The sequence below is a fragment of the Lepisosteus oculatus genome, chromosome 6 (genome assembly GCF_040954835.1).
Source record: "Lepisosteus oculatus isolate fLepOcu1 chromosome 6, fLepOcu1.hap2, whole genome shotgun sequence".
Lineage (NCBI taxonomy): Eukaryota > Metazoa > Chordata > Actinopteri > Semionotiformes > Lepisosteidae > Lepisosteus > Lepisosteus oculatus.
Genome location: NC_090701.1, coordinates 10,423,137 through 10,999,852, shown reverse-complemented (window position 1 = coordinate 10,999,852; position 576,716 = coordinate 10,423,137). Strand labels below are relative to the sequence as shown.

Here is a 576,716-nt window from a genome sequence, read left to right as displayed (position 1 = left end):
TATACCACACGGTGTCGCAGGAAGCCGGAGCCTAAACGGCAACCAACGAGCGCAAGGCAGGGTTCACCATGGACAGGGCGCCAGTCCATCGCAGGGCCAGTGCAAGCCAATCACACATGGGGACCATTTGGAGGCCACGGTAAAGGCCGTGGGGGGCAATTTGGCCCGGACACTGGGGTAACTCCCTACTCTAATCAAGAAATGCCCGGGGATCTTTAACAACCAATGAGAGTCCGGACATCGTTTTAACATCTCATCCGAAAGACGGCGCCCACTTCAGTATAGTGTCCCTGCCACTATACCGGGGCATTAGGACCCACACAGACCACAGGGTGGGCACCCCCCACTGGTCACAACACAACTTCCAGCAGTAACCATAGCTTCCCAGGAGGTCTCCCATCCAGGTACTGACCAGGCTCAACCCTGCTTAGCTTCAGTGGGTAGCCGGTTGAGAGCTACAGGGGGATATGGCTGCTGACTCTATGCTTTAATATTAATGACAATTTTTAAGCTAAATGTTATACAGAAAATCTAAAAGAAAAATGAGTATATGTGGCCCAAAAGTCTTATGTTACAAAAAGTAAACAGTGAAGTGGACAGCAACGACTCACTTATGCCCTACAAAGTCAAACCATAGGTGTTGCTTTGAAAAGAGCACACGATTATACATACAGTACTAACGACTTTACAAAGTTCTAACCATTGCAACAGAATTTTTCTGATGGTATGTGAAAGCAATTCCAGTATGATTAAATGGTGAATCTGCATTATTGTTTACTGTTTGCCCACTCAATCATACCTTTATCCTCCCGCCACTTAGCTCTTCACTAAGTCTTAACCTGGCATCAACCACTCTCTTCAGATCCCTCTGCAAACGTCGTCCAAAGTCCCTAAACATCGTAGATCCACCAGAAAGGACAACATTCTGCAACATATCAAAAATACAACAAGGACATTTTACTGAAACATCAACACTGAGATTTCAGACATTAACTTTTAGATCTGCAGTCAGAAAAGGATTTTTTTTATCAGAATCTCTACAGCTCTATACATGCACAAATTACAGCACTAACAGTTTTATTGTGAATAAATAAATGAGCAGTAAGCTCAACAGCAGGAGGACTTTTCAGTTAATTCATAAAAACTGAGCATTTTCTGACACCAAAATAAGGGCATTTAGCTGGTTCTCATGGGGAAGAGGCAATTTGGAAAATGAGAAAACATCCTCTAGCAGGCTCACACATTGATGGGCACTGATAACAAAGACTTACACAGCAGTTCTGGCTTCATCCCTCGTTGCAGGGGTCAATCCATTGTTAATGGTGTCAGGGGAAATTTATCCAGCCGTTTACAGAATCATGCTATTGTGTATCAGTGCAAGATACAATATCTCATTCTGAAAGCCACACCATCTTGAGTTCTCCCACCCTCAGGCCCTTTCACTCCCAGTGCTAGACAGGCAGATTAAATGATGGATATGCTATCCCATTCCTCACATGATATACAGAAAATTAGATTTACATTTCAGCACATTTATCCCACACCAAGAAGCTCTTTTAGTCATAGGTCAGCTCAGAAAAACACACTTCAGATTGCATAACAACTGTATTTACTGTGAATTTCATTACGATTTGCTATCGGTAGTTTTGTATCCTTAATTTAGGAGTGATTTTGAGTACTATTCAGTTACAGTCTTACCTTTTAGGATAAAATTAAAGAATTGTAAGGAAAACAAACAAGTAAAAAAACTGGCTTTCAGTACAAAAGGTCTGAAGCACACTATTAAAGGTCTGAACCACTGATCTGCTGCAAATGTGCCATATTAAAATAACAATAAAACAACATTTGCCTGAACTGCTTTCTAACTGCAAGACTAATATATTGAGCACTGTAAAGGAAATGTTTGGCGTTTATAAGGTAAACACTGCCATCTAGTTTACTGTACATGCTATAGATATATTGTTAAAATACTCCCTTAAATCATTGAAACCTTGAAACATTTACATTTCTTAATTACAGGTTTGCAATTTGGCAGTGTACGTAAACGCTGCAAATCTGCCCGGGCATTTTAGCCTTTGTGGCAATTAATAGGCCTATATGATTAAACACTTTTACTATATGCACCATATTGAATACTATTTTGAAGTAGCTTTGAAAGTTGATTGCAAAAGAACCTTAAATCTTTAACATTTTTCTTTATGATTCTATCTCTTCCCCTGACCAAGGAGAATAGTAGTCACATACGCACTTCCAAGACACGTAGGACTGAAGGACTCTCACATTACCATATATAGTCAGGGCATGAATCAACATCAAGACAGACCAATCTAGCACTGTATCATCCAGTGAAAGTATTCTTCTTATTAAGTGTATTTACAACTCTAATCATATGTCTTTATTACTTCTGAGCTTGAATTCCTGTATCCATAACTATGCACAACTATTCTTCTATGCATAATAACCACTGAACAATGATAGTCTGTACAAGCTCGATTTAATCAGCTACACTGGCAACTGGACTCATCCTAAACTGTGAGCAATTTCCAAGGTGTAGATGTTAGGTGCAGACTGACGTAATTGCTGCAGTCAGGCACTTGATACAAAAAAGGATCTGTGTTGCTACTGAGCGAGGATTTCGTATGGACACTGTGTCAAGAACGTTTTAAGCAGGAGGAAAAAGCAGAAGAAAGAAGTATGACTGTGCTCTTTCGTACAGGGAGAGGATAATCAGACAGAGTGATGTCTCCCAGGCTCGTGCCATTTTGAAACCTTACCTTGTACAGTGGCCGTCTGACATCTATTGGGCAATTCTGTATTACCTCATCAACTACATCTGAAATGGGCTGCATAAAATCAGGGTTGGCAAACTACAAAAAAAATCTGTTATCAGCACAACTTAGTTTATCCTCTGTATTTAAGGTATGAAGGCACTGTATTTATAAAATATCACAACCAACAGAACACAGATTAATCTATCTGTTTTTGCATTCCATCAGTTTTTACTGCCACTGTAGTGCTACCTCAAATGTGTGCTGAAATAAGATACAACATTATGAAATAGGTCACATTATATTTGAAAGTAAACTTTTTCACTTAACCAAGTCGCTAGAAAGCCATCAATTCCAAATGGTTCATTTCTAAAAACGAATTTGTGTGAGAAGACATCTTACCTCTGGATGAAAGAAGATTTCTGGGCCCAGGAATCTTTCATATCCAACATCTATCAGGAATTCTCTTTTGCTTATGACATTAATGCCCTTGTACTTCTTTATCCATTTTCCAGGATCTGTGTCATATTTTGTAAATTCCTTGACAATATCTGGACAGATGTAACAGTACCTTTCCTAATAAATGAATAGATTTGTTAATACTGCACACATACATTATAGTATTGAAGTAGTTCAGGTGGGTAGCTGCGTCAGCATGCGTAGGCTTCAAAGGAACAAGTAATAGGTTTATTCCCTGCTGAAAACAGAAGAAAGAAAACACAAGGTTTTCACACCTGAAGAAGGTTCCATGGCCGAAATGTTGTGTTTTCTTTCTTCTGTTTTCAGCATGGAATAAACCTATTACTTGTTCCCTTATAGTATTGTTTAATTATATATTGATTGGAACTTAATTATGTATGAGATATTAGGCAAACACTCGATACCACATGAACAAACCTAAGGGTAGAGAGAGTAAACAAGAAATCATAAATAATTCAAATCGGCACTTTGAACCTATTAGCTGCGCTCAAGAACATAAGAACGATTACAAATGAGAGCATTTGGCCCATCTAGGTTGCTTTATAGTTAGTAGTTAACTGATCCAAGGATCTCATCCAGCTGTATAATATACATATTGTACAGTATATGTAGCTGGATCTTACCATGTATAGTTTATTTTGAGTTGCTCTGACCAAGTTAAAACATTTGTGACATGTCAAACTTGGGTTCTTCTCCCCCAAACTAAGCTGTACCAGTCAGTTCTTGGGTTTGAGCGGGTGGTTCACCACAAGGCAATACATTATAGAGCAATACTATCTGTGCACAAGATTTAAAATGGATTAGCTAGTGTGCAACAGTTTAGGACAGAGCAAAATATTGCTCTATACTAAAATCTCAATTACAAATTCCCTCCAGTTTTATATTCCCCTGTCCCACGTAAAAGTTACAGGAACAGGAATGAGTTTTCCTGAGAAAGAGTCATATAGTGCACAGTTACATGGATTTTTATTTTATGTTCGGCATGTGTAGCAATGTTTTAATCTGATTGGAGGCTAGGGCTCATTACACGGTCATGGTTTTCAAGATCAGATTTTGCAAAAGAAACAACCTACGTTAAACACTGATGTGAACAGGCATCTTATCTGTAAGAGAAACAATAGTTTCTATATATGTGTGCCACTTCTCAATTTGTAAACCAGCAGACATTTTTTTCTTAAAGCGAAGGTACAAAAGAGCTGTCCCTTTTCCTCATCTAGGTACGCTGTGATTAACAGAGACTGAAAATTGAAAAAAAATTAATTGGCAGAATTTAATTTAAGGTTTCGGCTCACTGCAGGAATAAATCTCTTGTTCTCGCATGAGCAGTCCGTAACTTACCTTGACTGCCTTTGCCGTTTCCAGAGACTGCTCAGGAGGGATTCCTATCTCTCTTTCTCTCAGGAGCTGCTGTATAAAATACGTGATGTCTCTGCCTGCAATGGGGATGTGTTTGATGCAGCTTCCAATGACGTATCCTTCTGCCTGTGGAAAAAGAGAAAATACAGAGCACAGCACTCTGACAGCTCTCATTACATTGTAAGCAGCATTGCTCTAATTTTCACTGCTCATCCAGAAACGGTTAAATACTGCCCACCCGTACCTCGTTTTACGAACGTAATTCGTTCCCAGAAACCCTTACATATAGCGAAAATTCGTTAGAAGATTCGTAAAGAAACTGGGGGGAAACATCCGTTCAAATCCAAAGATGTCACCCCTAAGTTTCCTTATTTCTCCAAAAAAGGACAAAAGAAGCAATATTAAGTAACATTCAAACTGTGGTAACCAATTCACCTGCCTTTTTTGTGCAACTACACTCACAGCTTTCCTTTACTTGACACCCTTAGGCCCATGATAATGTCAACAGATCTTAGACGAAAAGTAAGAGCGCACACAATACTGTGTTCTCGGGCTTGTGCCCTCGCCGCTCCCGCCCCACGTCCTCCCTCACCGCATGAGCTCGAACAGGGGTATTGCCGGCCGAGCTAAAGAACACGTTCCCCAGCCCGGGCGTCCAAAACCCCCGTTATGCGCTGGGGCGGATCCGTTACAATGGCGAACAGCGCAGGAAGAGAGGCGAGACGCGGTGAACTGTATCACACACGTCTCTCACGCCACTCCGCAGACTCTGGGCTGGCCCTCGCCCTTATAACTGGAGGGTGATGCGTACATTCGATATGAACCGAGTCGCATGACGCCTTCCTCTTCACTCTCTACATTATAAAAAGAGGTGCGGGTGTATATTCATCCATGTGGATGAATGGACATTTTAAACAGGCTAGATTTGGGGGGTGCTTATCATACTTCCCCTTAAAAGACGTTTCTTCTACTCAAAGACCGTGGCGTCTTCTTAAAGCCAGTGGTACTGAGAATTTTAGTTTTGCAATATGCCAGTAAATCCACGGGTCTGATTTCTGGTGAATATACAAAAACAGCCAACAAAGAAGGCTTTTCCTTCTGCATTGCAGTGTCTCTGATAAGGACATAATTTTTTTTATTTAGAAAGCTTCAGAATACCAAACAATAACTGTTTTTAAAGGAATAAATAACATTAACAGTATTACATTACAAGATTGCTGTGAAAAAATCTATACTAAGATGTGCTGTTTTATAACATCTACTTTAGATTTGTATTTTACATTCCATGAGCATGATAGTTTAAATATATTTCAGTTTAAACCACATCTAAAATGAGGAACATGCCTCTTACCACTGGAATCACATGAGTCACTCCATCGCCACTGTCTATGACAATACCAGTCAGCGTACGTTCTCCAACCTGCCTGGAAGTCCAAGAAGCTGCCAGAGCCAAAACTGCCTACAAGAAAAAGTAAAGAATGTCACTTATACCAACAATACCCATGGGAGCTAAAAATTGTATTAAATGATACATCTGTGTACCTGCACAGCAATATAGAGACCAGGAACATTAAATGATTCAAACATGATTTCTGCTAAGTATTCTCTGTTCTCAGGAGTATTCAGTGGAGGTTCTGTCTACAAACAACAACAAAAAATAGTTATTTAAAATCTGCACTGTATATACACGTTGCAGAGTATATTTAAAGCATTCAAATGATGATACTGTAAAAAAAGTCATAGAATAGCATATTAATAGATGTATAGTAGATAACAAAGTCTGAATGTTTGTATTTATATACAGTATTTATATATTTTTGTCACATTGTCTTTGCATTTCTCACCATAAGAAAATAATGGTCTTCAGGCTCTGCTCGTAGATATTTAAATATTACTTGTTCCATAAATCTCTCCATCAAATCCCAGTCTTCAATTATACCATGTCGAATTGGCCACTAAAAAAAAGCAAGAAATTAATGACAGCTTCAAAATCATATAGAATATGCTGTTCTGTATTCGGTAGAGATTTTTAAAAAGCAGCAAATGTTATCCAACACTCTATAAAAAATTAATTTACCTGAGACTACAACTAATAATGTGACCTTGTGAGAACCTCATTATTATCTGACACTGAAGAAATGAAGGTTAGTAATTTTGAACTGAAGCAGGCAATCTCTGACAATAATAAGATGATGAACAGATAACAACAGAACCCTTCCCTCCCCTGTGGAGCAGAAATGCTTCACCTTTGTTGCATAGGTTGGCTTATCAATAGCTTCATCTCCAATGAAGAAATCTAAATCATCCACTCCACGCATCAGCCTCCTCTGTGCCTGGTCACCCACTTTTGCAGATTCTCTTATAGCAATACCTCCAAAGGAAAAAAAATCAAATTTAATATACAGTAATTAGGCCAATTTCCAACCCATTGTTCTTCCATAATGTTTCAAGCTATCCCCAAGCATAGGCACCTCTGTGGAAATTGCCGGTGAAAAGACTGTGAAAACATTAAATGCAGGCTCTACAGTAACAGGGCTCAACATCAACTCTTCCTTCAGCAGCTCTCTAGTGGTGTGTGACTTGGTCTCAGTGAAGTACACAATGCCCTGTTTTCTGATGCTCAAAATCTTAAAATCCTAAAATCATAGCCTTTCATAATTTGTAGACTGCATGAAAAATAGCTGCATTTGATCAGAAGTACATCCATACCCATTAATCTATCAATTTTCTCACCCCTTTATCCAATATTGGGTGGTGGGTTCACACACACCAGGGGCAATTTTCCTAATAGTCAATTTAGCTATCAATATGTCTTGGGACTGTGAGAGGAATCCGAGCAGCTTAAGAAAACCCATGCACACATGGGGAGAACATACAAACTCCATGCAAATAGCACCCTAGGATTTGAACCCAGGGCCCCAGCACTGCAAGGCAGCAATGCAAACTACCATGCCACCCAAGAATATTTACTTAAACAGGAAAAAACTTTCTGTTAAACATGTTAGTGTTTCAGTTTTTCTCAAAAGTACTGAAACATTCAGCTCTTGTTTCTCTTTGTGGATCATAGGTCAGCTGAAGACATTTATTTAATTTCATTTCTTGTCAAAATGACACTGCCTTGGCAATTTAAATAAGAATTTGTATGAGTCACACAGTTCATTTACTGCCTACTGTCATCCCACAGGAAAAATAAAGACCTACTGTATGAGTAACTCAATACGGGGGATTCAGTTTAGACAAGAAAGTTGAGATATATAACTTTAACAGTGTGTGACTGAGCCATTCGTTTTGGTGCATGCTAAAGAGAAATATATATTTTTAATGTGAGTATTTTTAATGCTTAAAGGTCATGACAAGATTCAACAGATGATGATAAACAGCACATTTGTCTCTTCTGTTTTCAGATTCAGCTGTATGTGCTACACAATGTATCCTCCACATATGCAGAAAAATGAGCTTTAAAGGGAAGGTTACACATACAATGGATTTCATTGCATTTTGCATGAAAATGTCATGTGTAGCCCTTGCAGCAAGAATAACCTCTGCTTTTTATAAATCTAATCACAGGTTCTTTGCAGCTTACTACATCTTTACTTTGTCAACATGAAACACAAAGAATACGGTAACTCTTACTATCCTTAATAGAGGCGTATTCGAAAAGAAATTATGACTTTTTTCATAATGCACCTATTTGTGTTTTTTAAATAATGTACATTCGATTTTTGTGCACCACCTAGTTATTTCTTGGAGTATTATTCAACTGCTTTTTCTACATCATAGTTTTTGACCTAATGTAAGAAAGTGTATCACTGTGTACTGAGCATCAAAAGAAATGTAACACTCCATATGTGTGTGTTTTCAGAAAATGCTACAAAGCAGAAGGTTATTTTCCTAATAATAACTTTGAGAATCTGTTGCAGTTGTTTCCTTTGAATCTCAGTACTCAGTACTATAAAAGCTGGCTATATTTTCATGGCCTTAACTGCTTAATTAATACTCACATGAAGGTATGATGAACTGTGGTTCAGTATTCCCAGCATAGCCAATCTTTGTGTATCTGTAGGTACAGAGCAGACTTAGTGTTAGTTTTATTTTTGTTTAAAACCCCTTTGAAAAACACAAAATATAGGCCTGCATTGAGTGAGACCCAAATATATAATTCTGCATTATTATTGCAAATGCCTGTTTGTCAAATTCAGTGATTTAAAGTGGTGCCAACAGAAAGCAATTTGTATTTCACAAGCACCTGTTCATCTGTTCATTGCATTGTCTGTGTTGTAAGCCTAAATGTGAGAAATACAAAAACCAATATCATATACTTTAATGGAAAGAAAATGTTGTAGTTCTTAGAGACAAAATGAACATCACTTGCATGACTAAACTCAAATTTGTAAGCAGCCTTGATCAATACGATGAAATGTACTAAAGAACATCAAAATTGAAACTTCTCCATTCCTCATCAATATATGTCATGATAATTACAAGTTTTCAGGTCTTTTTACATTTAAATACGGAGGCCTACCAATGCACTAACAAGATACTGTAGTGCAAATTTAACATTCTAATTCCCTTACGATACACTAACAACGTTAGGAAAATAATGCACCCATCTGAAAGTTTATGCAGTATCCAAAAATCTTGACCGATTATTCATTGCAACCAAAGATATACACAGATACAGTCTTTTAAAAATATGACATAACCAGCTACATAAAATATTTCTTTTGTTACAGACATGAGGTTTGAAAAGGATAATACATCAAAGGACATAGAGGTTAACATACTGTACAGTACATGTTTGATAAGTCCCCTTGCCACTGTCTAGAATCCCAAACTGCTACATCTACAGTAGTCAGCTTTCACAGTTGATTACAGCCTACTAATCAACACATTAAGATTGAGTAGTGACCGTGTTTTCCTCTCAGGGATGCACCGTTGGAGTTCTGAGGCTCTGAAGTTCCTACAACACCATTTGCATAGAATGGAGGAAAGATGAGGCTAAAACCACTGTAAACTCAAAGGCACCCAGATCGTCACTGTGGTCACTAATATGCTACAATAACCCAGCTGTCCCAAACCTACCAATCTCTGCAATACCTGGTGAATTGTGTTCCGCTTAAAGTTGTGACTTTAAGGAATCTCAGTCACAGCAAACTAATGATATGGCCCAGTCCATGACAAATGACACACCCATTTTAGAGACATTTCATCAACAGGGAAGCAGATTAGAAACCTGAATTTCATGTTTCCACTTTTTCATTTTGTATGGTAAATATTACCCATCCCTCCACGAAATCATAAATGAAAAGGGTAAAATCAGTTCTCAGCTAAATGCTGTGTTGAACTTTTAGAACATTTTATGTTACAAAAAAAAAGTACCAATCACTATTACAGAATCTGAGCCACGCACAGACTGTAAAATATCTTAATTTTGCAAAGAAAGGGGGCCATACAGTACAGTATATAGGCCTATCAACAGATGTGCATACGGTATTAAAAACACTAAACCTTTTATTTTGAATTTCATTTATTTGTGCCACTTTAGTTAAACCTGAACAAACAAAATATGACCACTATTATTGTGAGAAAAGCTGAGCCCAAGATTATATACAAAAGTACTACTTAAGTATTTCAGAGATATTTCATATTCAGAATTCATTTAGCAATATTTGGTGATTACTTTGCTTTAGATATATTATTTTTCTACCATTGTATACCAATTTAATTGTTGTTTAAATTTACAACTGCAGTACAAAAGTGTTAACATTTGTATGTGAATTATTTTACCCTCAGTATCATAGCTACCATACAATAATAGCTATTATTTATTTTCATATTTTACTTGGTATATAGAACAAGTTGATAATGTAATTCAAACCACAGGCAAGATTATCATATTATGATATATGCGTCCAAAAATAGCATTTATTCTTGTCTTTCCCTACAATGTGATAAATGTCAAGTTTAACTTTAACCTGTTAGCCTTGTAATCCACAGACCTTCTGTATAACGGAGTATCCATGGTTTGTAAAAAGCTAACACACTACTGTACACTATATGCATAATCGATTACTATCTACCATAAACGAGTGTCATTTCTATTCTACAGGTCCCCACTGTTAATTTAAGATAGTGTATTTGAAAACAAGCTTGACAACAATTTCATTATGACAAAACCTAGTTTTTACACAAGTAAAAAATTATTAAATATAATAAATCGTTTAATGACAGCAATCCGCACCTGTCATTAAACGACGTGCACCCGTGTAATGACACTATAATAACCAAAAGAAATGTCAGTGACCGTCATTTTAGACAACACTCATTAAGAAAACCTCAGTGTAAAACGTGTTTATGTAGTACGTGTGCCGTAGAGGTGTTTGTTCAATTTTAAGTATGTGCAATAAGTAAACTGATCATTAAAAAACAAAAATTAAATACAATCGCTAGCTCACCCAGTTCCACAGTCAATAACGCAAGGAGGTAAATGCACAGCCATTGCTTGGGTTAGACAAATATCCCTGTTTTACTGTAACATGAATAAATAACAAAATATGTATTTTGACTTCTAAATTAAGGAAACCGTACTACAGGACACTGCAATGCCAGATTACCCCCATGTACCGTTACTCCTCCGTAATGCTGACAGCATGAATACTTCCCGAGTCAAAGGTGGAAAACATGGAGTCGTTCCTGGATATTAATCCGAAACAAACAGGGAGAGCTGTCCCTATGGCAACGGGTATGGCCTGCTTGGGATCATGCTGTAGCTGCATAGACAATCAAACACGTTATTTCTTTTTAGTTCTAAAATTTTAATACCTAGCATCTATAAATCAGCTTCATATTGTTGTGAAAGAGTAGTACGTGCTTGGACCGTGACGTGTTTATTTGCTCCATGTGTTTAGTTCGTTTAGTTTTTCCGTGGCGATTTAGTTAATACTGTACATTGAACATTATGTACTTGGATGTCTGTAGGCATAGTTACAGTGCAATACTAAGAAGAAATGTTTAAATTGCAAAATACAGCACAGTCACGGCGTTTATAGTCACACAGTGAAGTTAAAAGTTTAGTTTCAAGATACAGTATGGGCAGGCACTAAGGGTGTAGGATTGCAAAAAAAAAAGCACATTGTTCAGAAAAGCTTTTCTTGTATCTTGTCAACAGCAGTGGGTGTCAGTCGACACGTATGATAAAACAATTTGTAAGTCAGATTGTCTAATGCTATTGGAATTGCAATTTTTAGGGGGTGACAACCGTGAGAAAATACTGTCGTTGTATTTTTATTTTATAATTTCCGCTTTTATTTGCACAGGCACTGAACAGGGCTTTATACAGTATGAGGTGCCTGCTATGAAAACAAGACACAGATTTATAATAGCAAAATTAGTGTTTGTTGTATAAGAGCAACTATTGTGTATGGAAAAAACAAAGATATGGGCTCAAAACAAAGATAATTCATTCAGACATGCCATTTTTAAAAGTGCTAAATGTAAAAAAAATCCATATAATTCAAAATGGGTGATTTCTGAGCCATCTAAGGTTTGCAGGCTTCTAACTAAATACTGTATGAACAAGTATGCAGATTTCAATGGTGCAAAGGGCTGGTGTATATTTTTTTACATTATTCATCTCCTGGAAAACTCAGGTTATGACAGGAGTTAATTTGAAATGTTGCTTACCTCACATGTGTTATTGTTTTATTGAACTTGGCACACTCACAGGATGTGAATGAGTAATATATTTAGTCTGTACTGTATTTTTTCAGGTCACAAAATTGGAAGCAATTAAATATATACAGAAGGTTTGGAGGTGGGTGAAGGATTACACCTTTCCCGCAACCCTGAACAGATATAACCATTGTAAATCTGAGAAGGAATTCATTTACATCTGTAGTCGTCTACATTTTTATTGTGTGTGAGAGATGTGGTGAAATTGTATGTCTTCTCATAAATTGAATTTCAAATACATTATCAGAAAATATAGTTGCCTTTTTTCTGGACAGACCATCCTATAATATAAAATATTTGGTCTTTCTTTGTTGGCTCTAAACGCTCCAGATATATATTTTTAATGAACCACAAGCTCATGACCTTTTGGAAAAATAAATCATATGTACATATTTCATATTTTTACATGTAAAAAATTTAACTTTTAAGTAAAACTGTGAATGGGTTTGCTAATTTTACCCAACTCAGCTCTACTTAAATCATTTATATAAGGCCCTTCCAAAAGTAAAAAAATAATAACAATGGCTTAAAGAAACCCATCAGCTTTATAGATTGACATTTACAGTATATTCCAGAGCTGAGGATCACAGAATCACACAATCAGCAGAATTTTCAGTCGTTTAATCTTGCCTGCCACAATGAATATAACAGTAAATTCATAACTAGCCAACACAAACCTCCCAAGCACATTGGTGCACACAGACTATTTGTGGCTGTAGGGATCAAGAATAATACAGCTTTCTCCTGTTATCTCCATATGCATTGCATTTTGGACTCCTAGGCTCTAAAATTTGGCTTCACCACTGACACTGACTGCCTATTTTCAACACTGTTGTTTAATTTGTTTTTATACAGCAATAGTTTAAGCTAAATTCTTCAATATTCAATGACAACTGTCATGATTCACCACTAGATGGGGATGCTACCAAAATTACTGTTGCAGAACCTATTCTTGCTGTATTAAAAAAGAAACATCTTAATATTAAAATTGGTATTGTAATCTGCAGTCTACACAAGACTTGTTATTAAATGACGTTTTAGTTTATTTTTATAACTACTGATTTTACTTGTAGGCTTTGGTTCTCCCTCGATGCTGTACAGTATATTGGATAAAGCAGTTAGAAAATCAATGGATGATTTGATACATGTAGAATTAAAATATTTTAATCTTAGGCCCTTCTGACAATTTTTTTTAAAGAATTGATCATATCATACTTTCATTATTGTTGTTTATATCAAAGTAATGGGTTAGTATTACAGTAGGTCCTGTCTGCTAAATCACACTGCACTTTGTTTGAGAAATGGGACAATTGTGCAGAACCTGTAATGTTCTTACATTTAAAGAATGGTCAGAAATGCTATTTACCTCAAAACTGCTCCTATGAAAACATTTGTCCAAAGTAACATAGGATAAACTACATCTACAAAATTCCAATGATTCATAACAGCTAAGTATTGAAGTAATGTATCATAATACAGTAAAATGTATCATGACATTAACCAGTAAATTAATTTTGTTTAAAAAAATCTCATTCAACTTTTATGAAATCGACAGATCCCAGTAGACCTCCTTTATAAAGACTCCTGAACAGAAAAAAAATTATAAATCCACTGAAACATCATGTCGATATCTGTTGTATGTCACTGGAAAGATTTATGCTTTTATATACCTTTCTTGTTATTGAACCACTTTAAAACGTGTCACTTTTTTTAAAAGATATGTTTTATCAGATGTTTAGTGACCCAATAAAGTATCCATGTTTTCTGTGTAACTGTTTTTGTTTCAATTCTCAAAACATCTTTATCACTCTCTTTCCCAGCCCCTGCCAAACAGGACTTTCAAGTAAAGACAAGTTCTGCAAAACACTAATATTTATAGTAGCTCTGAGAGCTAAAAATCCTGAATGGTTCATTAAAGTCTACAATTGAGTAAAAAAATTATCTGGTGCCCCATTATGAAACTTTCTTCAGATGTAAGATTAGCATGCAACCCATACACACTCAGATGCTTTTGAATTTCAAAACATTGGTGACTGATAAGTTAATAATTAATTAGTGCATTTTCCCTACCTGTATGTATATTATAATCAGAGAAGTTTGAAACATTATTATTGTATTATATTGCAGATACATATACAGTATATACAAACAACTTTGTTGGGCTCCTATGCTAAAACTCTTCTAACATTATAAAGGACATCACAGCATTTACATAGTAGGCAAGACAGGGTCAGATTCCTTTTAAGTTTTCTTATGTATGACTTTCCATGTTGGATAAAGCTGTACATACAGTATTTATACAGTACATACATGTTGTAGAAGGGCAATATTAACTGGATTACATTCCCCAGAAGTTTGCAAGGAATGACACTGCTGTCATCTGCCCCGCTGGTTAAATTAAACTGGTCTAGTGACAATTTAAGCATCGTAAAGTGGGAACTTGCATAGTTCCACATCTGCCATCACCAAACAGAGAATTTGCTGAATGTGCTGCATCAGTGTGAAAAGGGGTTAAACTAAAGAGACCAAGAAAACAAAAGAAACCAAAAATGAGTGGAAACTGATTCATGCCAGTAGACAGTGTAGCTAACCCACTTTCTAATTATACTGAGGGATTCAAAGAGATTTCGGTTAGTGCTCAGGTGAGCTTTGTTTTGTTTTATGTTTTGAATAACGTTCTTTCACACTATAAGTAAAGCGCACTATTTTACATTCACTATTGTTTCTGTGGGCAGTGTAATTGTGAAGTAGACAAGGTTATTTTAATGATTTTAATGATTTTACCACATTTACCACATTTTTCCGTGCTCGATCGTGGAGAATGTGAGCAGTATGTTGTGATCTTGAAAACCACACACTCTACAGACAAAAAGTGATAGTGCAAAGGAGTATTTTTTTCATCCCATAAATACTCAATAGAGCCATTACAGACTTCTAACGAACCTACAGAACTTCCACATCGACTGCTCTGTTGTACGCCTCAATTACCAGATCATTCGGCTTGGCATTAAATCACCTCATCACTTGTGCCTAATCAACCTTCTCACTAATGAAGTGATTTAGTGCTTAAAACAATCAAAGTCTCTCCAGTGTACCACAATCAATGAATCAAATTGAATGATCAATTAATCAAATTGACACCAAACACGTGTAATCAATATCCAAAACTTGCTAGTGGAGCTACTGCCCCTACATGTGTAACAACTCCACTTTGGTGCCCAAGCATTTCATGGGCTGCATTTGTGCTAAGTTTGACACACTTTGAACAATCGGTTCCGTTTCTATTAATGAAACTGTTTAATAACCTTTGGAGTTTCAAGTATTCACTTCTGTATTTTCTCTGCACTATTCACTTACTTTCATTGTGCTGTTCTGCATTTATCATTTTAATAATCTCTTCGTTCTTACCTGTACCAGATAAAAGCCACCAATCCATTTAAGCCTAACCATCACATTGCAAACTCAACTAATTAAGTTCACATTGAAGTCATGCAAAAGCACCACAGCACTAAATTCAGAGAATGATTTATAACACAAGGATGTTTGTCAAGCCAACTACATTATGAATAATAACATAACATTGGATATTATGTTGTATGTATGAAGTACACATGGTTATATTACTCTGGCAATATTATACACCCATCCATTTTCTGTTTCAAACTGTCCAATACAGGATCAAGGGGGAGCTGGAGCCTATCCCAGCAAGTAATGGGCACAAGGCAGGATGCACCAGAATATCTCAGAGCGCACACAGACACAAACATAAACACGCACTCACACCAGGGCCAATTTTCCCAGAAACCAATTTACCTACCACTGTGTCTTTGGATGGTGGGAGCACCCAGAGGAAAACCATGTGAAACTCTGTGCAACTAGGAACCCCAGGTCTGGAATAGACCTCATGCCAACCACTGCACCAACACGTCACCACCCCCCCCAACCCCCCGGCCACCCCTCCTTACAATATTATGATCATTATTTTCCCACAGCTCACCTTTGGAACCCTGTCAGATTACAGGTGGTCCACATACCACAAGTTGGGAACCCTGGTTATTGAGCCATTCGGTCTATGCAATCAACTGTTTCATGAAACTCGTGAACTGTTGAACAATACAATTTGGTAAAGCTACAACTAAGACTATGGGGAACACTTTGCCATGAAAAATGAGAGTCCAGAGGGTTTCAGATGTTCCTAGTGTACCGTATTAAATTTCCAGCGTACCTGCTGATACACAGCAGTACCAGTACCAGTGAGTTCTGTTGACTATTGTTGATGTGTTTGTGTCCCAAATGTCATTACTCAATGGCGCACAGTTTTCACAATCCAGTTGTTTGCACATATTAACTGGTTTAGAATTACTCTGTATAGCAACGTACTCTAAAATAAGTGTTTAAATTAGGCCAGATATTTGACAGAATGGGAAAAAAAACTAAGAATTCGAAACAAATAAAGACTACCTTTTGCTACTGCTGAACTGGGACTTCTGGGAAAAAATGAATTGGCCCTTGATAGAAAATAACACCAGTATTGGAAATCTGCAGCCTCCATAACAATCTGTCCTCTTATCTTCCTCCAAGTAACAGTTCTGTAATTAAATGGGCACTGCAGAGACTGTTTAGAATGGCAAATTAGAAGCCATGAAAAGTTGGCCTAATATACTGGAAAGGAAGGATGATAGAAACCGTTGCCCATTTAAATACCACTTTCTTAGTTTTCTTTATTTTGCACTATAGGCTCAGATAAATTGAGCTATAGACAGATAAGGAGAATCTATGTGACATGAAAGCTAAAATACAGTTCTGATCAAGGCTCTGCTTATACCAGCTAATGAGCATTCCATTCCTTACAGTGTGAATCATCTGCATTACTGCCAACTCTTGTATCTTAAATGCCCTTTTAGCCAAAGCCAAATGAGACAGGCTAGTGTGGTGAAAAGCTCTTAAACGTGAAAGAGAAGCTCATAATCAAAAACCTTGATCATTAAGCTCATTTGCGTTCAGGCTAATTGGGTTGGGGTTTTTTTTTTCCAAGACAATCAATAAAATTGTTTCTGTAGAAGCGTTTCATATCCCATGTGAGTGACGCATTTACAGTAGGTAGCATACAGGAAATATTTGCTGTACCGTTGCTTTTGAAAATGTGAACTATTTCAGGTTCATCTACTTCAATACATTTGGTACTAAACTTAAAAATATATACAGTATCACCCCTGTGACCTGAGACCCTGAGACCATCAGTGCCTCCCACTTTAAGATCAGATTTCCTTTGTCTTTTTTTTTCTTGAGCTTAGGGGATGTGCTGGCAAGCAGGGTACTTTTATTTTTTTCACAACATAACAACCATTTTCACTGTACAAACTGTACATATGTTTTTTTAAGATATCTTCCCAGGAGTTTGTTTTGGATGCACTTGTGGCATACAGTAGTCACTGTATTGCACATACTGTACAGCGTGTTGCTTCTTGCCTGTAATCTCAATCAGTAGGCATTTGCAATATACAAGTACCAGTGTTAAAAATAAATAAGCATGAATTTAAAATAACTAGAAAGGCAACCACAAATATAGAGAACATGTAGGAAATGAAGTCCAAAATTATATGCAATCACTTCTTTAGTGAAACTGCACATAATAGCTTACTTCTTTACTGAACTGTACATAATAGCAGCCAAAACACAAGCAGTCAAGTTCAAGGGAACCTTTACAGAAATAAGGACAACATCCAATGCATGTCATTGAAAATGTATGTACAGAATGTGCACTAATCTACTAAAAATTACTCTCTTCCTCAGAGGTGTCGTTATAATAAGGGCTGAGCAAGCAGACTATACACCTACTTGCGAGGTATTGAAACAAGCTGAAACACACCCTGCTGTGCCTCATTGCTTACTTAACAATGAAACTGAAAGGATAACGTTTATTGTACAGACATTATTCGGTGGATTTTTTTTTCCAGATCTGATAAGGATTAGATAAACTACCTTCCATATATCTGCTTTTTCGTTGCAAAATGCTAATAAAAAATGACACTCGATTTCCTCCATTCTAAGGTGACATTTTAACCGATTTCCATCTATTCTCAGAAAACCGCTTATTCCTGCTAAGGGTCATGGCCACTTGGAGACGGTCCCGGGAGGTCAGGGCGGGATGCCAGGCACGTAAAAGTCCCTTTATACAAATTCTACTGAAAGGAGGAAATGTTTGTCCAATGTGCTCCATAATGAATCCGTGGTTGTTGGGGCTACCAAGCTTTTAAAAAGGCATTAAATGGGAAAACATCTCCTGAACTGCAGACCGAGAATTTGTTGCGTGTCATTATGAATCACTTGTCCCATTTTTTAGTTTAGTTAAGATGCTACGCTCTGTTGCTCTTGATGGGACTTTAGTTACATAAGCAGAATCAATACCACAGACTGTCACCCACAATCACTTTACAGAGCTCGGAAGTGCATTTGTGGGTGGTGTTTGGAATTGCGTCGTGGTGTTTTGCTAATGGGTTTGTTTAGGTTATTGCAGATCCATCCACCGATTTTCAGTCCACTTTTGTCCCGATGAGGGTCGCGGCAGCCGCACGTCGAATAGGGAGAACCAGGCGGCACAAGTATCAGCTCCTTCCGGAGGATTTTTTCAGTGTCTCTAGATCAGCCAGCAGATATTGTATGATCCCTCCAGTGTGTCCTGATCGACCTACAGTAGAGGTCTTGACTAGTGGGACCACTGTGCTAAGTAGGGTACCGATACCCTGCAGATCAATATGGTCTGGAGATTCTGTTCCTTCTCTTGAATAAACCTCCATAATGACATGACTGGTTTGTGCATTCATGTTTTTCTTTTTTCTTTTTTTTCTGGGGGGGGGGGTCGGGGAGAGGTAGATTGAATAATTTAATGTGAGGAGCATCCCCCTCATCCAAAAACAAAAAAAAAACACAATAAAACAGAAAAAAACAACACATTCAGAACTCGAAAGCGTGCGTCGTGTGCAATAAACAATTAAGTCTATCTCAGTATTAGAGAGGTTTGTGCACAAAATTATGTCGGGTTTAACTACGCAGTTCGTGGCAAACATCGGTTGCTCATATCATCGAAGACATACGGTGCGCCGGGAGCTCTGGGAGCTGACAGGAAGAGGCGAAGGCGGGATATTTCACTCGCCTGAAAATGAAACTGAAGTGGCTTGAGAGGGCTTAGTTTTCCGCTGGTGGTTCAATGCATCATGACGCATGATGTTAGCTCGGCTGAGTCTGGTGCGCAGGTAGGGCGAGATGATGATTTTACACTGTAAAATCGAAGTGCTAACGCTAGCTGTAAAAATAAATTAAACCGGAACTTATTTAAAAATAAGGCTACACGTTTGTTGATCTGGGTATACTTGAGCGTTATGTTGTGCCTTTGGTGTGACTTTATAAGAATTTAAGAAGCATATTTGTTTATATCTGTGCTATATAATTTGAAGATACATCTCGACTCTCTGACCATGCCCTCAAGCAGATCAAGGGGCTGTACTGATTAGTGCACCTGGACTTTTTTCTCTATTCCTTCACGGAATGAAAATTACAGTTTTTGATTTTTTTTCCAGTTGGTATGAGACTGAATCCTCCGATTATTCCATTGGGAGAGTCTCCTCTTTTTGTTAAGGGGGCATATTTTCATAAAATTGTTACAAAAATGTTTGAAAGAATCTCGTACCCTGTACGGTGTTATTTCATTTTAATAGCTTAATGTTTTATCATTGTTAATATTCCTAACTGTGGTTACGATAACTACGGAAGAGCTTTTGATACAATTGCTGTTAGGCTTACGAAATTCTGTATCATTGGATATTTTGGGAAATGTTTGGGAAACATTTTGTTCATGTACAACAGCACCTCCTGTGTCCGCCACTTTACTTTGAGTTTACAATGTACTGACCTTGACAAAAACGAGTCCTAAAGTACTGTACCTTGCAGTACATGCCTATATTATACCTCAAATGGGAGAGAAAGTGTTCTGAATATTGCGTGAACCATGCAGAATTGTTAGTGGTCATCCCATGCTGCTGAATATCCAGGCCATACTTGCAGGCAGTTAGCCTTCTTGGTAAAAAACAAAGATTACAAATTAAAATTCGGCTTTGGACTGCCCCTGTGTTCATCCTGAGCCACATCTGTGAATGTAAATTGTGTATGTGCGTATCTTCTGTTCTTCTGACACTTTGTCTTAATGATGCATACAGTATTACAAAACACCATTTATTCATTACAATTAAAAAAATTAAAAAGGGGTGGCACAGCGATTAGCATTGGTGCCTCCCAGCGTTGGGGCCCTGGGTTCAATTCCTGAGGTGCTATGTTCTCCCTGTGTTCATGTGGCGAACATTAGTTTCTAGGGAACTTGACCGTGGTGAGAGTATTTACGTGCTGGGATCTACTGTACGTGTGCCCTGTGACTGGTGTCCCATCCAGAGTGACTCCTGCCTTGCACCCGTTGCTATCTGGGATATGCCCTGGCATCCCCTGATCCTGAATTGGATCAAGTGGATAGAATATGGATGGATGGAAAATCAGAAATATTTTTTTACAGCACTCTAGACTCACTACATGAAAGATTCGGTCTCGGGATGCCTCTACTTCAAAAGCCGCCCATCCTTTATCAGAAAGATTGTTATTTCTTATTCGGGGGGGTCACGGCACCCCAGAGCCCAGCCCAGAAACAGGCAGCAATGATTGGGATTGTATCCTGGACAGGATGTCAGTCAGTCACAGGGCAGAAACATGAAGAGTGACGATGTAGAGGCACCTAGTAACCTAGTTAATGTATTCTTGGAACATGGGTGGAAACCCCAGCCCCCTGATGAAACAGAATATATGTGGGAACATGCAAACTCCACACAGAAGACACTGTAGCCCACAGCAGTGCTCTCCTCCAAGAGACAGTCCTGTCCCGTTACAAAACCACGCGAGTGCAAAATTCTAAAACAAGCCTCAAAAAACAGCTGGACTGAAAGTGCGTCTTTAGGATCAGATTTGGCAACAGCTGGATTAAACTATAGACAAGGTTAAGCGAGCGATTTTATTGGTGAGCTGAAATCTACATCGCTGGAGAAGGGAGCAGTGATGAGTAGTGAAACCTGTCTCACAAGGGTTAATTGCTGGAGATCAGACTCTGAGGTACCGTACAGAACAATAGTGCAATCATCTGTAGGAGATCAATTAGACAGCTGCTGAAGCTTGAGTGCCACTTCGGCGGTTATTTCAGTGGGTTCCTCGCAGGCTGCAGCAGTAAACACGGAGCGGAGGAGTCCGAGCGAGTTCTGCACAACGAAACAAACAAAGAGGTGTTTCACACCGTTTGCCGCTGTGACTGTTCCATCAAGCCTGTTAAAAAAGATTCCCCCCCCTGTGAAAAGCACGATGGTACTGTATTTTTATGCATGACAGATGTGCACAGCTTAGAATAGCCCAATCCAAATTGTGTGTTGTGCGGTGTTTTGGCCTTTTGCGTTACTCTTTTGTCAATTTAGATTTCTTCATTTTTAAAAATGAAAGATTTGAATCTGTGCACTACAAAACAGTTAAGAAATGCCTTGAGCACGTCATGAAAGTCCAGTCTGTAAGTGGTAGTTGACGTGCTGACAGAATGACAGGACAGGTTTTTGCCAGTGCAAAATGTGTTCTGCCCTTTCAGTCCCCCAAGTAGCATCCAGTGGAAAGTATGTTTTGAGCGACAAAATAAGTAGGCTGTTTTATTTGTCCTGTCCTCACCAGCAGCTGCGTTCAGAAAATTGGAAGCAAATTTGGTGTCGGAGTGAAAATCACCCTGATTGTGATTGAAAGCCATTATTTTGAATTCGATAGCTTTTAGTAGCTACAGTAACAAGGTCATTTCCTCACATCTGCACTCTGCAGGGCCTAGACTTTAGGGTCCATGTTTTTAGCCACATGAGTGAAACAACTCATGTAATAAACATAGTATCAGTCATTTCCTAACTTGCTGTTCTGTATGTGTCCAGCACAGCACCCACTCACTGTTTCACTTTGTTGATAGTTTTCAAAGTGGCAGACCTAATTAAGACATGTGGATGTTTTAGAGCTATGGGCTGAAATAATAATAATAATTGCTTACACTTATATAGCGCTTTTCTGGACACTCCACTCAAAGCGCTTTACAGGTAATGGGGATCCCCTCCACCCCCACCAATGTGCAGCCCCACCTGGATGATGCGACGGCAGCCATAGTGCGCCAGAACGCTCCCCACATCAGATATCAGTGGGGAGGAGAGCAGAGCAATGAAGCCAATTCGTAGTGGGGGATTATTAGGAGGCCATGATTGGTAAGGGCCAATGGGAAACTTGGCCAGGACGCCGGGGTTACACCCCTATTCTTTTCGAGAAACGCCCAGGGATTTGTAATGACCACAGAGAGTCAGGACCTCGGTTTTACGTCTCATCCGAAGGACGGCGCCTGTTTACAGTATATTGTCCCCGTCACTATACTGGGGCATTAAGACCCACATGGACCGCAGGGTGAGCGCCCCCTGCTGGCCCCACTAGCACCTCTTCCGGCAGCAACCTTAGTTTTTCCCAGGAGGTCTCCCATCCAGGTACTGACCAGGCTCACACCTGCTGAGCTTCAGTGGGTTGCCAGTTGTTGAGTTGCAGGGTGATATGGCTGCTGGCCATATCAATGTCTCGCAGTGATGGTTTTCCTCGCCGTAGTCTTCACTAAGCCGAGGTGCACAGGCACATAGATGCTAACGTGCTGCGTTTTCTCCCCAGCTGTTTGCTCGGCTCGAAGGAAGGAGTTCACTGAAGAACATCGAGCCTCGGATTTTTCCTGAAGAAGGAGCTCCTGTCCCAGGTAAACTAGTCACAGGATACTGTATCTTGACACCAGCTTGGATTTTAGAGAAAACCTCCTGGCCATTTTATTCTTTGAATGGTTTGTTTGCTTCCGAGTTTTCCTCAGGTATCTGTTGTATCCTGGATACAGAGCACTTTTAGGATTTTTTAAAAATCTGTCTTGTCTTTAACACGCAGGTTGAGTCCTGACATAAAATAATGGGAGTCGGTGTCATGTGAAATTGTTGTAAACATCTTGTGTTTACTGCTCATAAACTAATGGTCATAGTCCGGAAGGTTGAAAAGAAACTGTAGTCTATTCTGTAAGGTTCTGAGAGATGCAGATACAGACAAACCTCTGTTTAACTGAGTGCAAGAGACTTTGATGTAGTTTGCTTATTTTATAAGCTTCGATCATTTATTTTTTCTTGTTTGTAATTCTGTTCTCCAAATTTGTTTTTAGTGTTTAGTCATAAAGGACAAAAAAACAAATTTCTTTTCATATTTAACCTGCATTTGAACACGGTGTACTGGCTTTTAATCTTAAAATCTTAAAATCTTAAAATTTTAATTTAAAATGCAACTGAAACAATGGGCGGTAAGTAAAGGTATTTTGCAAATGTTTTCTCACTCTTTTTTTGTAAATATTGTTTATACATGGATGTAGAATTGCAGGTTTATTTTTTCTGTCTTTTGTACTCATTCATTTTTGGATTTGCCTGGGTGAGGTATTGTAGGCCGACTCCTCCCACCTACCTACCTTCAAACCAATCATATTTTAACAAGTTCCAGGCAGCACAGCCCCACACTGGAGGCTTAGTGCTGATTGGAGGAGAGGCACGTCCGTCACTGACAGTATCGTAGACCTGTGAGCACCCAGGAAGCTGTTTATCAAAACTAGTGTTTTTCATGTTTGTTGAGACCCGAGAGAGCAGAGAGCTCTAATCAACTGTTTCCTCCTTAATCTTGGCGGTACTTAACCAATTGTACGCTGTTACCTGGAGAAAAATTTAAACGAAGTGGCTGTTTACGCACGCTTGACGTCTTTCTCATTTATGAAACGAGTACTTTGGAAAATTGAGATTGGAAGAGAGTAGATAACTGACTCACAAACCAGGCTCTTTCTCCATCCAGGCTTTGAATTGAGTATCGTCCCAATTAAGGTAATGGCCGCATTCAGACAGAGTGTCTCTTTGACAGGGGACGTGGTCGAGTTCTATGGCACAGAAGGAACGGGAAAGACCGAAACGATATACCATTTGGTGGCCCGCTGCATTCTTCCAGCTGAAAACGGGGGGCTTGAGGTAGAGGTGATGTTCGTGGACACCGATTATCACTTCGACATGCTGCGCTTGGTGAGTATTTTGGAGCACCGGCTGCCCCAGAGCCCAGAGGAGACCATCCGGATGTGCCTGCGCCGACTGTTTGTGGTTCACTGCACTAGCACCGTCCACCTGCTCCTGACGCTGCACTACGTGGAGAACATGTTTTGCAGCCGTCCTGCCCTCTGCCTGCTCGTAATTGACAGCATCTCTGCTTTCTATTGGATAGACAGGAGCAACGGGGGCGAAAGCGTCACCCAGCAGGAGTCCAATCTTGGGAAGTGCAGCGCTTTTTTGGAGAAGCTTCTTAGAGATTACCGCATCGTCTTGTTTGCCTCCACCCAGGCTATCATGAGAAGCTATTCTGGCGAGCCCTCCAGGGCAGCGGGGGCCTCCTCGTCTTGGAGGCGCTGTCCTGCGGCGGAGGGGGATTATAGCAAACCCTACCTTTGTAAGGCTTGGCAGCGGCTCGTCACGCACCAGCTGGCGTTTTCCAAAACGGACGCCCGGAGGGACTCGCGGGCGGTTTTCTCCATCGCTTCCTCCAGCGCAGGGACCAAAAGCACAAGCAGGTGCTTTTTCTGTGTCACAGAAGGGGGCGTCCAGTTTTTCTGATTTCACGCCTTCTCTCCCGTTTTTTCCTGGCGGTGGAGGGTGGGGGTATGGGGGTTTGGGTACCGAATTGATGTCATAACGTTGAAAGGAAGTTCCTGTGGGATGTTGCCCTCTTTGTTTCGGTTTGTGACTGTCGAGGCCTTTTCACTGTACCTCAAAAAGCGGGATGAAGAGAGAACACTGTGAAGGGGTTTTATAGAGACTTTTTTATAAAATCCTTACCCATAGGGCATTCGTATGCTTCCAAAGTACTGCTTGAAAGTTCACTGGCTGCAGAACATATAGCTCACATAGAAAAACAACACAATGAATGCTAAAATATATTTTTTTCAGATCGTTTCTCAGTGTGTTCTGTGAACTGATAAAATTAAAGCTGATGACGTTTTCAGAGCATCAGAACAAAAAACCCTTTTGGAAAATGCACTTTTCTGTATTGCCTTTTGCAGGTTCAGTTTTCCGCCTTGGTGATTTATTGTCCCCAGCTCTTGCTGTGCAGGGTGAGCTAGCTAGGCGCTGGCAGCTGGTGTCGTCATCGTCGCCACGGAATCGGATCACCTGGACGGTCTGAGCATCAGAAGTCGGTTTACACCCGTTCCATCTGCTCCTCAGAATAAATATTCGGACCCGATCGAATTCGGGGCTCTGACATTGAGTTTGGACACATAGCACCTATCGAGCGTCGTCTCTGCGTTTCGTTCCGATGTTTAGCCTTGTTTGTGTTCTGACTCCTCTGTCTCAGCCCTGGGCTCCGTTAACGGTGCGTCTCTCGGCCTCGAGCCTGGCGTTGGCCTTGGAGCGTCACTTGATCACAACTCCCTGATTCGGCCTCGCGTTTCGCTACTGTGTCACCCCAGTTCAGAGAGAAGGAGGCATTTCTTTTTTTTTTTGTATAGCTGCTTTAAAAATGCCAAATAAAAAATCAATTAGTGAATCTTGAAAAAAATTCACTACATAAACCATCATTCCCAGGAGTTTTTAACCCTTTGGGGCCATCTATCCAAACTCATCAAACACTGTATTAAAATCTCCGGCCAAAATTAGTTTGGCTTCAGAGAATCTATTTAAAATCTGTTTTATATTATCTTTTAATTCCTGAAATAGAAGTCTTATTTTGTGTTTTATTATTGGTGGTATATACATTAACAATTATAAATAGTTTTTTTCTTAATGCCAACTGTTAAAATTATCCATCTCCCAGAATGATGCATACTACCGTGAAGAATTTTCCCATTAAAGTTCCCCTTCAACACGGCAACACCGGCTGAGTGGTTAGTACCGTTGGAAAGCCAAAATCATCTCTCCACTGATTCCTCCAAAAGTGAAAATGCACGCATTTCCTGTATGAAATAAAAATCAGCATTCATGTTTTTACAAAACAAAAAAATCACTTTTCTTTTTCCAACATTTCGAATACCTCTGGCATTTATAGAAAAAAATAGAAAAAGACATCCACAAAAGCTGATAACTAAATTATTGTAAGTTTTTCAAGAACCAGAACTATAACAATCCTTAAAACATGACTACAAAACTCCAAGCCAACAGTAAGTTAACACTAGTATATACTGCTGCTATAAAAAATATAATCAAACATGACATTCATTAGCTGAGCAGTCACTGGGAGTGAATCTCCTTCCCGTCTACAAAAGCCTTCGCTCCTATAAAGTAGGCTCTCCTCCCCTCTCTTCTGGCAGCTTCAGCCTGGGGCCACAGCTGGTTCCTGGTGCTCCTGTCCACTGTGGACAGGTCCCCTGCACATCTCAGCATATTAGCCATTCAAAAATACATTCCCTCTCGCTGCTCGCCATAGCATGTCCCTCGCCGTCCTCCTTGTAAACTGGATCATGATTGCTCTAGGGCGCACTTGCTCACACACGTTGGCTCTCGCGAAAACAGTGTCAATGGCCGATACCACGGCCTCCTGGTCCGGCAGGATACTTTTACAGATACTCTTCGCAGTAGCAACGGTGTCCTCACCCCGTTCCTCCTTAACTCCAAATAATTTTAAATTCCACCATCGACGGTATCTTTCCACTTCATTCACTTTCCATTCGAGGTCTTTAATCTGCTTTTCTTGTTTCGTATTTACTTGTTTAAGAACTTTCACTTCGTTCATTAAAGTCCTCAACCTCTTTCTACACACAGTCCATGGACTTTTTAAAACCTTCAGTTCCAGCGGCATTAGCTCTAATCATTTCCCTCAGCTCAGCCATGTTCTTTGCCATCATGTTGAAGATGTTGGTCTGGAGCTCCTCCGGCGTCGGCTCGCTCTTCCGTCTCTTGGCCGCCGGGAGTTTCGCGGGTGTCCCGGGCAGGGACTCCGGCTCTCCCTCCGGAAGTGGAGTCTCACTCTGGCTGCGAACACTCACATCTCCGGAAGATTTTCCACATCGCCTCTGGTTGCTTCACTTTTCTCTGTAGTTGCCATCGATTTTCTTGTAGTGCTATATACTGTATATAAAAGCACTCTCTTTTCTTTTCCCAGGGTTACTCATATCGAGATTCTTCAACTTAAAAAAAAAACGTATTAGCTTTTTTTAAAATATTATTACCAAAATCTAAACAAGTTCTTATGTTGCTGTAGTCAAAAAAAGTAACATTCGGGTCATGGAAAAACTCCCGTTTCCTCCTCAGCCTCTAAAGTTTACCTCCCGATTGAACGCCCCCCAAAATCGTAAATTCTGTGAAAGTACTGTTAAGTCGCCGGTTTTTTTTACGCAAAGCGTTGGTCTCGCCACAGGCTTCCCTTTGATAAACTGTGTTATTGCACATGTTCCCCTAAAAGGCACAGTGATCTTTCTTGAATATTGACCATACGAAAGCCTGACCGAAGCTGAAAAAAATCTGTGACGTACCATGGCATTCCTGAAGAGAACAATATTTACACTAGCGTCTTGGTACATTCGCACTCTAGGAAATTACTCCCAAATCCAGCCCTCCCAAAGCTTGGTGTTTTTCCACAGACGCTTGTTTATATCCTCCTGATCAGTTCTGTGAAAGTGTTAGTCAAGTGGCATGTACAGTACCTGCTGAAATACTCATATGGATCTACTCTAGAACAAGTAATGGCGCCACTCGATTTTGCCTGTGCTGGTACTGTCAGAATAGGCGTGTTCCCCGAATTCCAAACATGCTGCTGGGTTTCCTAAGACCTCATCATTCTTCATGTGGTTCCTCTCTCCCCGTATCTTCCTGACACTGAACAGCCTCCATCTCTGTCTCAACCTCTTTTTATCCACGGAATTCCATCCCTATCCACTCCCGAAATCAGTACACAAATTGTATATATATTATGTTTTATCTGTTAACTAAAAATGAACTATGACTTCTGATCATATCAAAACTGTACTAAGCACTGTACAAGCAGTGATGCTGTGAAAAATCTCTTTCTCATTCTAATGACTAAAATAATTATTCGATTTTAAGTAAGAATTTTGAATTTCACTGTATACAGTATAATGCCTTCACTAGTAGGATTCATGAAAGGAGAAAAATAACAATATTAATAATAAAAATCTAAAATAACTTTCACATTTATTAGTATTTTACTTTGACTCTGTCTACAACCCCCCACTTACCAACTGCCTCATATCTGGTAGTATCTTCAGTCTCCTCCCTGTTCAAAGATTCAAGCTTTGACACATTTCCAGCAGTCAGAGGTTCCAGGCGGTCAAAAGCTGTGTACCTTTGTATGTGACATTTTTTGTAAATTGTAACTTTTCATAATTAATTATGAAATTGGTAACATGTTTTAGGAGTGTTAACGGATACATCCAAGTTACGGTTGTACCACCTCTCTTGAGACCCACAGTCCATTGTAGTGGACAACATTTAGAAAAAAAAAATCCTTTTTACAATTTTAGTTTAAAATTGTAACCCGGATTGTAACCCGGATAGACAAATGTAAGTATTACATATTGTGTTTATTGCATTATGTTATGGTTTAACTTAATAAATACATATGAAAGTAAAACTAAAATAAACCAAGGAACTAAAATGTCCCTTACTTAGGCACAAGGAGCACTGACCTGCCGTGCTGATGGTGAAGGTGATATATTATTTTCAAAACTTGACAGTTATGTCTTTACTTGATTCTGATTGGTATGTTAGATCACTGTATCCACCAATTAGAAGTCAGTGATGCAGTGAGCTGTGAAATGAGAGAACAAAACTACTCTAACATGTGATGTCCATCATAATGGTTGCCAGGTGTGAATGGGTTTTAAGCCATTCAGTTCCTAACTAGTTCCTAAACTTCACTTTTGCTTGCACAGTCTTTCTTTAACAGTTTGTAATGTACAGGGTTTTGGGATCCACTGCCTCTTGTGCAAATAGCTTCTGGTTGTCTTTGCCTTTTCCTATTTTTTGTCAACAATATTACACGGATACCGACAATCCTGTACAACCAAACAACATATTCAGTGCCTGTGCAACATATTATACTCTTAATGGATGACTTTTTGTAGATTGTTCATTCTGTTTTCCATTATTCTCTCTTAGTAATAACAAAACTTACAGGTATTCAGATTACAAATGTATATAAGAGATGTTCCAAGGGAGCTGTAGTACAGTATATGCATGATGTCCATATTGTATATATAGCTTGGGTTATTAAAGGTATATTTTGTTATTCTGTGTCACTCTTTCTGTTGCAGTGTTTCAGATGTGTCTTAGCTCTATTTGACTTTGTTTCAGGTTTTACTTGCCAATTCTGCATCATCTGTACTCTTTAATACAGATTTCTGGATTTATGAGTATATGGAATGCATGACCAGACAGGGTCATTTATCACAGACAGTTGAGTCTGAAATGAACAAGCCTTTGGGGATTCTAATCTCCCAAGACTGTCTCGGCTAACTGTGGCCTAAACTGACCCCTTATTTGCCCTAGGGGTTCTCCAGTGTGAATATACTGTGAATCAGAAATCTTTATTTTTCTGGCTGCAGTAAATATTTTGAGTGCTAATAGAAAATACATGACAGGATTGTATGTAATGCTATCCTCCCACAGGTAGAATTCGATCTCTAAGAATAGAGCTGAGCAGTAGGTCTAAGACAGAATGCGGAGCTGAACGTATGAGTGAGGTGGGGATTTTCATTGATCTGAAGACTGAAAGGAAACTGTATCAAGATCTGTAATCATGATTTCTTCCAATTTATGCATAAAAAAATCGGTGCATCCCCTTTGTGATAACACATTTCCATCTATCAGAATTAAGACGGTGTTTAAAGAGCAATTTAACGTGTCAGATTTAGGTTTACTATACAGTATATATTAAGCATCAAAATAAAATGAACACTGTGTATAATTAAAAATGAAGCATATTGATTTTGGACATTGATGAAATATTCTAATGTCATTTTGATTAATTGGTTAATTTGATTAATCATTCATGACTGATTCACTTGAGAGACTTTGTTGCATAAGCACTAAATCACCTCATTAGTGACAGAGTTGATTGGGCACAGGTGATTTCACCTACTAAATGTCAAGCCTGTATAAATAATGAAAAACACAGAAACTTACTTAATAAGACGTATACCTAGACATATGTCTAGATATAGCCTTTTTGCCATTGGTATATTGGAGGCTCTGACTGTCTGGGCTGTTCACCATCAGCAGTTTCTAACCTAGCAAGACATTACAGCCAAACACAGTCTGTTACTGACAGGCCACGATGTGGAACACTACTAGTCAGGGCGCCTCTCAAAGATTGACATACAGTATCATCTGATCTGGACAGGAGTATCGAGTCACTGTAGAACTCCACTTGCAGTGACTGATGGCAGCCCGGGCTGCACAGCATCAATTAAATACATTTATCAGGTCTTGGGACTGCACTTGACAATATTCCAGCAAGACCATGCTTGTCCTTGTATAATAATGGCTTTTCCTGGGAGATGAGAGTTGCAGTGTGGAGGCCCTATTTGCTAGTCGAGAAGCTCTTTGAACGTTTGTGAAAATCAATCATCCAATCAATCGATGAGTTTTATTCTTACATGTTGCTTTTCAATCAAGAGCATTCTCCAGGCTCTTTACATAAATTATCTAAAAATACAGAATTCATAAAATACAGTAAAACCACCCGGGAGTACTGTAGGGCTCAGAGACCAGTGGAGATCACACCCGGAGGACACGTTTGGGACAGAATCCCACAAAGCCGCATCTGCAGCCTGGTGCAGATTATTGTGTACAGTAGAACACAAAAGATCAGCTCTGTTGGTGGCAAATGGCAGTCAACATAATGAATTTACCTGTGTTATATAGTAACATGTAAGTGCACATGCTACAGATTTGGGCATAACTTTGTTGAATTTGTTGACATTACAAGTGTTACAGTTTCTTCTGATGCACATATACTGTACGTTGTTAATAACACAATCTTACTCAGAAAGGGGAAGATGCACAACTTGATCCTTTCATTTCTCAAAAATGGACTCTGTAGTAATAGATTTATTAATAGCTTTATTCCATGCTGAAAAGAGAAGAGAGAAAAAACATCCATAGATTTATTAATAGATTTATAAATATTTCATAAATTTATTTATAAATAGAATTATTCATATTCAACTCACCACAGTAAAAAGGCACAGCAGGGAAAATTAGCAGACATTGAAAAGCCATGTACTGTTTCTGTCAGAATTACTGCAGTAGTTTTATATAATTGTTAATTCAAGATTACTCCTCCACAATTCTTGACTACTGTACTAGCTGTCTCACAGATTTTAAAATTCTGTGTTCATGCACAGATTTTGCACATTTTAAAGCTGAGATATGAGTAATCTGCAAACGTGCATCTCCACCTGAAATCACTTCAGTGCTTACAGCATCAAGCTCCATCTCTGCCTGATCTCCAAATGTGAAACCCCTGCTTCTTGAAATACAGTACAACAGCCTCAGTGCTTTTAAACTAGTGACAACATAAGGGGTAAGAAAGAGTTGACTCACACTGCAGTTTTGTGTTATGTGCTTGGATATAATCTTACACACAGGAACAAGAACACAGGGATTTGGGGATTTCAAAACTAGTAATTTAGTTTTATCTAATTTAATTTGTTTCATGGAAACATTTCTTGTGTACCGTATTTATTCGGCCTCCTGCCTCTCAACTCCCCAAATGTGACTTTGTACATCTGGTGACCAATTCAGTTATTTTAATGTGGTTAGAAATTCCTGACCGCACACTAATGGATATTTTATCATTTATGTAATGTGGTGAGTACACCCTGTTTTCCTCAGTCTGGACCTTCATTACGATATTTTGTTTTTAAACAAAAGCCAGTTTTAAGCCTTTGTGCTGTTCCACCAGTGAAAAGATAGTGATGTGCACTACAATACTCTGCCGAATCCCTTTTGAATCTAAACCTCAGTGAGTCCTACCTCTGTTTCTTCTCCTGCAGTTTTTTTTTTTAAAAACCCGCCCCAAAGCCTTCGCTCAGCATTAAAGCCCTCAAGGGAAGTTCAGCAGAGCACTTGTGAAGTGATAAAGAGGATTCTACAAGACTTTCACAAAAGTACTGGGCCCAGGCTTATTAAGCTTTTCCCTCAGGTGCATGAATAAGAGCCCCTGGGCTTTCCAGAAGGAAGCAGCCCCACAAGATTTGCTTCATTTCAGGGACTGACTGCACAAGTAAAAAAAAATCTAATTTTATCTCAAAGGGGAGACAACTATCTGTTCATTGTCTAGACAACTTGATAACAGTTCTACATTCGTGAGAGTATTTATTAATATTTTAAAATTATGCAGTAAAAACCAGCTCACAAGTGGTTGTAATAAATACCGCAGAGCCCTTCCTGAAAGTTTTTGCCTTTGAGTCGGTTTTTCATCCTGGAAATCGTTTTCAAACCCAGAAAAAAAACGACAACAATAAAAAATGAACAACTTCCCTTAATTGATTGGTACCTCTAGCAAGACATTCTCAGCTCGGGTTCTGAGACCGAAATATCTGAGTGGCTAATTTGTCTGACAGTTTCCAAGCGAGCCCCAGAATGAGTCTCGCCGAACTTGAGGCTCGGCATTGTGCATGCTGAAAAGAAAATTGGAAAAAAAATAGGCCATTTGGCAGTCTTTACTGTTATATTTTTTTTGACGAAGCCACTTTCACTCTTTCTAATTATCTTTGACTTTTCACACCAACAGGCTACATCCTGTAATAATGCCTTTTTGTTAAACTATAAATCACCCTGTAATTATGGCTATGAAAGTGTCTTGTAAAAAGGAAGCTTTTGCTGGCTCTTTTGCTGGCGAGCAGCTGTACAGTAAATAAGAGTAACTGCTATTTTTCCAGCAGAGCCTTCTTTTGTTACAACAGTTCCTAGGTGAAAGGAGCTGATATTTTTTAAGCATGCTTTACGGAATAATTAAGCTCCGACTGGATTGTTATAATTGAGATTTCTCTGTAGGGAAACCACAATTCACAGCAGCTGTTAACACTCCCACTCCTTTGTACATGCGGCACGTACTCCCGAAAGCCACACAGCATAGCGAGAGCCAATTTGATTTCCAGACTGGAATTTTATGATTTCTGCTAAATGTTTATGGTAGTCTAAATTAATTGGTGGGTGCAGGTGCTTCTGTACATGCTAATAATGGGGGAGAATGTCCCGTAGTGTTTTGGCTGAACTGTACAAAGAACACTGAAGTCAAAAGGCTTGATAAAAGACTGAAGTATTAGGCCTCTTGATATACTGTACAAATTAAGCATTATAGGTAGTGTAATTAAATATAGCTATATAACAGTATATCGTTTATATGTGTGACATTTTGGCCATGTTACTGTTAGTGGCTGGTAGCTTTGAGAAGTCATAAGATTGTTCATCTGCTGTATCATTGTGATTGCATTTCTTGCACTTAACTCCCACACCCTGTTCTCAAAGGGTGTTCATTTAAATACATATTGTAACAACTATTAGGACAAAACAGTTTCCCTGATTGCATGATTTAACCATGGAGAGAGAATTAATGATAAAAACCACTAATTACCCAGGGCTCTGTGGAAGAATGATGAACAAGCAGCTTTTGTTTCTGCTGAAAGGTTCTGAGAGCACCACACTAAGCATCCCAGAAGTGTAGTGAGACTAATTTTTGAAAAATAAAGGTAAGCAAGTATAATGGTGATCCTACTAAGACTTGAGACAGCAAGCAAAACAGGAAAAATGCATCTAAGTTTAATGGAAACCTTAGACTGATAGCCAACTTAATTCATTTAGCAGAACCTGGAACATTAGTACTTACTGTACATGAACAGTAACACAGTGAGAATCAATTTGTGTTGGCCAAATTGATTGTGAGAATATATACAAAGCTAAGTATGCAGAATTGTAAATAGACTAGAGTGAAAAGTTTATACTCTATGGTCAAATGAGTTAAAATAGAATACAAAGTGGGTCAAATTGAAAACAGAAAAACATACAGGGAAACATTTTCTTATACTGTACCTGCTGTTAAGCGTAGTGTGGCTTTACTTGAACTCCTCAGGTTCTGGGAACAGAGAAACTTAATTGCTACCAATTGCCAAGATACATGACTGACTAGATGCTACCCAACACCTAGAAGCTTGTTAAATGGGGTTTTGACATTCCAGAACACACACTTCAGTCATCTAGAGAATTTCTCAAGAGGACAAAGTGTCCGTGGGACTGGCTGTTAGAATCATCCGAAATGTGAAGAAAAATGAAATGTAATGGATGGATCAAGAGGAAACTATCAGCAAGGAATCCCACATATCTGAGAATACTTAACCCTGCTCGCAAGAATTATATAAACATAACAGGACAGCTGCCAATAACGCAGGTAATGTAAGAGCTAAGCTTAATATCACTTTTCTAAGTGGTTTATTTTAAAATATCCTGTAATGTTTTATTGTTGTATTTAACTTTTCAGTTCTCGTTTTTGAATGTGATTCTAGTCTGTTCTGCTACGTTTCGCTTTAGTTTCTGCTAGGGAGCAAACAGATTTGATTCTGGCAGGAGCTGCTGTGCTAGAACATGCCCTTTTGCTGGCTGCAGTTCTGTCCTTTACTATGAATAATTGGTATTGTGCTTTTGATTAAAAATAAAAAAAACTCCCACCTCTCAAAAATAATAGGATTCTAGCTGGGCCTTAAAGAAATCCAGTCTTTAGATGGGATCATTGCAGTATTTATCACCGTTCCTGACATGACTGGGAATGAAATTTCTAGGCAGACAATTAACAGCACATAGCACTATAGCATAGCATAGCATTTTATAATGTGCCCTCTTGAAGACTGAGATGCAGCTGGGTGACTTCAGTTTTTGTTTGCTGTAGGTCTACCTATATAATCCTGTTATGTAAATGATTGTGTGGGGAGTTCAGAGATGGATGTCTGTTGTGCTCCAGAACCCTGCAGACTGGATGCATAGTTTGTTTTAAGACAGGAGCTCTTCTCCTCCTTAAAGAGACTGGATTCCCAAAGGATGTCATCATCCACAAAACCTGACAAACTCTTGGAGCAGCTCCAGAGATGAGATGCTTGGATGAAAGGATGATCTGGAGTGGGGGACTGGTCATTGGTATGGATAAAGAGGACCGTGGCTCGGAACCAGGGGTGCATTTTAAATTGTATGATACAGCAATGCTTGAAGTTGCTTGGATTTGCTTACTGCAGCGTTTCTCGATGCTGTTAATTTCCTTATGCTGCTTATTGTTTTGTGAGTCTGTCCCTTCGTTCTTTTCTTTCATAACAGAGAGAAATTGCTCAAATGTTGCCCAGTGTCTCACTGATACAGGGACAGCTGTCATTATCAGCTAGTTCTTCCAGCAGGTACCGACTGCAGGGAGCAAAACCCAAGGATGTGCTTCTGACATGTTCCCATCACACGCATCACCCCATACACAGCGTATACTTTCACCTTACAGGGCTCCAGTTGACACATTCCTCTGTTTCCCCAAGTTTTACGTCTGGAGAGATCAAACCATCTATTTATCTTTCACCTTTCGCAGTCTAGATGAGCATTTTTTGCTAATTTGTGTACTGACATTTAGCAGCGAGCATGAGTTTCAGACAAGTTTTTTTCATGGCTGATTACAGCTGTGCCACAGTCCAGTTATTTTGGTGATGCAGTAATGAGCTTGCCTGCGGTGCCGGTAATCTGTTTTGTTTCCCTTCACATTTTGAAACCATCAGTTAATTTTCTGTTTAACCCTATTCAGTAGGGTTGTGGGAGATGGCTACCCAGCCATGTTGTTGAAGCCGATGCCCCATTTTCTTCCAAGAAAAAAATGGATTGATGGTTCCTTGAATCAATAAACTACTAACTACCAATCAGGCAAGATGGGCCAAATGGCATCCTCTCATTTGTTGCACACTGCAGTTTTTATTAAAATGCCTTTAACTAGTGCCACTTCTGTTAAAAAGAGACATCCCCCCACTCCAGGTTCCAGTCTGTCGAGATTTAAGGTGTATTGACGTGTTTGCAAAAACACAGTGATATCTAACTAAGATATCAGCCTGATTTGAATGAATATCTGGCAGTGAAGCTTTTATCAGTCTAGAAGGTTCCAGGAGATAACCAGGAGCCCTGTGATCATGTGATATACTTAAAGAGTCAAGATTTCAGCAGGAAAGCAGGAAAAAAGACGGGAGAGCAAGTTACAGCCGACATGGCACTGTTCACTGCCAGGGTGTAAACTAAAATTAGGGAGTGAAGCCATATTTTCAGATCGGTATAACTATTTAAGCATCTGTTTTTAATGAGTCAGACAGAGTCTGTTACACTTATTCATTTGGTTTCATTTTAATTAATGACCAAAACTGCCTCCTTTTTAGTGAAGAGGACAGGCTCACAAGTGGAAGACTTCTGTGAAAACAGATCTATTTAGCCTCATAGAGATCTATGTCCACTTTTGGATGCATTGAGATGGTGAGAGTTAGGGGTCCTAGAGAGTTGGTTGGATATATGTTATTAGACTCCCAGAATCCATTTGTATCGTAAATAATAGTTAATTTAGCATATTTGTCTTTTCTTCTACTGGTTCATTTTTCCATCACTGAATTATTCACAGGAGCATGACCTCACTCTGCATTACAGGACTAGTGGAGTTTTTAGGTTTTATGACATAGCTGCTTGCTCTCCTGCTTCTGTCAGTTAATACATAACTATAACGTCTTTACATAATGATGTTAGTTGAATATTATTGAGTATCTTTTCTTTAACAATTGGAAACCTCGTCATTGATAGAATGTCCCTCCTTGTGAGCAGCAGCAGCATTCCCCTGTCGGTATCTCTTTGTTAACTGGGAGATCTTAGTAATTAATCTACCCATTCAGTACCCCCCAAACAGTACTCATCACCTTAACTATTGCCAAGAAAGTTAATTTTCTTGTGACTGGAAAACAAAAAGAAACTTTGCCGAGGGGTCTGAGTCTGACCTGGGCAGTTTCCCCATGGGAGAATTCCATAAACACCAGTTCAGGGGTGAGGACCTTGAGGGTGGATACGAGGAGAGTCTGTCTAGAGCCCTACTGAATGGCTCTGTGATCCGGAACAATGATGCTCAGAATGAAGGGTGGGTTTCATGGGGACCAGTAGGCAGGATAGAGAACCACTGTAGCAGAAGCAGAGGTCCAGTATCCACTTCCATCTCACATGAGGCTAAAAGAATCTGATGTGCACAGGTGCCAATATTTTTGGCCACGACTGTACCTTTAAAGCTGGCCCTACGTGTCGGGTGAAACTGAGCAAATGTATTGTTCAATCACTGGCTTTAGTGGTGGGCCTGGAACATTTGAATACTTCCAAGTATCCCACAGATACAAAGTATTTGGTATCAGATGAGGTGAAGTCCTGTTCCTTTTTAAAAATAAGTGTATTCATTTTTTAAAAATAAGTGTATTTTTAAAACATTTGTTTTGTGCAGAATATTCAGCATTATCTTGCTAAGTCCATGCGTTTGTGTTTGCATCACTCCCTGTGAGAAATGGAACGTGTCTTTGACGTCACCTTGAATAAAAGCGATCGAGTTGAATTGCGGCACAATCATTTTTTTGAAGCTACCATTTCTCATGACATTTCTGTCAGCTTCCTTTTTTGCCCACCTTTCACCTAAGCAACACAATTGCAGAGTCGTCTCAGCAATCAGAAAGGTCAGGTAAATAAACCCCCCTTTGCAATGATTAATTAAATTTACAATACCTTGCAATAGGTTTCATAAAACCCTGGTGTAATTGTCGCATTTTGTTGATTGCGAGCATGGAGTCATGACACTTTGGAGTAGCAATTATCTGCTATAGGCAACCTCCCCCACACATGCTTCTCTTCACCAAAGCCTGGAAGTCTTGTCAAGACTGACCAGAGCATAGGAACACAGACAGAACAAAGTACTGGCAAATCTTGGAGGAAAATTTATTTTCAGACTTAAAACTTCACCCTTCTGCTGGACAATTATCCAAAGCACAAGGCTGAAGGTACTCAGGAGTGGCTTAAGAATAAGTAAGTGTCCTTGAGTGCGCCAGTCAAAATCCAGCCTTGAATCCTACTGAGAATCTGTGGCAAGACTTGAAAACTGCTGTCAGTACTGTAAGTGATCCTCAACCAACTTGAAAGAGCCTGTGCAAAACTGGAACGCCGAATGGGCAGCACTAGCACTGAACCAGCGTGCAGAGCTGGTGGAGACTCACCCAAGAAGACCTGTGCCTGTAATTGCTGCTCAATATTGAGTTCACCGATCTGCAATTACCATATTTCATTTTCTCTGACATCTACTATGAGCTTACATGTAGAAGTCTTCAGTCGGAACATAAGTAAGTTAAAAAAGGTGTATGGATCATTTTGTGATTTTGCCAAAATGGGCACTGTAGGGTCTGAATACATTTGTAAAGCACTGTGGTAGAAGATTATATGTTTTCAGGATGACATTACAATTCAAATGGATATTGTTACAGCATTACTTAATAGCCACAAAGGCAGTGCAATAAAACACAGATTAAAGTGCTGCTTGGCCAAGGCCCCCAGGGACTGACACAGTGAAGGATTTTCAACGCATCATAAAAATGTATGAGAGACATGAGATGTGCCAGTTGACAGAAAAAGCTCAAATGTAATGACCCTGCTGAAGCACTGGTTCAGTGCAGAGCTGACTCTCTGGATCCCAACAGGACTGAAATCTCTGTTCCTCCAGTGGAATCAAGACTATGAATAGTACTCAGCTACTCATCTTTCTTACAATCAGCTTTTATGTTTGGTAGACACTAATGGCACTTTATGGATAATACTAAAATATTTTTGCAATTCAAAAATATTTACCGAATGATGAGTTTATGTAAACAATGGCACAAAATTGTAGTTGTTTAAGTGTGTGATCCTAAATGTGAATTTTTATGGTTTAAAGTGAAGTTATATTTAAGTGTGTGATCTTAAATATGAGGGTTTTTTGGATTAAATGTCTTTAATTAAATGTGTTTATTCTAAGATCAGAAGACTTTATAAAAACTATGAACTTCAGGTATATTTTATTTAAATTAAAAAAGACATCTTTAGAAACAAACTGAACTTTCAACTTTCAGCCTTCAAGTGTAATTTTATGGGTTGCAAATACCATTATTCTTTTCATTGCTTATAATGTCTAATGTTGTTCAATGAAAACAGAGCAAGCATGCTTTATCGTGCAAGAAAGGTGATTAAAATTAATTAAAATAATTTAAATTACACAATTTACATAAAGCAAAATTATTCAGTCTGACAGATAGTGCTTTTTGTTTTCTAGAATCGTGTTCTCAGCACATTATATCTTTGAAACTATAGACAAACAGTGTCGCTATCTGAAACTGGTGCAAAGCTAGGCAATTCATGATAGTCTGTTGAGCGTTACTGTAGATAGAAGCCTATTAGCAGAAGAAATAATGTCACAAGGTTTCACTGAACTTCCTTTATGCAAGTGCTTTACCGCAACACCATTTAACATAGTTTTCAACTGCTTGGGGCGAAAAGTGTGCAATTTATGTATAGTGTTATGTAGCATATATGACATAATGTTTAGAAGGTTCAAGTAGGAAGTTGTCTGCATGAAAGATTCAAAGGAATAATTAGAGGTTAATTCCATGTTGAAGAGTAGAAAGTAGAAAAGGTAGAAGAAAGGTATGTGCCTCACACCTAAAAGGCTCAACAACCAAAACATTTTTATGATCTACTTTTCAGAATTGTACAAATTGACCTCTGTCTTGTCCTTTGCATGTCATGTTTAAATCCAAATATGTCTACACCTTTAGGGCACTAGCATTACATTTCAGACCACCTGACACAGGTGCCCAGCTTTCGCCTTAAAGACATTTATCACAAGGACAATCTATTTCATAAATTACTACAGTACTCAAATAATATGCTTTCGTTTAGGATGAAAGAAGAAAAAACGCTTCCTTTCATTTCTAATGTTGCTGCTCTCCCTACATCAAACTAATTTAAAGTCATGTTAGTTTTTTCGATCCACTGATTTTCTTACTGCTTTATCCAAAACGGCAGCTGCAGGGGAGCCTGAGCCTATTCTGTCAAGCAACAGGCTCAAGGCGGGATACACCCCAGACAGGACACCAGTCCATCACAGGGCACACACTCACACACGCTCACACCGGGGCTGACTTTCCCAGAAGCCCATTAATCAATCGGTATGTCTCTGGACTGTGGGAGGAAACCAGAGTACCTGGAGGAAATGCACACAGGGGAACATACTGTACAAACTCCATGCAGACAGCTGCCTGGGAATTGAACCTGAGGCAGCAATGCTACCCATTGCTCCACTATACAAAATCTTGTCTCTGTAGGTCTTTAATAAATATACTAACCAAGAAATAGTTTTCATTATCTTCACTGATTTCAAGGGCCTGTATTTCACACATTGCACAATTCAATTTCCATGTGAATGTTCGAACACTGGGTGTAGAAACACATACACGTTCCTTTGAGTGTCTAAAAGTGACATTGTTATTCCTGTGGCTTTTCAATACTATTAAGTATTTGAAGCATGCTGGCCCATGACCTTGAGCAGCCCAAATCCTTGCTCAGATTGATCAGTGGGATGTATCAGAAATAGCACAACAAATAAGAGCGACACGTACTGCAATTAGAAATTAAAATAATGACTAATTATGTGACGTATGCACATTATTGGACAGTAATGAAACACATTAGCATTTGGCAGCCATACTGTGCCAATGGCAATTTGCTTTTAATGGGAAAAGTTTCATTATTTGCATTTCATTTCTTCCTATGTACACATATTAATGCCAATTTACTTCTTTGTGTAACCATATCTAATGCTAAAAATATCCGAAAACGTTTGTTAGATATGCATATACAGTACATATCTGACAACAGTTCTAAGAATTTGTCCAAGAATGCAGTTTAAGTGGTTTCACTTCTAAACACATGTGAAATTAGGAGCCCTTACCTGCTTTGAACAGAATCTTCTGGCTATTCACCTGAATTGTACTGGTCGTCCTTATAAAGTTCTCAAGGGATGGAACATGCATTAAATATATGAAAAGTCCTGTTTATCTCAGAGTGTTACTAAAACTTTAATGAATCCCTTTTGCTTTTCTCATCTGTTAAAAAAACAACCATTATATCTATTATCTGAGACTGTACTGCAGCTTTGCTTTCCAAGATTTCGTATCTTTGTGCAAATACAGTGAATTCCCTTGGAACCATTAGCTGGATACTTCAGGATGCACATAGAAGTTATTAATTTATTTGTCATGTTTAAGTGTTTGAAAGTTTTGTGTCGAGAATTACACCTTTATGTGTAAAAAATGATGAAAGAAAAGTTCCATCTTTCAAGACAAAACTTTTTTTCTTATTGATGATATTCTTATTTTGAAAATATGCATGTACGTGTAACCTATATAACCATTCAACCCATTTCCAATCACTCACCAGTGATTTGTGACTAACAGAAATAATAAATATGCAAATAATTTTCTCATTAAAAATGCAACATCAGGAGTATAAAATGAATTGGCAATATAAGAATATATTTCCTTGAGCACCTCCTACTGACCCCACTTCCAGCATTAACCTTAGCTTTTTCCCAGATCTCCCATTCAGGTACTGACCAGGCTCACACCTACTGCGCTTCAGTAGCTTGTCAGTTGTGAATTGCAGGGTGATATGGCTGCTCGCCACAATATACTGTACATACAATCATTTCCACTACCAAATTATTTTACAACCATTTAGTGTTTGCAAAACGTGTTTGCAATAGGTGACATGAACCATTTATTATTCGACAGCATGGCTTGTAAAACGTTGCACAAAAAGAACTTATTACAGATCTAGAAGATATGAATACACACCGGTTAGCAAGGCGATCTCTAAAACATGATTCCAGACTGGAACCTGACAGACTATGTGAATGGTAAGTTAAACCGGGAAAACAAGGTGTTCAGCTCAGGAAAACAGCTAGACTAACTTGGAACAGAACAGGATGTCAGAATTTTAAAGGGGAAATATCATATGTAAATTAGACGTACAGGCTCGCATTTTGTACTTTACTTTTGTGCTACCTTAAAATAAAAGAGCCATGTAAAAGCTATTTCTGCTCTGGGCAGGATTTGAGACTTCTATTATGTGTAACACGCTTACAATGGAGGACTTATGTGGGAATTTGGAAGGGCAGATCAACATCTTCTAAGAACTAGGTTGGGGAATCAGTTGAGCTTTGTGTCCGAACACACTGCACTCTCTTCAGAGCCATGAAAATCACTTCCGACTGCACCTGGATTTCCTTGGACACCTTCCATCCTACAGCATCTATGGGTGACCCTTCTTTAACTGCACTTTTTGGGTGAGACCAGAATTCTAACTAGTCAGAGAACATGGGCGCCTTAACTTTGTGAGCATATTTTTGGTGGGTGGAAAACAAACTGTCTAGAAATCTATCCTCTGTTAGCATAAATCTTATAACCACACTGGCGGCCACCAGCAGCAAAGCTGTCGCTCAGGAATTGTATACTATATGAACAAGGCACACGCCAGTACGACTTCGATAGTGATTTCTTAGTTGTACATTTCAGTAAAGAATAACAAAGTAACATTTTGTCAAGTGTAAGAATGCTTACACTTTACTACTAGACTGAGCAACTGTCAACGTGCGTGCAATATACCGGTTGTGCTATAAATCAACATTAATGGAAATACTACTATCCTAACGATATTATATAATAAAGATCTAAAAATAGAAGCCTTAAAATATCTTAAATAAAAAATATGTTCCACAGGGCCATTTCTTCAAATCGGTTTTCCTTTGTAAAGACGCAGGTAAAAATATCTTATCTTCCAGTCGATAAAAGCCAGTGAGTCATTTTCGACGGTCTTATCGCATTTAATGAAGGTACCCAGTTGTAAATTAAATGTAATGTCGCAGATGGTGGGGACCGAGTTCTTTTCCAAATTCAAAAGCAAGACCGAGGAGGCGAAAACTAAACTGTGTCGACAGCAACAGAGCTGTGCTCACGGTATGCTATATCACATCGCTTTGCAATAATTTAAATATATGCGTGTTTAGTTCATATGTTTAAGCCCCTGGCTTCAGACAAATAAGGCATTTCGTATACTCTTATCAATAGTAGTGGCTTTGTACAAGTTGGTCTCCCCAAGTCTCTCTTCATGTTACAATCTGTTATTTTGGTATGCTTTTTAAAAACCCCTTGTCTGGAATGATCTACTCTTTGAATTTTGCCTTTTGCCGCTGTTATTCGAAAGTAAGAGTGTTTGCCTGCTGGTCTTGCATTGTTTCAAAACTGGTGTTGTCCTCTATCGCCAGTGACGTAAGAGGACAGATGCCCCTTCTTTTTTGCAAAATATTTTCTATGAGCTTTGCTGTTAAAATTGTTGTACATGTTTATTAACCAGCCATAAATAACGGGGGGGGAAAAAAAAACATTTTTCGTCTTTAATTCGAGCAATTACAGACCACGACACTCGCAAACGTCGTTTAATTCTCCAATGCTCGCGCGAACGCACGTCCCTATTCTTATATAGACCGGTTTAAAGTGCATGACATTATAGAAAGGTGATGTTTGGGCGCTGGAAAAAAAAACGTATTTGCTCAAATAACTTTAAAATAAGACGTCAACTACAAACCGGCCCAAGTCCCGCAGATCCACGTCACGTTTTTCGTGTCTCCGCTTGGCTGATGGTTGAAAAAGTCTCTTTACCTGAAAAGCACTCCGATGTATTCCTCCGCTGGGTCAGTAAGTCTTTTCAAAAACGCATTTCCTTAAAATCCCTGTCATAGCACATTTGTCCCCTTTTCAAAAACCGAGCGCCCATATTGTATTTATAGCTCAATGAGGTTTCGCCCAAACCTGATTTTTAAGGACTAGAGACAACTTAATGTTTAATTGGGAACTACTTGTCTGAGGGTTGTTGACAGGCGGTGCTAGGGTCTCTCTCAAACATGGCCACCATGATGGAGTGAATGCAATAACTTTAAATTCAGATTTTTTTTAAGGGGAAAACTCCTTTTTCTTGATGCAAAAAGGAACATTTTGCTCGAACACGACACGCGTTCTTTTCAACTCAATTTGAACGCTGGGAGGAAGTTACACGGAGGATTTAATAGTGGTGTAAGTTGGCCGAGAGCTGGAAAGAAAAAAAAAAGAATTACATCGGTTTCGTAAGCATTTTCTTTTTTTTCCCTTGTATTTTTCTTAATTCCTCTCTTGGAAGTTTCGTAACAGCGGAAGATGGATACATCTCGGTTGTTTTTCGGGTGAAAATTAAACGGGGATACTTCTGGGATGTAAAATATCGTTTCTCTTCCTTTTTTTTTGTGTTTTGCAGTGCACTCCTGAAAAAGGAAAGTGATCTCTTTTAAAGGGAAAGAAACTGGGTTCGATGTTTGGAACCTATTTCACTTTAAAAAAAAAAGAAACAAAATAACTGAAGAAAGCCCTTTCGGAATATAATTTTATGCCTTTGACACGCGTAAGGTTTCCTCCTTATTTCTACAACTGGAGAGGGAAATATCCCCACCCCCCACCAGCCCCCCTCCCTAAAAATACTAAACAAAAGTATTACATTTCTCATATGACATTAAAGGTCATGAAGGCAATAATTCCACACTTCTAGGGTTAAAAAGGTAAGATTTTTTGCATGTTTTTTTTCCCTTCTCCAATAACAGATAACGAACGTTTTCCTTTGGGTATCCTGCGCCAGCGAACAGTTTCGTTTTGTTTTAATCGCAGCGGTGTGGGCATTTTCGAAACAAAACCTCCAGGGTGAATTTCACACGGCGCAATATACAGACTGGTCCGAAAAAAAAAAACTGTACGTGGAGCTTTGTGTGTGTGTGTGTGTCTGCGTGGGGAGGGGAACAGGGGGGAATTAACGTTTTTTTTCCCCCTTCCTGGATTTGCTCCGGTTTCACCTCGTTTATTATATAATCACGATTTCGAAATGGTTGCAGGCGGCGTTTAGGTGCTTGGTCATTTCTTTTTCTTCTGTGTAAAAAAAAACAACAACAACAACAACAACAAAACCACCCACACTAAAGATAAAATATGAAGTCCCTGATGGGGAGGGGTCGATTTTGAACTGCTGAAAACCTCGATTTCTCTTGGCTTTAGTGCTGTGAACAGAAACAGACGGACCAAAGAGGTCACTTACCTATTGTGTGAAAACAGTGCAGGCTGCCTGCGTTAACACACAACCTTTTTGTTCACAAGGAGGGTCTCGTTTGTAGCTGCTCAGGCGTACCTTTCAGCGTTTTTTTTTTGTTTGGCAAAAGTTGGTCTGAACTCTTTAACGTCGTTTATCCCCGAGTCTTTTTAGGCACTTTTCTCACCTGATGCCACAATGACGCAGACAAGCTGCGAGATTCGTAACCTTCTCGTTACAAGTAACTCTGAAATGTATCTGGGAGAGTAGGGGCAGGCTTTTCTGTGGCCAGCGTTTTTGAACCGGGCCTGAAGGAGAATGGGGGGAGGTTTGTTTATGGCGATAAATGCCATAACTGTCGAATGTTTACAGGTTGCATAACCGACCAAAAGAAAAACAAAAGAGTGGCGAATTTGTTTCCATTCTTGGGCTTATTGAGCAGTCACAACTAGCTCGCTGGTCTGTCGTGTGACGATATTCCTCAGGTTAATAATGGGAGTGCTCGCTGTCTCTCCCCTCCTTTTACTTGGCTGGTCGTCTCTTTTTAAATTTCGCCTCGTCTTTAGAGGCTAGCTGGTTGTAGTTCCACTTGGAGGGGAAACGCACCGGTCGAAACGTAGAAAAGTGTAAAGAAAGGTAATTTGACGCTTCGGAGGCTTCACTGGAGTCGGAGAGAGATCCAGTTGTTTCCAGAAGAGTGACTCTGCTCGACACGCAGCCTGTCGTTCGGTTTACCTTGATAGCTCTTTCCAAATCCTGGGTCTCTGCATTTCACTTGACTGTGTTCTCCAGGGTCGTCTCCTAGTCTAGCTAGGAATGACTTTCTCAGCGGAGTTGGTCTTGGGTGGTGTGGAGAGGAGTTAGGGCAGGTAAATATAAAGACGTGTATTTGAAAGTTATGTTTTTTTGTTTCACGTTTTTTTAAAACGCGCTAAGAAAGTTCAAATGCACGACTAAAATATTTTGGTTGTCAAAAGTCCGCACTGTAAATGTGCCACAGACTGGCGAGGTGGCAGCCGACTTCAGGTCTTCGTGTTTATACAGCTTTTTTAGCTTCGTCAAGTGGCCCGAGTCGTCGCTGCCGTGGAATTAAAGATTTTGTTTTAACGCCCAAAACAACGTGGAACAGCTGGAGCTGATGAATCTGGAGGTTTAGTGTACTAAACTAGACGGATTTCACTACCGATTTGTCTGACAAGAAAATTGGTTGGATTACAGGAGCCTATGACCGCCTCACCACCCACTCATCTCCCCCGTTCTTTAGCTCACAGATGCACTTTCTTTGGGCGAAATGCACAGCTACTTTTGAAGGGTGATGAATTCAATTCGGTTTTAGTCTACAGCGGTTTTTAGCTGCGTTGTTATAGGCAGTTACAGAAACGTGTAAGCAAAGCATAGCGCAAAATACCTCCCCCTCCCTCTTTCAGCTTTACGTTGAAGGTTTAGACCCTAATCAGGGTACCTGGAATAACCTCACGCCAGAGTGTTTTTGTAGGTTGTCTTTTAAACTTTATATATACCTATGTATACAAAATGAAGAGAGCACATAATACATTCTGAGTGCTTTAAAATGCTCAATTGTATGCTTTTGAGCGTGAGTATCCTTTATATGCAAGACATTTTACATGAAGAATAAACCTTGTAAATCTTCTGCAGTGATTTGTGTGTTTTTGGGACATCGGTATATATAATGTAATTGATTGTTATAGAGTACGCATTCTGAATTTGTTTTTGGTATTCTAAGGAGCACTGAGAGGTTTCCTGATATCAACAGTCAACGTTTTAAGCATAAGTTTCTGACGTCCTATGGGCTACAAGATGCCTATAAGTCAAAGCTGGGAAAGTCCATAGTCCATCATTGGTACACAAGCATGCAAGTGCAGTATAGACAGCCACATGCTGCACTGAGGTCACAGGCATGTTTTCCATTCAGGCTGTACAGCAGTTGTCGGATCAGTGATGTTCTTCTGTTGCATCCACCCAGTTTGTCCCACAGGCAATGGATTAGCATCTAGCAGTAAAGCAGGTCAGGAATGATGTTGATCCCAAGCTCCCTGTAACCCAGTGTGAATATGAGCATTATTGTGTCGGAAATGTTAATGGATTCAGTTGACAGTGCTGTAACAAGTGGAAGAGTGCAAGTCTCTAAACTGTGGTTATAACTACATCGCCATATGCTGTGAGCAGCAACAAGCATTAAAAGGCTTTCCATATCATTATGCTCCTACAGCCAGAATGGTGTAAGGACCTCTTTTTTTATTTGAACAGGTTTATCCTGTGTATGAGTGCATTGCCATCGCCATAAGAGAAAGAAATGAAGATTTGTCTGAAAATGATCTTTTTGCCAGTGCCTGGGTGGTGATCTCAAGTTGGAGTGCAAATTCCAACATTAAAAGGTGAGCATGTCCGTGTACAAGACACTTTGACGATCCTCCGTTAGTGACTGGTTTACAGGTCAGAGTGTTGTTGGAGGAGTTAAGTCGTGATATTAGTAGGCCGAAGGGCTGATTTGTATTTAAGCAACTGCAAAGAAACATGCCCCTTAGTCCACAGGGGATACTTCGAATTTGATAGTTTGTTATAGCCAGTAATTAACCTTGCTCCAAAGAGCAAAATTGATATTGTAAGGTATGAATGCTCAGATTGGTAATTAGCGGAGTACCACAGGTGTTTGTACTAGGACACTTGGTCTTTGTAAATTATTCATATCATCTAGATTCTGGTATGATAAGTAGACTAGTTTAATTTTCCTTGAGTGATCTATGTTTGTCTAAAGCAGTTTGTAGTTGCATCCATTTATATAGCTGGGTATTTTACCAAAATAATTTGGATGTAAATACCTTGCTTAAGGGTACAACAGCAGTGTCTCTACTGTTATTTGAACACATAACCTCCCAAAACCTGGACTGCTCAAGTGTACAATCATGGGATTTTAAATTTTACAAATGCACTAGTAAGGCCTAATTTATTAAAAAAGTAAGTTTTATTTTTATACGAAAGGTTCTTAGTTCAAGAACAGGATGGATGAGATCTTTGGTCCAATAGATACTAAATACCAAGCAGCCTATATGGGCTGAATAGCCAGTTCTCATCTGTAACCTGTAGGATACAATTGCAGGGATGCCTGCTGCTTAATTATCTTTAAAGATAATCCCAATCATTTGAGTCATCTGCTGCAGTTGTGTGTGGGTTCTGTGCCTCAGGTGTTCCTTCTGCCTCTGACTGTTCTATATGTGAGTCGTTACGTAGGTATGGGTGGGTCCTGGCCATTTACAGGTGTTTCCTGAACAGTTGGCGTGGCTGCTAGGCGTGGCTGCTTAGTGTGATGAAGGGATGGAATCCAGATGAAGATTATGATGTAACTGTGTTCGTGTCAGTAAGACTTGCAAAGTGGGGTCCCTTTTTCACTGAGCTGGGGGATTGCTCTGTAATCGAAAAGTTTGTCGCACATTTTGACGTGCAAGCTCACACACTTGTGTTTCTTATTGCGTTTCCCGCGGTGGCGAAGGTAATAAGGTAGGGAAAAGGGACATAGCGTGCACAGGTTCAAGTCTGGTATGGTGCTACAGAGTGGTGTGGTCATCAGAAAACCTCTTATTTCTAGTAAGGGTCACAGTAACCCAGTATGTTTTCAAAGCACAGAGTACAAAGTGGGGATGCATCCTGTGTGACCTGCACACAGTGACAATTTAGCAACGCTACTTAACTTCATCAGTTACCGCTTGGGAGAGGTAGGAGGAACCGAGTTGGTTGGCAAAAACCCATAGGGAAAATAAAATTGTAGACTCTCCACAGAAGGTAAACAACTTTGGAATTGAATCCAGTTGTCAGGCTGCTGCCCCTCCTTAAAACATTGTTAAAAACATTAACTACATTGGCATTTACTATTGAATATTATTTCTAAACTTTGTCTTGTTTTAAAACTCTGCTCTGTATTTCTTGGTATTTACTATTTGTTGCTTGCGAACCCAAAATCCCTATAAATGTGGGCATAATATAAAAGACTGCCCTCTTGCACTGGGTATGAAGAGGGCTTTGCCAGGTAGAATTGAAAATTGCAGTGTATCCAGTCTGAGTGCAACTTAACCTTTTATGTAAGTATGTCGCATACTCTTGTAATATCACACTAACACAGTGGTGCATTGGATAATCAATAATTAGGATTAAAACTGAGTGTTGTACTTATGAAGTGTTTCGATACACGTTCTAGGTAGTGTAACAGGTTTTCCTTTTTTTTTCTATTATCTAATGTTTCAGTTTTTTGGATTTTTTTATTGTATAACCTTTGCCATTTCTTTGCTAAGGACAAAAAATACTGAAATACTGAAGTTAATGCTATGCAATAAACAGAACTCTTTCCAAATAAAAGTTGAGGAAAGTTCATTTGATCGACTTTGGATGAGTTAAAGAGTTTGCCCCAATGTCTCTATGGAGTCCATAAATTCAGTATGCTTCTTGGTCATTAATGAGGATGGCAGATAAATTAAGTTTAATAACACTTCATTTGCATAGAATGTTTTTTTCATGGTATGCTGACTAAGTGCACTGCAGTTGGGTAACGTTTTTATCTAGTTTGTCTTCCTGAAGTAATGGATGTTTTTTTTTATTTTCTCATTTTAGGAAAAAACTAATAAAGACAAATGGTAAATGGTAATCAAGAGTCTTTCTTGTATTTTACATTCTTAGTGGGGGAAAAATGAATTGTTTTACAAATACATAGGACGGTAATCTATTCAGATAAATATTATTGTGGTCATCATTTGTGGTAAAATATATAATTTACCGCACAGAACAGAGGTGTAGTGTTTTATAGAAAGTTCCAGCTATCTTGGTCCAAATCCAGAATATGGAAAAAAAAACACCCCTTAACTGTTTCTAACCTCAAGGGTTGGAAAGTAGTTCCAGATCTGAAAAAATAAATGGGTCTTGTATTCAATAGCCATATTAGTAACTGGTTTGATAGGTACCGCCTTTTGTGCAAAATATTAAGATGTGTTGCCTTGTAGACACCACAGTGTTTTTGGCAAGTCAGACCACAGCTGAGTCATCCTAACCTCAACCCCCCAAAAACAATCTTAGAGCCGTGAATCATGAAGTCTGAAAATTTAATATGTGGATGAGAAAAGCAGAAAAATTAAAGATATCTACTAATGTAAAATGAAAAGTCTTAAAACACTTTCTTCAGACTAGTCATAATCTATGACTGGACCCAATTTGAAACTAGTTGTGAGTCTGACAACAAAAGGTCTTTCCTGAATTTCCCCGTCTCCAAAAGAAGAGGCAATAGCATTTTCCTCTATGGTACGCATCTTCCTGTCAGAGACAATCGAGCACTTCCTTGTTCCTATAATTTAGTGTTGCATCAACCGCTGGTGGTGAGATAGGCTAATGATGACTGTAAAATGAAAGACCTTGGATTATGCAGTTTTAGTCGTGCAGAAGAAAGTTATCTGTATTATTTTAAGCTCTGTTCAGTGGTCTGTTGCTGCAAATCAATTATGTACAGTAATAGGCCTCACAGCATATCGTGGGTAAATCCTGCTTAAATCCAGTATCTATCAAAAGCTTAGAAAAGATTGTCTGCACTGTTTTAATTGCCACATCTCTGTTTGAAGAAGAGGCACTAGAACTCCTGTAGAGCATGAAGGAAACCAGTACAAGGAGCATAAGAAAAGACACTACATCTTTCATTATGTATGTTCTTGTTTATCAGGGAGAAAAGCATTACGTTCTGTACCAATAAAATTGGAAAAATAGCCTAATTTAAAAATGAAATTCAATGTTGAAGGTTGTGTGCTACCCTGGGATTGTTCATGATGAAGCTTTGGAACACTGGTGGCTGCCTCAAAGTACTTCTGTTAATAGTTCAGTTTTGACAATAGATTTGACTGAAATAGTCATATTTGAGTCATATGAAAACTATTTGAAATGCAGTTTAGTATTGTTTTTATGAGTTATTTGTGAGAACAGCCTACTGTCAAATTAATTTCAGACAAACTACTGTGCAAATGAAAAGTTCTTGTAGGATTGGGGTGTTTTTATTTAAGAATTTTCTATTTTATGGAGCTACTGAAATCTTTGGTTATAAATTCCTTTCTGCATATGGTTGGAGGTGCAAATAACCATGAATTTTTCTTGAAAGTGTTCTTGTTGCTCAATGCTGGAATTAGTTAGCAGTGATTAATGACATTCTAACTGTACCTTTATCATATTAACTTCCTGTGATTTATTCTGTATGGTAAAGTCCTTAACTATGTTGCTCCTCCATTTTGGATTTTAATATTTGCCAAAACTGTGAAATATGTATTACACGTGTAGTTTCTGAAGAACTACCCTTGCAAATACAATCCAGAAATCATTAGATCTGTAACTGTCTTACGTTGGTAAAGGTAACCCAAAAAGGTTATTATGTTTATTTTCACTTATGTGAGGTTATAGCAAAATTGTAAGAGAAACTTTAGTGAAGGGTGGTTTTGTACCTTGGTTACATATACAGTAGTGTCTCAACATTTGCTAGTGCTCTGTGCACAGCTGTCGCGAACAGACATTTGTTCATAACCAGTCCCACACCTATACTTTTGCATAATGTACTACAGGTTAAATAAGTCACCCTTTCTCATATGATCATTAAAGTATTAATGTTTTGGCTTTAAGTTAATGAAAATAACATTGATCAACTAGAACAGTGATCACAGATGTATCCAAATCGGCTAAAATAACATTAATCTGATCTCTGCATCTAGTGGCCACCTGCACATTTTCTGCCTTGCCGGTTATTCCCTGCTCCGTGATCAGCATGCGCATGCCGTGCTGTAATGAAAAGGGCAATAAAACTGTCAGTGAGCCCGTAAAGCCGTCTCCTAGCCTGTCATTCCTCATGCTGCCGCCTCAAAACCGGGAGTGTTCTTTGATACAAAGAAATCGCGTCGAGATGCTGATGCTGGGTCGTCTGCACTTGGCCAGGGCACAGGGAGAGGCTCGCTCATTAGCTAGATTCGTCTTGCAATTCTAGTTTTGATTATAGTCAAATTGCGCTGCCAATTTGGAAGTTGCGCCTAAGAAACTTGGGCTCGGTTTCATCCTGGATTTTGCATTCACACTGAATCGCGTGTAAGCGTTTTCAAGACTGTGTGCCCTCCATTTTTATTCATACTACTAATGAAATAACAGAAAACATGATCACTCTACTTGGTTATGGATCGGGCAATATCTCGCTTACAACCAAGAAATGGTTCCTGTAATCATATCATCGCACAGATTAAATTTGTAATTGAATTACAGAAAGCATATGGGTCACACTTATCAGCACAATAGGAAGTATTCCTTTTAAATAAAATCTGAAACAAATTTCCACTAACATTCTGCTCTTTGGGAGTGCTGGAGCTAAATGGAGGTCTAATTTCCTGACATTAAAAAGTTAACACTAAAGACATTAGGAGACTAAACCCTTCAACAGGACAAGAAATATATCTTTACCACCAGGGGCTGAGAGATAAGTGGCTAAGGTGGCAACAAGTGTATCTCTAACACAAACTGGCATCTTCAAGATACAAGTGTTGAAAACTATCATTCATCATCACCTGCATGAATATGCCATTTACGGCCAGGTTGAAGGCTGACACTCTTCTGAGACTGAGCCACAAAAAGGTGTCTTCAGTTAGTGTCTTGAATAAGACCATTGGAATCCCACCTTTCAGTTAGAAACAATAAATTGAGGAATTGGCACATTCTGTTGCGAGTGAGAGAACGCTCGTATCTCCTGTGAAATATGGTGTGGGGTCTGTTATGTTTTGGAGTTGTTTTGCATGGTGGACGTTTAGGCCAAGTGCATGGTTCTCTCTCCCAAGAAGCTGAAGCTTGGAGAAGAGTGGGCTTTCCAAGATTAAAGGGATCCAAATCATATATTCAAACCAGTGGCCACACATTGCTCTAGCCTTTGACTATGCCAGCAGATGCTCTATTCTTGCACTGAATAAATATGAAATATTAGAATAAATGTGAAAGTTGTTTTTAGCAGATGCCTTTATCCAGGCCAAAATGGATGTGCTGAAAAAAAAAATACAGAAGTTCAAAATCTGATATTTACCAATATCGGTGAAAAGAGATCATATCACTGTCTTTTAGTAAAGAACGAAAACATGGGCCAGGAAGGAGTCTTGTGTGGTGGAAGAATGTGACCCAGTGAATATGGGAGTGTTGCAGGTCCCATCTGAAAAGGTGGACTCTGAAGGATTGAGAACAGAAGGGAAATAGTGCTAATCTGCTAAGAGGAGAATGCACCTAGGTGAGGATCACAATGACAAGCCAAGACCGGTTAAAAAATGTATTACCCTTTTCTTTAAAAAGGAAGAGGACTAATAATGAGGTCAGTTCTCATTATTATTACTTGGAACTCTTGCATGGGCCTTATACCTTTCTGTAACAAAGTCTCTCTAAATTGAAACATCTTTTCTGTACCTTATTTCTGAGATCCTATAACTCTCTTGGCATTTGCTTTTAGGGATGACGGCAATTGCGTTTGACATTCATGTTAATAATTCCTTAGAAATGTCAAACCCTTCTTTAGGAGCCAGAACCATCGTGCTTCAGGAGCCAGATGGGACTACAGAAATCTCTGATGCTTGATGGTACACTTACCCTTTTAGTCCAGGTTCTGAGGTGTTTCATAGCAAATTGTCCTGTTAAAGAAGGGCATTTTTAAGTCATTAACAGTAAAATGTAGGAAAATCTTGTTGTGTAATTGACTGCTCCAGTTGGAATAAAACAGAGAAGACACTCCGCCCTCCAGGAGTGTGAGATCCCTGGTTTCAACAGTTCCTTGAGGTTCAGGATTTCTAGTTGCTTATACAATTCTGAAATAAACTTCCTTCACTGGAAGTATGGTGGGGGGATAGTGTCTATTTAAATGAATTTGCAGTAGACGATTTAGTAATGTAGTAGACATTGTTAAATTTAAACAATGGTTAAAACCGTAAAAAACAGTACTTTTTAATTAGAAAGCTCAGAGGCTCAAAGGCGATGAGAGGGCCCTACAGGTACTTCAAAGTTTAATTATTAGATTACCTTTTCTTATACTCCATTTATTTTTATGTCGCATAGTAGACTATCTTCTGTTTTGTGGTTTAGAACAGCTAGACTTAAGTATTTCTCTTTAATAAGAGCCCCCCCCCCCTTCATGTCTATATGTCTGTGTATATGATGATTGTGGTGGGTTGAATTCCCATGTCGTGCTTGGTAAGGAAACCAGCGCGCGCCTCTATTAGTTTTCAAACACTTCGAGGAAAACCTGATTCTTTTTAGCCCTGAATGGCCAGTCCTGGTCCTGAAGGGCTGCTGGGTCTGCAGGTTTTTTTAGGCATCCTCAAAGCACCAGCACCTGAAGAGTTTGAGGAAGCAGGTAAATTGGTCCTATTAAGCCCCTGATGAGCTGATTGAGCTTGTTAAGAGCCGAGTTGGAATGGAAACCTGCAGACACACAGGCCCTCCAGGACCAGAGTTGCTTATCCCTGTAATATAAACAGTGTCCCCCTGTTAAAGATTCGAAGGTCTTTCTCATGAACTATTCATGTTCAAGGATACTTGTTGTTTTTAATACTATGGCCTATAACTCCAGTGTGAAGTAACAAAGAACTTCTTTCCCAATAGAGAGGTGTATTGTTTTGAAAAGGCATAGGCTGAAGCTTTGCTGCATCTCATTTTTCAGGAATTTCAACTGCTCACTGGATTTTGCATCATCGAGTTTAGAAAGCATATTGTGCTTATTTTGAGGTGTTTAACGTATTTTTCCCCGAATTGTTTTACCATTGTTTTCATTCTGAATAAATGGCAACCTTTATTATTATTTTGGGTTTCATTTTGCCTGCAGATTTTCTAATTGCTTCTGCTTTCTAATCCACCTAGCATAAGGTGAAAACGTACATGTTTTCACTGAAACATGGATAGGTCCATCTCCTGTATATTGTCTGTAAGAACACAGCATAAATAGCAGAACTGAGATGTTGCAGTTAGAACTTGACGTGTAAGCCTGCAGTACTATCACTGACAAGTGCTTTGTCTGTTGGCCCTTGCACAGTTGTTCACATGTTTGAGTGAAATCTTAAGAACTCCTGTTAAGGTTCATAAAGAACTAGTAGTTCTATAAAAAAAGACCCCTTTAACTTCTTTTTCACAAAACAGTAATGAAAATGGCTCTTCAGAAAGCCACTGCTGCCTTCAAATAAAAACCTGAATTACCCACAGACTTATCACATGTCCTCTGTAAAACTCTTCAAGAAAAATCGCACAAAAAAGAGATTTCGCTTCACCAGAACTAATTTTCTTCCTAAGAAAAGCTTAGGCCTTAGGAACAGCTGTTAGCTGTCTGCAGTCATGTCTGTGCTTACTCTACCAAATGACATTTCTATTGTCCTTACTCTTCTAGCTATACAAATTACCAATTAGAATATTTCTATTTAATTTTTCCAGTATCTGTAGTACCTAGGTGGTAAGCACTTCCAGTTACTATTATCCTTATGGACTTTAGATTTTATTAATGGAATGGATCTTCACGATTACTTTAAAATGACGATTTTGAGTTTCGAACAAAGGCGGTTACTTATTAACCAAACAGTATGGTTTTGTTGTTAAAAACAAAACCTGATACCATTCATTTATGATTTAAAGAATGCTGTAATCTTTTTAGTTTTAACTTATTTTCTTACATGGTTCAACAGATTTTGTGCTCGCTGCTTAAACCTAGTTGTCAAGTTACTTTTTTTTTTGCTGTAGCTTGAACAGTTGTTTAAAAATGCACAGAATAAAGACATCAAGTTCAGGAGATAATTATGCCAGTTTTATATATAGGTTATTTAATGCTATCTTACGTTCTGCATTTAATAACTTTCTTAACTGTATTGATGCACAAAGCTTAAAATATTGTTTCCTTAGCATGTCAAGGTAGTTTTTCTTGTGATGCTTCTTATTTTAAAAGCTGTTAGAAGAAGGATTGTATAATCCAGCCCAAAGGAGGAGGTTTTTTTTTATTTGCATGTTTTTAAGTACATATGAAAAAATAGTTCACACAGTCAATGTTTGAAGTCCAGTTTTCTTGTCTTTGTTACGCACTGCATTTGAAAACATGTAATCTAAAAAGTGCCTTTTGGGGAAACAAAATGAAAAACTCTTTGTTCTGTCTTGCAGTGTACACTGAGCTGTTTTTTCTGGCAGTGATAAATGTCAATTTTCTTGGGTTTGTAATTAATGGAAACGTTAAAAAAAAACATTTTCAATCAGAAGCAAAAGTTTGTGAGAATCCGAATACTTTTTTGTATTTAATTCCTAGCCCGTTTGTTTTGATTGTCCAGTATTTTAGTTTTCCATGCAAGTTGATGGGTGTCGAATCGCGAGCAACCGGAACTGCAGCACATCTCTGTGCTTTTGAAGTCGCATCTGTGTTTCTGATATGGCTGCAGACACTCATTTAAACTCTTTCCCTATCTCTGTTCTCCCAATTGAGCATTTTGAGCACTTCAATGTTTGAGTTTTTCCTATTCTGTAGATGATACGGGGTTTTTTTTCACTCGGTGAAAAGCATGGCACCCAACACATAATGGAAGCAAGAAAGAAAATGGAAGAATAACTTGTGGCAAAGCAATTTCAAGAAAGTCCTTTGAAAACCACTGCCTTTCGGAGGAGTGTTTTTGGCAGGAGCTTGGATACTTCTTTGGTTGGCTTCATGGGCGAAGTGCTTGTTCATGTTTATTAGCTGAATAGGAGTTTCAGTTCACAGGTTCGATCTTCGGAGGACAGGTCTGGAAGGGTGTGCTTGTCATCACACTTATATTCTGTTCTGTCGTGCTGACACCTCAACACCATGTTCTTTGAGTACCTGGCACACAGTGTCTATGTTCATTGTTTTATATGTGTTTCTTTATTTTAGACGAGTCAAGAAAGTAAAAAATGTAGCCTTGCCAGAATAGTTAAAAGCAATATTCTCAGCATCCAGACTCATAAACAACAAGTGGACTAAATAAAAAGTTAAAATTGGATACAGGATATGGAGCTACTAATGGTCGTTATTATAAAACCCCATTTGTTTTACATTTGGACACAATCCTCAGCTATTAAAACTAAGGTTGCTGCTGGAAGAGGTGTTAGTGGGGCCAGCGGGGGGCGCTCACCCTGCGGTCCATGTGGGTCCTAATGCCCCAGTATAGTGACGGGGACACTATACTGTAAACAGGCGCTGTCCTTCGGATGAGACGTAAAACCGAGGTCCTGACTCTCAGTGGTCATTAAAAATCCCAGGGCGCTTCTCGAAAAGAGTAGGGGTGTAACCCCGGTGTCCTGGCCAAATTTCCAATTGGCCCTTACTAATCATGGCCTCCTAATAATCCCCCTCTATGAATTGGCTACATTACTCTGCTCTCCTCCCCACTGATAGCTGATGTGTGGTGAGCGTTCTGGCGCACTATGGCTGCCGTCGCATCATCCAGGTGGATGCTGCACATTGGTGGTGGTGGAGGGGAGTCCCCATTACCTGTAAAGCGCTTTGAGTGGAGTGTCCAGAAAAGCGCTATATAAGTGTAAGCAATTATTATTATTATTATTATTATTATTATTATTATTATTATTATTATTACCAAATGATATGCAGGTCTAGGAAATTCTAAAAAACATGTACTTCTCATACATACATTGTCATTTTCTTGCATGTCCAAGTAGTGGTATAAGGCAGCAATTATTTGTATTTTTTTTATTTAGGGTTATATATTTTTAATTGACCCACCCTCCCGAGCAACCCAAATCCATGTTTAATAAAAATGACATTACCTTGAATATAAATCAAGCAACTGATGCTAATCATGCAAATCGCTCTTGAGGAAAATGAGCCGATGAAGATAATTGGTGTGGGGTGGTCAGTCTCTGATGTCATTTATTATTTAGCCTGGGTCTCAGTTTATATCATTGCAAAAACAATCTCACTTTAAAATAGGGTTTCAAAACCAGACACTTCCTGATGTTTTTTTTTCTTCTAAGATCATATTTTGGAACAGATTCAAGTTAGAGTGAAACCAAGGAGTGTTACCTAAAGGTAACTCATGCATGACCCAGTGGTGGCTCGATAAAGTTAATCATGTTAACTGGCCAGAATCCTGGATCTGTCTGTTTTTCTGGCACCATGGATTTGGGGAGTACGCATGTGTCCCGTAAGGTTCCTACAACACCAGAAAGACTGCAGTAACATTGTCCTTGGCAGTTGAGTTCTGACTGTTCTCCTGACACAGGAGTGTATTGAAAGCAAGATTCAAATACACAGTATGTAATGTTTCTTCTAAGAAGGCAGTAAACATTGTTGCAAATATTCAGCAACCATCACAGCAACACAATATTTTGTAATATTTCACCATGGTTCATAGATAAAATTGTATTTCCTCCTGTGATAGCCCTAGTCCAAGGTTGTGTGCGCTCTGGAGAAGGTTTTCTTCAAGGACCTCCCTGTATTTGGCTCTGTTCATCTTTCCCTCAATCCTGACCAGTTTCCCAGTCCCTGCCACTGAGAAGCATCCCCACAGCATGATGCTGCCATGCCTCACCATAGGCATGGTATTAGCCAGGTGATGAGTGGTACCTGGTTTTCGCCAGACATGGCGTTTGGCATTCAGGCCAAAGAGTTCAATTTTTGTCTCATCGGACCAGAGAATCTTTTTCCTCATGCTCCGAGTCCTTTAAGTGGGCTGTCATATGACTTTTACTGAGGAGTGGCTTCCATCTAGCTGCTGTAGCACAGAGACCTGATTGATGGAGCTGTGCTTCCGACAGGTTCTCCCATCTTTACACAGATACTCTGAAGCTCTGTGAGAGCGCCCATTGGGTTCTTGGTCACCTCCCTGACCAAGGTCCTTCTTGTCTGAATACCCAATTTGACCGGACAGCCAGCTCTAGGAAGAGTCTTGGTGCTTCCAAACTTATTTCATTTGGCAATGATGGAGGTCACTGTGCTACTGGGAACCTTCAGTGCATTGCCAATTTTTTATCCCCTTTTCCAGATCTATGCATTGATACAATCCTATCTTGGAGGTCTACGGAGAGTTCCCTGGACTTCACAGTGCATAGAAGAGTACAAACCAAGCCATGATCTGTGGGACCTTATAAAGACAAGTGTGTGCCTTTCTAAATCGTGTCCAAGCAAGTGAATTTGCCACAGGTGGACTATAATCAAGTTCTAGAGACATCTCAAAGATGATCAAAAGAAATAGGATGCATCTGAGCTCAAATTGGTGTGTCATAGTGAAGGGTGTGAATACTTATGTAAATGGGAGATTTCTGTTTTTTTTAAATAAATTTGCCGAAATTCCTAAAAACATGTTTTCACTTTGTCATTATGGGCTGTTGTGTGTCGACTGATGGCAAATTAAGAGTCGGTTCAATCCGTTTAGAAACAAGTCTACAATACAAAGTGTGGAAAAAGTGGAAGGGTCTGAATTCTTTCTGAAAGCACTGTATGTCCATGCTTCTTCTCTCTTCCTATTTTGGAGTGACCTTGATTGTTTCTTTTCTTGATAACGTTCTTTAAATGATTTTAAAAGTTTACGAAGTAGAATTAAAAGTATCTCTGTTGACCTGTGTTCATATATTGAAGATACTTTCATTGTACATAAAGTAGTATTCCATTTGGATCCTTATGTAGTTACATAGTTAAACATGAATAGTACATCACATTACATGGTGGCATGTTATGTGTTGACTTTTAAGTGTTTCTTCTGCTTTTCATTATTTCAGCTGGTTTTACACCGGAAATGTATGGAAATTAAACTGTTTTATTCATCCTTTGTTTCTGGGATGTGACAGAGACGCACAACTGTCTTAAACTGATATCAGCTTAATACCTTGAGGAGGGAATTATGATGATAAAAGGGCCCTAAGCATATTGTTAAAATATTTTATTAAGCATACTGCCGGGTCCTTTTGGAAAATGAAATGTTAAAATAACTTGTTCTACAATCAGATTTACATTACCATGCTAATGGGTTTTATAAATCTAAGAATTCAAATATCCTGGAGGCTGATTTGCAAACTACGTTTCTGAAGAAAACGAGTAAACGGCTAATTAAAATTAAAACTGCGCAGAAAAACATTTTGAACTCGGCACTATTTCAATATGCAATTAGGCACATAGCTTTTCTCATTGCTAGTGTCTAATAATCAAACAAGTGACCTGAATAGTTAAATGAGCTTGTACCTGCTTAATACATTACTACAAAAATAATATTTGTTTTGAAGGTTTTTTAAAAACATGAATTATACAGTATGTTTCTTTTCTCACTGTTTGGAATAGTACATTTAACCCTGTGTTGCAGACACTTTCTCTTGATATGGGGAGAATTGACAAATGTTCAAGCCTTTAAATATTGTGGTCTCTAAATTTGGTGCGCACCTCTCACCATAGGACGGGACTGAAACTGATGATTTTTAGTTGCCGATGTAGACTTCAAACTGCCATGGCGTACAGATAATTGGCCAGTAAGGGATGTCCCTTCTCTTTGGCAAGACTCCTGGTGATGTGACCAGTATTATTGTTTGCAAGAAGAATTGGTCTTCTGTGGTTTAGCAAACTCTTAAGTGGGTGAAATTTGTTTTTACCCTTTGTTCTAGTAAAGCATGTTTTTTTGGGGTGGGGAATACCCAGTTGGGAGTTTTTCTTTGCTTGTCGCTATAAGCCCTGCAACCATACATGGGAGACTAAGGAAGTATAGGCAGACTCCTCCAGCCTGTCCACCTTTGTTTTAATTGTCACTGGTAACCCAGCCCTGTGCTGGCAGGCAGATTGATTGGTAAAGAGGTGCATCACCACCAGAACTTCATGCCAACAAAGCTCTTGGGAGGATTGGAGGTTGCTGCGTTTCTGAGTCGCCGAGAGATCCCCGGCCAGCTGTTTACACACTGGCATCGCCACCCCACTAGATAACTAGGAATTGGCCGAGCGCCGGTGCTGCTTCAGGGACGCTAGTGACATAACCCAGACTTGATCCTGCACGTGGGTGGGCACCTTTAATCGTTTTGCCACTCAGGATGCCCCAGAACTTGATGTTTAGGCCTAATGTGCACTACACGTCGGATCTCTGTACCATCCACCAACTGTGTGTAGCACGTCTTGCCCCATTCTGAGCTCAGACCATTAGTCAGTCTCAGGAAGTGAGTACTGCACGCGAGGACCTGTCGCTGCTGTTCATTTTGCACTTGGTCGCTCAGGGTGGCCCTCCGTCTTAGTTTGTGGAAAAAGTTTGTTTTTTTTTCTTTTGAAGGAGCTTTGGGCTTGTTGGAAAGTAAATGGTGGTTGTCTTGACAGTGAGAGTGCAGGCTAAATTTTTTTTTTATTTTTGTTTGGATTTTAATTTTACCAGACTGTTGACATAAAATGTCAGTCAGCACTGGCGTATAGAACTCTCCCCCAAGGGAAGTGAGGAACAGTGGTGCCACTATCGGCCGTCTTCTCTCCCTCAGCACGCACTGTGTAAGCTTCTGAAGATTGTAAAAAAGTTTGGGGAAAAAATGTTTTTAAAAGTAAAAGACATTTACTAATTACTACTGTTTTACTGAGGCTGAACCTCATGCAGATGGTTAAAGACTACATTGTACTTGAGGAAATATTTTTTGGGGTGAAACTCATTTTTATGTTCATAAAACCATAAATGTCTGGCAAGACAAATTCTTTGCATGTATTGAGCTAAGTTAAAGCAATGTTTAGAGAGCGTTTATATGACTTGCATGTGAGAACTCGGGCATCACGTTTAGCAGGATTATTAAGCTTTTACCATGCCAGTGGCTACCCTCATCTTAGCTCTTGTCATCTTTCATTGTCTTTATATCACTTGCTGAAGGTTGCAAATCAAGCTTGCTTCTCCGAAGATGTCTGTGGAGAAAGTGTCAGTTGTAATCTGCTTTGCCAGTAGTTGCCAGCTCCCATACATTTGATGAATTTGCACTTTAAAGCTTTTGCTCCCGCGTCCAGTATTTATCATCACCTGTCAAAAAGCATTACCTCGAGAAGGTGATCAGCCTTGCGAATATTGGTTATTTCTCTTTGCAAAGTCACTGAATTGGGTATTTCTGGTTCACTATCTGCTAATTCCACTTACTGTAGGTTGAAGGCAGTTTGGGACTTGCTGATGAGTCATTGTTATAAGGCATCTCCTGAAGACAGTCTTAGAACCTTTCTAACCAGATACAGAATCGTGGATCATTTGTAGATCCCGTGTTAGGGTTAAGCTTTTCTTTAAGGACAATTGCCGCAGTATTACTGAAATGCTTTTTTTAAATTCATTGAAAGATCATTTTAATTGAGAGTGTATTCGCTACCGAAAGCACTCCTGCATTGCTAATGAAAATGAAGAAAAATGTTTAGCATTGAAACTGAATAACCCCCCCAAAAAAGTTTAAAGTGTAGGTTTACTTGAGTGTTCTCCAACTCTGGTCCTCTGGTCTGGTAGGGTTGGTTGGCTGGTTTTTAAACCCTAAAAGTCCAGAAAAGAGTTGATTGAATTAATGCTCAGGCAAAATGGGAACCAGAAGAGAAAGCGCACTTTGGGAACTGAATTTCTTTTCAATTTCTGTACCCGTTTTAAATTAGTTAGGAAGTACCCACACAATGGGTGTCCTTATTGTTGGTCTGCCTTGTGTTCTCCAAATGGGATTAAATGGGTTATTTTACTTTTCAGACCCTTAAAAGCATGAATATGAGTGCTGAGAGAAATGTGTCCACTTAAGTTGTCTTGGGTTAGGGCTTAGAGCCCTGTGCAGTTTGTGACGTGAGGGTGTTTCTAAACGTGCAATCAGTTTGTGACTGGTACACAATTTATATTTATATGTTAAGTATATATTAATTTAATGATGATTTTTGGACTCCTCTGTCTTGTTCCCCTACATGGTGTCCATCATGCCTGTGTTCTGCTCACATACCATTTTTTATAAGGTGTTAACCCACACTGGTTCAATCCCTGAAGCATAGCCTGTTCTGCTGCCTGTTGCACAAATAACACAGACCCCCCTCAACAGGCCAGGGTTTGTTTTATGGAAAAGGGCAGCAAGTTCTTCTGTTACTTTCTTAGCGTTTATAAGCAGTAAAAATCCTCAAGACCTGAAGATAGTTTGTGTGTGTAAAAATGAGTGCAACAAGAACTAACATTTCAAAGATTAATTTGGAAAATCAGTAAATACTAGTTTCTTCTACCTCTCGGGTTTACTTGAGTAACGTTGTGGAGTGACTTGAAAACTTAGATGTGGTTTCTGGACAGAATGGCAGCAGTTAAACGAGATACCTATAACACCTTGTTCAGCCGTTGAATTGTCAGAAATGATGATGCACTTGCCTCTGACAAATGAGTCATAATAAAGTCTTCGTGTATTTGTCTGCCCAAAACGGAAATCTGGGATTTTATTGTACTGAGAGCTGAAGGTGACTCGAGGTTATACCCAGTCATAGCTTCCTCGCCCAGACTTTCCCAGCATGTCGATTTTCGTGCTCACCTCTTTCTGTGTAAGTTCTGTATTTAAAGTGTTGGGGTGTCAGAGTAACATCATACAGTTTAAACTGACGTCAATCGCAAATTATCCTGAATAGAGGAAATAGTGCTGTTTAGTTAAGGTATTATGGGTTCGTCATGGTTTGATAATGAATGTAAGATGCAGTTGGTTTTCATTTCTGCTATGGGCTACTGTATCCAGGCTATTCCTGTGAGGTCTCAGGTTTTACTGTTTGAGTGATACCTAGTGGTATTTGTAAGGTAGGAGCACATCCAAAATATCGGGTGCCTGCAACATCCTTCTGGTTAGGTTATGGCCCTTTCCAAAACCCAGGACCTGAAACATTAGGTTTTGCTGGTCAGCCTTGACCCAACTTTCCAATGTTTTTCCAATACAAATATGCACAGTTATGATTATTGTTTTAAGGAAACTGGAGGTGGTCCAGTTTAGTCTTGCGGTACAGTTGAGCTGGAATCGTCAATTGAATGTTCATAAGCAAAACCATGGTAGTATAGGCCTTTTTATAAAGCGTGCACTGCATGTCAACAGCACAGGAAAGTGTGAGGTTAAGTGCACCGTTATGTTTTTTTTTTTACTCTGCAACTTAAGTGGATATGCGCCATAAATTAACTGTATAATTTAATTTAATTTTTGTTATATCATCCCAATATGGTGTATGAGTGGCCCACTGCAGAAAACTGTTTGTGACCAGTAAGGATCCTTCATCTGTATTGTGTATTGTATGCACGGCTTTGGACTGGAACCTGGGGAATCTCATAAGCACCTCGTTTAGATGGTATTGAGCACAGAAGTGAGTAGTGACTGAAATACAATAATGTTTATATATTATATAATAAAATGCGATTTCAGGTTTCTGATCTAAAAATGAGAATGCTTTCTTCAGTGGCTTTAATATATTTTGTTCAATTATCTAATTAGTCTACATTAACAATGGTTTATAATCTGTTGATGGGCCACAATTCCATTTTCTTTTTGACTGATGTTGCCCATCAACAGATTATAAACCATTGTTAATATAGATGAGATAATTGTACAGAATTGAGCTTTCCTTATTTTCCAACTGGCCATAAAGAATTGTCTACAACCCCTCCCCCCCCCCCCACACACCCTTTCACTTCTGTGCTACTTATTTGCTACTATTTATCCTTATATCAAATTCTGTTTTTGTTTTTAAAATGCAGTCAAAAGCACAGGCTGAGAAACTGCTTTTTGTCCCCACTGTTGTGTAAATTTCAGGCCATGAGTCTGCTTCTTTGTTGTGTTTGCCTATTGATTTTTCTTGTGTGCTGTAGCGACTGATGTTCTTAAAGTTCTTCCCTTCTGAAGGCTTAGTTTTAACAGCAAGTGAAAAATATGCACTTCTGAAATTAGACAAAGGGGGAGAGTATTAGCCTTTGTGCACCCTGATGTCTTAAGGGCTTATACCTTTTATGTTCTCTTTAAAAAAAGCTTCTGATCATGACGGGTATTTTTTCTTATTTTCAACATAGAACTATAATATGGCACAGTAGCAACATTATGCCCTTTATGTTTGCTGAGTTGGCATTTCAACATGATTAGTGTTACTCTGGTATTTCATATGCTTTACAGTGACAAACATGCAGTGCATGCTTATTTTATAGAGGTATCTATCTGAAATACATTACATTTTCTTTGTAAATACAGCTGCTTGTAGCCAGAAATGCATGAAGTTCTTGGGTGTTCATAGCAGGTTTTTAGAGATTGGAGGTCAGCCTAGTTGACCATTGTGTCACAATTTGAGGAGGGAGAGCAAATATCTGTGCATGGCCTTGCGTTGCAATCCAATAAATAAAGCAGTAGTTAAGCAATGAATGTGCTTTTAAATTGGAAACAGCAATATAAATGGGACCGTAGTAATTAAAAAGAATTAGGAGCACATTAAGGTCCCGACATGTTATTAGTAATGTATGAACAAATTAAATGTTCTTATTTCATGGTTGATGGTTTTGAGAAAGGACTTGAATTCTCAATGAAGAAGAAGGTAGCGAGCTTGTAACTGTACTGCGGGTTGCACACCATCGCACTGTGTGGAAGCGTTTTTCCGGACGTGAGGCTGTTGTAGCTTTGTTTCCAGTCAGGAGGGGTGGTGCAAAGGTGAGTGTGCGCTACCTCCAGAGGGATAAGCTGTCGAAGGGCTTGTTCTAGCTCCATTCATGCCAAGGCAAAGACAGTGGCAAAGTGCCCCCATGTGCATTCAGCTAAGACTTATATTTCTCCAATTCATTGTTGTTCACTTAGCATTGTATACAGGAATGGGAGTATCATATGAGCTGAAAGGTAATTTAAGCATATGGCAGATGCCTTTGTCCAAGGCAGCATCTAGAAGGCACAGTCATGAGATGGTTAAACACAGCAGGAAGACATTGTAGTTCACAGAGATCTGGTGAAGCACCTAGAAGTAAGCTGAAGGATTTCAATGCTTTGCATAAATAAAACCTTTAGCAGTTTTTAAAATTATGGTGCATTGTTTTCACCGTCAGACTTGTTACATGTCTTAAATAGTAGTTGGCAGTATCACGTTATGCATTTTGGCAGTTCGATTTGAAAGCGAACGTTTCAAATAAAGATGAGTATTCTCATAAATGATCCAAGACTCACGTTATTACAGTAGTTATTTCGAGTGGTGTTATTAAGGCATAAAACTTTGGTGAGGAGCTGACAGCATTTGGTGGTCAACTCCTTACAGTGAGAGCACCAAAACTGTGCTGCTCTAGCAGGGACTGGAGAGATCCCTCCGGTTAAATCAACATTCAAATAAGCAGTGGTACAGAAACTCTGCAGGACAGCTTTTTTCACAGCATGACTTGGCTGAATGAAAATTTTAAATTAATTTAAGCAGCGTTCCGCAGAGAGCTGTGGCGCTGTGTGGGAAGAGCTTTCCTGATGCTTGTCTCTGTACAGCTGCTCCTCATGTCATTTCCAGTAACGCAGTCATCCCCCTTCAGAGGAAGCCTGCCGTAGAGGGACCGCAGAACCTACTCGCCTGTCTTAATAATCGTGTTCTAACATCCTGCTTAAGTTGTTTGCGTTCTAACAACGGAGGGAGGTGAACCTCACTGGAATAAATACGTCCTTTAAAGTGAAGAGTTGATTAATGTTGTCAATTTATGCCTATTGGTGTTCAGTGAATTGTGTTTAGGGTGTATTATCTAATATACTTAGATGCGATATCCCTAGTTTCTCTTATTGTAATGCGTCTTTATGTAGTGTGTAACATGCCTCATATAGTGGACAGCTAGAGCATTGGGAGTTTCTAACTGGATTTATAAACGACTTTAATTTTGCTTAACTTGATTTGGCTAAAACCACACTTTTGGCCAGTTGAATGTTCTTGACTACCATGACAGTTTGTATTTATGTTTCGTGCTATCTTTTTTTTTTTGCTTTTTAAGTTGCCCATGTTCAACAGGGACAGTTGCTGGCGTTCTGCAGGAAGCAAGAAGGAACATTTGAGATTTGAAGATTTGAGAGGAGAAATAAGTGAGGAGTTAGTTGGTCTGAACGTCGGGTACCAGGAAGAATTAAACGCACTCCATAGCTTGTGTGAGTGCACAGCCGTTACTGGAAAGCCACTTATAACTTGTGAGGGTCGTTGCAGCCTGCAGCCTTTCAGTGTCACCAGGGGGGACAAAGCAGGTGAAGATCCTGACCGAGACGGCGATCCACAAATCCACAGAGTTTATTTTCCCATCTGCTTCCAGTAGATTCCACAAAACTCCCCTTTTCTTGTTTGTAGAAAAGTGGCAAAAGGCTTGATGAACATGGAGATTTCTCTAGGAGAAGCAAGATTATTTTAACCATGAAGATAGGACATCTAGCACCAAGGACTGCACCTCTTTATTTTAGACCGTTGGTAATGGCTCCCCTGTTTCTCAGCTCATCTCCTAATCAGTTTTAAGCTTTGTACCCGTGTGATGTGTGTGGTGAAATGCGTCTTGGTGGTAGATTATTGCATTTCTGAATGCCTTGTGCCTTGTTTTTTATGAACAGACTGCAAACTATGACTGCATTATCAATAGATGGATTGTCAAGAGTTCTTTGTACCATATTTCTAAATTATATAGCGTGTATAGGATAGCTGGATAATTTAGGAGTTTTAACCTGAACCGATTTTAATTAATTCTCAAATTTTAAAGTGGTTACGATTCAGATGTAATCTGTAAATTGTTTAGCTAGGATTAAAAAAAATAAAGTAAAAAACATTTTTGCATGGCAGGTTGACAATGTTAAATAAAAATTAGATCTTCAGAATCTGATCAACAATGCAGCAGTACCTTATATCCTGATGTAAAGTGTGGTGAGGTGATGAGAGGAAGCTTCAGTGACCTAAAATTGGGTGTACTAAATCTGCGAATTTAACTTGCGAATTGGTTTATTCAAGATTTGGTCTACCTGACGGGGGTTTGGGCCGAAGAGGAGCAGAGCAGGGTGAAACCGAGCCCAAGGTTGTCAAGCGCAATTTTCACATTAATGACCTAATGATTGCCTACCAGCACAAAGACCAGAGTCATTGAATTATTCCGGACAGCTCCACAGTCTGTCTGGATTGTGTCACTGGGTCCTTACTATTAAGAGTGTCCTGAAATAGTGTGTTCATATTACTCTGCCAAAGTACGACATTGCATTGCTTAAATGTGTTGGTATTTAATTGCCAAACACTTCATTATAAGCACTTACCTCGGGGGTAATACATTAGGGAATGTGTGAGAGTGTGCGGGGGGTTAAAATCCTGGATAGATTTTTAGTATTGTGGCTATCTCACCCCATGTTCACATGAACATTGTCGGCAAGCCCTGCATTGTGGCGATCGCTCCATGATAGTCAATGACAAGTGATCGTGTGCGCCGTGTTGCGATGTTTTTTTTTGTTTTAGTAAATAACCCGACGCCTCACTGCCAGATCTGATCCCTGGCAAAATGACGCATCCCTCTGACCTTCCAGAAACTATCTTTGCGGGAAAGTGGTTATGCCAGACAGAAGGGGTTGTGGGACACCTGCGGGTCTCGGAACGAGCCGCGCAGGGGTGTATCAGCGGCGTGGGCTCTCCTCGGTGGCGCGGAGCGTAACCCTGAGTGTGTCCTTCCGACAGAATGTCATCAGAGGACAAGACTCTGGAGCCCTCTGACCAAGGACCGTCACCGCCCCCGAGCAGCACAGCGGCCACCCCAGCTGGGAGCCCGGCCAACACAGACAAGCGACCCAGGGGAAGACCTCGCAAGGATGGTGTCGCGCCCACGCAGAAGTCCAAGAAAAAGTGAGCTGCTCACGGGTTTTTCTGCCGCGAGTGCGCGTGCGAGTGCGAGCTCTGTAGGACACGGGAGACCATTCGGGTCACAAGGCTTCAAGAAGTGAAAACTATGAAATTAGCTTCAAGTTTCTTATACGTAACAGAGGATATGCTTTTGTGGTGAGGCTGTTACAGAGGAACATGGTTGAGAAAAGTGCTTTTGCCAGCCATTAAATGTTTTCAAAGATGGGAGGCTTTCCTCTACCAGCTGTTGTTTGTGAGGTGTGTTTAATGGATATATGAGTTTTGACATCTTTAAATAAGAAAGGGACTGAAGGTCTGAAGATTGTGGCATCTTACCAGACTTTAGTTTAGAAAGAAAACTACAAAAATATTACAGCTGTACTTAAGGTTAACTCTAGCGGGCTTCCCTTAGGACTATTAAGTTGTCCCAGTTTTATTAAGTGCCCTGAATTATTTAATCAGCAAACAGTTTATTTTGTTCTCTTGTTCTGGGCACCCGAGATTTTGGAATACAGTGGGGTCTCAACATCTGCGGATTTAACTTGCGAATTGGTTTATTCACGATTTGGTCTGGCTGGCGAAGGTTTGGGCCAAAGAGGAGCAGAGCAGGGTGAAACCGAGCCCAGGGTTGTCAAGAGCAACTTTCACGTTCGCCGCTGCGGGCTAGGTTCAGATGAGGCGATTCCAGCTCGTGAGTGAGGCTTTCTGGATCTTAAGGGTATCGCTCGTGAGAAACTTGCTTGCTGATGAGCAACCGTTAATTTCAACTTTTTTTTTTTTTACACATTTCAGTGTCATTTATTTTTGAATCTGTTGGGCGATATGTGTGAAGCATCCTTGAGTTAAACTACATGATGATAATTAACTGAAATGTAATTAGAGGGGGGAACCAAGCATTTAAACGTTCGTAGACGTCCTATACAATTCAGAGTGATCTTGGATGCGAGCACTTGAAATTGTAACTAGAGGCACTCGCTTAATGATTTTTCCATCTTTTCAGGGTGCACTTTTAACGAGCGAGACTTGATTGCCGTTTCTCCAGGGCTCTAATTGCACCCTGCATGCCAGGAAGTACCCTCCATTTTCCTCCCTGGTAGCCCCAGAGCCTCTTTGAACTAAGAAGCGAGGGGATCTCTGCCAACAGAGAAGCAAGATGTGTTTTTCTGCAGCCTCAGTGATGGAGCTAGTAGGTTATAGTGGTGTGTGGCTCCTACTGTGCTGTCTCTTGCCAAATGGCTGACACTTTAAGCTAAAGGAAAGAAAGTAACCATTTCATTAAAACCTAGATTTTGGCTTGTCCCTATCCTGCTGTAATATTTGAATTACCTGTTTTTTTTTCCAAATTGGCTTTTTTAGTGAAGTTTTTCATTGGTTTAAAAAAACATGCCAAAATAATAAAAAAAAACGTTTTTAGGTTTTGGTGATGGTAGTGAAGTATTAACTGGGATTGAACTTGACAGAAAGACTAAAATCGCGCTTTTAAAAATAAGTCTGTAATAGTGAATCTGTGTAGCATATTATCCCAATTCAGAGTACTATTGGAAGTACTTAAAAGTTCAATATGAGATTTCTTTCCCTTTTCTGGGAAGATTGCGATTACGCCAGGCAGGACATGACACTCATGAGTGGGAGCTACAGGAAACGTGTCCCCATACTGAGTTACTGGCAGAATGGAGGATGGACCGGGACGCAGGCTGTTTTCAGTCCACAGCACAGTCATTTGATAGAAATGATAATGATCAGTGAATCTGGGAAGCTGATTTTGCCATTCGTCCATTTGCTGAAGTGATTTTTTTAACAAGGAGCAACAGGTGGAAAACTGACTTTTTGAAAGTCCATCTGAAGAGGCTGTTTTATTATTCGAAAAATCTTGACTCTTTCTCGGAAGCAACACAATTTTAAGACTTTTGAGTTGAGCATGCCTCCCTGCCCAGTTCTGCAGTGCTTTTGTTTTGCCTAGACAAATTGTGTACTGATGCTCCTGAATAGAGTCTAATTTGGTCATTTCAAGGGTAGTAGCTTTCAGTTAGCTTTGAACAAGCTTAAGATGGAAATCTACTTGCTTCTGTATTAAGTCCCTGTCTGCTGGCAGGGCTAGAGAATAGAAGTGGGGCTGTGCTGATGACTGATTCTTGATAAAGTAACATCCACATGCATGTCTGAGATTTCTGTCTCTGCTCACGTGTGTATGAAGCTGTGAGGAGGTGAACACGTTCTTCAACTCGTTATTCCTGCCCATCCTGCTGCTCTGTATTGACCTGGATTCCTGAAGATAACACGTACAACATGGAGGTTCTTAACTGTGGTTAATGTACAGGTTAGTCGCGTGGCAAGAGTTTCGTTAGTATAAAGCAAATATGGGAAAACATGACGAGATGCTGATTCCCAGCACCGGTGGTGGTGCCCTTTTGTATAAACAGGCAGATGGGCGCGATGGAGGAAGGATGCCTTTCGTCAGACATGCAGCTGTGATGTCTGCTTTGTGTACCAGGACTTCTCCTTGCCCCTTATTTTTAATTAACATTGTTACTTTTGGTAGGAGGTACTTAGTATTGTCCATTTGGCATATGGGTTGCAAAAGGAAATAAAAATTTACTTTTAACATTTGACATTTTTTTAAAATCCCTTTGCTTAGTTGTCTTGTTTCTTATGGAATCTTGTTTGATTTTGATTACCTCCCTCGTGATGTCTACAGAGGGCAACACAGAATAATGAGGAGGAGTTTGGACTCCAAACCTGGGAGGTTGTGGCTTCATGTCCTCACTACAGATACTACTACAGTTTCCTTGAGCCTAGTACGTTCCTTGCTCTAGTGTAGCCCTGTAACTAGTCTGCACTAGGGAAAGCCGAGACTAACCAGCATTCAACCCAGGAGGGGATTTTTACTCCCTGTCTGGTCAACATTACAGAAACTGAGGAGATCTGTGTAACCTGTGAGCCCCTTGGCTTAAGTAAGCAATGTTCCTCTGTTACTGTTTAGGTAGGCTTTTACTACCACTTTTACTTTTTAGGGTACTGATCTGAGCAATTTAATAATAGCACTTATGGAGTGCTTGTCATCAGAAGAGTATCCCATAACTCTTTATGTACAGGAGATGGCCCACTTCTCCCAGCACTTATGTGCAGTGCCCACCTGATATGCAGCAGTTATTCTACACAGCAGATGAGGTAGAGGAGTGGGATGTTGCCCCACCTATTAAAACTAAATTAAGGGGGAGCTTTAGGAACATCTGTCTGAAGGAAAGACATGATTCTAAGTCAAGAGTGGAATTCAGCCAGGAAGGTTAGGAATCCTACCCACTCTTCCAGAAAGTGCTGTGGTATTTCAGTTGTGAGGCTGTCCCATCCAAAGCATGGTACCACCTTCAGCACAATGTCCCTGATCGCCATACTGAGGTGTTGGTTTGGACCTCGTGCCATCAGCACCACTCACACCATCAGCCAGGTGTTCTTTGTAATGTCTCGGGGTGGTAAGGCTGCTGATGAATGCCTTCCTCGGGTTCGACTAGTCAAGAGCTTTGCTGGTTTGGACTTGCCAGACTTTAGGTTAACGAATTGATATAGTTAAATCTGGTGATTTTCATGGTGTCTGTGCGAATGATCAGAGAATTTGAAAAGCCCAAGTTCTGTTTTTTCCTTAATTCTTTTTACTAAGTTGGAAAAAAGGAAACCCAAAGGTTAATATAAAGCTGAAATATTTTTTTTGTAATTGAGAGGCATCACCACTTAGATGTTCCATCGTGAAATTCACATTTTAAACTTGTACAGATAACTCGCTAAGGTTTACCAAATATCTGCACTAGCATTTGGTAGAAGTTTACTATATACTTAAGTATACTACTTTAGATTATAAAATGTAGTGTTTCTAATGAAGATGTATGTTTCTTTTGAAATTGTGGCTACACTGATAGTGGACTGTTTTCTTGAGGAGTATTAAACCTGTTTTGTAAGAATCCTACCTCACTGTCGTGTCAGTAAATATTTTGACATGCATCCTATTTTTAAGAATGCTTTTATAGTACGTCACCCATCAAACCTTTTTTTTTAAAAAAAACTGTTGGAACAAGCGGTGGCTCTGTGGCTCAGGATCTGCGCCTGTGGCTGGAAGGTTGCCGGTTCAAATCCCGCAGCCGGCAGAGGAATCCTACTCCTTTGGGCCCCTGAGCAAGGCCCTGAACCCCAACTGCTCCAGGGGCGCTGTACAATGGCAGACCCTGCGCTCTGACCCCGAGCTTCTCTCTGTGTCTGTGTGTCTCATGGAGAGCAAGCTGGGGTATGCGAAAAGATCATTCCTAATGCAAGAAATTGTAAAGGGTTAATAAAGTGATGTTAAAAAGCAAAGGCTTTCAGCATGTAGCTCTGGCTGTAGGGCTGCTGCAGGAAGGTGAAGTCCTGCTCCAGCCAGAGGGTCCGTGCCAGGTTTTCACTCCCTCCCACGCTGCTGGAACTACTTACGCCAACAGCCTTTTTCTCCCCCCCCCCTCCCCACTGTAGTGGGATCATGAGGATAAGTTATAGCGCACTGGGCTGGGGGGTTGGGTGTTCAAGAGGCTTTTAGGTTTTGTTCTGTAAAGAAAAGACTGAATTTCTTTGATTCTAGAAGCTGCTGAGTGCAGGGCTCAGGAGGAGAAAGAAAACTGCCATGCATTAAATATAATAAATGGAAACTTACAGAGATGTTGAGTAACTCAACTGCTGCTCCTTTTTTGATAGTCTGTGATCACCTGCACTTTATTTTTGTTGTGAAGAGGATTACTTATTTTTTTCATTTAAGCTACTGTTTCGAATGGTTGAGTGCTGCTCATTACAAGATTTAATTTAAAGCCGTTTGCTCTCTAGCAAAATGACAATTTGTGACTAAATATTTTAGCAGAAGTCTGTAACACTATAGTAGATGCAGAATATTTTCCTTTTTTTTTGTAACAAGACAAAGGTGTTGAAGCCATAAACATACTTGATCCTGCTACACGTTTTAAACCTATTAAATCATCCTTACCAGGCATCCCTGGGGGGCAGATACAGCTGAATGAAACTTGTACAACTATTTTTCCATGATGCTAAACAATACATAGGCCCAAATTTAAAACTGACTCACTAATCCCAAATTACAAGTCCATTGCTTGATGACAGGTTTCCATGTGCTGGAAACGCAGTCTGGCAAACAGGTTTGTTATTTGAGAATGAAGTTTGATCATTCTTTAGTTTGATCTGGGCCTTAGTTTTAGAAGTTTTAAACCTTATCTTGATCTTGATTGTTTTCATGAGGAATTTACATTAGTTGTTTGGGATCTTTTAAACCCATAAGTTTGTACATGTAGTGACATAGATGTTCTGATATAATTATTAGTTTTTTAGGTGGACACAAATGTCTGAGTGGTACCATAAAAAGGAGTTAAATTCTTCAGATTATGTGGGCTTGTACTGATACTAGTAGAGTATTAACTACTGTTGCTAAATAGTTAGTGCTTCCACACTAGTCAGTTTGGCTTTACTGAAAATCCTTGATATATAGGCGTTTTGTCTCTGGTTCTCTCATGACATGTGCCTCCTATCACAGTGAGCATGTCTTTATTTACCTTTGGGTTACTCATTATGGTGAAGGTTGTTTACTCCCCAGCTCCTGGGGAATGGGTACAAGTAAAATCCATAGCATGAGGTCTTTTGGTGAAAGGATTGCAGAAACGCAGCTAACCACATGATCACTGAGATGCATTATTTTGCGGGGAGTTTTTCATATAGTTGGAAAACCATGAGGGATGTGAATAGTGTTTTAGAGTTAAAGAGCTAGAACATACATTTTCAAAGTGAAAATGAGGCCAGATATCTGAGAACAAATGTTTTTTGGGTTTTACCCCCTTTGAATCAGTTTGACTCAACATCTTCTTTTGTGATTTTGACATTTATCCAACCTCTCTGCATGCTTTCTAGAGGTAAATCTTTTGTTTTTCCTGGTTATACATCTAATAAAGTAATGACGCAGGGTGTTACTCCAGGGGTAGTTTAGAAAGTGACCATTGTTTTAAAGATTCTATGGTTAGGAAAAATTTATAGATAATTTAAATACCAGGTTTCCTAAAAAATGTATAATTTTGTTATAAACCTTAATTTTGTAATTAAGAGATTTTAAAATTAGAATTGACTGCAAGAACCATGAAAGCTGATAAGAAAATTGAAAACCAAATTCTGGGGTCCTCAATTGCTGAAAAACTGTAGATGGTACTGGAAAACATTTTGAAAAGAACAAGGTCACACTTGAGCAAACGTCTTGGGAATCAAATGTATTTTTTTATTCAGGAAAGCAGGTGAGATTTTCCAGTGGAATATATTTAATATTAATATTAGTGTCCCCAATTTCTGTTATGATTTATAGAACATCATGCCTCTGTGGCAAGAGCATTATTATTATTTTGTAGTCCTTCTCTAAGGTTTTTTTTCTTCAGAAGCACAGAATGGCTGGTTTGACATCTAATTCGGGACGTATTTGTGGTTTTAGTGACCTGAATTCAACCTGTTTCTGCCTCAGCACAGCTTGTATTTTGACTGATATAGGTCATTGATCAGAGCCAGGGCAGGAGTATCATTCTCAGCAGGGAACTCAATACTGGTGATCTGATGCCTTGTCTAGTTTATTCTTACTGGAATCCAACAAGCATGGTCCAAGGCAGAAAGGAATTAAAGACTGTACATTGACTAGATGAGCTTTGTTTTTAGTCCATGTAGATTTACATTTTATTGATTTGTAATCTTTACCACCAAATTGGTTTAACATAATATTTTGTAAAATTACTTCTTGGAAAATTACATTGGAACAGTTGTTCCATATTTAATTCTTTCAATTTGTGTGTGTGACGACAACCAACATTTCGTAGTAAAGTAGTGTATAAAGATGTGTACTTTTGGCTACGTAATGGATAATTGGCCATTTTACATATGCTTTTTTTCTGAAATCTAAAGAAAAGTTGCCTTTCCTAATTATAGTGAGTGTTTCATGGTGTTGGTGTTCAGTCTGGGGTAATGTGATAAGAGATGTACTGCAGGACACTGTACTGGGCCCACTGTTCTTGTTGGATTACTCCCCATGAGCTGGGCTTTGGTATTGGAGCTAAACTAACCAAACTAGATGCAAAGAAAATCCAAGAAGATTTAGATAATTCAAGGCTGGGAAACCTCTTGGCAAATGATAATGTAGACAATTGCACAGTATTATAAGCAGGTAGCAAATATTTAACACTAAGTGGGAAACTGAGCATGAAGAGGCTACCAATGCAATACATTCTGGTACTTTATGATGGCAGTTTTGTCTTCTAGAGCAGTACGTACAATGTGGTAGCATGACCTCATTTAGAATATTGCATAATTTCTTCGTCGCCACCAGTAAGAGTTCTTAAATCGCGAGGCGGTCCACCAGTCGATGACGTTCCCCATCTTTGTGCCAGACGTGCTCCCTGGACCCCAGAAGTCCACCTTCCCACACGCCGTGCAGATTCAGTTTCACGTTTGCTAGCCACAGGCGTTTCGGTTTGACAAAACGGAAATTGTTCAGTGCTCCAAACGGCCGAAAGTTTTGTTGCTTCTTTCATTTTTCCCCTTGACTAAGCGTCTGGCACCCCCTAATCCTCGTTTTCCACAGCCGGACTTTCAGCCAGAGCCTCGTCATCTCACGCAACCTCATCGGCAGCACGCCTCGCACCCTGTGTCTGCGGCTCAGGGGCCTCTTTGTTTTTTAGTTATTTGATTTCCTTTTAGCTGTTTTCATAAGCACAAGGTAGGAAATTCACCATTACAAAAGGCTCACCTTCACTGCAGGCATTTTCAAAGCTTCTTTTAAAGGCGAGGAACTTCTTAATGTGTTGTTTTTGTGAGGTGCTGCCGACGTCAGTCTGCTGCTCCTCTTCAGGCCCATTGCAGTCAGGGCTGTGGTCTACACCAGCAGCCCGTACAGCGCGCAGCAGAGCTACTGTAGTAGCTCTGCGTCCTGTTCCAATTTTTACACCTCCAGTCCGTTTCCAAGGTTTTCTTGAATTGTCAATGCCCAGGATTTCTTTTTTTTGTTCCACGTGATGAGGAGGTGTGGTATTTGCAGGTCCTGGAGCGTGATCAGTCTAACATTGAGAGGTCACCACCTCAGAATGAAAGATTTCTGCTCTGGGATCACTGAAAAGCGACCAGATACAGTCATGGGCTCAAACAAGCGTCCTGTTCTGACAGGCTAAAAATGGAATCTTTTGAGTCTTGGAACAGGGGAGACTGAGAGGAGCTGATTCAAGCATCCAAAGCCCTCAAAAGCCTACACGCAGTAAACACGGCAGTGGAGCAAAAGACAGAGGAGACCGACAGAAACTAAGCGGAAGTGCGTTTAATTCTGAGAACAGCATCTCATTACATGTGGGTAGAGGAGTTGGGAACAAGCCGCCCTGCCATCTCAGATGAGCCTAAGGGCCTTCTCCCCCTTTTGCGGGCTTTATGATGTTCTGGAGGCTTTTAAAAAAAAATCCCCACACCAGCAGCGCTGCTCTTCACCCAGGGAGTGAACTCTTTCAGTGCTTTGCTTGCACTGCCTAGATGTAGTGAGTCACTTATGGCAAGCAGCGATAGGGCTGTGCTGGCATTGCATGCATCCAGAATTCAGCAAAGGAAGATGATGCAATGATCATGAAACGCTTTTCTTTTTTATGCATGAAGTGTGTCACTAGCCCGTGCAAAACATGCATTGTTCCTGTATTTAATTTCAGTCTTAAACTTTGAATAGGCTATGCTGTCTAGCTCAGAAATAGTCGTCACAGTGACATCCAACTTAAAATTGTTCAGAAAGTAGGGATTTTAATGTAGCTTAGGTTTTGGGATGACTTTGTCAACATTTTGTCAAGAACTGTTAGTGAAGAGCTTGCTGGCAGAAACAGGAAAGACAAAAACAAGGGAAATTGCAAACAAGCACTAAACATTTTGAATCTCACTCCTGTGTGAAACAGTCCTTGTGTTTGTACATCTCAAACAAATATCAGTGAAACCTAAAAACAGGTGTCAATAATATTTCTAATAATTCTTTGTAGAATAGTGCTCACCTACCACTGAAGTGCAGGATTACTCTTGTTAACATGTGATAGTCATGTGTAAACACGGTCCCACTAGACAAAAGCTCAGGCAGAGAAGTGAGAAACTGCTTTATCAGTTGCATTTAGGGGGAATTTTAGTGATACTAGTCTGTAGAAGCACAGAATAAAATTTACTTTCAGGAAAGTGCTGTTGGATTATTAATTCAGTTTAACACCCCATCTAATTGGGTCTCATTAATTTGCTAATTCGGGTGGAAGTGCATCACATACTGGTACACCAACCCCACTTGCAGCAGCAATGTTCTGGTTTATTTAGGGGCTCACTTATCCTAGTACAGATCAGGGCCAGCCTTGCTTAGCTTCTGAGATCTGATGATAGACTGCAAGGAATTCTGGTGTCATGGTAAAATTATACAAAACTGGTTAGCTATAGAAGGTAAATAGATCATTATAATATTGCACACAACTTTAAAGTGGTCTTGGACCCATCCATTGATTTATTCCAGTATATACATTTCTAGAAATTTGGTTGTGATAACTTTTCATTTTTTTATATTTATAAAACATTTTCAGTCAACTAATCGCATCATATTCATTCCTGCTGCATAGTCAGAAAGTGAGGAAGATTCTTGTACTGTTTGGGTTTTTGTGCTGATGGTTGTGCCTTTTGAGAGGGAGAGCGTGGCTGCTGACCCATCAGGTTCCATGTGATCTTTTGAATGATATTGCAGTAAACGTGCGTTTCAGTTACAGGATATCAATAATTGCCTAAATGTGCAGTTACCAACTTTTCCTGTTCTTTGTAGGATATCTTGTCACTGTTGTATCGATTTTTTTTTTTAACAAAGACCACACCAGCTAGGAGAAATGGCGGCAGACCGAAGTCATGTCCATTTTTGGCCTTAGACGTTAAGGAGCGATCACGGGTGGAAACTTGCGTGGGTGGTGTGAGTAGTGTAGCTCCACTCCTGCTGGTATTTGGTTATGGCTGTTCACACTTGGAGCCTGTTGATTACCTAGACGGTCATTCCCCTATGGCAAAAGGTGGGGTCCCCTTTGGCCAGAGGTTTCCGCACTTTGGAGTATCGGGGGCAGATGTCAGCTTCTGCAGTGGGCAGTAGCGCATGAGCCCTCTTGCAGTAATAACCATCAGATGTTTTTCCAGCGGTGCAATTGATTGTTAGTTGAATGAATACTGCCCAGTAATTCAGTTATGCCTTGAACAGTGATGTTCCTTAATATCATTTCAGGAAAGCCCAAATGATTTTGAGTTCCAATTTAACTAGGGGTCAAGCTTCAGCATTCAGAATTCCTAACATCACACTCAAGCTCGCACTAATCGTTTTACTCCTTACAGAACATTATCCAGACCTTGATTTGCAGGCCCATCGATTTTACACGTCCTGTTTACTAAATGTTTTTTTTTATTTGAGTAGCTAGAATATGAGTCACTTTTTCATGTTTAAATCCATAACACTCTTGGCAAACATAATCACTGATGTTCATGTTTTTTTGGCCCATCATGTTCTGAAATTCAGGCCAGATGCCTCTTTCTCACAAATTATCTTTCAGGTCTTGGGCATAGAATGATGCACATTTAAATGACTTTGTGCTAAACTCCCCCCCCACCCTTCAGATGAGGTGTTTCCTTTAATACATTCTGTATAGAATACCCTTTTGCAAAATGTTGCCTTTTGAATTGCGAAAATCGAGCAATAAATGTACAGATGCATTCGTCATGTGAGCTATGTATCAAGCACTGATTCTGAGAGATTATTTAACGTCACTTCTTCTCTGGCACGTATCATAACTGATGATCTCTTGATAGGAGCAGTGCTCAGCAAACAGGTTTTGATATGGACACATTTGTAAACATACATAGTTAAAAATAATAAAATTAAAAATTGTGCCCCGGGAAGGACGATTTTGAGAACAGTGCCTGAGGAATGAAAGCAAGTGATCAAAATGAAACACACATAACGACTTCAACTTGAGAAGCTGGATTGGATTGACAGTGATAAAAACCATTGCTCTTACTCAGAATTGCTCTTTTTCTTTGATTTCCAATAACCATGGTGCTAGTGATGAAGTATAGAACATCACCAGTAGTTTTAAATAAGGTAGAATGATTTACCAAAGGCTGAAATAATGGTCTGGTAGATGTATTGAAATATTACTAGGTTAGGATTGATATCGTGAATGCTAAAGGACATTAATTTTTGCAGTTTGGTTCTGATGAGATTTTGGTACATTTCAGCACATCCTTCAAAACAGTGCAATACTTGCAAAATGTATATTAAAGACCCCTTGCTATGCACAATCATTGAATGTACAGAAAATAAACGTCAGATTATCACGATTGCATTATGGAAGGAAATAATGGTATAGAAATGAGCTTTTATGACAGTTTGAACTCTTTTTCTTGCAGTTACTATTTCACGTCAAAGGCTGAAATGAATTCTGGGATGGCAGCAGTGTGGTGAAGCAGCTTGTTGGCGTGCAGGGCCTTCCCTCTGGGGTTTTTATGTTCGTTGGTCCCACAATATGTCCTTAGTTTGCTGAACATTCCCAACTTGTTAGAAAACGTATTCCAAATAATTTTTACTAGTATCTATACTTTGTAAACATGCTGGAAGAAGTCATCTAATCTGCATTTTCTTGAATTTATGTTGGTGTACATCTGCCTAAACAGCCACAGAAGGCTAATGGTGCAGACTGTTCTAGATCAAGATTTTGAGGTGTGACCAAGAGACGCGTGTTGCCTTGTGGACTTTAAATTTCGTGTTTGCTACAGTAAAGGGTTCAGTCTGTTAGAACAATTTGAATAGAGCAGAAATTTGAAAATCAGAATGCGGGAGTTCCGATGCTTATATGGTTAATTATTTTTCTTTTGGAAAGCAGTGATGAATTACTTACTCACTTACAGAAATGTTGCACGTGTTTGAACTTTGTTTTTTCGTGGCATATTGCTGTAATTGCTCCATGATTCGGACTGTCAATTACTACCTTGATGCTGTGCCTGGGAATAAAACCCAGCAGAATTTCTGGCATGCTTCTCTTCCTGTGCTGGAATAGGATTTTGAGTCAATAAGTTTGTATTGTTTAGGGAGTTTTTAGTAGTTTGTCTGGATTGGATCAATCAGGAAATTAATCAGGAAGAATAGAAGTAGCTTTGGCTTACTCGTCCAGAGGATGATAGAAACAGTTAGTTAATGTTCTTATTAATCTTCATTTCAGTACTGTATGGTCCTGTCAGTAGATGCGTAAAGCCTGCAGTCCAGGCTCAAGACATGAGTAGCTTAGGACTGATTTTACATTTTATTTTTCACAGTTCGGTGCGAAAAGTTCTGAACATCGTTTCAGCTTCTACGGATATTTATTCCACTTGTGAATAGACCTTTTTTTCCCCAAAAATTTCACTTTGTTAAAAAAAAACTACAATTTGGACAACCAGGTACTTTTTGAAGAATTGATGCTAAGTGGTTGTTAGATCTTGGACCAGCCTCACCAATCAGGATTGACACATGCAACCACCAGATGTGGTTAATCAGGACCTTCCAGAAAGTCTGTTTGTTGAAGAAGCTTAGTTATCTAAAAATGTGGATGGATGTGCTTTATATCCTGATTGACAAGAGTTCAGCTTCTGTCTATTGTCGGTGAAGTCTGGATGAAAGAACCATTGGCCACTGACCGAAAACTACTCGAGATGATGAATGTTTTTGTCATTTTCATAATAAGGCAGTGATATTGTGTATAGACCCACTTTATGTGATGTTTGTGGTAAAAATCTAGATTGTGAAATCTGATAGATATGAAACAACATTGTGTTCAAAAACATTTCTGTTTTTCCAAGACATTACACAAATTCTATCAAGACTTTCCTGTGCTTTTTATACCACTTCACTTTATTCATCTCTCCTAGTGGTGCTGGGAGATCGAAGGAAAGTTGCATCACGAGTGGTTGCTATAGAGCTGGAGACAAAATACATAACCTTACCAGACGTTAATTGGTTTAATGAATTTAGGAGTGGCCAGCTGTAGTCCCTTGGAAACCACAGAAATATCATGGTCTCTTCATTTCATGTGCTCTCTAAATTGTTTAATTGAACAAATCATCTGCTTCTGTAATTAAAATTGTTCCAAGTGCGAAGAAATTGAGTTAAAGGGTGACCTAAAAACCTTCCGATTGTGATTTTCCAGGATCTGGGTTAGCCAACCCAGACAAAAACAGAACCATAAAAACAAATTGGCTGTTTTAAGGAAGTTGGTTCTTTTCTTGGGGTATGTCATTATTTTGTCACTTTATCACAGTTTCTCTACAGTTGAAATTTGTATTAAGAAAAGGATGGGCACGGACACAATAACTGAATGACCTCTTTGGATCTGCTAGCCGTCAGATGGGCTAGAAGGGCCCAAAAACCTTCTTTCTTATGTATATTGCTTGAAAGCATAAAAGCTACTTTAATTTTATCATCAGTCTGCAAATGGAGAAATTAACATTTATGAAAATGGAAGTGTCATTAAAAAAAAACACTTTTCGAGGTTTGTTTTATAATACAAAGGTGACTATAAACACGAACATTCTTGAAGTGCAAACAGTTAATCCCAAAGTGATGTTGTGGTTAAATCTTGGCTGTTGTCAAGCTTGTGTAGAAGTTCATGTTGTATTTAATCTTTTTCAAGTGCTACCAGACCATAAGAACCTGAGCAGGCATTTTTATATTTAGCAAATTAGAAAGTGTGGTAGGCTTTAAGTGCGGTCAACCAGAACGGTAAGCGCTCTGAAAAAGCAGTCTTTGTTCTACATGCACGGGGAGAAGAGTAGCAGAGCACAGCTTTGAAGGAGACATTTTTTAAAACCTAGACTTAAATATTCTTATACGGTTATGTACAGAACTCAAGAGAAACAGAGCCTAGAAAAGAGGTGAATCCGTTAAGGGCTTGGTTCCAGCTTCAGCCTTATAATGCCAGACAGATACAAATGCAGTTGGGTAAGTGGATGATGCCACTTCAGTGTTCTCTTGGTTAGTTTCTTTCGTTTAAGGTGTAGACCAGTGGTTCTCAAACTATGGTACGCGTACCACTCGTGGTACACGGAGTGCCACCAGCTGGTACACCATATGACCTTGGAACTTTGTTGTGTGCACTGAAAAATCGGGACGGGTTTTCATATTTTCTATTTTAATTTGTGTCGAATACGCAGCCTACATACTACGATACAGCGCACGCTAATACATGAGTGGACACGAGCTACAATGTAATTCTATACCACTCTATAGGAATGCGTACTACGGACGCAAGTGACCAATTGTATTTAAAAAAGTTATCTCCAGCAAATAGGGAGGTCGGAGAATGTGCATGGTTTTGGAACAATGCCAATGTTGTAAGCACAGGAATGTATAGAAATGTGTGCTACGAATGCTGGCTATCTTGTGAGCACAGGAAAGCGTGATAGATAACAGAAAAGTATTAAAGAACTGTTCAAGGTTAATTTGAGAAAAATACATGGAGCGTCTCTGTTTTGCTCCCATGCGCATGAAATAAAAATGTCTTTTAACTTCTGAGACGGACTCCTGAAAAATGCAAGCTTGCGGATTGCAAAAGCAGGTAAGCCCCACACTATTTTTGAAGGACCTTATTTACCGTTGGCAAAAGAGCTGACACGTATTGTGTGGAGAAAAAGCTGCTAAACAGCTCGACCTGCTGCCCCCTCCGAAAGACACAGTCGCTCCTAGAATTATTGAAATGGCGGATGATATCAAAAGTACGCTGATAGAATGCGTTAAGATGAGCAGATGCTTTTCACTGCAATTAGATGAGTCTGTAGTTGATTTGGCCAATTTGCTTTTTTACGTTAGATACCCTCAAATTTGTATATCCCAACTACCAACAGGAACTACAGGAGAGCGCATATTTCAGCTTCTGAATGAATTTATCGAAGAGAATGGCATCGACTGGATAAAACGCGTCGGAGTGTGTATGGACGGTGCTATAACGATGACAAGCCGACTCAGCGGTGTAGTTGCACGAATTAGAGAGGTTGCTCCAGAAATTAATGGACACATTGCAACATCCACTGTGAGACCTTTGCCATCAAGAAAATGCCTGACGATTTAAAGTCTGCTAGACTCTGTTTTGAATTGTATCAAGGCTTGAAAAATGAATTCACATCTGCTTCACTCGACTAAACAGGCTCACCCCTCTCACTCAAATTGTGCTTTTTTATTGTTTATTTTTAATTGTTGTTCCTGTTTTTTTTCTGTAAAACGCTTTGAGAAGCCACCTTTAAAGGTGCTATATCAAATAAAGTTTATTATAATATTTATAATGTGTGTGTGCGCACATGTGCGCTCATGTTGGTCATTGAGAATTTCTTTGGTTTCTATGAGAAGACGACTTGTAGGTGGTACTTGGATGCTTTGGTTTGATCTGGGGTGGTACTTGGTCCAAAAAGTTTGAGAACCACTGGTGTAGACTGATCACCAGTCTTATCAGCAGCTCCTGCTGCTGTTCTTGCATAGGAGTGTCAGTCCTTTTTAAAAAAAAAAAAACATCTTCGGTCTCCAGTCAGTTTTATTTTTCTCGACAAGAAAATGTTAACCGCAAAACATTTTTGCAAAGCAAATGAGTTGTTTAAAAAACTTTTAATTATAGGATCTGGTGCTGACAGACTTTCTGAAGCTTAAGTTTTTTTTTTCAAAAAGGCAAAAGTTCAAAATCAGTATAATGGTTTGGAGGAGCCAGGCATCCTAAAATGTGATTTTGATGATTCAGTTTTTGAAGCCAGATAATCTTTAATGATTAAATATCTAATGAGTCATCTGTGTTCAGGCTGGTGGAGAGGGAATCGTTTTGTCAGTGACCCCTGCAGGGATTTAGAGAGATTGCAGCTGAATAATGCTTGTTAAATGGAACAGACTCTACAGACACAGTTAACAATTGCTGTCACTGTGTGTGAACTACTAACTGTCCAATGAATACATGCAAATGTTTTTTTCTGTTGGTGCTTATGAACTTCAGAGTTTGTAGTAGTGCTGCTCACTTTTAAGAATTCAGAATCCTAGCCTCAGTTGGAAAAGTTTGTATCAAACACTTCAAGTTTTAAGTGCAGAAACACTGCTACAGACATCTAATATGGTCAAGACTGGAGTTGAGATCAGATTTTTGTCCTTTTTTGCTGCATGATTGTAAGAATTATTCATGGTGTGCATACGTAATTAGTTTTGCCTTTTTTATCTTCTCCATGGCCCATGATGCATCTTTCTCCCAGTTTTGCCTTGCTATATTTCACGTACAGTGTAATGAAAGTAAAAAAAAAAAACCTCAAAACTACTTTGTAAAACCCAACGGAATATTTTCTTGAACGTGGTAATCTTTGCGCTTGTCTAAAGAAGAAGTATATCAAACCACATTTCTGCATTATAGAAATTAATGGATGTGAAATTAACACAAAATCCTTTTAAAAACTGGTGGGAGGAAAAGGAACTACGTCTGCAAGTGACACAATGGAGAGATGACGGGGGTTTGAAGCATTAAAAAGTCTGCTTCCAAAAAATTTAAGAGAATCTGGTTTTTACCTGCAAGACTTAAGTGAGTTGAATGTAGCCTGTAATAAGTTACCTGATGCACAAGGTTTAAAACGTAATGAAAAAATGTATCGGTGTGGAAACTGGATGTTTGCTCTACTTATTTTTCTGTGATTTATTTTGCTAAGCTTTGTTCTGCTTTTAATTCTTTCCTCAAGATGTAGTAAGCAAAGCAGGCGCCATGTACTGGAGTGCTCTATTTAAGAAGATAAAATATGTATTAAAAATTCTTCAAACACTTATTTGCTTGCCTTTTACTAATGCAGTGCTGGCAGTGTAATGTCTGTTACAAGAAACTAGACTCTGTTACCACGGTAACTAGCAGCTGAGTGCTCGCTGCAGGCAGCTCCATGTGTCCTATTGGCTGCCTTCAGTTTATGCAAGGGACACTAGAGTTTACAGCAGGGGAGGAGACAGAGAGGGGGGGGGGCGCAGGGAAGCAGGCACTGCAAAGAAGGATAAAGCACTTCGGAGAAACTGAAAGAGGCCAGAAAGAGTGTAGCGGAAGATGGATTGAGAAAGGAACGAGGCATCCAAGGACAAGAGTGGAGGAGAACGCCAGCAGGAGATGTGAACTAGAGTCAGAGGTGGAGCTTGTGCCAGTGGTGGCAAGTCAAAGCAGAATGAGGCCTATATAGAGCCGAGACCTGCACTTGACAGTACTGATGCTATCGCAGCCTCAAGCTTCTGACTGTCCTCCGCGTTACACTGCTGTATGTGTTGGTAGGTTCGGGGAGTCTGGTGTTAAGACCTAGTCTTTAAGACTTCTAGGCCTTCGGGCGTTGTGCTGCGCCAACTGAGGTCCAAAGTTTTTACGTCTGCCTGCATCTCTTATCATTTGTTTCGGGAAGAGAATCTAGAGCTAAATCTGCTTTGGTAAGTCAGAGTTGACGCTTCTTGACACAAAAAGGCCACATTTTCTTGAAAGTCTTGAGATTGAGAGAGAGACCCGTGTTCCACTGTAGATGAGGTATATACATTTGGTCGGAGTTTCTACTTCACTGACCAGATGTCTCCCTTTCAGTTGTAGGAATTTTGTCCAAATTTACTATGCAGACAGTTTTTGTGAAAACCAGTCTCGGTTTTGGATCAGCCTAGTTATGTTGATGAAAGTGAAACGGCGGAATCAAGAGATCTGTGTTAATAGCCATGCTGGTGATCTGCGTCACTGGGGGGTGGAGTGTGGCCAGGGTCCGGTGTGACCCTTGGGGGGGCTGCAGGCCTTGTTTGGAACAGATCTCGATCGCTCCGTTAGGCTCTGGGTCTGCAGTTGGAAAAAATGACAGGTCTAGTTATGTAACAAAATAAGATTGACATGCAAGAATCTGAAGTCTCAAAGTGCTGAGTTTCACATTTGCTCCTGTAGAATTAATTAGGAATCGGGCACCTGAAACTTTAGTACCCATCAGCTTCATCTGTAAGTGCTCAAGTAGGCCTGTGAAAGGTGCCTCATGCTTAAATAAAATCTATGATAAATTTATCAGTTCAGATGTTCTGAAAACCAGGATGTAGGCATCTGTGTATCCATAAATGTAATGTAATTTCGATCCCTTGCATACTCGCAGCCAACTGAAATAGCCTTTTTTTTAAAAAGACAAATGAATCATGTTTATTGTGATAAGTTAGTGAACTGTCCTTCAGGAGTGTCATATTGTACTCGCCAGGCTCTTGAGGATATACTGTTTTACCCCTGTGGAAACTGTTTAGGTGGAAGTGAACTGGCATGAGTGCTGGGGGGGGGTTCCTGGGGCTTGACATTTTCATTTTCAGTTGAGGCTTTCTTTCAGGAGAGCCCGTCGAAGCGTGAAAGCCCCTGTGCGTTCCCTTTTCTTCCGCTCCAGCGTGCCCGAGTCTGTGGTGTCGCCTCTTTTTCTAGCGGCGGTTTCCCCGCCGACGCCTTCTGTTGGTGAACCGGTGTCTTTGGGGCGTCCGTTTTTAGGTCTCTTGAAAAGAGAAAGGTTGCTTGTCCACGGGAGAGCCTGTTTGAAGAACTGTACCACGAGACGGAACGGTAGGTTTTGTACGCGGAAATCGAAGCATGTGGCCGCGTTCCCATGGATAATGGCAGTGTGCCCCTGAGGCCGGAGCATTAGACTCTGCCCGGTGGCCACCTAGGTGATGCCCGGAGCTGTGCGCTGTTGTTGATTGGATTATCCCCGTTTGAACTTAAGCCATCATTTTTGCTTTGCAGTGCAGCTGATCCACTTGTGTGACTATAATGTCCAAATCGAGCACCCTGTGTATAATTGTATAGGTGTGATGTTTGTAAAACAAAAATAAAAGCAACATTCCAGTAAAAATATTGCACTTTTTTTTCTTTGTATGGGCCAGTCTTTTGAAACCTGACATTGAAAGGTTTAGCTCGAATATTTGCAGTAAAGTAGCTCTTTCTCTTTTTTTTTATCAAATTGCTATTAAGTTGGTTTAATTTGATGTGTTGCTTCCTCTTTTACTCAAGCCTCTACCTATAGAAACTGTGGAGTGGTATATTTGTACGTGAACAAAACCTTACAAAAAAGTAGTGTTTCACATTCCTGCGTTTAGAAGCGGTCATCATTTTTAATGATTTTTAATATTTTAATTTCTTGTGAAATAACAGTGCATTATTTCTTGTTTGTTGGGGGGGGTCAGTTGTGCCCAATGTGTGTGAACTGACAGCGCTCTGATCTGTTCTGAAGATACAATAGGATCTGAATGCTGCCCACCAGACAAAGACAAAGTGAAGGGAATACACAGCTTCTAACTTAGGTTCCAGACGTGTGTAGCCTGCAGTGCCAATAAATGGTGCTGAATGGTCTATAACTTGGCTTGGCTTTAAAGCTCTCTCTCTCTCCCCCTCTTCCACCTCTTGAGCTCTTTTAACATGGACTCTATCTTGGGTCTAGTTAGGAATCCAGTTGTGCAGTTGACATGTGGATACAGGATGCAATGCATTTTTGGTCTGTCAACCGAATGAAACCAGCTTAACCACACAATCCACAGGATACAATTCCAGCATGCCCTCTGTGCTGTGATGTAAAGTAAGGCTGTGTGTTTCTCCGAAGGAAGAACTTGATGGCAGCTGGAAGTCATGTGTCCTTCTTGTTGGTTTCAGGTCTCGCAGTAGAGGGAAAGCATCTGTCGATGATGAAGACAGCATGGATGGCGTTGAGACAGCAGAAATGGAGAACTTTGTGGAGACGGGCAAGTCTTATCGTTCTTCATTGTTCTGAGTGAGGATGATGTGGAAGATAGAGTATGCAATGGGGTTGGGTGTGCTCATATGTGACCGGTGCCTGTTGTTCTCTGGGATTTGGGACCTTGTGCCGACGAACTCCTCCAGAATCCATAGATTAGGTTCACATGGCAACGTATGCGGCAAGGCCCGGCACCTAATTATATTAATGGCAAATCCTTGAGGAAGATAATTGTTAAAGGGCAATTGCACACAGGGGAGAAAGAACACGGCATTTCATCATTGTCAGCAAATTGCATATTTGTTTTTTTTTCCTACAAAGAGTAGCTGAGCTCTTTACTGCCATGGTGGTTTGCTTCTCAGATGTGTAATTGCCAGTTTTTTTAACATCTACCATAAAACAGCTATTATGCTTACTGAGATGTTGGAGACTGTAGATGACTAATGTTGTATCAGAAGCTTTTTAAACTCCTACATTTTGCTTTGCTTTTCTACCTCCCCCTTGCATCACTGTTGGTTCATGTGACATGGTGGCAGGTGCTTTGCTTGCGTGTTTGAGCAAAGACTTCAGAACTGATATGCCAGTGTGTGCATGCAGGTGCACTTATGGTTCTGCTTACGAGTACATTTCTTCACAGTTGTGGGGAAAAAAAACTAAGTCTAAAGTCTCTCAGAGATTTCAGTTTGTTGAGGTGAAAAACATCAGGCTTCTCATTGGGAAGCTTGTCTTTCTTGATTCAGGAAAAGACAGTCACACCCAAGATGACTTCAGTTGCGTTGTAAAAGCTCAGCAGGATAAATCTGTTCATCTGGCCTTTCTCAGATCTTAAAAGATTTGGTTACTTGTGCAATTTTGTGGTATTTTATCAAATCTCATTTTCATACATGTCTTTTTCCTATGACAGGCATTTTGTGAATATAAATTACTTGTTATATTTCTGAGACAAAAATATGAAAATAAAAGTACTATCATCAAGTGATGCGCATGTAAGCACGGTATTTGGACAAGTTACTGTCGTGAAAAAATACTTTCGTACTTCGTCTGGTTGAGCATAAGGAAAATAGGAATCAACTAAATATATTGTACTTGAGACAAGCTGTGATGTTTCCTTCCATGTGCATTGCTGATTTACTTTATAAAATAAAAAAACTTGAAGCATCAAGTTATTGGAGTTCGAAAATTAAGATGTGCTTTACCTGAATTGAAATTTTCACCCACGTGCAGCCTGTAAAACAAAAATTGTAACATTTGAGCATTTTATATACTCCTCCCATTTACAACTTGCCCAGTAATCCTGGAATTAGTTTTCCTCATTTCTCTGGGACCTAACCTTCTGTTAATAGTGGGCAAGGAGATACTCTCACTGCAGCCCGATTAGCATCTTAGAACAAAAAGCACAGAGCTGCTCCACTTATTCCTTAAAACTCCATCAGTGCTGTGTGACATAACCCACTCGCTGTCCCTTAATGATAGCTTTTAGTAACTGATGAATGATTCTGTGGTCACAACAAGTGACAGCTTTTACAAAAGCAGCTTGAAGAGATTAATTCTGTGCTATCAATTGTTTGGTGGGATGGGAGGGCTGGGGGGTGATTCGTTGCCTTTATTTCTCAGGAATATGGTATAAAAGAAGTGAATTTTAATGAAGACCAGTGCTCTAAAAAACGGAACACTTACCAGATCGTGCCTTGGTCTGAGGGAGAATCTACCTACCACCCCCCAATTCCCTATTTCCTTTTTCTTTGTTTTAACAAACTATTTTTTTTTTACATCGCGTTGCGGCACATTGTTAAAACCGTTCAAACACCAGGAGAGATTGTCCGAGTATAATCATAGTTTGATAACTGCACACATAGATCTCGTTCTTAGCTCCACCTCTATTGCAAACTATGGAGGGAGTCAATCTATATATTTTGAACCAAAGCCCCAGGAGAGAAAAAAAAAGTCCCGTGCTCTGTAATGAGAGGCTAAACTCGGTAAACAGCCATTTCTGGGTCAGTGACTCTAAACAAAGGGTGGAGTTTTTATGGAGTAATGAGCCATAATGTAGTGAGTGATTTGACCAGTGACATGGCACACTGTGGAGAATCTGAAATCCCGCCCACGATCTCCAGGTCTGGTATCTTGCCCTGTGAAAAATAAAACCCTTCTGCTGCTTTCGGCAGGAAGCACCCCCCCGGGGCCCTAAAATTACGCTGGCTTGACAGTAAAACTAAAGCATTCACAGAAGTGAGGGAGTAATGCAGCAATTTGCGGAATAGGACTTGACATTGGAGCTCTACTGATTAGGCATGGTACTCTAGAAATGAAAGTATGGTACAGGGTTTTACCATTAACTAAATTCATTTGCTTTCTCTCTGTATGTATACATACAAGCTATATAAGCTATGGCTTGATGCAGACAAAATCTGAAGAGGTGAAATCCCAGATTGCTCAGAAACGTGGAGAAGACTGCATAAGATGCGTCGTGGTTAAGATTTGAAAATTCAGTATGATTTGCCTTCAACGATTGCAGTAACTTGTCACGCAGCGGTAGTCTTCAAAGAATCTTGCCTGTGGGTATTTGTTTTTCTTCCAGATCTGGAGTGAAGCCTAAATTCTTATATTAGCATTTTGTCTTTAAGTCTCTAATTGGTCCACAGTATACCCATGGACACAAACCATAAGTATGCAAACAGTACCTTCTAGGACAATTGTCATCCACTGAGGGTCAGTCTAGGAATACTGTATTACTATCCAGGCGGTTAATTGCATGATTCTAATGATAATTCTTCTGTGAAACAAGCACCATGTTTCTGCAGAGCACTCAACTCCAGTTAATTTTAGCATCAATCAAAATTGGTGTGGAGGCTGAATTGTACATGTTTGCAATTGCCAAAGGTTAACATATACATGCAGGATATAAAGTATAAAGCATATAATTTTAAATGCTCATCTACCAAAACTAAAGGAGGGCTGCTAAATGTGATCAATGGGCACCAGCGATGCCAATGCAGTCCTTTCATTTTTGTTAGCTTTCTGTTATAATTGGTTGCTTTTTATTACTTAACAGCCTAAAAACCCAGAAAAATCAAATGAAATATCTCACTCAAAGACTTCTAACAATTGCTGTTGCATTTTCTTAATCCAGAGAAGAGCGTCCTTGTCTCGGAAAGTTCTCTTCAGTTTTAGAAATACTCAAATTGTTTTCAAACCTGATCCTTCTCTGTAACTTGTCTCTGCCTTTTTTTTTCTGTGTAGTTTGCAGTAAACCGTTAAACTCTTGTTTTTATGCTTTTGCTGTTAGTGGAATAGAAAAGACATCCATTATGCAGTACTGACATCTTCCCTTGGTGGAAAGGTCCTTTAAAATGGCTAAAAACAATGTTATGCCTTTTACATGTCTCTGAAGTGCTGTGTGGGCAGTTCATAGCGAGAGTGAAGAATACATCTTATAAAGGTCAATGTAAAGGTCACGTCATACTAATTTGTACCGACTGTGTTCTTATAACACTTTTTTACATGACACGTCGCGTATTTTGAGATGGTTTGACTTGTTTTATTTTATTGCGAGACATCTTTCTTACGGCTTCTTTTGTGGGTGCCCGGAGAAGGCTTTTTTGATCCCAACTTTAGGCCTTTCAACGCATCGCCATGATTTATTGAAAGCAACACCCATCTTCAGCCATTTCTGAACGCAGGTTCAAACAGCAGTGCTCAGATGTGGCTCGGTTATTTGTTTAAAAAAACTGTGGTAAAAAAAAGAATCTTTTGGGATGGTAATCTGTTACGCCAGTCTTGAATAATTATTTTTAATGACCTTTAATTATGCTGTTTCTATTTTAGTTTCTGGATTTTGTTGTGATCGTGATGGAGGAGACAAAACATCAAAAATATTTTAATTTCTATGAACCTGGGAACACTTCACTTTTTTTCCCAGAAATGATATGTACCTTCCGTGGTATACTACAAAATGCTTAGCATCACAAACAGTACATTAGTATAAGCCCAGTGTCAATCCTTCCATCTTGATGAAATTTGGGTAAGAAGTAATTCCCAAAAATGCAAGGCTCGCAGTCATTGGTTTTATACAGCAGCTGTCTCATCCTGCAGCTTGTAAGTGCCAATCCATTGAAGCTGAGCAGGTGTGAGCCTGGCCAGTACCTGGATGGGAGACCTCATTAAAAATCCAAGGGTGTTCCCCGAAAGCAGTAGAAGTGTTGACGATAGTGTCCTGGCCAGATTTCTCCCTGGCCTGTACCATTCATGATCTCGTAATAATACCTAGCTATGAATTGGGTTCATTACCGTTTTCCTCCCCCTGATAGCTGATGTGTTATGAGCGTGCCGGCGCACAGTGGCTGCTGTTGCATCCTCCAGGTGGGGTTATACGTGGATAATGGTGGAAGGGAGATCCCATTCCCTTTCTAGCAAAGCTACAGTACATTTCATTCATCAGTAGCGCACCTTGTTCTCATGGTTCTTCATGGCACTTCATTTTACTGCGCTTAAGATGAAAGCAGAGTGCCTTGCAAAAGTATTCACCCCCTCCTACTATTGGCCAGTATTTTTGAAATACAAATGTATACGCCTTTTCTAGTGATTTTTTTGAATGCTAAAATTGACTGCTGTTATGGGTGGAAAATGAACTTTGAGCAAAAACCGTGGAGAAATATCCAAAAATATGATAGCATAAGTATTCACCCTTTGCTGCGAGAAGTCTAAATAACGTCAGGTGCACAACATTACTTTGACAAGTCACACAATTAGTTGACTGGTCTTTGTGAAATAATGTGGTTCACATTTCTTCCGAATATACCCCTTCTGTTAGATCCTTAGTCAGATCCAGGTAACTTAACAAAATGGGATATTATTGTAAGCGGGTCAGGACTTAAGTAAGACGCTGTACATTTACTTACTTTAATAATTGCCTTGGAAGAATGATTACACCCTATCTTATTAGTAGTCGAGTTGGTAATGGCAAGTTTTAAGCTCATAAGCATTGGGGATTATTCAGCTGCTCTTACTGACACTATCAACTGTCGCTTAACTTCCTGTGTGTATGGACAAAACTCAGGAAACCTTGCAGATCGGGTTCCGGTATGTGCTGTGGTTGTGGTGGTAGCTAGAAATATAAGACCCCTCTGTAGGCTAATTTTCAGCCACTCAGAGATTCGGTGTTATTCTTAATGATATTCTTACTCGTTTTGTTGCCTTTGTGTTTAAGTTTGTACAAGCAAAGCAATGCATGATTTTGTCATCCAGAACTGCTAATAAAATGCACATCTGTGTCTTGTGAAACAAGATAAACTCTTAACTTTCCTTTTGATAGGGGCACCAAGTTAAGCATTATAGTAGAGAAATTGCACCAGGGGACTGAAGGCATTTTTGTTGCAGTCATCACAGCTCATGCTGCCTGTCAATAATAGCAGAAAACAGAATACTGTGTACTAAAGGCCTATGCATATGTTTGCTTTGAAACGAAGTGATTTTCAGGACTTTGGGGGTTAAAAAGTTATTCAAGCTCTACAAGACATTTGAGAAATTCTGTCACGTTTGTCCATGTGTTTATTCTCAAGGAAATGGTTTTAAAAGAAAGTCTTTCTGTGCTCTGTATTAAAGCTACTTTTCTAAAGATTGGTTTCTGGATACATTCACCAGGAGTTTAAGCCATTGCATAATCGCTTTAAATTAGCTTCCTTGGACAAAAATGACCATGTAAAAGTCATGTATGTTCACTATGTATGAAGTGTGTGTGTGTAAAGCATGACTAACATGTTAAGAACATTTAACATTTTAGCGTAGAGTGAACCGGAAAAGAACCTTTTGATTTTGGCTATCAAAATTATTTTTCCTTAGCCCTCTACGCTAGTTCAATCGAAATGTTTTAATAGACCCTTTTGGTTTTGACCTGCTGTTTTCCGTCCTCCCTCAACAGAAGCAAAAGAGCCGCCAGCAGAAAGTGACGGCGTCCAGTCTGCAGAAAGCACGGGAGAGGAAAAGCCACCTTCCCCCGTTCTCCAGCGCTCCGCGTCGGAGGAGTCTGCAGGATCTTCTGCCTTAGCTGCCGATGAAGCCAAAAGCAGGTTAGAGAGCCGCGCTCGACTTCTGCTGAGTCACAGACGTAGGAGGCTGTGTGTGCGCGCGCGCCTGTGTTCGCGTGTGTGTGTGTGTGAGAGAGTGAGTAATCGTGGGGGGGATGGGCAGCAGCAGGAATAATTGAGTAGGGAATGCTGGGTAAAGGAAAGCTGCAGGATAAATGAAGCCTGCCAAGCCTCGCAGTATCCTGGCAGCTTGCAGACTGGAGGGCTGGTGCCGTAATTAGTGGAGGAGGAGGGAGGAGGCGGGGGTTTAGGAGACGGGAGGAGGAAAAAGGTTTTCCTAGGCATTGCACCCAATTAGCGCAGATCGCAACAGCAGTATTGTACCCTACTGTGAGCAACAGGTGTAGGGAAATGGAACTCTTGTTTCTTTAAGCATGATGGTTTGGTAGTTCAAGTAGCACAGACCTTTTTCCCCGCCTTAAATTGTTGTACTAATTGTTGTATTAATATGCAATCAGTCCATACCGACTCCAGTCTTCCATCCGTCAGGCATGGAGATATTTTGCATTGGCTGAATAATTCAGTGTAGTTTTTAGATGCCATATTTCCTGAATATAATCTGTTGGAATGGTTAAGCCTTAAATTATGTGGGGTTCTTTGAAATTGAAATGCATTTTAATTCCAGGTGTAAGTGCAGTTTAATGCAAACAGCACTTAAATGCTTTGAGATGCGATGAGGCTTGTACCCCTTTGCCATGGTCCATGGTCATTACGTTACGGAATGATTTGTGGTACAGCCCTTTGTTGCCTTAAAACTGTTCTCCAAAAACAGAAACATATTGGATTATGTTTGCATACCATTGTAAAAATGCACTTGGTACTTCTATAAAATAGAAACCGTCACTTCATAGTGACCCGAGTATTAAACAATAAATATAAAAGAGCGTGGCTGCACTGTGCCAGGACTGAATTTTCAAGACTTTCATTTATAGCAACAGGGGCACTCAGCCCAAGACTGAAGGGGTGGGTCTTTGATAAATAAGAAGGTTCCATGAGAAACTGTCGCATGGCGTGTGTAAACAGGTAACCCTTGAGGATCATATCAGATAACCGCATCTCCCATCTGCCACGAAAGTCTAGTTCTGCGATTCCAACAAGTCTTTTGATGGTTTCAATTTGTGCTGTCAAATTAATAGACTCTGAACTGGATGATTAATGCGCCAACATGTTGCGTAACGAATGGTTTCTTCACAAACTTTTCTCTGACCTGTTTAATAAGTTCCCCTGTGTGTGCTGTTGAAAGGATGGGGGGGGTGGGGCGTATATGCAGTGGGGAATCCCCCCCACATTGTTGCAGGTTGTGTTCAGTCCCTCGTTAAGACAGCACTGTCGGTGAACAGTAGGTACATACAGGCCGTGTGCTAATGCCCTGGGGGAGTGATTATTTTTGGTGGATGTTAATGAAAAATGCAGGGTGGCACAGTGGCGCAGTGGTTCGCACTGCTGCCTCGCAGCTCTGGGGCCCTGGTGTCAGTTCCAGACCTCGGGTGTTATCGGGTCCCTGCCACAGACCGAAGACGTGCAGTGGGCCCAGTGTGAGTGTGCGTGTCGCTCCGTCTGCCCTGGGACGGGCAGGGCGCCACTCTGGGACGTACCCTGTCTTGTGCCCGTTCCATGCCAGGGCGGGCTCTGGCTCCCCTGCGCCCCCAAATTGGATGAAGGGGTTAGAAAATGGGTGGATGTGTGGACTAATAATTATTGTTAAGATTCGATTAATGTTTCTAAACATATATGCACTTCATACTTTTATGTGAAGTTTTTCCATCCACAAATATCTCCCCCCCCATCTCAACCCATGTAAATTTGTTCAGGGTAATAAGAATTCCTCAACTTTGACTCTCATCCTTATTAATCACTCATTCATGCTGGGAATTGGTAGGAAATATTTCTGGTTAAGTTAATCGTGAAATAGGTTTTTACATGTCAAATTATTTTGAAACTGTTTTAGGTGGTGGCAGAGTTTGCAAGGTGAGTTTATAGTTGCTGTTTTTTACAGCGTGGTGATTGAATTGCCTATTTAAACATGTTTTATTTTTCCTTTTGATGACTTGTTTATATACATGCCATTGAAATTTTGATGTATAGTGTGTTACTAGCTAATTTCATATCGTAACATTGGATTGGAGCATCTGCTGAACAAATAAGTCATTTGTAAGGTCAATGTACTTTTGTAAATTGTGCAACTTGTCATCCATGTTGGAGGTAATAGAATTGCACCTGCACAACTTAAATGTTTTCATAAATATATTTCATTTAAACACACATTTGTGATCTGTCTGGGTAGTATCATTTACACTTTTAAAGCCTTTATTTAAAATTTAAATTCGCATAACTGGAATACTGGAAACTCATTTGACTTTAGATATGAAGTCATTGGAGACCTAATGGCGAACTGGTCATGTCAAAGGACAATCGATAAAGGAAGAGGAAAAGCTGTCAACATGTAAAGGAGCTGTTAGGAAGGATGGCTTACTGTTTGCAGCGGGCACACGCAGAATTAATTTAATGTGTTATTCTGACGTGTTTAACATTATAAACTTCGGGTGTCATGTATATGAGCTTTGTCTATGTATACCGACACACACTAGCTTGCAGTGAGGACTTGTTTGGCATAACTGTAAATTTTCATTGGGCATCTTTTTAGGGAAAATCTATCCATGTCATCTCATTAATCATTGGCTGCAAGGTGAAGTGTCAATCTTTGTTGAGAGAAATTTTCCCTTTTAGCTTATTTTTTAAAAGAAAAATGTCTTGCACTTTCGTGCATAGAACCAGTAAAAGTGTTCGCCGAGTGCACTTAGTCCAGGCTTGAAGCCCTTACATGTAGACGGACTTCAGCTGATAAGGATTCCCCAAGCAGCTGTGCAGAATTGGCTGAGCTCTTGCTAGAATTCGTTGTGCTTGATTAAGATGGGTCATCCTTGGCTTGTGGTATTTTAAAATATTTCGCATTCACTGTTTAGTTGCCAAAGACAAATAATACCGCAGTGATAAATCTATCATCAAAATGTCTGGCGAGTGTCACAGTATAAACTTTGTGTATATAATTGATAATGCAAGATGCAAGAGTTAATTATTCAGCACTGACATAGCATGGTTAGTTTACTAAGCCTTTAAATATATCACTGAGTAACTGTAACTACAGTACAGTTCACATTGGCAGTGGTCGGTCTGGAATGTGGAATTTAATTCATTCAACAAATGTAGTTATTACTATTTATTGGGACAGTAAAAATATATCAGGTATGACTGATGCCGATTATCATCTGCAGTCATCAACAGGGGCTCTAGATGTAAGCCAGCCGGCTAGGATTCACAAAGATATTGCAAAGACTATCTCCATGTAAATGTGTAACTGCTCAGATTTCCCTTGCATAGCAGTAGGAAAAGCAAGACTTGGTTTTAGACTTGACGCAAGATGGGCTTTCACAACAAATTGAACTGATAAAAAAGTACAATATATTAACCTTTGTTTTTGTTTCTGCCCATGCAAATATATTAAAAATACAACAAACTTGATATGCTTATCACATTGTTTGCTTATATGAGTATCTTGTGACCTGTAAAACCTGTCATGGGACTTACCTGCTGTGCTGTGAGAGCCTTATCTTTTTCATTGTCAGAAAGAAGGAAAAGAAAGAGATGAATGCCTATACCTACTAGTATAAATCATATGCAATTGACTTATTGTTATAAAGTATATAGTTTAGGAAATGATACTTAAGAGTATAGCACTTTTTATTGGCATTGTTAACCAATGAAAATTGCCTTTATTTTTAGAGAAAATGATGTGATCTTTGGACCCTACAAGAACAGTAAATTAGCGTGCAATTTGTGCATTTCCAAAAGGAAATAATTCTTAGAGTCTATAAATTGGTTATTTTCTGCAGTAACCAGCAACATTCTCATTGGGCTTTGCAAGTGACGATCTGATAGGGTTAAAAGAAGATCTGGTGTTTTGGGAACTCATACTTTCTTTTAATCCGTTTTGATTGTTGAAGCACAGAGATGCCTCATCAAGAACTTTTTTTTTATGTGTAGTGAACAGCTGTGTGCCTTCTGCTACTGTGGAGAACGGAGCCTTCTGGGGCAGGGTGAGCTGAAACTGTTCGTCCCCACGCCTGGCTACATCCTGCAGCACGTCCGAAAAAAGAGGGAAAGCACCGACATCGATGGAGATGGCGACAGAAGCCCCAAACACAGTACAACTGGACGGAGGCAGAGAGGGCAGAAGAAGTAAGCTCTTTCTTATGGTCACCACAACCCGTTCGGGTAGAAATAGGCTCAGATTGCAAAACCATCTTGCCAAGCACAATAGTCTTCTAGGATGGGCTTTGGTTTGCTGTGACCCTTATCCAAAGAAAGCGACTTTCGGATATTGAGTGGATGGATAGTTGATTTTCTCTCTTTTCTCCTGCCTTCTTATGAGAGTGTAAAAGATGTCTAATTGTTGCTGAAGTTAATAGGCTGAATGTGTAGTCTTTAAATGGCATTGATTTATATTAGGAGTTACAGGAAGTGCTCGATACTTGCGATCTGTAAACTGTGCTTTTTTCCTCCTGAGAATCAGGGTGCGTGTTCCTAATTAGGCTGTCATAAAATAGGGGAATCCTCTGTCAAACTGGGAATCTTCCAGCTGATTTTGAATATCTTTTATTTGTATGGAAAACCTGTTGTTTAACGAACTCCTAGTCTCTGAAAACTGAATTTGTCAGCCTGTGATTTATATTGAGGTGACATTTTACTGAAGATAAAGTTTCAAAGAACAGTGTTAATCAGAAGGGTGGTTGCATGAAAAATTGTGCATTTCATAAAACATTTAGATGCCAAATGCTAACGACCAATACTGAAATAGTTTTCCAAGGTTTAGCTGTTACCACTGAAGTGTTTCACAGAATTTAACGCTTCCTTTCAATAAACTTTAAGGACATATTTAACTAATACCTCATGAGCACAGACATTTTTTCTGAGTTCGGCGGATTAACAACTTGTCTTTCTACTTTGCATTGTAGGGAAGATGTTGTGGTATGACCCAAATAGGCAACAAAATGCTAATGAACTAAGCTCTAGAATTCGATTCAGGTCAATTATTTTGGAGCCAAAATGGCCTGATTAGTCACTTGATAAATAATCCATAAATTAGTATTCCATTTGCTGGCTTTCTCTTAATCTATTAGCTTTGACTGTCACGCTAATAACACGTGACCATTGTTGTAACAGTCCTGATTAAAAGACACTCCCTAGGCTTATTGGAGAAGTGCCTAATTTTGTTCGGTTCTTTGAAGCCAATCAGGCTCTTCCCTGGGGTTTGGTGATGTAATGTGCACCAAGTTCAGTCTTGGAAGGCATCCAGACAGTGAAGCATTGTTGTGTTGGAGTTTTCTGATTGGTCAGTGGAGCTGGAGCCTTTCCAATAATAGAAAGAAGAGCTAGGAATGAAAACAACAACAAAAGAGAGGGTGATTGAACAACATTTAAGGTAGCACATGTTAAGGAAACCCTCTGGTAATGAGGCCAGCCTCAATAATCCACAAAGTGTATGAAGTGGACTGCAGTGAAAACATGACAACATTCATATCTTTATAGAGAGATGAAATTCTACATTTTTTTAAATGGTAATATGCATTGCCAAACTAGTATCAGGTAATGCTACATCACTAACGCAGTGTTACAACAGCTCACCTTGACACAGTTTAATCACCTGCCTAATGAAATGTTGGTGGCTCAGTCCTAATTAAAAATAGAAACGGAGAGCATGCAAATTGGATTTGTGGGCTGTAAAAGAGTTCTTGTCGGTGTTTGTAATACCGTAGATTCCTTTCACAATAGATGGGATGACATTTTTAAGGACACAACGGTTGTCTGGAAACAGGACATAACAGTATCGGGCAGCGGTCTGAATTTCCATATGCACTCTTCTAACTTGTTCCACTTTTGATTACGTTTCTTAACTGGTAGCGGTTTTCTGCTTTCAAACAGGCTTCTCAAAGCGTAGCCAGAGGAAGTGAGCTGGGTTGGGGCATCAGCGCTACAGAATGATACTTCAGCAGACGTCTTTAGTAGGGCGCTTCCCCTGCCATCTATCAAGCAGTCTGCTTTGAGTCCGGTAGCATGGCACATATACTGTAGATCTTGGCAGAAATGCCAATAAATAACTCTTAACAGTGTATTGTGAAACTTAGGTTTATATGTTTGGCAGTGAAACCCAGTAAGAACATGCAGTGACAGAACTTAACCTAGATAAATCCAGTGTCTCATTTCTTATGATTCAGTAATGACTCATCAGGTGAAGAATTAGAGAGAATGCTATGGGCCACCACATTCAGATACATTTTAATGGATGCTCTAATGAAATCAGGGATGTTTGTATAAAGGAAGAAGTGGTTATTGTGGGAGATCTTAATTTTCCTCATGTAGACTGGGGAAAAGCCATCAGGTATATTGGTGGTAGTTGGAATAAAGAAATGCCAGACATTTCAGTCTTGCAGTTTCGAACTTGGTTTGTCAGAGTAGGTACAAGAAGAGAATGCCTGTCTTGAAATGTAATAGTAAGAGTGAGATACTGTAGGGGAGGTTTTTGTGTCTTATGAGGTACTGAGTTTCTCCCTGCTGTGGAGGTGCCCTAAGAAGGGGTTGGATGATCTCATCATTGTCATGTTAAAATTTGAGACTAGATTTATTTTTGTTATTCCTGAACTGTGACCTATTTTGCGTGCAGCAAAGCGGTTTATGTGTTGATGGCTAAAGTTAATGTGTTGATGTAGCATTTGTGACGGGGGGGAAGCCCAATTGTAATAATGGCAGCTCTGGAGCTTCTTGGGAACCACAGAAATGGAAAACATGACTAAGCTTATCAAGGACTGGGCTCAAGATGGAGCAGGTCCAGTAATACCCCAGGGCCCAACAGTGTTGTATGCAGGGGAACTGCTTGCAAACAATGGTCCTGTGATAAGCTACACTGTTACCTTGAAACACGACGCCTACCTTAGTATCTAAACCTGATATTAGGTAGAACACTAGATATTATAATAAGATGGCAAAAAATAGTGGGATCCTACAGTTCAGTCAACATGGGATGGATGGGGAGGTTTCGTACAGAGTGGCTTTTATAGATCTTCACAGCTGGTAGGTCACATAATATACATGAGAAACTGCTATTTCCAGACAGAACGGATATGCGCTGGGTGATGGTAGGAGAGAATGTGACACGAGCGGATGTGATCTTGCTTTCAAACTTTCAGGCAGTACCGATGAGATGAGCATCTTCTAGAAAGCATAAGTCGGAGCCCCAGACTTTTTTTCAATTCAGATAGATGGGCCAGTTGATCTTTTGTGAATCATGTTTTTAAAATTGCACATATGCATACCTTTGATCTCCAGATTAATAGGTTTTAATTTTGAGTTTTGTTGCCCCGGACGTGTTTTATATCTTTTTGTGCCTTTGTCATTCAATTTTTTTCTTTAATTTACTTATTCGTATGGGCGGCATAGAGGGTCGGTTTTGCAAAGGCTTTATTTTTTAGGTCCTTAGTTAGAGATTTCCTCACCTTGAGACAACTCAGTATTGTGTATTACACAAAATACAGTAAAAACAGTATTTTACTGTACAAAACTGTATTGTGTAACTGTTGCCGATTTTAATATCGAACCGCTCTTTTCTGAATCATGTAGAAAAACATTAGAAATCTCGACAGTTTTCATTTTGTGAGCTTTTTAATCTACAATTTTCAGTTTTCTTGAATAGTGTGAATAGAATACAATGTGATTCGTTTGTAGCTTTTCCTGGCAAATGCTGTCACAAACGTAGCCGGGCATCAAAAAGTAACAGAAAATTGAAATCATATATAATTGCCAAGATCAATAGTGTGCATGCTTGAGATAGTTTGAGAATTATTTTCTTACATTTGCCTTGCAGTTATTTTCACGTTTGTAAGCAGTAGAATAGCAAATGTGTCACTGTACAGTTTTCTGTATACCTGACTCCTTCTGTGATGGGAATTTGGTGTGGTGGGTGTGGGGTGCGGATGTTAGATGCCTAAAATTTCAAGTACTTCTATAAGAGCTCTTCTGCTCCTAGAGGAATGTTGGCATATAGACCAGTGTTCACTTAGCCTTTAAATCACAAAGGGATTTGAGCCAGAACATCTCTTGGAGCGGACATCCACTCAAATGGTTATGGAAATGTACTACTTTTTTTTTCAGATGTATGCAGATGTCATTGCAGGACTGAGGGGGTATACTATAGGCTTTCATCACTTTGTTCTTGGTATTGGCCGGGTAACTAAACAAGGGCCTTTTTAAATGTAAATTTTTATTTTCTGCTTTGCTGCTGCTCGTTGACGGATTCTTAGTGGCTTATCCAAAAGCCTGTAATTCTGGGTCTTCTTTTTTTCCGGTTGAGGTTGAGATACTGAACAGCTAGCCCTTGTCTGTGCTACTGTGCAGCAGCCAAATAAAACTCTTCTCTCCCCCCCTCTCCCTTTTCTGCCTTTCCAGAGACCACTCTTCCAGTAGCAGTGCATTGTCCTCGGGCTCTGGGAGTACTGAGGCTCCCTGTGAGGAGCAAGCCAGCAAGTACTGGGAGGAGCTCAGCCAGGTTGGCCTTCCTGACGACATCGATGTCGAGTCTTTATTTGATACTTCAGGTAAGACGGGCACAGGCATTTATCACCTCGCAATTCAAGCATGTCCAGGCTCGCAGTGCACTGCTGCACAAGTTGTCCCTCTTAAAAGCATGGCCCTGGAAGTGGCTCGATTCATACTCCGTCTAATGAGCCCTGTTAAGCAGACACAAAAACGGTCCATTTTTGCTGAAAGCACTCGAAGCCGGGCATACACATTTGACATTTCGACTCTCGTGGAATGCCCCATCGATATGTCTGTTGTAAACTGCTGAGCAATTTCAGGTGTTCTTTGCTTAGAAAGAAATCTTCGCTGTGTTTCATAAAACGTTTCTTGAGTCATTTTTAAACCATGAGAAGGAAAGACTGTTTTTTTTCACAAAGTGTGGTTCATGTTTTTTAATGTTTTCTTCCCCTTTTGTTAATAGGTTCCATTTGAGTAGTGTTTCTAAGTTTTTTATATTTTTCCATTCATTCCTTTGTGCAGTACACAGCTGCAAAAAGCAGGGACAATTTGTGCAAAACTTCCCAGCTACCGCATGTTATTTTCTTAAGGGAAGATGGTGCTTAGTGCAAGGAGCTTCTCTTGCGAGTGTCCTAACTCCGTTAAGGGTATTTCCAAACTGTAGTTTTGTTTCTTAGCTGTCAGGGGAGCCATAGGTTTGTCAATCTCATTTGCAGTCTTATTTTGTTTTGCATTTTGGAAACAGCTAAAGTTTACTACTCTAGAATGTGTGTGTTTTAAAAAGAATAATTTCTATCTCAGGAAAGGTATCTAGCATGTACAGTAATTCACCTAGTCTTAGTCGCATGTTACCGTCAAATTGAATACATTGTTAGGTTCTGAAGACTGGCATCTGAAAGGCAGTTCTCTGCAGCTTGCTTAAAGTAATTCAAGTAATTCCCTTTCCTGTTCTGTTTCTAGGACAATGCTGGGCTCATCAGTGCTGTGCTCTGTGGTCAGGAGGCGTGTGTCAGGAGCAGGGCCATTTGCTGGTCAATGTGGACAGAGCCATTGACTCAGGGAGCACAGAGGTAAATTGTAGAGATTTATAAAATATTCTAAAAATGCAATTACTGCTTGAACCTGAACATGTCGTGTAAGTAGCTTAAACTACACTGTGCTTTGCATTTAGATATTACAACTTGTCCTGCTTTTTTATTTACGGCTTTAACTCTATTGTAGGTCAACAGTTTCAGAACCTGAATTATTGGAGTTATTTAAGGTTAATGCAAACAGAAAAGTTCTGTGTTGAAGTGTACAAAATGTGAGCGATTGGATGTGCAATATATTGAAGGGCTCATTGAGGCTTACTCAACAACTCAACTTACATTGTTTTCAAAGCTGATTAATTTTGGTTCAGCTTGAACAATTTTAATGTTTAGGATGTAAATCAAACATATCGCTTGTAGTGGTATCAAACTCACAAGGTTATTGTGAAAATTCCAGTGTTTGCTGCTGTTGGACATTGGTCATAAATAGGGTTGATAAATGGGCGTAACTCTGAAATTCAGAGACTTATAGCCTTTGTGGCCACTGTTGGAAGCACTATAAACTGTAAATGTGTGATGCATGGTTTGCACCAGAATGCTGATGGTGTTTGGAGTTTGATAGAACCTGGACAAGTATGTCTGTTCATTGCTCTATCTGCCCTAGATGCAACATTATCTCAGCTCATCCTACAGATGTTGAATGGAGCTCACATCTGGCATTCAGAGCACACCTGTCATTCTCCTGTTGCAAAACAAAAATCTTTTTTACATGACCAGCTTTAGGACATGAGTTGCTGTCAAGATGGGAGGAAGTTGGGCAGCAAGTGAGTTCCCGAACCCTGATCAATATGGCACCAAGCTCTGAGGTTCACTTAATCACTAAAAGCAGGGCTATTTAGTGACTGGACCCTCCTGCCCAGGTCTTCACACATGAATCTTCTCGTTGGTCTTGGTGAGGTGCTGAGTCTCATTATCCCCCAGGCCGTGGCCTGTTGCACTGTTTGGCTCTGACCCTTTTCCAGTATGTTGACATAGTCAAGACTCCACCTTACCCATGGCACATAGGCGCTCTTGAAAAGGGGGATTTTTTGCTCGCTTGTTTTCTTGAATTTCCACCAGGTTTTCCTTGAACAGATTGCTTCAGCTTTCCCCAGTCAGCACTCATTGATAAGTGATTTTAATGCATAGGGAATTTGTCACTTGAGCGATTGGTATTGAGCGATATTTCAGTACCAAAAATATTGAATCAATATCAACACGTTTACTTTATTTTTCAGAAAACATACATGAATAGGATGCTTTTTTGATGTTCACTGTGGCCCTGTATTAAATTTGTGCATCTTATTAAAAGCAATATTAGATTGCTTTCACTCTGATTTGCAGCATACAGTCCATTTTAATTATTTATCAGTGTGAAGATAAAGGATGGAAAAAGTATCATGCTGAAATGGTGATAAGTACAAAAGACGTTATTGAAGTAAACCAGCAATTAACATTTTCAAGGCTGAAGAGAAAGCACAGAAGAGCCTTTCAGGTTCCCTTGATCCTTGGGTATTTTTAATTAGGAGTTCAAGAGTTGAAAGCTACCATAGCAACGTCTCTGATGCAAGATTCTCTTAATTAAGCCCAATGAATAGAGATGGGTGTGGTACTGTAATTTTTGAATCTGAAGATTGAGTTCTGGAAACAGGTACTGCCAATTTTGTTTTTAATAAAGCTGTTGCCTATTTTATCAATGAATATTAACATCTGGTATCAGGCTGCAGTATAAGTGCATCTGATTTTGATCTGTTTTGTGGAGGTTGGGGTCCCTTATACCTGTTAAAAAAGTTATTTCCACTAACCAAGGTGAGAAAACGAGACTTGCTACATAGCTATTTGAGCCTCTACAGCAGTTTTGAGTTGCAGGGCTTTGTGTACAAGCCAACACCAGATGCTGTGTATTTTTGGCTCGTCTACTTTAATTTTAACACTTATGTAGACATAACGTGTTTATTTTTCATAATGTAACTGCACATCTATTTTGCCAGTACAGCTTGTGAAATGGTCTGGAGTATTTATGCTAAATGGATCAAATTTCAGTGCAAGATAACTTTTGTGTTTTAGCAGTTTGCTCTCCACACATTTGGCATTTCCAGTTTGATCCTTCACTAGTCTAATCCACCATCTTATGACTTCTAATGACTTCTTAATAAATGGTTTTTGAAATCTTTGTTACTCTGATGTTGTCTGGATGGTCATTTTTCAAATTGGAGGTGTGGAGGTGCTAATTTACTATTAGCACTACTTTCCTACAAATAAAAGTACAGATGTAAACAAAAGACTAGAATATGTGACTGGTTTGTTGGGCCATTCACCAGTGTTGAGGCACTCTAAGCAGAGATGGGTCTTGACACTTTGCTTTAGTGTGGGCTACCCCTGAAAGCAGTGTGCTAGCAGTTCTACAAAGGTGCCATAAAATGCAATGGAGTACCTCTGGATCCTGATCAATATGTGCCTTCTGGATTCTCTTCAAACCCCATCTTCATATAAAAGTTGAATCCACTTCAAAAGGTTTGTAACTAGGCCAGGGACCTCCTATCCTGGAGAATCACAGTTTGTCCTGTTCTTGCTAAGCCCTGAGTGACTCAGTTAACTTCCTGGTGTCTTTTCTGACCATTTAAAACACCTATGAAAGCAGCTGGACTTCAACTGTGATCTACTGTACCTGATCTAAATTGTGCACATGTGCAAATCACATGATATTGTTTGTATCTGGGGACGATTTCAAATTAGTTTTTGCCTATCTTTATTTCCACCTCAGTTACAAAAGGCTTTTACCTTAAGTGATTAAAGATCCTTACTCTAGTCACCCCATTGCTTTTCAACAACGCTTGGGCACAGAGTACTGTGGTATATGGGGAATCTGAGCTGAGCCATGATATTTCATTCACTATTAACTTAATCAACTTAAGCATGCTGTTAAGTATAACTCCATGCACATTTCTCCAATGGTGACTCTTTTGCACAGAAACGAATATGTTTTTCTTTAACTTGGAAAGAGAGAGAGAGGCAAAAGTCGTTGTATTAGGAGCTCTGGAAGATTACTGTGGAAAGGTGCATCAGTCACATTTGATTGCTCCTTGGGTATCTTAAAATAGTTTCCTCCCCATAAGATTTCGAGCGGCGTGATGGATAAGGCCCCTGGTAAAGGTCGGCCCTGGCAGCTCTGCTCACTCATCTGTGAAATGGAAAGGTCACAGCACTCAGGAGGGAGGTTCGACTGGCAGCTTAGCGCAGGCTGCACTGTGCCCTGATCATGTACTCTTAATTGCATTTGCACCAGTAATCTGCTAAATTGTTGGTTCATTCGTTCACTTTTTTTGAGCAAAGTGCCAAGCCTATTTTGTAATGCTTTCTGTTGCTGGGTTGTTTGTACCGCTGGTCTTTTCAGTGACTCTGGTTTTACTCGGGGGTGTATTTTCTTTATTTGATCTGCAAGTAAGGTGTTGGGGGATGGGGTGGGGTGAGAGAAGGAGCTGTGTTGATTTCAGCAGAGCTATTGGAAATTCTCTGACAAACAGTGTGTCCTGTGCTGCAGGCAACGCTCAGTCACAAATGAACTTGGAGGCAAGCTGTTAAAGCTGCTTCATTGTACCTTAAGGAAGACTGGTTCCATTTGACTTCTGTTCCTGCCATTTGTCCTGACCCCTCTATCGATTTATTGAAATTTCCTGCTTAGAAGAATATTGAGTAGTTTTTTTTTAATCTGGCTGTTTTGGGACAGCCAAACAATTAAGTGACAGCTTTATTTGATGCTGTATTTCCTGATGCTCTATTTCTACTGGCAAGATGGAAATCTAATAGCCGCTGGGAAATAAGTAAAGGCCTGAGGGTTTTCATTTCGTGTTTAAAACCTGCTGGTACAAACATTCTACATGGTTTCTTTTTCAAAAAGTTAAGCTTGGGGAACATTCTCAAATTTATTATTTAAGGCAAGCACTCCTCTGCATCTTTTGTATTGGTGCTCTCTTTTATATTGCCAAGGATCAATGAGAATTTTACAGTGGACTCGTATAGGGATAGATACGATAGACTTCATGTCTATTTTTTTGTTGGAATTCCATGTGCTAATATGTGTGTGTATGTGTGTATATATATACACACACACACGTAGCATCAAAAGAAATATCACTTACAAATTCATGGTTTTCAGGAAAGTGACCACCTTTTAGTAGCAGGTGTATAAACATTTCATTAAGCAGATCTGGCATAGGAAATCCATCATGCTGATTGGGCATCTGTGACGTTACTGTCATATTCTTCTCACAAGAAAATCGATGCTTCGTGAGCCACATGAGGGTGTGTCATGTCCTCCTGGATTGGTATCATGTGAGAATCAGCCCACAGGCAGTGTTTCTCTACCAGCACCTTGGAATGACTCCTAGACTCTTGTGAAGACACTCATTTGCACTGTCCTTCTCCAGAGGTGTAAATCTTGAGTCTGTTATCCAAGTTTAACTATACTTGACTGAGGAGAAAAACTAGTTTACTTGATGCATATATATGGATGATGCACATATAATGCATAGTGTGTGTGTATATATATATGGGCAGGTGCAAACACAAGCATATAATGTTGGTTAAGAGACTATAACTAGAAATCTAACAAGTCCTATGTATATTGGGTTATTGTTGAACCAGTGATATATGGAATTATACCCTTCAAAGAAGAGAATAAGACACTAGGTACCCCAGGCCCCAAGAGCTGCAAATGAGAGCTATTTTTTCCTCATTTTAAAATGAGCAATTACAGTGATATAATGTAGGCTGTATCTTTCACACATGGTGACACCATGATAACGTGGTCTTTACTGTGTATGAAACTGAGCGCACGTTGAAAGTACACTGAAATACAGATTTTCAGTTTCTTAAAGTTTTAAAAATATTGATGGTAAAATGAGAGCAACAATTTAAGAGTCTGTCCTAATTTCAGGAATATTTCTTGGGAAATATTTTCTCCACAATGCAGAATTCTCCACGTTTGTGCATTTAACTCCATATTGACATTTTCCTGTCTTTAAGACCTGCTGTTTGAAAGACTATGACTCATGTAATAATGCTGCCTCTTGAAAGCACACTCTAGACATTTCAGAACAGCTTTAAACAGCTTAAAATGTGCAGTGTCTTTTAACATTTTTATGGGGTTCTTAGGCTTTTTTCTTTGTGGCTTCATCATTTATTTTATTAACAACATTAAAGCTACCCTTTAGTGTTAGGTTTTAGAAAAAGTCCCATGCTCTTATCAAGCATAAGAAGTAAAGTTCATTTTAATATATACACATATGCCTTTAATATGGCAATTTGCTTGTTTTCAAGTTGTGAAAGGAAAATAGATCATCCTATTAAACGTAACCATTGTTATCCTGTTTATTTGAAATGTTTGGAAAATAATACTAGATATAATGCTAATACTACAACTCAATTTCACATCTGTGAATTTACCCTCTGCACTGCAATACCATAACAGGCTGACATGCCTATTTTAGCAGAAATGTATTTTGTTTGGGATAAACATTTTGGGATTCTGCAAATTTAAGTTGCATCAGTAAAAATGCATTGGAAGGTTGGAAAATAAAGGTTCTCTTTAAATATTGGCAGTACCTTGCTAATAGTGAGAATAGAATGGTTTTTGCTCATGTTCTCACAGTGCAGTGCCAGTAGTGTCTGCTTTAAACATAATTTTCTTGTTTCAGACTTCCTACTTGTGTTCATCAAATACATACTACACAGGGCTTGAAATTCAGTTTTGAAAATGAGGGAATTCTCCCCTTACATTTCAGCATCTTGGGGTGGAATAATAGTAACTGAAACTAGTGTATTGAAATAATTAATTAATACACAACACAAGCTTCATAGGTTCATTGGAAATACTGTCCTACCTTGTCAATCTATCTTTCATTACCAACCTCCTCTCCATTGAAGGTACAAGAACATAACTTAGGAGCAGGGTGATTTTTTTCCCTTCCTCATCAAAAGCGTCCCACATGTCTGCTTTTCATTTGGTCAAAGATAGGCTTTTGTGTATGATAATCAGTTTGTCTCCTTTAAAGTTGTTACCTTCAAAGGAGCTGAAAAGGTCCTGCTCTGAAGGACCAGGATGGGCTAAACTCTCTCCGTGCCTCTTTAGTGTACTGAAGCATAGGTTGGACTATGGAGAAGTCCATCTTCCTTTTGAAAATGCTTTGAGAGGAGGACTCCATGCACCAGTACATCGTTCTACAAGTGACAGAAGCGCACAAAGTCGAATTGTCTGCCAGCAATAAAAAGACCTTTGGCTTTACCAGTCCTAAGTGCTGGAAGCAGCCATGTGTTCTAGCACATCTCTCAGGGCTTCTAATGATCTGCTTACAACTGGCACTGCATTTCGAATTGACAACCACCTTACTGTATGCGGTAAGGAGTCAGTGTTGACTCCTCTAGTTGTTTCTGTAGCTCATGAAGCTTGTTGCTTCTTACTTTCCCTTCAATCAGAAAGTGTTTGAAGAAGATGTTTTTACCTCTACTTAGTCGAGATGTACTAACTATGGAGGTTTTAATTTAACACAAGGCACTTTATTTCACATGCCTGTTATTGTGTGGTGTTCTTGAAATGGATTGATTTTATTTACTATTTTGATATTCACAATTCCACTGAAACGAAATGCCACAAGGTGAAAGTACGCCATTCAAACGTTTTTGGCACATTTCAATTTAAGAATAGTTAAATGTTGAAGTAATTTACTCCCCATGTGCGTTTTTCATGAACTACTACTATCTTTGTGAAGGGGTGATTTCATCAATGTTGTCCCCACAGTACTAGAAATACCTGCCTCTATACACACAGAGACATCCTTCTCACAAATGAAACAAAACAGGGACAGATACACAACTGATGTCAAGCACATATGAATAATAGATACATCTGCAAATCAAACTTTATTCCTGTGAATGCACCTTTATCAGGAAAAAAAAGGTTTGCCTCTAAATTCCCAAAGATTGTGGCATTTTGCCAGTGTTGTACTTTTGCATCCTTCATATTTTTTCACACATGTAGGATGGATAGATTACCTTTTCGTCTGCGTTTTTCTTCACAGTCCCATGACAGATTTCAGTGAATTGATTAAATGCAGTGCGAGTCCTGAGAACAGTCCTTAACCTCTGTTCCTTCCCCCCTTTTCTCCCACCAGTACTGTGCATACTGTAAGCGCCTTGGAGCATCCATCAAGTGCTGTGAAGAGATGTGTCGGCACTCGTACCATTACCCCTGTGCTGCTGCTGCAGGAACTTTTCAGGACATCAGAAGCTGCACTCTCCTCTGCCCAGAACACATCGAACTGGCCATAGAAAGATGTAAGTCTTTTCAGCTAAGTTTTCAATTCAAACATCTTCATTGGCATGACCGATGAATTAGGGTTGCCGAAGCATATGCAATCAATAACATTTACAGACATTTGATACAAACACATCATAAGAACTTTTACATACAACAGACAACATATAGAACATTATTGAGAGAGGGGTTCACTGTTCCTCAGGCTATGGCAGGAGAACATGTACTGGGCTGCCAGTTCAACTGAGTTCCCTTCCCCCTCTCCCAGTAGGATTGGGAGCTTTTCCGATTCTGGCAGGTGTGGGAATTCTTTTGTGTTTTTGCTTTGCTTGCATGCCTATGCTCAGAAAGTGCAGGTTGCAGTCATGTAGCTCTTAAATGGAACTATACGTGGATCCAGTGGGGAGGGCAGCGAATGTGAGCTTCGACTGCTTTAATCCTGACTGCTTTCCTTTCGTATTGCAGCTGTGAATAAAGAGAGGCGTTATATGCGAAAAGCATTGGTGGAATAGCAGCGTGCTGGCTTGACGTGATCAAGCAGACTGCTTTTGTCACCATGTTCTTCCTGTAGTCGTGTAACGCAGACAAATTCACACACCATCTCTGGTTGCATTACAGAGATCACCTTTTTTTTTCTTTAATGCAGCCTGTGTTGTAGGCCTTCTTTAGGGATTAATTGAATGAAAAAAAATCCAGCAGCAGATGACATTAGTGTGCTGCACCAGACTCTTCAGTCCATTAGGATGCAATACGTTTAATGATAATTTTGCCCTCAAAGCACTTGCTTATTTCTGAGCCATCATTCAGTGAATGAGTTACAGGAGCAATATAAAGTGATTATATAATGTTAAGTGTGGACATTAACATTGTGAGGAAGTATTTCTGGTGAAGAATACCTATAGTTCTTATCTCCCCCCCACCCCACAGAGGATAGGATTTGAGAGTGTAATTAGATATCAAGGCTTGTATCAGCTAAAAAAAAGTTGGAGTTATACTTAACTGCTAAATATTTGATTTTGCTTTTTATGCTTCTATAAAATTTTCACCTTGAGATGCCCAAGCTCTTTCACTCCCATTATTTTTAAACATACTAATATGGATTTGAAGAGCCCTTTACTTCAACTACTTGTCTTGAAGAAAAACAAATCCCCCAGACTTGATTTTTCTGTCTTGGGGCAACAAATTTCGGTCACATAAATTATTGCACTCAACAAATGTCAACTTTCTCCTTTTATACAAGGGAGCAGCTCCTGGGTGAATGAAGGTTTAGTAGCTTTTTTTAGCAGAATTGGAGGGTGGGGGAAGCCTGAGGGGAATTCACTGTTCTGCACTGCAGTGTCTCACGCACAAGGTGGCCGTCCTGCCCCTCTTCACGAAGATTCTCGACCTCTTCCCTCACAGCCAAGGACGAAGTGAACTGCGCGGTGTGCGACAGCCCCGGAGATCTCCAGGACCAGCTTTTCTGCACCAGCTGCGGGCAGCATTACCACGGGATGTGTCTGGACATTGTGGTGACCCCCTTGAAGAGAGCAGGCTGGCAGTGTCCCGAGTGCAAGGTCTGCCAGACATGCAAGTAAGTCACAGCTGCAGACCCGCACCGAACTCCTTCACTTTTTTTGCCCCAGATTCGGTGGCAATCAGTTGGACAATATCGTGATTGTCAAGCAATACGCGTTTGAAATGACCCATAGAGGCTCCTTTCCAAACTTCCTCATTTGTGCATCATATTTTTAAAACTGCACATACCTTTGATCGCTAGATTAGTCAGTTTTAATTTTGATGAACTTGTACTTGTTAGATATTTTTAGGAGCCTTTATTGTTTGTTTTTTTTGTTTAATTCAAGTCTTGTAGACTTGTAGGTTTGCATTTCTTTTATATAAAGAAATAGGGTTAAGAATAGGGTTATAATATAGTTATTTAAGTACTGTGGGTAATGTAGTTATTCTTTGTACAGGTAATGAGAAGACCACCTGAAAATTGAATAATCAGAAATTGTATTCAATAAAAATGTAAAGTAATGAGGGTTAAATAAAACTGAATAATAGGATTCTGAACCAGGTGTGACTAGCAGGAATGTTTAGGAATTCAGGTCCAATACCTAAGAATTAGATCATTTGCTGCATTCCCTTTTTAATTTAGATTGATCCCCAGATATAAGTGGTAAATTCTTGACAAGTTTGTTTGCTTTTAATGTTTATGTATATTTCTTAAGAACCCCAGAGGAGAGAAAAGATCAAAAATGATTTTTGAAATGATTAAATCTTTGGAGAGTGCAAGGGGGCTTTAAATAATATTCATGAAGTGGAGATCTAGAGTTGTTTCTGTGCATGCTGTGAGACTGTTTATCTGGCATAGATTACAAAAATGAAAATGTTTCCATAACTAGCAGCAAAAATTAGAATAATTAGCTGAATTTGTTACATATCTTTTAAAGACCTGACCCTGTCTCTCAAGATGCATACAAACTAATGTATCAGGCTGTAAGTCTCAAGTGAGATTTTTTTCAGATATACTACGTACTTCATATTGCTCTATACAGAATTCTAGAGCATTGTCTAGCGTCTACTGTTGTTGAATATTGATTGTTTCTAAACTGGGTTGGAATGTATTTGATGTCCTAAGTCAGAAGTGCCACATGGCAGTTAGGATAGAATTACCCAAAAAACATAATGAACAGCAAATTGTCCTGTGTTAGAGAGCACTGAATAATGTGGAACATCCGCTCTAAATGATGTAGGCCTCACACCACTATTAGCATATCTTCTTCATCTCATGCCATCCCTCCTCCTCCTCCTCCACAGCCTTAGTCCCAGACTGTCCTGGGGTCAGCTGCTTTGGTTGTTCTTCTCCACTTGTCTCTGTCGAGCACATCTTCCTCACTCACTTCACATACCTCCATATCTTTTCTCACACAATCTATCCATCTCTTTCTAGGCCTGCCTCTTCCTCTGTTACCTTCCACCTCAAATTCCATTACCCTCTTTGATACTTCCTCAACGTCTCTCCTCATGACATGTCCATACCACCGTAACCTCGCCTCTCGCATCTTCTCAACCACATCCACCACCCTACATCGTCTACAGATTTCTTCATTTCTGATCTTATCCTTCATTGAAATCTGCAGAATCCATCTCAACATCCTCATTTCAGTTCTTCTCATCAAGTTCTCTTCCCTCTTTCCAACTGCCAGGCATTCAGCTCCATATAGTAGTACAGTCTTGTACATTTTGCACTTTAACTCTCTGGGAATTTTCCTGTCACAGATTATTCCAGTTATTTCTCTCCACTTGTTCCATCCAGCTTTCACTCTTTGTTTTACTGCCTCCAGTGTTTCTCCTCCCTTTACCAGTTTTGATCCAAGGTATTTAAAGCCATCAACTTGTTTCAGTTTTCCTCCATTTGTCTCCTCAACATTGGTCATAGTATCTCCTCTTCTCCCCATTACCATTATTTCAGATTTTTCTGCATTCATTTTCAGTCCACCCTTTTCCAGACTCCTCTGCCATTTGAACACTTTCTCCTGTAGTTCTACTTCTGAATCTGCCATCAGTGCCACATCATCAGCAAAGATGAGCTCCCAAGGCACTTCTGTTCTTACCTCCTCTGTCAGTGTGTCAATAATGTTTATGAAAAGGAAAGGACTTAGTGCTGATCCTTGGTGTACTCCAACTGTGATTTAAAACTCTTTTGTCTCTCCCCGTTGTGTTATCTTCATAGTTGTATCTCTATAGGTTGCTTGAACTAACTTCACCATGCTTTCTGGTACTCCTTTCATGCCATCCCATTGTGATATAATCTTATGGTTTTTGATGCAGGCTATGCTTTTCCTTTGGATTTTTAGTAAGGCATCCAAAGTACATAATGCTGGAGCCTTGCACGTATGACCATGATTTATTTATGCAACTGGTTTAAAAAAAAAAAGAACATGCACATTTTTGCTTCTTTGGTATTTTTCCCCTGTGACTGAGAATTTGAGAATGTATAGGTGGACTTTGCCAGAAGGGCAGAGGTTACTGGTACCAGTGCTGTACAATAGGGCAAGTCTACAAAACCTGCATGAGTCATTCATAGAACGGTTTTACAGGAAACTCCTCTTACCTTATTGTTTTGGCTCATATATCAAGGCAGTCAGTGCCCAGAATCATTATACTGGCGGCAGTATTTTTCATTTAGGGAGACGACCTGAAGAGCCTACCATGTTGCTTGTCTAGTATTCCAATAAATTTGGAGCACAGATATTTGATTTAAGAAGATAAAGGAACATAAGAGAGGTTACAAACAAGAGGAGGTCATTTGGCCCATCTTGCCTGTTTGATAGTTCGCAACTTATACACTGAAAGATCAGACTATGCAGTTGGATTCTTTAGCCCATGAGGAAAATTACATCCATTGAAATGTTTCTTTCTCATGTTACAGGAACCCCGGAGAGGACAGCAAGATGCTTGTGTGCGATACATGCGACAAAGGGTATCACACCTTCTGCTTGCAACCAGTAATGGACTCCATTCCTACCAATGGCTGGAGATGTAAAGTAAGTCCTACTTTGAGGCTGCGTGCAGTGCGGACGTGCGTGGGTGATTGCAGATTGTGTTGCCTGGAAGGTGAAGATGTGTGGGCTGCAATGCCCTGGAGGCTCAGATACATCTTTAAGAAAATTGCTATCAATTTGCGTCACTTTACTCCAGTTCTGTTACTTTTTTTTTTCCTCTTCGTATATTGCAGATGGTCTGTGACGTTCTCAGGTTTTTCTTGGCACGGGAAGAAAACAGAAACCCTTATGTTTTGCAGTGTAGTTCTGATGATAATGGCAGATCTACTTTATGCTTTCTTTGCTGTGGGGTACAACGCTTGTAGTGTCGTCTTCATCACAAGCCTGCAGTGGATTTTGGCTTTGTCTTGTGGTGCTGCCAAGTTGTTAAATTCTCAGGAACTGAATAGTGGCCTTGCCTAATTTTTACAATGAAGAAGGCTCCACGGCCGAAACGTTGTGTTCTCTTTCTTCTTTTTTCAGCATGGAATAAACCTATTACTTGTTCCTAATTTTTACAATGTTGAAGCAAGGGAAAAGGTACTAGGATTCAGTGGCACTGGGCATGTTACAGAAGTGATGTCACACCCTTGAAAACCTAGACAGTGTGAAATTTGCCCACTGCAGAGGACCCTGTCTTTCATTGTCATGTGCTCTGAGCCCGGAATAAGCCACGATAGCATCCCAGCAGAAGCAGAGCCTCAATCACACATGAGTGTTTGCTCCTTATCAATGCAGAATTTTGTTTTTCATAAGTTGGTGCAAAACAGTGTATATCTTAATCTCCAGTGGGGAACGGCAAGTCTTGAAAACTTACTAAATGCAGTGCTCTGTGCTCATGTTAGATGGAGACAAAAGTTAGATTACATTTATGGACTAATACATAATTGAAAGCATTGTGTGTGTATAACCCTCACTTGACAGCAGTTCCTGTGCTCAAAAAATTAACTGATCATTCTGCACCAGTGTGCTTCACAATGTTTGCACTCAAGGTGTTGTAGCACCTCTCTGAAACCTCTACCTCTAGCTTGGAGGAGTTCACAAAATGTAATTAAATTGAAATTTATTTTTCAGTGCACGTCAGTCTTGAGTTATTTGAAATATCTGAATTTATTATTCCCTCACCTCACTGTTACCTTGTAAAATCCAATTAGTAACTCTTGACATGTTGAAGGTCTCTTCCCAAACTACCCACTCTCAGGTTTCATTATATTTAGTTCAAGGTCTGCATTTCACAACTCTGATGTTCAGCAGCAATTAAATGAAATGCTCTGTGTGTTTGGCATTGCTGGAATAACTTGAAAAAGTAACACAAATGTAAAAATAAATGAAAACTACAATTGCAGCCCCCTGCAGACACTCGGGCAGCACTTTTGTCTTAGAAGGGCTTAGAAGTTTCTGGATTTAGTGCCTTTCCAATCTAATTACCCTACTAAACAGTCTTAATTATTTTCTTAATAACATAGTTTTTTAAGGTCTTTGATTATTCAAAAAATACTTCATTAAAGGTATGATTATCTTTGATTGTTCCTATAAAATACCTTGGAGCCTTTTAGAACATTTTAGAAGATCATAGGTTTTACAGTCATGCACTTAATTAAATTAGACAATCTCTTTAGGTTTTGCTCTAGTAGGACTCCGAGCAGCTACACAGCTGGAGAACCCTGATCTACATTTTTGGGGGTTGAACCCTACTCTCAATATAATAATTAGGGCACATTTAGAAGAATGAACTATGAATCAGTCAGGAGAGACAAAGAAATTAATAACCCCTGAGTCATAGTTGCTTGACTAAGACTTAGGCTCTTTAGTATTTGTCTTGTGTGGCATTTTCGTATCAAAAAGCAATCTAGCCATTTCTGATCTGTCTCAATTTACACTCAGTCGAAATTAGTTATTCACAACACAGTGTCTTGTGTTTATTGGAATAGCTGTGGGATCAGTGCTCGACTTTTAGTAGCCTCGTGCTCATTCACCTGCAGTGTTATAGTCTCGGTGTGTAGAGCACAGCTGTCAGCCTGTTTGCTTGAACTGCTCCTTGTTAACCCTGATTCCTCCCTGCAGTTACTGAAGTGAGCAAATTTGATGCTGTCGCTAAAGAAGGTAAATCCCCTTGATAGCATCTCTGCAGCTGGCTGATTAGAAGCCCACAGTGCTTCCAGTCTCAGTTTGCTTTAGAGAGACAGAGCAGCACTTTTCAAAGATTCTTATTCCAGTGCCCTGTGTTTTTTTTGCCTATTCATTCTAAACAGTTTCAACGTCAGTGTTGTACCAAGGGACCCTAGTCTCTCTGGGACATTGGTATGTGGGATGAAGTATTACTGTTAGAAAAAGAAACGAGACCTATGGGTTATGACGGCTTCTATTTATGTCTTTTGAAAAAAGTGCATTTCTGCTTTAGTTATAGGGTTTTGAAATCTTTCAGGGTCCCAGTGGTCATTCTGGTCTTCTAGTAGTTCAAGTAGGAAGCTGCGTCGGCATGGGTCGGCCGCACAGGAACAGGAAACAGGTTTATCCCATGCTGAAAAGAAAGGGAACGCAACGTTTCGGCTGTGAAGCCTTCTTGAGAAAGACAGGGCAGACAACAAAGATTAAATAGCACAGGAGAACAAAAGCTGGGAGAGGGGAGGAGGAGGGAGAAGGAAGGGGCAGAGAGGCCACTCGGGAAGTGCAAAGTGGAGAGGGGTGAAGAAAGGTGTGAAGTCAAAACCTGCATGTGAATAGAGAAGATGACACGAAAATAAGTCTCTCATTAAGAGAAGGGGGAAGGTGTGAACCTAGTTTCAGGATGAGTTTTGTTTCTGTTGTTTTTCTGCTATGGGAGTTGAGAAACCCTTCTTTGAGAGCAGAGACAGAGAGATTAGTGTGACCGTGGGACGTCTGAGGTGAAATGAAAAACTATGGGCATAGAGAAATCTTTAATTTTCACAGCCCATGGTTGCAAGACATACAGTAAATCGGGTTGCTGGAGGGTACAGGATGTCGTCTGGGCGATCTGGAATTGACCTGAGGGGCCCTGAATGGGTGCGTTAGATATGTAGTTGCAGGTGCAGTTCAAGCAAACAGGCTGACAGCTGTGCTCTACACACCGAGACTATAACACTGCAGCGAGTTCTGTTGCAGGGGAAGGCGCCTGGTGGGGATGATTGCGGAGTGCAGTCATGGGAGCTGTGAACAAGAAGTTTTCCATGGATTGGGTGGTCGGGGAAAAAAGGGTACCGATGGAGGGATCGTCCTGTAAAATGGAGTAGTTGCTAAAAATGGTCCTGGGGATAGAAAGTGTTAGGGTGGTAGGCGGTTGTGAGACCGGGAGTTCTAATCGAGTTGATGATCCTGGGGCTGTTTTGGATGAATCTGTGGGTTTATAGTAGACCGAGGTAGAGAGAGTCGTGGATGGTCAATAGATACATTTGTCTAGAAACGGAAGAGTGGTGGAAGATATGAGAACTGTATATTTGAGGGATTGGTGAAAGTTAGTGAATTGATGCAGGAAGTGCTCTAGCTGGTCATTAGAGCATGTAGCAGCACCAACACAGTCATCGATGCATCGCTTGTAGAGGTCGGGGACAAAGCCAGTATAGGAAGCAAAGCATTCTTATACCCAGCCGACAAAAATATTGGCATAGCTAGGTAGCATCCTAGTGCCCATGGCAACTCCACTAACCTGCTGAGAAAGGTTATTAAATGAGAATACATTGAGGGCGAGAACCAGTTCTACAAGACGCACTCGGGTGTGGATGGGTGGATCAAGCACTGTGCGTTTGTCTAGCATGTGCTCGAGGGCTGCAAGACCACAAGGTCATTGTGGGGAATGGCGGTGTAGAGAGGCGTGATACCCATGGTAACAATGTAGCATTCTGGACCCTGAAATTGGAAATCATTGAAAAGTTGGGGGGCGTGGTTAGTATCCTTGATATATGAAGGAAGCATTTCAACCAGCGGTCTCATAAGGCTGTCGAGAAAAGCAGAGATGAGTGAGGTTGGACAATTGCATGCTGAGACAGTGGGGCGTCCAGGGGTGTGGGGTTTGTGGATTTTGGGAAGGAGGTAGAATTGGGATACCTGGGGATGTTCGAGACAGTTCACCTCCTGGGAGAGCTCCTGGGTGGATACCACTTCCTTCTGGTGGTCAGTGGTAAGATCCCATTGGAGAGGACGGTAGGCAGGAGTATCAGTTACTTGTCTGGAAGCTTCCTTAATGTACAGGTCTTTTTTCCCCACACTACAACAGCTCCTCCTTTTGTCCGCTGGTTTGATGGCTATCATCCCTATTGCGGAGAGATTGGAGCGCCTGAATTTCTCCTTGGGTGAAGTTGGACCTGTGTTTCTTGGGTGTGGAAAGGGTCTTGGGAACTTGAATGCTGCATTGGTTAATAAAAAGTAATTAACTGGTGGAAAACAGCTGGAAGGGGAGTCAAAGAGTCCATTCTGCTCTCCTGGCTATGAAGTGACAGGATTGTAGTGCTTTTTGGGCAGGCTTTGGCATATTTGTTGTGCAGCTATATTAAACATAGAAGCAAAATCAGAATCGCTTGTAGCTGCCAGTTTCCTCTTTTATTTCTTATTTATCTGCAGGGAGACCCTCAGGCCATTCACATTATACTGTGAGCATTCACACAATCTATACAAACTTAGTGAAAGATGATAAAGTATCTGTAAAATATAAAAATGACTCTTGACTTAGTGAGTTGATCTACCACAATCGAATCTTGTGAAATGAAATTGAAAAGGGATTAAGAGACCAACAGCATGTATTTTTACATTTTGCGAATGTCTAGCCCAGGCCAGCATATTGCGGAGATACACATCTAAATCCTTTTCCCTAAACAAATTCTGTGATGAGCAGCATTCCTTTGCAGCCAGCAGATGCTGGATGTTGAAACTGCAGCTGTAGAGCCATCGCTTTTGAAAGAATGACAGTAATGGATCACCGATAATATATGCTGCAAATATGTATTGGAAATATGTCTGCAGGAGAGATGTTAGGGATTTGCCAGGTCTTCCACATCTAAAGTTCCACCTAGAAGCTGTAATATTCTGTTGCAGTCACAGATGTCTTTGCCGTTTTGCAGAGATGAGGCGTGAGAGGCTGAGATTTCCACCCAAGAGCAAAGCCTGCAGATTCCAATTGCTGATTAGCAGCTGGCCGGTGGCTTTCCTGTAATTAATCCCTCCCGACTCTTAGTGCTCGTCTCCCACTCTGAGAAAATGCCCTGCGCTGCCAAGTTAAATTGAGTTATATAGACAGTTAGCGCCTGCATACGCTTAACTTCAAAATCCCAAAATAGTGGTCAGGATCTGCTATCTCACCGGGTCTTTGCAGACAAGGTAAAATCCTTGCCTGTCCATCGGCGATAAAATTCAGAACTCTTGACCGTTCAACTTGAGCAACTGCTGGCGTTTGGCCAGCGTTCTAACTTTTAATAATGCAACAGGTCCTTTCAGGTTATCTGTGCTGCTTGCTGTCTTTTCCCATGGAGGAGCAAGAAGGAGTTTTGGTAGAATGTGGTAGAAGAGTTTGTATGTAATCCTCTAGCTCGCAGAATCTTTAAAAAAGCATAGTTCATTTCTTGGTTTGTATAACAAAACTGTTTAATTCATGAAATAAACCTTACAAAAAGAGGAAAAACGTCAAGAAGCAACTGTTCTACAACATGAGCGCAAGAGTTCTATGTATTAATTCCACTGCCATCTAACATGAGTTCCAGCCTGGGAAACCCCAAACTTAAGGTGTTTTTCAGAGGAACTACAACGTCTAGAAGAGAGAAAGCCCTTTTTGTACAAGAATAAACTGGAGGAAGCAAACCCTATATGCCCATCTGAATAATAACTACAGTCTATCTGTTTAGTCCGAAGGTCTTAAAGCATTTATAAAAGAAAATAGTGTTCTACGTGATAACCAATACTATATTCTGTTTGTCCATCTTCTTCCTGCTGCTATTATGTGTAATGTAATGAGTGCTTGTCTTAGGAATTTCGAGCAGAATCTTTCAGCTAATTCTGTGTTATTAGTGGACTCAAAAACGGTTATTTACACTGTTGAGTTTTGGTTTATTGTCACAGTGTTTCGTTGCTTGAGTTTGTCAGAACGTTGCAAAATGTAAAGAATGATGTTGTCACAGGTGTAGTTGCCATGATACTGATGAAGGCGGATTTTCTTATACTTCTATTGAAGCGAGAGGATTCATGGCTTGCATCTGATTGATTAGAAAACCTAAGTCAAAATGGCCCGTTTCCTTCTTTTCTTCTGCAGAACTGCAGAGTCTGTGTGCAGTGTGGCACCAGGACGAGCTCTCAGTGGCACCACAACTGTTTGCTGTGTGACAGCTGCTACCAGCAGCAGGATGCGGGCATGTCCTGTCCACTGTGTGGGAAGGCCTTGCCTCCAGACGTTCAGAAGGACATGCTCAGTTGTCAAGTGTGTAAAAGGTAAGTGGATAGGCGTGCAGAACCCCCCAGCAAGTCTTCCTTTTAACAGACAAGTCCGCTTTGCAAAGAAGGTGTTGGTTTAAGTGGTGTTAGGTGTTAAAATTGTGTTGTATATGTTCCCGCACAATAGGATTAACAGATTTGCAATGAAATAAATAGTAAGCCCGGAAACCTGTTTGCAGCTGTATTTACAAACGACAGTGTGCTTTATGACGGTAAGGTCACAGAGAGCACTCCCCTTGGGGAAAATGGAATAGTTTGTGTTTTGTGGAGATTGCTTACATGAGGGTATTTAAATAATGTGAATGTGAACACATTGCATTTGGAGAAACTGATCTTGTAGCCGGGTTCTAAGAAAGCTCAACCTGTTAATTGTCCTAAATCAATTTGCCCAGAAGGTCAGTAGTGCTTCAGGTCTATCGCAGCCTACATGGAGGACGGTATCTAGTGTCAAAGAAACCTTGGACGGCATGTGAATCCTCATAGGTGGGAATCTTGTATTGCTTCCAACATGGATCACACACACTACTGTCTTGCTTTCATTGCAGACTCCCCATTCAAGTGTTAATTGGCATAATGATTTTTACTATTATTTCTGTTCAATAAATGTTGGTGCACTTGCAGCAAAAAGCTTCTCCTAAATATGACTGAATTCATTTGTTATAAATGTTTGTTTGATGCTCTCTCTCTATATTTTTAATAAAGCAGGTTTGTGTTTTGGAGTGCGGCTGTTATGCAATACTATTGTTTTTCTGTGCTTTTTTTTATGCTATCGACCTACAGGTTTCAGGAGCTGCTCTTTCCCCTGAGAGCTTTGCTGTGGCAGCTAAGCAACAACCACATAGTTGTGTGTGTGTGGTGCGCTTAAACCCTAATGGGACATGAAAATTTAAAAAATTGAAAAGTGTATTTAGCTTCACCTTTTAATAAGCCGTTCATATTAAGCAATGAAGGTTTACTTTTCATTTTAAAAAATTGGAACTGTGTACATGTACAGTAGATTATGCCTGTTGTATGACATTTTTCCTTTGAAAAACATCTTTGTCTTAATGTCTGTAACCTTGAAACACTGCAACTTATACTTCACAGTTTACATTTTGTGTATTTTAACTTCTTTATCTTCTTCTAGTGGCTGTTTAACCTCTTTTCAGCAAGTGATTACTGAAAGTAACTGGTTTTCGTGTTTGTATTTTCAGTGTTGAACGTCCTGTTGCCTTAACTTTCCTTAAGCAAATATCGTAACGGTATATTACTTGAAGGTTGCAAGGTGCTGCTTTGTCCAGAAACTCACGAAGATGACTTATCCTCATGCTTTGTCCTGTAAGGTGGATACACCTGGAATGCGAGAGGCAGGCCGAAGGGGAAAGTGAGATGCACGTGAAAGAAGACTACGTCTGCACGATTTGCAAGCAGGTTGAACTGGAGCTGACTCAGATGCAGGCCGGCGAGCACCAGGGCAACACCGGGTCAACTTCAGAACCTGGAACAGGTTGGTGACAAGTGCTGGAAATCGTGGCCGGTGGAGCTGCTGTAAAAAAAAAAGGGCAATCACTTTGGTCACAATATATATACATATATACACAGTAGGTCAGTGCTAAGCAAATAAAATCAAGATGAATGAACCGTCTTGCCTATTTCCATAAAGAGATTACAGTGTGGAGCACTAGGCTGTGGCCATTATGTATTTCACTTGGAGCGCTTTGCCTTAACGCTAGCTAGAGTACAATGGCTAAACAGAAGGCAGACCAAAAGAAAAGCCGTGGAGTGAGAGAAGGCCTTGGGCAAAACAGACTGCAGCAAAGGTTTGGGGTTGTGAAAGATGGGTGTGCTGGGGGGGGTGGAGGGAGGCTGGTAAAAGGAGGAGCTGAATTGTTTATTAACCTTGGTAGACATGACCTTAAATTTCTTTCTCATTTCTTCAAATGAGTTTTTTATTACTGTCTTTGAAGTGTCTTTTTGTATAAATAGCAAGGTCATGTGAAACTGGGAGAAAAATAAGGTGCTTGAAATATTAAAGAAAAGAAGAGTGCTATACCACAGAAGATGAACGTATGCCTATGACTGCATATATATTTGTAACTGGCTTGTCTGTAATTGAAATGAAAGGTTTCTGAGCAGCAGGGAATTAGTTGCTTGGTGGAAATAGGCCGTCTTGGGTTATTCTGCCCAGACTTTCATTTCCTTTGTTTCATTTTCACATTATAAAGCAAGTTCCTGGTGTGCTAATCTTCCTATAATGTGGCATATAAATCAGTTCATATCTGTATTGTTGATGGCAGGTGACCTGTACATTGACAGGCCTAAGGCCTTTCCCAGCCCTCCTGAGGTTTTTGGGATATGTACTGTATTTTGGTATTTGGGAATAGAAAATATCTCAAAATGGTTGTTTTTAAGGTGATATCTGAGGAGTGAGTGTTATTCAACAAGTCACCTTTATATTGTCCTTTCACACAGGGTGTTTCTTGTAATAAAACATACCATGGATGATGGTGTCAAGAACTGATATAGAAAATTGTATGTTAAGCAATTTGAGTTTGTTGAGAACTGCTCTATTTGTGCTTTGTTGAAACAGAAATAAGTGGAAAAAACAGTTACACAAACGAGGTGAAACTCTTACCTCTTGGCTCCTCCTTAAATGTGCTCACAGCTCCCCCACATTCAAAGGGCTCGAATTGATGATCCTTTGCTTAGACATTCAGGGGATGTTCTTCTTACCTTTACAAAGAAACAAATAACAGTATTTTTAGGTTTGACTGAAAGTTGGTGTGAAAAATGTGACTGTTCCTTTTTAATGTCACTTTTCTACTGGATTTTTTAAGCTGGCATTTTGATGGTTATCATCCAAATTGCTCTTTAAAATCAACCTGAAAATACTTAATGAACATTTTGTTTACAAAATGTGTCTTGTGCAGTTTGTCTTGTGTAGATGTGCATCTCCCAAGTGTCATTTCTTAATTAAGGCTCTTTGCTAAACAGGGTGGAACAATCCATAGACTTGAGTCTTTTTACCCCAAAAAATAATGGGTTTTTAAAACTATTGGAATGAAAACTTTCTCTGAGGATAGATTTGCCTGTGGTTTCCATTTCCAAGACACATTTCGTTATTCCCAGGCATAATTTCAGCATATATGTGTAAAGATTAACTGTACCTTAGAAACCCACTTGGACAGATCATCATGGGAGTAACCTTCCCCCCAATGCCAGGTGAGATGTGGCTGTGTTGATCTGAGTCAGGATTTAGCACAGAGCCCTACCCCAGGAGCGTTCAGGCTTATAGCTGACCTGCTATCTGATGTATATGGATTGGTGGGGGATATGCGATTTTAAAGGAGTTCCATTCTTTTTTTTTTGCTTTCAGAAGCAGGTAAATTATAAACAGGTTTGCCACAGACATCTGATCTCGGGCGAGCAAAGTGAAGGGAAAAGAAACCAGTGCCAGGATTCTTTTTTGTATGTCAGCACTAATGTGCCAGTCACTGGAGACAAAGTTTGAATGGCTTTTGTGTCCGTGATAATCCGATCCTCCCAGTTTCTTTGCTGTCTTCCATGGCCAAGCTGGTTCGTATTTGAAAAACAAGTTCCTGTTCGATCAGGATTCAATCAAGTCTTTTTTTTTTGTCGTCTTCTGTGGCCTACAATCGTCCACGCGAGTACATTTTGCAGGCAGGTACTGCGTCCTTTGCTTTTGTTCTGCGGGAGACCAGGTCACCTGTCAAATCGTATGTCAAGTTAGGATCCAGCCTGAGCTGATTAATAAACTCTGATACGGGTGAGCACAGTGCAGTGGCTGCTCTGTATGGGTGATGCAGTGCAAGGTGTAGGACAGTTATGCAATGTGCACAAATAATTTTTTATTAGATCACGTTATTCACTGTGTGACGCAGCCAAGAAATTTGGACAGCATGAAGTGTGCTCAAGCTGCTGAAGGAAGCTGGTAATCGCTCCAGATACAAGAGCTTCGGTGTGCGTTCCGCACGTGATAGCTAGAGAAATCGGTGGCACTGTAAAAGAGAGCTGGCACAGGCAGAGCATCTGTGAGACAAACTAGCGTCAATTGCGAAACCAAAAGATTTTGGCTATACCATTTACTTAATGACAATACACTGACAGCTGCAGCATCTAAACTGTTGGAGACTGACTTTTACTCCCAGCATTGAGCCAAAATAAATCAGAATCTGAGCACCCTTTATTAAAAAGGGAACGTATTTGAAGAGATTATACTGCCTTACCTAACGAGACCAGTAGTCTCCTATAAATGACGGGGAGACTTACATTACCCCAACAGCTGCTGTGTCCAGGAGTCAGTAGACCTAGACCTTGGGCCAAATGGAATTGAATGGGAGCTGAATAAGAGGAAAATAAGATCAAAATGGGAGATGCAAAATAGACGTAAATAGCGAACTACTTGGGTTTGACCAGAATTAGTTTCCTGTATAGTCATGGTATTATGGTAAATGTATGTAGTTCCTCCAAAATATGCCACCTGAACAGAGGATCTGCTGCAGTTTTTTATAATGAGAGAAGACGGGCAGTTCAGATTGATTTCAACTAAATTTCAAGGGTTTCATCCATTTCATTTCTAGAGGTTTAAGTTCACGTTTGACCCCAGTCCTGAAAACAATGCCTTGGTCATATTTTCTATTTCCAAAAGTCACAATTTATTGCGGATTCGCCAGCCCTTTTATAACATGTAATGTAATATGTCTGTATTGCAGTTGTGCCAATAAGCAGCAGGTGAAACAAGTGGTGAGTCTGTGAACTCTGAATCTGGGCGTCTGGCCTGGCAGGACTGCAGAGTAACATAAAAACATTAGACTGCGGAAATGAGGTGGATACTGTCCAGAGCTCATCTTCCAGAGAGCCAGATGTGAAATCTCTGGGGGGGGGGAATCCACGTTTAAGATGAACACACTGAAAGCAAGTTTCACCGTTTACATCCAGCTCAGGTCATTGTCGCTGAATCATTTTTCTAGAAATGTATCTTGCTCATCATCCTTGAAAAATCCATAAAGCTGTCAAATTCACATTTTATACGTAGTTCTATTAATAGTTGTATACAAATTGTTTAAAGCAATCATTTGACAACCTAATGTCAAAATATTCACCATGCCTTTCAACAGCAGAGAAATCAGAAAATATTATTTTAATTGACGGAAAAGCCAGGTATCATTCCTGTACAAGGAACCATTTCAATGATATATTTTTCTCACAAAAATCAAAATTCAGTTCAAGAAGGGTTAAAATCTAAATACAGCACCGATATTCCCAGCTCCTGCGTCCACTTCACTTCGTCGTTCTTTGTTTCTGCTGTAGCAGTGCTCTTCCAGAGTCTTAGAAGGCAGATTCTCTGCCACTGTGGTTATAAATAGCTCCCAGGGCTAAGCCAGTCTGGCTTTGATCTCGCCATTGAAGTCTGAAGAGCCCAGGAGAGCATACACTCAGCAGGCAATCAGCTAAACTTGTTTATTTCTCTCGAGGTGTATGCATTTTCCCAACACACACTTACACTGTGGATTGCAAAATCACAAGATGCAACAGAATGCCTCAGGTTTTAATGGTTTTTAAGTGAGTGCATTTCAATATTCAGCTTTTTAGCACCCGGGTAGCTTAGGTTGTAGCTGCCATGACTGTGGACAAATAATTCTGTACACTTATGTAGTTCTTTTCTGGACACTCCACTCAAAGTGCTTTCCAGGTAATGGGGATCCCCTCCACCACCACCAATGTGCAGCCCCCCAGCTGGAATGCACTAGCGCGCTCCCCACACATCAGCTGTCAGTGGGGAGGAGAGCAGACTGATGCCAGATCATAGAATTGGAGGCCATGATTGGTTAAAGTCAATGGAAATTTAGACAGGATTCCAGCATAACACCCCTCCTCTTTTCGAGAAACGCCCTGGGATTTGTAATGACCACAGAGTCAGGACCTTGGTTTTAAGTCTCATCTGAAGGACGTAGCCTTTTTAGTGTAGCGTCCCCATCACTATACTGGGGCATCAGAACCTGCACAGATTGCAGGGTGAGCGCCCCCTACTGGCCCCACTACCACCTCAGAGGTCTCCCATGCAGGTACTGACCAGGCTCACACCTGCTGAGCTTCAGTGGGTTGCCAGTTGTGACATGGCACTGGCTGCACAGGGCTTCTCTCTCTGTTCCTGCTACAGCACAACATGGGAGGTTTTCCTTTCCCTGACACGTGAGCTGCTGCTTGCATGTGCTCTGAGGAAGGACAAGAAGCAGAGAAAGTTCACTTGTGAAGAGATTAAGCAAGTGTGACAGAATGTTAGAAAATCATTTCTTGGTCAGATGGATAAAATCTTTTAAAGGGACTTTTAGTCTGTGCACAATTAATAAAGAAGACTCAGAATTAATTATGAATTGCTTTTAGAAACTTGAATTTTGTGTTAACTTCCAGCGTACATATTGTTGATTTATGATCAGTTATTTTTTTGAGAACTTGATAATTATTGGTTAATATGGTGTCCTTGTGAACAAATGGTAATTTTTTTTCCTAAAGGTTTTTTGATATATGTGATAATTTTCAGGTGTTTTCTGGAAAATTAAAAGTTTGTTGCAACTTATGTTTAACACCAATGTAAATGTAACAAATTGTTAAGTTAAGGTATCAATTGTATATTAATCTTAAACAAAATATAACTTATTTTAGTCCAGCATATTGTTCTCTCAGAGATATGTACTGATAAATACCGTATGCCCTGCTGATTTTGTGAAATTCAAGGTTGCTTACATTGGATCTAATAAGGTATCCAACGTGACAGAAAAGTCTGGAAGGGTTACTTAACCTCTTGCAAAAACCACATTTGCTAAGGCTAACACTCTAAACCACTGTTTTTTTTTTTATTTTTCCCTGAATCATCGGAGAATTCCATCTAATGAGAAGTCTTGAGAATTTATGTTGTCATGGTTATTCCTCCCATCAGTGTTCTGCTTATTATGCAGCTCTTAACACGAGAGGGTTTCAGCTCGGATAACTTGTGTAAGGCAGTGGTTATCAAAAGCAGCCGCCTGGGCTTTTAGAGCCTTAGTTCAGAAAGGGGGGCGGGGGGAGGATGTCGTTTCTCTTGTAGTGGTGAAAAGAGAGCAGTCCCATCTGATTGCTTTGTTTCTAGATTTTATTTTTCAGCAGGCTAATGGATTTGATATTTAGTATTTTTAGCTTTTGGAGTCTTGAAGACCTGTTTTTTTGGGGGGATTTTAGCATCCTTTTAACTCTTGTCTGAGTTTTTTTTCTTTAAAAAAATGCCCAGTATTTATATGCGGCTCTTTGGGATATTAAAGTTAGTGTCCACCTCCTTTCTGCAGTTCAGTATCATTTTTCACTGAAAATCTTTTGAAAACCCGAAAATTCAAAGTTCAAAGACTTCTATCTGCTGAAAGAATTCACAACTCGTGACAAGCCATGAAGGAATCAACTGGTCTATATGTACATCTAACTCATTTAATTATTTAAACCGTTTTTTTTTAGTCAGAATGCCTCATTTGACACTTAATTGCACCGCCATACAACTGCCATGGGATTTCGTAATAGTCTTAATTTTATTTCTTTCAGGTTAACATGCATACTCAGCTGTATATTGACTTTTTAAAAGCTCATGCTTTACAGTAATAACAAACCTTTATTTGTGAAACTTGAAATTTGGGGATTTTTTTATCCCAATGAAATTTAAAATGACCTCCTTTGTTATAAGTATTTGCAATGTTACTTATAACTTACAACCCTTTCCTGTGTGAACAATACTGTATAATGCAAGCTTGCACTGATGGTCATAAAGACAAACTTACCTTGGGACGCTGCACAAAAGGCTTGAAGAAAAGCTGTTGAGTTTTGTGAATATTTCACACAGGAGAAGTATTGAAGCCTGTTGCTGTGCTGTCAGGCTTTGCAAGCAGCCCTTTGTGGATCATGAATAAGAGAATTTCCTTGGCTGCAAACACAGGGACCTGTCTGCCTTAGAATGTTCTTTTTATCATGTGTTCTCCATCAGGATATCCCTGCAACAAGGTTCTATTGTTTCTTTGGTTTTATATGAATAGATCTTGGGGTTTAAACTGAACATTGACAAATCACGTGGAACATCTTGATTGCGGTTTAATTTTGAAAACAAAGGGGTGTGTGATTATCAAGAGCCAGCTGTAGCACTAGTCTCTCATTTTAAACTGTCAAAAAATCTCTTGACTCTGATTTTCATTCATCCCCAAGCAGACTACTCTATCCCAGAATTACCCAGTTATCAGACAGGAACTCCCTCATTCACTGCCCTTTTCCCTGCAACAATGAGTCATTTTTATTTGTTGTTAATCCTGTCATTTTGCTAAGTGCTAAATTGGCAAAATACAGCACAGTGGGTCCAGTGTTGCAAAAATTGGATACTCTACTATTGTGCTTTGTACTTGACATCTGTTTTACGCCACAATCTTACAATCACACAGCTAGGGAAAAAGAAAAACGTGCAAGATAAATTTGCTGTCTTATCATCACTTCCTGTTAGTGTTGTCCAATGTTTCACGGAATTAAACATTAAAATAACAGAAATATGCTTAAAATTAACTAGCGACGTTTGAATTCCTTTTTCATAGCAATTGCAGAGGACACTGAAACTGAAGAAATTGTGCAGCAGGAGCAAGTTGCCAATAAGTTTTCACTCAATGAAGAACGGAAAAATGAAGACTGTACACTAGGTAGGTTTTTGTCAGTAACACTTTTCCATTTTTGCTCTATCATAATGGATCATTTATAACATTTCATGGTGGTGACCTTTGTTCTCATTATATCGACAATTATACCTTTCAAGAACACATTGCAAAATATTTCTTTTGTTTAAAAATGTCCTATACCTTTTCTATTATTTTTGGGAAAACGTTTTTTACTTTTGTGCAATGATTTTAAGAGTTTGACTTGACAATGACTAAGAGTTTATTTTGCAGCGCCATTTCTTCAAAAACAGTGAAGTTGTTGATAGGTCTTCGGACACTTTCAGCATGGATATTAATGTCGTATTCTCGAGGAAAGTATCTTTGCCAGCTTGGTTTAGTGTTTCGAGCACACCTGGGGTTAACCCCCTATCTTTAAGATGATTGGACTGAGCTTTAGCAAAAAATGATTTTAATGCTTCAGATATTTATAGAAGGGGAAACATTTTAGGTGTCTCTTAATGTAGACCGAAGGGATTTTGATGTCTTGCTTCGTTTTCTTTCAGTCATTGAACCTGCACAAGAGATTCAAGTCACAGTGACCGTCACAGAGCCGGCCGAGCTGCCTGAGGCGCCCGCGGTTCCTGTAGAGGCACCACAGCTGCCGGTAGCAGTTCTGGCTGCGGGGGAAGTGGAAGAGAGACGGGAAGATATGGAGATAACTGAATCGGAAAAGGTCTTCATGGAGCTCCCGTCTGAAAAGGTGGACGAGAGGCAGCAGTCGGAAGAACTGAAACAGGATGTCAAATCACCCACCAAAGAAACGGTCTATGAGCCAGCGGTCACTGCCCAGACAGAGCCCATGGTGGTCTCTGCTCCAGAACAACGTGGAACAGACGGAACGGTGGAACCCGTTGTCCCAGAGTCGGAAGTACCCGCGGCCGCAGCGGATGAGACCAAACCCGTCCGCGATCTGCCAGATGAGAAAGAGGCCTCGCAGGTTTGCGACGTCAGCCCGGTGGTCGAGATGGATACCACGCCCGCCAGCGAAAGGAGCTTCTCCGACATGAACTCGCCCACAGAGGACAAGGCTCTGAAGCAGTCTCCGGAAATGCCCTATTCCGTGTCTTCGGACTCCAGCAAGTTGGCTCAGTCGCCCTTCTCTGTGGGGGCGTCTCCGAAGGAATCGTCCCACGCTCAGAACTTCTCGGTGGCAAGTGGATACAACGGCAGCGCTGCTTCCACGACTTTCATCCCTGTGGCTCCCAAAATTGGCATGGGAAAGCCCGCGATCACCAAGAGGAAGTTCTCTCCTGGAAGACCCCGGGTGAAACAGGTGAGTTGCTGGCTTGGGCTTTTTAAATGGTGGTGAATCCTTGACTGAATAATTAAGTTTGACGAAAAACCTTAAGTGATCTAACGGTTAAAGTCCTCTTCAGTACCTTTCCTGCTGAAGGACCCTTTCAATAAAATGGTTAAGAGGAAGTTAACACACTGGAATCTAAAAAGAAGTGATGTTCATATCTTGACTGGCCCTCGGTGACTGTTTTTGGGCACCCTGTCCTTAAAAGGGTGATCAGTGTTGTTGACAAGCTAACCCTTTGTGCATGCTTTAATTGGTGGCAGAAGAAATATTAGGTAGTACAATTAGCATTTATAACTTTGTAAACATATGTGATTTATAGGTGCAGTTATTTTTATTGCTCATGTATGTTGCATTAGTCTGTAGGTCTTATTATAGGTCTCACTGTATTTTAAGCAAATGGCTTTAGTTTGAAGTGCTCCTAATTGTGTGAAGGAAGGTAGAGAAGACTCATTCATTGGAATGACTTACTATAAATAGCTAAAGAGGAAAATCGGATGTAGAACACTTACTGTTTTCTTCTTTCTGAAGGCTTGTCAGCAACGTCGATATCAAACTGATGTCAGCTCTGTTGGGTATCTGTTTTAACTGGTGGTGGTGATTTCACTGTAATCTGAAAGTAGTTCATTTGGCAGAACCTGTAATGAAATTGAGAATTTTAAGAGGGGTGGTTGAATTCAATCTTGCTGAACACCTTCAAAATGTTTTTCCTCTGATATCATGTTTAGCATTGGCACAAGCAACCGTGGTTTGAACAGCCTTGTATTCGGCTAGTGTTGTAACATGTAATGGCTTTAAAAATAGTTTGGAAACATTTGGGAAGACCAATGGTGATGGTCACAGTAGCTTTGGCAATTAGCACTAGAGTCTCAGTGTCTTTGTGTCCTGGTTTCAGTTTTGGCCCAGGTTGCTGTCTGTGATGACTGACTAGTGTCTTAGCAGTCTTGTACTTTCAGTGCCACCTTGCTTCCAGAATAAACTTTCAGGGTTGCTACAGTCCTCGACAGGAAAAGTGGTTTCTGATACTGGATGGAAGGAAGAGCAGTGGGCTGTACTAAAGATGAGCAATTGCTTCCTTCATCAGTAATGTCTGTTTTTCCCTTCCTGTGATTCTGTCCTAATGATTTTCAGCAGATTTTGCAAGCCTAATTACTTCCCCCAGTTTCGTTACCTGGCACTAAATGGAAACTGTGAAATGATCTGCGTTTGCTGTTAATGGTATTTTTTGTAATGTCTGTAGAGAAATTGGGAGCAGTAAGAAAACTGTTAAACCAGATTAAGGCGTTTGGCTGTGGTGAGGCTCATTTGAAAATCATGAAACTTTTATTCAATGGATTGCTCTGTAGATTTTGTCCTGAAAATCCGTTTTACTATTTGAGTTTGTCTTTATGTGCTTAAATGCACTAGCATAGGCTTCCTCTTGTCTGCTTATCCACTGCCCCAGGAGGGTCTGCTGTGGTTCATGGTCAATAACGTGAGGGGTGGGCTTTCTGAATTCTGGAACATGGCTTGCAGTTGGTCTCAAGTGCACAATCAGCTTGGCCTTTCGGATCTTGGGGTTCATTTGCAGAAAGGTTTCAGCCCCACCTCTCCTTCGTAAAGGCCTGTGCCTCATTTTGATCGTGTGGATCCTTTGGAAAACCTTATCTATAACGAGCTGTGCCGCAGATAATCAGCACATGAGGAAGTCTAGGAGGGGGCTGCAAATAACTTGCAAAGTCAGGGCAAGTGCAACGCAAAACGAAAATGACATTCACTTTCTTGTGTAATCCATATATCCCATCAGCCACTGCTCTAATAAATTGACCGCTCTCATCTTTAATTTGTAAATCTTACTTGGTGGAATGGTTTTGATTAGACTTTTTCACTTCACTTGGCTAATCCTCTGATCAGCGTTTTGTACATCACCAGTTGGTGGGTAGTTGAGGCCTTGTTCACTGTAAAGTAATGTTATAGAGCTGGATTAATATTGCTACTGCACAGTCCCATGATACCAAAATGGGTAGAGGGGGGATATCCGGTTGCAAAAGTCTTTCATTGGTGAGCTTGAGCTGTGTGACAGCATTCATTGCTTAGCAGACTCCAGAGCTGTAAGACTGCAAGCGCTTGGTGTTGCCTACTGCCAGTCCTGTTAAGGGTGGTCCAGATATAAATGCATACCTACAAAAATAGTGGTCTATCAGTGTAGCTAGCTAGGCTTTCATTCAGTATAGGAACAGGTAAAGGTTTATTCTATGCGGGGAAAAAATGTCAAAGTTTTGGCTGTGCAGCCGTCTTGAGGTCCATGAAGATGGCTCATTTAATTGGGTCTTGTCTGATGCCAGAGGAGTTTAATGATGGATGATCAGTGTGTTCTTACAGGCTCTCCAAGCAGCTACCTAGACAGCCCAGACTTAAGTTACATGTATTTTGTCATCTGGTATCTGCCAGAGTGAGACTCCATTGCAGGGTCATTCTCATAAAATAGATGCTTGTTAACTTGTACTTAAATCTGAATATTTGTTCAGTTTCATCACCAGCTGCTCCACTTAAACACACTTTAAATTTAATTTGGGTAGTTCAGAATTAATAATAAGGTCTGTGAATCGTGATGAAAGTAATTGTTCTGAATCAGTTTTTCAAGACTCCAGTTAATAGATGGTCTAGTGTGATATAAATTGTTTGAAGATTGAGGGGAATGTCGGCCCTATCCAGTGATGAAACTGTCCTGGCTCTGGTTTCACATCTCCACTTCTATCTTCTAAAATGCTTTCCCCAAATTTACAAAGAAATACATCACCCCCTTTACCGAAAGCCTTGTTTCTGCTCAGCTCTTATGCTTATTTTGCTTTAGTATGTTCTGTGAAATGTTATGTGATGTGTTTTTTTTTTATACTTACATTCATGTGTAGCATATATTCAAAGGCGCATGTTTATGCTGCAGGTAACCATGGTGATCTTTTTTTCTTCTCATGCTCCTCATCCTTGAGACAGTCTGAGTAAACATTTGCCTTCAACTTCAAACCATGTTTTGTGTTTTAACACTTCTACGTTGCCTGCCTAGGGCCAACTTGTGTTACAATACTTTCATTAACATTAAGTGTTTGACATTAAGAATTATAAGTTTGGGACAAATCTGTGAATGGTAAGCAAAATCATACCCTTGGCTATATTCTATTTTGTAAAGACATTCTTTTAAAGTGATAAATAATATAGTTCTCACTTTGCCCTACAGTAATTATTCTGACTGTAATTAAATGTAACTGAGTTTATCAAAGAGAACTCTTGAATCAAAAAAACAAATTTGATCCTAAATTCCCTTATGTTCTCTAGGCAAGTCTGAAGAGCGACCCAGTCTGCTAATTATGCCAGGGAATTGCAATTCTGTTGTGATGGCAGGTGCTGGGGTTGGTATTTTGGCTGAAGATAGTTTTTTTCCCAAATGCTAACTAGCCCCGTCTCATCTAAAGATATTACATAAATAGTAAAAAAAAAACCATGCATGCAAAGTTTTTGTGTTTCTATTACATAGTGAATATTTTACTCAGTAATTGCAAAAATAAATTTGAAATGCCTGGCTTTAAAATGCCTCCATTTTATTTTTGAGATCTTAGAGTTTGCGACATTTTTCAGTCGACGCAGAGTGTAAACAGCCGTTGATGTATGTAACCGCCTTTATGCAGTATAAATGGTTTGTCCCAAACTTTGGAATTTCACTCCTGCTTTCTCTAGCTTTTTTTTTTTTTCCTTTGCTGGCTTTCGATTTATGTTGCTCCATTTTGTCCCCCTTCTCTTATCCACGACGCCGTAGGGAGCTTGGAGCACCCCTAGCGCTGTGAGCTCGCCTTCATGGTCCCCAGACCGCTCAGAGGGGTGGGAAACCCCAAAGACGAGGCAGCCATCCAGCACTCCCATCTGGACCGTCAAAGTGGTAAATAGCCTGCGCTACATTCCAAACAAAGTGGGCCCAACGCCGTCTTCCATGCAAAAACCCCACCGTGCAGCTCCAGCGGCGTTTTCTCCAGGTGCTGCAGTAACAGTGAGAGACACCTGTTGGACGGTGGGCTTCTGTGCGCCGCAGAGCCTGTCTGCTTCCTGTTATCAAACAAAGGTCGTTAATCCCCTGACTCCCGGGCAGAATCCAACACAGGTCAAGAAGCTGGCCTGGGAATTTCCCCCCAGCTGAAGGGTCTGTAGTTCCCGAGCTGCCTTAATCATTTACAGGCCGTTCCTGGAAATGTTTTTATGACGCCTAAGGGCGACCAATCCAAATAAGCAGTTGCTTATGTCCTAAAACATCAACCTTATGGAGAATGCCGTCTCCATAGTTGTGGAAGTTATACTTTTTCAAAAGTATCACCCTTCCATAAGCTGTTTTTTAATACATGGTGTTTAGTGCAGGTAAAATGTTTATAGATTGTTTACTTGTGACATTAAAAGATGCAAAAACCTGCATATTTTTTTGTCTTGGTTGTCTGGTACCTTGGAGTACCACCTTTAATGCTTTTCTCGACTTAGTGCAATTAAAGCAGGCCTTTTCTTGGTTTATTCCCATATTTGTTTTTAAGAAGTCACAGCACAAGTCACAGCTTTAGTCTGTGTTTTTCTTTTTGAGAGAGAGAGAGTCTTGCTGCCTGCATATGCATGATAAAGCAGCTTTTGGCCACAATTTGTCAGTCTACCTGCTTTTGCCTCGCTAATATAAACGCACTAACCAACTTGCCCACCCTGACTGCTTGTCCTTCAGGAAAAGAGGTTTGATCAATGAAAGAAGCTATTGCATGGTTCAGTTTAGTAGTAACAGTTTCTCACTTAAATTTAAACATGAGAAATTGTGCTGTAGTTCTGTAATGGTCTCAGGCAGTCATTTGCTGACAGCCTTGACATTTATCTCTTGGCTTATGTGGCCATCTGTGCTAAAGTCAGGAAATCTTTCATTGGATGGAGGTGTTCCAGTGTTTTTTCTGTAATGCTAAGGTAGGTATATTTTCCAGCAGTTTAAAGGTGAGACACACGTTACCATAGCAACAGTTGATAAATGGTACCACTCCCGGTTGTTATCAAATGAAACTTTAAGATAAACACGATTTAGAGAATGGAAAGACAAACACTACAATAAAATACATAATCACAACTGAATATTTGAAAATAATTGCCATTATTTTTTCATTTTAGAAGGTCCCTGTAGAACAAATTGTATGGATCATTGAAAACGGTCACCTGGTATGTGTCATGACCGTCCTGGGGCTATATAGGAAAAAAACAGGAAATGGAAATGGTCCAGCAAAAGTGTGGAAATTGAAGGGTGAAGTTAACGTTCTTTGCTCAAAAGTTTTAACTTGGGATTGCCCTGAGAAGATCTTTGATAGAGTTTGTTAGCTGCATTATACTGCTCTACCATGACTATTAACACATCATGAAGAGCTTTCCCATCTCTGTGATAATGGGACAGAATTCCCATAAAAAAAACCAAACGACGTGCTTCTGGGATTGGCAAGAAAGTGAAAGAGAAGCGGGCATGGAACAGCTTCTGGTGAAACTTTAGGAGGTGGTCATATGAGATTTTCTCCCATGAACTGCAGAAAACCTCTCTCAAAATATCCAGAAATAAGTTTGTATTTGACAGATATGTCCGCAAGCCTGTTAACAGACACTTGTGATGTTTAATTGACTGAGAGAAAAATGCACTTCCGTTCCGTCCTCACGATAATTATTTTCTCTTCTCGGCTGCAGTTACTTTTGGAATTGTACGATTCTGTTAGTAGACACCGTGAATCAGTGAGGTATACATTGATAACACTAAAGAAAGAAGAGGATCTTGCAGTAAGGAGCTGTATGGAAGGAGATAAATATTTCAGATTAATTTTTTTTGTTCCAAGATGACTTGGAACATTCAGGGCAGTTTCCTTGTTTAAAATCTATTATTACACGATGGTAATGGTTTGAATTCTGAAGCCTGTGATAGACAAGAATAACCGAAAATATGTGATTGACAAAGCACTTTATATTTTAGCCTTGCTATGCATACATTGTGACAATGTCAAGCGAAGTCAAATTGGCAATAGTAAATAGTGGACGTTGAAGGTGGTCATTTCACATTCGTATCTGTAACTGAGAAGACATGATCAGATTAAAGTTTAACTTAAGAGCAGCAGAGCTGTTTGCTATGTAGAAGTTATAGTTAAGACTGTATGCCACTGTTCCATGCTTTCTTGTGAAAGATAAATGTCTAAATCATAACTAAAAAAATATAGTTTTGCCTGTCAGTCAAACATTTGGTTGTTTCCAAACACATCAACACCTTCCTAGCTAAGCGTACGTCAACGTTTGAGAATTGTCAGTGATCACAGTCTTTGTTTACAGTGAGATTGCTGTACAGAACGTTTCAGAGAGCTTCATTGTGTTAAAGGCATCTCGGAAATAAGTGGGGCAGTAACAATTGGAGCATTTCTTAATCAATTAGCAAGCATGAGAGTGTGAGTTAAGTGCTCAGTAGACTTCCTGAAATTTTTTAAAAACATTTAATGTAATTGCTAAACATCCGTATAACATTTATTTTCTAGCCAGGCCATAGTTTTGCAGAAACGCTTATAACATTTTTCCTTTAGAATTTTTCTATGGCTTTGACCATTTTTCTCTCTTTCATGCTCATTTGACCCCCAATGGACTCTGGTAATTGCTTCCTCCCTCATTTATTCAGTGGCTAAAACACTGACAATATAGTATTGAACCTCCAAACCAGTTTAGAAGGCTGTTCAGAAAAATACAGCCCTGTTCTGATAAGCCTGTCTTTACCACAAGGGAGCTTTCCAGGGCCTTTTATTAAACAATTATTTTTTTTAACTCTGTAGTATTTTGTTGTAGAGTTCTTGGATTAGCTTAGATCCCTCATAAGGGAGTTAAGAAGATAGTACATTGTGAGACGCGTTTCTCTCTGAAGAGTGTTCAATAAAACAAAGATTAAAATATTGCATATTCAAGCAGGGACTATTTTAGGTTCTGCCATTTTATCTCATAAGCATCTGTAAACATGTACAGGAGGGCTGTACTTTTGGGTATTAGCAAACAGCCTGGGGAGCGTTCAGACTGGGTGGAACGTGATGGTGAAGAGACAGATGGGCATCGGACAATAATTTAGCTGGTTGGGGAGGGGCAGAGAGGTTGTGGAGATTACTGCTGCATCAGAACAGTCACCCTGCTGGGAGGAGGCCTCGCTGTTTACCAGACCTAATGTTTTGTTTTCTTTTTTTTTTGCTTTGGTTACATTGTAGGGTCTAACTCTAGGCAGGCTGACTAGGCCAAAGTCCTAAAGTGCTGAACTCTGGTCTTTTCAACAGGGCCGTGGATCAGGCTTTCCAGGGAAGAGGAGGCCAAGGGGTGCTAGCCTTTCAGGGCGAGGAGGAAGAGGCCGTTCAAAGATGAAGAATGGAATTGGCCCAGTTATAACACCTGGAGTATGTTTCTCACCCCAGTTTTGATGCTTTTTTTTTGTTGTTGTTGTTGTTGTTTCAGTGCACATTAAACGGGTTTCCTGAATATCGGGCTTTTTGAAGCAGCTGGATCCTAAAAATTGTGCCCCCACGCCCCTCCCAGAGCAATGTTCTTGTACACCTTAAAAAGGGGAACAGGCTCCCATGATCAATGACAGTGCAGGCCAGAGCTATATTTGCACTTTGTACCTATTATCTTTGCCTGTAATGGATCACTTGCTTCCCTGGTGGACACTGGTGCAAGAGCCCTTTGGGTTTGTAGTGTTATTGCCAGTAAGGTTGTAGCTTTATACACAGTTTTCACAATACAAAATTCAAACAGGACAACTCCCAGTAGATACTACAGTAGATCTGTCTAACTCATTGGCTTTGATTTTCAGACCATTCTCTTGACCATTTACAAATTAGTCCTTTTGTTTGACCAAAGTTTCATCAGTTGTTTCTCTTTAATTCAGATTTATTATTAAGTCCAGGCTTTAATCATTAAATGTGAGTTTACAGTATATTGATCATGAAACCATTAACTTTGTGTACATGTACAGTAACTGCTGTTCAGTCCTCCTGGATCCTGTCTAGAAAATTCAAGTAGGGAATCGAGCCTGTTGTGGTACCATATGCTGACCTACAACCTGGGAGCCCACTTCATGTTCCTCCTTTTGCTTCTTTTTAGGTGAACCTCACAGAAACGTATTCTGTAAAGGATGAGGAAGAAAACTCGATGCACAACACAGTTGTTCTGTTCTCCAGCAGCGACAGGTTCACTTTGAAACAGGTGAGGTCTCTTTCCTCATTTGTCTAATGCTCACAAGCTGCAATTATTTGCTTGTGTGATAGCAGCAACAAAAGGCAGAGCTGGGCACTGTCTTGGATATCTGTGTGCAGTTAATTGGAGAAACCTAATTATGATTTTTAAGCTTTCTTCCGCTTGAAATTTGGTTTCTTTTCTGGAAACTCACGTTCCCTTTTGCCAAGGGAGCTGAACCCCTGAGAGTATCATTACTTTTGTCATGAGTAATTTAATCACTGACACTGGAAGATGTTTGCCATCGTGTTGTAGTTGGAGAGAAGCTTATTAAGGGCTGTGAAACCCTTGCTAGCGATGCATGCGGTATCTTTGTGAGCAGTAGTCTTGCTGTAGGAAGACTTAAGCACTTAATTACATTTTAGTTTTATATTGTTTCCCTTTTTAGGTTTTCTAATATCATAGCTATTGTTTACCATAATAATTAATAATTAGTGCCTCGCTAATGTTTATGTATTTTACTGTATGAAACGTGTCTAATCTTACTCATTTTCTATTTACAGGCTTTCATTACACATTGCGTTTTCATTTTTATGGTACAATTTTATGCTCCACTTCTTTTGGCATTGTTATACTGACCGCGGCAGCGTGCGCAAAGGGCTAGAGAGTTGACCTGATGGCCATGTTTCACAAAGAGGTCTCAGCGAATGAAAAGGAAGATTACTCGGCCGCGTGTTAATGCACATCTTTATTTCAGGACATGTGTGTCGTCTGTGGAAGTTTCGGGCAGGGAGCAGAGGGGAGGCTCCTGGCTTGTTCCCAATGTGGCCAGTGTTACCATCCGTATTGTGTCAGTATTAAGGTAAGACGGGTGCCCCAGGACTTTGTGGTTGTATAAAAAGCTAATGTTTTTTTTAATCCAAATGAAAAATCTTTTTTAGCTCTTAACCAAGAAATTCTCTACTGAACAAATGTGAGCACCTTGCAGCAAGAGTTTGTAATCCCACATTTACTATATATTTGGGATGGCAAATCTTCAAACCCTGCATATCAAAATCGCAGCTCAGAGTCATGCAGTAAGGCACAGCGTTAAATATATGTGCATACAGGAAGTATTCCAATTATCTTTAAAGAGCTCTCCAACATTTTAAATAACTCATAACTTCTAATATTATGACTTATATTGCTAATTACTTTTTATGAATTTTGCCATTTTATTAAATTGCTTTTTAGTTTGAAAGTTTGAAATAAGAAAAACATCAAAGAATTGGAAGCCGTGCCTAATTATACCTATGCCAATTGTTATTGCCAATTAATTTCAATCGATTGTTATTAATTAAACTCACTCAATTTGGATCAGCCATTTGTTTTTTTTCACATCTTGGCTCCCAGCTGTGTACCCTGCTGCTGCCCGCAGGGGCTAATGGCGACTCTCAGGCCGATTCTTCCGAGTGGCCCGCGTCAAGCCACTCGTCTCGTAGCGCGCCGCGGGCTACACTGTACCTGCCGGGGCCGCCGAGAGTTGAGAGCCCCCTGGATAATCATCCCTCCCCGCCTTGTTCCCATGATCCCAGTGACAGTTGGCAGGTTGGCATGACCCAGCCTGGGACCCGTGACGCAGGGTCATAGGCACCAGCCTCTCCACAGGCAGGAGCCTTCACTGATTCTCAAGACAAATTAAGTTAATTTTTTTTTTGAAGAAGCAGTTACTCGCTGCCATGTTTTCTGATGGCGTCTGTTTTTTTACAAGACGTTAGCATTCATTTGAACCGTATTACAACTCGGCCTACAGTGTGGAATACTATACTGTTTGCTGTTGGAAATGTGAGTAATAGTTATAAAGGGGTTCAGCACCTTAAGTGTTGCGGCACACAAACTGTTTCACAAATAAAAACCTGTTCCCATCGATACTTCAAAAGTGGGGAACCTTATCTAGCTTGATATGCTGAAGACTTCATTTAATTTTAATCATGCCATCCAATCGCTTGTCAAACATAATTGACAGTAAATAGTGCAGTTAATTTTTAAGACATTTTAATGTGCAGTGATAGAAGCTAATAGTTGTGGAAGATTAAATTCTGTTAGAGATGACTTAGTTTTGCAAGCTCATAAAACACCAATTAAGCATTAGCAGTCAGCACTTTGAATATAAAAGGCGCTGGAAGAATACCACAAAGGGAGTGATCGACACTTAATGCTTTCATGTCATCCAGTTGGCACGTACAGTATCCATAAGTTAAGCGTTATTTACTGGAAAAACAACACTTCTGTGTTTGCTAATTAGTTGAATGCTTTGTTGTAAAAATAAGATGTACAGATTTCAGGGGTAATGTTGTGTGACATTTGAATGTTGTTTATCAAGGTCATAGAGTGCACAAGTGTGCATATGCAAGGCCCAGACATGAATTTCGAGGTTTATGCAAATAAAAGTGACATGTTTAGTCACACTTTAATTTTATTGCCAGAATTGTTTTTGTTTTATTTACTTTTAGGAAAAAAAGGAGCGTTCTTTTCTTGCAGCAGAATAGCTGACTGTTGGCATTTCTGACTGTTGGCATCTCGAACGTTAATTTTAGAAAGATATCCGTAATACCTTTCGGTTTTTGTGCGGAATATAGTTGTAACGTCAGGCATAGAAGTTTAAAAAGCTTTTGTGCCGCACTTTAGAGGAACGTAGGATACCGTAATACAACTAAACCGCTCTACCTCGAATTTCTGTGTACAGCTTGAGATTTAAAACACTGTTATCATTCCAAGTCATCTTAAATCAAGGCCCCGGCGAAATAATACCGCTGGGTTCCTGTGAGCGGGCGGGGCGCTCACCCTTCTGTGCTCGCGGCCTTTCAGATCACGAGGGTGGTGCTGAGCAAGGGCTGGCGCTGCCTGGAGTGCACGGTGTGCGAGGCCTGCGGGAAGGCCTCCGACCCCGGGCGGCTGCTGCTGTGCGACGACTGCGACATCAGCTACCACACCTACTGCCTGGAGCCGCCCCTGCAGACGGTGCCCAAGGGCAGCTGGAAGTGCAAGTGGTGAGAGCTGGCGCGCGCGGCCACGCCCGCCCTCCGTCTGATCTAGCAGCCCTTTCCAAACGAGATATATAAAAGGATTTCCCCGGGTTTTTTTTCTTCTTCTTTTTTTGAAATCCCAGATATAATCCTTATTTATCTTCTGAACGATTTAATGTTTCCGAGGAATGTTTGGCAGTTTTACAGTACGAGTAAATCCAATTTGGGGAGAAATTTGATCTTCAGCAAACAGTGTAGGTTTTTAGGGATATCATTTATATTTCTTTTTTTGCCAGTTTCTCACATTGTTTTGCTTTTAACTGCTCATGAGAATTTGATTTTGGATATTGAGTTATAATGCTGAAAGTAGTGATGTAACCTTACAGTAGCTCATTTTCACTGTCAGCATTAAAAGACATCCAAAAGTAAAAACTGTAGATAACACTTCAGAATTGTGTTCACCCCTTGCAGTTTCATTCTACCTGAAATGAAGTTCAGTAGTCTTAGAATGCAAACTGACGTAGTCTTCCTCCGGGTGTGACCGTTACATGTTTATCTTGATTTTCAAGCTGGTAGCTTGGCCTCTTGCACCGTGCAGGGCCTGACACAGATGCTTATCACAGACATGTAGGTGTTGCAGGAAGAAGCTGGGCATTTTCACAGTTTTGCAGTGCTCATTTTAATCTAGCAGAGCACTATAAGGAAATTAATGCAGCTGTACACAAACATTGAAAATGAGAGAGGCTCTTTGTAATGAACATAATGGATGGTGTTCAAGAGTTGTTTATCTTGAGAGCTAGCTAGACCATAGCGCATGACTGGAGGATGTTTTATTCTTTTTTCGACATTGTGTTTGTTTTCAGCTGATTGAATATTAACGCATGCCTCCTTTTGTTTTTGCAGGTGTGTTTCCTGCACGAACTGCGGTGCCACGTCTCCAGGCCTGAGGTGTGAGTGGCAGAATAATTACACGCAGTGTGCTCCCTGCGCCAGCCTGGCTGTCTGCCCAGTCTGCTGCCGGAATTATCGGGAGGACGAACTCATTGTGCAGTGCCGTCAGTGCGACAGGTGGGGCCGCAGTGAACAGAGCCCCTCAACCTCTTAAAGCTGAAGACCGCCAGCGTCACAGGCAGTTTTCACACTGCGTCCCCCCTTACTGCTTCCTTCTCTCCCTCCATTGAGCTCCGCGGCCGAAACGCAGACACGCAGTCTCTGGTTTCGTTTTTATTTTTCTTTTCCTGCAGGAGTGCTTTTGTTTTGGGTTGAAATTTAAAACTAAGGTTTAGTTATACAGCTGTAAATCTGGGGGGGGGGGGAGGGCTTGCCTTTAAATCAAACTGAGGTTGTGGTTTTGAAATGAGCTTTTTCCCAGATGGCATACAACAGGGCTTAAGCTGGACCACGGTGAAAAGTGAACAGCTGCAAACGTCCAAAAATGCATTTCAGGTTATGTTTTCGTTTGGATCAATTGATTGTGTGCTGCCCTGAAGTCATTTGTAAAGTCATTAGACAATCGATAAATTGTTGGCAGTTTACAGGTTTCACTGGCCTATGTTTCATACAGTCCTTTCTGCACACTCAGTATGCCATGTTAACACATTCCTTCACTGTTGTAGTGACACAGAGAAAAGCTCCATATTTATCCGCTTTCAGAAATGGTACCTAGAGTGCGTTTCACAGTCTGATGGAAACGCTGCTTCAGGTGTGTGTTTGGCCCAGCTCATTTTTAAAGGGGCACCAGTGTCTTATCCGTTGATGAGCTGCTCTTTCTGATTCTGGTTTCTTTCTGCCCCCTCAGGTGGATTCACGCCACATGCCAAAACCTGAACACTGAGGAGGAAGTGGAAAACGCAGCAGATAACAGCTTTGATTGTACCATGTGCAGAGCACGAATGACACCATGCCAGGGTAAGGGCCAGAAATCTAGATTCTTTATTTTAGAACTTGCTGATTATGCTTTTATTGTATTGACATTGGTTTTTGTTGCAGTTATACCCCCCTTTCATAACCTTGCATTTTGTGGGCGAACAGATTGAAAAAGGACTTCTGTTTGTAGCTTGAATCTTAGTGGGGGATTGGTGTACAAAATCCAGTGAACAATTTGTCATTAAATTGGGATTAATACTATTAAAAAGCTCTTTTGTTCTAATGCTTTATAACTTATTAGGCATCAAAGAACCATTTGTTATTTAGCTTTATGCAAAAGCAATGCTGGAGTTACAATTCGGTTCAACTGGACATTATGTTAACAAATGCGTATTTTTGGCCACAGGCATGGAAGGCAGCGAATCCCCGATCTTGGCACAGATTGTGACAAAAATGAAGGAACAGGGTGAGAACACACCTGGACTCTCAGAGCCTAGGTTTGATTTTCTCTGGGTTGCCTTGAGCTTTTTTTTTTGTGTTCTAACTTGTTTGCTGTCATTTTGTTGTTCCAGACCCACCTAAGACATACACCCAAGATGGGGTGTGTCTGACGGAGTTGGGACTGTCCCAACTGCAGAGCCTTTCCGTGATGGCCCCGCGGCGGAAAAGGCCCAAACCCAAACTGAAACTGAAGATCATAAACCAGAACAGCGTGGCGGTGCTGCAGACACCCCCAGACCCCCAGTCTGAGCACTCCAGGGATGGGGAAATGGATGACAGCCGAGGTACTGTTTTTTTTTAAAAACAAAACAGTGGTCTTTTGGATCCGGACAGGTTCCTTTATGGCGGTAGGAAGCCCATCGTTTCATCTTGCTCAAAGGTTTATCTGGGGCTGGGATTTCAAAGGTTTATCTGGGGCTGGGATTTTAAGTCTTTAAAGATGCAAAGATGTGCCTCTGCTAAACTAAACCAGCGTTGCAAAGGAGACCTTGTTCTTCCTGCTAGGTGGCTGAATGCTTAGTTCCCTGTGTGGTATAGCCTGTGGTGACTGAGTATTTGAGGATGGATGCCATATCCAATGGAAAACACCCTGTGATGCTGCAAGCAGGTCCCATCGTTGATGCAGGCCATAGCTGGCCACAGTTCTTTAGATCTGTAGGATGGCAAATTTTAAAAAATCCCCCCCCCCCTTCCAAAAAAGCAAAACTACATTAGAACCCATGAAAATATACTTGAAATATTTTGTTTATCATGTATGAAGTTATTTTCTTTATCCATTTTATTATATTGACTGTCGTTAACTGTTGTGATGGTCTGAATAAGGGTGTCCACAAAAAAGGCTTCGTGTTTTTCTATATCTTTGACCTTGTGGTATCAATTTAAAATATCACCTTTCAAACCCTGTCTTCAGTGCAGAATTTCTGTTTGCCTCTCTTCTCGTTGTAACTTATTGATTTTCAGACTCGACAAAATAGCATTCAATGTTTAATATCTGTTGCAGACTTTGGATACTGGTCTGTTTGTTAGACTTCAATTATTTATATTGTTTTATTCATGAAGCATCTTTTTTGTTTTGAAATGGAACATTCATTAGATGCCAATCGCTTATGTACAGATATCTATTATTGCAGTGTCCAGTACTTTCCTTCCAAAAGCTTTTCTTGGGGGTATACAATTTAAATATATTCAAAATATATGAAAGAAAATAGAAGAGTTGTCGGACTGTAACAGAGCTGTCTGACTGAAGGAAAAAACATCCGTGGGAAATAACCATTTAGTAATGTGATTGGTATGGGAAGGAAGATGAGTTGCTGCTTTGAAAACAGTTTGCAGTCAGCAAATTATACCTGCTTTGACATTTCTATGATGATAGACTAGCAGCACACAGCTGAATTAATGTCTACCACATCCATCAATCCAGGGCCCTGGTAGGTAAGGCAGGAGTTGGGCTGAATTTTACACAGTGAGCTGTTCCTTAAGCCTTTCACTAGCCAGACGTTCATCAGGTACCGTTATAGTTTTTTGTTTTCCAAGATAAGATATGGAAAAAAAAGGTTAAAAAAAAGTCATTGAGTTATTATTCAAAGTCCCAACCTTGAGTCGCACTTCTAGATTTTCTTTCAATTTTTTTTTTCTAATGGTACCTGTCTCTAGCTTTTTTTTTTTAAGGTGTAAAGAGGTATTTCTGGGTGGGTGTTTTAGTCCCAACCTTGAGTCGCACTTCTAGATTTTCTTTCAATTTTTTTTTTCTAATGGTACCTGTGTCTAGCTTTTTTTTTTAAGGTGTAAAGAGGTATTTCTGTGATGGTTTTTAAATGAGGCTTCGTTGTTAAATTTTTAATACTCTTCAGCGAGTTAATCCTGGGTAATGCTAGCTTTTAAGGATCTTTTTTTTTTCCTCCCAGCTCAGAATGGCTGATGGCACCTGATTCGTATTTATGAGAATAAAAAGGTCTAGGTCGCTTACGCAACACTTCTTTTCCATTTGCAGAAGGGGACCTTTTAGACTGTGATGGAAAGTCTGATTCCAGCCCTGAGCGGGAGCCTGCAGATGACGACTCCAAGGGAGCCGAAGGAGCTGATGGAATCAAGAAGAGAAAGAGGAAACCTTACCGACCCGGTAGGGGATCTGATTGGAGAAGACGGCTCCGCTGGGCTGTGAAATAGTGCAGTGCGCACTTCAGATCCTAAATGCTGTCTGCAGTGCTGCACTTTTTTAGCCGGAGCTTCTGTGCCTCAAAATAGATGGTCTTGGCTTCCCCCAAAAATGCGGTTAGGCGGCGCTTGGCCATTTTGTTAAAATGAGCAACCCTCGTCGCAGGGGGGATACAGTTGCGACGAAGAAAAACAATCTGAGCACAGTGCGTCAGTTTGTGGTGGTTGCTGTTTCATCTGCAGACCCTGATGCTAAACTGGCCATGCAGGCGATTTTGATATACCGAGGGGTTGGAAGCACTGAGGAATAAGGAAACTCCACTGCCTTTTAGAGTTCCGATTCTTGGGGGGTCTTTAATATGGTAGAGCTCCGGGTTTAGCAGTGTATGTTTTAAAACTTTTTTATTTAATGTTGAAAGAATTAACAAATACAATATATACAATTGTAGTTCAAGTAGGTAGGTGTACCTATAGTTTGATCAGATGAGAGAGATGACTTATCCATCATTCATTTTCTTAACATACCTTTAAAGAGTTCTGCTTTGTCCTTGCTTGTATTAGTTTGGATTAAAGTTGGGAGTAATGGTGAATTCCATGCTGGAAAATAGAAGTGTTTCAGCTGTAGGGCTGTCTTCAGACTTGAAGGCTCATGAGCTGAAACGTTTCTTCTTTGCTTGTGCCTTTGTAACCAGCGAGCATTGACACAGCTACCCTCTCAAACATCTTTAATTTGTTTGGGTCACTCTGTAACGGTTATTTTCATATCCAGTTCGGTTTAAGTATTGCTGGAATGCTAAAATAGAAAAAGGAGAGCCTTGACGATGTAAATTTGAGGAAGCAGTGCCTTCATTTCTTACAGCTAGAGGTTTCAAGCACTTGGACAGTGGTCAGTTGAAATTATCATAGGCTTTCTGTTGCATTACATTTGATCAGAAACCACTTCTGCAGTTTTATGCCCGTTTAAGAAGTGTTGTTCATGTAAGACAGCCACTAAAGTGCATCGTTCAAATTCCATCATTGCTTATGAGTAAATTGCTGGTGTATCTACATTATTTATATGCATTCATCCAACAGGCTCATCTTAAGAAGGTAATGTGTAGAGAACAGTTAAGATCTTAAAAGAGTGAATTTACAGTAAGTAGGCTGACATCTCACTTGGGTTGACAATAATGATTCAACATCTCACACTTCTTCACCTGAGTGAGTCATTTGGAAAATGTCAGTCCAGAAGGCATTACCAGTAAGCACTAATAGATGACGATGGAGATATAAAGTGCTCCTTTTAATACAACAGGAAATAGTCTTGAGGGTTGCTCTTTCTCCACATTTGCGTGTAAGTTGTTACATAGCTTTGAAGCAAGGCTTTCTTTCAACTTTTTTTTCTCTCTCTAAGTCATCGGGAAAGAATGACATTTAAATTTCAATTTTTCTGTTTTGTCCATTGGGCTTTATTCTCTGAACATGGGCTACATCAGTGATCATTTCCACATAGCAGCATTTTAGATAAATTATCGTGATAACATGGAACAAAAGCATATACCTTTTAAGTTTGATTATAGGCAAAACTAGTTTTTATTTTGAGCAAGTTTTGATTATATAAAGTTGAATGTTAACTGTCCTGCGTAATGACTCAGAACTTGTGTATTAGCCTAACTGTAAAACAAGTTTGAAACTATACCTTGTTCTGATTCAAGAAGCTTTTCAGAAAAATGGCAAAAATGGGCATATAGAGCCTCAATTTTAATATTTTTGTTTACCACCTTGGACTCAAACCGGAATGCTCATGGCCTGCAATATCCTACTTTTTTTACTTTAATGACCTCACATGAAAATGACACTGATACTACAAAACCAATGTGATTTGTCTATTTTCTGTAATAGTAAGTAGTTTGATATAGGAAATCAGTCTAGCTTAAAAGCTCCTACAACTGAAACTGAAAGTGTGGAACTTTTCTTAAGACAAACTGAATTTAATGAATGTGAACAGAAGTTTTTTCTTTGTTTATGGACATGTCAAAGTACTGACGCAGCCTTAAAAGGAGAATTTAAGCACTTTAATTTGCTGTGCAGTTAAAAAGACAAGCAGGGTTCAGGGGGATTTGTCCTATGGATTTTAGATCATAAGCTTGCTCTCTTCCAGTTAGAGAGAATGCACTGGGATTTTCCCTGCTTGATCTTGAAGTAATTTCAAAGAGAGCTTAGGAGTGGTGTCTTTTGGGACAGCTGTTTCAAAGATAATGCGATACTGGTGAACTGTCCATCTTTTTTTCTTTATCTATAACCTTCCTCCTCGCTGTGCAGGGGCTTTTCCCTTGTCAGTGCATCTCAGCTTGTGGTTAGGGTAATGGAAAAGAGCTGTCAGTTTTGTGGGATTTCTTTCAAGTTTTAGACATGCCCTGAGCTGCCAGAGTTTGTTTGAATTATCAAGGTGGTTTTGAAAACAGTCAAAGTTGCTTTTTTTAGTTCACTTTTTTATTATTTTAGATATCTTTTTTATTTTTATAGTGTAATATATTTGTGAAAGGAGAATGTTGGTGAAACCATAATGTTTCTAAAATTAAGTAATACACACCTCTTGTTTTTGAAGTCCTGCCTGTGACACAACCTTAGAACACCTCTTTCATGTCTGTATTTTGTATATAGTTAGAAGGTGTGGGGCCTGGACTTGACCTGTCTATTAAATTGTACGTGGATATGCGCTTTTTTCGTGATTCAGTAGGTAAAGGTCCCCTCTTTTTGTAGTCTGAATAAGCATATTAATTTTTAAACGATTTCATGAGTAGCTTGATTTGTAAAAGTAGCCCGTTCCCCATGGGCAGTCTAACAGTCTGGTTCAGAGACTTCAGAGTTATCCTGAGACCTGTACTGTAGGTTTTGTTGATGCATGAAGGCCACCAAGCGGACTTTACTTGAATGGTTAAAGGAAAGGAGATCACAGTGAGCAAAAGTCTGAAGATTTGGTATGTTATCAGCGATTGAAAATGAGACTCGTTTTTTCTCTCCCACACAATTTAACTTTATTTTGCTTTTATTAAATTCAGACCGTCCGACACACTCCATTAATTTGACAATTCCCTCCAATTCCACGCCAACCATGGGAAACATTGCCTCCACAGGTATTGGTGGGTTTATGGTACGCCAGAGGAGCCGAACAGGTCAGGGCAAAACCAAACGCTCCCTCTCCAGGAAAGACTCTACGGGCTCTGTGTCTGAAAACCTCGCTGGGAAGGAGGAAGGTAGATGTGCAGGGAGATCTTTCTGTTCGGGGATCATAATTACGTGGAGTAGGGATGATGGGGACAGTCATTGACTCTCCAGTCTGAGAATAGCAATATGTATTGGCATTTTTATGTTTTGAATTTTGGGGGATTAATTTGCTAGCATAGTTTACTAATTAAATCTATAACAATAGTGCCATATTAGCACCTCGGATATCTGTAAGCAGAAGTAACATTTGTTGCTGGATTCGCATGAGTTTCCTACAGGTTTAACAGTTTCTGTATCACACATATAGTTAATGAACAAAAAGCTGGTTTTATTAAAATACTGTAAAATCCACAAAAGTTGTCATTTGCAATAAATTTGCAGTCTTGCAAAGTGGGGGGAAAACGTTGGAATGTAAATTTTCACTTTATTGAATTTGTTCAGTTTAGTGTTTTATTAAAATGTTAAATACATCAGTAGAGTTAAAAGATATTTTTACTAGAAGATTTTTATAGTACCTTTAAAAATTCTCATGAAAGAAAATGATAAATTAAATTCAGGGAAATTACAAGAATAAAGTAAAACCTATATAACAGAAATAGCAATTGCTATAAAACTTTTCCAAAAAAAGTAGTAATTTTTGGGCCTGGTTTTATAGTGTTTGTAGGACATACCTTTTCAGCAAGACCTTCTTCCTTGTCAGGCTGGAATGAGCAATTGCCTGAGACTCCAGTTGAAGAGACAGTCCCTGGGTCAGAGTGCCTGGAGAAAGCAAAGAAACGATACAGGAAAAAGAAAAACAAATTGGAGGAGACATTTCCCACATACTTGCAGGTGTGTAATCTATCCATCCGTGCTGTTTTACTATTTGTGCATTTTCCCGTGTAATTTGGTCATTTTTTCATCCTTTTGAGAGTTGTCCACTTGAGAGTAATTATGACCTTGAATACAACAAATATGGGAATTTATCCTTTTTATCAATTTTGCTGTTGCAAAAACTGTGGTGAAAAGTATATATTGTTACAAATAGGGGGTTACAAAACTAGTGAAAATCAGGATTTGACTGACTGGTTTAGTCAATTATTTATAACTCCCAACTTGTAAGTGGATTTCTAGCAAAATACCTGAGAGGCTGGTATAATTAGAGCCACGTTAATTCTTTAACCTCTGGCACAGCTTTGTTGAGAGGAGTAATAATCCAGGCACACTTGGTTAAACTAATATTTATTACAATGATACAACAAATTACATACAACACAGAAGTTACTTTATGTACAGTATGTACAAACAAGGCATTTCAGAGGCCTAACATTTTGATCACCCAGAAAACCTCAGACTGCTACTAAGAATGAAACTCGTAATGCCTACAGAATTGCCTTCTAACTTAAATATAAAACAACCTGCAGTTAAATCTCTCTCTCTCTCTCTCTCTGCACCCTGGATGCCACAGAATAAATGGGAGCCTACTATATATTCCTATTCATTAAAATGCACCCTAAGCAGGAAAGACATTTCTAATTGAGGTATCTTTTACCCAGGAAATCCAAATTCCCTAAAAACACAGAATAGCAAGCTCTCTCTAACAAGGTTCAGATACTGAGCTCCAGTCAGGTTTGATTTGGATGATCATGAAGTAGGGGGTCTTGCCTGGCGCAAGCTTCAAGTCCCCAACTCCTCTGGACTCCTCTCTGTTCTCTTTGTTGCCTGCTTCTTGTTGCTCCTCTCCTTTTACTCCAAATGTAATCTTATATTGTCTGTTGCTGTCCTGCTCCTTGGCAATCATTAACCCACAATGTACCTAGGTATATGAAGATAAACTTTACAATCCTCTCTGCTCAAGGGACCCCCCAGACCTCAGCAAACATCCTCTCTCCTTTGAAGTTAGAAGTGTTTACCCTTCTTAGTGTAACAAACATTAATCTAAAATCTAAGATACTTCTCAGTCACCTAAAGCTGTAACACTATATACATTTTTAAAGTGTTTTTTTGCAAGTCAGTTCAAGTTTTTAGTTGATCTGCTATAGTTTAAGGTGGCTAAACAACACTGCATTGCTACCCAACCCTAAGGAAGTAGAAGCTGTTATGTGCTTTTTGAGAGATGAGTGGAAACTTCAGCTCTGGCTTTGCCTGTCCTTTTTTTTTTGTGTCGTCTGTGAAGTGCATTAATCTTTTTAAGTCTTGCGGTAATTTGTTTTTTGTAAGATCATTACATTCTTTACAGGCCCATTAAATTGTATATGTTGACACCAGCAGAGGTTTGAATTCTCCATCCTATTTCCAATTGCTTCTGAGCCACCAGCTGGAAACCCTTAATCATATTTTAATTTTCTTGTTCTAGATTGAGAAAAAAAATCAGTTGGTTTTCTTTGTATTTACAGAATGGCTTATACCAGAATAAAGAACTCAAATATCACACAACAGCACATTAATAGGATTAAGAAGTCTTGTTCATTGTATTTAATAACAGATATTTTAAGTGTCTCTGCTGTCACCATGGGTTTCCTTGTACTGCAAGCTTCAAATTAAACTTAAAGTTCCTCACTAGAGGAATGACTTTAATCAATTATTTAAATCCCTACGCATTAGGCTTTTAATGTTTTAGCACAGTGGGGAGTAGTCACGTTGATAGTTGAAGTTGTAAGATTGAACTGGTACCAACTTACTTAACCAAGATATTCCCTGCCAGCAACAGGAGTGTGTTTTATGCCAGGCTCATTACTGTCATGTCTAAGTATCCTCATAGGATGTGCTTACTGTGTCTTAATAAATGCATGGGCTCTAATAATATTCTGAAAAAAAATAAAGAAACATTAGAAACCACAGTCTCCCCTTAGTTACAAATGTTTTAGTATGATAGCCAGTATGCTTTCACAAGAAACCCATGCATCTTCCTGCTATAGAGTGCTCTTTATTTATACTTCTCTTTCTTTGTCACTCATTCCTGTTATATTGTTTCCTTTCCTTTCCTGGCTCAAACTCGGAGACTATGATTTGATTTAAATTGGTTTACGTTTTGCAGCAGCCAGACCCATCATGTAAACTGTGAACATGACAGGTTGTATTGTGGTTTTCTGTGGTGCCACCTTATCACGTGTACCTCTGTTTAGAGTGCTAATCAATTCTGTCCTGTTCACTCTTCTCCTTTAGGAAGCCTTCTTTGGCAAAGACCTTTTGGACACGAGTCGACAGAACCGGTTGAACTTAGAAAGCAATCTCTCCGACGAAGACCCCACACAGGCCGAGAGCAAGCCTCCTAGCGCCAACACAAGTTTTCTGGACCCTTCCTCGGATCCGCTACTAAGTGCAGCCACCACAACTTTTTCCTCCAAAGGAGCAACCCAACGTATGTTTCAGCAGACCAAGTTATCAGATCATGGAAGTACAAAAACAAAGCAGCTGCCCTGCCTTCCTCATATCGCTACAGATATTCCTTCTGAGATGTCCCCTCAGCTTTAATTACATCTCATTTCTTTTAGTGAATCCATAGGGAAGAGCAATACTGTAATGTAGCATCTTTTTTCACTGTGAAAACCGCATAGTGTATTAATGTAAATTTTTGTTCTTCCATTTAGTAACTGAACTGTCTGTAGGGTTTCAAGGCAAGTGCTTTCATATTGGAATTTTTGGGGGAAGTGTTTTGTGAAATGAGGTCAAAAGAAACCCAACAGTGTATGTTTATAGCAAGTGTATAATTTGGACTTTCTGTATTGGCTAAACAGTTTTGTTCCCAGCAGCTGGGGAGTTTGTCCGTGTGTTCAGGCTTAGTGTAAAGTGTCATGCTTAGGTTTGCATTTTTATACTCTTGGGTTTTGCAGGTTGCATTTATGATACCCACCTCCTTAAAACTAAGGTCCAAAGAGAACTGTGTGAGCAATACTGCTCTCCAGGCTAGAATTCTTACATCAAGATATTACACAAATCCGCGGCTGTTTTTTATTTATGGTATTGCATGGCGGCTGACTTCACTGATAGAAAATAGTTGGATAGCAGGTAATTGCCCTGCCCTCTACGGATAAGTCTGTGGTTAACCCCTACTGTCAAGGCAAATGGTGTATCTTATTATAATCAATAGATGTTTTTGAGAAAGTAGGCCTTAAAACTGAAATATTTAGACATTCATATGCCAAGGCAACAATTCTTCTTGCATATCCCACACCCATTTGTGACCGTATGAATATATTAAACAGGTGTTCTGCCTGAACTCAGCTGATACCCTGGCTTATTTTCAAGAAACGTCTGGATGCGATCCTACGATCAATAAGCTTCTTACTTCTAAACTGGCATGAAGGGCTAAATGGCTCCCTCTTTATTTTAGCTGTTCTTATGAAAGAAGTATCTGTATAGTACACAAAATGTTTATTGTATTCACCCACAGACTTAGAACTGATCTGTGGTTATATTAGAATGATCCATTTTATTTGGCATAATTTTTTTTAATTCCAGCCAATTCTGAGGATCCTTTGGCTGTCCTTTCGGAAGTGCTGAGCAATGATGATGATATCCTGGGAATTCTGTCCGATGACTTGGTGAAACCTGGGGATGATTCAGGTATACAGGGGGCATCTGTGGGTAGTTTCAGTAAAAAAACACCTTTCCCCACAGGCCTGTGCAGCTTCATGTGGTTTCTCGTGAGAGTCTTAATCTGTGATGAGCATCTTTGGTTTTAGTCACATCTTTTAAATTCTTTTGCCCATTTAATTGTATTTTGTTCTTGCTTGGGCATCTTATTTTTGTGTTGCCTTTTTACACAGTATACTGCATTTGTGCTTTATCTGAATGTTCTTTGCTTTATCTGCCATTTTTTTGACCGATTCACTCGTTCCCTTTTGGCGTTTTTTTTTGTTTTCCAGTTTTGTTCAGTTTGCTTTTTCTTTGTTATATTCACCCATTTTATCTGGTTTGGGTTCCTGTAGGTCTTGATTTATGCACTTTCCAGGTCGAGAACTCTCCCTCTCCATTTGGTAAGAGATTACACCATGGCCTAACCATGGCTAGAAGTAGTGTCGACCCTCTCTTGGGCTCTCCCAGCTCTACGCAAAATCTTGCCGTGTGTGTGTTGTGCTCAGTGTTTGCATGGTTCCTTTCCTTCTTTCACTTCTTCTCAGTAGCCCTCTTGATCTTATTTTAATTTCTGTTTCGCTGTACAAGATAAACTGCACGATATGCATTATATAGCACTCCATGATCTTGAGTTTTACCAACGTTTCTGGAAAATGTGTTCTGTACTGTATCTGGTCAGTTGAGATGCTGTATATAATTTATGTTGACATAAATTAGTATGTACATTCTTGACACTATAAAAATTCTATACTTTTTTTCCCAGATACTTAAGTGTTAAATCTAAATAAAGAGGATAACATAACGGTTCTTAAGCTTGCATTAGATGTAATTTGGAACCATTTTAATTGCAAATTCAAATCGAGTATAATCAGTTATTAAGGCCTTATGTCCTATGGTTTGTCATTGTTTTAATCTAGTGGAATAGAGATGTAAACAGTATAACTGATGGACAGGAATGAAAAACTACAGATTGCGAGATATGCTTTCTACAACTTCTTTTAAAATATGCCGATAGCTTGTTCTCCATCTTACTAATTATAAACCAAGACTTTAGAAACTGATTAGCTGGGGAGGTTGCATAAGGCAGGTGCAGAAGCTAACCCTTTGTGTAGCACACAGTGAAATGTATTTTCCTTTTAGTCCTAACCTGTAATATGTTACCTTGTTCATCAGATTAAACTGGAATACAGAAACAAAATTAAGGCTTGTGCATAAGCAGTCATTTCAGCAGATGAGGTGTATACATTTCTATTGGATAATCCTAAATGTAGAATATCAACTTCAGTTTCTCTTTAGATTTTCTGCAAGATAGGGATGGAAATAAGGCTATGAATACATGTCAGCGTGATGCTTTTCAGGTTTTAGGAACTCTTATCCACACTGTGCTGGATATGCTGGAAAGTGCTCTCGGTGTTCTTCTTTTTTGCTGCACATTGCTATCTGCTTAGATTCACACAAAATACAGTAACGCGCTGGAAATGTCCATTTCCTGGTGCCTGCAGCTCTTGAAACCTAATTCCCACACTTGTAAGAGGTGCCAGAACTCAATACGTTTTCACTCCAAAGCTTGGATTAGGCGAAAGAGATGAAGGAGCAGCTCCCCCTGTGCAGTGTGGTTTTCACTAGCATGTCAAGACATGTGGAGAGCACATGCATTAGCTATCCCTTTGACTGGTCTGTCACTCCAGGAATAATAGCATTTTGGTGTTTTGGTTGTTTGTCTTGTCCTGGGGGCTGCAGCTGAGGTTAAACCTGGGCTTCCTTTGCTCTCTTTAGCTGGACTGGATATAGTTCCCATTGCGGATGATCCGTCTGCTGCCCCACAGCAGACTCTGGGCCGGAGTGTGCGCTCCCTGCCCGAGGAACCACTGGATGGGATTCTCAGTCCCGAACTGGATAAAATGGTCACTGATGGTAAGGCAGAGGAGCTTTTTTTGGTCCCCTACCTGGTTTTATTTACAGGTACTTTCTTTATCTTAAATGTCTTTTCTCTTGCAAGACTCCAGAATCCTGTTAAACGTCCCAGCATATTTAACTTGAAGCCGAATTGTTCTCAGTAGCGAGATTTCTATTCCAAAGGGCCCCAGCTTATCGGTTGCCGTGGCTCAAGATATAAGTGCTGATCATTTAAGTACAATAGAAAATAGTTTGGTGAATCACACTTGCATATTTGTTCAAAAGTGCATGCGTCTTCCAATGTGTCAGCGGTGGGACCATGGCTCAACCTAATTAATGGTGCGAGTTGACAGGAAATTTGAAAGGGACAGGGGTCGCACCTGGATGGGAAGCTTGGCTGATTCAGACCTGCCTAGCCTTGACTGAGCTCATCTAATAACGGCTCCGAGCACTTGTTGAGGCAATTGGAAGTGCCTGGGAGTTGTCCTGTAAGGAGTAGGAGCTTCGTTTTTGTTGGCATCATTACTTCTTTTGAGGCTACAAATCCACAAGGACTGTACCATAAAACTAGGTTTGGACAAACCCTGAATTCAGTTTCAAAGTATGGTTTAAATGTCAGTTTAAAACATCTCCTATTTTTAAAGATGTTTAAGATGAAAGGTACTGTTTCCGATCTCCGAATGTTCTTTTTTCAATAGCGTGTGTAGAAATAGCTCTTAAATTGCTCACATGTAATGTAGCTTTTTTCTAAAAAACGGTTACCTTCGGGACATAAGAGTTTAGAAGAGCAATACTGGCTCCCAGCATGGATTGAGCTCGGTGATCCAGGTGCTGCAAGGTTAGCTCTGGTTTGTGTCACTGTGTAATTGGGAATCCCCAAACAGCAAAGTGGGCCAGTTCCACTGAGAGCGATGGGACAAGTCAGCCAGGCCTCTCTGGGCTGCTGGTAAAATGGTATCCCTTGTGTCTTCCTGACCTGCCTGTAAGCTTGTAGTCAGTGAGGGACATGCTGTTTCTACATTTGAACTTGCTGTAGATCTCTGCATTTTCTGTGGTCCGCCAAGAGATTAGTGGCTCAGTGGCCCGATGCGATTTGGAGAAAACTGTCAGCACTTTCTCATTCTGCCCGTGTGGCCAGTGTGAACCATGTCATAAAGATGCAGGTGGCAGTTTCAAACTGGTCTGGTATGTAATAGAAAAGGCGGAGAATAAATCAGTTTTGATTGCTTTTCAGTTGAAACTTGCAGCTCAGGTGTCAGTCAGCTTAAAGTGCCCCCTTGTTTCTGTTCTTTACAATGGAGGTGACCTGACACTATTGAGAAAGCGTTTAGTTTCTGTGGATTTGGCCTATCCTTAAAAAGCACTCTGATTTTACTCAATACGCTTTTCTTTATCAATTCATAATTCTTCTTCTTTGTGAGCCACTGCCTCTTAACCATGAACTTTTTGCATAAGACTTGTTTTGCTACTGCTCACACTCCAAATTTGACAGCTTCAGACAGGCAAAAACAGCAGTGCAAGAAAAGCAACTTTACCCCTAAATGTCTCAGCATTGATCATAGGCTTTATCCTTAAAGCTGACGTTTTAAAATTTGATTCATTTTACTTTATTTTTACAGTTGGCCTAAAGCTGCTGTTGATTCCTGACATCTTTTTTTTGTTGTTTCAGGTGCGATTCTCAGCAAGCTTTACAAAATCCCAGGTGGGTTTTGATCTCTCCCGTGCTGATGTTTGTAGACGCAGCCTTTTCTTGGGGGGGGGGGGGGGTTGGTTTCTGATGCGAGATAGCGGCTAACTTTGCTGTTGATCTCCAACCGCACAGAGCTTGAAGGGAAGGATGTGGAGGACCTGTTTACTGCTGTTCTGAGTCCCAGCACCAGCCAGCCCCCACAGCTGTCGCACCCCGCGCCCCCGCCGCCGCCTGCCGGACCCGCCGCGCCAGGGCCACCCCTCCCCCTGCCGAACCCAGGTGAGTCGGGACTTCCCAGACAGAACTACTTCAGCACACTGATGTCAGGTGCACCTGTGGCCAGTCTGTCCTGTTATTAACTCTCTAGGAGTGCATACAAATCCTGTGTGTTTTTCGAGACCTTCTCAATTCTCCAGTTATTTTTTAAGCAGCTCGGGGGTTTTCTGCACCGAGACAGACAGTGCAGTCAGTGGAAAAAGGGTGCTTCTGAGTAACCGACACAAGATCAAAGGACACTCCTGTGGTGGGGGGGAGAGGAGGTTATCGAAGTAGACGAATCAATAAGAATCTGATTTTCATGCAGAAAGTAAAACTTAGCGGAGAAGGGAATTGCTTTTTGCATCGCCTTTTTCTCCGTGCCGAGTCTTCTGGGTCTTGTGGCTGTCGATCAGACGATGCCAACTTCTTGCCGCCAAAGCAGTTCTTGAGTGAAAACCAGAACCCTGGTTCTGCAGTGCCTGGAGGGTTGTACGCCGAGCCTAGTTTATGTGCGCTTCTCGTGCAGTGTGTTCGGCGCTCTGAAAGCCCGTTTTCAATTGCAGGAGATGGCATGTTTCCAAGAATGCCAGTAATGAATGGCCTGATGGGTCCAGCCCCCCATTTTCCTACAGCCCCCATGAACCCTGCGGGCGGACCCTGCATTCCTGGCACCTTCTCGCCCATCCATCGCATGCCGTTCCCGGACGCTGCCAGGTAGGCTCCTGACCTCGCTTCCGCAGTCCTGCCCAAATCAAGGACTTGCTACGTCCTACATCGGATGTCTGGCGATTTCGATCGGTTTGGGAAAACGCTGAAATCTGTCTTCGGTGGATGTGTGCCTCTTCATCATTACAGATTTCGACTGTGCCACCGTTTCTTTGGAGCCGGTTTTGTATCTTTGGACAAGTGATGTATTTCTGTAGTCCAATGGGGAAAAAAAAACGTGCACTGAACTTGCCTGTCCTAGAGTGGTTAATTTGTCATTTGAAAGATTACAAAATGGTCATTTTAAATCCTCAGAGAAAAACAATCCTGTACAGATGTGAATATCATGCCATCTGTTTACTTCAATTTATATACTGTCTTCCAGTATGTAAATGAAGAGAGTCAAACTTCATCTGAATGCATAGTAATACCTTGTCATGTAAATTCAGTGCATAAAGTATAGACGTGATAACTGCAGAGTTTTGTCGAATTAATGTTTTGAAAACAGCCATGTGATTAAATAGATCCTGTAATCAAGGCAAATTCGTCTCGGACACTTCCAGTAGCGCTAATAGTGAACTTCTAACGGTAATGGTGCTCGACAGGGACAAGAAGCATCAGTTCACTCAGGTGGTCAGCGACCCCGTGGGCTCATGGCCGCCGCCGGTCCCAGCGGCCGAGGGGGAAGCCGACACCATGTCCAGCGCCCAGAGGAGCACCCTGAAGTGGGAGAAGGAGGAAACACTCGGGGACATGGCCACTGTCGCCCCCGTCCTCTACACCAACGTGAACTTCCCGAACCTCAAGGAGGAGTTCCCTGGTGAGTCGAGAGGGCGAGACCAGCCCGGGTCCCCTTTGCGCAGTGAAAAGGCTTGATGTACAGAAGTGATAGTTAAATAGTTTGGCAGAGACTCTGTCTGTGGGAAAACGTTCGATAAGAATGACGATTAATAACTTGGAGAACAGTTGGGTCATACTCAAGGCATCCCTGGGCTGTTTTTAACAGCACGTACAAGGGGTTTAGATGGTCTTTTAAATCCGTTTTTTTTTTTTTGGAATAACAATGCATCTTTTAGATTATTTTTTTAAGGTTTTCATTGTTTCTTCTGGCAAAGCAGCCCTTTGTTGAAACGCGATCCTAGCTGTTCTCTGGTTCCTCCGCAGACTGGTCTACAAGAGTAAAGCAAATTGCAAAACTGTGGAGAAAAGCCAGTTCCCAAGAACGAGCACCATATGTGGTAAGAGGATCATTTGTACATTGTTAGTCAAAAATAAATGCACAACTCTTTACGTTTAACAAGAATATAGCAAAATGTGATTTGTAAGAGCGTATTTGGAAAAATTGAGCCCCTATAACTGAGTCAAAATGCCCTTGGTAGTGCATTTAATCAAATATGATGGGATAAAATGCAATATGGCATTTGGTTTTAATATTGCTTGTGCTTTTGCGTAGTTTTTTAATTGTAATCTTGACATTTTTGATGCAGTTCAGCTCGAAACATCAGCCAGAAATTTTGAATGTTCAGATTTTTCATTCATGTCACAGTTTCCATTCTAATTCTAGTTGATAATTCGTTGCTTGTCCAGTTATGAAGAAGTGGCACAGGTTTGTGTTTGATGTACATTTAGTGGTTTTGTAACTAAGTGATTATAAGCTTGCCCAGTGACTTCTGACTCTTTTTTGCTGTACTGGCAAACATTTTAGTGTAATTTACTCTATTCTGTCTCCGTGATTTCAGATATATTTTGATATTAATGCATAATGCCAGTATCCCACAGCAAGTTGACAGCAGCTGTTCCTCCTTTTTTCTTTTTTTAAGAAGTGGAATATGTATCGTACTGTTTTAATAGATTCATCTCAGTATAGTTTACTTTTGAAATGGCACAGGGGAGTAAGATCATGAGTGAATGTTTGTATATCTTTCTTGTAGTTCGCTTTTCTGAAGGGTTTTTAGGACCTCTTGGGTTTAGTCTTGTATTTCTGTATCTTCTTTGAAATGTTTTGGGGGATTTCTTTTCCCAGAATTCTGTTTCAGACTTGGCTTAAGTTTTAGCTTTCATTTCTGTTTCAGACCTTGAATCCAGTAAAAAGTTTGTATTTACTTACTTTCTAAAAGGATGTATTGTATCTCTGATTACAGTTCGGCATTGTCAACATTTTCAGGCAGATTGCTTTTTTTGTTCCAATGTGCTCCCATAGGTGTCTTCCTCAGCCACTGTAAAAGGTTTTGCAAGAAAGGGTCTCGTTTATAGCCCCAGGCTAATTTGTGTAGTTTCTCGCTAGTTGAGTATTTAGCACACAGTTTGATATTTGGGCATTCACAGATTAAGCAATTAGCAAAGACATCTTATTAAGAGAATTACTGCTCACACTGGCTGCTGTAATTAAGTAAATTAAGCATTTATCTAGTGGGTGCTATTGGGTCAGGAGACTTCGGCTGAATATGTAAAAACCTCTTTTTTTCGACTGTGTGCTGTACACCAAGCTGTATGGACCTTCAGTAATCACAGACTCGTATGATATCAAGCTTGAGGTTTGTGTGATGTGCATTAGAACTGTGATCCACTCAGCATTTCCTCTGTTCTCCTTGTATAAACCCCTCTTCACTCTCCATAGTGGCTGCTTCTGTGCAGTTTGCCCTTACTTGCTGATCTCTTCACCACTCGTCTCCAGTCCGTCACTCTTCTGTCTGTTCCCCATCATCCTCGCTGCCCCTTATAACAACAATAATAATTCCTTCCATTTGAATAGGTTTTCACCCTAAAGACACCCATTTTCTGCCCATCAACTAGCAGATTCCAACCTTGGCTATCATTCTCCTCCCCTTGTGCTTCAGTGGTGAAGCCCAATAACTAGAGGCAGCAGCATTGCCTAGCAGGCGGAGTTCTCAGGCTGCCTGTCCAGATTGTAGCTGTAAACAATTCATTCCTGTAAATGCCAGATCTGTCCTTCCATGTTTTGCGTATGCAATTATATTGATGATATTAGATCAATTACTCTTTAAAGTTGACAATTTTTTATTATTTTTTTAAATGTATTGTTTGGAATATCAGTGGTCATGGATGAAAGTGTTAGCTAAATGATATTCAAATGTATACAGTATGTTTGCTGGTGTGACAAAAGCCAGGCCATTGCAGTAGATCTAGTTGAGTTTTGAAATGGCAGTTCTTGCTTTGTTCTGGTGGTGTTTGGCTGGTGTTTGGAGAAATTTGTGACTTCTAACAATCTTTTTAGCTTTGCAAATGTAAGCCCTGTGAAAGTCGTGGATGTTTTTGTACTGGAACTTCACAAAGACCTAAAACTACTTTTACGTAATGTATTTTTTTCCAGCAAAAAGCAAGAGATAACAGGGCTGCCCTGCGTATTAATAAGGTCCAAATGTCCAATGATTCCATGAAAAGACAGCCTCATCCTCCAGACATTTATGATCTTGTTGAGCCAGAGCCATATAAGGAAACACTGAAGCACAAGGAATCTGAACATGAACAGGAGTGGAAATTCAGACAGGTAAGACATGCATTGGTGTTCCATAGATAAGGTATTACTGCCTTTTTATCAATCAAACTTATGCTGCACCTCTGACATTCTCAGTATTACACAAATAGAACATAAAATCTGAATTCAGATTTTAACCTTTTCCTATGTGGAAACAGTCACACCTTTAAATGCATGGATGAAAATAATTGTATAGTTTGCATTATTCAGACTCTAATTCTTTAATTTGCATTAATTGAAAAGGAAGTGTTATGTCAGATGTGTGGACCCCTTAAGAAGCAACAGGAAAAGATTCCAAAAAGCAAAGCCATAACTTCAAATAAAGAAGTCCTTTTTGGACATTCCAACCAGGCATCTAAAGCTGCAGGATGTGGAAAATATACTCTGGTAAGATCTTGGGCAGGCCCTCCTCTGGATTAGTCTGCCAAGAACTAATAATAAAAATTTACAAGGTGGAAATAAAGAGATTGGATGTTGCAGAGAGAAAGTGGTTAGTTGTGTTTGGCCTATACACATCTGTAATTACTGTTTCGAGGAGCAGTGTCACAACACTTCTCACTTATATTTTATGTACTTTATATGTATGCTGTCACATTAAGATGTCTTACTTCCTGCATACTATAGCACTTGGAGGCTGTTTCTGTTGTAATAAAGCGCTTTACAACAGCGCTTCAAAACCCTTAATGTTCTTAGTCCTCTGTCAATGAAAAGTCAATTGGCAGGTTTTTACAACAGGCTAAGTAATCAATTCATAGTCAGCAAGCATACAAAACAACATATAAATTAAAGGGCTAAAATGTTAAAACGATTTTTGTCTCCGTAACAGCAAATGAGACAGAAAAGCAAGCAGCAAGCCAAAATTGAAGCTACTCAGAAACTGGAGCAAGTAAAAAGCGAACAGCAGCAGCAGCAGCAGCAACAGTTACAACAGCAGCAGCAGCAGCAACAGTTCACTGGACAGTCAGGGAGTGATACACCTACCAGTGGGAATCAGAGCCCCCTTACTCCCCAGCCTAGCAATGGAAGTATGTCCCCTGCACAGCAGATGACGTCCAAAGATGCCTTTGCAAGACCTCAGCTGCCTAGCACGCCCACATCGGGGGCTTCGGATGATGTCTTTCTTCGACCGCAGCCCCCCCCACCTGCTGCCACGCGGATGCCGGCGCAAGATTCCTGTTCACAGGCCCAGTCCACCCAGCCTCAGTCCCCGCAGGTGTTCTCTCCTGGCTCCTCTAGTTCAAGACCCTCTTCTCCATGGGATCCATATGCGAAGATGGTGGGAACCCCTAGACCCCCTCCGATAGGGTCAGGTGCAGCCAGGAGGAACTCTGTAGAGACCTGCAACCCTCCACCAGTCAGGCCAACGGCAGAGCAGCAAGAAAGGGGTAATCCTTCTCCTGCCCACGAGTCCTTTGGGTCTCCAACGTCCATGAGCAATGATCCCTATGCAAAACCACCAGACACACCCAGGCCTGTGATGTCCACAGAACACTTTGTAAAGCCCATGGTCCCCCCAAGGTCAATGCCTGCTCCAGAGTCACCTGGAAAGCACCCAGCAGGACCAGGGCACCGTGCCGAAGTTTACCAGAGGATGTCACATAACAGGATGATCCTTTCTGATCCATACACCAGGCCTTTGCTGACTCCTGTTCCTGGAAGCAATGAGTCAGGCTCCGTCCCCCTCTTTAAAACCCCAATGCCTCCTCCTTCACAAGACCCATACAACTCTGTGCCTTCAACACAGAGGCGCCTGCCTGTTGACCCATACGAAAGACAGGTGCTGACGCCAAGGCCTCCAGATAGCTTTAACCAAAACCAGCTGAATGACCCTTATGCCCACCCGCCACTTACTCCCCGCCCAGCAGTGAGTGACAGTTTTCCAGCCCCTCCCAGGATGATGCGCCATCCACAAGGTGACCCCTTCTCACAGCTTGGGCCTGCAGCACGACTTCCTTCCAGGGATCCGTATGCCCAGGCCCCATCCACCCCGAGGCCAGTGTCGGATTCCTACTCGCAGGTTCTTGGCGCTTCTCGACCCCCACCGGACCCCTACGCACAACCGCCTGGCACCCCTCGCCCGTCCTCGGACCCTTATTCACAGCCTCCTTCAACGCCTCGGCAAATGTCGGACCCCTATGCTCAGTCGCCTTCGACCCCCCGGCCCTCTGCGGTGGACCAGTACCCTCAGCAGCAGCAGCCGCCTCACGCTTCAAGGCCATCTCCCTCACACTCAGCGGACCCTTATGCTCAGCCGCCAGGAACTCCCCGACCTGTGATGGGGGAGAGGTATTCAAAATCTCCTGTCAGCCAGAGAAATTCTGATCCCTACGCTCATCCTCCAGGGACGCCAAGGCCTGCAAAGAATGACCCATACTCTCAGCCACCTGGAACCCCCAGACCAGTGCTGAATGACCCTTATGCCCAGCCTCCAGGTACACCAAGGCCTGGCGCCTCAGAGGTGTTTAACAGACCTGTCGTCTGCAGGCCTGGACAAATGCCAAACCCAGACCCCTTCTCATCGCCACCACAGAACAGAGGTGTTGGTGGGCAAGAGACATTTTTGCGCCCTGCGGCACCTGGCCCTCAAACCTTAAAACACTCGGTTATACCAGAGGATGGTTTCGCACCGCCTCAGCCCAACCAGACACCGATTCACGATCCCTTTGAACAGGCATCTTTGAACCCTCGGCCGCAATCTGGGGAAAGGCTTGCGCTTGATGTGAACGAACAGCAGGGCACAGGACATGAGGGCAACTATGGAGTTTCTCCAGAGCACAAATTGAACCCCCAGGCCATGGGGCAGTTTTGTAATATCCCACAAACAACAGGAGCAGCAAATGAGCCAAACAGTGTGCAGCAACCCCAGGGAGATACTGAAGAAAAGCTCAGACAGGTAAAGGTTGTTCTGATTTTATTTTAAACAGCCCGGGAGGTACTGAGAGTCACAGGAAAACCTGCATGTCACTTGCGTCAATTATATAGCTACTGTTGAGGGTTCAGTTATTAAATAAAGGTATTAATACCATGTTTACATGAATGACCAGTTAAAACATGGTGACTATTAAAGCAGCCCCTTGGAAGATCTCCAAGAGTAAACTTGGTGTTTAAGGAAACAGACTGGAGGCTTCCTCCTTCTTAGCCAAAGAGTGTGCTGTAGCCTTACATGTGTTTCAGTAATTCAGGTATTAGAAATACTGCTTAATTTAATCATTAGTATTTTTTCAGCAGAGAGTACTGTAAAATGACTAAGGAAAAAACATGTATTATCATAAAACCCCGTTTTGCCAAAAGGTCAACAACCACATGGGTGAAGAGTCAAAAGAGAGCTTGGGATTGTGGTGCTTTTAATCTAAGCACTATTGTTGTAGTGTTTCTAACAGCAAAATGGTGCTTAATCCCAAAACAGCTTTGTAATACCTGGCAGCAAAAGTAAATATTACATAAACACTAATCCAATTAAGATGTGAAACCTATATTTAATGAAAAATAATTTGCCACATTAAGGAGAAAACAAATCTAAATGTTTCAAGCACTATTTAAAGAAAATACCTGTAATTTGGCTGTTGCCTGGCGTTCATTGCACTTTCAACAGAAAGCTGAAAATAGTCCAAGGAAATATGTTTCTGCATGCATTCATAACCTCCAATGCTCCAGTTCAGTCTGGTATTTTCTATGTTGTTATTCTCCTTATGCAAGCTTTTCATGCATAAAATTGAAGCCCAGAAATAACTGTTGGGGGGGAAAACAAAAGGTTTCTTTCTGTTCTCCATTCAGTTGCTTAAATGCAGGTAATCTTGCCTTGTCAAGTTAGCCCACCTAATGATGTAATTGCATGGTTTTAGGTATAAATACAGGTTGTTTCAGTAATACTGGGAAAATAAATATAACATTTAGTATGGGGTGATGTATTAAATCCCATCTGTACTGCTATTTGTTTTTTTCTCGGCATTTAAATCTGAATATTTACAGTAAATGTGGCTCTGTGCTCAAAGCTGGGGGGTAGGCAGTTGTCCGATCACCGGTATTGACAGAATTCAGTACTTTCATCTGTGGGGTATTTTTCTCCCTAGTCCAGTATTAGTTGCGTATTTCATTCGTTCTCAGGTTTACGGCAGCAATGTTAAAATACATATAGTTTCTTTAAACTGTGGACCCCAGTGTGGACCCCAGTGTGAAGGCATAGAGGTTCCACCCTGTTCCTTGATCGACACGCGTGCGCCCCAGCGGTTTTCATGAAGCGATCGTGCGCCTGAAGTCTGAACGGTTGTTCATGTGCTGCAGCGCCAGCGCCTGAGGGAGCTGATCCTGAGGCAGCAGCAGCAGAAGAGTGCCATCCGCCAGGAGAAGGGCCTGCAGGAGCCCGCCATCCCGGCGGCCGCAGGAGCGGCTCGGCCCTGGTCACAGGACGAGGCCGTCCAGCAGAGCGAGCTGTTCAACAGGCCTCCTCCCCCGTACCCAGGGACGGCGCGGGGTCCCCTCATGCCGGGAGCGCCGAGGTTTCCCGGCCCTTTTGCGGGTGAACCCCGAGGACCCTTTGCTGGGGAGGTCCAGTTCAACAGGCCCCAGTTTCCCGGAGATGTCGGTGGCATGGGCATGAGGCCACATGGGCCCAGGTGGGTCTCGGTGAAATAGCGTTTTAAAACAAACATGTTTTTTTGTTCGGCGCATGAGAATCTGTGTACCAGAGTGGGGAATGTCATCGTTTCGTAATATCATTAATCGATCCCACAGGAATTTGTGAAGTGTGTAATTATTTTATTTGGTAGGGACCTGTAACTTAATCCCTTTATGGGATATATTTAATTGATATGCTGTTAGTTACGAAACTGGTGCTGAAGCACTACAGGGTACAGGAGGGAAAAAGTCTTGCCGTCAAAGTCCTGGGGTTTTCTCTTTTGGTCACAGATTGCTACTGTATTGGCTTCTGACCCTTTAGCTTCGGGGTAGAGCCATTAGTTTCAACAGCCTCACAGCATCATACTGCACACATCTAAAGAAGCCTTATCTGGACTGTTGGCAGGAGAAATAATGGATAAATCAACTGAAGTGGTGGTGTGAGTGGTGCATTAAAATAACTAATCACAAAAAGATTAAATAGCTAGAGTTGGAGAACCCAAACACAGGTTAAAGGCTTACCTGTATTCTTCAGCAGATAAAACAAACACACATGGTTCCTTGTGTTTCCAAATTGAGCATCATAGTTTTGGTACCAGTTTATGGACCAGAACATATGCTGTTACATGTAGCTTAGAACTTGTAGGAAGGTTTTTTTAATGCGTTTTTCTTATTTTATTTGGTTCTGCAGATTTGGTTTTCCAACTGGTGGGCAAGGACCACTTGCAGTGCAAGAGCATTTTATGCGACCTCCGCATCAGATGCAAGGTCAAATACTTGACGTTCCACCACAGATGAGAAGGTCCTTGTCTGTTGATCTCGTGCGACCGATGGGAAATAATCCAATGGGACTTCCCCAGCATTTTCCTCCTCGTGGCATGCCAATGCAACAGCACAACATAATGGGGCAGCCTTTTATAGAACTCAGACACAGGGCTCCTGAGAGCAGACTTAGGCTTCCCTTCAACCCTTCTGTAATGACAGGGAATGTTATGGATCCATCCCTTCAGCCTCAAAGACCAGTGGGATTTATGAGTGGGCAAGAAATGGTGTTCCCTGCCCATCTGGGCCCAAGAATGATGGAACCAATCCCAGGCCAACCACCGGGAATGGCTCATATTCAGATGTCATCTAGTCTAGAGAATATAGCCCAGAATCCTGTTCAGATGAATGCTGGACAGCCCCATGCTCCACTGATGAGATCTTTGAGCCATCCTTCTACAAATGATACTTTCAGCGTAGCTCCATCCATGCTTCTGCCTCCAGCACCCGCTGAACCAGCAGAAGAGATTCCAATTGCCAGCTCAGAGGGAATTGAAGAAAAGCTAGATACAGATGACTCTGCTGTGAAAGATTTAGATGATGTGGAAGTCAAAGACTTGGACGATGAAGATCTTGAAAATCTCAATCTTGAGGATGGTAAAGCTGATGATCTGGACCTTGAAACTAATGACTTACATCTGGATGACTTCTTAAGATCAGGAAAGTTTGATATTATTGCATACACAGATCCCGAACTTGATTTGGGGGACAAGAAAGACATGTTCAATGAAGAGCTTGATCTAAGTGATCCTATTGATGACCAAGCAGAGACTGCAGAAGAACACAAAGCGTCTGGAGGTGTGGCCGAAAATAAGAATGCTGCATCTGTCAGTGCTGTACCCTGTCAGACAAAGACTGAAACTGTTGTAGAGGGAAAAACTGAGAAAACACCTGAAAAGCCTCAGGATAATGATAACCTAAAAATCAGCAGCCCTAATAAGGAAGCTAATCTTCCATGCACAGTGAGTATAGTTAAAGCTGAAGTGAAAGAATGTTTAATACACACACAGGAATGTTGTAGCAGCAGTGATCAAACAGACAGGTTAGGATGTAACCAAGAAAACACTGGAGATAACCCAAGCATTTCTGAAGCATCTGCTCAGCTGTCAGCCCAACCTAGTGGTGGCAGCCTCTCTGGTTCAACTCCAGTGCTTTCTAGTTTGTTGATCAAAGACAAGCCAGATGACACAGGGCTTATAGATTCTCCAAATCAAAGTGACCTGACATCCCAGTCAAGCCAAGTTACAGGAACGCAGCAGAACCCTGCTGTGATAATGACACCAGGGCAAGTACAAGACCATGTGATGAATCCTAGTCTGCCTTTGGGTCAAAGGATAAACCCTGGTTTCTCTCAGGGAGCACCGCTAGTTAATCCAAACTTTGTTCAGGGCCAACATCCCTGTCAGAACTTCGGAGCTGGGCAACCTGTAGACCAGACCATCCCCAACAACATGCCAGCAGCAGGGGCTCCGCAGGCAATGTTCCCCCACAGCTTGAATCAGCAGAACCGGGAGAGGCCTCTGCTGCTTGATGAGCAGCCACTTCTTTTGCAAGACCTGCTGGACCAGGAGAGACAGGAACAGCAGCAGCAGAGACAGATGCAAGCAATGATCCGCCAGCGATCCAATGACTCGTTCTTTCCCAACATCGGTAAGACGTCAGCGTAGCGATGCTTCTTTGAGGTTATTAAATCCCAATCATTCGAAGTCTAATTTTGGGCATCCACCTACATGAAATGAAGATGAAAGCAAAAGCACATTTTTTAGTTTTGTATTTTTAAAATGGAGTGTTCCCCAGTATAAGAAGAAACGCAAATCAGTTTTTCCTGATTTTGATCTTTTCCTATACTCTATACTATTGGATATTCAAACAAACCTTATAATTGTACTAAACCAAATGGAGCTGGTACCTTAGGCTGTTAGTGCAGCTACACGTTCTTACCTAGTCCTTTAATTTTTCTGCAACCCGCATGTAGTGTTTATGAAACACAGGAAAATGACCTCTGTTGCCTCAAGTTATCAGAATTTCTAGATGAATTCTTCATAGATGTCAACAATTTCTTTATTTCATACGTTTAAACTATGTAACTCCCAATGTATTCCTTTTAGATCATAACATATTTAGTGTAATTCATATAGTATGTGCTAGCTTAATTAAAATTAGTTCACCTTGTCGTACCATCACATGTAATGATCATTTTCTGTAGTGTTAAGTCAGCATAAGGGTACCTGTTACAAGGTAACAATATTAGACATTGATTTAATCTCTTTATTTTTCCAAATTATTATCTATAATATATACAGCACAGTAGACTTAATATGGGGGCTGCTTGTTTTCTAAACAATACAAGTTGAACTCAATACAAAGCGGAAAAGACATTTTAATATATTTTTGCTTGCAGTGAGCATGGCTTATTTGTTTTATAACTTTCTGAAACTTTGCAGACTTTGATGCCATTACTGATCCTATAATGAAAGCGAAGATGGTTGCTCTCAAAGGCATCAACAAAGTAATGTCTCAAAACAACCTGGGGATGCCTCCCATGGTCATGAACAGGTATGACATGCAGATTGAAATATCTGATTCACTTCTTCTTGTTCGTAAGCCTTGTTTTGTAATCGGGTAAATCTGTTCATTAAAATCTGCTAAATTTATTTTCTTTATTTTCTAAATTTTCTTTTTCTTTATTGACATCATTATAAAATTATGTTTCTCCAAAGTGTAGTTAGGCCTTTGTATTAACAAAGCAAATATTAATCTGGAGTAGGGCAAACTCATTTTGTTAATCCAGTATCTGAGATTTAAGAAAATGTTTTCTTTTTCTGACAGATTTCCTTTTGTGGGTCAGCAAATGCCTAGTGCACAGTCTGGGGATGGCTCCTCTCTCCCGCAGCAAGCGGTCGGCCAGGTAATTTAAGGTTATCGGTGTCGCAACAATGATACAATGTGGCATTTGGCTTCTCCGTACACATTAACACCTTAGCCTATATCTTTGTTTTTTTTTCAGGATGGCAAGTTAGCACCACAGATGGCGAGACCTAATCCTCCCAATTTTGGACCAGGTTTTGTTAGTAAGTAAATCTATAATGTAAATGCATAATTGCTCTTTTTATTATTTTGTAACTAAAATGCTTTGAGGAACTTACGTTTTTGAGGGAAAGTCCTGTGCTACTTATACTGAAAAGTGAAAAGTGTACTGATGCATAGAAGAAACGGCACTTGGGTCGAATGATTGGAATCGAATTTTCAAAATTGGTATAAAACGTGACAGAAAACTCTTAATCGAGCGGGACTCTCCACTCTCCACTGGGTTCTTGGATTTGTCGATGTTCTTGGAGTCACTATGGGGAAAAAAAGTTGGACACCCCAACATTGTTGTCATGACTGAGTAGTAAGGCTCCCCTCAATCTGCAGATCGGCATCAAAGGAAATCATGTGTTCAGGGAAATTCGTCCTCAGGCCATTACACTTTTGCCAACCCTTCTGGTTGCCTTGAACACTGCGACTATCATCAGCCCACCCACAATGATGCATCCACCCTTTTTTAAAGCCTGCCAAAGAGCAAAATGGTATTTCTCTGGCAATGAAATGCTCCACCGGTCCACTTGTCGCTGCTTTGGATATTCTGCGAGGTTGTTCTCCAGGCATGCAGATCATCTTCATAGGTTATTCCGCAGATAAGTAGATTATTCCTGCCTAGACTTTAAACTGGGACAGGAAGTTGATGGTCCACAACCAGTGAATACCTGCCTTCAGGGTCATGGCCTGCCACCCACTGAGCCAGTTTCCTGGTTTCTCTGGACTGGTCTATTGAATGAAACATTTTTTCAAAGACAGGCCCACTTCAACATTTCAGTCATGGTTTTAGTAACGGGCAATCTCACTATTTTTAATGAAATCATAGTTTATTATCCTGATGAACAATACATTAAAAAAATCAGCAAACTAGAGTGCTGTTTGCAACATAGGTTTCGTGTATATACAGTTACCCACTGTAAAATTAGGGTTCTTAGTTTTCTTTGTTCATTTTCCATCTGCCTTCCTCCCTTCAAAATGTAATTAGCTATCATTGAGTCTTTACTAGCTTCTAATGTGCTGAAAAAGTTCAGGATGATGTTTTATTAACCATAATGATTTTAAACATTACACTTGTGATTGTTGTACACTAAAATATTTTGGCTAAAAGACTAGACACCTCATTTAACTCCTGGTGGAAAAAAATAAACCTGCAGCCATTTAAAAATATTTAGATTTTAAGAAGTTCAGTTGTGAAATTGAGCTGAACATTTGCAGGGATCAGTGCTCAACATCACCAAAACTGCCCCTGAGGGATTGATGAGGGAAAAACACTCCTGCTTGTGACATTTTTGTTTCGTAATGCGCAGAGCTTGTGTTTTTAACTTGGGTTCCCTAATTGTAAAATTAATAAAAATAGAGTGTGCCATATATACTAAAGACTGTCATTTTCATTGTGACTTAGAGAATATGGTATATGCAGTTAATGGATTTCTTATTCTTGTGCTTTGGAACCTGATCAGTTCAGACCTGCTTATTTTTATTTCTACTTTTAGATGATGCCCAAAAGAAACAGTATGAAGAGTGGCTGCAAAAGACTCAGCAGCTACTGCAAATACAGCAGAAGTTCCTCGAGGAGGAGATCGGAGCCCACAGGAAATCCAAGAAGGCACTTTCAGCAAAGCAGCGCACTGCCAAAAAGGCCGGCAGAGAATTCCCTGAAGAAGACGCCGAGCAGCTGAAGCATGTTACAGAGCAACAGAGCGTGGTGCAGAAACAACTGGAGCAGGTAACTCTTGCCTTCCTCACTCTGTCAAACGAAGACCAGGGTTGCCCATCTGCTGGCTTCTGAATGCAGATGGCATTCAGATTCTTTAGTCTACAGGGCAATTTTTGTTGACTTCTTTGCCTTTGAACGGATTTTGTCTCAATGCAGGTTCTTAAGTAAAGCTTGCATCAAAGCTACTGATTTTCTCTGTAATAACTTACGAGCCTTATTTGTGATGTGTATGTGCAGAGTAAAGGCATTATTCTACTCATTTTAAATTAACCCTGATATTATTGCATAGGTTGAGGCATAACTTATTGATCTAGGTCTCTAATGGGGATCTTCCCCACTTTTTAGGATAGACACTATGTAAAAGGCAGAATCCATCGTAAGATGTCAAAAATCAATGTGGACTCCTTTCTTAGTAAAGGAACAATGGGGGAAGTCAACAGTAAGACTTCTCCTACTGCTTCCTTTGTAATGTATCAGAACTCGATGTTTCCATAGACTTTGGATAACTCGTTTCATGTAGTCTTCTCTGCCTGTAACTGAAATGAGACCGTGGGCAGCTGCTCTCCACCACCACAACACAGGGCCTCAGCAGAACTTGCCAAAATACATGAAACAAAATTCTTGCAATTTACAAACAGGGGCGATGGTTTGATAGTTTTATTGAAGAAACATCAGTGCTCTAATTGCTATTTAGCAAGGGGCTCAATACATCAAACTGTTTCTAAACACATTCTCACTGCAAATAATTTTTCATGTCCCTTCTTTGAGATCGATTTTATTGGTATAACTTCTGATGTAAAGCTTAAATTGCGAGGAGATGATGTAAGGAGCCAAGTCTTTGACCAATGAAGCTGTACAGACGATTGTCTTTCTCCTTGATGATTTCAGGGGTCACCTCTGCAGGCGGTGTTTTGTCATTGCAGTGCGTCTAGTCTTTTGGACACTCTGCACTGTGCCCGGCAGAGGTCTTGGCACCTAACTTAGCACCCGATACAGTTCAGGAGAAATGTCAAGTGGTTTATCGCCTCATGTCAAGAAGCTCGATGCATGATTTGTTCATTGTTTTACTAAAATTCTTCAAGAATTCCAATAATGCTAGTGAGAAGAACTGCTAATATAGAACAGTGCTACTAAACAGTAGCATGCGTTCCAGAAAGAAACAGGAGATTTGTTAATGCAGCTTTGAATAATATAACAAATAAAACAATTTCTTTTTTTAAATGGTCCCTACTGTTCCTTATAATGTGGGAGAATGCTGAATTAATTTTCAAATATTGTATAATACGTATCGTAATATAATAGTATAATCTCAATTCTCCTGCATTTCTTCTTTTGATGCCACATTGCCTTTCCCTAGGCCATTTAATCTAGAATGATGTGCTTTTCAAAAACATCTGTTGAATTCTGTCTTGGGCAACTGTTGAGTATTTAGGGGATTACAGTATTGTGGTGGAGTTGCATTTATTACTTTTTTATATTTTACTTTTGGAGTACTTTGTGCTGACACCTCTCTCAAGGCGTCTTTTGCTGTTTTTAATCTTGTTACATTGAGGTGAAACTGCTTTTCTTTTTGTTGCATTTATAAAGGTTCTTCAGCACCCTCCCTTAATCATTGCTTAAGTGGCAAATTGTTCACAAGGTCCATTTGCACACGGCTATCCATTTCAAATATCCATGAAAAACAACGATAGCTTTTTTGTGATTGATGTTCATCATTTCTAAACTGTTTTTATTCCATTTTAATTATATGGCCCCCCCAAAACTATTGAGTCTATTTGTCCTTGAAAAGGTTTACATCTGATTTTAGCATTTTTTTTGGGGGGGGGGATAATTCTCTTCACAGGCCTTTAAACCTCAAGGCTTAGCCTTTCGTGTTGTTTTCCCGAGGGTTTGCAAACACTTTAAGCGTCTCTGCCGCTCCGCTCATGACTGAACCTTTTCTCCACGTTCAGATTCGGAAGCAGCAGAAGGAGCACGCCGAGCTGATCGAAGAATATCGCATCAAGCAGCAGCAGCAGCAGCAGTGCACCATGCAACCTGCTCTGATGCAAGGAATCCAGGCCCAGGCGCCAATGGTACCAGGGGGACCGGCTATGGGCCAGCAGAACTTCCCCATGATGCCCCAGCAGATGCCACCGCACCCGGGGCAGCCGAGCCCAGCTCGCATGCCCAATGCGCAGAATTGGCACCCCGGGGCCCCCGTCCCGCTGGCCGGGGCCAGGATGCCGGCTCACATCCCTCCACAGATTCCAGCAAACCCGGCCCCGCCTGCCCAGGCGCCGCTTCCGGGGAGCAAACCGGTGCCGGCTGGTGCCGCTGCGGGCAACGGCGCTCCCCACGTCAAGTTTGACGACAACAACCCGTTCAGCGAGGGTTTCCAAGAGAGGGAGAGGAAGGAACGCTTGAGGGAGCAGCAGGAGAGGCAGAGGATCCAGCTGATGCAGGAGGTGGAGCGCCAGCGAGCTTTGAAGCAGCGGCTGGAGATGGAGCAGCAGGGGATGGTGGGTCCAGATCTGAACAGAGCACCGCTTTCCCAGATGCCCTACTTTAATCCAGATATGTCCCCCGACTTCATGCAGCCCCAGAGGCCGCCACAGCCAACCCCTCAGCAGCAGCTGGGGCAGATGTTCCCCCAACAACAGAATATGCAGCAAGGCTTCGTGGGCTCCCCTCCTGGTACACCTTTCATGCAGGGTGCTGAGCGTAGGCCAGTGATGGGCAATGGACCATTTGGCCCAGACATGACAGTTGGAGGCCCAGGTTTCCGAGCCAAGAACCCAGCCCTGCAGGGGGCTAACTTTACGCAGGGCCCGCCCAGACCGCCAGGATTTGGTGGTCCTGGCATAATGCCACAAGGTGCTGCCGAAGGACCACCATTTGGTATGGAGCCTGCCACACCCCTTCCTCCAAATTATCCCGGTTCTGGCCCATCCCTGATCCAGCTGTATTCCAACATCATCCCTGAGGAGAAAGGGAAAAAGAAAAGAAACCGGAAAAAGAAGAAAGATGATGACGCGGATTCGGTGAAGACTCCTTCCACTCCGCACTCTGACCTTACTGCCCCACTGACACCCTGTGTTTCAGACACAGCTTCCACACCCACACAGAACGCCCCTGCTGACTCCCTGCTGCAGCACCAGGGCGACCAGGACACAGCTGAACTCCTTCCTGGTTCCTCTACTCCTGGATCCCTGGGAAGTCAGCCTCCTTCTGAGCTGGAGCGGCAGCTATCGGGAAGCAGCAGCAGCAGCGGTGGTGGGGGAGGAGGAGGAAGAGGCAGCGGTCTCTCACAAACAACGGGGCGTCCGTCTAGCGGCAGTTCAGAGGCAGACAGGGGTCAGCAAGAGGAGCCACACAAAGGCGTCCACGAGATCAAAGTGGAAAGGGTGGAGTCCTCCGAGTGTCACACACCCAAAGATTCCAAGGTGGAACAGGTCCAAGGAATCGTAAAGCTCGAAGATGGTAAGGAGGGGACCCCACCTCACGTGGCTGGCCAGAGCCCAGCTCACAGCACCGACGGAACGGGAACGAAACTGGAGTCTGGAAATGAGCTGCTGAAGCACCTGCTGAAAAACAAGAACGCGCCGTCCTTGCTTTCTCATCAGAAATCGGATGAGAGCCTGCGATCTGAGGACGAGGGGTCCGCAGAGCACAGACAGTTGCAGAAACAGGGTTCTGCTGATGGCGCGATAGTAAGTACTAGGGTTAAGAGATTCATTACGATGGCGCTAAACTTTGTGATAACTCTCGTTTGAGTCAGAGTTTTGGATGCCCACGGTTGAATCTTTTTTTTTTCCCAGTTCCTGGCTCATTGTGAGAATAGCTTCAGTCGACGAGCTGGAAAATTAAAAAAGTGAAATGATCCCTAAAATAAAATAAAAGGCATTAAAATTAAACATGTGAAATGCTTCCTATGAAGTGGGTCATTTAGCATCCACCTTATAAAGAAAATCCGAAGCGATATTTCTAAAATTAGAAAATACACAAGTCCTTTTTGGAATAAAAGGATAAGCATTTAAACACTGGCATTCAATTTAAACTTATGCGCTGCAGTATTCTTTTCTTAATGATCTTTCTAAATGTCTTGAAGTTCCCATAGCTTTAAAAAGTCTGGTTTTATTAAAATGACGTCATTTTTAGAAACGTAACTAAGTCTTCTTTGGGACAGTGTTTGAACAGTTTGATGGGGTCTTTGAAAATGGTAGAAATAAGCTTTTTCGTACTACATTTTTCTGAGCTCAAGCATTACTTAATAGCACCCCCTGTCAATAAGGAGTTGGCAATGTCTGAAGTTAGTGTAGAACGGCAGTCTGTAACAGTATGTTTTTTTGCAGCTTTACAATATGGTTGGTATCCTTGATATCCTTTTAGAAATAAAATGCTTTTAACAGCACCCTCATGTTTTTGTATTTAGTTTTGCAGTAGAGGAGCTCAGGCTCTGCACTGTCTCCCAGTCTTGGTATCGTGCACCTGCAACGTTTCTGTTCCAGCTCTTTTGCTCAATTGAATGGCTGGGGTCCTTAATTAGATTAGTTTTGCATTGCAAAGAAAAAGCAAAATCCAGCATGTAAAAAAAGTGGAAATTCTACATTTAAGCTGGAAACTCCTAAAAAAAAGTCTAATCAAAAGTATTAGGTCAACATCAGAACACTCATCACTACGTTTCCCTGTGCTGCCATTTTGCTTAGCGCTACAGTTTGTCAGGTAATCTCTCTTACTATAGGCAAGTGACCTCTTAACATCCCAGACTCTTATATTTCCATGTATCATAATAAACGCACTGCTCAGAAAAAACATCTTAAATGAGCTGTTGGTGGTTTTGCAAGTGTGACACCTAACACAGCATCCTCTCTGGTTTTTATCGGCCCGACTAGCATCATTCCCCAGTGGCAGCTGGTGTCGGGGTTTTTCGAATCTCCTGGTTTAGCCCCGCTGACCCTCCCACTCTTTTCAGCAGCGGCCCACTGCCAACCAAATGCCCAGGAGCCTGGGCCTCCAGGGTCCTCAGCTGCAGAGAGCCGAGCAGGACCCGGACAAGAAGAAGCAGCGGAACAAGAGGGCCCCCAAGGGCAGCGAGAAACCAGCCTCTCGCTCCAAAAAGAGAAAGAAGGAGGAGGAGGAGAGGCCATTGGTGTACTCCAACACCGATACCTTAATGACTCAACTGAAACAGGTGCGTCTTTGGCTGCCTTCTTGCGGAGGTTATGCAACACGTTTTTTAGCGGGGAAATGTGCGACTTTGGTTTTGTCAAGAGTTGAAATGGAAGGAGACCTGTAAGATGGTCATGTGGATGCGTGAGTTTCATGATGTTGCTTTGAAGGAGGCTTGCCCAGATGTTTTAGATGCTTGTTTTAGATGCACAGCAATGAGTAGTAAAATCCTTCAGTTTAATTGGGTCTAATCTCAGTTTAATCTCTTAAATCTTAAATAACTATTTAGCAACACTAGATAGTTAAACGCTCCCTTTGTAACAGTCATTTAAACCAACAGTTCAGTACATTAAAGGGCTGAGTAAAGCAACTCTAAAAACAAGCTGTAAAGCGTATACTTAAATGTTTGCATTGGTCACAGTCAACGTTTGTCATAAATATTTTAATTTATCACAAAATGTAGACTTGTTTCTCCTTGTGTACAAACAAATGTTCAGAAAGCTGGAGCGGACTTACGTTTGTACCTCACAACTCAGTGCAAGTGTCCCAGTTCTCCGTTTCCTCACAGCATGTTTTGGACACGTCAACCCTGCCAAACTTTCCATTTCAATGTCTGTGGTGAAAGATTTTCAATACATTATAGGCTTTTTTTCACCACCACATCGACTCAGCAGTTAGTCGGTAAGCCGGTTTTGGCAAAATCACTGAAAGGAATTGATCAGAAGGGTCTATATATTTGATAATCAGATGAGCAGATGGATTACACCTGTTAGTTCAATTGATAAATATTACGTACAGTATGCATTGTGGAGGAGTTGGTGACAATCTGTACTGCACCATCTCCACAGGTAATCCACGAGTTCATGAGATATATTCAAAATCTTTGTGGGGGAGCTCCGAGAGTTACATAAAACCAAATATTTCTTCACTCAAGTGAGAGGGGCTCTTGTTTTTTTATAAAGCATCAAAACTGTGCAAGATGCAGAAAGTATGGAAGAATGCTGAATTTGCGAATACAGTTGAATTTGAACACAATGACCCAGGACACACATCGCTTTGCTTCCTTTTCCACTTGAGCACATTATTTAAATGATTGTTCTCCAGTCTGACCATTCTTTGTTTAGCTGCATTAAAGATTTGGAGCCAGCATTTTTAAATTAAGAGAAGTATTTTGTTTACTTTTTCCATTAAATGGTTGCTATGCCATGATTGCTATGATCCTGATAATCAAGTATGCAGTTAATGTTTTAATTGCAGTGTTAAGAATTAGCAGGGAGCTGGTAGTTAGTATAAGATCTCGAAGTGTGAGGCAGAATAATTGATCTTAATTTAAATTCCATTAAAAAACAACAAATGAACAGTTACAGCAGTTAATTTGTTTAAGTCTTAACCCACTTAAGATAGTGGTTAAGTGCAAAAAAACACTTTTCATTACTCTTTCTGTATTTTTAAACATGTGCCGTAACCTTTGACAATGAGAAATTTTGCTTTGTGGCAAAAGGGTTCAAAAACTTTTCCCAAAAGATTTAAGTTCCATTTATTCTTTTATCTTCTCTTGGCTTCTGCTGTCTCCCTTGAAATGCCAACACTTGCTGAACAGCACAGATTAACTCAAAAACATAGTTCAAGCCAAGTGATAAAACCTAGAAATTGAAAGCTGGAATCCACACAGCTACCAGAAATAACAATCGGCAGCAGACACTAAGACACAAAGCTGGTCGCCAGAATATGACTGGTTCCTCAGTTCGTCATGCTAATGTTTATCCTCAGAGTATTCAGGCTTAGGTGCTTTCAGTTGGAGGTGCATCTCTCCTTCTCTCCATGGTAAAGATTCACCGCCTCTGTTGTGAATCTCATCGGGCTTATGTCTGGCCTTGTGTTCACATCCGTGTACACATTGAGGTAGACGTGCAATGTTTGTATAAACTTGAACCAGGAAACCCGTGAACCATAGTTTCTCTGGTTTTTGGTGCTCTATGGATATGAATCCTCAGTTGAATGTACAGTATTGTTTAGGTAACCCGTTTTGTAGATCAGATCTCAATCAGCTGTAAAAATTGCAGAGCTCCGGATGCCCGAGGGGTGGAATGCCTGTGCCGGGTGTGAGCTGTTGTAGTGTGAAATAAATTCACCATATCTCCATTATTCATTTCTATTCATATTCCTTTTCCACCCTTCAGCAACTCTCTCTGCTACCGTTGATGGAGCCCTTGATAGGTGTGAACTTTGCACACTTCCCTCCCTACGGCAGTGGGCAGCTGAACGGGGAAAACCGACTGTCCGGCACCTTTGGAAGTGCATCCCTGGATGGGGTATCGGACTACTACTCCCAGTTGATTTACAAGGCAAGTTTCCTTTCTAAGTGGGTTCCTTCAAGTGTCGTCTTCAGCTGGCACTGCCTCAGTCAGGTATTTCTAGAATTCCCCCTGTGGCTGTGATTTTTTTTTTGTTGGCTCAATATACTTTTTTATATTGCGCTGGGTTGGCGTTCCATCCAGGGTGTACCCTGCCTTGCACCCGTTGCCTGCTGGGATAGGCTCCATCTCCCCCGCAACCCTTTGTGGAGGGGAAAAGCAGTTAGAAAGTGGATGGAGTATTTTTTGTATTGTCGAGTCAAATTACATCTGATGTAATGATGTAAGAGATACATAAGCATCTTCTAATTGGGTTGTTAGAATATTGCCACAGAGTGATTTTCTGCAGGTGAAAACAGTGATGTAAAAACATTTTTTTTTAAGGTTAGGTTTGGAATTAGAATTGGAACTAGTTTTGTTCTGGGAGTGCAGCTTGAACTGGTGACATTTCATTTCATCCTTATTCCCGATTAGTCCTTCAAGATGATTCTGTGGATTTTTGACAAGTTCTCCGTAGTCATTTTATTGAGCGGTGTAGTTCAGGAAGTTGTCAGTATTGTGAGAGGGAGATTTTAATTCCTATTCGTATGTGTGAGACTGCTGTCATCGAGCTCATGCTTTTTAGCTCAACAGTGAAAAGGAAAGAACTGCTGTACACATTCTAAAGGAAAAGCATATGTCTGTGGCAATGTAGTCATTTTTGTAATATTTATTTAATAAAATCCTTAGTGTGATAGTCTGTCTTCTTGCCGAGACTATCCAAGCCAAAACTGATACTGAGAGACTGCTACCTGAATTGCTTCTAGGAGAGAGAGATCACTTTATTGGACATATACAGTTTCTTGCATTAGGAATTTGTCTTTTCACATAGCCCAACTTGCTCTCCATGAGCACACAGACAGGGAGAGAGAAGCTTGGGGTCAGATCGCAGGGTCAGCCTTTTATACAGTGCCCCTGGAGCAGTTGGGGTTAAGGGCCTTGCTCAGGAGCCCAATGGAGTAGGATTCCTCTGCCGACCTCTGCCGGATTTGAACCGGCAACCTTCCAGCCACAGGCGCAGATCCTTAGCCACAGAGCCAGAGGTGCTTGGCTTGTTCTACATGTAGAGATTCAAACAGCTCCGATCTGTCATGTGCTTATACGCACGGTCAAAATGAGCTGCGTGTGCTATTTTGCCGAGTTGTAGAAAATTCTCTTAAATGATGTCCTCAGATTTTGATGTTGCTGCGTCTTCTCTTATACACCAGTAACAAAAACTGTTGTTTTGCAGCAGAACAACTTAAGCAACCCCCCTACTCCACCAGCTTCGTTGCCTCCAACCCCACCCCCAGTTTCTCGGCAGAAGATGGTGAATGGCTTCGCCACAGCAGAAGAGCTGACCAATAAAGCTGCTGTGATGGGGGGTCATGATGGTAGGTAGTTACCCCCTTTTCCCACAGATGACATCTGAACTGTAAACACTGTGCAGTAATGAAAAAAACCCTTACCTAGAAACATGCGGTTGTGTTGTTAACTTATTGTTAACCTAAATGTTGAATTTCTTGTTCCCCAGGCAGCATTTTTAAAGAAAGGTAATGGAAGTTACTTTTGACCTATGTGAAAGGATTCAGTGTATAAAGTTAAAACGCTTCAGGGTCCTTCATGTGTACTTTGCATGTTACCCCCTCGTTCACATGGTTTTTTAATCAGGTGCTTCAGCTCCCAACAACTTCCAAAAGCCGTGCTGACTAGGTTTGATTGGCTGTTCTCTGTGTCCCTGTAATAGACTGACAGTCCTCCCTTGCACGCTGCTTACAAGACTGTTACCTAAACCAGGAAAGGCAGCTTGCTGCTAATGGATCATTGATCAAAGAAGTCATTAAGTTTTTTTTTGTAAATGTAACGTTTCTGTATTTGTGTAATGATGGTGTGAGTTTTCTGAGGGTTCAGCAGGATGCCACGCAATTTAGGGATATGAAGAATGCTAGATAACGGCACCTTCATTCATTTTTACTTTGCCTTAGTTACCAAAAGCCTTGGACCCAAGCAGTTCCAGATGCCCTTTAGGCCTGAAGAGGATTTGCTCGCCCGAGCAATTGCTCAGGGTCCTAAAACAGTGGATGTGCCAGCCTCCCTACCCACACCTCCTCATAACAACCAGGAGGAGCTCCGGTGAGTATCCTGCATTCGTAAATTACATTAATGCCTTACATGTTAACTGACCGTTTTTTTTTGGTCGCCATTTTGAATGGTTTTCAGAGATGCCCATGCTTGTGTCTTTAGAACAGCAGTCATACAGGGTTTCTGCAACAACCATTGCAACACTGGAAGGATCACTTGGGCTCAGGCTCAGGCTTTTCACTTTTCTTCAGTAGCATTTGTGACCACTTGTGAACCAGGAGACGTGCAGCCCTCTTTGTACCTTGTACTCACTTGCAGAGAAATTGATCTCCTGTGATACGTCAGTACAGAGTACAGCGTCCCAAAGGTTTTTGGAGACACGTTTTTGTGTTCATGGTTAGAAAAATGAATATTTTGGGAAATTAAATGTCTTGCCATTGTTAATCATCTACATGCTTCAGAATTAAAATGAAGGCTCCTGCCTAATGCCACTCATATTTGTCTCTTGGTACCCACAGAGGACAGGAGCACTGTGAAGACCGGGATACCCCCGACAGCTTCGTCCCCTCCTCTTCGCCTGAAAGTGTGGTGGGGATGGAGGTCAGTCGTTACCCGGACCTCTCCTTGGTGAAGGAGGAACCCCCTGACCCTGCCCCCTCCCCAATTATCCCCATGCTGCCCAGCTCCAGTGGAAAAGGTAATGAAACAGACGGGATGCTTCCCAGTCAGGGGATAGGAGGCCCACTCCTCACATCAGCCTCAGGGCTAACTACTTTCGTTTTTGGCAGAGACACATCATTTTTACTTTTTATACTAGCATGACACTTGAGAAAAAGACAAGAAGGGATGTGGCCATGCCAGTGTGGACTTAATTTTTTGTATATAAAGAAAGTCAGAAGAACCAAAGATTCAAATAACCTCAAATCTGGTTCATCTAGTAGAAGACTGTTGATGTAAGAACCGTCTTTACAGAAGAACCAACGGTTTTCCATGTAGTCACCTTAAAAAGCATGGTTTTGTGGTTTGTTCTTGCTCTGCTTTGGAAACCAAAAGAGTAAAAGCCACTTGATAGTTGAGAGTTGTTGAATAATCTTGGCACTGACCATGAAACTATCCAGGTGTATTTGTTTTTCCTTTTAGGGACAAAATACAAAAGCATCAGGTTGAAATGGAGAAATCAGTCTCAGATTGTTAAATGTAATCCATTGCAGGAAACAGAAATTTTGAAGTTGTCACACACGAGTTGACCTGGCTCGCTTATAATTGCTGCACTATGAAACAATGATTAGAAATGCTCTTTTACTCATAAATTTAACCAGCTATGAGGAGCTGACGTGGCGTGCGTGCTGCTTTGATGAGGTTTATGGTTTATGTTTTTTAACAAGTACACTTGTGGCCAAGTTTAGATTGCTTCTGTTCCATCCATTGATTTGTCAAGTGAACAGTGCTGATGTATCTGTTCTTTATATGTCATCGCTCCACCGTGGCTGTCTGCTCATTGTTTGATGGTGGTGTTGATGGATTGCTGTGAAATAATGTTTGAAAATGCGTTAGGTCTACTGCATGCTTATATAGGTTTATAAATATTTAGTATTTCTTCTAACATGTCGACAATCCCAAAAAAATCTCATTTTCCACACCATTTCGGTTTATGCCAGGTGCCAGGAACCTAACCCAACTTTATAAAAATGGAAATTAAAACTCTAAATATAGGGGGAGATGCCCTTCATTAATTTCCCATTGTGTACCTAATTTACTCTCTTTAGATATCCAGATTTGTCTGCTTCAAAATGAACCTTTTTAAAGTTATATTGTGCTAAAACGAAAGACTTCCACCACTGTCTTTTAGTGTATGTTTGCTTGTGTGTTGCCAATCAGGGTCAGAAGCCAGGCAGAATAATGTGAAGATGGAGCCATCTGGCGTGTTCTTTGGATCTCAGTTCGGGCCGTCGCAGAATTGTTCAAAAACAGGGCTCGTATCCATAGCAATTACACTGAACCCAGCTGCAGCAGAGGTGAGTAATTTAGTTTTTTTTCTTAAGAAAAAATACTTGGCTTCGTTTGTGTTCATTTGTCTGAGAATGGGAGAGGTTCTGTGCCTCTTGAGGTTTATCTTTGCTTAAATTGTAATGTGCAATAACTATCATTTGAATTAAAGTTGGCCATATGCTTTTGTAATTTTCAACTGTTCGAACCATTTTACAGCAAATTAATCCAAACAGTATTAATACCTTTCCCCAATTACAAGCTGGATAGTTCTAGGTGACGACTAGTTGTTTCCACTGATTCTTAGTCGTACCTTACTTACAAGTCCTCTTCAGCTTTAGATACAGAAGTTTTGTATGCTCATAGCCTGCAAAGACTAGCTGGTGTGGTACATCATCAAGGCAGTGTTATGGGAAATGGAGAAAAATTAAAACTGGTACTGATAAAGGTTAAAATATTGATAGTATGGGGGGGGAAAAGTAGCTATTGTGAACAGGCCTAATTTTACAAATGTTTGACTATACTAATTTAGAGGCTGCACATATTCTGAAACACACTGCTGTTTTTTTCCCCAAAGTTTGTTTTCCACCACGTTTCTGTGTAGTGAAATGGATGGGTAGTAAGCTGTCATAAAATTTGGGAGTGAAAAGAATGAAATTTAGTTACCAATCTTAAATTCAGCTCAATTCCATTTTTATTTAATAATCACACAAAACACGGTGAGCTTTTGCAGCTGCGCAGTCACTAATGGACAAAACTGAATATTGGAATATCTGAAGTTTGCCTATGTCCAGGATGTATGAATAAACTGTCTTGAGAAACATGTCATGTGACACACGTCCAAGACGTCCGCGTCACCTCAGATACAGCTGGTTCATCTTGTGGCAGCAAGAGAACTGCAGTTTTGTCAATACCCAGACCAGAAACAATTTTTCCTATGTATATATCTTTATCCCTACGGAAATTGTCCCTAGTTTTTCCAGCATAGAGACAGTTGATCGGTGACAGTGTTTTTGTTTCCTCTTTGATTTTGATTAGAATTTGCTCTGGGCAATCAACATTTGCACAGACAATTGAAGTGGAAAATTGACTAAGATTATTCTTTATCGGTTCAAGTCTGTTATACTTTCGTATCCTTCTTGAATGGAATGAAGCCAGCTGATTGCCTTAGGTTTTTACCCATTCTTGTGCTGCTTTGTAAGCATGTACAGTAAGTGGTATCGCAAGTCCAAGCTTCTTTTTTTTGTTTCTAGAACATCCATGGTGTGGTAGCAGCGGTGGCCGATCTCTTGTGTGTGAAAATCCCCAACAGCTATGAGGTTAGCAATGCTCCAGACAGGGGCTCGCTGGCCTTCCTCAACAGCCTCAAGGTACACCAGCAGAACTTTGAGCCTCGACCCCAGTTGCTGTTCCAAGGGCCTGGCCCAAACCATTCAGCAGTCATGAGGTTCATGAGACCCTCGGGACCTGTGGGAATGCTGCAGCCTCAGCTTCAGTTCCACCCCAGCAGTACCGGTGAGAATATTCTTCACTCCCTTTTCCTTGCACAGCTGCGAATTTACCAACTACCTGTCTGGCAGCAGGTTTGTTTAGTTGCTGTCATGGCACATCAGGGTCCTTGAGCAAAAGTTTTTTTTTTAAACTCTTCTCGTGCTAAGGAGTTCACCCCCATCTTGAAATTCAATTTCTATGTCGTACAAAAAACGTCTAAAAAACAAATTCCTTGGGATGACACCAAAAGTATTTTACTATCAGGACTTGTGGACTTCGAGGGGTCAGTGATGCAAAAAAACAAACTAAAACTCTTGGAATGTTCCTCTCTGTTCAGGGCTGTTCTGCACCATTGCTAGAATCCTCATCCTCATCACTTCACTTGGGGAAACTCTGCTTTCCAGTTGTAGGCGTCTTGCTTCCTCTCCTGTTTGAGCCACTCGGGAGCTCCAAATGAGGAGGTCTTTGACACGATGGAAGCCAATTAGAATTTCAATGCAGGACATCAGGGCAAACAATCAGCAATTGCCTTAAGAAATATTCCAAGCCTTTCTAATTTGTATATAGTCATAAATCATAACTGTGCTTAATTTGCAGATAGATAAAGAAAATCTGGAAATGTACTGAACAATTTTAGGAGTGTAGTAATTTGTGGTTGAGACCACCACTGTTTTTTCTGCCAGCACTGTTCCATAGCAAGTACTTTAACAGCAGTAGTTATATGCCATGAAGGTCTACACTTGCTTATGCAGTAATTTCTTAAAAGGAGCCCAAGGTTTCTGGATTTACTACATAGCTATTGTACAGTAGTTTGTTCCGGATATCCAATCACAGAGGAAAATAGAGGAATAAGTTCTAGAGTAAGATGTGTTTGTAACCATTTTTACTAGTTTTGTGTGTGTTAATAACTGAAGGCACAGAATATTACACAGATATGATTGAATAATTTTAGTGAATTGATCTGATGAAATAAGTATTTTATTAATATAAAATAAAAACTGTTGTTACAAATATTTTATTATAGATAATGAGAAAGTAGTCCTAAGTATTATATCCAACCCCTTTCACAAATATATAAATGTCTCTTACGTAAAAGCCTTACAATTGTATTGACAAACAGGCTCTGTGTTTCCAAGTGTTGTTGTGCATCAGTATTGATTTTGCCAATGTTCTGAGAAGTTAACAGATGAGCTAATGGTTTTGGTAAGGCTTGTTAGTGTGAAACCTCTTAAGGTTTAAGTGTTTTAATCTCAGATTGTGTCTAATGAAGGTGTTAAGTCAACCTTGTTGATTTTGAAGCCCTAAATGAAGAATAAGTTATTTTAAAATTCACTAAATTTTGTTTACTTGTTTACTTCTGCTCATGTGGATGTTTAACTGTGCTGTATGGTGTCCAGTGATTTTATTGTTAGAATAGGATACATTTATTTTTGTTAATTTTTTCAATGCAGCTATTTTAACAATTTTGATTTCTGGTAAAAACAGACTTATTGAGGACTAAATTCTGTGGAAAAGTTATAATCCTGAGTCAGTTGAAAAAAGTTTATTCCAAATACAAGGTTCATGATTTTGTAGCTCTTTGAATGCTTTTTTTAGGGGTTTGAACCTGTCAAAATCTTTGAAACAGCTTAAGAAACATCCTTACCACACAAAAGAAATCTTTTAGGTGTATTTTTAGCCCTTGCCAGCCACTAACGCCAAAAATAAAAATGGTCTGATTGCAAGTGTACCGGAGTCTGTCACTGCATCCTGTTTGAAACGTGGGAATGTGTTTTAGGTTCGGCTGTGGTGAAAGGAGACCCTGGACTGAAACCACAGTGGTGCTGTCACTGCAAGGTTGTGGTTCTTGGAAATGGAGTAAGGAAATCCACCAAAGACTTGCCTTCTGCTGGACAGGTAATACTCCAGAATACACAAGCTCCAGTTGCTGTGGCTTGAAGTCATGTTGTCCAAGTCTTTCAGGAAACTGTTCATTGTTAAGGATTAATTGTTCTGTAATTAGAAATTTCTGCTCCCAGTGCTTCCAGAAGTTTGCATAAATTCTATACACTCATTCCCCAGAGTCAGAAACCTTTCACTTCAGGTCCTGATCTCAGGCAGCTGCTGAGACTCACATCAAAGTGGAGATTTGTCAAGTTCTGGCTCAGGGGCACACAAAAGCATAATTACGAGACATACAGATTCATTTTTTATCAAGGGCAGTGCACTGTTGCAGAGCAGTTAGGAGGTTAACTGATAGAAGCTGAAAGGTAGAAAAAATAATGACAGAAATGTAAATGTTCAGAGGCCCAAAGTTCACAAATGGTTAATCTTTTGAAATGCAGGTTATTCAAATCTGTGATACCTTTGATGTTCTTACAATATGCAAATTTAATAACTCCTTTTGGCATCAACAAAGGTTGATGCAAGAAGATTCTTTGATCTTTGATTCCCACTGTGTCACTTGGTCTGCATTTGAATGATAATTTATAATGATTTGAAGGCAGATGAGAGCAGCGCTCTTTGGAGAGAAGAATGGTTATCCTTGACTTCTATTTCCCAGGACTCACGGGACGGACCAGGGCGAACAGAGGGGAACATGGTCTTCTGCAGCCACAACTGCTTTGTTCTGTACTGCACAGCCATTCAGTCCAAAACCACGGAGGCCAAGGTATGAATGGCAGGAATTCTGTATGCCCGACTGATTCTGGCAGATCAACAAATGCAAATTTTATTTTTATCAACCTCATGTAAGGCAAAGAAAGGGTGGAATGAAAGTATATTTACTGTATGGCAAAAGGATTACAGGTTATTGTATGAACAAGCACATGTGTAACTATGTTATGTGGGCAGTGAACCGTGCTTACCAGTAATGTCATAATTTAAAGTCTAGTTGAGCTCTGCATGCAGTATACCTCTGTGGGATAATATACAGGTGACACTAACAGATGAAAAAAATATACAGGGATAATGGTGTGAGTTTCTGCTGTCACCTGATTTTTGACTGTCCTTGGGGACAAATTGAAACCACTTTGAATTATTTTTTGTTCATTAAGACTTCATTCTTGTGAGTTTTCATCATAATAAGGTCTGGAATAAATGCCATTGCATCACAAGACTTTTAACGGTTCTCTTAGATGCAGACACAGATGCAGATCCTGGATTGCTTACAGAGATGAATGAAATTATCCTTTGTAAACCTGCCTTCAGTTGGGTACAGGTACCCACCCAACTTGGAGTCGACAGTTGTTTCCATTTCGGCTCACAGCTGCAAACCTACAGCTGCATGTGGGAGAGAATGAGGACATTTGTGGCCTGCCTAACTTTGAGCCACCCCTGGGAAATCCTGGTTAAAGTCAACTAGTGGCACGACCCAGGCTCAAACCTGCCATACCTAGTTTCATAGAGATCAACCTCATTCAGGAGGCCCAAGCAGTTTGCTTCATTTCTGCACAGCTTCTGATAATGACCCTTATAAATATGCCCTGAGGTTTCTGTACAAGATCATGTCAGAAAAATGAGCAATAAAAATCTCAAATGTCTTACTTTTCACCACAACCTAGGAAAAACCTTATGTTTTTTTTCCACCATTTCCATTGAACTCTGCTTTTCGTTTCAATAGTCAATGAAATAAGACAAGGGTAATTTTTTTCCAGTGCTTTTTTTTTTTACGTGTATAGTTTAAGGTTTTAAAGCTATGACGAGCAGAGTGAACGAAAGGAAAACATTGACCACGTTTTGCACAGAGGGATTAGCATTGGCGCACGGACTTGATGTTTACCAAAAGCGATTAAGGGTTTTTGGCCTTGTCGCTTTTAAAGAGCCATGGAAGGTAATGGAGAATGGAGCTAATTCTCAGTATCCTGCAGCAAACAATTTGAAAGGTTGTTAACATCCCAGTATTCTTTTGTATCTTCAACAAGTTAAAGATTTGTATTATGAAATACAGAATCTGAATAAAGCGGAGCGGTGGCTCTGTGGCTAAGGATCTGCGCCTGTGACTGGAAGGTTGCCGGTTCAAATCCTGCGGCCAACGGAGGAATCCTACTCCGTTGGGCCCCTGAGCAAGGCCCTTAACCCTAACTGCTCCAGGGGCGCCGTACAATGGCCGACCCTGCGCTCTGATCCCAAGCTTCTTTCCCTGTCTGTGTCTCCATGGAGAAAAGCTGGGGTATGTGAAAAAGATGAATTCCTAATGCAATAAATTGTATAGGGCTAATAAAGAAACATTATTATTATTATTATTATTATTATTATTAATGAGGGTTTGCTTTTTTTGCAATAGCCACATGGCTTGAGGATGTATTTGTGGTGACCATACCAAACAGTTCATTTGTTTTTCAACAGTTCACCAGTTAATATCTGTGATTTATGCATGTTCTTTTAAGTTGGCATGGTTGAGCGCTCATGTCTGGTGTTATCCAGGACCTTGATCTTTATCATTTTTTACAATGGTTGAAGTATCGCCCTGGATATCAAAACAGGTTGCAGTTGCCTTTTCGGTATTGTATATTTTTCTGACTTGATTTTTTTTTTTTTAAATCTTGACCTTTCTTAAAACTGAAAATTGATTGAAAGCCCTAAAGCCCTTTTTAACCAAAGGTTTCTCATTTTCAACCTGAAATGTCCTACAGCAGTTGTGAGCTTTTATAAATTCTGTTCTTAATACCGTCCTTCTCCTTTTTTTTCTGTGTGGTTAAGTGCCATAAAAGAACCAGAATTGTCCTCAGGAGGTTTTACATCTGAACTTTCATCCAACTCCTTTGCAACTCTTCTTTTCACAGGAAGCTATTACTGTCCTGTCCGATTCCAAAGCCAAAGAGGCGACTTCCAAAACCCTTCACCAGTACAGCAACAACACCTCCATGCTGGATGTCCACTGCTTGCCACAGCTGCAGCCGAAGGAGTCTCCTCCCCTGACTCCTCCCATCACCTTCCCCACTGCTGCCTTGGAAGCCGCCAAGATCGACGCCAAGCCCGATGTGCTGAAGGTCACGGTGAAGCTGAAGCCGCGACCCAGGGCTGTCCACAACGCTTTCGAGGACTCCCGGCACGCGGGGAAGAGGTGGAAAGGCATGCGGTGGAGGAAGTGGAGCGTCCAGATTGTGCTCCCGAAAGGCAACTTCAAGCTGCCTTGCGAGGACGAGATTGACGAGCTCCTGCAGAAGCTTGGGACCTCCCTGAGGCCAGAACTGCTCCCTAAAGACCACCGGAAATGCTGCTTCTGCCATGAGGAAGGCGACGGTATGACAGATGGGCCTGCCAGGCTCCTTAACCTTGACCTTGACCTCTGGGTGCACCTGAACTGCGCGCTGTGGTCCACAGAGGTCTACGAGACGCAGGCGGGGGCGCTGATCAACGTGGAGCTGGCACTGAGGCGCGGGCTGTCCATGAAATGCGTATACTGTCAGAAAATGGGCGCCACCAGCGGGTGCCACCGGCTGCGCTGCACCAACATCTACCACTTCACCTGTGCCCTCAAGGCCCAGTGCATGTTCTTCAAGGATAAGACCATGCTCTGCCACATGCACCGGCCCCGGGGGGGCACCCACGAGCACGAGCTCAGGTACTTCGCCGTGTTCCGCAGAGTGTACGTGCAGCGGGACGAGGTGAGGCAGATCGCCAGCATCGTGCAGCGGGGCGAGAGGGACCACACTTTCCGTGTCGGCAGCCTCATTTTCCACGCCATTGGCCAGCTGCTGCCTCACCAGATGCAGGCTTTCCATGGTCCCACTGCCATCTACCCCGTGGGCTATGAAGCCAGCCGACTCTACTGGAGCATGCGCTATAGCAACCGCCGCTGCCGCTACCTCTGCTCCATCGACGAAAAGGACAGCAAGCCCGAGTTCACCATCAGAGTCGTGGAGCAGGGCTACGAGGATCTGGTTCTCACCGATAGTACTCCGAAAGGTAAAGACTGTCAAAGACTCCTCTTTTTAACACAGCTAAGCACCGACTCTTGGTAAAACGGAAAGTCAAACAGATGCGTGTTTTTCTAATACTCGTGCTATTGGAGCTCGGGTTGAGCAGGTGTTGGTCCTGAAACAGGCTCTCCTACTTTTCTGGGGCACGTCTTCCACAGTGCCCCAGTGTTCATTGTGTTTTTTAATGCTGTTTGTGGTTTCTTGCAGGGGTCTGGGATAAGGTTTTGGAGCCGGTAGCAGAACGGCGCAATGAGTCTGGTACATTGAAACTATTCCCAGTGTACCTGAAAGGAGAAGACCTCTTCGGCCTCACGGTCTCTGCTGTGACTAGGATAGCTGAATCTGTAAGGGTTTATCTATGTATATAATACAGCCCAAACACCTGTAACACCTGCTATTTATTATTCAGTCTGTGGCCTGACATGATGCCCACATATTGTTAATAGTATAAGGATGGATCAGTTTTCTTTTCTAGATTTGGGATGGGTGAAAACTCTGCCAAGTCTCGAGTCAAACGCTTCTGATGTCTCTCATGGAGACTTCACTGACTTTTAGTCTGAATAATGTACCTCTTGTAGAACAGTCTTTAATCATATTTTCTCCTAAAGTGAACTCATTAAATGCTGTTTATCTAATAAGTGCTTATGGTGCTTATATAGATATTTTTTGTAGTTTATACTGCACGTGCAAATCGTTTTCAAGTCTCATAGCTGTAGAATGATTATCCACACACCTGGCCATACTTTAAATGCTTTTTAACCAGTTTTTATTTTCAAAACTAGAAAAAACCTAATTAGTTCTTGATGGTATACAGCTGATCTGGAAACAGTGACCCTCACCTGAATGAGGCCTGTGGATTAAACAAGTTGTGTGTGCAGCACAGACATGAGAGCACACATGCCTTTTTGTTTTGCTCTTGTCTAAAAACTGCATGTTCTCTGGTATTTTGTGTGAATGAGTTTTGTCACCCTTAAATTTGTTCATGAAGGAAAGGGAAGTTTTGCAGATGTAAGATCTCTGTCTAAATGGTGTTCTGGTAGGAAGTGTCAAACTGCACAGTTTGCACAAGACCAAGCTCATATTTGACCTACAGAGTTTTGTCACTGCCTTTGTGTTATATCACATTTAAATACAGTTCCCCAACTTTACAACAAAAAACACTTACTAACAGTACATATTTGTCATTTTACTAGAAATATTTGTGTATGGTGTGTGTATTTTTACATTTTTTGCTCACTGAGAAGCATTATGCTCTAACTTTTTTCTAATATTCAATTTTATCTTGAAATATTTCTGTGGTTTACCCTCTTAGATGTGCAGTTATGGAAATATTACTTATTGCAAACCTAATTTTATGGATATAAATGTTATACACAAAAGTAGCTGGTAGACCAAAGCTGTAACGTTTCATAAGGTTTCACCCTCAGATTGTTAACATAAGGTTTCACCTTATGAAACCTGAGGCCATCATTTTTAAATCACAGGCAACTTTAATCAGTCTGGTTGAAAGAAAAAGTTTAAAAGAAACAAGTTTCATGCTCAGTGAAGCCATTGTTAAATGTATGTGTGACTGTCTTCTAGAAATGCATTATTCTTTTGAGGAAGAGTAAACTTCCTCAGACTTTTGCAACTGTGGACAAGAAGGCTAACGTGACAACTTAAAACACGACTTGAAATATTTTATTGAAATTTGTCATCTTGTCATGCAATTTTTAACTAGATTGTGTTTTCAAACTTGCTATACACAAACAGAGATGTTTTAAGCTATGGATGATTAAGAAAAATTCAATTTAAAATAGAAATCCAGTATTTCTAGCAGTTTCTGGCCGTTTTGTTGAATAGGCTGTGCAGGTTCAACGTTAGTGATGATAGACTTCATTACAGAAGTAGGTACTGAAAGTTTTAGCTTTCTCATCTTAACACAAAAAAAACTCACATTTTTGTGTTTTTATTTTTTCCAGCTCCCTGGGGTTGAGGCCTGTGAAAACTACACATTCCGCTATGGCCGAAATCCTTTAATGGAATTGCCTCTGGCCATCAACCCCACAGGCTGTGCGCGCTCTGAGCCCAAAATGAGTTCCCATGTCAAGAGGTTTGTGTTAAGGTATTTTGTCTGATTTCAACTTCAAATACAATCGTTGGTGTTCTGGGTCTTGTGCCTTGCATTCTTCCTGCTGTGGGAACGTCCCACAGTCCTGAGCTCTGTGTCGCAAGCTGGCATCTGGGGAATGGCTTCATCTCCGAGCACATAAGATCTGCCTGCATTTCTTCCTTTTGCTGAGTGTTTTAAGGTTGTTCAAAGGGGTTTTGGCTCAGTCTCCATTTCTGGTGTCCGTGAAATCGTCCACTTGAATCGAAATGTTTCTTTCTCAGTAATGCTTCTTGAAGGAAATGCTCCTGGTAAAGCAGCTGATGTGTTAGATCTGTGTTTGCAATTTCTGGCCTCTTTTAGCATTGTGATTCTCTCAACTCTAGTCTTTCCTTGAGTGATTTCTTACTGTAACTAAGTATCAGCAAAGTTTTGTTTTATAAACCTGTCTCTGACATCTAACATTTTTTCCCCCCCTTTTCAAACTCTTGGATGTTTTTTCTTGGCCCTCTTAAGTGGTTGTTGCCGTCATTCTCATCTTAAGCCTTTGCGTTTTGTCGTCTTGTCTCTTGTAGCGTATTTTTCTAAGGGTGAAAAGACTTCAGTCTTTTTTTTTTTGTTTCTTGTGGCCCCCTAAATCTTGCAGGCCTCACACACTGAACAGCACCAGCACATCGAAGTCCTTTCAGAGTACAGTGACTGGGGAGCTCAATGCACCATACAGCAAACAGTTTGTTCATTCCAAGTCCTCTCAGTACCGCAAAATGAAAACCGAGTGGAAGAGCAATGTTTATCTGGCCCGGTCTCGCATCCAGGTCAGTAAAACTCAGAATTCAGAATCGGCATCACCACTTAACTGCACTTGTGAGACTAATGTGGCTAAGCTGCTCTGGTACTGAGGTGTGAAGTGAAAAACATCTCACTTTGTTTCATAATTAGCTAAATTTTAATGTCCCGTTTAAAAACAAAGTGTAAATCAGCCAAAGACAAGTTTATAGGAGGTGTTGTGACAAAAAATGAACATCGAAACAGAACACTAGTGCCTTAGGAGCAGTACATCATGGAACTCTTACAAAAAGACTATTACACTAGTTTGTCTGGCTCTGATCGTTTTTTTGTTCAGTAGTACTAGGACCTATGGAATAATCTGTATTCCACACACTCCTTAGGACAGTTGTCAGGGGACCAGTTTTAGAGACTTGCAAGTTATGTTTGGCATGATCTTAACTGCACTTAATTTCAAAATGATTGTATAAGACTTTCTCTGTATCCTTTTATTTGATTAAAATGGTTTCTCGACCACTGTGTAATCTGTGATTGCATTGATTAATTTTAATTTAAAGCACTTTTGTTTCTCAAAAAATAGAAATGATTGAGAGTATAAGGTGTATACAAGGCTTTTATTTTATTCGATTGTGTTAACTTGCACATTGTTGACAGGGTTTGGGACTATACGCTGCCAGAGACATTGAAAAATACACCATGGTCATTGAGTACATTGGAACCATCATACGTAATGAAGTTGCAAACAGGAAAGAAAAGCTTTATGAATCTCAGGTATGGCAATTACACCCCGATGTTCAGGAACCTATTAGGCCATTTGTCTATCTAAAGCAAAAGTATATGTCATTGTCTTGTACAATAACAATCCATAGTGCAGAAATGAAAGACATAGCAGTGCTTGTTGAACAGTCTATTTTAAAGTCACTGTGACCACCGATTAATAATGGTAGATTGTTCACCAAAGCATGCTCTAAACGAGAAAAATTATGGGGAAAAAATCTGACTTAAGTCTTTCTGAGCAAAACTATCCTTAGATTGTTCTGTGGCAGTCCTGAATGCTAGCTATTATATTGTTGAAACTCAGCTTTGTATATGTTTCAAACAATAATGGTTGAATGGCTAATGTAGTAGCTGTTATTAAGTTGTGCCATAATCTAGGTATGACAAATGCTTTTTTTTCATTGCAAGTCAGCCTTTTCTGAGTATCCAAGTACTTTCGTTCCAATCAGTATTCTGGTGCTGGTGTGTTTTGCAGAACCGTGGAGTCTACATGTTTCGAATTGACAGTGAACATGTCATTGATGCAACACTGACAGGAGGTCCAGCCAGGTAGGACCATTGACAGGATGCCTGGTTGTTCTGCAAATAGCACATTTAGATGCTGTCTTGAGAATTTGTCCCATTCCTCTCATAGTGTTACAAATGTTAAGTAAATTCACATCTATCAAGTAGGCTGTCCACACTATAACTCACATGATCATCTAGCAAGAAAGCCACTGTTGCAAAAGTAGCAGGAGTGGTGTGTAGGATCCTGTTGGAATGTTAGTGTGTCAGAAGGTCAAGTGAGGTCTCAGGACGGGATCAATACAGCACCATGCACTCAGATTGCTATTGATCAGTGCAAGTGAAGCAGAGACAAATGTCACCACACCGTCCCACTTATACCTCCCAATTAATTGGTCTTGTGTACGATAATACTATGTATCGTTCAGCCACGCTTGCTTATGACTGTCAGGGCAGTCTACACAAAAACATTCATCAATAACGGGGAGTGGGCTTCACCATGAACAAATCTACTTGCAGGAACTTGGTCCGTTCTCCCCATACTGGTGACACAAAGGCATTTTTTCCTCTTGATAATCGGGTCATGTTCGCTCTTGTGTTTTTCTTACTAGATTTTCACCATGACATTCAGTAGATTAAGTCCCCTGTCCTATACCCAGTCGGCTTTGTCACTAATGATGTGGTTTTGCACTAATAAACAATCGCTCAGGTGCGTCCGTCATGAATAGTCAATGACAGTGATGCCAAGAGCATTTAATCGATATCCAAAGTCTCTTAAAAGTTATTTTTTTCATCTGATGTTTAATATATAGGTTTGCATTCTATTTAATGTTCAGTGATTGATAGCACATGCACTGTATCAGTTTTGGTCACAGACGTTTGATGGAGCCACCAAGCAGCTTCAAGTATTACATTACTGTTTTGAACTGAGCATTTAATGTTCATTATTTAATAGTACACTCCATGACCTTTCGTAATACATTGAACAGTGTGGTATGCTGCCCCGGCCTGTTCTTAAGTGGCAAGAAAATGGAAGCTCATTAATAATTTGTCATTCCTTTTTTTTTTTGCACTAAGCTAGCATTTGACACTGCCAGCCCCCTAGCAGACCTTATTAAAGAGCTGTTCTTCTTACAGATTCAAATGAAAGCCTGGAATCTCAGATATGTTACTGTTGCTTAGCCTAGGCCAGGTGCTCACCTGCTTTTTAAAAGACACCTCTGACTTTGTAGTCAGAGAGCGTAAGTAATCAATTAGCATAGGGCTCTCTGTGCAGGAGATGTTCAGAGAAGGAGTATATAAGTCAGATATAAATACAAGTAGTTTTTTGCTATCCACTCTAGTATTTTTGTTTTAAAGAAAATACAACGTTTCAGAACGTTGTTTTCTTTCTTCTCTTTTCAGGATGGAAAAAAGCCTATTACTTGTTCCTTTGCAGCCTACACATGCTGATCCAGCTACCCACCTGAACTGTTTGTTTTAAAATTGCACTTTGTGTGTATAATTAATGCAAGCGTTGGGCAACTTTTGAGAAACGTTTTGTTTTCACAACAGGTATATCAACCATTCTTGTGCACCAAACTGTATAGCTGAGGTAGTGACCTTTGAAAGAGGACATAAAATCATCATCAGCTCTAACAGGAGGATTCAAAAAGGAGAAGAGGTTGGAAATCTTCTGCTTTGGTTCTTTGTTTGAAACCCTATGTTGTGTGCTTACCAGCTTTAATGATGATTTCAATTCAAATTCAGTTCAATTTGAGCGTTTGATATCCTGTGTTCTCCAATTTCCTTGTTTGAAGAATCCCATCCTGATGCCGGACATGTTGAGTAGTTTGTGTGCATCGTTGCACATGATAATCAAGAGTATTATTACGCTAGAGTGCGGGGGTGTTTTGTTTGACATATACCATGTTTTGTTGGTGGAAGGTATTCACAGGATGCCTAAAATGACACCAGGAGAATGACGACATGATATTTAATGGTGAATGATGTTTAATATTTAGGTTTGCATTATATTTAATTTCAGTGATTGATAGTACATGTACTGTATCAGTTTTGGTCAGGCATTTCGTTTGGAGCTACCAAGGAAGGAAAATATTGTTCTTATTATTTCTTTCCCGCGATAAATCATCACAGGCTGTCCTTTACCTTTTTCCGTTCTCTTTGAAAGCTGTTTACGCATTAGTCAGTTGTAAAAAAAAAATGAAACCTTTATGAGCGTTTCCCTTTTTTGTTTTCAGCTGTGTTATGACTACAAGTTTGACTTTGAAGACGACCAGCATAAGATTCCTTGTCACTGTGGAGCTGTAAACTGCCGAAAGTGGATGAACTGAAAATCGCATTCCTTGGCCATCTTTTTTTTTACAGATGCACTTGTTCCTTTGGAAGAAGTGTTTGAAACTAAAGATCTTTCAATACTGGGGGGGAGGGAAGGGCTGTGCTTGGGGTGGGGTGGGTTTAGCAGCGGGATTATGAGTAGGGTTGGAGTCCAATGTTTTGTGATAATATTGATTTCTTGGAGATGACTTGTAAAAAGGCACAATGCCAATTGGGTTCTTCATGACAGAAGACAAATTGGCGACACACTGGCACTTCAGTACTGAGTTGAGTGACAAAACATTTTAGGATTTTGGACAAGAAACCGGAGGGCTGAGCTGCTAGCTCATGTTGCGGTGAGTGATTATGAATGTAGGAGAGAATTCACCAGCGGATCCAGAGCGTACATAGTGCTGGCCACAGCCTTATTTGTTTAAAAAGGGGCAGGCCCTCTAGTTTAAAAAGATATATATAGAAAAATATATTAAAAAACGTAGACACCACTGAACAAGGAATGTACTGAGATGACTTCCTTAGGGATACAGCTAAGGGAAATTAACTTGCACTAAAATACATTTAAAATACTTGATTCCATGAGTCAGTTTATCGTAGTTTGTTTTTTTTTGGATTTCTGTAAAATAAGAGAAACATTTTTGTATTTATTATTGGATAAGTGAATGAAGCTATTTTTAAAAATTAAAAAAAGAAGAAAGCAAACTGCTGCTGTTGCCTGCAGATTTAACAGATCTTGTTACTTTGTACAAAGTGTATATAGTTTGAAAAAATTGTTTAAAGATATAGAAATTATTGACCAAATGCTACCTTAACTTTGCGGCTGTTTGGGTTGTTTTCTTTGTTTTTTGTTTTGACAAAATAATTTAATAAGGATGTCATAATTTCGTTCAGAGTATATATAGTGTATAGATGTGGTGTACAGAATGTGTAAAAAAAAACATTCACATGAAAATATTTTGTTGTAATATTGTAACCGTCGTAATTAATGTCTTCTGACCACTTGAATTTTTTTCTTTTTTCTAGTTTCCATAATCATTACTTTCCTTTTGCTTTTGTTTGGGTTGTATGATGACTTTTGTGATCGAGGCATCGATCTGAGGATCGCAAGGAAAAATTGTGACATCCTTATTCTGTAAATCAGGTTGGAGATTATAACTAGTGAGAACTGTGAATTTTTAGGTCTAAAACCACGCAAGCCGAATCTGGAAGCTTCTTTTTAACATGAACAGGCCCATCTTTCGTACTCCGATCATGCAGGCTTAAGAGTAGAAGACACTGCTTAGGGCTTCAGTCGTGCAGATGTGTTTTCAGAAATTTTACATTTGCCTTTTGCTTACAAATTGTAGGAGCCTGGCAGTTGGGTTTGAAATACAGAAAAAAACAAGGAAAAGTTTGTATGGATTGTTTTTGTTTACATTTCTTTAAGGAAAAATAAAACCAACACTGTCTGTGTGTTGACTGGTGGAGAAGTGATAACATTTTCAGCCAGTTTAGCGTTTCATTTTCAAGTAAAAAAAATCTGGTACTGACACTTCACAAACCATTTAAGTTTGAAATGAAGTTTTCTTTTGTGTGCACAATTTCAGTGGACTGTAAAACTGTTGGTATATTCAAAGACAGTCTTGTAATGTATATGGCATGATGTATTTTTTAACTTTCAGATAAATCAATTGTATATATTTTTTTCTTGATAAATAGCTGTAATGAAATTGTTTCTTGGATATTTTTCTCCTCCTTGTACAATATTCCAACATCCTTACCAGTATTTGTCCTACGATTTTTTTTCTTTGTCCTGTATAGTAGTACCTAATGTCAACAAAATGAAGCCTTTTTGAAGTATAAAGAGTGTTATGGGTTTTGGAGTTTGTGGAACCAGATTTAGGAGCATTTACAAAAAAAATAAAATATTTTACATCTAAAATTGTTGCCTGTCCTTTTATCTGGTTTTACTGGAATATACAGTTGTTAGGGTAGCGTTCATCAATTAAAAGAGGCATAATAAAGATATCATGCCACTATAAATAATTCAGTATTATTGTAATTTATTATATCATAATAAAGCCCTCTTGTGGAAGATTATGGGAACAAACAAATACTGTGCCTTCTTCCTGACTGCAGGCAAACTGACTTTCTTGATACTTGCGGAATACTAGAAAAAGCAAACTTTGACATTACAGAATGGTCTTATTCAATGGGGAAAAAATCACAAATACTATAGCTGTTTAGTAAAGATTAGACTCCAAGCAATAGCTCTGTTAAGAGTACTGAAGGCAAAAATGGCACTTCATTGATAAAAGGTGGATATTGTACAATTCTGCAGAATGATGCCAAAATAACCTGGTGTCTCCTAGTTGCAGAAATGACCCCAACAAGTCTTGCTTCCACCTCTGCATTTCACTTTCAATATAAATTGCATTGTTACGCACACCCCAAATTAAAGTGGGAGCTACACATGCAAATCCAACTGAAAACCACTCAATCAGATCCCAACAATTCATCAAATTTCCACCATATTGGCACTGATGTGCCCGCATCTGGGACAAATATACTGGATTTCACAGTAAGTACATTCATCTTGAAAACGGTAAGAACAATCAGACAAACAGAATAAAACCAAACATGTTCATATTTTATTTTTTTCCAGTAGGCATTTAAGTTGTCTCACTGTGCTGTTCAGAATTATATTTTTTTTCTAGTTCATTTCCAGGAAAAGGCCACTATGAGTAAGCTTGCAATATTTTTCTTCAATAACAATGTGAAGGAACTTTGTAGAAGATGGACTGAAGGACCAGTTTTGTGAACTTGCTGATCACAGTGAAAACATTGGGCTTGTGCTGGAAGTTTGAACACTTGTGATCGGCTGTTTCTTCAGTCCTAGTTTTAACACAGCAGTCCAGCCAGGTGTACACTAGAGATGACTGGGTGGAGGGGTACAAACTAAAAAGTGTTGAACATATCAGTGCTAAATATTCCATTGCTGTAAATTTTAAGTGCCTGTTAAAATGCAATTTACAAGGAGTATGAAAATCTTATAGCAATTTTTAAAATTTGTGAGAAGAAAATTACAAGTACACAAAAGTTACACTAGTTGAAGTGCATACTATTTTAGAATAAAGGAGTTTTGGTCTCCAGATCCACAAATGAGTAAAATAATTGCTAGCCTTTCCCAAATCTACTACGACATATTTGACAAAGGCTAAAATCAAATTTTGAATATCATGTTAAAGGTACTATCTGTATCCAAACAGTACACAAACGAAACACTGAAGAACCAACTGAATAATTGAGGGGACATTTTAACTATTTTTACCTAATTTTCTTTAAAAGTGCCAACTTTGAAGTGGAGTAGTGCTCGTAAGTAGATGGTGTAAAAAGTGTTGGAATGGAGCACAAGATTCAACAGCTGTCCACTTGCAATCACCACAAAGCTGCACGCTCAAGTTGTGGCTACCATCAAGCAAGGGTCAGACTTCTGAATCGTGATGTGGATCTTTCTCTCAACAAGGCTGCTTCAGTGGAGGGAGAAATTCCAACTACAGTATTGCAATCGTAACTCAAAAGCTTTGCCGCATACTTTCTTGTATTCGGCAGTTTAGCAACTCCTCTGTACATTTACTTGGGAGAGCTGTATTACTTTTGAAATTGCCATGCACACATCAACTAAAAAAATAGCAGGAATATATCTGGTATAAATTGGGATGATTACGGCATTTTGCTTTCAGGTCTTTGAAGTGGACAGCCCGTATCATCTGGATGAGACTGAGAATGTACTTTAAAAAAAAAAATATTGCCTAATATCCCCAGATGGGCAATTGTGTGTTTTTCCACATCTGGGCTCCCAACTCTTCAGCCAAACACAGGCAAGAAGAAGGGAGTGTAGACAGGCCCTTCCAATCCACCATCTTTTTTTGGGAGCCACTATTTTCACAAGCTACAGCCACCAATGGGCCCGTACCATGAGGTTGAGTGCTGGTAGGAGGTACAGGCGCCACCTAACGCCCAAGGCACCGCTGTGCCACAGAGAGAGCCATGGCAGTTCCTGACGACTAAGCTCATGCCACCCTTGACGGCGCTCATTCAGTTGTGCGCTGTGTTGTAACAGAAGAAATAAGGTTCTTGATCCCGAGATGAAGTAAAACAGATGAGTTTATTGCATGCAAGGAACAATAAAGCCGAAGTCTTGTTTCCCGCAAGAAACAACAAAACCGAAGTATTGTTCAACGTACTGTTACAAACTTTTGGGTTATATAGTGTTTTCTTCTCCGTTTCTGACGTCACTCGGTCTGATGGTAAAGAGGGGGGTTCATGGTATTTGGCCAGTTTACGATGTTCTGGACAAATGGTCAGTTTAACATTACACCCAGGGGGGTTCCTAGCTTGCATCTGCAGTCCTTATCAGTTAACCCCCTTTCCTGCCATAAACCCCAGCTTGTGACTTAGAAGTCTAAACCCCCTACAGAAAGGATTAAATTCAAACCCCCGTCTTCACATCTTTCTTCAGCTGCCTCTTGGGGAACCCCGGTCCCCGAGGGCTGGCTCGTGATCACAGAGCTCACTCTGTGCTCAGACGAGCACCTTTAACCAGCTGAGCCACTCGGGAGGCCCCCCCACCGAAAACAAATTAATCCGGTCTCTTAACACTAATCCCAAAGTGATTCCGATCTTGTGGGTTTTATAGGTCACTTAAAAATCACCCCGGGAGGCTTGGAAGTTATTGATCCATTTAATACGCAATGTGCTCAGTTGAGGATATTGAGGACTGTGCTTCTGTTCCAAAATCATTCCTATATTAATTTAACAAAGCCCCTGCTCTTCCTCACAATTCAATTGTACCAAGCACCTGGAAACTGATCCAATGTTCAACGATTAACAACTACGTGGCCGGGGCTGACCTGAAGCGGGGCTGGAGATTTCTGCCCCAGACAGTGACGTGTGACTTTGGGGAGAAAGACATGAAAGATGACATCTATCCAGCTATTCGATTTTTAAAAAAAAAAAAACATTGACGCCCATTGTTGGGATTAATTCATACCTTTATTATTTGCATCATTTACAAAAGAAAACAAAAAAAATCTGAAATTCTTGACATTCACAAAAAATGACAAAATGCATCAGTTTGTGCATCCTTTGGAAAGCGTAACATTTGTACAGTTTATTGTATTGTGATATTGCCATGTTGCCATGTTTGTCTGTCGTCGTTTCATTTCAGTCTCTTTATTCCTGTTTTGCCACAATATTATGTTTTCTCACTGTTTGAAATAGATTTTGCCCATGACTAGTATTAGGTTTAATTTTAACACAAATCCTCACATATTACTGACATCAGCTGCTTTAGTAGAAGAACCATAATAATAATAATTATATTCCAACAGTACTAAACTGTTTAAAAAAGAACTTCTATAATAATTACAATCAGCATTTGCCAAGCAATGACATCATAAAATAGATTACTTTTAACGACAGGTGACCACAATTCTGGACTCCAATTTCAATTTTGAAATACTTTAAGCAATATGTTCTTATTTATACAGGATATACTTTTTATATTCTAATTACTTCTCATACATTGTAACACACTGCATTAATCTGTGTATTAAGAAAAATTATGCTTTTGGGTAGTACTGTAGATTCATAGAAAGATGGCAGGCACAACTGAAACATTCTGTACCTCTGGAAAATTCAGTAAACAGCTGTCATACATGTTGCTGAAATTCACATTTGCTCCTGTGTAATCTTTTTGAAACAATTCATGATTGCAGTGCCAGTTACAGAGTTCTGCTGAGAGGGTTCAAACAACACCGGTTAAAATTATAAATAATGCTTTATGTAGTTCAGCTATGCTTTAAAGAGTTCCCAGAAATAAAAATAAAACTGCAATTCTATCGTTTTAAAATGTTTTAAAAACAGTTAAAAAAGTAATTCACAAGAACAGTTTGGTCTAAGGCTAATACTGTGGCTATATCCTACCTGCTCAATCCCCCCCGCAAAAAACACAAAATAATGCTTCATTAACATGGCCCTTTTAGAAAGTGTGCTTTTGTCTCCTGACAGAAACACCATGTAACTACCGTGTCCAGGATCAAATCCAGAGACTTAACACAATGGCATTTCTCCCCCTGGCAGACTGCCATCACAGAGCCTTCAGGCCCAAGTTGAGTGTTTCTCAGTCCCAGTAAGTGTTTATGAATTATGTAGGCCCTTCTTTCTCTTGGCAGTATCAGTCCTCGAGCTGCCATTGCTGGGATTGAGAACCATCACATATTGCCATGGCAACATACCCTTTAAGGCTGAGTGGGTCAACAACAGCCAAGCACTGCCCAACAGACACTTGGTAAAGACGGTTACTCTTCTGGAAGACAAAACAAAAAACAACAACAGAAATAAAGTCACATAAAAACAAGGTTTCTTAGGAGAAAAAAAACCCTTGTGTTGGGCTACAGAAATAACACATGGACGTCCCTGTAAAAACCATCACTCAGTGATGTGATCTGTGAATCTCAGTTGGCCAAGGTGCAAAGTGGTAATTCACCATCCTCTCATTTCTGGGTCAGGGGATTTCAACCAGTGCAGTCTAAAGAAATCATCCAGTCCAACAGCTGAAAATAGAATCACTCAAACAGCCCAAGGCTAGCACCTGCAGAGCTCTGTTCCCCTAACTTTCCCACACACTGTCCTACAAAAATAACCGCTTGTGTATGAGCCTAAACAGACAATATTACCAGCAATAATTAAAGCATGGATTATAAAAATGTAGCAGATTATAAATACTTCATTAAGCAGCATGAAAAGCAGAATGTAAATTTAGAGGACTTGAACTGACATGCATATGTATTTTATAAATTTCTATGTCCTATAAGAAAATGATATAAAAATGTAATCCAGACCTACCTAACTTAAACTCACCCAAAAAGTCCCTAAATATTCTCAGTATTATTAGCAAATAATGTGGTAATGTTTTTTTCTTAGTTATATATAATATTTTCATTCAATTACAAAATTATGTAGGCAAATGTATGTTCTAAAAAACCAAGTTATTTGACAAGACAAAAAAGAATGGAAGTTTCCTTTAAATGCCACCAACGTTTGCCAACTTTACTTTAAAAGACAATTATTTATCATTTCCATGCCACCAACATATACACGGTACTTGAGGACCATTTCAGACATTAAGCTAAAGACAAGTGTCTACTGAACCACCAGTTTTTCTAAAGAGTAGTAAGTTAACTGAGCAAGTAATTTGTCCCATGAAGGGAACTCTGATCCTTGAGAGCTGAAGAGTCTTCAGATTTGGATCTCGAATGAGGTTTCAGGTCTTTAGAAATACACGTTTTAATTGCTACCTACTGATTCCTTCTCTAGGGGCAGCTCAGTTCTAGGGTTGCTCACAATCAGCTGGTTTCCTTTCCCTGGTAACACATGACCGAAGGAGAGCCGTCACACGTGAAGCCAGTGGAACCAGATCTTACCCCCAGTGTCCACTGCTGAGATCCCCCTGAACCATGACATTTCATGAGACGAGGCGGATCGGAGGAGCGGATCTCAGACATGTCCAGGCATAGCAGGCCAGCGAGGATCAGCTCATGGTCTTCGTCATACGTCCACTCCTGGAGACCCCGAGACAAAAACACATCTGAGTGGACATGCCCGCTTTCAATTAGCGTAAGCACCCGCGTTTCCGGGCTCAGCGTTCCCTCGGGTTATACAGTGCATTCAAAATCTGAAATGAGGAACCATGCAATGTAACAAGGCATCTGCTTTAATTAAGTCTTCCAGGTCTCAGTCTTCCAATTCATTTCCTTAAAGTCCATTTCTACAGAAGCTTTCCAAGGTCAGGTAGGAAGACAGCAAAGAAGTACATAGTTTATTGTTTAAAAACTATTTAGGATTAAATACTAAAAATTTGAAATATAAAAATTATAAAACACGTACAAAGTAATAAGAAAAGTACTTGTAAGAAGCTGAAATAAAATTGTTATATCTTAGAATTCTAGTTAAAGTTATGTAATATATTACAAATATTATGTTGTTTTTCCCTCCTATTAATATTGCAAAACAATTACAATGGATGACAACTGTCACATTTCGATCCTTGTCACTTATTATGGACTTAACAGAACTGTTTAAAAACACATTATTTGCCTAATAAATCATTTTGACTTCATCTGTTAGGAATAATCCAAGCAATAATGGGAATGTTTCTTTTCCTTGTGTGAACGTTTTCCATTCACCTTCGGCATTCACATTCAACTAATGATCTACAATGATCGGGCAGCCTTATTTTCTGAAAATAAAACGTAAAAATTAAAATACTCCTCATATGAGATACTGTATATTGTTGCCAAACATTACATTAGTAAGACACAGCTCGACTGAAGCATAGGTTTAGTTGAATGTGTCTAATGTATTTTTAGGTATTCATTGCCTATTGATTAAAAGAGTCATGGTTGATCTGCTCCTGTTGTTGTTGAAAGGTTAACTGATTCACATTCTCATGTGGCTGTTCTCTTTGAACTCCTAAATTGTCTTACTGCCACATCTTACAGTCTGTCTTACCTTTGTTTGTGTCTTATAAAGGAATTAACTTACCAGAAAGATAAGCATTATCTAGCTCAAACTTTGGAATAAAAAAAAAGACACCATAAGAATTAAATGAAACTATAAAGTGGAGGCATTTGATCTGAGCAGAACACGTCTGGTCTTCTTTATCTACGAATCAGAGGTGGAACAAGGGCAGACTGAGTAGGATTCCTGAGGCAATACGTTCATCCCAGTACCTGCTCTGAATCACTGGAGTCGCAGTCTCTCACCACCACTATCCCTCCTTTCTGACTGGGACGGCCTTGGGCCACCAGACACTTATCTACCAGCAGATTGCGGAGCTGAAAAGGAGAGAAAACAGGTACACGGGCACTGTCAGCAATCCAGGCTAATCTTTCATACACAGTGCTGCTAAGCCTTAAAAGATTAGGTACAGATCCAGCTGATATAGCCGGTACATTAAATACCTCCTTCGAGCAAACAGATCCTTTTACAGAATTACCTTAACCCTAGGGCAAGGCACTTCAAAGTTATTAAAGAGACACCTACAGGCAGAAAGTTTAATTGCAACTGTTAGGTTCATAAGTGTCAGTATCTCCAATAAAACATTTGACTCTTTCTGATATTTGCATTCCAGTACTCTACAGGGAAAAGACATAATATAAGGAATTATTATCATTTTCAGAACTTTTATTTGAAATACTGAAGAATGGAAAATGGAAAATTAGTTATTTTTCAGTCGAAGAGAAATTACACAGGATACTGCTTAAGATGTAGGCATCCGCATAAATTCAGGATAAGTTGATCCTGATGTGAAGTGAAGAATCTGTTATTCAAAACCCCATGTCCCTTTCTGCTATGTGAAAAAGATTGTATTTTACAGAAAATCAGCAGGGCAGGAAAAACAAACTGGCTGAGAAACTAAACAAATAGGTTGGAACATTTTTGAAATTTGCTCTTTGGAAGGACCTAGAATGCGTTTTCTGGGCACAGAAAGTGCTATAAAGAATTTCATTTCCCAATCGGCCTCAGTCACACAAAAGTCAGCCATTGCACTGGCCTGTAGAAAGCAAGAAATAATGATAAGGCGGACAAAAATCTTAACGATTAGTTTCAAAGGCCTGTCCTCTGATACGTACAGTATGCATCAGTTTCTGTTGTTACAATTGTTTACAGCAAAGGTTTCAATTCTGATTACAAGTGTGAGTTAATTACAAGTGGTTTAATATGTTTCACTGTTCACAGGAATCTATGTATGTATATTTTCTGTTGCTATGTTAAGCAAAAAGGCTTTGTGAAAGCAGCTCATAACATGAGATACTACTAATCTGCACCATTAGATGATCTGTATTCACATGCAGCCCCTTTCAGGCAGTGCCTTAAAAAATGGAATATAAAAATAAAAAAATTCAGCTTTTTATAAAGCACTGTATTTAATCATAAGTGATCCTCTTATTGTTTCTTTAAGATTCTCACACTGGATTCTCACGCATGAGAATTGATTCCTATTGACTAATACAGTATTCAGTAAAGCTGAGGTCATTACACACAACCATCTGTTCTGTCACTGTTCTCCAAAGTCATACAGTGGATATACAAAGTCTACACACCCTTAATGAAATGGCAGGTTTTTCTGATGTGAAGCCAGAAATCAAGATACATTGTGTCAGACATTTTTCCATCTTTAATGTGACCTTGCCACCAACCAAATTCAAGAGAAAAACAAATAGATCATTATAAGGAAAAATAACTGAAATGAAAAAACCTACAACACCCTGGTTGCAAAAAGTGGGCACAACTAATACTTTGTGGAAGCACGGTTTGCATTTCTTACAGCAGTAAGTCTTTGTGAATAGAAGTCTCTATCGACCTTGCACTGAATACTAATGCTTTGTGGATTTTATTCCATTTGTCACAAAGGCATATCTGAATTGCCTGTCCTGCAACACACAGGTTTGCACCTGATATATTCCTTTCACATCGTCTTCATCGAAACTGCTTCGAATCGCTAGGAAGCAACATTTTTTAAAAAAACATTTGGAAAGCGCACGTCACTTACTGTACTGTACCTTGCCAGGTTTTAAGTTGGCAGATGTTTCTGATGAGCTGAATATTAAATCTTAGTTTTGTTCCTTTTTGACTTCATTTTCCCTTTAGTTCAACTATGATCATCTTCACAACAGTGCCACCTGCTGTTGCATCCGGCAGGTTTATTATTTTCATTTAAAGATCTCCAGGACTGTGACATGTTTATTTACCAATGTGTATATTCTGCCAACCAGACTGTCAGTGTGCATTTGATCATAACCAACAGTTATGATTTGCTGACACTCTGCAGGAAGATCGCCGTTTATCAATGTTTTAATAATGTTATATTTAAGATAACATTTGGAACATTTCTGATGGGATATGACTTAACATCTGAGATACAAGTCTCTTTATTTTTATATAAAAATCTCTTTTTTGTGACCAGCACTAGGTGCTAGATGTTTCAGGCAAATTATTTTACTTGATTATGCAAGGCATATGTAATGATAAAACAATACAAAAATACATATTGGGTTTTCTTCTCTTCCGGAACATGCTATACCATATCTCACAGTTCAAAAGCATATAATGTACCCAACTAATATTCAACAGAAGTCTAATCCTCATCCATGACGTCCAGTGTATTGACAAATCAAACTTCAGCCAACAGCTGGGATCTTAGACATCATGTTTTTATCAACTGACGGTTTCTTTGATGGTTTATTCAGTAAATGACACTCATCGCAGTGAATTTCCAAAATAGTTTCTGTGCATAATACACTACTGTTGGCATCTCTGAAGTGTTTATAATGTTTACTTTTTTTATGTTTTAATTATATTATTTCCTAAGTATACTGTAGAAATCATGTTCCTTTCTAACAGTCAGACTGACGTCACAGCAGTGACTAAGAAAAAACAGAAAACTAAAATGACAGAGTTTTGAGAAATCTGAAAATATTTTGGCCCATACCTAAATTGCCTTTTCTATCAAAAACATTAGTACTTTACTATTGTAGTAAAACTACTCTCACTGTGTTAAGCACGTATGGTATTTTGTTTTATGGCTGGTAAAGTTGTTTTAGATGCCTGCTTTTAAAGGACCACACATAAAATATAATATTGTTTCAGTAAATGGGTGAGCTTAGTTTCACCTGGGATTAGCTTGTTTAGAGTTCCCAGACTGATTGCCTTATTTTGAAGGTTCAAAATTGGGCCTTGATACAAGTAAACAGTGCAAAACGTACATATGATAGGTCCTACTAAATTAGTCAGGTCAATTAACTTCATTATTTAATTATATGTTACATTAATATAGCCATGTATTAACTATAGCCATATAGCCATAATATAACTATTATATAGTTAAAGAATACATATTCAACAATATTGACTAAGCCATTTGTGAGCTTATTAGTCCAGCCTACACAGGAATCGACCGTAGCATAAATACCAGAACAGACATACAGGAGGGAAAGACATGGGAATTTTTCCAATCAGACTTGAAATTGGATTTTATCCTGGTAATCCGAACACTGAAAGAGCACTGAAAGAGTACCAGACTCCGAGCTGTGGGATTTATCTAGAAATTCAGATTTTCTTTATTGTGGAATCCATAGGCTAAAAACGTCTCCCATATCTTAACGGTGCCGTTGTTCAAAGAGGGATATTGGTTCCTATTCATCTGTGAGCATCCTCTTAAAGAGGGAAACTAAGTCCTGTTTCAGTTCCATTTTGTTTATTAGAACACAGGTTCTCTCTCTCTCTGGCCTGTTAAAGTGTTTTGTTGTATTTGGATGATAAGGACTGAATTCTGGGATATTCTATTTGAATGGAAGGTAGGGCTCTGGAACTCTGGAACAGATCCGTCAATGTCTGACCTTTGTGTCGCGTAACATTTTGTTAGTGTTGTTTATAATAAATGCTCGTCTAAGTTTGTGCCTCATTATTATTCTATTCCCAAGCTGTGATGGAGGACGAAGAGCAACAGCCGCCCTTGTAAGAGTCAGTATTCTCTGCCCTTACTTATGCAACAATATAATAACAAAGACCGCAGAGTGCAAGGACTATAAGGTCACGACTTCGAAGAAAATGTTAAGGTTTTGCAACAGTCAACCTGGGGCCTACAGAACACATGCGAGGTCATCTCTCCATTGCTGTCAAAAGAAGAAAACTACAACTGGCAGAACTTCGCCAGCCTGCTGCAGCTGCACAGAACAGCTCCCAGCAGGCGGTCTGGAGACAGATCATTTCAAAGTCCCAGTGCCACCAGGATTGTGTTAATGCTCAGGGAGCTCATACCCAAACCTAGCTGTGCAACGTTTTCATATGGTTATCATTTCATGTCATACAGAAAACTTAATACGCTTTTATAGTCTGTTATAGAACAGTTTTCTGTTCACATTTTCTGTGAGTTTGATATCTATATTTAAAATATTTGATTAAATCCATCAGATCTGAATGATGTGTTACTCTGAGAATCAGTGTAGTTATAAAAGCTTACAAATTTGAAATACCATACAACTGGCAGAATAATGTACCCAACAGATGACATTTTCAATGTCTGTTTTCCTGACATTTTTGCGTCTAATCTTTTATAATTTCATCAGTTATGCAGTTATGAAAAAATATATTCCATTTTATTTCTGGAGCTATAGAAAAACACTTCACATCTGCATGTAGTTCAGTGATTTATTGATGGATATGCAAAGAGATTACAGGCATTCTTTGGCTCAAACCTTAACAGATGCCAGAGGTCACAGGTCAGGATAGCTGACATCACCATTAAGCAAGCTTAAGCAAGGAGGTCCCCCCTCCTCAGGGACAGTGGGCAAAGGCAGAGGGATGCAAGACAAAGACTGGTAAGGACTGGATAATCACCAGTATTTATACCTGGGCAGGAAAGAAGAGCGGAGGTATGAATTTCAGCTTGTCTTCCCTCTTGCCGTTTTGTTTCTAAACGTCTTTCATGTCTTCATGCGTTCAGCACCATTGTACAATGACCCAAGAAACCTGGCTCCAAAAGTGATGCTCATGCACAGAAAGCTTCCAGCTCTGTCCTAACCTGGCAGTATTTGGTAGCTGCCTGTTATTATTATTCATAGCAATATTAATTAAAACAGAGGACAAAGTACAGGTAAATATGGAACCACTCACTGCGAAACATCCCCAAGGCTGGGTGGACAACTTACCCGTCCCCTCTGCACGACCTTTGGCCTCTTCACGCCCTTGTTGACAAACAGGGGCTGCTGTGGTTTGGGGTGGGCGGCCGACACCTGCATTTCCGGGTAGATGTTGTCCAGGTACCACTTGAAGGACTTGCAGTTGAGCCGTTTCCTGATAGCAAGGCGCTCGCTGATGTCGCCATAGCTACGGGTCCTCAGCTCAGGCCGCAAGGCAAAGTACTGCTCCTGACAATTCGAAAAGCAGGATTTACTAGTACAGGGAACACATATAAAACAAAAAAAAGGACAGTGATGAAAGCTGTTATCTTTCATTGTCAACCCCGTAGGATAGCAAAACAAGTGTTTTGCTTGTATTTGTCAATTGTACATGTCAATTTTCTTCCTGCTAACCGCAGTTCTGGTTACCCGGTAGCCACTGCCCCTGAAGTGTAAATACTTTCCCTCAGCTGCTGTTTTTTCTCTCTCTCTCTCTCTCTCTCTCTCTCTGGAGGTCCCTTCCTCTATGAAACAATACAAAACTTTGATTACATGATTCCTATGTCACAGGCCTTATTTACACAGGCCTCACACTTGCAATTTACACTGCACTCTTCATCCAAAAGAACCACTTCCTTCACCTGGGTGATGCACACTGTCACGATCGTAAGTCCCCCCTCTTAAGGGCGCTCCGGCATCTTCCTTGTTCGTGTTGATTTTCCACCTGCCTCCTGTTGTAGCCCCTCCCTATAAAAGCCAGACGCTCCTACCAGTCTGGGCTCAGCTTTGGAAGATGGAAGGCCCGGAAGTCCAGGAGGGGCCCGACGGCTTAGGCTTCGGAATGGCGCCCTGACCATCTGGGTGCGGGGCTTGGAGCGTCTGGCCCCGTTACCCGTTTTTATTCCCCCCAACACCTTCCATTCCAGCTTTCAACTTTTTGTCTCGGCAGTCATGGATGGATTACCCGGCCCTGGGCCTTTTGCTCCTCCTGGATTTCCCTACGGACTCCCTTTGGACTTGTCTGCCTTGACCACGCCCCCCCCCCTCCCCCCGAGCACCAGCCCACCTGTCGACAACCAGCCCCGCTCCTAGTCTTCTTCCCCCACTCCCTCCCGGATTCTACAGTCTGCATAGGGTCCAGAAAAACGCTTCGTGACACATGGCAGCCATCATGTGCCAGATGTCCCACTGCACAGTGATGGAGAAGTGAAATATGACTTCAACTGAATTAAGTGGGACATTCAGGTAGTTAGACATGACATGGGAAATGTAATGACAAATAAGTCAGTATTCCCCGTCACCATACTGCGATGTTAGATTGGAAATTTACTAGTTCACCAGCACCACCCACAACCCACTTTTCTATAGAGGTCAATGAGGCCCTGCCTTGCTTAGATACAGAGATCTAAAAATATCAAGGTATGAGCTGTTAACACTCTTATCTCTATAAAGATTCTGTGAGGTTTGTGTTCATATTCATCATTAGACGTTTTTCCTATTCCATACTCTGGTACAATACTTTTAACAGTACAATTTCCTAAACTGTGTGCAATATATAGCTATCATTGGAAAATGAGTGTCGTGCTTACAACTGACTTGAGTTGGAAAAGTTGTCGTCTAAACGTAGGTGTACTTCAAAATAGCTGAATTCTACACTAGGAAAACAGAAGGCAAGAAAAACGTCTCTGTTCACATACACAAAAGCAGCTGAATCTCCTGCTATTCACCACAAAATTCACTACACTTACTGTACGTGACCTTGATCTCTGTGTAGTGGAAAGTATTATCATTATACAGCAATAATTAGTATTATCATGTATTTGTTATGCAAGGCTAAAGTAATTTGATGTATAAAAAACTACATGAATCATGAGTTCTAGTCAGAGGTTTGCAAATAAAACATGAACCCTTTAATAATTTTAAGAAATCCTACCATGTTCTTTTTTACAACCAGAACACAAACCGATTTCATTCTAACTAGACTTTTCCCTACATACTGTAGCCTCCACTCTTGTTCAACATACTGTACATTTCCAAAATAACTTGCTGCATTTCAAGTTCAAATAGTTCTTTAATACGATAAGGTGTCTGACAAAACTCTGTAAAATGGCAGGCCACAAATAACATGTCTTTGTTATTACTTTTAATTTTATGCGGACAAAATGTTCCATTCAAAACGGTTTGCATTTGTCTTATACCCATTTATACAGCTGGAGTTCACTGGAGTAATCTGAGTGAAATATCTTGCTCAAGGGTGCAAAACCAGTAAGCGGTTCTGAGCCTCAACCACTACTCAACTGTCGCCACTCATCTGTCAATCTGTCTGCGACTGGATCTCAGCCCTCTGACTCATGCAGGTCATGGAAGGATAGACTTCATTAAACTAACATCCTGCAGATGTCAAAGGGTTTATTGCAGGATATTATCTGGGCCACATGCCGTTGTGCAAAAGCTCCAGAGGTTGACATTTCCATATTTAACTCAATTATCCATAATGGAACTTCTGATTATGATAATGGTAACTTGAACTCAATAATAAATCAGCTGAGGTTATCTCATACATGATGTATAATGATATACAGCATAAGGTTTCTTGAAAAAGGGTTACTAAGGCCAGAAAGCAAAACTTTGCAACATATTTAAAAGACTGAAAAGCATCACCGTGTATCAGTTGCACAGATCTCCAGAGGCATCTTTTGTGGTTCGATACATGGGTAAAAAAACAAACGGACCTTAAGACTGTGCAAAGCAGAATTACTGATCCCAAAGTTTAAGCTTTTAAGCATTTACAATGCCTTTGATTTTATGGAGACAAAGATACACAGAGAATTAAGTCAAATAAATTCAGAAGATGGATCACAGTGCTTTAACAGACTGGACTAACAATGGGCTTTGTTTTTATATGCTGCAGTTATAACTAGCTACAGCTCATATTGTGTGGTAATTATTCCTGACATTGATGCATAATTTCAATTTCAACAGCAAGTAAACACACAAGTACAGAATTTCAAATAATACCACAGAACACAGAACATCTCCTTCCATTTGAAACTGTTTCTTATTCAACACACAACTGTCAAATGTAAAGACTGAAGTGTCACTTCTGTTAGAGCAAAAGTCATCAACACATTTTGTTTTTTTCTATCTCGCTAATTCAAATCACATGCACTTGTCATTTAAGACTAACTTTATTTAATGCTGGTAAACTAAATCTCCAGTAAATTTTTAACTGTTCACTAAATGAATCATGTTTTTTTTAACAGCAAAACAGACTTTAACCATCAGAGAAGTCTCGTGAAAGTCACTTGATGAACTTGTAATAGTTATATACACATTTCACACCATCAGCAAGTTATGTGTGGCTTCAAGTTGAATTTCTAAGCTGTTGAGCATTATTATGTCTTAAAAGGTTAATGAATACAGGCTACTGTTCCTTATTTGTGAAACAGATTTGTAAATTGTTTTCTTTCTGTTGGGAAGGTCAATATCACCAAATAAATTATGTCTTGATTTCAACTTACTCAGTTTCCTCAAACTTCAAAACTTGTGAAAACGTGTACTGTAAGTTTCCTCACCCTATGAATGACCATTTACAGTTGTATGCAGCAGTACACCTTTGGTTTAGCTATTTTTATTTTATATTTTATTACTATAGCAGACAACAGGCCAAATCCTATATATCACTGAAACAATACCACAGAATGGGCTGTCCAAGGACACATTATTATAAAACACTTGCTCACTCATAGGCACAGGAGGTACTATATCAACTGTGCTAAAGCATTTTAACAAATCTACTGTCACCTTTCCTGTGTCTTAGGCAATCATCCTACTTCTGGAAAAAAAAATGAAGTGAGATGAGAACTGTTCACTTGTTGATGGAGACTTAGCAATCCTGTAATTTATCACTGCTTCTATTTCCAAGCGCCATCTGTTACATTATAAGGAACGTCAATACCAATTACTGTCAACTCAGGCTGTAACATCAACTGAAGCTGAAGTATGACTGACACTGTGCAAGGAATTTCTATATGTTTTTGGAGCCAGAAAAAACATTCATTTGCCAGCATTTATCGACTGAAGTCAATAAGTTCTACTCTACCTCGAAAAACAAAATTGATCTATTAGCTGAAGGAACCAAGAAAAAAAAAACATGACTTCCATAATGGGCAAAAATCGAATGGTTTTCACTGTTCCTCATTCTTGTCAGTCACTAAGACATGTTAATGGCTAATATCTGTCGGTAAAGTGAAACATTATCTTACTTTTTCTACAAACACGGACACAGTCCTTGCCACCTGACACTTTTTTTTACTTCATTTAGAAATTGGTTCAGTACTTCACTATCACAACTGCAACCACATTAACTACTGCAAGTCACCCATATGCTACTCACTGATCTGCAGCTCACAACAGACATAGGCTGCTGGCCTATCAATATCATAGAACTATAAATATATATACAAACATAAATATCCAAGAACTAAAACTTCTACATGGATTTCAGTGCAGGATGGCTCAGCAACGCCCAATTGTACTAAAGCCAACCCTAACTCAGTAACCCAGAGTGACTGGCATGCCAGGTTCACAGAGATCACACTAGAGGGGCTCTAGAGGAAGCACCCTACCTTGTACTCATCCATCCACACGTGAGCTAGCCTCAGAGAGTTATGTGCCATGGTGTCCTGTCCTCCTGGCGATCCGTAGGGACGTCTTTTACGGAATATATGTCCGACTCGGGAGCAAGGGATTATTAAAAGCCTGCCTCCACACATCCAGATCTGTGGAAGCCGAAAACAATGTCTTCATGTTAATCAAGGCCTGGTCTTTTTGTTGCATCTTGGACTGAAAAACTGCAAGCAGACAAAATACACACGCCTCCATAAGACTTTTTTGTGCTGGTAATTTTATTTAGGATTTCCCATATCTGACCCAACCCTGCAGCACCACTAAGGCTAATTTCTCGAGAAATATCTCATAACATCCAAACGCAGCTTAGTTTTCTAACTTTCCACCAATTTTAATTGAACATGTGAGTTTCTGTAATGAGTCAAGAAAGTTAAGGTCAAGTCAGGATATTTGGAAAATGTCTCCACAAACATTTTGCAAAAATACTGGGTGGGTATTTTTTTTTCTCCGTCCTGCAGATTAGTTTCAGTTCCCACACAGTCCTGTGTAAAAATTCCCAACGACTTATTGACATCACCTGGCCATATCAGTTGTGCTAATCTGTTTGCAAATAATGTCCAACTTGTATTTCTATGGAAAAATGAAATAACTGCACTAGGATGTGTAATGTTAACAATCCTAACTTGTGAAACTGCAAATTCATTTAATAATTATTCTTATTTGTATAATTATCTGCAGTAGAGATAGCAGCACAGACAGCGACAATAGCACCAGGCAACATGTAGCACTTTCTCGCAAGTTATTAACATGCAGCATCACTGCAGTAGTAAAAAATAGTGAAATTGCACCTTTTCAAGAATGTGATCACCATTGATTATTAAACCAACACAATCTAACAACCCTTCTTCCTCAAACATCACCTACCTTAAAATCAACAATGACAAGGTAGCAACACAGACCAAGCTTAAAGAGGTTGTTTTCTGAAAGCACAGTGAAATTACTTTCATTGACTGCACACAGTTACTTGACAGCTCATCCAGCATGCAATCTCAATCACTGTGGCTTGAATTCCTTGTAATACAAAAGTCAAAAGGCTCATGGATTTAGTTCTGCTACTGCTTGTTTGATAAGAGCACATGAGGAACTGTCTGGTATACCTGTGGAGGCAGGCAAGAAGAGGTAATTTTGCCTGCAGGGAGCACTGTGGATTTCTTCACCACCTACATTTCAGAGAGAGCTGCCAGCTTCAGATCACAGTAATGGGACAGGGAAATAGTTTTTAATCCAGCAGCTATATTTATAAATGACATCTTGGCTCACTACATTACAAATAGTAGTATTAGCAGTAATAGTAATAATGGTTTATACAGATCTTGAACTTTTTTCTTGCGTTTCAGGCTCCTGGATAATATCTTTACAAGAAAGACTTCTTGAAATTGATCGCAGCAATATTTTTACCGTTACTTTTGCATTACAATCTGCTATATTGTACGTGTATGCAGAACACAACCTGATGCATAAACGGGTACACTGAGGTTTTGATGAGCAGCTCAGTGTTTCTCACTGATGTTTTCTGCTTTCTCAGTAACAATAGCAGGTTTCTTGGTAACAAAGAAATGCAAAAGAAAATCTACCACAACCCAACACTCATTATCCCTAGAAATGGAGCCAAAAATGAAATCAGAAACTGTAAAAAACAGATTATTAAGTTGAATCCCTGAAGTAAGTCAGGCTATGAATAGGCGTCTTACATTTTTCCAGGAAAGGTTCTGTCTTAATTGTCACGGACGGTCTGTGGTATTAAAATCCTAAAAATAATCTTTGTCAAACATTTCTTAGAGTGATCAGAGTTTGATGAAAATGGTACTGTAATTCACATCACACATGGTAAAGTAAAATATATTTTAGAGTAAGAGAGAGTTGATGTCAAACAGACAATTTAGACCACATTTGTCATTTCTTTTATGGTCTGCAGAGAAAAAAAAACAAATTTAAGACGGGAACTTCAGACTTCAACATCAAGAAATACCGTGCAAATGACTGTGTAATTTAACAACTCTCTGTCTGGAAACAGTCACTTTCATAATAAGATAATCTGAATAGCAGAAGTTGGAAAAATAATCTTAGAGCACGTCTTTTAATTTTGAATTGGAAATTACTTTTAGTTTGTTTAACCACCCAATGCAGAATCCCCAACTGTGCCTTTATGTCTCGCCTCTCTGCAATGATCCCCATACAATACACTGGCAGAAAAGGGAAATGTAGATAGCCTCTTCCGATCTGCACGCCATTCATCTTTTAACTTTGACAATACAAACTCTGCAGCAGCTTATAGTTACTGTAAGATACACAGCTGTTGCAGTTTGCTCACTGTTCCAGCAGTGAGAGGAGGAGCGGTGTGTCTCTCACTGCAATCTAACTTTCAGGGTCACAAGGATAGCCATCGCACTACGAATGGAGACAAATGTGCCCTACTGCAGGGGAGTGCTATTCACAGTCAGTGACATTACTGAGGCTTTAAGCCAACGAGTTTGGATCACTGACCTCAGCCAGAGCTCAAAGTGAGTTTTATCATTTGAGCCACCCAGGGGCCACCCCCCTTATGACACCTGTCACCACAGCACCGTCAGTCCCGCCCACTGGAGCTTTCATCTTTACCCACAGACGGACAAGTGGTCATTTTAATGCTGAATGTGTTACTGCACATGAAATAATGACTGAGAGCATTGACACGGTTGGAAAGTCTCCCTTACCCTGAAAGAAATCTCCAGGTTCTCTCCTCCCCAGATATCCATGCCGCTGTCATACTGGCCCAGCTCGTTAAAGTACTTCCTTTCCATGGCAAAAAGGCCTCCTGCCATCGTTGGAGACCTGAAAACCCACCATACTATACAATTAGTCAGTCCATAAGAATATATGAAGCATTACAAATGGTAACATTTGGCCCTCCCAGCTTATTTGATGGCTGGTAGCTATGTCGTCCAAGAATCTCATCCACATGGTTCTTGAATGAAATCAGGGTATGGGCTTTGACAATACCTATTCCAGCTTATTCCAGTCTCACACAACATCTTGCGCAAAAAGAGCCACCTGTTCTCCGATTTCTATTTCCATGTTGTTCTCAGATTTTTGTCACAGCTCGTTCGGAAAGGTCTAAAGCAAAACATAGTCAATTAGCTTTTGAGGACTGTGAATAATTGAATTGGGTAGTCCGCTCTATCATGGACTAAGAATGTTCAGTTCTTTTAGCCTGTCAAATTCCTTAAAGCCTAGGAATGTATCTGTCTGTTCTTCTCTGGACTTATTCAGATAAGCAATATCCATTTTGTAGCATGGTTACCAAAATTATACACAATCTTTTAAATGATTTGTATGATATTAACATCCTTTGATATATTTTCTACACTTCTAACTATACAAACGTTAGCTAATTGTTTACCACCTTAGATTTAGAGTTTGCTTTTGCTACCTGCACACAAGACTTTCAAGAAGTGAGATTTAACATTATTGCGAAAATTAGGACTATTACCATCCAAACTGTGCTTTTTGAATTCAAAATATTTAGAAAGGCAGACATCCCTCGAATTGGCTCAGGTTAAAAGGAAAACTAATTATGGGAGTCACGAATGAAGAAAGCATGGAAATCTAATATTGAAAAGCACTTTAAAAATTAAGACTATAATATATTGCTATTTCGCCATCTTGCAGCTGCTTGTCTAAACAAATTCCAACTGGAGCACTTGCAGAAAGTTATTCGCTCTCCAGGGTGGAATGAAGCGTTATTAGAAGACAGGCAGCAGAAAATGAATCAGCCTGAACCACAGAATAGCTCATTTCACCCCCAACAGAAAACGAACTAGGTTGTAATGAGAGGATAATCCTCCAGGGATCGGTGCTGGAGGTTTAATCACTGCGTGACACCCGCAAGTTATTTTTATATCTCAGATCGATTCACTTGATCAACGGCATGAACAGCAGCCGAGACAAGACGCACATGGAGTATAAACCGGGCTGTTTGTTTTGATGGTTCTAGTGGGAGAAGTGTGTGTGTTTGTGGGAAGGAATCTCAGGTTGTCCGGGACCCCCACCGTTCTCACACATACCGGATAGGGGCAACGGGTCCCTCGGGGCTGTTCATCTCCGAGAGGGGCACCGGGTCCCATTTGAAGTGTAGGCCCCAGTTGAACCCCCCCCTCACGATGGGGGAGGAGCTGTAGACCAGCGTGTCTGCACTGATGATGTCGATCACAGGACACACCACCGTCCGGCGGTCCTCTTTGATGGGAGACAGCAGGGGCTGCAGCCAGAGCTCGTTCACCTCACAGTGGCTGTCCAGGAACACCAGGACTTCTCCTGCCGGCAACAATATCCGAGTCGCCATGGGCAGAAAGTGAAGGTTAACCGTTGTCCACATCCGGCAAAACACCCTTCTTATCTGCATCTTGTACAACCTCACTGTGCAAAAATCTGCTGCTCTTGTCTTGCACACAAACAGTAAGATATTCAGGTATTTTTCAGAGAAGTTAAATTAAAAAGGTCACCATCACAATGGCTACAATGTTGTTGCTGCACAACCTGGATAAGAAAAGACTGGTTATTAAATCTTGGTAACAAAAATAATTCATTGACGTTATAGAACAATTTTATGAATTTCGAATTAAGCACAAAATTGTGAACTTTGTGAAAGTACTGCGAGTCGCCATGTTGTTGCAAGCCCCTGTTTGCGCAAATTGTGACGTGATGATGCAGCCCTTCCTGCTCACTAGTCACTGTGATGACTAATGTCATGTGATGTACGAACTATTAGTACACGTTGTGCAGCAGACATTTCACCACAGAAAGTTTCCAACACAATCTACAAGCAGAGTTAACAGGTAATTAGTATTTGTCGGCAAAACCATCTCGAAATAAAGAGCAATTTTTCTATGAGATTAAAAGAGATGTATTCACAAGCGTGGTTGTTTACAATGTAATAGGGCTGCTTTACGTTACTGGACGTTTTGTTGCCTCGTTCTGAATCGCAGAATATAGCAAGGGTGACACCTGGAAAGTTTGTGACATAAATTGGAGGTTTTACAAGTTACTGCGTACGTTTTATTTTTTATTGCAGTGTTGAAATGAACTCATCAGTGCCCCTTCCTCCTAGGCCCTAAATATAAAAATAGCCTTGCGGTTCCCCTTGAACCACTCTCACCTGTTGCGTGAGAAGCCCCGATCATCCTCCCCCTGATCAGGCCTTCCCGTTTCTCATTGCGGACCACCTTCACTTTCCCGCGCAGGTTCTTCAGGATGTAGGCGTCGAGATCCTCCTTCAGGTCAGCTGGATCGAATCAAACACAGTTCTGGTTAAGAGGAACTTCAAAGCTCCTCACTCCCGGGTACAGGGCTTATTTCACATTCTGGAAAAACACTGCTCACCGCACTTCCTCTGTTCCTCCGTCAGCCAGAGGAGGTCTGTCCATATAACTGATATGAATTCACAAATTTATTAGGGAGCAAAAGTTTGTGTAGTTGGCACACATTTTATTGAACGCGTGTAACAGGTGTATTCATTGTGCTGATTAATAGCACAATATATAATGTGAGTACTAATGTAGTAGTGGGAGTGGCCACTGTTGGACGTAAAATGCTCTACATCTGACACATGCTTTGTGCCAGGTTGCAGATGCTGTCTAGCAGTTTTCTCCTCCTTTCCTGTCGTAGAGCCTGAACAAGCATGCATCTGTTCCCTGGTCTCTGAGCCCTATGTGCCACACCACATAGCTCATCTGGCAAGTGTCCAATGGGACTCATATCTCGTGAGTAGGCATACACAGCACAACTGGCACAACTTTGTCTCCCAGTAAGGCCTGTGTTACACCAGCAGCACGAGGGAGTGCAGTGTCCTGCTTGGACTGTTGTCAAGTCAGGACACGGCTGCAGGGAGGGCAGTCAATGATGTCCCAAGACTTGGACAGTGCAGTGCAGAGGAGTCAGCCTGCTCAGTGGAGCTCTGTAGCAGCCAGACACTCCTCCCCAGGTCACCCCACTTGGACCTCAGTATTGATCTCGCTGCTCGAGCATGTACTGTCTGGCCAGGTTAAAGTTGTCCACTGAGAATATCCCAGAAGGCAGGTGAGAATGATCAGGCTTACTACAGCTTTCAACATACCATGGGTGCAAAGGTGTTGCTTCTTAATAAACAGGCTATACAGACTCTTTTCTCTGTTTCACATCTAACAGCTGAAATCACCTCACTACCTGAGCCCACTCCACTTTCACTAATGAGGTGATTTAGGGCTTATGCAACAAAGTCACTTGAGTCGAGAATCATCAATGAATCAAAATGATGCCCATAACATTTTTGTTATTTACCAAACGTTTTACACTGTATTGTTTTCAATATACACATAAAATGTTGTTTGTATTGGTGCTTTTATAAGAAACCCAGCTTGACCATGGCCGCTTTTACAAGGACGTGCTTTGCAAAGGAAGCAGGAATTTCACAACTTTAAAAGCACCACAGAAAAAACAAGAGCAAATTCACTTTAATATAGTGGTGTGAAAAGGTGTTTGCCCCCTTCCTGATTTCATATTTTTTTGCATGTTTGTCACACTGAAATGTTTCAGATCATCAAACAAATTGAAATATTAGACAAAGATAACACAAGTAAACACAAAATGCAGTTTTTAAATGAAGGTTTTTATTATTAAGGGGAAAAAAAATCCAAACCTACAGTACATGGCCCTGTGTGAAAAAGTGATTGCCCCCTAAACCTAATAACTGGTTGGGCCACCCTTAGCAGCAACAACTGCAATCAAGCGTTTGCGATAACTGGCGATGAGTCTTTTACAGCGCTGTGGAGGAATTTTGGCCCACTCATCTTTGTGGAATTGTTGTAATTCAGCCACATTGGAGGGTTTTTGAGCCTTAACCGCTTTTTAAGGGTCATGTCACAACATCTCAATCGGATTCAGGTCAGGACTTTGACTAGGCCACTCCAAAGTCTTCATTTTGTTTTTCTTAAGCCATTCAGAGGTGGACTTGCTGGTGTGTTTTGGATCATTGTCCTGCTGCAGAACCCAAGCGCGCTTCAGCTTGAGGTCACAAACAGATGGCCAGACATTCTCCTTCAGGATTTTTTGGTAGACAGCAGAATTCATGGTTCCATTTACCACAGCAAGTCTTCCAGTTCCTGAAGCAGCAAAACAGCCCCAGACCATCACACTACCGCCACCATATTTAATGTTGGTATGATGTTCCTGTTCTGAAATGCTGTGTTACTTTTACATCAGATGTAATGGGACACACACCTTCCGAAAAGTTCAACTTTTGTCTCGTCAGTCCACAGAGTATTTTCCCAAAAGTCTTGGGGATCATCAAGATGTTTTCTGGCAAAACTGAGACAAGCCTTTATGTTCTTTTTGCTCAGCAGTGGTTTTCGTCTTGGAACTCTGCCATGCAGGCCATTTTTGCCCAGTCTCTTTCTTATGGTGGAGTCATGAACACTGACCTTAACTGAGGCAAGTGAAGCCTGCAGTTCTTTGGATGTTGTTGTGGGGTTTTTTGTGACCTCTTGGATGAGTCGTCGCTGCGCTCTTGGGGTAATTTTGGTCGGCCGGCCACTCCTGGGAAGGTTAACCACTGTTCCATGTTTTCGCCATTTGTGGATAATGGCTCTCACTGTGGTTCGCTGGAGTCCCAAAGCTTTAGAAATGGCTTTATAACCTTTTCACACAGGGCCATGTAGGTTTGGATTTTTTTTCCCCTTAATAATAAAAACCTTCATTTAAAAACTGCATTTTGTGTTTACTTGTGTTATCTTTGTCTAATATTTCAATTTGTTTGATGATCTGAAACATTTCAGTGTGACAAACATGCAAAAAAATAAGAAATCAGGAAGGGGGCAGACACTTTTTCACACCACTGTACCTGACTTTTGACTAGATACCAAAAGACAACGTTGTGCTAATTCCAGAACTTTTCTTTAAAACATTTTATTTTAGAATAACAATTTATTTTGTTTAGTTATTACTATAACAATTTATAGTTTGTTTAGTTTAGTTGTTTAGCTCCTATAACACGGAGCTCTGTGACTAATCGTTGATTGACCAACACTGAAGGGCATGTGATTATTATAAACATAGCATTTGAACCTAGATATTCTGCTGATAAAGCTATTCCTGTTTTACACACAAGTGAAAAAAAGTGAAGTTGCTTGCTTCAATTCACTAATTTTCAACCTGCAGAGTGTGGTAACTGACAGTAATTGTTATTGAGAGTAATTTTAATCAGGTTACTGAATTCATTACTGTTAAATGTTCAACAGAAGAGTGTATAAGTATCAAAAACCGAAAGTAATACAACTTTTAATAACACTTTCCACTTTGTAGTGTCAAGATTTTTTTTTTCTATCTGTAAAGAAAACCATTTTTTTAACTATGTTCTTTGAAGTTTTTTGAAATATGGAAATTACTTTTCAACAATGAATCCTACCAAATCCCAGGATAACTATCCATCATTTCAATAGTCCCTCAATATTAATTCAATTTGTAGAGGGATTTCCATTAAATTCTTAATTTAAACTGGCTTGAAGTGACAGAGTAAAAGCACTTGGAACTACTGTATACTAGTTTTCCATTCTTTATAGTACTTAGCTTTTACTAAAATGCCAAAAGCACTTTTTACCTTGAGTTTAAATGGTATGTAAACACATTCAGTAGTTTGAGCAAATGTAAATATAAGGAGATTTACAAAAGAAAACGTATTTTAAAATATTTCAACATCTGAAAATGTGAAACGTGAAAAAATATAACGAATACATAAACAGAATAATTCCATGTTTTTACAGACACGATGTTCATATATATTCATACTCTCCAAACATGTTAAGAATAGATCATTTCATCCTCTAATAATTTTTATTTAATACTTACACTTTCACAAAGCCTGAAACTTTATAAAAAAATCATATAAATCAGAAGTGTCAAAAGATCTAAGGTAAAAGATTATTTATCTTAAAAACTCTAATGGTGACTATAATAAAACTCCATTACACATTCAAGTTTTACATATGGTGACAAGTTTCAAGGCTAATGGGTTGGTTGCTACTTTTCCAGGTATAGGATGCACAGTAAAAAGGTTTTACCCAAATACTTGATTTGGGAGAAAAATGTACATCTAATGGAAACAAATGGGAATCTTCAAATAAAGTCTGGCATCACTGAGATACAATATCTCAGAGGCAGACTATGGAAATCTGGAGACTGTGGCAGAGTTTCATGGTATCATAAAAAGAAGGCAAGATTCATATAGCAAGTATTTGACTCCCAAGTCAAACGTGATCAGTTGAAACGCAAATAGAGTCGATGGATACGTGGACAGTGTGACAGGGTGCCTGTTTATTTTTCTTTCCCAAATGAATGTTAAATACTCCAACACCTTTCCAGTACCCTTTCCTGTATGTTTGTGGGTGTGTATGTGATGCGTAAGAAGTGTGAATGATACTTACCCCTTTTTCCCCCAAAAAAACTCACTCCAGTGTTCCCTGTTGGAGTATGGTATTGTGTTGGGCAAGATTGGCTGTCGGTCACCTTTCTGTTTGTAGTTTCCCCACACTGCCACATCAGCAGTTTTAAATAAAAACTGCTGATCTTAGGAAAGGTTACTGGTAGGCCATCCATAAATAACTGATGTATGTTTATATATTTTTTTTGTTTAAATGTAAAAAAACCCTCCCATGACTTTGTTAAAGTTTGTAAGTTATTCTGGATTTGTATTAAGTTACTTTATTAGTTTAATAACGGTCCACCTCTATAAAAGATATAAGCCAGTCCCTTTAAGGAAGGATGGTGCAGGGAAAGCAGGAGCTATATAAGGGGATGGGAGAGCTCAGCAGAGAGATGGTGCTTTGGAAGGAAGGTGGGCTGAGAGGAGCTTCTGTGAAGTTTATTTTGGTTATCGCTGTTTGAAGGCGATAAATCCAGTTTTGTTTGCATTTGAAGACTACTGTTTTGGGAGTGTTTTTTTTTTCATGAAGGCAAACCTAGTTGCTTGGCCGGTGACAGACAGACTCACAGGGGATGACTGTCATCACGTCTGCTTTGGGGTTGGTTTGCCGTCCTAGTTAGAATTGAGGAGCATATGAATGACAAGATGTTGTAGTCTAAAGCTTGGTTGCAAACGGTAAGGGTAACAATACAAAGCATGCTGTTAACCTAAAGGACCGGCCATCGTAGTCTACAGAAGTTGTGTAAGTTGTCTAAATAAAAATAAATAAATAAATGTGTAGCTTTAGTTACAGTTCACAGAGGGGATGGATCGATTTGGAGGTTATGGTAAATTACGTGAGCACCAGCTAGCGAGATCACCTAGCAATGTACAATAGGTCATGCAAGCAAACGCAGAGATGTTTCTTCCATCTCAAATGTGATCGGAGTCTTTAACAGTGTAACACTTGCCTAGTTCACTGTTGTCGTCCACCAGTATGATCTCGTGCAGCAGATAGGCGGGGGTGCGATCTAACACGCTGTGTACTGTCCGCAGGAGAGCAGAAAAGGCCTCGTTGAAGAAGCAGATCACAACGCTGGCAGTCGGAAGAGCCAAAGGATAAACTTTTTCTTTGCACCTGCAGGCAGTGAACACAGCGTGCAATCATAAACCCACACTACATAATTATACTGCATTAACACATTCCAGAAGGATTTTCTTTTACTCTCATCTGAAAATCACATACCTCGGTGATCAAACAGTAAGGGTGAGGGACAAGAGACAAAAAGGGTGCCAGTCTCCCGCGCACTTAGCCACCCATTCTTAACAGGAACTTTAATGCTTTAGTGTGGTTACCTGGAGCAATTACATGCAAGTACCTCAATTACAGTGAATAAAACTGGCTTCCTAGCAGCTCATAAAAGGCTCTGCTTGGAGGGCCAGGAGGGCTAGATAGACTTGAGACAGCCACCTTAAAATCAGGCTCGTCCACTCACAGGCCACCCCAAGCCAGCTCTATAGTCAAAGTACTGTTCGCACTTGATCAGTTACAGATCATCAGGTATATCTATATTTTTCAATACAAAGAGGACCTTGTGTAGGTGAATGGATACTTTCAGCTCTGTTACGTTATAGGAGCAAACCATGCCAGTCATCCCATTGCATTTTACATTTTCCTGTTTCCCTTCAGCTTCACAGCACTCAGTTTTCCAACATACAGATCATATGTTTGTTAAATGTTCACTGTCCTGCACCACAGAAACACATGGGACAACTTTCAAAGCTTTTGACTTCAGTGCAGATTTGCTTTACTTTCCCTACCTCTAAGTAAACCCCAGCTATTTAAGCAAAGCCGTGCAAATTAGGTTTTGAGAACTGCTTAGGCAGACAAAATGACAGAATTGCATTCTCCAGAAAACTGTGGGGAATGTCGTGCCATCCTCAGTCATGTGACTTGTTACTCGACGGTGATTGGTCGGGTGATGTTTTAAAACCAGGAAGTGGAGGTGTCCTAACACAGGAGAAGATACATGAGGAAAGAAAAGAGAAAAGGATCCCAAAAGGAAAAAGATCCTAAGAGACTGTAAGTGAATCCTGTGTTTAGCTGTAATCTAGACTCTGCTGTCCTCATAAAATATTTAACTTTTCCATATCTAATGTCATACATGAATTTACCTTAATATTTTCTGAATTACATGAAGATTTTGAAATTTTTCAAACTGCACTGAAAATTTCCATCATTCTTTGGTGTGTCAACTAAGATAAATCTCGGTACCAGTCAAAAATGAGACTGCATGTCTTCCACTCACTTAGAAACAGGCACTGTTTTTAGTAGCGCTTGACAAAATTGAAGACCCTTTTGTGTGTGGTAAATACTGTCCCATTTTACTTTTAAATGCAGATATCACAATTTTATCAGAAGCCCTTGCATAAGGACTAGAAATTATCCTTCCTATAATTTAATCAGAACATACAGGCAGAATCCATAACTGGTATTTCATTCAACACAATCTCTTGAGTTGAAGGGAATCTATTATTTAGAATAGCCATACCCCTTTCCCGTTTCCTAATATTTTTTTTTACCAATCCCCAGTTGACTCAAACACACAAAGCCTGTTGGAGATCACTGTTTCAGTAATTTGGTATATAACGACCACACATGATTTCTGCTTCAAAGGCACTTACTTTGCATTTCTGGTGTCAGGAAGATCCCTGTGGAATCCTAGGCGGTTACTGATGAGCACATTGAAAGCATGCTTGTGGTAACCTGTGTCTCGAATTTCCTGATCCTGTTCATTAAAAATCATACCTGAGGAAACAATAACATTTTATTTAGCCACTGTAGTTAGAAGTTGGAAAAAGGACTCTATATTGCTTACTTGCAAAAATGGTTCAAAGAGACCTAAAAACTGTAGTTAAAATGAAGCCATACTATCTTTCTGTCTATAACTAAGGCTGGAGCCTCTCTGTTATTATGACTACATTGTGACAAAGTGGATTAGGAGAAAGCTCAAGATGGCAGAGCAACATAACTGGTATTTTATGCTCACAGGTACAGAATCAGCTGCTCTGGCCTTAAACACAGAATATGAAGATTAACAGTGACGCACCACAGCGGCAACTTGCTTTCAATTTTTGGGATCCCTTTAAAAGCCTCAACATAACTTATAATGTTATAATGTTATATATCTGTTGATGTATAGTATACCTTCTTTAATACAGCCAGCATCATATAGCCAGCAGCACTGCGGCACATGAAAGGTTAATAATTCACCAAAGCAAACAGACAAGTTTTCATGTAAGCGGGGTGGGGGGTAGTGTCCCGGAGGGCCACTGTGTATCTATGTTATCCTTCCAACTCAGCTCTTAACAAACTTCATCAGTCGTTCACGGGCATCGCTGGACCAGTTTGGCAGCTCTTCCCAGCTCTCCAGCCACTGGTGCTTTTAAGAAACGCGTCGACCCACCAAGAGCAGGACAAGAGACCCTGCTAGTAAGATGCTCCGGCCCTCCAGGACCAGGATGAGAGGTCCGTCTGTAAACGGTCCTGTCTTACCCATTTCCGGCGAGAGGTCAGCTCCCCTGCGGCCCTCGGCGCCTCTGCGCAGCTGCTCCTTGGCCCAAGCGTTCTGCTGGCTCTGCCGGCCGGGTCCCCGGGTGAACCGGGGCTGGAACTTCCTGGGGAAGTTCCTGAAGGACAGGTCCCCCTTGACGGGCACATTTTTGAAGGGCTGGCTTTCCTGGGTAAAGTTGAAGTAGATGAAGAGCAGAAGTGTCCAGGTCACTGACGTGCAGAGACACCCATAGCAGAAGTACCGCAGTGTGACGCTGCCCATGGTAGCCCTAGCATCGTTGGCGGTCCATTCTCAGTCCCCTGCGTAAACAAATGTAACCGGGATGCATAAAAAATTAAAAATCGAGTACAGGGAATATGGGTATCAAGGTGCTGAAAATCACACATAAGATCACGAGAGAGGCCACAAAACAGAGCAGGCCACTTGGCCCATCTAGTCATTTTTGTAGTTAGCATTTAACCGATACAAGGATCTCATTCAGTCGTCTCTTGAAAGAAACCAGAATATTAACCTCAACAATATGGCTGTATAGCTCGTTCCATATTCCCACAACCCTTTTGTTAAACACCTGCCCCCTGTTCTTGGTTTTGAATTCACTTCCACACAGTTTCGACTTGTACCCCGTGGTTCCCGTTTCACAGACAAATCATGCAAGACAGGAAGTGACATCATTCAAGGATGCTCGTTTTTACCGTGAAAGAAAATTGACAAGCAGCGAATAGATCTGCTAGCAAAAGATTTGCTCTTACTCTCAAATACTGCTTTTCTTCTTTGGAAGACTCGCCTGACTTGACATTTGTTCTTTCAGAGTACGTTTCATAGCGCAACAGCAGGTAATTGCTATTGAAATCCAGATCTGGAACTTATCATAGATGACAGACAGCAAGCCGCCTTAACTGGGGCTGGCATGCACTCTTGTGCTTGTGCTTAGCTGTCAGGGCAGTCTTACTCAGGGGAACTGCAACACACTATATAAACTGCCAAGGCTCTGCACTTAGCAGATGTGCTCATTTTCACACCATGACAATATACATTGCTTATCAAACCCATTATAAGGGCAAAAAGAGAATTATTCAGGTTGCAAGCTGACTTCTCGCACGCCTTTTTAAGGTTGAAGGATTTGACAACTGCAATTTATTTTCACACTTTTTACAAGGATTTTACAGCTGTACAATGTATAACGTGCATACAAACAACAACCGACAGAGCTGAACAGAATGCTGCTTTTGCTTTTTTTTCTTTTATGACACAAGAACACAAAAACAGATTCTCTGGAGGCTTAAAAACAGTAAATAACCCGTCCACAATAGATCGACAAGGAAGGATCGTTCCTTTCCAACCCTACTACCACCATCACCTCCAGAAGGTCATATGAGGCAGATTCTGAGTCTCTCTTCTCAACCTAATTCCCAGATTAAGGCACAGGGCAACACTAAGCACAGTGACAATAGAGCACTTCAACAGTGAACAAAGGGAATGCACTTCAGTGTAATGAACCACGGAGTCTCATTTAGTATAGTTTAGACTGCCTCTTTTAGTGTTAGACATTAAGCTACCCTGTCCCAATTTCTAATACTAACTCCACAACCACTTTGTTTTCTTACACCACTCCACTTTTTACATTCTAAACTGATTTTTTTTAGCTTTTTCACTGTAAATGGAGCACACTTTTTTAAAGGAATATCAGTGATTATGGATTTAGTCATCACTCACCTTCTCAATTTTGTTTTAAAACAACTCGTGCTCTGAATTGGCTGCGATGCAGTTCTCTCACTCTGCGGTCTCCTTCACAATCATAAGCCTCAAGATAGTTTCACATTTCTTGATTTTACGGCGATAAGAAAATTGAAGCACAAGAAAAGCAGTATGCTAGTTAATTTCAGCAGTGTTTCAGCAGTAAATTACTAAAGCAGAAAATGTGGAGCAGTGGAAAGAAGAGGCTTATGTGGTTAAAGCTTAAGTCGAGACACAGATCTTGCTTTCAAATCCAATTTTCCAGCACTGACATTCAGTCCAGTAATATATTAGCCAACCGTGCAGCTGTCCCCAAAGCAAGAGACCTATAGTCTTTTTATGTAGCTATACTGTAGGAAAGAAATCCCAAAACAGCAATATTAACAATGCAACACTTACTATATCAACTAGTCTTTATTAATAGCTGGGCGTAAAATTGAAACCTTCAATATCCCTAAGATTCACCCTTAACAGGAAAGCATTCACAAAATGTACTGTCATGTACATTTATTTTTACTTTAGCGATGAAAACATTATTCTTAAATACCTTAAAGTATTCCGATAACTTTTCAAACCATTCTCCTGAGCAGTTGCTCCTCGTCAGGAGTTCCAACAATTTAAAGAAAACAACACTTTCTTTAACACTTTGTGATATTATCCATTTTTTTCTTGAAACTTTAACAGTAAGACCCCACTTACCACACTATCTAGATGTTTGGAAGCATTTGAGAAAAGATAGCAAAAAAAAGTTTAAAAATGTCTGAAAACATTTAAAAATTAGTTTATTATGTTCGTGTGACTGGTTTTTCAGATTTCTGATGATAAAATCTTTATGTGCAGGTCACGCTAAGTGTTAAGGGACAAAGGCCTCACTGAAGGATCACAAGAAAAATGGGTGAAATATTAACAGAATAAAGACTAAAAATTTACAGAGTTTTCTGAGAAAAAGCTTAGTTAAGTACTCCTGCTTTAGGCTGAACACCATTATTGAGAGGAAAATGTAATAGAAAGCTGCTGGGAAAAACTAGGAAATATTTTCTGGCATTCTGCTAGTGAATGTGCTGCCTTTCATCATTCTTTTGTAGCTTCTAAACTTCGGTCTATTTACACAGCTAACTTTTTGTTTGGTTCACACTCCATCTATGTAATTATTCAACCAAAGAAATAGGAAAGCAACATGGAAAATGTTACTAATACTTCCAAGTTCCAAGTTTCTGTTCAAACCTGCAATGGACCACAAAATGTTTCAAAACTGTGAACTCATTTAATAGATCACGCAGTACATAATACATAACAACTGACATGACAATCATTTACATTGCATAATGTTGCAGGGCATCATTTTGATTTTCTTACTGTAACTCCTTAGTAGTTTAACTGCCAAACAAAAATCAGAATCTGCTAAAATTATACAGTATACTGAACATTGAAAGAGACTTTTCATTTATTTACGTACATCTCTTTTTAGAAAAATAAATTATTAGATTCATTAATATACAAAAATATTTTGGGGTGTCATTTTGATTAATTAATCACTCATGCTTAACCGTGATGCAGATAAGTGCATAATCACTAAATCACCTCATTAGGGAGAGAGTTGATTGGGAAGAGGTGATAATGTGACCTTTTGAACCTCACTGGGAAGATCCAGAAAGAAAAGCACAGACAGGAACTATTTGTCAAGAAAGGAATGCCTTTTGGGCCATCTTTATGTTGGAGGCTAGATTAACTCAGCACACTGTTGGTCACCATCTGGGGTTTTAACAGCCAGCAATTTTTAACCTGGCAAGACATTAAAGTCAAACATAGTCCATGAACTGGGAGACACAAGACCAATTAATCTGCATTTTATTTCTTATGTCTTGTGCCATATTTGCACTATAGTTTACTTTGAGCTGCGATTTATAACTGACTGCGAATTAACATGTAACCATCCCTGTAATCTGAGCACATTAAAATGAAATGAAGGAATGAAAACCATTTCTATACCAAATTATTACCTTATTACCCAATTATAAAGTTAACAATCAACTCAATCCTGCTACAATCATCAATTGGGCACAACAGCGAATCAAAGTGCTGAATCAGCAAGCAAATATGCCACACCGTCTCATACTGGATATACTCTAAATGGGAGATCATTTTTAGACATTCTGCACTGCTCTTGGTTTAATCTGTATGCACTCAGCTGCAGCCTGTTTTTTTTTATTCCAAGTAACAAGAATTGTTTCACAACTGTAACTGACTTCTTCTCTTTCTGTTTTAAAAGAAAAGTTCTGCCAAGATCTTAAAGAACCCAGAGTTTGCAGGTCTATGCTTCTGCAAGCGAACAGCTGTAAAAACTACCCCATCGGCCAGCAATGGGCAAATGCTGTAAGAGTAAAATGACTGGAGTAACAGTTAACAGTGCAGTGCCAGACAACAGATTTAGGCGCTTGCAGAAGGAGTATAATCAATTTGTCTCAGGTGTTCCATGACATATGTGCTACTCTGAACCTGTTACCACTGCAGGCAGTTTCAGCAACAGCCATTAGCATTCAAAACTCACGCTTCTAAATTTGACTGTAAAAAATATATTATTCAAATCAATAAAAATACAGGCTAATACTACACCGGTCCTAAAAATATGTTCACAGAAATAGTTTAGCAATGCTCTATTAACAAGCCAATGTATTCTGCAACCAAACAGTTTCTCTTTCTTGGTTTTAGAACAGATTCCTTAAGTAAAAAAAAACAACAAAACAACTAAACATAAATGGTTTTCAGTGAAGTACATACAACAAGAGTTGTAAGCTTTTGTCATGACAAGATGTGAACGGCACCCAGGTACTGGGAATCTTCAATTTCCCGCTATAAGACTGAAAAAGTTTGTGATCTTGTGGCCAATATGCAAGTGCTGCATTTATAGCTTATTAAACATCATTACTGACAGGGATGACAGAGCCCAAGGCGGATGGATCTACATCTAGGTGCTAAGATGTTTATTGTCTTTAAGACTGGTTTATGGCTGTACACCAACCGCAATAAGACATAAAAACTGTGCAGCACAGCAATTTTAAATACTTCGATCTCTAGCTAGTTTATTGCTTTTGTAGAAAGATTTACAGACTTCAGCTGCCTTTATAAATAAAAGCAGTTTATGACGTCATAAAATTCACAGCATATTTATGTAATCCATTACAACGCTGACACTGAACACAACTTTGCCTGACATTAGTGTTAGTCACTATCACCTGTATTTTCACCAAACAACAAAATTCTTAGAATTTAATCTGTTACAGTTCTTGGATTATAGAACACATTTTATCATTCTTTTCCTCAGATTCTTTTCTACTCTTAAGAGTGTCAAATGTCTGAAATGTTCAAATTTGATACTGTCTGAAAAAGACAACTGTATTTGCAAAGTATAGTTTATTATAGCGTATATTTTTTTCCCGATCCATTACTGAATCTACAATAAAAAAGAAAATTGTACTCATCTTGAAATTAGAATATGGCAATATTTTAGAATGCCAAGTTAGGCAGCAGTTAAAGCAGCTGAAATCTCTCCTCATTTTAGAAGAAAGCAGCCTAATCTCAGAGCACAATGACAGTGGGATGATGATGTTGTCATAAAGTGTCTTAATTTCATTACACAGGCTGATAATGATCAGCATAAAGTTAGGAAGACAAAGCAGTACTCAATATGAAAATATCCATCTGCAAAGAATCCACCCTCACTATACTGTACATTTGGACAGTCTGCTGTCAAGAGACTGGAAGGGCAAATTAATCACCTAAGTGCTCTCATTTATAAGACACTTTCCAGGAGGCATATGGAAAGAAACAGATTATATATATATATTTAGATTTTTCAAAACAAAGCTTCAAACACACAGAGTCACACACACTATACAAACATAAGATAAGTACTGTATGTTAACAAGGAAACTGAAACATAAGTAATGAGCTTTTTGTGGTAGTCACAAGACCTCTAAAACAAATATTAAACTAGAAGAGGTTTGGGGAAAAGGGGACCTAATTCTGGGGAAAACAAAAATATTACACACAAACACAGAAGTATTCACACAACAGGCCCTAGTTATCCCTTTAATTGAATTCACTGAACTAATAGTGTATGAACTTTTTCACACAGGGACATTAGATGTTGGATGACTTGGTTTATGAAATAAATTAAACAAGTACCAGACTTTGGTGTTATTTATTCACTCATACTCCCTTCATCACTGTCACTAGGACCCACATTCAGTGGCGAAGATTTGCAAAATTCAGAATGGCAAATGTTCTTTCACAGAAATTTGCTACACTCAGGGCAAATGTTTTTTTCACAGAACTCGATGTTTGTGCAACACTTCTCTCGCCAAGGCGTTCCTCGGGCAAGGCAAGTAGAGGCAACCTCCTTTCATAGTTTGATTTTGCTGAAATCTGAACACCAAAGACACCGCAGAACCACTTATTAGGAGACAGCCCCGAAAAGAAACAAGATTCTCATTGCAAACGTTAAGCCTTACAGGTTTCACCAGCTTCGGTCTCTTCTACAAACACTTATAAAGCACAACAGCAAATGCACAGTTTCAATTACATTTCTGAACACCACATCTATGCAGATTCGTGCAAAATAACGTGGCAGGCGTGAAATATCCAGCACCTGCTGTTGCCCCATACCAAAAAGGCTGTTGAATGTGTAACTGCTAACTTTGCTGACACTTATTTTCCCCACAATGGGACAAGAGGAGTGAATCTGGACTCGGTTCATGCTTCACATTGTAAGAAGCAAACTGTAACAGACGTTTAAAATCAGATTCTTTATCACTGAAATGTAAAGTGGGCAGAAAGCAACCCCACATTTCTTCGTATACATGTAGTAAGAGGCGTTCTCATTTCATAGAAAGTTATGAATCATTTTTAACAGTATGAAATAAACTCTGCACCTCAGATTGTTTTAGCACAGTTGTTTTAAACCTGGGGTACCCAGGGACTGTGCAGGCCGCCCTGGAACACATATTTTCACCATGCAAACGAACACTCCTGCTCTGCAGTCAGTTTTGATTCGTGAATGAATATGCTCTGAATAATCACCTGTTCTTTTAATCACAAAAAATTTACAGTTTTTGTTCGCTTTTAGTTTTAGCTTGAGAGAGGAACAAAAGATTTTTCTAAAGAGGAACAAAAAAAAAATAGGCCATCATAGTGATCTTAGTTTTACACACGCAAGAGAGCTTGGAATTAACTTCACAAGAATAAACATACAATGTGATCAAAATTCACCTTCGCTCTCTCTTACAGGTTGTTGAAATCCCAAATATACAGTACACAGTACGATTTTTCATAGCCGTATTATTTTCTCGGTCTGTATGCATATTTTGGAATAACATATGTTTAAATTTTAGAAATCAATAAACTTGAAATAGACATTTCTACCCTGTGTAACGACTGTTCTTTGAGCAGGTGCTGCTCAAATACTTTGGCTAAACGTTAGTGCATCTGTATAGATCTGGCATTTCATACGAGTCTGACAAATTTAGGTCAGTTGCCTGATTACGAAAGATCAGCTTAACGTAGAATCAGAGTTTAACCTAGAAAAACATCTACCCATCAAACTTAACATTTCAATATCTCCATTCCAAGGATATAAATAATGCAGTCCAAAGTTTTGGTCTTCAAACCCAATACGCTCTCTTCGTCGCTGAAGAAACGTGAGTTTGAGAAATACAGTATCTGCATCGATCAAAGTGTGAAATAAGATCCCGAATTTTACTTGCGCAGAATTTACAGACTAATTTTGGGTTGCCTGGATGTAAAATGATCTGAAAACAAGTACAGTATACATCCATGAATGAAATAACATGTACCGATAACACTCACCTAATGAAAGAAAATAGGAATAGGATAAAAAAAAAATACATACATAATACAAGCTTCTTAAATTGCAATTGCCGTTCAACAAATACCTATCTTGTTTCAAGACAGAAGAAACAGGCATTTTATGAAATGCAAGCTAATATATACTGTATGCAAGCGAAGGGAACCGAGCAATAGCAAAACAACTTTGCAACTAAGCTCGTAACTTACGCACTTTCATGTCACTTACTCGTTGATGAGCATTTCCAGACTACACGACTTAGATCTGTTTACCGAACTGACATAAAATACATCTGACACCTCTGTTTGGCTGGCTAAGCAATCCCTTACTGTACGGGTTCAGACAGAGCACAGCACACAAACCTCGTGACCGAATCCTACAGCAAATCCAAATCACTCACTGTGCTTACATCTCTCAACCCCGGGTATACTAACAGTTGGACTTGGAAACCATCGTCCAATCAAATGCCAGTATCAGACGCATCCCTCTAATCACAGAGCAGAAGGTCCCAGAGCTAAATCGCCTGGCCAATCGCACCCTCACTCCTGGGGAAAAAAAAAGTGAAGAAAGTTATTTTGTGACATAGCGACACCAAGCCTTATCACTGCAGTGTTACAGCACTTACGAAAAATCAAACTTGGTGAGCTGAGAAATCTTTCAATCTAAATTAAAATCTACAGTTGTAAAAAATAGTAAAAAATAACGTCGATAAATATTCGTATACACATCCTTTTATACTATTAGTAGATACAGCTTAGGTTGCTAATATTGTTCTTATATGTTTATTATCTAAATTTTAATTACTTCTCTCGCAAAACAAGAATTTATATCACTACAGGTATGAGTCTGGTGGGTTTTGAGCTTTCTTGTCTCATACTTTTCTAAGTGAAACTTCAGATAGGAAATAATACTGAGCCACTTTATTTCTTGTGGTAATTAACAATTGAACAATATCCAGTTACTTATCATTTGAATTATATGCTTGCACATAATTTAATACAGTATTTCCGTTAATTAAAAAATGTGTGATACTAAGACACTAAGTGACTGAAACCATTTCGTTTTCCTTCAGAAGCTATCTGCAAAACCTTGCTTTCTAGTTTTCAGTTGCTTCAAGGGAATGACTTGGACAGGATATGCCACAGACAGTAGTGTTTTACATGTCATATTATTTTTAGTACATCATGTAAAAATAAACAATAATGCACAAAGTAAATACAAAGAAACCATTTCAAAGCAGTAGAAATAAGTTAATAAAAATATAGAAAAAATAGGTAGATACTGTACATGTAACATGATAGAAGTGTGCATAGCAGAGTAAAACTACTGCACCACAATTGCCTTTTGCCTGTGGAAATGTGAGTTTACAATGATTAGAAAGTACCTGCTGTAGCTGAAGTAGTTCTAAGGGGACGTTTGTCACTATTCATTTCTGAACAAACAGCTGTAGTGCAGAGGTCCTTTATTTTCTCACTGTGTGTGAAGCGAAAGAGCACTGCGAGCCTTAGTCTGCCTTCACATTCCCAGAGAACTCAGTGCAAATTACATCACAATACAGTATGCTGAGGTTTTTACTGGACAATTCATGAATTCAGAGAGTGACAGAGTGAGAAAACCAGGGTTCATAAACATGCATACTTTGGTTACCATACTTTGGTTACCACTTGTATGTGTATAGAGTATAATATGCAAAGGAACAAGTAATAGGTTTGTTCCATGCTGAAAAGAGAAGAAAGAAAACAGAACGTTTCGGCCTTCTTCTCTTTTCAGCATGGAATAGGCCTTTACTTGTTCCTTTGCAGCCTATGCATGCTGAAGCAGCTCCCCACCTGAACTAGAGTATAATATCATTTCTGATCGTGATTCCTTTAAACAGCAATTTTACATATTATGAATGTATAGCGTAAGCATTATTTTGTTCTTTGTATCTGATGAAATGTACATTTTCTTATGTTAAAATGATAAATCAACAATCGATAATTATAATGCATATAATCAACAATTGGTTATATTTTAGGAATTACATGATATTTATATAAGACGCAAAATTAGTTCCCTCCTGATGCAAGAGTTCTTTTTCTTTACATGATCAGTACAAGGCTCAAACTACAGAACCAAAACACTTGACCACTTTGACCTTTAATAGCTCCCACTTAAGTTAAGCTGATTAATGAACTGTGGCTATTAATAATCTGGTAAAAGAGATAACATATGTACATTCTCAAGAAGATGTTGAATTAGTCCTGAATTTGCTCTTGTTTCAAGTGAAAATGATCTAATACTGTCTGTAAATTGCTGTGTTAAACAAAAGACTTTTGGAAGTTTGAAAGTGTATTGCATTAATATGATATTAACATGATTTCTTATCTAAAAAGATACCTTTCTCAGGACTGATGGGACTACTAAAATTATTGTTACTGTAGGTTTAGCAGTGGCTGTTCTACAGTAGCGAGCAGGACAGAATTATTCTTAGGCGATGGCTAATTAAATATATGCTTATACTGTACAGTATTTGTGAAAAAACACTTTTAGGGGTAAACACAGAAACATCAGTCACATGCATGTCTTAAGCAAATAGACTGATTAACAGGGACAGAGGTTTCTAAAACTGAAGTCATTTTGACCTAAAAATGACCACGCAGAAGATAAAACCATTAATAAATAAACAGACAGTGGGTTTACTTTTCTGACATCTGAGCTGGAATTAAAAAAAAAATCTGAGGCTGCTCAAAGGCAATTTATGAGATACTAGATACTGTATGGTACAAGAATCCATATATTCGGGGGGAAAATTCCAAAGAAATTATTGACTTTTCAAGCTTTTATCTAATTTTCTGTCACATGTATATAGCTTTCTCTGTGAGAAAAACTTATCTCAACATCCTGGTAAAAGCAGATACTATTACATTTACTATAACACCACTGTGTGGAACCTCTTTTCACACTAGAAAACTGAATAATTTGCAATTATGGCAAATTGTAATATGCAATACAATTCAATTAATATTTATTTTAAAATATAAGAATTAATGTCCATAACAGAAATTAACAGAAATTTAGTGTCCATTATACTTTGGTGTGGTGGTAGTCGGGGTTGTCCCTGGTTGTTGTATTATTGTAAGAGTACAATTATTTTATGCCAATCTAAAATACTACTACAGTACATGGCCTCTTTAATCATGTGATTTCTACATTTCCTAAGGCACAGTGTGAGGACAAAGCATTGAGGAGGTTTGCACAAACATAAAAAATATACTAAAAAGTACTGTATGTACATAATTGAATTAACACATTGGCTTCAATTTTAATTTGATTTAAATTTGTTACAACTTACTTTCAAAAACTCTGAGTCTAGGCCTTCTACAGTTCAAAACTACCCTTACTTACAGTACCTCCTCAGACAGAGACAGTATAGCCTCACTACAAATCAACAGAGACGCAGCTGTTCAGTCAGGTCATGCTTGTTTCTATACAATAAATGACCCTCCTGTATAATCTGCTCTCTTAAACCAATGCAAAATTATGAGAAATGCTTTTCTAACTAGATAGATCATAAAATATACCTGGTTCATGCTCAGGGGAAATAAATCTCCCCACAAACATAAAATGGATAGTCTTTTTCCCTTTGCTTCCGAAGAGGTTCAATATTTGTATTCGGTGCTTCTGAACTTGGCCATTCCAATGCTACTGTATCTGCGTCAGTGACAGAATTCTTGTTGGTGAAAAGTCACAGAGAATTCACTAAATCACCCCAGATCCTGACTCGGGCCTTGCTAACTGCATAACTCTCTGGACATAGTGGAGCCACTCAGCTTCTGGTCTGAGTAAGCCATCTGTGACCATTCATCTTCTGATGTTCTGCGTTAGCTAAACGGTACAGAATATCAAATGACTGTTATAATCCTTATTGGTATAACAAATGGACCTCTCCAACACACAACAATACTTGCCATTCCTTTGCTATACAGTATATCGCAGGATTGAGGATGATAAATAAAACTGTCTACCGCATTCCTGAATTGTGGAGAATATACAAAACCATGTCTATTACATTCCACATCAGCCAATCTTGTGGACATCAATTTGGGAAGCACAGGTCCCAAAGGAAATGACATGTGTACTGGTGTACACTGTAAGAGGAGGTGTTCAATACAGCAAATACTGTGCTTGGCTTGCCTTGTCAGAAATTATTCTTTGACATTTTACTGTAGTTTTCTATACGTAATGCCTTTTAGTAGATTTTGAGACTAATTAAAAAATGTAGGCAAATCTCAATGTATTTTGGGTAATTATCTCAAATAAGACTTTTTTAATAAAGGTAATGGTGATATACTGAAAAGAAATTTATTCAGATGTTTATAAAATAGATATTGCCTAAATTACTTTAAAAACTGCTGATCCTTGGCTATTTGGATCACATTAATGAAAAGAAAAGAGAGCTCAGAGAGGGGGTGGATGCTCAAATAGAGCAATGTAATTAGAGGAGTGTAACAGAAATATGTATTAGCATCACTGGTCTTTTAAATGTATTTATTATTATTATGTAAAACAGAACTTAAAGTTAAAAACACTGAGCCTGAATAATATTTGGGAACCACTATCCATGAAAATGTTTTTGGTATTCATTTTGGTGTCATTTTGTAACATATAAACAAAATGTAAAAGCAACTTCACAGAGGAAGCAAACTAGATAGTAGATGCAAAAAATGTACAATTTAAGGCAAAACATATTTTCATAAAATCATACAATGCATTTTTAAGACCTTATTTAGAATTTGGTGTACAGATTTAGTTACCGTGTTGCAGAAATGCATAGCTGCTCGGGAATTGATCGAATGATCAGGGAAACTCAAAACAGATGATAAAAGTGAAAACAAGGGAAAATGTATTTAAAACTGGATGGATGTTTTTACATGGGGAATATCTATATTTATAAAAGTTGATCAAGGAGAAATATCAGATATGTAGATAAAACGTTGGAGAAGTACAAATGAAACAACAAGGCTATGTTTGAGAAATCTGATCTCCTGGATCTTCAAGAAGTGGATTAATGAGTCTCTTGAATTCGTTTTGCATTGATGTCTTTGACGAAGGAGTTGTCAATATCAGAAAAGTCAAAAAAATCTGACAGCACACAAATTTTCAGTTGTCACAATTTTCACTTTGTAATCCATGCCTTATAATGACAATTCTGCTCTCTATTAATATCGATGTGAATTGGAAAATTTGGACATGGAAAGAAAAATAAATGCAAATATACAGAGTTATTTCACATTACATACAGTTGTGAGAAAACGTTTGTGATCTGATCTTCATCTACAGTAAGTCATAATAATAAATGAAGACAGTCTTATTTAACAAACAAAACACACACAATGTCATATCTTTATTGAACAAATGGTTAAAACAATCAAGGTCATTGATGAAAAAAGTATGCGAACCCTTATATTTAGTAAGGGTTTATAAACATTTTCTCAACTATATTATTACAAAATTGAATCAAGAATAACACATGCAGACTCCGCAAAACAATATTATCAGCATTATCCAGTACAACACAGCTGTGGAACGGAGAGGAAAAACTCATCTTTGCCATTTAACACAGCATTTTGTGTTTTTTGTTTTGGTAAAGTGAATAATATTCTACTGGCTGGTTTGCTGGAATCTGGGCACAGTGTTTCTGCCAAGAAACTCCACTTGTCTGCCCTCTGCTCCCACAGCAATCTGAATTCCTCTGCTATGAAGGGGAAACGCATCCTCACAGCTAAAGATTTAGATTTTGGTCACCAGTTTTCAACCCTGATCCCAGAGGACACCTCTGTCTTCTAGATTTTGCTCTGAGCTCATGCATAGAATACTATCCGATTAGACCTTTGTATCATGTTTATGAATTCAGTCTTTGGTTTCACAAATACCTACAGTAGTCACATGGATATAGTCAGGAAGAAACAATAAGGAGACCCCTTTAATTCTGTCCACAACCTTTCTGTTAAGTGGTCACTAACTTATTCCTGTCTATTCATTAAGCAGTTATTAAGAGGTGATAAATTCATGGGATTCCGAGCCAAATGTATCAAAAAAAGAATAACACTGCATCAGAAACCAAGCACTGGCTCTGCAGAGGCTCAGTGGAGCTACTGTGAAGACACACACCTTTATGAGGGCATTTATGAAATCCCAAACTCTGATGTACAACACTGATGCTCATTCCTAACCAAACTCCAACATTTGAAGAGATGAAAACTGTTTTAAAATGTCTAAAAGAAGTGAAGGTTATTTATTCTACGTGACCAAGAGCTCCCCCGCAAAGCAAGACAGAATTCACAAGCATTCCTCTGGCCTGGAGTTGAGAACCGCTGATGTCGATGTCTTTTAACCAATTTATTATCAATTCATTTACTTAACTGATGCTTGCATCTGGAAAAAAAATGACATTTGTGCTCATTCAAAGACGGCTGGGTGTTCTAATGAAGTTCTTCGGGTGAAATGGAGTTTGTATGTTCTCTCTTTGTTCGAATGGATTTCCTCAGAGTGCTCCAGTTTCTTCCCATACTCCAAAAACACACGGGGAGGTTAATTGACTTCTGGGAAAACTGGCCCTGGGTGTGAGTGTGTGCATGTCAGTGGCTCTGTGTGCCTTGTGATTGGCTGGTCCCCCACCCATAGTGTAGGAAGTAGTTCAAGTAGGGAGCTGCGTCAGCATGCGCAGGCTGCAGAGGAACAAGTAAGAGTTTATCCCATGCTGAGACCCAAAGAAGGCTCCACAGCCGAAACGTTGTCTCTTTTCTTCTCTTTTCAGCATAGTGTACCCTGCCTTGCTGGGATAGGCCCTGGCTAACACGATTTTGCATTTTGTTAACCATGGAGGTAGTAATGTGACTATCTGGAGATACTGATGCATGAATAAGAGGTAGAGTAAATATAGAAGATGCATTTACAAAGGAATAGGATCAGTCCATTATTCATTGACAAACCAGTAGTCTGAGGTCGACTGGAGCAGGAAGAAATGGGTTTTCAACATGATAATGACCCTGGAAACAAAACTACGCTCAAACTAAATTCCACTCACATCAAAGAATGTCAGGTTTTGAAGCTGATGCCCTGGCCCCTCCCTTTCCTCGACTTTCACAGTCAAGAAATATTATGGAATCGGTTTGAAAAGGCAAGTGAAAAAAATCTACGAAGGATCTGGATGGTGATTCATAATGAAATTAGAAATATAGTCATAAACTGCTTAGGTTGTGCGACAGAGTGCTCAGGGCGTTCTGCTCTGATTGCTGACAAGGAGAAAAGGTTTTGTATGAACGACTAGAAAGACAATATTTTCTATTGAGAATATTACTAAATCTAAGAAACTGAATAGTTTTTGAATTTTTTCGTTTTTATAAGATGTTTGTGATACAATTGCCAGTGTAGGCACAAAGCCGTATGCTATACTCACTTTATTGCTGTAAGTTAAGATGTACCATTCCTACATTTTTAAACTTTTCTTTGACTGCTATATAGCTAGAAAGGTAGCTACAGTTCCATACCTGCAGGTATTTAATGTTTGGTACTGTATGTTTTGTTTTCCTCAGCGAGTGGTGCAGTTCAATGATCTGCCCACAAGGTGGCGAAAATCAAGTAAACTTGCAGAATAAAACGTTGTCATCATTACCTGTCCCCCCATGATTCCGCCACCTTAATCTCATGTCTCCATCTTAACCAACATCAAATCATATTCTGTCTGCTCCAGCAGAGACATACCGGGTTTTTTCCTGATATAGCTGGGTGTATTAAAACACGGGCCTGAAGATGATTCCATAACACCGTACTGTGTGGACAGGACTGTTTCCATTGAAACGGAGACTATTGTGTGAATAGATTGATTTGTTTCAGCACCTTCATGAAATACTGTTATATAATTAATTATAGGCAGGGGTACTTTTATTAACAAGTATCTTTTCAATTGGCACACGCCCCCTTTATAAAATCGATGATTTGCTCGTACACAACAGCTTTTTCTCAGGCTACCCATTATTTCAGAAGCTTGCCTTTTGTTTAAAGATGCAAAGCGACCCAGAACAACTCCTTTAAAGACAAAACCTACGCCTACCTTCGAGCCTATATCTGTGTGGTTAAACTTGCTTTCCGCACCGTCAGCGAATAAATTGCATAACATTAAGGAATAATTTGAGGTGTCGACATAACCCGCCTTAGGCAAGAAGGCAGAGCGAGTTACAATTTTTTTTTTTACTTTCTCTGGTTTTGCTGTCTTGCACTGGGAAGAGGAAGTGCTGTATAGAGGCATTTCGGAGCATAAACACAGACATGTGATTTGAGTTGAGCACTGTATGTATATATAGCCCGATCCACGCTTGCCCCGTTGGCACGTTCTCCAGCTCCAGATGCGGTCACGTTGCGCGATTCTTGCCTCAAACCTGTAGCTATGGAATCGCATTCCCTTCCGTGGGCTGGGTTAAACCAGCCAGCTTTCTGAAAGTTGTCGAGTGTGAAAGTGCGGTTCGCTAAAATATACGCTGAACGGAATTCAGTTGTACTACAGCAGCTTGTTTTCGTTTTAAGCCCCATGTGGAAGCGCTGGGCTTGCGCTCTGAGAGCAGCAGCGTGCTATGCATAGCTGAAGCGCACACACACACACCTCCCCTTTTTTTTCTTTCCCCACATGCAATGTACACCAGGTATATTGCAAGGGATTCGGGGTACGGACAGGCTCTCTGATCTTGTGATTGCAGGAGTGGTGCGTAGTGCTGTGTGCGCCACGTTGGTAATCAATGCAACAACAATGACAGCGCATTTGCGAAGAGCTTTTGCGTATTAGTTTTGCCGAAGCGGAATTCAACAGCGACTAACAAAATAAACCCTTCTGGACCAGAGTGGATGAATGTGCCGATTGCAATTGTTGCGTTTCAACTCCTCACATCTTGATAACAGTCAACATACTTGTTTCTACCAGGACTGAGTTTTACACTGTGTGACTCCTTAGTGCTTGCCGGGAGGGGAGAAAAAAAACCAACTTAAAACAGTAAAAAAAAAAACGATGGGGAGCACAGCGATGGACACTAAGAAGAAGAAAGATGTAAAGAAGAATTCAAAGCAGAAAAAGAGAACACTTCGGCTTAACATGCCGGTAAGTTTACGATGCTTAAATTGTGTGTCCGGATATCAATTGTAATAATTTGAACCTATTATAATTATCATCATATTTGATCATCGTGGCTCTCATCTAATGTTTTGTTGCTGTTACGTTTTAAAGTTAAGTTGAGCAAAGAAATGTGGGCGGGGCTGTGGCTGGAAGGATGTTGCAATATATTGTTTGTGAAGAGATTTTCACCGCATTTAGTTGATTTTGACAGGATTCCTTCCTTTTCGCTAGCGTAATACCTTTCAGCTTAATCTAATGGCGCATATAAGATACCCATAATAAAATAAAAAACATGCATCTTATTGATCATAATTTGCTGCTAATTACGGCATTTTCTGTGGCATTTTGTATTTTGAAAACACTGAACGCCTGCAAATGCCGCCAGTCTATTGGTAAATAACTCCGCTCAGTTGACTTGGTTTGTTTTCCACTCAGAACATCATGCAATACTGTTGATTTAAACTATGTGGGTGTAAATATTCGTTTCTTACTACTATTCATTTTGGTTTCTGGTTATTCGGCAAACAAATCTCGCTAAGTAAATGTTGTTTGCGAGTGCCTGTATTCTGGAGAAAAGGAGTGAAAAATATTTGCCCAGCTTTGACGATTTTGTGATGGACAAGCGGTGACGACGGTGATGGGTTTTTAAATGTCCTGTTTCGTAATAAATCTTCACACTCGCACACAGTATCCACTTTTGTGTTAGAAATGTTGTCCGAGGTAATATTGATGGGCTTCTGGGCTTTGCTGAACAATTTAATTAAAACTGTATTCAAGTGCGAGCACGGATTGGCGAGTCAGTGTTTTACGATTCGTGTATTTGGAGGATGGCGTTGAAGAATTGCGGATCGGTACTGTATGTTCGGTCAGTTTTCAAAAGAGCCTTGGTAAGTGCAAATGTATCTAAGGAAAACACAAAACGTGTACAACCCCCCCGAGAAGCCTTTTTGTAAGAGAATTTGAGCTTGTCATTGATGCTGACAACACAAATTCGGACCGCTCAAGGCCAGCATAGCCGTTTGCAGTGAAGTGCACTTAAAACGCATACTCCACCTGACTAGCATCCAAATGTCTTTTCCTCGGCAAAATAGAACAAGGTACAGTAATCATATATGAAATACCAATGACTTATTAATATAATATAGCAACAATCATTAATTGGTGGCGTTATTTTGATTTTATCAGACCAATTATTCACAGACACGTCCCCCCTTTTTTTCTTTGTATAAAACATCATGTGCCTTTTTTGTTCTTCAATCAAGTTAACTTAGAGTGAATTGTCCCCCCCCCCCCCCAAATAAGTCCATTCCTCCTACGTCTGTGCTTTGTTGAGTGTTCAGTACAGACCAACACATAATGAATATGAAGTTTATTAGTTTTTTTCATTGGTGAGTGGCAGGTTGGATTGATGTTTTGGTTTGGTCCAGGTCACAGTGGGATGTCAGTTGATCTTATTTACTATACAGTTGGAATTAAAGAATTTGGTTTATAGATGTCAAAAAAAAAAAAAGGAATGACAGGGCCTGTGGTTGGCATTGTAGCTTTGCAGCTCTGCGGTCAATTCTTGGGATGCTACTGTATCTGCCTGGAGTTTATTTGGATAGGATTCCTTCCCGGTGCTCCGGTTTCCTCCCACAGTCTAAAGACATAATGGTATGTTAATCGGCTTTTCTGATATTTGGCCCTGGTGCTAGTGTGCGCGTATCTCTATCTGTATGTGGACTGGTGTCCTGTCCAGAGTGTATCCTGCCTTGTGCCTGTCCCTGGCCAGGATAGTCTCGGGCTCTCCCTCAACCCTGAATTGGATGAAGAGGTTCGAAGACGAATGAATGGATATCAAGAAAACATTTATTTGACAGTTTTATTTATTTATGAGGTCTGAATATTACAAGTTATTATTGGGAGATAATGACCACACATCATCAAAATAAGAAAAAATTGCTTGCCACCGAGACTTTCACAGAGACTTTGCTGTATCACTGTAGATAACGGTTCTTACTGCTGTCCGCCAGCAATGTCTGTCCTTACAATGTGCATTCCTACGTTTATATTATGTTAACTAACACTAAAAAGATATTTTAGCAGCTTGATTGTTTGGATAGAAGTAGGGATTTAGTCTTTGCTTTTGTTAAGTGAGGCATGAAAGTGCATCACACAGCTAGACTACAACACATTTCTGCATTGGAAACAAGAGATCAATCAATCGTTCAGAAATTTAAAACCTATTAAACATGTTGTGTTAAAAAGCCCCATGATCTTTTCATTAAAAGTTGCTGTATTTGTCATCTAGAATTTTGTCAGAATACACAGGGAAAATATATATATATAAAAGATGGTGCTTAACTTTAATTTGATCATTCTCTTGCATAAACAAATTTGTTAGACCCAGCGCCACCATAAGTATTCAGGCCTCCTGACTGATTTCACAGAACCGTTCCTTTAGGATTAAACTTCTGAGAGAAGAAGCAGCCCCAGCAGCAAATCAGAAATTCCGTTTCACATTCTGCTCTGCAAAATAAGGAATGTTGTAGTATAGCAGTCTAAATCAGGATTGGACAAATCTAGGTATTGAGAAACAAAGGTTCTCTTATCTTAATTACTCAATTGACTAATTATCTAGAAAAGTCAAATCACCTACCTTTTTAAAGTCTTAATCAGTAACTAATTGCAAACTTCCTGGAAAAGCTCAAGGACTGGAGTTGCCTACCTCCTGGTCTAAATCATGTCCTTTTTATTACTCTTGCAATGAGCAAAAGTCAGTGTTTGTCCAGTGAAAGATTGTTGGGTTTATTCCAAATTTTGTTTGGCCGGATAGTAGCAGTGTTCTGCTCAGCATTTTGACCATTTCTCTCTGTACAAGTTCTGTGGTCGGTTCCATTACGGGTTTTGTTTGGCGGTTTTTGCCGATATACCGTATGAAGTTACGGTTTTCTATAGTGTGACCGCTGTGTATCATTCCAGTCTGCATTATTTCTCGGTGCTTACTGCGCTAACTTTCCTTCAGCTGTGCAAAGCATCCAAATACCCGAAGAGTTAAAGAAGGCCTAAAAGGTGATAGAAGCTCATCCATGCTTAGCCCTAGCTATAAATGCACTATTTCTGTAGCCCCCAGCGTTCATCGCCATGTGACCTTGGAACGCTTTGGAATCTGCATGGTTTCTATCTCGTGAGACCGCAGGGAGTGTTTTGAAGACTTTATAAGAGATGGCTGTGTACACTTGATCTGTGTAGGAACCTTCTCAATAACCTTTGTGGATTTGCACACACATCACATGTTTGTCAGATGTGTACTGTATAGATATACAGTCGTTAAAATTTTATATTGAGCTGCACATTGTGGAGCTGGATGAAAAGGGAGGACCTTCTTTTCTCTGCGGGGACTTTCTGTTAACTCCTATTCTCTTTTTGTTTATTGATTTTACTCGGCCAGAAGCAAAACTCCATATGGGGTGGATGGAAACCCAAATCAAAGATTTGTGGTACTTCAGATGAAGAAAAAAAATGCACAGAGAAGATGTTCCCACAATGTCTGTCACGTTGTCAGCATTTGCTGTGTCTGTGGGAGTATTTCCTCAAATTTGTACCCACACAATGTTCTGGCACAGCCAGTTTTCAAATCCGAGTAGATTGGAGCAAAAGAAAGCAAAAAGTGATCAGAACACAAAATTGTGGAGAAGGTCAGTGTGGCATTTGTGTGTTCTGCAGAGAAGACACATTTCTTACAAACTAAGCTGAAATTGGTGATGTTTAGCCATTTTTCCCTTGTTTCATATATTATAGACTCATTTTTGTACACCAATGTATATAACAATATAAGTACCATCTTTGTGGATGCAATGTATGCTCAAGTATCCATAATATTTTTGATGATATTGTTGCTGGGGTGAATGCACTTGTGTTCGGATTAGGACCGCAGTTACACAGTGCTAAGTAGCTATTCTTGTATTTCATAGTCATCAGTTTGGTTTACAATCATCATGATTCAGTTTGGTTTATACAGTAGTTCAACACATTGTGAGGGAACCAAAAGCTCATAAAAAGTGTCAGCTTAGCATGGCCTCTCCTAACAAAGGATACATTTAGAAATCTGAACCCCCCTCCACCAATGAAACACAAAGACCAGTTTCTGCCATTAATTTGACTTCAGATAGTTACTATCTTCCAGTGAGCTTAACGGTGGTTAAAAAGCTAGCACCGGAACAAAACTTAAAAAAAAGACTGAGCGTTTTGGCAAAAGTGAACATTCGTTTCATTTCGAGACTGAATTTTCATTTCAGTTGTTCACGTTGCTCCCTTTTACTGATGAGAAAAGAACTTCGTGCAGATGCAAAAGGTAGCGGCCTAATGATTTTTTTTTTTTTACAAAGGCAGACCCAGCAATGGTTTGGATTGATTTCATCATGTGGTGAAAAGGAAGGGAAGGGTTCCAAAGCTTGAACGATCTGACTCTCATCGACACGTTTCTGGCAAGAAAATGTGTTTGTTGACGTGCAACACCTGTGTGTAACGATAAGTGCTGTTGAGAAAAACACAATGCGTTTCAGTGTGTCATGCCATATTCATGTGGATTCTGTTGGACTGGACATTGAAGATACTGTCAATAACTTCATTAGCAGGGGGTGCAACACAAAATAACCTTTTCTTCTTAATATGTTCTTATTATTAATGAAGCTTTATTTTTTTATCAAATGTATGAGTGGGAAAGGGTAAATGCTTTATGAAAAGTGAATGTATTGCAAGACAAGCATTCCCAGTAATTTTGTCAAGTAGGTGCCTATGTGACAGTACTATGCGTTGCGGTAGCCAGTAAAATCCTGCACAAGTACTGTACCATTAAGGTAATCTTTTTTTTTTCCTGTCTTGTTTAATCTAAACTGTTGTGCAAGATGTAAATGTTTGTTTTTGTTTTAAAATGATATTTTCTTCCATTCAGTTTGAAAAAGGCATTTTGTTTGCTCGGTATACTTTTTACGTGGGGTTGGAACGGAACAAGTACCTGCTTGATATAGGAGTGGTATTTTGACCTGCCTGGCATGGCTCATTGTGTTGATACAGGGGGTTTATGATAAAACGCACAACCAGTGTATTTTTCAAAATACAGTGCTGCATATCCATCCCTTCTTACAAAACATGTAATTCTCCAAAATACCAAACTTTGCACATCACAGACAAGCCTCAAGTATGGATTTATATAATTACCAGGTGGAGTTTGGAAGTGCCTATGACACACTGTCATCGTCGATTATTTACACAGCTGGCACTGACTATATTATTGAAGGTAAAATCATTTTAGTACAATGGATTTGTAAACTTGTCGCTGTTATTCCTTTTCTTCAGTTTTGTTTAGGCCCCATGTGTTGCCACTTACTGGCTTCACTTGAGGAACTGCTAGAGTTCAGCTTTCATTTCCACCTTTGGGAGGTCCTGGTCTCGGAGCTATAGGAGCAGGAATTGTTTGCATTCTGATTATACGACGTGTCAAAAAAGCTTATATTAGTAGCTCTCTGGTGTAATTGTGACCTGGTGTAATGTAACCTGCAATGGTGCTTGATAAGAGCATGGCATGAGCTCTGTGGTCCAGCTGTTGCTGGGTCGAGCCTGGGCTGTACCTGTTGCTCCTGGCTGCCGAAGGGTTTCATTATCTTAGCATGCAACTGCAGCCTCTGAGATTTTCTAGAGGCCTGTGACCTTGCGCGACAGATGTGCTGCTCCTCCATTCAGGACCAGCTCAGCTGTAAAGCACTGTGAAGAGCGCAGTCTGTCAAACCCCAGTGCGAGTGTGGGCTACAATACAGGCAAGATCTTGGGGCCTCTGTGAAGGTCAGGCAGTGATCTATTCTACTGTATTACTGCAACATCCAAGATGCACGGGTAATCCCATTTGGGGGGAAAAACAAACAAAGAAAAGAATTTGGTTTTTCCAGTTTAAGAAGGAAAAAAACACCTGAAATGGAAACACTGTGAAAATACACAGGGAAGTACAAGAACAATAACTGCCAATCAGATCCTGAGCATTTGTGATACATAAACAAGTCGGCTCCCTTCATGAGTTTTTTTTTTTCCATTGGACTCAATGGGCACCTCATTTTACTAGATTTGTTTCTTCATCTCAGATTAGCAGGAAACCATTTTACGTACATGATTTTCACACATACCCCTCCTCTAAATTCAGATGCACTAAAACCATTAGGAATGGAGGAGATGGAAATTCCAGTTTCGGTGACATTATCCTTACTCGGCACACCTGAGGAAACACCCCCAACTCTTTCAGCAGCAGGTATTCGGACCTCACTTTCATGTCCCACCTGAAGGACGTTACCTTCTAGTCCAGAAAGTTTTTGCTGTCTGCTGGGTCTCCAGCAAGTCTTTGCTGCCTTGGAGGTCTCCCATCCCAGTACTAATTCCAAGATCGGACAAGATCAGACTACAAATTATACAAGACTTCTCCAGCTGACAGTGCTTTCAACATTAACTAGCATCCAGCATTCCACAGATTCCAGTCATTTACTGCTCCAACCGATGAGTGTTTGTGATGGTCTCAGTGGTGACCTGTAATGTCAACCCTGTTGTCATTGCAATGCTGAGTAGACTCAATCTGGGTGATCCATCAGAGAGGGGGTGTTTGAAAATGAGCTTTTTCAGCCAGTGAAGTCTGAAGACCCCTGCTCTAGACCTGGATAAGGTCTGGATTGGTAACTTTTGCTGAGGCCCATGTGGTGTTTCTGGAATGAGCTCTAGTTTCAATAGACCTCAAATAACGGATACAAAATTAAATTGAACGTGAGATTTTAGATATATGCAAAACGTACTACATGCTTTAACTCAGTGGTTCTCAAACTTTTTGGACCAAGTACCACCCCTGATCAAACCAAAGCATCCAAGTACCACCTACAAGTTACCTTCTCATAGGAGCCCCAGAAATTCTCAATGACCAACAAGAGCACGCGTGAGCACACACACTCACATACACATATAATAAATATTAGTTTTTCTGTTATTTTACCTTACTTTCTGCATGAAGCCCTGCTAGATGCACGTGGACAACGTACCAGATATGAACATGTTTTGTATCTGCTTCTTTTCATATTGAGTTTTTATGTCAGAACAGTGTTTGTCTAAATCAAGGCTGTGCATTTCATTATAGCTCTGTAAAAAGAATTAAACTAAAGAGCCTTTCTGACACTGAATACAGACACACATCAATATATGAACAAAGCTATACAAGCTCATCTCCTTCACCTATTCAATGCCTGGAAGAATGTTCTCAGCAATTTATTAGAGTATCTGTCCATTGTATTGTATGGCTAGTTTATAGCATTTGCTTGCCAAAATTGTTTTGAATTGTAGAATCTAGGTAAACATACCATGGGAAAACATGTCTGTAGTCCCAGCTATGTGGATGCACTTTAAAATGTCTGAACTGTAAAAAAATATTTTTAAAATTGAGGAAGAACCTGAGAAAAACCTGTTGATGTCCAAGACGGTATCTCCTGTCCTGTACTACATTGCCTGTCTTCGCCAGTGTTGGGACAGCTTTGGCACCTGGACTCCAAGTGATGGCAAGTCTTTGCTCTGGCTAATGTTTAATTATCCAAAGTATTTGCTCCACCTGGGACACCTAAACAATGAAAGATCAGTTCATTAGTGAACCTTTAGTTGATTTTCGGAGTCCTGTAATGTCCTGTATACCAGGTGCCAAGAAAAACTACTGCTGTTCTACACATTGTTTTCAGTACAACTATTTAATACCTGGAAAGGTGTCGGCTGACAATCTGAAATGTTTGCTAAACCTGTTCATGCATTTGACAGACTGATATTTTTGTTTGTTTTTGTGTGTATTCAATGTCATGACATCAGAAAGCTAATTGCAGGTTTCCGTGACATTCCCAGTTTTTATTTTCAGTTACCGGTGAAGTTTTACTGTAACCAACCCTGTGACACCATTGCATGTGATCAGAAGATGAACAGGATAAAACCTCTTCTTTGTCATAATCTTAATCCATGTCTGTCACACTGCAGCCCTGCTCACAGGGCAGTGTCCTTAGAGAAGCTTTAAAATGTTTCCAATAGCCACTGGAAAGTTTCTTCCCTTCCATAGGAAAAGGAAAACATGTGCAAAATGGAAATATTCACAAATCCCATCCTAACTGCCATCAGCTATTACAGTACATATGGTGTTTCCCCTTCTCTTGGGTTTGTTTCTAAAAGGGGTTTAAGCTCAGGGTAGGTGTTCTTGGTAAAATACTTTATGGAAACATGGTTTTCAATTGTGAATGACTAGTGGTGAGGGGGAGCAAGTTATTCCATAAAGCAATTAGATCCAGCAAATATCCAGGATTTGTATGTAAACAAGGTGCAGAAAGATTAGAAAAGGAGGAAGCATCTGTGAGGGTGGAAATGATGTCGAGTTGGGATTAATTGCTTTAAGCATGCCAAAAGGCCCCTGTTTCCTAAGAGGTGGCTTTAAAAAGTTAATAATTTTAACACTTCCTCTCAGAATATTTGACCCATGTAGTAGGATTTCCCTTCAATGACTCTTAAAAGCTTCCCTTGAAATGACAAGATGAATCTAATCCCATCTGGAGGGATGAATAGTTTGATCTTTGAGACCACAGTCATTCTGTTCTTATGTCCCTTGGAAAGGCTGGAAACTCTGGAACTTTTCATTGATTGAAAGTGCATAAATCTGAAGAAAGTGCTCTTAGAAATTAAGCGACATAAGCAACATTCATCTTGCTGTTTTTTGAAAAGCTGTCGTTTTTTTCTGTCATTTTTCCCTTTTAATGTTTCGAGTCGTTGGTTGCACACTTACACGTAGATCGAGTCTGTGTTTCTTTGAGCCTAAATATGCATTCCCTAAGTTGCTGCTTAATACTGCAAGTACTCTCTTAAGCTTTTTACGTGTGTAGGAATAAGAAATATCGCAAATGAGGACATGGAGCCCAATTTACTTATTTGGTAGTAGCTAATTGTCGGGCAGATTTCATCCAGCTGTCTGTAAATGTTTTCCATCTTCTAGACTGTGGGGAAAATATCATAATGGCTGTCGGCTACAACAGTCACCTTCGGTGTCAACATCCACAACATGGTTGGGTAGCTTATTTCAGGCATGCATAACCCTTTGTGTAAAAAGTGCCTCCTTTCCTCAGTTTTAAATGCACTGCCCCATAGTTTCAGTCTGACTCTCATGTCAGAGTTGGTCCTGACGAAGTTCATGGGGTTGACCTTGTCATGGCCTTTGAGAATTTTTATTGCTTGAGCCAGGTCCCCTGTAGGGTTGTCTGATCAAACCTATAAAGAAAACTAGAATGAGTTATTTTAGACTGGAGCGTAGTTCATTCCTTTAAGCCTGGCAATGTATCTGGCAACTCTTCGCTGGACAGATTCCAAAGCTGCAAGATATTCTTTGAAATCTGGTATACGTCCTACAATTCTGTCATCCAGTTTCATGCTTTCCCACATAGTGTAGAAGATGACAAAGGTGTCAACAGAGGTATCTAAATCTTTCGTGCCTAGCTTTTTTAGTTTTAGTGTTTCCTCGCTTTTAATCTGCAGTTTTATATCTGCTTCCTACAGTATATGTACTACTCTGGTTCAGTCTTAATTTTTTAAGTGTTTCTGGATTTCCATTTGAGTTTCTACAGTGCTGGCTAATCCTCCTATTTTGCTAACATCTGCAAATTGAACTGATTTACTAACTGTACCAAGATCTAGAACCTTCATATAACTTAAGAACGTTGGTACCAAACAGTGGCAAAGGGGTTCTTTCAGGGATATAAAATTAGAGATGCTTACGAGGGGCAGTACAGACAACTGCCAACGTCGGGAGCATGATTTGCTTGTTTATTGAAGCTGCACTCAGAACCGGAGGCTGTATTTATGTGTTGTGTAATGCAGCACATTGTGGCAACAAGCTGATTACTTCAGGGTGCCCACAATCTAAGGGGGTGCACTTTGCACAGAGTCGAATAACAGTTTTATCGAAGAATTCTCTCCTTGCAGGTAGGTTTAAGCACTGACTGAGTTTAAGAAAAGTTCATAGTGCTTAGAAAATCAATTTAAACACTTTGGCTTGGTTAATACAAGTACAAAACTGTCGACCTGTGCTTTGTGCCTTAGAAATGTACTGTTCTGCTATTGCTCTGAGTGCAGTCCCTTGACCGACTCTAGCTACAGTGACACTATGTACTGTGACACAGTGGATAAGATCCGTGTTGGGACCAGAGAAAAGCTGAGAGGCATCTTCAGTATTAATCAGTAAATCGATTAAGTGCCAAATTTGGGGTCTAACTGGATATTAGATTTATGTGTGAAGAGAACAGTTATGTTTAGAAATCTGTTTCTTAAAAAATATTTGGCAGATGTTGCTTGCTGGCACATTGAGCAAACCTACTGTATGAGCTGCTCAAGTGACCACAAAATATCAAGTGCAAAGCAATCGCTGTTATCTTACAATGATAGATTTATCTTAAAGGACATGTTCTGATATGGACGGAGACCATTGCATTCACAGTATGACTATGATAAGGCTGTTTTGCTTTCTAGTGCTATAGGCCTCCAGTTACTGATACTGGTACACTCGTAATTCTGATCATTTACATTTAGCTTTGTAGTTGACTGTTCATCTCTTAATCATGTCATGTTACATTCAAGAGAAAAAAAGGACATTTTGGCATGTTATTTTATAAATACGTGGTAGTGCAAGTGGTACTTGCATACTGTATGCTTCTATATTGTACCTCAATTGATTGAGTGCTATGAACTATGGACTTTGATTGTATTCTGTTAAGATAATGTGTCAGCCTAGTATTTATACCTTTCTTTGTATTCATCAATTATTTGACACAATCTCTCACTGGCATTGACCTTTGTATTATCATTCACAGAAAGTGTGCAAAGTGCCATAGATGGTGGGCCAAAACTTTTCATGTAATGTGATTCTTTATCGTTGTATTTATAGAGCAATAAAGTGAAGAAAAGTGTAAATTTTATAGGAGTATTTTTTAAAACTGTTTGGACATTGTGTTTCTCCAGTTAGTATTAGTTCTGTGCCTTCTTGTGTAACTGTCATGTTTGAACGTTTTAACGTGGAGTTAAGGGTTGTTGTATGTTTGCCAGTACTGTCTGTATTGTGATAATGAGAATTAAAAGTGCCGCCAGCAGAGGAACAGATTGTACTGTAGGTCGTTACCTCCATGGGCTTTGTTTTTCTTGAAGGATTGAATGCTCTTTCACTTTATGAGGACGTTTTTCATGAAGTGTCAGGACCCCCACCCCTGGTGAGGATACTTTGGTGTTTGATCCGATTATGATTGTTTTCTAAATTACAGTACAGGTTCACAGTTTCTTAATTAGACATTTTGCTTTGTTGTTGTTTTTTTTTGTGTGTCGTGAAGATGAAAAGGTCATGTTGATGGAGCAGCTGTGTATGTATTAGCCATGTTAAGGAATTACTGTAATAACGCTGAAAGTGGCAAGGTATTTATATTTTGTGATTGCAAGGAATTTGATGACGGGTGTCTAGAGAACACCTGCCCATCGTAAAACAAACTTGTAAAAGGAGAGCTTTGAAATCTTAGCGCCCAAGTAAAAGTAAAATTTTCTTTGCCTTGAAATAAATTCAAGCTCACATAAAAGGTAAAGTAATTCATTTCTTTTTTTTTTTAGTATTGTCTCCCTTTTAGATCTCCACTCTTTAAAATGTTAAGGGTTGGCTTAAGAAGATAAGGAGCATTTTTGTTCTGAGGCAAAATATCTAGGAATCTTCATAAAATGTAAAAGATTATTTCACTTGTTTTTTGACTCTGAAAGGGATATTACGCATAACAGCTGTGTGACGGTTTTACACATATCTGAGCCCATGAAGGTATCAGACCTTTTCAGAGCTTCTAACTGTTCCACTGAGGTAGATTGCAATGCTTTAATCACAGAGTGAAATATTAGATGTGAAAACTGGCCGGTAACTTTTCCTAGTTATTCATACAGTTCACAGAGAGAGAAATCGATGTTAAAGAGAGTAACAAGGTGCGTGGTGTGCAGTCTTTGCTCAGACAACAGAAACCACTTTGATGTGGCTTCGGTAAAAAGAGTTGTGACATCCGTTCCAATATGGTAAGTTCTGATGCGGTAATTTAGTATTTTTCAGCTTTTGTCTCTCAGCACTGCCAGTGGGTGTATTCTGTATCCAATATTAGGAGTGGCAGATACTGTACAATATCAGATAACCAAACAGTTATACTGTTAAAAGCTTGCCTGAAATGATATTCCTGATCACTAAATCAAGTTTTGAGATTTATTGTTTCCGAGAACGTTTACCCTTTGTTACGAAAGCAACATATAGCTTCTTAAAACTGCAAAGGTTAAGCATGTAGTGTCTTGTGATTATAGCGGTTTTATCAAATGCTGAAAGCAATCAGATAAGCTCAGCACCTTCAGAGAGAACAGGAATGTACTGTAGCATTTCCATTTGGTGGACTTCATTTTTCAGTATTCTGAGAACATTTCTAGTGATAAAACCTGGATGTGAATGTTTTTGTACGTGTCTTGCTTTCTTAGGCAAATTTTATTTTGCTGAAACTGGGATAATCCTGGGTGTACTGTGGATACAGTACAGTAAAAGCACTTTAACTTGAAGTGTCTTTGCCCATATTTCTAATTTTATTGAATCTGAAATCCTAATTTATTTCATTTTTATAGTCCTCCGATTTGGAATGCCCAGATGTGGTTATCAGATTGGGGTTTGCCCCTGCAGGTCTCTGGGGAGGTGAGGACCAGACAGCCCCTTCACTGAAACACGCGCCTGTCAGGTCCCACTGTCTTTTTTCCACAGCGCGCGTCCTAGTGTACCTACAGACATGTTAACATTCATTAAAGGAAGGCCGCTTCCCTCCCTGTCGGTTCAGCGAACTCGCGGGTGGATGTGTGGTAGGCCGATATCGCCCTGGGCATCTCAAGCCCGGCCAGGCCCGGTAGCACTGAGGTCATTTTGTGTCGCTGCTTGAGAAAATCCCACCAGATCTGAACTTGGAAAAAGCTTAAAAAATCTTTGTAACAAGGAAATCCCAGTTAGAACCCCTACAGTCCGGCATGGTTGAGGGATTCCCCTTAGGTTCTAGTTGCACCTCTTGGGGGGTGGAGGGAAAAAAGCAAACAAGGCCCTGTAACAAGAGCGAGAGACCTGCGTGCAAATTTGTTTCTCCATGTTCTTTTTTTTTTAGCATGAGCTACAGCCATGACTTTCTATGAGGTTCTGTCCGCTGTGATTTATGCAGGAGTAAATAATGGTAACAGCCATCGCTGTCATGAATCTGCATTTCTGCCTTCTGTTGCTCAGCTTGTCCTCGAACCTCTTGGGGCAGGGGAAAAAATGCTGATTTTCATTTAATGATCATTTAACCTTTCCCTAGTTTAGGCTATTCATATTAAAATTATAGATTAAATATACATTCTCATTTGCCTGTGCTGCTGAAATTAGTTGTTGATTTTTGAGGAGTTCATGTTATTGTTATTCATGTTATGCGTTTGGGATCCCTATGAAATCGTCCTAAATCCGTGTTCCTTCCCGATGAAAGCACATGTTGGGTTAGAACACCGTAGAACTCATACTATTCTATGGTTCCCCTTATTTTGTGAACAACAGTTGTTTAGAAAATCTCATTCATTTCTGCCCGTGAATCCCTTTCATATTGTAGTAATATATAAAAGCTTTTTAAAATCATGCAGAAAGGTACAGCATAGTCATTGCCTCCTTTTGACAGTTCTCCAGGGTTTTCTGCCACAGCAGTTAGAATCAAATCAAAAACCGCAGAAGCACATACTGTAGCTAATAAAATGGCACCCTGCTGTCCGCATGTGGAAATGAGTGACATTAAATAAAGATGCAAGCAAGCAGAATTGACAGCAAAAGCTTTGTGAAAAGAATGGCAGCCTGGTGTTTGAAAAGAAGCTTTGGCACCTTCTAGTTCTTCCAAATTCGAGGGCGGGACTGATGTCTCGCATCTAATGACTCAGGCTCTGAATTGTTATATTCATCCAGACAATGCAAGCAAAGGTCCAGCCACGTAGACTAGATCTGACTTAGTCAGTCTCCGAGTATCAGTGTTCAGTGGCTGAGATGGGAGAAAATGTGTGTCAACAATATCGCTGTCACCCACGCAAAGCTTGCTTGTATGGCAAAGTGGAAAACCTCAAATCCTAAATGTAGTTTTGCAACAAACATTTAAGTGAAAGCATGTAGAAAATGGTTTAATCGAATTTCAGTTTTTCTCTTTAGTTTTTTATGCTTATTGTAACTTGTCGTACCCTTAGAAGTCTTCACTTGGGGCATTCAGATTTTGAATAAAATATAAACACACTTTATTCAACTTTAATATCATTTTGCAATTTCTCACAATGGGTCTCCTTAGGATGGGCCACTGTGCCAACGTGCCACCCTACACTACGAGTAACTTTGATGGAAACGATAAAAGAGAAAAGTTATTTACATATTTGAAAAACCCACGAAAGTGTTGTGATCCATTATGTTGTGACTCTTTTTTTTAAATACATGCAAAATGGAGAAGTCCAGGAGCATATCCAAAAGGAGAATAGCTGCACTGCATTTTTTTTAAATCTCTTTTAAAGGGTAAAGCTAAGAGGCTACAGTATTTTTTGCATTCCAGTGATCCTAGATAACGGTTCACTCCCTTATACGGTACATGCCTTATTCCACAAAACAAAATAGGAAGGTGTGTTTTGGAAACAGTCTTCACTGCAGTAATCCTTTATTGCAATAATGCAAAAAGTAAAGGTGTAAAACATTCCTATTGTTCCATAATGGTACTGTATAAAGGCTTTCTAATGCTGTGCCCTTTTCAGTTGTACTAATTAAGTCTATAGGTCTGTCTCCGATTTGCTCTGAATGATTCTTCTGTAAAAGGAACAGAATCCCATCTTGCAGCTCTCGGTTGTCTTTGGACGCTGGCCATTTAGAGAAGGAGGTTGCACTTCTTTCGAAGGTGAATCCTTAGGAACATCAGAATGCTCGTGAAGTGGCAATGTGCAGACATGCAGTACCGCTTTGGATTATGCAATATCCACAGTCCAGATTGAATTTCTGTGGAACTCGCTTTCTGTTTCCAAAAGTACATGTCGAACTCCTCCCTGCAGCGGACTGTAACTCCCGACTGCTGCTTTGTGATTTGACAAGCAGTTACCCCATGCTTGGCAACATGGCTGGTTGAAATACCCTCATCATGTTACAGCAGAAAACAACGATTGCTTTTAGCTCGTAGCTGGCAGGGGCTGGCAGCCACATCCGACATGTTGTTTTGGTCTGTGGTTGCCTTCATTCAAAGTGATTTCGGCGGCAATTTATAACCTTCATCAGTACATATTCCCTCCGATTGTGAAGCTCAGTCCTGGCTTTGCAGTAAATGACTGGTATCACATTCATAGACATGCATGAAAAAACAGCTCTCAGTATTATGTTGTGACCACTGGGAAGCACAAAAGTCTGGTGCTGTGTTTCTCTTGGGAAACGAAGTAATTTTATGGCAGTTTTCTGTGTTCTTTTCTTGTTTTTATCAATTAAGCATATCTGCAAGCTCCCAGCTAATAAAGTTCGTCTTTGGGATTACAAATACTGCACTTAAATGTAACATAAAATAATGATAGACACATTTGGGAAGTAGCCTGCCTTCGTTGTTAGGATGGTTAGGGATCAGGTTAGACAATAATAATAATAATGATGATGATGATAATCATCATTATTATTATTGTTGTAATGTAATGGTAATGCATGCATTTGGATGGCAAACTTGTAAATTGACAGGAAACATACAGCACAGATAAGTGCTAAAGACGTAGTGTAGTGGAGTACCACAGGGATATATGTTAATCTATAGATCCTCCTTTTCTTCTTAAAATGCTGCTAAGGTCACGGATAAAAGGGAAGAGGAGGACTATTAAAGAAAATTCTAAAAACCTTAGACACAATTCAAGAGACTGTAATGTTTTTCAAAGTACAGTAGGTAATGTTCTTGTTTTGTTATATTTGTCTTACCTGTAGTAAATTCTGGGACAGGTGCCTTGAGTTGTCTATAAACGGGGGAAAAAAGCACTGACACTGTGGACTTCAGTGGTACTTGGATGGAAAAACACACGCTTCCTGAAAAAATACATCATTGCTAAATCAAACTAACCATATGTTAAGATAAACAATTTTATGAAGTAATTCCATTTGAATTGAAAGAGTATTTGAGTAGGTTTCCAAACAGACCTATGATCTTGTTTATTGGGCAGGTGGACGTATGGTACACAGTCTCTTTTGGAAGTTCATTACAGTTACAGTAGGTAAATAAGTCCACAAGTATTTGGAAATTATTTATCCCTTTCAAAAGCCCATAGGTTTAATAGTAGTGCCTATCCAGCTACAGTCGACATTCTAAGACCTGACCTCTGCTTTAAACCTCTTTTGTAACTGGTAGAAGTTAAAATGTAAATGTTTTGGTTATGAGGGCAACTCATAATTATAAAAGGATCCACCGATCTGTGAACTGCTGAATGAAGAATGAAGACAGGCCACACAGATGTTCCACATGAAGAATGTCAGGAAAGTGCAAAGCAGGCACTTGGCAGGTGACTATTAATGTACTGTAGACAAGTGCAGAGTGTAACATGGAGCTTCTAGACTAGTCAATCCCACCCCTTGTCCTGGGAGACCCCTCTGTCTGCTGGTTTGTGTTCCAGTTGTTGCCTTCACTGCAGGACTATGGATCTCAGGTTTCTATTTCAGATGCCCCTTTCCGAATTGCTTTCAGCTCTTGAAGAGTTTAACGGGAATGTTAATTCGAACCACCCCTGTCCCATTCCTGGGTTTCAGCACTGCCGTCATTTGAGGGGCATTAGCTGAGGAGTAACTAATTGGAACTTGGTGGAAGGAAACGAAACACTGATGACGGGAGAATTTGATACCTTGCTGTGTCTGTTCATCAGAAATTGCCTGTTGAGAGATGGGGATGTTTAAGAAACAGGTTGTGGGGGTTTTACCCAGTTCCGCATGCAAACTATTTTAGAAAAAAAACAACTTGGAGGTATAGTATTGTGAGGGTGGCTCTGTGGCTCAGGATCTGTGCCTGTGGCTGGAAGGTTGCTGGTTCAAATTCCGCAGCCGGCAGAGGAATCCTTCTCCGTTGGGTCCCTGAGCAAGACCCTGAACCCCAACTGTTCCAGGGGCGCCGTACAATGGCTGACCCTGTGCTCTGATCCCATGCTCTCTCCCTATCTGTATGTCTGTGTGTCTCATGGAGAGCAAGCTGGGGTCTGCGAAAAGATAATTCCTAATGCAAGAAATTGTAAAGGGTTAATAAAGTGATGTTGTTGTTGTTATTATTATTATTATTATTATTATTATTATTATTATTAGATCAGTGAAAGGAATCAGTTATCACTACTGATTACCAGCTTAGCTGGAGCAAAGTCCCTCAACACCAGACTTGGTAACCAGTGTTCTAAACCGTGTGGATAAGCACTAAAAGAGGCAAACAAAATGTTAGGATTTATATTTAAAAGCTTAGCTTTTAAACCCAAAGATATTATGTTAAAAAACGTACAATACATCAGGCCTCAATGTAGAATATTAAATACTGTTTTGGTGAATGTGCTTCACAAAAAACATATTTCTGCTCTGGAATCCAGAGAAAAGCAAGGAGACTCAATACAAGTATTCAGAATCCTCAAAAGACATAACTAAATGGAATTATTCAACAGTTGCATTAAAGAGAGGACACAAGATGAAATGATGTGGTACGCATGCACATATGGGAAAGTGCATTGCAATATTAGAACGAGAGACACCGTTTTACATAACGGTTTGTATGGGGTCTGGAACATGTTAATCAGCCATGATGGAAAAAAATTGGTATTATGATTGTCATGAAATGGCTGGGGAGACTCTAGGTCAATTATTCAATAGCAGCCAACTAAACAAGCTGGATAGGCCAAATGGTCTCTCCTTGTTTTAGAGCTTATGTTCATGCTCGATTTATGTGTATTTTCTATAGTTTTATTTTGACTGTTCCTTGGTGCATTCCCTTTAAATCTCTGGTACAGTTTGGACTCAATTCCAACAGAATCAGAAAATGTATAATTATACCACAAGGGTTAAAGCGTTTAAAGACTTATGATATGCATATTGCCTTACTGCTTCTGTCTTTTTAATTTAAATTTGACCTTCGGGCATGTACTGCAAAAATCCATTTGTAATTTTGAAAAGAACAGAGAACGGTAGTACTAATTTTTAAATGTAACTTCTTGAAGCAGCTTTTGGACATGCTGTACTCGCCTGAGGTATTCATGCCCTTGATGAACTGTAGCAAAAAATGTAGTAAGAAAAGTACAAGTGTGTATCAAATGTTGATTTTTTTTCCCCCAACATTCATTAATTAAAAAAGTGAAAGATTATATTAATCATATCACTTAATAATTATGTATTTTCTAAATGCCTTGTTCCGATTTATTCATACCTTCTAATTATATTGAAAATTAATGATGTAAATGTAATCCTTTAATGTTTCGTAGTCACTCCCTATAATTATCTCAGAAGAAGTGGCAAAGCAAGAAGGAACATACAGTAGATGTACAAAGTGCACGCTTTTAGAATCCTGGATTATTCCGCTTGTTGCTGTGAAACGTTTGATACAGAGAACCGTTCTCTGTGATGATGCATCAAAAGGAAGTCTTCTCCTCAAGAGCGAGTCACTTGAGTTGTCCTCAAACTTTGAGATGTGTTTTATTAAATAAATAGTGCTAGATAAAAAAAATAGTAGGGTGGCAGTGGTTAGTATTAATGCCTTGCAAGCGCTGGGGCCATCGGTTCACTTTCTGGGTTGCTTCATGGAGTTTGTATATTCTTCCCAAGTTTGCGTGGTTTTTCTCCAGGTGCTCCGGTTTCCTCCCACAGTCCGAAGACGTGGTACTGGTAGGCTACCTGGCTTCTTTGGGAAAATTGGCCCTGGTGTGAGTGTGTCCATCTGTCTGTGTGTGCCCTATAGTGGACTGGTGTCCTGTCCAGGGTGTATCCTGCTTTGCGCCCGTTGCTAGCCAGGATAGGCTCCATCTCCCCTGCTTCCCTGAATTGGATGAAGTGGTTAGATGATGGATGACTGGATGGAAATAAATAGTGCTAGCTACAGCAATGGTGTCATCTTTCTGGCAGTCATCATTTAAGGTATCGTCCTCGCCTCACAGCACTTAGCCGTATGAACTGGAACCTGACAGAAATTCAGTCGAGAAGATGGGGTTCTTTCATTTTAAGATGTGAGATTATTTGTGTTTTTAAAGGTAAAAGTTTAAGACGAACAAATTGACTCATCCAGGCGGTCATGTTGTGATCCATTTTGGAGTTTAATCACTACTAAGGAGAACAACAGGAGGACATATCTACTTATTACGGCTTTCTATCACCACTGGATCACTGTGATGATGGCTGTTTCATGGTTAAGGTAGCCTAATAAAATAATACAGCACCCCAATAAAATCTTTTCCCATGGAGATCAGTGTTGGTCTTGGTTGCGGTCCAGAGCCGCGTTTTGCTCAGTCGGTCTTCTTACAGGTAGTACTAACCTAATTCGAAGTAGCAACGTACTGTACCTTTTGTTTGTGGGGAAAAAAAAATCTATTCTAAGAAAAACCAGAAACCGCAAATCCCACGCGTTGTGCGGGTACTAAACACAGTGATCTTTCCCGCTGTGTCTGGGAAAGTGTCAGCCCGCATCTGAAGAGTTAATGCAACAGGTTGCGGCTTCCCTGTAATCGGATCTCTGGCACGTTGCCTATCAGCTGAGAGCCAGGAGTGTAATATGTGGAAGCATCAAGCGGAGCTCAACAGAAACGCACTGACCCGAGAGCTGGGCTGCTGTTTAACCTTCAGTCCTACCGGGAGAAACTCGCCCAGCCTTCGCCACCAACCCCCACCTCCCCACTCTGTCCCCATGTGTCGCAGCAGTGCAGTCAGTCTACAGGCAAACCAGGAGATGAGTTTCCTCAGTCAGCTGGGCTTTCTTTCTGTGTAGCTCTATGGAGCCACCAAGGGGACCTGGAGTATTTCTGGACTGATAGAGCACACAGCAGTAAGTCCACTTTCTTATCACCTCAGAGCGTTCCCAAGTTTTTCTTAGTCTGCTTTTTTTGAGACATTTGGCATAGTAACAGAAAACCATGTAAATTTTATGCATTCAATACATTTACTGAGATATCTTCTCTTTTGCGTGTGGTCATTATTAGAGAACAGTGTTGTATTGAATGAAATGCTACACTGTGAGTTGTTGCTTCTTTTTAATACATTTTAAGTGGTGTAATGTAGTTAACATGAGGTGTTTGGGTTGTCAGCTGCCCTGCTGACCTCCCATTGTTCACTGGGATGTTCTGTCAGCCCTCTGACCTTTACTACTGAAGCTTTGTTTGATGAAATAGGATTTGAAAGTGCTCAAGACAGCAGTTCTGTAGGAATATCTTATTACTGCACTGTTAAAATCTTCATCTTTTTAGGCCCTGTCCGTGGGGTTCTACAAAATAGCAGCCTTTAATCCAGTCTGATCTGCCTTCTTATTTGTACATTTAGTGGCACTGATAAACTAGATGTCCTTAACTTCTGTGGACGTCGCTGTACAGGGAAGAGGGAGTACCAGCACTCATGTTAGATTGCATATACAGTCATGATACATCTAACTTTGGAAAGATTCAATCTTGTTAAGATTTACAGCTTGATGATACAGATAGATAGAAATCAAATCTAAATATGCGTGTTTCCAAAGTCAATGCAATGCACACAGTTTACAATGCAGAGAAAATCGGGCCCTACACACCTGATTTGAATTACTTCACTAGGGTCCTTATATAACATGGACAAGGGACACTCACAGCCACATGGGTGTTTGAGAAATTGAGCCAGCTTCATCCCTGCACAGTGTTTATCATCATGCCTGAGTAAGCTTGCGGAAGTTATTTTTAATATTTTATTTAACAAATGCTTTAAAGAAGCTCAAGTAGCACAGGTGCAACAGAATTTCATTTGGAGGATTGTTTACTTGGTAACATTACTCATTTAGAGCTGGAAATAGTACAGTACAGTATGTCAGAAATAAAATCTTTTCTAGTTTATTTGTAGGGTTTTTTTTGCTTTAACTTTTTTTATAGCCCCCATTTTGCTTGTGTAATAACCGCAGGATTGTACCCTTTCAGAACTTGAGTCTTGAGTGATTCTTGAATTATGAGAATGCTGCAGGAGGAGATGTCTCAACAGGATTAACAGGCATTAAGCACTGTAATCAATACTGTTAATGCTGCAGCATCCTGCTCCAAGTGCATGATTTCATTATCACTGTTCAGAAACAAATGCTCATGTGATCATTGGGTGGTTTTGAACTGCTTTTGGCTACTTGGCTGTTTTGCCCCTGCGAGCTGAAACCTTAGAAGAAATGTGCTGTACAGTATACAAGTTTCTGAGGCAATTTAGCAAAAGTTGCACCACTGCAAGAGTTGTACACAAGTGTTTCCATATGGCTGTTAAAATGTGCCAGTACAAAGACTTTTTTTGGCTGGTCCACAAATCCACAAGAGAGCTTACTTTTCCTTAAACAGGGTTACATTTCGCATATTCACATTTGTTTAGTCCCATCTTGCCATTTCAGTGCTTCTGCCAGTCTGTGCTTCATTGACCACTACTGACCTTTTCCGAAGATGCATGGTTATAATTTTAAAGACGTTAGTGGTCCTTTTCTTACAGCATGAAGTCGAAGCTTGACTGAATACAAAAATGCACAAATGGCACAAAACTGTTTAATACTTAACTTAAAAGATTGTTTTGAAGGTCCTGCCAGTACTTTGACTTGCCCTGTGTGTTCTTGGAGCAAATTTAGTTTTTATTCTTGTAAAACTTTGGCTTGTGGTCAGGTAAGGTAGGGTTATCTGTGGAACAGTCTTTTATACAGAATTTATGCCAAAATTAGATAAATGCTGGATTTTTGTTTTTGGCACAATCTGGTCTTTATTTTTTTGCCTGAGTGATAATTAATTTAGCTGCACATAATGTGCAGTGTTCTACTGCCCCTGTCTATGTCTAAAATGCCATGTCAGGAGCAGCCTTCTGCAAGCGAATATTACTGGTACAGAAGAAATCATTTTAACTCAGAATGTGGTTTTGATATGTGGACTCGTTGATATTCTTTAACCCCCAATCTAGGGAAAAATAATAAGATCTGTATTTGGTGCACGTGGTGCCAGTGTACCCTAGCTCCACTTTGTGAAAAAATATTTTTAAAAAATGAATTAAGAAGGAGGCTAGAGAATTCCTGCGGAGCAGAGGTGGAGATTTGTGAAGCGCAGGGGATAACGTACATGTTGTGAAAGCATGCCTTGCAAAACAGTGTTTCAAGATTTATGACCAAGGTCAGGGAACGAAAGAAAGAAATGCAAGGCCAAACACCGCATAACTCACCGGGAACAGCTTGTTGTGACCATGACTGCAGCAACATTTCGATGAAATTGAGGTTGAAAGGTATGGGTGTTTTGTAATGTGCTGAACACTGCCTACAGTTTATGGTGCTCTTCTCTGAACGGAATAGTTATGAGGCCTGCTGTCCTTGGTGACAATTCGTAGAATCTTGAGGGATGCTTATCTTGATAAACCTGACTGAATTCCACAAAATTCTTATGGAGATATGCAAGTAAAAGCATTGCAAGACTTAGGAGGTTTTTTGTAAAATGGTCCTTTTTGTTGACTGCTTGACCTGTGTGATTTTAAAGGCTTTAGAGACATTGAAAGAAACCGCAGTAACAGTGCATCTGGCTGAAATTCCTGGACCAGAAGCCGGTTTTGCATGACGAGTACCTCTCCTTCATGCTGATCCAAAAATAGTTCCAGAGATTTCCCTCCAGTCAGGGTTTTGTTTTCAAGGGAAATCCTTGATCATTTTTTCCCCCATTTTTTAAAAGGAAAGAAATAGAACACGAAGTGGCAAAATATAAAACGTGATTTGCCCAATATGATACTGCTTTATCAAAACCTTTTCAGTGGGTTGTTTTGTGGTAACATGAAATTGTCTTGAACAGTTAGCATAGAAAATGGAACAGCAGCAGTTTTACTAGTGTACAGCCTCATCTTGTCAGATCTCCCATATTAAGCCTGGCTGGTCCAGGTCAGAATTGTGATGGGAGGAAAAACAGGTGGCTGCTGTAAATGGTGCTGGTGATCCAGAAGATGGTACTTTTCCCTCTGGATCAAAGTAAAAAAAAAAAACAATATCTTCGTTGGGCCAATGGGGACATTGTGCCACAGGAGATTGTAAGAAGCTCCATCCTTTGGATGAGAGTTAAACCAAGGTCTTGAGCTCTTACGTGATGATTGAAGATTTGAAACAGTAGGATCCAGTAAATGTCAGGGATGCAAGCCAAGAATGAAGCTTCTTCTTAACGCAAATGGTGAAACATTTTCGCACTTGAATTACTGAGCTGCTGTGTAGTGGAAGTGTTGGCAGATAGTAGCTGCTGCATGTTACCCACATCAGTGAATGAATTGGATCCCCTCCTACATGGGAAGCACTTTGAAATCCTATGGAATGGCGGTGCTTTAGAAGTTAAGGAGTTACTAATTAAGCCAACTGAGGCTAAACGTAAAATGATTTTCCTTTGGTCAGATTGAGATGTTTATTTCAAGGCACCAATATGTATGTGGATAAAACTGTGAGACGTAAAACCGAGGTCCTGACTCTCTGTGGTCATTAAAAATCCTGTTTCTCAAAAAGAGTAGGGGTGTAACCCCGGCGTCCTGGCCAAATTTCCCAATGCCCTTTACCAGTCTTGGCCTCGTAATAATCTCCATGTATGAATTGGCTTCACTCTTCTCTCCTCCCCACTGAGAGCTGGTGTGTGGTGAGGGTTCTGGCGCACTATGGCTGCCGTCGCATCATCCAGGTGGGGCTGCACATTGGTGGTAGTGGAGTGGAGTCCCCATTACCTGTAAAGCGCTTTGAGTGGAGTGTCCAGAAAAACACTATAAAAGTGTAAGCAATTATTATTTACTAAGAGCTAAGATTGATTTGAGAAAAGCAAAGCTATCCATCATCCTCCCATCTTTCACTACAGGCATATCATGTCTGGAGCCACAACATTTTCTCTTGCAACTTTTTATTTTTGAAAGTGAGCCGCTATCTTTCAGATGTCTGAAGACGTGGGTTACATTGGGCACAAATATGATTTAGCAGATGGCTCTGCCTTAATTCTCTTTGTGCTTTGCAGGGCACTCATTAACACTCAATTTGCAGTTTTCTTGATGGAAGTAAAAAAAAATCAAAATGCATTGCATGTAAATTATAGTACTTAAAGCAGGAGAAATATCCGGAAGCACCATTTTTAATGGTGTTCTGATGCTGAATGTTTCAAACAGCTGCAGTTGGGTTTATTAACTTATTCAACTAGAACATTAAGGTGTTCTAATAGCAAATTAATCAGCTGGTAATAAGTCTTCGAAACACTCACTAAAGAGCTTTTTAAGAGGGAGGGCTTTAAAATAGAACTTCCTTCTACAGACTCTTTTTGCACAAGCCTTGTCCTGTGTCCCTCTAAGTTTTGTGGAATTTCAGATGGGTAGGATGTGTAGGTCATTGTGATATTGGCTGTCAAGCTGGACAGTATGTCTGTTAGAGGTCTGCCATTTACCTCTGGAAATCCCTTACATATCATGGACTGCTGTTTGCTTCAACTGCAACGTGAACTGGAGAGATGACTTGTAGGACAGCAGCATGATGGAGTGTTTTATGTGAAGCATTCAAGCCAGATTAAGAAAAGCCTTTGTCTATTCTTAAATACAAATGACTGAATAGGGCCTTAATCTGTGAATTCCCTTCTGCAAGAAGGCACTGAGAAGAAATATTTACCGCAGCAAACCTTTGGACAGTGCATTCATTTGTTTGAATGAATGCTGAGTTTTATAGAGGAATGCCTTTTGTTACTGCTGTACATCTGTGAAAAGAAGCATTAAATACAAAAATACTGTTGTTTTTTTTCCAGGACTTGAGCTCATTTGCAATGCCTTTCTTGGATGGGGATTCGGAGAGCACGGAGAAGGATGGGACGCGTAAGGTAAGTTGGGGCATAGTTTTTCCAGTTCTGGTCTGGAGGAAAGAATCCCATCAGCTACTGTGCTTTTGAAGACGTCTTCTGGTTTTCTTCTGAAAAGCTGAAGTGAAACTTCATCTTCCTTTTGGAACTGTTAGTGTGAACTGCCCATCTGCCAGAGATGATTAAAAACATGTCAGTGTGCATTTGGCTTGTATGTTTTGTTAAAGGGAAATGACGAAGGATCTATTTTAAAGTTGGGAAGGTATACGCTAAATTGGTAAAACTAAAAAAAAAATAAAGCCTGCAATAACAAAATGACAAACTATTTTAGCGGAAGTGAAAATAATCTCCAATTAATTCTTTAGTTGATTAATTAGCTTGATTCATCTCTTAATCTCATCAGAACAGTCCTATTAAACACTTATAAAATATATGCTTTTATAAAACAGTACAGTATATAGGAAAGTTTTGTACTTTACTTCTGAAGTCTTTTTTGGACATACATCTGCCTTCTCTGTTATAGGATAGATTTATGTTGGACATGGACAGGGTGGTTACATTGCACATGGTTTCTTAGTCTGTTTTTTTCTCTCTCCTCACCAGGTTATATCATCATAATTATTATACCACAGATACTCCCAATACCCATTAAATAAGGTGGTGTGCTATCCAAATAGTTGTCCTGATGTGTTCAAAAGGTAATCACTTACAGTAACTTCACAATTAAGAGATTTATAACCTTTATTTGCATTTTTTTTTTTGCTTCGTACATCAGAAAAATCAGTTTGTTGTTGTTTGTCTCAAATAGACTAAACAACCCAAGCTGGCACATGGAATATGATTATAGCACTCCATTTGAGGTTAATAACTGTACTGTTTTAGTTTACACTGGCAGGGACAAAAATTGAATAGTTAATATCCACTGTGCCCCGCATGCAGCAATCGCAAGTACTGGCTGCTGTTTAGATCGAAATCTTCCCAGATGCCTGCAGTTCTCAGTGTACAGTATCTTCTGCCCTCTCTTCCTCAAGCCATCTCTCAGGATCGTTTAAGCAGCCTGTCCCCTCGGGCCTGACGCAATTCTCCATGGATCCATATTCTGTCCAGCTTTCCAATTTCCAGAACATTCCAACTGGGGCCATTCTCAATAACTAGTAATGACTATCTGAACCCAATCAAATGTCCCTTTTTCGGTCCAAAGCAGCCAGACTGTTTTTTGGGCGAATTATTTACTTTTTATTGCTCACTTTGCCTTTGAGTGTCATTGTGTTAGTTTTTATAACTAACTAATTTTTCACTGTCTCTTCTGGTCTCAGTGTTAATTGTACTGTATCTCCTGAAGGTTTTTCCCATTATAGAGAGGGTTCATGAGAGCACCCCCAGAGGTGTCCACTGTAGAGGTACTTTAACCAGCAGAACCCACAGCTTTCTGTAGTACACTACTTTATAAATGCATAATATCTTATTAGCATGTGCATAATTATTAAAGCAGGGCAGCATTAGCATTAAAAACACCTTTGTTAGTAAAATATAATCACTTGCTAGAGCATCTCGGATTCTACTGGGTTAAAAGTACCATTAATATAGTTCTGAATCAAACAAGCAGATGAGAAAAACCAGAGCAAAAACATCAAAGGACCAGGTAATTAATTGCCAGTTACCTAAATGCCAAGAGTCTTAGGAACGAAATGGAACAACAGAAGCGAGAACACAAGTATTGTCATGTAAATAGAATCCCAGGGACATGACGAGCAGAGACTGTTGTGGAAGAACACAGCATTGGTAGAAACAGCGATCCAGGGTGGTCAGATCAGACCAGTTCAGTTCTGTGCAATGAAATGCTTATTTGCCTGCATGCTCCAATACAAAGACATTAAAGGAACCACCGAGAACATAAACACAGAGCAGCAGCAGCAACAACAACCAGTTAAGTAACATACAGTAAAACTTTTAAAAAAACATCGGTGTGAGCCCATGGTAAGGGTAGAGTTCAGTAATCTGACATCTTGTGGGAAGAAACTGTCTCTGAATCTGGCAGTTCGTTCCTATATGCTCCTGTAGTGCTTATAAGAGGGAAAGGGAGAGAAAAGCAAAAAAACCAGGATGACTGGTATCCTTAGCGATGCCTCCCTGAGACAAAGTTGTGAAAATGTCCGAAACAGACAACAAGGTTCTGCCAAACCACACTGTAACACCCCATGTGAGCACACTCTCAATAGCGCACCTGTAAAATGTGGTAAGGGCAGTTGAAGATAGACCATAGTTTTTCAACTGTCTGAGGACTTAAAAGCAGTGTTGTGTCTTCTTTTGTAGCTCCAGTTATATGCTGGGCCTGCATTACTTCATTAGTGATGAAGGTACCCAGGAACTTGAAGCTGTAAACCATTTCTATAATCAATCCACTGATGCGAAAAGGGGTGTGGTGTCCACCCTGCTTTCTAAAATCGATGGCCAGCTCTTTGGTTGTGCTTGCATTGACAGAGAGATTGTCAATACACTACTCCACCAGGTTCCTGACCTCATCCCTGTAGTCTCACCATTAGTAGTGATTCGGCCAATGATGGTAGTGTCATCAGTATATTTGTAGATGGAGTTGGAGTTGTGTCTGGCCATGTAATCATGGGTAAACAAGTAAAACAGCATGGGGCTAAGCACACAGCCCTGAGAGGCACCTATATTGATGGTCATCCTGGAAGAAAGCTTTCCATTGCATCACAGTCTGTGGTCTGTCAGCCAGTAAATCCATAATCCAGCTGCATGGAGAGGTGTTGATGCCCAGGGCTTTAAGCTTCCTGGCCAGGAAAGATGGGAGAGGAGGTGTTGCACTGTAGAGCAAAAAGGTCATTGAGGGACAGAAATGTCTTCCGAGAACCTTCATTCATCAGACGTCTAAAATTGTATTCAAACAGCAGAATGTTTGAAATACAGTATGCTTCAGACTACCATATTGAAATAGCAATTATAGTGCCGTCACCTAATGAAATAAGGAGCATATGCATACAGGAGGAAGTGATTTTCATGGAATATTTTAATTGTTATCACACAGATTGGGAACAGCCATTAAAGGTATCGGCAGGGGGAGCTGAAATGATTGTTGTGGTGTGCAGCTTCTAGAGCGGGAGTGTCAGACGTAGCCTTTATCCAATCACAGAGCGATTTTGCATAATTAATATGAAATTCTCCTTATGAGGTCTAGAAAAATGCCCAATATTATTGCTTAAAAAGTACTGAACTGTCAAAATCACCCTCTTGCCTGTTGTACACAAACGGTTCATTTAACTTACGGTACAGTTGTTAAGACAAAATATGCAAAAACATCTGCACAGCACACTTAAGTTGAAAGGAATGCAGGGGATTTTTTTTCAATCCTTTTAATCGCTTCAGGTTTTACGGCCAGAAGGAATGCTTCTCTTGTTTTCTTTTCTTTTGTAACACCTGAATCGCTGTGTCCTCAAGAACCCTGTAAAACAGGCATCCTAAGAGAGTTTATCAAAGCTCCCAAACAAAATTCGATAATCCTTTTGTCACTGGGAGGTTCAGTGAGGAGCTGCCGTTATTTTTTTCTGCTTTTACATGTTTCTCAGTTTACTTCAAGTTCAAGTTTATTGTCATTATACTCATATACAGGTATATGGTATAACGAAATGCTATTTAGCTAGCTCTCGGACATACTGTAAGTAGTACAAAGAAAAAAAACAACAATACAATTGTATAACAAAAGAAAGACAGAGACAACAGGCAGTGTGCAAAACGGCAAAAAGACTTAATACCAACAGTATTTTTTTAAAACCCATACATCATACTTTCATACAGTACATCATCAGTATTAAGCAACTTCACTGTAGGGTATTGTACCATATCGGTTGCACCTAAGTCACTTTGTTGTTTTTTTTGTCCTGTATGTCCACACATCTCTTGGCGTCGCCAGACAAAATAAAAAAGCCTGCGCACTGTATGAACCCAGCTGACCCCTTTAATCCAGCACTGAGTTGCAGTACTGTCTGCTGCTGAGTACGAGTGACAGTGGGGAGTTTAGGATTTAGGTGTCTGAAGCGGAGGGATTTGTAGACCTTGAGAGTCCGAGACAAGGACGTTCTCTGGAGGATAAGACCAAGGTGAAGTTCACAATTCAAATAGCGCAGAGGGGCCTTGGGAAAGACACTCTGTCTCGGTTTTGTAGAGATGACCGAAGAGGGGGCACAGTTTATCACAGAGACAGAGGGTGAACTCTTCCCTTTTCAAGCCTTTTTTTTTGGCAACCAAAGCAGACTCCATGCTGTGTAACACTGTTTTCACATGTGAAAAATAACCCTTCTAATTTACCACGTCCATGTCCTTAATAATCCACACACAATTTATATTGTTCACAGCGTCACAGAATGTCTTATTTCAGTTCTGAAGATTCTTGTTCCACCACCGATTATCACTTGATGAAGTTAATGAAGTTAATTAGCAAATCTTAGTTTTCGTTAGAAGCAGAAAATATGATGATGTCAAGTAGCCAGAAGAAACAAGGAAGGGGTGGACCCTAGCTGTTCTCGGAGGCTTTGATGTGTTGGTCTTCATTTCTTCAGAACCCTGTCTGAGGCAGTTGAAAGATGTTGCTTTTTCTTCATGGAAAAGTGTCCAGCTCCGGGAAATTGAATTGTTTTATTAACTTAAAAAGGCTTGTGTCGGTGCTGACTTTCTCAAAATGCAGCTCCTGGCGTTTTGCCAGAGCCCCTGCCCCTCCCTGGGGAAAGCAAGTCGCAGAAAACAAGTTTTCTGAAAGGAGTAACCATGATTTGTTCACATGACAGTGCAGCATGTTGATGGAGTGAGCTGGTTGATCGTGCTCCTCAGTGACAAAGCACGGTTCTTTTTCTCAGGGCTCTGAATAATCACAGGAGAAATAAAGCTCGAGTTTGAGCATATAAAAAATTATCAACTTACTATTTTTAATTTTTAACATTACAGTCACAGTGAGTTCAGAACATGTCCTGATCCAAACATTGATAACACAAGCTGGAAATAAATTTTTCCTATCCATGAATCCATTTTTTTACAGCGTCTCCCAAATCAGGGCTGTGGGGGAGTTGGAGGCTATCCTGTCAAGCTTTGGTTGCAAGGCAGGATACACCCTGGATGGGACGAGCACATCCAGATAAGCACACACTCACACCAGGACCCGTTTTTGTTACAGAAGCCAGTTGACCTACTGGCATGTCTTTGGTCTGTGAGTGGAAACCAGAGCACCCAGACAAAACCCATGTGATCAGGAGGAGAACAAGCTAACGCCATATACTGTAGCTATCAGCCTGGGAATTGAACCCAGAGCCTCAGCACTGTGACCTAGCAATGCTAACAACTTTTTTATAGTGATGAAATGTACAGAGTCACTGTGGTGTGGTTAGATTTAGACATAGAAGAATTTTCATGCGACATTAGACTAGTTTGCCAGTGCCAGTTTAGAAGACATGGGAAAGTTTCAGATCCGATCTGGTATATGGTCAAAGTAGTAGTGAAACGTCTAGGATCTGGTATATGAAAAATGTCATTTTTCAAAGAATGAAGACATGAATGATATTCTGAAATAGGAAAGAGATGCACTGTCGATATCGAAGATTTATTAAAGCAAACAAAAGATGCCATGAGGTTTGAGCAATTTCCCAATGATTTGCACAGGAAAGAATTTAAAATGGCAAATTATCAGCTATTTAACTTTTATTTCCAGTTGTCAAAAGGATGTTGCGAAATTGCTCAAAACAGGCTACTTTACATACTGTAGAGCACTGGAGTTTATCCAACCTGAACAACAAGGAGAACCTGGAAGTGGGTTAAATACCACAAACTGGCTGCAAATATTAGGGGAAGTTGCTCAAGCTTATGAAGTATGAAATGTCTCTGTAAATGAGATTAATTGATTCTAAGGAAGCATTTGACTCCGTATTCTATCTCAGCTCCAAAAAGCAGTCTTCAGTTCCTTGATGAATTCAGAAATTGAAATGAACAAATTGGTATAATCAACATCTTGTGAAGAAGATGTCATCTATATACAGTATAATGCCCAACTATAAGATATGGTACCTTCAAAGCTATTTAGTACCCCACTAGAAAATATTTTCTTGGATACTCTGAGTAAAAGGCTTGATGTTCAACAGAGACGCCTGTGTGTTGCTATAGCAATCGTATAGCTAGGTGTTTAGGAAATAACTATGAAAAGGGGAGTCTTTCTTTTTTGGAGATCTGCAGGAATTTGTTTTGTGTGAAGCTGGTATTTTGGCGATTGTGAAGGACACATTCAAAAGAAAAGGAAATGCTGCATTGCGATTCTCCGTTACCTGGACTACAAGTTTAATGTAAAGAAAATTTAGCTGAAAGCAATTTTCCTCTGTTTTTGGGGGGTTGTGGTGGTGTTGTCTCCTATGGCATTTGTTGTTTGAAAAAGGAGCTGTTTACCTCATGTAGCACACCTACTAATTGAAGATACACTGACTACTGCTTACATTTCTGCATTATGTGCTCAAATTGCACCCTCAGTGATGACTAATGCAGTCACAAACCAGAGATAATTGTGCAGAGTGCAGTTGTTCCAACTATCTACATAGTTGTTCATTTAATGGGCCTTTTTCTGGATCAGCACCAGATAGACCTATAACATGTTGTGAACTCTGACTTCTATAAATCTACGTTTGCATTGTACAGCAGGGCCCCTGACCCTGTGACTCTTCCAGTCTACTCCATTTGAGCATTTTAATCTAACCAGCTCCTGAACTGATGTATCTATCCTGTTGATTATTAGTCAAAAATAATGAATGGTGTAGTTTTAGCAAAATCTTCTAATGGAATCTGAAGAGCTGTAAGCTCTGCTGTACACTATATGATTGTTTTTTCTTATTATGTTGAGGTCAGAAAGAGATATTGACTGTGTTCACAGTCTTTTGACTCAAGCTCCAAATTAAATCAGTGCACTACCCAGTGCAAATTCCATACTGTAACTTGCAGATGATTGCAGTTTTCCATCAGGACAGAGCAAGAGACCAGGACCATCTAAACTGTACGTCTGTCAGTAGTTTTGATTTAATCCAGGCCTGAAACAGCATGAAAAAATAGGTCTGGACCTTTTGTGAAGACCGGTTTGAATGTGTTTTTTTACTAGTTCAGGCGGGTAGCTACGTCAGCATGCGTAGGCTGCAAAGGAACAAGTAATAGGTTTATTCCATGCTGAAAAAAGAAAAACTGTTTAGTTTGTAAATATTTTCCTGTCATCCCAAAGCATGGATTTATAGCCTGGTTAGTTTATACAACATATAAACCCTTTACTTTGTTTTGTGTTGTACATGTACCTGTATCAGGCTTGAACTTTGTACACTGATTGTTGATATACAGTACCTATGCCTTTTTTTTTATCAAAACCATCCTGCACGTGTTCAGTGGTAGTATGCAGTCTGCTTCACACACTGGTGGTGGAGGGAGCCATTTCAGCCGAAACAAAACAGAATTATCGTACGCTGATCAGCAAGGCAAACACTTTTAATATTTCTCCTAATGTTTACATACTGAATTCCTTTCTAAGAATAGTGTTGATACTGAAGGCCAGTGTGAGACGATTGATTTGTCTTTGCAGTGCCTGTCAACGGGATATGAAGTATTCTCCTTTGTTTATCGCTTTTCAAATGGAGCAGTGAATTTAGTTTAGTTCTAATCTAGCGTAGGGAAGTGAAAACTGATGATAACGTGATGTCTGTGGTAAGGCTAGATTTTTGTAAAAAAGACTAGATTTTTGTAGATTTTTGTGTGTGTATATATATATAAAATTGTATATAGTGTAGTTCGTCCAGTGTTTTCGTGACAAATTTTGAATAAACAGTTTGTCTAGAAAGTTCATTATGTACAAAGCTGAAGCTTTGTTCTGTAATCCTGCTCTAGAATTTGCTATTTCTAGTTGGTTTTTAACAGCTCAGTGCTCCAGCAGTGAGTTGTGTATAATCTGCGAGAGAGTTCCTGTGTCATGTCCACCTGTAGAGTCATTAGTCATTTGATGTGTTGCTCCACAGCGTCTTGACAGGAGAGGTAGCGTTAAGTGGAGGAGCAGACACACAGGGAAATCTTGTGACCTATACAGTACATTGAAAATAATTACATGGCCACAAATTTATCAGTTGAAGCAAGCAGTATGTACACCCTTTTTGGAGGGCCAGTGTCATTGTTTTGCAAAAAAACTAAAAACGAGCCCGAGTCAACAAAATCCAGCCCAAGTGTGGCAGCGCTCCGCCAGTTTCCTGTCACCGTTCAGGGAATCCAAACCCCAGCTGCCACCTGTGCTTTGCCTCTGTTGTTTGAGCAGCTTGGGAGCCCAGATATTAAGTTTGATCTTCTGAAGACAGGCAGGCAAAAGGGCGTTGAGTGTAATTTATCTCGGTTCTTGTTGGATATGGCTCGTCCAGCGTTAATGGTGAGCAGGAGTGGAAAAGCTTCATTTGAAGTCGGAGGGTAACAATCCCTTGCATGAATCCATTTTCTTTCTGTTACTGAAATGCACACCTGTCAACAAACTAAACCGATGCAGTGTTATATCAACTAGATACTTTCAAACTAAAATGTAACTACATTAATGTAAATCAATATTTTGTTTCTCTTCCAATGGCTTTTGGAGGTTTCTAAAGGGTATCAGTAGTGTATATTGCTGGAAATGCCATGCTCATACAGTATGTGCGTTTAATTTAATATTTTGATGACACCAGGGGCCCAATTTCTTGTGGAGTACTTGTGTACAGAAGGATTAGCATTGTTTCTCAATTACAACTGATGTGCAGTTCCACTAAAATATTTGTGTTCATCATGATATAAGAGTAGTAGTTCAGGTGGGTAGCTGCGTCAGCATGCGTAGGCTGCAAAGGAACAAGTAATAGGTTTATTCCATGCTGAAAAAAAGAAGAAAGGGAACACAACGTTTCGGCCGTGGAGCCTTCTTCAGGTGTGAGAGAGACAGGGCAGTAGGCAAAGGTAAAGCCACTTTACCTTTGCCTACTGCCCTGTCTCTCTCACACCTGAAGAAGGCTCCACGGCCGAAACGTTGTGTTCTCTTTCTTCTTTTTTTCAGCATGGAATAAACCTATTACATGATATAAGAGTGTTCACCAGTCCATTTCTTCACCACTGAAGATCCCTTGGCTTATTTTGTTAATGCAGGACAAAAATACAGGTGCAATAAACAAACTGATGTGGAGTTCTGTTCCATTTCACATAGGTTTGTGGATGAGTCATGTGCATCAACTGTCCTCTCTGTTTAAGCTACAAATAAAACAGAACAATCCATCTGAGAACAAACAAACCACTGGGCCCCCATGCCGCCCATCGACAACCACAGCCCCCCAAAATAATGCAGTGTTAGATTTCCTACGTCTTGGTTGGATATGTTTTTGCAGATTCTTACAAAACTTTATTATAATATTATTTAAATAATTATAGTATTGTGTATACAGAGTACAAATATTCCCATACAGTGTATTGTTCACACTCGCCCTACCTGGAGGAAGCTAATTTCAAGTAGCAAGATGTTTCATTCTTGACCCTTATAACTTTGCATTACATTGCTGTTTTGCATTTTCTGTTTCGGTTGCAGAAATGCATACCTTTCACGGTCTTGCTTGAGGGTTGCAGTAGAAAACAGAATTTTTTTCTCGTTTTCTCTTGTTTCTCGATGCATTTCCTTTCTTTCAGTGCATTAAATGATGTGATAGTTCCCTTTGAGTCTAGCTGTGCGCTGCAAATTGTGCAATGATTTCATTATCTCAGAAGGAAGTCTGTGACAGCAGAGCAGATTATCATCACAAATTCGTTTTTTTTGTATCGGTCATACAGTAAGTCAGTAGATTTGAAATTGATTTAACCAACATTATTTGCGTTGGTGGCAGAATATTAATTTTGCTATTCAAAAATAGTGAGGTAAGCTGCAGATTCTTTTAAACTGATTCTGATACTATAATTTTGGTAGATGCAACAATGATTTAGAAGAAAGTAAATCTCACCTTTGTACTTTTAGGCAGTCAGTTCCCAAATTTATCATTTTTCTAATTGTGGAATGAAATTATGCCATTTTTAGGTCCAGTGCCATTGCTCTCTATGGTATAAACTTTGCCAGTTTTCTGTTTAGTCATTAAACGTGTACAGTACATTTGAGGAACTAGTTAATATTGGGTTAACTATTGCTCGATGAGAGAGAAACATTTTACAGTATATTCTGTATGCAAATGCACAAAAAAAACTTAACTGCCCTGTAATGCTTGTAATAAAGTATGATTCATCTTTTCTAGTTAAAGGAGGATACAGTATCTTTTCTTATAACATGAAGAAAGCATCTCATTTACATTCTTTCAAGGGATATAATTTAAGCATCCAATATGCTATTGCATTCTAAATTCTTAATGCGTCATTGCCTCACTGAAGTTCTTTGTAATCTGTGGAGGTTTTTGTTGGCAAGTCAGTCTTATGACCAGTAAGATCATAAGGACAATGAAGTTGGTTAGGTAACCTTGGATGAAGCAGCCTGGCATTATTCATTAAAAGGCTGCAAATACTGTAGGTTGATGCAACTAAAGAGAAAACACCCCCTCTTGTTGATGAGGTGCCATTGGAGGAAAGGCATGCCAAAAAAAGGAGAAGGAATGGTGAAACGCAAAAGTGGACCTAAGATTTTTACACCTACATCATATATTCACTAGGATACTCCCAAAATCAAGTTTCAGCAAGGCGCGGGAACTGCAGACACGATCTAGACTTGCATTTGATAAATCATGGCTGGTAAAGCACCAGTACACTATTATAAAAACAAAGAGGCCAGTACCACAGTTGTCTCTTGCGTGATGGCACGTATTTCTGGGGTCTTTTTGTAAAATTCACATTCAGAATTTTTATTACACAAGCACTAACACCATTATGACACACATGTGTTCTGTGTTATAACACAGAATCAAGTGTGTCAAGTATTTGACTACTAGTTCTTTTGGCTCAAGACGAGTATGGAGAAGACTGTTACGGGTACCATGGACAGCAAGGGTCACCAGTAAAGAGGTTCTGGAGCGCATCAAGCCTGAAATTTCGCTTGAGGGAAAGTTCACCAGACTATGGCTCACTTATTTTGGTCACGTGATGCGATCAGATTCATTAGAGGAAGCAATGGTGCTTGGAATGGTCAGTGGGACAAGAAGACGAGGCCGCCAAAGAACGTGGTGGCTCGGCGCCATCAAAACGGACACTGGCTTAGGCATAGAACAGCTGAAAGGGAAAGTCCAAGACCGGAAAGTGTGGCGAGAGATGGCCTATAGAATCACCGAGAGTTGGATCCCACTAACCGGATAACATCATCATCATCTTTTGGTTCAAAACCATTGTAAAGGGGCATTGATTTTGTTTAAGAGCTGTTCAAGTGGTGATGAGGTTTCGTTGTTTTGGGGAATCCCCAAGACTGACTCTTAAGCACTGATGGGGTCTCCTGTCCCTTGTGATGAGAACTTCTGCCCCAGGAGTGTTTCTCTCATGTGCTGTACTGGCAGATCTCTCCAGTCGTGCCATTGCTTAAAGTCTCTTCAATACCGCATCTACATTGGTGTTACAAGAAATATGCAGAATCAAGAAAGGCGGCCTCTTGGGGAAAAACAAATAGTAATCTGGAAAGAGCAAGTAACGGTGAGATTTGTTTTACTTTTGCAGCAGATTTGTGGTCTTCTGTTAAACATTCTGATATGGCTTTGCTGAAGTCCATGCTGTGGATGTTTATTTTTTTTGTCATTGTGTGATTCACATTTTTGTCAGCACCTACAGTACGTGAAGGACCCCAGCTGTGCTACTTCACATTTCAAACAGCCTCAATCGATTTTTGTTTTGTGTGTCCGTCTCCATCGAAAGCTGAGGGGTTTTGCCACTTAAAGAGCACACAGAGCTGTTTACTGTGATGTTAATGTTTTAACCTTTTGGTTATCTACCGAGGCTATATTCAAACAAATGCACCAGCCAACTGGGCTATGTGGTTCAGAACTGATATGGGCAGAAAGCAGCTGGAAGAAACGCTGTCCATTTTCATATGGAGAAAAAATATAGTGCTCAAATGGAAAACGTTCAGTGAAAAATTGTAAAGTTCCACATCTGTGATTTTCCATTTCAAGTCAGATTATATTTAGAATTTTATGGAATGTTTCATTTTTATTTTTGAGGAGTCAACAGTGAAAGATGTGGGTTTATAAAGCACCTTTACTGCTTATAGGCAGCTCAAAGCACCTTTCTTTCTCCGCGGAGTAGCTCTTTTGATGATTCCTTGCTATCAGCTATAAATGTCTGTAGAGGATCCGAACTGAAAGATGAAAGACGTCAGCCTGTCCGATATCTTTAGGCAAAGCTGTTTTCAGAGAGATGCTGCTCGGTTGGTGAGCGAGGATCCTTGAGTCACTTGCGGTGAACAGTGAAAAGAGTTTTTTTCCTCTTTTGGTGCCTCTGTATGGGCAAAACTTGCAAACTCCAAACTAAAGGCTAACTCTCCTTCTTACTTGATAGCTCCTCAGAGGCTTTAAAAAAATTTTTTTTTGAAGCATTTTTATTTTTATGGAGGCTTTTGTCAGCTGCGATGAGGTTATGGTATGAGGTCTTTTCTTCAGTAGTTAATGCAATCTGTATTCCTTATGGATTCTTTTTAATCAGATTAAGTGGACATAACAAAGCATTATTGGTTCCTTTTCCTGTTTGGTTTCCATTTATGTATTCTTTTACCCTTCAAGATAAGTTAAAAAAAACTCAGATAATGGTGACTATAAGCCCGCCCAAAAAAGTAATCGAGAACTCAAGGCAGCACAGTGGAGCAGTTGTTAGCCCTGCTGCCTCAGTGCTGGGGCTCTGAGTTCAGTTTCCCGAATTGGGCTGCTATGTTGGCACAGTATGTTCTCCCCGTGTTTCTGTGGGTTTCCTCCTGGTGTGTTAGCTTTCCTCCCACAGTCATGGAAAACATACAGGGAGGTTTAAAAAATAGTCTGTGATGTGACAGTGTGATCGTTTGTATCTGTATGCCCTGCAATGTACTGGCGTCCAATCCAGGGCGTATCCTGCCTCTGTGCGCCCATTGTTTGCTGAGATACTGTGCGCTTTGTCTCCCCCATGACCCCAAATTGAAAGAAGCAGTTCAAATATGGATCGAATAGTTCATTCTTAGGAATTGGTACATTATACAGTGTAACCAGGTCCTTAGAAAAGGTATGGTAAGAGTAGTGTCAGATATCCGATTATGTACTTTGTGAGTCATGGAAAACCCATGAGTGAGATAACAGTATTGTTGTAAATTGTTATTAACTTAGAGTATTCATTTGTGTACATCATTTCCTGTGTATTGAAAATCTGGAAGTTACATCAGGGCAAAGTTAATCGAATCTTAGTCTTTGTTGTTGGAATGCTCAGGTGCATAGATCTATAACTTTTGACAAGGCTTTTGAGTCTGCTTCTATGAATTTCTTGTGAAGTTGAGATGGCCTTCTGTTACTCACTTTGTTCCCCCTTTGTGTTGTAATATAAATATTGTAGTAAAACAATAAACATGTTTCTAAATACCAATCAAAGTGAAAGATTAATCAGACTTCAAAGCATGTGCTACAGTAGTGCAGCTGTGTCAAATGTGTTTTCTCCAAGACTGTTAATAGGCCCTTGTTTCAGGTATACCGAAAATATCTACAGCCACTTCTGCAGTTCCTTATTTTTTTCTGTGTTGTTTAGCTTTAAAGGTAGACGGTTACTGTTCTGCAATTTATATCTCGGAATCTACTGAATTTGTGCTCTAGGGCTGTTTCAAACTTACGCCTACTGTATGTGAGCCTGAGTGTGGGTGTTTGCTTATTGGACCTGTGCTGCATGTAATCACTCAGAGGTATGGTACAGGAGTGTGTCTCTCGCATATGTTCAGGCAATCATGTGTATGAACATCAAACCTTGACTTATGTCTTATAATAATAATTTCTTATACTTGTATAGGAATTATAATAGACATTTTTATGGACACGTCACTCAAAGCGTTTACAGACAATGGGGACTCCCCTCCACCACCACCAATATGTAGCCCCACCTGGATGATGCGACGGCAGCCATAGTGCACTAGTACACTCACCACACACCAGCTCTCAGCGGGGAGGAGAACAGAGTGATGAAGCCAGTTCATAGATGGAGATTATTAGGAGGCCATGATAAAGGTTAGGGGGAAGTTTGGCGAGGACCTGGGGGTTAACATCCCTATTCTTTCCAAGAGATCCTCTGGGATTTTTAATGGCCATGGACTTCGGTTTTACAGCAACCTTAGGTATCCCAGAATGTCTACCATCTAGGTGCTGGCCAGGCTCACACTTGCTTAGCTTGAGTGGGTCACCAAGATTAAATTCGTTAGAATACGATGGCTGCTAGTTGTCTTATTTGATAGATGATGAATTCTCCATTTCCCAAAAAAATATGGAAATAGAAGGGGCTCATAATCATCAGCTTTTCTTTTCAATGCATTTGCTGAGTTCCCGACTGCTCACAAGCTTGTATCTTCCACATTAGGAGAACAGTTTCGTCAGTGAAGGGCTCAATAGATCTACTAAACCCCATCTATCAAGCAAGACATGAACAGTTGCTTTTTGATGATCAATCAGCACAAATATACAGGTGGACAGGTGTGTTCTTCTAAGGACCCCCAGTGGAAAGGGCTGAACAGTTATAAGAAGTAGTATCTTCATTTGATGCTTTAGACTCTTGAGCAGTGTCTGGAAGTTGAATCAGTATTTCTCATTTTCTTTACTATATTTTTCTATATGCAGAGTCTTTTTTTCCTAAACCCAACCAAGAATCTAAAACGTACTACTTGTTCATACGTAAAGGTTTGTGGTGACCGAACAGTGACACCTTTGCTGGAAAGACTACCCTGAGCCCCAGTAATGAGGCTTTGTGTTTCCTTCACAGGGAGATGGCAGCTGTCACTCGGCCAGCCCCACCAAGAGCTTCTTCATGAGAGGTCCCCAGAGCCGGCCCTCGAGCCCGATGTCTGCCCCCGTCAGGTCCAAACACAGCCCCAGTTCCCCCAAAACCCTTTTCCCGTACTCCTATCAGGACTCCCCGCCCAAGTCCCCGCGCCGCATGAGCTTCAGTGGGATTTTCCGCTCTTCCTCGAAGGACTCCTCCTCGAACTCCACCACGTCAACCTCCCCCGTCAGCATCAAGTTCTTCACCCGAGCTAGGAAAGGTAAGAGTGGGCCTGCTGCGGAGTCCGTCACTGCTCTCCCTCTCATACAGAGAGATTCATTTGGGCCTTTGCGTCACGTCGTTCTTTTTTTAAAAAAGAACACCTTTTTGAAACCGCTCCAAAGCAAAGCGAATTTTGGGGGTGTGATGATGATGTGGCTCAACAAGACAGTTTTTCAGTGTTTTAGAACAGAGGTTACATACTCTGTTCTCTGTCATACTCTGTATGACAATGCTGGGAAGGTATTTTTGTTCGTCATATTTTCTCCCGATTCCAAACAATAAAACTTGCTCAAGAAGAGACTTGCGCTTATCCGTCTCTGTTGTATAGTTATTTGCAAGTGTTGCTATTTAGTTATTTCATATAGAAGTCTGTTTGCATGGATGACCATAAATATACAGTTACACTCTACTGAGACGTTAATGGGAATGTGTATGAAACTTCTTTTAAAAAATTCCAGTGAACCAAAGAGGGGACGTTCTACTTGTCATATACAGTGCTATCTGTCCTGTACTGTCTACAGCAATCGCCTCTTTTCAGTCAGATTGGAGAATATTTAGCAAACCCGTATAAAGTGAGAAAAGAAGTGGTTTTATGTATAAATTGTAATTTATCAAATTGGGAAGCTCTTGTGTGGAAAGAGGATTTCCTTTTTTTTCTAAAGTGTAAACCAGCCCAAAACCTATGATGCCAGGTAAAACAAATCATTACATTTTGCAGAAGGTACAGTACATAGGACATTTTGACCCATTCTTGTTTGGTGAAAAAGATCCTAACAAAGAGTCAGAAAATAAAACGCATGACCGTTCCATCCATCTAGTTTGTTTGGTTTCTGTTGGCTAAGTGAGCCGAGTCTCACCCTGACAGTTTCATGAAGGGACCCAGGCAGCTCCGACAGTGTGGATAAGAAGCTTAGTCCAGACTCCCACAGCTCATCATCTAAAAAGGTGCCTCCTGATCTCAGTGCCAATGCAATTCACTGCTCTTTCCCCTTGTGTCCATAGTGTGTGTTGCATTGATCTGAAGACGCTCAGTGGGTTGGCTTTTTTAATGCACTTGGACTGTGGATGCCTGAAGGAGGTCTCCTTTGGTCTTCTCTGTTCACACATAAAAAGCTTTAGTTTCAGCCTGAAAGAGCTGAAAGGCTTTCCTTTAAATCTTGGAATTTATTTGGTTCTTCTTCTCTGAATTTATTCCAGAGCAACAATGTCTTTTTTTTTTTAACTTGGTAACTAAATTGTACATAATGTTCTTAATGAGCTCTTAATTACGGTATTGTTCAATTTGTATACTGTATGATATCTCCTGATTTTAATTTAGCACTTCAAACTGCATATCTTAACATTGCATCCATAATGTAGTATTTTATTTGTCTTTTTTTATTGCTTTTCACAGCAATAAAAAGCTTCTTGCTCTTAGTTTTCAATCCACTCGCAGACAATTTAATAATGTCATTATGAGTCTGATTACCACTGTTGCCTTTAAATACCCTGCATGTCTTTACTCACTGGTGTGGGGATTATGTTAGCTGCAAAACTTTGTGGATTATGACCCTCCAGGCTCAGGAATGCTAATTTAGATAACCCCATCTATGGATTGGCTTCATCACTCTGTTCTCCTCCTGTAAAGTTGTTTGAGAGGAGTGTTCAGAAAAGTGCTATACAAGATGAAGCCAATTCACACAAAGGGATTATTAGGAGGCCATGATTGGTAAAGGCCAATGGGAAATTTGGCTAGGACAACGCCCTGGGATTTTTGAAGACGGCATAGACAGGACCTTGGTTTTACATCTCATCCGAAGGACGGAGTCTTTTTACAGTATAGTATCCCCGTCACAATACTGGGGCATTAGGACCCACTCAGTATGCAGGGTGAGAAACCCCTACTGGCCCCCCTAATACCTCCTCCAGCACCAAGCTCAGGTTTTCCCAGGAGGTCTCCCATCCAGGTACTGACCAGGCTCATGCCTGCTGAGCTTCAGTGGGCTGCCAGTTGTGAGTTGCAGGGTGATATGGCTAATGGCTACTTCACTGGGTACTTATAGTACTCTAATTGCTTTCCATGGTAGAGACGTTGTCACATTTGATTTGATTAGCTGACCTTTTTTCCAGTTTTGTTTTAACAATTTGATTTTTGAGAAGTGAAAGGTAAGACACTGGAAAAGACCATGAAATATTCAAGAGTGTTGGTTAATTTCAACCAAGTGATATTTAATTCCTCTCTCAGCATTCCTTGCAGCTGTTCATTGCTGGGCTTATCTCATTGTGATTTTAGTTTTCAAAGACTGGTTACCAGGTTACAGTTTCTACAGCCTGATTTGAAGTTGTACTGTATATACTGGGAGAAAATACAACAGAAGCTGTTGTTTCCCATATTCGTTTGTCGTGTTTTTAGTTCATCTCATTGTATTTTCCTGCTCCTTCATAGCTCTTCCTTTTTACAGGTATTTAATGAAATTAGAGCTTCAAGTTCAGAAAGATGAGCTAATATAATTTGAGTATGAAATCAAGCAACTAAATTTTGTTCCATAAAGTTTTTACTGGTGTTTATTTTACATTTAGCAAAGTATGTATGGCCTATCTGACAAAATTGGTCTGGCTGCTTGATATTGATGTTAAAACAGTGTATGTACAGATATATCAGCACTTTTATTAGGTAGGTTCAGCTGTAACATTAATATTAAACAGTTAACTAGATGAAGTTTAAGTTTCATAGAGGCAGTGCTCCTCCATTATTTTACAACTCTCCTTTATGCTTTTTAAAGTACTTTCTGCTTGTTTTTAATGAGTCACAATCAAGTCACAAGGTCAGGTATGTACATGTATATAACACATAAAAGTGTATATAAATATGATGTATTTTCAGGTTTTTAACAGCTACAGTGCTACAACTATAGTAGAAAATGCACGCATCCCCTTCCACTGTATGTTTTAAAAATGGAAAAAACAGCTGCTTATCCAAAAGCAGTCATCTAGCTGACTCTTATCTCGTGGCTTGTGGATACCATTATTGTTTTAGCTATGTGCTGGGACTTTAGGAATGTTTGCAGACATGATTTAATTCACCATAATTCAATACTACACAGACCGTTTTTTGCTTTACCATTTTAATTAATGTCTCAAGGGTGTAATTCACATATGGCCTCTTCATGTGCTGAGCATTGGGTATTAGTGGCAAGCAGCCTTGGCTTTGAAGAAAAATTACCCCTCTTTCCATCACCTCATGGGCAACATGAACGTGCTGATTAACCTGCTCTGCTTGGCTATTTGGTTATGTGGTAATGGGCTGTTGCTTGTGTTTTGGCTTGCTTTGTGTAGTCCTGAAAATGGGCTAAACAGGATTCATCATTCCTACAAGTGTCTGTAAATTAATTATTGGGCCTCAGAAAAACTAAACTCCAACTCCACAATGAGCAATGCCATGCTTTTTAGCTGAATAATCTGGTCAGTCTCTGATGATCTTTTTTACTTTTTCTAACAGTTCAGAACAAAAGTTAGCTTCAAAATACAACCTATTTAAAATGCAACCACTGTGTCTTGTAGAGTATTCAAGAGATGACACACCCTGGCTCTTTTGATAATGGACATCTGTAGGGAGATGTGTATTGGCACAAAACGTAATTGTTCTTGCTTGAATATATGTATTGTAATGATACGATATTTACAGTCATCGCTTTCTTTTGGTACTGTATTCCAGAAGGCAAATGGAAATATTTACCTAGAACCTAGAATGTAGGAACTTTCGCAATGTTCACTTTAACTGTCAATTTGGGGCTCGTCTAATACCTTGCTCACACAGTTAGCTGTGCTCAGAAAATGGCCGTGTGCGTGGCTCCTGGATGACGCCGTTCCTTTTGAAGAGCTTGTGGCAGACCCTGCCCTCAGCCAGGGTTGTCACAGGGAACTGCACGCATGAAAACTCAAGATAGCCGAGCAAGTGAGATACTGTACAGGAGGTTTTGTTGCAGGCCTTCTTAGGATACACAATAGAGAACAGCAGCCATAAATCGGCTACAGAAGGTGCACTCCCTTTATACACCAAACACAAAGTCTGATTAACACCCGTGTGACAGTGTGCCTGGACAACCTTCAGCGCTTATCAATGACATTATTCTAACCTACACAATGTCATTGAGAGTCATGTTTCTCTTCAAATCAAATATAACTCGCTAACAGTGCAACAGATAATGTGATGATTAAATAATAATGTTAGAATTTTGTTCATTTGTGTCCCTTTTGTGAATAATGGTTAAAGGTCCTTTATATATAATAATGGTCAAGACAAAGATCAGTATAGACTGTTTTAGCTACTTACAGTATATAGAAAATATAGATCTCTCGGCTACACTATCGTGTGTGTTTCACAACTGCGATGTAAAAATTAGAAGGGTATAAAAAAGGGATAGATAATAACACACAATGGTAGAATACCTTTCCGTCCCAAAGGATCACAAAACACTTCACCTGGGTGATGCAAGGCAGCCATTATGTACCAGCTCCCTAACTACACGTCAGACTGGTGGAGAAGACAGAAGCTGCTTCGCCCCTTCAATTAAAGGGAGAATGTTGGGAATCCGGAGTAGTGTTCAGCCAGAGGATTGGCGTTAAAGCTGTGTGTTCTTACAGTGATGACTCACCTCTACTGTTGACGCTGAACATAGCATAAAAATGTCCAGTTTGTACCTGCAGCATACCACTGTATCCGCAGTTAGTAGCAGCATTGTCTGGTGTTCTAAGTGAGAATTCTTACTCAAAGCTGCACACTGCAGTTAAACTCAACTTCCAACAGCTGAATTCAACTTCCAAGTGCTGAACACTAAGGATATCTACTCTATACTGTATATTTAATTAGTTTAAATGTCTAAAGGTCAGTTTCTTGCTTGAAATTGCAGTTCAAAGCAAAGCCATGGTAGATAGAATTTATTGTTCATCTTATTTCTTACTTTAAAGAATGGAATGATAAACCAGTCATTACCCGTGAATTTCCCTGTTATACAAGACTGATCAGTAAAGTTGATTGTAGTCTCTGTAGTAGTCGTCCTGTAGGTATCTCTATCACAATAGATAAGAGAGTACATCAAGTGAAACAGTGTTTAGCTTTCATGTCTCTTGTACATTAATCATGTCATGTTGTGGAAGGTGGATTTTCAGGCTTATTCTGTCAGATTTTGTAAAAGATCTTTAGTAGCTGCACTTTTGCGCTCTACAAATAGGATTTGGATTAAGAAAAAAGTATTATTCAGTGTGCCGTCCTGTCTCTGTTCATCAAGATAATACTGCGCAGTTGTTGTGTGTTCACCTTTGCTGTTGAAAAGCCCCAATGCTGTGTGCAATTTATGCTTATTATTGCTGCTTTCATTATTGTGACATGAAAGGATGTGGAGTTAAAAATGTAGAAAATTATTTAAAAAGGTTTTACCTCCGATATAGATTGATAGAAAAATATGCTTTTAAAGGACAAGGAAAAGCAATCTAGGGACTGAAATGTAATAAAATGGAAAATGAAGTCAAGGCTTAATTTTCTTTCAGACAGGAAATATATATATATAACACATAGAAAATAATGTGGTATTGCAATGTTTTTTTTTTTAGTTTGGCCTTCTCTAACACGTGGGTTATGCAGCCTAAAACCTAAATTCAGCTGTTATTGTTTTACTTCAATATTGAAACTGAGACAAGACAAATAAGGAAATGGTTATCTCAGTGGCTCAGAAACAGTGCTGCAAGAAAGGAAAACGTTAGATCAATCTTGCATGATTTAATTAATTTGCTACTTGTTCTTTTTTTAATCTCTTTTATAACAAGAGCAAGGTAGTTACCTTCAGTCCCATGCAAAAGGTATTCACCCCCATCTAATGACGTCCCATGTTGTTGAAATACAAATGATGTAGACACATGTAATTAAATCAAAATACCACAAATGCTCAGATGGAGACAGTAAATTAATTGAATTGGACATCATTTGAAAGGTGTGTATTCCTCTTTAAGTGAATGCATATAATATAATTTTAATGTTAAAAGCCTCAAATATTTCTGTGCAAATAAACTAATCAGTATATTTTAAAATACTGTTTTTTAGGTACTTTTAGTAGAACATCCAGTTTTTTTTTTAGGGTGACGTGCAGCTTTATACTTAAACTCTCCTCAGCGTATCCTTGTTTTTCAGCCAAGGTTCTTCAGGAGCATTGTTTTGAGGAAAACAGCAAAAGTTTTTCAGGCTTTTTTTTTTGCATAAAATCAGTGTCAGGCTAAAGTGCAAGACCCTAGTAACAGCAGATTCAGAAAGCAACACTGTGGTGCTTGCTACATAACTAGCCACACAGGAAGCAGAAGGCCAGAAAAGTCATTTTTGACAGTATGATTTTGGACTAAGTTACCAAATTGGGTTCTCCCCCAGAGAGTTATTAGAGAGCATCATGTTGGAACAGATTAGGTTTCCCATAAGATGGTTTGTATAGGGATTTTTTGAGGAGTACACGGGAACAGATCTAACCACAAAGACATACTGTCTTTTCCAAAAACATAAACAAATGGAAGAAACAAAAAGAACACCTACCCCCAACACCAACACCATCAAATAAAAACAAATTGTAATCAGTTCAAGGGACCCTTTAGAAAGAGATAACCCTTCCTTCCAATTTAAATCTCATTTTAACCGGCTGTGCTTTTGCTACAGAGTATGTAGCAAAAGAGGGGGAAAAAAAAGAGAACTGAAATTAGAATACTGGTTTGGACAGCTTCCAGCACAGAACTTCTCTTTTACTCTGCTGCATGAGTTTTTTTTGGGTTCAGAGGCCTTTAAAAAAACTCTTCAGGCTTGTGGGTGTTTAAAGGACAAGACCAGGAACTAAACAAACTAAACTGCTCTCACAGGAAGCGAGTTCTCTTCAGGCAGAGTCATGCCCACTGCAGTCTGCTTTTATTCTACCTGATCTGCATGCAAATTGTAAACCCCTGTAGTATTGACAGCCCTGAAGTTATTTAACATCTCTTTAGGGGTGGGGAAGCATTACTTTATCATTATGATGTATATGTAAAAGATTTAAGCCTTCAAATGCAGTATGTTGTTAGAAAGATCCCATACAGTAGCAGTAGAGGCGTTAATCCCAGTGTTCTGGCTACATTCCACCCTGGCCCTACATAATCTGGCCTGCTGGCACCTCCTCTTGAATTAAATCGGCGAAGCAGTTGCTTAGTTGCTTACCTGATGTGCGATGTGTAGTGGGGCACCTATTGTTTAATAGCTGTTTCACCAAGTTGGAGGCTGTATGCTGATGTACGTAGTTGGTGCATGTTAGGAATTACTGCTGTCCTTAATAATATTATTACTTATCTGTAAAACAGATTACAGCGAAGGCTTACTTTCCCCATTGTTTGAAATGTTTGTTAGATGTCAAATTAATGTAAATATTAACATATTTCATTCTCTATCCCTATACCGTATATATGTATTAAAATGACAACAAATGTTAGTGGTTCCAGGATTCGCTTATGTTTCTAGTGTTTGGAAGTACAGTACACGAACTGTGCAGTATATGGGTGTGTTTGTGTGAATATTAACATAGAAAAGGGCTTTAACACTTTAAATTCCTTTTGTACCTTGCCAGAAAACAAATCTGCATAATAACATGAAAATTCAGTTAAGGTCAGTGAACCACGTCCCCTCCACTATTCAAAGAGCTAGAATGCACATGATGTTGGATTGTAAAGACAACAGAAATGTAAAACACATTAGCCTATCTAATCATCTATAATAATTCATCTCAAAACCACCCTGTCCTCTGCATACATCCAGTGTGGTAGACGAGCAAAACATAGTCAAATTTCCTTTCTTATGACATTGGAAGATTCTTTTCATTTAATATTTAAAGTCCTGTATTATTTTGGCTTCCAAATATGCCTTTAATATGTGATATTTAAAAAAGAAATATTGCGGTATTGTTTTAGCATTCTCTATCTTTCAAAAATCCAGTCTAGCCACATTTGAACTACAGTACATCATAGCAACATCCTGCTCAGACTGCTAGTTGATGAAGTAGCAGGAAATAAGAGTATCTTTAAGTCTTAAATACAAATATAGAAATTTATATCTACAGTAGCCTGCAGTTCTTAATTGCTTGCAAAACAATTCCTGAATGTAAATGAATAAATAACATGTTTAGATTCAGAATTCATGTCTGTTTTGTTGATTTAACTGGGCAGCAGTGAAAATACAGTATACTGTACATTTAGCCCATATTCCAGTAACGAAAAGTTTTTTTCCTTATTTGATGCCTTCCAGTTAAATATTAATATACTTTTTTTTAAATGAAATTCATAATGCACAATAGTAGGACTGCTTACAATAACAAGGACACAAACCACAAGCCAGTGCAAACCACAACATTGACTAGAAGGAAATATACACAAACCTGATTAGCTAATTACATTTCAAGCTCTTGTTATTTTATATATTTTAATTTTTATATTTAAAAAAATCTTCAAATTTCAAGTTGTCAGCATTTCTGGTTCTCCTGTAACAGTCACTGGATATAAGGTGCAGAATAGCTTAATGCACCTAAAATAGGTTAAAGATACCTAAAGCAGTACAAAGTTCGACAACAGGTGAGCGTGGGTTGGGGGACAACATAACTAATTCAGAAAGACAGACAGCTTGGCTCAAAACCCTGAAACACCATTAAATGTTAAAAGAAGAACTTTGTAGTCAGTTTCCTGTTCAACAGGAAGTCACTGTAAATGAGCTGAACAGGTTTTGTGTGGTCTGATTTCTTAGTACCACTCCGACATCTAGCAGAAGCAGCCCGAACTACTGTAGCTCTATCCCATTACTAACTGAGCAGTATTTCTTGCCAGAAGAGCATTAGAATAATCAATACCAAATTTTCTAAATTCGCAAATGCTTGAAATAGAAGCTGGGATTTCATAACTCCAGTTGCTAAAAATTCTTTGACTACTGATGGGAACAGCTATTTACTCACTTCCTATTTTATGAACAGTCCTAACACTGTAAACACTGATAATGTTTTTTTAAACCATTTTGGGATGTCTTGGATCCTCCTTTTTCATCCCTGTAATGCAGCCTGACTTCATGCAAGAATTTCAAGAGCTTTGAGAATACAACTGCAGGTACTGCAGATAGCAAATAATTCTACTCCATCCTGACTGTTCTGTACCAGTACACCTCCCAAGAACTGGCTCACAGGGTTATGGTAACAATGAGATCTAAGTGCCTAGAAGAACATCTCTTTGGGGTAAGGATGTTTGTCAAGGATGATGGTATGGTACAAGCACTGGAGGGTGATGACTCTTTTACTTTTTATTCTGTATTCTGTGGTCCAAGGAGAATTCCATTGCCCTTTAAAAGATCAGCGAGATGCTTATAGTCTTATTTGTTTGTTTCAATAATGATCTTTAGGTGTTATGGGACCAGTATGCAGGATGTTTACTTAAGCTGTAAACAACATGTATGCTTGGTATGCAGGCATTTTGTTTTCTGCCAGTATTGTGGGTGTACAGTATGTGCTAATCGCATCTCTCGGCTTTTTCACTGTCCATAAGCACATTTATATAACTCTGTTGTCAAGTACGCTCTCTCTGAGCTACCAGCAGCTTTAGAAAAGCAAATTGGCACGAACAGTTTTTTTTTTTTAATGGAAATGCCATGTGGGGTGTGGATCTGCAGCAGCTTTTCTTTCAGAAGACAGCAGTTCGTTTAAAGTGAAAAGGATGTCTATATGTGGAAAATGTGTTCTGAATCTTATTGTGTTGAAGGAGTTAGGTGTTAAGGTTCAATCCTAAGAGTAAAATTCTCGGACTAAATTATTTTATTTTATTTATTATTTAAGAAGATTCAAATTTTTAATTATTTTCTTAAAACCTGAGGAATGTCACCTTTTAAAGCAGCTACACAAAATGCCTGTTTGGATATCAAGGAATTAGGCTTAGCTGTTTTGCTCTCTTGTTTTTTTTTTCCCTCCCCTTTTTGCTCCAGCTTTTATCTGTTGATTAGATTGCTGCCTTGTATCACTGGAGCTCTGAGCTCACTTTCTGGACTTCTATCCGCAATAAGTTTGTGTGTTCTCCCCATGTTTGTGTTGAGACTGCTCGGGTTTCCTCCCACTGTCCAAAGACATACTGGTAAATCAATTGTCTTCTGGTCTTCTGGGGAAAATTAGTGTGAATGTGTGTCTGTGTGTGCAAGGACATCACACCCAGGGTTGCTGCCTGGGATGGGCTCCGCCTGGCCCATGGCCCTTTAATGGATCAAGCGGTTTAGAAAATGGGGGGATGGATGGTAAGCTTTCCATTTGGAGGAAATGGGATGTGTGTACAATGCATCGCCACACTGAATTATTATACAAGAGTAAACACGTCTGAGTGTGACAAAGTGAGCGTGGCAATAATTGTACACAATGTTAAGACCTCATTTCCCTTTTTGGGGTATAAATTAACAGAAATATACTTAACTTCCTGGGTATGTTTGCTGGTGACTTCATACATGTTAAAGTCATGCTTTTTTGCATAAAAGCCCCAGAGGATTGTGGATTTGAACCACACACGATGGCAGCTGTGAAATTCCCTTTTTGTCAGAAATGTCTAAACAACCCAAACGTGTGGTATAAACCTGATTTTGACCCCATCTAATGCCCATTTTCAATATCGGTTGTATATCTTGTGGACATGCATGTGGATTTCTAGAGATGACTACAGTATATGATCTTGAGCATCTAAATTCTTTTTTTTTTGTCCTAGTTGCACGATCGTTTTATTGAACAAACATGGCATAAGTAAATTCATTATATTGATGAGCGGTTGTCATCAACAAGGGGTGAAAGTTCTGGGCCAATGTCAAACACATGAGATCATAATGAGTGCGGCCATTGTTTGAAGACACCCAGGCAGTACTTTGGTGGAACATGCTTTGCACCAAGCGGCAGGCAGTGCAATCGTGTCCTGTTTCCCTTAGAAAGCCTGGGCAAGCATCTGCCTGTATACTAGTCTCCTTGCCCTAATCATCACATCACATCTCATCCCACGCATGTTTATGGAGTTGCATGTCCATGGCATAACTATCGCATTCTCATCTAACAAGAAAGCTGTTGTTACAGGAGGGGAACAAAGATGTTTGTTATCCTGTAAGAATGTTGTCACACTAGCTCGTGCCTGCAAGAATGGCAGTAAGATCACAGGACTTGATCAGTGCAGAGCAGTGTAAAAGCTCAGTACATTGATAGTATAAGATTGACTGTATAGCGTTGCCACCAATCGCTATCCATGGGGTTCTACAGCAGCTTGACCGTCCTGCCCAAACTGTCCTACTTGCTCCTCCCCATGGATTGGTCCGTTGTACGCAACAGCTAGTGTGTGTTTCTGCACATCACGCTCGCTGATGCCCATCAGAGCGATCCACGCAGGACATTGATTCATAGCTAGAGAGGACCCAGCTCGACTGAAGCCAAGTCCGTCTGAGGTACCGCTGAAACAAAAGCTTTGGTCTTTTGCTTGATGGGACCTGTTGGTTCCTGTCCGTGGTTCTTTTTCGCTAGACTGAACACTCAACAGCTGAAATCGCCTCTTTGCCTGTCTGAAATCCACTTTGCCATTGATTCATGATGTACTGTAGTGTTTATCCAACCGTCAGAAACGCTTGAGTGTCGTGGTCAGTCCTGAATGACCAATAAATCAAGCCTATGCTGAAGACCTTCAGTTAGTATCCAAAAACCGTCTCATTTATTCTTCTAAAAACATACAGTTCATGCATGGATACAGTGACGTTTTGGGATGTACAGTCGAGGGTATAGGAATGACAGTCACCTCCTTCAGGCTTTGGAGTGCAGCTGGCTTGCAGACAAGCTGCTGTTATTTTCTCTGGCAGGCTAACTTGTTTTGGTGAAACGAGCAGTGGGCGTAGCTACAGCCATAGAGGAAGCTGTGTCCACACAGGCTGTGTTATGGGGAGTTATGTAACCAAGCCTCTGTGCTCCAGACAGCTATTTTTTTCACTATTGGAGAGGCAGGCCTGCCCAGCAAGCTGGCAACAGGATCAAATTAAAAATCCTTTCCTCTCCGGTGGCCTCATTGAATGCCAATCTGGGCTAGTTTGTTTTGAGGCCTGTTATTTTTTATCTTACTTCTAGTGTAATAAATGTGACCTTAACAACTGGTATCCAGTAGTAACCAAATACTGCCACACAACTGCAATTCCAGCACAGAAATGCTCCATCATAGACTCATTGTGTTAAACGGCTGAAATTCAAGTTGAATGTTTAGATTTATAATGGACCCGATTTGGCGCATCTGAAATTTCAGTGCTGTTGGGTGTGTCTGATGCTTTCTTGTTTTACATTTCCTGCTTCTTGTAATACCGACACATCGAGCATTTGTAAATATGTAAGAAAATGCTCCCTCTACCATCAGTATAATGTGACTTTGAGAAAATACAAGTCATTAAAGGGGTTGTTTGCACGACATTGTAAAATGCTAACTATGGTCACTTACCTCTACATTTAACCATGTTGAATTGTGAGCAGGATCACTACAGTACTCCCTAGCATCTGGTTTACAATATAAGCAGTCCTCTAATGGCCTAATAATGATTTCCATAACCTTACTGGGTTCAGTTTTCTTGCCCCTTTTGCAATTGGGTGCTGCATTAGCAATGCTCCAGTCCTAGGGTGCCGGCCCTGTCTTGAATGACGTAAGAAGAGTTGTTTCAGAGGCTTCTGAATAACCTCTCTTGTTTCCTTAAGTGCAATTGGTAAGATACTGTAGCACTGGGCAATAGAGATTTATGAGTCTTCAGTGCTTCAAGTACCCAAAACATTTCTGTTTATTCTCTGGTGGTATTGATACAATCTTTGTCTCTTTCACTGCCTGATGTCTGTTGTTGACTTCTTCCTCAATGAATACCCGAGTGAAATACTCATCTAGCACTGGACATCAGCCAATCACTTTTCATTGTCTAGAAGTTCCCCCATCATTGTCCTGGTTCTGTTTTACTTCTTCTTTAATGGTTATCTTGCTTTTGCAGCAGTGACACAGCCTACGGTATTTTACCCTCCTTGAGATATTCCTTTAAATTTCTCTCTTGGATATGTTTTGGGTAGGAAGAGACTCGTGAGCTAAAAGGGCAGTGCTCCTCTTTACTTGCAGCATCTGATTTCTGACAGGTTGCAATTATGCGCTGCTTTGCACTTGATGTAGCAGCAGCACAAAAGAAAAACTGAGTCATCTGAGGTGGCAGTGTGAGTCACAGGCTCACCACTGTGCGAGCTGGCAAAGCACGAAGAGCCATGCTGCCACCTACAGTTAAAAATCTCTCCCTGCTTCATTATCAGCATTTCATACAGTATATACTGCACCGTGCCATGCGAAAGCAGTTGAAGTTACAAAACGATGCGTACACATTGTGTTCAAATATTTTATTGCAAATCCCGATGCTCAAACTGAAGACTTCCAAGGATAATACAAATTATAGTAAATATCAGCTGAAAATAAAAAGGAAAACATGGGAATGTGTCAACAGCATAAATATTCAGAACCGTATTTGGGGGACACACCTTTCGTCGCAGTTACAATTACAAATACGTTCACTTTCTTATTCCAGTGTAGCTCTGGTCCTGTATTTTAGGTAATGCAATTGGTTGTAGGTGATTTTCGGCCCTGTTTTAGCTGTGAGGGATGTTTTATTTTAAGTTATGCCAGTACTTTGCTCCCTGTATGTTCCTATCACTGTGGACAAGCTTCCCACTCCCTGCTGAGGAGAAGAAGAAATATATCGTCATGCCTCCTTTTTGTGAAATTTATAGAAGCACGTGTATAGGATCTTTCAGATTATTATCTCGCTTGTCTCCAGTGTATTCTTCACAGATTTGCATGGTTTTTGTTTTTCTGACTTCTAACACACCTGATAATGCTCTGCCCCTTCTCTTCCTGTTTTCAAAGTCTGGTTTAGGCTGTGACCCAGATACACACAATGTTTTGCTTCTTCGTTTTATTCTGAGCAATGAAAGGCAACAATGAATGCACTTTACTTCGCCATAAATCTTGAGATTAATCCGTTTAGTCACATCATTCCCTGCATCGGTGTTTCTTCTCTTTTGCTGTATTACTCATTCTTTTGTGAGGTACAGTGACTGCTAATGACTGTTTCTTCTTGACATGTAACAAATTAATACTGTATGTATTACCACAGGCAATGTGTGGGCAATTGTTTTCTTTGTTTACATTGATATTTAACATCAAGACTCAGTATCTTTGACAGCTGGCACAAAGTCAACACTGTAACAATGTCCTTGGAAAACTGACATGAATGAAATTTGCAATTCTGCCAGTAGGTGGTATCTAGCATTTTTAATATTGAGATCTTAAATGCAGGAGACTGTAGTATTAACTGTGCAAACTCATTTTCCATGTTGTAATACCTGTTTGCCTGCAGAAATATTTAGAAACAAATGAGCCCTTAAATTTGTACCAAAAATTCTAAATCTAATAATTAGTTCAGTTTTATTTATTAATGATTTTCAGGAATATTACAATGCTGACAAAAGGAATGTCTTTGTTAAGAATTTTCTTCACTTAATGTATGCTTTAGACCTAATCACATTTTAAAAAAAAGGAAAAGGAGCATTTCTTTAAAATTATTACTTTAATCTTTGACCGTCTTCAAAGTTCAGTGGTCAAGGTGAGCTTTTTCATCGTGTAATATATATTTACTGAACCTTAAAAAAAACTTTAAAGCTCTTATACAGTACCGGGGAAATCACATTTATTATCAAGTAAATGACATTTCACAAGGCATGTGCACTGACATTTTATTGAAAAGACGTGAAAAAAGCAAATTCATTATTGTAATTAATGCTTGAAATAAACAAGGTTAATCAAGAGGGTGTCTTCTTTGAAAGTCACTGGCTTGTAATGTGTGGCCACAGGTGGAAGTAATACAAGCTATACATCTGTGATGCATGCTTTGCGTTCGTTTATAGATTCTATCAGTCTGTTAGTTTCAGATTCATTCTATGCCCGACATTTGGAATACTGTACAGCTATATCACGGTAGGCCTTGACGCACAAACAGCTGGGTTTCGTCTTTATCTAACAAGTACATCTGACTCACAAGGAGCTTTTGTAGCCTAGTGTGCCTAGATGGATCCCGCATAGAAAGTTATTGTGAACCACATAGTTCATAAAATGTGTCCTCTTTTGTTTTGGAAACTTAATATATATACTGTTGCTGTCACGGACGTCCAAAGGGACTACCCGTGGGGGGTAGGAGAGCGGAAAAAGACCCATATGCGTAGCGGCGAGACGGGAAAAAGGCCCGGACTCATTAGTGCAAAGAGTTCAGGAATGCCGTATAGAAACCTGTGCCCTCAGGGAGCGGACGTGGGGCGCCCTGGTGCTAGGCGGGTCTCAGGACATCCGAACGTCAATGCTGAGCGAGGACAGAGTGCAAGACCCGGAAATATATAGCCCAAGGGAAAGAGAGGGACAGGAAGGACAGCAGACCGGAAACTAAGGACAGGACAGAGAAGGAGCGCCCTCTGGCTGCAGAGGGCGTGACAGTTGCTAGAAATATTCAGACAGTGTCATCACTTTTGGATAACCCCGAAGTGTGAATTTCTCACTTATCTCAAGCCCTACTGTACAGCACAATTTAGCAGCCAGTACGGCAGCCATAAATAGTGAATATGAATGAATTGCATTCCTCTAGCCCAGCTAGTGTCAATGGGTCAGTTAAGTACATTTCATCCTTTCCAAAGAGCCCACAAAGAAATATTTATCTTCCGAATGCCAGGACCTTAAAGAAGGTCATTGGTAATCTATGAACTGTTCATGCCAGCTACCCTTTTGATGAAGCATTTAATACTAATGATTCGAATTCACAGTTTATTACTTTCTTAATCTTTTTCAACTCTGTACCTTATTTTATTGTTTTATAATGGCCCTTTACCAAAGCTTTTATGAGCCAACATAACAGACAGTAGCTATATATGAGCTAAATCATTGAACTTGGATTTAAAATCTTAATCTCATCAATATGGAGCACTCTTGTCAAATCATGTTATTTGATATGTTATGACAGTTCAAGCCAATGGAAGCTTTTAATGAACAGTTTGTCCACGAAATTGATTAATATATATTGTACCTGCGCATCTCTAAATGATGTACATTGTGACAGTTGCACTGTAAGCCCTGGAGAGCATTTTCTGTTTAACATACTTCAAAAATCACGCCTAACCCCATTTCTTTTCTTCACTGCTTTTAATAATTTCACAAAAAACTCTTTGTATATTTAATATGTTTTATATATTTTTTATTATAATCAGCAACTATTTCATCAACATTTATTTCCTTTAATGAACCAGGGTGATGGGAGAACAAAATATAAACTCATTTTGAAATAAAAACATCATTTGTATTTTCAGTATACCATATCAACCCCTTTTTTTGCTTGTAGCTTGTATTTAAACATATTGTATTTCTTTTTTACAAAGAAAGCTCATGTCACCTGCAGTAACATCTTTGATTATGGAACGTTACAGAGGAAGGATAAATGGACTTATCACTTGATAAATGGACATTAAATGAGCAAATGGATTTTTTATGACCATATAGATGTAACTGTCAACCAAATGTTCACAAATATGGGCCAAGTGTGAAATTGTGCTCAACAGACTGGATTAAAACACTCAATCCTAGTCACCTTTTGACTTTTTTTTTAAAATGTACAATTGCCTTCATTGAGTAGAACTGTCTCATTAGTATAATGCACTGTATATTCATCATACCCTTGTAGACAGGTGTGCAGATAGTGAAGTAAATAGTGTTTGTGTTTCACATCGCCACAATACCGCATTTTACACAGGAGCAAGTATAGGTTAATTCCATACGGAAAAGTAAAAAGAAGAAACGCGTTGTTTTGGGTGTTAAGATAGGTGACCAGAGCACTCGAAGACTTAACTGCAGGAACAGCATATGTCTCCTTTCTAATTTTCACACTGGAATTCATCTTTATTTGTTGCTTTCCAGCCAACAGACACTGATGCAGCTCTGCCACTCAAACTACAATGTACACAGGTCTGCATCAGCTATAAACGTCTCTCCTCTATTGCTCCTATAAGTCAAAGTAGCAGGAGCTAGTAATAGGTGTAGCACAGTGATGTTAAGTTGTTTGTGGCTTGAAGCATCCTTCAATTGCAAAAGCCACACTGACCGTGGTTGAAATCAGTTTATGGTTTGTACCCAGCTTGTTGCGTATAACTGTGTTAGGAATTTGCAACGGGTAGGTGGACTGACATTTCAATTAAATCTGATTTTCTTTTTTTTTATCTGAAATACTTGGCCCCTTCTGTTTTCGTCTGTGGCAGGATTAAATGTGTCCAAATGCCTCTCGTTCACTGAAGCGTATGCCCCCGCCTGAGAGCACGTCCTTTTTCCTGGCACTTGTTACAACTTAAAACTTTCCCCCGCTTGCCAGGTGTTCCGTGAAGAATAGGTTCTTTAATTTTCTTTCGTAAATCGCATGGGAGTTCTTTTAAGGCACGCTTTGTTTTGCCATCTTGTCATCTTCCCTTTAGTGACTGGTGTTACAGCGAAGTCCTCTGCCAGGAACCACCAAGATAAGCCGTGTCTTAAGATTCACGTACTGTAGTGACAAAAAGAAGGGAAGGTGATTGGGTGACAGGCAAATCCGTTCCTGGTTTCTCAGTTCTACCAGCTCTCCTTAAAGTGAGGTTTTTGTGCGCGTGATTAATGGCCTAACCCATTTTTAAAAAAATACAATTTCTTCAGGACTGACAAGTGCAACTTGGGTTGCATCAGTTGTCAAGAGACCTTCACACATCTCCCCAGCTTGCCTCTTGCAGTTTATAAGATCACGTTTATTTTATACCGGACCATTGGCATGAAAACATTTGGAGAGACTCCAGAGCCAAGGTGACCTGATCATAATCAGAATTCAACTATAAAGCTCCAAACTGTTTTAAACTTTTTAGGCTTAACCACTCAGCTTTTACACCGCTCACAACGGTGACTTTTGGCTGCCGCAGTATTCATATCTGTGTATTCATTCTTTACAACTACATCCTGGATGCAAGAAGTGCAAATGTTTACTAGGCTTAAAACTTGAAGGGACTGATGGAACTCCTAGGGGAGAGAGAAACCTGTAGAAACAGGAATTTCACAGGGCTGGAGGAACGGCAGCCACACTAGTGCCAGTCTGGCGCTGCCAGCCTCCTTTCAGCCCTGTAAAAGGTCATTTTCTCCAGCTCCTTGGCACCTCAGTAAGCACCTTGGTGAATGTGAGAGGCCCCTGTCAGCTTAAGAGAAGAAAACCCCTGCCTTTACAGCGATTTTGTATCAGTTTGAGTGAGGTCCAGAGCCCTGCTTTCAGGGTAGGGGAGAGGGAGAGTTCACCCACATTTTAGATTCATCTGTAGTAAACCCCTCAAATGTTAAGAAAAGCATGCAACATGAACCCCCCCTCCGCAAAAACTAATAACGCGCTGTTCAAAGGCCAATACCTCAGTTTGTTTTGTAAGAATATCAATATAACACAAAGTACTTTGCTAAAGTACTCATAAGTTGCATTACATGGAGATCTTTGTAATAATACCACGTCTTTTGGCTGTCCACCCCAGGAACCCTAAAGTGCCTCACAGACAAGAGAGGACTCTTGCATCCAGCATCTCATGGCAAAGCAGATATGCCAATTAAATCTGCATCTGATAGCTTTACAGTGGTTTGAAGTGGTTGCTGAAATCTTGTACAAGATCAATAACATTTTCAGACTGTTGTGGTGTATTTGTACGTATTGTGAATGCCAAGCGTTCTTTAGTTAAATAATACATACAAATATAAACATATAAGAAAAATAAAACGAGAACAACTCGGGTCACCCTGTCACCATGGGTGATATGGGGACAGTTCATCTTACAAAAGTGAGCTGGGTCAGATTTTGATTTTCTCTTATGATAAAATATACGTTCAAAGTCTAAGTGTACACTGTTACTTTATAGTATCCATTCATCAACTATTCTTACGTCCTTCCTTAATAGTTCTATTAATATGTAAAAGAAAGTTAAGACCTTGGTCTTTGGAATCTAAGAGTATGAAAGGTTAATCTTTCTAATGTTTAAAGCCTTATTGCGGAATATGAAGACATATTCTTCTATGAAGGACAGGGTGTCTTAAATACCCTGCTAAGGTTATATAAGCTTCAAGTAACAGAACTCTCCTTCAATTAAGTTACCTTGCTTCTTTAATGTGGCAGTTTGCCATTCATCCCTGATATTTCTTTCTTTCATACAGTTCTTAAAATAACTAAAGAGTGCACAAAATAAAGTAACTGTTTATGTACTGTATATAAAAACAAAATAACTTAAAAGGTTTTCAAGAATCTAAAATCATTAGAGTTGACCATGTTGATAGGTTAAGTCAAGGACATTTCTCACGCAGTTCTGTGCTGACTGACATTATGTTATTTTAATTGCTTTTTGGTTCCAAGCTTCTTAATTTGTTTCCTGTTTCTAACCTTGTTGCTTTGAAGAAGTTGGGGGGTTGAGGGTTTTAGAGAAGATTAACTTGTTTGTTTTGCACGATAATTTTTAAGGCTTAGCTAAACTTGTCTAAAAGCTTAGTTGGCAGATAATTGCCAATTCTTTACTATTGGTGCAGATTTCTATTAATTATTTTTAATTCTGTAAATTAAGATTTTATTAATCATAAAGTAAAAGTAGCTGCTTGAAACTTCTTTAAATCTAACATTTTTATTATAAAATCCTTGTTTAACCAAAACTAGCCCTTGTATTTCTAAAATAAAGGGTTTATATCCACAAATTATTATTATTATTATTATTATTATTATTATTATTATTATTATTATTATTGTATTATTTAGAGGAACACATACTGTACATTTAATAGAAAAATAGGTAAATAAGAATTAAGAATTGTGTAAGTGAACCAAAAGGTTAATTAGCTCAGTCAATGAAGTAAATGTAACCGGGTTCTAAAATAATTAGCTGTCAAGTTAACCAATCAAAGAGCCAATCATGAGGAAAATGTTTGGTACAGGTAGGCCCTGTACTACAGTATATAAAGGTAAGTGCCAATTAGTCTGGAGAGGGTTATAAATGCAAAGGAAAACATTTATGAAAGCATCAGTCTACTGCGAGACAAATAGTTAACAAATGGAGAAAATTTAAGACCACACTGACTTTAAATGTGGCTGCATTTCAAAATGATCCCACAGAGCAGCACGAAAACTCATACAGGTCATCCAAAAGGACCCCGGAACCACACCCAGGAATCTACAAGCCTCTCTTGCTGCAGCCTTGTTCATCCTCAACAATACAACAGAGGTTGAACAGCCATTGCTCTCAAAAAAGAACAGTGCTGCTTGTCTTAGGTTTGTAAAAGACCTTCTGGATGATCCTGTAGATTCTTGCAAAGAATGTTCTCTGGGTGGATGAGCCTACAATTGATCTTTTTGGCCACAACGAAAAAATGCCATGTTTGGTGAAAACCTGCCACCGAAATAACCCCATCCCCACTGTCGAGCATGGTGGTGGGAGTGTCAAGGTTTGGGGCTGGTTTTCTGCCCCCGGACCTAGATGATTTCCCATTATTGAGGGGACTATGAATTATGAGGCATACCAAAATATTGTGGAGGAGAACGTCGGGCCCTCTGTCCACGAGTTGAAATTCAGCCCAAAAAAATGGTCATCCAGCATGACAGTGACCTAAATCTAGCAAATATACCAAAGAAATGGATTGAGAGGAAGGAATGTTTGGTATTGGTGTTTTTAGAATGGCCAGGTACAGATCTTAACCCAATAGAAATGTTGTGGCAACACCTGAAGTGGCTTGTTCATGCAAGATAGCCAACAAACTTGCAGCAGCTGAGGCAGTTTCTCAAGGACAAATAGGCAAAACATCCTCAAAGCAGATGTGAGACACTGATTAGTAACCATAGGAAATGTTGGGTTGCTGTTGTACCCACTAAAGTATTTGCCCCCGCTTATTGAATTAATAGGCAGACAGGGATCTATAGTTTGTGTTATACATGTATAAACATGTTTTTTAAATAAAAAACATGTTTTTGTACGATATGTATGTCCATTATCTGTATTGTTGAGTTCAGAGAAAAGATTTTTCAGATTAATTCGTCCAATGAAAAATGAAGGATTTGCATACTGTCAAGTAGCACTGTATGATATTGTTAAAAATTAATTAAGAATGGATTTTCTTTCTTCTTGTCTATTTAAATGTGAAAAAAGCATCAGGTACAGTGCACTAAAATGATTTAATCATTAGTTATCTGCAGAGGTAATAGCACTGTTGAGCTATTGCATTATTCATGAAATAAAGTTAATATTTAGATTGCAAACAAAGATCAATGTGCAGTATGGCACCCCAAGGTTGAATGAAGACACAGGTGTTGATCAAGCTGTTTCATTGCTGGGTACACATGGGAAAAAACATGGATTTGAAGATATTATAAAACCTGCCATTTCAGGAAAGGTTGTCCATTGGAATAGGTTTTTTTGTAGAAAAGCCCTATTTTATATTGAACTTAATTAATATCTGCAGGACGCTACCTTTGGGTTTGGCAGAATTATAATTACACAGTGGCTTGCGAAAATGTTTTGATCCTTGCGCAGTTTTACATTTTATCGCTTTAAATGTTGCCGCCATAATTTAAAAAAAAACACCCGTCTCTGTGATCTTCCTCGGTGAGGTCGGGATTTTCAAGCAAAGATTCAATCATGGATGCTAAAAAGTGTTAAAAGTAAGGGATAATGTCATTAAAAACCATAGATCCGGTTTTAGTGTACCAGAAACTGGTGAGGGATGCCACTGTGAGGCAGATAACTTTCAGAGAGAGGTACAGAGTTCAGTGGCTGAATAAGGAGAAAATATGCATCAGTAATCTCCTAATTATTCCACAAAGAGGACTTCTATGGAACTGAAAAAGGACGTCTCAGATCCTGCATTTAGATTGTTACAAAACATCTGAGGGATCCTGCAAAAATATGTAGATGAGGTGGTGGTCAGGTTAGATCAAATTGGAACTTTTTTTTTAAGTACAAACTGTTACATCTGGCACAGACGCAGCACAGCTAGAATCTCCCAGTCCACACCATCCCTATAGTCAAACGTGCTGGTGGCAGCGTCATGCTGTGGAGATGCATCAGCACATGAGGGACTGGAAAGCTTGTAATGGAGTGGAGGTCAGGAAATCGAGTTTTAGTTCCACATTGTGGAAGCACTGACAATATCAGAAGAAGTAATTTCCCCCCTTTTCTGGGGCCTGAAAAAAATTAGAGGCCAATGCCTTGTTAAGCTCCGTAAGGGCTGTAGTTTTATTTAGTTTCGGGTTTTGCCAACCTCCACATGCAGCACTGATAAATAATGAAGCGCAGATGACTAAAATGGCATTCGCAGACCTTGCCTCATAGTCAAGGTTACAAGTAGTGCAGACTGAAAATTTACCCCATGGTCACTGTGTTTCTGCTTTGTGTTCCCCTGTGCTTAGTTACAGTACCTGCTAGTGGTCCTGTACAAGGAGATAGTGCACGCAGGAGCCTCTTCATAGTATCTGTGTGTGAAGATGTGCTTGTGTGGAGGCATTTCCCACTCACATAGCTCCCTAGAGCTCCATACCCACAAGGGCACCACAACCTGTTCACTCTTGCTCATTCAGCCTTAGATGCTTAAGGCTGAATCAAAGCATTAGACCCGGAGAGAAATTAATCACAGGAGGCATGTGATATTCCAAGTCACTATGAAAAAAAAAGAAGAAGAAGAAGAAGGTGATGATTGTTGGGGGAGCAAAGGAGGGGGTGCACTAGCTAGCCAATCCCTGGCAAGGACTGCCTGTGCGCACTGTGGTTTCCTTTTACAGCCTCTTGCCCTGCAGGCTATTTTAAAGAGACATCATGCACAGCTGCACTTGACAATTTGCACCAGCAGCTCTGGCAGGGGGAGTTCCCAGTGTATTGGAAGAGAGACGTAGCTGGCGCTTGTGCAGCGCCGCGCTTGGGAGAGTGTCTGTGTGGGGCAGCAGCTTTTTTGAAGGGCGTGTGACTTTTTTTTTTTTTTTTTTTTTAGTCGTCTTGAGCACATTCTTGTGTCCACCCCCAAAAAAAGCTGACTAGCAAAACTTCAGAGCATTGCCAAAGAGGTGAGAGGGACTCCTGAAGGCAAGAAGCTGTGAATCGATCTCCAGAAGACCCTCCTTGGAAACTTAGTATTTCTGTGGGCTTGTGGTGGCCTTTCGTGTGCGGGTGTTGGCAGGAAAAGGAAATCTTATTCCATCCCTTTGGAAAATGGTTCTGTTTGGCTGATGTTTTTTTTTTTGGGCTCCAGAGGACACCAGACCCAAGGTGTAGAATACTTCTGCTCTCAAAAACCCCCAGAGCGGGCATGATTAGCCCTGACTGCTGTTTCATTGCCTGCCGCGACCCATGAAGCGATTTGGCAGCCTCAGAGGGAGCAAGAAACGCAAGGACCAGGGCAGAGGCACTGGGAGACGGCAGTCAGAACCCCATGGCCTGACCGGTACAGTAAACACAATGGTCCCGTCACTTGTGCAGACAGCGCTAACGACTGCTTAGCGTGACCTCTACTGTACGACGGCAACACTGAAAAGCAGGGGAAAGAGAGAGCGTGACACAATACTTTTAATGACGTTTTAATATTTTTGTATTACCCCAGAAAAAAACCCCGAATAGTGAGGAATTTTTATAACAATTCTATATGAGACCTAAACGGATTTGATTAAAAACCAAAGCTTTTGAAAGGCTAAGTGTGTATTAGTTCAGAATGACATTAATGTTATAGTCCTGGAAGCCAGCTTTAACTTGCTCACTTATTTAGTTAGGCACTGAACAATTAGTACTGTATAGATTTTTTTACAAATGCATCATATGTCAATATTTCACGTTTCAAAATAAGAATTTATTTTGTGGACTGCAAAGGATTAATATCTTACCTGTTGTTTAACTAGTGGAAACTGGTCCTGACTTATAGCACTTGATTGATTTTTTTTTGCCAAACCGTCAACATGAAATACTGTATCAATAATGTTTTTGGTTGGAAATATTATATTCCAGGTAAAAGGAGGTACAAGTTCAAAGATCAGAGCATCTTCATGAGCCTAGGTGAATGAGGAGTTTCCTGTTGGAGTAGGGCATCTCAGATGTTTTGGTACTGGGGTGTATACTGCAGTTGTCCTCATAGAACGCCCCTTCTCTTTTTCACTGTATATTGCTGGTTGTTTCAACTACTGTAGATTTAATCTCTCTGTGGATTCACTGTACTATTTTTAATTCTGCATTTCTTTAAAATAGCAGCTAGGCAGAGGGCTTCACGGAGCGAACTGTACTCAGTGGACTACTCTGCTCTTCACTAAACGTTGATACGTCTTTGTGTCGGCCTAGTTCTGTGCTCTAACCTTTGTTCGGTCACACTTCGAATGTAATGAAGAGAAAGCCGAGAACAACAAGCCTGTACTGAATAGTGATTTCATGAGTTGAAGCATGTGTTCATGCGTGCAGCTCTTTAAATGGAGAGTGTGTGAGACAGTCACAGTGCAAGGCAAGATGAAAACCATTTCCCAACAATCAGCGTGCCATGCCAGGGGCATTGTGTTTTGGTGTTTTGTGTTTCGGGGACACCGTGGCCCCCTGGCTAGTGGTAGTTATGTATAAAACAGGTTGATAAAATCACATTTTAAAACATCACCCACTTTCTTCAGGCAAGATTCTGCTAATTAAACTAGGGCCGTACACAAACTCGAAAGGTGACGCAGCTCGGGCTTCTGTGGACTAAAGGTGTGATGGGACGATTGACGTGGTTGTGTTGTTTGTGTGTTTGTTGGCAAGGACGTGGTGATATGAGAAGTGATATACTGTAGTATATTCATGGCTTCTTTCCACTGCAGTCAAATAAAAGGGGACACTCTGCAGTAGCTGCCAGCAGATCCCTTCATCTGTGCATTTCCATAAGTTAATTGTGACGATGCTACCTCCGGTGCTGTACTGCGCCCAGCTCGGGACTTTAATAGCCAGTGTGTGGCACTTATTGAGACCTGCCATTGTTTTGTCAGAAAAGCACAGGAGATCATCAACAAATCTTATGAGGCCTGCAGTATAGTCAGTCTGGTGATAAATTGCACATCCTAGTTTATAAAACATTCTTTGTTTAGGTGTTGAGAAAAGAGCAGATGACTCAGATACAAATGGACCTCTACTATCTCATTACTGCCTGGATCTTAAACCTCCCTTTGAGTAAATTGTGTCACGGTGGCTTCCCAGTGTTGTCTGTATGTAGACCTGGGTTAGTTTGATTTCACTGTGATTCGTATTTCTGTGTCTAGCCATGTGAACACAGGTGTCATCACTGTGAACTGAAATGTAGTGACACAGTATGGCGATTACAAATGAGGTGTGTATATAATTGAAACAATCTAATGGAACTCGCAAACTCGGTAATGTATAACATGCCATGCCTAGAGAATGTGGTTAAAACGTTCTCTTGTTATTGCAGTTTTAACATCCCTGGTGTTGCAGTAGCAAGAAGAGTAAACCTACAGTAAATACTGTATTAAGAGGACACATGTTTTAGTAGCACACTCCTGATGATGTGATATAATCCCCCAATTCCTAAACGTCTACAGAAATAGTCTCTGATTCATGCGCCTCTCCGCTCGGAATTAATTAAAATTATCCAAACAATCACAGGCAATGTGGGACTTTTTCCCAGGGTGCCCTGGTTAATGCTTTTTTGGCACATGTGAGCTACACACCTTTATAAATCACTCTCCAGTATAAATCATTACACTACTACAGTGTTACACCACTCTACCACTTTGCTTTTTTAAGGGCTGGACTGTGCAGAGGGCAGATTGCCTGTGGGCAAAGAACTTGAGATGCCTGACACTTCTTATGCTTGCAGTCGCTCTCACAGTCATTTAATAGTTACATTAAGACGATGGAAATAAGACGCCATTTTCCAGGAATCAGGTTAACAATTGGCTGCCTTAATTAAGTGGTGTTTTCCTTTCCATCTGAAAAGACAAGAGTGGTTATTCTCCTGCTTGTAGTCTCAAAAAAAAATGTTTCATAATTTTTTAATGGCAGGGCTTTCATTAAATCTTATGATTTACAGTATATGCGATCACTAACATTTTTTAAGTGAGATTGCCAAAAAGAATAGCTATTGTATTGTTGTTTACGCTTTTTTTTAGCCGGCAGAGGAATCCTACTCCATTGGGCCCCTGAGCAAGGCCCTTAACCCCAGCTGCTCCAGGGGCGCCTTATAAGTGGCAGACCCTGCGCTCTGACCCCAAGGTTCTCTCCCTGTCTGTGTGTCTCATGGAGAGCAAGTTGGGGTATGAGAAAAGACAAATTCCTAATGCAAGGAATTGTATATGGCCAATAAAGTGATCTGACCTGTTGTTCTACTGTTCAGAACTGTTGTTTTTAGAGCACAATTCTAACCTTTTAATGTGCCTTTAAACGTTGAATGCACATGTTGTATGCCTTGTGTCGCTGAAGAAGACAGTAACACATCCACTGTCACGGCTCCTTGCTTCTCTAAAGATGTGTTTCTGGATGAGTTAGGGTTCCAGTCCCTTTCTGTTGATCAGTCAAGGTCATATTATCTCAAGGCAAGTATAGAACCTTGTGAAAGCTAGAGATGTTACATTTAAAGAGAGCTAAAAGGAGACTTCTAGCCTACTATAGCAGTTGGGGTTTTTACTTTCCCTTTTTGTTTTGAAATATTTTTCCCTTTTACATTGGTAATTTAAGGCTTTTCTGACACAACAGGGCTATGAAGGAAATAACTACTGTAATTTTGTGAGCATTATGTGCAGAAGTTTGTAAGGAAGTGAAAAGCAACTAATATTTTCTCTAAGAACACTATCAGCAAAACAAAAAACAACAAAAAGGTTGTGTAGTTCTCTGAACCATTGTTTGGTGAGGAATAGCCAAATACATTTCACAAATTTCAAAGAAACATAGAAGCATAGATGGTAGGAGCATAGATGACACTGGTTAAAGGATTTTGCCAACTTGGAACCCATGTGTGAATGACATTCTTTAGGTAAATTTGAGCTGAATACAGAAGTGTTGCCTCACAAGTCTCACAGAGCTGTTTTCTGCCTTCAGCTCAAGTAGTTTTAATGAATTGTAGCAAAACCTTTTTGTTAGTGAATTGAGTACTCTGAATTATTCCTATTCCTTGGGCATGTTACATTATTATTATTATTATTATTGTTATTATTATTATTATTTATTTAAACCATACTTGGGATTGTATTGCTTAGTACACAGACAGCACCACTTGTAGTATAACTTTTTAAATATACTGTATTAAGTTAACCACATACTATCATTCAGGGTTCTTTTTACATATGTGAAAGAACCCTCACAGGAGCAATGTTTCTCAGAGTGCCTGCTGTTCAGGTTGCATGTTTGATATAATGAACTGTAGTTCATTGTGTAGTGTTGCTTTCCATGCATGTTAAAGGAACTTCTACTTCATTTCAGGACTTTTGAAATGCGGTGTTGGTAGAATTGCAACACCCAGCATGAAGAGTGCTTTCTCAAGACCTGATGGTATTATTAGAACACAGCTCTATGAGTTGTGTATAGTCCTGTTTTGAGCAGGTTTCTATTACAGTACTTGAAAATGGTGTATCCAGATGCACAGGGATTACTACTAGTCAAGTATTCATGTGCTTATTCATATTTTTTATTTCATGTTTAAATATGTTCTTCAATAATGATGTTGAGAAAAAAAAATGTTTCTTGTAACTGTGAGCTATTGGTTCTGAGCCTTAATGCTTAAACCAAGTTTTGTATCTAATGTTTGTATCTAAGACATTGTATCTAATATCTGGACTTATACTGATATACTGCACTTACTCTTTTGTCTTGTTATCATTGTTTTTTAGAACTTGTTTTAACAAAAAAGGAAACCTTTATTGTTTATTGCTACGATGAGCTGCTGAGAAACATTTGGTGGTGATCATAACTGCTGAAATGTCAAAGAAACCTCTTTTGCAGTTAATAATTGGAAAACATCACTGCTACAAATACTGCACCAACATTTTCACATTAATCATCTTTATTGTACCTTCTGTCTAATTCCAGAGCCTTCTGTGCCCTGCAATGATAGATAAGGCTTACACTGGTCCTGCACTTTATTTTGTGGTCATAAAATCTCCTGAAATATAGTAGGTGTTATCTGCTCTTAAAACAAATTGCAACCCTATGCAATTTGAAGACAAATTGACTATACTGAGAAGAGAGAAGATGGTTTTAAAATTTCCAGAACGTACCCAAAATGTGAATTATTAAAAAGCAAAGGAAAAAAATGCGTACTTAGGAATCTATCATTTATTTTTGAGTTGGCACTGAATAAATAATAGTTTCACTGGGGCCGACTATAGCTCTTTTCATCCCGAAGTGCTTCACAAATTGGACAGGGCTCTCACCATTACCCTACAGATTGCTCCGCCTGGGTGCAGAAACTCAGTGTTACAGTACTGCACAGTACTTGCATGATACATGTCAGAAAAGACAGATCAATAGGTTTTAATTCAGCTTCAATCCCATGCTGTCTGGTGAAACTCACACATCAGAATAGATTACATTTCGGTGTTTATAACACCTTGGATCGATATCACTGCCGTTGTTAATGCTTAGCTCTGTTCCACTGCTTTAGTGGTTTTGTTTTTCATCGTATGGCTTGTGTGTCTCCTTTTTGTAAAGTCCCTTTAAAGTTTTTTTTTAAGCATATTCTTGCTTATGCCACAGAAATTTGTCAGGGCTGAGTCACAGGATTTTTATTTCAGACAAAAAACTACTTATTTAAATCTCTCTTAATTAGTTGTTCTGATCCTTTTCAATCTAATGGTGGAAGGACGCCCAACACCCAAACACTAACCTCTTTAATGTCTTTCCAAAAAGTCAAAAACAATGGGGTACTTTTTAAACCCCTGGGTACGAATAAAAGATAGGAAAATCTCGTTGTGATTCCAGCGTGCAATTGGAAATGAATGATCTAGCATTTATAATCTTTACTGCTCGATACTGATGAAATTTCAGAACATACATTTTTCCTTTTTCTTATCATCCCAGGTTATGTGCCTGACTAAAAACAAGCGCTCAAGTTTTTATGTGAGTGCACTCCAAGCAAAATAAGGGAAACCCAATGCCTTTGAAGAGCCATCATTTCTCTACATAGTTTGAAGTGTGAGCTGCTGACTCCTCAATCAACACGCCAGGCTGACATTCTTCTTTCCCCTGACATTAAACTGGATATCTCTCCGCCTGGCTTTGCTGACAGGGTTATATAATGCTGTTTATTCCGGATCACTTTGAACCTCTTGGAAAAGAAACTTCTAAAAATTGTGTTTTTCAGATATCCAAGAGATGGATACTGCAACATCACTGATCCAGTAGCGAGTTTATACTTTTGTTTTCTTTTTATTAAATCAAGATTGGATCCAATCTCGAGTTGTAGCTGTAGTAATGTAGTAGTTGCTTACAATAGAGAAAAACATACCATAATCTGCACAATATTAACTGTGAGAGTTAAATACCGTAGATGACTTCTAACTGTTGTTTTTATTATATCATATTAGCTGTTCTCCTTCAAGGTTGAAAATGTAAGCTTTTAGTTAATTACATTTATTTTGCCAAGGTCACTCCTTAAGAAACATCTGGCGCTAAAGACCAGTTTGAATAACCAAGCGATTTACGTACAGTACCATCCTAAAACCCTCTGTGATGAGTCTCAGACTTCTTCATTCTCTGTGGTCAGATGTAGAATTTTGTCATTAGGGATGCTTTAAAGATCCAGGAAGAGCAAGTTGTATCTTGTGTAACTCCAATATGGCTAAATATCATTTGTGGATAGAACCTTCAGTTGCAAATGGAATCCATGGAGGCCACATTTTTCTATCTTATCTGTAATACATGTCAGCACCAGGGCTATAATAAGACATTGCCATGACTGAAATGAACTAGAAAGAGAGCTGAGATAGTGGGCTGAAATACCAAGAGATAATGGAAATACCAGCTTAAGCCATGGCTGTAGAAGGCAAATGTCAATAATTTGGAAACACTGTAGATGACAGAATTTACTGTAATGTACAGTATGTGCTTGCAATGCACTCCACTTCACTAGGCTGGAAGATCACTAGATAACTAGTGTTTCTTCCTGTAGAAGCTGTGATTTTGTTAGGGAAGGTAATGTAGTTCTCTGTGGTATAATGTGTACAGTAATGTTTTGGAAATGTCCTGCATGTATGGAGACAAATGTTTTCATGAAGGCAATTGTGTTAGGAAATAGGACTAGTTTCTGCTTGCAATCGAAAAGACTGAGGCCCCTTTCTGCCCTCTGCGGACTCATGATCTCGACATATTTGCTGTGATTGTAAAAGCTAGCAGCTGCTTTACTCCAGCGCTCAGCCTCGCCAAGAAGGTTTCGAGGAACATCAGTTTGTCCGCCGTTTGCTGCTGCTTTAAAGGCCTTTTATCCTCCTTTGTTTCTTTTCATGAGCCCCACTATGACGTCCCTGTATAAAGGCAAACTGGCAGAACATCAGGGTGAAGTGCCCTGTGTACCGACCAAAAGCCCCAAGATATACGTGACTTCAGAGGGCTTTAGCTGTACAAACCTCCTCTGGAGGCCTGACATGAAATCCAGCCTGCTGGAGGATGAAAGCTGAAAGGAGCATGGAGATCTTTTATTACAGTAGATCAAATTTCTTGTTAATCTGCCTGGTTATTAATTTGCACTGTTTTGTGTGTGCCTTTTGATTAAGTTTAAGCTTTAACCATTGCATCTTTTTTACCATTACTTTTAAAAAGTTTAAGCTTTTAACCATTACAGTACTTTTTACTGTAATGTATAAAGTCTTCATTAGTCATTAGTTAATAACAGCTTCGTCTTATTAGAACTGGCTGTGAATCTACAGTGTAAAGTTATATTATAACATTTAAAATGCTCTTCTTTATTTTGTTCCTTGAACAGTATTGCATTTGACTGGGTGACTCATATCACATTGTTTAAAACATGCACTAAGTCTTTTTGATGTCCTTTATAACTTTGTTGTGAACGGTGGCGAACTTTTGTGGTTGCAGCCTCCTGGGATAGCCATAGTCCACAAGGAGCTGACAAAACATCTACAGGATCTTGTTGTTGAAAGGTATCGATCAGGAGAAGGGTATAAAAGAATAGCAAAGGCATTGGATGTACCATGGATGTACCACTGTGAAGACTATTATTAATAAGTGGAGAAAATGTGGCAGCGCAGGGACATTGATCCAAGATCAGGACGACCCTCCAAAGTCGATGACAGGACAAGGAGAAAACTTCTCAGGGAGGCTACCAAGAGGCCTACAGCAACATTAAAGGAGCTGCAGGAATTTCTGGCAGGTTCTGGTCACTCCTTGCATGTAACCACAAACTCCTGTATTCTGCACATGTCGGCTATGGGGTAGGGTGACAAGATGGAAGCCATTTCTCACAAAAACGAACATCCAGGCCCATCTTAACTTTCCACAAAAAAAATAAATTCAGTCACCGCACACCATGTGGGAAAATGTCTTATGGTCTGATGTGACATAGGTTGAACTTTTTGGCCTTAATTCTAAAAGATATATTTGGCACAAAGACAACACCATCATCATCCAAAGAACACCATACCTACTGTGAATCATGGTGGTGGCAGCATCATGCTTTGGGGCTGCTTCTCTTTAGCTGGGACAGGTGCTTTTGGTACATATTTTGGCACAAAACCTGCTGGCCTTTGTCAGAAAGCTGCAGATGAATAGGAATTTCACCTTCCAATATGATAACGACCCAAAGCACACATTCAAGTCAACAAAGGGATGGCTTCAGAAATGGAAGATCAAAGTCTGGGAATGGCCCCATCAGAGCCCAGACCTCAATCCCAAAGAAAACCTGTGGAATGACCTAAAGAGGGCTCTGCAGAGGAGTTCCCCTGGCAATTTGAAGGAGCTTGAGCTTTTTTTGCAAGGAAGAGTGGGATAAAATTGCAAAGTCCAGTTGTGCAAAGTTCACAACTCATTCACAAAGACTTACTGCTGTAATAAATGCAAAAGGTGCTTCCACAAACTATTAGTTGGGGGAGGTGCACACTTATGCAACCAGTGTGTTGTAGGTTTTTTAATTTCAATTATTTTTCCTAATAATTATCTATTTGTTTTTCTCTTGAATGTTGTTGGTTGCACAGTCACATTAAAGATAATATGATTTATCTTGATTTCTGGCTTTACATCACAAAAACCTGCAATTTCCTTAAGGGTGTGTAGACTTTTTATGTCCACTGTAAATGGAAATAAGAGCAGTGGATTTCCATAGCTAGCTGAAATAATTCAGAACTATTTTACAGACCGCTTATATAGTAAGCTTTTTCCTTCAGTATAATTGTAATAAGTATTTTTCAGCCTAGGTGGCACTCTAACCTTTTTGCATATACAGTTGAAGAAACAAGGGCGCCTGATTCCAGGTGTTTACAATCCTGATTTAATAAATTCTTACTACAGTATTTAATGTTCTGTACTTTTAAAAGTTTAAAGGAGCTTTTACTGAAAATCAGAAAATGCTTTTAGAAATAGTATTTCTGTAAAATCATGTAAATCTTGTACAGTGTCAAGCATAGATCGTCTAATACAGACCTATGGTGCTATTGTTTTCATGAGGTTGAAAGGACACATGTTTCTTTCATACCTTTGCCAGGAAAACTTCCTGGTTCCGGAGTACATGACACTGATCTTTGTATTGCAACTAAAATTTACTAGAATTCCCAAACGTACTGTATCTTCAGTTATGATTTGTTCTGTAAATGAGGTCTAGGCAGTTCATTTAAAATATTCAAAGGAAGTGTGTACAAAGCCCCAATTGGTAAAAAGTTTCAGTTAAAGTGGCAAAAAAGTTAAAGTTAGATTGTGAAAAATACTGTACATGGAATTTGGCATGAATCGAAATTATAAACGTTCTGTATTTCATTTCATCCCATTATAACTCCTGTTCAGTTGGATTGTTGAAATGATTAAAACTGAGGAATATAAGAATTAGAAATGCACTGTGTACAAATATGTATGGTGTTTTTAAATAATGGAGAAAACAACATAGTCCGAAATGTAATGTTTCTTATTAATTTCAACTATAGAACTCATGTCAAAAACACATTACAGTCAGGAGAAAAGTACTGTATGTCATACTGTATACTTTGAAACCTGTTGCCAAAACAAGCAGCTCGTGCCCTTGACCTCATACAAGGAGCAAAGTTTACATTATAGATCTTTTACACAGGCTGTTAAGTTCAAAGAAGTCAGTTAAGCCTATGATAATAAGCTTAGAGTTACAAAACAGAAAGTCTTGCTTTTTTGATCACTAAAATCCACAGTGGAAGTGAAGTTTAAACTCCTTAAAGATGTTTAACTTAGTCGTCCTGCATTTCATGTTCATCCAAACATGCATTTTCAGATACCCCTTGGTCTTCCTCACCAAACAAAACTGCTCTAGAATGAATGTGTTTGGGAAATTTGTGGGTTCTATGTTGAGCTATAAAGTATATGAGGAACTTTCCCCCCTGTTAATCAGTTGTCTCTGTTAACACTATCAATGCTCAACAGATGTGTTTCCTCAGCAGAGCTGACTGCAGGGAAGAAGAGTATTCTATGGGTTTGGATAGAGTCTGCTGTTTCTTCATCTTGTTTTCAGTAAGGATATTTTGCTTCTAGAAAGGTCCGAATCGCCGCTGCACTATCGTTACTTTGGTTCCTTGGGATATTGCAGATGATAAACTATCTCCAAAGGTGTGATGTTTCGTCCTGTTCTGTAATTGCTTCTGTGTTTCCTGTCCCATAGGCTTAAGGTTTAAATAAATAAGAATGATTGTTGCAACAAATAAATGGGCATCCTGTTGGGTCTAATTATATTCTGTACTTGCATAGGGAGAATTAATGCTCAACCTGCAGTCCTGGAGAACAACACAGATTGTGATTTTATTTACTTCTGAAATTCTGTTTGCTCACTTTAATTTGTAACTTGTCACTTTTTGCAAATCTTAACAGATATTAAGCATAACCAATGAAATTTTAAACTTGGGATTTTCAAGCAGCAGTCGTGTACCTTTTACATATCATCCCAACAGGCCTTCCTTCGTCTGTTTGCATTGCTCTGAAGATGACCCTCCTGCATTGCTTCCTTTCTGATAGCCTCGTCTCCAGCAGAGCCAATTAAAAGGTGTCGCTGAGTTATTAGGAGCAACATCTGCTCATTAATTATGTTCACTGGTGGCTTTCGGGTTAATCTGTTCAGAGGAGGTACCCGACAACACAACAGATGAAAAGCTTGTGTTAAGAATGTTTTACTTTTCCCTGCCATCTTTTCGGTTTAGCAGTTACCATCTCCCTATTGCAACTCAAAATTCAACAAGGATGGAGGATGATGAATTACAATCTTATTTACCGGTTCCATTATCTGCATTAAACATTGCATGGTACACATTATCTACATTATCTCCCTGAATCTCACAACTGGCAACCCACTGAAGCTCAGCAGGTGTGAGCCTGGTCAGTACCTGAATGGGAGACCTCATGGGGGAAAAACTAAGGTTGCTATTGGAAGTGGCGTTAGTGGGGCCAGTAAGAAGCACTCACCCTGCGCTTTGTCTGGGTCCTAATGCCCCAGGTTTGATGGGGGACACTTACTGTAAAAAGGCGCTGTCCTTCAGATGAGACGTAAACCAAGGTCCTGACTCTCTGTGGTCATTACAAATCCCAGGGTGTTTCTTAAAAAGAGTAGGTGATTGGCCTTCACCAGTGATGGCCTCCTAATAGTCCCCACCTATGAACTGGCTTCATCACTCTGTTCTCCACCCCACTGATAGCGGGTGTGTGGGGAGTGAACTGGTGCACTATGGCTGCTGTCGTATCATCCAGGTGCATGCTGCACACTGGTGGTGGTGGAGTGGAGTCCCCACTTCCTGTAAAGTCCTTTGAGTGGAGTGTCCAGAAAAGCGCTATTTAAGTGTAAGCAGTTATTAATCTGCCTTATCTTTTTCCCAACCACCATTGATTTTTATGACCCCTTTGATCAACTAATGCAACCCTATCATTCTGCAGTACCTGAAACATTTTCTTTTTTGCAAATCCTGTATGTTGCACGATGTGGTACTGTAGATCTTTTAGGAACGTTCCTTCCTGTAGTTCTATCTGCAGGTTGCTTTCGCATAACCGCCTGAGCTTCTACTTTGTAAAACACCCATGAGAGAGAGAATGGAAAAGCAAATCAAAGGTTAAAAATGTCACATCCAGATGATATGGGTCATGACAATTGGATCGGAAAGTCTTTGAGTTTACATAATGGAGAGAGCAGTGAAATAAGTATGCTCAGGGCCAAGTTTCCATTGTTAACCAGCTATGACTAGTACCGTGCAGGAAAGCATGTGAAGTCCACGATGTGACAGTGTGCTCAGTCGAGTTGCAGCACAATGAGGAGTTTTGAGGCTGTGGAGATGTGACTAGTAAACTCTGAGGGCCTGTTCAGTGTCAGAGGGCTCGTCTCAGAGGGTCTGCTCAGTTTTGATTTCTAGCAAAATACCAAAGGCCACAAGAGCACATTGTGAGGATAAACACAAGAACGGATTTATTGTACAGCTTTGTATAGAAATATAATAGAAATTTTGAAATATAAACAGCAAGTTCTAAAAAAATACAGCACTGTACAACACCAAGTGTTAAGTTGTAGTATCCATTTGTGCGTCTTCTTTGCTGCTTCTGTAGTCTTTGCCACTCCCATCTTTGTGTCATTGCGTGTTTACTAAAGACACTAGAGTCAATGTCGATGATATAAATTAGGAACTGTGGCATGTCTCACAGATCCCAGTGTTACGCCACTAATTACATTACTCTAATTAGAAGCTTCTCCACTTCCAGCTACACTCTACCACCACACACTTATTTTCTGTTTCTGTTTACTAGTTCTCCGTCCCATGTTACCTTTTGATTCCTTGATCTTGTGAGTTTTGGAATCAATCTTTTATGTGGATATTTCAATCTTGCTAAATACCTTCCACAATGTCATGACGTAATGTGACAACGTCTCTACTGTGGGGCAGCAATTACTAAAATGCAGCTAACCTAAGTAGCCATTAGCCATATCACCCTGCAACTCACAACTGACAACCCACTGAAGCTCAGCAGGTGTGAGCTTGGTCAGTACCTGGATGGGAGACCTCCTGGGAAAGGTTACTGCTGGAAGAGGTGTTAGTGGGGGCAGCAGGGGGCGCTCACCCTGCAGTCCGTGTGGGTCCTAATGCCCCTAAATGCTTTGAGTGCAGTGTGCAGAAAAGCACTATATAAGTGTAAGGAATTTATTATTATTATTATTATTATTATTATTATTAAAATACATACTGTAATAGAAACATACTGTTTGAAAATGTACAGTTTTCTGCAGTGTTTCTTCTGCAGGTGCCATTACATACTGTAGCTCCAGATGTGAAGCTGTGTTGCTTTTTGAAGTTGGTGAAATTCTTTTTTACCGTTATGTGCATAGCTTTTAAAATGCTGTTATTAAATTCAGGTTAGAAAGAATCATGGTTTCTGTACATGTTAATCAGTATACATGGAGCTACAGTACCTTGGAATGACCTGCTTTCCTTGACCAGATCTGGCAGAGTAGATTTTATGCTTTCATTTGCGTCTGTACATTTCTAGGAGGACCTGATTAAAATTCTGGAGACATAGAATGACAACATCGGCCAAAGAAAAGAGAGATGGGTAATGAAATTTGCTGCAGATGAAAGAGTTGTTAAGATGTACGATACAGTTCAGGAAACTGTGCTTTCTCTCCATTTGCTGGGGAAAAAAGTGATAAGTTGTGGATGCTTGGCAGCTGTGTACATGTTGCTTGTTCATTTTTAAGAGGAGGGAATTCTGTCATTTTAAAATAGCTTGTTCCTGGGCTTGTGTATAGAGTACAGCAATGTCTTGCTGGGTATTTCAATTGGAAAACTTTGAATAATGTTGTATAGTATATTAAGATGAGAATTATTATAATGAAATCCGTGCTGAAATTTAATAAAAATACTGTAGTAAATGTAACAGCGTGCTGTATGTCTGCTTCTATGACATAATTTACATCAGTACATGAATCATGTTCAATAACTTTATTATTCTCTAATATACTGTTTTAGATTATATTATAAATAGATTTGCATCCTATTTTTCCAGCTGTTTGATAATTTGTGGTTTGCAGCTTGAATATAAGAAAGGTTAGAAATGAAGGGTGTTGCTTTTCCCATATTGTTTGGGGTTTTTTTATCAATAGTAGCTTTTTGATCCAGCAATCACATTTGTGTGTTACTTGAGAGATCCTTTTGAGCATCTGCAGTGTCAACTCAGCTATTGTAAAATTGTTTTTAAATTGGTTTACCTCATAGGCAGCTTTTTCAGCTAAGAGCAGACAACCAAGGAATCCTCTTAATACTTGAGTGCTGTGTACTGTATACCTTCTCTATAATGAATGGATGGCCATGTAAGATAAAAGAGGAGAAAGTTTTTACACGGACTCGGCATCAAGTGAGAAGGAAGGTTAATTTTAAACAGCAGCTACTGATATGGATGGCAGTGCTTGATAGAATTGGCATATTATTGCATAATGTAATCCGAGTTAGCAGAGACCCTTTGATACACAATTGACAAACTGACATAATGTTAGAAATGGTTGCCCTGGTGATACAACATTTTCATTCGGGGGGGGAGATGCATTCTTGTTGTAACAGCATGTGTTCTACCATGGTGACCTGAGACAACCTAAAAGATCAGCTAAAGATTTGTTTCTTCTTTCCCCAGAGGAGAAAGTTCCTAATGCACTGGAATCCTAACAGCTGAGCATCCCGTGATAAATTGCTCACAGGCTTTGTGCTTTTGCAATTCCTTAATTTTCCCTGCCATGCTCGGATTGAATGTACTGTACGGTCTCAGCGAGACTGTTATCAGGGCCTATGTGCATTTCGAGAAACTAATTCAGGCTGAGGACTGGTAGATATAAAGGGTTTTGTCACTGCAGTCGGATATATTTTAAAACTATAAATCATTTTTAAATCTCCTGAAATCTTAGACCAAAAACTCATTGGAACACAGTAACTGATTCAAAATGTGCTCAGGAGACCACTGAGAGACTTGACTGCAGTCCATCCTTTGGGATTACCGGACGGTACTGCCACCTGTGGCAGCCGCAAAAGACCAAGTAAAGTGAGCTCAAGTAAACTCTAACCGCCTGTTTTGTTTTCTTCCACAGCCTCAGGGCTCTCCTCACCCCCTACTACTCCGACTCAGGTGACCAAACAGCCCTCTTTCCCCTTGGAAGCCTACAAGAATGAGCCAGAGCGCCTGGAGTCTCGCATGCGCTCCTATTCCTCGCCCCCCGACACCGGCCAGCGCTTCACCCTCCCTACGCACCAGGGAGGGGTCTCAGCCAAGCCTCCCACCCCCTCCTCGATTCCGATCGCTACCTCACGACCTGTGAGTATCGCGCCTGCACCTCTCCTTTTCCAGTATACCAAGTTGCTTGGGCTTATCCCAGAAAACTGGATCTCGACTACCGAGCAGTGGAATTCCGGGCATGTACAAATTGCACCTACTGTAAGTCAATCGAAGGGCGCCACGAATCCAGGTGTGCTGGTGATTTGGTTCCTTAGGAACATTCTGCACACCCTATGAGGGTGCTTTCAATGCTTTCTGGTAATTTTCCATGGCAACACGTTCCCCATAGTTCAGTCTGTACGTGTGTGGAATTAAGACCATAGGAGGGTCTACACATGAGACCAGGCCTTTCAGCCCATCTAGTAGGTAAGTGATCCAAGGATCGGATCCAGCCTTTTCTTGAAATGAAGGAGGGATATCGGCTTCAACAGTATGGCTGCATCGCTTGTCCCAGACTCCCACTGCCCTTTGTGTAAAACAAATTGCCTTCTGTTGTCAGTTTTATATGTTCTTTCCCATTGTTTGCCTTGGCATTTGGTCACTCCTCTCAGGGCTGATTCGTTAGTAGCAATGTATTTTGTGATAGCATGGTGTCAAAGCTTTTGACAAGATTTTGACAAGATTCTCTTTTACAGTTTAACTCATCTTGATCCTGCCTGCTGGTCTTTGATAACTCAACAAAGTTTAAACAGAGAATTTTTTTAGTCTATCAGGAAGCTACTCTCAGTTCAGTAAAACATTCCATTCCATGTCCCCTTTCCATTCACATAAATGATATATTGTCCTGTGGGAATGAAACAGTAAATATTATCAGGTCCTTCCAGTGTTGTTGTGGCTACACAGTTCTAAGTCCTCCTGTAAATCTCCTTACAAGAACTGTGTTTAAAGGTATGAAAAGTGGTGCAAAAAACAACTGCCTCCTGTTATTTCTGACTTGTTTGTGCTGTTTTGGTGGTGGCCACAAGTTCAATGTGTTAAAACATGACAGGACAAACACTCTTAGGTGGCCTCGAACATCATCAAGGTGGATGGTAAAAGCACTTCAGTTACATTGAAAACCTTGTATATGACAAGCCAGGGTTGGCAGGACATGTTTGTCTGTTAAAGGCTTTTTAAGATTCAGGAATTTTCCATTTGCAAGTCATATTTCTGTTGAAATGTATGCTGAAGCACCCCCAGGCTGAGATTCCTGAAGGCAAATGATACCTGCAGAAAGCTACCTCGTACAACTAAAAATAATTTGGGCTTGAAAACAATTTTAATTATCAAAAGTACAGGTAAAGGTTTATTCCATGCTGAAAGGAAAAGAAGGAATTAAATGTTTCGGCTGTGGAGTCTTTGCCCAACACCTGAAGAAGACTTAACAGCCGAAAGAGAGTTATGTCTTTTTTCTTTTCCTTTCAGCATGGAATAAACCTTTACCTGTTACTTTGCAACCTACGCATGCTGACGCAGCTGCCTACTTGAACATTATCCAAAGTAGTTGTCTTCTAGCCAAACATCCTATGAATAATTATTAATTGATGTTATGTGCACACACAGGAGTGGTATGATCCATCAGAGTATCCCAAACTGTCTAAAGCATTGAGAACGGTTCAGCATGTATTTTTTTTCCCCATAATTCCTAAGGACTGCGAAGTACAGTACGTTGTTCTGTGGGAATGAAATGGTAAACAGTATCCAGTCCTTCCAATGTTGTTGTGGCTATGCAGAAGACCATGGATTATCCTGAGTCTGCTGATGATGGGGAAAGAAAGCCGATCATGAAGATAATTATTATTTTTCGTGTATTTCTGTAGCACTTTTCATCCCAAAGAATCCCAAGAGATTTACGTGTAAAAGGGGACCCACTTCATCCACCACTGAAGTGATGTGCTGCAGCCATTATGCACCAACAGCTAGTGGATATGGCTCCATAACTTGAATTAAGGTGGAAGTTCAGGGAGACTGGATTATGCAAGCCCAAAAAGGAATTTAAGCAGGTCCCTGGGGTAAGCACTCCTGGATTTACAAACAGTGCCATTGGATTTAAAATATCAACTGGTCTAAATTCTTTTAACGCCTGAAGATGTGCAGTATGTGAGGTACTGTATAGCACCTCCTATGGCATAATGTTCTCAGTCTGTGTAAATCAGTATCAAGTAGTTTGAGAAGTGTGTTCGGAGGTTCGGCTAGAATCTTTTTAGCTTTCTGTGAGTGGAGCATCTTTTCTGTTTTTGCCGATACTGTATAACTTATCTTCTGATTATGTTTTTAAAGGTGTGCCTATTGGCACATTTCATGCCACTTGGACCATATTCCCACGACAGCTGTGAACACACAGTAAAAACAACAGTACAACATGTTGTAGGTTCTATTGAGAGTATGTGGTGCTATTTTGTTATGACCGCATGTCCTATATGTCTTTATATGAGAATAACAAAACGCTTCTTCCCCTCATTCAAAACTTCTGGTCAGTCAAGTGAAAAGCAAGCTAAATCTAATGTCAGTATGTTAGCAAGAACAACATTATTTTTGTTTTTTGCTCACTGGGTATAGACAGGGCGGTATTTCTGAAGAATTGTAGACAATATTTTTGGGCTTTTCAGAAGGTGGGTAGAACTGAAGAAATATTATTTGTGCTAGGTTCTGGCATCCAAGATGTGTGAAACTGACTTCTGTTTTACACACTTAGTCGTACATAATGTGGTGAGACTGTATGTAAACAACCATAAAAGCCAGATAATAAAAATGATCAATCTGAGTGAGTTCCCATGGTCTGGCTATTTTAAGGGCTTTGAAAAAACCCGGCCCAGGAGTGTCAGAGTTGGGGACTGCATTTTTTTCCTGGGTTATTATTTCACTCCAGATCTCTGCTAAATATGGCTGGGTGATGCAGAGCAACAAAAGTAAAATACAGTATGTTGCTTATAGACATACCAGCAGTATCCATGGTGGGAACTAGAACCCACACCCCTTAGATGGGACAACAGAGCCTCTTCCCCTGCTCAATGCCGCAAAATTTTAAAAAAGGCCGTTCGTTATAATTCTGTTTATTTGAAGAATTATTTTTGACAGCCAAAGGAATGTGAACTTGAAATGTACAAAAAAATAAAGTGCAGGGAGAGCAAAATGAATCTCTCTGAAAGGTTTTTGGAATTTAAGATAGTTGAACAGATTGTATACACGTTTAGGAGGCTGTGGTATGAATGAAAAAAAGATTGGTCTTCTGACACTGAATAACGTGCACACGCATCTTCTTTATATACAGAAAGAGCCCCGACATATTAAAATGAGCAGGCTTCCTTCCCTACCCCTACCCGTTGTGTGTTTGTCGTTTTTCGTTGCAGACGCTTGAAAGCTCTGTTAAAGCTGCTCTTTATAATCTGGTAATACTACCTCGAAAACATTGAATGCGGAAAGAATCAGAATGGGGCCTAATCCTACAGTTAAGAGTTTAAAGGATCTGGAGAAAATCTGTTAATGGCTGAAATCTCTTATGTAAATAATAAGATGGTTTAACAGCCAAAGGATTAGCAACTAGACATGCATTGCATAAGTAGTGTACATGTTCTCCAGAAAACAATAACAAAGCATGAGGAGCTTGGTAATGAAGAATTTCAAACCTGATTAATATGACCTCGAAATGACTGTGGCAAGATATCCGAAGAAGATGGGTTAAATCAAACTCGGCATGTTTGGAGCAAATCTGTTTTGTGCGGCTGCACTTTTCTATGCTGTAATGTTAGCAAAGGGTAGATACCGACATTAAGAGCAATTTGTATCTCATCATGAGCTACAGTATAATAGAAGGTTTGCCGTAGACAAGTGTGAGTAAGAGCCTGGCAATATACTGAAGACTAGTGTTTCCTCACTGAAAATAAATCCAGTCATAGAGTGAGATGAAAATCGAGCTCCTTGGCTTCTTTCTGTAGTTAAGCAACATAACAGCCATTAAACCTGAGGGGCAATGAAGCAGAAATCTGGAAATGATACTTAGAGCTTACTTACAGTAAAGTTGTCACATTTCCTCAGGATTCTCATTCAGTTTGTAAGCACAGTCATTTCACCCATGCTGTGAAGTATCGTACTTACATTGTAGAGTGTTTTGGAGAAGTGGTGTTTTGCCATCAAGGTTTTTTTTTTTTACCTTTTACCCCTTCTGTGTCAGATTTATTCTTGTTATCTAGTAAATAGGACAAAATAGATAAAAGATCATTTTGGGATACAATAGCATAAGTAATGTTGGAAATGCAGCAGACTGAGGCTTTCAGAATCAAAAAGGGAAAGGGAATTCTAGGGAGAAGGTCCTCAAAAACTCCCTTCCCAGTAAACAGCAGCTTGGCACTAATCTTGTTCCTAATTTGCCTCATAAATCTCTCTTCCAGGCAGAACCCAGCCTGACGCAGCCAAACTCAACCTGCTTTTCTGAAGTCTTCTTAGATCAGGTTTCGGGGTGGTTATAAGATAAATAAAATTCCCTCTGGGGTCGATAAAAATCATACAGACACACAGCACTCCGGTACATTTAAAAAGAATGCCAAAAAAAGAAGAGAAGAAAAACATTGCAAATTATACTATTATAAAAAAAAACATTGCACATCATTCTATTGCACATGTACAGTATAACATATAACAACATATAACATTTATAACAACTCACAAAACATATTGCACTCAAGTGGGTTGACATTTGCATTGACGGGTTTAATGGATGGTGGAACAAAGGAATGTTTGTATCTGTCTGACTTACATTTGGGAACCCTGAAATGTTTGCCAGAAGGAAGAAGTTGATATTCAGAGTTGAGGATGTGGGAAGGATCTGATAGAATTTTTCCTGCCTGTTTGATTAGGGATTTTTCAAAGATTGTCTGCAGGGAGGGGTGCTGTTTCACTCCCATGACCTTCAAAGCTGTCTGGATGAGGAGGGTAATTTGTGATTTAAAATGAACTGATAGATTACCAAACCACACTGAAATACCATATCTGATAATACTCTCGATTTCAGCACGGTTAAATAGTAGCAGCACTTCCTGTCGAACCCCAAACACTCTTAGTCTTCATCTTAGGAAATATAAGCGCTTTGAACTTTGGAGCAAACACTCTCAACATGAGTAGACCAGCACAGGTTACGGTCTATGTGTACACCTAAGTACTTATATGAATCAACCTGAGTGATAAGTTCGTTGTGGGTTACTACCTGTGAGTGATCACCAACTGCTCTGGGATCCAAAACTAATTCTTTGGTTTTTATTAACATTCAGCATTAAGGCTATTGTTGTCACACCATTGCAAAACCCTTTGGATTTCTGACAGGTATACAAATGAGCTGCTACCTCTATGCATTAAGCCAAGAACAACTGTATCATCTGAGAATTTGAAAATGAAGTTGATTTGACTACTGCTTGTAGAATCATTTGTATAAAGTGTGGACAGAACTAGAGAGCTCACTCAGCCCTGAGGGGCACCTGTGCTGATAGATCGTGACTCGGAAAGAGTTTTGTTGACCCTGACATACTGTGTGCGATTTGTTAAAAATGAATGGTACCATCCTATAATGTTATGATTAAGGGACATTTGCGTCAACTTGTTTATCAATAGATGGGGCTGCAGCATATTAAGTGCAGAACTGAAGTCCACAAACGGCATCCGAGCATAGGCATTGAGGTCCTCCAGGTGTTTTAGAACAAGATGCATAATGCTGTTGATTGCATCATCGGTGCCCCACCGGTGTTTATATGCAAACTTATGGCCTGGATGGGATAGCTTTTACCTAACAGGAAGTAGGTTACATGCACAGTTGTTGTATAAACAAAAGGTTATTGCTTCATTAAGTTATGTATATACAGTATTCATGATGTTTCCATATATACAGAGAGACTTTCTTCCTTATTTGAAAACCTGTTTTTTTTAGCTCTTGGCAAAGCTCTTGGTTTCATGTCCATGAAGTAAATATCAAAATTCATAGGAAAATACAAAAAAGGTACTTTAAAAAAAAAAGCTGTTTTAACAAACTGCCATCTGAAGTGCATATTTTTGTATTTCGATGTGATGCTGCTGTAGTTAAAACAGAATATTCTAAATACTGGTGATAACAAGGCTTTCTACATTTCCCAAGGTTATGAAGCAGGCTGCTTCTTCGTTGTGGTGAAGTAAACTGAACACTCCCATGATAGAAATTGTGATAAGATGGGGAAAAAAGTTAAATAACATGAAAAGCAGAACAAAGAACATTAAAAAAGGATTCTAGGGCCGTATACTTCAAAAACCACGCTGGCCAATGTAACATATCATCTTTTTAACGGCACATTTCACAAGAAAACATAACCCTTGTTTGAAATAACAATAATGCCATGATGGTATTCAGCTGGGCAATGTAACAGGTTTGTTGATAATGGTGTTCATGTGCATTTCTGTAATATTCTTTCTGAGGCACAGATCCTCTTTTTAGAACTTGTATGGGCTTGTAATGAAAGAAAACCAAAAAGGCTCATGGTTTATTGTTAAGAATTCAGTGTATTTGAACTGTGGCATGAGGTTAATCCCGTTATTGCATTTGCGTGTAATTGTTTTATAGCTCAGCTGCACAGCTTTTAACTCAAGTTGAGTTATTTCCTCTCCTGCTCAATTTAATGTGGGATATAAAGTGGTCACCCTTCCTGAAAAGGACAAATTTGGGGGGAATGTTGGAGTAGGACAGCCACTTTAAAAGACATCAGAAGTTTAGATTCCCCAAAGTATGAGTTAAAATACAATCACAAAGAGTTTGTTGTCTGTCAGTGGAGCTTCTTTTATTTTTTCTAAATGACCCCCGAGACTCAGGTAGCATAAATACTGTAATTTATTTCCATGATTTATCATCCCTGCATAATCTTAATCTTAATCATCAATAAAAGGTGAGTGAGCCAATTCCACAGGCAGGTACCACACCCAGATATTACCTTCAACATGGTTCAGAATGTGCTTGGCAGCACAAGATACAGTACCTGTATATCTTTATTGGCGATGGAAAGGTGGAGAAAACTGCAGATTTTCCAAAGAATACCACCTGGTCTGTGTAGTATGATGGAGGATGATGGCCTTACTCTGGAACTGGCTCACTCATCTTCATCGATGATGTACTGACGGCAGCAGCAGAAACGAATTTTGAATCTTCCGAAAACATTTTATCTGCTTATGAAGAACGTGCTTCTAAACTCATTGGGCGGTGCTTCACCATGCAGCATGACAGTGACCCAAAATATAAGGCCATTGTAAACAAAGTCACGGGAAGGAAAAACAGTAAAAAAAATCTTAAGACTGGCCAAGTCGATCACGAGAATTAATTTCAACTGAGCATTAATTTTGAATGCTGAAGAAACACATTTCCACCCTTAGAGGCAAGAATTCAAATGGAGTACAGAAAAAGCGTGGTAAATGATTAGTTTGGTGAGCTCGACAGTTAGTACTTCAAGGGAATATGCCACCAAATATTTACATTCTAAAGTTTACTCGTGAACTCCTCTGGTTGAACGGAGTATTTCCTCCTCAAATATGAACAAATGTATGCATGGGATTAGCTAAAAATAAAACATTAACATCATATTGTATTTATCAATATGTGTGGATCTCATGGTCATAAATTGCTTGACTGTAAACACGTTTTAACGCTCGTCTCGGTTCTCTTTTGAGCGCACTGTATAATTTAAATATTTTTGTGTGCTGTTCTTGTGTTTACGATGTGTCATTTGAAAACTACCGCTTGGGCAAGATAATAAAACAAAGCACAGCTGCCACGGCAGTTGTACGCATGTGAATATAAGCAGTTATGCTTTTCCTGCAGACGGTGGCTGGAAACTGCAGCGGCCGACAGCGGAGGGTTAGACAGGGAAACCCTGAGCTTCGCGCTGCTAGGCAACGCGGAGGCACAGGGGATTTCCTAATATGGTCAAATACTGTAGCTGGTGGTAGCGGGCAGGGGGGGTGGACTCTGGGCGGTGTGAGCGTGCTATTTATTTACAACCAAGCCACATCATGCACATTCGCAACCCTCCTGTTTTTTTAAGTTATAAAACGCTTTTTCTGCACAAGAATTTTCCTTCCTACATTCAGTCGCGACCTCGCCACACACCATCACCCCCACGACGGAGCCGCGCGTCGTTTGCACAGCGCAGACCCTGGTCTGTTTTCGTGGCGGTGGGGGGGGGGGGTCTTCTAGGCTACGATGATTCTGACGTTCTGGAATCGCCTTCCAGCGCTGGTACTGGGCAGCGGAGTTCAGAGCGCCGGCATTGTCCATTATGACTGCAGCAAACCGGAATGTTCCACTTTCACCTGGGTGGGGGGGGGGGTCAGGCTATTAATACATTACATTGGCGAGCGGCAAGCCTGAGCAGAAATGCGAGCGCATTCCTCATGCTTCAGCTCGGAAAGGGGACGAATGCGCTAGATAGATGAAAGCCATTTGCACCGGCGTTGTGTTTGGGTGGGCAGAGCCGCACGCCGACACTGTTTGGGGTTTTTTTTTCCCCCTTTTTCAGCTGAACTCGAAGGGTGGGGGGCGTCGTCCTGTCAAAGTCGTCCTCTCTGATCTTGCTCCAGCGGCGAAAGCGACGTCACGCACCTCGCCGCTGTTTTGAAATCGTGTGTTGGGCATTACAAACCGAGCTCCTCATTTGCTGCTGGTCCCTGCCGCCGTCGTGCCGTATTTCACGTTGTCAGAACGGCCTTGACTAGTCGCGCAACGCTTCCGACTCGCCCCCGGCGGTGCCTGCTGCAAGGGAGAGGTAGAGAGAGAGCGAAGAAAAGAGTTTGATCGTGCCTCGCCTCTCTCGTCCACAGGTCCACGGTTCAGCTGAAGGCATGCTGGAGAAACTTGAGCTAGAAGATGAAGGTAAGTTCCTGTTCCTCACAAAACATGGTATTTTCTTCTGCGTGCCGTTTTGTTTTTTTCCTCAGCAGTAGACTATTATGGCTGGGAATTGATTAGTAATGCCGAGGTCTGCTACTATCTTACTGACAGTAATAATTTGGGTTTCAACGCAATAGGAATTCCGGATTGCATTGCTGTAGCAAGCTTAATGTTAATGTTCTGGGAATCTACAGTGCAGCGTGCTTTCGCTGTACTGAGCGTGTAGACGGAAGCCGGACACCTCAAAGGGTTTATGCCCGTTTTGGGTATAATATTGTTGTTTTCCATTGTTTTTATATGTGCTCATAATAAGACTTGCCGGACGTTTTCGAGTATGCTGCGTTCATTTAATACTCGTGTGACGCTTCTTACCTGTGATGCATTGACATAAACGAGCTCTCTTCACCTGGGACACCGATTCGGACAGCACAGTGTCTCTAGTCTTCGCTTGAGTGACATTTTCTTTAACGTCGTCTGAACTTGTTTAATCTGATTATATTACAGTTGTTATTATTATAAGACAAATTAGTACTGATTGCGGCTTGTTTGATCAGTGCTCTTTTGGGGGGTACCGTTTCGGTGGAACAGCAGCCAACGTTGGAGAATATCCTGTAATATTCATGAATAGCTTGATTTGAGTTCCTTAAGATCAGGTTGATGAAAAGCTTACTTTATCAAGGATTGTATCAAAAGTAGGGTTCATTTAATGGCAGTGTTAAGCTTTGTTTTTTTCTGAAACGTAATTATGGTATAATTTACAGTACACGCTTGAAATCGAATAATTTGTTGTTGTTTTTTTTCGCCTTGGCAAATGAATTTTCCGTCGCTGTGTATCATCAGGTGCAGATTTAAAACCGTGCTACTCCGGCCGTCTGCTAAATGAAAGCAACTTATACGTGGGCTGATTTTTAATGCGTAAATGTGACTTTGTTAAAGGGATTCCGTCCTCCCTAGGGGAAACGCGCTGCTGTCAGATCTGTGCAAACCTGTGTTGGCGCGGGCACTTTGTGACGTATTATGCGTGTCTAGGCGGCCTGAGTGATGCGTCATAATAGACTTTTTTCTTAAATCTAGACTCACATTTAGAGCTTTAGTAGTTTTCAATGTTCAGAATACCCGGTTGCAGCGTTGCTGAAGGTCACTAGTTTGCTGCAATCTGTTTAGTAATGATACTAATTTTAAGTGACTGCGTCTAATAGGTGTGGGTGTGTACGTACTGTACTCTCCACAAAGAAATATCTCACCACTTGTAGCATATTTATCAGTTGTTTATGTAGCTCTGTAGTCTGAGCTTAGTAGACCTGTTTCTTCTGAGATAAGGCAAAACGGAAATTTTATGCTAGTACATGTTTTTAATAAAAGAGCTTAAACATTGGACATTGAGACGTTTAAAGAACAGGCAAAACGCTCGTCTTGTTAATTTTTATTTCGCCTATCAGATCTTTCAGAACTCGGAAACACCTCTGGGATTCTGTGAGTAGACCTGTTACTCATCCCAGGGAGTGCAGATGAGATCTAAGTAGAACTTACAGAACGAAAAATGTACATCTGGCAGCATCTACTATCTTGTTAAAAGTTAATGTTGTCAGAATGCTTTGTGCTGAATTGCTCCAAAAGTCCCCTGCCCCTCCAGAAGACTAACACCATTTTCTAGAAATTAGAATGACTAAGTTGAGCTTGCGTCAGTGGTTTTTAGCTCTGCGCTCTGACCTGACAGAAATGTTTTTACTTCTCTCAGCCTGTCCTTTGGCCAGGTGGCTGGCCGTCAGCCAAATCGTTTCAGCCTGAATCCTCAGTAAAACACCCCTGGGTGCTTGTGTTTGCTGGGTGGTAGTATTTCCCGTGAAACACTTATTGCGTTCTCAGTTTCCTCTTTCTAGACTGTAGAAATAGGGCATCATTGTAGGCACTTGAGTTATTCGTCAAAAGTCCTGGATTCCCAAGGGTTGCTTTCCAGGCCTCTCTTCCCAATGCTTGTGTGTTTCCACAGCGCCGAGTTCCAGGCTGTTAAGGTAACCTCTCCAGGATTCGTTGTAACAACGATTTAATCCATGCTAGATTGGCTGTTTCGGCATTTTCCTGGCACTATGTTACTGGTGATGCCACTTTTAGCTTCCTGTTGTCCAAGTGCATATTTCTCTTCATTTCATCCAACAAGCTGCCTCCCATTTTAGGTGTATCAACTTTAATTTGTCGAGATTTCCCACATCTGAATTGCAGATACCTCGGGAAAGTCAAGCAAACTGTCACAGAACAGAGTCTGGAACAACAGTTCCCCCCCTCAATCCCATTTCTGTTGTCCTTTCAAAAGTTTACTAATTGCGTCTTGATTCAGATTATTTCATTTAAGCGAAGCCCCGTTCCCAACCGTGATCACTTAGCAGTTTGAAAAGGATGATAGAGTTTTCAAAGCCTCAAGGTTAAATTTTAGTTGGCCCCATCTACTCTGTTCTTTTTAGAGGTATTCAGATAAAGGGAGAAATCGGTAGTCTGCACAATACACAGCATTTACTGTACAAAGAAAGCAATAATACAGTTATTTAAAACAAAAAAATGACTGTATTCTACTTTTGCTTTCTTTGTACAGTAAATGCTTAAAGTCTTTTGTAGGTCTGCAATTTGCTTGTTGTTCAATATAGTAGTACCCTGTGTATTGTGAAGACTACTGATTTCTCCCTTATTCTGACTTTTTGGTTTGGAATACTGTAAGATTACGTTCACAGTGAGACTGCTGTGTTCTTCTGGCCTCTTTTCTTCTACGTTTTTTTCTCTTCTTGTCTTTTTAAGCCCTCAGTAGGCCTCTGAGTGTTTTGTTTGTGTATTGCATTTGTTTGAAAGATAAGAGTTCCCTGTTGTGCGCAACTCCCAGCCAGAGTGGAACCTGCACATCAAGCTGGTTTCCACTCTGCTTTCCTATACAAAATTTGAACATGTAGTGTCTGAAGGACGTGAATCCCTCTGGGAATTAAGTACTGCCCGATTTTATATTGGTAGACTATTGCTAACGCAATGAATGTGGAATCTATCTATAAATACCAGCTCTATTTATGCCCAGAAAACTTTCTTCTTGAAAGAACACAATGGGTGCTGTTTTCTGCAAGATCTATTTAGGATATTGAGAATAACTGCATTAAAGCAGATAAGACTGTGGCTTAAACCACAAGCACCTCGGTAAGTGGAGTGAAACAATTGGGGAAGTTTATGAAAAGGAATGCATAAGAATACTATGAATAATAGAATACATATTCATTCTATGAATATGTAGAATTAATAGAATAATCAAACAATAAGTAATGTTTGATTAATTTATGAATGGAAATTTGATACAAAGGATACTGCCACTCCAAAAACATATACATATGAAATAATATATAAACATATATATTTACGATTTTCAGATGTATTATGTAACGGAAGCATTAGTGAAGGCTTATCAGTAGAATCAAGTCTGAAATAATTCCCTGCTGACAGTATAGCCAAGGATTGGACTAGTGTGTAGTACGGTACAGTAGATGTCCCTCAAAGTAAGAAAGTAAAAGTCATTTGATTCGCTTGCCTGCAGGTCAGGAACTTCAGTGTCTCCTTGGTGGAAAGTTACTGATTGACAGTGCTGTAGTTTTACTTTAACTTTAAATCCTCATAGCTCAACGTCCTGTGCTAAAGTCAGACAGCCCAGTAACGCAGAAAGGAAATTTCTTGTCGGTGGTGGCTGGGGAGACCACTGCTGTAGGTACAAGACATCCTTATAGTTAAAAAGGGTGCAAAAATTTGCCTTTACATTTATTGTAGTTTTATCAGGCAGATGTGCTTCTCCTCAACCTTTTGCTGTTGCTCTCAGGTTTTCTTACTTTATAGCGGGTCCTGTTCATCTGTCCAGCCTAGTGACATTCATTTGAGGCCCTTGTCCACCAGGACATCCTTACACATCCTTTATAGCCCTGAAGGGGAGACGTCCTGGAAACCATGAAGAAATGGACCAGATACATGAATAAATGATTAAAAATAAAAAGGCTCTGGAAACACACGTTTTGGATACATCCACTCCAGCAGCTTCTGTTACCTCGGTTGCTTTGTAGGAATGGCGAGGGGTGGGTTATTGCGGACGTGCTGCACCTGGGTGAGTAATTTGTCACTTCAAGACATTCATTTTTTGATTTAATGTAAGGGGTTTCCTGGGATAGTTACCTGGAGTTAGATCTGTCGCCTTCCAGCCAAGGTTTCTCACTTGTGGATATTATCCCCCTCATCTGTTTTTTGTTGTGTGCTTATGATCTATCTCGGAGCCGCCAGAAAGGGCACCTTGTTCTCACCTTATTTCCCCCAGTTCAGGGAAAGTTGAATGAATTCTGTTCTCCAGTCATTGCTCTGGGGGAAAAGACGAGCCCTTTTCACTCAACTTTGGGTCTTGTGCCATGTTTTTGCCTGGGTTTTTCAGGAGTGAGGAAACCACTGAGAGGCTGGTGCCATCACATGGCATCAGCGTACCCCAGAGCAGGCAGCAGAGGAGTTCATCAGATCTGAACTTGCTTCGTGACAGTTTTTTTTCCAAGGATACCAGTATTCTTTGCGGCATTCCATTCGTGTAATTGTGCTTGTTGGCGAGAGCCGGACTCGTTTTGTTTCATTAATGCCCTTGTTAAAACTGGCACTTAGTTGCATAGGGAGGAGTCAATGTAGTTTTGGTTTGCGCACGGTTCATGTTTAGTGGAGATTGTGATTTCTCACTCTCTTTCTATATTTATTTTAACCAGAATAATGGTAACAGAGTTGGCACAGAGGCCCTGGGTGTCACACTGACTAAGCTTAATGATGTCTTGTGTCTGAAATGTTTTTCTTAATATTTGGAAAAGTGGAATTTTGTTTTATTTTTATTTTATTTCGGTATTTCCGTCTTTCGGGCTGGGATTTTTGGGTCTGTTTTTGACTAATGTAACAGGGGTTTTATGATATAGAATTGGTGGACTTGGTGGGAGCCACATTAGGATTACTGTCTTTTTTTTTGTGGGGGTGGCAGAAGATGTTCATGATTATGGAGGTGGTGCTGCCTCCTGTTGCTGTGGTCTCTCCATCTCATTAATTTCAATAGAGACGTTGCTTATTTCTCTTTGACGGTGGATTTGGTCTCTTGACAACCCATGATTAATGTCTTTGTTCTTTCTGGACCTTGTGTCCCCGAACAAAGAAGGAAAAAATGGAATCCCTGATCTAGGAGTCTAACCTGAAACAATAAGACGTTTGTAGATATCCAAAGTCATGTAGTCTTTATTACTGTTGAAGGGATTTTCAGATCTATTTATTGGTTTCAGATGGTGAGGTAGGAAACATTTTATATTTGAAAACTAATGTTTTGGATAAAAATCCTCATTTTTTTGTCAGAATGTGACTGATATTTGAGGCCAAATTCCTTACTGGAACATGCCGAGTTTGATGCGATTCCTGTTGCACACATGAATGCTTTCATGAATCATCTACTTGCTGGATGTTTGTCTCCTTTAATCCATCATGACATCTACAGCATTGAGTATTTTTATGTCGTATCTGTGTAGTGGATATTTTGCCTGGAGTATTTTTGGTTTAGTCACAAATCAAGCACTGTTTTTTTTATTTCTTTTATTTTTTTCTGTTGCGTGTCGGTAGGACTTTTTTTCATCCTGCAGCATGTAAGGAGTTTAATTAGCATAAAATAAGATATGGAACGCTTAAAGACTTGCTCCTGTAACATCCTTTTGCTGGTATGTGATAGACAGTTACTATGAATGCATCATTTAACCTAAGCTGACAAGTGCAAATGTGTTGTCCATTTGTGGGAGTGGATGACATCCAAGTGATATGATTGACTTGGTGAACATATCTGTACATTTTGCTGTTTGCAGATCTAAGAGCAGTGCAGAAGCTTGTTGCGAGTACCGGATTTTATCATAGCTGTGGTTACTTGCTGTTCCTGTTAAATATGAGGAATCTGTACTTTATTACAACAAAGGGTTGTTCCACAGTAATTTAATTCATGGATCCCTGCCAGTCTCTTATCTTTGTAGTCTGAATAATGATACTGTGTGGTGATTGTAGGCTTGTATACGGCCGTTCTCCTTTGGCATTCAGTGTTTGAAATGATGGCACTTCCTGTTCTGTCTGGGGGTACTTCAGAGGTCTTTTAAATTACTGTCCAAAAAAAAAGCATTGATTTTTTTACGGGTGCCAAGCTTTTCATATGCACATGACAAAATGCCAATTTGATTTGGTCATGGAAGGGTAGATTCCCCTTATTATGAAACCGAGTAACATATAGTGAAAAATGTTTGGTTTTTCTTTCACGAGTGGCCTACAACCAAACTGTGTTTTTTTTCCCCCTATGAAAATTGATGTTTGTACAGTAGTTAAGGGCAGCTTTCTAGCAATACCTGTTAGCTGGTATTGTCACCTGTAAGCTCTTTGTCATCCATTCTTCCATGCTAAAGAGTGATGGAGTCTTCTCTGTGGCTTGGAACATTCATGTGTATTACTTTAGTACTCTGCCCTCTGTGATTTAGACCACTGTCCCAGTGAGTGAGTAACTCTTTGTTGTGGGAAGCACCACCTTTATTTAAGGTCTTAAAACAGGGTAGGCCCGCAGACCCAGTTCTAAATATTTCATTTAAGCATTAAACACGAGCTGAGGTGTCACTTTTGGTGTTTTACTCTCACAAAGCTTGTAGTCGACTTTCCGTTGACTTATACTGATACTAAATGATACTTATGTTATTTTTTATTATCTAATACCTGTGATTTATTTTTGTGTAAATGCTAGTGAGAAAGAGAGAGCGATCAGCAATTTAAACATACAGTATCTGAGCAACTACTGTATGTTGCTTTAACAAATATGGGTGTTTGAATAATTCTGACAGGGCCAAGTACTCAATCTGGAGCCTAGTCTAAGTGAGTGCAGTAAATAATATGGCTACTCTGTTGAAAAGATTAACACCCCCTTGCATTGTACAATACATTTTACATACTGTGAAGCTGAAACTGTTATCAGTTCTGTGAACTCTAATAGTAATCATTTCTCATAAGGGAAAGAAAGCGCATGGCTGAAAATACAGTACTGCCGAATTAATTCAGTGTTTCAGCTGATCTCTTACAGAAAATATGTACCATGAAAGTCTTATTTTTTTTTGTTAATCCCTCTGATAAAAGATAAACCAATAAATCCCTTTATCGCAATAATCTTCAGATCCAAAACATCAGATGGCATTTTATCATATGCTGTTCATGAAAGCTGGGATGAAATGGGAGGTACTGAATGGAGCTGTAGAAGGAGACCTGTGGGTGCTGGCCTTATTCCTGGTTGATTGCACACGGTTTCTGTTTGCTGGGAATATGCAGTTGAGCAGTGAGCAACCCTTTTCACGATCCGGTCCTTTGGGGCTTGTGGTTAACTTTGTTTTCAGAGGGGTTTCTTTCTTTTCTCATGATGTGGCAAACAGTTGCCCCTTTAATGTTTTTCTCTTTCTTGTACATTTCTAGGACAAACAAGTAGCTGAATTGTACAAGAGTGGGAGAAAGGTATTCAAGTCCTGTATGATCTTTAGGATTGCATCAGTCGATACACTTTTTCCCCCCCAAAAGATCAAATCAGGTATGTCCATCGAGAGGGTGGTGACACACAATTATAATTGCATAGAGTAATAATGTACAGTCTATTCTACTTTTATGTGACTTCATTCCCAATTCTCAGCTTGATGGACTCCCCATGCCCCTTGTAGAACATTATGCTTATCTCAGTGCAGGCAGATTTGACCTGGAAGCTGAAAAATGTGCCGTATGGACTCCGTACCATTTAAAAAGAGACCCTTCTTTCTATAGACTGTGATTCCAGATATGGTTCAAAATACTTACATGGTTGTCTTGCCAGCAAGGTTAATAATCCTAACTTTTGCAATGTTTGCTGTATATGCCTGCATCTTATTTTTTTTCCCCCAAGCATGCATATTTTTTATTAGTTTTCCATAAACGCTGGTGGAGGAGTGCCTATCATTCCTGCTTTTTGAATTTCTCTTGTGTGCTCCCATCTACTTACAGACCTGGTTTAACCTTGTTTAGGCTGGCTGCATCTGATTTTAATTACATAAATCATATCCTTCACCCACTAGATCCTCTTTTCAACTGGCAGACTTGTTAATCAGCTTTGCAAAGCTGGTTCACACCATAGAGCTGAGCTCACCCGAGATACTCCCACCAGTTCTTCGTATACTCCTGGTCTTTTATACGTTTTATTGAATATCTAAAATCGTAACTATCTTTAATATGTTAGAGCTGGGTAACCCATGGATTGGGGTAGACTTTCTCAAGGAAACATATTTTGTTTTACTTTATTCACATCTTATTCAAACAGAAATAGCATCTTGCTCTTGGGGTTCATAACTCAACTTTGGGGGGGCTCCTTGTCTGCTTTCACTGTTTCAGAATTGTGCCATTAATTAATCTGCTTGCTTGCTTAGATTTCTCTTGACATATTTCTGCATTCAGGGCCTGTTTTAAAACCTATTTTCAAGCATATTATTCTATCAACTTCAGCCTGCAGATCTTCTGTGCAGTCTCTCTTCAACTGGTTAATGAGGAGTTCACTTATTTCTGACTGAACAGTTCTTATTAGGTCATCAAGTTTTGATGTGCAAACACAGATGGGAATGACAATGCATCAAACACTCAGGCAGTATGCATTTGTTATTCCTCTGCGGAGTTCCAGTTGATTACAGCTGATGTACAGTAGCTGCATCAGGGAAGCTCTGAGACTGGGACAAGGTTCACAAGAGGTTGAATGTGATTTCGTAATTAAAGATCTGAAAGCGAATTTGAAAGATATGCTGCAAATGGAGGATTGAAATCCTATACACTGATAAAGATTAAGCCGGATCAGGAACCAGAAGAGACGGGGGGGGCACCAAGGACCAGAGCAGGGAACTGCTGAGCTGTCAGTCTGTCTGATGAGAAAAGGGTTTGAGAGTTTGACCTTCGGGAGGACTCGGTTTGTATTTAGTCCCATGTCCCACTGTACATGAATATGCCTCTTGCATTATGCCAAGTCTGTTTGTCGGCCATGTTGAAGACATTTTGTAAACAGTTTAACGTGCTTGAATGTCAGGATAACATAGGAGAACCTCTCAATACTTTGCACTGTAAGATTCTGAATTTCAGCGCAGCAATCATGACAGAGTCGCAGCTTTTATAGCATCTTCCATGAACATGTAAAGAACAGTTTGTGACTGCCATATCCCGTACAATATTTAAGCCATCATGTTATTGCAAACACAATGTGCTGGAACGCATGTCCGAAATAGTGCTAAATGGTGCATTTTAACAAGCAATAGTCAAATCTGTTGTCGGGATGTCTTATTGAACTACATCTGCACTAACAGTAATAATTCAGGTTGAATGTCTTTCCAATCTTTTCGGTTACTGTAACCGGAGGGGGGTGTCAGGAGAGGAATGGGCAAAGAGAAAAGCCTTTTGACCAAGTGCAAGGTCTTCAGATGTTTGTTTAAATGTTTATGTCAAAGGTTGCAGAGGCTGTCAGTGAAAAGGGGATTTTTTTTAAAATGCATTGTTCCGTCTGACTAAAATTCTAATTTAATTTCTTGAAGAGCTTCCTATGCTTTTTTTCCACTTGATGTGTGTTTTATCTCTTAATTGCCACACCACAGCCACCCAGGGATTGAGGATTAAGAACAGCATAGAGGAGATTGTACCTTGGCCAGAACAAAAAAAAAACAACCCAGTAATATTATTATTCTATTCTCTGCACTTTCAGAATGTCTCATGAGATTTAAAATTCAAGATGTTAAGCAATTAGCACTGGTGAGAATTCAGTCGGACATCGTAGAAAATTGACACGTTGGCTTTGAATGTATGATTAATTTACATAAATGGCAATTATGCTGTGGTTATGAAATATCCACCCTGAGACTGACTGTGCAGGGGGTAACATACTGTAGTTCACTGCCTTGAAGTGTATGGAAATCAGGGAAGCAATTTTCTTTGTTTCATACCCTAAATACTTGTCTCTCTTATGCATGGAAGAGTATTCTTGTGCAGCACTTTATCGTGGTGGGTTAAGGCTGATGAGACAGTTGAATGTGATGTCAACACAAGTTATGAAAGTGTTAATAGGAAATGGGAGCAGTTGCACAAATGAAGATAGGTTGGTTTTTCTTCCTAGATTACTTTGTTTTTCATTAGAGGAGTGCTACAAAAGCAAGCACATCATGATAATTATCCATTAGGAAAAGGAGTAATTTAGTCACTTATTATAATTATGGGGTGTGGATATTTCAAATAGTTATGGGAAAAATGCCTTTACTAATGAATTTCTCATACTTTTACCACTACCCCTGGTTTTCCTCCTGTACCTTCTGTAGTGACATGTTACAGTGAGAAGTATGTAGGGTGTGGTCCCACATCCGTAATTAATAGAAAACAAAGCTGATTGCTTTTATATTCAGTAAGGTGTCAGCAAAAGACTCAAGTGTTCTCAACTGTTTAACTGTAGATCTCACTTTTGCATGAGCAGCTTGTACTAAAACCCAAATCTAAAATTGTTTGCTCTTATTTTTAGCTAGCCTTTCATTTTAATTAATTGTATGCCCTTTTCTCAACAATTATATAAAAATATACAGAACTTTTACTATGTTCAAGGCATGATATAATGCATTTAAATTTATTTTGAGAAGTATTTTAGAGGTCTCATCTCTGAGTTTTTTTTTATTTTTTTTATTTTTTTATTTCTCACTTGGTCATTAAATGTAGTTTGGAAAGTTCAGCTACATTCAGATTTCACCTCCTCTACACATCTTTCACGGCGATGACTGTGGTTTCTTGTTGGCTATCCTTGACCTTATTTGCCTGCTTACCTATCAGATTGGAATTAATTTTCATGTATGTTTAAATTAAGTAGACTTATTAAATTAAGAATTATAGCGTTTTATCCCTGGGATATATGTTTGAGGAAAATACTGTGCAAGTTTTATGAGGTTTGTGTATCCTGAAGGTTTATCAGTAGATTAGGAAGCACTTGGCATCTGAATCTGGCATTAATTCCCAAAGCTTCGAGCAATATATGTTGATCCAAAAGGTACCCAATTGGATTTTGCCATGACTGAGTCACTGTGAAGGCCTGGAGCTCCCTATGGCTACCATCTGTGCCACTGAGACTCCCTTCATGCTTAGTGTAACCAGTTCTGTGTAACATCTTTCACAAAAGAGCTTACTGTACAGTAGGTCTTTATTATGTTATAATAACACAGTGAATCTTTATTCCAATCAGTGTCTTTCAGTCAGGAGGCAGAAGCTAAGTTCAAATTAAAAATGTGGATAGGCAGCATATTGCAGTTTGTAAAACTGAAAACCAAGATCTTTAAATATCATGTTTGTATGTTTAACTTGACCGTATATAATCCCACTTGTGAATTGCCAGTGTTTGCCACATGCCACAATGCAAAGAATGAAGTGTTGCACAGTGCTGGGAGAATGAGGAGGGGCAGACATGCTCTTCTGGTTTGTCTTTTGCAGTCTCCCCAGTGCCTCACGGTAGAGCCAGTTGGCAGTTCTCAGTTCTCCTGGCCTGCAGGTGCCTGTGTAGTTGCAGAAGTTGCTCTCTAGAGCTTGATGAGCCGTGATGAACTCATCCCATCCTGGCCCCAACAGCACTGTGGCCAGTTTTGCACTTGACAACTGTCGAATTGAATTTCAATTTCTGTATGATCATCTCTATGACCATAAAACATGGTTCCAGCTGTTATTCAGTTTCGGGTTGCCTTTTTTTCCTCCAGAAGAGGATTATTCCTTGGAACACGGACGTAAGTGCCCCATTAATGCAGGCATCGTCAAATCGTGACATCTTCTATCCTGAAGATTCAAGTTCTCCATTGATATATTAAGTTATAGATTTCTTTATATCATTATATATATAGCTGTGAACCACATGCATCACTCCCCTTAGCGGTGAGATATAGCAGGATGTTTTTCCTGGCAGAATTGCCACTGTACCAGTAGCTCTACATTTCTTAACAGCAGACACATCGGTTGTTTTATAGTGTTCCCCCAGACTTGTGAGAGTCATTGACTTTCGACCTGCAGTCTTTGGAAAGGTCCCTGACCTTCATAATGATGATGAGTCTTCAATTGTTCTCTTGAATGTCTTCCATGTTAGCTCCTTTTACACCCCAGGTAAACGGGAACCTATGGAGGCATTTGGGTTGTTACCGAGGCTTCTACTGTACTTCTGAAGAGCGAAATGTTCATTTTATTTAATAATACATAAGTATGGGAATAACTGCTTTCTGGTTTCAGCGATGAGAAATAGGGTGTGCAATGTAACTGCAGTATCACATTTTGGATTGTTTTATGCAACACATCATGCAGTCTAACTTTTTGATCCCATTTTAATTGGGACTGTGAACACCTATGGAGAGCACTGCACATTATAGTAAAATTCAAAAGGTAAGACTGTTTAATTTGCATTCTAAGTAGTGACTCGTTTTTGAGTTGAACTAAAATAGCTTTTCAGTATCAACCCTGATTAGAGAAGTAATTTGTGTTTTTAGTGTTTGACAAATGCCTCTGGAAAGTTTTTTTTTCTGTCTACAGTAAATTGGATCATCAATTGGATGTGGCCAAGGAAGTGAATCTTTGGTTCATTGTAATTATATATATATATAATTTTTTTTTGTTTGCTTGCAGCTGTTGAAGAATCGGAAAGCGACATTTACATGAGGTTTATGAAGTCCCACAAGTGCTATGATATTGTTCCAACCAGCTCCAAGCTTGTTGTCTTTGACACTACGTTGCAGGTGAGTGTTATTGAAATCTGGGTTGTATATATACAGCAACACATGAACGTCTTAGGGGGGATAGATTTGTGTTCAGCTGGTAATTGGAAGAAAAAGGATTCATAAATGCCTGGAAACCCATAATAAATAATTTACCGTTATGCGTCCATGCTTTTATTCTCCGGAATCTGGTGCGTCACTGATAAAGGGAGTTACACATACTCCTTTAGTCTAAATCTTTTTCCTGGAAGGAGGCATTCACACAGGAATGTTGAATTCAAAATCGCTATATGAAGTCACATTGGTGGCTAGATATTTTACTCATCTGGGAAGGGCAGGTGTCCTGTCTGAGGTAGGCCTCGCCTTGTAGCCACTGCTTGCTGCTGTGAGCTGTGGCTCCCCCACTGCCTTGGATTGGAGGAGGTGGTTAGAAAATGGAGGGATAGCAAAAGAAAGGAGGCCATTTGACCCATCTAGTCCATTTGGTTGCTAGTGAGTGATTTACCTGAGGATATGATCCAGTCATTTCTTGAAGGAAGAAAGGGTGTCTTCAGAAACGTAGCTTGATCCACGATCCCTTGCGGTAAAGTGTTTTTCCGTTTTAAATGCACTTTCCTCTAGTTTAGTTCCCAGAGCCCTCTTGGGGAAAAACCTGAACAGATCTCTGCAGTGGCAGAAGAGCAGTGCTCAACTGGCCTGCATCTGACAGAAGGACTGGAGCATGCTGAAACTGTATTCTCCCCTCTTTGTACTAATGATTTTAGTAAGTTAGTCACTGCAGACTAACATAGACTTAGCTCATTTTTTACCACTGCATTTATGTTCTTAATTAATGACTATCAACCTTTGAAAAACAGACTGAAGAGATAAGCTTAAATGGCACATAGGGATTTTAGACACCGGAAGTTTAACAGGCTACATAGATTCAGGCTACAACTAATTTCAGTTTTCCTTCCCTCTTTAAAATATTTATGTGGCATTCTTTTACTCAAGTCTTTTTTTTGTTTTTAAGGGACAGTTAGTGTTTATTAACCGGTATACTGTAACATTTATTTTACTATGCAGTTCTGTGACCTTAGAACTAGCTTAAACGCATAGCGCATGTGAAATGTGCAGCATGAAGTTTTTACTTCACACTTAGTGGAGAAAGCTGGGGAGGGGGGGAAAAACAAGCAATGAAAATGACCTATTTGTGCCATCTCGATAAAGACCGTATTTAATTCAGTGAATGCTTGCTTAAAGTTGCAGCCATCAAGACATTAGCTGAGCATAACTGAATCCCATTAACTTTATGTTCAATCATTTTAGTTGTTTACTCAAAAGAAATACTATTAAGGACAGGGTGGCAAAGTGGCTTGTACTGCTGCTGTCTCCCAGCTGCAGGGTATCTGAGGCTGATCCAGTCTCGACTATCTGTCCCCGAATCCTTCCAAGGTTGTGCTGCTTACTAACAAGGGTTGGATGGCTGAATGTCTCAGGGCCCCATCTTCAAACGTACAATGGAGACATTTCTGCAGAAAATAACTTAACAGTTGGGTTTTTATTTCAGTTTTTCAGCGTCGACATACAATCGTGGTCTGTGATGCGGAGGCGAACTGTGCGATGGTGCTGAAAAGATGTGTTCACGCTGGTCGCTGGCGAGCCGATTGCAAGTTCCTTTTGAGTTTTCTGCCGTGGAGAAAATGTTGCGAGTACCTGACATCCACACACAGTTTACTGCATTAGTGTGAGACACGTCTCATGTTGCTTGCACTCACCCCAAGTCAAACAACGTATTAAAAGGAGATGCAAAAGCGATAACAGGAAAAAGAGGAAGCTATGGGAAAAGAAGTAGTAGTTTACTCTGCCACAACAAGCTTCTTAAAGCTTTTACAAATATTAACAACTGACAGGCTGCTGTAGGGACTTGTCCCTTTCTTAATCAGCATCCAGTTCCGCTCCCTATATGCCTGGGTTAGGTGAGGAGCACCACCATCATGGGTCACCTTCTCCTGTCATTGGAGAATATGTTGAATAGACCTTCCTAACTGTTTCAACGGCGAATGTGGAAAAATTTCTCAGACCCAATATGTCCACACGGGTACTCACAGTACTTGGAATGCGATTGTCCTATATTCAAGGCACAGTCTTCTGAATGATTTTGAAAGAAATCTTGACACGGTCGTCCTTAGCTGCCGAGGAAATTATGGCAGCAGTGTTTAGAAGGAGAGAAAGGGACCTCCGCAAAGCCACGGTGCCCTCTTGTGGTCTGGAGGGGAAGTGGGCTCCCTGTCCATTTCAATACAGTGGCTTCTACCCATCCATCCTTAATTCACAATATTTGCTTAAACCAATATTTTGAGGGAAACTTTGGTTAATTGGTACAGTATGTCATTGTCGGTTGCACATGTGTACAGAGGAGTGAATGTGCTCCTTAAGTGTCCCTTTTAAAGTCCACCATGGATGGTAACAAGGGGAGGAGCGAGACAGAAATAAATTGCAGATTCCCAGGCCAAGAACAGCAGAGAATGAGGGGAAGCAGCCCATTTTCAAGGGGAGAAATAATATCTTTATTGAGTCTTTGGCTGGTGTCTGTAGTATCTGTTACATTGGATCCAAGTTTACCTCTTGGCAGGGAGACTCGTGGCATGAGGGACAGGAAAACCCATTCATTCATGCAGAGATGCTTTGTCAATGGCGAGGCACTGCTTTGTGACGTGTTTTGCACGTAAGAGGTTCATCTGAGGATCGGTCTATCCAAATTGGTTCAAGTTCATATTGTAACATTAATTCCCATCAGCCATAAATGCTCATTCACAGTCATTTTCAGATGATGTAACATGACATCAAGCCAAAGTCATGTTTAGTACAGTAGGGTCTTGACATTTGGAAGGGGTTACCTTCACATAATGTACTGAAGTACAGTTTATACTGTAGTAAGTATGGCTAAAATATACAAGTAACCCACTCTTAAGATTATAGTACTTATGCTTTGATTTTAATTCAAATAACATTGATCAACCAAAAGAAACGAGTAATCACAAACTTATAGTAATCAGCTCACTGAGAGCTGCTGACACAAAACCTGGAGTGTTCGTCACAATATAAAAACAAGATCACATTGAGATGCGAGTGCTGGGTAGTCCATACTTGGGCAGGGGGCAGGGAGAGACTCGCTCACCAGCTAGATTCGTCTCTCGAATCCTAGTCTGTTGAGCGGCCAATTTGAAAGTTGTGCTTAATAATCTTTGGCTCAGCTTCATCCCAGTCTCCTCCTCCTCTTCCACCCGAGACCCTGTCGACCCGAACAAATCACAAAGAAGTGAATTTGTGAAGTTTTTCATTCAAAGTTTGGACAAACTGTTCAGGAGTATGTTTCTGTGCTCAGATTTTCTCAGTTCACCTTTTAACACTAATGGTAAAAACCATTTAAAATCAACAACTCAGGAACAGGAAATGCTGAAATAAGTGTCTGATTTGGTCACATGTATACGTGTCTGCGGTTAGATTTACTAGTTTGATCCAAACTGTTATCTGCTATCCTCTCTTCCTTTAAGCCTTCTAGATCCATTTCCGCTATTCAGCAATTACTTGGTGTGACTCGAGCACCAGCAAAAATTGTCATTAAAGTTGCAACCTAATTATAAAACGCAGTGTGCCACAGACGTTTTGCCTTTATTTAATGTATGTTTTTTTTTTGTATTGAAGCAAATAATTATCCAGTGTTCTGATCGCTTTGCATTCAGGGGGGAATTGATTGTGGTGTGTTGACAAGCCAGCAGATGAAAATATCACAGACCATTACAAGGCACAAAACTGTGTAATGCATTTTTAACTGTGTCAGCCGTCAGGTATAAAGACTTCTTTCACACTTTGAAAAGTATTATTAGGTAATGTCTAAAATGTTAAAAGACTGCACAACTGCTGGAAAGATGTATTTAACTTGCTGTACTGCTGGTTTCTAACTGCCAACAACTGCTTGAATTCACATCTATGCAAAAAAGTGGATTTGACTTAAGAGAATGCTTTTATATGTACGAAAAGGGCCTCAGCGTTTTCCCAGTTACCCAGTTAATGTTCAGTGATAAGCGATGCAGTAATTCTGTCTTGAATGTACCGATTATTCTGTTGTGTAAACATGAAGTAGGCTTTTCAAACGTTTGCGCAAATCATTTTTCCAGTCAGTATTCTTATTGAATTGGATTGTTTTTGTCTTTCTCCACGGCCCTTAGTCAAACGACGTTTGACATTCAAGACATCTTTTTTTTTTTTTTTTTTTTAGCTGCAAGGCCCGTGTTGTGTAGCTCTTGCTGAATATTTTATAGGTTTGGCTTGAACGCCATTCCTCCTGCTCTTTATCTTTATCTCCCGCCTTCGCTTTCTGGTTGCTTCTCTGTGTTTGAAGGAGCAGGCGGATTGTGTAACTGATCTCTCATTCCTCCCAGTGCTTCATGGCAGCTCAGTGGTGGCCAAGCAAGTGCTTCTTTAAAACTCGCTATTGATCTGTTTCTGGAACAAAAGCCAGTTATCAGCTCGTTCAGTGCCATCGAGGAGAATTAAACTTTTATAGCGTCTTAAAATGAAGCTTTTAAATCTTCAAAAAATACAGTACTGCAAATGAAATAGTGTGTTCTCTGGTACATATAGTCGGTTCTCAGTGCTGGGCTTTTTTTAAAGGCCCATAAACTTGCTTCCTTTAACTGATTCAGCAAAAACAGCAGTCTTTGAGCAATGGGAAAGACAATCCTTCAAGACAAATGGACTGTGGACTTTTAGATGAGATCATTCGGGTTCATTCACCACATCGTGACTCAGTCCTCGTCCGGGATGCAGTAACTCAAAGTTTGCTGTTAGCTTCCAAAAAGAGAAAATGGGGCTTAGATGTTTCCGTGGGAGGACAGTTATTTGCATTTCGTCTCATCTGCAGAGAAGTCATCGCGGTTGATTTTAGGATTCTCGGAATATGAACACAGTTTGTCTATGAAATTTTATCTTCATTATATAATCATAACGTCAGGATTCCAGACTAGAAATATTACCTGGGAGCCACTGGATCCTGCAATGAAACATTTAGGAGCAGATGACTTTTTTTAGTCGCCAAATTACAGCATCAAAATAGTTCGTCTGCAATGCACCCAATAAACTCAGTACATGCGGTGTCGTTATCATACGTCTTTCCGTTCTTTTTCATTAGCAAGATTTGGGAGGCATATTTTGTGAACGGCAATTCCTCGTTTGCAATCATGTTGGCCGGATTAAATTTCATTTTCAGTTCTTTAAAGCCTTTCTCGGCTGTTTTTTCACGGGTTTGAGAGACAGCCCGGGCTGAAGGTGTCTGCCTTGCGACACACTAAGCAATTACACAATCAACGAGCTTCAGTCAGTACGCTTCCGATTCTCTCTCCATGTTTTTTTTTTAAATGATTCGTCCGTTTGGAAAAACTCGGTTTTCCCTGCAACTTCCGACCGGCTTTAGAACAAAAGTCGCAATACTGTACATCATTTGTCTGACTTTATCATGTCTAAGCCGGGCAAATTCCTGAAGCCACGAAGTTCTGAAATGCCGTTCAGACCTGTTGACGGATTTATCAAACTGTTTAAAAGAAGGCTGTAATGTTACGCTTTGCCATTGTTAGCGGATCAGCAGCGTGTGGAAAGTAGCCTGTGTTCCACTGCGCAACTTAGCTTGCTACCTTTTGATCAACAGACACTGCAGTGTGCTGTGATGAAGGGACGTGCACTCCAAAGATGTAATTAAGTAATGCCACATCACCAGATCAAATTTGACCACATATCGACACAAAATAAAGTTTTGGGGTCTGTCGCTAATGGAGACTTAGGTTTTAAGTTATTGTCGCAAAGTCTTTTTTTTGTCGCAAATTTTAGTCTTATTTGCGACCATTTCAGTCGCAGTCTGGAGCTCTGTAACGTGCTTCAGAAACAGACCTGGCAGTGTTGACAGTTGGCTCTTTTCCTGTCTTGCCCTGCTAGCCGTGCACTAACCCTTAATACAAACAGCCTCACCGGTTGCAGAGAAAGCTGTATGATACACACGGACAGCTCTTTACAGTGCAATGGTAGGCATAAATACAACCCAGTCTCCTACACAACCATACACGTGCAACAGTGAAAATACGTATGTTAAAATTAGGCGTATTGGCTTTTACCTGTTTCTGCTTCATAATTTAATGGCAACAGTAATTCACGTGCATCGTTCCAGATTGGTGATGTAAGTTGACTATTCAGTTGCACTGAACTTTAACACAAAGAGCCCTATCTGAAGTGCAAAACTTTTGAACGACCGGGCCATAAAATGTGTTTTTGCTGAGTAAGGAAGCAAAGAGATGGATCACAGTGGACTCAACAGCAAAGTGAATGTCTAATGAGGCCTCTTTTGTTGGCCAATGGATGTTGCATATTGTTTTTATTAAAATTAAATATAATTTCATTTGATTAAGCTGAAGGGACCAAACAGGCTGCTTAGCCCCACCTTGTAGGAGGTATTTTATCATTTGCAACAGTGCCAATATAAAAAATCAGTACAACTAGTGTTGTGGGCTTTTTCTCACTGTGTGTATAGTCTATAAAGTAAAAAAAATGCCTGCAGTGCTTTACCCTCTTAATTTGTGTCCACAAAAGTTTACTATGGAAATCTGGGGTTGGAAAGTTAAACCAAACTCTCGAGAATTGTTCAAATGGCAGGAAAAATAATTGGGGAAACAAGAAAAACCCCAGCTTAGCGATTTGTATAGTAGTATAGTTCACAGAATGGCAAGGGAGATCATAGCCAGTTCCACCCATCCTCTCAATTCTCAATTCGTAATGCTCCCATCAGGGACATGGTACAGGGTCCCAGATTCAAATAAAAACATCTGTAAGAAGTCCTTTGTCCCCTGTGCAATAAAGCTGTTCAATGAATGTATGTAAATGTAGTCCTCCCGCTATTTATTTATGTATAATGTACATGAAATCACAACAGCAGTCCTTTGTGCTTTTATGCGTCTCGTTATGTTTTGCTTGTGTGTTTTGTACTTTTATGGGAGAAGCCCAAGACAGATTTTCACGGTCATGGACTATAAGATATCAATCAAAAAAGGCTCTTGCTGCAGAGTCTCCTCTGTCTCCGATCGTTGCCAGTTCTGATCCCTGGTGGCCAGCTGCAGCTGTCTGTCGAGTGGCAGGGCCTTTGCCAGGAAGGTAGCTGGGTAATGTGAGACTGTAGATGAGGTGGCAGGGACTGCGTCCCAGCAGATAGTTGGCAATTGGGAGAGAAGGAGCAAAAGCATCAGGTGAAAATGTATGCAACTATGGACGCTTTGAATGGTGTTAGATCAAGACTAGGCCCACAGCCCCTTTAAAGCAGTGTCTATTTAGGAGTGCAGCTGTTTGTTGTAGTAACAGAAGACAAACGAGGATGAAGAGGGAAAACTAGGTAATAAGTGAAAGAGGATAGATACAGCTGAATTTTTGGCTGCATTTTAAAAGCTCCTAGATTCGTTCATTGGTCTCAATTAAGAAGTATATTGACTCTTAAAAGTTGTCACACGTAAGAATGTGACAAGGTCATTTCAGATGAACGTATCAAAGTCAGAAAAATCATCGTGTTGAGTTTTCTGAAACTTACAAGTGGTTAGAAATTGTCCAGAATTATGAACCGTTTGCAATTCATAGAGCTGCAATAGTGAGTTGGCATTTTGTTTCCTCAGGTTAAGAAGGCTTTCTTCGCCTTGGTTGCAAATGGCGTCCGCGCAGCCCCATTGTGGGAAACAAAAAAACAGAGCTTTGTGGGTAAGTAGAGCTGTGCTTCTTCAAGTGCTGGCATTGCTGACCTTTTACTTCAGTATTCCCATTTAAGAAAAAAACATCAAATACACATTTTAAAAGTAAGCAAAAAATCCATACACATTGATTTATGGATCCACTTGCTTTTAAAAGTAATAACTCTGATGGATTGATCTGTTCAGGGTGTAGTTCCTCCTTGTGCCCTTGTGCTTCTAGGATATGGGTCAAGGCAAGCCAGAAACTCTTAGAAATCAACTCTGTTGTACTGTATATGCTTATTTTTCACAGTTAAGGAGAGAGATCTAAAAAAGATTCTGCTTTTAAACATCTCGAACCTTGACATCTTTTCGATCATGTGCACCTGCTTCAAAAGTCTTCCTGATAACTAAATTTAATGTGAATTTGTTGTAGTTCTACCTGCTAAACAAATTGTTCAGTATGCTGCCTTCAGAGCGTTTCTGCTGTATGTAAAAGCTGTTAATTCTATTCAGCAGCACATGAAAATGTGAAGAAAAGCCAGTGATTTCATCAGTCCAAACAGTATCATGTTCCTTCTTTCCATATTCTAGGGTATGTAATATGAGCTCATTAACGTAGTGTGACGTAAATATTTTATACCTCATAAACATCCTGAGAAGCAGTAACCAATGGCTGATGAGCAAAACGAACCTTCAGGCTGCTAATTTGGTCTGTCAGCCCACTTTGTAGTCCAGGCTTGGCAGCCAATTTTGAGTTTTTAGCCCTTACATATACACGAGGTATTAAGTTAAGGAAAGATTTTAGTGAAAAATGCTGGATTTGTTTACATCTTCTATGATAAACCCAAAGTGAAGACTTTAAAGAGGTTGGCACATTAAAATAAGCTGAAATCAGAATGCCCCTTATAGACAGAGATAAAATATGATGCCGGCATGCAGTAATAGGATTGTCCATAGCCAAGACTGGTCTGAAATGACAAAAAAAGGAAATAACATTAAAAGAAGGTCAAAGTCATTTCATACATTCGCAAACACACCGCAGTGAGCGAATTCTCATGGGCTGCCGTGACCAAATGGAAAGGTTTCTGAAAATAGCACATTGAGCTGAATCTTTAGCTGTCAAGATACATTAGAAAAGTTTGCTTTGATGGGAAATTCGGTCAGCGCCAGTCTTCATGCATCCTACATAACTAGTTCGACTGCCGCTGCACATCCAGGCTGTGAAGCCCAGAATAGCAGTAATGTAATTAATATACAGTGTGAAAAGAAAAGCACATGGTGTCATCTGCGTAATTCAGGTGGTAGTGTTGATTACAGAAGTGGAGAACAACTTTGTTTTAAATTAATTAATTTCTTTATGCAGTCACTGCATGACACCTAGTTCTTCTCTGGCTGTTTCACATGCCCATGCCCACTGACATTTAGTAAGGAACACAGCCTGAAAACAAACACGCATGCAAGAGATCGTAACTGCTTTTTGTCTTTTCAAACCACTTTTCTTCCTGAAGGTTTGTTATTCAGAACTGAATAAAATGTTATATTTAAATGTAGTGTACAGTACCTCTGCACAGTGCTACCACATCGTCAAAGCCATACAGTTAGCCATTAACAGTATTCACTGTATGGTGCTTTCAGACACTTCCACAAAGGCATATTTTATATAGTGCAGGAGCAGTTTGAGCATCACATGTTTATAGTAGGCTACAACTGTGGTTAAGAAAAACTTTTAAATGCTGGTTGACATTTTCTCGAGAGACTTGTGACAAGATTTTATTTGGTAGGGAGAAACCAGAAAATAACTTTTTTTTTATTGGCTTTGTGCCTATAATCTACAAAAATAAAACCGCCAAGCACTGTGTGCAAAGATGAGGTCTTTTGGAGAGAACTTCTCCTGTGAAGGCAGCAGTCTCCTCAGTCTATAACACCCTTTCTCATTTTCACTTTCCGGGTTTCAGCCGAATGCATCGAACAGAGAAGAACATAGTTCTGCTTCATCACAAGCTTTCTGTAGCTTTTGTGTAAAATTGCTGCTTATGTGTGTTTGTAGAAGAACGCACATTTCCATGTCTTTCTCAGTGCTACTGCAGGTCTCTGGGAAGTAAACCCATGAGACCACAGAGAGGAATCGTGGCATAGCCCAGTGAAGGTTTGAGATTAGTTTAATTGTAACAAAAAAGGCTCCTTCTGGAGAACACTGACAGAAAACACACACAGGGTCTATTCTCCCAAAACCCCAAATTACAACAGTGTTACAGAGGGTTTCATATTCAGAGTCCAACCCTGTTTAACCTACAGTATGTATTGCCATGAATGGCTGTTCATGAGTGACCATTTCCCTTATGGATAAGTGGCTATTCCTGAGATGTCAAATTTAACAGCGGGTGTCTGTTTAAAATTCCCTCAGTCCAGGTCAGGAGTCCAGGTCTGATTTCTACACTGTGTACAGTGATGTTTTGAAAACCAAAAAGTATAAGTAAATAGCTGTGAAGATTTAGGTGGTGCAAAAAAAAACTTTAGTTGAAAATGGGAAGATTGTTTTAACAGGTTTGTTTTTTTTCTAGTTAATAAGAAAGAATATTGACCCCCTGTAGATACTGTACACATACCTATCAGCTGATTGTGAGCTGTGCCTCCTGTCATTTGTTTGGTAGTGGAGGAACGTAATTTGTAATTTTTATTTTTGCATTTTGTTTTGCATATTTGTCTAGTTCTTTCAGTATGTCTCAAACTTAAGGGGTCTGTTAGTAAATCTTAGTAGACTTCCGTGTGAAGGGGTGCGTTGGTGGAGGTCATCCCTGGTCAATTATTAATCGCGGTGCCCGTCAGCATTTTAATGAACATCTGTCAATAAGCAGCCAGCAATTTCACTTGACTTGCTGAAAATAGAAAGCAAAACGATAACAAGCTGTTAGTGAGAAATGTATAAACAGTTTTTTTTTTACTCCTGTAGGTTACAGTTTAAACTCTTAAGATGCTGGGTTAAGGTGATCGTGGTATTGGACTATCACTATAAAGATTCTGGATGTGCCCTGGGATTTACATTGAACAGAAAGAGGATTTCTGATGGGTACTGGGTAGTATCTGGTTTTAGGTATATCTTTCAAAATAAGGCTAGGTCCAGCACATTCTATTTTGCCTACAGAAAGGCAAGTTAAAACTGCTGAGCAGTGCATTGGTATGCTTGGATGCATTGGTATTCTTTTTTTATCACATTTTGCAATAACCTTCTCATCAAGCATGTCTGTGATTCCTAGTACGCATTTGTCCACTTTACCTGGATACCATAAAGATGTGCCTAGTATTTACTCTCTAAACATATGTTAATTCATTTTCTTCCCCCTGTCTGTTTCCTGGGAATCTCGTTCCCAGAGCTGAGCTGGCTTTCCATTGCTGTTGGGTATCTAGGGCAGCGTCATGGTGACAGATATAAACACTCCTCCTGTGTGAACTGGAATCCAGAATGGATGGGCTGTTGAAAAAGGCATCATAAAAATAAACATCTAATTGAAAACGTGGTTCAAAAAGTCATGTCTTGTACTCCAATTGTAGGAGAAGCTGGGTGGTTATTTTGTGTTAAACCAGGTGCCCTATTTTTGAAGCAAATTAATCCAGAACTGCAGCTAAACTTGGAAGATGTGTTGGCATCTTTTGCACAAGCCAGTAGTACATTTGCAAAGTCTTTCATCAATGTACTTTTCAGGAACTTATCACTTGTGAGCAAAACCGCGCATCATCATCAGTTTCTTAAAATTCGTATCTGTAGCTTTATGCGTGGTAAGCAAAGCAAGTCTTTTGCTTTCTCGTGATACCTGGGCTTTTAACAAAATCAAACTCAACCAGTGGGAGGCAACATTAATGTCCAGTGATGAAGTACATTGTTTTTGTTGCTGTGAAGGGGTGTGTTTCTTTTGGAATTGACCAGGTTAGTCACTCGGAGCAATTTACGATTTTGTGGTTGACCGCAAGTGCAAAAAAAAAGCTATATTTACTTCAATGATTATACTTTCAAAATATTTCAAAAGTTAGTCACAAGGATGACATTTTCCATAACTGGTAGCATTCTATTTAAAGTAAATAGATGGGCAAGATTTAAGATTTCAGGTTTTATTGATATACTCCCTTTTATGCAGTTTTGTATGACACGTTGTTAGCTTTGGGTAAAACAATTGTTTTACAGACTGTAAATATTAGAAAAGGCATTGTTTACTTTTGCCTCTATACAGTGTGTTTCAGCTGTAGAATTGGAGTGCAGGAGTTGTATTGTAGATGTATGCTAGAGCTTTGTTGTGCCTTGATGAACACCAAATTCTCGGTTTTAATTTGAGAATACCATTTTGCTGTCTTGGCAGTATGTTTTGGTTTATCTAGTGGAAAACATCATGCATTATATTTAAAATGCCCCCATTATTTTACTTTACTGTATTTTTGCTTTTTCTACATTCATTTTCTGATATTTTCTTTGTTTTAGGAATGTTAACAATCACAGACTTCATCAATATACTGCACCGGTACTACAAATCTCCAATGGTAAGTTTGTGTGGTTTGATCATTTAGGATATTGCTGATTAAAAAAAAGTAATGTGCTGTGATATCGACGGTAAATCACCATTCTGTAGTTGGGACATTATGGCTTATCAATACATGTTTTAAAGAAACTGGTTTAGAAATTGGTGTGGAAAACGTTATTGTGCAGTTTTTGTTTCATTTGATATGATTTAAAAGCTTCCTTAAAGTTCTGTCTAATTTTAACTTCTGAATGCTTTAGATAAGCCATTCTAATTAAAGTTCAATTATGTTGTTTTTTTGGGGGAAATAAACCCAAATTATAGCTTGACATTATAATTTGTGCTGTATAAATGGCACTGCATTGTACAAAACAGGTCTGACTAGATGATGTTTATTGGCCTTTGCTGTATTTAATTTTGTTTTGTGCAGCTCTTCTTCCACTTGATATAGCTTTGACTGTGGCCAGTGACATTGAGGCACGAGGTTTGACTTCCTGTTACTGTCCATTGGCAGTTTATCAATTGAGTCTTTGCACAAAAGTACAAAGCCTGTTTCTTAGAGTTTTACTGTGACCTGCAAGTTGGGTGAGCATAGAGTTTGGCTACAGTTAGTTTGAGAACTGTCCAGGTGCTGAATCAGCACCTCACTCTTATTGGATTGCCTGTTGAAGAGTGCATCACCTGAGTAATGTGTGTTAGAACTGGGAAGGATAATTGAGCACACACAAGGCTGCTCAGTTCAATTTTGGTCCCTCTTATTCTGGCTTGGCTACAGTATGTTCAAGCTTTTGTTGCCTGTCTCCAACCCATCACTGTATTACGTGTTGTCATGTTTTATGATTTAAAAAGCGCTTTAAATATTTCATTGTTGCTGTCTCGAGTAATAAAGATGAGTCCTTTTGTATCAGCTGTACTTGGGCGGCCACTGAAAATTCTTCCCACGTGTGCCTTGAAAACTTTCTCCATTCTGTTTATGACTCACCGTTTTTGCTTGGCTTATTGTAAAAAAGTGTAAGGTTCAAGTTCTTTTTTTTGATGCTTTTGTTGGATTCAAGGATACATTTAACTTCTTTTTTTTTTGTTCAGTGCATGCAGATTCTCTTCAGCTCAGTTTATGAATGTGAGGTGTGCTTTATGGGCAAGCCTGAAAATGGTTAATCTTATTTATTTTTAAGATCAAATTGTGTGTGTTGCTCAAATCCTTTTCCAGATTGCTTCACAGATGGGACAGTTCTGAAGCTCTCAGTTTACATATCGCCACTTATTATCCCACAAACAGTGCCAAAAAAACCCTCAACAGTGTGGCACATAACAGAAGCTAGACCTCTAAAATACATTTTTCTCCCTTCTTTCCTCCTCCAAATTATCCAAAACCTCAGCAACTTATAACTGTGTCCCTTTGTTCTTTATCTGGCAAATTGTTTTTTTCAGCACTTGTGTGGACCTCCAGTCTTTCTGGGATTAAATATTACTTACTGTACTTTCTCTCATTAACATTCCTTAGTCTTGTTTGGACAGCAGCTTCTATGCTGTTTTTCTTCTTTCCCCAGCCTGTTACTCTGTTCAGTCACGTTGTATGCACCATTTTATCTGTTAGATAGAAAGGCCAAGAAATTTGCCTCTGTAAGTTAATAAAAATCAATACCCTTATTTCAAAAATAGATGTCTAACGTAGTTCATAGTGTCTTCACTTAGGTCTGTGACTGTAAATTTATTTTGAGGTATGAAGGTCTAATTTGCAAAATTAGATTCCATGCCAGTGAGAATTACCATGGCAAGCTGAAAATAGCTGGAAATCCTCTACATTTATGCACAGTTCATGACTGTGAAACCGTTGTTTCTTAGAAATGTATTTGTTCTTAAGGAGGCTCCATTTTCAGCAATCCATTTTATAAATCAGAATTGAAGACTGATGTCTGCTTTTCCTGAACCTCCTTTCTTATAACCACTGTCATATTTGTGTTTGTGATTAGTATTGATTTTTTCCTGATTAGATTTTTTTTCCTGAAACAGTATACTGTACAGTATGTACTGTATACCATTTATCTTAAGTGCTTGGAGCTTTAATGCAGTCATTATTAAAACTCTTTAGCTGTGACATAATAGTCCTATTGTATTGTTTTTAACTGGGTGATCTCTTTTGTGGTTACGTAATAGTCTTCAAGTCTTTTCCTGTACAGTATGTTTCACTTTGTTCCATTCGTATGTAACTTGTGATAGTGTTCACCTAGAGTAGGTGCTTTGTTGAAATAAAAATAAATATTGAGACATATGCAAGGAATAAAATAGATATCTGGTTTTTGCTGTGTAAGCTGAAATGTCCAAAATATTTCTGCTTAAAATGAAAACAGAGCACAGTACGTGTTTGTTAGCCACTGAGCGAAAATGCTGTTTCTGCATGTTGGGAGCTTTTGAAAAGAGATCTGAATGGAAGCTGGCCTCAGAAGCTCATCCAGCAAGAGGCACAGTAACCTTTTTCTAGAAATCTTTAATTAGCTGCAGGCACCCCCTTCCTTGACTGTAATGAAATTAGATTTAATTTATAGAAGACTATTCCTCAAATAGGAGCTGATTGTGTTGGAGGCCTGGCATACAGTACTAACACTGGTGACAACTATGACTTGTCATAATCTGCTTCCATAGGTCCGCAGGTGACATGACAGATGATGAGAGATTTAAAGTGCCTTCATCACTGTCACCAGAAAAGGCTGTTTCTCTTCCTCAGAATAGGTTTATCTGGGCAGACCTTACAATCCATGAATGCATGTGTCTTGCGTGCACCATTAAGAGGTGCTGTTACGCTTCATAAACCCAACAAAGAATACAGAGTACAGAAGGGATGAAAGATAATGGCCAAAATAAAGAGGCAAAAGCTGTTGCAGAATGAGTCTAACTTGGATAAACTGGTGTGAATCTTAGAAGAGCCCAACTGTTTTTCATCAAGAGAAAACATGACTGGGCTCTTGTCTGTCTGGTTTCAGGTACAAATCTATGAGCTGGAAGAACACAAGATTGAAACATGGAGAGGTAAGAACGTCTCATGTTGTTTTGGCAGTAGTGTTTTATGTCTTAATAAGAATGCTTTTATATTTTTCCTCTTGACTGGCACTTGGTACCGTTGTTTTTTTCTGTTATATTGCGAACAACTTTGTCTCAAACTACAGATTTTGTTATTTTTTAAAATTGATAAAATATTTGCTTTTCAACTCTGTTACAATAGTCTTGTATTTATAGTGTTATGATGTGCTACCCCATGAGTACGATTATCAATATTCTTCACTCCTTTGTGAAGAATGGTATGAACAGGAAAATGAAAGAAATAAAACGTTAACAGCAGTAAGTAGTTTTACAGAAATGTACTAAAGGTATCAAAATTAATTAAGAGTCTGTCAATATAGTTTTTTATATACTGCAACGGTTAAATTAACCTTATACTGTACATAGCACTGCTGAATTACTTATCAATGTGTACAATGATCAAATGATTAAATGGTTAATGAATTGCACAAATTAAGTGAAAGCTACCATACAACTGTCCTTCGTAATACATCTGATATTTTAGCCAAATTAGGTGGGTGTGTGATGTACAGAAACACTTGGACCGAAATCCTTTGCCACAAACACAATTTTTATTGGATACTGAAAGATCACAAAGGATCTGACCCAAAACCAGACACAGTCATGAATGTGTGCTGTATACAGTATGACTTTGTCACTTCTTTCTTTTTCAAACTATTTTAATTTTCTCTCCTTAGAACTCTATCTCCAAGAAACATTTAAGCCTTTAGTAAACATATCACCCGATGCGAGGTAAGTTACTCTAGTTAGGTTCAAGTTCAATATTTTATGATCATGAGAACTAGTTGCGTTGAATTTGAATTTGGTTTGGTGAGCTCTTTTACAATTTTACAACTCTTTTACAATTTGGAAGACATGCAACATAAAGCCATAATTAACGGCATCCAACCCGAACATCTTTACTTACATTATCATCCTAAACACACACCAGTTATGAGATAACACTGAGCCCTGCAGAACGTGCAAAATCAAAGTGCTGAGTTCGTGTCTCATTAGTTAACTTAGTGAGAGTGGAAGATGCACCTCTTCATCTACAGATGGTTTCTGTAATTAAAGATTTACTGTTTCACAAGAAACAGTACCTTGACCAAAGCATTGCAGAAAAGACATAAGTTTCCAATGGTTGAAAATTTGAGAAAATAAGTGTTGTCTGCATATTTACATTAATAACAATTGCTAAGTGATTTTTCATTTTTAATTATTAATCTTCTTCTCAAATTTGTAGTTTTAATAATTATTTCCAGATATATTCAGCAATAAACTATGCTTAAAGATCTGTATTTTTCTTCATTATTTCACGGGTTTTGTCATGGCATTATTTTGTTGGGGTACCTTTTAAAGTTATATAATAAACATTTTACTTGGTATATTGTACAGTCTTCCAAATGTTTTTCTGCCAGACAAGGGACGTTTTTAAATCTGCTTCAGTTTTCTGTCTCTGATCCTTTGTAATGTATCAGAACGTGATAGATTGTGGTTTTAGCAGTTTTTTGCCTTATATTTAGGTCTCTCTCCAGACATTCTGTCTCTCCAAAGTCATTTATAAATTTCTCCTCCCGAGAGAATATTTTTTGCGAGGAACTTGCAATTTTTTTTAATTGAAGTCAAGCTTGCGTATTGCCCGCGGTCTTTAAGGACTTTGTCATCTAAAGTTAGCAAAAAGTAAAACATTTTTTGTTTTCCTTGTCTCAGTTAATATAAGGAACCCGTTTTCAAATGAATACGGCTTTGGTTTTTAAAAAAAATAATAAACTCCAGGTGTAAAGAATCACTGCAGTCTTCTGTCTTGTGGAAGTACAGATTTGAGTCCCCCATGGTGATTGAAGTAATATCTGCTGCAATCCTTGCTTGAAAATGCTGAAGGATGAAAACGATATTGATCCCAGAGTGACCTCATGGACTGGACTCTTCTAAATCATGCAGTTACCTTTGCTAGGTCCCATTCTACATGAAGCATTAATCCTAATGCAGGCAGTAATTATTGTGTACTGTGCATGGGCTTCATTAATTCTGATATTAGATGGGAAAGGAAAAGGCTGGTTTTACAGCTGGACCTTGAGCAGGTCTCCCCCTCCAGTCCAGATAGTGTTGGTGAAGAAAATAATTGTTACAGCCAAACACTAAAGCATCTCTTAACTGGAACCAAAAATGTCTGTGTAGAGATCACGAAGTACAGTAAAAATTCTGTTTACTTACTGATTTTTTTTTCCCCCTCGTTTGCAGCCTATTTGATGCGGTATATTCACTGATCAAAAACAAAATCCATCGGTTACCCGTCATCGACCCCGTCAGCGGGAATGCACTTTATATCCTCACTCACAAGAGGATCCTCAAGTTCTTGCAACTTTTTGTAAGTGACAAATTTTAATCCTTATTAGTGCACAGAAAAGAGAAATCGAAGTGTTGCGTGTGTATCTGTCGATGCAGCTGTGAAAGTTCACATGGCACATTGGCACATAGTTCCTTTGCAGGTGGATGTGACCAACTCCGATGCAACAAGAGTGTAAGAGACTTGAATTTCTTGAAATAAACCTGACTGCATGCCAGCATTATACAGCATGTAGTATTGCTTTCTTAAATGGTGGATGCTGCGCATTGGTGGTGGTGGAGGGGAGTCCCCATTACCTGTAAAGCGCTTTGAGTGGAGTGTCCAGAAAAGTGCTAGCAATTATGATGAATTATTATTAAATGTATTTCATAATCAGTTGAGTCAAATTACTCTCCATCTACATCTATTTTAAATGTTGATCAAAATTGGCAACACTTTGCAAACCTCAGTTTCTTTGCACTTCCTGCTGCAGTTTGTGAGAGGTAATTGGACCAACTTTTAATCACCCGTCAAGGTAAATGAGGAATGACCGCTTCTTCTGCTGCTTGCCTTTGTTAGGATTGGAAACTCGTTTGCGAGAGCAGTGCACACTTGTGCCTGCCTTATGCTTGAATTTGCATGCAGCAGTACACTGTCACACTATATAGCAAATTTAGTGATAGAAAAGAGATCAACGAGATTTTTTTTCCTGAAGCAGAAGAAAAGATAAGAGATTGAGCTTACAGCAGCTCCTTCGTGGTAGTCCTATATTGGAAGAACTGCTAATTAAGAAATGTTTAAGAAAGAGTTTAAAAAAATTTTTTTTTTTAGTCCTACATTTTTAAAATGATAGGTTTATAAGACTTGTAGTCTGAAAAATTAGTATGGTGGTCTCATACTCTTCTCCCCTATCTTTATTTTATTGCCAGTGCACCCAATAAACCTTGTTTATTGTGAATGCTGTGCAATCAGGTGTCAGGAATTCAGAAAGCTGTTTTATGTTTCCCTTGAGACGTCTGTGGATGCTGTGCTGTCATCTAGGAACTCCTTTCAAAAACTACAGCTACAACTGCAAAAACTACAGTAGATGAGAAAGGAAAGAATACCCTTCCTTAGATATTCAAGCAGTTGTATAACTTCACACATGCACGGTTAGTCTTCATAGTATCAAGAGTATTGTTAGATTCCAGTGTGTGTCCTTTTGCCCTCCCCCAAGTACAGCCACACCGAACCATTCAGTGGACTGGGGCTTTTACTGTTTGACAGGGCATCTCTCTGGCTGCCATTTTGCTGGGCATCGTCTGTTCTTAAGCTTTTCAGTCAGAATTCCATTTCCCTTATTTGCTAACCTGACACATTGGTACAGTAAGTGTGATTTTCAGACTTGTTCTCTGTACTGCCTCTGTGTGGAGAAGAGCTGTAATTGAATTTAAAAAAAATACGGCAGACCTTTTCGGAATTCTGAAGTTGGAAACCTTATCGCATTTCCTGCCTGTAATGCAGACACGCCAGGGTTCAGGGTAGAGCCCTGAGGATTTAAGTGCTTTATGACGTCATATTCCGAGGAAAACCTAACTGCATGCAGTCAATCTTGTGTGAATTCCCCTCTTATTTGTTGAGTGACTGAAGTACTCTGGAAACGTGGATGTGCTGTAGGGTTCTTCTCAGCCTCTCCTCAGCCGAGACCTGTGTTCTCCATCTGATTGCGCTTTTAATTCCTTTTTCCGTGGGTTTGTTACCACGGAAGCCAGTGTAAAGGAGGAGTTAACGGCCTCTCCATTAAAGAGGGAGAGTGGGGCTTGACAGGCTGAACTGTCTGAGGACACTGAAAGCGGATTTGTGTAATCTATCTCCGGGCTCTCCACTTTCTCCATCCACTCCCCCCCTTCCCTGCCAGTGATCTGTACAAGCCCTCCCCAGCATGGGATTAACAAGCTGCTGAGGCCACTGCAATTGCAGCCGCCGTCAGATAAGCATCACTGCAGTGCTTGCCAGTACAACCTAATGAAGTCATTAAGACGTTATCGTTATCTGGTACAAATATTGTGGAGCACTTTGCCATCCATGGAGCTGCTGTGCTCATTAGAATCTTAGAAGCATTTGCAGCAGAGACACCTTCATAAACTAGGATCCTTGCTACAATGCCTTGCATTTTCTTTTGTTCTTTATTTTCTTATCAGAGTAACATTTGCTGTTGTACTGATCATCATAACACATTGACTTACAAAAAATAAATCTTTATATATATATAAAGTGGTTTTAGAGGATGTCATTTATTAGCAATTAGTTTAATATGAGACAGTTGCCCAGATTTCCTTTGCTTTTTTTAGTGGTGAAAGTATTATCTTTTTTTAAATAGGCATACAGATTTGTTTAAGAAGGAGTTTGACAGTATTTATAGTAACATTACATTGTACGTATACGTTGGAGGTACAGTATAGTATGACATCGGTAGCTGGGGTCTATTTCAGCTTTTCCTTCAGCTGAGTTCTTAGTAATTAGAATAAATACAGTAGCCCAATTAACTGGATTAATTTAATCCTTTCCTACACAAAGTATACTTTCAAAGAAGTTCTTTATAAACCATGTCTTGAATTAACAGCATCCTTTTTCTGAAAAGGAAAAACCATCTAAAAACCACTTTTTAAAGAAAATTAGCAATTGAGAGACAACTGCAGGCCTCCTGGAATAGCGTTTGATACCTCTGAGTTAGAATGATGTTGTTGTGAAACTGCAGCTCGTTCTGTCATCTTTTGATAGCGTCATTTAACTCTGCTCATCTATTGTATGTTGCAGAGCAGCCCAGTCATGCTTCTGCTGCACTTATCCCTTGTGGATTTTTAGTGCTGTGAACAACACTTGGCAAAACCTTATCCACCTTATACAATACCCATTATATTGATGGGACACCTGGTAAAATCTAACTTTTTATAATCCATAGAGAATGCATAATTTCATTATTATATAACGTTTAGTAGCATTAATTTAAAATCAAGAGGATTGCTGTAGACTACAAAAATTAATTTGAAGTATTGATTTAGAGCAGCTGTATATTACTCCAGCTATAATTCTTTTGCCATTTAAGCAGTTAGTTTTGTGTAATGTAGTTAAAATAGCTTGCTCCATTGCCTGTAATTGGACGTCCAGTGTGCTCTACTCAAAGACTGCCACAGGGACTGGGAGGGGAGCCAGTATCTGCTTGGACACGGGACACAAGGGTCCCAGACACTGCTCGGCTGACTCCCCACCAGCCGGCCTGTCGCCTTTCCACTCCAAATTGCTTCCTTTTTCCCCTACCAGGAATTCAAGTGGTAGAGCAGTTTGTCTTGTCTCGTATGGAGTTTCTGCTCCATATTGTTGAGAACAGCCTACCTAGTGCACAACGTTGAATGTTACAAAAAGCAGTCGAACTTTAAAAAATACAAGAGGAGGCTTTCGGTATTAGTAATGAATGGATTCAGAGGCAGTTACCTCATTAGTAGCAAGATTATCGCCTTGCTGCCTGATCTGAATGGATTGGAAGCTCATCAAGGTTCTGATTGGTTCTTGGACAGGACACCTCCCAAAAAAAAAACATGTTGCTGTTGTTGTAAGAGACGTTGGTGGACAGTTGATCATCACTCTTTCCTCTGGGCCAGAGTTTCCATACCAACCCCCCAGAATAGTGACGGGACATTATGCTGTAAGATGTTTTGCCCTTTGAATGAAAGGTTTTAACCTGTTGACAGGTTCTTAAACTGGTCATTAAAGGTTCTGTGACACCATTGTTGAAAGTAACGGGTGTTAACCCCAATGTCATGGCTGAATTCCACTCTCTCACCTGCCTTAAGTTCCCCCATAATTTATTTTGTGAGGTAGTTTCTCACTTCTGTCTGCCCCTCATCCCCTGTGTAGTGAGGCTTCTGGCGCAGAATGACTGCCGCCCATCACCAGGGGGGTGGTGACTGAAGTAGTCACATCCTGAAGGTGAAGCTCTTTGAGATTCTTTCCACTCTAACAAGGCAACAAGTCATATACGGTCATTACATTTCTGTGACTTCTATGTGCTTCCAAAACCCAAATGTGCTTATCAATATGAAAATGGAAAGCAAACCATTTCCGGTCATTTGAACTTGCACGACAGCTAGCCCATATTGTATCCTATTTTAACAGGCAAGAGGTACTGTACGCTGGTTCATATTTTCAGATAGCTGCTGCATATTGCATAGAGTTCTGTTCCACTTTTTATCACTAGACTTTGTTTTTTCCTCTACCTTGTTGTTCGCCCAGGTATCTGAAATGCCAAAGCCAGCCTTCATGAAGCAGACCCTTGAAGAGCTGGGGATTGGAACCTACAACAATATTGCCTTCATTCACCCAGACACTCCGATCATTAAAGCACTGAATATATTTGTTGACAGGAGAGTGTCTGCGTTACCTGTAGTGGATGAATCTGGTATGTGCGATTCCAGTACTAACGGATTGTTAAATCTGGGTTTCTGACAGTAAACATGCAATGGAAATGATGTAATAACCAGCCCTTTAGAGTTGACTATAATGTGCTATCAGGCAGCACCTAGTGCATTTTGTTTTCTGGATCATCTCTTTTGTCTTTCTGTAGTCAAAGAAGTTCTTGTTTATTTAATTATCTAACTTAATTATATACATGACAATTGGAAGTAGGAGGTTTTTTGCTGCTTAAATGTTATGCCAATAGTTGATGAATGTGGCATCAATGCATGAAAAACTGTAAGAATGTGTAAATTGTTATTCACAATACTATGCCATCAGTGTTATAAATATTTTTTGGTGAATAATGTTAATTAGGGAAGTGCTCCCTTTGTGTAGTCCTAACACACACACAACACATAGAATTAGTGAAATCTACTGAAATACTGGCAGCGCACCCGGTTCTTAATGGCCAGTTTCAAAGTTCAGCAAGATCCGTTTTTTTTAATTAAAACCAGCTGGCCTTCTTGAACCCAAAACAACTAGACTAGAAGGTCTTTTAATCCACAAACAAAAAAACACGTTTAAGTCTTGGTTCTCTCCGGTTTGCTTTTATGTCTTGAAAGAGCCAGAGCTCAGCTTTGAATAATTTATGACTGTGCAGTAATCCTGAAATGTACGTCACGTGCAGTAGCACTACTGAGACGCAGTAGATGACTCTCAGACATTTCTGCCGTGTTCTGAAAAGTGGCCCTTGAGAGTGGTCGGTGTGACTCTGGCTGTACAGTAGCTGCTCTCTCCAGATAATGTTTTTCTTTATCTTTAGATTTCTAAATAAGCCAACATGTCTGCATTAACATTGTTTACCCAAGTAAGGCAGGTTACACAAACAAAACAGGAGGCCGAGACGTCTGTCCTATTGTTCAGTGATTCCTTCTTCTTGCCTGACGTTTCAGCTAATGCACTATGAAATTACTAGTCCTTTTTGTCTATGTCATTTTACAAAGACTTTCCAAGCAATGTTTGCTTGACTAATGAACCAGAAGGTGAGAAGATTTGCAGTGTGAATAGGCCCGTCAAGGCTCACTTCAGGCCTGTATAAGAGAACAGTTTCTATGTTAAATATGACAAAAAAACAATCAAATGGAACAAGAAATCTCCCAGAAAATGAATAGTAGGAAACTTCTAAACCAAGTGAAATATGAATGAAAAAAAAGTATTCTGTTAATATGTACTATATATACAAGATCGATGTGATTGTTTTAGCACTTCCATTCACATTGAATAGATATTAAAATCCTTATGTTCTTTTTTTTATCTGTTTCAGGAAAGGTTGTAGATATTTATTCCAAATTTGATGTCATAGTAAGTGCTTTTCATTGGTTTTCTTCTTTTTGGTTTCTTCTGTAATGTAGCACTCCGGGATATACTGTGCGTTTTCCACATACAGTATTGCTCCTCAGAAAGCACATCATTCGAAAGCACCGAGGACTAGAACAAATTCTGTCGTTTCTTTTAATATTTTCTTTTAGAAAAGATCTAGTACGTTTGTGCTGAAACCCACATAAGCAGACAAAACAGAAACAAAGCATTTCCTTACATTCGAGCCCTCAGCCCCTTAAAAAATGAGAGCCTGATGAAGTCTTTTACAAAGAACACTTTCCAGTTTTGAGATACTCTTTGAATAATGTTCTAAAGTGTACACCAAAACAGAAATTTGTGTGGAACTAGGATAACATGAGAGGATCGGCTCATTATTCAATTACTTTGAGTTTTATATATAAGCCCAAGACTAATGACTAAAGCCTAATGACCAAGACTAATGCTTTTTTTTGCTTTCATTCAACTACTGTAGAACCTTGCTGCTGAAAAGACATATAACAACCTAGATATCACCGTGACCCAAGCCCTGCGGCACCGTTCGCAGTATTTTGAAGGCGTTATGAAATGCAACAGGTTAGAAACACTGGAAACCATAGTGGACAGGATAGTCAAAGCTGAGGTAAGTTCACCTTACAAACTACTGCGCACGAAAACGTCACGCCTGCTTTCCTTTATTCAGTTTATTTTTTTCTTGCGTATTTACTGCAGCACCAGGGGAGGGTGACCTGGACCCTAGGTCATTAAATAAGCTGCTGGAGATTTAACAAATATTTCTACACAATACCTAATGTGATGTAATAAACAGTATTCTGTGCCTATATGAAAGAGAATGGGTGCTCATATGTCCTTTTGTAGACGTTTACCCTTTTTTTTGTAGAACAAAATGAGTGACTTTTTTTTTAAATGCTAAAAATTGTGCAGTTTACTGTGTGAGGAAATATCAGTTTCTTTGTACAGTATATACATGGGACAGCCTTACTGTAATATTTCCTCTCTGGTTGTGGTTAAGGTCATCAAATGTATCTTTATTTGCTAACCTGACATACTGTAACTTGATAAATTGTCAAGGGTGATTCAGACTGGGAGAAGTGCAGCTCGTGTTGTTAAGAAATAATTTCCTTGACGTTCTGATGCCTGTTTTACTCTGTTCTCTCTGTAGGTCCATCGGTTAGTGGTGGTTGACGAGAATGCCAGTATTGTGGGCATCGTCTCCCTGTCGGACATTTTGCAGGCCCTGGTGCTCACACCAGCAGGTATAGACGCACAACATTCCTAACTCCCTGGAAACTGACCTCTCACCCCTTCCCACAAGCCCTCAGGTAGGGTGCAGCACAGCACGTTGGACCTGGTGAGCTTGCTGCACTGCTGGTGACTGAGAGCACGACGCCGGGCTGGCCAGAGCGCTGTGCCGTGATTGACTTGTTTTTCACAGGAATGGTTTGCCACTAAAACGTTCTCATCAAAGGGAGAGGGGGGGAAAAAACCGTAGTCATAGCAGGATATGCTGGTGTGAGGAAATATCAGTTTCTTTTCAGGATGGAATTCGAATAGGACCGTGAGAGCACAACCTTGCGCGTTTTTTTAGATAAATGTGCCGAAACTGCTTGTTAGGATATGCTGCTCTCAGTTTCACAGAGATCCAGCAGCTCTTCTGAGGTCACTTGGCTCCACATTCAGTAATGTACAAAGACACAAATGTTGTCCTCCCTTTCCATCAGCTGCAGAATGAGGCTTTGAAGCCTCTACATTAGGCACTCCTCCAGCAGCTGTGGAGGTATTACGTGGATGTGGATCTTGATGCAGTCTGTTAGTGCTGAGCCCTGCTCTTCCTTTCTCTCAGTTCTTTGTGCACCGCTGCCCTCTTGAAGTTATTCACTGCCAGTTCCTTTGTTATATAGTAGGTCACCCCCTTGTATCTCAGTTGCAGGAAGCATGCTGTTTGTGCTTGTGTGCAAGAGAAATTAACCGTGAATGACTAAAGCAACTGTCCAGAACCTAATCTTCATTCTGTGTTTTAATACATTGTAATATACATATAAGGAGGTTTATTTTTGTCCTCCACCACAAAAATTGTACTGCATAATGTAGGGTGTTATGCTTCTCTATATAGCTGGAAATACAGTATATGAGAATCATAAAGTTCCACTAAAAAGGCTTAACGTCCTCTTGTAGTTATATTACGAAGGTAGGAGATAAACACACAAAGAGTAAAGACGTATTTAGCATTTACAGACAATAGAAAACGCTAAGCACAGAGAGACGCAAGAGAAACTGCCCTTTTATGCTACTGTTGATTTTGAATCTGAAAAGAACCACTGCAAGGCTTAACGACTGCCATGACAGACAGAAAGTAGCAAATGAGCACAGCCTCTTTTTTTGTTAAGGAAAAGCTCCTTTTCACAAGCACTGCCCAGTGCTGGAGTTCAAATGAAGAAAGCTACCTTTCTTAGCTACCTGCTTTATGGACATCAGCGGTGCTGAAATGATAGCATGGCAAATGCACATTTGTATTTGCTCGTGTAGCATCGCATTTTCATCTCACAAGAAAGCTGACATTGAGGATGTGGGTGCCCTTGACTTGTGCCCCACTGACCACTCTCTTGTGCTCCACTGGTCATTCTCACTGACCACGTTACCCCGCTGTGAGCTGTGAGCTGTGAGCTGTGAGCTGTGAGCTGTGAGCTGTGAGCTGTGAGCTGTGAGCTGTGAGCTGTGAGCTGTGAGCTGTGAGCTGTGAGCTGTGAGCTGTGAGCTGTGAGCTGTGAGCTGTGAGCTGTGAGCTGTGAGCTGTGAGCTGTGAGCTGTGAGCTGTGAGCTGTGAGCTGTGAGCTGTGAGCTGGGGTAACGTGGCATCAGAGACCCGTGAACAGGGACGTGCGGTCCGAAGTTAGCGAGAGGAATGGGACCGATTCCCACAGTCTGCTGCAAAGCCGAAGCATGAGTCACGGATGTACAGTTTTTGTGGCTTCAAGCAGCGCTTCCAACACTATTAGCCTGTAACTCTCACTGCAGATCTGCTATCGATGGCAAAGGGTAATCAGCAGAAAGTTTGTTTCTTACCTGTTGTGTGCCTTTTCAATCAAATGTCGGCACACCTGCCACAAATTAAGGTAAAGGCTCTCTGAGCCGCTGAGACATCTCGATTTTACTACGGCAAAAAAAAAAGGAGAATAATGTGTTGCTTTGTTTCCAACGCAGGTGCCAAAAGTAAGGAGAGCGAGACGGAATGACTGCTGTATTGTTTCGAAGCTGCTTTTTCGAGAACTTGAATGCTGTCGTTATTTGGTCCTGGCTGTGGCCTGATGAAGAGACAAGTACTGCTGGGCCTGGGGTTCTGTTCTATGGGGATGTCCTGAGAAGTGTGGGGACGGAGGAAGTGATGGGCGACCTGCGAAGGTGTTGATGGGAATGTGCCGCCATGGGGGTGGTTTTTAGGGCAGAACGGCCCCTTGTCATTTTAAAAGGGAATTCTAATGTTCGTAACCTTGCTAATGTAAACTTGAAACTTGACCTCCGGATTTCATTGTTCATATTCCAAATACTTGGGAAGAAATTGACCCTCCTTTCTGAATTTTTTTTTCCACGTTGGCCGACTTAAGAACAATCACCAGGTTTTATTTATGATGAAACATTTTCAGTCTCTCTAGCATGCTTTCTGGTGTATTTGTCACAGCTCTCGTGCTTGTGTTGGGTCATTCACTGCAGCGCTTGAGCTAAATGGCTTTTAGTTAACTAATGGAAGAACTAAAGTTAGTTTATTTTGATTCCCCGCAACGTTATCCCTGTGATGTGAGGCAGGTTTGTTGCATTTTTGTGTCATTAGTGCCTTATGTTTTTGCCCCATTATGTGACAGGTGTCACCCATCACTGGCTGCTATTGAAGAGAATGTTAAAATGATACTAAATTGAATGTGAAAGTCTTTAAAAACCAAAACAAGGCAATTGCTCATCACTAACTTGTCAGAAAAACAATTTTGTAGTTCAATTGAAATCTAAGGTGGTTTTTTTAAAGAATCAAAGTTAATTTCGGTATCTTTGTGAATGTTTTGAACTATGCTGTAAAGATAGTGTTGAAAGCTTTATTTATTTTCCTTTTTAATAGTGATTTTTGATTTTCAAAATAATATGGGTTGTGGACAGCAACTGTCACACCCTATGCATTAAATATGTTGAGTATGACTATTAAAAACAATGCAAAAAGCCTATCAAAACGCCCACAACATTTATGTTCTCCAGTTTCCTAGGAGCATGCAATGGAAAAGAACTTTGTGTATGTATTGTATTGTAAATAATAAAGTCAATATTGAGGAAACTAAGTGCCAGAGAAAGGTATATTTTTCTGTGTATGAAATGTAAAATCTTGTTGTTTGTATGATTGCAGTTTTTCATTTTTTTTGTAACTTTTGTGGCATATATTGTTCATACAGTTGCAAAGGAGGGGGAAGTTTTATTCATGAAAATGCACATTAAAGGCATGAAAATGACACTAATGGTAATACATATTGTAGATTTTTTTTTATTTTGCTGATTGAAAAAATAAACCATGCTACTGAATCTTTTCTCATGTCTCAGTGTATAATTCTCTTTTTTTTATGAATTGCTTTCTATCATGGATGACGAACATCGCCTGGTCCCTTTCTACCTTCTGTATCTTGACAGGTACATGGATGTTTACTGTAGTTCAGTAAGTAAATCATGTTGTATGACAAGCTTTTATTTAGTAGGCTAACTATTTGAGCTGAGGCTAGAAAAGAACTCATGGGGCAGCTTAACTAACTTAACAGCTAAAAAAAGAAAATAAAAAACAAACGGGCGTAGTGGTGGCTCTGTGGCTAAGGATCTGCGCCCGTGGCTGGAAGGTTGCCGGTTCAAATCCCGCAGCCGGCAGAGGAATCCTACTCCGTTGGGCTCCTGAGCAAGGCCCTGAACCCCAACTGCTCCAGGGGCGCTGTACAATGGCAGACCCTGCGCTCTGACCCCAGGCTCTCTCCCCATCTGTGTGTCTGTGTGTCTCATGGAGAGCAAGCTGGGGTCTGCGAAAAGATAATTCCTAATGCAAGAAATTGTAAAGGGTTAATAAAGTGATGTTATTATTAACGGTTCACCCAGAAAAGACACTAATTTGACCTTTCCAGGTGTCATCTGTGCATGCCTGTGCTGTTGTGCTAGCAGAATATGAGTGGGCTCACCTGGCCGTACACATCTGGCTGATCAGAGCCAGTGCCAGATTTCCCTGCAGCTGCAACCCTGGAACCTGCTGTGCATCTGTGAGCTTGAAGTATATTCAGTCATCACTTCTGCAGCGATTCCCCTTCAGCCACTGTAGAGTTTGCATGTCCAGTACTAAATACCAAGCAGCATTACAGAGTAGGAGCAGAGCTCCCCCTCAGCCTCTGTGCCATACTGCAGCAATTGGCTAATCCAAATCGGGAGGCTAGAAAAAAAGGAGCTAATGAATATGACTGTGATCTTGGGAAATTGCACCTTCCTCCATCCTTTCTTAGCTTTAATTAGATCTACAGGTACAGGTTGTCATGTCTACATGCTTACAGCCATTTGGCATTCATCCATGGTGACGAACAGTTGCTGGCACACCAACTGAAGGAAAGAGCACTAGGATCAAATATGGGCAGCAGTAGTTTAGCATTGCTGGGGCCCTGGGTTCAGTTCTGCACCTGGGGTGTTTCTTGCGGGGAGTTTGGATGTTCTCCCTGTGTTCACCTGGATTTACTCCTGGTGCTCTGGTTTCCCATACTGGTAGCGTTCATACTGGTAGGTTGACTGGCTTCTGGGAAAATTGGTCCCGGTGCGAGTGTGTGTCTGTGTGTGTGTCCAGGGTGTATCCAGCCTTACTCCTCCTGTTTCTTGTCGGGATGGGCTCTGGCAACCCTGAATTGGACAGGGCAGTTAGAAAAGGAATGGATGAGTTGTATCGTTTGTCAAATGTAGTCCTAATCTGATCAGGTCTTGGAAAACAAGAAATGCTGCATTAGCAGAATGGTATAGTAGATCTGCGAGTCGAACATACATGCGTCACGACAGCCATCTCCCGTGTCTCTCAAAAGAACAAACTCAGAAAGGGCTTTGAATTCTATAAATTTAGTTTCTCCCTATAATAATTGGAAATAGTATAATAGGAAATTCAACAACATTGATAACACTTTATAAGAACCTTTCTTATACCTTTTTTAAAGGTTAATAAACCTTTAAATGTATTACATATGAAGCAACTTGGAGCAAATATGCTTGAGGTCACTATGAATTAAACATGGACAACCACTACACCAACACTTGTCTTCTCTTTTTTTTAACACTATATTTGATCTTCATGCCAGGCAGTAATTTCATCTAGCTGTGTAGAACAAAAATAGCTGAACCTCCAAGTCAAGCTTTCCCTACCTTTAGAATAGGTTCTACCTTAATTAAACCCCTAACTGCAAATGTAATCACAGGTGGTGTTTACCCAGGCCTCTTGTGTCACATCCGCAGAACATTTTAATAAAACATTTCTGTTTCCAGCTATTTAACCCTGGAAAGATTTCAAGGAAAGGTGACTAGAACAATACCCAGTCTCCTAGGAATGTCTTCCAAAGTCATGTTAATTGTCTGGTTTTGAGCAAAGGAGACTGGGAGAGGATTTGATTAATGTATTTAAAGCTGTTGACAAACGTCATCCGAAGGGCCAGTGTTCCATACAGAAGGCCAATGGACTGCATTCACAGCCCCTTGCCTGTGGTGCATGTGATTCCTCATTCCCAAGATTTCTGGGGAAACTGGTCTCCATTAGTACCCCTGGGTGCTCAGGCCCGGGCCATCAGTGACTGTTAAATCGTTCTTCCATCTCACAGGACAGCGACTTGTTTAAAGACTTTGTCCCCCGGCTAAGGGTGAAGAGGACATTTTGCTGCAAAGCACACACAGTGTACTGTAATAGCCTGGCAGCAGCTTGCGCATTGACTGCCAGCTGCCTGCCCTTGACTTTGAGCTGAGTGTGACCTGAAGCTGGGTGGCACAGGGCCGTTCTGGTATGTAGTACCTGGCTCTGGGCATGGAAAATATTTCCACCTCATGTGGTTTAACCTTGCAATTTTTTTTTTGCGCCCAGAAGATTGAACTCATTGAGAGGTACTGTACTGCGTGAATAAAGGGGTACGCCAGTTTAAGGCAGAAACAATGTTAACTTTTATGCAACCTGAGCTAATACGGTCGCTGAAATTAATTTATTACCGTGAAAAAAGCCGTAATCTTTCGGCGGCTACAGACAGAGAACAAACTGCAAGGCGGTGTCTTAATACTTAAGAATGGAAACCTACACCAAATAATACAGCTTTCTTTTGAAAATGTCCCAAAGGGTATAAAGCAGATAAACCACGAGTTATCAGAATGTATCTTAACAGCTTTTTTTTACTCCCTGGCGGAAACGGGCTTGCATAGGGCTGTCAGGTACTGCATCTTTTCTCTATAAAACTTATATATTCAAGTGTTTGGCACAAAGACATGGAGCACATTGCTGTAAACTCCGTTGAAACTATTAATTTCAACCTATTAATAGCGTTATAGACACATACTGTAGGTAATTCTGGATTTTAAATATACGTGGAGATTTGAAAAGTTCACTGTTGTTGATTCACCACTTTAAATTCCAAAAATAGTGCTGCACCTGCCGTAATTGTCACTTTAATAACTTTTAAATCAGGAGTCATTACTGAAATAATTTTCCACGCCGTTTAAACATATGGCATGAACAGGATTTCAGTCCGAAAGCGCTGAGCTGACTGTCTTCCAAAACCTGCATTTCGATAGCCTTGAATTTAAAAATCACTTGTTGAATTTCTACACCTGAACGCCACTTACTATATATTTATCACATCGTCCAGCCTCATTCAACTTCATTATAAGGCAGCAGCTGTAAAACCGCTCAGCGTTAAAGCCTCCTAGCTTCTCATTGGTTGTTCAGGCAGATGGTGACACCTGTTTTATTTATAATTAACTGGCCGCTACGCAATATTATAATAACTTTCCATAACCCGCTAGTAAAATAGCACGTAGTCAGCGCTCTGACTGCTAGAGCAGTGCTCAAGACCAAAGGTAAAATTATCTTTCTCTGATCATAATTGCAATTAGAAATCAGGCTGATTTAATACTCACTGGAAGGCAAATAGGCTTTATTGTACTAATTTCCACGAAGTCTACAAGAAAAGAGGTGTCGACACAATTAATACTAGAAATCTATATCGATCAAACATTTTATAAGAAAAAGGATTCCTTGAAGCCAAAACATATTATTTTAAAATTAACATTTAAATCTATTGGTCCAATTACTTACAATACTTCGCATGAATATATCGGGACCAATTTCGAGGCTGTCGTGCAGGAGCAAACTTTTTACCAGTACGAACTCAGAGTATATGCTCAGAGCAGAATGGTTTGTTTATTTGGGATTAAGTGATGATGCAATGACTACTATGCATTTTAAAGGAAGATATGCAGGACATTGAATATTCTCAATGAGCAGTGGCCTGTTTTTACATTTATTTATGTGCTACAATTCTCGCAATTTGCTGCTATCAAAGTCAATTTTCGTGCTCTTTTACATAGTCGTCAGGTATCACCTGGTTCTGATAAACATTTCTGCTTTCTGCCGCACAGTGAATCTGGATATAATACAGGGAAATTCCAGAATTGCCGTTGTTTTTGTCAAACCGCAATCGTCAGTATCTTTGCAGGGCTTTTACTGTATGTTGTTGAATTTTCGGATGAATCACGTCATTAAAAAGGGAGGTGTATTAATTTATTTGGCCTAGTTTTCAGGAACGTTGCTGCAGAATCCAAATTGATTTTTGTTGATTTTCAAAAGCAGTTGATTTACACTCCAGGAACTGTACTTAATTAAATAATCATGTGCTGTCTTGGCTGTTTCAGACCTTTCCAGCCAGTCTTATTTTAGTAACAGTTGTTGTATCCTGCTTGCTATGTGATAGCCATCGCGCTGTTTTAAAGAAACAAGTTCTTTAATTTATAATATTGTTATTCGATAGCGTTCTGCTGGAACTAGAATGCTGAGATATACCGTATATAAACCGTATATATACCGTATATGTACTGACATTGCGAGAGTCTGTTAGGGGGAAAGGTGGTGGTTGTGGGCATGGGATGTTTTTCTTTCTTAGACAGAAGAATGATCATGCTCTAAACGCACATATTTCAGACTCGCAATGTATTATGCAGATCTTCCATTTCGGCCGTCATCACCAGGGCGGCGGTTTCACACAATTGAATGCGATTTGTTTCGTTATTGTTATTGCCTGTTCTATAAATTTAACATCTCATCATCGCAGATTAGATAGCCTAAAGCAGAGGACAGTTTATTTTTTGTAGGAAACTTTAGATGTCAAGGAGTGGAAGCGCTGAAACTACATTTATCCTCTGGGGGGGAAACATGTGTAGGGTTCAAACTTTTTTGCTTCCTTCCTTGGCTTATAGAGTTCGGAGCTCTTGCATGCTTTTGTGGGTGAAATTGATTCTGGAGATTTGCCACGAACCGGCATGCCTTTTAACTCATGTTAAACTAACTTTTTACAAAGACCGTATGGGTTAGAAAGTGTTCCTGCATCTGGAGTCTGGGCAAGGAGCACTGATCTCAGCAGGCATGCTGTGGACAGGCATGAACACCATGGTTCTAGAATGGAATTGGAATGTGAATGACGTGAGGTGACTGGAGCGTTCTTGCCTGTTCTCCGTCCCTAGATGCTGTGCTCTTGGGCCGCGCTCCGTGGCCTTCAGCGATTTTCCTGGAGAGGTGTGGCCACCTCCAGCTGTGTACAGGCAGCCCATGGGAAAGGTAGGGATTGTCAACTTTCAATAGGCAGTCTTCTTCCAAGAGACGTTGAAAGAAAAAATAAGAAAACAAGGGCGAGATTTGGCACTTGCTCAAAACCCATCTCTGTAAAGATACGAGTCCATCAAGTCCTGTACTGTACGGTATATCGCTCTAAATTAATCGGCTTGCAAAGACATTGAACACAGATTTTGATTAATTTAGGAAGTTGTTCAGTTAGGTTGGGCAAACATATGTCCTTTGGAGACGTATGGGTGTTTGGATATTTATTTGAAATTATCTTAAAACTAATTAACTGACCACCTCACTCAAATCATCGCTCAAGTAATTGGTAGTTTCTGAGCGACGTACTGTATCAAACCACCGTGCTTTTTATTATTTTTGACCAAATCTCTTTCACTTTATATGTGGGGGAGCATGGATTTTAAAGAAACAATTGTGGGTCATGAGCATAAAAATGAATCCCAATTTTCTATATCAAGAAGTTTAAAGCTAAGCAGCCATATCGCCCTGTGACTCACAACTGACAACCCACTGAAGCTCAGCAGGCTTGAGCCTGGCAGTACCTGGATGGGAGACCTCCTGGGACAAAAGATTGCTGTTGGAAGAAGTGGTAGGGGGGTGCTCACCCAGCAGTCTGTGTGGGTCTTAATGCTCCAATATACTGATGGGGACACTGTACTGTAAAAAGGTGCTGTCCTTCAGATGAGACGTGAAACCAAGGTCCTGACTCTCTATGGTCATTAAAATGGTGTTTCTTGAACAGAGCAGGGGTGTTACCCTGGTGTCCTGCCCAAATTTCCCATTGGCCTTTACCAATCATGGCCTCCTAATAATCCCCATCTATAATTGGGCTTCATCACTCTGTTCTCCTTCTCACTGAGAGCTGGTGTGTGGTGAGTGTACTGGCGCACTATGGCTGCCGTCACATCATCCAGGTGGGGCTACACACCGGTGGTGGTGGAGGAGAGTCCCCATTACCTGTAAAGCGCTTTGAGTGGAGTGTCCAGAATTATAATTAAGATTCACCCAAAACAAATTTGGCAAATAGCAGGTTTAAGTACAATTATTTCGGTTATATCCTCAGTTACATCAAAAAGATGTTAATGTAAAAATGTATTGATCTTTTAAAACCATGTGAAATAATAATGTGGCAGTTTCCACTGTTGGGTTACAGAATGCTTGTCTTCAATTTAGTATTCTCTAGGATTTAGACAAAGATTTACATATCAAAGGGATATAAGGTAGTTGGTAAATGCTCATAGGGATTCTGGTTAAGTCCTCTGTTTCTCTTTGGGATCAATTCAATAACTTGATGGGGTTTTTTCTGACAAAGAGCAAAGACGCAATATACACTGTTTAATTTCTGTGAAAAAAACATTTAAGTCTTTGAAATGGCAAAGGTGTACCCGGATCAAAGCGATTCAAATGGCAGCATTACGTTGATATTTCTCTTAAACGTATTTATTTTGCAGGCTACCTAAACGAGTGTGACTCACATAATTGCAGATTTACACAACAGACAACCTAATACGGCAAAGTCAGAAGTAAATCACAAACTTCCAGTCTATCGGTATAAATAATCGCATGCAGAAGCAGAAAGGTGGGGGTGGTTGTCCCTGGGCTAATTACAATGCAGGTTTTGAGAGAGGGATAAGTCAACAGTGTAAAGTGCAATACAGATAAGTGTGTATGCAGGGGACATAGTGTGTAGTGCAAAAAATGGAACAAGTACTGTCAGGAAAAAAAGAGGGGCTATTCATTCCAACTGTGGGGTTGCCTTTGTGCAGCTGCTTTATTTAGAAACAATGACTGTGGATGTAGAGGTTAAGTGGGGGGTGGCTGGCCTTCCAAGAACTGTAGAGGGAGAGGTGGGGTGTATAGAAGGACAGAGTTTAGATGCAGCGGAGCAGGAGAGTGAATAAACATCTGAGTTCTGAATCGGATGCAAGCAGCAATAGAGGAGCCAATGAAGAGAGCAGAACAGTGGGGTCATGATGAGGGAACAGGGTGCGCAGCCGAGCTTTGGATGAGCTGGATTGGACAACTGGCAGAATCCTGGAGTTACACTAATTGAGCGTTGAAGTGTTGCAGGTGGAACAGGAGCTTTACATGTAAGAGCAATAAAGTGCCTATTGGTAATCGGAAGTCCTACTTGCAGTTCCTCCCGGTTGATGATTCGAAAATCATGTGTCGGCTAGCAGCCATGTCGCCCTGTAACACAACTGACAACTGGCAACCCACTGAAGCTCAGCAGGTGTGAGCCTGCTCAGTACCTGGATGGGAGACCTCCTGGGAAAAACTAAGGTTGCTGCTGGAAGAGGTGTTAGTGGGGCCAGCAGGGGGCGCTCACCCTGCGGTCTGTGTGAGTTCAAATGTCCCAATACAGTGACGGGGACACTGTACTGTAAAAAGGCTCTGTCCTTCAGATGAAATGTAAACCTGACGTCCTGTCTGTGATCATTAAAAATCCCAGGGCATTTCTTACCCTGGCGTCCTGGCCAAATTGCCATTGGCCTTTACCAATCATGGCCTCCTACTAATCCCCATGTATGAATTGGCTTCATCACTCTGTTCTCCTCTTGATGTAAAACCCATACCTGTATGGGAAATGCAGACAAACTCTCTTTATCTGAAAGTCATTAAGAAATTCATGCTTTTGTTTCCCGTTTTCCGATCCAGATGTCACCACCCCTGTCCTTGACTGTACCCAGCCTCAGTACAACAACCGCCTTGACACTCCCTTGCCAGATGTCCCCTTCGTCCGGACGCTCAACGTGGAGCAGAAGAAACTCAAGGAGAAAGAGAAGGGGCCGTGGACCCAACTCACCAAAGAAGAGAAGCTTGCATGTACAGTAAACAGTCTTCTGCTTTTTTTACTTTTCTACTGGCTCGTCCACATGAGACCTCCTTGAGCTTAGCTCTCGCAACGTCTATCTTCTCAGTATAGACTGTGATCAGCCTCTGATGGGGAAAGATGGCAAAGGGCCTTTTTGCATTGGTCATCACTAATTGTGCCACTGCGGTGCATGAGATTAATTTGAATTTGACTTAATATTGGTAACGAATTAAGCATATGTTTCTAAAACATTCTCAGTTTCATTTAATTGAATAAGAGGTGTAGCTACAGTGTAGGTCACCGGAAAATCTGGCAACTTTAGTGAATTGGTCTTGGTTCAGGAAGATGGGATGGACTCAAATGGAGGTGGGGGGTGAGAATCACTGCCTGACCCCACAAAAAAAGTGGAAAGACTGACTATGTAACAGGGTATCTTGGTGAAAGCCCCCATCTTTTGATCTTGAGCAGAACCATGTGTTTTTAAATTTGCTGAACTGGATTATGATGCATTAAGTTGTTTTGGATGTGTACCACTGCTCCTGAAGGCTGAAGACTTTTACTATTTGCACAGAATAAGTCCTTAAATAGCTGTTTGTTGCTCCATATGGGGAAACTGACACATTTTCATTATTAATGGAGGAGAGATGGACATGTATTCGTTGCTTACTAGGTAACATGCTTTATTTCTGAAACCTCAGACTGGCGTTTCTGGGCCATTGTAAGTTTCTTAGCCTGCAGAATCCTTTGAAGGATTGGAATCTTCATAGCAAATACTTTATACTCCACATCTAAAAATGCTGTACAATGCACAACAAATTGTACATAGTACAACTTTTAGTGAAATATGTAATTTTACAATCCCCTTACCACAGTAGTTTAGTGAGATAGGGTGGGGAAAAAAAGGGATACTCTGAAAGATAGATTAAATGCTCTCAAACAGAAAAATGTCTACAGTTATTAAATTTACAAGGCTAGCGTATTCAAAAAGTGATGATCGTAATTCATACGGAAACCATCTTAATTCTTAATTTTTTTTCTGTCGTAACTTTTCATGGTGAAATGGTCCAATTCATAGATTGCCGGAAAAAGATACCCAGTGTAGATACACCAACTTGCCACATGGTGGCAATATTATACCGCTAGACTAAAATAAAGGAAACATTAACTTCATGAAGACTTCTAGTTTTTGCAATTTCTGCCAAAGGTAAATTTAAATAAATTGCTAAGAATTAGTCATTTTTACAAGTAAATGTTTTATACTTACATGAGTGTCTAAAATGTGGGTTGGAATATGTTTTATTAATAAGAAAATTACATAAGCCTTTGTCGAGTGACATTTCCACTTAGCAAAAGTGCGACGGATTAAAATCCTTAGCAACATGTTCCATTCTGTACAGCTGCAGTGTGGGTTTTGTCTTACTAATTGCAATATGTTTTTTGACTCAAGTTTGTTTTTTCAGTACTGGCAAAAAATCTCCTTGCCTTTCCAAGGTGTACTACAACCTCTAACAATGTTCAGATAAGGTTTGTCAGTTGAAATTACACCAGTGACCTCAAAACAATTTTTCCAGCTCCCCTCTCTGGATTTCTGCCCATCATTAACATCCAGAAGGTATTCTATTACCGTACTATCACAACAGTTTATTATGAGCTGCCTATTGCTCATCCTCTGGAATCTCTCTGTGTATGAACACTGAGCAAAAAGTGTCTGTTCCTTCTGATGGTGATAATTCTCCAAGGCGATTCCATAAACGAAGGGAACAATGGTATTTTCTTACACCTAAACCATCCTTTGTAATGTCATATGTGTATGTAGTTAATGTAGCATCTTAACAAAGGGACACAATTCCAGCAGGAATTCATTTGATGTATTAAATACCTAATTGTGTTTCTCATTGTCATCTTGAAATACCGCTGCTTTCCAGCACTGAACACGGTGTCCTTTCTTTGTATTCTGATTCTTCTGCATCATTACCACATGTCTGGAGCCCAAATAGAAATAATTAGAATCGGCATCTTGTCAGGTATGTGATGTCATACTCAGTGTGCATTTAAGCCAAACCAAGACTGACTCCAGGTACTGCAGGCTTCTGTACATCGCCATTAAAAACAATACATTGAATTTGATTTATGAAAATAAAATTGGAGCAACTTAAATATTTTCCAAATTTATTTAAAAAGGAGCCAAATTCTTATCCCATAAATATCTGTAATATTTTACATTTGGAGGAACAAAATGGAGGGAGGGGGGGGGGAGTCTTCTCAAAGTGAAGTCTTTTCAAAAGGGATTTTCTGCTCGGCCGACAGGGAGATGGATATGGCCAATACATTTTAAATTTACTAAGCTGGGAGCTTGAAGCCTTTTCGTTTGAAAGACAGACTGCGTTAAGAACCTGTTGCTCATAAATATTGTATCGTGCGGAACAAAGCCAAAACGGAGCGAACCGTGGAAGAGGTAGAAGCACAATCGGTGGAAAAAGAAGCTGTCCAAACAAACATCACTCTCCTCTCGTTACTTCCTGTGCAGCAGTCCTCTTCAGCATGGTCTATTTTTACTCTCTCAATGGACTTCTGTCAGTGCTTCACCTGCCCACTACTGCAAACATTATAATGCACAGTCTTGTGCAGATTTCTCCATTAAGAACTCCTAAGACACTTCATTTAAGAGAAAAATCTTAAAACACTAATATACAGCATAAACCAATAATGCTCTCATCTCAAAAAGTCCCAAATTGGCATGCTGGATTTCAGTCCTGTATATTCCATTCTTCTTTGTGGTAAGAAGATAGTCATTTTTTCAGGCTTATAATGGGAAATGAAAGAAATATCTGATGTACTCTATGCTTGGATATACTGTAATGCAATACAATTGTAAAATATAAGAGGGGAAAAAATGTTTTACCATAATTTCATTATTGTGCTCGGAGCAGTATACTGAATCATTAGATCTGGGTGTGTAATTTTCTTTAATGGATATAATAGTATCTTAGTTGGATATAATAGCTTCTTTAATTAATGTAAAAGTAATTTTAAAAATGGGCATACTGTTTTTTATACCTTCTTGAGGTACACGTGGCTATATGTTTTGCATTTGCAATGAAAACATTCCCATTCTCCAAATTCGCCAAATTCGTATACCAATTTAGCTTTTAAGATTTCCCTTTGGTTCTCAAATTATGTTTTGAGCCTGCACCCCTTATCAAAACAATGTTGAATTGTTATAATTGGGGTATTTGATGATTTACCTTCTAAAATGGCAGATTTGACAAAACCAAAAAGGAACATATCCAATCTGAGCCAGAGGTTAAAAGCAGATACGAATCACAATTAAAAAAAAAAAAAAAAAAATCTGTGAGTTTAGTAAAAAAGCCTGCTTTTTTTTTTTACTAATTTGTTACATTCCCATCCAGTTTAGCCCAACTACTGTAATTGTTACAAGACCACTGTCTGTCAGTGACTCCTGAGCCTTTTTGGAATAGAAAGAGACAGACCTCCTTCTCTGACATGTCCACCTGTGGTGTCATTTATCGTTGCGCGCCTGCAGGCACCCGGACAGTCACGGAAGCTATGACCCAGGCTGGAACTCGTACTGTCCAGAAATAGTCTCGGGCTCCAGGCAGATCTCCTTCACCGGTCAGGTTACCGAGGTCTCCTGGGGTATCCCCTCCGGTTCTTGGACATCCTGTCTTCCTTCTTTTTCTGTCACTCCACAATGGGTTGAGTCAGAAACTTGGCCATTCAGCTTCTAGATTAGGGTGTTCTTCCCATTTCCAACATGGCATTTTTACCATTCAGAGTGAGTTTTACAATTCCCTGCGATTTCCACAGTGTATCGGCTGACCCACGAGCTGACCTTTGCCGAGATGAAGAGGAGCTCGAATGAGTGGAAGACGGTGGTTGGTGGAATTTTCTTCTTCGTTGGAATAACCGGGATCATTATCTGGTGGCAACGTCATCATGGTTTGTTTCTCTCTCCTTCTGCTCTTACGGTGTTGTTCATTGTGCCTCTGTGACTGCTGTTCTTGAGCTCATTAGCTTCATTTTTTTAGTTTCATTACTTAGTTCATTATAAAAAGGATGCCCGTTAAAAAAAAAAAGTGATTTCCAATCATATGCTTCTAATTCTTCCCAGAAACTACTTTTTATCGTCAAAGATAAAATGAGAAATTCAGTTATTTTTACCATTCAAACTCTTAGCATAGAAGGTTTATCAGGTGTTTCCAGGAGATGGCCTCACTTTTGATGTGTTTATGTATAATTAACACATGTATATAGTTATTGTTTATGCTGGTGAATCAGCAGGGACTCTGTTAAGGTTGATAAATCAGTGCATTTTTCCCCACCCACAGCATAAACCAATATCAGCTTTAACTCTCTCTCAACCTTTGTTACTAAAGGTTTTGCAAACTAGATCCATACCATAATAATTGGACACATTGAGATAAAAGATAAGAGGCTTACATTAAGGCTGAGATTTAGCATGACTCAGCTGTTAATTTGATCATTTTAATTACCACATGGTAATAGTGTAATATAATACCTCTATATGACTTGAATCCAAAGTAGTCTTCATTTATTATAGCCTTTATTGTTAACAGTTTCCCAGATCTTAAATACCTTGTTCTGTGATTTGTACAAAATTCCTAAAATGTGAATCATTGGTGGAACAACTCCCATCCGCTCCCTTCATCAGGAAATCAAGTGATGTAATCAGGTGTGTGCCAGTAATGAACGCATTGTATACCTTTAAAGGTTTTCACTGAGTTTGCAGTTAATATCCCAGTTTAGAAAGTGCTTTTTAATGCATTTTGACAGAACCCAGAAGCAGCCTTAACTATACTGCCTTTTAATGTTACCACTGGGAACAGAAAATCAGCTAAAATCAAAATGCTTATTTTACATGTTCATTCAGTCCAAATTGATGGCCTCTTCAGAAGTGTTGCATCGCAAAAGATGTCTTTTTAGAACTGGTTCATTTTACGTGAGGTGACAATGTGCAGATAACTTTTAGAGAACCCTGTTTGGAAAAACCTAAATGCTACAGTGTAACAGCGATCATCACTGCCTGCTGTTTCCTTGCCTCCCAGTGTCATTCAGGCAGCACTGGTATATGTCAGTGTGGCACTATTTTGAAATCATCTCTTGGTTGCCCCTGATCACTGGATATGGCCCATGGCGATACTGTATGATGACATGGACAGTCCTTTAACACAAATGCAGAATATCTCCTTTTGCCAGTCAGGTCAGCAGTAGGAGCAAACTTAGGACTAAAGGTGCCAAAGACCTCTAACAGTCCTACAGTATCTCCTAGTTTCTAGTCTTAGGCATACCTGTATGCCAAACTACGGTTCCACAGTTTCATTAGAAATTTTGCACAGAAGATCGTTTTTGCTTTCTTTTGAGTAAATAATGAAACAAATTAGCTAACACGCCATTCACTTCGAACAAAGAGTTACCTCACTAGTTAATTTGGCAATCAGTTTGGGGAAGAGGACTGTGTGGGATTACTAAACAGCCAGCGTCAAGATGATTACACAGCTTTGTTAACTGCTGCGCTTTGAACAGCGTGACTGCTTTTCAGATCCTCTTGTATCGAAGATAGAAGAAACCTAATTTTCATAATGCCTTTTTTTTCTTCCTTGAAACATCCTTGAGAGCCTGTGTTGGGCCTCGGCTGATTTGTATATAAAAAAAAATAAGCTTGCTATAGAAACATACAGACAAACAGGACTAATTTTCAAGTGAAATATCTCAAACAATGTTGGAATATACACAGAAACTAATCCAAAGATTCCATCTATTTGGAATATTTAAAAGTCAGCTGGACACTTTAATATTGTGTTATATTATATATTAGACTGTAATGTAGAATTTTGAACAATAAAACTGTTCTCGCTCTGGTTAGTATCAACACAACAACAAACAGCCATTCCAATTGGACACATTTGGAGGATAAAGATGTTCTTGAGCTACTCTGCATTATAGGCTTACCGGTATAACAGTGTGTTGTCACCAATTATTTTTCTGCCTCAGTTGGCAGTGCACATCCCTGCCCTGTCATAAGAGAACCTAGCAACAGGTACTGTAAATATGCTTCTTCTGTGAGACATGTAGACGTGTGCTGTCAGGCCCCTTGCTTCTGTGCTCTCTGAGGTTACAGGCTGGAACAAAAGGAGCTCTCTGTCAAGTCCGTGAAACCTCACTTGCTTAAACAGGGGTGCAGATTGCAGGATGAGGCTGCACATCATGATGAACTCTCTTTGCTCCTATTTCAATTATTTTTGGTTTCTTGTTATCTAATAACTCATGAATGTGCAGCAACGTTTGGTCTAGCTCGGTAAAAAAAAGGTTTCTGTTTTCTTGATTCGCTCACTGTTGATCACATACTGTAGGAAGCATAACGCTTTGTGAAGACGTGGACTGGAAGTGAAAACTGTTATTTGCAAAGACGAAAAACTCCCTTCAATCTTCTGTAATCGGGGAATTTCCCATAATATCAAACTCATGTCTGGACCTGAAAAGGGAAAAAAAAAAAATGTTGTGTAGCTTTGGGCTACATTAGCTCCAGATCCATCTCATTACAGTAACAAAAGCTGGCTTTTTTTAACTTAGTTAGACTTTCAGTATGACTTGAGCGTTCACACTGCTGGAAGTAAAACTTTAACCTCTGAGCGGCTGCCTTAAAAGCAACAGGTTCCATTTTAAGTTTCTACTCTGCATCTAATTACCCCCAAAACAAAATGGAGAGAATAAAGTGTTCAGCATCTGAATACTGTCTCATTATTTCAGCAGTCCAGGCCTGCAATGTTTGAAATGTAAAGCACTTTTGGAGGAATTTGTTGTGGCGTAACAATACAATGTTGTGGTAGGCCTGAGTTGGTTAAAAAGCCTTCTTTTTCATAGTACATTCACATAAAGTATTACACGTTTTGTAAGTTATGCTTAAATTCTTTTGTCACCTGACATAGGTGTGTTTCACATGGCTGAGCTGCTATTCCTGGTATGATTGACATCATTAACATGCTAACACCTGGTCTGCTTAACAATAACAACTGCATATAAAGTAATCAATCAAGATGGAATAAAGGTTATAAACCATGGTCAGCACCCCCTTAGTCCTATAGCACTGTATGTGGCGTATACTTGACAGAATGTCTGAAATAAAGATTGAACATTTCCATATATTCAATAGAAATGAAGACACACTGTATGTGTACAGTATAGTGCTGGGATATTTGCTGAACTTGTCATTTCCTTTCCCACTATTAACACACAAATCATAGGCTAACGTGAAGTTATTGTTACCAGGGTTTTTAGTAGTGGCACAAGCTATTCTTTCCCTCCATTTTCAACACACTTTATCAAGTATAGGGTAGCAGGGGAGCCAGAGCCTATCCTGGCAAGCAATGGGCACAAAGCAGGGTATATCCTGGGCAGGACAACAGTCCATTACAGGGCACACACAGACACACACACTCATACCAGGGCTAATTTTCTTTGAAGCCAGTTAACCTACCAGTACCAGTCTTTGAACTGTGGGAGGAAACTGGAGCACCTGGAGGAAACCCACACAAACATGGGGAGAGCACAATGTTCATGTTGTAACCTCTGCACAAACCCGCACAGCGATCAGGTTTACTGTCCGTTTTTGTTTCTAACTCGGGTGTGAGTGGAATTCAGAAAATTCGTCGCTCCGTTTCTTTGTGTCTGTTAGCGTGGCAGTTATGATAACAGAAGCTGGTTTGCTGGGAACAGTTGCACAATTAACCGCCTTTAGAGGATGCAGGACAGCAGTTAACTATTTCACACCAACCAGCAAGCGAGAGGCACCAGATGGGAGGAGAACTGTGGGGAATTATCGGTAGAAAGATCAGTTTATCAAAGCAGGAAGAAATGCTGGTAGGTGATACGATTTACAGTTGCAGATTAGCTGCAGCAGGGTTATTAACGATGTGCAGTATCAGTTTTTTTTAATATACTAAATATCTGCAGTACCCAAGTTAGTTTAAAGACATGCTCATCCTAGCAAATGGCATTTAAAGTCTTTTAATGACTCTTATCTGTGTCTCTACTGTGAATTAACCTTTATGTGTAATAGAGGATTACAGGATACAGTACATAGTATGCTGGATATTTGAGCCCCAAAGCATTACTAAAGGGTAACTTTGTTTTATTGTCAAGTAGTGGCACCAAAAAACAGCTGATTGGTTCAGCTGTTTTGTATGTGAGGCGTGCACAGGCCAACTCTCTCTCGCAATGTAAAATAGTCTTCAGTTCACTCCAACTCCAAAACAGGAGGTATTTTAGCCTGAGCAGAACAAGTCAAATCAGATTGCCTAGGCAGAACTAAAGAGCTTTCTTGTTTTCTTTAAGCATCTTTAAGAGTCTGGAGTTATTCTTTTGAAGCAAGCAGCTTTTAGCATTGTGGACACAACAGGCCCTTTTGTCTGTAGAAAATCGACTTGCGAATCCATGCTTTGCAAGAAAAAAAATAAAAATGCAGGTGACGTGACATTGCCTGTACATGTGACGTCGCGCATCTAATGACTGTTGATAAACTGTACAGAGAGCTTTGATTTTTCATTTCTTGCAGTGTTTGGCGATGCCCCGCATACTCTGTCAGAAGAATGGATGGCCATGCAGTCCAAACGAATGATTGACATGAGGGTGAATCCGGTCTCTGGTTTCTCTTCTCACTGGGATTATGAGAAAAAACAATGGAAATAATAAGCATCCCAGGCCCAGCTTTATTCAGGTAATAGCTGGATAAGGAAGTATCATTTTTATAGCACAGTGCATTAAAACTATCTTCCCAGTCTCGATTGGCCATGTTCCTGGCATTCACACAATAAAATAAAAACTTTCAAACCGGTGTTATATTTTAAAAGTATGAATGATACCACCGAGATATGTGCAAATACCAGTGCTATCTGAATGAATGACGAGTTAACACAAATGTATTTCTTTTTTTAATTTACTTATCAGTTTATTTAGTAAAACGAAGAGATACAAGATGGAAACAAACCTGTGGAATATCGACAAAGCACTGCAAGTCTATCAGTTACTGAAGCATCAGCTATTCCACTTCTCAAAATGCCATTCTTCATCTGAATTCTACGCTTTAAATACGTACAGTTCACCACATTCAGATTAAACAGTAAAAATAAAATATATATATATAACACTTACTCAAATGCTATGAAGTGCTGTTTGGGTCTTTATTATAATCCCTGGAAACAGAATTCAGTCCACCCCAAGGTGTGATCAAATATTTACAAATCTTGTTTTAACAAACACAAACAGGATCTTTACAGGAAATACATCTCTCTTAAAGCTGAGCAAAAAGTGTCTCGTACGTTACAAAATCAACAATTGCTTCATTTTTTTGTTGCTGTTTTCTAAATGATTTTGGTAACAACATATACAGAGCCACTTGTTTTGTGTGTATAAATCCATGCTGTACCAATTTCGTTTTTTTCAAAGTAGAACTGACCACAAAATAATCCATTGTAATGACTGCAGCCAAGACAGTTAAAGCTATACGGGCAGATTTGCTCAGATTCTGTATATTGTTAAATACACTGACGCCTTTGTACAAAATAATATTCATATGGATAAGAATTAAAATTGAAAAGAATTGTGTTTTTAATACTAAGAAGCTATTACTTTTATTGGCTGTGATGGCCAATATCTGAAAAAAAAATCAATCAATTTTTTAGTCCAACATTTTCATTTTAGTCTTATAGAATGGGGGGAGCCTGGTCAGTACCTGGATGGGAGACCTCCTGGGAAAAACTAAGGTTGCCGCTGGAAGAGGTTTTAGTGGGGCCAGTAGGGGGTGCTCACCCTGCAGTCTGTGTGGGTCCTAATTCCCCAGTATAGTGACGGGGACACTATACTATAAAAAGGCTCCATCCTTCGGATGGGATCTAAAACTCATTAAAAATCCCTCAGCAAATGCAGCAAATCGTCACTGCTATTGCCCTCTCATAAAATGGACATCAGAACAAGAGAGGGATTGATTTCTCATGCAAATCTTGGACATTCTCTTTTTCCTACGCATCATTATAGCAAACCAGGGCTCTTTTGGGGGAAAAAAAAGAAAACCGTCCCTCACTTTCAGTCCTCTCATTCATCATTTGTGGTTTCGAAACCTAAAAAGTAAGCATGTGCTCTAAAGGAAGGGTATAAACAAATGTGTGAGAATCTGGAGAGCTTCCCAAAAGGAAAGGAAGTAATGAATTACTGACTGAAGTCTATAATTTTACATTGTTCCACCAGTATACAACAAGGGAGCCAAAGTGACTAAAATGTAAATCACATTGAAGATTGTTCTTAATCCACACTGGCAGTGCTCCCATTGTATGAATGTCACAAGATCTTTTATTTTTGCTCAGATTGCGAAACATCACTGCAGCATTTAAAACTGCAATTACATGACAATACAGATGGGGCGAGCCAGCATAGTGAATCACATGTGGGTTTAAGACTTGGAGAGCTTTGGGAACAGGAGTCTTCTGGTGAAGTGAAGCGACCCTTTTGTATTGTAATCAAGCAGGCTTATGAATACATCTCTTAATCCAACAGATTTTTTTTTTAATTCAGTATTCGTAAAATTTTGCGATACCATCAATAAATTTGTCACTGGAATTTAAGAATCAGCTGAGAAACTGGGACTGCAGTTCCCTTTAAAATGTAATGTTCTACTTCATTTCTGAAAGAGCTGAGCAGAATCAGTGTTTTTAATCCTCGGTTTAGTGTAATTATAAAGACAAAGGAAAAAAAATCAATGTTATCTGTAAAGGACTTTTTAAGGGATACAGAAAAAAAATAATTCACAACTGTAGATCCTTGTCGATAGACATTTTGATTACAAAAAAGAGGCACAGGCTGCATACGTTTTCAATGTGTGGATTTTGTACAAAACATAAAAACAAAACCTTTATCTAAAGCAAAGTGAAAAGATCTGACAGACTGAATATGGATAACTGAAAGGCAATTAGATAATTTGTTATTGGGAGGGTCTTGATTTTATGTGACTAGGAGACAAGTTGCTTAGATGCTACCTTAACTGATCACAGGTGATAACATTTTTTTTCTTCTCCTACCACTATTCTAGTAAATATAAAGACATTAATAGGTTCCATTTCCAAAAACATACAGTAATTGCATATTTAAATTGCTAGATTTACATACTGAAACACAGCCATTTTATGTTTTAAATATGTTTCAAAACAAAGATTTGAAAGACACTTTTTCCAGTTTGGAGAGATTGTTTTCCCTGGATCATAATGATTTTTCATTCATCGCCGTCAATGAGATTTTATATAGTTTTTCATAACACCAATTTCACATTGTTTGGAAGAATAGGTTTTGTTTCACCAAAATACACAAAGCTATTAGCTTATAAAAGTGGATAAATAAAGGAAAATATAACAACAACAACAACAACAACAACAGTAACAACAACTCCAATAGTTTTCAACTGGTAAGTGCTATAATTAGAAGGACAAGACAAAGGAACAGCGAAATGAGAAGGCAGGGTTCTTTAGTTTGTAACCAAGAGGCAACACGATAAAAATAATTGTAATTTTATACAGAGGATAAAAATGGGACATGTACAATGATGATCGAAAGATTGAAAAACTAATATTTTGAAATTAAGTCTACTGTACAGTAAAAAAAAATAAAATACAGGAATATGAATATAATACATGTTAATTACTCCATGAAACTGATTACAATGATCTATATTAGTTGCGAAAGGAATCACTTGTGCCATAAAACCAACCCTTTTGGTATTACATTTTTTACTCCTCTTTTTTTCCATCGGTCTAGGCTGAAGTGTAAAACAGAGGATTTGTAACGCTTGCAAATATTTTCCCAATGAGAAAGCTTGCCCTAGCAATGTGGCCAGGTTCCCTGGATTTTTGGAAATTAAAACCTTATATAGGGAATCTTTTTTTATTGGCCTATCATTTTATTGGCTTTAGAGGAAACGGGTGTGTATTTGTCAACATCTTCTTATTGGATACCATGAGTTTCCAACCCCTCTCCCCAACAGCCACAGATTTTAGGGGTAGCCATTACATTCCTAATTTCTAAACACTGGGGACAATTTAATTGTCACCAAGTCAGCAGGTGATCTAGTACAAAGTCCAAATACCTTTCAGCCCTAAAGAAGCCTTAAGGGAGTAATATATTCAATTAATTAATAATGTACACATCTTCTCCATTTCTTACACATAGCGGATTTATGGCGGCGTAAGGTACTGGATATGGCCTTTCCAGAGCCAAGGCTAGAAACCATTTTCTAATTGGCGCATACTCGCCCTCCCTCAATTCGACGTCGTAATATGGTGACAGCGATCCCCCAAACAGACAGAATGGCATGGAAGTGATGAATGCAGAGAAACGAGATTTATACACTGAAAGAAAAGGCAAGTTTCGACAGTGAAAGAACACATTTAAGTGCTGGCATCACTGGCTGCCAGGTTGGACTTGCTAGGAAAGAGGTGAAAGAACCATAATGGGCAGAAGTATAAAATCGACAAAACCCATTTTACACACAACCGGCGAGAGCAAGAAATCGCCACATCAGCCTTGTTCCTCTGAAACATGCTTCCACACTGAAAGCACTCATGGGGAGGAGGGGCCTCTGTGTTTGGGCACTTTTCCTCCTTTCTTACCTGTTTCTCACAGCGGCTCCCCATTATTATTTTAACAGGTGCTTCTTTATGAAAAACTGTGGCCACAATGCCAAAAAAAAAGAAGAAAAAAGTAAAAGGTGTGTACCCTAACGACCCCCCAAAAAAGCATTTCAACATACTGTATCCCCACATTGAGCCTCCAAAACCATCCTTCCTCTTATCAAACCTGATGAGTTAACTTGTTTAAGAAGTTTTATGAAGCGTCGTTAAAAGGTTTTCAGAACAACTTCATCAATGTGTCTTTCTTCCTTTCTCTGAAAGACTGCTCAAACCCTTGTGGTCCAGCGAAGCAGCTTACAGGTTTGCATTTGTGAAAAGGCAACAGTCTGCTGTATTGTTGTGAAGGACTCGGCCCTGGAGTCCTCTGTTCTTTCAACGTTTTGTTTCCAGCCCTTTCCCTTGTCCGATACAACAACCGTGCTCTTCGTACGCGTTCCTCGTCCTTGCGTCAAAGATCGGTGTTCCAAAAATTACAGAAGCATTATAATTCCTCCACGATCTCTAAGGTGCAAAGTGACATCGATGTGAGATGACGGGATATTGCAAAGGTCAGGTGGTCTTGTTCATTGACGACTACTTCACGAAGAAAAAAAAAACGTGTTAACTTGAAGTCTGTGCTTCCGTAATGTTTCATTTAATTTTCTTGGCATTTCCAAGAAAAATGCAGCAAAATGTGTGAAAGAAATCACAAGCTGTCAGTCATTGTAGGATCTTTCTTACCTCTATGCAACTCAAGACGTGTAGAAAGATTGACAAGTGCATCAGTACATATTTTTCAAACATGGCAGTATTTGCTGTAATTCTGTTTTATAAGCAGCTTTAAATAGTATGCAACCTTTTTATGCCCATTAACCTGTTTGTTGTTTTTTCCACCATTAAGCATGACCATTATACTGGTAGTAAATAGCAGCCGCAAAACTGTTATAGTGCGATTCTGGAGAGAAAAGAGTATGTAGGAGAGATTTTTGTCTTGCTGTATTTAAGCCTCCTTTATAGTTTTAAACTGGAGTTAACAGCTCCAAGTACGTTGCTGGATGGTATAAGAATATAATTATTTGACACATTTGGTACCATACAATAAATAAAGAACAAAAATTATCAAAATAAGCAGTTTTTAAAAATTCTTAATTAAAACCTTTTTTTTTTCATTTTCTATCAAAGAGCTGTAAACGTAAAAAGACAAAAATAGGCAGTCATGATTTTAGTTTACGTCTTCAACTGGAAATACTCTGTATTTACACAAAATACATACATCATGAAGCTCTCAGCAAAGAAACCAAAAATCATGGCAATAATCGTGATACCCTCTTTTGGAGACTGAAGAATGCAGAAGTTAAGATTTGTTTCCCTCTCTATTAAATATTCACATCACAGGCACACTGACACATTCATACGAATAAGGAAAAGCAAGAAATCACAGTGGTAAACTGGTTATAATAGAAGCAGCAGTGCAGCATCTCAGCCTTTTTTTAGCATGTTCTGAACAATACTACATCTTGAGCACTCAATAATGAACCACCACTGGATTTCTCACTTTTCACTCCAAAATATGAAGCTATACCATATAAGAAACATAGCTTTGCTGATCTATGACAGGGGTCTACAATTCTTGTACCGGAGGGAGTGTGTCTGTTTTCTTAGCCTCTTTAAAAGCACCAACACCTGAAAGTTTGAGATAAGTTTTTTAATTGTCCCAATTAAGGCAACAATGAGCTGGGTTGTGACATTAAAAGCAGAGTTAGAATGAATAACTGCAGACACAATCATACAAGCCTAGGATTGAAGACCCCTGATCTATGGGATATTAAAGCACATCTCCTTAAAAATAATTCTAACACGGCATGTACAGTATATACATACAGTATATGCAGACACAAACTCACTGGTGGTGCTTGGAAATCATGAATATTGTGCATCATGGTAAAATGAAACTTGGTACACATCCAATTTGGACCATGGGGACCATGAGCTCAATTTATACAACAGTGGGAGCTATATCAGCTGTATAAATGTGATCACAATCTGATCACTTGGGAAAATGTCCACTGTGATGTTATTTGTGTGTGAACAATTTTCACAATACTGTTGTTCGAGCAGGCCAAAAGCACCCTGTGCATATATAAGTATGTATACATAAACTAAACATTAAAGAAATTATAAATAGTGCACTTCAGATGAGACACTGAAGCTGCTATAAAATACTATTTCCCCCTTTTTAAAATGAAAACATTTAAACCTACAACCAAACAGTGCCAACAGTGTCTAATTCAGACAGGACGTGCTACCTGCAGTGAAGTGAAATGACTGGCTCTTGCACTCATTCTTTATATGCTAAAGCTCTTCAAATACAGTATTTCAATAGTGCTGTCACAAGATCTTCTGTAATACTGAACGAGTTGCCTCAGTTCCACAGGCAGCTGCTGGATTGGCAGCACCAATGCCACGTCGTAGCTCTATCTCGTCAGCTGTCAGGAGCTAAGACTGGTTGGACATGGTCAGTTTGATTGGGAGACTAAGGAAAAGCAGGTTGCTGCTATAAGTACAGTGGCAGACGGACAAGCAGCTCCCACTGTTCTCTCTGGAGCAGAAGCCCATGTCTCAGTACAGCGACAGGGAACAATGTGCTATCAGAGCTGCCATCTTTTGGATAAGACCTTAACCTAAGGTCCCGACTTCGTGGTTCATAAACTGCTCATGAGAGAGGAGTGTCACTCTTTGTGTCCTGTTGTCCTAAACGTGCACCTCAATATTAAGAAATTAATTTCTCACTTTCTCCATCTGCTCTGCCTAGTAATAGACCTACTGGAGGTTCACAGCTGCTGTGTCCCAGCGAGACAGGTGCTACGCCTCAGTAGCAGTCTTCTACACATCAGTTTTTTTTTCTTCACCTAGCCATTCAATTTGGAGCCGGAAATTGTGAGGTTAAGCCGCTTTAACTGAGACGAACTTCGTACCACATGGGTGACTGCGCAAAGATTGCTTACGAAGAGTCACCGGGTTGGGCCATGCGTCATGTCATGTGCTGCGAGCTCCAAAGGAGACCTCCTGATTGGCATCTCTTGCTAGCAACACTGCAAGCTGGAGGGAGCCTCAAAACTCCCCAGGCTCTCCATTCATCAGAGAGGACACCCCGACTGCTGAATGGGCAGCACTCAGCCAGGTGTTGCACTGCACTGTGGGAAGTCCTCTTCATGGCCATTTTAATGGCTCAGTCCAGACTTCAACCAGCGATGACCAAACTTAATCTGCTCTCCGGACAAGCCTGTTTAGCTTCTTGAACCACCTGGAATAATTTAATTTAGTTTAACAGAGGAAAAAACGAAGAGAATTTGTTTTTTAATGCAGAGTTAGTATGTCTTTTGGAAGCACTCTAAGCGAAGGCTTAGATAGATTTTATTTTTACTGTGTGCGACGCAAAGGTGCAGTGTTAAAATGAAAAGAACTTTTCCTTGCAAGCAATCAGTTTCTGAAAAGCAATGAATTTAGGCTGAAACATAAGGATAGCACTACCAAAAGCCTAGTGAAGCAGCAGCAGCAAAGAAGCTTGGTTTCCACAGACAGAGGGCACCTAGGTCTGAAATAACCAATGATCAGCACAACATTTTGTTTTGTAAACTGAAATTAAATTCCTATTGGTGACAGCGACCTGCTTCAACAATCAAATTCAGAGCTAGAAAATGAAAAAAACAAAGGAGAAAAAACAAATTACAATAATAATAAGTTTATTTAAGAGCACTTTTCTAACAATGCAAAATTATAATACAATCTAGTTTTGGATAAATCCCAGAACTAATTATTTTACTGCACACTCAGCTGTAAAGGAATGGAGGTACAGACGTGTTGCAACAATGAACTGGGCTGTCAGGCTAGCCTGCATTCTTTTATAAAAACATTTAATATTACACTTCTAAATGAGTTCTAAATTCTAAATTAAACTTTCAAATCGATGTCTGTAACCAGGGATGTTCATTCTAGTCTGAAAACCAAGCTGGTCTTCAAATGCTAAAAGCCAAATAGACACTGGAACACATTAACCAGCTACCCACTTCACCTGCACACATGAATGGAAAGCAATTTCAAGCCAGACAGGTCTGTCAAGTAACAAGGCAGTTAATTAAAAGTGAGAGAGGGCAAGAGAACAACTGTGCACCTGTGGAATGTGGATAAAAAATCTCCCTTCATGGGGTGGTATGGCCTAAATTAACAAGAATCCTGTCTAAATCTTAACCAGAACGCACACACTCATATTTGTGTTCAGCTGAGCTTAATAAAGGCTTCTGCTCAATAATGAACACAGCTTTCCTCTCTGGGAGATGAGACTTTATACATGCCTCTTTAATCAGAAGCCTGCCCTCTTATTGTTAACATGCCTCGACATCCCTGCTTTCTTAACGAGCTGACAGTTCAGACAAGAAGCTGCGCTGTAAATGGAGAAGACCTTGTGCCAATTTCTCTGGAGCCAACGGGGCTCCTTGTGTTCCAGAATGCCCTTTAACCCCAGGCGTGCGAAATACTGACATCTGGGGTGAGTGCAGGTGTATCAGCTTTTTGAAAGCACTTCTTTTCATCAGCATTCGACAGGACTCTCTCAAGACCCTTCCTTGACCTCACTCTGCCTCTCTCGTCTTACTTTCGCCTTTTCTCCTGAACTGCTGAACAAGGTTGTTTTAACTAGAATTCCACATACAGTAAATTATCAAGGTGCCCTTTCTCCTGAATGGCGTCTTTTCAAATTTCATTTTTTAAACGGCTAAAACGAGGTAATACTAAGTGAGACGCAAATTATGGAGGCAAATCTGCGATTTGACATCACCGTTTTTCTTGTTTATTATTTTTCTCGGGATATGTGATGAAAGCAATTTTCAGTCCTAGATCCCTCTGGCCATGTGATTTGTAGCCCGAACTAATTATTAGGCTGCGTGAAAACAAGCAATTTGTATTGCCAATTCTGGATGACGACAACAACAACAACAAATAACTGCCGTTATGAACATCGCCACATGCACTTTTTCATTTTTCCCAGCTGGAACAGAAATAAAAAAAAGGAATCATGGGGAGGATAGCTGGGATACAGGAGCGTAACGGTTACAGGAAAAACAGCAGAGAAGCAAAGCAGGATGACTTTCTATCTACCAGCTATTCAGAAATTCTCCACTTGAGAAGTGAAGTAAACCTTGGGACCAGAGTCTCTGGCTGTTAATAAAACACCTGCTGTAGTTCTTTCAGCGGTTTTTTGTACGTATAATTCTGGCATCAGCTGGGATGCTCTAGGTGGCCCTATGAATTCTCAGTTTTTTGTACAGCATTTTCCATACCTGCCAAAAGTCAGACTGAAACCCTTCTGGGTCATGAGGCATGAGCAGTGTATGCGTCATTGTCACAACTTGAGACGTGTTTTGAGGCAAAACCCTTGAGAAACACCTACTGTAGGTTGGTTGGTCACTTTACATACACATTGCTCTTTACTGGCTTTGACAGAAATTCGGCAAAGAGGGATTCAAGGCAGAAGACAAACCCTGTGGAAAGCAAACGGTTTTAACTGTGAAAAGTTTAGTAGCGCTCTTTGCCTTATACAATTTGGGGTGGTGCAGAGCTGCGCATTTATGATGTATCTTTTCTAAATCTAAGAATACGAGAACATGAGACATAATGATAACATCTACTATGCTACTCTGCAATCCTCTGGGACCGAACCCATTGATCATATAAGGGCCCTGGGCTTAAAAAATCGTATTTTTACAACTCGGAAAACTGCAATATCTGCCTTGAGTCACCAACACTGAGACTGCACTGAATAATTCATGCAACTCAGCTAAGCAGCCCACAGTAGGAGTTGTGCATATGCATCTGACAGTGGTCCAATCATTTTCTTAAATATACATCACTAATTTCCAATATACACATGAAAATGGCCAAATCACAGTCAGAGATATAAATACATACAACTCCCACAGCAAATTCCAACTGTGTAGTTTATATATAATAAAATGATTGGACCACTGTTAGATAAATACATACATATTCTGATACATACAAATATATATATATACGGTACACACACACTTGCACACTCAAACAAACACACATACATGCAATATGGAAAGAATCTGAAAAGGACCACAGTTTTCTTTAAAATAGAAAAGTAAAGAATTCACTTGCTCTAATTCTCACCTACAATTCTTAATCTACAAGGAACAAGTATTCCGTGTATCTCTGAAATAACTCTCTTACTCATTTGCTTGCCTAAAACGTGAGGACACAATTTGTTTAGAAGAGCAAACTGTAACGAGGGGCACTTTCCAGGCAGTGCAGTGGAGCCTGCACATAGCATTCTGGGATACCAGTACCTCCGGGACACTTCCTCTGGCGCACTTTGACTGGTGTTGTAGGGGAGCAGTGCTAGTCGAAAACAAAAAGGTGCTTGGCTTCTTCATTTTTGTGTAAAGTAGGCTCCAACGGTCAGGCCTGCTGCGCCCAGAGCAGCTAGACCAAAGAAAGTCTTCAAAGATGGCCATGAACAGCTGAACATGGAGCCTCTCTGTCTCCCATAGAGCTCCACAAAGGCGTCCTGAAAGAGAAACCAAAAACCAGTAAGTGAGGGTGGCCACAGAAAGGCTATCTGCTATCCTATTTAAAATTCAGATAGATACTATAGTTCTATAAGACTTAATTTACCACTTCTGCTTTCAACTGGTTAGCAAATATAGTGTGACAGTTGAATGGAAAACAGAAATGAGGTTAGTAGTGGTCAGACACTGTAAGTCAGATTCTTTGACGAGTCATTTATTCCAATGTTCAACATAAAGAGGTTCAGCATATCAAATTGATTAACTAGTCCAAGAACTGAGGAAATGAATTGACTTTACTAAAAATAAACACTTATGAGCTTTACTTATCAATCATATTCATCGAGTTCATAATGAAAATCCCAGTTTAGATATCAATGTCCCATTACTTTTGAAGGAAATCTGTCCAATTCACTACTGTAGATTGTTCAAGATAGATCAGAAGATTAGGAAATACAACAACAGGAAAAAAAACATAAAAAAGGTTCATTAAAAGGTTCTGAAGATTACTGTATTTAAATCTCTTAAATGTAACAGACCATCATTCTTCATATGTTAGTTAAGTGAAAACAGTGTACGTTACAAGGAAAAACAAAATATTAGTCCCACCAAAACAAAATTCCTCTTGAGAGCACATAAACGGTTTAGTTTCAAAGCCACACCAATCTAATACAACAGAGAACTGTGGGAAACCACAGGATTGCAATGTGGATATACTGTATGTCCTAGTTTTCTGTGTAAGTCACACTTGGAAAAATTTAACAACTTTTTCAGGAAGTGGATACCAGCCAAAGTTAGGGAAAAACACTATGCAAATCTAACTCCTGAACCATTTAATACAAGCCCACTTTAAGGAACTGAGCCTTCAGCTCAGTACCTTTGTAATGCTCCTGCATTACCAGAAATGGGCTTTCTGGTTCTGCCAGTCTGGGATTAGTCTACCGACTGCCTTGTGGCAATGAGACTGTAATTCCAAAGAGGTTTAGATGTGGTCAGACGGATTCAAAAAGCCTTTCTACGCTTTGAAGTAGGCGTACTTGGTTAAGTCAGACATATTTCGGATGTCTTTTGTAGATGTACTGTATATGTCTGCAAGATTTGACCACCTCTTTAAAGATACGTTTATGAGTATAAATCCTTTAGCTACAGTCCAGTCCAGCACTCACTGAAGGAAGATAAAAAGGCAGAGCCATTTAAACGGGTTAAACTTTCGATCGCCAAGACAGAAACGGGTAAGAAAAAGGGTCCAAGAATTAAACGGGGAGATGTCTGAGGTCTCTTCCAAGTTCTCCCACTTCTAAAAGGGATGTTCCACACACAACACATGGAACCCATGCATCACTAAAGCATTATTCTGTTTTTACTTTTCCTTCCAGTTCTTTTCTTCTGACCATAAGAAAGAGACAGATCTTCTGAAGCTTCAAATTTAAGTTAAAGTGTTTTTATATGATGTTCTTCAGGAGGAAGGATGTGCTTCGTTTTTAACTTCCAAGAACAATATTAAATTAAAAGTTTATTTGTAAGTGTTCTGTAAACAAATAATCGAGACAAATCACCTTTTTATGGGATGCCTTGCAACAGCAAATGGCAGAAGAGAGGAACTCGGAGATTCCCCTGTTGTTTCACTACAAGCCTACAGACAAACCATGAAGACTTGCTCAGCATTGCACATCACAAATTTGCTTTGAAATGAAATGATTTAGTTGTTTTTGCTCACAAAGTCTCCAGCTCCCAACACCACAACTTATCACTATACTCCCCTATCAGCAATACCACGTGCACCTGGTGCCACAGAACTAAAATTGATTTGATCATGAATGGCACTGGCATGTACTGTAGGCCCATGAACCCTGAAGCCTATCTTCAGCAGCAGAAATACACGGTGAAGGCATTATCTGCTGTTAAGGGCAGAAGAAAAACAAGAGGTGTGAATGGGAAAATTAACATTTCTACAGTTAATTGAAATGGGAATGTACCTAATAGCAGTGATTGTCAAATTTGGCTACTGGGGAGCCCATATCTAGCTGACACGATACATAATTAAACTGTCGTGTTTTTAATTACGGCAGTACTTGCATGTGAGAGAAATCACTAAATTTACTGACGCACACAGGGAGATATACAGGTGAAGTCCACACACTAATGCAAAGCCACAGCTGGTTCAATACCAAGAATCTTTTACCAATGTTTTGACTGGTAAAAGTTGAAGAAGGCAGGTCACGCTTAAGAAAGCAGAAGAGAATAAAGCGGACAACAATATTGCCTTACTCAAGTCAAATCCTAAAATATTCCTCCCGATTCAAAGCAGTCACAGAACTTTGACTCGCTCAAATTTCAGATTTTTCCGTAAAAAATAGTTTTCTGAACATGGTACTGATTTTTCATCTGGGGGATATGGTGACATTTTTACAAACCTCTGCTTAATGTGAAGTGAATGCCCCGCTCGTGATTCATTTAATAGATTATATGCCGTTCCGTGAATATCTGAGGCCATCTACGTAGTTTAGTGTAGTCCCTACAAAGGCACACAATCACATGACTGTGCCTGAATAGAGACATCTATTTACAATAGAAATATGGCCTGTTGATTCCTCATCACCATTCTGGCTTATCAGGAATATCACAGGATGATTTACACACATGCCACCTGGCTGCTCCAAACACAGACAGCTCTCTGACTGGAGGAAGGAAAATAAACATCAGGTCTGCTTTCCTCAGGAGACTTCTGGTTAATGTATGATTAAAGTGGAAATGACAGGGCTGTTCTAAGTGTTGATAAGTTAGTATCTAATGCATGTTTTCTTTTCACCTTTGCAAACATCCTGATTAGAGCCACTTCCGCACTACAGTATGTTTAAACAGACTGTAACTATTTGCAGAGGCCTACAGTAATGGCTCCAATAAACACAAGAGTGGGGAGAGAGGAAGGGCACTGTTTCACACTGTTGGCCAGTTTAATAAACATGTCCAGGATTATCTTCCATTACATCAATTAAAAGAAAAGGAAGACCTTGGATTTAAGCAGTCATTTAGCAGATGCCAGCTATGATTCAGCAGGTCTAATTGGTCATTTTTTAGTCATCTGTTTACAGCTGGGAACAATGTTTACACGTTGATCAATTAATTGGGTCAACTAGTATAAGTAAGGCTGAACCACTTTTTGGGATAAATCACTCATTCCCTGTGTTTAGAAGACTCGCTCTTGTGTTTAGAAGTAGTGAGTTAAAGATGATCTATAAAACCTGCTTTTAAATTTACAAAGATGCATTACTGTTCTGTTTATGCTGCTCTAAAGTACCTTACAAGGGGATATTGGCTTAACATCTCAGCTGAAAGACACATTCTGAGACGTTTAAGGAACTTTTAAGGGAAACATTCACTGAAAAGGTAGAAAAGCAGGATTTTAAACCAGAAACCTCAGGGTAAAAAGACATTTTCCATAACCAGAGGACAACAGTCTCCTGTACAATGTGGTGTGCCAAAATGTATATAAAAACTAAACAAATATTTTACACACCTCTCATTTGCATTGTTGTATTATACATTTTCTTTTTCATTTTTTCCTGGTAGCTGAACAGAGGCTGAAGAGGTTGGAGCAGAGAGGTTTAGTATTACTGTGTTTCTTTAGAAACAGTACTTATGACAACTAAGGGAAAGGGGACTACTAAGTATATTGGTTAGTTTTGCTCACTGTTACTACAGTATATCAGACCTATAAAATAGATCTAGCCTTTGCAATGCCTCATAATTATTTTTACTGAAACAAAACCGATATGGGTAAAATTGGACAAATTTACAGTGCCTTCAGATAGTATTCTTTTTCCACACTTTGTTGTGTTGTAGACTTAGTATTTTAAAATGGATTGAATCGATTCCTTTTTGGGCCATCAATGAACACACCATTCCCCATAATGACAAAGTGAAACCCCGTTTTTAGGACATTTTGCAAATGTATTAAAAATAAAAAACTGAAATCTCCCACAATCCCTATTTCTGGGCAGACTAACAACGTTTAGAAATGGACAGAGTTCACAGAAAAACACAAGTCCAGTAATACACTGATAAACTAATTGGAGACCACTGACCACACTAGAGCACGAAGAAACGAAGACGCCTTCTGCAGGTTTGAAAGCACCGGCTTAATAAACAGTAGCTTCAGCATCCATTTTTCAGAGTTATTGAAACAGTCCACGCCAGCCTATGTGAACTATTGGCTGCAATGATGCAATGGAACTAAATGATGGCAATGTGCGGAACATGATCTCCACAGCCCTTTCCTCTCCTCTGGAAATGAAGACGCCTGACAACAGAAAGCGATGTTGAGACGAACCACTCACATAGCCCAACACAATCCTACATCCTCTTTTTCTGATGTGTTCATTCAACACGCAGCCTGTTCTAAAGTTAACCCAGCAAAGCACTGAGGGCTTCCCTTTTTTTCTCTCTCAAACAGTCCTATCTATAGCTCGTCTGTGAGCTTGGGCTGGCTACTACTGTGAAAAAAAAAAATTGACCTATGAATGGTGATCTCAGCTGCAGTAACAGCATCAAATGATTTCTCTGTTTCTTGTCTAATACGCCACACTCTCTGCAATGGCATCTCTAACCACAAACTCTTTCCTGTGCCAATGGGCCTTGGGCCAGGAGATGACTTAAGAACCAGAATTAATGAAGTTCCTCTTCCTACTGCTCTGCCATTCATCCGAGATTCCAGTGCTGCCGTTGAAGGTAAACTCTAAGCTGACTGAAACGATCAAGCCATGCAGATGACATCACAGGTCCAAATGCAGTCTATGATTTTCATGATGCGGTATCTGAAATGTAACGTCAAAACTCTGCTTATACATGGTGTTGCATTGTTTACAGAACGTTATTATTTGAATTGGTGCTGCAGGAAAATCATGTTATCCTAATAGAAGCGGTAATGGAATAACTGTGTCGCATTCTCCAGGAGAGCAAATCATTTTCCATCTTTTGCTCCCCATGTCAGGGCGGTATACCCAAATTGCCTGTATGCTGGTCTCTCTGTTGCCTTTTCTCACCTCTATCTTTAAGTCAGATTTATTTTGTAACGTTATGCATCCAAGCGCACGGAGCTGCACAGAGCAGAAGCTTTCAGTGCTGAGCGTGAGAGAAATGCAACAACAGACAGTTGCTGTTACTGGTTGCATGAGAGACCTGGCATCATCTGAAGTGCAGAGTCTGATCCACTGCTTTGATGACTTGGTGTAAAGGTCAGGCAGTACGAAGAGAAAATTAACTGCAGCAAAGGCACATGACTGGCACATGACTCTGGTATTGCTGCCGTGTGTGCTTTGGTGGATTCAAGATAAATAAAAGGCACAGCACAACAGGACAAGCCTTAAAACACTCTTCAAATAATATATGCTCACACCCTTCCTTTATGCTTGGTGACCTTCCTTTTTTAGGACCAGCGCAGTCATTGAGAAAAAAAAAACAACAAAAGGCAGTTAACTATTTTATTAACCACTCATTCACACAGAGCCAGCCGCATTACTGTTGCCGGGGATCGGCTCTTAACTTGAAATTTATGCCGAGCTAAAGCAAGAGGAAACCAGGACTTCCTCTTCTTGGTCTTGGGGGGAACAGCTGGGCAGGAAGTGACTATTTTTCCCAGTTCCTTGTGATTGGCTGAGCAGGATATCCTTTGTCAGTGTGTGTCAAATGAAGCAGAATGTGTGCGCGGCACAAGCAAACAGGGAATACCCTATTGTTCATTAGTCTTTAAGCCTAACTGAAGCAGTGGCTTTTCTCATCACGGTAGCTATCTAACACCTCATTTAGAAACGTGTTCTATACTAGGCCACATAGAAGAAACTTTCACTCTTGCACCAGCATGTAAAAAAGAGGACAAAACTGATCTAATGAACTTTTTCACTCACGTGGACAAGAGCACACTGCTGATACGTTTACGTGCCAGCATTTCAACTGCTGTGAAGTTATAACCAGCACTCCACTTATGTTTTATACAAAGAAAAAAGTTTAGCCTCTCAAACATTAGATTCTGTACTAAATGGGTAATGGAAAATAAGAGATCACTTTATTAGCCATATACAATTTCTTGCATTAGGAATTCGTCTTTTCACATATCCCAACTTGCTCTCCATGTGACACACCGACAGGGAGAGAAGCTTGGGGTCAGAGCGCAGGGTCAGCCATTTTACAGAGCCCCTGAAATGGTAGGCTGTCTCATATTAAACACTTTTAAGGTAATTATTCTACTTTGGAGCCTACCTTCCTTAACAGCATTTTCTTTTGGAAATTGCTAATTTTGCAGGTGTAAAAATGACTCCAGCAAATTCAGTATAATGGAGCTAACCAATGGTAGAGATGATGGCACAGTTTATTTCTATTGTTATTGTCGGTGTCCTGTAGCAAGAGCCCCATCATTCATCAGCGCTAGTGGTTCACAAAACAGGACAAAAAATTAGAAAAGAGGCTCTCACAGCAGGTTTTCGCAATTAAAATAATTTGAATTTAAAGGCACCTAAAGTAGCCTTTAGGAAGTTGCCTCTAATGGTGAACAGACAACATTGCCAAATGGTTTTGTCATATCTGTCCAGTAAAATATTGACCCTTTGGAATGCCCTTTTCAGAAACGTTCAGAAACAAATTCCACGTATTCTTTGATTAGTAAAACAAATATGCTTTTTAATAGGGTGTGTCTCTGATGGCCTGGCAGGCTGTTTGATGTAAATTGCTTTCCACATGCACAGCATTGTGCACCAGCCTCAAACCTGCCAAAAACAAACTGATCTTTCAATGGCTAAGTCCAGTTTGTTCTTTCCAGTCTGTTCAGAATTGTGTGGCAAACTAACTCTTTAACAGACAGCAAGGCAAACCTTTTAGGATCTTTTGCACAGCACAAGGGCACACATATACCACACACACACACACATATATATAAAGGGCATTTTAACAGTTTAAGAGCAGGTGACCTCTAAACACTAGAGGTTCATCTCCAGGACAATGTGTTTTGTACGGGGGCACCTCTTGAAATATTTCACATGGTACAGGTATGTACTGTATTCCCCCACCACCACCACTGATATCACACTAAACAAACCTATTGAATGGTAAAACAATTTGCTTACTTCATCAACAAAACACATAACTGTTTTTGAAATACAGATTTAAACAACTGAGCCAACTCTCTCCCAAGTCATACCAAGTTAAATAGCTAATACTAGACCTAGAGCTTTGCGGATGAATATGGAACAAAAGATTGTTGGGATGGAAACTGGTAGAGCAAAATGTATATACTGTATGGAGGTTACAACAAGCACATCAAATACTTGCAAGTGTTGTTAAAAGTTCAGCTGTCGAAGGTAAGAAAAGGTAAGAAAAGCTCTACTGCACAAATGCGGAACAGAGCACGGCAGCCATGCGTTTTTGGAATTAATAGTGAGATTGAAATAAAGAGAAATTGACTTATGAACCCTGTGGTTTCTTTGAATGTCAGCAGCGAAACAGTGGGAAGCCTATCCAAACGACAATTTAATACAATTTTTAATCGTCTGAGACACTGGTCCTTGATTACAATGTTTAATTTGATGAGATCGTTCACATTTTGTTGAGAGCAGCACTACACTTTCATTGCAATCACCACCACCAATGCAGGGCGTCTATAAAACCTGGTGACCAATTGCCATTAGGGGACTGACAGACCAAAGCAGACTGACTAACAGTTTCTTTCCTGCCTCCCTCTTCTGGCCAGCAGTGTACTGTATGTCAGCAGTGGTTAATAAATCACTCAGAAGGTAAAGAAACAATGCGTGACATTCCCCAATAGGTGATGCACAACAGCAGCAAGTTTCCGTGTCAGTGGTGCTGTCTCATATACATTTACTGTTTGCACGTCGCCGAAAATGACTGAAGTAATATTTCAAACCAATGATACGCACAGCGCGTGACCTGCGCATGACTATGGGTGCCCTTGATTAGCAACGTGTCTCAGGCAGGCTGAAATGAAAGAGCCATTCAAAAGATTGAAACAAAATTCAAAAGTCAGTAAACACCAGTCAGATGACATTTAATGTATACAAGAGCAGAACGGTCCATGCAGGTAGCAAAAACAAACGATAAATATAAGATGGCAAATAATGAGTTAGAAAAAGCTAGCTCTGGAAAAGATGTAGGTTCTTATGTTGTCAAATAAAAAGGCTAACTGAATGGTAGGATATATAGTGTAAAATGCAGAACTTTAATTAATGGACGTTCTGTTGAACAGTGAAGACCTTATTTAGAATATTTTGTATGATTACAAAAAACTAAGAAGGTGCATTTCATGAAGAACGAAAGGCTCATCTTTAAACAATGAGCTGTGGGAGTATGGAACAAGCGCCTCAGCTACTGTACACTGTCAAAGCTGATACCCGGGCTTCTTTCAATAAATGCCTAGACGAGAGTGTGGGATCAATTCGCTAATGCCAACCAAACATGCTGAGTTGAACCACCTTCTCGTTTATGTTTTGAGCTTTCAAAATGACCTGAAGCTTTTGTTATTTTAATATTGCCTGCAACGCAATATTTAACATTTTTTAATTAAGTGTTATAGAGCTATATCTTACAAAGCTGTGCTGAACAATAGCAAACCAACAAAAATCACTAGTTCACTATGATGTCATATACTGTAGTTTTAAAATTCTAAGTATGGAAAGTTTTCTGTATACCACATTTTAAAGCACCTCTTGTAGGAAGATGGACTGAATTCAGGCTTTAGATTCCATTCTGAAACCTACTGTAGATCTTAATATTCTTTTAAACCCTTTGCCTGGTATTTGCAATGACCTTTCATTCTCTTTAAGGACAATGTGAACGGCAGGCTTTAAGAAAGTGATGGACCTTCACTAGCAACAGAAAAACACAAAAGACATATTGTCTGTCATACTCCAAGGTCGATCCTGTATGTGGTTACAATGGAGAACAAACAAGCTTTCCTGTGGGGTTACCTTAGGATAAAAACTTGGGTTTCATTTACAGAAATACTAATAAGTCACACTGTCCCAGTGTATTCCTGCACGAGATTTCAATCAGCCTCTCTGTGCACCTGCATGGATTTGAGCTCATTCTGCGTCAGACTGCATGAGAGATACTCAGCGCTGGATGGACCAAAACTTCCTGCCTCCAACTGATCGAGAAAGCACATGTGTAGCTGGCCCCCCAGACTAACTGCCTCAACACCTTGTTAGCTAATTTTCCAGTTCTCAGTGGCTTTTCAGTTTACCAGCGATACCTATGGAGAAAACACAGCACCTTGTTTCATCCAGTACAACTTTTGAATTTGAAGAGTGTGCTGTAATGCAGCTGGTATACTGTAGTTCTGAATTGACAAAAATCAAAGGGTATATCTTATAGGACAGTCAGAACAACCCAAACATCAGGGAAAACTAATGAAACAACAAAAGTGTTATATACTGTACACTTCAAATGGGTCGTTCTTCTCACATTTCACTGTAAAGTAAGAGGTTTTGTCAACACAAACTGCAGCGTGCCATAATCTACCTCAAACAACTTCAGAAAATGCCTCTAAATATTAGCCTGTTTGATAACTACTGTACAGTATATTGGCCCATTCCCTGCTAAGAATAAACTAGATATGAAAAGAACCACAATGACAATCTGTATGGAAATATTTCATGGATTCCAAACTCTTATGGCTAGAGAAAAATACTTCCTGCGTCCCTCCCATTCCTGTTGCTTCCTAAACCTCTAGAAATTACGGTCAGAGACGCACTTGCAGAAGTGTCCTCTGGCACAGACATCAAAGCATCAGGGCGCTCATCTCCACTGTGTTGCTGCGAATAATTTCCAAACAAAAAACAGACCCCAGAGGGCATTTTTTGTGATTTGTAACCATTTAAGGCATCCCCTTAGGGCAAAGTAAGGCACTTACTTTCCTTGAAACAAACTAAAGGATGTAGGTCAATATCTGCCCTGAGGAGAAAAATGCCTGCCTTTCCTTCTCCCTAATGACTAAACTATCTTCGTACTCAGTTACTCAAGTGCTAATTAGCGATTTTGTAAGTAATAACTTACAAAATCGCTAATTAGCGATTGAAAAACTGTGAATGTGTATTGCCAAATAATGCATTAGGTAGGAGTGTAAATGGCAGGAATCTTCCACAAATACTATTCCTTCAATTTGGTTTCTGAGGAACAAACATCAAAGAAACGGCCCTTTAGTTGCCTTGTAAGAACTGTATCATGTTATCAAATGTGAAAAAAATGCTGCTGTGCTCTGTTCTATCTGCTGTAGGTCTTTTTATTCTCTACTTCAGTGCTGGCCCATGCTATAGTGTAATAGGGATTTCAAGGAAACATTAAAAAGTCCTATTGCCATGTGCCCAAAAGTGCTTTCAACCACATCACTCAACTCTAAATGAAAGCTTTGAGTTCTGTTTGCAATATGCTCCTTATGTGCACCCTTTTGATTCCAAGACCCTTCACTTCCATGTTGAGGAAGGGTTGAATATGCACAGACGTCTGTCATCTTATGTGCCATGTCGTGCCACTCAAGGTCAAGTGAGGATGAAGAAGATGTAGAGCTTCTCTTGAAAGGACACTAACCACAGACTAAAGTTTGAAAAGTTACAGTAGCAAACAATCCCCAGAAAACATTCGCAAAAATATTTTATTAAAAAAATGCATATAGGAATTGGTGGTTCAGCTACTGTACATGCTGTTTACACTGATACAGAATCAGTGATGCTCCTAACCTGCATCTTCACCCCTGAGACAGCTTCAATAAGGACCTAAACACACTATTTCTGGACACTTAAATGTTGCCTACGTTAAGGTCCTTAAGGTTGTCTTTGACAAGACATTGTTTTTGCTAGTTTACACGCACACAACTAACCGACTGGTAGTGCCTCTGGAAAACCTGACGATGACACAGATGACAAAATCCACAGCAGAGCTCAGGCCCCATGCACAAATACTTCAATTTGACTCTTAAATTACAATTGTCTGGCTTTCGTTCCTGGTTCCAGAATGACCATCTAATAACTGCCATTTGGGGTCTGATATGATGGATTTTTCTGTTGTGCTCGAATAAACCTGGGACTGCAGCAGGCGGGTGAGGAATACTAGAGTTTCCCAGTCAGCTGAGTACCATGAGGCCCCACACAATCCTCACAGATCATCCTACTGTTCCAGTTCACTTCTTCACATGACCAAGGTTCAGCACAATCTCATCTAGGCCCGGGGCATGAAAAGGATATGACCTATAAGGACTTCAAAATCCTTGCTTCTTGTTTTGCTTCTCACAAGTACTTGGAATGATCTGGTCCCCCACCTGATTACTTTGTTGCAGCAACAACATGAAGGCAAGATCAAGCACGAGACTGATGTGTACGCATCTCATGCTGGTCATGGGATAAACTGTAAGTGAAGGCATCATGCTTTAACATTTACTTCAGCCCATTAGTTCTAAATAAGTCAGTCATTACTTTGGCCTTTTGCCCCTAACAGGCCTTAACTTTTACCACGTTCAAGGTAAATGAGCCACCATTCTTCTGTCCTTCTGTCCACTGAGAAATTGAAGTGTCATGCAGACCTTGTGCCATGACCCTCACCAGGAGAAGCATAAAACCTGCAGGTCTTCAGCCCCCACGGCCAGGGATTAAACGCACTGCTCTAGATTTTGCAACACAGATCGTGACGCAGCTTAAAGTACAGACTGTTTTGAGGAGGGTAACTTTAAGAAAAGTGTCAGGATAGCAGTGTGACAAAGTGTTCAGTTTGACTTGAGTCTGGGTCTTGAGAAGACACCCTGCGCCACAGAAGATGCAGTCCCTTTTTGATGAGATACATTCATATTCCACAATTAAACTTGGTTGAGCCATGGCACGGTCTGCAGTGTGTGAGCTAATTCCCATTCAGGTTTCACTCAAGTTCCTCCTTAGTTCTGGTGGGGAAGCACCTCTACCTGATCTGCTGCACGTTGGGGATGCAACGTCCGCTACTGTACATATCATCCAAGTGTGGCTGATGAAATAGGTCTCTTCTTATATGGAAAGTGTTTTGGGATCCGTCATGCTAAATACTGTACAGGGTACATGCAAAACATTATCAATCTAGTGCTTCCACGGAAACGTTGTTACAATATATTGGGTTATCGTGCTTCTCCCAGTAGCAGTCACTGTGCTTTATTCCAAACCCCTTTTTAATACACTAGAAGGAAAAAAAGCTACTTTCAAAAAAACATTTAGACTATTAATAGAGAGAAAAGAGCTCATCAGAAAGCAGACACAAGGTTAAGATTTAATCTCAATGGGTGTCTAACATTGGATATCGCTATTTGCTAAAAACCCCGCTGATTCACTTGGGTGTTCAGTTTAATCAAGACCACTCAAAAATTGGGGATTTCCGTAAGTGAATTAAATAATCCAAAAATTAAAGAGATCTTCCAGTTTCAAGATGACTGGGTCTTTGAGCTTATCAGTTCCAACACCAGCAACTGCGATTCTGACCTAATGCTGAACTGTGGAATTTCCCCAACTTCATTTACTGTCTGTTGCTATAAGACTCATGAAAACTTATTAATCAAAGGATTTTGCATAAAGTCACTGGATGAATTATCTAATCAATAACTTGTTCTTTTGTCCCTGTAAATCGCATCAGGCAGTCATCTCAGTTACTTTGGAATTAGGAGCCCTGAAATCGCTCTTAAATACTATAAAGTCCCTCTCCCCAACATAAAGATTATGTTAACATGATTGTTTGTAAAAACAGGCTTCAGCAAAGATGTTTTCAGTTCCAATCTTTGTTCAGTTAATTCAACCTTTTAAACAAAAGTGCCAAAAGTTAATTGTGCTGTTTTTGCAAATTACATCAGCACACATCCAATTATAAAATGCTAGATTTGAAAGATGCTTTAGTAAACAAAAACAAAGTCAGTTAAAACAAATTACCAAGCTCTTTTACAGTAGGTCCAAAGGATAAACACCATCAGGTTAGAGAAGAAGAAATAAACAAGGAATTTGAAGGATTCATAGTGTTGGTGGGCTTCTGATTTTAACTTGAAATAGCCAGTCTTCCTATAAATTTAACAGAACACTATGAATTAATGTGTTTGGAAACAGAGAACAATGCAAATGAATGCAGAACGTCTAGTAGCTGTAGTTGTCTGCTGGAGAAAAAAAAACGAAATCCTACATAACCTTTTGCAGGTCAGTTACGTTCACCGTATAACACTTAAGATTACAGTAGCAAAAGGTTTGTTTGGGAAAAAAACAAGGGCTGCATTATCATTTTAAACCAACAAAGCAGAGGCATGGGATGTGCACATTTCAACAAACCGTAAGGCACAGGGCCTTGCAGGGTGGCCAGAGACATCTTAGAAATTGGAAAGGTTCTGTCAAAGAACAGAAGCACATCTGGCCCATTTGGTAGTTAGCACAGTAGTTAATTGATCAAGGCTCTCATCCAGCCTTTTCCTGAAAGAAGTCAGGGTATCAGCTTCAACAACATGCCTGAGTAGCTTGTTTCATACTCCCATAACCCTTTGGGGAAGACGAGAGCCTCCAGTTCTTGGTTTCAAACACGCAACCACGTTGCGTTTCACTGTTAACTTTGAAGAAGTCCTCTGGGTTGACTCACAGCCTTTGAAGATTTTGAATACAACAGGGCCTAAACATCCCTTATTCTTGAGTTGGTCTGGCTGACGGGGTCTTGCATGAAAGAAGAGAAGGGGGGAGGCCAAGCTGGAGGTTGTTAACCACAACTTTCACATTGGTGGCACAACAGGCTAGGATCGGAAGACAGATCTGTCCAGTGAGTGAGCCTCCGCTTGCCCCCTGCCCAAGTACCCTCTGTCAGGCATACACAGCTCAGCGCGGTCTTGTTTTTATATTGGCACGAACGCTCCAGGTTCTGTGTCAGCGGTGTGGGGAAAGACAGGCAGGAGATGACAGCTTTACTGGCAGTTTCATTACAGAGAGGCTTGACAACCATGGAGGCAGAGAAAGAATGTGCAGGCTGCAGGGATTCATGTTTATTTCAGCTGATTACTATAACTTTGTGATTGCTTCTTTCACCTGATAAAAGTTATTTTAATAAATTTAAAGCCGATGCATCAGTACTTCAATTATCAGTAAGGGGAAGGTTACCCATGTCTTTTTTAATCACACATATTTATACTTTAGTACATTACGTGACAATAAAGGAGTGGACTGGGTTACATGTGAATTTGACTATTTGTAACTGCTCTCTGCGCTGAACCCTTGAGAATGTCAAGACCCTGCTGTACTTGTATCAGGTTCCCTCACAGTCTTCTCTGATCAGAACTAAAAAGTTTCAGGTCCTTTAGCCTGTCAGTGCAGGGTATTATTAAAGTCCTGAGATGTATCTGGTTACTCTTCTTCTTAGGATGGATACCAGTTCAGTATATTGATATTCTATATTCTATAATGTAGTGTGTATAGTATTCTAAATAAGGCCTAACTAGGGTATTACACAGTTTTTATATCCCTTAATTTATATTTCACACTCAACTATATTTCCTATCATTTTGTTTGCCTTTTTAATTACTTTCCCACATTGTAACGAATATGTCTAGAACACGTCAACATAAACGACGTTTGCATCAGCGGCCTCTTTTAGCTCAGTGTTTCCCATTTTGTATTTAGAATTTATGGTTTTGCTGCATCCATGCAACATCCTGCATTTGTCTACACCAAGCATCATCTGCCAGGTGTTTGCCCAGTCATGAGTTTTATCTAAAAAAGCTCACAGACAAAAAGAGAATAGAGAAACATTCTTGAGGGAATGCGCATGTACTATGGAGGGGAGCTGTGACTCCGATCTTCTCGGCTTAACTTTGTTTTGTTTTTTCGCTGCTAGCCGTTCTAAAACAAAGCACCGTGAACAGGCTCATGTCTCGTGGGGAAAGTCAAAGGTCAATAAGTGTGAAGTGTCACAGTTGAACAGAGAAGTTGAGGAGGGGGGGCTGGTGAAGCAGTGGAGATACTGACTCATACAAGTTGCTCATTATTCATTTGCATTTGGTGAAATCCCTGCGAAGGGACCCAGTTATAGATAGACTGACAGCCTAACCTTGAGTTCTCTTGGCAACTCTCCTGGGCCTCCAAACGCAGAAGAGCACAACCATTTCCCATAGCTTTGAAACAAGCCTGAGATTACTGATCTTCCCCCAACCAAGAAGAGCTCAGGGCTTGGCATCCAACTCACAGGTGTATACACAGAAATCCCCCCTCCCCTTCAGCAACAGCAGATTAAATTCAAGACTAGTCAAAATACTGAGTGACACAGCAGCTCAGTCCGAGACATTTGCAAATTGCTTTTGATCTCATTTCTTGAGGCCCTGATGTTTGTCAGGCTACAGTACAAGCAGGCCAAAAAGAAGAAAAAACAGTCATGTAGTTCTAACACTGAATGCCTCTCTTATACAGTTTTAAGAAGTGGAGCCAAATATTTGCCATTAAAATTCCTTTTCTCTGGCCACAATCACTGAATACAGTAAAGAAAAGACCAATAGAGAATGTCTCATTAGATGTTTTTTTGCTGAAAGTGGTTATTGAAACACTTTTCATTTTCTTTCAACATACAACGCTAAATATTTTAGAACCAAACTGAAGTTAATCAATTAATCTTTTTTTTCAGAACTGGTATTAATGCATTCACCTGTAGGAGTTACCATATTAATTGCCAAAAGAACAGACATCTTCTTCCCTTTTTGTCTTCATCTCATTGAAACGATCAGCTTTGTTTTGATAAGGGCAAGTGAACTGTACTGGTTTAACTGCCAGGCTGGTGGGAGACCCTGCCATGTCAGAAGAACTGTGGTCGTTTGAAGTCTTATCCAGGAATCAGACAACGGTTACCACATCATCTTCTTCCCCACAACCTCCTGGGGTGTCATGTAAAGGCAGCTGCCATTTTAACATCTGCAGGTTTAAGGCAACCCATGTAAAAAGTCTGTGTACCACAACCACAGGAGCCGCCAGCGATGCTGTACCTCATTACAGCACAGACCCTGGTCGGTACTGCCATTACGACACTAATGATCCCAAGCCTTTCAAAAAGATCCAACTCCACCACTGGCTTCAAGAGATCACTGGGGTAGCAATTCACATCTGACAACTGTCATCAATCATCCACGGTTTACAGGCTGATAGCTTCTAAAAGGCTCTGGTGATTATTAAAAAGGCAGCAATCAAAGAGGTTTTTCCCCTTTTTCAAAATACTTTTTTTGCTTTTATGAGTGAAAGATCAGGGGGAATGGTAATGCTAGCAATTTCTTTGAAGGGCACACCCAGAAAGGACTTTAGCTAAATGAGCCTCATCCTGTCAGTTGTGTACTTTTAGTCAGTTTTCTTTTGCCTCATATCCAGAGTGGCCCCCATTTTTCTGCATAGCTAAATGTTTTACTCAAGAAGGCGCCAGTCATTTAAACAGAGGATTTGTGAACTGGCCTTTTTCTTGTTAACTTAGGTGTTCATCTTTCTTCATTATCTTTGTTCATGGTGCCTGCCATTCTATGTTGTGTATTCATGGCTAGTTCAATGAACAAACACACCCCTATGTGCAATTTCCAATGTCTGATATTAGATGGTTTAGCATTTCTGAGATTTGCCATCTTTAGTTTGGTGTAGCATTAGTCACTGCTTACAAAACAGACAATTTGCTGGAAGGCTTTTCACTAAGACAATACAAAGTGGGTTTGGTATGCAACACCACCATTTATTAAGGCATGTTCCATCTTACTAGAGTTGCTTTTTGGCTTAGCAGTCAATAGATCCTAGGGATGTACAGTATGTATTCATGCACAATGACTACACTAAACCCATCTTCACAAAAATCCTACCACCATTACAGCATTACAGCTGAAGAGGAAGAACAGTACAGATACAGCACCATGGATTTTAAAACTATGAGGTTGTGCCCATGATCACAAGGATTTAATGGTGGAAAATGTAAGTAAAGCACAGGTAGATCGTATTGTGTGCATAACGTCATGCAACTATTAGCTGGTGTTTCATTAAATTCTAAACTAGAAAATAAAACTATAATAAAAATGGAAGCACTTCTTAAATCACGCACTCACTCGCACTGGTAAGAACACATAGACTGAGTAGACAATCTTGGACAAAAGACCAAAGTTACAAAATGTTGAGAGGATGCAGGAGAAAAAGAAAGTCCCCACAGAGATTTACAGAAACAGCAAAATTGAGACTTTCCTTCAAGTCAAAGCCCTAAACCTCAAATTAGAAGCTGCTGTGTCTTCACATTAAGCCTTTCCGCAGGGCATCGGCTGGTATGCTTCCACTCACTTTAAGATCAGACAGGACTTATTATTTTCTGCAAAAATGACTTGTACTTCTAACTCTAACAGAAATATTGTCCAGGCATCTAACCATATCGTACCTTAAAAAAAGTTAAAACCATCTCAATGATCCCTACTTTACCTGAAAACAAAATCCACAACGTGAACAACATTGTTTGATGTTTGTTCACAACAGAAGAAATTCTTGAAACCATCCCTGCTGTGAGCAATAGAGAACACTGAAAAGCTTTCCTCAGCACCGAATAATTACAGCTTTTGTTTTAATCATTGGTTTCTGGAGGTTTCAGCTCTACTTTCTGGAAGACCACAGAACATTCTAGTGTTCTTTCCAAAAGTGTTCTTGAACAGCTAATCAACATTTAATTGATTGAAGAAATACTGTGTTTATCCAGATAATATGGACAGGTGAAACCTATCACATGCTCGGTTACTTCAGGGTTGAAAAGAGCTGTCTTTAATCTTGAAAGCACTTTGTACAAAACTCTTTCAGTAAGAGGGACTTCTCTTTTCATCTTAGACTTCCAAAAATATTCCGCAGTGTTTTGTGACACACACTGTACAATATGTGCTGATGCAATTACCCACTTTCACTCTGTAGTAGACTATTTCAAGAGCACATTCTAGAACTTCAGTAACACTGTCTAGGCCTATCTGGCCATCTTTGCTTCTAACAAAGTACTCTAACATTATACTGCATTGGTCCTGTATAGACAATTCAGGCTAAAGTTTGGCATTCTGCAAGATATCATAGGGACCACACAAGTGTTCTTTGATGTTAAACAATACCCTTTTTTTGACAGATTTGCTCATAATAAAAGTTGGTCTTAAAACATAAACAGCACACCTTAAAATGTCTTCAGCACTGGTGGTTCTGAGAATCAGGGCTCCCATTAATATCCTGCACATGTGAATGTAAGCACATGCCATAATGTACCTCAAACACCTACTGTAAGTAATTAAAATCTGGTTACATGTCTTAAAGAGGCTCTGCCTCCTTCCTTCAAAACAAATACAATTGCTCATTATGTTTGATTTTATATCGCTGAAGAGCTGTGAACACCAATTCTCTATCCTTTAGAACAATTTTATGAACAAATTATTTAATATCCTGCTTTATGTATTGATTTTGAGCTCTGTGTCCCCTTACAAAATGGTTTAAGCTTCAATAATCTGCAGCATGTTGAATTTGAGATTTTAAATTTCAACAGAAACCTCTCCAATATTACTCCTGTGGGTAATATATTTCATGCTATCTCAATTTCCCTGTGGAGGTTTCCTACAGGATTATAGTTGTAGGTTTAGTGATCAACTATTAGATGTGTTACTGATCCGCAGGCAAAACTCAAATTTAAAACACAAAGTGAGTACAGTAAGTCATCTTTGAGTCTCACCATACAGAATATCTGCTTTACAGTTCAACAATGTGCAAACCTGGTTAAGCTGTATTATTTAAAGAGGTTGAAATTGTTGTTTGAAGGGTTACTACTTATGTATCCAAAACCCCAAATTCTTTAAATTGTTTTATTTTTCTTTAGCTTGAAAATAAGTGTATAATACATGCATTATAATCTAGCTTTACATATAAACTGATAAACATTCTAAACCCCCCACTTTAATACAGTGCACTGTTGATGAATTAACTACAAATTTCTTTTCCTGCAATTCTATTGAATGTTATTAACATTAGTAACACTAGTGACTAGTAAATGAAAATTATATGCCAATAAAGTGATTTGAAATCCATGAACCCTTGTTTCCACAATTCATGCATTCAATTGTCAATCAGGATTGTCCCAGCAGGCATAGCAACAGGTATTTCCTTCCAAGGAAATGTCTACGAGATAGACAATTGAAATTCGTGACAGACATTCATCAACAGTATACTATATTAAAGTGGGGGGGTTAGTGAGATTTACTCAAAATGTAACCATTTCGGCTTTTATGAACATCAATTTTGAACTGATGACGCTTCCTCCACCTGCTTTCTTAAGATCTCGGGAATTTGTAAAACTAAGAAAGTTGCTCCCTGCTGTTTTGCAAAAGGCTTTTACGCAGCAAACATTTTTTACAAGGGCAGTGGTCTCCCAGATATAATGATTTCCTTACAGAAGAAGAATGGTCAATAGCGCAGCAAACCAGTTCACACACAAAAGCATGGCTTAAGGGTGTATAGATGCACCTCTCATCTATATAAAAAAGAACAACTCACGGTGATGCAAGATGCATCTGCTCTGTACCAGTTAGCTTTTCGTTTTTGTTAATCGTACTAAGAAAGAATCGCTTGCAGACAGGAGTGCCACCAGCAGAAAGCAGCTTTAAAAGCCAGCGCAGAAGGTCAAAGCCAACATGCGCTCCATTATGTTTGAGATGTCATGTAACTCGGGAAATTGGAAAATAGCCCCGGCTGCCTTCTGCTATTAATAACGCCGAGCGCAAGCAGGATTCAATAAAGCATTTTATCTCGGGAGGAGAGTCCATTAAAGGCCGAGAGTGACGTGCGTGGTTGCAATGTGAATGGAATCGACTGAGTCATCACTTAAGCCTGAGCACAGCTACTGTGCAGGGGGCCAGGAAACCTGCATTTGTTCTCTGCTTTACAAAACAATCAGGTTCACAGTCAACACCTCTGCTTAATTCCGTAAAACTGACGTCTGCGCTGAGATTAAGGACCTGAACTGTACTACCATACCATTTAATCAATAATGGCAGATAAAAATAGCCTGCCTTGAATATTCTTGACTTTCTCTGGGGGAGAGTCAGTTCACGAAACAGCAAACAGCACTAATTCAATTGAAAATAATTAAAATCGCAGGTCATGTTTTAACCTGGGACAAAATGTCCTTCTTATTGCAATAATGATTGATAATTTGATTGATCTCCCAGCTTGGAAGCGGTAATGTACGGAAATGGCACTCAGTAGTGCACATCGGATTCCTAGCTCCAAACTATAGAAGCTCTCTTCAAACACATTTGCAGTGAAAGTGGGTGTTTACATCAGCTAAATATACAGTACAGTATGTGTCACAAAACACTGCTCTGCGGAGAACAGGTTTTCCCCGAAGAACTAGGTGAATGTAATTTATTGCTCAAACTAATCTGACTAATACAATAAAACTGCCAAAAACAGCACTGACCCCTTTCTGCACACTTCCTAAAAATATGGACTAAAATTGAGGCTACTGTAATGGAGTAGGTAGTGATCATGGCCAAACAGCAGGAACAGAGAATCAAACAGAATATCCAGTTAGAAAGCAATGAAATAAAAGGAAAGTACAGTGCATTTACTGTATAAATAACAGTCAATGTTTACAGCACTAGCACAATGCTTCTTCTTTTTTAATATAAAAAAACAATTACTAGTGTTTTTATTAAACAGAAAAAAATGAAGAATCTTTACATTTTTTCTGTAACACATCTATTTTGTTTGTATAAAATAAAACCGAGTACAGTAAATACTTTGTAAATGTATTCAAAAGCCTTCAAGCCATGAGGTGATCCGGTGTGTGCTACACCACAAAGTCAGAAACTCACAAGGAAGGAGTCCCAGACAAAATGGTTTCAATGCTGTGCACTGCCAAGTCAGTAGCAGTTTAGGTGATCATTTCTACTTTGCTTAGAAAATAAAATGATTCATTTTCAGCCCACATCTATCCGCATTTTCAAATCATTTCAGAATGAGCAGTTTGATACAGAACATGACCCAGTAGTGACAATACCAGAACATTGAAGAGGACTGTTGAACCTAATATTTGTACCATTTGGGAAAACTCCAAGACAAATCAATGCTTACTAAGAGACACTTTTATTTTACACCTGGTTAGGTATAATGAAAATGATTTGATCAATGAGGTACTTGCTCACACGAGCAAGGCTTTCTGGTTTTTGGTTACCATGCACAAACAGAAGATGGCCTTCCAACAACCAAAGGTAAATTTAAAAGTTAAGTCAAAATCTTGCATATATATATAACATCCAAGGCCACAAGGACTATATGCATACTGTAGTACCCAAGGACCAGTATCCTTCTGAGACTTCAACAGAGTAAAAACCTGGTCAAGGAGAGGGATATAGTCAATACCTGTTGAAAGGAGTATTTATAAGATCGATTGATTCTAGAATCACTGCCAGCAATACTACAGTATGTTTCTATACTGTAGATTCAATTCCATCCAGGAACTCCCAAACTGCAATGGATGTGGAAGTCCACAAAAACGTAGAGGTGATGTGACCCATCACAACAAAACAGTCGGAATCCCCACTGAAATTTTTAAGCAAAGCAGACAAGAACTTATTCTACACCTCCACCTCCATCAGACGGATCTGGAATAAAGAGAAAATCCGAAACGATTTCAAGGATTCTCTGACTGTGACAATCGTTAAAGAAACGTGACTGGAAGTTAAAGAGGAATCTTATCGCTGTCCAGCAGGTTTATTGCTAGAATTCTCCTCCTGAACCATCTTATTCCTCTTCCTCTTGCTGTAGAGCCTCCCTCAGAATCCCAGTGTGGATTTCGACTCTCAGGAAACACAGACAATGATTTCCACAGCCGAAAATATTACAAGGAAAAACGCTAGGAGCAACACTAACCCCTCTACTAACTATTCTTTAAATTGGCAAAGGGCTCTGACTTTGTGAGGAACTTGGGAAGGTCTTCTTCAGTATGGATGTTCTCTAAAATTCATCAGTGATATGGCCTACTGAATCGACAGTAATTTATTCATCTCCTAACTCTAGCCCAAAATTTAAAACCTGACTGCAGTTAGACACCGGTACACTAATTATACTCAGGTACTGTATATGCCTTAATAGAAATGGGCTTGTAGACAACTGTGAAAACGATTCATATGAGAAGATGGGATTTGCACTGAACATTCAGAAGACCAAAACTCCCCAGCCGCAAGCCCCAGACACACACAAACCTGGAGCCACCACTTCACATTAACAAGTATCTGAAGAGAGTAGAACACCCATACCTTGAGAGTTATTCTTCCTGGACGTCTGATATTAATGAAGAAATCCTGCATCGCCGGAAATGTACAAACAGTGGCTTATGCCCTCTGCCTAAACAGTGGGGCAATTCTCAAAAGTGATGGCCTACTGTGGCCAGGAATAATGGACTTTTTCCTACTTTACTGTACAGTAAGGGGCAGAAATGTGAACAGCATAAGGAGACACTTTAAAGGAATGGAGCTATATCACTAACACTCTTTGTAGAAGATTTTTTTGTATCAAGTGGGAGGACAGGTTCTAACAACAGTTTTTTTTTTCTCTGCTAACTAACACTGTAGCTATGATTATTCACCATCAGAGTTGTTTGGTTAGTTAACCAAAGATTCCAGTTGCTTCTGTTTGGCATTTATGAAACTCAAGAATCTCGAAACAAACCTGCAAAATGTATTTGGTTCAGTTCGGTAATTGTATAATATCACTTATCAATATATTATTGCCTATTAACGGCAAGGGATAAACGGAGCTGCACAGATAACACGGCACTTCCCTGCAGAATGCTTTTAGAGAAGGCAAATGTTTGGGAAGTTCTGGTAGACACTGGTGCTAAATACACAGACGTGTCTGAAGCCTGGAGCAGAACACAGGAACACCCTATTTCACTTTGTGTGAGAACTCAGGCACAGAAGATGATAGCACTTGAGGGGAAAAGCTGCAGTTGTTACTTGGCTAACATTCTACTATGAACTGGAATGCCAACAACGTTTTCCACTGTGGGAAAAAATGAACACAGCCTTTCTTAGTTTCCTTGTGCTAGGATGTGCCCTGTCAATATTTACATAAGTTTTTTCTTTTGGTGGGGGGGTTGTTTTTGCAGCTACATTATTGAAAATCTCTGTCTGCTGCCTCACAAAACGTCTCACAAATGTGTTGTAGTGGATATCTGTGTGCATGCAGAGGCTATTCAATCTTCTGAACATTACAAGCTCAAAACCAAACCAAACATCTGGGGGGGATATGTGACCCTTAACACAGATTCAGGTTAATAAGAGGTGTAGCCTGTAAATGGTTCGATGTATAACTGTTGAAGCAGTTCAGGTGGGTACTGTAGCTGCATCAGCATGCGTAGTCTGCAAAGGAACGAGTAAAAGGTTTCTTCCATGGTGAAAAGCGAAAAAAGAAAACAACTTTTCAGCTGTGGAGACTTCATCGGGATTAAGGCTTCTTCAGCTTACACCCGATGAAGTCTCCACAGCCGAAACATTGTGGTTTTTTTCTTCTCTTTTCAGCATGGAAGAAACCTATTACTTGGTCCTATGTAGAACTGTTGTTAACATAACAGCTGTTTTCTGAATTTATTTCTTGAATTTCTTTGGCAGTTAGGTTGCACCCTGACTGTAAATTTAAGGAGACTTAACTTTACAATGTTAAACACTAAAATTATAGTTTTTTCACTAATATATTAGCTTCCTTAAGTTATTCCTTGCTTACCGTGTGAAAATGTGTTTCTAAAGAGAGGCATAAAACATTTCATCTGTGATGCAGCATATACTAATGTGTAAGGGTTTCATGGCCCATTTATGTCAGAAAGCAACTTTAAAAAAGGGAACAGCTTTCAAATCGTGGCAGTGCGAATTATATTGCACAATCTGTGGATCTACTTTTACGTTGCAAGCATGCAAACGTTAGGAAGGAAGCCTAAGAGCGCAAATGAAGATGGCTAAGAGGGAAAAAAAAAGAAAACAGCTGTTAGCTGTGAGCACGTTCAGGGTCAGGAGTGAGTTCTGACCATGAACATTTCCAGTTTTGACTATAAACCTCCCCCTCTCAAACTATTGGCTTTGAGAGGTCACTGGCAGGCACCTCACCTGGCTAAAATCTGGGTCTCTCTCCAGATTTTCTGTGAGTGATTAGGGCTGTTGAAAACACCAGTCATGTGCATGGAGGGAGCTGCTGCCTAGAGAACCACTCCATACTCACTGAGGTTATGTTTCTACAGCGAAAGCATGATCACACTATGCTTCTGAGCGAGGTTAGTGATTGCCATCTATTTCAGGCAACAGGTCACGTGCCCCAGTGCCGTATCCCAAGCCTTTTAAATCATTTAAAAGCCCTGCAGCCATCAATTCCAGTAACATTTGGTTCAGTTTCCCAGGCTCAGCTATGGAGTTCTGAATCCACTCCTAGCACTGGCAGGCAGTTTTCGCTCAGTTGTTTCCAATTAAAATCTGCTGAAGTCATCAAAATGGGCGGCGGCGCAGAGCCCTTGCGATATGAGGGTTTGAATTTACATGCATTTCGCATGACTCCCCACAGGCTTAAGTATATTGACGTTTAGAAGTTAAGCTCTTGCATGTATTGTTAGCAATTTTATTATGCCCATTGTTCCCAATTTAAATGTGACTGCAGATCATTTACTTGGCAAGGCTATAATGCAAAATCACGCCCACAGCTGCCATACAAAGAGCTTCATAAATACTTAATTTTCAAACTGTTTTCCTCTCCATTTACTTGAAGTTACACCTTACTACTTAACCTTAAACTAAAGGTGAAATTCTGTCCGGAGATCATTTAGATACAGTATATAAACAGTTTTTTTCCCCTGTATTTTGTCCCACTTTCTCAGTTCTATACACCTTGCTGGGACGCATTTGAAGTCAGAAAAACTGGAGAAAAAAAACGCTTGATGTGGTCTCAAGCTGGGTTTTCAAAACATGGAACAAAGCTGTGTTCTAATTTTCCAGCAAATAAATCTGATGACATTCCTAAAGTTCTGCGCAATTTCAACGTTACAGATCCCATGCAACAGAATGGAAACGCAAGAAAACAGAAGAAAGAAATCTAAAATCGTAAGATGCCAAACTGACCAGGTTTAAGAAAATGATACTATGGATTAATTCAATAGGCAGCTGGATGTTGTCTTTGGATCACATAGCAGCAAACATCCAAATGAACTGGATGGCAGAATAGCTTCTTCTCGTTTCTCATTAGACTTGGTGCTCTTATGTCAGGCATACAATACCTCCCCCTCCCACTTTCATACTGTATATAGCAATAAACATTTATGTTAGTTTTGCAGAAAAAACAGATTCATTTCACAGCACAAAGGGCTGGTTATTTCAGACATATGTATTCGGATTTAGATTGTTTAAAATCTAAATATCTCCTGCCTTGCGCCCATTGCTTGCTGGGATAGGACTGGCTCCTCCTCTGTCCTGTATTGGATAATGCAGGTAGAAAACAGTTGGAAGGAAAAAGCCTATCGCATAAAGTATCCAGAATAAGGTAGAAGGTATTATCTACTTTCCTACTTTAAGAATACTATTTTTAAAAAAGAATGAAGCGCAAAAATATGTATAAAAAAATCTAACATGGATCGCAACCATTTACTATAATAAAATCCGCCAGGCAGTGCAACTGTCTGTCTAACTCTGACATAATACTAGCAGTGAAACAATGAGGGCCTCAGTGAAGGAAGCTATAATTGCTTAAGAAATGACAACTCACTTCATTACCTTTTCCGATTTTCATTGTGCATTCTGCTATTCTGGGGATAAGTGGTGTTATTTGGCAGCATTTGCACACTTTATGTAAATGCTAATGGCAATTTCAGAGCTCAACATACAAAGCCATACACAAGTATGATACTACAGTGGCACACAGGACAAAACTGGAACTATGATTTGCACAGCCATAGTTCCTTAAATATATGCATAAAATCTTGCTAGTTTAGAATACGATTGCTCTAAGTAGGAAAAGTCTCGGTAATGCCGGCGTTTTATTAAATTAATTATAAATCTATCTTAGGCTGGTCATGCTTCTTTTAAGGTCAGAAAACATTAAACATTCATCACAGGGTAACTAGAGATCACACTGACTACAGATTAACTATGCAGGAAAAAAGCACACTCAGAGCTCAGATACAATACGAAACAAGGATTTGCTGAGCACTACAATCTCACTATCATTTAAACAAAAGGAATCCAGTGAAAAAGGGAAGTGCTTATCTTCGTCAGCACACAGTGAAGATGACATATGGCATAGAGAACAATTATGTAACATACAAACAAGCCTGAATAAACTCTGCAAGATGCCGTCTGTAATTGGAGCCCCAGAACAGATGTTCTGGGCTTAACAACACAGTAACAGGGTGCATGAAGCGCCTCTCCTCACCCCCACAAAAAAAAACAAAGACCACTGTGCAGCTTGCCAAATGTATAGTACAGCATTTCTATACTACAGAATGATCACCATCAACCACGTTTCATAAACCCCGTCTTTACAGGACTATTCTCAGTTTTACACAGCCTGTCCAGTGCCATTTTATTCAAATTGGCCTCTGGTTAGGAAGTATGAAAAAAAACAAAGCACCTAGAAATCTATCTGCATTCAAATGGTCACAGATGCAAAAACCCTCGATTTTTTTGTTCTCCTCTGAAATTCAAACACGGGCTGTAACCAAACAATTATGCAATATATCCTCTTCTCCTTTCTGTCGAAAGCTGTAACTGTGAATTAGTGAATGGGCCACACAATCGCTGATTTGGCAATATGCATGGGAGGGAAACCTGTAGTGCCACCCAAAATGTTCCTTCTCCATTCAGAAAACAGACAATTCCCAGAAAACTCTTCAGTTTAAACTCTAGGAATTCGTCTTCCAGGAAATCAGTGTGCACTTCCAGCAAGACTATCATATAAACTCAGCAAAATAGTAATGTCATCTTCAGAAAAAAGCCCCAGTCCACACTAGCACAAGCAAGTTTGGAAACTGGGTTTAAAGCCTGATTATCAGGACCCCAACTCTACACAATTAGAGCACCCAGTCTACTGTCAAGAGACTGTGTTACATTAATTTGGTTAGTGCTTCGGAACTGTTGGACTACTGTTCTATTAAAACGCTGCAAGATTTTACTTGAAAACATGAAAGCAGGAGAATGACCATAACAGCAGTGTTGTACAGCTCAAAAAGAAGAAAAAAAATTGACCATGATTGACCATGACGCACTTAGGTGTGTACTGCATAAGAGCTTAATTAACTCATTAGTTAAAGGACTGAATGGGCATTAAGTTGGTGAAGATTAAGCAAGAAAAACAGAAAGTAGTCAACATGCTTGGTTTTTTAAGAGAACAATACTCTCATGTTATCATGAGTTGGAGGTTGCAACCAGTCAGTGCAATGTCGTTCACCATCTGATGCATTTATTGCCAGCAACCTAACCTGGCAATACATTAGAGTCCAATTCTTTTGGGCCATGATGTGGGTGACCCCAAGTTATGACACCTTGCCAAGATCAGTGGGGAAGTCCAAGTGTGATAGTCTGACATGCCACCTTTCCAGAAAGACATTTTAAATTGTTGAATACTGAAATTCTTATTTTTAGGCAGCACGATTACCCCAGGAGAAATACTTAGTAAAAAATCAGTTTTCTCTTGTTAATATTTTCGGCTGTTGTTTCATCCATCCTGTTTCTAACCTCTTTATGCATTACAGGGTTGTGAGGGGAGCCGGAGCTTATCTCAGCAAGCAAGGGGAGTAAGGCGGCATAAACTTTAGATGGGACACCAATTTAGCTACCCGTACCCGTGGAAGGATACTGGAGCACCCAGAGGAAATCCACATGAACATGAGTACAAACACCATGTTAATAGCACCCCAGGAATTTAACCCAGGGTCTCAGCACTGCAAAACAGCAATGCTAATCACTATGCCACTATGCCTCCCTGGTGTTGTTAAATATAAAGTACAATTATTTCATGATTTGATCAGACTTTTGTCTATATAATCAGAAGGCAGTCAGTGATACATCACAAAATATTTTTTTGGACGGGCCTAATGATAACCCACTGTGAATTAAAGCATATGAGTCACTGGACAAGGGCTTCAATTCAACGAGTCCATTCTATTAAATTAACTTAATAATTAACAATATCCCTTTCCAATAAAGAAACTGGGTCAATGAAACAATGATTATCCACTCTGATCATTTAATATGCTATATATTTAACATAATTTCTAAACACGGGTGCTTCAGAGACTTAAACACTAATTTTCAAATAAAAACCACCCTCCTAAATCAGCAGATACATTTAAAACTGGATATCCCCTTTTTAAAAGCCTACAGATAATTCTGTTGATAACAGAATACACTAGGCTTTCCAGTCATTGAATGGTCAATGGCTTAATGGTATTAGAATAAAAAAACTTTCAGTATATAGTAATATCCCATGTTTAACTCAGATTACAGTAATAATCAATTTATAATAAGCAACAGAGTTCCAGCCTCACTTTTTGAAGCAGAGAAGTCTTCTGTTCTATTTTTTAACCAAATTCTCATTTTCTCAAAATATTTGATCAGGCCTATTTAATTTGCCTAGATAAATTTCACACTTCAGATATTGTGTTTCACAGACATTATATCTAGTGCTGCGTGCTTCTTTCAAATCATCATCTCTTGATTAAAAAATGTAAATATTACTGAACATATAAAGAGATCAAAGAATGGTAACCACAAATGGTAACATTTTAGGTGTAGCAAAAATGAGAATCAAAACAGAGCTTCAATAAAGACCTGGTAAAAACTTTTGTGTGCATTTATGAAAAATGGCAAAGAGCCTGCTGATCCTTCAATTAACCTCTCCTTCATTATAACAAAATGCAAAATACAGTTAAGAGGTCATTCCTCTGTTTCTGGTTGGAATTAAGTTTTCTTATACCAATTTGTTCTGCTATATCATAACGAAATTCTTTTTTGACTCCAACAAAGCATTTTCTCACAAATCCCAACCACATCAAATATCTCGATGGATGTCTTCTAAGATATGTCTGAAGGGTTATGTTATAACCCTAATCTTATGGGAACAATGATCAGAACACATATGGTACAGTTTAGTCCAGAATGGCAGTCCTTAACAATAAAAGCCTCTTTCTTAAAAGACAGGTGCTGTGCCAGAGATGATGATAGACAAAAGAACAAGATTAAAACCAAATGATATTCTAACACAAATGAAGACCTGTTCTCACTTACCCGGTATGACCCTGCCTATAGCACCATCAACCAAAACAACAGTACAAGCAGGGTTCAGATAAGGAACTCTGAAAGAAGGTCACAAGAAAGCCACATTTACTCCATGCCATACCGACAGAGCAAGGCAGCGATGTTTTTTCAAATGTCAGGCTGGCGAATGAAGCCTTCATCACACAGTGTGGTTCCAAGCTCCAGCCGATAAACAAGAGTGAGAAAAAAAAATCTGGGGCTGATAGTGGGCGTTCACCTCCACCGCGATGCATCGGTGTTGGCGAGGAGAGTCATTTGGGCTTCTCTAGTCACGACGCTGGGAAGCACATGTTGACATGTGCAAAACATAAACAAAACTCCCACAGGCCCTCTTGAAAAATAAAGCCATCGGAGAAAGTGGGTGTGTTCGTCGTGTGCTTTCAAACCCACACACCAGAGTGAGCATGACTGTTTTTTCCAGGCACAGGACTTTCTGTAGAGTTCTTCAAGAAAACGCCAGCTGAAGAAATGCACAACACCGAACATCGGACGCGAAAAAAAAAAGGAAAAAAAATAGGGTTTTCCAGGGTGCAAACTGAAAAGAGTAGATGTCACTGAGGTCCCAAGGCTCATCACCACCTTTCGACTAAATAAAGGTCTTTCTCCAGAGTCCTAAACACTCCGTATAGGTAGTACTACTGCATAGGTAGAAACAAACAATCAGTCAAATGTTTCCTGCTGCTGTTTTCTCAGAGACCAATCTGAGACTTCAAAGATTTGTTACACTAAATGTACCACATCTTTTACTCTATAACTCAAAATGACCTATATTTTACATAAATATATTTAGAAACGACTTCAAAGCATCGGGGAAACTTTAACTATGGCTTTTTCGAGCTTTGCGCTAGACTAGTCGGAAGCTAGTTTATTAGTTCTAATGTCAACAGCAGAATCAAACTGAGGTTCAATTTTTCCAAAATGGAAACCAAAATAATACTTTCATACTGTAAATAAGAGACCTGGGAACATGCATTTTTTAAAACATGCACTCATAAAAGGAGTGTGGTCCCAATCATTGTGGTTTAAAGTCACTTTCTATGATGACTCAAAACTTTTGTTTTTATCTTAACTACGAGTAAAAGAAAAAACAATGTTATATTTATGGTCTGGAACAAAAATTGACTCATTTCTACAAAACGATATGTTTCTCAGAATTAAATCTTGCTTTTTATTTACTATAAATGCTACATGCTGATAGCACCTCTTGCTAGGATGTACGTTTTCCCTTTAATCTTCTTAAATGTCATTCTTTTATTCTCTGGAAGCCTCACCCCAGTTCTTAGAATGTAGCTATTTACCACAACCGGTATTCTTAGAGTTAGGGCAGCATGGAATCTGTCTATAGCTCAACCTAAATATAGATGTTTTATAAACACTCACTTTGATACCAAAAGCCACTGTAAGTGTTGTTATTTATATGCCTATAAAGAAGCAAGCTTTAGTTCTAAAATTATATAAAACACTTTCTGAAAAGTTTAAATGAATCTCAGTTAAGACATTTAGGTTCTGCATTATATAATATGTACCCCAGCCTAGTCAGTTTCTGTTATTTTAGGCTGATGGTCATGCTTTTACAGTAGGTCATGGTGAGTAAACTAAATATTTGGAAGGTAAATTTAAATTTCCAAAAAAAGTATCCATCCCACTGCTAAATACATTCTCTAAAAACTGTAGATTGCTTTATACAACAATCATTCTGGCAATAAGTTTTGCTTTAAACTTAAAATTACTCTTAAGATTACTTTTCTAATGTTTTACATTATCCATACACTGTCAATGTTAAAAACAAAATGTTATTTGTCTCCATGAGGTATATATTTGATCAATTCATATAACAAAATCACATACAATATTACCTTCTCCCATTACATAAAGTTCAGTACAATGTTCCAGATATGCTTAATAATTCTGGCAGAAAAAATAAGATGAATAGCGACCTGGGTTCTAGCTGAAACACAACCTTTCTTACAATTCAATTCAAACTCAGAGACTTCAGACTGAGCAAACCCTAAGAATGCATCTCCCATATTTTATTATAATGTTTCTCCACATCATTTCCTGTCATAACAGAGCCAAACACAAAATATACAGGGGCTCATCTGACCAAAAGAAAATAATAATGCAGCACTGACATATACTGTAGCCACTACATTCAAAGGTAAAAGCTCAGGTACAAGACGTCTGCCTGTTGTCGGTTGTCTAAATCCATATTCAAGCCTGTGCGTGATTTTCAGCAATGTGTTTTTATTTAAAATACAGCTTTAATTACATTTGAGAATGTGGATTCCTGGTGATCTCTGATCTTAACCCTATTTCAAGGCTCCTCATGGAGAAAACAAGCTGGAAGTAGTTTTTGGAGACAGTTTTCCCAAAACACAAGCAGCAGGGGAAAGTGAGGAATGGACCAAGCTATTATTTTAACAATTACTTAAGAGCTAAATACAAAAATAAAAAAAGTATAGTATGTCAAATATATAAAATTGTAGAATACTGTAAGGTCTGAACAATCCTTATTCCTCAAATACTCCTTACTTTATAAATTAAAAGAAGGCTCATATTTCCCCAAATTGTAACCTAAGGGATGCACCATGTAAATATTTCTAGGACGTGAGATCTATAATATATGCACGCCCACAGAAGGTACAGAAAACCAAACGTTCTGTACAATATATTAAAATTCCTTCAGTAAAATTTTGCCGGAAGAACCTTTCTAAGCACTGAAACACTGCATGGGCTGTCGAAGTCGGCACATTTGCTCTTCAGGTCTAGCGTGTGAAAAAAAAAAGCGAGCATGTCGTAATCATTTCTGAAGAAACACTTGACAGGCAGCGCTCGCTATAAAGGGAAAGTGCATTTTTATGCGTCTGCATCACGACTGCCGCTGAAGACACTTCCCCTCTGGCATCCCGGACTCGTTCTTCCCCTGAAAGGCCAAAGGGGGCAGTTGATGTAATCACTTGGCTCAGCCCTGCTTTTCCACGATACGACAAATAACGAAGCCAGGAAGCGGCCAAGAAAACAGACAGCAGGGCAGAAACGTCTGCCTGCTAAGAGCTTCCAGTACAGCGCGACCGACTACCAGCTGGAGAAGACCGAAACAAGCCAAGCAGATGCAGATGAAACAAGACGTGGTTGCCTAGACTGTTAGTGCACTGTTGCACCAACCAGCAACCAACAGCGTAACAGTCACTTTAGTTCCAGTCCTGAGCTGAATGGCCACTAATGTTCTGTTACCAGCCTACAAGTGCGTCCAATGACAAGCAGCAACATACCGTACCTTTCTTAACAATGCTAATACTATGATATCTGAAAGTACTAAATGAGTAATTGGAAATATTTACATTTGCAACAGCTATGACTTGAGTACTATTTGACTAACAACCACCCAAATACAGATCGTTACTCTTTCTGCAACCCGATGCATAGTTTCCAGTGACTTGTAATATGTAAGTCAATCTTCCAATATCGGACAGTATCTTGCACAGCACAGACATCTGAAGTGGGACCATGCATCTCACCTTCTCTGAAATGTAAGAATTTCTTGAAAAGGGGGTACCTTTCACAGCTCCTACAGATAAATTCAGTGCAGAAAATATTTTAGCAGCACTTCTTGACCGTTACTAAAGCAGCTTCTTTGAGACTCTACTCCCCATTTCACAAGTGAAGTGAAAACGTGCTATGACACTTAAACAGAAGGTACTGCAGCCCTTTGCCGATGAAGTCAGGTTATTTATAACCACGCCTGAAGCCCTGCCCATGCAAAATTAAATTTGAATAATTGGACAAAAATATTGGCGCTACACAGTAGTTACAACTTGGGCAGTTAAATAAAAAAAAACCCTGACAGGGTTTGGCACTCAGTTCCTTTTTGTCTGAATGACCTTTTGCTGTATCTTCCATTACAAAAATGAAACTTGTTAAGTAAATACAAGCTTGTTAAGTTCATTTAGCATGGTTAACTTTTGTTTCCAAAGTTGACCTTTGATGGAAATGACCTTATCTAGAGAGTAAAGAGGAGTTAGCCATCAGCGGCATGAGCAATCTTTCTTTTTGAGGAATCTTTTATTCTAAAATAGATGAATCAGATGAAACATTAGCAGTGCCATCCAGTTCCAGTAAGAGTGTGACTGAAACATCTCAGCAATGATGCTAGTTGAAATGATGCTCTTGAGACGAACACATTTGCATATTTAGATATTTGACAACTGTGTCCTGTAAAACCATTTTGCAAGATGTAATAAGAAAGGTGCAAGAATATGAGATGCAAACAGTAAATTTTATTGATTCTTTATGCAAGAGTAGTCACACAACCTTAAAACTCAATCTAATAATTCAGAAACACAGTCTCCTACAAAGCCTCCTAATTACTGTACAAGTGTTCATGCATCACATTCTACATTACATTCTCCATGGGTTTACAACACCTTTAGTATGAAAAGGCTATGTATATGATAGAAGACCAATTATTTCAATGCATCATTAATTTTTCCATTATTAATTCAGGATTTATCTACTCTTTAAATGATTTTGAATTGCTGTTGGCCTGGGACAGAACAGGCTTTAATGTGGGATCCATTATCCTAATAACTTAAACATTACTTATCAATGAACCTGAAAATAAAGTTTCATTATGTTAATACTCTCTGCCAATACTGAACTCCTTTGTGGGGGAAAAAAAAATGAGCACATTTTCACATTTGGAATTTTATGTTAGCACTGCTTTTTTTGCGTGTGATATATCCATCTAAAAAGCAATACACATTAAATAATTATTCTCACCAGTTTCCTATAACTTATCATTTGCTTTCAAAGAAAAATGCCGGTTCTCTGTCAGCCAGATTATGAATGGTGTAGTACCTTATTGCCGCACCAGTGTCACAAGGAGAGGGGTGCTCAAGCTGATCTGTCTTTGCTATCAGCTGAGTAGAAACTCAGCTGTAAAAGGGAGGTACTTTATTAAGCAAGCTCAGCTGATCAAATGGCAAACAAAACCAACCTGGTAATTACTTGGAAGGGGTTTCTTAGTAACTAAAAGCACATGTGTGATTCTAATTAAGTGTTTGATAAACTCTGTGCTCAACCACAAAACCAAAAGAGAAAAAACCCTGCTTTAAGCGACAGCTTCCGGCTTCTGCGATAGGGCAAACCTGATGAACTATCTGCATTGCATTCAATTGCATTTTCTTTACCCTCAGGATCAGAAACAGGAGCGACTCCATCCAAATGTGTACAATATTCCTAATCATAACTGGGAGAGCAATTAAAACTCTAAAATTGAACACTTTTCCCATTTTGTCTTCCCTAAGAAGAAGAATGGATACATGGGGCTGGAAAAACGAACTTTTTATCACCTTTTATGGTGAATGCAAGATGTCACAGACCTAGAGTTTCAGCATCTCCACCGAGCATATTATTAACTTCTTACTTCATTACAGCGAATACTACTTAACACCAATATATTACACCATGAAACAATGTTTTGTTTCACTAATCAATTTAATCGGAAATTCTCATTCACCTGGACGCGACGTGCCTCCCCTATGCAAGCAAGTGCTTATACAGTTATCATACCAGCCACAAGTCTAGGTAATGAAAATCATTTTGTGAGAAATACGAAAAGAGAAAGTGATACAGAATGGATAAACAAAACAAAGGAGAGAAGCTAAATTAAGACAGTTTAATAGGTAATTTGTAATAATAATATTAGTATTACATATTATTATTTTGGTCTACTAGGACACAAGACAATGAACATTTTAAACACGATTAGGGTATTTGACCCATCTATCCCACTTGGTAATTAGTAGCTAATTGATTCAAGGATCTCTTAGAGACATTTGTAGAAGGAAGCCAGGCTCCATCGCTTGTTCCATATTACCTCAACCCTTCAATTAAATAATCATTTTAATGTATTCTCTTTTCTAGAAACCAATTCTCAATCTAAACACACACTTCCCCAGATGCTACTGTCTGTCATTTCTTCCTAGGTAAGACTAGGAACTTTTAGCAGAACATTGCGTCTAATGTCCAATATTTCACTGAAGTGAACACTATACTGTAAGTGTGGCTATTTTAATACAGCATTATGTGATACCCTATATGACATCAGATTTGACTGGATAAAAAATCCTTGAACATCAACTACAGTAGTGTAAATTTGTGTGATATTCAAGGCCAGAAGAAAAACCTGTGCAGTACATAAAAAAACAACACTGTCCTACTTAACAGAGGTAAACATTGAGTTGTAAAGCATTTAGCACCCCCTGTTTCCCCCTTGAAGTTCTACCTGTAGAAATTCTTGAGAAATCGATTCCAAACATTGCATGTAAGGGGAAACAAATCTGACCACAGAAGAGCATAATTAAAAGTGATGTGCATGCCCCTTTCCCCACATGTTTAGATTTATAGATTTAGAAAGCTTAGGAAATACCAGAATCTTCTAAACCGGGGAGGGAGGAAGCAGGAGGCAGTTGAAACTACAGTAGTTTCAGTAATGTCAGTAGTAGTGGGACAGTTCTCACAGACCCTGGGTGGTCACTCATAACACTTCTTGCTTATTACCGCTATTTGGAAAGTAGGGCTTTCACCAATTTGGTCATCAAGAAAGGCACGATGAATAAATGCCTTAGAGTGGTTTATCTCTATATAGGACTGTGGAAAGACCTGAGTAACTTACTGACAATGTTCTCATAAGAAGAAATGAAGTCACTCCTGGTACCTTTGTAAACAGCTGAATAGCTAACAATTAATATATCACTCCCAAACGGGCATCTAGGACTATTCAGGTCATCTTTCACAGGGAGTCTGCCTGAAAACAAGAGTTTTACAAGAAACTGATCATCTTAATATCCATGAGGTTCACGAAAGTGATGGTAATAAACTAGGAAAAAACGTTAAAAGTTTTAGAAAAAAGAACTCGTGTTCTCACTTACCAAAAAAAGTAACATGTCATCTTTATTTTTTTTTAAATGGCAGTCCCAGCCAGCCTGTTGTTTTTACTCTGTACTCCATGTGTATTTGAGTCAGCCGTTATGAATAAGGGGAATGTCCCTTGAGCTTATAAAGGCTGAACTACGTATAGGAGGGTCGTGTTTATTTTGGTACCACAAAATCAAATCAGTAGTAGTAGGACTATCTGTACAGTGTTAACCCTTTCCTTTCCAGCCTTCCACAAATAAAATACAACTACATCACTATCTTTCACACTCTTACACACGTTAGATGGGCATTGTATGACAGTGAGTGTACAGCACAACTGCAGTGCTCTTGAGTCTTCTACAGCATGACAGCTGATGGCACATACTGCTGTCGATCACCAAATGGCACCATGTAGCAGTTCATAAGAATCTGAGGTAAAATAATAATAAGAATAATAACAATTCCTCACTGACTGTACAGTATATAGCGTTTTTCTGGACATTCCACTTAAAGCGCTTTACAGGTAATGGGGACTCTCCTCCACCACCAGCATTGTGCAGCCCCACCTGGATGATGCGACGGCAGCCATAGTGCGCCAGTACACTCACTACACACCAGCTATCGGCAGGGAGCAGAGAAGAGTAATGAAGCCAATTCACAGATGGGGATTATTAGGAGGTCATGATTGGTAAAGAACAGGGGAAATTTGGCCAGGACGCCAGGGTAAAATCCCTACTTAATGTACTAACTACTGGACACCTCTTATTTATCACTGTCCATCATGATGCATTAGGATCCACACAGACCACAGGGTAAGCTCTACATACTAGTCCCACTAATACCTCTTCCAACAGCAACCTTAGCTTTTCCCAGGAGGTCTCCCATCCAGGCACTGACCAGGCTCACACCTGCGTAGCTTCAGTTGGCTGCCAGTTGTGAGTTGCAGGGCGATTATACAGGCACATAAATAATAATACAGAACTAAATTTGTATTCAATTAACTCAAATCTGAATAAAGCAACTGTAATGAAATCTGAATAAAGTAAAAAAAAAATTAGGAATCTTTTATATTGAATTAGTTTTATTATAAATCCAGTACACTGCCCTCATTCAGCAGCAACACTTTTTTTTAATGAGACCGAGTTCTCGGGTATATTTATTTGGAACTTTATGGGTGGCGATGCAACACTAGCATGACTGAAATGAACCTCACAATGACTAGCTGGAAGGGCATAACACATCTGGACAAACTTCCATTCATAACAGACTACAATACCTCTGGGCCTCATCATGCCTGAATCTAAATGTTGCCATCTTGAAAAAAAAGCTACTGTTTTGTCTTCTTCAGTCAGAGTTTTCTCTTAACTAGCTCGATGAAAGACACTTCAGACCTTCAGAACTGCCAGCTTGTCAAGTGTTAGTCTTCCTGTGTAAACAAGTATATATATAAATTGAATGTTCACGATGACACATCTTCACATCGTTTCAGATAAAAAGCCTGCACAGGCCCATTTATACAGGCTACACTATGTGGGAACAGTGAAAATTCGATAAGCATCTGCTTCAAATACCATAAAAAACTTTTATTGTATACTGCAATTTGTATACTACAAATTATTTCTATCAATGTATTTCATAAAAGTACATTACCTACTTCATTGTCAATTAATACTTACAGGATACAGTATACATCCAGAAAAATCAATAGCAAGAAAGATTCTCTTGTTTTTGGAAAAAATATTTTTTTGTGCTATGAACATTGGAGACCAATTTTGTTTTAGATTTAGATATTGTAAAGAAAACAAGTTCAAAATCAACACAAAATGCAGCCAAAGCCTTCTGCAAATCCGCAAAAATCCAGCAATCAGATGTGGTAATCGCTTTAAATGCGGATGTGAAATTTAAGACAAAAATAATAAATATCCTAAATTCAACCGGAATTGTTGGATCTGTTGGTCTCTGGAAAGGAGGGAAAAGAGGAGACAACAAAAATGTCCTAAATGTCTACTGATAGGAAGCAGATGCTGCACACCAACAGTGACCATTCAATTAAAAATATACCAAATGATTAGTTTATTTGTTTTAAAAAATGTGAAGTAATGAACCTAATAACAAAATTCAGACTAAAGACATGTAGAAGCGATCCTCTCTCATGATTATAACACAAAACCAACAATTGTATAGATCAAAAGGGATTCAAAGATACACTTAGATGTAAGGATAATCAACAATATCTCCACAGAGGAAAACTGACATTCTGTATGAAACAACATCATTGTAAATTATTCTAATAATTCTCAGACACCGGGAAGTTTTAATATGTGATCCACAGTTATGATCATTCATTCCCATTTCTCCTAGATTTGGTTTTAAACAAGACAGAAGCTGAAAAGATTCTTTGCTTTTATCCATGTACTGTACAAATGGCCAGGTTCAATTCAAAACTGATAATGAGAGAATCACAAGGTCACCATTGTGGCAGATGTAGACAATAACACAAGAAATATTACGGTAAATTTAACCAGGCACTTGTGTTCAATATTTTATTCATTGCAATTCACCTCACATGCTGTACAGTACTTGCCTCAAAGCTTGTGAGGGATGACCTATATTGGACAAACTAAAAGACAGCTGAAAGTTTTAAAAGCATCAAGCTGCAATCACAAATACTAGTATATTATGCAACAGAAAGACATTACAAACCCATGAAAAAAGGTTCTGCTCCAAGTTTAAAACTCATTGTGATAAAAAAGCAATAACAAAGACAATCACTTAGGATATTCCCTAACGGGTTTAAAGGAAAAAATCAGTTTAGTCCACCTCCAATTCACAATAACACCACCATTTCATCATATTATAGGATAATGGATTATGGTCTTTTGTCTGTAGATAAGTTAGCAGGTCTATTGTTTCTACTGTTGTACTGTAATGTATACTTCATCCCTGCAAGCGAACTATTTAGCATACTATATATAAACTCACATCAGAATATGTTTAAAACATTCTAGAAGTTGAAAAATGTATTTAGAAATGAGAAAAGTGATAGTGCATTCTAACTCAGTGACGTCACATTTAAAAATTTTCGGGGGGGCGGTTTCATTCATTCAAATGGATGAACGTTCGCTTAAAAATGTTAATTTCTGGAGATCCCTGGACCTCTGCCTTTTTTTTTAATATAAAAGACAACTACTTTCAAAAATCTTTAAACTACGTAAAGACCTTAAGACTATATAATTAAGAAATGCCAATATTTGTACAGAGTCTTTCATCCTGAAGGATCTCAAAGCACTTCCCATACAGTTTGAGGCCCATGTCATCCACCACTTAACCACAGCTCCCTACCGAGTTACACACAGCTGCCCCTCTGCACCAGCAGCCTCAAGACACAGCATGATCAGCGCGGGGAAATTACTTCACAAGTTGAATGAAGAGGGAGATACGAGGAGAACAGATTATGCAAGACCAGAGAGGATTTTAGCCAAAACACTAGGGTTAATACCCCTACTCTTAGAAACAGTATCGCAGCGTTAATGACGAAGTACTCAGGATTGCAGTTTGAGATCTCATCCAAAGTATAGGGCCAATAACAGCATGGTGTGCCTATTAACTACACTGGGCGATTGGTTTAAAGGGAACAGTGCTATGTATTAGTCTATTAAGACCACTTACAAAAGCAACATGGTTTATTTTAGAAAACTGTTGTCACAGTAATGAGCAGGCCCAGTCTTTTCAAGTTTCTGAGGCTACAAGGAAGGTGATAACATGCCTATACAATTGAACACCCGTCTTCCAACTGCATTATCCAATACGGGGTTGCGGGGAAGCCAGAGTCTAACCTGGCAAGCAACGGGCGCAAGGCAGGATACACCCTGGAAGGGGCAGCAGTCCGTCACAGGACACGCACACTTCCACAGTATGTCTATGGACTGTGGGAAGACACTGGAGCAACTGGAGGAAACCCACACACTGCAAGGCAGCAATGCTAAACACTGCACCATCGTGACACTGCTTTAAGTGAATTTAGAAATGGTTAAACATGAGAAAAGTCGGTTTGACCCCTTATGCTAATTTTCTATCTTCTTTAGTCACATAATCAATACAGGTCTTTTATCTGTTTGCAAAGCGAATTTCCCATCAGGGACAATGAAGGAAGTAAACACAGGTCATACTTAGAACAACCCCTACTGACTGGAAAAGGACAATCTGGAATAGTCGAGCCAAAAAAGGTGGAAAAAAGCAGTTAATCTGATATTTTTAAATAGGCCACTAGAGATACTAGGTAGCAGCCCATAACTGCACTGTGCACCCCTCACCCCAGTCCCCATAAATGAATACAAGGACTCTCCTCCCCATAAAAACATTTTAGAATCCTAAAGGGAATTCTTCTTGAAGGGAATTTAGTTCCTGCAGGAATGTTGTGCAGTATATCATGATTTTAAGATCTCCCTCAGCTGGCAAGAGAAGAAACAATGCCTCCTTCTCTCACTTAGCAATAATTAATGAGGATGGCTGTATGACATATAAAAATGGCACTAAAATAATGTTCATCTCAGAGTCACAGGCCCAAAACGCTCAACCTTCCCTTTCTTTCACAGGCAGCGCACACGTGAAGTCTCGCATGACAACCTGAATTTTTTCTCCCTTCCAAAGATAAACTCATTAAAAAGCTCATTTTAAAATGTAAGGGATAAAGGCAGAACAGAACTGCTTGAGTTTGTAAACCGGCAAAAGGCATTGAGAAATGTTGATTTTGAAAAAATGACTGGGCTTCATTTCGATTTAGCAAATGTGGATGAGCTGTGCGTTTCGGGCATCTGAGAAAACAAGGGGCTTGAAAAGATCTGCAGATTTTGTTTTGCAATGTAAAGGATAAAAGACTCAAGCATGTTTTGCTGCAGGAAAAAAAACACAAATGTTCTAACTCTGAACCTCAGCCCAATTTGGAATGTTAAGGGGGATGCAAAAAAAAACCTTGTGATTATCTGAATTTTACAATGCCAACAAGAAGTACTCTCAGTCTTTCCACTGCCTCCAGAATCTCTACAATCCCCTGTCTAGAGAAGGAACTGTACCTTTGAACAGCACAAGGCAGGAATGCAATGAGCCCGACTAAATATCTGCCTGGCTATATTCCCAGTCTATATAAACAGTGTGGGTGGTGACCACACTGTGAGGCCCAGCTGAAAGGAATGGAATTACTTGCCCAAAACATTTTTCCACCATTAGCTAACTCAACAGCAGCTAAGGCCTGTAACATACTGTACATAATAGGCCCGTTTCTGCCCAGAATGCTCCACCACAAGTTCCTCTCCACTCCCCCTCCCTGCTGCAAAGCTGGCTGGCTCTGAATCTGGAAAGGAGGGAAAAGTTCAATAACCTATCTTAATATCAGCTGATTTCACCAAGGCCTGGGGAAGGCACGACAGGAATGCATTGATGTGGGCACGAACAATTCCACTTTGTTCTGCATGGCAATTGAGACGGAATACTAGTCACCAAGCTGAGGAGGAGAAGAAAAGAAAAATAACTCGACGCTGAGGAATTTTCACCTCCTGGCCTCTCTCACCTTTGGTACAGGCTTTGTAAAGCCTTGCTACATTAATGTTTTATCAGGCCACAGTAGTGACACCCACAGGTCACTCCCAGATGGAAACGCAACCAGGATACCACCAGGTCTCCCAGTTCCTCAAAACATCCTCTTTCCCCCTTCACATACTGTTCTCAAGCCATTTTAGATGGCTCTGTATGCATGTTTTATAATCATGGAGATGAAAGGTGTTGTGCATTATGTAGGAGCACATTGCCAGTTACAACACATTCAAAACCAATTAGAGCTCAAAACACAAAAGTACAGTAAAGGGACCAACACCAAAAAATCGGAAAATTAACCAATATTTTTTCAAGTCTCAAACAGCAATACCACAGCATTCTAACCCGTAGCAAAAAAAAAATATCTTTGCCTACACATTTTTTCATTGTCACATATGTAAAAAGTGAACTTTGATTTGCTTTAAAGAAAAATGAAAAGTTACCATTAGCTAAACATTTAACACAAAACATTAAGAAGATGGCAAAATGCTAGAACATAGATCACCTCAAATTCTGAAAACCCTCTTTCCATGTTGTAGGAATGAAGATATAGCTCTATTCAAGATCCAGTTATTAGGATACAGGTTTTTATTTCTGTATTTGGCCTGTACTAGATTTTCCAGTACTGTAGAATTCTAGACTCTGGAACTCATTGATTTGTACATCTGTGGTACCATTTTGTGTTGACTAGACCCTAACCTGAGGAGTGGACTGTTGTTACAGACAATGAGAATAATGTAGCACTGAGAAGGAGGGATAGAAATTGCTGAATAATAAACAAAAGAGGTTTAGTACCGAAACACAATGCAAGCTTTTTACACTTGCAGTGGCTTTACTGCACTCTAGCCCCATGAATGTCTGCAACAGTTTTTCGAAAAAGCAAAAGCCAGCTGCCAATTAGAGTACAAAGGGCTGCTTTTCCCAGCATTATCAGCTTACCCAAAATGACAACAAATACCATGGGGATAGTACAAAGATAACCCCCCCTGCAATACCTACGCTTCAATTACACTCCAAGATGAAAGATTTAAACTCTGAGGCTCCGTTTCTGTGGGTCAGAACTTAAATCGTCAATAAAGTATAGCTTTAGCAAGTGACTTCATCTCTTGACAAAGTAGGAAATAAACAGTTTCTCTCTGAATTCCACTTTTCACTAAACATTGTTTATAAGGCTTTTTTTTATGTCACTTTGATAGATGTTCAAGTTTATTGCTTTACTGCAAGCTTTACTGAAGTTTCAATGAGTGAGGTACAGTATGAGCATTAATAAAGATCTTAGTGGTTTTAAAACCAGAAAATGAAAACCATACACAAACTGTGAAGATCTGTGCTGCATCCTTGCCGTGTAAAACACAGTATAAAACACATTGGGGCTTTTTTTTTCAGCATGCCATGTTATTAAATTCAAAATCTGAATTTCACTGGAAATTTCAATGTCAAATATAGCTTGTTATAGTTACCTATAAAGGCACTTGGAATCTAATATCACAGTATATCAGGCTACAAGCATGGTGAAGCATACAGATGTATGATAAAACATGATACAAACAAAAGAAACCATCACTGTGCAAAGCAAACCCAGAGCAGAACTATGGTTAGCTTGGAAATGAACCACCAGATAAAAGACTTGTATTTTTACCCCATGTGATGGCTAACCCAGCACTCTACACTGTGAAGTTAATTGGCCAACACCTCAACATAGTGGACTGAAATCAAAATATTTACAGAACAGTCTGATCCATAAATATGAAATTAGGCAGTGACTTAAAACATCATTTAAACAAGTGTAAAACTACATGGAAATTTGACAGACAAAACTGATGGTCTCTTCATCTTCGTAGCTTATTCAATTATATTATCTTATTGTATACATCAACAAGAATTTCCTGGAACATGGTGATGCGCAGGGGGTATTTCCCCCCTAAAAAAGGGACTTAAAAAGTGTAAATTTGTTATGTTGTTATTTTCACTTCAATTTATTCAACTTTATCTTTTTTCTCTAGCCTTCCAAAAACTTTTTTAAAACAAAAAAAATAATCTTTCAAAGTGCGCTCATTCGCTACCAAGCCAAGCCCTAATCTTTTTTGCTCGCAGGGGGAATACCATAAAAAGGGGACTTTCGATTTCTGTGTCACGGAGATGATGGTAAACAAGGTTTAATAGCCATCTTTTAGTAAATGGGGATTTTTTTTTTGTTCTTTAGCATTTGCATTAGCGTCAAAACAGGTTGGTTTTCAGCTGAAACCGAGTTTTGGATCTTAAAATAAATGACGCAAAATAACCAAAAAAATAACCTTACTTTCAAAATGAGTTTCTCTCATCTGCTGAATCTGATGAACCAAGTTTAAAAATACAAAATCCACAAATCAATCAGTGATTTGTCATTTCTGACTAATGCCTTCAGAACGAAATGATCCATATATTGTTTTATGACTTGTATTTATCATGTAAAAAAGGGCCGAGTTTATTGCAGTTGGTATCTTAACACAACAATAATTATTAAGTAGTAACTTATTAAGTATACACAAATCTGTTGTAAACACATCTGTTATTGGTATCTGACAGGAGGTTATAAAAGTTTTCTCCTAATTCGTGGCACATAAAAACGCCTCATAGCTGATCTCCTTATGGATCCAATACCTGGAATTGTGTTCTACCTGGTTCTTCTGTTCATTTGAACATGCCTGTGCGTCTGCACAATGCTCTGCACAGCCAAAGGATGTACAAGCTCCTACATTCTCTCCAAAGTGAAGTGCACACCTTGTGTCTTCTTTGGCAAGATATGTTCCTGAGGTGGCAACACCTCATTGGCCAAAATAAAACTCATGACATGCCAAACTCTTTGAGCTGCATTAACAAAGCAAACGTTCGATGTTCTTTCGAAATGGTTGAAAAGACAACATTAATCAGAGCCACTTTTTCTTTTGAAAAGGCACAGCAATTTCGAGCTGCCTTATTCCTCTAAAAAGAAGCAGACAGGCTTGATGATATCGCCCAGTAAAATGTGTTAAAGAGAATGAGTGATGACAACAGAGGATTGCCCATCGCCTTCCGTGAGCAGAATCTCACATCCTAACCCACTGAAAATGTATACAACTCAAATGCTTGACGCTCAAATTACAAGAAATTGAAGACAAAGGACTTAAACCTTCTTCTTGTTTTCTAGTACAAGGTGACAAATCTCTAGTGAAGCATACTAGAGCATCTAGAACAGATTTAGCCCTCCTGTCTCCTGTGTCATTTCACCTCTGCACACCATCACATTCACGTACACCGGAGAAATTCCATTAAGTTCGCCACCAGAGTGAATGGCTGCATTTTTCCATCCAGAATTTTCCATGGCTGAGGCTCACCAACTGCATAGTTCTGTCTGGACACACAGCTTGCTCTACAGACAAATTTAAATGCCCAGTTGCTGGAAAAACCTGCAGCATCAAGGGACTGGAAGGCCAGAACAAATGTTTTGGTTTAAGAAAACACAGTCGAGAGAAATCTTCGCCTTCCAACAGAAAAATATCATTCCAACCATCAAGCATTGTATCACGGATTGAGGCTGCTTTGCTGCCTCAGGACCTAGGCAGATTGTTATTGACAGAAACACGAACTTGGAGTTGTATCAGGAAATCCTGGAGCCAAATGTCAGGCCATCCATTTGACAGCTGAAGCTGGGCTGAAAGCCGAACAAGACACTGATCCTAGACAGTACAAGGAGGTCTACGACAGAATAGCTGAAGAAGACATTTTGAATTTTGGATTAGCCAAGTCAAAGGCTGGACCTAAACCCCATAGAAATGTGATGGCAGAACCTTAAGCTAGCACTCAAATAACCACCTGAAGCAGTGCTTTACGGAAGAATAGGACACAATTCCCTTAATGTTTTTAAGAAGAGAAACTACAGGCCACCTTGCAAAAAAAAAAAAGTTCTCACAGTTGCCCGAACACAACACAATGGCATGTGACAAGGATATTAAAGCTTTCATCGCTCCGCATCAAGAACGTATCGCCTTTCCTCACTTTAAACCTTATCAAGTATCATCAAAGGGTGGCTGTTGGAAAAAGAAATTCAAGCTCAGCTCCCACCAGTGCCAGCACCTACTGTACCTATTTGCACATTTAAAAAAAAAACCTGAGATGTTTATCAATCACTACGTTTTCACAGAACTACAGATCTTACCCTGTTAATGCATGCTAAAAAAAGTCATTGTCTCGCTAGACTATCACTGGTGGAATCTGATCGTGGTGGTGAATAAGTGATAACTTTCAGTAATCCCTTTTTTGCCACAATGGATACTGTGTAGTTCCTCAGCTCCGAAACAGTTTAATCTACCTTAGTAATTTGTCAGTCTACACAGCGCATGTACTGTATATACCTTCCAATCTTTGTTATTGTACGCGTCTTTATTTTTAAGTCCCACAGGGAGCTATTTCTGATTTCCTGGGATGGGATCAGGTGGACTGCAGGTGAGAGTACACCTGTGGGGAGTCCCACGTGGCCCAAACTTTAAAGGACCTCACCTGAGTGCAGTTTAAGCTCTACAGTGGTAGGTTCAAACCAGGATCATGTTACTAGTCCACTGTGAGCAGGATTCCCCATTTGGGGAATCACACAAGTTTTACCAAAGGTAGATCAGTTGACCAGAGCTCTCTCAACTCCTGGTGATGCAGTGAAGGACTTACTTCTCCTCCAATTAGCACGAAACCTCCGGTATGTAACTGTATAGCTGAATGACTCCAAGATGGACAGGCCCGAGGAATCGGCCTGCGCTTTCTCATCGTGCTCAAGTGTGGTTACAGAGTTCATAACCAAGAGCCAACATGTGAAACAGATACTCTAATGGTGCCAAATCAAGCGATTCCAAATAGGATAGGCAACAAAAGATAATTGGCAATTTGGCTATTGAAAAAAATATGTATACTTTTTCAATATACACACAGCAGAATTGTCAGGAAACTGCTTCCTATAGTCTGATCAAAGTGGAGAAAATTTGATTTAACCAACAGCAGTGTCAAACGGACAAGGCTTTAACTGTTTGAACATCATGCATGACTGAGATTGATAATATTTCATGTAGGCGAGGAGAAGTACAGTAAACAACACATTTTATTTTTATATTGTACCATAACATCTTTCACGTGAAATAATAGGACACATGGATCACACTTGATTTATTACTTTTAAATTTTATGCCAACTTTAATTCAGAGTTTTATGTGGAAGGATACTGAAATGAAACAAAACACGAGAGGAAGCAGAAGTTCTAAACTGGATAGCACTCAGTGTTTGGAACTTCTTTTTTAATCTGTGCTTGTTTTTCAGTTTCAGGTTAAACTGAACGCTTATTCTCTTTATGACACAATTAAGATACTAAAGTAGCTGTGGCCACACCATGAACTGCTTCAATTTAGTTTCAAAGAGTTGCTGTCCTGCCGTAACACACACCACATGAGATTTTCTTTCAGGAATACGAGAACCCTGAATCCAGCATAAATATTGTAACCTTTTTCAAGACTAGATAAAACAGAACTCAAAGAATAGACTGTCAAGCTAAAATGATGAAACCTATTTTTCCACAAACCCGTTTTTTTTTTAGCTGTTGGAAGGACACAAAGCCAGCGTCACGTGCACCTAGCATAGGCAAGAAAATTATCTGAAAATCAGCATAGCCCTCAAATTCCCTCAATCCCACCACATGACACAAGGCGTTTCTGCATCAGCTCTTGGGAGAGAGGCATCATTCAAGCTGGTCAGCTTCTTGAAAAACACATGCTCCCATTTGGAAGGGACAGAACACGTAAAAAAAGATGTAATCTTTTACAACCAACAGATCAACAGAAAGACAAAGGGGAATCTCAGCATCTGAAATACTTTTCTTCCACATGCATCTATAGAACGCTGACCTTAGGGGAAGTTACTGAATTGACATTTTAATAGGTAATGAGCATTTTGCAGTGCACAATTCTTCGAATATACCCCATGCCACTGTTAAAAAAGACTGATGGCTGCAGTGGGTACTTCCAAGTTCTGCCACGTTTGCAGTCAGTTGTCAGAGTTTAGAGAAAATCAGGAAAGTTACTAATAGCAGGAGAACATTTGGTCCATCTAGCTCATTGGGTTGCTAGTGTACAACTGCTCAGTTACTTCTAGAAAGAGGCCAGGGTAACCCCCACAATCTTTTCTTTTATCAGTTCCAGGTCCTTCTTCACAGAATAGTGTCCTTTTTACCTTACTGGATGTCCTAGATACACTAAAAATGGATGGTTTTATGTTTCAAGCCAACTTGATGATCACTTTATCAACAGATGAAGGCAAAACATTCAGTGTCGTTTTTTTTAAAGGACCCAAACAGTCGAGTCTTTTATCTCCTACCGATTATTTTATTCAAAAGGAGTGACAGATTACAATTCCGTTTTACTGCAATATTTGGTACAATTCATACAGCTGTTTTTGTTTGTGGTAACTCTGCAACTCTGTATGTTGCTCAAGTGTACAGCGACAGTGATCTCGCTTGTGATATGAACTCATAGCCCTTTTCTTTCAGCACTCTGAAAACCCGAACCTGAACACGAAAGAGGCTTTCAGGTAATACTGCGCGCAAGGGGCTCCTAAACCCACCAGCTAGTTACAGGTTTAACAGGACCAGCTTCTCTTCAGGAGCTGCTGCTTCTTCAAATTGAAAAGCTTAAAAGCTCCAGACATATAAGTCCTCCAGGTCCAGGATAGGACAGCCCTGCTGTAGATAAAGGTGGATTTCAGGCTCTGTCACATCACTACCAATCTGTAAAAGGATTCCCCAAAGGAAGAGCGCACAATTAACTGAGTGCCACCCAACCAAAGTCAGAGTTGGGCTTAGTTAGTCACAGCTTTTCCCCGCAACCTCTCGAACTCCTGCTGGCTTGTAGTGTGGTCAGTGAAGGACGCGCTATTCCTCCAATCTACGCTGAGCCTAGTAAAGGCAAGCACATATCCTGCATCATGTAATAAGAGACTTCAAGGAGAGCAGGTTGGAGACTTGGCCTACAATTCCCCATCCTCCCCCTGTGTGGTTCCTGGAGAGGATATACATAATGAAACATAACTGGCGACTGTCAATCAATTTGGCAAATTCTGCTTCTTTTTAATTTAACCTTTGCACAGAACAGGTTTTTAAAAAATACAAATCCGATACTGAATAGCTTTGTCTCCACCTGTCCATGTTTACCTACATTCACATGAAATTATAAAATGTTTCAGAAAGGACTGTAAAGATATTGTAAACAACGAGGTTGAAATCCCGTGTCCCACAGCCACATCTGGGAGAAGGAAGAGGCCATGCACTGTGAAAATGAGGAGGACTCTAAATCCACTGCCTGCCCAGATGACTGCGCTGTTATCAGGACAACCACGACTATACTGTATTTGTGAAGCATCAACTGCTTCGCCTGTTCTTACCTTGTCCTCGCACCAGGTCTAAGACACTTCTGTAGCTTCCCAAGCTAGTCACTGTTCTTGTCAGAGCACACCGGTTTCATGGCAGGATGGGTACAGCTGTTTCTTGTAAAGCCAAGCCACACGAAAGCAATAGGACCTCACAGAAGAGTCCAATGGAATTCAGCTTTACTGTATATGCTGGTCATTTGATCTTCTTGCATATATTTTAAAAATTAAGATGTTATAAAGGGTGCCTGTGATATTTTAGAATAACTGTAAAGATTTACATTTATTCTAAATTCTACCTCCACCGGTCCCAGTTGTAATTTCATGTTATTCTGGTAAACCCAATATAGAGACTAAAATTGATAGTATGTTCAATTGCTATAGACTACATGTTTCAAAAGGCTAGAGTTTGTTACAGTCAAGGGCCTGCTACTGTAACATCAGAGCCCTTTGTGTTGTGTGTACCACACCATACATTCATTTATTAATAACATAATGGATTCAATGGAACATTTTGACCTCTATATTTAGCAACAACTCAAATTCCCCTGCATATTTCATGGAGATCACCCAACACTGCACAGAACTTCATGTCCTAAATGTGATGCTGCATTCTCTACACCTCACTGACTGTAAAGGCACTGGAGAACATCAGGTGGTTTCAACCTGTTCTGAAAAAAAGCCCATTTAGTGTTCAAAATTACACTTTACATCAATAATTAATACATTCAGCGTGTCAGGTGTTGCCTTGCTAGCGCCACCTGAGAACGCTTGCGGTATATTTAGGATATACACAGGGTCTATAGGGCAGACTGACTTTCAAACACAAACGTCTGTATGCCCTGCCAAGCTCATCTGGGGAAAGCTTCTATTAAAACACTGCAGTGTGATTACAGCATTCACATTCATTACTCTTTCATTGCGTGTAATTAGTCATGCTTTAAAGACAGATGTAGCTGAATATACTGGACCTACTGCTAAACCTCAATTTTATGTTTACATGTCAAACCTCAGGGTCGGATCACCTCTTCATCTATTCTACTTCAACCTTTTAAGATGGCCAAGTGACATAAAAAACAGTAGGAACAACCACTTTCATATCCATTACAGTCATTCAGTGAAGAAGCCAAAACACTTACAGTATGACCAGTAACTATTCACTTTTTATCAATGTTTATCGCACTCACCAGAAGGCTTTTTTACAAACACAAACACTGTTTAAATTAATAAAGTATCCCTTAAACCTAACTTCAATTGGTTTCACACCCACCTGTATCATTCTGGTTTACACGGTACATCAGGCATAGCCTTACCAAATATCTATTGAAAATGTGTCTGTGAAATTGTGCCATAGGCTTGGATGAGTTCCACATCTATTCACATCATTGTTTTGCATTCTTCCCGTTTCATCTTTGCTTAAGCATGCTATTTCTACACTTAAAAGAACTGTAATCCTTAAACAGGGGGGTCACCTAAGTTGAATGACAAGGTTATTTCTCAGCATTCTCAAAGATTAGCTAAGCAAAACAAAATACCAGTAGGCACTGAATAATATATTCAGACTAATTAAGTAGTAACAGCAAAAATTTTGCTTGAGCAGGAAAATACAAAATGTCGGAGGAATACACTTCCAGGACAAAGATTAAATTTAACGGTAAAATTGGAAAACATGGTTTTTGAGCAAAAATATGACCTAATAACCACCATTGACAGGATGCTGCAAAAAAGAAGGGAAAAAGTTCAAAGCCTGTTCCAGAGAACAACACTGACAGTGCACACAGTGGTGAACCATCAGGGATTAAAAGAGATCAAGATCAAAACGCAGAGAAACACACCGACATGAAGATTTATCTAGGAATGTGCATACATTAGACTACTTTGACTTATTGTAGTATTGTAAGTCAATAATTTAAAAAAAAAGCCATGAGTTTTGCATTATATTATGCGCAACAAGTAGGTTAATTTCACAATGCAAAACAGAAGACAAACGTGAAAACGTTTAATAAGACATTGGGTCCAGACTCCATGAGAATTAACGCAAGCAATATTGAATTTCTTTGTAGTAGTTCCCAAAGGAAAAAATACTGCCTAGCACTTAAGCATGAGAATGACAAAAAACTTTAAAAAAATGCAATAGGATCTAACACTATAACTCTATAGTATTTCCTTTGAATTGAGTGTATTTAGTGCAGCAACATATTAGAGTAAAGTGTAGTGAAGTCATGAAAAGCATGCAGAGGTATGGAAAATGATGGCATACTGTAATGCCCTGGGAAAACTATGAAAACAAAATGAAATGCAAATTTACTTTGGTAAATGATCTTTAGGGTTCAATCTGTCCAGTGCTTCTGATCAAACATGCTTCGTGGGTTGAATGGAACCAAATCACAAAACCAAATTAAACCAAATCAGCCAAATTGTGACCTGCACCTGCTGTATTCCACTTTCATACTTTTTAAGAACTGGAAAAACTAGCAATTTAAATTGTTGAACTGCTGTGCAGTTACTGTGGCCACTGCCATAATAACCCTGTATTCTCATCCACAGATGTTCCCAAATGTGCTTTAAATTAGCAGAAGAAAATGCTTTGTGGTGCTGTTTTGATGACTTACAGTATGTTAATTGGAATTACAACCATGGCAAGATAGGAAAGATGAAAGCCTGATGAGCAACAGATGAGCATAAAGACTAACAGCTGGTTTAATAGTGTCCTCCAAACGTCAGCAAGAGAGCAATCAAATCATTGAGTTTTCAACTAATTCAAAGACAGAACATTTAATCATATTGTATATAGCAATTTGTGTTAAATATACATACTTTTGATTCAATTTATAGCTAAGATTAAAATACTAGACAGACATATTTTTAAACACAGTCACACTGGGTTCTACGCCCCTTAAGATGTCCTGGTTTTTGACTAACCATGTGAAAGTCATTGTTTAGAACAAAGGTGAACCCTCCACTCGACACAGAACTCATTTCTGGATGAACTCACTTAACCTGACCAAAAAGTCTCCAAGAATAAACCATCCACACCCCAGGCTGGCTGCTCAGGAAAACACCACCCAATTCTCATCCATTTATTTACAATCCATGCACTAGAACAGTCATTTCTCAACCCATCGGGGATTCCTGTAAATGAATCCAGAAATATGTGCCCAGGGTGTGGAAGGTCAATGAACAAAAAAAATCTTGAGTGATTTACAAAGCTTTATACCAATCCTGGAATTTGAAAAGAACATCTGTCAGACATCACCATAATGGTGATTGTTTTGTTGACTTTGCTTAATAACTTCTAGGTTCATTTTCAATTCTTGTAATAGTCTTATAGTATACTATAATACTATTTTGTAATGTGTCTTTATTCTTTTTACCCCCAACACCTCTGAACACTGTGAGGGGGTCCCCAGATGATGTTACAGTATGAAGGTCAACACACAGAAAGTTCCCTTCTAAAGCCACAGACAGTTGTGCCACAGCAGACTGTCTGCTGAAACCTCAAATCAGATTATCGTAGCACTGCCTAATGCCAGTTGTTCAATTTCCTCAGTGTTATTAGCAGTCTAGACAACATTCCGTATTGCTTTGGAAATACATTCCCCACAGATGTGGTCCTAGTTCATCTTTGCACAGATTTGTATCCAACTGTGTGAAAAAATAAGTAAAAATCACTTGCTATGCTGTTTCTGCTTCTAAGACACCCTGTTAATTAAATTTGCTCAGCCTAGCGGATTCTAACAAGCTAAAACCTATCACTAATGCACATTCAACTATTTAATCAATTAATGATTACAATTCTAGCTACAGTTATTCCTTATTTCAGGATGAAGTGAGCATTCTTTTTTTCTCCAATACCCAGCTGTTGTCTTTTCTTCTGTTCCATCAGCACTGTGCTTAATATTCATCACTTTCACAACTACAGTACCTTAGACATTTCAAGCCCAAGTATAAATGCTCTCTCCTATGACACCAGCCTATGGTAATGCAGCCTGTGTGAGTAAACTTTTTGCTCAAAGCATCCCCTTTTCCGTGCTCTGGGCAGGTAAATCACTTCAATAAAGTAATTCTACACCAAGATTCTGATATGTCGATTAGGAAATCACACTTTAGTACATTTCTGCACTCCAAACTATCAAATTGTAATATGTAATAATTATTTACCAATACAGGATTTAACTTATATAATGTATAAATACTATACATCAATTCCCTAGGTACAGGTACAGTAGCTACACAGTACATTGCAAAGAACGAGTAAAAGTTTATTCCCTGCTGAAAAGAGAACACAGCCAAAACCTTGCTTCTTTTCTTCTCTTTTCAGCAGGAAATAAACCTTTACTTGTTCCTTTGCAGCCTACGCATGCTGACACAGCTACCTACTTGAAAAAATATAGTAAATAACTGCATTTAATAATCAAGGACAGAGGACCTATGATTAAATGCAAAATATTAAGGGCTATTAATTTACAAGAGCACTTTTGCCCTGTTGCTGAGCCTAAAGTGTTTCTATAGGGATGTTTTCGCGTGTATTTTCCAGTAGGCATTATGCATCAGAATACATCAATACAAGTACCTCTCCTTCTCTGTGGCTCAGGAGACCAAGCTATTTTGACTGGCTTCTGAGACTGGCAAAGTGGGATTATAGAGAGGTTTCACAGCAAATGATTAAGCGCACAGGTTCTGAAATGCAGCTTGGGATGGTTTGATTTTGGTTTTACATCGGATTTCCCCTTTAAGTATCAGTTTCACAGGAGGGAGTTACAAAGGCAGACGCTCATGCAAATAAGTATTTGTATTAATCATCCTCACAAACTGGTCAACCAAACTGCAACACTCTACTGGCCTCAGAATTGCTTTTTGAAAACTAAGGTTAGTTGTATGTAATATTACAGATGCGTATAATACAGTAAAAAAAAGGGAAATATCTTTTAAAAAAGCAACACAACTAAAATTCTACAGCTATAACAGATCAAATGGATTTATGTAAAGGAAAAACTCACCCATATGATATATGCCTTAGATCATTTAAGCAACTGGCAATCAAAAGGCAGTAAGTGTGTCATTACAAACCACTTCTTGGGTTCAATATAAAGTGAACATTTAAGAAGTACATTATCCGGGTTAAATCTGTTGCTTGAATATGGGGCATGTAAAAATGATTATGCTCTCCTAATTTTTTTTAAAAACAGGGTAAAAACATATACAGGAGACACAAAACAAATACTGTAAGGCTATAGTTTGGAAAACATTCAGAAATTGAATAATACAATTAGAGAGGTAACAGAAACAGCTACGGTAACAATCATAAATCATTCCTGATTTGGCTGCAACACCTAACCAACTTTCAAGAGATTCTTACACTTTTTTGCTCATAATCATATTCAAATTATATCAGTTCATCATTTGTAAAAAGACACTTGGCTTACAGTCTTTTAGTATTGATTGTCGTGCTACTATAAAAGTTTCATCCTAATGTGATGGTAGGTCCCGTTAACTCGAGAGAACTTTTAAAAGGGTGTGACAAAAGACACTGCATACGTGGACTAATCTTAGCCAGACAAAAGGTATGATGAAGCCAAAGACTGTAAGAAATTAGTCACAAAGTTCAATAAATATGGGTTGGCCTAGAATCTCTATCTGAAAATACCTGTGGTTTCTGCTCTCAGGTCATTTTGAACAGGTCTTACAAGAGGTGGTCCAGAAGACTGAAACATCAGTTTTCACATGTGAGAGCATCAGTAATGATGTTAAAGAGCAAAGCGACTTCAGACCTGCCATGTCTTGCCAACACTGTTCAGGAAACAAACCAGGGTGCCGTGTCAACAGGCAGGTGGAGAAGGAGATCAAAAGAACGTACCACCTTCCCGAGGTATGGGAGGAGAGAAGGGTAGAGCAGATATGTGAAGGAAGAAGTGGGGAGGATAAAAATAATGTTGGGAATGGGTAAGAGGCAGATAAAATTGGGAAAAAGTTAAAAATCTGTTAGATAAATTCCCAGTGGATGCATGGAAGTTACCAGGCTGATTGGAGTGATTATGAAGAGACCATTTTTGACTTCTGATACACAGGTGTCTTTGAATCACTGTAAAAAGACACAGACAGAACAAACATCATAGTTAGGAGAGGCAAAATGGTGGACCTTGGTAATCTCCGTTACAATATGTAATATTGTTACATATTTGTGATTTGTAATGTTACAATATGTAATTTAATAATAATAATAATTGCTTACACTTATATAGTGCTTTTTCTGGACAGGTAATGGGGACTCCCCTCCACCCCTCCTCCCCACTGATAGCTGATGTGTGGTGAGTGTTCTGGGAGGAGAGCAGAGTAATGTAGCCAATTCATAGATGGGGATTATTAGGAGGTCATGATTGGTAAAGGCCGATGGGGAAATTTGGCCAGGATGCCGGGGTTACACCCCTACTCTTTTCGAGAAACACCCTGGGATTTTTAATGACCACAGAGAGTCAGGACCTCGGTTTGACGTCTCATCCAAAGGACGGCGCCTGTTACAGTATACAGTGTCCCCGTCATGAGCGCCCCCTGCTGGCCCCACTAACGCCTCTTCCAGCAGCAACCTTAGTTTTTCCCAGGAGGTCTCCCATCCAGGTACTGACCAGGCTCACACCTGCTTAGCTTCAGTGGGTTGCCAGTTGTGAGTTGCAGGGTGATATGGCTGCTGGCTAATGTAGCCAGAAATAGTTGGCCAGTCATCTGTCTTTTTTGCCAATGTAAATGACAAAGTGCCCTTTCTGCAAGAAAGAAGAGAAGAGACTTCTGGCCAAACAAGATGACCTCTGGGTGATCTTGTATATGCCTGTTGCTGGAAATGCATTTGCAGGGGACCCAAGATGAGAAACCTCAGTCATCATTCATGTTTTGATGACCTTGTTGATTAATGGCTAAAGGAGAAATGAAGCAGAAGGCTGATCTAGGTGTGAATATTCCACAAAGAGTTGACATTTTGAGGATTGTTTGGGATTCTGTCAATGATATGCAAAAGCTTTCTCCGGTCAAAGCAAAAAGAATGCATTTTAAGGGTTTGTTTTTTGGAAATCAGTGATTATCATCCCAGAATTAATCTACATTGCTTTCTTTCCACACTTCTCTAGAATTTGAATGCTATAACCCTCTCTCCTCCACACACTGAAACATTGCATTTTAGGGTCTTTTTACGATTCAACACTAACTGACCAGTTCCCACTTGAAGTATGTTTCCTCAACACCTGTTTTCACAGTTGACATCCACACAGTCATTTGTTGAAGAAAAGACTTTGATTTGTCATCCAGATGGGGCAAAGCTTGCCTTCATACTGAAATGCTACAACATCAAAGATAAATCAGAACAAATTAAGCCAAATTATCAAAGAAAATGATGTTTTAGCATGTTAACTAAACCACTGGTATTACTGTGGCAATATGTAGAATATATATTAAATGTTTTATAATGTTTCTTTAGAAAAAGAAGTAACAACCATAAATATACCAAAAGCTGCAGTAAAGATTGATTATCAGTTTAGACTGGAAACAGAACTTCAACAACTTACAGAAGTCCCAGACACCATTAGTATTTATCTGCAGAACTGGATCAGGAAAGAAATTAAGATAAGAAAATATCAGTGATGGGGAGTATAGGACAACAGTATGTGCAGGCCATGGCTCCAGATGGTTCCTCCTGCTCCTCTAGGAATTAAAAAAAAAAAAGAACAAAGCTTTAATTTGACTTTGAGGTCAAACTGACATGTAAATAATTTGAATATATTTCAAAGGTAAATTCTTAGGAAAGGGCGAAGATATCAAAACAGCCGTACTAATGAGCTATATAATACATCGGTTTGGAAATGGTATTACTTGCTCAAGATGCCTAGCCTAAAAGAATGGCCACGTCCATTTTCTGGATTGAATAAGAAGTAAAAACACTGACCTCTGACACCTTTGCCTTTCTCTTCCTTCTTACAGTGGTGTGGAAACAACAACAAAGCCATAAATAAAAAGGGAGCTTCCACAACAAAAGTTGATGAATAGAGTTTAGCTGAGCCCCAAACTAACCAACCCTAAGGAGTCAACTCGTCCTTGAATTCCCCATCTGAAAGGCGTCTAATTGCACAAGCTCTGCGCCCAGTTTCACAGCTGCAACCACTCACTTTGCTGTTTTTCGTCGATACGTTACAACAAAGGTGCACTTTAAGCATACAAAACACGCAAAGCCTTGAGAAGGACTTCAAGAGACAGCCTTGTCTACTTTTTTCGAGTCTACAGTCCACAAATTCAGTCACTGCTAGACCGGAAAACAGATGGCAGCAAGTATTAAACCAAAACTTCACCTACTGTACCGCTCACCTGTAAATTTCAAAACGCATACCCACTACTCTGATGCCAACTTTCCACTGGACGCAAAAAGCCCAGGTCGACACGGCAGCCATCAAATGACAAATGGGATTTGCATGTGGTGGGCAGGTAAGGGGTTTGCCATCATCTGGGCCCACGCTCAATGACTTTTTGCCAGTGCTCAATCCTTTACCTCTTTCAGCCTTCGGCTGAACTAATAAAATGTTGATTCCTTTGCTAGATGTGTGCAAGTAGGCTTATGTCGTCACAGATGTGAACATTTCAAAGCAAAAAACAAAAAAGATTGAACACTGAGAACACCTCTCTATGCCCAAATGGGGCCAGGTAAGACTGTCGAGCAGCTTTATGGAAATTCAGAGGTTTTTTTATGCATTTATTTCTCATTATTAGCGCATGATGTAGGACTGCCTGTACCCTGCACAATTAGGCCAGGGGTAAAAAAACTTTGCAATTGTTTTAAGCTAACAGTCGAAGATTACAGATGTTACAATAAGTCCAAAGCAGGTTAAAATCTTTGATAGCTCAAAACAACTGTTATGCTCCATTCAATAAGTTTTAATAAAGTCTTACTTGAGCTAATAACTGACTGTGAGCTCAGTTTTAAAAGGAAAGGAGGAGATACAGGTATGTTCCTAGAACAACAAATTGAAAATACAGGCATAAAGTAAAAAAAAAAAACATCCTAGACAAATAGCAGGGTAGACTGCAATTTATTACAAGAGAAAATGTAGGGAAAAAATGTTTACAATATCCTGTGTTATATGTTTTTAAACAGTTTTGAGGCATTGTTCTCTCTAAAGTTGCAAAGTTGTAAAGACGACAAACCTGGTTAAAATCAGAATCAAAATCACAATGAATATTTGCATTATGGTCAGTCTTTAGATGAAACAAGTTGGTAGATAAAGTATGTTTTTTCCATTTTTTTTCCAGTCTTTTTCAAATGTAAAAAGGATTTCAATTTATGAGAAGTAAGGTTGCAAACGCAATGAAAACTGTACAGATTTGAATCATAATTTAGTACAAAAAACAGTTTAACAAAGAAGCAGGATACACTACTATACTATTAATTACATAACATGAATCCTATTTTTCCTATATTCCTCTTTTCCGTCTGATGCACAGCAAGTGTTGAAGAGGCACAGAGGAGACGAGAACTTTTTTCACCTTTAGTTCATGCGATGTAATTTGTGCCAATTGGTATTTTAAAAGCTTTAAGTAAAAGTAGCACAATAATTCTATTTCAGCAATGCCATTTACAGGACAAGAGTTCATAAATGCATTAGCATTGCTGCCTTGCTGCACTGGGTTCAATTTCTGGGGTGCTATCTGCTTCGAGGTTGTACTGTATGTTCTCCACGGATTCGCACAGGGAGCCTCTAGGTGCTCTGGTTTTCTCCCACAGTCAAAAGACATACAGGTAAGCTAAACAGCTTCTGGGAAAACTGGCCCAAGTGTGAGTGCGTGTGTGTGTGCGTGTGTGTGTGTGTGCCCTGCAACAGACTGGCCCTGTGTCCCTTGTTCACTGAGATAGGCTCTCCCTGCAACACTGGATGAATGGACGTACTTTGCAATTTCTGAGCGCTGCATATCTTCGCTGCATTCAGAAGACCCTTACTGCCTCCCTGACTACAGCCTCACCCCCCGAGAACCGGCAAGAGTCACACACCCAGAATAGAAACCTGAGCATTTTGTATCTTCAGATACATCTGCCGAAACATCAAAATTCATTTCTTGAAAGCTTTCAGAAAACATTTGAATGGCACAGGCAACAGCCTGTCAGTATGCCCATGAAAGCAGCAGCCTAATATCCACCATTTTTAGGGAATTCTAATTTCAAAGAGCAGCCTCAACCAACAATATTACGGATTTTTCTTTGGATTTGTTCTATGCACATCTGTAGAACTGCTTAGTTTGTTTGAAGTGTAATTACAAGAGTGTTCCAGAACCTCTTACTCAAATTTTCAATTCAATCTAATAAATGACCTGCTTCTGTATATGGCAAACAACCTGGTTGATTCCATTTGTTAAGAGCGTGCCTATGGGATCTTCGGAACATGGGAAAACAGTCTCCATGCCCACACGGGGTATTTTTTCCACCCATGTTTCAAAAAGAAAAAAAGGCTCTTGAGCGCATCTGTTGTTTAGGACTGATTTAATCTTCAGTATATATGCTATCTCTGTACTTTCAGAATTTCCTGATTCAATTCAACATTGTGTCCTCTCAAAATAAATAGGAAAATGCACGTGCACAAACAACAGAGTATATTCCAACTGCACAGGAAAAACAAAACACTGGCTGACGAAGGCTTTATGGAAACTGTCTCGCTCCTACTGTTGTGACCACTTGTTTAGAAGGTCAAATGCAGAAAGTGGAAGCCTTTAATGCTACACATTTTCTCACAAAGGAGAAAACGGCATGAACTCAATAAAAAAACTGCATTCACCAAGTAGTGACACGATGGTGTGAGTTTACTGGAACAACTAGAAATAAGAACAGTAAATTCCAAAAGTACAGTCATGGTTACCAGGAATTAATCAAACATAAGATAAAGCAAGATATACGCACACATGGATTCCAAGTATAACATGGAATTTACACTCTTACAGATTCTAAGCTGGCAAGGCAGTTTAGATGAGGTTTGAAAGTCCCGCGGGGAGGCAGAGGATGCTGCAGCTGTCGTCTTCTTCCGCTGGCGCGGTACCGAGGATGTCCTGTGGCGCAGGGAAAAGGAAAGGATTCCTCGCTAGCATGGCGCTCGGCTCGGCTTTCCTAGAACGCATGCACAAGTTCTGGCCTGGGCCCGGCTGCGAGACGAGACATACACTACAGTAGGTGGCAAGAAACTCAGAAAGGCAGCTTGTCCTTGTTGCAGCTGCTCAACTGAATCTACATCGATATTCAGGCACGTCAACAAAAGTCCAACTGTTACAATTCCGCCAATCCCATGAAATTCACGTCGCTTAGAGCGTTGCAGACAATGTCCAGTGCTGAATTTCGTTTTACACAGCCTTGTGTCTCTTGAACCCAAGTTCATTTCTTTGAAGCCTGGACAACGGTGTTTGCAGTCACACAGTTCATGAACTTGTCAAGCTGCCAGGTGTTGAGGGAGAAAAGAGCAAATTTTCAGTGCTGTGCAGCAACGTTCAAGTCCAGTAATCATGGCTGGGTACTGGTTGGGATGTCTTCAGGTTTAGTCTTCTTCCCCACCCTGCATGTTTCTCTTTGGCTGGTCATTCTGGATTGACCAATGAGCTCAAAAGATAGGCCAGTGTTGCAGCTGGACCCACTTTGGAGATTAGTAAAGAGGATCTAAGCTGCTGGGCCTTTCATCAATGGAGGTTTCAATGATGGACCCAGTTTACAATGTCCTGACCAAATTCCTAAGCTACATCAGTGTCTTCTGTTCACGGCAGCAGAAAGATTATTAAGAGTCAGAACCCTTAATCCTACAAGAAATTATAAACCTTGCTGCTACAATTGGTAGTGAAAAATTATTTTATTTTAAAGAAAAATGTCAGGATCTTCTTTGCCTCATAGGCAGGCTAAAGCCTGCTCGAATAATTTTTCATTTACTATTTTCAAGTTTTTAAATGTTTCTACAGTGGAGATGTTGGCGTAAGAACAATTGCACTAAGACTACAACTCCAAACAAAAATAAACAGCGTTTCATTTCTTGATTTCTTCTTAATATCACAGCGATCTGGATTTTTTCATCCAAATGGGAAAACCAGGTAAAATTACTGTTACAAAACCAGTAAAAGAAAGTCCCTGAATTGGAAGAAGCAGTTAGATGGAAAGTCACATTTATTGTTCTGATTTTGTTAGAAGAAAAGGCAATGATACAGTACATTTTTATTAGCAAAGGTTTTTCTTCAGGGCCTACATGGGGTTTTTAGGCTGCTTTCTGAAGTTAAAACGTGTGCTGGATCCATGCAGTCTAAAATGCAGGGGAAAGTTATGTATGAAAAGCAGTATTCATTTTTGGACAGATTTGGCACTAGTTTGCCCATTTATAGGAAATGTTTTTGAGATTACAGGCCCTCCAGTGATAAATGTAAATAATAGAGCAGATGGCAAGCGATGAAGCCAGACTTTACCTAGAGGTACCAAAGAGGGGCGAAAACTGGAAAGGGCTGGATGTTTTACTCTGTTGGAGAAGCAGTGCGCTCCAAAAGGTTTCACGTGACTGAAAGCTTTAGACTACGTCTTCCACCAGTGTTTTCGTCAGTGAAATACCTAGAAACTGACTCACCATTTATTCCCTATTGCTGACGTCCCTAAAAATTTTGGGCTACACATTGACACATTAATGTACTGCGCAAACCACTGATTCATTACAGAAACTGAAGCTTGCGTGTATGAACACTTTAACTACAAACAAAAGGCCTACATTTGTTACTGGTATACCAACCGTGCAAAGAAAAACATGAAAAGCAGGAAAATCTGACTACAAAGTTTCTTTTAGTAACTTAAAAAATACCCAAATCTTCACTTGTTAATCAATGCAAAATGGTGACTAACAGATTTCTTTGAATGTCTTGCTAGATAAGTAATTTTGTTTCCATGAACTATGCATGGTTTTCACGGTATTTTTTACACTACCATTTTGAACTAACTGGTGCAGACTGGTTTGAAAAACGATCTTTATTTGGTTCTCGGAATTAGTCTCCTAAGCTTCTTTTGGGACAGTCAAACACCAGGCATTTTTATCTTGGTTATCTCGGGCTTTTAGCCAGTTCTTCGTATCTTGATTAGATTAAAATGAAGTGAAGGGCACAATTAAGGCATTTGCTGTAGTTAGGAATTTCAGCAGGAAATGAGAGGAAGACTAGATAATTTGACCGCAAACTCTGATTAATGCACATTAGACAAACAGACATGTAATAAACTCATTGAAAATGCTGAAAGCTGCCAAAACAGTAACGAACACCCCCAGTCTTCCATTGATTAACGTGAATCTAGAGTATTATACTCAACTACTTACCGTTCAAAAATATATATAGTATATTCAACATCAGCTATAAAGAATGGCACCCTGTGTCTCAAAAGTTGATATAAAGTCCCACTGTTCTATTTGTTGTTATTTCATGCAACGAATAAGAAAATAATAAGCACAGGTATGGTACTGTAGTGCTTCAATCTTAAATCTCTACAAAATGTACACTTGTGAGGAAGAATGCATGTTAAATATCACTGTGGAATAAGTAACAAAACAAAATTAAACAAAACAAATTAGTAGAATAATATGAGAGGGCGAGTATTTGTTTGCACAATTCTAGGAATTTTTAATATCTTTTATAGATGAACTTTATTTGTTAAACTGTACAGGGGGAACACGCAGGAACTGGAGTTTAGCCACAAAAGCACAGGCAGAATTGACTTTTATGAACAGTGAAATGGGATCTTTAATGAGCTCAAATATTCTAAAAATGGTACCTCCTACAGCACAGTTTCTATGATAATTGACCAGGGCACTGGTTTGGCATTTGCAGCTCAGAGAGAACAGGAAGTATCTGCCTATACTTTTCCACCAACCCTTTTTCTAGCAGCACACTAAGAGGTGACCCGTGCGAGTACTGGCCCAGCCCAGCCTTCCTGAACTTCAGAGATTCGACAATTCAGGCTTCAGTTTGGTTTGGCCACTTTGTTTCAAGGTATGGCAAGATCTACCATCTACAAAAACGTTTACACGCCTTTTTTCCAGGTACTCGGATGGTAATTAGACCAGACGTTAGAATAAACAGGATCAACGCTGTAGCCCTCCAAGACCTGCGGTATTGACACCCCACACCTAAAGGGAACCACTCAGCTACTGCCAGCCCCACATATTTCAGAGCCCCAACAGATATTATCATATCAAATTGAATGAAATTATGAAAATGGACAGCAGTTGCACGGGTTCTACCAGGAGACCGCTTACTAATTTAAGAAAAGCATGAAGCACTCTAAGCTTCCAGTGCTATAATGAAACAAACACAAGGCGAGACAAAAGAAACCACAACAGCTGCAGAACACATGAAAGGTAACTCGCTATCCATATCCCCATGCCCAGGAGAATTCCACTATCTTACCTCTAAGCCAGCCTACCCAGCCTCCCACACTCACAGCAATGTTTCTCAAACCACACAGCATTGTGAACACTTTGAGTGATCCCTGCTCCTCTGTCTGTGGAGAAGGGAAATAGACTTCCCATTGAAGAAGAAATGCTGGCAAATTATGTGCGGGATGGAGAATTAACAGTTTTGTGGAAACCTGCAGAGTTTCAACAAGGTTTTTTATGTTATTTTCTAGAAAAAACCAAACAGCTATGGAAATCAAAGGTTCTTTTTTTTTTACAGTGAAATGACATTGATCCATTTCATACTACAGTATAACTGCCAATAATCTGCCCCAAATACAGCATTACATTTCTATACCTGATAGTGGGTCAAAGTATTTTGGCACCTGCTTAAGCTATTACACTAAGGGGAAAAATACATCCATTTGTACTTCAAGAAAATGATGTAAAGTCTGTGGCTACAGGTGCGGTACAACTTTGCGCGTGTGACTGTATTGATCATTCAGGACCACTTTTGCATATCCAAGGGTAGGAGTGTGCAAATCACATTGCACTGGCTTCCTTTTGATCTTTTCCAATGGGTGATAGGATGAGTTATTAAGCTACAAAATAGATAACCACTAACTCTAGATGTCAAATTGAAAAAAGAAACAATTGTTGCCAATTACAAACTTAAATAACACTGATGCGGTTGGTACAGTTTTTAATTAATCATATAGGAATTGACTCCACACCTGTGATACGTAATCAGTCTCCAGTGCTTCTGACTGCAACCAAGCAATTCTGACAACAGTTTTCTGCAGTTTGTGCCTGTATTGGATTGAAAACCCATTCGCGCACAGAGAAAACTTACCTGCAGCGTAAGTGGGGGAATTACACAAAAGAACTTTCACAAGCTGCCTCAGATGACATTATGAAGCTCATCACCACAGAAACACCACGCAAGCTTTGAAATATTTAGGCCCAGGGAAAAAAAAATCTCTACTTTAATCAGATGTTCCACAAAGTGAAGACTAGTTCTGAAAACATTTGGTTGGATGACTAATAGCAAGAAAGTGATTAACCGCAATATTTTTATGCATTCACTTTGTTTGGGTACCTTCTAACATTTTACATTTTAGATTTGTGGGGTTCTGTGTGTGTGTCCTGAGCAACAGCTGAGAAAAACTGTTCAACTCCTGAAATAAAATGAAAATAAAATCTCTTAAAAAATGGGGAAAAAAAGGCACAGTTACAGGAATGCCCATCTTTACTTTCATGCCGTCTTTGCCAGATGTTACTGTCTCACAAGCGTTCCTTGCACTGAAAATGAGCTTAACTCTAAAAAATGGGCAATTCCCATCTGGAATGAGCACGGAGGGGAAAAAAAAAGGTTATTCTTTAGCTAGTTCTGCACTCCTGTCTTGAGCACGTCCTGGATTTGTTCCAGGAGCTGTTCTTTCAAAGACTGCCTCCCTTCTCACGTTTCCATACCACAGAGCAGGCGTCCTCCACCCTCAGAATCAAATCCCTAGCTGACTTCTGCTACGGTCACCCTGTGAAGGGCGAAAACAGCACCTACGCGTTTACCTTATCTATAGAAGAAGGAATAATTACCACATTCAAGCAGGCGCACAAAAAAAAACAGTGTAGGTGTTTAACTGTGACAGTGTGTAGGATGATTCTATCCCCTACCCCAACCCCCGCATCATTTTCCAGGTGCGCCTTGCCTGCACGCTTTCTTTAAAAAAAGAAAACACCACAACAATGTGATTGAAACGTAGCACCTGCCTGTCCCTTAAAAAGAGCCCCACGCCTCCGTCTCCGCACACAGGCCCACCCACACAACTCCCACCACATCTGTCTGGTGTAAAGGGAAGTCTATCAGCCCCCTCCGCCCACCATCCAAAATGTTTGAGGCTACGCTACAAGATTTCCAGTGGCCTCTCATTTTCGTTCAAACACACAGGCTGTCTCTGTGATGCCACCATATTGTTGGAATTGCACATAGATCTCCGTTTCATCAATCAAAATGTTCGATTTGTATTACATAATGTTAGATAAGGTCTTACTTAAATAGATATTGCTGCAGACAGCTTAATCCCCACAAGCATTTTTAGGTACTATTTTATTCTCTTTTAATCTGCTGCTCTTCTCCACATGAGGACCAAACCCTAGAGCAGAAAAAGCCGAAAAGTTGTTGTTGAAAGCATTTGTATCGCCCTTTTTTCAAAATGCTAAATAAAAGCAGTCTCCTTCTGGGGACATTTTGACTTAAAAGCATCTATGTCTTCATTCACAGACCACCACCTGCAGAAGTTAGAAGGTATCGAACCCTATGGTTTTTGAAAATTAAAACCTACAACATGTTTATTTACATTTTAACATGGCCTTTGTTGTCAGACTAAACATGTCAGAATCAAACATGTAATTTAATACTGCTCAACACCACTAGCATGTCCAAATCACCATAATTTTCAAAAACAAAAACAGGATAAAATGCAAATAACCACAGGTGCAAGATTTTCAAATGGAAGATTAAGATATATTACACATGCCACCACCCTAACAGAGACAGACATAGACACACACAGATGGACTACCGACAATCACCAAAGCTACAAGTCTAATCATGACAAGACGTTAGTTTTCCCATCTGAAAATAGACTATAACAAACAAAAATACTCAGAAATAAATACGCAAATAACTGCTTGGACAGCTTTGGACTATTATTTAGCAGCAACATTCTAAAAGCCATGGGAGAGCTACAGTATGAACCATGTGGGTCACACAGACCCCCTTCTTAGCAAGAAACCTCATGCGAGTTGCTACCTTTAATTAAACTAACAACGCATAATAGATCTCTAAGAACAGCAGCAGCTAAAACTCAAAATAGTTGGAAGGGAACTTGCAGCATTTTTCCAAGAGACTGGCAAAATAAACATTGGATTTTCATCCAAAGCATAACTTGATTTCCATTTTCTCATAGTAGGCTTTTTAAATATTTTAAAGGCCCAAAAGGTTGTCTGAGATACATTTGGACACTAAGAAAACAAAGCAAAAATTAGCAACTAGAGCACAAATCCTTGAAAATCAACCTGTTGCAGTAATCTTTGCTGAATCTTGCTACTCTTTCTTCTGAAACATGTGCACAATCTATACATGTTAAAAGTATCTCTGCCTACTGACATGACATGCTGCCCACAAAAGGAGGGATTTTTCCCCCATTTCAGGGAAAAACGTAATACTAATAAAAAAAGAACATGACACATTCGTAAGCGATAGATCACATCCATCTAGCACAGCATAGCAATAGAAGCTTGAAGATCATATCTAGCAAATGCAAATAAAAAGGCTTCACCTGGGTTTATTTGCATAAGCTAGTGTCATTCCAACAGGCGGTCTGAAAAAAAAAAAAGCTAACCGGAGAAGCAGGGACTCAAAACCTACGCATGTGAACAAAAATGCATCACTCTCATTCCTGTAAGTATAAACTGTCACTTACTGTAATTAATTGCTTTCACAGCACAAAAAAAAAGTTTTCTGGCTGTCATCAAATTCTCCAGTTCATCTTCAAAGAGACAAGAAACTCATATGCCAAGTATTTTACCCAGTTTTAACTGGAAAGTAACAGGAATCTTGGCAATGGACTCCAGACAAAGAGGTTTTTCTGTAGTCAGATCCAGAGCTGATCTGATTCTAAATCTTCCTCCCGAGTATATGACGCAGCTGAGGATAATGCTTTTGACAAGAAAAGGAGACACTTTACCTAAAGTGTTGTGCAAATATGGAACAAACTACCCAATCCTGTTCTGAATAGGATATTTGGATTCCTTCAAGAAACAGTAGCTAAATGATCCAAGGATCTTATCCAACTATATAACGAAACAGGCTAGAATAGCAGAACAGCTTCCACTTGTTTGTACCTATACTTATAATATATAATCCGCTGTCCCTAAAAGACTTGTTAAGCCAGCAGACTAAAGCACAAACTGCAGGAAAACAAAAAGAAAATGTAACTTGTTCACCCTATTTAACCAGTTTTCAATGTAGCTTGATAACTTCTCAATTCATGTTTTAAATATATTCAAACAGATTTTTATACAACATAAACCTAGACATCTACTTCTTTGTGTAGACATTCCTGGGAAACAAGACTAACTTCTTTATGAAGCTCTCTGTTCTCATCTATTAGAACAGAGAGGTCTCTAACCCTGATCCTGAAGAGACCAAAACCAGCAATTTTGTATACTGTAGATCACTCTACATTCCTCATTCTCAAAGAAACACCTGTAAATTGTGGATCAAATAATCAAGTAATTCATTAACAGCCAAAAGATCACTAAACAAGATTTTATTCTCAAACTTCTCTCAAGCTTACTGAATCAAAGCTCTGAAATCAAGCTCTGAATAATAAAAAAAACTTTTTAACTGATCACTGTCTCATTTACTTTAATAGCCACTAATACAGGAACAGGAATATAGATCCCTTGGAAGTGCTTACATTCATCTTGGGGTATATTAGAATACGCAATATGAAAATGTTCTTTATCAATGTACTACATTGTGCAGAGTCTTCAGTCACTGGGAGGACGAAACTTTACCATATTCCAAGTGTGAATTCTTCTGCCTTGACACTGTATTTCTCCCATAACACTGTGCAAACACACAGCCAAGGAACAGATGCCTTTAGGTCTGCAGCAGATTTTAATTTGTTGACTTCTACAGGAACTATGGAAAAATTCATTATGCATATATGTATAACAATGTGATCTTTAAGTTTTAAGATCTTTAAGAAAAATGGTGAATTCCACTACCCATACTTACAAAAGGCTGTCAAATATTGGCTTTTATAACTGATCAAAATGTTTTACAAAGGCTGTAAATTTTTATTCTCAGTACTGATTAATTAAATGGAACTACTAGTAAGAGTGTATTAGTTATGAGTGAAATACCACAGGATATCATTAAAAGCTGAACAATTAATTCTTTCCACGTGCTCACTGAAACCATTATGTAGAAATATTTGGGGTCATTGGGCATTTGGTGTCTGTAGTCCAGAGACATCCAACTGAAAATAGCATAATTTGTGAATTCTCTTGTTTTAAGATCTCTGGCTAATTTAAGGTAGAATATAAACAAATGTGGGAAAGCGGTAATGAAGCACTTTAAACTTGAGATAAAATTTACGCCTCTCAGAGAAACCAAAAAAAGGTCATCCTGTACCTATATTAAGCCGCACTGCAGTTCAATAACAGGAACACAGAGGTGGGGTAATTGGAAAATGTCCCACTTTTTTAACGTTACCAGCTATTAGGCTAACTACATACCCACGTCTTTCTATTTTGAGTTAGACCAAACAAACATCCAAACTAAGTTACATCAGAACCACAAAGCTTCCAGTGTTTTCCGTATTTGTTTGTGAGAGAAAGGCCCATTGCAAACATTTGGCCCTAACTTTCCTCCTGTTTCATAATGGACTCCAGACCAGCCACAGTCCCAGAATACATTGCAGCTAATAAATAAAAATAACACTCAACATCCTAGGTCTAGACAGGACTTTTTTCCAAAGGTTTGGAGAACAAAGTGTAATGCATACTTTAATTTAGAACACGGAAGAAGAGAGTATGAAAACAACAAAGTTCTGTATACCTGACACTAACAGACAGACACTTTTTTCAGCTAAGTTGATATTACCTATCCGGTGGAAGCTTAATTCACTTTAAAAGTAATAATTTGATAAGGCACAACATTTAATGTATTGTGACAAAGACAGCCACTGCTACAGAAGTTATTTTGTCAGTGTACGACTACAGTACATGAGGCAGAACATAAAATGTGTCTTTTGTATTTTTTAGTCTATGTTTGACTAAATGATACAAGAGACAGAATGAACAAGGATAACATGCTAACATAGGATCAACAACAAGAGCAACAATAACAGTATTTTCCATACAATTGCAAAGGTCAACTTCATGAAGTCCATGCAAACATCATAATATAATGTTAGGAGGAATCCATAATAGATCTTGTTTGCATATCGGCATTTAATCTGACCTTTATACTGTGCATATTAATGTACTTTTCCCTTTACTTCACACACTAGAGCCTACAGACAGAGGAGTCATGCAGGAGAAATATCACAATAGCTGGGAGCTTCACAGGGCTTGGAGTCCTTCAGACCCCTACAGTTAACTGCTGCCATCAATTAACTCTTCAGGTTTTATTAAGTGGAGTCAAACGCAATGATCAATGTCAACCATGATTGCTGGACCTTTCTAATAAACAAGACCACTGTATAAAGATGGGAAGGAAAGGGACAATAGTCAATAGCTATAGTCAATAACCAACACAGTGCGTTTATACAGCGTGTTAGAATCGGAGAACACTCTTTTTACATATACACATTTCTACACCCTGTTAATTCACTGCCAACTTACAGAACCCACAGGGGTGGCAGACAGCAGAGATTAAGCACCCGATGTCCCACAGCTCTGCAGATCGGGTAGCAAGGTAAGGAATTACTAAACTGGAGTTTTACAGAGGTCAGACTGTGCAGGTTAGTCAGAACAACACAGTTAACACCCCTAATTTTAAGAACAGTACCATGAGATGATGAGGTAGTCAGGACCTTCTTTTAACATTCAAAGGACAGCATCTCCTACAGCATAGTACCTCTAGTCATTATACCCAACACATTTCAACAAACTGCAAATGGAACCAGATGTACAGTGAGACAGAGCAGAAAGTCTTATAATTCTGTACTGGGTGAACTGTAAACTACAAAAGTCAAATGCACCAACCAAGCTTGAGTGATATCAATATCTTCAAGGTGTTTTAACCAAGGCTATCCACATTACTAGTGAATCTGGTTGTCCCTTCTACACAAAAAGTGACTTACGTTTGCCGCTGGGTATTTTACTGGGACATTTCGGGCGAAAATACCCTGCTCAAGGGTACAACAGGAGTCTCACTTGGGTTTTGAAAGCACACGTTTCCAGTTACAGTATCATGACAATTAAATTCGGTGCTCTGCAAAATGTACGAAGAAAACACATGAGGACATTTCAGGACAAAATGTTCTAAACAATCTAGAACATTCTGTATCCTTCAGAACAGCTTAACAGAGACTTCTGAACATGGTTAAAAAATAAAATAGAATGAGGGCAATATCAGTGGGATTATTTAACACCCAAATGCTGGGATTATGCTTTGAAAGTACAGGAACATGCATGTTAGACCTTTTTTTTTAAATCAAGGAAAGAACTACTGAGGCACATCACAGTCCCTACAAAGTAAGCATTATCCCAAGTTTTACCAACTGTTAAGTAAGTCAGTTTCCTATGAGGCAAATGACTTTCCCTGCAACAACATTTTCACCTTCATGACCTTATGTGCTTTCACCATATGAGCCTTGTTTATGACTTACCGTAATAAGTTAATCAGTTATTCCTGATCAACTTATTCATTAAGTTCACAGGCTTTGTCATATTTTCATCAAGGGATTTTTTTTTTCTGGCTCACAAAAAACTTCCAGTCCTGACAATTTTACTAACGAATCGGGCATTTCCAGTTTTTGTGCATCAAGATTAAAGCAGTATGTCTTACGAGCCATGTATGTGGCAGCAGTTTGAAGAGCTTAAAAAAGCAAATATTCGTAATTAGCTTGCGATCTGTGGAACTCGTCAGAAAAATGCGCAAAGACTCGGCGAGTGATTCATTTGTATAATGGTGAACACGCTGAGTTTGCAGCCTCTGGAATTTCAATTTAAAAAAAAAACCCAAAAGAGTTGAATTTGTCAGTTCGAACATTCACATACAATACCTCCAGGCAACGTTTCAGAGATGGCAGAAGGTACCAAACATGAGGATAACAAATTGGGATTTCCCCTGCAAAGCTTTAAAATAAACAGGGGAAAACCAGCTTTAGTGTCTGTGTATTAATCATCCCCCTAACTTATGTTGGTGTCGCATTAAATTGCGATGGGAACCTTGTCCTTAAAGCTCCCTTGGTTTCTCCAAAATGAAACCAAGTAGACTCTCCAGCTTAAATGGAATCCCCCTTATTTACCTTCATAAGAAAACTATTAGATCCACAAATGAATTTCAGCAGCTCATTTATCAGCTCAGCAGCTCACCCAAAACTGGGCTACACAAGGTTAATTCTGCCTTTTAGTTTTTACAATTTACCATGTTTTTACAGAGCATGTTTGCAAGCGTAACGCAGATCAAAATATTGGTCATGGCTTTTTTCCCAGGCCAGAGGCAAAATGCGAAATGTATGAAGAAAATACATGGGGACATTTCAGGGCAAAATGTTCTAAACAGTCAAGAACATTCTGTATCCTTCAGAGCGGCGGAACAGAGACTTCTGAACATGGTCAAATTCAAACCTCCATTTTAGGAAAGCACGTCAAGATACTTCACATTGTTACTGTAGAAGCTACAGACTTAAGAAGAAAAGGAAAAGCTGTCCCATAAGATGTTTAATGGAGGGCAACAAGCTCAAATGGATTTCTTTTTTTTTTTTTTTTGGTCCATGCATGCACTCAGGTTACTTAAATGCTGCTAAATGGAAAAAGGAGGCATTCTAAGCTAAGGGCAAACTGAAGCACAGTTTGTCATTACCAATCAATTATAAATGAGAAGTTCAAAACAAACCAAGGTAATGTTCTTCTGCTAGGGTCCTGTCACTGCTTGATCCTTTGATGTTCTGCATTACAGCTTATCGCCCAAGACAGCCTAAATGCAAATGTTAAATATTCTTATATAAGAGATGGAGAAAAACTTTGAAAGCCCCAAGACACACTACTAAACTGCTAAATAATGCAAACAGAAATTAAAGCCTCGTTAAACTATCCATGTGCTACATGCTCTCATTCCACTTTCTAGCCACATTTCAGCACCAGCTAGATGGGGAATTCTCTAGTGACCACAGATATACCACACATCATAAAGGTAAAGCAGTACAAAACGGATAATGTACTTCATTTATAAGACAACAAACTACTTAAAACACTGTTGTTGGTGCCCAACTTGTGCTGTACCTATTCCAAAACTGTTGGCTTTGATATTTTCCTCCTCTTTACCTGGATCGCAAATGCACCAGAACATGAAGCAATCATGGAATTGTGGACATTTTAAGTTTTGACGTTGTGGAGGGGGATAAAAAAATGAGAATTAACCATTTTCTTGAGACGGGAATTGTTTCATGCAGCAGCCCTTTGACATAATAGCTGTGGGAAGAGAAAGCCTTCATCTGCATTGTGGTAAGACGTGTTTTCAATGCGTACTCCAGAAGTGAAAAGGTTTGCCCACAGCACAAGTAATTTTTTTTGTTGTTGTTCATTTATTGCCACTTGACATTCCACAAAATGCACGCAATGACTCGCAAACGCAACTACCGTGTTTGGTAGGAAAATTACACCACTCATTAAGCCTTCAATCCCACACGTCTGTAAAAGCAAAACTTGCTTAAGTATTACAAGTATTTTGCAACAGAGCAGCTGTATTTTGTAATAAAGAAGAAGAACTACAACCCAGTAGAATGTGTGTGTGTGTTTTTTTTCCCTCTCGATCCCATGCTGCATTCAAAGATAATGAGGAAACAATACTTTGTTTTGTAAGTCCCTCTGCTCCCTTCTCAGGTTATGGTACAGTAGGAAGGAGTCGACTGTAGCAAAGGTCACTATTTCACTACAGTTGTTATAGTGGCAACAGAACTGAGAGCAGCAGTTGACAGTAAGGGGAAATTGAAAGGGAAAGAACCTTTCATTCCTGTGGTGGCTCTGTAGACAAAGAACACCCTATCAGTCCACAAAGGATGCCTCTGGCTGCCCTGTTGCAGTGGCTTGTGTGCTGGCTTTTGGGAACTGAAGCAGGCAGCTGGCAAAGCTGTTTTTTCTGCCTGCAAGGACTAAGCATTTTCACTCCCGCCATCTGGAGCTCTGAACACTTGCCTCCATGACCATGATGGCAGCAGTCACCAAAACACCAGGACAACTGTACTTGGTCAAGATTTCACAGAAACCTACAGGAGCAACCTAAAATGAACGCCTTTAATGTTGCTCCACTATGAAGGAAGACAAATCTGAAGAATGCGCAGCTCATTTATAACGAATGGTATTTGGGACAGACTAGACAATTCGTTGTCAAGAAGTAACATTAATAATATTCTGTGTAGCAATAACAGAAAGCTGCCTTGTATTAAGTAATGGTCAAAGAAGCCTGAAAAAAGGCAATATATAAAGAAGACTGGTAATGTTAACCAGTATGAAGCCTATTTTCCCATGTTAATTTAGACCTCCTTTAAATATTTTTATCTTAAGTTCTTAAGGACCACAGCTCTCTTAATGGAACAAACTACTTTCTTCATTGATAAATAACTTACAAGTGTCTCCAGTCCTTAGAACTATGGCCAAATTCTGAAAGAGATCTGGAAGACCTATAAGACTCGCAGGATGAGGTGTCTCCAAGCTTGTTCGAGAAAACAAAAGTTGCCTCTCTTCAAACGTTCTTATCCTTGATGTTAACATTACCGTATCGCTACCGAAAACGCCACACCTTTACCAAAGCCTTTGCCGAGATCACTTAAAATCTAACCTGACAAAACACAAACCAAAAATCATGTCACTCCAACGGGCTCAACAAAATCAGGAAATAAAAGTGGAAATGTATGTTAAAAGTATATGTCCAATTGCATATATTAGCAAACCATTATAACAGTTTGAGATATGTTAGCATCCATTCATTTTTTTCTTATTCTGCTTAGATGTTAAATTTTCTATAATCTGTTTTATGGATTTTATACCCATTCCAAGGCAATCATAGTCTTAGACCAGTCTCGAACATCAGCAGTATTTCCCTGCAACAAAAATGCACGTATTCACTTTTTGTTAATAATAACATTATATTCACTCAAATTTAATTAATTCCCAGGCACGTCTGATGAATAACTATTTCACACTAGAAATGCTTAAATAAATCATAGTCACCTAGATCTCCAAACAAGATTTGGGTAGTTCCTTAGCAGTCCATACTACTGCTTCGTTCATTTATTTTCATTGGTCTTTGTATTCTTCTGACTTTCATTGTATAACCACACAAAGTATACCCATGACAAGAGTTTCTTCAACATGAAAAGAGCAATAGAACACACTCCTGCAGAAGATGTGATTAATGTCTTCACAGCATCAGATATCATGGGAATAATGACTGATGCATCGACTGTTCAACCCCAAAAACAAACAGAGAGAATGTATGACAACTGCAAGCTGTAGATCTCCTCTGTGGCTGCATTCTTGAAGGTGATGTCACATTTATTTAAATGCAGACGTGGTTTATTTAAATAATATTGTGATCAACACAGTGATTTAAGGTTTAGAAACCAGCAAGACTTCATATGGGAGCTATAATCCAGTTATAGTTTAGAGACTAGTAAATATCTGCAGTGACAAAATGTTTTGGGAAATTGCCACTAGTCACCACAGAATCCTGAAAACCAAAGAAAACGTTGCTGGTATCCCCCGTCTTAAAAAAAAAACTCCCTCATAGCACAAGCAGATACGTGTTACTACAGTGAAGCGAGGCTGCCTTTTTTTCGTCATAATATTTTTCTGTACGTTAAAGTGTTTTAGCAAGAGCGTTACCAAATAAGCAGAAATAGGTTATAGTAACTGTTTAAGTCAGGTGTTATGAAAGTTTCAATGTTTTATACAACATTTTCTAAGGCTTTCTGTAAAACACCTTAGTACGCCCCTTCCTCCCGAGCAAGTTAAGGCGTCAAATTAAACCCTTGTGGACTGGGCGAGCCCTCTTTTCAGAATTATAAACCTTCTTTTTAACGTGTCTTCCGAACCACTCGTGTGACATTAGCCCAGATGTCCTGGAAGTGAAGTACTGTATGTTCCCAGTTTCATCACAGGCTGAAATTGACAGCTCACGACACGGCAACCCTTCGTCATGTCTAGTAGGCGTGAAGGGGGTGTGACAGGGAACGCGCACCTAATTGGTCAGAGCTCCCTTCGGACAGGTGACCTCTTACAGAGCAGGCTTCGCCACACAGATGACAGGAAATGTCTTTCCATTGTGAGGGACAATCAAGGCTTTTATGCATGTTCTTCAATCCATTTAACAAAGACAAGGAAATGTACAGGTTTTAGGCGTGTCCCTTGTCATTTCAGCAGGTATGTGCGTGGATTTGGGGTATAACCTGAATACTCAAACCGTGCATTGAATGGTGCGACAAATTAGGCAACACTATCACAAGAGATTATGGGGAAAAATCGATTCTGCGGAGATCATTAAGGAAGGGAGAAATTTGAGGAAAACAGGGAATCTTGCAAAACCTCAATTACACTTTGCATTTATTTATTTTTTATTGTTTTTTTTTTTTTTGCACGTTGTGACCAAACTCACCCAGCCTCCGTTCTCCTGGATCCAGTTCTGAAGGGGCCCGTTGAGATACTCCGTCATCCAGTTGGCAATGTTGTCCACCTGGGACGTCATCTCCCGGTTCACGCTCTCCACGCACATCGTCCCGCCGAACTCGAAGAAAGCGACAATCCGCCCCCAGTTGACTCCGTCCCGAAACAGCTCCTCCACCACCGCGGTGAACTTCCTCCGGGCGGTGTTGGGGGTGAAGTGCAACTGATCCGACATCTCCGCGAAGTCCCGGTGGTACATCCTCTCGATCTCGTCCCCAGCCTCCCGCAGCACCTTGTGGAGAGCGGCGTGGGGGTCGGGCGGGGGGGTCCGGCGGGGGACCGGGACAGCTCCGCGCTCGGCCCCGGCAGCCTGGAGCCGCCGCGCCTGCAGCCCCGGACCCGAGGCGGAGGGGCCCACCAATCCGTTATTGGGGGGATCGGTCTCGCCGGACACGCGGGATTCCCACACGTAGCCCTTCTTCAGGAGTTTGTGATGGATGTATTTTGTCACGATATTCCGAGTATCGTACGGGGCTTCGTTATTTGCCATTATTTAGGGACTCAAAATGCCGCGACCAAACCCAGCAAGTCCAAGCAGTCCTATGCCACGTGCATTTTCCAACAGAAACTCGTAAACGGCTTGCTATATATTCTGTAATTCAACAATACAGATGATTATTACTACCAGACTCAATGCATACATTATTTCTGGTGTTCCCACCAGTCTTTAAAAATACCAATATCAAAAAGGCGGCTAGGATCAATAACACGCCATGCTGTAAAAACACCGCGGCTGTTCGAAACCCAGACACATTAGAGACATCTTCCAATGCAAACACCCTAATTAAATAAAAAATATTACCCGAGTTAAACACGCACTTTAATATCGGTGCATTTTAGACGTGTGCATTGTAGAAAGAATGAAGTTTGCCCTTTACCGATCATTTCCACACCGGCTTCAGAAGCCCCAATATAGGCATTATCAAACTTTGAAAAACGTACTTTTAATTAATACGACATTCTATATTTTTCAGAAAGCATGTTTATTGGGTGACCCGCAATGTTCTACTATTTGCAAAAACCTGCGTTTAAGTGCATTGCAACACGTAAACTGCAGCTACAACATATACTTAACACTTCACCTTTTTTTTCCCGCAGACTTGACAGTCTTCATTACAAACCAAAATGTTCTAAAAGAAATGAATGTCAAACATCAAGAAATCGTGCTATGCGGTGAATGCACTACTCTTCGTAACCAGGAGAGCAATTTTCTAATGCCGGAGAAAACAGTCGGAGCTAATATCGTCTATCTGGATTTAAATATGCATTTTCCTACAACCGAATTTTATCATCTATTTTCTACTTTGCCTATACATCCCGCGCTATCGCTTTATAAACTTTGGGTAACTTACTTCATCGGTTACAGGCGTTTAGACAGCTCCAGAGCCGCAAGCAATCCGCCAGGAATGTTTGATCTATTCTAATTATTACGCCCCTTTTCAGCAATGAGAAAGATCCGTGGGAAAAAAAAGTACCAAGTTTTCGCGTATCCTTTAGAATATATTTTCCACAAATCCAGCAATTTGGGAAGTATCCACTTAGATTCCTAATTCGAGATAATCACTTGAACACATCCAAAACTTGGACGAAACCGCACTGCTGTCCTGCGGCGCTGAATTATCCCAGTGACATTTGAACAGCGCCTTTGAAAGACGGAAGAGACAGCAGTAGCTTTCGAAATGCCTTTTATCCCAGATTAAGTAAATCGACTAGGAGAGTCTCCCACACACACACACACAAAAAGACGCCGAGGAATGTATTAAAAAGATCTCAAGTTTAGAAAGAAAATAACACTAAGCCTTGCTCCTTGCACCGTCACGGCAAAAACTACGTTAAAGCTGCAGTTACATAGTATGTGAGCAACAAATCTTTGATACAACTGCACTCGCCGTCACTCCCTCTGCCTCTCATTATATATAACGTTACTCCTTTCGAGTGAGGTATTTCCTCTACGTCACGCCATTCATTTTTTTAGTTACTCTGGCAGCACTTGATGGCGGGGCTACTGTACGACCGGCTGCTTCACCTGTTGTGAGATTTCCGCTCGATTTTTATTATTTAACATCGGTTCCAAGTCCAATATCGTTAATTCCCCGGCGCTGCCATTTGTGTTTCGGAACATATTGTTTGCACCACAATTAGGTTTGTACCACAAAAACGATCATCGATGTCGCCAAAATTATATCAAGCGAGCGAGTTCTTTACCGAAGACGGATTTGAATGATTTTACAGTAAGTGCAAATGAAATACATTTTAAATAGGTAAATGTCATATATAATATAAATCTATGCCAAAGCTTGTGTTTCTCGAGAGTGCACTTTAGCAGTTAGAGAACTCGAATTCGCTACAATATTAATCATCCTACAGTATATTTTTAAGCAATTATTCAGGATCGTAAAGTGGGGGCAATTGTTAACCAACACCATTAAAATACCGAACCGTGCATATACTGTACATATATATACTTTACGTAAAATATTTGAGATAAATGATGCACTGAAGAGTGGAGGCGGGAATTCTACATGACATATGAAATTAATGAGAAAAATAAAGACGTCTGACATCCTATCGAAGCTGAATTCCCGAAATCAGTCTGGAATCGGTCTGCAGTTACAATGCCTTGTAAAAACATTCACCCCTTCCAGTGATGTTCCATGTTGTTGAATTAGAAATTCTCTCTACACCTTTTTTAACGTGTTTATTTTTAATCGAAAGGTAAATGCTCGAAACTTCATTGTGCGTGAAAGAAGTGAAGTGTCTGCAAAGAAAAAATCAAATAAAAAGTTGATTCACACCCTTTATAATGACACATCTTTAATTTGGGCGCACACAATTACAGTGACAAGTCGCACCATTAGTTGTATGGCTTTAGCTGAATGGATTTAAAACTATTCACTTTATAAATCTGTGTACACGATTCATAAATTCACAAAGTGGAAAAGAGTAAATACTTTTGTAATGCATTGCGTTTACATTGTGAGAATCCTTTTCTATTGTGGATTAATGTCTTCAAGGAATTTTAATCTTGTCCTCATTTGAAAATCATTTTCTCGTCCAGATTTTTGAGGCACACATTTGGTAGACGCCAATGCCATCTGGAAAATGGATTTTTAGATTTAATTTTTTAGGAGGCTGTAGTAACAGGCTGTCATCATTCTTCATGCATAAGCAGTTCCAGTTTCCAAGGGTATCAGTCTCATTTACTTTTCTTTGGTAGAAGGCACTGCAAACAAGAAGCTGGATTAACGATTTCAAGATTTACATTTGGATTTAGAAGATTTTTCTCCTTTGCTTTCAATTCTGTTATTTTCAGTGGGGTTTCCTTTCTACGTCATTATGTCCATCTGTCCTGAATTCTATTTGTCTTTTTTTTTAACCATCTGTATCTAAATTCCTTCCATCACCAGGAAGAGCCAGCTGGGAAAAGACCTACTGGATGTTAAAATGTGTTCCCTGCTTTTAGAGGACGCCAGTTTCGGGAAGACTTTTTTTTCCGGACAAAATAAAATACCGTAAATTGTTCTAACTAATTTTATCACAGAATTCCAGAATTTTAAGTTGTTGTATATCCGTTTTATTCAGCAGTGGGCAGTCTTAGACATGTAAGAAATACCTCATAAAAACAGTCTTAACGGCGATGGCAGCTCCGTGTAAAACACAACAACAGAGCCACGACGGTAAAATACAGAATACCTGATCTAATCTTGACACGAGTCGTCAAGTCTCTGAGCAGGCTTTAGGAGCGGGATCTATGGGAACTGGGCCCCTGCTTTTCTCACACAATGAACAGAGCAGAGCAATTCTAATAGGTCACCAACAGTCACGTTTCTCCTTGAACTGAAACAGAAGTGCCGGGCTGGGAACAATGACGTTCTTGTTAACTGAAATCGCACGCCTGGTGTGAGAAGTCTCCAAGCACATGTCCAACCAGGAACCAGATGAAATCTGCATGTGCTTTTTTTTTTCAGAACTTGAATCCATGATGAGGTTCAGTTGTGTGACTTGTCAAAGTAGCTTTGTAGCGTCCTGTTCGTGATCTAATATGTTTCCCATAGCAAAGGGGGCAGGCACTGACAAGTGACAGGTTTCTGTTTTTTAAATGGTTCTCTGCAGTTTTTGCTGACATAATGACGTAATTGTTTTCATCCATCAAAGTGTTCCGTTTGAGCATTCAAGCTTGAACTTAAACGTTTGTTAAAAATGTGAATGCATCATTTGTTATTCAGCATAATGGGGTATCCATGGGAGGGGGATGAATATTTTTGTAAGGCACTCCATAAACAGCAAAACTATTAAACATATCCAACTAAAACCAACAGAGACCTTTTTGGAAGGAATGGCTGCTGATTTTCTTTCTCTTATCTCAGCACAGGCACACGTTAAGGACAACAACCCATCCTGCAAAGACTCTGACTTAACATGGACTCAGAAGGTTTGTTTTCCACAATATACTGTACAATTTTATCATTAAATAACAAAAACCAGTCTCAATGGCCAGCAGCAGGCATTAGATGTGGTGGCTGACCAAAACAAAAAGCACTTTGCAGACACTGTGACTTGTTCCCTGTTATTCTCATAAGAATTGCTTGCATTTATATAGGACTTTTCATCATGAAAGATTCAAACGTCCTTCACATCCAGGAGGGGACCCACTTCATCCATGATAAAATCAATCCCCTGTCAAGGGGATGTACAACAGCCCCAATCCCACTCCCAGAGAAGTGAGAATTTACTCAAATATCTATTGAATTAAGAGGGGAATTGAGGGAAGTCACTCCAGGCTTTACACACCCAGAGTGGGGATCTTTAATGACCAAGTAGTCACCCCACACCAGTTGAAGTGTTAACTACGGATCCACCGAGATCTCTCCCAATTTTTTGCCTACCTTCTGAGACCTGACAAAATCAGACTACAGAATGAGTCACTTTCCACTGGCTGGAAGAGAGAAGCTGAGGAGGTTATTCCAGACGGCGGCTGTCAATCAGTGGTATCACAGACCTTGGGGATCCTCTTATTTTAAACACTGCTGTAAGGATCTGTACACATTCAAAACACTGATTAGGGACCTTAATCTGGGAAGGATTGTAAGACTAATAACACAAGGTGCTTTTACTAGATTAACGGCGTCTGCATTTAATTAATTATGCCAGAGCAGACAATGAACTTGTCTAGTCAGCACTTTCTCTCTATCGTTTTCAAAATGACACGTGTCAATTGATCTGTGAAAACAGTATACACTGCCTTTCACAATCCGTGAGAAGCCACATTATTTTGTTTTTAATTTAAAGCACATTAGAATTGTTCAAACGAATTGTTCAAGGTACGACACAACAGACACCCCTTTAAATGATTTTTATATTTTTCTAAAAACTGGAAAACTTGAATATTGTAGTTTTTAGTATTAAAAATCAAGTTAGGAGAATAGACTCAAGTGATTTCAGCAATTTAAGCAAGGATGTGGGAATTATGTTGTAATAGAAACACAGATAACAGAAGCACATTTGTGTTCATCATGTCCACTTTGGAACTCAATGGAGTATAAATCATTTTTTGTTGTCCTTATTATCTATCTTCAGTTATTTCATAATCTTGTTATGTAAAAGTCAGTATCAATCATGGAAGAGGTTAAATCAGTTAAATATCAATCTTTCTGGAGACCATCATACTAGATGTAAAAACAAAACCAAAACGTGTGAATAATTCAAATAGACCCACGGGTCAAGAAATACCAAGCAGGGCCACACTGCTTTTGTAGTTTTGTGTTAACAATTTGATGGTTGAGACATTTAAAGGAATTGACTTAAAAACAGATGCACTGGTTTCTTACAAGGAACAAGTAAAAGGTTTAAGCCATGCTGAAAAGAGAAAAAAAAGGAACACAACGTTTTGGCTGTGGAGCCTTCTTTGGGATTATGTGCTTTTTCACACACCTGAAGAAGGCTCCACAGCAGAAACATGTTTCTTTTCTTCTCTTTTCAGCATGGAATAAACCTTTACTTGTTCCTTTGCAGCCTACGCATGCTGACACAGCTCCCTACTTGAACCCTTACAAGGAATGTCTGGATACGACCTTCAGATCAAACAGATACCAGTAGTCGAATGGGCTGGATGGGCCACGTCACCTCTTCTCTTTTTGTAACCTTTCTTTTGTGCTTACATTAAAAGGCAAATATCGATCAAGAAAAATAGGCAATCCAACCTACAAAACATTCAAATTAATATTTACAAACTACTACTGTACATATAGCTTGAGAGCTTAAAGGTCACACACTTAATTTCTAATCTTGACCAACACTAACACACTACGAGGTAAACGAATGTTATCTGGGGAAGTACTGTAAGACTGTTTTCGTGAAGTTAATTATCCCCCACAGATAGACCCGAACTCTCCACTAATGATAAAGGGAGTCAACTATCAGTTGATCCTTATACTGTATATGGTAATCGTGCATCCAAATAGGTTAGACAAATTTTGCCCGGCAAATTTAAAAGGGAAATTAAACTTTTCCACAGATATGGAAAATACAGCTCATGCTCCTAAATTTGATCCAACTCCCTTTGGTTTGCCAATGAGGAATCCAGGCAGTGACGATTGTAGTCCTGAAACTCTCTCACTCCTCTTGATATTGTTCCTTCCTCCCTTGCTTCTCTTCTCACCTCTAAATACATTATTGATCACATAAGATGGCCCTTAATTCCATGTGCAATAATCGATTTAAGCACGTGGTAGTCCTCACTTAACCTTGTATGTGTATGGTTCTTTCATCAGAAAACTCAGAGGTATGAAGGCATACAGTATCATCAGATCTTTAACTCCCTTTATCAAGGCAATCAGATTACACATGTGGTAGAGGTGCATTCCTTTTGCAGATGAGAGGCACTGTCTTGATTACTTGCATCTCACAAACTAGATATCCAAGAGCCCATTACAAAATAACGTTTTCTTTATGATGGTAAGTGATGAATGTCTCCTGATCCAAACACATTCCTTTAAGACATTTTTTGCAGTGCAACAAATGAGGACATGAGATTAGATTACCCTATTCCCCTACCTCCCATGGAAACAGAACTCCTAAATAATCATAATAAAAAAAGAAATATTCATAATTACATTTTCTTTACAATCCAGTTTTGGGTGCTTTGGAAGTTTAGAATCATTTAAGGTCAATGTAACAGCATTACAACAGCTGTTGTGCTGAGGGAACACACATACTGTACAGAGTGTGTGGAATCATCTTAACCCTGTATGCTGAAGGAGATTTGTGCTAAAGCTGTCACGTCTGCTTGGAAAGGACCGAGTAGCCAAGCAGATGCCTTCTCAGGAAAGCTCTGTATCTGGCTGATCGAAGTGTGTTTTTGGAAATCTGGGGTGGAAAGAGCCATGATGAAACATTGTTGTTGTTGGGGGGGAAAAAAAAACATCACCCATCTTTCAAGTGCAGATGATATCTAATCCTAATGGAAGGTGAAGAAAAGAATGGAACAGAAACAAAAGACTGAGTATAAAAAGACAGAGATTACGGTTGGCTGGACCGTAGAAACAGGACCTAACTTTTGTGGTACAGTATGTAAAGAGACGGCCACATCTCCTCGCTGCATTTGTAACAAAGACAATCAATTCCTTATTGACTCCAATCTTTACAAACAGTACTAGCGTTGAGTGCCAGTGGCCTCAAACAAGCTGTTGTTACACACCTGTCAAATAAGCTTTTTGTAATTGACTTTGTGGGTGTTGGAGCACATGGTGGCTTTAAATGGCCATTTTCTCAAAAACAACCTCTTTTTTCTGCAGACGTGATCCATGTCGTTGGCTCTTGTATCGTACAGCTCTTTGAGATCCCTTGTAAACACAGGAACGATATAAAAAAGATAACTGACAATATGTCTGTGTCCATTGATACTACGCAATCTGTAAGGAGTCATGGTCAGGATTTTTTAGCATTGATAATTTAAACGTCTTAAATTTCAGTGGAGTACAAAACCGAAACATGGAGTTATGTTATCCTGCATATATTAGGAGCAACAGTCGATCCAGGCACAAATTCTTCGAAATCAAGGAAACAGGCTTTGAAATTCAATAGGAAATTAACAAGAAGATTAGACTACCAGATTATTTTACCGTGCATCTGACAAAATCCCTGAAAGGGTAGATGTGAGTGGAAAACAAGATTAAGAGAAGAGATATCTTTATCCTCTGTGGCTGGGTCACTTACACTTTTCCCTTCATGAAACTGTACAGAGAGTAAAGTCATTGAAAGACAAGGGAGAAGTAAGTCTTTTTCCTACTAGTTTGTGTGTTTAGATTATAATAACAAATGAGACTATGGGGGGTTTGAAATCTTTCTTCCTCAAAAGGCAATTAATTTCTAATGTGCCTATAGTAATAAAAGCCAGGAAAGCTGGAGACTTTCTTCAGAATGTTTCAACCAAAACTATTCTGGTTGCACAAATAGTACAGGCTGCAAATGGGGTCAAGAGCACATGTCTTTCAATAACTGCTTATCCAATTCTGAGTCACAGAGGCCCGGAGTTAATGCCTGGAACACACAGACACAAATACACACACTTGCACCAAGGCCAACTTGTTTTTTTTGACAGAAGCCAATGAATGCACCAGCATGTCTTTGGACTGTAAACAGGAGCACCCAAAAGAAACTCAGGTGAACATGGGGGAGAACATGCAGACTCCACCCAGATAGGTCTATAATTGAACCTAGGGCTCCAGTGTTGCGGGGCAGTAATTCTAACTACTGCACCAGGCCAGGAGGACCTCAGGAAATACCATTTTCAGGGTACTGTATGTGCGACACTACCACCTAAAAACCAAATGCAGTATTTCGATAAAATCAATGGGTGAGCCGATCTTAAATATCAAATATTTTCTTTAATTCCATAATTGGAACTGGAACTTGATTTCAATAGAACGGCAGTCACTATTGAAAACACATTGGTCCGATATTAAATATCACTTTTTACACCTGAACGTAAATGACGCCTTTTACAATTTAATAATTAAATGATTCAGAATTGTACTCCAGAATGTAGACCAACCCCAGCAGAACACGAAGCCATGGTGTATGAAGTGGTATTTTATTTGAATAATTATTAGTATTTTATGTGTAAGTGATGTTAATTTTAACAAAACAAAAAACAGGAACAATGTTTTCCAAGTGTTTGTAAATCAGATTTCGTTTTACACCATTTGTTCACTGTTTTAAGTGAACAGCAGATGAATAACTTTCCATTCTGCATGTAGAACTGCTTTTTAGCATCCATACACAAAGCTCCAGCAACAGTACATGAATGACAGAGTGTTATGAATACGCTTCTGCTGCAATGTAATAAAAAATATGAACTTCACAAAAACGTGTATACATAACTTGTAATTAAACAAAACAGGAAGTAGAAGGTAGTGAATGATTTTGAAAGGTGCTGTAGACAAGTAAACTGGCTCTGCTCACTTATTCAAAAGCACACAGGAGGATCCCCTACACAACTCTATCCATTCCAAATTCTACATCAGCATCGACTCCAGGGAGCCAGTATTTCACCCTGTGATACTAGATGTAGTATCCAGCTCAGTTTAATTGTAGCACCTGGCTGCCAGAATCAGGACAATACCGCCCCCTTAAGAGAAAGTGAACATTAACTTAAATGTTGGTAGAACAACAAATACACCTAAGCATATTTTATTTTAAAGTCTTGGCATACATGATTCTTGTGAGTTTCTTACTGGTAAGTAAATTGTGTTACAGCTACAACTCATGTACAAGGAGAATTACTGTAGGTTCTGCAGTCTTAAACCCCTGGCATACCAAAGTGTTAGAAAATCTTCTAATACACTAGAAGCTCTATAGTGTCTTACAGGATAATCAGTGCCTTTTGCAGGAGAAACACATCTTTCACTTTCTCTGGCTACAGATTTGCAAGTGGTGAAGTTAGATAGAAAGCACAGATGACACCAGCAGTCTAATGCTCTGACACTACATCAGAGGCACTCCTATTATCACTGCATGTGTCACTACTAGGGGAATCCTGGTAGCAGCTGGCCAGTAACATACCCAGCCAGAAAACTGTTACTTTAATTTATTAAAAGCTGTCACTGCATGAAAAGTGAAAAGCAGAAAGTAATTTCAAGGCAGCAAAATATCCTGTCCATACAGAGGCTTTTACATTGTCTTGGGATTCTTAAATAAACCAATGAGAATAAAACCATAAACAAAGTTGTGATTTTCCCCAAAATTTGTTTTTAATGTAAGAAAATAAGACAGACAACACCTTTTCTTTTCTCCTTAAACAGCACATATAGTGAAATTCTTACACAAGTTTGTGGAAACAGTAGAAGAATAGCACTAAGTAAGTGTATTCTGGTCATGTTCCTTTTGCCTTTCTTACAATTGTTTATTACTCTGGCTAAAATTTAAAAGTAATATGAAACTTTAACAGACTTCTGTAAAGCTGACAACAGTGCTTAGCAGGGTAAGGGCAAGTATCAAACACCTTACATAAGTATATTGGCTTGATTTGCATAGCTGAAAACAGTTTAACAAAAACTGATTTTAATATGCTACATATTAAGAAAGCACTGTAAAACAAACTGCCATTATTTAATCATAGGACATAAGCATGAGAAACATTTGAAAAATACAATAACCACAAATATGACAATTACCTTCACACACCCACAATCTTGAGCTGGACCATGCCTCAAACCAAAGTCAAATGAGAACGTCATTACAAACTTTGTCTGTTCTCATTTTCATTCTCTGGTTGGTTTAAGGCAATTGGTACAAAAAGGAGTAAAAGGGCTTAACAAAGCAGATTAGACAACATAACACTCTTTTGTGGATCAACCCATTCTGTTATAATATAATTTGCAGTTAGTCCTTAAGGCTTGGAACAGGTCAACGAGTCCTTGGCTTAATTACAAACTAATTCTAAATGAACAAAGCAGCAAAATCCAAACTGTATGTGTTGACTGTTTTTTTTTCCTTCCATTTTGGCATTGAGAAAATCAATTTATAAAAAACCTTCTATGCTTATACAGATTCATGGTTGCTCTTGTAGGATCTTACTGAAAAGCAAGGTTTAATTATGGGTGCACATCTCTTGATCCTGCACAGGCGCGAGTTCCTTCCTTGGCCTTGCAGACAGTCGGCTGTGCAGAACCGAGCTCAATCAGGCAGGAGACCCAGCACGAAGTGATCACGGCAGAATTGTGATGATATCCCGAAGGATCCCTCCTCACTAAGCCATAGGAAGACCTAGGATACTACAGTAGTTCCTGAGTACCCCTACATGATTAGTGCAATCAGAACTCGAACCTGCGAGTCACACTTGGCTCTCACTACATACAATGCAGTGCTTCAACTTTGTGGAACATTTGTAGTTTTACTAATTACAAAAAAAATGAACAGTATTTGTGTCTCCATGGTAAACAACCTTTTTGTATTTTCAGATCTACTAGGCAACCTGGTAGTTTTACAGGAAACATGGCTTCATTAGTCTGCTCCATTAAAGTACATATACAATAGATATAATGTCAGCAATGGGAAAATGCTAGACTGTCAAGCCAGGTTTTTGAACTCTTTGCTTCTGCAAGGGCATTCAAGGTACAAAACCTGAAAGACAAATGCTCAATACACAGGTGCTTTCCCATAATTGCAACTTTTCACACTAATAGAGACACAAATTCAGTATTTGCTGGGATGCTGTTCTGAATCACAGAAGGCAACGCAGACCTCCTTCAAAAAGTGCAGTTTCCCCTGGTGGCATTATTGGATGACACTTTGCACACAGTAACAATAATTCACAATTCCCGCTGGTTTGATCGTGGGCACAAACGGAGTTAAGGAAATCACTGCACTTACAAATGCACACTAAAAATACTGTTTTTTTTCTTTGTTACCTTCAACACTAAAGCATACCCAGTAAGCCTAATATCTACTTTTACTTAGTTCACCAATATTACAGAAATACAAATGCCATAAAGCGCAGCTTTGATTACCACTTTAAAGCAAACGCAAAATACACACACCATTATACAGGGAAAAAAGATAACTGACCATTGCCAGTAAGTGTGCTACATGCACAAACAGAAGGCCTCCTCCCCCTGTATTACAGGCCACTGGTTGGGACATAAAAGCAAAAGTCTTTCTACCAAGTCTGCCACATGGTTCTATATCCAATACCTTTCATGTCTTTTGCAAGGAATATCTAGGACTCTGCCTTTCATGTTTTTTTCTTTCAGTGCTACTTATAATAACAAGGCTGTTCAGTATCACTGCAACAGAAACCCATTAACTTTTTCACTGCGTGAGGAAACCGTAAAGCTCAAGTTCACTGCTCCATAACTTTCATTGCTCTGCAGCACTCTAATGCAAATTCACAACAGTTTCTATTTTCTGAATTTAGTATCAAGAATACTTTCATTTTTATAAGATGTGGGTGAAGACAGTTCTGTGTTTAAGGGATGTGAAGTCAGAAGAATTTTTGAAATGAGAGATATGTACATTTTAACTCACTGCCACATACAGTTTTTAACTTGAAGGTTTAGTGTGAAATAGAAACATCAGATGATGCAGTGATGGTTGGGAGTTTGTTTGTATGTGTACCTCAACTACAGCCCACTGGTGTTCTCACTGCAACTATTTCCTAAACTTGTTACTGGGTCCTTTTTTATTTTGGGAAAAAATGCATAATAAAAGGAGACAGAGAATAATTAAAAGCAAAGCACTGCTTTCTCCTGCAGTGAATGGTTATAACTTTAAATTCATGCATCTTAAAGGGGATGCTTTTATCAGATTTCACCTGGCATTGCAATGGCAAATGTCAAATTGGTATGAAAAATCCAACAAAGCATTTATCTTACGTTTGTTTTCCAGGAAATACAGTGCAACTACTAATTTACTTATTCTCCAATAAGAGTCTTTGCTAAAAAGTGTGTGCCACGTGCTTTTTCGTCTTTGTGGTACAGTGGGTGTTTCTCACCACACTTCCTATAAAACATGTGGTCATGTGGTCAGGAGCCTGGCAAACTATCATTCACACGTCACCGGTGAAGAAGCCAATCATGCTTCTGTATCTGCTTAACACTAGAAATCACAGAACCCTGGGATCTTTGGTCTGAATCAACAGTACTTTCATCTGCGAATTTCAAGCATGAAACCCAGTTCTAAAGATATTGTATCCAATTATATCCTAAACAAGATGTTTTTTAAGTTGTTTCCATGGATACCGTAATCCATCCATACAAGCAATGAATGACTTACTTAGCGAGTTAAATCGTTACTTGTGATGAGATGCCTCTTTCAAAGCGTAGCAAGTAATGCAGTTAAATAAAAGTTAAAACTAAAGCAAATCACTTTCACATTCTCAGTGACCATATGTACACACATTTCAGGGCAGTCGCATTGGTCCCTGAAAACAGCCATATCCCAGTTACCTGGAACAAGCATATTAGCTCAGTGGCTTCTTACCATGGTAAAGAAAAGTCATGCTTGAAGAACAATATGTAAGTACAGCAAAAAGCCCCCAAGGGTCACAGCCAGTGAACTAAATAAAGAGCTACATGAGAACTGTCATGTGGGTATAGTGGTTTGAACAGGTAACTGATTAATTAAGGAACACAAGAAAACAGGATTAAAGCTACTACAGCCAGAAATTCACAAAAGGAATCCTTGAGCTGTAAAAAGGGTTGAGGTGCCTGCTAAACAGGACAGCTTAAGATTGAAACCATAAAAGGAAACAACAAAAAGGATACTGAGAACACAATCAAATAAAGGAATGCCTTTGCTCAGCTAATTTTCGGCAATTTTAACTGTGTATGTGGTTATGGCAAGGCTTAGTGTACTAGGTAATATCATTCAATCATCATAATATCACATGAGTATTGTGCTTGTCTTTTAAGCCTGTCTGCTTGAGGCAAAGCAGCAAACTTGGTTATAAAAACTAATGTTTAGCATCAGCCCCAAACCGATTTAAGGGGATGAAAAAGTTTAGTGATAATGTGTGTGGTAAAAAGATGGGTCCCGTGAAACAAAATCATTTGGAAAGGAAAGAAAGCATTCTGCCGAACCATAAATTAATGCCAAAACTGAGATTTAATTTCTACAGAGCAAGACTCTGCCTCCAATTGAAAACAACTTCTCAGGCCACTTTCCAAAGTAAAACAAATTCTATACATCTCAACTTGTTTTTCTCCTTCATCAGGTAGAACCTTATAGATTATTTATTCAATACAGCATGGCTTCCCCCTTTAAATTTGAAACATACTAGATATAAAATGTTAACTCACAAAAATGATAATTTACCAAATGTCTGCTGTAGGGAAAAGTAGTGAAAATACTGTACTTTAGACCAGTTTATGGCGTTGAGTCAGGCAAAAAAGAGGTTGACAAGGTGCTAAATTTAATTTATGAATAAACATAAAAATTAAGCACACAAGAGTGACATTAAAACAACTGCCATAACTACCTTGCAAAATTCAGAGAACAAACTGCTTTATTCTCCACGTGAATAAACTGATTGCAATCCATCACATGGGGAATAAAGACAGAATAGTAAAATCTCCTTACTGCAGCCCTATGGTAAAGGTTTATCTTGGTGTATAATGACATTTTTCTTCTAAATAACATTTGCATCTTTGTGCGATAATACCACTTCCAGATTAAGTGCTATAAATCCCCATGTTCCCAGTTTGTCTGACTTGTACATACTGTAACACCATGCACCTCACAGATCTCTCTGCTCAGTCTTGGGCATCTCTGGGGCAGGTCAAAGTAGTCACATCTAATTCTTCTGGCTCTGAAATGGCTTTGCTGAGAAGGGCTTGCCGCAGCAAGTGAAGCTATTCACTCTTGTCTGCGCTCTTTGACTGCTCTCTTTGCATCATGCAGCGACGGACGATACTGTCAAAGCTCCCCAGGTAGAATAAGGCAATCGTCCGGAATAGGCCCATAGTAACAATCTGCACAAGAGAAGAAAGTGTTTTTTTCTAAGACAGTGAAGGGTTTTTATTTAAGCTAGGAGTCTCAAACTGTTCCTCAAGGGCCTTGTGTCTTATGGTTTTTTAATTCAACCTGAGTAGTCTTATCACACAATTAAGGTAATTATTTTCTAATATATCCACATATATTTTCTTAAGGTTTTTTGAAGTTGAGCATACAAGACATACAATTTGATTGATTGATAAGCAAACAACTATTTATTCTAATTGATATTTGTACTACAATTATGCAGCTAATTTCATAATTTAAGAACTATTAACTGAGAACATAGTTGAAACCAAAAACACACAACACACCAGAGCCTCTGGAACTGAGTTTGATACTGCCGATTTCAAAGACAGCAAAGCTAGATGAAAATATATATGCAAAGACAATTCAACTGTTGTCTTATTTCCAACAGCAACAGACCCTTTTAGTTGAACATGTACTGGGTTAACTTCTTGCAGCTCAGAAAACTGTACTCAGTGGCAAGCAGAAGAGGCTTTTGCAGAGTCTACTTTTTGTAAATGATATTGATCAAAGTAATGCAAATACAAACTATGCACATTTCCAATCACATGAGATACTACACCTGTTGAAGGCCTTCTGTAATGGAAGTGACAGGTGACATTCCACAGGTCAGTGCGGACAGCATGTAACCATCTGGTCCCACAGAGCTGTTAAAGTTCCCTTGCTATAAAAACGAAAACATTAGAAGTAATTTGATTTCTTTTACAATTCACTTAAAATATATGTTTCTCTCACTTCTTTAATAGTTTTAGTAATAGTAATAGTTTTTGCTGAAAGTAATATCAAGCCTTACAGCATTTAAACAAAATGCAATCACACATCTTTGCAATGTCTTGTATTTCCCGATACCTACACAAACAATGATTATATACAGATTTACTCATTTATAAGGTTTTACAGTGCTGCACAAGCTTAAATTTCTATGAGGTAGAGCTTAAAGAAAAATACAGCACTCAAAAGAACAACATCTCAGCAGTTCTGTTTTTTCCGAAAAATAATGAAATAGTATAGAATTATAGAATTCATCGAAAAATAATTATTGGATCTGGAATCAACCACTCACTTACATTTTAGCTTTGTATTATACAGGAAATGTCAATGCCAAAGGTCAACTGAACTAAACTCAGTGGCACTAGCAGATACTGCTGTTGGCAAGAACTAGAAACTCCGCAACTCCCAACACTTAACAAGGTTGATTGCTCTTCTCCAATGTCAAGGTGATGGAGAATCAACTGGTCTTTAGACCTAGTTTTTCAGGTCCCTGATACTTATTACTCCTGCTAAAAATCTAAAATTAAACCGAATTAACAGAAATTCACTAATAATAACTAAAGACAGTTAATGTCAGGAGGCCTCAGAAATAAAAGAGGACAGCTGAAGATAAATGCATTCACTTAGTAAACCATGGCCTGACATGGAGCTCTTAACTAATACTTTCGATGTGTGGGAATTCAAGACTAAACGAAGAGGCCAAGACTTTCCTTTTCTATTACCAAGGTATGAATATCAAGCAGCTGCAATTGACACTTAGGAAACAATTCTCACTCTACACAGATGCCCACACATGCTTATCAAATCTACAACCATGTTGATAACTGTCTGTATGTCTACATTTAATTGCAATTATATAGTTGGAGTCTAAAGGAAGCCATGGTCACAAAGAATGGGTTTGTGGCCACCTACTCAATGCTACCATCTGAGCACATTTCAGTTGTTTAAAGTGAAAGAATGGGAAAACAAAAACACACAACAGAAGCCGAGTATATACTTAAAGCTACAAAATCTAAAACAACATCCTTTGCATATTACAATCAAACCAATACGAAAGAGACTGTATAGGAATTCCAGTTTTGCACTGCAGATTAAAATCGTGTTAAAATATAATAATGATACAATGACAATATCTTATTCTCTTTATTCAAGCTAACTTTTAACATTTCAAAAAATATACTTCTTTTCATACATTTCTAGATGATACTACAATAAAAAATTAAATAAGTGTTTTATCACATTTCTTACCACAGCATCTTTAACGACAATTTTAGCAACTTGCTCGGGCTGACAAATGCCAGATGTTTCAGAGATCATCTTGGTTTCTAAAGGCTAAAAAAAGAAAAACAGAGGCATGGACATGCTCTAGATTTAGTGTACTTTGGCCATTTTATGCAACATTGTTCTCCCTCACACATTAAACACACACATCAGAGAAGGTAAAGGTCCATAAATGATGGAAGATAGCTGACAGACTGACCTAGCTGAATACTCTCACCAAGACTTTTTATTGAAGGATACATTTTCACCCTGCTCAAAGCCTCCTGTTTGTTTTAAAATGAAAAGCAACAAAAAGACCGTATATTAAAAATGCAATAGACCGTCTGGATAAACATTCAAACATTAAGCCATCATATGGAAACTCCAGCTGAGAAGAATATGAAATAATCCTCCTCTTTTTCTTTTTTTCATTTCTGCATTTCTGCTTTGTTTTACTATACTTCATACCTTCTGCAGTTTCCCTCAAAGATAAAAAATAATGTATTTTTCCAAACTTACAAAAACAACTAGGAAATTAATTTACACCTGTTTATTTGGCTTTACTTATTATACCACATTAGTGTGGTAATTTCCTTTTTTTTTTAATTAACTTGCTGTTGTCCCCCACTTACTATCTTTTGAGAATCGGTTGTTCTAAGGTTCCATTTGTTTTAAAGTAACAGTAAAGCATCAGCAGGAGGACCACTACAGCTCTTACTGGTAACTCTGCAAGCAGTGAGGTCACTGCTGTACAGGAAGCCAAAGGTATGAACACACCCAATCCTGGGAATGCATGAATAGTTCTGCAACTGTCCTGTGTCCTGAACACCGAACAGCGAGTGCCACAGCCTTTATTCATCTGGTGATCTCTTGGCTTCAGGATACGATTTGCTTCCAGAAACTGCTGGTTAAGACACTAGACATCCTATTTTCTAGTTCTTTATCTTCGAACAACATATTAGTGCAGCTTTCTGACCTGAAGGCACAATGGCTGTTTCAAGATGCTTCTAGATACAGAATGAGACTTTTTATAAATGAAGTTAGCGATAGAAAGTCTAGACATCAGGTGAAAGTTTTATAAGTAATTGGGATATTCATCTTACCTTACTATAAACATTCAATAAATGTAAACGTTTCGACGATCTATCAAAAAGGTGAATGCTATTAAATTACATTTAGCTTTGTGAACCATGAAATAAAATAAAGACACTGGCATACCCAAACCAGATTACCTTTGTTTTATTCTCTTCTGCAAGGCCAGGAGTGTCAGTGTCGGGTGGATATACGACTGTCAAATAAATATTATATGGCTTCACCTGCAAAAAAGGAAGGAACTCTCAAGACCATTTCACTAAAAAGTGAGTAATTCCAGCAGCTTCCTATGTGACCTTTCCCTGTCTAATAGGAAAGAAACAGCAAAAACTCACAGGAAAAATGAGCAGTTAATGGCACATTCAGGCTTACATCCTTTCACGTATAATGATTCTAAACCTCATTTTTAGCACTGTTAGCATGGATTTACTACCAAAGATTATTTGTTGATATTATGTACCATTAAGGGCCTAATATAAAAAGGTGAAAAGATGGCAGTTTCAGAGAGCTTTAATCTTATGTTCAGCTGTAATTCCAGGCATGAGGACAGACAGAAGAAAGACGTATAAATCAGAAGGCCACAATGCAGAGACTGGTAACTAACGACACCAAATGAACATTGCCTATGTCCTACCTCCATCTGCAGGGCCTCTGCCAGCCCCCGCAGAGCAAACTTGGAAGGAGAGTAAGCAGTGTACCCGAACAGGCCAACCTGCCCCGCCTGTGAAGACACAAACACGATGCGCCCCACCCTGCGCTCCTTCATGGTGTTCATGACAGCCCTGGTGGGATACACACTGCCCAGGTAGTTCACCTCCATCAGCCTCTGTCAGAAGGAATGAAACCAGGTCAGTGTTCAACCCCAGCCACAGTGACGGAACATAAAACAGTTTTTTAAATAAATATCACCTTTCTGTGGTTTTTCCAACATTTCTTATACTGCTCAGAAAGGAAACTTTAGAAAGAAAGGAGGAAAGAGACCTGCGACGCAAAACAAGGCCTCTTAAAACTTCATACTAATTGATCATTTAATATTAGAAAAAACATTTTAGTAGAATACAAATTGATGAAAATATACACTTAATAAAAATAAGGAAAACTTAAGAGAATGAATGTATGCACTGTATATATAGTCCTTTATGTTGCATGGAACCTCCTTCTGACCTTTTATCATATTTGAGAATCACGAGATTCTGCAGATCAGTCAACAAGCCAAACCATAGGAAATTAATACCAGAGACTAGGTGTGTGTGCATGGGTGGGACATAGTGGGACACCCTCTTGTGCTGGTAACACTATCAACATTTCTGCCTTTTTAGCAGGAATGCCTTGTTCTCAATATCTAAGACAGTCAATTTTTACATGTCATGAGAAGAAAACCGCAAAGGACTGTAAAAAAACAACTCCACTAGCTGGAGCGATGATCTGGAATTTTATATCATGGAAAGTATGCCACCTGCTGGTTCATCAATGTCAGACTGCAACACTGGATATGAGGTCCGACACAGAGGGGGCGTACATACACAAGGATAAGGCATAGGAATTATATACAGGAAAGTGTAGGGAGGGAGACACATAAGGAGACAATAAGGAGAGTCTGGCTGGTATGGGTGGTGTATACATGGTGACAATTTTGTTATTTATACTACACTACTAGTAAAAAAAATAACTTCAAATTCTGAAGTCATACAAAGAACTCTGGACCAAAAATAAGTTGCGAAAAGGTACACAAGAAATGATCCCATGGCTGCAGGCCTTAGTATCAACATCATCCCCAACAGCGTTATTTCTTGATTTATCCTGTGCCATAAACTCATTCAAGTGAATTTGACAATGATATTTACTCTAAAGTTTTATGATTTCTAGTCCATTAGCATGCAACATTCCAAATAGGTATAGTCAAATATAGCTTGAATTTGAATAGTTTGAATACAGTATCAATGTTTATTGCACTTTAACACACCCCACTGTTGGGAGAAAGGGGAGCATAATTTGTGTTTGCAACTAAACATATTAAGGAACTGCCATCCATCTATTTTATCAGTATAGCAGGAGCAAGAGCTAAAACTGGTATAACTGGTAATCACCCCTCGGCAGAGATCCACAGTTTGTCACGTCAAGTAAAGTAACTTCTCTGTAACTTTCGGTTTTACTGTACGGTGCTTTATATAACACTTTAAAGCAATTAAAAGCATGCACTCACAACTCAGTCAAATGTAATACAACCTACTGCAGAAAGGTATTGAGCAAATGTATTGTGGGCAGTTATAAACTATCGGAAAACACTCAGGGATATTTTTAAAACCTCTTTCTCCGCAAAATAATTTGTTCGGAACGTATTAGAGAAGCCAGCCTAGCAAGGTCTAACCCTAACAAGGAAAACAGAACAGAAGTGCATATATTCATCACATAAACATATTTCTACGAAGTTAACAGGCACTTAGTTTGGAGTTAGTATAACTGGAACATACCAGAGAAAGAAAACTACAAAGCATCCGGTCATTTTTCTGCCTCACAGACTTACTTTGAAGCGGTCCACTTCAACCTCTTCAAACTTGGCTGCCACTGAGATCCCTGCACAGTTGACCAGCATGTCCACAGGCCCCAGCTTCTCCTGAGCCTGGAGGGTGGCTTGATGGTCAGTAACTGAGCTTTGCGCAGCAGCGTTGTCAGAACTAGAAGCTTTTTATTTAAGCTGAACATTTTCAGTGGAATATTATTTAAAATGATTGCACTGCATTTCAAGACTCATTTACATACAGACTTCATATAAATTAGCTGCAATAACATTAACAGAACTAAAGTTGTCATCTCACAAAGCTCTAAAAAGAAATTTCTTCCATTATGAACATGCTCTAGGTTTTTTTTAATTTTATTTCACCACATAAATCAGTTTTAGGGTTTTAATATTGCCCAAGAAAAACAAGTACAATACCTACAATGAAATCTAAATCCATAGCCAAACTAGTTTCCTTCAGCCCACTCCAAATCAGAGCACAGACAACCAAACTTACTTGCTTAATGACGCTCTCCACTTGTCCATAGTCCCTAGAAACATCAACAGATATGCAGAGCACTACCTGTATGAGAAGAAAAAACACTCTCCTAAATGCGCTGGGTGGAGACAAATGTTATTTCAAATTATAGATCACAAAAAAGTGGAAATCCATTTTTATCAGCAACATTCTGTGGAATGTCCTTATGATAATTTAAGTAGTACTTTTTTTAGCTCACTTACAAACCATTTATTTTTCCCAAAACAGAATACATTACCTGTGGGAGGCAGTAAGCCTTGACAAGCTGAACTCACGCTTGGATCAACAGCACATATGATTTGGCGATTACCATTCACAGATTTTCTGGACACTACATTAAGCTCCCAAAAAAGGAACAATATCATACTGCTTGCTCCTGACAATCACAAAACCAGAAAAACAAATAGAAATGCTTGAATATCTTTCGTTATTTCATACCTGTTTGTCATTAATGGCATATTTTTCAATCTCCTTCTTAGCCTGGACCAGTTTATTCTAAGAAAACAATAAGAAAACATTGGGCAGTTCAGCAACAGAGGAAAAAAAAACCCAAAGTGCATAATTTTCATATTATAGCTATTTTTCTCAGAAACTAAGAGGCTTGTGCTGAAGTCAATTATTGGAGGATAGTTACAAGCCTTTGCTAGTCCAAGATAAATACACTTTTTCAGGCGGACTGTAAATTGGGCCAGGGAAGCTGAAAGGAAGGAAACATGTTGTGACTTCACCTTCGAGCTCAGGAAAATAAGGCTTTCTTTGAAATCACCTTCATTGCTCCTCCTATAGTTAGACGGCCCCTGCTCTCCCCACATCTCCTCAGCTAAGATCCAACAACCCACTGAAACCAGACCTCTGAATGACTGATCACATTTCAGCACCACAAACAAAACGAATCCAAGTCTCAGGTCTTGTAAGATCTCCGCTATTCATCTCCAACTGGACTAACTTTCCTTGTGTTATCCACTCAATTTCATTCATGTTTTTTTACAGATCTAAATATAAAGACTGAATGACAAAAAAAAGTCTTTGGAAAAAAAAGAGATGTCTGGAGGTGAACCACTTCACATTTTGGCATACAGCTTACTTAAGGTACTTAGAAAAAGACTAAGACTTAGATGTGATGAAAGAAAAATAATACTTGGCACAACATTCCATTGACAATTGACATTCTTTTTTATACAACAGAAACCAGAGACCTCACAATAAACACCGGCAATATCCCTAAACTTTCTTGTGCGTCAAATTTAAAAACAAAAAAGTGAAAACTAAAAAAAACAAGTTGTTTTTATGTCCCTTTACTACAGAGTACACTTGTGAAACAGTAATACAAGAGTCCGAATTGCACTTACCTCGTCTCGTGCCACCAAAGTAATAAAGGCTCCTTGTTTGTAACACTCAATCGCAATACATTTGCCAATGCCACTGGAGCCTCCTGTAACCTATTCATTAAAAAAAAAAGGTATCATAGTCTGAAAGGCATCTCAGGTCAACAGAAATCTGAATACATAAAAATTCACAAAATCATAGACATATGTTATTCCATATACATTTATGGTCACATAAATAAGAATAACCTAACACCACAGGACCAACTACTACAATAGATGTAAATAAATCTGTATCATGTAAACTGAATTCTGAATAATAGCACTCCCTTTTTGAGCACAGCTTTGTGGAGTCATGACATAAAAACAGGATGCAGAACACCATGATTTGTAAGGTGTGTAGGTACTGTATGTACTTAGTAAAACGATTAAAACTATTACTCTTATTTATGAAATGGTAGCTTTTGCCCAGCTGGTAGTTATTTGACTTTAAGCAAAGTCATGGTCATGACACAATCTGTAGCACTGTCTACCACAAACCATGTCCCCCATCCTAAGAATTCAATTTATTTCACCGGCTTTCAGTTAGTTTTCTATTTTCTGAACGCCCAAACGTCAACTTGTATTGAACTGAGTAGGAAAAAGGTGTCTGAGCAGATTTAAATTTTTAGTTACTGTAGAAAAGTTCAACTGTACAATAATGTAAAATGTTTGCTCAATACCTCAGTTCAAAGTTCGCTTACAGAAATGCATCTGCATTGCTTTCTAGCTATGAGACCCTTGCCAAATGGCTTTCAGCCATGGTTATACATATATGAAAAAAAACGTAAGAAAAGTACTGTAAAAGAAGCTTAAACTACAGTCTGTAGAATTTACAGTGTCTTATTGCAGTACAAGCAGCAAACTGGGACAAAACAATTGCTATTAATCATAATCAATAACTGTGTAGGCCCAAAACTGACAGACAAAAAAAGATGAATTTCTATTAGTACTGAGGACTCAAAAGATATACACCTAGGCTCTGATGTTCTGGCACCAGAAAAAAAAAACTCTTATATTTAGAATTGACTATTGTATATCGATTTGACTGGCAAGTGGGGGTCTGTGATGTAGTAATTAAATAACAAAGTAACGTGTTTGACACTATAAGGAAAGAAAAAAACTTCAAATGTGTGCTTCAGCTTAATAGGTGAGAACTACTGCATTTCTGGTTTTATTCACAAAAACTGAAAAAGTGTAACCAACTGACTGTTGTTGGGTCCTTTTTTAGTTTTCAAAGACACTGTCTGAAGTCTGTGACAAAGATCTTCTCGCTTGAAGGAGCAAACCATAATTGCTTCATAATCTTGCCAGTTTTGCTAACTCGACACCACCGTTTTAACAAAGTGTACTCGGTTTCAGATACACGGTACTATACTCTTCTTAACTGGGACGTGTTAAGCCAATACACGTTGATTTAAGGAACAAATTGTGGTTGCGTATCAACAAATAATTCGTTATTTATAATTTGCTGTTAGTATTCAAAAATAAGCCTGCGGGGTCTCATCTTGCGCATAGGCAGAAGAGACAAGGGTATGAACTGAGCACGGCCAAATACGATTAAAGACAGAACTGGATTTACCTTCTGGCTTTCATGACCACTGATATTTAATTTGCAACATACAGACAGAGCACTGAATAATTTTCATCCGCAGCGTGTACTTTCACCGTGACCTTGTTTTGGAAAGAACTTTTTTTTAAAAAAAAACCTCGCGTGTTGCTGCCGTTTCAAAGCAAGCAAACTGCGCGTCACCTGAAGCGTCAACTCCTGCTGTCGACATGGAAATGACTGGAACCCCGGGGCGCTGAACTGCTGAGGTGTACAGGAGGCAAGACAGTGTAATGAACCGTATTCGGGGTTTTTTTTTTTCTCTCTCGCCCCCCAAAACGCTTCTTACCACGACATGCGCCCCGTTTAGTTTCAGCGGCTTGGGGCTGATCAGCGGAGACACCATATACAGCAGCAGCACGAAGGCCACGATGAACGCGGCCACCACCAGCAGCATAATGACCGGCACGAGTAGCCACCAAGAGCCGAAGAGCAGCCAGTCCGGGATCGCCGAGCTCCAGCCTTCCTCCTGCAGCTGCCGCCCAGGCCAGGCCCACGCCGAGGATGCGGACATGCTGACCGGGCCCGCAGGAGGAGCGACGAGTCCAGAGGGGCCGGCTCTGCGCGACCGAAGGGGAGGAGAAAAGGCGGCTTCGGTAAAGGGAGGGGTTTTAACCAAGCTGAGCTACAAGCAGGTTTTGTTTCCCCCCCCACCCCCGGCACACTTTCCACAGGTGCGGCTGCAGCAACCTGCGAGCTCTCGTTCAATCAGACAAAGGTTGCAGGAACCAAAACAACACGAACTGTGCACTTTGACTTCGCCGTACGGCGGATGTGGCTGCTATGGCGACGGGACAGGGGCCTTCGGGAAATGTAGTTTATCGTGAGATGGGCCGGCTGGCGGCGAGGCTGATGAATCGGATTCATCTGCCCGAGGCTAAAGCTCCCGACATGCAACAGTTTCTTGGGTTACAACTTTTTGGGACGTGGCTTTGCTATGCAAATACGTATGTATATATATCTAACTGATAATGTAGGAGTAGGGGTGACAGATGTTCCAGTCTTGAACCTGGCTGTTCGGGTTTTAGGGGACTTGTAAAAAGTACGCACCAAAAGTACGGAAGTACGCACCAAACATGAAACATCCGGTCACATGCAATTAATTAATACAACTGGCTTTTTTATTTGTTGTTTTTTTGTTTCAAGCGAAACATGTGCAGGGCTACCATTACTAACTGTAAGTCTAATGTAAAATATATTGGACATTTGATGTGACCAGCAGTAGAACCCCTGTTCACTGTAGAAAAGGGATACAGTTCATTTTATCCAATTTCGAGAAAACACGTGAGAATACATGCTTAGAATAGATACTTCCTAATAATCACACCCTACTTTGAGTGTAGATTTGTTGCAGTAAATTTCATGTTAAGAGCGGGTCCTGGTAATAATTACTGAATAGGTCCTCAATAGGTCAAGGACATCTCTGCATGAACTGCAGAGCCGTGAGAAGTTACCACACTCGTACCACATCTTCGGCCGGTTATGCAAAATTACACGTCTGGCAGCCCAATTTCCATGTCGTGTTTGATTCACTCGGCAAAGGGACATTCATCTTATTAATGTATTCTAATGATTATTTTTAGAGCATTATTGTCAAACTAATACAAACCGAAAGCATCGATACCTCCGAGCAGAATTTGAGATGCGTAAATCGTATCTTACCGTTATGTTGACCAGAACTGGAAAAGCTTTAAGAACTGTGAAGGAGTTTATAAAATGCTTGAATATCCCCTTTTAAATGCCACAGGATATCGGTTAGCCAACATATGTGAAAACCAAAGAGTTGTAGTTCTTAAGCTAAAAATTGATTTAAAAATTATTGAATTAAAAAAAAAATCAAAACTCAGGTGTTTCATCGTTTCTCGTGCTTAAACCTTTAATTTGCAAAAATGCAAAGGCTATGAACTAAATTACCCCTTTTGATCAGATGTTTGATATATTCACATGACATTTGTATATTTTATATAATAGAAAGAGGAAGCTAAAAGCTCTGAGAATACATTCAAATACACATGAAAAATGTCACATAACTTCCAGAAAATGTAGGGATATACAAATCATTTTACTTAAAATTAACAAAGGTGTGTAACAGTTGCTGTTTTTTAAAATGAACTGCTTATTCAAGGCATTTACAGACTACCTTGGTGTTCCTCTTTGTACAAAAAAAAATCAAAATGTTGACTCACCTTTAATGGTGAAGCTCTTGTAAGCCACTGAGCAATTAATCTACTGTACTTAAATGGCAAGTCAGTATAAAGTGCAGTCTAAAAAACTAATTCCTCTAAAATACAAGTATCTGTATTCTTATATTCAGGGAGCCTAAGGAAGTCTTTCATTGGAACAGTCAGCCATAATGAAATTACAATGTCTAACTACACATTGACACAAGACAACTAGTGTAAGTTCTCAATAGGTAATGGCTTTATTTACATATGCATTAAAGAATAATAAAAAAAAACAAAACTTATGTTTTGAGTCATGAAAGATCCTTGCAGGGAATACATTAGAATGGAGCACTAAAGGTATATGGTAATTTAATATTTCTAGCAATAAACTGCATAAAACTACTTACTTATACACTGATAGACTTTTGTATAAAGGCTGAAAGTATTTAAGAAAACCAACACCTCTGAGTGCATATAGACATACAATCATATTCAAAAGTTGAAAATGAAATGTGCAAATCTTTAATAAATGCCATATTTCAAATAAATCATTCCCTAGTGATCCGAGTCTGGAATACACAGAATGAAGTTTAATTTTGGGTGTCTGTAATGTTCAATAAAAACACAAAGGATGTAGTAATCCATAGTAAAGGCACGTGTTCTATGCCGCCACTAAAAGTGCCCGACATGAAAGGTAACAGTGAGAGCACGTCCTAGTTCAGCCCTCAGTTTCACACATGCACAGCTTCGTTCCCCGACTGTCTCCCTTTGAGCCATGATAAGAAACCTTCCAAGGTTCCTAACCATTACTCAAAGAGAAGACATCGGCGCACACCAGTTACTGCATGGAAAATGCCTCACAAGCTCATTTAGAAAACTACAAAACATGCTTGACAGGTGAACCACCGAAGATGAAAACATAAAAAACAAACATAAAATTAAAATACCTTAAATTAAAAGTACACTGCCTCGCCCCACTTCTTACTACGAATGAAAACCCAGTTCAGCCTCACCAAGTGACTCTGTCCCACCCCCTTAAGCAACTGCTCTGAATCAAAATTACAACACAGCCACGCACAGTAGTGTTTCTCAGATAGGCCACAACAGCTTCCACTGGGATTCAACATTCAACACGACTCCTTAAACTAACACTTCTCTGGAAGAAAACAGCAATGTGACTTCCAGCAGGTACTCGTGGTCATACGTCTGAGGCCAATAATAAATTAGACTTGAGAAGCACTGGTATCTAAAGTATGAGGATGGCATGTATTGTCAGTTTGACTCTTAAAACCCCAGTAATTCTAAATGGTCTCCATTTTTGTCATAATCATGTAAGGTTTATTCATTTATATATGAAAATGACTTATGTTTCACTTTATTGGCAACAGAAAACAACTAGAAGTACAGACAATTTTCAGTTAAAGACCCTCTATCATCCTGAGACTGGATAAGCAGTCATGTCTGAAAGGGACCCTGACCATTTTGGAATGAAAACAACAGAAGCATCCAGAGGAGGGAAAAGGAAAGAAAGACTGGAAAGATTTTAAACTCCAAATCCATTTGGTTATGATTCGTTTTCAGTTCAGTTCTAACCCTCCTGGCCGAAATCTTCTGTGAACTTCTTCAGTTTCTCCAAGTCCTGCTCATTCACTGTCGGCTTGGTGTTTGCTAGGGACCTTGTCATGTCAGACTGTGAAAAACATGAAATACAAATTTGTCAAATTTTAGGAATGTTACATTTAAAAAAAAACTCTCTCCTGTCCTCTGTACAGTTACACTTCCTATTTTACGTCAATGCTGACCTACAGAGAAGAGGGACATTTTCCAGGTCATGTTCCGAGAGGCAGATAGTTGATTTTTTGTACAAAGAATATTCTAGATTGTTAAGATTATTTATAAGGTGGTGGAAAGAATCATCTGAAAGTTAATAACTAAGCTGAACATTTTTAAATAAAATATTTTCTCATTCATTACAGAATTTACAGTCATTATCTACTGGAGTGAAAACATTTCCTACCATAGAAACAATAGGTTCCAGGAGTTTATCTCCTGGTACATCCATCCAGGACATTTCTATAGCATTTGGATCTCCTGGAGAGCATGGGGTCAAGAGGTCATCTACCAGAATGTTAGAGTCCTCCCTTGATGGCCCTCGAACCTGTGAGCACACACCAAATGTGTGAGCAGGAGGAAGAGCACAGAGTCATAACTGTAGTATGCTAGGGTGTATTGCATGCAGACGCTACTGAGCACCATCAGCTCTATTTTACAAAAAGCAGAGAAATCTGAGCTTTTGGTCACATCCTCAGCCACTACCTCTTGTATTTCTCACTATTCCTCATTAATGAACAGCTAGGTCAGACAAATCATTATTCGTATGTATGTGCCCATTTTGTGTTGCATGTACACTCTTTCACAAATCGGGTATAAATGTGAATCCTCAAACCAGACATGAAAATGAACACAATTAAGAAACATTTGCATACCTTCTTAAAATGGGTGGCTGACTGCACCTTCCTGACTGGCTGCATCAGGGCGTCCCTCACAATAACGCTGATGTCAGCCCCTGAGTAGCCCTCAGTTTTCTTGCCCAGAGTCATGAAGTCGGAATCACTGAGGCTAGTGGGTGTAGAGCCCAGGTGCAGCTTGAACATGAAGGATCGGGCGTGCTCCTCTGGGAGGGGAATGTAGATGCGTTTCTCAAACCTGGAGACAAGACAAAAGTTGTTGTTTTTTTTATTTATTCCCCAGGATTTTAACATCCGGCTTCTGAAGACTGAAAATGCCGAAGAGTTCGAAAATGTGTGGGAAGAGCACACATTTGTAGGCCTCTTGCATTTTGTGAAGTTTTAGTGGTCACGAAAGGTGCTTCACACACTGCTCTAAAAACCAAAGTCTGCTGCGTGTCTAGCAGAGCCCAGACAGCTGCTGTGTGTCTAGGAGGCCGAACAGAGCACAGACAGCCCTGAAGTCAACTTTCCCACTTAGCCAATGTGCCTGAAGACGTCTGTCAAACAACCTGGGCAATGCGAGTCAAGAGACATCCTATTAAGTGGAATTTGACAGTCAACTAAGTAAAAGAGTCAAAAATATTTCTTTAGAGAAGCTTGTCTGATAAGCTACAACTGTAATTGTTCTAATATAATCTTGTATTATCGATTTCTGGGTATCCTTTTCAATGTAGAAAAAAAACCCTAAAAAGAACAGAAAGTCAATCCTGAGAGGACTGCTTCACAGCCAATATTGAAACAAGGACATAGGCTTGCAACTGGAAACTAAAAGGGAGGATCTGTGGATGGAAAACACAAAACGCTTATATACAAACACATGGTTCTGGGTATGTGGAAAAGGCTTCCCAACGATGAAGCTGAGGCCCAAACTCAGGGCTCCTTCAAGAAATGGTTGGATGAGAAGCTCATCTCAATGAGATTCTAAAAACAAACTGAGCAGGACAAGCCGAATGACCTCCTGCAATTTGCAACCATTATGGTCTAATAGCTTTCATCTTCAGAACCCTCAGACTAGCAGCAACTATTCGACCTTATTGACATTGATTTAGAATTCCATCCAACAAAAATAAACCAAAACGGAACAAATTTAAATTAGGGCAGAATACATTCTGTGGCATTTTTTCCCCACAGGTCAACAATAGCAAGTTTTACGAAGTCACTGTACAGCACAGGTTCTATCTGCTGCTTAGAACCAACACTTTTATTAAGTCCATGGTCAACACCTAAGTCTTACAATTTAGTTACTTGCTGGAATCACTAAATTCACTCTTTTCCTTTATGCATTCTGCAAGTGGAGTGTAAGAACTAACACTACTGAAGAGAAACTGACCAACTAGATGTTTTCATACAGTACTGTCCATTTTACATTAGAGAGCTGTTACCCTTATTCTGTGGGCATGGAGAAGAATCTTAAGGAAACAGAATCAACAAACATGGAAATCGCATCATAGCCTTAGTTATTTCAGTCTGAAGTACAATCACTACACATTCATGTGCTTTATTGTTTTTTGTTTGCTCTTTTTGGCTTACTTTTTCACTTTGTGTAGCCTTTTTGTCTGCACTTCTATTTGTTATTAATATTTAAGCAGGCCTCTGTGAAATCATGGAAAGTTTGGCCAAATCACAGACAGCATCTGTACTTGGTCCTAAGTAGTAAAGAGTATAACTCGTTCCTCTAAGGATATCAACAGATCGATCAGGATTAGCTGTTATCTAAAACCAAAATTGCTAATATGCCAGTAATTGATCGCTACAAAACTATTTCTGCGTAAAGAAGGAAAAATGGTAGAACAATACAATACCTCTGCACAGCAACAATATTATTTTACATGGCATAAACATCTTGTATACAAGCGCAGAAGTAATATTTTACCTGGCTTGAGAATTGTGTATGTGATGCTCTCTACTGGATGCCACAGATCAACTCATTACAGAACAACTTACAACATACAGCATTTTATAGGCTTCACTATTCAGCGTTTAAAACATTTAGAAATTCGAAACAGTCCGTTTTCGGCTAATCTCAAAATTACCGTCTCCTGATGGCAGAGTCCAGTGTCCAGGGAATGTTTGTAGCTCCCAGCACCAAGATTCCTTCATTATCATTTCCAACACCTAGTTGGAGAGAAACTTCAAATGAGATATGTAGTACAAACACTTCTGAACATCAATTAGAAGTCAAGAACTGCAACAGGGGAGACAAACAAAAACAATTAAATCAACCTGTTATTACCTGTATACCTAGCATACAAAGTCCAGTGCTCTCCGATTACAACAGAAGTCATAATAACCACATCTCACTTGATTGAATAGTACTTTAGGATGGATCATCTCACTAAACTTTGTTTTAATTAACATAATTTAACATTTGCCAAAAGGCTAATTTGGTCATACAAACAGTCACAGCACCTGCAATCGAAATTAAACCTGCACAGCCTCACCCCGAGTTCATTCTTTACAGATTCTCACCCTGCATCTGAACCAGGAACTCCGTTTTAATGCGCCTCGCTGCCTCGCTTTCGTTTTCGCTCCTTGAGCCACATAAGGAGTCGATCTCGTCGATGAAGATGATGGAGGGCTTGTGCTCTCGCGCCAGCTGGAACAGGTTCTTCACCAGCCTGGGAGAGAGCAGGGTCACTATCAGGCATCGGAGTCAGGTCGTGTTTTCAAACCCGGACGAAGGATTAGGGATCAAGAGTGAGCCAATCTACGTTCAATCCGCAACATTGAACTACAGTCCATTCCACAGTCTGAAGCAGTGACTTTCAAGCAGGCTTTCAGTACAGCAGTGTACAAATACATTGTGGATTATCTCCAATATAACAAACAGTAGCTGTTTTACCAGGACCAGTATTATTGTTTCTCATTTAATGTTTAAATTGAGAATCCCATTTTGAAGTGGGTTCTTTCACGACGTTGCAGAAACAAAACATCGAAAGCCACTGGTTTAATGATCCACCTCTCCAAAGGAAGCATTTGCCTTTTCCACAGTAACAACTACACTTTTTTTAACCATTTATGTTTGCCTGTAGCCATGGCACTTTGGTCTGTATTAGCACCGTTTCTGCTGCTGCACTCAAGTAAACAATCAATTCAAGTAAAATTTAGTAATTGTGCAGGATGGAAAGAAAACACACAAGAAACACCAACTCCCAGGTCCAAGATGAAATATACTGTAAGTGCTTTAGAATAATGCAGTAACTATCCAACAGTTGTCTTAAAACAATAGCACCTGCTAAATACAAATCTTCAAAAAGCACATACTTTTCACTTTCACCAAGCCACTTGGACACCAAGTCTGAAGAGGAGATGGAGAAGAAGGTAGAGTTGTTGGCTTCAGTTGCCACAGCTTTGGCCAAGTAGGACTTTCCTGTACCAGGAGGCCCAAAGAGCAGAATTCCTCTCCATGGTGTTCTTTTACCTGAATAAGGAAGGCAGACACTGGGGTTGGAGAGAAACCAGCACAGGACCATTCTCCTTCATCTTATTCAATCAAATCTCCAACAATTTTAAGTTACTGGCACAAATTATAGCACTTTTTGCCACACAAATGTCATTAAACCTCTGCACAATTCCTCAGGACATTCTAGGTGAAGCTCATTGGAAGTAGGAGTTTCTAGTAATGTTGACATGCCCTCCGGTCAGAGGTGTCAAAAGCTCCATGTTGGCTTACTGGTGAGTTAGCATCAAATGAAGCAGTGAAACAGGACACCTCTGCCTCATTGTCTGTTCATTGTGGGTGGATACCTGGGGAATTCTGGTCACAACGAGCTAATGACTTGAATTTACTGTATGTACCCCTACATGACTCAATCTGTACTCCAAACAAACATACATGTATCAACAGACATAAAAAGACACTTCAGTCAAATAAAATCAAAACAAGTTAAAATACCTAATGATGCACAAGCCATTATGTAGTTCCCTTATGTTATGAATAACATTTACAGAATGCTAATCCAGCAAACCGCTCTTGTTGTTGTTTTTCTAGATCTTGCTTCTGCAGATTGTGAAGATACATCTTGACACAACAGCTACCCGATTAATCATTTCTTAGCACACAACAGCAAGTTGGAGTTTAGCACTTAAAAATGAAATACCCTGTCAAATAGCTACCGTAGCCACAGACACATTCACAAATTCATTCTTTCTGTTAAATACTTCCCATGTGATTCTAATCTGCAGAGCTTCAATTTATCTTTTCCTAAAGATTATGAAAAACACTTACAAATTTCAATTACAAATCACAGGCCAGATTATCATTTACTGCAAATGAAATGCATTTTTACCAAAGGTAACAGAACCGCAACACTTGGCTTCTCAGTTTGTGCTTTTCTCCTTGCAAATATTTGCATTTCTCAAATAGCATTGCAATTCCACATTTCACTACTTAGGGGACTTAAGTTACCTGTGAAGAGGTGTGGGAATTTAATGGGCAGAATTACAGCCTCTTTCAGTGCCTCCTTTGCGCCCTCAAGACCAGCGACATCACTCCATTTGATATTTGGCTTTTCCATAACAATGGCCCCTGTGACACAAACACATGCACACATGAATGAAGAAGTGTCGAGCAATAAAAGGGCAATTGTCAATTTAACACTTCTGAAATGAGCCAAAACAGACACACAAAACTACTGTAAGTTCAATTAGTACAAAGCAGGGCTTTGAAGTACAGTACTGAGGCCTGCAAGTTAAAGATCACCAGAAGCTGTTCTATGCCTACACACCTTGGAGTTGATTTTGGAATTTCTTTTTTTCTGGATCATCTCCCTCGTCACTTTCATTCCTGAAAATAAAAACACAGTCTAAACTTAAAGAGTAAAGGGCTGAATCAAACAGGCACATTGGACTTAGTGACAATCTTGGTGGTAAATTATTTTATACAAACCCCCCCCATCATTTTCTTGCCCACCCTTTAATCTACGGTTAAAATAACGTTTTTTTTCCTCATTCTAAAACATTCAACTAAGAAAAACATTGAAACAAACTTAAGGAAAGCATATCTACAAATGAGTTCTGGTATGTAGTTAAATGAGGCAAGTGCTACGTGAACCTGGAGTTCCAACTTAACTCCGTCATATCATACTTTTTAAGAAGGAGAAAATGCAACAACCCCCTTCAATCAGGGTCAAAAGGGGAAAAAAGGACTGTAGTAGTCTCCTCCACAGCCCAGTCTTTCCATTAGGCTCAATTCTTCTTCCAAATACACAGGAGGAGCAGCAGAAAGAACACTGATATTCCATACAGGATTACTTTTCTAGTGTTACATATAAATCTCCCTTCCCACAAAAAAAAAATCCTATATACTGTAGGATTAGTTTGTTTTTAAAAAAAAACCTGATAACAATCATACTGAAGGCAAAGGGGGTAGCCAATTTATAAAAAATGCAGAGTTACTGGTCACTCCAAGATCAGCAATAAAGATCCTCACTGAAGACTTCGCGAGGAAGCAACAATGCTGGTCTGGGGATAAAGGCTTCTTCAGTGTATCATCATTAGATACAATTTGGTCTTAAGAACAGTTTTCATTGGAGTAGGTCTGAGAAGAGACATTTTTTGCTAAATGGGACCCACTTCTTGCAAAAAAGGAACAGAGCTGGTGGTGCCCTCTTCTGTTAAAAGAGAGCTCCTCTTCAATATCAAGACATGCAGTACCTCAAGTGATCATTTTGAAGCAACAAATTCACTGTTAAGAGTGAGAAATTATCTTACTTAGTAGGACCTTAATATGTTGTGTAAATGAGGAAAAGGCATGAGATCATTTTTTCAGCTCTGGTTTGTGATAGCCTTTGTAGATGATTTGAATTAACTTTTACTTTACCCTTTGTCATCAGATTGGGACTCTTTAACGGGCTTTGCTGGAGCCTTCTCCTTCTTCTTCAAATATTCCTTTAGCTTTTCGGCTCTGTCCAGGTATTCAGCACATTTCGCTCTGATGCTCTGCTTTGCTTTGTCTCCCTGAGCCTCATCTGCGATGGGGAAAAAAAAAGACAACTGGAATTATTCTTCAAGGGTCTTAAAGTCCTAGCACACCAGCGTTTCAAGGATGAAGGGTGAAAGCATGGACAGTTCTTCCAGTGACCAATTTCTATTCTGACACACCAGGAAAGGCTGTACATGGACTCTTCAAGCAAAATGAATGCAGTCCATCCTCACTATGATCCTATCAGAGATAGCAGAAAACAAGACACTCCTTCAGCCTGTCTGTATTTGGAGATGGGTGTTATCTGTGCAGACGCGTTTCTGCAATCTCAGGTTTGGTAGGAACAACAATTATGTATTTTTCAATCCAAGCATCAGTTAAGCCTGCTTTTAGTGTATGGTATATCCTGAATTTAATGATAATAAAAGACAGCCTGGTGTCAAAATCTAATAAGGATCCAACCAGAGGGAGGTAAGTAGTGAACCATACTGCCATATCTTCTAATCAAAACTACATTGCTTGCATGACAATATCCAGTACCCACATGATTCTAAGCACACTGATAATCTAGACAGGACCAACTGAACTATGAGGTTTGTTCGATTACATGACGCATTGTTAAAACGTAAAGGTTTATTACAGGCCTAAAGAATAAATAAAAAATGTATACTTCATACTTGCAATACATTAATTTAAAATGAAAGATTACAGGGGCATAAATTGGCGCATAATGGTGGTAAACACTGTTCTTCAAATGAACAACACTAACAATGCTGGCAACAGCAACAGAACACAGGAAAAACAGATGAGTATTAAAAACACTCCACGCACTCAAGACCCACCTTATCATGGACTTCTGTTAATGGACAAACAAACCGTAATACCTAAACACAAAACAGCTACAGAAAGGCTTACATTTCACTACATGTAGGAAGTACTGTACTGCATGCTGGTACAGACGGAGCGCCTCCTCGTAATTTTGTGCTTTGTCTTCTTGAGCCGCCTTGCTTGCGAGGTCTATAGCTTTCTGTAACGAAAAACCAACAGCAATGAGAAAAAGAAGTATTCTGAAAACAGTAATGGGCAATACACAACTTGGGGCCGAACACATACTTAAAATAGCATACGAAACAGCAGTGTTCACCTGAGAACAAGCAAACCTGAGGTTATGAAATGGAAAGGAGTTAAAAAGGAGTGTGATGGCACTCTTTAATAAACCAGGTGTGTCTGTGTGAACAATGGCACACATAAAAGAATTTTAAACCAGGCCTGTTCACACAAAACTCTCCACGCTTAAATATTCAGCTGCAAATATTCAAACTGCTCCCTATGACAGAAATATTTTACCATTCAGTGTTGGATATCATTCTGTGCTGTCCCGCAATTTAATTCCCCCTGTTTTTTATGTCCCAGTTATGTAATGCAATTCTTCCAGTCATCCTCGAGGGAGTGTATGTAGAGAAAAATCCCTGTGAAGCATCTGGCACCCAGGCCTGCTTAACTACAAAAGCTTCAGTCAGTTATTTACCCACTAAAACACGCAGAGTATTGTTTAGTCTTTAAAAGGTTGATGAAACTGCGAGTAAAAGGTTCGAATTAAAAACCCCTGCAGGCATCACAACCATTACAGACAGCAGAATAGGTCAGATGGATAAAATGAACTATTTTAGATAAACTGATATTTCAAAATTCAATTTCAATAGCTTACCTATTAATAAGTACAGTATATGTTCTATAGAAGCAAAAGTGTAGCAAGACGTTACATTGCACTTGCTACATACACACAGGTACTCTTCCAGGATACAACGCAAACGATCGTGATATATTTCAATATATGTTGATATTTAATTTGATTTAAGTAACAGCTAATTAATGTAAACAGAAACGTAGCAATTTGCGCTGCTAAACTAACGATTAGCTCAAGAGTCAAATACTGGATAATACCTCTGTTGACACCTTGTTCCAGATTTGCCAATTCTGTTTCAGATAACAAAATACATAAAAAGCAGGAGTACCATGAAAACAAACCAAAACAAAAATCCTAAAATGATACTTTTCCTCAAAGTGAACAGGAGCACTTTGCATTACGGAACTGTCATCGTCGCACCACTAGGCTGGAAATGCGCACTGTGCAGATAACCATCATTTTCTCTCCACGGTCCTTATCAGGCACGATTGAATATTTATGTTCTTTACTTAATGGACAACTGTTTGGTAGGCAGAATTTGATACACCACCAATCTTTTCAAAAGCCTACAACTGTACCGTTTTATACGTACCTGTACACATTTCAGAAAACAATGTCTAAGGCCTATCTGCAAATAACTAAAATGTTTTAATATTGCAACTCTACAACGACTGGTTAAATGCGTCATTGGTACAGCTGCCGATATTGAACGGTCTCCACAGGGCTCATACCCACAGACTATGATCAAGCTTCAGTTGCAAATGAAGGTTTTCTAATATTTTTACAAATAACATGCAAGGATTGCGGTTATCTAAAAATGTGTTTTACGAAGGACGCGAAGCACTCTTGCATTTGAGACATTATGCACTCTCGTTCACTCTCCAAGACAGTATATTAATTCCCAACCAAAGAAATGGGTCCTTTTAACCTGCCCCACAACCCTCATCCAGAAGTTTATTTTTGAGAAAGGGAGTTTCCTTTTGACCGACAACTGATTTAGAGACCGTGAATCTGCGAACCACTACAGTTCGAATCTTGCACAAGGGTGAATTTAAAATAGAAAACATACAAATAGGGGGAAAATAACGACTGTAAACCCTTCTGCTTTTCATTAACTTACGTTCATGTGTTGATCCCCAGATTCAGGCCTTTCGTAAGCGACTAAACACGGTGTTTACAAGGAAAACTTTGTTTACACATTTCTTTTCAGTCCTGGAGAACTTGTCTTGAATTTTCTGTCCCGTGAAACTTTTCAACACAAGCAGGTTTTCAAGTACAGTAATTCGAAACCACCGTTTCGAGCGTAAATCGACGACAACAACAACGCTTCCACACAAGATTCAGGACAGACGCGTTAGAAGTTACTAGTGAAGATATAATCAGCACATTTAAGGGTCACGCGTGAAATTAAAACAACAACCAGCCTCAACCGAAACACAAGGCAAATTACTGGTCTCCAAAAACTCTCAACCCATGTACATATTTAACATTATCGTCGCCTTTGCTTTTACCTGTAAGTTGTTGGTGGCAGCCATGGGGGCTGGATTAGAAAAAAAAAACACAGATCCAAACACAAAACCCACACGGCTTGTCTTTTTTTATATCGTAAACCAAAATTAAATTCGATTTCAAAACAGGCTGGGTCCTTTTTTTTGCCTTTTCCCCCCTTCTTTAGATAGTTAACAAGCCTCACAGGGGAAAAAATAGCTCTTCCGCATCAAGATGTCGAATGTCACTTCCGCCTACTGAGGCCATGTGATCGAAAGAATTGACACTGACGTCAGTGCTTATGCACACCCTGCGTACACACCCAAAGTGCGTTTTTTCAAATAACTGGCAACAAAAACGTCTCCGTTTTATGGTACTTAGAATTATTCTTTGTAATGCTGCAGGTGTGCGAATTTTGTGAAGTTATTTTGCAGTTCTTTTCGGGAAAATAGCAATAATCGAAAGCAGTCTGTCGTCACCGACAAGGAAGTTGACGCGATGGATTGTTGTCATTGTTACAATCCAATCCAAATGAACTGTCTCGAGTGATGTGCGAGTGTTCCTGAATACCCAGATTATTCCAAATTACATTTTAAGTACGTTTAGTGCCCTTAATTTCTTGCTTGGGGGTCCTGTTTGACCACCAAAACTCTCAACTCCAAAAGTTTCAACAACAATCACTTTGAACATTGTTTTTCCTTTTTTTTCAGAATTAATCGGAAATAATGAGCATATGACACTAAGGAATAATCCCATTGCCAAATTTACTAATTTAAACCATACATGTTAATTCTGTAACAGTGATATAGAGATAATCTTTTCACGTATCTTTGCTGTCACCTTCTGGAATGAGATTTCTTAGTCACAATCATACCGATTTTGACAGCTTGTCATTCTATAACAATATGATGTGCTATTATGAGAATGAATTTCACTGAGCTTTAGAATTTATTATACATTTCCAAATACCACTTAGGAATGATCATTTTCACAAGTCACAAGTGGACATTATTCTTAAGACTACTCCACTAAAGTCGATTAAACACCCAGAAGGCTAGACAAAACACTTTAATGTTTTCGCCTAACCATTTTATGGTCTAAAGTAACTCAACCTTTCTCTTTTCATTAGTTCTCTTTCACAATTACACAATTTATGGTTTTGGACTTTGTTGCCTGACTTCTTTCATTTTTATCTCTTATTATTGGCACACAATCGATATTCAAGGATTTCTAGTTACCTGACGTTTTCTGGTGTGTATTTGTACAGAATTCTTTATTGCTTTAAAAAATTAGGGGTTGGCATAAAAACCCAGCAATAAAAACTAGAATGGTAACCTGTGTTTACAATCTTAGAACTTTTTTTTATTTTTAAGACCAGATTGCACCCCGTTTCCCAACCAAGCTTTCAGAACATTATTTATTAAAATAAGAGCTTGGACTTTTCTCATACGTGTCTCAGTAACGGGCAATCACTTCTTGTTTGTTCTCATTTTATTGCTAGACACAACACATTGAAGTCATGCGATCTAAAAACTGAAATTGTGAATTTGCTGGGGATTGTCTTGCAGTTATAAACAGTGAAAATAAAACCCTAAACCTGTCCACTGACTGCTCCCATCCCACTTGACACCGAAATTCAATCATATCTTGAGTTCACCTCTTCCATAATGTCAATTTGTTGACTACATTAGTATGAAAAAAGGTTGTGTAAAAGTGTAAAGGGCAGATTTTGCCAAACTGCACGGTCTCCATACCTACTATATGTTTTTTTTTTACAGTGAACTGAGTCCAGATCATTGAATTTGACACACGTTTTCTAGGGTTAAGAACTTTAACAGTCCCATATAATTTTCTCTTAATTAGTGGGACTAATATCAATATCAATAACATGATTTTCGTGGTCAAGAATCAAATTACAATTAGAACATAAATATCATGAAACTGTTTGGACATTTGGTCCAAGCACTCAATTTTACGTATTTTCCTCCTGGTTTAATGTTTTCAGTTATTGACCACTTTCAGAAATAAAACTGAAACACGGTATTAACATTTCAGAAATTAGAATGGAATTAACGGCTCCAAATTAAATTTAAAAAAAGGCTTCCCAGAATCTTGTATATTCCTCAAAACTGAAGTAAATATTCCTCGTAATTTAAATACTTACCACTGAAATAGCTTATTATTTTATTAAACTTAACTCAAGCTCCCTAAAGCCGAGATGACTGTGATTCTTTTTTAAATGAAATGATTTGATTTGTTTTGATGATGGGTAAGATCATGAGCCAAGAGCAGTCTCGACTTCTTGGTCTGTGCCACATCACTGCTCCCCTGTGTTGAGAGGTACAGCAGATTCATCTCATGAGACTCTAGCTTGTCACCCTGGCCTGCTTCCCCTACGAGGCTGGGGTGAGACGGCAGTACTTACTGCCTCACACTGCTGCACAGAGGATTCATTTCTTAGATTCTAAGAGCATTTTGCTGAAAAAATAAAAAGCACACCTCCTTGGCTAACATAACCAAATTAGGCTCAATTTATTACACATGTGGTAGAATACCACTTGAATGCTCAGTGACCTGAGCTCAAAACCATTTCCTCCCACCTACTCCACCTGTCCTTCTGTAGTGGGCAGGTGCTAAGTCAGGGGTAGAGGCACCCAGATGTGCACATTGGGATGGAGTCATTTTATCTTTTCTTCCTGAGAATATTACTCCAGTTCTGACACGTTGGTTAAGGATAGTTGATGAGCAATCATCAAGTCTCACATTGAATATTAGTGGATTCTACTGGATTCAAAGACTCCCAGCTAGGCTTCTCAAGGAAATGTGCTCTCTTCTTGTCAGGCCACTTCAGTGCGGCTTTGGCCTTGTACTTCATTTACAAGTACTGAAGTACTTCCAACAATATGATATCCAATAATAATGGAAAATTATTTGTTCCAGTTTGACCTTATTTTTTGACCCAAGCAGGTTTTAGGAAATTTCAGATGTGTCACCCAATGCTGTCCTGATTACCATTAACAGACACAGAATCGACTCCAAAATTTAAAATTAAAATCTGAACAGAGGTCGAAATTACACCTTTCAAGACTTATGTAACTGATATTCTGATATAAAAGTATTTTTAGAAACCTCTTTTTTCTCTAAGTATTCCTTTAGATGTTCAACTCTGTCCAGGTATTCTGCACATTTGTCTCTGATTTTCTGGTTGCCTTCTTTGCCCTGGGGTTCACCTGCACAGAAAGGAAGAGAATAAGGGTCCAAATTATTCATCAGGAAGAACACAGCAAAGCAACAATAACACTCTCGAGCAGCCAAGAACTGATGTATCTAAAAGACTCCCGGCAAAAATGTTTAGGTTCTTCAGCACATCATTAGTATCACAGTCAAAGGTTGTTCTGTGTAGGAACGGACCTGGATGTCACAGGCATTAATTCAGAGATTTTATAGTGTAACGCTTACGGCCGACAAGCACTGTGTAAGAGCCGGCGTACCAGAGCAGGTGACGTCACCGCCCTTCCCTGTGATAGCAGGACTACAGCTACTGGGCTGTAGAGAGATCTCTCTTTAGCTCACGGGGCTAGGTCGCTGCAGAGAGACGCGGAAGTCCCGGGTTCGAGCCTCCAGTCGGGATGGGGCCGACCAGATGCGGCAAGGGCGCCCGCCTGAGCCCCCGTTGCGTTACAATAGAGTCCGATTTTACAGATTCATTCGGGTATTTTATAGTGAATTTTAATAGATTGTAGGTCTGCTGGGCCTTTGTATTAGGCCAATTCTGGTTCAGACATTTGAAGAACATCCCTTGAACACTCGTGATGTATCTCTGTGAATCTATCATGCTGTTAAATGCACTTTCCACAGAGAATTAAGTCAAATTAAATTAAATTCAAGCAATAACACGCAAAATATGCCTTCACCTTCCTAACAAAGCTGGGTGTATTTTGAAATCCAACCCCAAAAATAAATCGAACTCCATCAAAAACTTACGCTTCACTATATGTAAGAAGTACTGTACAGCATGCTGGTACAGACGGATGGCTTCTTCATAATTCTCCGCGCTGTCTTCTTGAGAGGCCTTGTTAGCAATGCTTATAGCTCTCTGTAATGAAATACACATACATAGGCAGATTTGGCATTACTGCCGCAATTATTATCACCCTTCATGAGACTTAGCAGTTATGCTTGGGCATATACAGTACATATTAAAATGTTTTGCTTTTACACAACATGTCAGGTTTTCTTTGTTAAAACAGTATAGGCTATATTCTATTATTATTATTATGATGATGATGATGATGATGATGACGAATACCATGGTCTTAGGTATTTTAGCTTAATAACATCACACTCCAGCATCAGGTTCTAGCAAAAAAAGCTAGAATTTCAAATGGCACCAGATGGCATGAATCAACTTTTAGATTTTGAATCAAGTTATAAAACACGCACACAGAGTCATGTACTGAATGACTCTTTGTTCTTCCTTGTGATACCGTGTTAATGTTCAAGTTGGGAACTCAATCTTCCCCTGGTTCAAATCCAAATAGGAGATATGTTTTCTTTCTGTCTTTGCAGTACCTCTCCTTGGTAAACAGTGTAGCATGTTAACCATTGTGTGGTAAAGAAGCTAATTAGTAATATTATTAAAGCCTTTTTCCTGGGATCCTTGAGGATGATATCCCCAGATCAATTTGGAACAAGTAATCAAACAGACAAAATGGCCTCTTGTTTGTATTTATTGTATATTGTATGTTATCTATTGTATTGGTATTTGACTAAACTAACTACTTTGATCACTTTGTGAGCCATTCTGTTTTCTGATTTGTTACTGTCAAACGTGTGCATTCTTAGAAAATAATGCTTACTGTATGTTAAACTGTTGTAAGAGTATATTTGTTCACTTCATTTAACAAATGGGCCTACTTAGTCTTTAACCTAAGATTAAATAATTAAACACGAATTATTATTTCGTGATAACAGTGTTCTTGATGATGGTAAAGACCGCACACAGCACGACAACCCACAATTTGACTTGTTTCTCACAGCTCAGTGACCACAAATCACAGTTCTGACTCAATGCCAATAGGGGGTAGAACACTACATGTACTCAGACAGAGTATACCCTTTCTCACTTCGACACCGGCAATCGCATCAGAGCGGACGTTTCTGCTCGTCATAAAACTACATGGGTACCTATGTAGAAATTAACCCACATTTAACATCTTCTCCGAATTCTTTCTACGTTCCGAAGTAGCTGAATCTGACATAGTACAGCTTACATAGTGAAATACACAACGGTACGTTATCGCGATTACTGGATAGTTTTAGTAACAATGGTAGCAAATCATCCTATAGGACTGTTCAAAACAGTGTTTTATTCTTACCTGCAAGTTGGTACTGGAAGCCATGTGCGCCGGGTTAACGATATAGGGAATTCACCAAAACACACACACACAAAACTACTTTCTTTACTTTAATAATATAAGAGAGCGACTGGGTTTCGGTAACATTATGAATTCACTTTTCATTTGTACTCCATGAGTTTCCGTCTTCTGAACCCATGTGATTGAAAGAATGATAACTATGAAACTTAACCATACACCCAGAAACCACGCCTACTGTATGTGGTGCGTCAGGATACAAGCACTTAGCATTGTTCGACATTGTGTTCAGTGGAGTCATTTAGGCGACGAGAATAAGGGATATTTAAATCTTGACAGCGCTTTTAGAGTGTTTAAGACACACCTCTTTTAATAACATGAAAATAAAGCCATTTAATTGAATGTCATCCAAGTCATTTTCTTTTACTGACGGTGTGCTTTGTTACCTACTGTACATTTTAATAATCTCCTGGAGTTTTAGACAAATATACTGACCACCAAAAGAAACGTATCACAACTGCAACGAATTACAAAGCTATTATCCGGAAAACGACAGAACGTTTTAGCGAGAGCACTGACATTTTACAAAACAGACAAAGCATAGGTAAATTAATTATACTGATTAATATTTGTCGGTTATCTACACGCAGTACAGTAGTCAGCAGTTACATTAATAGAGGTGTGCGGTCACCGCGGGAAATCATACAAAGTCTACATCTGTGACGCATGTTTTGTACCAGGTTGCAAATATTGCTTCGATAAGAAAAAAAGCGTGTCCCCCTTCTGGTGCAACTCTTTTAAATATACAAGGATTGACAAGATGTAAACTGTTACACCTCACCACAAGACGGCGCCTACAGTTAATGTATCTTTGATAAAATGAAACTCGCGCGTTCTGGTGAAACGCAGCATCGCTCCACTACCCACTGGCTAAACTAAAATGAGGTTGAAAGATGAACATAAACTGAACGTTTAAACGTTTAAAAAGCTGTGTTATGGAAGTGTGTGCTACGCAGATACCGTCTTGTCTACCTCTGTCTCACTGCTTTGGCAGAGCCTGGACAAACTGTCCACTGGTCTCAGCTTATCCCACAAATGTTCAGCTTTGCTCAGGTCTGGGGAGCAGGACATCCACAGCTTAACCGTCACAGTCTCATCTCAAAGGAAAGCTGCTGTTACACAAGCCGGAGGAAGACTTGTATTATCCTGTTGGAATATTGTCAGATCTGGATGTGTTCACAGGAACGGCAGTAAACAAGGTCCCAGGACTTGATCAATGTAGCACTGTGCAATCAGGTCGCCATCTGTCACTGCAAGCAGCATGACCTACTGTACATTAGAACCTTGATTCACTGCAGAAGCGGGGAATGATATATTGAAGATGATCAACAATAAAGAACCCAGAAAACCAACGGAACAAGAAATACACAAGGGCATGCTTGTAAATCAAAATGTTTTGTTTTTGAGGTTGTATCTGTATGTACTGTATGTTCTCTGTATATTTATGTCCGATTTGATTTTGTCCTGAGTACCACTGGGTTCATTGCCACATCCCTAAGCATAGATAAGCAGGCTGGAAGACTGGGGTATTTTCATTTCTTTCAGGCCCAGATCACTGGAGTAGCGCAGTCACTTCCTCCATAGAGGGAGAAATCAGATGACAAACTACATTCATTTAGAATACTCAAACTCTTGAGTTTTAGTATTGTGAGATATTCACGAGGCCAACCCAGATTCTTCTCTCAGCATAGAGAAACGGCCATCCGAGGTTTGTAACCACTTTTCTTTTCTTTACACAGACATTCCTGATTTCATTACTGAAGACCACATTGTAACTGATACACAAGTTTTATTTTGTTCGCTTGAATCCTCATTTAACTCTTATGTACTGTAGCTTCTTTGAAGGTCTGGATCCTCCACCCCTTCCATTCTAGTTCAGATATCTGTGAATGCCTTTGTAGATTCTTGAATTAAGGCATCTATTTCTTTTTTTATTATTATTGTTGTGGAGGTCAGTTAGTATATTTTGCAATTTGTGATGTGCCTCGTGAATCACTAGGTGGAGACAACACGCACGTCTAATTGCTTTTTGTCTTCTGACCCGGGTAAAAGTGTCGAATCCAATTCTGCCATCCAACTCCCAGACACTCCTGGCTACATTTTCAAACTGGATTAGTGCCCATGCTCATGTTTGTGTGGGGTCCCTCCAGGTGCTCTGGTTTCCCCCCAGCAAAAGGCATACTGGTAGGTTAACTGGCTTCTGCGGAAATTGGCCCTGGTGTGTGTGTGTGCCTGTCTGTATTAGTTTCTGTGTCTGTGTGTGGCCTGAAGTGGACAGACGTCCCATCCAGAGCGTATCGTGCCTTGTGCCTGTTGCTTGGCAGGAAAGACTCTGGCTCCCCCACAACCCCCCTGTACTGGATAAAGTGTTTATAAAATAGATGGATGACTTCAAGAGCACTTGGGCGGCGCGGTGGCTCTGTGGTAACGGATCTGCTCCTGTGGCTGGAAGATTGCCGGTTTGTATCCTGCGGCCAGCAGAGGAATCCTACTCCATTGGGCCCCTGAGCAAGGCCCTTAACCTGCTCCATGGGTGCTGTATAAATGGCTGACCCTGCGCTCTGACCCCAAGCTTCTCTCCCTGTCTGTGTGTTTCATGGAGAGCAAGCTGGGGTTTGTGAAAAGACCAATTCTAATACAATAAATAGTATACGGCCAATAAAGTGATCTTATTTTAAAGAGAACCTAAACTTTTTAGGCAGTCACAACGCAGTCATTCTTACAGTGCTAAAGAAAGCTAAAGCCTTTTACGTGTTATCTGGCCAAGGTAATAAAAACGGGAACTAAAATATTCACTTCTTTATACCATCCTAGTAGACATGAATAGTGTCCTGTTTGTTTGGTTAACTCCTGATGAAGCCAGTTCCACTTAATATAATAAATATATTAATATCATATGAAGAGTTTCGCTGTAAATGTAAATGTGAAGCACAGAGGAAGTTGTAATTGATCACATGTAGCGGAGCGCGTTCGGGCGCGGTGACGTCATCGCCCTCCCTGCGCGTAGCAGGGACCTCAGCCGGCCGGGCTAAGGGAGAACCGCGTTCGCGCCCCAGGTGTTGCGGGACGAACCGGCGGGGTGGAGCAGCGAGGGGGCGGAACCGCGACGGTCACACACAGGTCTGACTTCCACCAATTTCCAAAGGACAGGTGCATTTGAAGCCCCCTAGTGACATCTGAACAAAGAACGCTCTTAGTATTGGGATATTCCCCGTTTGTTTGACAGGAAAAAATGACATAGGAACGACCAACTGACTTTTGAGACGAGCTTGGATTTTGCCACAATATCCATACCCACGATTTACCAGCAGCAGCTTATCATCACCTAACAACTCACAGATGGCAACCCACTGAAGCTCAGCAGGTGTGAGCCTGGTCAGTACTTAGATGGGAGACCTCCTGGGAAAAACTTTGCTGCTGGAAGAGGTCTTAGTGAGGCCAGTATAAGGCACTCATCATGCAGTCTGTTTGGGTCCTAATGCCCCAGTATAGTGATGGGGACACTATACTGTAAAAAAAAGGTGCCATCCCTTCAGATGAGACATAAAGGTCCTGAGTCTCTCTGGAGTCATTAAAAATCCCAGGGCATTTCTCGAAAAGAGTAGGCATTAACCTCTGGCTTGTAACAGTCATGGCCTCCTAATAATCCCCATCTCTGAATTGGCTTCATCACTCTGTTCTCCTCCCCACTGATAGCTGGTGTGTAGTGAGTAGTCCAGGTAGATGCTGCACATTGGGGGTGGAGAGGAGTCCCCATTACCTGTAAAGTGTTTTTAATGGAGTGTCCAGAAAAGCGCTATATAGGTGTCATTACAATGCCATCTGCCCCTTAGGCAGTGCCTAGCAACCAGAGAATCTTTTTACACTGGAGATTAACAGGATATGGTTTTCCACCACCCATCCAATATTAATGCAGAAGAATTTGTTAATTAACTTGGAGAAAATAGCATCCACTACTATAACCCCTCTTCTAAGGTAATATTAAGAACAACAGCATGTGTGATTCAATGAAGAAGTCAGAGAGAGGAACAGAAACTCAAAACAGCGCAGCAGTTAAATTCACTTGGGAGTTTAAATGAGGGAAGCACTTTAACTGCCCAACACCAGGTGCTGGCTATTTCAAGCTTGTTTTATTCTGTTGTGACATATACATGAAATTAAACGATTTAAGATGATTACAAATCACCACAGAAAGATAAAACACTATTGCAGGGGCACTTCTCTCTCTGTGTGGATCACTTTCCTTTATCATAGAAAGAAACCACACAATGATTTAAAGAACAGAGTAGGAGGGGTGTCAATTTCGACATGAATTCGCATGAAACATGTTTTCTGTTGCAACAATAAAACCAACAACCAAATATGAACTAGCTTTGCGCATATAACCTTTCCCTGACCCAGACGCAGCCTGTGCTAAGCATTTGCAGCTTCAGTGCCTTGAACACCGTCATTCCGGTCACATGCATATAGGCTTTCAAGCTCCCTCGCCTGTCACTGTTCTACAATGACGTCATCGTCCTCCAGCGCAACCTTGGCTGCCTCTCGATGACGTCAGCAAGTCAATAACAACAAACAACAACAACAGGCTGGCTGGCTGGCGAAGTCAGGGCGGTAGGCGAGCTTGTCGATCATTTCCTATGGCGAGTCTGGGGAGAGGCAGTGGCGAGGATGCTGAAGCTGGAGGGCAGGACGGCAAAGCCTCCACGGAGAGTCTCCGGATCACCGAGGCTGGGGAAATGGCAGACGCAGAGATGAAAGAGCAGGTTGCAGCGCCCCGGCAGCCCCGTGACAGTTCGCTCTTCAGCCACTTCGTAGACGTGGTAACCTGGCGGAGACCGCTGAGCAGCACCCTGCTGTTCGCAGCCACCAACGCCGTCTTCTGGTATGGGCTGTCCGTCCTAGAGCAATGATAAGTACTGCATGCACACACACAAAAAAAACTAAACCACAGGTATTTAAATTGTTGTTCAGATGCCCCAAATTTTAGATTACCGTCTTTCCCATCGCTATTATTACCTTGTTTTAACAGGGATTTAAAGCCAACAGGTTAAGCAAAGGCGTCTTTTTTTTAGTTCTGCATGACCATTTTTGCTTACGATGAACGTGACTGCATTTTGAAACGATGCTCACGCTTCCTCTGAAAGTTATGAGCTAAAGCAGGAGTTACCGACCCCTCAAGCACGAGTAGTTTATCTGTTACAAACCTTTCTTTACGGCTTTTGTTACAAACCGGAATTAGAAGGCAGCCGGTAAAAAAAGAAATTGGCAGCAGTTCACATTTGTTTGTAACACTACCCTACTGGTCATTTAATTAAGGTTTGTTAAGGAGTGGCTCTAGCTGGTAGACTGTATTTATGCCCAAGCTTTATTAAATGAATATGATTTTATCTTTGAATGACATGAGTGTGTTCGTTTGTAGGAGTTTCAGTTTCATTAATTCTGTAAACATAGCCCAGAATTTGATCACGCCAACGTCGGTAAAAATGACATGAATGGCTCAGGCGAGCTGATCCCATGACTTGTTTATTTAGGGCTCTTAAAGTGCACCTGACAATTTGCATTCTTTGTAGCGGTTCTCGATACTGTTGTGCGAGAATGCCTTCTTCACCTACTTTTTATCTACATCTGTCTGTGCCATTGTGCATTAGTATTCTTCAAAAAGGGTTGCACAAGACCCTCCCACAAAGCTGCTTCATCTATTTGTACTGTATGCACTGTAAAAAAAAACAATTTTCTCTGTTCTAAAAATAGGCGTTGAGATAAAGCCCGAATAAAACGCTTGCATTGGCTATTTATGTTGCCATGAAAATATAACTGAGACCTATCTTATTTTAAAATAACATTTATTGCTGTAGCTACCTCTCAAATATGTAAACCTGGCCCATGAGAGAGACAGTCCAAAAGGTTTTATTCAGAGCTTTGAACAATTTCAACAATGTAATTTGTATTTACGGAATACATTATTTGTCAGATTTATCAGAGATCAGGTTAGAAGCAAATTAGTTTGCTTTCTGGGATCGTTGTATTTAAGCCATTAGCTAAAATGACTGTGTGCTGAGGTTTGTGATAAGGCTGTGCGTTGGACAAGAGTTTGTACAGTATTTAGTATACTTGGGAAGGGATTCCAAAGTTACATCTACCTTGTTTGAAGAAAGCCCAGCGCGCAATGTTGTGTCTGAGTGCGTTATAGTGAAATGAACCAAGATGTATTTCCTAGAGAAATATAACATTTGAAAAGGACAGTTGTCTTTGTTTTTGAATTCTGTTTCCGTTATCATTTAGGGCAAGCTTTTACCACCCAAAATATTGTATAAATAAATAAACAAACTGTTTCTAACTGTAAAATGATATGATAACCTACCATTCAGCAAGAGGAGTCTTCCGTTCCCATATATAGAACTCTACCATTGAGAAGAGGACGTGTAACAGTACAAAAAAAGATATTATGATGAGATTTGAATAATACATGATAATGTCAGGGGAATATATTATAGACTGAAACAAAAGACATGGCCTCTCTGATCACCACAAGGCAAGTCGTGATCTTTTAACCCAGCGAGTCACAATAATAGTCAGTAGCTCTAATCAGTCAAGTGGCAGAACTCTGGTGTGCCTGAAACATTGTAAACAGTACACTTCCAAAAAGTTTTTTTTACTCTTTGATGCGGTTTAAAACAACAAAGTCTTTAAGTGCCTTACCCAGCAAGAGGTCTGTGTTTTCACAAGTTAATAATCTCCGTTTCTCACATGCAGACCTACGCACCGACAAATCTAAAGCATAACTCTTAAAGGACTAAAATAATAATAATAATAATAATAATAATAATAATACTATTATGAGCATTACCATTTACTAGTATTACAAAGAGTAACCGTCAAGTGGCAGTTACAGGCATGAAATGGCATGTTTATTTGTTTGTATTGTTACTGAGAAGTGTGCTGTGAGATAAGCTACTACAATGAAATTAACAGGAGACATCTCAATATAATTTTTCTGTTTTAGAGCTGAATCATTCTGATTTCTGAATCTTGAGGTGAACCAGCCATCTACTGTTTAAACCCAGGACTGAGATTTTGGCTTTCATGAGCCTATGGTAGAGATTTTGGAAGGGAGTCCCTTCCTTTTCTCTGACACACATAGAGAAGTACTGTGGCTGGGAAGGGGGCTTTTACAGAACAATAAATACCGTTCATCACATTAAAACATGTGACTGTTTTAATGACTGAGCCATGATATACAGATCCTCGGTATTGCTGCTTTTCATTTGTAGCCCCAATGGGTTATGGTCTAACATATCCCATTGGGGCCCCCAACAGATGAGGCAATTTTCCCATTTGCTTTCTAAAACAAGCCCTGCAGTGCTCTTCACAAAATACATCACCTTACACATGTACAATGGCTTCCCTAATTTTTCTGGACATCCCTTCTGGTATGTCTAGTATGTATCCTGCCTTATGCCCAGTGCTTCCTAGGATAAGCTCTGGGATCTGTGACCCTGAATTGGACAAGCAGCTATTGAAAGTGATGATGTGGTTACTCTTCTTGGTTCAGTGAACCTGCTTGAAAACTAAACATATTAGAAGAAAAGGCAGACACCTGTTAAAAGTTTTTTTTAGGTGTATATGTATTATTTTGTTTTGGGGGGTAGGGTAACTAAGAATAAATCTTCTTTATTTACTTGTTATAATCTTCTTTACCAACATATAGGATGTTGCATAAGCTATTTTACAGTTGATAATGCAAAAAATTTACTTATTTACATATAAACCACTTTGGAACAAGGTTAGAAATGTTCTGGTTGTGCAGTTAATTACTTAATTAGACCCACTATATACATGAGAGTTCAGCTGGAACAAAAACTAGAAGACACCAGAACCCCCAGGAATTGGGTTTGACACCCCTGCTTTAAACTCTGCTGACCTTCTGTGACCCTTACTGTGAAAAGAGACATATGGCGTAGTCTCAGTCTCATTCAGTCTCCGTCAGGCTTTAACAAGGTCTGAAATGGTTTCAAAGCTGTAGGTTATTCCATGACAGTCCTGAACGAACACTCACAGAATAGGCCCTTGTGATGGACTGGCATCCCACCCGAGGCATGCCCTACCTTGTGCCTGTTGCTTGCCACGATACGCTCGGGCTCCTCCATGACTCTGTATTGAACAAAGGGGTTAGAAAATGGATGGATGGACGATATAGCGCAGGGACATTTTTAAAAGCTAGGGTGACAGAACTAGAACCAATGGTTGTGTGGCTGTCTGGTAATAACAGATGGAGAAGTTTGCTTTGTGGCTTGCTATTAAGAGGGTCAGTTTTGTGTCGGGAGTTCATATTCAGGTATTTTTTTGGTTTCCTTCTTAAAAATATTAGAACTGAATGTCTGGGAGACACTTCCAGCTTTTTGTGTTATACAGCCAAGCTTCGTGCGACAGAGAGAGAGTCTTCTGTTTCCATCCTTTTCTGGTTTAGGTTAGACTGTGTTTGTGATTCCCGTTCTTTTAGGTTTGTGGCCCTCAGCTCCTGGAGAGTTTGCTATCTGCTTGCCTTATCTTTGGTTTGCCTTGTGACTGTGCAGATGGTGAAGGATTTAGTGCTGTCCAGAACAAGAGGTACAGTATGGCATAATCAATTTAAGTAGGGCTTTCAATCTCTACTTTTTAAAGACAGGGTTATAAACCATATGGACCCTGGATGTTTCTCTTGAGGCACAATAAAAAAAGCTTGTGTTTTGCCATTTGTTTAAGTAAAGGAATCCTTTTTTTCTTAAACGTCATACAGTAGGTATCAATGAAATTGAGAAATCTGGACATGGCATGCTGAAGTAGAAGTTATTTCTAGTGTTTTTAATATTCTCAAAATGTTTATTATAAAAAATTTTTTTAAATGAATTCTAAATGTCTTTATTGATTGTTATTATTTTTTCCAGGAGCCCAGCTGTGGCGCCGTCTCAGTGAGAGGTAAGCTGTCTTGTCTTTTGCTTGACTTCTTACTCCTACAGAAAGTAACTTGTGCAAGGCTTGTGTTGGTTTTAACGATAAAAGAAAAGGTAGATTTAACAATTGTGTATTAAATCTCTAAATAGGGGAAAAATACACTTTGTATGTGTTCTTTATTAACATTTCTTGAAGTTTGTACACTTTTGCTAAAATCCTATGCTGCCCTGAGTTACCAGTGGTCTGTGGTGATGAGACATTACTCACTGACTGTTGTAAACCAATTTTTTTGCATTTGTCCCAATGATAATATCAATTCTACCGCAACAAGATATAATCAGGACCTACATGGAGGTGATGATCAGCACAGGGAGTTTCTGTCTTTTATTCTTCATTGCGGTATTGGGAGTCCCAGGTGGATGCTGAGACATTTGGACAGGCCTGCAAAGCAAGAGCATCTACTGTATCCATCCAAACAACATTTAATGGGCTTGTAGTTAATGATGTACACAGACACAGGTGGGACTTGCATTGCTTCAAACCCTTCAATAATAGGTGTTCTTAGGTATAGTTCCTAGTCGGTTAAATATCAAATATGCTTTAAACCCATCTCATGGTACAGGGCTAATATTACTTTTTAGTGCTATTACTCTGTTGAAAAGTGCTCAAAAGTAACTTGATGGGCTGATTCATTGTGTGTAACGGTAATAGTTCAGTGAAAAAAAAAGAACAACCTTATGGGGATGTGCACTGAGATAGGACAGTGCAATAAATGTGGACAGCTGTTTCACTTCACCACAAGTCACAGAGGTCACTCCAGGATTCTGTTATTTTCTGCATGATTATGTTTATGTGGAGCAACTGCTTTATTTTCTTTTTGCTGTGTGAATGTGAATTAACCTGGAATCCTTTTTAAATGGAATCATTTTTGAGGGCGTGGAAACATGTTTCTACTAAAATAAAGACCAAAACGTTTCGAAACTCCACATGTAGACCCCACAATGTCTTTGTTTATTAATTACATTCATTTGTTTTTGTTTAGAAAATACAGCCAGTAAGGCAGAGTATCGGTGGGTCTTTACAGAACAGAGCAGCTGGAAATCTAAAGAGAATGATGCCGACTTGATGACACATTTTTACAGGGCTGTGATGGATGAACTAGCAGATTGTAAGGTTTGGTGGTTGAGTCATGAAATAACCTTTTTATTCTGTTTTCACTTGAACGGTTCAATTCAAGACTTTCAGATATCCGTGATCATACCATTTGAGTCTCAAAGTACTTGTTGTACTGCTGTACTGTATAAAGATTTGTTTTAAAAAGCTCACATAGGAAGAAACCGAAGTAGACAAGGAATTGAGACAGGACAAGCACAATCACACTGCTTGAAAAATCACATTCCAGCTCATTGCTAGAAGCCAACATTGCCTCTCTGAAATACTTCAAAGAAATACTTTTAGACTTCAAAGCTGTTATAAGATATGTGAAAGTACTGTACCGATCAAATAGATGAGGGCAAACCCCCCATATTTACTGGGGGTTTTCAAAGCTTTTTTTATCTCCGGAACAGAAACGGCCCTTCTTGTCCAGAAAGGAATACTAAAAGAGTGAAGATGTCAATCATATATCATACAAATAGAAGCAATATAGACTGAGACTTTTTGTGTAAAAAAAAAAGTGAGTTTCGTTTTGATACAGTGTAACTGGAGCAATTAATGTTTGGGAGTGAAATCTTCCGAAATGGTTCTGTTAATTGTTAAGGCATTGTTTTACATATTTTAAATATAAATTGTGTAGCTTTTCATTATTTTCAGTCATTCTTGTGCAATACTCTGACAAAAGGGATGGTAGTTTATTGCAATTATTCCCTATTACTGCAAAATACTGTATGTCAGGTACTTCCAAGGAATAATCCCAGTGTTTTCTGAGTATTACAGCAAAATGCTTCAGGGAATAGTAAAATCCATGGAATAATGGAAATAATGGAATAGCTGCAAATTTACCAGTGCTGGTCTCTAAAACTTTAAAAAATGTTTTTAAGTCCTTATTTTATCAAATGAGTTTTTTAACATGATTGCCGAACCTAAATGGTATAGTGATGAAACAGTCTAAAAAGGACATACACTGTTAAAAGAATACTGGAAATGAAGGATACAAAATTAAAGCTTCCGATAATGCAATAGCTCATGAAACCTACTTAAATAGACTCCTTATCTTCATACTTACCACATCAGTGCTTTATATAACCAGTAGTTCCCTTTAACATTCCTCCCTCCACCTTACCAGTCAGGACTTTCAGGAAGTATGCAACGTTGGTTTGCAAGGTCTGTATTGCAAACAATCTCAGATCTACTGTACGTTTTTAACTTAATGCAATCATCCAGTAGGGGCTAACACTAACACTCTAAGCCACTCTATGTAAATAAGGTGTATTATCAGTTTATTTATAATATTCAGAACTCCTTTTTTGAAAGGCGTTTGAAAGCAGGTATTAGTTATGCTACAAGGCATTGAGTTCCATCTTCTACCTCTTTATTCTTATTTTTCACATTCAATTCCATATCTCATCCATCCCGATTCTGAAAGCTGATTATTCTTTGCCACACGGGTCACAGCCACAAAGAGCCTGTCAGGAAGCACATGGCTGTAGGGTGGGACTATAACCTGGATGCAGGGGACAGGGAAAAATCAGAGAGAGAAATAAACCTCACCTGCTTGCATTTGGGACATGGGAGAAAACCAGAGCAAATCCACACAGATGTGGGGAGAGAACATGTAAACTCCACACGGAAGGAACAACAGAGTTGAACCCCGGACCTCAGAGCCATGAAGCATCAAGTTCATGCCACCTTGCCCCCACTCAAACATTATCTGTTTTTTTATGCAAGAGTTTAACTTTGTTTTAGCAAATTGGCACTAAAAAAGGTGCATTGTCAAAACTGAAGTTTTCTCACTGTGATTCTTATACTCTGTAAGAAGACCTTCAAGCTGGAAAAACTAAGCCCATTAAAGCCCGACTGAAAGGAAGGATAACCTGGAACAGGAATTCGGGAGAATCTCTTTGTTTTTGTTATGACTGTTTAAGAATGAACATGCATTTCAATGCTGCTCTCTAGAGGCAGACACTGGTATTTCATCCTGTGTATTTGGAAAATGTTGTCTATATTTGGAATACCAGTCACTGTGGCTGGAAATGTATTCACTTATATGACGGGTACATCTTTGTCTGATTTATTCTTGTTCTACTTAAAAGTATTCTAATTTAACAGCCAGGCAAACAAATCATGTTGCTCCCACAGAAAAAAAATTGTGAAGCACTGCACACTTTTATAAGATATTATATGACTATATATAAACTTTTATAAGAAAACAAGTTCTATATAACTTGTTATAAGATAATTCATTTTATGAGTGAAGGTATGGTAATTTTTTCATTTACCTCATTTTTAAAAGGTAGCATTCTTTATTTAAAATCTATTAAACTGGATTCCTGGATTAGTACAGTATTTTTTTTAGGTTTTATAAACTGTTGAAAATGGAAGTGAAATGGAACAAAACAATAAACAGGCCCTTTGAATTAATGGTGACGTTCGAGATGGATCATTACCTGGTTGGATGAAATAGTTCTCGTCATACCTACTCCCATGAAAAAACAAACATGTGGTGGCTTCTACTTCATTTGAGCTGGAAATATTCCATCTTCACAGTACCTCATAGATGCCTGTGCTAGGGCAAAATAGGGAATTGTGAAATGTAACAGTATATTTCTGGTTACATAGTTTAAAACCAGTGGCGTAAGAATGTGTGCTAACATTACAAAGTGCTGCACTACATTCTGTCTTGTACTTTGTCCCAAAGAGGGATTCTTGCTGTGCAGCTTTTATACGGCCTCATTAATTTAGTGTAAGAACATTCACAGTGAGACAGAGGCCAAATGTAATCCAGCTCTTGCGCTGTTCTACGAGCTCCATACTCTGTGGCTATCCGTATGAAATTAAAAGAGCTTTTTTTCTCCTTTTTAAGAAGCTTAGTGTTGGACATTGAACACTTAATGTTTTTATTTGTAGGAGTCTCTGCAACAGCTCTGTACAGTAGTTGCTTCACTGCCAGAGTCCTGTGTGAAAGACAGTTCAGCATGTAACACAAATGGGAGTTGTGCAATTTAGCTGTTGTGATGTTTCCACACGTTTCTCCATTCTGGACGTCTTTGCCAAGTAATATCCTGGTCTTGCCTTCAATCTTGCTCAATAAGAGAACTTGTTTCCTGACAGCCAGAACTCTTTTGAGCATGCTGACAAAATACAAACAGGGGAAGGTTCTGCGGGGCCTTGAGATAGTATTACATTCCTGGCCTTAGTCCAATGTGAACCAGGGATTTGGAAACATAAACCTAACCGGAGAAGACAAAGGTATCAAGTAGAGCACTCTCTTGTTTCATTTTAGCAGTTGTGAGTTTTATGATTGTTTATAGGAACTAGTAATAATTCTGAATCCATTACCGTAATGAGAGCGAGCCCAGAGGTGATATTGTTAGTTAGAGCTATTGCTATTTAGGTAGTTAATGAATTGTTAGATTTTGTTGTTATGTTACTATTACTGCTGATATTTAAACTGTGAAAGCAATATGTAAGGGTCAAGAATTTGTTTTATGAGACTGTAATTTTAACTGTCAATTTTTTTTCCATCTCTGCTGATATAATAATAATAATAATAATAATAATAATAATAATAATAATAATAATAATAACATTACTTTATTAACCCTTTACAATTTCTTGCATTAGGAATTATCTTTTCGCATACCCCAGCTTGCTCTCCATGAGACACACAGACACACAGATAGGGAGAGATATGATGAAGTATATAGTATTCCTGAATGGTTAGGCTAGCTATAATACTTGGGATTAAACCCCTTCAAGTTTCTGATGCTAGCTTGCCTTATCCAGTGACGAGGGGCCTACCCTGATGATGGGCAGACAGCTCTGGGATTTGGAATCATGTCTCTCACCACACGATGTTTGTTTGTGTTTGTTGTGGGTTAGAAGCAGGCTCTGTTATGAAATGTCTTGTGAAACACGGCACAACCACTCCCAGAGCCTGTCCATTGACTGCCTGTCTGCTGCCAGTGTGTCATGAGCTCTTTCAGGGCAATGACACAGCTCTTTACTGGAGAGTTTTCTTCAGCAGCACTTTGAGTGATAGAGACAGAGACCAGCTGGGGGTGTGTCTCAGTACAAGGCCACGGATTGGACAGTGGGTGTGTCTGTTGAAGACACTGGATCCCTGTGTCCACAGAATGGGAAGAGTGACTAATAATAACTCTTATCTTAGGATATGTAAATAATTAAAAAAACAGATACCTCCTTGTTTGAGCCAGTATGTAAGATGTGTACCTTAACTTGCAATGTGAATTTATGCATCACATTTAAAACATAGAAGTTATAAGGTGTTTACAGGAATAGAAATAAAGGTTTTCAGTTGCATCACTAAAATTACTCTGATGCAAAATCTGAAATGAACAGCAACATTAAATTCATTTTGAAAGCTATATTTCTTAAATGCTATTAATAATTACACCTTTTATTTATTCATTTAGCATAGTGATACTGTATGATCTTCTACTTTCTGCCAAAATGTTTTTCTAACGGATATTCGAATTAGACATGCAGCATTTTTAGAGCTGCTTTAATTAATGATGTTACTGACAACAACAATTATCAGTCTTTGGTCTTTATGTCCTTTCATACAAATTCTGCAGATATTAGTGGAAGTTTTTGCTCTGATTCCAGAAATGTCCAAAAATAACAAATGTTTTCTGGACACAAGTATAAAGCTTTAGATAGCTTTAGATGGATAGATATACTGTATGAATAAGACTTTATTGATCTTTATTGAAGGGAAATTGAGGTGTTACAGCAGCCCAGCCCAAGACAAGCAAAAACGGACATCAGAATAGATGAAAAATTTAAATAAGTACAGCAATACAAAATAAATATAAAATAAATATAGAGAGTTAGGTGTGTGTATGCTTATAAATATGCTTATAGTCACCGTAAAACAATCAAATATGTGCAAAATGTGCATAGGTATACTGTAGATATGTGCATAGGTTTAGTGTATAATACAAATGATACATTATTAATAATTAATTAGAGTGAGTAATATGCCTGGTGAAAAGTCTGTTTCAGCTGAAAAGGGGCAGAGGTGACCTGTGTGTGGAATAGCAGTTTCAATTGATTCGCAAACTGGCAGTATAGAGTTCTAGCGTGAACACACAGACTTGGCATTTCTTTCTCTGAAATTTCGGAGCTTGAATTTCAACTTGAATCGTTTCATCGCCTCCTAGTTTGGAACAGTCAAGGGGCTGTTTCGCCTAAAGGGCTTGGCTTGCCACTCCCTTTCTCTTGAAAGCGGAGCACTGACTGGAGGTGTTCAGACGGCCCGTCAGCAGTCACTGTTCACCCATCCTCGGCAGCCTGGGATGTGCCAGTCACCGTCTGAAACTCTGCTGTCTGCACTACAGAGCTCAATCTCTGGGCTTCAGAGTTAAATACGGGATGGAAAGTTGGTTTGTTGTAGACCAATTAAATGACTAGTATTTTAAAACTTTAGTCTAAAAACGACTTTATTTCTCTCTTACCACATTTTGCAGTGCAATTGGCGTTTTCTGTCCCTGACATACCTGACATGTCTTTTTTTGGGGGGGCTGTTGTAAGCCTCCATTAGTGTTTCTTGCTTTATTGTATCATCTTCTTCAGTTGAAGAAAGAGCAACAGGTATTTTCTCGCTCGAGTCTGGCGTGACACTGATACACGAGGAGATTCATCCCGTGTGGTGGTTTTAAGCTTTTTTCAGGGTGGTAATATCCTCATGTTCTCATAGAATCTATCGCGCTAGAGAAGGTTTGTCCACATTGCAGATAGAAAAAAGGGAATGTGTGAAGTGAAGAATATTAAAGTCTATGACCACAGTGAGGTGAAAAAAGGGGCCTGGGTGTATTTTCCGCCAGATTAGGTAGACGGAGCATGATCCATTCACCCACTTTCTCACTACATTCTCCAAGCCAGAGGGAGAGCCAGAGCCTATCCCAGGAACCAACAGGCACGAGGCAGGGTACACCCTGGACAGGACGCCAGTCAATTGTAGGGCACACACACTCACACCGGCACCAAGTTTCCCAGAAGCCAATAAATCTACCCGAATTTATTTTTGGGATCCTGGGAGGAAACCGGCGTTGCTGGAGGAAACCAACGCAAACCTGGGGAGAGCATACAAACTCCACACAGATAGTAACCCAGAGCCCCGGTGCTTTAAGGCAGCAAAGTTAACAACTGCATCGCTGTGCCACCTTTGAGATTTGTATAAGCAAAGCTAACTGTATACATTTTACAGATGTATTTTTGATTTTTTAAAATACTGAGCAATGAGAGTGGGAAATCGTTTTTCCAGTTTCTACAATTCACTTCTACAAATTCCTTTTGTTAAAATGAAGAAACTAAAAACAAGCCTCTAAACTACACACAGCTTTGTTTTTGGTTACAGAAATGCTGAAGTCTAGCTCTGAGGAGTTAATATTTAACACTCCAGGTCATTGTGTATTTATTAGTATGTTCTTTAGGATTCTAATTTTAGATGTGTTCTCTCTTGTTTATCATACTGTTTAAGACATACGTGGATGGAAAGTGAAATATTTTGGTTTGTGCTGCAGCTTCATGTATCAGTACATGGCTTAACAACTTTTGATTTCTGTCTGTTTAAAAATACTTGCTGTTCAGATAAAAAAAACTTGTTCTGCCTTTTTTACCCTCCAAGAAAGCATGAGTGTGTATTGTATCATCAATATCAGACAACCACTGAAAGAAACACTTTAGTGTGGAAAGAACTGTTTCTTATCCTGTCAGCCTCATCAGCGCATTTGGAATGTTGTGTGACCAATTTATTTATAGACCAAGTCAAACGTAATAGCTGTGCTTGAGGTTCATTGAAGATAAACACAAGCTCCAGCTCACTGTACAGCACAGAATTTCTAATAGGAAGGATCAAACATATCTACAGTGTGCCTGGTATACGTTTTGAAAGGAAATTTGCTATAACAGCCTAAGCCCTGAGCTGCATTTCAAGATCTTTTAAGCCTGTGAGATGCCTCAAGAAGACAGAGGAGTGGAACTGAGGTAACGCATTTTTCAGCACACCTGAGTAGTCTTTCTTATTGATGAAAGAGTGTCTGTGCTGAGACCTAGCCTTCTGCATAATAATTTACCTGATTGGAACATCGTTAGATAGAAAAAGATATATGGTAATGTATGAATATACTGTAGACATGCTGTATGTCAAGTTCATATATGAACTTAGAAGTGGACATATTAGTCTGATTTTGCAGATTGTTTTTTAAGTTGACATAGACGAAACTTAAGCTTGTAAACTAGGCAAAGTAAAACAGTGCTTCAGCTGTCACATATGTTCAGTTAAGACCAGTACAAGGTTACTTGTATATAGTTTCTATATAGTGAGTACTTAACTTGTCAAACATCATAGGGTTTTTTAATGGGTTGTTTTAGGTGTAATCTTTGTTGAAGTGAATGAATGAAGTGCATTTGGTTGGGTTTGTCATAGTGACAGAGAGGTTCTTCAGAATTAATGTGTATTCCCTGTATCGCATTGTACCCTGCATGACAGTTTACCAATTTCTTGAATACAATGTCTCGAGATTTAGAACCTGTATTGTGGCAATGGTGTCATGAAAGCAGCAGCTTTACTCATGAGTAAAATGTAGTTCCCTAAATGCTCTTGAAACTGTATTATTTAGTTAAATTTATATAAAGCGACTTACATTTGTACCTATTTATACAGCTGCGAACATAGTGTTTTGTTCATGGGTCGAACAGCTTCCCCAATTTTGCCAATATCGGGGCCCAACCCGGGATTTGAACCCATAATCTTCCAGTTGTGATTACAAAGTCCATTACTCTACATTGCTGCCCCATTCATGTTATGCCATTCTGACGTTTAATTGTATAATTGGTAATGCGCTGTGTTGGTGGTTGAGTGCCGTCGAGGCGATATCGACTCATCGCGACCCTATGGATAGTTCCATCGTCACAATACATATAGTTTTCATGGGAGGATACGGAAGTAGATCGCCAGGTCTTTCTTCCCCGCAGATAGTGCAAGTTTTGTTGTCGTTGTCATAGATATGTAACCCTCCACCGCCAACGCCGCCCCATACTGCTGCTGCCCAGTATGGGTTATTGGAGAACCTTGCGCCTGACATGGGACACACAACCACTAGCCTGAGCTTATGAGTCTCATGCTCTACCAACTGAGCTAGTCGGGGCAACAGTAATGCACTGTATATTGTACTAATCCCTCTGGTCTGTGCGGAATCCTGGGTAATTTTTTTTAATTTTCTTTTAATTTTGTGAATCTATCTAGGTTGTATTTTGTTTGCTTCTGTTGTCTTTTGTGTGCTTGTGTTACAGAGTAATGGAAACTGTACTTGTCAGTACGTGTCCTCTCACGTTATCACTGTCTTCTTGGCACGGGTAATTTAAATACTGGGCAGACAACAGAAGTGTCATGTGTTCGGCTGTCACAGGATCCTCAGAGAACTGTTTCTCCAGCTTCCTCAATCACAGAAAACCAATTAACGTCCAGCCATACTCATAACATGAACACGTTTTTCTTCTTTTAACACACGACTGATGCACTGAAGATGTGAGCCCATTCTTGACATAGTTTTGTGTTATATTTGAACTTGGGCGGTGGGGCTTCTTCACAGGTCAAATGTGTTGTACTATTCCTCCAAGGAATAATAAGTAGATTTGGACTGCAGGCAGTCCACTCTTGGGAAGGCCTATTTTTCTGATATGAGAGATGGCTCATTGCAATGTAAGAAGGGAGAAAACGCCTTGGAATTGTTTGCCTTCTGAGTAATTGAACCTTTGATTAAAACGATCAGTGTCTTTGCTCCTCAATGGGGGAAAAAATGTTGGAGATCATACCATTGTGAGGCAATCTGAAATAATCTATGATTATTTGCACGTAGCCTCAACAGTAGACATATTTTGTTAAACAGAGATATCCCATTAGAAAATATATTGTATTTATATTTGTATTTTCAGTCTTCACTGAAGATGAACATCAACCATATGTTTTTTTATTATTTTTGCAGCAATTTAGAGTTTTCTTCACCTCTAAGTGAATGTCTGGTGTTAAAACGTTGCTATTTAGCAATGACTGAGGGCTTAAGAGAAGTTTCTAAATGAAGATTATTTACAGATGATAAAATCAGTTAGGGCCATTGGTATAGAGCCTTATCTTTCCATAGACACACCACTTGTTTGCTGTGAGTCTGCAGGCATTCTTAAGACACATTTCAAGCCCCCCATAGTTAGGATGTTGACAGCCGAGTTCAACACAACTCTGAAGAGCCACCACTGTGCTCAGTGCTCCTACAGAGTGTCTGTTAGTGTGCATGGACAGGAAGTCTGGATCTCCCCATCCAGAAGAAATCTAGGGGGCCCCCAGAGATACCATGTTTTCAGTATTTTACAAGCAGGACTCGGCTCCATCTCAGTGATGCTCACTTTCTCTAAAGTGTCACTGATCATACAGGATGGAGTTGCCTATTTAAACTTCCTTTTTTGTCACAGTTCATGATCTTCAAATAGTTTGTATGAAAAGTTTTTTTTTTCCATTGAGGTGAATGTGATGCAAATAGTTGATCACAGGACTGGCTAAATAGCTTAAGCAAAATGTGAAATTCTCTTTGACTGATTCTACATTAAACTAGAAAACCACAAGGGGACCTGATGCAAGTATTCAAGATCCTGAAAGGTATTGACAAACCTTACCCGGTGGACTTTTTGAGCATGAACAGTAAAGCACACAGCAGAGGACACAAACGGACACTACATGAACATGCATTAAAAACCAAGAACAGGAGGCACGTCTTTACCCAGAGAGTTGTGGGAGTATGGATCAAGCAACCCAGTTATGTGTTTGAATCTGATTCTTTGGCCTTCTCCAAAAATGGCTGGATGAAGTACTTGGATCAATAAGCTCCTATGAACCAAACAGCCCAGACGGGCTCAGTGTTTTGTTTGTAATCTCTCTAATGTTATTAAGGAAAACTAAAGTATTTGATATTTTGGAGCTTTCTTCCATTTGTTTCATGCATTTTGCTGGTTCATTCATCAACATATTTTTTTTAAACCGACTTTTGTTTGTTTACACTCCTGATGAGAGTAGGACAGCTTCACATGCTCCCACAGTGAAACCTCACGACGGTGCACTTCTCTCTAGGAAATCTAGAGTCTCACATTATCCCCCCACACGTACACATAGATGTGTTCCCTGGCCTCTCTCACGTGAGCAAGTGTTTGGAAAGTGATGACAGACCGCAGGCTGACCTTTCTGAGAATCTCGGGTGGTCAGGAGGGACAGAAGTTGGCATCAGGAGACGCGCTCTCTGGCCGTGCTGCACAGAGGAGGCTGTCACGAGTCATGTCTGAAGAAAGAGCTGGAGAGTGCCCAGCCAGGCCCCAGTTTGTGGCTGAGATTAGATTAAGCACCTGGTGTTCAACAGCTGCAGGGGTGATGATTTGTTCAAGGCCAGGGGCTGTAATAGCTTCCTTCATTTCATCTCAGTGTATCGCCAAGCAGCACGCTGGAAGACATTCCAATAGGACATTCCAGGAGTCTCTCTGCTTGCGACACCATACTGTCCATTGCCAAGCTTTTGGAAAGGAGAGATGAAATGCCTTTGAAGGCCAATTAGGTATTTTGTTTTCTTTGTTATTTGATTTGCAACTGGTTGGTATTTTAAAATAGCCCATTTAATTTGTTCAAGACTACATACTACAAGCTCACAAACTTCCAAGTTCAGAACTGAACATCTGAACTTGGTATGTTAACAAAAGTCATCATATTCTTGGTGTTAAGCTACTTTTTGGATTTTGAAGTACAGTAGACTGTACCACTTTTTATCTCCTTTGTGATTTGATAACAGCTTGAGACTTTTAAGACTCTAAAACTCCGGAGGTCTAGTAAGTGAGTTAGTTATCTCTTGGTAACCTGAGGAAGAAATTACTTTTATCACCAATGAACAGCTGCCCATTATAAGGATCCTTTTTCATGTATTCGTAACTAATGCGCTGGAGATTAGAGTTACTTCTGTGGGCTGTTAATTAATACCTTCTGAACCAGCAAAATTCAAATTAACACAAGATCAGCATGAAGTATTAAGTGGTGTGAATTTTGACATGTAGGGTTGCTGTCCTAACTCTCTGATTGCAAATTATTTTGTTCCATTTTGATGACAAATGCTCTACAAAAGATGCATTGATTTAGTAATTGCAGTTCATTTTCTTTCACTAGGTTTCATTGTGTCATTGCATTCTGTTTTGCTCAATTCCATACAGAAGTACCTTTCTGTGTGGGGTTTGCTTATTTTCCTCATGTTTATATGAGAAGTACTGGACTTAAGGAATGGCGGGGCTCTTATTAATCTGCTTTATGAATAGCTGGGATAAGGTTCAGATAAAGAAGAACGTATTTGATATCCTGCTAATTAACTTCCAGTTTTTACCCATCCTCATCACTGCAGCCCACACTGATGCAAAACAGTCCAAGATCACATTTGGATTTTTGGATTCTTGGACAATTGGATTCTGGAATGCGGCTCAGAGAGTGTGCTGCCAATTGGAGGATGACAATACCTCCAGAATACCACAGTGAAGCCACTGTGACAGGGCACAATATTGCTTAGAAAGTAATTCACCAGATGGGCCGATTTCCCAGATGACAGCTGATCTCTGCAGTTCTCTGATATTTTTTCCTGCCACAGTTGGCAGATGGCACCATTTGGGTTTCAATCTGTGACATCCAAACCATGGGGCTCATAGTGGTGCTTTTGACAAAGGAAGCACTATGATGCATTTTCCCTATACATTCCCCCTATACACCCTATTCAACCTATTCATTTTCCCTATACATCCACCCTGTACAGCATTTCTCTTCCCTATACAGCGTCTCATTTAATAATTGTTATCTAGGATTTTGGTCTTTCAATGCAGTAGTTTTGTTCTTGTTTTATTTTGAAAAAGAAAATATCTTGATTTTATAAAGCAGTGGTTAGCCCAAGTAGGTTTATTTTGGAAAGGAATGATTGAAATTAGGGGTGGCACAGTGGGACGGTGGTTGACATTACTTCCTCTTAGTGCTGGGGCCCTGGATTCAATTCTGGGCCTGGGATGCTGCCTACAAGGAACTCGTGTTCCCTCCCACAATCCAAAGACATACTGGTAGGCTCAGTTGTTTCTGGGAAAGTTGCCGCTGGAGTGAGAGTGAAGGTGTCTGCGTCTGTGTGTGCCCTGCGGCCGACTGGTGTCCCGTCTGGGGTGTGACCTGTCTAGTGCTGTTGCTGTTGCCTGCCCTGCGACGCCAAATTGGATGAACCTGGATAGACGGATTATTGGATTGAAGTGTTGATTAGGTTTAAACTGATTTGTTAAAAAAAAGAGTGTTAGCTATGTGTTGGCGAATGGCAGCAAGTCACTCCTGACTGATAGGTTGGTGACCTCGGCCTCAAGAATGATTTTTGGTAACCTCTTGAGCTCAGCTCGCATTCAAAATAAAAAAGCCTCTTTCTTTTGTTCTTTGTTATTCACTCCACAGCAACCCTAACGTCTGTCACAGCAAACAGAGTGCCTTAGAAGTATAATCATGTTTCCCACTACACTCAATTCACCGTATATGAATTTAAAAAGTGATAATCGATATGAAATTATTGTTACTGCGACACTGTGGCCCCCTGTTTTGATAACGGATCCCCTGTTAATGAGCAACACACGGTCAGTCACAGGTTTATGAAAAAAACCTAGAAGATGCTTATCAGGCAGAAGAGAAAACTAGTGGAGCCCTCTGAGCTCTGCTGTTGAAGTGCACTGCTCTGTTTACATGCGTCCTCACATTCTGCCCAGTCACCTCTCCTCGCCAACCCTGGTTGCTGGTATGGCGAGATAGAAAGCCGGAGAGTAATTTAATCAGAAACAAGTGTGGGGAAATATCCAGTAGTGGCGTCTCTTGGAGATGGTGTGACGCACATATGAGGTTAGAGAAGAAGGTGTGAAGAGTCTCCTTAAAGTGGAAGGCCGTGCCCTGTGTTTCTTTCTTTCATTGGTCTGTTTCTCCGTATGTCTCCAGCTGGGAAGTAATTGACCCCAAGCAGGAGAGCAGGCCTGAGGCAGGCCAGCTCACCGAGTGCTGGATGAGCTACAGCTTGTTCCTGCAAGAAATGTCATCCTTCAAACAGCAGAATCCTGGCAAGGTAAGACCGCTCAACTCCCTGTCTGTTTCCTGTAAGTGTGAAATGACAGAGTGTGTAGGAAAAAAAAAATGGCTGTGCTCAGTGCTGGCTAACTCATGTAACAATTGTACTTAAATTCCTCAAACAAAGAGGAATTTAACGTTCACTAGTATTAAAGTGTTAAAGGCCTTAATTCTGACAAATTGACTCATACAAGCTTCACTGAAATAGTTACTGAAGTAGTTTTAGAACGTAAGTATCGATGAAAGCTATCTTGAATGACAGACAACAGTATAGACCAAGAACCAGCTTTGAATTGCCTTTGTAATATGTACTGTGATGTACAGGAAGGTGTATAATATAATACACAGTGCTTATTCAGGGCCTAAACTTTAACACTAACTCTGTGAGAATACTGCTTGTTACTGTAATTAAATGGTAGTTAAGTTCATAGTGTTACTCAAAGATGGTTTTAACTTTAATTGAACACTTAAGGGTACAGTAGCTGTGTCAGGCCTGTCAACTTAGTTGCAGAGGGCTGTTGGAAATTGTGCTTTTTTTCCTCCAGAAATAATTTTATGGCTATTTTTAGCTTTGGACATAACCTGTGAGGACAAATAAGTGATATCGATTTCAGTCTTGTGTATCTCACCCTGTTAATAAATAAATGGCAGTCTTCAGTCAGAATGCAATTATGATTTGCTTTTCTAGAGTTTGTACTGTGATTGCTCTTCTCTTGTACTGTGATTGCATAAAGCAGCATTTCAAGGGACACGTTGCACTAAAAAGCAAATACAATATAATATGGCAGACATTGTTTACAACAGCCCTTTTCTGTTTCAGTTTTGCCTTCTCATCTGTGGCTTGTGCACATTTCTGGCTGTCCTTGGACGTTACATTCCAGGAGTTGTCATCTCCTATTTTATAGGTTAGTACATTTGCTTCTTTTCAGCCCAAGACAAGCCCATATGTTGAGTACAAATTGTGCCAAAAAATGAGCCATGGAATCAATCAACAATTTTGTTTTTGTCCCTTTGCTGTGTTGTGGGACTGTTTTAATGGACCGGAGTTCCTTAATCTTTTCTCCTCTTCAAGTGTCAAGCAAAGAGCACATTGCTATAAAGGTAGAAATTCCAGTTAAGGGGAGCTGCAGGGAGTCTTGGATCTGAGTCTGTAAAAAAGCAGGAGGACTGAGGGGAGAATTAATTTCTCAGCGAGCTTGCTTCCTGCTCGGGTGACGTCAGAGCAAAGTTAAACTGAAGAGATCCACTTGCATATTTAAGGTCATGAACATTCCCTGCAGGCTTTGAGGAGAGGTGGGAATGAATTGATAAAATAGTGGCACAATTTAAAACCTTTATAGTTACATAAACTAGTTATTTAAAATAGTTTCAGGTCTTTTATGGATCCCTAATTTAAGATAAAACAGGGCGTGACGGTTTATTTTTTACTCTGATCGACTGTTAGTTGGAAACTAACAGATAAAAAATATTTAGATCGGTTAAATATTTTACAGACAAAAAGGTGTATGATTTGTAATAACTCAAAATGTGACAGGACTGGAAATGCTTCCTTACTTCCATCCAGAGCAGTATATTTATCATTGTAAATTTGGACTCGTGACACCATTACTGAATAGTTAATCTGGGGAGTATAAGTAGTTAACTCTGGGCTATTGGATCTTTTTCTGAGTCATCCACAGAATAAGCCTTCCGAGAGCTCAGGTAATCGTATTGCTAAAAACATCTCACATACCATTGTTTTTGTCGAATGAGTTGGAAGACGGCAGAAGGCCAGACCTCACAAATCAAGATTAATGGTGAACAGCTTTGCCAGGTGAACATACTGGCTCTTGGGCATTCATTTTCTATTCCTGATACTGCCCAAATGCAGCTGTTGCAGGAGATTACCTGACTATAAATGGAAACGGACGCAGTATTACATGGTATGGCCTTCATGATTTAAAACTGTTGTTTTTAAAAGACTGGCAGAACATTAAGTTCATTCCAAACCCACCGTTTTTTGTACTTCCTGTCCCTTCTCGTTGGCCCCTGAATTGGGCAGATTTGGACATTTCTGTGTGAATTCAGTGTCTCTTGCTCAGTTGATTTTATTTTCGGTCTCCTACCCAGTGTTGTGCGTGTTCCTATGGCCTCTCCTGTCGTCTCATGAGTTTGGCCAGTGGATTGAACCAGTTCTGCAGAAGCTGGATTTTGGAGTTGGAGGTTTCCTTCAGAAGATGAAAGAGAACCATGGTGAGGATTTGCTTTGCTGTGTTATTCCTGTTTCCCAGAGGTCTGATTTCTGCGACTCTATCTGTGTACTGATTATTTTTTATGGAAAACAAATGGAAAACACTATAGTTTCCCAGACCTATAAAGATCTTTTAGATTAAATTTCTGAGAAATGTTACATAACATTATTCACCTTCCAGCTACCACAATAATGGTAAAATTCCGCGTTGCAGAGAACTTTTGCCTTTCACATTTCACCAAATTACCAGAGCTGCAGTTTACCTAAACAGCTGCAGCTCGGGAGAAGATATTTTATTTTTAAGACAAAACGAATCCAAAGTATTTGGGATATCATAGGCCAGTAATTTCAAAAGGCTCAAGGCTTAATTAGTCATTGGGCTTTTCTTTCTTCTCAAGTTCTTAAAAGTTTAGGCATTAACAAGAATTAGATCATCTGCGGGACTCACCCAAAGAAGGCTCCACAGCCGAAACGTTGTGTTTTCTTTCTTTTTTTTTAGCATGGAATAAACCTATTACTTGTTCCTTTGCAGCCTACGCATGCTGACGCAGCTCCCCACCTGATTTATAATAATCAGTTGTATACAAGACAATGGCACGAGCCAACTTCTCGGTACTCAACACAAAGGACAGTGACTGGAAGTGGGCTATGTCATGTAAATGCAAAGGCTTAAAAAAATCAGAATTCCTATCCAAAGTACTAAATGTACTCTCATATTCATCTATAATCATAATTAAAATGATACTTTTAGGAGGCTAAAGTGAATTTTTGCTGCATACAGAATTAGATTTTAGTCATACAATGCAGAAGTCTGGAAACAAACATCTACAGTTTTAGTTGTCAGACATACTGTAGCAGCAGCTGGTCTATCTATTCCTATTAGATAAATAAGGCAATTTAGAGCAGCCATTGAACTTTTCAACAAGTCTTTATAAGATGGAAGGAAGCCCCAGTTTGGGGAGAACTGCGGAGAACACAGGGAGAATATGAAAACTCAATACAGACAGGCAGCCCACCCCAAAATCAAACCACTCTACCGCCGGGAGGTAAGGACTCTTAACTGCTGAGCCAACTTGCCACCCAGGATATCCAGAAATACACCCAAAGCAAAGACATAGAGATTACATAAGAAAGAACTGTATCTAAAATAGAACTGCAATAAATGTTAACATACAACGTTCTCTAATGAGATCTCCAACCCCTGGGCTGTACGGCAGAAACTGCGTACTGGCAGGCTGTGACTGTACCTGGATGTTGTGAGAATGCACGACAACGTAACTTGGTGTGTCATTTGTATTTCAGAAAAAAGAAATGACAAGCGCGGAGAAGAAAACAGTGAAGCCGAGTTATCCGCGCTATTCCCAAAGGTTTGTTCTGTTGTTTTTGCTTTAGAGTTGTTTACCTGTATACATAGCCCATAGGTAGAATTTCATTATTTTTTTTCCTTTTTTCACCCTCCTGATTAATGTGTTAATTTAGTTTGATAGACTTATCCAAACGCCTGTATAAAAAGGACATGGTTACGCCAGGAGGGTACTTTGTTTTTTGTTGCAGTTTGTTTGTGTTGATGCTGTTGGATATATAAGATGTGTGGCCCACTGGGTTCAGCTTTCATTTGACTTTGTGTATTCTGTGAGCTGGTGTTTTGTAGGATCTTAGACATGTAAACCACTTTTATAGAAGTATTGGAAATGCGGAGATGGAAATGGCCAAGGCATACAAAGTAATATCGTAGAAGAGCTGTCAATGTATCCAGTAGTGGCATATTAGATGACAAGAGTGAATCAGATCATAGATTTAATTCTTCATGGTTTCACCTGTGAGTCTTTTTAACTATCTGGTAACAATATTGAATACCAAGTACCTAGTATGCACTTTTAGCTAATGTATTTTTAAATAATCTTTAAATAGAAAACCTTGAATTCTAATGTTGGCACTATTTCCTTCATTTATAATGCTGTTATCTGCAGTTGTTCGCCAAGTGGAAATACCTGAATGAAAAAGAAGGACTGTCGTTTTTTTGTGGGGGGTTTACCTGATCTGTTCTTTTACCAATTACAATTAGATTATATGAGACAGTGTTACATCGAATTGACTGTGTTGTTACGGTGTTCTGCATACCCAACAGAAGAGCAACTTTTGTTTTGCTTCTGGTTTTTGCCGGAACTCATTTTCCTTTCCTCTTAGCTGGATTCTTCAACCATGTGCAAAGAGCTCTCCATATCCGATACGGAGGCCTCCGAGGTGTCCTGGACCGACAACGGAACGTTCAACCTCTCGGAGGGGCACACTCCACAAACCGAGACCTCGGATGGTAGGCTACGTCTCACACACACCTTTTTGCTCACCCTTTGCCACACTGAATCAGAGGTGTGTTCTTTACGTGCTTCTCTGAAAGCCCGTTCTAAATTTACATGCTTCTCTGAAAGCCCGTTCTAAATCAGTGAGGTATTGAAAATGGAAGAAAGATGAGCTCATATTCAAATTTCAAATAATTCAAATTTAATGACAATCATTATTTTAAAGAGTGGATTTTCACTCTGAAATCACTTGATGGTAAGTGCATGAAAGCTTGCATAGCCAAGGGCTATCCAGTTAGCCTTCAGTTCGTAGGCAAGGTGCCTTCAAATGATTCCAGTTGCTCATGGTGCATCTTGACTGCAGACTTGGACCGTCCCAGTGACCATGAAGAGGCATTCGCTGGCGGGCTCTCTGAATTCCCGTCCGTAGACAACGGCACCAATGGAGACGACGAGGATCTGAGCATTGGCCTTCCCACGCCCTCGTTTGGCCAGACCGAGGGAGACAGGCCTTCCGCCGGCGAGCGAGCGCTCGACCTGGTCAACAGAATGGCGGGGGACGTCATCGCCGCGGCGGTCACGGCAGCCGTTCGGGAGCAGCTGGGCGCCCCGTCCTGGAGCGCTGCCCCTCCGGCGCTGGACTTCGGTGGGGAGACGGACAGCGAGGACGGCGAGGACTTTGAGCTGCTGGACCAGTCGGAGCTGGAGCAGCTGCAGAGCGAGCTGGGGCTGGCGCAGGAAGCCCAGGAGGCCGAGCAGAAGAGTAGCAAACCCTCGGGCTTCCTCTCTAACTTGCTGGGGCGGCATTAACATCACCCGCCCTGCGAGGGGCGCTAGGAGAAGAACTGCCAGGGTAACTGTGAGAGGTACCTGAGCGAGACGTCTTGTATTCCTTTCCTACGGGGCTAAACTAGGTTAAACTAAACTGTCCTGCTAGTAATCGATGTTTAGAAATGGGGAACATGGAAAATCTTTTTAATCAACTGGGGGAGGGGGAATGAAATGCGTGTCTGTCGGTTTCTCAGAGAACACACTTTTTACATCCGTTTTCATTCACCCAACGTATTACATCTGTCAGCTTATGCCTTTCAGTAGCACGCACTGAAACATTGTCAGGGCTTTTACTCTCGAAGAGTGTTTTTGAGTACTTCCTGTATGCTGCCAAACGTGAGTTCAGGGACAACAAATCAAGGTGTCACCTCTCTGACAGTGGTCTGTTTTTAAATTCCTTGCACGCTTCTTGAGATCAACGGCCACAACTTATGAGGAAATGGAGCCTTTTATTTTATAAGTTGACAATCAAATACAAGCTACACTTGAGCGCGCACTCTGCATCTAGAAATTTCTACTGATTCCCTTGTGAACATAGATTACAGTTAAGAACCGAACAATGGAAAAAGAAAAAAAACAGTAATTCAAAAGATGACTTTTGTAGCCTTTTGTGTATCTCAGGCTTTTGCATCTTCTCCCAAACATGCAGGGAGACATTTAATCAATTCTGCTTTTTGCTGTATCATAAATATAAAAATTCTAAAACCTTTGCAATTTAGGCCCGCCCATCGCCTTTCACAGAGGAACATCAGCCTATCCAAAAGAGACTTTCTCCTTTTTCTTCATTCGTTTGTTCATTAGCAGTTGATAGTAATCAACCAAAAAAGTCACTTTCTTATGCACCGTACAACAGCAATGATAAAAACATTTTAGCCTTCTTTAACATGTATGTATTTTGTCTTCAGTGGTTGTCAACATCCTGTTTTTAATACTGGTTTACAACCACGAGCATTTGATTGGAAAATCTCTGGACTGTACAGGACAATCACCAACACCATGAAAAACAAATGCAATGCAGGACAAATACAGCAAGTGAACATTCTCTCAGTTGTCTAGAATGTTTTGAATATTAAACGGAATTCAGTAATCAATACAGTTCAATAATATTTGCAAACTAAGTGATTGAGGGTGGTGCAAATCATATAGTAGGGAACAAATGCTTAACTATTGAAAATCACTTACTGTACATTTGACCACATCTCTCTTGTCACCATCTAAGGTAATACAAATTGTGTGACCAGGGAACAACATTCAGTACATTTCTTTGATCTGTATGGATTTTTCTCTTGCACGCAGCTAGGTGAGACTGATGTGTTAAAAATGTCAGCATTATCAGACATAGCCATGGAATACTTATTATATTAATACAGTATGGGCCTTCAATCTGTGGAGCTTACTTACCAATATGTTTAAGGAAAATTTCAAATCCATAGCAACCTGCATACCAACATACACAATTCATTCTTATTGTTGCTGTTATTAATACATTCTTTATTTGCCAATCAGGGAGTCTTATCTGGGTTAACTTACAATCGTTTACTAGTCTAAGGCAGAAGATATGCAGGAGCATTGATCTCTTGTGTTTGGGCAGAGCGGTGGCTCAGTGGCTAAGGATCTGCGCCTGTGGCTGGAAGGTTGCCAGTTCAAATCCCTTGGCCCGCAGAGGAATCCTACGCCGTTGGGCCCCTGAGCAAGGCCCTTAACCCCAGCTGCTCCAGGGGCACCATATAAATGGCTGACCCTGCGCTGTGACCCCAAGCTTCTCTCTCCCTGTCTGTGTGTCTCATGGTGAGCAAGTTGGGGTGTGCGAAAAGACAAATTCCTAATACAATAAATTGTATATGGCCAATAAAGGGATCTTATCTCTTAATCATGTTCATAAATTATTTTCCAATACCAATATTTAATTGCATACTCCTATACTTTTATTTGTAGTTTAAAAAATATTCTACAGGAATGGCCACAGTGTATCCACAGGTCAAATGATAATGGCATACTTAACAGTTAGATAAAGTAACATTTAATGCCAATTTATAGCAGTATTCCTCGTGTTCCTCGGGTTGCTGATAAAAATAAGGGTGCAAGTTTCATTGATAAATAAACAGTAAGCAAGACATTTTTTCTCACAACTTTTCGGCTAAACGTATTTGGTTTATTGGGTATTATTTCAGTAGTGACCTACTAATATGCCAGTTAGAATATTGGATCCCCTAAAGTGAATGAACACAGCAGATAGTGCCATGTATTAAACCCATGGCAGGAGCCAGGGAGTCCTGCACATGAGCTGTGTTCCAGACACTATGTGATGCATCACAAATCATCTGCATGTTTGGAGAATAGAACCCCCCTCCGATGTATATATTATATATTTATATATTCTCATGGTGTGGAGGCGGGCATTCTGAGTGCAGTGCACGTACAGTTAATCTCTCTAATGTTATTGAATCCAGATATGGCATAAAATGAATTTCTGACAGTTTTGAGTGGGACAGTAATGCTAGGAAGGTTAATCCTTTCTATCCATGGAGCTGGACTGTGATGGAATTGGAAGTAAAGAATGTTGCTCTGGCAGGGTGGCAACACATCAGCTGAGATCCTCTGGAGTGATACTGAATTGCAGGATAAAACACCTTCAGATGTGAGGAAACGCTGAGATCCAAGATCTTTCCACAAAGGTCCAAGATTTTTATCAAAGTCAACGACAGCTGCCCTATCCAGATGCAGAAAGCTGTAGCTCTTCTTCATCTGGTAAATCCAAAACATTATTATGCCCAGCCTGTCTATCCTTACTCAGTGTTGTCATTGTTGCCACTGGGGGATCTGTTAATCTGAAGTTCCTCAAGCTCAAAAGTGATATCTGTACTGTAAATCGTGACTCCTAGAAACAACTTTTTATTCTTTTATATTAGTTCTATTATTTTTCTTTGAACTTGGGGCATTAAAATCATCGATTGAATAATCAGACTTGTGTCTATAGGGCACAAATGAAAGTGGCAAACAATATGTTGGTGGTTTGAAGCCCAAAGTAAAATTTAACAGGGAGTTGAACATTTGTTTACTACAGTATGTTTGTAAACAAATAGTGAAATAGTTAAATGGTGAGTTTTAATGTTTTTTATGTTTGTAGGGATGTTACCCTGGCATCCTGGCCAAATTTCCCATTAGCCTTCACCAATCATGGCCTCCTAATAATCCCCCTCTATGAATTGGCTTCATTACTCTTCTCTCCTCCCCACTGATAGCTGGTGTGTGGTGAGAGTACTGGCTCACTATGGCTGCCGTCGCATCATCCAGGTGGGGCTGCACACTGGTGGTGGTGGAGGTGGGTCCCCATTACCTGTAAAACGCTTTGAGTGGAGTGTCCAGAAAAGTGCTATATACAATAAGTGAAAGCAATTATTATTATTACTATTATTATTATTGTGACTGGACAATAATGTAGGGCTCAACACTGGAATGATCCTACTTTCACTGGGAATTTGATTAGATACAGTCTCTATATAAATCATCCCTCAATCACTCCATGTTAGGGGAAAATCTAAAAGCTAATTTTAACAGCAAGTGAAAGAATAATTTAAATATTGTCTCACTTGGGTTTACCTAAATACAAAAAAATTCTCAGTTAAAAATAAACTCCAGGAGGTGTATTGAAGTGTTGGTTATATGGTTAGGCCGATGGTGAAAATACTGTATATTTGATTTGTTTAGTAGAGTTCACAACAAATGTTCAACAGAGGAGCAATCCTCTACTCTTACCAATCAACTGTTCAGTAGTGTATAAATCCACATTTTCCTTCCCAGTAACCTTGGCTGAAATACCATTAATTTTATGTTTTTGGATTGCCTTGCCCAAATAGTACGTCCAGGTCACCGTTCCTTAAGATCATTTCCTGAACTGAAAAAAATTGTCTGCTACTCTACCAAAGACGCACATTTTCTTTCCCAGTAGTTGATTTACTCAATCCCAGATGTTTGGCGTAAGTAGCTGCATAAAACAACTGTCATTTGTCCTACCTTAAAAACCTAGGAGGATTTTAAAAACAGAACTGGGTGATAATCAACATTGTGCTTGCAAGCTGAAAAGTCCCTCTCACAGCACACATAACCTTAACTTAGCATGTTCACAAAAATGGAACCCTCTTTCTGACCCCTCTTTCACCTACTGTACAGAGTCAGAATACTACTGAAGGGCAGCAATGATTCAGTTGGAAAAACTACCTATCTTAATAAAAAGTACTTTGATGTACTGAATGTTTGAAAACTACAGTACTTACTGTTCCACGATATTACTTTTCCTTTGCATTTTGTATACTCTGCAGGAAGAACTCAAATTTGATTATGGAAATCTAAATTTGAAATAAACAATTTCAACAAATAACCTTCAGGTACAGTTTGTGGCAGAACAGACATATAAATGTAAAAATAATTTGAATGTTCACTGTGCTGATGCTGCTGAGGAGTGAAAACAGCACCAAAGCACTTTCTACTTCTGAAAGCCTGTAAGAAATCGTAATTTGAAAATATTATTCATGAATGATTATCTCATATTTTTTTCCTAATGTTGTAAATTTACATTTATTCACAATCAATTCTTATTTTATAGGGTGACTTTTCACTCTTAAAGCACTTTAAATAAGGTTTTAGTAAAGCTGTACTGTTTTTGTTTTATACACTTCTGGAATGTTTAACGTTTATCTTAAAAAAAAAGATAACATAGCATAGAATTGAAGCAACCATTTTTTTTCTGTGGAAATCTGTGAATTCACAAATGAAATTACTTTTCAAGCCAGGAAATGTATTTTTTACAGGCAAGGTCACTGAAGGCATTTAGGTTTGTAGACGAATCGGTACCATTATTTCTTTGTCAGAGTACTCTTGGGCTTTCAGTGGAGAATTTCACTCAGAATAGCATTTAAGCTTATTCTCCATAGTGGTTTCTCCCCCCCACAAAAAAGTTGACAGCCCTTTATCTATACCTGGTGTAATAAATCTGCCTTGTCACAGATTTAAATCAAACATATCTTTGTTCATAGACATTCTTTTGATTTTGTTTCCATCCAGCTATGTAGAAATATTATTTACCTTGTAACTTATTGGACGTCTTCTTCATTAGTAGGTGTTTGCCGTATGGTCAGAAATTTACTGAATTTGTCTTGTTGAACATTAAGAAAGTGTATCTTGCATTGCAGTGCAAGTTACTGTTATTGTCATTAAATAACAATGTAGGTCTATGTAAAGTGACTGAAAAAAATTATTAAAGAATTGATATTTTTAACCTTTTTCTGTGCTTTTTAAAATGATTTTTGTGTGTACTTTATATTTGGTCTAATATTTTGCTGCTCACACTGGGCTGGAATTAAAAGTTAGATAAAAACTTACCAGGAGTAAAGACTTACAATTTTGAATGATATAAGTCTCGTCTGGTAGTGGAAAAAATCAATGAGATATGATTTGTTACATCTGTGACAGAGCCAGGACAGATGGCGTTGGCTTCATTGTGCTGAAGGCTTTAGTGTCGAGTTTTGGTCTTACTGGCAAAGACTCCAGAGACGTCCCTGCCTCTTTATTTATTAAATGCAATCTACTCCCTAAACCTTATCACCAACTCTCCCTGTGAAACCTTGTTTAAAGCGCACTCATCAACACCGAGTTTTTTTGACAAGGCCCCCTCACCTGAGCCGAAGATAGCCCTTGGATCGTCACCCCAAGTGGGAACTCCCAGACTCACAGCCTCACTCTACCGGTGCTTTCCAACCACCCTAATGCCCTGTTTCCGTGAAGGGAAACCCTGTGTACCCTCATGATTTCAAAGGGCTGGTGGTGGCTAGTGAGGGCAACAGTTTGGGTGGGATGTGTTGTGAAAACTTGGCTGGATCATCTCCTTCAGCCCGTCTTCCTTTCTCTCTCGGCAGGGCTACGACACACAAGGTATGTGGGCAGCTTCTGTCATCGAGCTCAGCCATATGGGATCTAAGCAGGGTAACTCCTTCTCTTTCACCTAAGTGCAGAATATCCCCTTACTTTCTGGCATTTCTGTCCTCGGCAGGGGGAGGGGATCACTTGACTGCATTGCTGGGGAGATGTGGTTCCAGTGAACCTGCATACTGTGATTGGGTACATCTGTGAGAATTGCTCTAAACTGAGTTTCTGTGTAAATTTAAAAAAGATAATGGGCACTACTACAAGTGTGTGAGCACCTCCGATAATCAAATTTCAGACCTTTACTTCTCGACCACAGAAAACTAAAGACATTTGTTCACAATGCTGCTTTTGCTTTTTCACTGAGTTTATAGATTTTAGTGATACTGCACCTACAAATAAATAAAAAGTGATTTCATCTTTCAAATCGCTTACAGACCAATCAATCAATCTATGAAAGCTACAGGTGAAATTCACAAGTTATGATAATGACTTACAGACGCTTTGTAATCTATTGTAGGAACAGATTTTATCGCAGTTTGCTTATTTTCTGGGGAAGCCTGTTCTTGTTCATATTTTCCCCAGTCTGTCAGATAACGGTGGAAACGTCTGTATCCTTTGAATACCAGCCTAAAATCTAAAACAATGATTTGCAATGGGCAAAAATTCATCTAAACCCTTTGAAAAAAATACAGAGATTTAAGAAAATACAGAACAGGTCTAATTATTCAATAAGACATCCAGGATGTAACAGTAATGTATATATCCATACGGGTACATTATTTTAACATGTCACATCATCCCCATATTGTGAACAATAGACATAGCCATTGTGCATAGAGTATTATATTTGTATGCTAACCTGCTCTATCCAGTTACCAATGTAAAACATTCTCCTACTTCTCGTTTGGTGTGTACCGTATATAGAGAGATGTTTCTCAACACCCATTGACGCAGCAAGCTTTCTTCATATATGTTTGGGTTTTTTTATGTATATCTGTTAAATATTTTTTTCTTTCCTGTCAAGTAATTTTTTTTCTGAAAGTTATATACCAATAGTTCACCCCAGTATCTTGTGAGCTGTTGTGGTATTCCAGTAGACTGGAATCTCTTCATGATCAGGTTACTTAATGCAGTTTCTAATTATAAACACTGGCATTTTAAAATGTTATTTTTTTAAGGACTCTGAATGGAAACAAACAGGAGCTCAGCTTTTCCAAATGCATTCTCATAGCTTACACAAATGCCAGGCACCCAATCCGCAGACACTGTGCCCTATTTATACACCGACTGATCCTTTTATTGGCAGAGAGACCATTTGATTCATGGACTTTTTCCTGTTATCTTTTTTCTCACTTAAATTGTGTCCTATTTTGTGTGTCTATGTCTTTGCTTTGCATTGTTCTCCACTATTGCTTCCACTCAGCTTTTCAACAGGTTCTTGTTAAACATTCCCACCAAAACTTCCTTTTGTCTTCTCACAGTTAATTGTAAAGAAATGAGCTGGAGAAATCTGTCAATGTGTTCTGCTCTGCTTCCCATCAATCATTTTGGAGATCAATGGGAAGAAATAATGTAAGTAGCCAAATGCTACAAACATCAACCTACCTGCAGCCTTTTCCTTGACAAATGTCTGTAATTATACAGAATAATATACATACCTCACAACAGTTGTTCTGCAATGTTAATATTCTAATCCCAAGTGCACCCTTATATTATTTAATTCATTAGTTTAACAATGGGTTTGATGACACTTTTAAAATAATTTTTCAGTTCTTAGAGGGGTTTATTGGGATCAAAAATAAGCTTTTGCCAAAGAGTAAAGCAAAATAAGCAAATTTAATAACATTTGTACTTGAAGACATACCTGAAACATGATATTTGTTGTTCTAAGTTCACTAAATAAAAAAATACATGAATCTTTGGAGAATGGAGTTATGTGTTTTAAACATATACTGGCGTCTGTGTCAACAGTACCAAGACAGTAAAATTGCGGATCTGCTGGTAGTCAAATCATTTCAAACCACTAGAGAGCAGCACTGGAACTGGGTTACAAATACTTATGACATTGATACACATGGATTGATGGACAATTTGCACTTATTACTGAAGTGTACCAATAGTCAACTGCCACGTGCACAGAGACAGAAATACATCTTTTGTCTGACGTTTTGTGTGATGTGTCATTTATAGTTATTAATAAGAAGGCCCTGCTGAGCCCAGAAAAGAGACCCCTCAGCCAGCTGTTCCTGAAGATCACTGAACCAACAACGTCAGGGCAGCACAACATCAACAAGAAAACACAAATCAAAATCAACCAAATCACAGCACAAACCAAACAAAACTACCTTACCCATTGGGGGATACAAACACAGCACAAACCTGAATACTACAGGACCCTAAGATGACAATACAATACTCTAGCTGAGTATTGGACAAAGGTAAGAGACAGACCCTGATGACGTATAGGCTCAGTGACTATACTGTGGCCGTAGAAATTGGGCGACACAGACAGACCTGGCTGCACAGAGAGGACGAGCTGTGCGCTCTTTTCCAGAAGGGAGAGGAAGAGACAGAGGTTCTCTTTCTGCTTCACTGTATGAAATACGCTGGGATTAGACAAACATTCTTCACTAAAATAACAAATCTAATCCCAGAATTCTCACACCTGCCAGAATCAGAACAGCTCCCAATCCTACTGGGGGAGGACAGGGGTCAACAGACCTGGCAGGCCAGAACGAGATCTCCTGTCACAGCCTGAGGAACAGGCAGTGAGCCTGTCTCACTATAATGTGTAAATATATGTGATATAAGTGATTTAATGTTTGCATTGTAAATGTCTGGAAAGGTTGTGTATCTACTTTGGCAACACTGTAAATTCATCGGTTGTGCCAATAAAGCTCTTTGAATTTGAATTTGACAACAAAGCCGAGGCAATGTGATCCAGTAGGCGGCAGTGTTCCCTTTAGAAGACACTTCATCTGTCCTCTCTTTGATTCTTGTTGGTTCTGTGGCTGAAAGTTCAAGGGTTATCAGGAAAACAATTGTGAAACGTGTTTTGGAGACAATCATTGAATATATGTGAAATTATTTGATCGGTGCTTGAGGAGATTTAATTTTGGTAAGTAACTCTCGTTTATCTTCGAAAGTACAATGATAAGAAAAACAACGAGTTAACCCACATTTCATTATGGGAGCCATCTTAAAGCGCACACTGCGTTTTTTTAAGTGTACTGTTTTCATTTCGCAAGAGAAAAGAATCGAGGGATTTTAAACAAATTGTAGCCACTAGCGTTTGAAAGAAACAACGTGTTTTGCTGCTGGGCATTTCCTTGAGACGGTAGGATAGAAAACGTTTTAAATAAATTGACCTGAAGTCTTATAAAGCTGTAACTTACGTTCGAGTTGATAATGTTAAATCACTTCGTTAGAAAGCGAAGGAGGTCTGCCGCAAACGTGAAGAGGCCATGTACAGTAATTACTGTGTTGGTTTGATTTTTAGTAGCTGGTTGATCTGACGGTGTCAGCCTAATTTAAGTAACAACAGATGTTTGTTTTAAAAAACGTGGTTGTGTAGCTTGTTATATTCCAATTACTCGTTGCTTAAAGACTTGCCTCCCTGTTTAGGTTTTATGTGTACTTCCAGGTAGTTTTGTGGTTCACGTTTCACAAGGATTAATTGGTCAGTGCCCTTGAGTATGTTGAATACTTGAATTATGTCCGGTCATAACCTTCTCTTTGTAAGGCTAGAAAGACGCTTCATACTCCTGTTCTTTACCTGAATCCTGTTTTTTTTAAATCAGTTTAACAGTTTTGTTAAACCATTTAGGCCAGTGTTTCCTAGCTTTGGTTTGCTTGCTCTAGGTCTGAATATTTTCTGTGTTTCAAGAAATTTTTTTTTAACATTGCCTCCCACTCCTAACGATTCCGTATCTATCCCATAGTGTTCCGCTGCTCTGAAACTCTCTCATTCCTTCGGAGTAACACTGCGCACCTTTCTGGTTTCTGACTGTACAGCTCTGAAATATACTTGCTCCATATTATTATCATCATTCCCTGCTTATCATATTGCTGCTTGGAATTTTTTTCGAAAGAGAGATCTCAACCTTTACAGGGTCATGTAGTTGCGTATGACTAGATAGAACACATCATCTGCAGCTTCGTTGGTTCATTTTTGTCGCATGAATTATGCAGATTGAATATTTCCTATGAAGACTTCCTGCACTTAATGACGAAGAGTAGCTGTAGGAAAGTAGATGTTCGTGTGGGAGTTTTTGTGCACTGAATCCTTCCTTGCAAATCTAGTTTGCACACAATGTAGTTCTCCCACCTCATTTTTCATATAACATTTGATGAAAACTTTTGTTAACATTAATATCTGCTATAATAATAATTGCTTACACTTATATAGCGCTTTTCTGGACACTCCACTCAAAGTGCTTTACAGGTAATGGGGACTACCCTCCACCACCACCAATGTGCAGCCCCACCTGGATGATGCGACGGCAGCCATAGTGCGCCAGAACGCTCCCCACACACCAGCTATCAGTGGGGAGGAGAGTAGAGTAATGTAGCCAATTCATAGAGGGGGATTATTAGGAGGCCATGATTGGTAAGGGCCAATGGGAAATTTGTATGGCAGTATGCCGGGGTTACACCCCTACTCTTTTCGAGAAACACCCTGGGATTTTTTAATGACCACAGAGAGTCAGGGCCTCGGTTTTACGTCTCGTCCGAAGGATGGCGCCTGTTTACAGTATAGTGTCCCCGTCACTATACTGGGGCATTAGGACCCACACAGACCGCAGGGTGAGCGCCCCCTGCTGGCCCCAGCAGCAACCTTAGTTTTTCCCAGGAGGTCTCCCATCCAGGTACTGGCCAGGCTCACACCTGCTGAGCTTCAGTGGGCTGCCAGTTGTGAGTTGCAGGGTGATATGGCTGCTATAGTAAGTTCTTCAATAGTTGACATCATTACCGAAGATAAATGTGGCTCATTACCGGTGATAAAATGTGACTTTGGAGTAAGGACAGTTGTTTACAACTTAACATCTGCAAAAGTTCAGAACGAAAAGACCCCCCTAGTGTTTCCTTTAACATCCAGGATACTGATGCAGAGATTGTGGAGTCCTTGAAGTTCCTTGGTGTACATCTGCATAAGAACACAGATTTCTTGTAATGTTTGTGGTAACATGCTGGCTGTGCTAGATCAGAGTGGGGTGGGTAGTGTGGTGTTTTATGCATTTCTGTGTTGAGGGGGTAACATGAAGAAAGACTGTCTGACTGGACAGGCCTATTAAGTGGACAAGCCCCACTGTTGGAACACACCTGGACTCAGTGGAGGATAAAGTATGGAAGCAGATCCTGAGGACGGACGCACTCAGAGTGGGCATATGTGTGGCACCCTGTCCACACAGTGATTCCAGATCCAAAAAGCCTCTTCAGTGGTCACTTTTTGTCTCTGATTGGTGCACCACAGAGAGGTTAAGGAGATCCTTTTTACCCGCAGGCATCCATGCAGTGAATAACTCGCAAGGCATTCTGAATTTGCTTTCCTCTTGAGCTTCTTGTTTTAAGAATAATCCACCGCGTAGTCTGATCAGTCATGTCAGTGTCCTCCGTCATGCGTCCGTCTTGGGAGTGATTGTCACGTCTGGGTAGTGTTTCCATGGTCTTTCATGTCCACGATGCTGTGCTGGCAACTTAATCTCCCCCTTGTCGATTGATCAGGTGGGTGGGAAGCTGCAGGAGCGACAAGCAGAATAAACGGGAGCTCTTGCCCTGCAGGCATGTCCTCGTACACGTGTATCAGCTGCCGGGTGGTGTTTGCCGACGGGGAGGTCCAGCGCGCCCACTACAAGACCGACTGGCACCGGTACAACCTGAAGAGGAAGGTGGCCGACATGCCGCCCGTCACGGCGGAGAACTTCCAGGAGAGGGTGCTGGCGCAGCGCGCCGCGGCGGCCGACGAGGAGCGGGCGCAGGGGGAGGGGGCCCAGTGCTCCACCTGCGGCAAGAAGTTCTCCTCCGCCAACGCCCACCAGAACCACCTGCAGTCCCACAGGCACCAGGAGGCCGAGAGGAAGGCGGCGCTGGCCGCCCAGCGGGAGGTGGAGAGGATGAACGAGAAGAACCTGGAGAAGGGCCTGCGGGGGGCCGACCTGGACCACAACGCCAGGAACCAGGCCATCCAGCAGGTCCTCCGCGCCCAGCACAGGGGGCCGGCGAAAGGCCAGGCCGGCCGGCTGGCGGCCCAGGACCGGCAGGAGTCCAGGCCGCGGCCGGACAAGGCCCCAAGGCAGCAGTGGTTCGAAGAGCAGGCCCGGAAGTTGAAGGAGGAGGAGGAGGAGGCCGCTGGAGAGGAAGGTAATTTGTCAAGCTAGCCGATGACTCGAGAGTGTGATGTCTAATGTGAGTCGGAGTAAGTTGTTCAGGTTCCTCCCTGTCATGAATGGATCTTGGCCTCTCCTGGCCATTTCCAACATTTCAGTCCGTATGGTCTCTTATTTGCAGTCACTCATTAGCCAGCCCCTGCTATCCAGAGCAACTAAAATATAAATACAGTTTGGTAGGGTCAGCGCCAGCCTTCGGACATAAGCGTTACAAATAGATTAGTCGATTTGGGAAGCTGCCAGAGGGCAGACCCACAGGGAAGCCATGTCGTTAACAGCGTGTGAGAAACAGTGTCATGAAAATAGAGTGACAGCCAGCGAAGAAGAGTCCAGGATGTTCAATATGGAAAGGAAGATGAGTCAGTCCCCTGCAGCGAGGTTGCAAAGCGCTGTGCCTCTGCTCAGGTTCACAGCCCGTCTTGTTAACTCCGGTGTTTGAAATGCAGTGGAGTGGGAGGACCTGGACGACGACGACGACGACGACAATGACGACATGGATGAGGAGGAGGAGGCGGAGGAGGAGTGCGAAGAGGAGTCTCAGGGGGCTGGGGCTGCGACGTCCAAAGAGCCGCCCGTGGGAGTCATTCCTCTTACAGACTGTCTCTTCTGCGCCCATCACTCCCGCTCTCTCCTGAAAAACCTGGCTCACATGACCACAGCCCACAGCTTCTTCCTCCCCGATGTAGAGTACCTGGTGGACCTGAAGGGTCTGATTAGGTATCTGGGTGAGTACTGGGCGTCTTTACTTGGATAGCTCCCGATTTTGTGCATCTGAAAAGACAAAGGTGCCCCAGCTGTAAGCTTCCTGATGATTTTTTTGTATTTTAAATTTGAATCAGGTGTTTGGGTTTGGCAGGTTTTGACTGTAGAATCTTTTTCAGGTTCAGACAATATATATTCAGTATCGTATGTCTGTAGGCTGGCCATTCATTTTGATCCACCTTATCTTTTTGGTTAAAGTTAGAATATTTAACAAAATACATGGCATATTAAGGAGTATTTAGAAGTAGCCCTTTTTTCTCTCTGTTATTTAAAAAAACTGCTGTTTTAAACACAGACCCAGACATGTGAGATTTAGCCAGGGTCCATGTTACTATCCTACTGTGACTAGGATTCTCAAAGCAGTGTCAAAATGTGCTGTAAAATATGAAACAATGGGTGGGAATAACAGAGGAGTTCTTTTGTCCTCCTTTATTTTTCCCTTGTGCGTGCCGAGATGTAACAAAATAACATTTGAATCTCTACTAAGACAACACAATAATGAAGGAAACATGTGTTTGCCCTTTCCACTTTTACAATATTTTAATTAATATTGTCTTCTTGAAGAGTTTTTTCCCAAAAAATTGGTCCCTCTTCCCTTGTGACTGCCCACATTAGCACGGTCTCCATGCTATGTGCCCAGAAACAGCCTGCTTTTTAATTACCGAATGTTTTTTCTGCCTCTTCAGTGCCACGATGTCTGAATAATTGCACATCCGTTCCGTTCAGTTATGTTAACTTGACAGTGTTTTTTTTGTCAAATGAGCGTAGCGATCCTGTTTCTTCCCAACTCGGCTTGTGTTTCGTTTTGCAGGGGAAAAAGTCGGAGTAGGAAATGTCTGCCTTTGGTGTAATGAGAAGGGCAGGTCCTTCTACTCGACAGAAGCAGTCCAGGCTCACATGATGGACAAGAGCCACTGCAAACTCTTCACCGATGGGGACGCAGCTCTGGAGTTTGCCGATTTCTACGATTTCAGGTACCGTGTGCTGAGCTCTTCTAGGCTTTCTGAAACCTATTGGAGCGATCCATACTCATCCTTTTAACACTAGAACTCCAAATGGGCTGATTTGTTATTTTGTCCTGGTATGTTGAGAACCCACCTGGTTCCCAAGCAGGTAAAACTGTTTTAGTTAAGGAGGCCAAGTGGACCAATATTAAATGATATCTCATGGAAACATGGCATATTCCTGGCAACCTGTAGACTATCCCAGTAAAACAGAACCTTGGAGATGGAACAACAGCTTATAAGTGTTGTAAATTGAAGTCTGTAAATGCCTTTGCATCATGCAGTCCCAGCTGGGAAAATGCTAAACATAAATGGATCAACGGCGACTCTTGTTTAGAACTGTAGTCAGCTTTTCCGGAGACCAGTAAGTTAGGTGAAATGTGCCAGTTGATTAATCAGGTGCATGGGTGACTGAATGCCCAGGTTCATCTGGTTCCACGAAGACCCTGTAGTGGTGGGCAATTTTGTCATCTGTCTAAAAAAAAAAAGAGCTCCGTTTCTGTCGTATCAGGCTACAGCTCTAATTATGAGCACAAACGAGGTCGTGTTGTTAGTTGTTAGTGCTGGATGGTGTGCAGAACTCTCTCTGGCCTTGGTTTTTGTTATCTGGTGGAGTTTCAGATCTGCTGAACTGATTGAAGGGCCTCTCACTTCACAATGTTCATGGCTTCACATGCCGATGATGGAACATTCGGCCAGTGTCTGGAAAATGCATTGTGCTGGCAGCCATATCCCATTTTCTGGAAACACTGTTAGCATAACGATGTAATTATTTCCCGATAATGAAGTATTGCAAGAATATAAATAGTAGTGATTGCAGCATAATCAAAGCAGCTCAGTAAAGATGAATTAGAGGGAGATTCCACTTATAGAAGCAGCCTGTTTCATTTCACTCTTTCTGGAAAAATCGTATTTCTGTTGCCTTATATCTAAAAGCGGCTTTTGTTGGTTTTTATACTCGTATGTAGACTGCTCCTGTTAAGCGCAATATAATCTTCTCCTCTCTGTTGTACATTAGCTTCTAATTTCTGTTCACAATTAATTTTTTGCTTAATAGAACCAATTTAAATCTTTTTCAAAGCACCCATTTTGATTGAAAGTGAACTGGAATGCAAAGGTTAGGCAGTTCAGTGATCCGTTGGTAATAAAACTAAAAACGTTTTTTATGGTTTACACAAAGCTTTAAATATAAAATCTCAGCTGGTTAATGTAAGCCTGGTGCGGTAAACTAGTTGTTTAAATCTTAAATGGATGGTGCCATCACTGGTCTGCTGTCTTTTAGTTGGTGTTTGGAACTGCTACACGTTTGCATTTCTTAGCCAAGCTGAAAGACATTAAATTCCAGGGTCTCTTTTAACCTTTTAACTTTTCACCTGGGTGGGCTGGAAGTTGACAGATTAGTACAGCAGCTTTTGTGAAACTACTTTTGATTTGGGGTTGAACAGGAGCAGCTACCCTGACCACAAGAAAGGAGACGATGTTGAAATGGAGGCTGATGAGATTCCTGGTCATAAAAATATGGAATACGATGATGAAACGATGGAACTGACTCTTCCATCAGGTAAGCTTACTGGGAACATCTTCTGTTATGTGTCCATCAAGTGTGACACCATTAATATATACAGTCTAAGTGCTAGAATACCAATGAGAACCTACTCACTTCATTTCTGCAGATGACTGAAGTTGTTTTTTTTACTACTCTTTCTTCTTCTAGATATGAAAACGGTGCAGAGTATGAACTTTGTAGCCTAGCTAATAGTTTGTAAGTTTTGTATTCATTGTATAACTAATCAATTCCCATGTTTTCAAAAGCTGTACTGTGTTAAATTTCGTATATACAGTATAAGTTGTTTTCCAAAAAAGACTAGCGTCTAATGAAACCATATCATTGTTTTGATTACAATTGCAGTGACATATGAGGAAATGGTGTACATGTTTTACAGTTAATTTGTATGTTGCTTTGTCACTATCATAACTGCATAATGTTTTATATTTAATATTTTGACGGTGCTGGGAAAGCTATGGTACAGAATCTTGTGTATTGCTACAAAACATAGAGATGATCCAGAAAGAAACAGGTTAATGTTTGTACTGGATAAGCTGTGTAGAACTGGATTATTGTGTGGCAGTCCAGTTTAGCTTTGTTACTGTACCGTGATGCATTACAAATGCAATATATGCTATTAGTTTCAATATGATTTTGTTACATTTTTAATGTCTCACGATAAGTGTAGTATGTTTTGGTTTCAGTCTACTTTCACATAATTTACATTGTCCTTATGTAGACTTTGGTAGCGCCAAATGTGACACTTAGAGATTGCTTTTGGGATGTAGGGTGTTTCCGATGATGCAAAAGAGACATCTTATTAAACAACTGTAAGTGTGTTACAGTGCAGATTGGTAACTTCCAATTATTTTATGACAATCTTAATAAATGTTTTTGCTTTTTCAGAGTTAAGCTGGTATCAAGGGAGGGGATAAGGGATCTCTGTACTATGAGAACATTTTGTTTACCACACAATAAAATTAAAAGTAATTACCCTAATGCACCCTTATACCCTAATTGCGCCTTATAATCATTAACAGGAATTAAGTGGCTTTCTGCTAGTCAGTGGGTGAATGAATCAAAGACAGGACTTGAAAGCTAGATGGGCTCGATAAGTAACTTGGAACCCAGATCAGTTTTATGCTGTGTGCGCTGCTCAACAAGGAGGTTAAATTAAGTCTGATTCTCAGCCAACAGTACTGAGAATGTGGAGGGTTTCTGAAGGTTACGCTGAAGTCTAATTAATGAAGCTTTAAAGAAGCAATTAAGGATGACTTTTCAGCTCATAGAATACAAACAATAAGCAATAAAAAATGACATAAGGAGTCTGTTAGTATACCTTCATTGTTTGGATTCAGGCGCATTATTCATGTAGAAAGGTATAAAACTCATTAAATCCGTGGGAAGCTGGCTGATTCTTCTGCTACCTTGGTTTTCCAAGCTAAAAACGTGAAGGTTACATTACAGGGATAGTCAACACTTGTTATCCAGTCATGCCTGTGGAGAATAGTGGTTAATGTATAGTAGTCTTGGTGCACTTGAATTTCTTTTTGCTTTGTCCCAAATAGAAGAGCAGAGTATCCTTTTTGACAGGATGATCCTTCCAGTCTTTGTGTGCTGAACTGGTGTCTCACAGGGTTGTGTTTGTAACAGGGGCCAGAATTGGACACAGATCTCTCATGAGGTATTACAAGCAAAGGTTTGGAGCTCCGAGGACTGTGGCCATTGCCAGTAACAGCAGGGCGCTGGGCAGGGTGTTGCGACAGTACAGAGCCCTCGGATGGGGAAGCGACTCAGGTGAGGATCACAGGAGCTGCTGCAATGGCGTCGTGGCACTTTTCCTTCTCCGAAGACGTCCTTCATTGTGGTCCTTTTGTCAGCAGAAGTTATAAATGTGGAAAATGTTGCAGTCTGTTTTTAGAAATGCATCATTTGTGGCCATATGGTTGAAGGAAAGGTTAATTTGCGGGATGGAGAAATATTCTTAATCTAAACGGTGTTCCCTTATTTTAAAGATGAAGGAATTATTCTGATCTCTCATTTATAAAAATGAAGAGCTCTGCCATTTGGTAACAGTTTCACTAACATGAAGTAAGTGGATGTGAAATCTAAGTAGAATCCTACTGGTGTGTTCATAGCACTACACACTAAAAGCACTAGTTGGGCATCCAGCTTTACATTTTTTAGCAAGATGAGAATCCATAAGCCTTTTTAATTTTAACTTCAGTTTAACCCCTAAACCAGTCTTCTACTGTCTATACATAAAAGGTTATTACAGAATGTTTAAGGGGAGGTTGCCTCTGGAGGTCTGTGAAACATAGGAAGAACTCCAAGGTTAAGAAGAAAACTGATCAAAACATTTGTAGTTTGTAGCCTGTTCTAAAATTGACCGCCTCTGCCTGTGTGGAGTGGTAGGGAATATACCCAGCATTTTTTTCTTTAACTTACGGAGTTAAGTTCCCTATTGCTGCTCTTTCCACTGCAGTTTGTTTTTACTCAGGGAAAATATCGAGGGAGCAAAAGGCAAGATGAATGTTAACTGATGTTTTTAAGCTTTAAAAAAGAAAATGGAAATGCTGTGCAATAACTGCCAGCTACATCTTGAATTCAGTCCTGCTATAAATAACATTGACATCTGAAGAACTAAACGTTCCAAAGCCAGACATTTGTCTCTGTTTTTTTTTTCCCCTGCCATTTAGCCAACACCTCTGCAGCACACACGCAGAGAGACATGCAGTATGTTCAGAGAATGAAGTCCAAGTGGATGCTGAAGATGGGAGTGAACAGCAACACTACCAAACAGATGCACTTCCGCGCACAAGTCATGTTCTGATCAAGCACCTTGCTCCGAATCTCTTCCGTGTTCATTAGCGCTGCAAATGTTACTTAGGATGATCTCATCCACACCTCTTTAAAAGACGATTCCCAGAAATACGGACCATAATCCCTGCCATCATGCTGCAGAGGTTGTATAAACCATATAAGTATAAATACTATATACTATATTTTCCAGTATAATCAGAATTGTGTCAGAATGTTTTAGTTATCAGAGCTCTTTTCTAAATTCTTGTAGGAATACATTACAATGAAATCTTTGAAAGCTGCTACAACAGTCAGTGGTTTGTAAATTTGTTGTTGGGAGAGCACTTGGAATGAACAGATTGAGGAAAAAAAATGTAATTTAAATATTTTACATATATTTAAACAGACCATATTTACTGTAGAGAAACCTAATCACCAAATAAAAATATACACATTGCAAGAACTTGTATAGTGATGCAGTTTTTCCAGCAGCTGAATTTGGGGTATAGCAGGGTATTCCCCATGTTTGCAGTGTTTCTATCATATAGTGTTGGGGAAAATTAATTTTTAAAATGTAAACCATTTCATTTTCATGTTGCGTATCTAATGGATTGCTTTTTCATGTTATCAAGATGTTGTGGGGCAAATAATTTTAAAAAAGCAGCAGTATGTACATAATATAGTATGTAGTTACTATGCAATACATTGGTTCTTAAAATCAAATTCTTCCAACTTATTTGAAACGTTATTCCTTAACTGACTAACTTCTTCTTCATAATGTAACTTTTGAGTATTTTTCATTTAAGCAAAATACATTAGCATGAATGTCACAATTCTGGTGAAAAAATATTGTAAGAAAATATAGTGAATAAACTTAGTTTCCCCAACTTCTTATTAATTTAAAAATGATAATCCCTCACTCAAGTAAATTGTAACTGTAATTGCTTACTTTTATGCTTTACTCATGGGAAGACTTTCCCTAGTGAATTTCTGATTTTGGATCAACAATGCATCATTAAGTGAAATGGTAATTATAAAGGCTTTACTTTAATTTCAATCAACAAAATGTGCTTAATTTCTGTTTTTGGATCAACAACATAAGTGCATGGCAATACTATTAGTACTAATTCCTTGAAAATTGTGTTCTGCTTTTTGCAATTCCAGTGCAAATGTGTTGCAGCAGGCAGCACAGGTAATGTGCCAGGTGTTTTTCTGGTGTCCCTTTAGCAGCGAAGATTCCCTGTCTCTATCCTGGGGATAGACTGTCACTAGCCTCTCCACCTGACCTTTTTAAATCCAGCTGTACATAATGGGACAAGGAATCAATAAGTGGAAGCATTTACTGTGTATTTTTCCCTGGCAGAGCACGCCCCTCTCTGGCCAGTCCTGGCCTTGTGCATATTGACTTAAAAACATGCTGCTGGGCTAATTCAAGGCTGTCCGATCCACTCAACTGAGCAGTATGCTTTTTTAGGTCATCTGCCTTAACAATTCTGTGGTCAGATATTTATTCATATTGGCCTTTTTACTAGGCTGTTTGTGCTTAGAAATGGCACTGTGTCAATTAGTGTTGTCTGCGAGTCATGTCAGATGCAGGCTGTATGATTTTTCTAATGCACAAACTATGTGAAGAAACTACTCCTACTCCAAGGTGAAAGGATGCCGTGCTCGCTCTGATCGTATTGCAGTGTTGTATCTTTAAATGCAGAATGTACATCAGCTCATCTTTCCCATTGCTCAAGTGCTTAAGGCATATAAGACTCTGCTTTTGGTATGTTTAAGGTTTTGTCAGGTTAACAAAAGTCCTGAAAAATGTTTTTGTTTCAGCCACGTAGGGAGACCTAGAGGAGGAAGTCTAGAGGGACTGACAAATTTGTTTTCTAAAAAAACTATTACCCTTACAATGAATTGTCCCTCCCCAATCCTCGTGGGTGAGAATCTTTATCTTCACTGCTTTGGGAGACTTTAATAAGCGTAGGCTGTATGTCTGTATGTTACTCGCTGTGCTCTGTTCTTCATATCCATCCCTTATTAAATGCTAGGCTTTGATGTTAACCTTTCACCTTCAAGAAGCATCAAGATGCTGCTACTGAAGCACTGTCCCTTTTCAAGGTGAAGACAAAAAAGCATAAACCGAAACTCAGACACTGACTGACACCCCTCTACTGTTCTACGCCTGCCCAACAATTAATTTAGCTGGGGAAATGGTGTGCTGCAGCTTTAAGGGGGTGATTGAATGACGGATGCATTACTGTGGAGCTGCCACAGAGCAGAAGGATAACAAATGACTCAGTCCATTTGGTTATGGCCTTTTTGTCTTTGGCAGGATTTCCACTTCCTTAACAGATCAATGTATTTCTAAATATCGGTTAGGCACTCTGCCACGGCTAGTCTAAAAACACAGTCTGACTTCACTGGAAGACATAGCTGGGGAAGGGATGCAGACGTCTGGTAGCTAAAAGGGCAATGTGTTAATTGACTTTCTGGCTAAGGAAGCCCATACAAAGTTAGCGTTCCTTTTCCCATAAAAAACCTTAAAAGAAAGAATAAAAAGAAATATCTGGTGGAATACCCCTTGTTGGGCTTTTAAATTGCATTTGGGGTTACTCACCTCAAACCCCTGGCCACTATAAAAAAAAAAAAATCCAATTCCTGCTTGAAGTTAAATCTCTGACAACCTGAATTGACAACATTTTTCGGTGCCAGTGAGACCCATCCTGTATTCCCAGGGGTTTTATTCAAGTTGTGTTCACTGCTTTGTGAATGCTTTTCTTTTGTGTTTATCTTTCTTGCTAAGGACCCATTTCACCAAAGTAACCCCTCCCACATAACACTGAGTCCTAGTCAAACAAACCTATAAAGCGCTGAAGTAAATTAGTCATCGTGACCGGAAGCTTTTCACCTTCAGTTTACTGATCTACAAAGCTGATGCTAATGGTGTTTTTTTACTTTAATCTTTCATTTACAAGAAGCTGTGAGGGGCTAGCGATCTATCCTATTGATTCCTATATTGGCTGCAAATATCTAGCACCACCTGTTGTATAACCACAGTGGACATGTATTTAACCATATCCTCATACCTGGACTGCATTGCTAAAAGAAAAAAGGGCCTTGACAATAACTAGAGCTGTCTGGTAACCTTGTGATAAATGCTTCAGGGGAAACAAGATTCTGTCCTACATTTAGATTTTTTTACTCAAATCTGTTTATGGCTTTTTAATTTGATCCTTATGCACTGTAGGTAGGTACAGAGCAGTCTATATCAACAGAACATTGTGACTGTGCCAGATTCAGGTCATTTCTGTCTATACAGTACACATGTATACTAGTAAGCTTACGTAATGCATCATTTGACATGGCAATAAATGGCCAAAGATTCTTTATTTCAATTTCAGAATCAAAGTCTGCTGTTGTACAGACTACAGGCTGGTATTGATTGCTCTTGCAGGTAATGCGTTGACACAAGTCATAATTTACTTTCCTGCATTAGTGCACATTAACGTTACCCTGCTGTAAGTAGTACACTTCCTTGTGATGTACAGTAAGGCCTCTTTAGCTTCCTCTCTTACTCGAACAGCACTTTGTGGCTTTTTAGAGGGAGAATCTACTAGCCTAAATATAACCAGCAGACCAAGACTGAAGACGAATTTCACCCTGAGCTATATAGAAATAAATTGGGCTTTTAATAAGCCAATCCATGATACTGGTTTAGAACCTTGTCATGTAATCAGGTAAATCAGGTTGTCACTGTTTTACCATGTCATTTTAAAATCAGTTGTATTAGAGATCATCATGTACAGGCCTTCTTTAGTGCGCTGTTACTGTATTGTACTATGGTAGCTGCTCCACTGACTGTATTGCCATTGTTTTCTGTTCCTAAAGTCAGCAGAGTTTTTAACCCTTTCTCCTTCAGTTAGTCGTGATGCTAATTTTGAATGGCAGGAATTTGTTTTTTTTAGAAAAACGTGAACCCATTCCATAATTTTCAATAAATAGAACCATCTCATATGCTGAAATGTGGAACAAAATATGATTACAGTGTACAAGTGGTACTTCATCTCACCTGAAGTTGCCTGAGTTCTGAAAAAAGGGCAAAGCTGGATTTTGGCAGAAGTTAGTGTTGCTAGAGTTTGATTTTGCTCTGTTGCTTTTTTGGCACAATGCATTTAGTAATTTTATTTTAAAACTAATAAGCCAACGTTCTAAAATTAAAATCAGTTTGTGTATTATATCCTGAATACCTATTTTAAGTATTTTTAAAATAATGTATTAAAAGAGGCTAATAAGAACTAATTTGTAAGAGTTTTAGTTGATTTCAATAACTTTTCCTCTGATGGAGCTGGTAATTAAATGTCAGTTTATTACTTTGAAATGTGTTGAAACAATAAAATCAATTAGCTGTATAATTTAATGATCCACTCTTAAATGAGTTTTATTGAAAAAAAAAAAGCACAGAATATGCTTGCTGTTACATTTTTGGACCCTGATTTCTCCGTCACAAGACCATCCAGTATAAAACGATAAAAAACATCTTGGTGAATAATAGGTTTGTGATACGATATCCATTGCTGATATTGCATTTTCTAATGTTCCCCATGTTTGATGACGTTATTTGAATGAGAACTTCTATTGAATAAAAAGTCTAAATAATAAGTCTAAATTGCTCCCCTGCAAAAGACAACAATGAAACAATCCCCTTTATAAAGGTGCAGTTATTTACAGAGGATTTACTAATGCTTTCATCAACATGGAGCTGGGTAACTGATCCACCAAGCCAGAATTAATATGATGTCATCTGGCAGTCTGCAAGTGTTCCATTCTGTTTATGACAGGAAATGGCACTGTTCCACATGAGGCTGAAGAAGCATTTGTGGTACTTAGGATTTAAGCTTATGCCTTTATAGTAACTTCTCACAAATATGAAGAGCTGTGTCCATGAAGATCTTTTTTAAAAAATAACTATTTCTCTCAGTAGAATGACAAAAATATAAGATATGCTATAACATTGCCACTGCATAGAAAGCATATGATGTATATAAATGAGGCATGTTTACAGTGAATATCTAAATACAACTCAGCAATTTTACCTCACAAGCCCCACCTTTTTAACATTATTGGTATTTGTGTTCAGAAAGGAAGCCATAACATGTAAATGCAATTTTGAGACCTCAAAATAATTCAATGTGAGCCGAAAATACAATGCACCATCATGCTTTAGTATCTCTGTTGAGGAGATGGGTGTATCTCCTGCTATAAATGGCTGTAGGATTCGACAGTCTCGCATCGCAAAGTCCCCTAATTGCTGGAACTAGATAATTAAAATGTAGCATACTCATTGGATAAAAGTCATATCCCGTAACCGGGTTATCTTATTTTTGATTTTCTGTGATTAAAAGATCTAATGTTTTAAAATGTATGACTTTTCACTTGCCATCTACCTTTGCTGTGAAAGCAAACTACAAATAACGCATCGAATTGTATATACTAATATAATAAAAATGTGCATGCATGAGCAATCGTTAATAGCTTCCTGACTCTG

General features: G+C 39.7%; 11 protein-coding genes across 48 annotated transcripts in view; 6 read left to right on the top strand and 5 right to left on the bottom strand.

Annotated features, from left to right (window-relative positions):
• The window catches only part of actr3b (actin related protein 3B), a 12,914-nt gene extending 1,628 nt beyond the window's left edge, over positions 1 to 11,286 (bottom strand). Inside the window, exons 1-10 of one of the 3 annotated variants that reach the window (XM_015354605.2) lie at positions 11,229 to 11,286; positions 8,606 to 8,661; positions 6,851 to 6,975; positions 6,449 to 6,559; positions 6,147 to 6,242; positions 5,956 to 6,063; positions 4,587 to 4,730; positions 3,171 to 3,344; positions 2,775 to 2,867; positions 800 to 925 (exon numbers count right to left, since the gene is read on the bottom strand). In XM_015354605.2, the coding sequence (XP_015210091.1) occupies positions 800 to 925; positions 2,775 to 2,867; positions 3,171 to 3,344; positions 4,587 to 4,730; positions 5,956 to 6,063; positions 6,147 to 6,242; positions 6,449 to 6,559; positions 6,851 to 6,922 (924 nt within the window). In that variant the 5' untranslated portion in view covers positions 6,923 to 6,975; positions 8,606 to 8,661; positions 11,229 to 11,286. Of the gene's footprint in view, positions 1 to 799; positions 926 to 2,774; positions 2,868 to 3,170; positions 3,345 to 4,586; positions 4,731 to 5,955; positions 6,064 to 6,146; positions 6,243 to 6,448; positions 6,560 to 6,850; positions 6,976 to 8,605; positions 8,662 to 11,059 lie in introns of all 3 variants that reach the window. The other 2 variants (XM_006634441.3, XM_069190979.1) reach the window with 2 other exon arrangements.
• An 8,178-nt stretch (positions 11,287 to 19,464) lies between these two features.
• Positions 19,465 to 29,717, top strand: xrcc2 (X-ray repair complementing defective repair in Chinese hamster cells 2). The gene is made up of 3 exons (XM_006634520.3): positions 19,465 to 19,588; positions 23,091 to 23,172; positions 24,354 to 29,717. The coding sequence occupies exons 1-3, from the start codon at positions 19,550 to 19,552 to the stop codon at positions 25,088 to 25,090; spliced, it is 858 nt and encodes a 285-aa protein (XP_006634583.2). The 5' UTR covers positions 19,465 to 19,549; the 3' UTR covers positions 25,091 to 29,717.
• Positions 29,718 to 44,332: 14,615 nt separating this feature from the next.
• kmt2ca (lysine (K)-specific methyltransferase 2Ca) lies at positions 44,333 to 202,499 on the top strand. 15 transcript variants are annotated; one of them, XM_069190963.1, is made up of 63 exons: positions 44,333 to 44,717; positions 44,885 to 45,182; positions 69,333 to 69,497; positions 89,228 to 89,316; positions 95,227 to 95,374; positions 99,434 to 99,628; positions 103,889 to 104,037; positions 104,939 to 105,048; positions 112,215 to 112,377; positions 113,759 to 113,930; positions 116,775 to 116,889; positions 123,140 to 123,315; positions 124,641 to 124,804; positions 131,913 to 132,014; positions 132,533 to 133,302; positions 137,120 to 137,239; positions 140,646 to 140,762; positions 141,469 to 141,570; positions 142,298 to 142,402; positions 144,388 to 144,569; positions 145,449 to 145,613; positions 146,344 to 146,453; positions 146,818 to 146,877; positions 146,984 to 147,196; positions 148,903 to 149,031; positions 152,183 to 152,302; positions 152,974 to 153,104; positions 155,418 to 155,613; positions 156,714 to 156,818; positions 157,184 to 157,231; positions 158,607 to 158,744; positions 160,396 to 160,428; positions 160,549 to 160,695; positions 161,238 to 161,388; positions 161,985 to 162,199; positions 162,544 to 162,617; positions 164,711 to 164,887; positions 165,119 to 165,262; positions 165,702 to 167,768; positions 169,157 to 169,488; positions 170,181 to 171,961; positions 172,756 to 172,867; positions 173,141 to 173,219; positions 173,319 to 173,382; positions 174,883 to 175,115; positions 177,059 to 178,798; positions 180,061 to 180,279; positions 182,438 to 182,602; positions 183,882 to 184,023; positions 184,615 to 184,762; positions 185,230 to 185,408; positions 186,590 to 186,726; positions 187,951 to 188,212; positions 189,966 to 190,084; positions 190,731 to 190,838; positions 192,952 to 194,077; positions 194,299 to 194,435; positions 196,053 to 196,195; positions 196,827 to 196,995; positions 197,621 to 197,737; positions 198,219 to 198,292; positions 199,802 to 199,910; positions 200,488 to 202,499. In XM_069190963.1, exons 3-63 carry the CDS (start codon positions 69,334 to 69,336, stop codon positions 200,578 to 200,580), a joined length of 15,354 nt encoding a protein of 5,117 aa, XP_069047064.1. In that variant the 5' UTR covers positions 44,333 to 44,717; positions 44,885 to 45,182; position 69,333; the 3' UTR covers positions 200,581 to 202,499. The 15 variants fall into 15 exon arrangements, with proteins under 15 accessions (XP_069047064.1, XP_069047078.1, XP_069047065.1 ...); XM_069190977.1 differs by having other exon boundaries at positions 44,333 to 45,182; positions 170,181 to 171,273; positions 171,700 to 171,961; XM_069190964.1 differs by adding an exon at positions 47,969 to 48,096 and having other exon boundaries at positions 44,333 to 45,182.
• Positions 202,500 to 205,590: 3,091 nt separating this feature from the next.
• galnt11 (UDP-N-acetyl-alpha-D-galactosamine:polypeptide N-acetylgalactosaminyltransferase 11 (GalNAc-T11)) lies at positions 205,591 to 239,953 on the bottom strand. Of its 7 annotated transcripts, none has more exons than XM_069190959.1 (13): positions 239,801 to 239,928; positions 233,689 to 233,796; positions 231,957 to 232,274; positions 231,086 to 231,209; positions 229,372 to 229,538; positions 224,126 to 224,251; positions 223,035 to 223,284; positions 221,685 to 221,802; positions 218,931 to 219,083; positions 214,333 to 214,551; positions 209,353 to 209,457; positions 208,045 to 208,182; positions 205,591 to 206,927 (listed from the first exon to the last, which is right to left on the bottom strand). In XM_069190959.1, the coding sequence occupies exons 3-13, from the start codon at positions 232,234 to 232,236 to the stop codon at positions 206,796 to 206,798; spliced, it is 1,812 nt and encodes a 603-aa protein (XP_069047060.1). In that variant the 5' UTR covers positions 232,237 to 232,274; positions 233,689 to 233,796; positions 239,801 to 239,928; the 3' UTR covers positions 205,591 to 206,795. The 7 variants fall into 7 exon arrangements, with proteins under 7 accessions (XP_069047060.1, XP_069047059.1, XP_069047063.1 ...); XM_069190958.1 differs by lacking the exon at positions 239,801 to 239,928 and adding an exon at positions 234,409 to 234,556; XM_069190962.1 differs by lacking the exons at positions 233,689 to 233,796; positions 239,801 to 239,928 and adding an exon at positions 239,935 to 239,953.
• A 7,996-nt stretch (positions 239,954 to 247,949) lies between these two features.
• On the top strand, positions 247,950 to 377,252 carry prkag2a (protein kinase, AMP-activated, gamma 2 non-catalytic subunit a). Of its 8 annotated transcripts, none has more exons than XR_001479230.2 (16): positions 247,950 to 248,702; positions 273,762 to 273,833; positions 288,759 to 289,038; positions 327,399 to 327,622; positions 336,383 to 336,434; positions 349,164 to 349,273; positions 356,938 to 357,019; positions 361,460 to 361,518; positions 364,478 to 364,523; positions 365,252 to 365,306; positions 366,798 to 366,924; positions 371,152 to 371,317; positions 372,638 to 372,675; positions 373,166 to 373,312; positions 373,853 to 374,041; positions 375,892 to 377,252. XR_001479230.2 is itself a non-coding variant. In XM_015354693.2 (16 exons), exons 1-15 carry the CDS (start codon positions 248,613 to 248,615, stop codon positions 373,967 to 373,969), a joined length of 1,665 nt encoding a protein of 554 aa, XP_015210179.1. In that variant the 5' UTR covers positions 247,950 to 248,612; the 3' UTR covers positions 373,970 to 374,012; positions 375,892 to 377,252. The 8 variants fall into 8 exon arrangements, 7 of the variants coding, with proteins under 7 accessions (XP_015210179.1, XP_015210178.1, XP_015210180.1 ...); XM_015354693.2 differs by having other exon boundaries at positions 373,853 to 374,012; XM_015354692.2 differs by having other exon boundaries at positions 247,951 to 248,702; positions 373,853 to 373,946.
• A 2,544-nt stretch (positions 377,253 to 379,796) lies between these two features.
• Positions 379,797 to 394,564, top strand: cox4i1l (cytochrome c oxidase subunit 4I1, like). Of its 3 annotated transcripts, XM_006634444.3 has the most exons (6): positions 380,671 to 380,781; positions 382,441 to 382,534; positions 385,214 to 385,381; positions 389,199 to 389,330; positions 393,964 to 394,125; positions 394,356 to 394,564. In XM_006634444.3, the coding sequence occupies exons 2-5, from the start codon at positions 382,441 to 382,443 to the stop codon at positions 394,095 to 394,097; spliced, it is 528 nt and encodes a 175-aa protein (XP_006634507.2). In that variant the 5' UTR covers positions 380,671 to 380,781; the 3' UTR covers positions 394,098 to 394,125; positions 394,356 to 394,564. The 3 variants fall into 3 exon arrangements, with proteins under 3 accessions (XP_015210189.2, XP_006634507.2, XP_015210188.2); XM_015354703.2 differs by lacking the exons at positions 380,671 to 380,781; positions 394,356 to 394,564 and adding an exon at positions 379,797 to 379,818 and having other exon boundaries at positions 393,964 to 394,238; XM_015354702.2 differs by lacking the exon at positions 394,356 to 394,564 and having other exon boundaries at positions 393,964 to 394,238.
• Positions 394,565 to 396,162: 1,598 nt separating this feature from the next.
• LOC102684940 (BCL2 apoptosis regulator) lies at positions 396,163 to 482,219 on the bottom strand. The gene is made up of 3 exons (XM_015354701.2): positions 482,130 to 482,219; positions 480,710 to 481,369; positions 396,163 to 404,648 (listed from the first exon to the last, which is right to left on the bottom strand). The coding sequence occupies exons 2-3, from the start codon at positions 481,265 to 481,267 to the stop codon at positions 404,511 to 404,513; spliced, it is 696 nt and encodes a 231-aa protein (XP_015210187.1). The 5' UTR covers positions 481,268 to 481,369; positions 482,130 to 482,219; the 3' UTR covers positions 396,163 to 404,510.
• Positions 482,220 to 491,002: 8,783 nt separating this feature from the next.
• kdsr (3-ketodihydrosphingosine reductase) lies at positions 491,003 to 505,716 on the bottom strand. The gene is made up of 10 exons (XM_006634446.3): positions 505,216 to 505,716; positions 503,303 to 503,392; positions 502,392 to 502,448; positions 501,933 to 501,998; positions 501,443 to 501,538; positions 499,553 to 499,744; positions 499,059 to 499,142; positions 497,815 to 497,898; positions 496,358 to 496,459; positions 491,003 to 495,746 (listed from the first exon to the last, which is right to left on the bottom strand). The coding sequence occupies exons 1-10, from the start codon at positions 505,438 to 505,440 to the stop codon at positions 495,627 to 495,629; spliced, it is 1,116 nt and encodes a 371-aa protein (XP_006634509.2). The 5' UTR covers positions 505,441 to 505,716; the 3' UTR covers positions 491,003 to 495,626.
• Positions 505,717 to 507,325: 1,609 nt separating this feature from the next.
• vps4b (vacuolar protein sorting 4 homolog B) lies at positions 507,326 to 524,262 on the bottom strand. Of its 2 annotated transcripts, XM_015354792.2 has the most exons (13): positions 524,078 to 524,262; positions 522,684 to 522,795; positions 521,829 to 521,929; positions 516,440 to 516,551; positions 515,423 to 515,570; positions 514,329 to 514,387; positions 514,010 to 514,129; positions 512,866 to 513,022; positions 512,071 to 512,219; positions 511,635 to 511,716; positions 509,578 to 509,797; positions 509,109 to 509,249; positions 507,326 to 508,781 (listed from the first exon to the last, which is right to left on the bottom strand). In XM_015354792.2, the coding sequence occupies exons 1-13, from the start codon at positions 524,099 to 524,101 to the stop codon at positions 508,680 to 508,682; spliced, it is 1,527 nt and encodes a 508-aa protein (XP_015210278.1). In that variant the 5' UTR covers positions 524,102 to 524,262; the 3' UTR covers positions 507,326 to 508,679. The 2 variants fall into 2 exon arrangements, with proteins under 2 accessions (XP_015210278.1, XP_006634510.1); XM_006634447.3 differs by lacking the exons at positions 521,829 to 521,929; positions 522,684 to 522,795; positions 524,078 to 524,262 and adding an exon at positions 518,723 to 518,970.
• A 4,334-nt stretch (positions 524,263 to 528,596) lies between these two features.
• Positions 528,597 to 560,842, top strand: retreg1 (reticulophagy regulator 1). Of its 2 annotated transcripts, XR_011189853.1 has the most exons (10): positions 528,597 to 529,016; positions 532,635 to 532,741; positions 533,059 to 533,089; positions 547,269 to 547,392; positions 548,215 to 548,299; positions 549,504 to 549,626; positions 550,927 to 550,991; positions 551,812 to 551,938; positions 552,289 to 552,790; positions 558,668 to 560,842. XR_011189853.1 is itself a non-coding variant. In XM_006634523.3 (9 exons), the coding sequence occupies exons 1-9, from the start codon at positions 528,772 to 528,774 to the stop codon at positions 552,732 to 552,734; spliced, it is 1,353 nt and encodes a 450-aa protein (XP_006634586.2). In that variant the 5' UTR covers positions 528,597 to 528,771; the 3' UTR covers positions 552,735 to 558,035. The 2 variants fall into 2 exon arrangements, 1 of the variants encoding a protein (XP_006634586.2); XM_006634523.3 differs by lacking the exon at positions 558,668 to 560,842 and having other exon boundaries at positions 552,289 to 558,035.
• Positions 560,843 to 561,449: 607 nt separating this feature from the next.
• On the top strand, positions 561,450 to 571,640 carry znf622 (zinc finger protein 622). 5 transcript variants are annotated; one of them, XM_069190953.1, is made up of 7 exons: positions 561,450 to 561,468; positions 564,402 to 565,037; positions 565,510 to 565,788; positions 566,637 to 566,799; positions 568,275 to 568,390; positions 570,029 to 570,172; positions 571,075 to 571,640. In XM_069190953.1, the coding sequence occupies exons 1-7, from the start codon at positions 561,465 to 561,467 to the stop codon at positions 571,206 to 571,208; spliced, it is 1,476 nt and encodes a 491-aa protein (XP_069047054.1). In that variant the 5' UTR covers positions 561,450 to 561,464; the 3' UTR covers positions 571,209 to 571,640. The 5 variants fall into 5 exon arrangements, with proteins under 5 accessions (XP_069047054.1, XP_015210192.2, XP_015210190.2 ...); XM_015354706.2 differs by lacking the exon at positions 561,450 to 561,468 and adding an exon at positions 561,602 to 561,795 and having other exon boundaries at positions 564,459 to 565,037; XM_015354704.2 differs by lacking the exon at positions 561,450 to 561,468 and adding an exon at positions 561,603 to 561,795.
• The last annotated feature ends 5,076 nt before the right edge of the window (positions 571,641 to 576,716 follow it).

Bases quoted from the DNA above. Each gene is read 5' to 3' on its own strand.
- xrcc2 (XM_006634520.3), top strand. From the start codon at position 19,550: ATGACGCATGATGTTAGCTCGGCTGAGTCTGGTGCGCAG. The intron at 19,589-23,090 runs GTAGGGCGAGAT...TTTTCTCCCCAG, and splicing joins CGGCTGAGTCTGGTGCGCAG to CTGTTTGCTCGGCTCGAAGG. The intron at 23,173-24,353 runs GTAAACTAGTCA...TCTCTTTGACAG, and splicing joins AGAAGGAGCTCCTGTCCCAG to GGGACGTGGTCGAGTTCTAT.
- prkag2a (XM_015354692.2), top strand. From the start codon at position 248,613: ATGGGGAGCACAGCGATGGACACTAAGAAGAAGAAAGATGTAAAGAAG. The intron at 365,307-366,797 runs GTAAGTTACTCT...CCTCGTTTGCAG, and splicing joins AACATATCACCCGATGCGAG to CCTATTTGATGCGGTATATT. The intron at 373,313-373,852 runs GTAAGTTCACCT...TTCTCTCTGTAG, and splicing joins ACAGGATAGTCAAAGCTGAG to GTCCATCGGTTAGTGGTGGT.
- galnt11 (XM_069190962.1), bottom strand. From the start codon at position 232,236: ATGGGCAGCGTCACACTGCGGTACTTCTGCTATGGGTGTCTCTGCACG. The intron at 221,803-223,034 runs GTATGTGTGAGA...GTGGGTTTTCAG, and splicing joins GGACCCGTTGCCCCTATCCG to GTCTCCAACGATGGCAGGAG. The intron at 208,183-209,352 runs GTACTGGGATGA...CGGGGTCTCCAG, and splicing joins ACTCCAGTGATTCAGAGCAG to GAGTGGACGTATGACGAAGA.
- kmt2ca (XM_069190966.1), top strand. From the start codon at position 69,334: ATGTCATCAGAGGACAAGACTCTGGAGCCCTCTGACCAAGGACCGTCA. The intron at 123,316-124,640 runs GTAAGTGGATAG...TTGTCCTGTAAG, and splicing joins AGTTGTCAAGTGTGTAAAAG to GTGGATACACCTGGAATGCG. The intron at 185,409-186,589 runs GTAATGAAACAG...GTTGCCAATCAG, and splicing joins GCCCAGCTCCAGTGGAAAAG to GGTCAGAAGCCAGGCAGAAT.
- vps4b (XM_015354792.2), bottom strand. From the start codon at position 524,101: ATGGCTTCCAGTACCAACTTGCAG. The intron at 521,930-522,683 runs GTAAGTTTTTGA...CTTTCTGTGCAG, and splicing joins CTTCTTACATATAGTGAAGC to GTGAACCCCAGGGCAAAGAA. The intron at 513,023-514,009 runs GTAACTTAAGTC...TTCCTTATTCAG, and splicing joins ATTCCCACACCTCTTCACAG to GTAAAAGAACACCATGGAGA.
- kdsr (XM_006634446.3), bottom strand. From the start codon at position 505,440: ATGTCCGCATCCTCGGCGTGGGCCTGGCCTGGGCGGCAGCTGCAGGAG. The intron at 499,745-501,442 runs GTAAGTCTGTGA...TCCTTCTGACAG, and splicing joins TTGAAGTGGACCGCTTCAAA to AGGCTGATGGAGGTGAACTA. The intron at 496,460-497,814 runs GTAAGAAATGTG...TCGTTTTTATAG, and splicing joins TTGTCGTTAAAGATGCTGTG to CAAGGGAACTTTAACAGCTC.
- retreg1 (XM_006634523.3), top strand. From the start codon at position 528,772: ATGGCGAGTCTGGGGAGAGGCAGTGGCGAGGATGCTGAAGCTGGAGGG. The intron at 529,017-532,634 runs GTATGGGCTGTC...CCGTTCTTTTAG, and splicing joins GCCACCAACGCCGTCTTCTG to GTTTGTGGCCCTCAGCTCCT. The intron at 551,939-552,288 runs GTAGGCTACGTC...TCTTGACTGCAG, and splicing joins ACAAACCGAGACCTCGGATG to ACTTGGACCGTCCCAGTGAC.
- znf622 (XM_069190953.1), top strand. The intron at 565,038-565,509 runs GTAATTTGTCAA...TTTGAAATGCAG, and splicing joins GGAGGCCGCTGGAGAGGAAG to TGGAGTGGGAGGACCTGGAC. The intron at 565,789-566,636 runs GTGAGTACTGGG...TTCGTTTTGCAG, and splicing joins GGGTCTGATTAGGTATCTGG to GGGAAAAAGTCGGAGTAGGA.
- LOC102684940 (XM_015354701.2), bottom strand. From the start codon at position 481,267: ATGGCAAATAACGAAGCCCCGTACGATACTCGGAATATCGTGACAAAA. The intron at 404,649-480,709 runs GTGAGTTTGGTC...TTTCTCTTTCAG, and splicing joins TCCAGGAGAACGGAGGCTGG to GACGCCTTTGTGGAGCTCTA.
- cox4i1l (XM_006634444.3), top strand. From the start codon at position 382,441: ATGCTGTGCTCTTGGGCCGCGCTCCGTGGCCTTCAGCGATTTTCCTGG. The intron at 382,535-385,213 runs GTAGGGATTGTC...TTTCCGATCCAG, and splicing joins ACAGGCAGCCCATGGGAAAG to ATGTCACCACCCCTGTCCTT. The intron at 389,331-393,963 runs GTTTGTTTCTCT...CATTTCTTGCAG, and splicing joins CTGGTGGCAACGTCATCATG to TGTTTGGCGATGCCCCGCAT.